Source organism: Scyliorhinus torazame, chromosome 8 (assembly GCF_047496885.1).
Source record: "Scyliorhinus torazame isolate Kashiwa2021f chromosome 8, sScyTor2.1, whole genome shotgun sequence".
Classification (NCBI taxonomy): domain Eukaryota; kingdom Metazoa; phylum Chordata; class Chondrichthyes; order Carcharhiniformes; family Scyliorhinidae; genus Scyliorhinus; species Scyliorhinus torazame.
This window is the reverse complement of record NC_092714.1, coordinates 235,670,894-236,247,609: the sequence shown is the minus strand read 5'-3', so window position 1 is coordinate 236,247,609 and position 576,716 is coordinate 235,670,894. Positions and strand designations below refer to the sequence as shown.

The window sequence follows — 576,716 nt, the reverse complement described above, 5'->3', positions numbered from 1 at the left end:
GTTGAGTTCGGGAGTGAGAGCTGGGACCTTAGAATCAGCGCGGGAATTTTGAAAAGCGCGGGGGCTGCGAGACAGAGGGGACCATTTAAAAGGTTGCTGTCTGTGGTGAGGTGAGTACAGATTAACTTACTTGCCTTGCAGGTCAGCTGTTGAGTTCGGGAGTGAGAGCTGGGACCTTAGAATCAGCGCGGGAATTTTGAAAAAGCGCAGATTAACAACTTGCTTACCTTGCAGGCCAAGTCGATTTCAGCAGGAGCGGAGCAGGTTAGTCCATTTCTGCGGGGGCAGTGCGGAAGTGATTTCTGGGAGGTAAGTTTCTCCTTTAAATAAATTTAAAAAAAAAAAAAAATTCTAGTGTTTAAGGTGGGAACAGGAAGTCGACCCGCGGACGTCTGGGAAGACCCTCACCAATAAATTCTGGTGGAGAGGAAACCCGAGACACTACACGTGTAGTGTCTCCCACCCGCCCTCCTCCTCTAACCTAATAATAAAACCCTTTGGTGTGAGGTAAGTACCATATTTTATTATTGTTATTAATAATTTTTATTCTTTATTTTTTTTTTTTATATATATAAAAATTTTTTTTAAATTTAGTTGTTAGCCAGATCTTGGTAGAAAGTTAGAGGAATGGCAGGGAAGGGAGTGCAATGTTCCTCCTGCAGGATGTTTGAGGTGAGGGATGCCGTTAGTGTCCCTGCTGATTTTACCTGCAGGAAGTGCTGCCATCTCCAGCTCCTCCAAGACCGAGTTAGGGAACTGGAGCTGGAGTTGGAAGAACTTCGGATCATTCGGGAGGCAGAGGGGGTCATAGATAGCAGCTTCAGGGAATTAGTTACACCAAAGATTGGAGATAGATGGGTAACTGTAAGAGGGACGGGGAATAAACAGTCAGTGCAGGGATCCCCTGCGGTCGTTCCCCTGAGAAACAAGTATACCGCTTTGGATACTTGTGGGGGGGACGACTTACCAGGGGTAAGCCATGAGGTACAGACCTCTGGCACAGAGTCTGTCCCTGTTGCTCAGAAGGGAAGGGGGGAGAGGAGCAGAGCATTAGTAATTGGGGACTCTATAGTCAGGGGCACAGATAGGAGATTTTGTGGGAGCGTGAGAGACTCACGTTTGGTATGTTGCCTCCCAGGTGCAAGGGTACGTGATGTCTCGGATCGTGTTTTCCGGGTCCTTAAGGGGGAGGGGGAGCAGCCCCAAGTCGTGGTCCACATTGGCACTAACGACATAGGTAGGAAAGGGGATAAGGATGTCAGGCAGGCTTTCAGGGAGCTAGGATGGAAGCTCAGAACTAGAACAAACAGAGTTGTTATCTCTGGGTTGTTGCCCGTGCCACGTGATAGTGAGATGAGGAATAGGGAGAGAGAGCAATTAAACACGTGGCTACAGGGATGGTGCAGGCGGGAGGGATTCAGATTTCTGGATAACTGGGGCGCTTTCTGGGGAAGGTGGGACCTCTACAGACAGGATGGTCTACATCTGAACCTGCGGGGCACAAATATCCTGGGGGGGAGATTTGTTAGTGCTCTTTGGGGGGGTTTAAACTAATGCAGCAGGGGCATGGGAACCTGGATTGTAGTTTTAGGGTAAGGGAGAATTAGAGTATAGAGGTCAGGAGCTCAGATTTGACGTCGGAGGAGGGGGCCAGTGTTCAGGTAGGTGGTTTGAAGTGTGTCTACTTCAATGCCAGGAGTATACGAAATAAGGTAGGGGAACTGGCAGCATGGGTTGGTACCTGGGACTTCGATGTTGTGGCCATTTCGGAGACGTGGATAGAGCAGGGACAGGAATGGATGTTGCAGGTTCCGGGGTTTAGGTGTTTTAGTAAGCTCAGGGAAGGAGGCAAAAGAGGGGGAGGTGTGGCGCTGCTAGTCAAGAGCAGTATTACGGTGGCGGAGAGGATGCTAGATGGGGACTCATCTTCCGAGGTAGTATGGGCTGAGGTTAGAAACAGGAAAGGAGAGGTCACCCTGTTGGGAGTTTTCTATAGGCCTCCAAATAGTTCTAGGGATGTAGAGGAAAGGATGGCGAAGATGATCCTGGATATGAGCGAAAGTAACAGGGTAGTTATTATGGGAGACTTTAACTTTCCAAATATTGACTGGAAAAGATATAGTTCGAGTACATTAGATGGGTCATTTTTTGTTCAGTGTGTGCAGGAGGGTTTCCTGACACAGTTTGTTGACAGGCCAACAAGAGGTGAGGCCACATTGGATTTGGTTTTGGGTAATGAACCAGGCCAGGTGTTGGATTTGGAGGTAGGTGAGCACTTTGGGGACAGTGACCACAATTCGGTGACGTTTACGTTAAGGATGGAAAGGGATAAGTATACACCGCAGGGCAAGAGTTATAGCTGGGGGAAGGGAAATTATGATGCCATTAGACGTGACTTGGGGGGGATAAGGTGGAGAAGTAGGCTGCAAGTTTTGGACACACTGGATAAGTGGAGCTTGTTCAAGGATCAGCTATTGCGTGTTCTTGATAAGTATGTACCGGTCAGGCAGGGAGGAAGGTGCCGAGCGAGGGAACCGTGGTTTACCAAAGAAGTGGAATCTCTTGTTAAGAGGAAGAAGGAGGCCTATGTGAAGATGAGGTGTGAAGTTTCAGTTGGGGCGATGGATAGTTACAAGGTAGCGAGGAAGGATCTAAAGAGAGAGCTAAGACGAGCAAGGAGGGGACATGAGAAGTATTTGGCAGGAAGGATCAAGGAAAACCCAAAAGCTTTCTATAGGTATGTCAGGAATAAGCGAATGACTAGGGACAGAGTAGGACCAGTCAAGGACAGGGATGGGAAGTTGTGTGTAGAGTCTGAAGAGATAGGCGAGATACTAAATGAATATTTTTCGTCAGTATTCACTCAGGAAAAAGATAATGTTGTGGAGGAGAATGCTGAGCTCCAGGTAAATAGATTAGATGGCATTGAGGTAAGTAGGGAAGAGGTGTTGGCAATTCTGGACAGGCTGAAAATAGATAAGTCCCCGGGGCCTGATGGGATTTATCCTAGGATTCTCTGGGAGGCCAGGGAAGAGATTGCTGGACCATTGGCTTTGATTTTTATGTCATCATTGGATACAGGAATAGTGCCAGAGGACTGGAGGATAGCAAATGTGGTCCCTTTGTTCAAAAAGGGGAGCAGAGACAACCCCGGCAACTATAGACCGGTGAGCCTCACGTCTGTAGTGGGTAAAGTCTTGGAGGGCATTATAAGAGACAAGATTTATAATCATCTAGATAGGAATAATATGATCAGGGATAGTCAGCATGGCTTTGTGAAGGGTAGGTCATGCCTCACAAACCTTATCGAGTTCTTTGAGAAGGTGACTGAACAGGTAGACGAGGGTAGAGCAGTTGATGTGGTGTATATGGATTTCAGCAAAGCGTTTGATAAGGTTCCCCACGGTAGGCTATTGCAGAAAATACGGAGGCTGGGGATTGAGGGTGATTTAGAGATGTGGATCAGAAATTGGCTAGCTGAAAGAAGACAGAGGGTGGTGGTTGATGGGAAATGTTCAGAATGGAGTTCTGTCACAAGTGGAGTACCACAAGGATCTGTTCTGGGGCCGTTGCTGTTTGTCATTTTTATCAATGACCTAGAGGAAGGCGCAGAAGGGTGGGTGAGTAAATTTGCAGACGATACTAAAGTCGGTGGTGTTGTCGATAGTGAGGAAGGAAGTAGCAGGTTACAGAGGGATATAGATAAGCTGCAGTGCTGGGCTGAGAGGTGGCAAATGGAGTTTAATGTAGAGAAGTGTGAGGTGATTCACTTTGGAAGGAAAAACAGGAATGTGGAATATGTGGCTAATGGAAAAGTTCTTGAAAGTGTGGATGAGCAGAGGGATCTAGGTGTCCATGTACATAGATCCCTGAAAGTTGCCACCCAGGTTGATAGGGTGGTGAAGAAGGCCTATGGAGTGTTGGCCTTTATTGGTAGAGGGATTGAGTTCCGGAGTCAGGAGGTCATGTTGCAGCTGTACAGAACTCTGGTACGGCCGCATTTGGAGTATTGCGTACAGTTCTGGTCACCGCATTATAGGAAGGATGTGGAGGCTTTGGAACGGGTGCAGAGGAGATTTACCAGGATGTTGCCTGGTATGGAGGGAAAATCTTATGAGGAAAGGCTGATGGACTTGAGGTTGTTTTCGTTAGAGAGAAGAAGGTTAAGAGGAGACTTAATAGAGGCATACAAAATGATCAGAGGGTTAGATAGGGTGGACAGTGAGAGCCTTCTCCCGCGGATGGAAATGGCTAGCACGAGGGGACATAGCCTTAAACTGAGGGGTAATAGATATAGGACAGAGGTCAGGGGTAGGTTCTTTACGCAAAGAGTAGTGAGGCCGTGGAATGCCCTACCTGCTACAGTAGTGAACTCGCCAACATTAAGGGCATTTAAAAGTTTATTGGATAAACATATGGATGATAATGGTATAGTGTAGGTTAGATGGCTTTTGTTTCGGTGCAACATCGTGGGCCGAAGGGCCTGTACTGCGCTGTATTGTTCTATGTTCTATGTTCTATGTTCTTACCGTCCACCCAGGTAGGGAGTAACGGCACTAATCCCCACCCTACATGAGGACCCCAAATTCATCCGGTCAGTTAAGCTTGGGTAGTGGAGCAACGGCACTAACCCCTGCCCTACCCGGGGATTCCACCCATTCTTCTCCCGCAGCAGCCCACACGCACCTCATGTTACCTTCACCTCACACGCTCTGAAATGGTTCTCTACACTTTGCGTGCCTTTGGCAGGCCTTAGTTTCACCTTCTCTACTCTCCCTTTGGTTGTGGGTATAAAGAATGCATTTTGCCACATTCCGTACCCTCACCCCTTCTTTCCTTTATCTCCCGCGACCCCCTGGTCGTTCCCCACATGCAATTTACACGTACAACACAATTGGTTGCTGCTCACTGCAGCTATACACGCTGCTACACCTGAACTACCTCAGAGCACTGGGACGAAACTCTATAAAACTGTCCGCCCTGAAATTTGGCTGGTTACGTTAAGCCTCAAAGACTGGTCAAAGAAATTGTCCGACCAGTCTCCGCATCGACCACAAGCTGCGAGAGTCTCTGTACTTTAAAAGAATTTTGCATGGTATTTCGAAAAAAAAAAAGAGGGAGTCACACATGGTGACAATTATAACGGGTAATTGGAGTAAGGAGAGAAAGACTAATAAAACGAGATATTAACCAAAGATAATAACAGATACTGAGCGGGATTCTCCCAACGGGAGTCTAAGTGCCGACGCCGGAGTAAAAACCGGAGTGTTTTACACCGGCGTCGGCGCCTTGGGCCCCGCGCATGCGCAGTTGGGCCAGCGCCAATGAGCGCATGCCCGGAAACCACGCGGAGCGCTCCGGCCCCTCACCAACATGGCGCCGGGGTTCTGGGGCTGGCCGCGGAAGGAAGTAGGCCCGGGGGGAAGAGGCCGGCCCACCGATCGGTGAGCCCCGATTGCGGGCCAGACCCCATCGGAGGCCCCACCCCGGGATCGGAGCCCCCCCCCCCACAGGCCACCCCCCAAGCCTTCGCGACGAGTACCCACCAGCAGCGACCAGGTGTGGACAGTGTCGGCGGGACTAGGCCGTTTACGTGCGGCCGCTCGGCCCATCCGGGCCGGAGAATCGCTGCTCGCCGTTTGCGGCGATTCTCCGAGCGGCCCGGTGCGATTCGCACGGCGCTGGTTTCGGGGGGGGGGGGGGGGGGGGGGAGAATCGCGTGCGGGGAGGGGGGGGGGAGAATGCTGCCCACTATGCTTGCACCCCCAGGATTACATGGAAAACAGAAAATACAGGACTGCTGACATGCGTTTGGATTATCCCTGGACTTCTGCAACTGCGCGCACAACAAACTTTTGTAACAAACACTACACCAGCCCCGAACACTACCACACAACAGGCCACCACCAGCCCGGACACTACACCACACATAAAGACAGACATCGGAACCCCCATCTGGTGCGAAAACATTGCCAAATGGAACCCCCTTTCATACATAGTAGAGGCCCTTCTAGTAATTGCATTAATCTGCAGTGTCATTCCGACTCTGCAAAAGCCTCCCGCTCCCCGATATATACAGTCCGATCCCCCTTCTTTGGAATTCAACAAAATTGAACTCGTGTAACAATAGCTGCTAAAAATAAACCATGTACCTCTTTAACTTTATTAGGATTAAGTAGAAATGTGATGCTGCTGTTTTAAATTTTGTACTGTATCTAAGTTCTTTGATATCCACCAGCAGCATGAGAGTAGCTTAGATAGCGTTAGCTAGAGATCAACTGTGCGGATAAATTAAATGTTATAATGACCAGAATTAGAATAACCGTTAGAGGTGAATTAATTTATGAATGTATTAATGGATTATTAGGTAAATGTCCCAAACCATAAGATAGAGTTGAGTAGAACCTTGCCTTGACCAAGGATGACCGGTCCACCAAGGATGAACAGGGATCAACAGTGTGATCCATCACGCTTCGCGTTCAGGATCAAAAGGACGGAATGTAGCCATCGAAGATGGTCACCTGCAAAGGACCATGGGAATTATGGCCAACCCAGGACTCAGACAGATACACAGCCTATGTGTATCTAAAACACAGGTAACCAGACCTGATCGAAACCCCTGCTCGTTTGCATTTTAATGGCCCATTTCCCCAGGACAATAGAACTCCAATCAAGCAACTGGTACAGCCACAGACTGATCGGTGCCACTCCCCTTACTCAGAAAGCACAACTGCCAAGGTCAATGACCGCTAAGGACCCGCCCAGCCACCAAGGCACCCGGCCCTTTATTGGCCAAGACCGAAGACAGTGATCAGAGCCCTGTCGAACTATTGGGTCCAAGGTTAAGGAAATGAAATTAAAATCGCTTATTGTCACAAGTAGGCTTCAAATGAAGTTACTGTGAAAAGCCACTAGTCGCCACATTCCGGCGCTTGTTCGGGGAGGCTATTACGGGAATTGAACCGTGCTGCTGGCCTGCCTTGGTCTGCTTTCAAAGCCAGCGATTTAGCCCTGTGCTAAACAGACCACCCCAAAGAGCACAAAATCCCAGAGGGATAAAAGAGGACACAGCCACGTGTTCTGTCTCTTTTGGATCTGGCCTGTGCCAGCCCAATTGCAGCAGGAACAGCCAGCTAAGTTCAAGACCAATGATCGCTACCTGACGGATGTGCCCAGCCAAGTGAAATCCAGATAAAGGCCTTGTCCATTTGCACAGTGCCGGTCGCCCTGAAGTTAAGTAGAGGTTAATGTAGCTGATAGGTGTAGTTTAACTCGTAGTAGATATTGTGTTTGCATGTTGAGATAACTCTTGTGTATGTAAATAAACCATCTTTTGAACTAACTAACTGGTTGTGTGGTCATTTGATCGATATAAGGGAAAGACTTGTGGTTCACCGAGATAAATAGAAATACCCACAGTATTGGCGACGCTGTTGGGACTGAAACAGAGCAACACCCCTGAATTGGAAAAAAAATAATTGGATACTCTAAATTTAAAAAAAGTAATAAAATTTCTTTAGTAGTACCTCAGACTCCTCTTGGTCCTCCCCCTTATGGAATGTAAAGGATTCTGATTTCTCCACAGCTTCCAGGCCCGCCAGGTTCAGCCGTAAGCTTGGACTTCCTTCGATTCATCGGACAGAACGGCATAGTAGTATGCGTGCTGTTCCTTCTCAATTTATCCAGTTGTCGCCGACCTATTCATCAAAACTAAGCAGGTCAATGTGCCAAAGACCTTGTGCCATCTCAGCCAACTCCCGAAACCATGTGTCAAGTCGCCATAGTCCCAGATGACCATAGGCTGCTTTCCGCTTTGAGGGGGAGAGCTCACTGGTGGTGATTTGACCTGATGATCACCACACCTCAGGTGAGGGGCTAGGTTGAGAAGGCCTCATGAATGACCTCAGCCGGTACAAGAATTGAACTGGCGCTGCCGGCCTCGCTTTGCATGACCAACCAGCTGTCTAGCCATCTGAGCTAAACTGGTCACATGACACCATGTATTGCTGTGTGGATGAACCGGAATGGTGACACAGGTGATAACTTCAACAGTTTATTACAAAGGTCTTTGACTGTCCTTACAAGCTGTGCCTGTCGCCACGTGGGGGTCACTTCCAGTACCCTCTTCCCACACTGCAGTCACTACTGTTGCCAGGTCATAGCAACATGTGAATGGATGCACATTCCACAATACTGCTTCTCGGTCAAGGCTCATCAAGTCATATGGACCAGCATTTCTTAGTGTCCAAGAAAATTTCAGTTCATCCCTTTACAATTGATGCAAACCTTTAAAAGTTCTTTTCAAACATTCTTTACAACAATTACAGATTCCATGAAAAAAAACCTTACTATACTGCTTCTGGGCCAAACATTGTCACACAACTAAGTATTGGGAAGACTGAAGTAATTCTTTTCAGTCCCTGCTGCAGATTCTCCTTCTCCATCCTTCTCCCTGGCGACAGTCTGAGATTAAACCAGTCTGTTCGCAACCTTGCTGTCACATTTGAACCTGAGTTCAGCTTCCGACCTCTTATTTATACCTTCACTAAGACCACCTATTCCCACCTCTGTGACATCACCAGACTTTGTCCATCTCAGCTCATCTGCTGCTGAAGCCCTCATCTGTTACCTCTCGCACTTCTGTCTGGTCTCCCACGTTTTATCCTCTACAGTCATGAGGTCATCTAAACCTGTGCTGCACACGTGTCTTAACTTGTTGCAAGTTACTTCCCCTCAGCACCCCTGGGCTTGTTGATCTACATTGGCTCCTGGTCAAGTAATGTCTCGATTTTAAAATTTTCATCCTTGTTTTTAAATCCCTCCGCGTCCTCACCCCCTCTCTGACTCTGTAATCTCCTCCAACCACCAACCCTCAGTTTTCTGTACTTCTCTAATTCCGGCGTCTTGTGCATCCCCAATTTTACTTGTGCCACAATTTGTGGCCATGTCTTCAGTTGCCTAGGCTCCTAACCTCCGGAACCACCTTTCACCTCTCCACCTCCCTATCTCATTTCTCCCTTTTAAGATGCTGCTTAAAACCTACCGAGCTCCAGGTGGCCAGAGGCACCGAATCGTGCCTTGCTGGTGGCGAGGTGCCGGATCCTATTGGGTTGGAGGTCAGTTGCTCCACCCTGTGCCACACTATGGCTGGGTGTCTTATTGGAGTTTCTGAGCCTAGAGAAGGTTACATTTAGATTAAGAGGGAATGAGGAGGGGTTTCACAAGAGATGGTGTCCATTCATTTTAAGGAATTAGCCTCAGTCAGCATGAATAAAAAGTGTGGGGGGTAATTAGTTAATTAGTTGATGAATTGTTTTCGGGTTGAGGGAGAGACTGTTAAATGTTAGTTAAATATGTGTAATGTAAATTATATATAGAAAAACTGATAAAGCTCAAACTATCTCTTTGAACACACTTCTGATCATCTGAGCTATTATCTCCTTATGTGGCTCACTGTCACACTTTGTTTTTACTATCATAGAATTTACAGTGCAGAAGGAGGCCATTCGGCCCATCGGGTCTGCACTTGGAAAGAGCACCCCACTTAAGCCCACACCTCCATACTATCCCCTTAACCCAGTAACCCCACCCAACCTTTTTGGACACAGAGGGCAATTCATCATGGCCAACCCACCTATCCTGCACATCTTTGGACTGTGGGAGGAAACCGGAGCAGCCGGAGGAAACCCACGCAGACACGGGGAGACACGTTGGTATTGTGAAGAGCCTTGGGATGTTTCTTTGTGGTATAGGCACTATATAAATATGTTGTTGTGGTATGTCCTGCAAGTATGGCTGGTGGCACTGTGAAATTACTCCTACAAACGGTACAGACCTTATGTATTAGTCCAATATGCATCTCCATCTCCATACCAATCTGCTCAAACAGAATCAATCCACTCCACGCCGAATCAAGGATCAGTGAATTTTCCTGCTGAAAGAACGACCTGAGTCTCTGCGTCTGTTCCACGAATCGAGAACTCTTATCTGTTTGAAGTTACTACCATCAAAGCTCAGCCGTTAAACATTAACCTGATTGATTGTTAGTTCATTTACAGCATTTTCTGTTTTTATTCGCTCTATCTTTAGCTTGCTTGCAATGATGGCACCTGAATATTTTCAAATATTTGAAAGTATGTGCGTAGTGCTTCTGTCACTTCTTAATGGTGAACAAAGTGGGAGGAAAATAAATCATGATTGGTTCAAACATCCCATTAATTAAAAAAAGCACTTACCTGCTAAATGAACCACGCTAATTGGTTGTAATTGGGACATTTGGCTCAATCAATCAAAAACATAGAAAAGTGTGCAATAAGCAAGTGTGATGTTTCTTTCCTTGCTATAATTTTCAAATCTGACTCCCGGCGGCAGCCATGGTGTGAGTGGTCGCACACAGGGCAGCTCCGGCTCAAAGGCGTTGATTTGAGCTCTTTTTATCGGAAAACGGAGAATTTTGACGGGAATGTGTAGCTGAAGGTGTGGAGAAGTTGCCCCCCCCCCCCCCCCCTCCCCCCGAGAGTGGCATGTCTGCTGTTTATCAGACCCGGCAGAGGAAGATGAAAGACCTGGCCAAGGAACTGGAAGAGACCTGCGCGCAGCAGCCGGGGGAAAGATGGCAGAGCGGGAAGGGTCGTCGCAGGTTGTAAAACCCCAGCTGGTGCAGTTGATAGCATTTATTAATTAGAGAGGAGTTTCGCCAACAAAGAAAGGAAATACAGGAAGATCGATCGAAGGAGAGGTTGCACCTCTGAAAAGCTCGATGGAGAGGGCCGAGAAGTGTTTGGAGGCACAGGGGTCGCAGATCCGGGAGATGGAGAGAGTGATTTCTGACCACCGCGATCGGGCGGTGGCATTGGAGGAAGAGGTGGGGCTCCTGGGTGTGGTGAATGTATTGCTGTAACAATTCACCATGTACATATCTGTATTACGCTGTTGCCCATGTGGGCTCCACCTATGGACCATTGTAAGGTATTACCTATGATGTAGCATGTTGGGGCCTGTGTGGGCTCCGCCCCGGCTCTTCTTGAGGGGACGTATAAGAGCAGTCGACCTGTCGACGGCTCCCACTAACAGATCAGTCGCAGGCAGGTACTGTTTTAGTTGATTAAAGCCACAGTTTACTTCTACTCCTGGTTTCGTGTGAATTCGTCGCATCACAGGGGGACCTTTGCAAGTCGTGAAGAGCAAATAGAAGAGTAGAACCTGCGTATCGTCGGCCTATCAGAAGGAGTGGAAGACACAAGTTCAACGAGATATGTCTCGAGGATGCTGGCAGGGCTTGTGGCGGAGGGGGTGCTGGACAAGGCCCCAGAGGTGGATAGAGCGCACAGGTCTCAAAGGCAGAAGCCAAGAATGGGTGAGCCGCGCGGTCGGTGATTGTGAGGCTCCACACGTTTGTGGAGAAGGAAAACATCCTGTGCTGGGCCAGGGAGAAATGGAACTGTCAATAGGAGGGGAATAAGGTCCAAATATAGCAGGACATTGGAGTGGAGCTGGCGAAAAGGCGTGCTGGGTTCAACAGGGTCAAGGTGGCTCTCAGATCAGGTCCGGGGTGCTGTACCCGCTTAAACTGTGGGTGACCTTTGAAGGCCAGGAGTACTATTTTGAAACCCCAGAGAAAGTCAATAATATTATTAAAGAGCATAAACTGGGGAAGAACTGAACTTTGATGGGAGACGGAGGAGTTGACACAGCGGAGCTCGGAGGATGCGGGTAGAGGGTTGGAGGGTGGGGGGCTTTTCTTTCTTCTTGAGCGGGGGGGGGGGAATTTCATTGGGATGACTATTTGTTAAGGGGTAATAAGTTTGTAAGGAGGCAACTGCCTCCCCGCCATCTGCCGCCTGTGGTGGCGTTTATTTTTTGGAGGGGGTGACCTGTAGTTTTGGATGTGTCTTTGTTTGGGTGGGGGAGGGGAGGTCCACCGGGAGCCGTTTGCGCAGATCAAGGAGGAGGGGATGGGGAGGGGTGCAGGGGTAGATAGGCGGAGCCTTCGGGCCGGAGCTGCCACGTTGGCAGGTATTGCTGGCGAACGGAAGTGAGGTGGGGGAGATGGTTACGAGGGATGGCCGAGGTGGTAGGGGGAGGGCGGGAAGGAGATGCGATGTGCCAGTGTTGGAGGAGAAGCGTGGTCATGGGTGGAGAAGGGAGCCATCTTGAATGGACCGAGTACTGGGTGAAAGAATCGGTAAGAGAGGATGGCGGACAGTAGAGGGGAATGAAGGAGAAAGCCTCCGGTAAGACTCATAACATGGAACGTACTGGGGGCTAAACGGGCCAGTGAAGAGATCTTGAGTCTTTGCGCATCTAAGGAGTCTGAAGGCGGCAGTGGTCTTTCTGCAGGTGACGCACCGCCGGGTGAGGGATTAGGTTAGGCTGAAAAAGGGAGGGGCGGGTCAGGTATTTCACTTGGGATTTGACTCGAAGTCGCAGGGGTTGGCCATTTTGCTGAGTAAATAGACAGGGTTTGTAAGTGCCAAGGAAGTGCGAGACCTGGGTCGGAGATATGTGATGGTGAGTGGGGTGTTGGAGGGAACGTCTGTGGTGCTTGTGAATATATACGCACCAAATTATGATGATGTGCGGTTTGTGAGGGGGTTGCTGGGAGCGATTCCGGAATTGGCCACACATCAGTTGATTATGGGAGGGGGCTTTAATTGTGTGCTGGAACCGAGGGTGGGCAGGTCGCGCCCCAGGTCAATGAATGGGAAGGCTGCGAATGGCAAAGTGTTTATGGAAAGGATCGGTATGGTGGACCCATGGAGATTTAAGAACCTCGGGGGGAGGGAGTACTTCTTCTACTTGCACGTGCCGGAGAGGGTTGAGCTCCTGAAGGGAAGTGAATTTAGGTATTTACAAGTAAGGGACTATGCCCAGAAGGTGTGGAAAGGGTTTCCCAGGGGCATATGCGGGTGGCAGGGGTAGCAAGGGGGAGTGCAAGTGGTGGGGATCAAGGAGAAATGGGAAGAGGAGTTGGGGGTGGGGAGATAGGTTGGGGAGTGTGGAGTGAGGCGATGCTTGGGTGAATTCGGCCTGCTCGTGTGTGAGGATGAGTTTGATACAGTTTAAGGTGGTACACAGGGTGCACACGTATTGGGCGAGGATGGGTGGCTTCTTCCAGGGGGTGGCAGACAAGTGTGAGTGTTACTGGACGGGAATATTTGGGACGCTGGAAAAGATTGTGGAGGTTGAGGTCGGGCCGGGCCCTCCGGTGGCTATTTATGGGATATCGGAAAAGCCGGAACTGATTGAGGGGAGGAAAGCCGACATCGTAGCCTTCCCTCTCTAGTTGCCCGGTGAAGGATTTTGCTGGAATGGCGGTCGAATACGCCGCTGGGGGTGGCGGCCTGGCTAGGGGATCTGGACGACTTCCTCCGGTTGGAGAAAATTAAGTTTGAATTGAGGGGTTCAGCGGAGGGTTTTGAGGCATGGTGGGGATTGTTCACGATCATGTTTGAGGAGTTGTTCATCGCGGGAGGTTGTGGGGGGGGGGGGGGGGTGAAAAAGGGAATAAACTTGTACAGACTGTAAAACTGTTCCCGTACCAGCCTCCCCGAACAGGCGCCGGAATGTGGCGACTAGGGGCTTTTCACAGTAACTTCATTTGAAGCCTACTTGTGACAATAAGCCATTTTCATTTCATTCATTTCACTGTGAGTTGGGGAGTGTGTCCCTTTGGTTATTTATGTTTTATTTATGTTTTTGTATTTTTTGAATAAATTTCAAATGAAATACATTTTAAAAAATAATAATAATTTTCAAATATTAGAGTGCAACTACAAATCAGATTTGACGGGCACTAAACCTCCTGTTGCAGCCTCAACTTCTCCACCCTCCAATATTTGCAGAACCGCCCGAAGTACTGCCGGATGTTTTCCGTGAATGCTGATTGAAATATTTGCTTTCCTCTAAATGCTGTCAGGCCTGTTTGCTACATCTGTCAGCTGCTGTTAAGCTCGAGCCTTCGCCCTATTTTCTGCAAGGTCACTGGTTCTCTTCCAGTGAAAGTAGATCCGGTTTCCTCTCTCCAAGTATTGAAAGGCCCCAGTTTCCTCTCACCCCCCTCCATTAAACATTAGATGAACTAGGCTGCCTGATCCACATAAAAAACCCTGCCTGCGCTCCACAGCACAGATCTGTCCTGCCAAAACGTCAGCAAGGCTCACTCCAAAGGCTACCTCAGTCCCAGCAGCCCCACACTTCTTTGGTTTAAGTTTTATCAAAGGTAAGAGATAGCAGCACATTGGTGGAGGCTGCTGTATCAGTAATGGGACATGTGTGCGAGACACACAGACATTGGGAAGCACACAGAAGAGAGAGGAAACTGACAAAAGGAGAAACTTACAAAAGCACAAGATAAGCAAAGAGGTCTGTCACAAACTTTGGTTGTCACAGAGGAGTCTGGTAAGAGAGTTCAATGAAACGATTTATTGTTAAAGTTATCTATGTACAAACACAATTCAAGTCCCACATGGACTGTACACAACAACACGGCTCCTATCTGGGCCGGCTTTTATGTTCCAAGTCCAATATCTCGCTTGTGGGTCTCCACCGCTCAGTGGGGGAGCTTAGAAATAGAACATACAGTGCAGAAGGAGGCCAGTCGGCCCATCGAGTCTGCACCGACCCACTTAAGCCCTCACTTCCACCCTATCCCCATAACCCAATAACTAAATAACCCCTCCTAACCTTGTTGGTCACTAAGGGCAATTTATCATGGCCAATCCACCTAACCTGCACATCTTTGGACTGTGGAGGAAACTGGAGCACCCGGAGGAAACTCACGCCCACGAGGCTCACGGGAGATAATCGGTTGATCCCCGTGGGTCTCATGGGGGGAATAACATCCTTCCCCTCCCAAAGTCCACAGGTCCTTCTACGGAAGGTAGAGCAGGAGGGCGCCTGCTCTTCTTCACCCGCAGCCGCGATTCCAGCGGCTAAGGGGTTGGGGGGGCATGTAGCGTGTCATTTTCTGGTTGACCGCTTGGGGAAGGGTGGGGGGCGCATACTACCACTGGTGGCTGACTTACAACCACATCGTCGTCGGAAATCTCTGATGCCTGGCTCTCCATGGCCGAGTCAGATTTAATGATCTCCCACATCTCGGCGTCAGGATCTTCAGAAGCTTGAGACTCCATGGGTCAAAGTGATGTCAGGGGTACGGGGCAATGCCTGTCCCCTGCCTCAGTGATGGTCCAGCTGATTCTGCATTGAACACCCATGTGTCTGTTCATGGTACAAGACTGGCCCCGGCTGTTGTACCACCATCCCAGGAACCCACTTAGTGCCATCCCCGAAGTTACGGACGTGAACCATGGCTCCTGGTTGGAACTATGTGGTCTGTGTTCATCTGTCTGGGTCACACCTCTGCTGTTCCTGGCCGCAAAGGCCCGCCATTCTTCGGGCAGCTTCATGTGCTGGCCTCCTATAAAAGACAATGGGTGGACTTTCACCAAATGGCGTCCTTTTGCATCCAATCATGTATCTGTGCAGCGGCGGCCGGCAAGGTATCCATAAAATTCAGCATGGAGGTGACTTTGTTGTCTCTCGGCAGAGATGGGAGCCACGTCGGCAGTGGGAACCTACTCAACGCGTCTGGGCGTTGCTCGAAGGCGTATTCGTATGCTGCCATCAACGGGCCTATCTCTGTATCCAGACAGGTACTATCAGTGGGATTGCCTCATCCTCTTTAAAGAGTCCCAGCAATAGCTTGTGGTCCATTACAATAGTGAACCGATGCCCGTATACATCTTCACTGCAAAAATGACGGTCAAATCCTCTTTTTCGATCTAAGAGTAATTCTGCTCCACCGTGTCCTGGACGCAAATGCGATTGGTCGCTCTCTTCCATCAGCCATGTGGTGGGACAACATCACTCCGATGCCGTATGGTGAGAGGTCACATGTTACCAAAAGAGGCTTCGCGGGGTCACAACGCGTCAGCAAACCGGACGGCCTTAGCTATTTTTTCACTTAGGCAAATGCTTCCTCCTGAGGCGCCTTCCATGTCCAGTCCTGGTGCTTTTTCAACAAGGTGTGCAGAGGGGAGAGTATGGTCTCAAGGCCAGGAATTAATTTCCCAAAATAGATTTTCCGTCACATTTTCCGGAGTGGGGGCCTATCGAAGAGCTCACACCTTCTCCTCCATTGGGTGCAGTCCATCCTGGTCCATGCGATACCCAAGTAGGTGACCTCCTTGGCATGGAACACACACTTCGCCCTCTTGAGGCGGATACCTATTCAGAAAACCGATGGACGGTTTTGTTCAGATTGCACAGATGCTCACATTCTGTGGCTCTGGTGACCATGATGTCATCCAATTAGACTGCCCCATGCGGGAATCCTAGCATGATATCCCCATCATGCACTGGAAGATTGTGCAGGACACTCCAAATGGTAGTTGCATATATTCATAGGGGCCTCTGTGGGTATTAATAGTCAAATAGCGCCTAGAATCAGGGTCCAGCTGCAGTTTGACATACATGTGGCTCATATCGAGCTTGGAAAAAGATTGACCTCCGGACAACATTGCACACAGATCTTCTATCAGTGGTACTGGGTATCGATCCAGGCCTTGTTCACTGTCAACTCATAATCACCGCACCGGCATACGGTTTTAGAAAGATAGAAACATAGAAATTAGGAGCAGGAGGAAGCAATTCGACCCATTGAATCTGCTCCACCATTCATTATGATCATGGCTACTCGTCCAATTCAATAGGTTTATCCCGCATTCCCCTCATATCCTTTGATTCCCTTTGCCCCAAGTGCTATATCAAACAACTTCTTGGAAACATACAGGGCTGGATTCCCTATTCCTGAGACTAAGTGTTGACGCTGGGGCAGGATTCGTGGACTTTCGTGACAGCAAAACTGGCGCCGAACCTCTACCGATTCAGTGACTGTGGAGGGGCTAGCACCAGCACCGCGTGGAACGCATTCGATTCCAATGAAAAACGGTGCCGGATTCGCTGGGTCCGTGATGGGCACTCGGGAGGCTGACAAGCTGCAGCTGCATATACACATTACAATCCTCACACACACTCATCTCAGCCAACAAGATGGCACTGGTTGTGCTGAAGCGCGCCCATACAGCTGATTGGTCGGTTGGGGCCAGAGGGCACCTGGGGGTGATGGGTAACCTGTGGCCGAAGTTCACAGTGGGCTGGCAGTGGCTTGTGCAGCTGCAAGGCTGCCTTTCTGGCTGCGACAATGGTGTTCCGTGTCTGTCCACCCAAACCACACAGCCCACCTCCTGGCCACCCCCGCTACTCCCCCCGGCCCGGGCAGAAGCCTCTCAGCCAGTGGCATAACTGACAGCAAACTATGGCAATGTTGGACACTTTCTGTACAGCCTCTCCCTCAGCAGCCACGATGCCGGCTTCACAAACTTTTTTATTTTTTAAAAGTATTTTATTAGGGTATGTGTAGTTTATATAATAATAATAACAATAACAGCAGCATAAACATGGTACATAAAACAATTCCATCCCTATCCCGTTCTTCGCACCCCTAACAGTAAGACAAGACTTCACAATTTTTAAATGTAGAAGTGAACTGCTCCGTCGGGGACTCAGCCCATCCAAGGCGGAGAATTGCAGAGGCCATGGAGAATACTGGGTCAGGCCCGCTAATGATATGCAAACAGTGTTTACTGAACGTATGTTCCGGACTGCATTGATACCACAGTCGAGGTGACGGAGAATTGCGATTTGGCGTCAAATCAGCGTCCGTCACAATTTTGGCATGGGAACCTAATCTCCGCCCAAACGCATTTCCCGATTTCGGCGTCAGCCAACGGAGAATTCCACCCACAATGTTTTGGCTTCAACTACTTCCTTTGGCAACAAATTCCACAGGCTCACCACTCTCTGGATGATAAAATTCTCCTAATTTCTGTCCTAAATGGTCCACCCCATATCCTCAGACTGTGACTCCTGGTTCTGGACACCCCCACCATCGGGAGCATCTTTTCTGCATCTACCCTGTCCAGTCCTGTTTAGAATTTTATAGGTTTCTGATAGATTCCTCCTCATTCTTCTGAACTTCAGCAAATACAATCGCAACCGATTCAATTTCTCCTCCTACGTCAGTCCCACCATCCCATGAATCAGTCTGGTAAACCTTCACTGCACTTCATCTGGAGCAAGAACATCCTTCCTCAGATAAGGAGACCAAAACTGAAAATTTAAGTGCCATGACCACTGGCGCCTCCCAATTAATTAACCGTACTGGTCGGATGATCCCAAGGCCTTCCAGGAGGCTGAGTTCTCTGCTGACTTTTGCCATTAGTGCTTTGGAGACCGACTGGACCTGAAAATACTTAGTTTGGACCTCGGGGCCACAAGAACTTTGGCCATGACTTCCTTGATCCTACCCAGGCCTTCTTGAAAAACCTGAGCATATTTTCCCAACACTTCATAAAGGCCTCCAGTGCCGATCCGGAGGATCCGTTGCCAGTCCAGACGGAGGCGGTGTAGCCAGTTGTGGCCCAGTAGACCCGGTCTCGGGCCCTTCACTATGATCAATGATGGCCTAACAGACCGTTGCCCGTATGTCACTGGTGTCATTGTTGTACCTGCTATGGCAAGGGGCTCCCCGTGTAGGTAGCGAGTTTCGCTCTGTTTCTAATCTTCTCAAAGTTCTACCCCCCAATAACCAACACTGTGGCTCCCGTGCCCAACTCCATCTCCAATTGGAGGCCATTCACCTGGACGGTAATTTGAATGGGGGCAACCCGTGGGTGTTGATGCAGTTCAGCAGCATGCATTACTCGTCATCGAGCAGGTCTGGATGGCAGGTCCGGCACTGCGTCGGCGTCTTCCTTGGTAGGGCGGCGAGGCTGCTGGCTGACCTGCGACTTTGTCTCCCTGTGGTTACTCAGATCATAGGCACCGCACCTCTCAGTTCATCCCCCAGTGACTCTGGGGAGATGTCCCGCCTGGCCATGGCAGCCCTCAACCAATGGGCCTGGTCTTGGCGGTGCTCAGGCCAAGGTGGGGTCCCGGGGCCCCAGTACTAATATGGGCCGCTGAACGTCGGAATGGTGGGCGACCCATATTATTTATCTTCAAGCCAGACATTCTCTGGAGTTCCTGGACTCCCTCCTCTGCACTCTCCCTACAGCCTTCATAAGGTCCAGTAAAGGCTCGGACAGCAACTTCCGCTATGTCACCATATTGTTCACCCTGCATGCAACGTGGTCCCGAGGCATCTCGGGTAGGGATAGTCCATAATCAAAAACTCTGTAATGGACTCCCCTGTTCACCCAGTCATGTTAAATCGGCATTTCTGCACTATGACCGATGGCTTGGTTTGCTACCAGTGCTACTAACTCTTCGAACGATTTGGAGTCTGGGATGGTGGGGTACGCCAAGCTGTTAATGACATTGAAAGTGGGGCCCCACAAGCGGTCAGCAGAATCACCATCTGCCATTCATTCCCAATGATAGCGTTTGCCTTCAAGAAATAACACATCTGTTCTACGTACTGTGTCTAGTCCTCCACACTTGCGTTAAAAACATTGAGTGTTCCGAAGAGGGGATTTTCTTTTCTAGATGGTGTAAACCTTATTCCTGTATGGAGAGAGGAGATGGCCGTGCTCCAAATATTTAGCAGCACTGACAGTAATTGCACTTTACCCTTATCGCCAATTTAGTGGTCACAGAGGAGTGCGGTCAGAGAGTTCAACAAAACGATGTAATGTCAAAGTAAACTCTGTGCAAGCACAATTCCAAACCCAGCCAGGACTGCACACAATAACACAGCTCCTACCTGGGCCGGCTTTTATGTCCCAAGTTCACTATCGCATAGATGGGTCTCTGCCCCCTCCCCTCCCCCAGCGGGGGAGTTTGTACTCTACAAGGGTCACAGGGAGATTAATCGGTTCATCCCCATGGGTCTCGTGGGGGTTAAAACAAAAACAAAGAGATAAAGATATCATGAAGAAAATGAATGCTAAGAAAAGACAGAAGAGAGAAAGGGAGAGAAGTGACCTATAAATACCAACACAGAAAAAGGAACAGAAAAAAATAGGAGAAATGCAGCAGAGAAAATTTACAAAAGGGGAGAAATAATTTGTTTATGATTTTCATTTTATCACCACATGTCTTACCTGTGTACAGTGCCAAGAAAACCCATTATTATACTGACAGAATTATTGCAAAATACCAAAACAATATGAAACAATGCATGACATATAAAGAAAGCATTCACCATTCATTTCATCATCGTAGTTTTAACAAAGAAGTGTACAAATAACTTTAACCATGTGGTGCACGCAGTTTAAATAGGATATATTTATTATTCACATCTTTATATTTTTCTCAGCTTTGAAGATAAAAATCAAATTCAGTCTCATTTTACAGGATGACATATCTTTTAGAATTATGTGGAGGCGAGCAAAATCCAAGCCTACCATTTGTCTAAGTTTGAAAATATTGCATGATTGCTTACCCAGATGTGTGAAAAACCCTTGAAACCACTTAATTTGTGTAAACACTTATAGTGAAACTGACAGCGGAGATCAGAGTGTCTGAGCTGTCAATCAAACAATATTTCCTCTGAGGAGCAGCTGCTTTATCAAACTTAATGGTTGTCTGTGCTATCAGCCATTCCTCATTATGTATGCTTGGCTGGCAGCCCAGACATGTATTAGAATACTAGAACAGCCTTTCATGCAGGTTAGAATTCATGACTCCTCTGAGGGACCATGAATCACGGCTCATTAAAAACCTGGCAGAGGAGTAGAGCCGGCCAAGTCAAGTGTGCTGAATGTGGACTTTTGGTCAGACAGTCTATGAATATATTTGGGAATCCCAGAATCAGCACCCATCCACCATTTTGAAAGGGCTCCCCAGTCAACCCAACTCAGTGAAAATCCAGTACATTGAGAGAAACTTTTCCAGGCCAGAGGAGAGGGTTGTGGAGGTGAGTTTATGGATGGGGTTTTGTGATGGATTGGAAGGTGGTGTTGGGAGGGTTGGGATTGGGCGGGGGTTGATTTGAAGGTGATGTTGGGGGTATGGTTTGGTAGATGGGGGTTGTGGGTGGGGTTGGTGGTGGGGCTTTGCAGGTGGGCTTTGGAGATAGGTTTGGGGTTTGATGGGAGGTGGGGTTGCGGCTGGGGTTTGGGAATGGTGATGGGAGGTGGGGTTGCGGCTGGGGTTTGGGAATGGGGTTGGGAGCAAATTTAGAAAGCAGACATTGCATCAGCCTCCCAATGCTCTCCAACCCCCTAATTATTTTGTTAGCTGCAATATCAAAGGTGCAGCAGTAATATGCCTGGTAGATAATTGCTGCAATAATTGAAGTAAATAACAGTTATTTATTGAAGAGATGGAGCTTTTACCAAGGGCACATATAGACCAGGATAATGGTAGCATTAAGGACAGTGAGGGACAAGAGTTCCTTGTGTGCATTTAAGAAAACGTTCTACAGCACTTGTGTATCCAATGCAAACAAGAAAGGAGAGACTGCTAGACCTGGGCCAGATCTCCGCCCCGCCACGCCACTTTTTGCCTTGACCCGCCGGTGGGATTCTCCGTTACGCCGGCCGGTCAATGGGGTTACCCATTGTGGGGCAGCCCCACGCCATCAGGAAACCCCCCGGGTGCCGGCAAAATGAAGAATCCCGCCCTTGTTCTTGGGAATGAAGTGCACCAAGTAGATTGAATGACAATGGGAGAAAATTGAGGGGGCAGTGATCATTATGTTGGAAGGTTTAGGCTGGATATGAAAAAGGACGAAGAGAATTCAGAGCAAGAATAATTAACTAGGGGAAAGCCAACTTGGGTGGGACAGTGGTTAGCACTGTTGCCTCAAAGTGAAAGGGACCCGGGTTTAATTCCAGTCTTGGGCTACTGTCTGTGTGGAGTTTTCACATTCTCCCTGTGCCTGCGTGTGTTTCCTCCGGGTGCTCCGGTTTCTTCCCACTGTCTAAAGATATGCAGGGTTAGGTGGGGGTATTGGGTTGCGGGGATAGGGCAGGGAACTGGGCCTAGGTAGGGTGCTTTTTCAGAGGATTGGTGCAGACTCCCGGGGCAGAATGGCCTCCTTCTACACTGTAGGGTTTCTATGACTCTATGATTCAATGAGGTAAGAATGGATCTGAGAGAAACATATTGAAATCAAAGGTTGTCAGTACTCAAACTACCTTCAAAGAAGAGATAGCTCTGGCACAATCAAGCTACGTCCCCACAAAGGGCAAAGGTGAGGCAAACAAATCTAGTGTTTACTGAATAAGTAAAAGTGTGCCCATGATAGATGGATAATACAATGGCAAACTAGGCTGAATATAGAAAATTCAGAGGGATATGAAAAGGGACATAAGAGAAGGAAAGGGAGAGTATGTAAAGAAACTGGCAGCTAGCACAAAATGGAATCCCAAATTGTTCTATAGACATATACATAATAAAAGGGAGGTAAGAGAGGAGTAAAGGTTGATTAGGGGCCAAAAGGGGGATTCATACACGCTTGGTTAAGGGTACTAAATTAATACTTTGCAACTGTCTTTAGAAAGAAAGAAAATGTTGGCAAGGTCATGATGAAAAAGGAGGTACTTCAGACACTTGAAAGATTTAAAATCAATAAAGAGGAAGCATTAAATTGGTTGAATGTACTTAAAGTTGATAAGGCACCAAGACTGGATGAGATGCATCCAAGGATACTGCACAAAAAGTGAGAGTGGAGATTGCACAGGCATTGGTCGCAATTTTTAAGGCTTCCTTCGGCTTAGGTGTGATGCCAGAGGACCAGAGAATGGCAAATGTTACACCCTTGTTCAAAAAAGGTGTAAAGAAATGCCCAGCAGCTACAGACCAGTGAGTTTAACTTCAGTGGTGGGAAATTTCAGGAAATAACAATTCAGGCCAAAATCAATAGTCACATGAACAAATTGGGTTAATGAAAGAAAGCCAGCATGAATTTTTTAAGGAAAAATCATGTTTAACTGACTTGCTGGAGTTTTTTGAGGACATAACAGAAAGGGTTGATGTGGGCAATGCTGTTGATGTGATGTGCATGAACTTCCAAGGTATTTGATACCGTGCCACACAATTAAAGTTATAGCTCATGGAATAAAAGGAACAGTAGTAAAATATGTATGAAATTGGCTGAGTGACAGGAAAGAGAAACTAGTGGCTAATGTATATTTTTAGGACTGGAGGAAAGTTTGTGTTGGAGTTCCCCAGGAATCTGTGTGGGATCCTTGCTCTTCATGATACATATATTAATGACCTAGACCTTGATGTACAGGCCAACATTTCAAAATTTACAGATGATACAAAACTTGGAAACATTGTGAACCATGAGGAGGATGCCTTCCTTCCACACTGTAGCAATTCGGTGAGCTATCAGAATAGTTAAACAAATTATAGTACTGATTCTTTACATTGCTCACAGTAAATCATCTTCCACATCACATCCTAATGCTTCTATGTCATGTGTAATATTTGAAATCATTCTTTCAAAGGTATCTGATTCTGAAGGCACAGACCAGCTGTCATAACCTCTGACAGCAGATGCTGACGTGTTACTCATGCTTCTCTTGATTCGTCCAAAACTGTCCGTCAAGATCCCTCTTCCATCTTTAATTCCAATGGTTTCTAAGAAGCTCTCAAAGTAGCCTGTGTCTTTGTCAGGTATGAAGGCCCGCATTCCTACGTTAAGAATGAGACATAAATCAGTGAACTGAAAAGTTTCCCTGAAGCAAGCTGCACATATTGGAACACTGGGCTGGATTTAATAGAGGCAATGGGGGTCTGGCCCTCTGGCTGCAGAGCCCACATCACCTCCTTTAGGAAAGGCTCACCACATTAAGTGCTATCCAATTTAACTGGACAGTGGTGTGCCTTCACTGGGAGTGAGGACCCTGGGGCAGAAGTCATGCCTGTCAAGTGCTGCTGACCAGTCAGAGGCCTGTAGCTTTATTGAACCACAGCGCCACTGGAGACGTGGTAGCTGCTGATACTATGCCATTCACCTAAGGCCAAGGATTGCTGCTGGGTCCCAGACCACAGGTGAGAGATGGTGGGAGGGCAGTCACAGGGGATGAGGCAGCAAGGACAGCTGCCCCCTGCCTTCCCAATTTTAGCTCCCTTGATCAGACACTGAGTGCCTTTGAACGAGAGACATCCCCTCCACTACCCCACCCTCCCCAACCCTGGAGGCAACCGTGTATGTTTTAGCTTGCTGTGCTCTCCACATGGCAAACCCCCCCCCAAGCTGTCACTGGGTTAATATCAGTAGTGGTAAGATAAAGCAGTGGGAATTAATTGTCCACTTAAGGGTCTGAATTGGGGGCCGTGCAGGAAGGCCATCCATGGGCCTTCCGGCCATAGACCTAATTGGCTTTAGCCCCAAAGACCTATCTCTCACTTTAAACAGCCCTCTGTCCCATATGTTAATGTAAAATGCTTGTGTAAAATCCATTACCAACAGAATTATCAATTTTGGTCAAGAAATGCCGCTCAAAAAAGGACCAGACTAAAATCCAGTGCATTGCCAAAATTGGTACCAAAACTATAATGATCTTCCCATCATGCTGGTCAGCGAATTGATTTTTGTAAGTGATCAATATGAAATTACCTCTTGAAATACACTAAACTAGTCAGAAGTGCATTATTTTAATTTAGAACACAGGAACAATCTTATAAACAGGGCAAGTGTATTCTCTCCTCCTTTATTATTCATTAACACACACATTGCAAATTCCTTGTCAGCAGAACAAGAACAGCTAATTAGATCTGAAAGTTACTGAGGGGATATTTTTCCAAGTATACACTGATAGTTTTAAAAAATTCTTTCATGGGATATGGGTGACAGTGGCTGGGCTATTACTTGTTGCCCATCTCAATTGCCCTCGAACTGAGTGGCTTGATTGGCCATTTCAGGGGACAGACCTGTGAATCTGGCGTCACATGTAGACCAGACCAGGTAAGGATGGCAGATTTCCTTCCTAAAAGGACATGAGTGAAGTAGATAGGTTGTTACAACAATTGATGATTGCTTCAAGGTCTGAGACAAGCTTTCAATTCTAGATTCTATTAATTGAATTAAATTCCACCAGCTGCCATGGTGGGATTTGAATCCATGTCCCCAGAGCATTAGGCTAGGCCTCGGAATTATTTGTCCAGTGACATTACCACTACGTCACTGTCTCCTTGACTAAAGAATTTCACCCACTGAGTCTGCATACTGAAAAAGCACTGGCAATTAGTTACATGATGCTAAACAGAACACAGTTAACATTGTGCTTTTGTAATTGCAAAACAGCATAACTGTTCCGTTTGCTAATTAGTTCTTACCTTTGACTGTGTAGAAGTAAGACATTAAATTATTATGTGGCTTTAACTGGTGCCATGCTTGATTACTCCTGGAGACTAAATCATAGAATCTACAGTGCAGAAGGAGGTCATTCGGCCCATCAAGTTTGCACCAGCCCTTGGAAAGAGTGTCCTCCATAAGCCCACAACTCCACCCTATTCCCATAACCCAATAACCCCTTCTACTCTTTTTGGACACTAAGGGCAATTTAGCATGGCCAATCCACCTAACCTGCACATCTTTGGACAGTGGGAGGAAAACCGACTTTCCTGAATACTGATCAACTGTCGCTTGAAAGACTCCCACATTTCCGATGCTGATTTGCCCTCCAACAGCCGCACCCAATCCAAATTCTTCAATTCCTGTCTAATTTTATTGTAATTTGCCTTTCCGCAGTTTCGCACCTTAACGCGAGGGCTACCCTCATCCCTATCCGAAAGTACCCTAAAACAGGGAATTGTGGTCATTATTCCAAGAATGTTCCCCTACTGAAACTTCAACCGCCTGTCCAGGCTCAATCCCCAAAACCAGATCTAGTACTGCCCCTCCCCAGTTGGACTATCTACATATTGCATCAGAAAGCCTTCCTGGATACACCTTACAAACTCTGCCCCATCCAAGCCCCTAGCACTAAGTGACCGTCTTGTGGACTGACCTGATTAACACTACACCCCTGTATGCTTCACCCGTTGCCGGTGTTATCTAGTTACATTGTGTACCTTGTGTTGCCCTATTATGTATTTTCTTTTATTTCCTTTTGTGTACATTATGGACCTTGTGTTGCCCTCTTATGTATTTTCTTTTATTTCCTTTTCTTTTCATGTACTTAATGATCTGTTGAGCTGCCCGCAGAAAAATACTTTTCACTATATCTTGGTACACATGACAATAAACAACAAAATAAATTAAACGATGGTGGCTGGACTTTTATAATTGAGTTGTTCTATGTAAGGCTCTGCAAGCAACTATTTAGGTAACGGACCCAGATCCTCATCACTTAATTCCTACGTGCACCATTGATCATTTCTTCTGGCCTGAGCATCCTGTTTTACCGCTGAATCGTCACTTTCTGTCCATCTCACATTTAAAATACATTAAAAAAGTACATTTATTCAGTCAGAAGAGCAATCGTTCACTACTCCAGTCGAAGATTTAGTTCACCAGCCTGATTAATGCCCACGAGGACAAGCTTTTACCTAAAAGGAGGAACTTGCGCTTTTCTCCATAAAGGTGAAGAAGTTCAGCACAGTAATCTTCAACTGAAGCACCGGTTCGATACTCACGGAGCAGCAAAGCAAACTGCTGAATTTCTTGCGCCGTCAACTTTGTTCTCAGCTATGTAAAAACACAAACGATAAGCACAATAATCTCCGTGAGAAAATCTCTGACTCATCACATGGGTTTGATAGCTCTATTTTACTGATATCTGGGGCAACATGTGCAGATAAGATAGCATTTAAATTGCCCAGAAAATATTATTAACAAAAAGTGAACATTTGATGGATGAAATACAAAATCTTCCAATATCTGCAGATGTTTGGGAATTTTTTAATGGGATAGCACAGGTTTTACATATTAATGCTCAGAAGGATTGATAAAGCCTGGCAACAATGATAATCCCTGATGCCCCAGAGAACCTCGCACACCCTCCCCCCGCAACCAAGAACCCACCCCCTCCCGGTCCAGGTCTGATTTCCCCAACCCTGCACCCGGTCCGGGTCCGGGACTGGCTCTGACACTCCTCCCCCCACACTCCCTCTTCCGGGTCCAACCCCTCTTTCCTTCCCAAGGCTTGGAAACACGCCAATGTGATGCCCCTATTCAAAAAGGGAGAGATGCAAAAAGTAGAAAACTATAGACCAGATAGCTTGGCCTCTATGGTGGGGAATTTGCTGGAATCAATCTTTAAGGAGATGATGACTGAACATTTGGAAAGACAAAGTTCAATCCACCATTGTCAGCATGGTTTTATGAAGGGTAAATCATGGTTGACAAACTTGCTTGAGTTCTTTGAAGACGTAACCAGTAAGGTGGATAAGGGGGATCCTGTGGATGTGGTATATCGAGACTGCCAGAAGTCGCTTGACAAGGTGCTGCATAAAAGACTGATCCAGAAAGTGAGTTCGCAGAGGATTGGGGGTAGAGCACTAGGTTGGATTGAGCATGGGCTGACTGACAGAAAGCACGGGATCAGGATAAATGGTTCCTTCTCTGGTTGGAGAACTGTAACTAGCGGGGTGCCGCAGAGGTCAGTCACCGGACCTCAACTGTTTGCAGTCTATATAAATGATCTGCAAGCAGGGACAGAGTGTAACATAGAAAAAATTGCAGATGATACTAAAATAGGTAGGAAAGCAGGCGGTGAAGACGAGATAAAGATTTTACAGACAGATATAGATAGGCTAGGAGATTGGCCATAATTTGGCAGATGGAGTTTAATGTGGATAAGTGTGAGGTCATCCATTTTAGCTGAAAAAATAGAAAGGGAAATTATTATCGAAATGGAAAGCAGATTAAAAATGCATCTGAGTGTCTTTGTTCATGAATTGTAGGTACAGCTTGCAATTAAAGAGGCAGATAGAATGTTAGCGTTTATTGCAAAAGGACTGGAGTATAAAAGTAGAGAATTGTTATTGCAATTGTCTGGGGTGTTGATGAGACCACATCTGGAGTATTGTGTCCAGTTTTGGTCTCCTTATTTGAGGAAAGATGTGGTGGCATTGGAACAGTTCAAAGGAGATTCGCCAGATTGATTCCGGGGATGAAAGGGTTGACGTATGAGGAGAGATTAAACAATTTGGGCTCATATTCGCTGGGTTTAGAAGGATGAGAGGGGATCTGATCGAGGTATATAAAATACTAAAAGGGACTGATAGAGTAAACGTAGACCAAATGTTCCCTCTTGTGGGGAAATCTAAAATGAGAGGTCACAATTATAGGTTGAGAGACGGTAGATTTAGAACTGAGATGAGGAAGAACTACTTCTCGCAGAGGGTGGTGAGTTTGTGGAACTCGCTGCTCCACAGTGCGGTGGAGTCTGAGTCATTAAATGGTTTCAAGAAGGAGATAGATATATTTTTGATCAAAAAACAGGTTAGAGGGATATGGGGGACTGGTAGGGAGATGGATTTCAGACCAGGAAGAGATCAGCCATGAACTGATTGAATGCGGAGCAGGTATGTGGCGCTGTATTGGCTACTTCTGCTCCTAATTCCTATGTTCCTATGTTCCTGGTCCAAACTCCCCACCCCCTTCATTGCCCAACCCCTCCACTTCCCTGTCTGAACATCTTCTTCACTATGGCGTAGGTATTCTCTTCCATTGCAGCTTCAGTGAAAACTAAAGACTGATCTGATCCAAAGCTCCCTTAAGTGAAAGATTTACAGTTGTCTTGTGCAACGATATCCCTGTGAAATGCTGTGCAGTAATTCTGAGCAACATTTCACGGTCTCCAGAATGTATTGACGTGCCTTTTGGCAGATGAAGTATTATTTTTATAAACCACCACATTAGAATGGTTTTGTCATACTCTACTGACAGTGGTATAAATTTACTTCATTGCTGGCTCAGGGTAAGTAGTACATCAGTTACAGAAGAGGCCTTTGAGGTTTCAGAAGCTCATCTGTGCAATAAAATGTCTGTTGAACAAATGGTACTACATTTGTGCTGTGTTTCATTTACAACATGAGATCAACATCCCTGCTTTACACTGTAAAAAACTTGGCTTGCTTCGCCGTCCCTTCCTGCTACAGAATCATTTTACAAGAACGGACTTTAAATATAATACCAGATTATGGATGTATGATTTGAACTAGGAGAGCAAACTCTCTCGTAGAAAGGCAGAGCAGAATTTGGAACAAACTTTAGAATTGGGAAGGGGGGCAATAAGAAAAGCAAATCTCAATAAAGGCAAGTAGAATGAACAGCAAATCAGAAATGGATAAAGGCTGTAAGCTAAGCATTTGATATAATATAAATTATACTGGGTCAAGCTCTGGTGCGTCGCTGCAATGTCCAGGTGGCCCTGGTACATAGCTGCCAATGACAGGGCTGCCCTGCCCTGTGCTTCTGCCACCGCTCACACAAATTGCCCACGTCTTGGACATCTTGACTGATGGCCGATATCCACCTCCTCAAGGCCTCCACCGCAGGCACCACCCGTGTGGTGTTGGCCTGGGTGGCATGCAAGGTCTGCACTGCCTCCTGCACCTGCAGGTGGTTGGACTCCACCAACTGCACCTGCAGGCGCTGGATGGTTACTGACAGCCCCTCATATAGACCCTGTCTCTGTGGTGTCTGCATCTCCATTATCGATGGGACCGCCCTTTGCCAGGGGCTCCCGAGACCTGTCTGAACAGTAGCTAGCCTCGGGGTGGGGCTGCCCTCCGACCGCCCGCCCCCTCAGGGGTTCCTACCTCCACCTGATGTACCACTGCATATATGTGGTGCACACCAAATAGTGTCCCAGGACCCTCTTCACTAAAGTGCCCAACCGAGGTGAATGTCTCTGGGATGGCGCAGGGTGTTGGAGCAGCTGTGACAGAAAGTCAGTGTTGTCCCCGGACTGGTGCTCCGGGGTGCCTCAGGCTGGTTTTGGGGGCTTACCTCGCCTTCCGTTGCCGCGTTGTCACTGGAGTCTGCTTGGGGTTGGCGGCGAGGGACACCAGAAGGGCCTGCCTCATCGCCAGGTGATTTTGCAAGACAGAAGGCACGACACATGATTGGATTGCGGGTTTGGGTGGTGTGGGGGTGGTGGGAGGGTGGTGTGTGGATGATATGGTGATGGTGCGGGGTGGTAAGGGTGGTCTGGGGGTGGTGAGGGGAAGGTGGGATGGGAGATGTGCCACACCTGCCATAGGAACAACACAACTCAGCGGTGTCGTGTTGGGTGTCCTGATACACAAATGAGCCAACACGGCTGTAGATGGTACAACTTGATTTTATTGTGTTAACTAACAGATGCAACTAACTATAGACTAGGGTACGTTCGCTACCAGCTAACCTATGGACCTAGCCCTATTACTAATGTTGGTGAGGCACTCAGCACATGGTCAATGTCTGAGTGTGACGCTGCAAACTCTGTGTCCCGAGCTGTCTCCTACCAGAATGAGCGGGAACTCTCGTGTTCCCCCTTTTATAGTGTGTGTGCGCTCACTAGTGATTGGCTGCGATGTGTGTGCTGGTTGGTCCAAATGCCTGTCCATCAGTGTGTGTGTGATTGCACCATGATATGCTGATCTGGATATCATGACATCCCCCCTTTTTACAAGAAATATGTGCCTGCATGATAATAAATAAGATTGTGTACTGGGTGCAACTAAAAATGTGTGTGTGAGATTAACTACAAAATGTACAGGAGGCTAACTATATACATAGGAAGATGTCAGGTGCAACATAAGAGCAAAAGTGTACCAAGAACGGAACAACTGCAAACTCTCAAACACAGAACGATAATAGAAACATGTCAACAGTACTGTAAACCAGTTCAGTCAGTCCAATGGAACAAAAGAAACGAAAACAGGCTCATAAGTTCAGTCTCTTAGGTGGGCGACGAATTCGGGTTGACCGCCTCAACGGTGGGTCAGGAGCCACCGGCTGAGGAATAGGCCTATCGACGGGCGAGAGAGGAAAATGCATCGTGGCAGGAAACTCAACAAAGTCGCTATCAGGGGCAACAGGAGGGCATGGCACCGGTGCAGAGTGTCGTAGCGAGCACAGAGTCAAACGAAGGGCACGCCGATTGCGGCGGCGAACAGAGCCATCAGGCATGCGAACAACAAATGGTCAGGGAGCCACCTGGCGGAGAACCTCAGCAGTTGCTGACCAGCCACCGTCCGGAAGGTGTATGCGGACATTGTTGCCAGGCTCCAGGGCAGGAAGATCAGTCGCCCGAGCATCATGTGCCACCTTCCGCTGATCGAGCTGTTGTTGCATCTTCCGCAAGACCGGGGCATGATCGAGGTCAGGAACATGAATGGACGGAACAGTTGTCCTGATGGTGCGACCCATCAACAGCTGAGCCGGCCACAGGCCCGTGGACAGTGGGGCCGAGCGATAAGCCAGCAAGGCTAGACAGAAGTCAGACCTGGCATCAGGAGCCTTGCAGAGAAGCCTCTTAACAATATGGACGCCCTTCTCCGCCTTGCCATTCGATTGAGGATACAACGGACTGGACGTCAGTGGCAAAGGAAGACCATTCCTGACTCTCCAAGCAAGGTCCATTGTCAGACATGACGGTGAGCGGAATGCCATGGCGAGCGAAGGTCTCCATTCATACCCGGATGACAGCTGATGATGTCATGTCGTACAGGCATATGACCTCCGGGTAACTCGAGAAATAGTCAATGAGAATAACGTAGTCCCTGCCGAGCGCGTGAAAGAGGTCGACGCCAACCTTCGACCAGGGGGAAGTGACCAACTCGTGGGGCTGGAGGGTCACGGGGTTGCGCCGGCTGAAACCTCTGGCAGGTGGGGCAGTTGAGCACCATGTTGGCGATGGCGTCGCTGATGCCCGGCCAGTACACGGCCTCTCGGGCCCTCCGTCTGCACTTCTCGACTCCGAGATGGCCTTCGTGCAGTTGCTCGAGGACAAGCTGGTGCATACTGTGTGGGATCACAATCCGATCCAATTTAAAGAGGATACCATCAACGACGGCCAGGTCGTCCCGGACATTGTAAAATTGTGGGCACTGCCCCTTTAGCCACCCTTCTGTCATGTGGCGCATCACACGTTGTAGCAGGGGGTCAGACGCAGTCTCAAGTCAAATGTGGGCCAGAGGTGCATCAGTGGCCGGCAGATTGGGCGATGTGAAGGCTACCTGTGCCTCGACCTGGCACACGAACCCCTCGGGGTTGGACGGTGTGTTGACTGTCCTGGACAGAGCATCTGCGATGATAAGCTCCTTCCCCGGGGTGTAGACAAGCTGAAAGTCGTACCTCCGGAGTTTGAGCAGAATGCGCTGGAGGCGAGGGGGTCATGTCGTTTAGATCCTTCTGGATAATGCCGACCAGGGGGCGAGGGTCGGTCTCTACAGTGAACTGCGGAAGACCATAGACATAGTCGTGAAACTTGTCAATGCCTGGCAACAATCCTAGGCACTCCTTCTCGATCTGCGCATAGCGCTGTTCTGTGGGGGTCATGGCCCGCGAGGCATAGGGTGTCGTCCCGTTGCAGGAGGACCGCACCAATATCAGATTGGCTGGCATCCGTGGAGATCTTTGTCTCCCATGTGGTGTCGAAAAACACCAATACCGGGGCGGTGGTGAGCTTGACCTTGAGCTCCTCCCATTCACTCTGGTGTGCAGGCAGCCACTGGAACTCCCTGGTCTTCTTGACCAGGTGGCGAAGAGCAGTCGTGTGTGAAGCAAGGTTGGGAATGAACTTCCCCAGGAAGTTGACCATCCCGAGAAAGCGTGGCACTGCCTTCTTGTCTGACGGCCGCTGCATGGCCGTGATGGCTGCCACCTTGTCGGCATCCAGCCGGACACCCGACCGGGAGATGTGGTCCCCCAAAAACTTCAGTTCAGTCTGGCCAAAAGAGCATTTAGCTCGGTTAAGGCGCAGGCCCTGATCTCGAATTCGTTCAAAGACACGCTGGAGACAACTGATGTGCTCCTGTGGTGTTGTTGACCAGATGATAATATCGTCTACGTAGACGTGTACCCCTTCGATGCCCTCCATCATCTGTTCCATGATGCGATGGAACACTTCGGAAGCAGAAATGATGCCGAATGGCATTCTGTTATAGCAGAACCTGCCAAATGGAGTGTTGAAAGTGCAGAGCTTCCGGCTGGACGGATCCAGTTGAATCTGCCAAAAGCCCTTTGAGGCATCAAGCTTGGTAAATATTTTTGCCTGAGCCATTTCGCTCGTGATCTCTTCCCGCTTAGGTATAGGGTAGTGCTCCCTCATGATGTTGGAATTCAAGTATTTCGGGTCAATGCAGATCCAGAGCTCGCCGGATGGCTTCTTCACAAACACCATGGAGCTGACCCATGGCGTTGGTTCCGTGACCCGGGAAAGCACTCCTTGGTCCTGCAAGTCCTGCAGCTGCTGCTTGAGGCAGTCCTTGAGGGGTGCTGGGACCCTACGAGGGGCGTGAATGACTGGGGTGGCATCCGGTTTGAGCTGTATTTTGTACGTGTAGTAGCAGTGTGCCCATGCCCTCGAAAACCTCCTGGTTGTGCGCGAGGAGTGAGTGGAGCTGCGCCCTAAAGTCTACATCTGGAAAGTCAGATGTGCCTTCAGGAGACAAAGTGTGGACTCGCCGAACGAGGTAGAGAATCTTGCACGCCAGTGCGCATAACAGAGTCCTTCGAGGATCCTACGATCTCAAATGACAGCTTGGCCGTGCGCGAGTTGTGGGTGACTTCCAGCTGGCAGGACCCCGTGGCCGGGATGACGTTCCCATTGTAATCCACCAATTGACAGTGGGAAGGTAGAATGGGTGGTTTGAACTTTAATTCCTGGAAAGCTGACCATGCGAGCAGATTGGCGGAGGCACCAGGGTCCAGGGGAAATGTTGACCGTCAGGGTGGCACACCACTCATCGTCCGGATCAATGGTGTGGACTGGCAGCTGCTGGTGGTGCCTACTTGGGGTCAGCCTGTTCTTATGGATGACCGCAACGTGGAAGGGCTCGCTGTCGTCGGTGTCGCCGGTCTGCAAGGTGTCTGGAGGTGAGCCAGTGAATGGAGGCTGAATGGCCCGCACGGTCATGCGAGACTGGCGGAATTGTTGCGAGTTGGCAGGTTGAGGTGCTCGACAACAGGCAGTATAGTGGCCCAACCTGCCACAGCGTAGGCACTGTCGGATTCTAGCAGGACATTGCCGCTTTAAGTGTGCATATCCACAGTTGCTGCACGTCGTGACGTCATTACGTTCGTAACGTTCGTTGCGCCACCACGCATGCACGGTGCGGTCCTGCGTAGTGCGCGCCTGCGTTTCGCGTTCCTCTGCCTCAGTGTCCCCTCTTTTGATGCATACAAGCGCGGGAGGCCTAGGAAAGCGCGCGAAATGGCTGCCCTCGTCCAGGCCGCGGGCCGGGAGGTACTCGATCGACCGGTCCCGCTCCGCCTCGGGAGCCCCGTGCCGCACCGTTTCAGCTGCCTGGATATGGGAGTACCGGCTGGTCGCGTTTTCATGGAGGACACAGGTCTCGATTGCTGTCGCCAGGGTGAGTTGTTTCACTTTAAGGAGCTGCTGGCGTAGGGTGTCTGACACAACCCCAAAAACTATCTGATCCCTTATCATGGAGTCAGAGGTGGCCCCGTAGCCGCAGGACTGCGCAAGGATGCGGAGGTATGTTAGGTATGATTGAAAACGGTCGTCCTTACCCTGCAGGCGCTGCTGAAATAGGTACCGTTCGAAGCTCTCATTGACTTCCACACTGAAGTGTTCATCGAACTTGAGCAGCACCGTTTTGTATTTTGTTCTGTCCTCGCCTTCCGCGAATGCCAGGGAGTTAAAGATGTGGATGGTGTGTTGCCCCGCCGTGGAGAGGAGAAGGGCTATCTTCCTGGTGTCCGATGCATTCGCCCTGTCTGTGGCCTCGAGGAATAGCTGGAAGCGCTATTTTAAAAACTTCCAGTTTACACCTAGAGTGCCAGCGATTCGGAGCGGCTGCCGCGGGCCTCACAGTCGCTGGTCTGCGACCACTCGTGGTATCATGTCGCGTTGGGTGTCCTGATACACAAATGAGCCAACACGGCTGTAGAGGGTACAACTTGATTTTATTGTGTTAACTAACAGATGCAACTAACTATAGACTCGGGTACGTTCGCTACCAGCTAACCTATGGACCTAGCCCTATCACTAATGTTGGTGAGGCACTCAGCTCATGGTCTATGTCTGAGTGTCACGCTGCAAGCTCTGTGTCCCGAGCTGTCTCCTACCAGAATGAGCGGGAACTCTCGTGTTCCCCCTTTTATAGTGCCTGTGCTCTCACTAGTGATTGGCTGCGATGTGTGTGCTGGTTGGTCCAAATGCCTGTCCATCAGTGTGTGTGTGATTGCACCATGATATGCTGATCTGGATATCATGACAAGCAGGGGCCCACTTGGTTGCTCTGCGTCCATGAACTGGGATGTTGCTCTTCGTGCTTCCATCTTGTTGGCTGGGATTTTGTTGTCGTGGAAGTCTGCTGATTCAGTTCCGGCATCAAGATATAGAGCGCGACCCAACGGCCATAATGCGCCCAAAAAGCTGCTCACTCCGGTGCAGCATGACCGTTGAAAGCGGGGAGACCTCGATCCCGGGATCTACCCGGCTCGCAACGCCTTGCAAGGTTCCAGGCAATCTCACAAGATCTACAATGGGTAGGATCACGTTCTAGCAAATTTGCATATTAGAGCGAGAAGTAAGCCTTACTCTAATGTGCAGAATCCCGAGGTACCTGAGGGTTTGGGATTCAACCCCTTTGCCTCAGAGACCTCGGGCGAGTGCCCAAATACTGGTCCCCACAAACGGATGAAACGGCACTCGTGGGGGTCTCCCAGGGGATCGGAGGCCCCCAGCTGCATGCACTTTGGGCAGGGTGGTGCCCTGGCACTGTTCATGCCAGCTTGGCATTATTTGCGTGCGTGTGATTGGGCTGGGGTTTCCTGGTGGGGGGGCGGCGACTCTTCTAAACCATCCCCGATCTTCCCCCAGCACTACGTGGAGAGCCTTGGCCCCCAATACCTGGCAACACCGGCCCGATCACACCCGCTCAAATAATGCCAAGCTGGCATAAACCGTGCCAGGGCACCACCCTGCCCCCCCAAAAATCTTGCACCCTGGCAGTGCCCATGCCAGCTGGCAATGCCACCTGGACAGTGCCAGGCTGGACTGCCAGGGTACCCAGGGGGCACCACCCTGCCCAAAGGGCCTGCAGCTGGTGGTCTCTGATCCCGTTCCAGAGCCCCACGAGTTCCAATCCGTCTGGTCCCCGTTTGTGAGGACCAGCGTTGAACGGCGCTCACCCGATGTCCTTAAGGCGATGGGATTGAATCCCAAAGCCTCAGGTATCTCGGGAATCTGCACATTAAGTAAGGCTTACTGCCTCGCTCTGATGTGCAGATTTGCTAAAAATGATCTCGCCCATTGAGGGCGGAATTCATATTGTAACATCTCACGAGATTGCGTTGGATCTCGCGAGGTGTTGTTGCAAGCCGGGTAGATCTCAGGAACAGGGTCTCCCAGCTTTTAACAGCCATGCTGCGCCGTGGCGAGTTGATTTTCAGGTGCAGCAATGGACCGCGCCCCAGAGTCATGCTCTGTGGACTTGGGTACAATTCCACCATGGCAGATGGTGAAATTTGAATTCAATAAAAATCTGGAATTAAAAGTCTAAAGGTGACCATGACACCATTGTCGATTGCCATAAAAACCCATCTGGTTCACTAATGTCCTTTAGGGGAGGAAATCTGCTCTCCTTGCCTGGTCTGGCCTACAGGTGACTCCAGATCCACAGCAATGTGATTGACTCCTAAACGCCCTCCGGGATGGACAATAAATGTTGGCTCAGCCAGCAACACCCACATCCCATGAACGAATTAAAAAACCCATAAAGGGCGAGATTCTCCGACCCCCTGCTGGGTCGGAGAATCCTCGGGGGGGGCGGAGCGAATCCTGCCCCACCGCCCCGACGCCGGCTGCCGTATTCTCCGGTACCGTTTTGTGGGCGGGAGCGGGATTCCCATCACGCCAGTCGGGAGCCACTGGAGCGGATCCCCCGGCGGTTCTCCGGGGCCCGATGGGCTGAGCGGCCATCCATGTTTGGCCAGTCCCGCCGGCGTTAATCACTCAACTCATGTACCGGCGGGACCTGGCAGGTAAGTCGGCGGGGGCGGTCCTCGGGGGGGGGGGGGTGGTTGCAGGGGATCCAACCCTGTGGGGGCCCCCCACGGTGGCCTGGACCGCGATCGGGGCCCACCGATCTGCGGGCGGGCTTGATCCGTGGGGCACTCCTTTCTTCCGCGCCGGACCCTATGGGGCTCTGCCATGGCTGGCGTGGAGAAGAGAACCCCCCGCGCATGTGCCAAAATACGCCGGCCGCTCTGCGCATGCGTGAGATTACGCTGGCCCTTCGGCGCATGCGCGAACTCGCGCTGTCCCTTCAGCGCCGGCTGGCGTGGCACCAACCCATCCGGCTTCCACCTAGCCCCCGTAAATGCGGAGAATTACGCACTTTTGGGGGCTGTTGACGCCGGAGTGATTGGCGCCAGTTTTCCCGCCGGCATGGGACTTAGTCCCCAGAAGGGCAAATCCCGGCCAAAGTGTTTGATTTTATTTTTAAAATGAGGGAGAATGCCGTGTGCCAATGTAGACTCGATGGGCTGAATGACCTCCTTCTGCACTGGAAAGATTCTGCCATTCTGTGATTCCCAGTGATGTCTGTTGTCGAGAATTTGACATAGTTCTGTATAGTGCTGCTTCCAGAGTGAATTTCTTCCCCATTGACTAGTACATTAGAACATAGAACATAGAACATTACAGCGCAGTACAGGCCCTTCGGCCCTCGATGTTGCGCCGACCTGTGAAACCACTCTAAAGCCCATCTACTATTCCCTTATCGTCCATACGTCTATCCAATGACCATTTGAATGCCCTTAGTGTTGGCGAGTCTACTACTGTTGCAGGCAGGGCATTCCATGCCCTTACTACTCTCTGAGTAAAGAACCTGCCTCTGACATCTGTCCTATATCTATCTCCCCTCAATTTAAAGCTATGTCCCCTCATGCTAGACATCACCATCCGAGGAAAAAAGCTCTCACTGTCCACCCTATCCAGTCCTCTGATCATCTTGAATGCCTCAATTAAGTCATCTCTTAACCTTCTTCCCTCTAACGAAAACAGCCTCAAGTCCCTTAGCCTTTCCTCATAAGATCTTCCCTCCATACCAGGCAACATTCTGGTAAATCTCCTCTGCACCCTTTCCAATGCTTCCACATCCTTCCTATAATGCGGCGACCAGAATTGCACGCAATACTCCAAATGCGGCCGTTTTGTACAGCTGCAACATGACCTCATGGCTCCGAAACTCAACCCCTCTACCAATAAAAGCTAACACACCGTACGCCTTCTTAACAACCCTCTCAACCTGGGTGGCAACTTTCAGGGATCTATGTACATGGACACCGAGATCTCTCTGCTCATCCACACTGCCAAGAATCTTACCATTAGCCCAGTACTCTGTCTGTTATTCCTTCCAAAATAAATCACCTCACACTCTTCGGCATTAAACTCCATTTGCCACCTCTCAGCGCAGCGCTGCAGCTTATCTATGTCCCTCTCTAACTTGTAACATCCTTCCGCACTGTCCACAACTCCACCGACTTTAGTGTCATCTGCAAATTTACTCACCCATCCTTTTACGCCCTCCTCCAGGTCATTTATAAAAATGACAAACAGCAGTGGCCCCAAAACAGATCCTTGTGGTACACCACTAGTAACTGGACTCCAGTCTGAACATTTCCCATCAACCACCACCCTTTGTCTTCTTCCAGCGAGCCAATTTCTGATCCAAACTGCTAAATCACCCTGAATCCCATGCCTCCATATTTTCTGCAGTAGCCTACCGTGGGGTACCTTATCAAACGCTTTATTGAAATCCATATACACCACATCAACTGCTTTACCCTCATCCACCTGTTTGGTCACCTTCTCAAAGAACTCAATAAAGTTTGTGAGGCACGACCTACCCTTCATAAAACCGTGTTGACTATGTCTAATCAAATTATTCCTTTCCAGATGATTATATATCCTATCTCTTATAAACTTTTCCAAGATTTTGCCCACAACAGAAGTAAGGCTCACTGATCTATAGTTAACGGGATTGTCTCTACTCCCCTTCTTGAACAAGGGGACAACATTTGCTATCCTCCAGTCTTCTGGCACTATTCCTGTAGATAAAGGTGACTTAAAGATCAAAGCCAAAGGCTCAGCAATCTCTTCCCTAGCTTCCCAGAGAATCCTAGGATAAATCCCATCCGGCCCAAGGGACTTATCTATTTTTCACACTTTCCAGAATTGCTAACACCTCCTCCTTATGAACCTCAAGCCCTTCTAGTCTAGTAGCCTGAATCTCAGTATTCTCCTCAACAACATTGTCCTTTTCCTGTGTGAATACTGACAAAAAATATTCATTTAGCACCTCTCCTATCTCCTCGGACTCCACGCACAACTTCCCACTACTGCCCTTGACTGGCCCTACTCTTATCCTAGCCATTCGTTTATTCCTGACCTATCTATAGAAAGCTTTAGGGTTATCCTTGATCCTACCTGCCAAAGACTTCTCATGTCCCCTCCTGGCTCTTCTTAGCTCTCTCTTTAGGTCCTTCCTAGCTATCTTGTAACTCTCAGCGCCCGAACTGAACCTTCATGTCGCATCTTTACATAAACCTCCTTCTTTCTCTTGACGAGTGTTTTGACTGCTTTCGTAAACCACGGTTCCCTTGCTTGTCCACTTCCTCCCTGCCTGACAGGTACATACTTATCAAGGGCACGCAGTAGCTGTTCCTTGAACAAGCTCCACATTTCCATTGTGCCCATCCCCTGCAGTTTTCCTCTCCATCCGATGCATCCTAAGTCGTGCCTCATCGCATCATAATTGCCTTTCCCCCAGATATAACTCTTGCTCTGCGGTATATACCTATCCCTTTCCATCACTAAAGTAAACGTAATCGAATTGTGGTCACTATCACCAAAGTGCTCAGCTACCTCCAAATTTAACACCTGTCCTGGTTTATTACCCAGTACCAAATCCAATATGGCCTTGCCTCTCGTTGGCCTATTTACATACTGTGTCAGGAAACCCTCCTGCACACATTGGGAAAAAAAGGACCCATCTAAAGTACTCGAACTATAGCGTTTCCTATTGTGCAATAGATATGCTGTTCAAACAGGAAGATACAATAAGATCACATCTCATTGATTTGAGGATGTAGCTAATTTCCATGATTGGTTCAATGGGTAGATGTGCAATGAGTCTAACCCTGAGCATCAATGCCAGGAAGATCCTGAATTAATGAATGATTTTGGTCCAATTGGTTAACCTCAACCAGGGTGGTGATGCAGATCTACACTTGGCTCCAGGTGTAAATCAGCCAAGATTCCCGATCATGCTCACATTCACCAATTATCCTCTACACCTTGTGTGGGTGTCGAAGCTTTGGATGAAGAGAGGGCTAGATTCAACTGTGATGGCACTAACACTTGAGTAAGCCTGCCTATGCTCCTCACCCAACGATAAGCATGAAGGCTGACACCTGAAGGATTCTTACACCAGGATCTACTTCAAGACAGGAGGGGCAGATTTTTTTAAAAAACTGTTACTCACCAATTCAAAGGCTTTGCTTTGGAAATGCTGATGACATATTTGAGCAACATAGGTACAGTAGACCAAACAAAGCAATGAGAATAAGATGAGAAAGAAAGGCTGAACATTTCTGCTGAATATTTCATCAGTGTCAAATGGATACTGTCACGTTCAACGATTCAAAATGGAAAAGTCTCACTCAGGATGAACAATTCTTTTAAAGTATAAATTTAGAGTACCCAGTTATTTTTTTTCAATTAAGGGGCAATTTAGTGTGGCCAATCCACCTAACTGGCACATCTTTTTGGTTGTGGTGGTGAAACTCACGCAGACATGGGGGGGAATGTGCAAACTCCACACAGTGCCGGAATCGAACCCGGGTCCTCGGAGCTCTAGGCAGCAGTGGTAAGCACTGCGCCACCGTGCTGCCTCAGGATGCACAAAATATTTACTTACAGTCGACATGTAATCCTGCAGCAGGTCAGCACCAGTGCTGCTTTGGTCACTCTCACTGTCAGCAGTGCCTTGACTGAATTGCGAATCTCTGTATGACGGGGAAGAGCTGCCACTGCAGTAAGGATCAAATATGTCCTGTGATCCATTGCTGCACTCAGGAAACAAAAAGAAAGACACTTGAAGCAAAGCAGTTGAAACTAGAAAGGCTCCACGCCTACTACTCAAGTGTTGTTCGGAACACACTCCCCGGATCAAGGTTACTTACAAAGAACTGCAGCAGCTAAAATCTGCATCATAGCCATATGTCTGAGCAGTTTGTCTGCTGTCACCTGGAGAGTTAAGGAAAAGGAGGCTGTTAGGAGAGTGGAAAATTTGAAAGGGTTACAGTGTATCGCGCAGTTAGAAAAATCAGCCTCTAGTTATAACTGAACGTTGCAATTAATCAAATATATATTTCCGACAGACATTTTGCACAAAGGGAGCTTTTTGATTGATGAACGAATTTTAAAATTGAATTCTTTCTGTTTCATGGTTTCCCCTTTCAATGAGAAAGTAAAAAACGCAGTTAAATATTTTTCTAATGTAATTATTTCTCATCTAATTTTTTAGTTTCATCCCTTAGCCCTGGTCATGGTTATTTATTTCTTAACTGGCATAAATTACATGTGAAGAGGCAAGTTACTAGTTTACGATGCTTTCTGAGGATTTACACACCAATACAGCGTCAACAAAGGAACAGCCAATGTGAGAGGAACATCAATAATTCTCTTCAAAAAGCAGGTCATCCATTATGAAACTAAACAACCTGCCCTGTAGCCCACATACAGAACTGGCATCTCGCTACAACACACGGCAGACACAGTTATTAATCTGCATCCCAAACTGAGACCATAGGGGAGGCAGTGGTGCAGAGGTAGTGTCATAGAATCATAGAATTTCGCGTGTAGAAGGAGGCCATTCAGCCCATTAAGTCTGCACCGGCCCTTGGAAAGAGCAACCTACCTAAGCCCACACCTCCACCCTATCCCCGTAACCCAGTAACCCCACCTAAGCTTCTTGGACACGAAGGGCAATTTAGCATGGCCAATCCGCCTAACCAGCCCATCTTTGGACTGTGGGAGGAAACCGGAGCACCCGGAGGAAACCCACGCAGACACGGGGAGAACGTACAGACTCTGCCCAGCGACGTCACGTCCCATAAAAATGATTTTTAAAAAATGTACTTAGTCCAGTCCAATACACGATGTTAAGATTATTTTCCTTTATTCCACTGTTATTTTAAGGTTATTTTAAATTGATAAAACTCCAGCACTCTTATTTGTAAAATCATAGTAAAATGGCAGATCAATATCATAGTACCTTTTTACCAGGAATACACATTACTAATATATACTTTATTTGTTTCAGAATAATTTGCTGATATTTTACCATTACCAGCAGTAAAACTTGTATTCATAAATATTAATACCTCCAGGAGTTGGGTATACCAGTGCATGGGAATGTAGTAAAGTATAAGCTGAAGATTAAATGCAGTTTATGCTATTTGCCGGTTATAATTTCAATTCTGTACACCTCATTTATATGTGTGGACATGTTATAGGTCACTCAGGGAGTCCAACGTGCACTTTTACATGCATGCTGTGTCAGGAGCTCTGGATAGTGATGATAGTACCCTCACCTATGCTTCCATCATGTGGCTGATCTGGAATCTGTCTCACACTTACTGCCTGCCTTTGATGTATGTTGGAAGGCTCATTTGCAGGTTGATAATCAACTTGCTGGCCATGATACAAATGTACTTCCCTTGGTCACCAAGTCCTGGGGCAGGATTCGAACCCTGAGCTTCTGACTCAGAAGCCGAGATGCTACCCATTGCACCACAAGGGCTGTATTACCTAATTTTTAGCCCTTGGTTAAAGAAGTTCAATGAATTGTATAGTATTTCATATGTTGGTGTCTGCGAGTGAACCATTGTATCAAAAATCTACTTACAGCCTAAGTAAGCGATTGTCCATAAAATCTGTAGCTGTACTAGAACCCGTAATAGAACGCAAATATACAATGGTCCAATTCGTTCCTGTGAAACCAACAATAGCCTGGCAGCCAAGAAGACACTAAACATTCATAAAGGAATGTATGAATATTCAAATACACTTAAATATTTGTATTACTTTTTTTAAGGAGAAACAACCCATTTGCAATGCAAAAGTAAAACAAACTTTGGGAACAGAATTCAATTCCTATTGCATGCTGGGATAATTGTGGATCAATTGTGTTTTGAGGAAGGGGACCCAGGGGATTTGCTTTTCATCCTCTGGAGGATGAAATTCTTTATGCAGTTATGTTGTGTCATTTTAACACTATTCTAGCAATGCGAGAATGACCAGATACCCTGTCATGTTGATTGAGGGATAAATCCTCTGCTGTTCTTCAAAGATCTTTTCAAAGATCCTTGGGATCTTTTCCGTCCGCCTGATATTTGCCCAAACTGTTTCCCACCTGATTTGTGACAAGCAGGAATGCTTTTGGAAATGGCACAGTTTTGAATGCCAGCTAAGAAAGAAACACACACACACAAAATAACACATATGCACACCAAGAAACACAGAGAAAAGTATACACACACTCAGACACTCACACAATAACACACAGAAACACACACACAGAAACCCGCACAAACATACACACAAATGGAAGCACACAAAAATATATACAGACACAAACAAAAAAAAATGCACACACACAAAAACACACACAAATATACAAAAAATACACCCACAGAAACATGCACCAGCACACATACACACAGAAACACGCAAAAATACACATAGACCCACAAACACAAAAAGGATGCCCTACCCGTGTTGGGTCAGGTGCGGGGGGGCTCAAAGTCCCCCCATTATAGTTGAGTTGGGGCATTGACTGGGATCTGGGGATCATGTCAGGAGGTTGAGAGATCGGGCTGCCATTTAAAAATGGCGTGCCGATCTCTTCTTGCACTGAGGAGCTCTGCTCGTTGGATCTCCTCAGTACAGGAAATGGTGCTAAGTGCAACCTCAGGGGGGTTGGTGGCGTTCCTCCTTGGGGCCAGAAATAGCAACAGAGTGCTGTTAAATAGGAGGGTCACTTGTAGAGCTGGGAATGACACTGCTAATCCCGCACAGAATGGACTCTGAATTATTTTGGTTAGATCGTGCCCAGAGACACACAAAAATACACAGACACACACAAACACACACAGAAAAATATATACACACAGAAACACACACTTAGAAACATACATACGTAAAAAATAGAAGCAGGAGGAGGCCATTCGGCCCTTCGAGCCTGCTCTACCAGTCATTATGATCATGGCTGATCGTCAACTTCAGTACACACATACAGAAACACACAAATACATAGAAATATACACATACAAACACATAGCAATACACACAGAGAAACAGATAGAAAAATACATTAAAAAATACACAAAAATACACAGACAGAAACGCACATACAAATACACACACACAGAGAAACACACACACACACAAACAGACAAAACGTACACACACTCCCCACCACAAAACCACACATACACACAGAAACACATGAAAATACACACAAACAGAAACACAGACACACCCAAGAATACCCCCGGCCTCTTTGCCTGTGAGCGAAGATGTCTGCTCACCTCCTCGGATCCCCGCAACAGCCCTTCCACCAGGTTCACCATTTTAAAAAGGAGTACTAATCGGTGCCCGTGTAGCCATTTTAGATCACCGGAGGCCATTAGATAAGGGGTCGGTCCCGTCAATTGTATGGAGATTGGGCATAAGTGGTGATTATTGCTTTCTCATCACACTCAAGTGAGATCTTGATTTCAAACTGGGCCAGTTCGATCACAAACAGATCGGCATCCGGTGCGGTTCTCGATTCTGGCCTCTCCTGCGATTTAACGGCCTCATCACGCTCTCGCTTAAGCACAACACAGACAGAACTACAGACACACAGAAACACACACATAGAAACACACAGAAAAATACACAGATAGAAACACATACAGAGAAACACACACATGCAGAAATACCCAAGCATATAAACACGCACAGACAGACAGACACAGAAACACACATACACACACAAAAAACACGGGTGGGATTCTCCGACCCCCCGCCGGGGAGCGGTGTGAATCCCGCCCCGCTGCCCCGACGCCGGCTGCCGAATTCTCCGGCGCAGGGCTTTTGGCGGGGGCGGGAATCACGCTGAGCTGGTCGGGGGCCGTTGGCAGTGGCCCCCCCGGCGATTCTCCAGCTCGCGATGGGCCGAGCAGCCGCCGTTTTCGGCCGGTCACGCTGGCGTTAATCAAACCAGGTCTGTACTGGCGGGACCTGGTTCTACGGGCGGCCTGCAGAGTCCTCGGGGGGGGGCGGGGGGGGGGGGGGGGGGATCTGGCACCAAGGGGTGCCCCCACAGTGGACTGTCCGGCGATCGGGGCCCAATGATCTGCGGGCTGGAACATTTGGATGGTAAATCAGCGCTGGTCCGTCATTGGGAAGTGTGCCGTGTCCTAAAATTTGTTTTTGAAAAAAAATGAGGGAGTCACACATAGTGACCAATTATAAGGGTATAATTGGCCCCAAAGGACAGACACACTAACACACCGGATATTAAACCAAGGTAGTTACAGATACTATGCTTGTTTTTACAGAACTCCAGAGGCTCCAGGACCAGAGAAAACAAAGAACACATGAAGGAAAAGGAAAGAGGACAGCCAGGACAGCCATGAGGACTCCCTTCATCGTGCTCAACATGCTTTTTGTGGACATTTGGTTGCGCGGGAACGCGAACCCCATTACTTCAAACCTCACTGCCGTTAATGTTTCACTGCCCCGCAGTACCCAGAGCCCAGTCACCAGCGACACTGCATCTTCCTGGTGTGCCAGGTTCACAACCTGGTACTCCCTGTCCTACGTGATCGAAGCACTGTTAGCGTTGGCGATACTCTGCTGTGTAGTGCAGACTATGCGCCTCCGTAAATGGAGAAGGAGAGCGTACCGCGCTCGAACCCCGGTATATCGGATCAGATCCCCTATATTCGGTTACGACCAGACCCCCGACCCCCGCGATCTATAAAAACAAGAAAGAGCATTCACTTGCGTTATTACTGTGAATAAAGAAATGTACAATTTTTTCATGAAAAATACTGTATGATCCTGAGCTTGACTGCCAAGCCAGGAAAGATTATGGAATAATGTGATTTTTGTTGTATGTTTTAGGAAGATAGTTTAGTGCAATGTTTAGTGAGTATAGTGTAATAAAGTTAAAATAGAGGTTCCAAGTTTGTTATTTTGTAAATGCATGTCCCTGCCTGACATAGCGCCCTTAGAATTGACAGGTAAAAATGTTTGTGCATAGCTAGGGTCAGAGCAGAGGCCATGTAGGAGGTATCTCCCCCGGTCAGGGAATGGAAAGAACAAAATTTATGTGATCCTTCATGCTTTGCGTTAGGATCACAAGGAGGGAATGTAGCCACCTAAAATGGCTGATTCCCGATTAGAATGGTCAAACCCCGATCTAAAATGGCGAACGAAAGAGGCTGATGGGAAAATCAGCCAACAGGACTCAAACGGACAGCTGCAGGCAAAACAGTGGATTCGGCTCTGGGGAAGTCAGCCTAGACCGATACCTGCAGCCATTAACATCGCAACAGCCCAGCCATCTGCATAGTAAGCAGCCATGCCCGGGAACAATTGCTACACATTAGCAACATAAAGCCGATCCAGACCTTTCGGCGCCAGCAGTGGCTGTGACAAAGGAAGGTAGACGACCACCCCCCGATCAAGGAATCGCCCCATTATTGGAGCATATCGAACCAAGTGATTGGAACCAAGTCCAATCACTTGGAACCAGGTACGAGGTCCGCCCCGAGAGGCGGGAAGCCCCTAGGGACTATAAAAATAGGGGCCAAGTTCAGATCGACCCTTCTCTTCCTGCTCGCAATCTTCGAGACCCTTCGACAAAGAAAACTGTAAGTGTTACTCCAGCGATCGCTACCCGATAGGCGCTCCTGAATATCGACTTGTACCAGTCTTTGAATCCCGCAGGCCAGAACCAATTCGATAGACCATTCGTTTCCCTGACCTGGTGGGCCATTTCCAAAGTTAAGTATTGGCCTTTAGTGGTAGGTAGTAGTAGGATTATTGTATAAGTATTTATTGCTGTATATAATAAATGATTGTTGATTTAACTTTTACTAAGCGGTGTGCTGCATTATTAATCATTACATGAGCTTGAACCACGTGGCGGTATCAGAAAGATACCTAGCGACTCGTGAGCAAAGGTGACAGAATTAAAGCTAATAAAACTAAGGCTAATAAGAGCAACAGGGTGGGCCTGTGTCGTGGGGGCACACTTTCCCTCCGCGCCAGCTGCTGTCAACCTCCGCCATGGCCGGCGCGGAGAAAACCCCCCCTGCGCATGCGCTGGGATGCTGCCAGCACACGCTGGCGCTCCTGCGCATGCAGCAACTCACGCCGGCCGGCCGGCAGAGGCCCTTTGGCACCCGTTGGCGCAGCCTAGCCCCTGAAGGTGCGGAGGATTCCGCATTTTCCGAGCATCCCGCGCCAGAATGGTTCACGCCACTCCACGGCGCCGGTACGTCCTGCCCCGCCGGGTAGGGGAGAATCCCGCCCCACAGATACACATATACACACAGAAGCACACACAGAAATACACACATGCAAAATACACTGAGAGAAACACACAGAGAAACACACACACACAATTCCCTGAATCTCAGGGATGCTTAAAATACTTATCACTACCTAATGTCTTGAACCAAATGATTTAAAAGAAAGGTAGACAAGTGTGACTTCAATTGAAAAGATAATCAGGTATGATGAAGAACAGGTTGCCAATTCACTGATGTTGGCCATTGCACAAGATCTATTTTATTCACATAAAGCATCTTTCACAAACTCAAAATGCTGCCAAATATTTTACAACCAAGTGCTTTCGAAATGTAGTCACTGTTATATGCAATCCATGTTTGACACTCCCATTCCCGAATCTTCCCATAATGGGTATTGCTTGCTTATAAAACAACACAAAAATAGGTTTCTTTACATCAATACCCTCATTATATTTATTAGAGTTTGGATTGGAGCCCTTAGTTTAGGTTAGACTGGGCTGGGTCAGAGTCAGGTTTGGGTCTGCTCTGCTTCCCTGTATATCAAAACTGCTGGTAACAAATAGAATTACTAGGCATTTGCAGTTGATATTATCACAAATTAATTTTGCTTCTCTGTAAAATTTCCCATGTGCGTGTGTGTGTTGTAAGGGCCCATCCTGTTGATCTATTTTATTTTGTCTTTATCGTTTTTGTTGATCAATGGACCATTAATGGAGACATACCCCTTTAAGTTGAGCAGAGTAAGCAAGGAACTTAAAGTGTCCAAATAGTACACTGTATTATAAAGTTTTGCATTTTGGGCCTTAGAACCCAGACCCAAGAGATTGGAGTGGTTTGTTTTGATTGGTTGGCTGGAAGCCAATGAATTGGCCAGGGACAGTATTCTGTCCAGCAACTAACGCGATTGGTTCCTGTCAAGTGGGGCTTTTCACAGAAAACTCAGAGGAAGCCACTGAACTCTCACGGTGACCATCTGAAACAAAGGGCGGGATTCTCCGATCCTCCGCCGGGCTGGAGAATCGCCGTGGGGCGGCGTGAATCCCGTCGGATTCTCCGCTGCCGGTTTTTCGGCGGAGGCGGGAATCGCGTCGCACCGGTTAGGGGCCGTTGGCAGCGGCTCCTTGTTATGGGCTAGGGTTTAGAGAACCCCAAAGTGTATCATGGAGTTCACCTGACCCACAACTTTTAATAGATTGTGGTATGGGGAGCACAGTGCCCACTCTACAAGAGTGGTACTTCAGAAATGGACAAGTATTTTTTAAAACAGCAAAACAATGTTTATTCTATGAACTCAAGTTAACCTTTCTAAAACAAACAGTGAAAATCTTAGCAACCAGTAAATCAAATACACCCCCAAAGAATACAACACTAAGTAATCTGTAAGCTGTACTTTTAACACCCAGAAGACTTAACAAACCTTTAAACAGAAGCACATCAGGGTTTACATTCATTACTGAGAACATTTATAATTCTGAGTTCGCCATAGTCTTTCATGGCAGAGAGCTCAACAGTACAGCTACTTTTTCTGACTTCAGCTGCAACACACTGAAAAACGAAACCAAAAAGACACAGACGCACCCAAGCTTTTCTCAAAGTGAAACTAAAAGCAGAATCAGAGCTCAGCTCCACCGACACTCTGACATCACGGCAGTAACATGAGCAGCCAAACATTTCTTAAAGCGACATTCTCATGACAACCCCCCGGCGATTCTCCGCCCCGCGATGGGCCGAGTGGCGCCCATTTTCGCCCAGTCCCGCCGGTGTAAATCAAACAAGGTCCTTACCGGCAGGACCTGGCTCTGCGGGCGGCTGCGGAATCCTCAGGAGGGCGCGGGGGGGATCTGGCCTCGTGGGTGCCCCCACAGTGGCCTGGCCCACGATCGGGGCCCACCGATTCGCGGGCAGTCCTGTGCCGTGGGTGCAATCTTTCCCTCCGCTGTAATGGTCTACCATGGCTGGCGTGGAGAACAACCCCCCTGCACACGCGCTGGGATGACGCCAATATACACTGGCACTCCCGCGCATGCGCCAACTCGCGCCGGCCGGCGGAGGCCCTTCGGCACCGGTTGGCGCCTTCCGGGCGGCCCGACGCCGGTACTGCCTGACCCGCCAGATAGCGGGGAATCCCAGCCAAAGACTCTTATCCTTTTACTTACATCATTATTTTACACCCCTCTTTCCCATCTCTATTTGTTTGTTTATGTGTGTGTGCATAGAGGGCGGGGTGAATTAAGGGGTGGGGGGTGTTAGAGATTAGACAACACTAATTGTAGTTGTATTTGTTGCTTATTTAATTCGAGTTACTGTTAATAATAAAAAGTTAATTGTGTTTAAATTTACAAACCTGGTGGCTGAAGTTATGGGTAGCCGAAGACCTCAGGATATTTTAAAATAAAAGTTAATTTCAACCTTGTTGCGACTCTGGGCAAGTGGGGATGTAATTGACTTTGCGCAGGCCCAGGATGTCAGTGTGTAGATCTGTGCATTCTAGCAATATAAAATTACACTGCTCTACTGTACATGGAGGCTAAGAACCTGAGAGGTACGGCTATTATTTACACTGAGTTCATCAGAAAATAAATGGTTTGAGATTTAGGAGAAACAAATTATTTTAGTAATGCACATACATCTCTGCAAACACTACAGAAGTGGTTATTAATGGTTTTTTTTTCTTGATGGCAATGTTGCCAATGTTAGCAATGTTACCAGATACTGCTGTCAATAGCACTGAACAAATATATTTGATACAGGCCTTTGATGGCTATATGACTGTTTGCAACTTGAAACATACTTCTCTCCATTAACCACCGTCTGTCTGGTGTGGATGTATAATGGAGTCCTGCTCGATCCACACAGTCTATTGTCTGGTCTCCATAAATGATACGAAATACTTGACAGATGAGAGCACAATATTCTTCGGCTGAATCCTAGTTCCAAAACAAACGGAGAATACTAACTTCACCATGTGACCGTTAAAATTGCTCTCAAAACCTTTCATTGTTAGTACAACAAGAGCAGCTCACTCTACTGTCCACTGCAAGTATCACGAGGTTGCAGTATGTTTCTGAATTGGGCACAGCTTCCTGGGGGTCAGACAAAGTTCCTGTCGCTTGTCTACGCTCCAAACTGCCACCAGCCGCTACAGCAGCCACTCCAAGACCTGATACGAGACAAATAGTTATAATATTTATGTAGCAAGATAGAAATGATGGACGTTCCTATAATATCAAAATAGGTAAAGGGACTGAAAAGTTGAAGAGTGATCATGAAAGAAAATCCAGTGAACAAAATGAAGAATGCATGAAAAGCAATTTGTTGCATTTAATATTCATTGGGTAGGATAAAAGCATTGCTGTACGTGTTGCTAGGCAGTGCACATCAAGGGGTTGAGATAATGTTATCAACTACTGGAGGAAAACTCAAGTAATTTATTAACGTCACCTTAACCTTGAGATGTGTTATGTCCGTGAAGCATATACAGCCTGGTGTTCTTCTATATCACACAACTGCAGGGGGAGTTTAAGACTGGTTGCTGCATGTTTATTTTGTTCTGACATCAAGCATCATAGTGCAGGGTGAAGGAAACATGATTATCAAATGTAATTTGAATTGTAAATGTAGTGCAGTATGTGATTTGAACTGAAATGGTGTTGAGTTTCATTAAATTTCATGTCACGGGGAACAGCATTGCTTTCTACACATACCAGCATAAAAAGTTTATTGAATTTCAATGCAGAAAAAGGCCATTCGGCCCATCAAGTCTGCACCAACCCTTTGAAAGAACACTCTACCCATGTCCACTCACCCATCCACCCCAACCTATCCCCATAACCTAACCTGCACATCCCTGGACACTAAGGGGCAATTTATCAAGACCAATCCACCTAATCTAATCCACGCATCTTTGGGCTGTGGGAGGAAACCAAAGTACCCGGAGGAAACCCATGCAGACACTGGGAGAAGGTGCAAACTGCACACAGGCAGTGACCGGAATTGAACTCTGGTCCCTGACATGGTGAGGCAGGAGTGCTAACCACCGTGCCACCCCTATTTGTAGAATGAAATCACCAAAATTAATTTTATGTAGGATTCAAATACCTGAAAAATGGATGAGACACTTATCCCATGAGTCCAGAGTGAATCATTACCCCAAGTCCTACAGACCATTATCATTTTTAAAATTTAGAGTATCCAATTATTTTTTTCCAATTAAGGGGCAATTTAGCGTGGTCAATCCACCTACCCTGCACATCTTTGGGTTGTGGGGGTCGAAACAAACAACAAACAAAGAACAAAGAAAAGTACAGCACAGGAATAGGCCCTTCGGCCCTCCAAACCCGTGCCGACCATGCTGCCCGACTAAACTACAATCTTCTACATTCCTGGGTCCGTATCCCTCTATTGCTATCCTATTCATGTATTTGTCAAGATGCCCCTTAAATGTCACTATCGTCCCTGCTTCCACCACCTCCTCCGGTAGCGAGTTCTAGGCACCCACTACCCTCTGTGTAAAAAACTTGCCTCGTACATCTACTCTAAACCTTGCCCCTCGCACCTTAAATCTATGCCCCCTAGTAATTGACCCCTCTACCCTGGGGAAAAGCCTCTGACTATCCACTATGTCTCTGCCCCTCATAATTTTGTAGACCTCTATCAGGTCGCCCCTCAACCTCTTTTGTTCCAGTGAGAACAAACCGAGTTTATTCAACCGCTCCTCATAGCTAATGCCCTCCATACCAGGCAACATTCTGGTAAATCTCTTCTGCACCCTCTCTAAAGCCTCCACATCCTTCTGGTAGTGTGGCGACCAGAATTGAACATTATACTCCAAGTGTGGCCTAACTAAGGTTCTGTACAGCTGCAACATGACTTGCCAATTCTTATACTCAATGCCCCGGCCAATGAAGGCAAGCATGCCGTATGCCTTCTTGACTACCTTCTCCACCTGTGTTGCCCCTTTCAGTGACCTGTGGACCTGTACACCTAGATCTCTCTGACTTTCAATGCTTTTGAGGGTTCTACCATTCACTGTATATTCCCTACCTGCATTAGACCTTCCAAAATGCATTACCTCACATTTGTCCGGATTAAACTCCATCTGCCATCTCTCCGCCCAAGTCTCCAAACAATCTAAATCCTGCTGCAACCTCTGACAGTCCTCATCGCAATCCGCAATTCCACCAACCTTTGTGTCGTCTGCAAACTTACTAACCAGACCAGTTACATTTTCCTCCAAATCATTTATATATACTACAAAGAGCAAAGGTCCCAGCACTGATCCCTGTGGAACATCACTAGTCGCAGCCCTCCAATTAGAAAAGCATCCTTCCATTGCTACTCTCTGCCTTCTATGACCTAGCCAGTTCTGTATCCACCTTGCCAGCTCACCCCTGATCCCGTGTAACTTCACCTTTTGTACTAGTCTACCATGAGGGACCTTGTCAAAGGCCTTACTGAAGTCCATATAGACAACATCCACTGCCCTACCTGCATCAATCATCTTTGTAACCTCTTCGAAAAACTCTATCAAGTTAGAGAGAAACGACCTCCCCTTCACAAAACCATGCTGCCTCTCACTAATACGTCCATTTGCTTCCAAATGGGAGTAGATCCTGTCTCGAAGAATTCTCTCAAGTAATTTCCCTACCACTGACGTAAGGCTCACTGGCCTGTAGTTCCCTGGAATATCCTTGCTACTCTTCTTAAACAGAGGAACAACATTGGCTATTCTCCAGTCCTCCGGGACATCACCTGAAGACAGTGAGGATCCAAAGATTTCTGTCAAGGCCTCAGCAATTTCCTCACTAGCCTCCTTCAGTATTCTGGGGTAGATCCCATCAGGCCCTGGGGACTTATCTACCTTAATATTTTTCAAGACGCCCAACACCTTATCTTTTTGGATCTCAATGTGACCCAGGTTATCTACACACTCTTCTCCAGACTCAACATCTACCAATTCCTTCTCTTTGGTGAATACTGATGCAAAGTATTCATTTATTACCTCGCCCATTTCCTCTGGCTCCACACATAGATTCCCTTGCCTAGCCTTCAGTGGGCCAACCCTTTCCCTGGCTACCCTCTCACTTTTTATGTACATGTAAAAAGCCTTGGGATTTTCCTTAACCCTATTTGCCAATGACTTTTCATGACCCCTTCTAGCCCTCCTGACTCCTTGCTTAAGTTCCCTCCTACTTTCCTTATATTCCACACAAGCTTTGTCTGTTCCCAGCCTTTTAGCCCTACGTAAACAAAGGGAGAATATGTAAACTCCACACGAACAATGACCCAGAGCCGGGATCGAATCTGGGACCTCGGCGCCTTGAGGCAGCAGTGCTAACCACTGCGCCACCGTGCTGCTCCTAAAGACTATTGTCTAACCCACCACATTACCCAATGTTTGAGAGGAAAAGACATTCCAACCATGGCAATACCACTTCATTCATTAGTATATATATTTCTTACACGTAATTCTGAAGGTTTATTTTACAAACACATTTGAGACATAAATAGTTGGAATCTTACAGGACTACTCCTGAACTGATCCTGAATGTAATTCTGATCAAGACCTTGGAATGTTTTGAAGTAAATTAATATACCTGTCTTCAAAATGAGTAGATGCAATGCATCATCCCTGACATAAGATACAGCAGCAATCTCGTGGGTTGGAATTCTCAGGATCAGCTCTTCATTGTCCCTCCAGGTCAAGAGGAGGCAGCGTGCAGACAAACTCAGAATGGTGTCTTGTTCCGCAGTTGTTTGCAAAGGCAGCTGTTTCTGTTGCTGTCAAAGGTAGGATTCTGCATATTTCAATTATCCTTAATTACTTTCTTCCTCCTTTTGTTTAAACCAGTTATTTTACATAAAATCTGCTTGACAACCAAATTATTTGAGTTTATAAAGGAAACAAATTACCTCAATCAAATTCTATTCAAGTGGAGATGAGAATAATTTTGGTAAATTACAATATTAACATTCTGAGATGTTAACTAACATTTGAACTGATTAAATAAACCATTCAGCTTTGGTAAATTTTTCATCAAAAGATCTACGACTGGGAAGGATCTCTTTTTCAAATCAAAATTTATATAAAAATTTGGTTAACATTGATAATTCTAACTATATAGTTTCATCTAAATCTATTTGATTCAACCAATAACTAGCATTCCTGAAGTGACAATATTATCGCAATAAAGAAATGTGATGCCATAAATTTTTCACAAAGCCTTAATTTAAAATTTAAGTCATACTAAAATATAAAATAGATTATATAATAATATGTTAAGTTCAAATATTTAATAAATTCTACTTTCCTAACTCCAGGACTTGTGCCTTTGAGGTTTTGAGCATAAAATCTGGGCTGGCACATCATTGCACTACTGCGATAGTGTTGCATTGTCTGAAGCCATGGGCGAACTTTAATTACCACCACCCCAGGAGCAGATTTGTAGGTAGCAGCCACAGAATCAGGAAGGGAAAAGACAGGCGGTGGAGTGTCTGTCACCTTCCCATAGCCCCTGATTAAGTTAGAGTGGGGAAGGTAAGGAGGGCCTTCCGATGCTGAGGCCAATTGTCCTTAGGTAATTGTTGCTAAGTTTCTTATCTGCTGCGGAGTGGGTCTGTACTCCTGTGGAAACCACCCAGTAAAAGCTGGCAAGCCTGTCTGCGCGTTCAGGGTTGGGTGATTGGCACCAGGTGTCTCAAAGAGAGCCCCTTCACCAGGTAGCAAAGGCTGCCTCTGCTAAAAGATCCCCCCTTCCCATTACAAGGACCCCCACTCCACCTCACTGATGCCTGTTTGAGTGTCCCCAGCGAGCCTGACCAGCTTGCCTGTACTCTGGGGCAGTCTGCATGTTGTTGCCCTGGTGCGTACTGCAGTACTAGCAGTAGTCATGATTGAATGGTGGAGCAGGTCCGATGGGCAGAGTGGCCTAACTGTGCTCCAAAGTCTTATGGTCTTATAGCCACATTACATGGTGGCGGTAAAAGGACTGAAGAGCTGCCAAGCCTCTGGTTAGCTGGCAGCTCTTGGGGACAGGACCTTTACCTTTAAATGAAAGGAAGCCCTGATGGCAGGCAGTTAACTTCTGGATTGACATTTAATCCTATCAGCTTTGACAAAGAGCCATCGGACTCGAAACGTTCGCTCTTTTCTCTCCCTACAGATGCTGCCTGACCTGTTGAGATTTTCCAGCATTTTCTCTTCCGTTTCAGATTCCAGCATCCGCAGTAATTTGCTTTTAATCCTATCAGGGCTTCTGGGAATGGCCATGGGAGGGTTGCCCCCAATTTTCCAATTGGTGGACTGGACTGCTGCATGGCCTTTAAGTTCCACACCATGCCAGGAAAACTGGCGCAAACCGGACACCGATTCCCTCTTCCCGGGTGGGGGTGGCTAGCAGCCAGGCAGCGTTGCTTGAAGGACCTTGCTTGCTGTATCCAACATCCAATTTGTTCTAAAGCAGAATTGTGTTTAAAGTATTTATATTTGTTAACATGTCATGTTATGAGCTGCTCAGAATATTCTCTAATATTCGTCTCTTACCCTTGCTGTATCCAAAAGCTGTAGCACTTCAGTTCTGCTTGCTGGATTTAAAGAACATGAAACCCATGTCAGGTGACCTAAGAACTGAAGAAAAGGAATGATAACTTAAAGGAGAAAGTGGTGATTATATGGATCCTTGATGTATAGAATTGTTGGACTCTTTAGCAAGCTTATCAGGACATCCTTAGTCTAGGGGAACTGGCTCACACAATGTTTGATTTCTTTTATCATTACATCTTCAGTTCAAGGCCAGATTAGACTAGTGGAATTAAATCGATCGTAATGTTTTCAGTTCTCAGTGGAATTACATAGGACAGTCTTAAACCAAGTTGCTTCTTAAAGGTTGAGAGGTGAGAAGACAAATCTATCCATTATTCATACAATGACAGTCTCATTCGATGGTGGGATGGCGGAATGGTTAGTGTGGGAATTACACCAGTGTAACATAGAATTTATAAAATTATTAAGCATCACCCTTGTGTTTTGTGACAAGGTTACGTCAGTTATTACTAATAGCAAGGGTTTCAAAGTTTTTGTAAGGAACTGATGGGTGGTAGGTTATTGTTGCCAACATTAGTCGATGTTTAAAATAAATGCAATAGATTCAGGCAGTTCTAATGCAATAATACATTTTTAGTTCATCAAATGTGGGGAGGGGAAGGGTTGTAATCCACATCCTGTAGGAAAACAAGAATAATATGGGTGAATTTACAATGCATGAGTTTAGAGAAACCATTACAGATCGATGCTAAAGCTGAATTCTAAATAAACTGCGAAAGTGACTCTGAAACTTCGGGTGGAATTCTTCTATTTTGATACTGAGCGCGACGCCGGGCAGCTCCAGCAGCGCCTTTCCCACTGGCCAGTGGCGGGATCCCGCTCCTGTTTCTGCAATTGAAACCTCATTAATTATGCACAAGCTAGTTACTCTTTGAGTCACCTGGTAGGCCGGCAGCTGATTCGTCTGCCGGCCGTCAGCTGGCAGGTTCAAAGGGCCTGATGCCATATTTAAATACCAGTCCGGCACGCACTCATATCACTCTCTCCAGCACACCTGTCTTCACCAGATCATGCAGGATTTCAGCAACCCATAGGGAAAAGGCTAGCAAACTCAAAAGGAAGTCTGTTCCTCAATTCCACCACCCTTTCCGCCGAGCCATCACCCGAAAGGCGGTCATGCCCAACTTGGACTTCTACCCACCGCATCTGGAGTCTTTGTGCAACACCTTCCAGTAAGTGATGTGGTATTTTTTGAACGCCTTGTTTGTGAGCTTTTCATGCAGCCTTGTTGGGGTCCAGCTTCCCGCCCCTCAGTCTTCCCTCCATTGTTCATCTTCTTCACCCACCTCCTTGCCCCTCTGTCTGCCATCATGGGCACTCGACCTCTCCCCACCCCAGCTTTCACAACCTACTTCCACATTTTTCCCTTTATCTTTGTCAGATCATCTCCCCCCCACTGGTCTCACATCACACTAGACTCCTGGTCGAACTTCAGATCTTGGTAGCGGTGTCTGCATGAGTGCCGCAGAACAGTGCTGTCCAGGTAGAGACTGGTGTGCGGCACCAGGGGAAGGAGACCCTTGTGCTCCTCAACCAAGGCACAGCACTGACCTGAGATGGTGACACAAGCGGGTCCATGGGTCTAGCAGCACGATGATTTCCATGAAGAAAGGTTTGGCATGGAGTTGGTGGGCAGGAAGGAGTCTGCCCCGGCAGAGTGGTAAAGAGCGCATCATGACCAATGCAGCATTGTGGCAGTGATCCCCTCACCCCAAAGTCTCTTGTGAGATGAAAACAGCCCTGTGCATGCCACTCTTTAGCAATTAGGTTTTAGACTGACGTCGTTTTCGACTGGCGTGAAGCAAGGTTGGAATGCATGACGGGATGCTGGCAGTCAGCAGTTTTAATGAGCATTCTTGAGATGAAATGAATGTAAATGGAATTGACGCCATTAGCCAGCAGGAAGACTGACCCATCATTAACCAGTCATTGGTTCCCGCTAAACTAAACTGATACATGCTTCTTGATTCATTCCTCATCTTCAATCTGTCAATGTTATCATTATCTACTATCTCCCTATGCCAACAATATCTTTAGTCAATGCTCTGCTGAATTTCCCTCTCCTCGAGAGTTTCAAATGTACTTCCCTACATGTTCATCCTCCCTGCATCCAGCCGTAACTTGTTCTTTCTTCACAGCCCCAAGCTGGAACACAGTCTAACCTTGGCCTTGGTTTCTCAATAAATAAAACATCCATTTCCAATATAGTATCAGCCAAGATGACACTTTGCAATCACTGGGATGGTCGAAGATATAGTGTAGAATATAGAATGACGTTATCCAGATGTGAATCTGATTTTTTTTCTAATTTGCTAAATCTGATGTGATCCCTGCCTACAGAATGCCACACAGATAAGAAGCATTATTGATCGCCTGCAAAGGAAAAGGGCCATGAATACAGATTTGAATTATGTTGCAAGCAGAAAGTTTATCATAACTATAAAGATTTATATAACAGATTCATTAAATGTAAAATGTTATAAAACTGGGAGTGATCATAGTAGTCCACTTTACAGGCTCTGGCAATGATATATATTCTGATACCCAAAATGGTTCATGATCATCAAATAATTCTGAGAATTAGAGTGTTAGTTCAGTGGTGTTGCACACTCTGGAATGGAATTTTCTGAGGGGGTGTAATTAATTGGGGCAGCATGGTGGCGCAGTGGTTAGCACTGTTACCTCACAGCGCCAGCGACCTGCGTTCGATTCCAGCCTTGGGTAACTGATTGAGTGGAGTTGATACATTCTCCCCGTTTCTGCTCCGGGTGCTCCGATTTCCTCCCACAGTCCAAAGATGTGCAGGTTAGGTAGATTGACCATGCTGAATTGCCACTTAGTGTCTAAAGATGTACAGGTTAGTTGATAGGGTTACAGGTCTGGTTGGACAGGGGAGTGGACCCAGGTAGGGTGTTCTTTCAGAGGGTCAGTGCAGACTCAATGGGCAGAATGACCTCCTTCTGCACTGTAGAAATTCTATGATTCTATCCTAAGTGGAGGTTTCTAAGGTGGTGCATGTTACAGTCAAAAGTACACCCATTTGGGGGCAGCATAGTGACAAAGTGGTTAGCACTGCTGCCTCATGGTGCTGAGGTCCCAGGTTCGATCCCGGCTCTGGGTCACTGTCTGTGTGGGGTTTGCACATTCACCCCATGCCTGCATGGGTTTCATCCCCACAACCCAAAGATGTGCAGGGTAGGTGGATTTGCCACGCTAAATTGCCCCTTAATTTAAAAAACATTACACCCATTTGTGCGCCCATTCGTTGCATGTCCGTTTACATCCATATTTCCCGCCATTTATACGGTGGTCCTCTTGGTCATGCCGCCCGCACTGACAGCCGCTGTGTAGAAGGGACTTTAGTTGGCGGATTAGTTGCCTTAATACCCTGTATTCTTTCTTAACCGGCTGCTTGACTATATTTCATGGCAATAGGCACTTGGCAAAGCATGATGGGTATATTAGCTTGATTTCAGTCAAGAAGTTCTGCATGTAATAGGCAGAAGGTCAGACTATGTGAACAAGTGCACAGCTGCACATTGTTGCTGACAGTAGACAATTATTATTGTTCTTAGGCTAGGAATTCAAGGCCTGTTGTTTAACTCTGCTCGCTTTTCTGTCTCTGGGCTTATCAAAGGAATGCCTCGTTTTTCTAAATATTGCTTATTGTACCATATAAAGCACTGTTGTGCTTTTTGTAAGGTGGGGACAATTAGAAGGACTGTTGTCACTCTAACTCCCTCCACGAACTTAGTGTTAAATAAAGGACCTTTGCGAAAACTCGAAGTGCTGGTATTTCTTTCCTCAACACGCTGCTACTGCCTCTCAGGTGGCATACTGACCCTGCTGCTGGTCCTCCAACCCCTTTGGAGAAACAGGGTGGCCTGTCTCTCATTCACAGCAGCGAGAAGCCTGGCCAGGTCGTATTCGCCAAAGCAAGGGGCTGGTCTGCGCGCTGCCGTGCTTGTGTGTTTACTGGGAGTGAGGAGTGATGGATCATTAAAAAGACACTCCTCCATGTTAGCGGCGAGAAGCTGAGACATGAATCCAGCGAATCAGACGGCGAGACAGCCAGTAATGGCGGGAATCTCGTGCTGGCTCATTTTTGGCACGTAGTGCCATTGAATGTGGGCCGCATGTTGCCAACGGGGAAGGCGAGAAACACCCTGCCAGACCTGCCCAAAATGACACTTAGAAATGTTTCCGTTGAATCGTACCCAAAATGTCATTGAGAATCATAGAGTTCCACAGCACAGAATGAGGTCCTTTGGCCCATCTTCCCCATGCCGACCACCAAGCACCTATGTGATCTGCCCGCTTTATCTTGTTAAGTTTGTCAATTTGTCTAAACAAAACAGCTTGAGATAGATGAATTGATCTTCATGAAAGAAAAACTCACACAAAAACAAAATCTCAACTGTGAGCAACACAGCTTCCTGAATAATTAAACAGGCTTCAGTCAGTCCGGGCAGCATGGTGGTGCAGTGGTTAGCACAGCACTGAGAACCCTGGTTCGATCACTGCCCCGGGTCACTGTCTGTGTAGAGTTTGCACATTCGCCCCGTGTCCACGTGGGTCTCACCCCCACAACCCAAAAGATGTGCAGGGTGGGTAGATTGGCCACGCCACATTGCCCCTTAATTGCAAAAAAAAAGAATTGGGTACTCTAAATTTATTTTTAAAAACAGTCTTCAGTCATTGGTTCGTGAGGAGATGGAGCAGTCATGTTTTGTGGAAATGTTCAAATGTTTTGACCTTCAGTTTACTGATTGATGTGTTGGGTGTTCTGGATCACAAACAGGTCACCAACACTTGAAGTGGTGCAACTCTATTTTATTATAAGGTTAACTATATTAACATACTTGAACTGTGGGTAAATGCAATAACAGCTTTAACTGTTGACCCTTGCCTAGTCCTAACCAGGTGATGCACTCAGCACATGGTGAATGTCTGTGTTGCAGACTGTGAGCTCTGAGCTCCGAGCTGGCTGCTACTAGAATGAGCGGGAACTCTCCTGTCTCCTGTCTTTATAGTGCGTGTGCTCTCACTGGTGATTGGCTGCCATGTTGTGTATGCTGATTGGTCCCACTGCATGTCCATCAGTGTGTGTGTGTGTGTGTCTGCACCATAATATACTGGTGTATATTATGACATCCTCCCTTTTATATGAAGAACATGTGCCTGTGTGACAATAAATATTGTGTAGTGAATGTGCCTTACTATGTGTGTGCGTGTTATTTACATGACTATGTAAATGAGGCTAATCTATTTACTAGGGAAGGTGCCAGGTGCAGAGAAATGGGGTGTCACACCAACAACGAAATGAACATTATATACAAACTACTGGAACAATGAAACAGGATAACAGAACAGATCAAAGAGTTCAACATTGTAAAACTCATAAGTCAAGTCTCTGAGGTGGGCGAAGAATTCTGGTTGACCGCCTCAAGGGTGGGTCATGAGCCACCAGCTGAGGAATGGGCTGGGCCATGGCAGGGTGAGGAGGATTCAGAGTATTCGAAATCTCCACATAGTCCAGGTTGGGGACAACAGGAGGGCGTGGCACCGGTGGAGGATCACGTAGCGAGCGCGGAATGAGACGAAGGGCACGCCGATTGCGGCGGCGAATGGAACCATCTGGCAGACGAACCAGGAACGAGCGGGGAGCCACATGCCGAAGAAGCACAGCAGTTGCAGCCTAGCCACCCTCCAGAAGATGGATGCAGATGTTGTCATCCGGCGCCAGAGCAGGGAGATCAGTTGCCCGAGCGTCATGCGTCGCCTGTGTTGTGCACAAGACTGTTGCATCCGCTGAAGGACCGGAACGTGGTCGAGGTCTGGGACGTGAATGGACGACACCGTGGTCCTGAGGGTGCGACCCATGAGCAGCTGGGCTGGCGACAGGCCCGTGGTGAGTGGGGCCAAACGATAGGCCAGCAAGGCGAGGTAGAAGTCGGATGCTGCATCGGTAGCCTTGCAGAGGAGCCGTTTGACAATGTGGATGCCCTTTTCCGCTTTGCCATTGGATTGGGGGTGCAGGGGACTGGATGTCACATGCACAAAGTTGTACCTGCTGGCAAAGTTGGACCATTCCTGGCTCGCGAAGCAGGGGCCATTGTCCGACATCACATTGAGTGGTATGCCGTGATGAGCAAAGGTCTCATTGCAGGCACGGATGACCACCGATGATGTGATGTCGTGCAGGCATACGACCTCCGGGTAGTTCGAAAAATAGTCAACAATCAGAACATAGTCCCTGCCGAGCGCATGGAAGAGGTCAACGTCTACCTTAGACCAAGTGAACGTGACCAACTCATGGGGCTGTAGGGTCTCACTTGGTTGGGCCAGCTGGAACCGCTGACAGATGGGGCAGTTGAGCACTGTGTTGGCGATGTCCTCATTGAAGCCGGGCCAGTACACAGCCTCTCGGGCCCTCCCTCGGCACTTCTTCACGCCAAGATGGCCCTCGTGTAGCTGTTCCAAAAGGAGCTGGCGCATGCTGTGCGAAATCACTATGCGATCCAGCTTCAGGAGGACACCATCGACTACTGCCCGATCGTCTCTGATATTGTAGAACTGCGGGCATTGGCCCTTGAGCCACCCGTCCGTCATGTGGCGCATGACACGCTGTAGTAGGGGGTCAGCCGCAGTCTCGCGGCGAATGTGGATAAGGCGTTCATCCGTGGCCGGCAGATTGGAGGCAGTGAAGGCCACATGGGCTTCAAGCTGGCAGACGAACCCCTCTGGGTCACACGGCATGTGGACTGCCCTGGACAGGTTATAATCAGGTCCTTGCCTGGGGTGTATAGGAGCTGGAAATCGTACCGCCGGAGTTTAAGCAAAATGCGCTGGAGGCGAGGGGTCATATCATTCAGGTCCTTTTGTATAATGTTGACCAGCGGGCGATGGTCAGTCTCGACAGTGAATTGGGGGAGGCCATGCACATAATCATGAAATTTGTCGACCCCAGTCAACAGGCCCAGGCACTCCTTTTCGATCTGCGCGTAGCTCTGTTCCGTGGGGGTCATGGCACGAGACGCATATGCAACGGGGGCCCATGATGAGGCCTCATCGCATTGCAGGAGCACCGCCCCAATGCCGGATTGGCTGGCATCCGTTGAAATTTTTGTTTCCTTCGTGGGATCAAAAATGCCAATTCCGGGGCCGTGGTAAGCTTGGTCTTAAGCTCCTCCCATTCGCGCTCGTGGGAGGGAAATCATTGGAAGTCTGTCGTCTTCCTGACCAGGTTCTGGAGAGCAATGATATGGGAGGCAAGGTTGGGGATGAACTTCCCCAGGAAGTTGACCATGCCCAAAAATCGGAGGACCGCCTTCTTATCCGCTGGCTTCTGCATGGCCGTGACGGCTGCCACCTTGTCCGCATCCAGCCGCATACCCAACCGGGAGATGTGGTCCCCTAGGAACTTGAGTTCCGTTTGGCCGAAGGAACATTTGGCTCTGTTGAGGTGAAGGCCTTAGTCCCGTATTCGTTTGAAAACGCGCTGGAGGCGACTGATATGCTCCTGCGGGGTGGTGAACCAAATGATGATGTTGTCAACATAGACGCGCACACCCTCCATCATTTGCTCCATGATCCGGTGGTATACTTCTGATGCCGATATAATCCCAAACGGCATCCTGTTGTAGCAGTATCTGCCAAACGGGGTATTAAAGGTACACAGCTTTCTGCTCGACCTGTCTAGTTGAATTTGCCAGACTGCTGGCAATTTAACCTGAGGGTCACAACACCTCAGTCATGGGGCAAGGTTGAGAAGGCAGAGATAACCTCAGCCGGTATGGGAATTGAACCCACGTTGTTGGCACTGCTTTGCATCCTGAACCAGCCACCTAGCCAACTGAGCTAACCAATCCTCAGATGATCACTGCATTAGCTGATCCACCTATCTTTCCCTCTGAAACTTCTCTGTAAGACCATTGGAAAGAGACATAACTAGGCATCTGCCTTCAAAGGTCATCTTCCTGTTGCTGACTGGGGATTGATTGCGGTGCCAATAGGTTACTTCAATTCTAACCGCTTCATCCCCACTTAGCACTGCTATTACAGCCTTCAGGATCACCTGAAGTGCTCTGACCCCACCCCCCACTAGCAGACAATACTGCAATAACAGTGTTTTGGACAGATGCATGAGTTCTGCCATTCACTGGAACCCTCAGGCAGCTCACTCTCAAGACTGCAGCCTTTGGTTTACACAGCAGTCCAAATGGCCGGTGAGCGGCAGAAAGTATTTTAAGCGTGGGGGGCAGGGGGGCGGGTTGGGGGGGGGGGGCAGGGGAGTATTCCCATTTCTGAACCTGCCAGCTGAAAAGTTTCGGGCAATATGTATCTGCAATTTGGCTCGTTGCCCGCTTTGGCCATCGGTGCCATCTTACAATCAGGATTTGCCCAGAGTGGGACAAAAGGTTGAGGCAAGAAAATTGTTTAATGCTCTGATTATAAATAACTTTTGCATGAGAATGCTAGAGCAGTTCAGGCTCCAGATTATTTTTAACGCACTCTGCTTTCCGATCTGTGCTATTTTTAACACTCTTCTGTCCCGCGTGGCACCATTAACAGCCCCTTGTCTGATGATCATGGCATCTTTGTCAACCTCTCCTTAGCTCTAGCACTGACCTTCCCTCTTCCCTCTCCAAGGATATAATTCATCACATTTCTATCCCTTTTCGGTTCTGTAGAAGGGTGGGTGGACTCTAAACGTTAACTTTGGGTGGGATCTTCCGGTGCCGCACCCCCGCCGTGGGTTTCCCGGCGGTTTGGTGTGGATTCAATGGGTAATGGGTAATGGGACCAGAAGAACCCGCTGCCGGCCAATGACAGGCCACCTCCCATCACTGTGGGGAGGACAGAAAATCAATCTCGCCCTGTCTTTCTCACTCCACAGATGCTGCCAGACCTGCTGAGTTTATCCAGGACTTTCTTGTTTTTATTTCAGATTTACAGCATCTGCAGTGTTTTGCTTTTATTTAATCCAGATTCTCTCAATTGGGTTCGGAATGTTCCTAATGTGTCTCAGATGTGTCATCTTCTTCATGTGGAAATTTGGAATTTGGAAGGGTGCCACTTCAACCAGCCCACAATTGTAGTGGTTGACTCCTCCCACAAGCACTGAGAGCTCTTCCCTGCAGAATGTTTTCATACTTCCTTTTTCAACTGCGGCATGGATTCAAGTTGGAAAATTGTGGTGCTGAGGTTCTACTTCCAGACCAGCTTCGACCCTCCTTGAGATTGTGGAAATCTCTCCCATTGCCTGAGAGGAGCATCATTCTCAGGTTCCCGTCCCTCCATCGCTCTCCTTCCTTCCCCTCTAATCCTGCATCCCATAGTCATGGCCATGGATATCCCTGCCCTGCCCCCTGAACTCTTTGATGGTGATGTCCCTGTGTCCCATGTTGACCTGTCCTCTCACCATCTTGAGGTCTACTGAACTGTCACATAGAGAGACCCCTTCCCCACCCCATGAGACCTCTGGGTTACCTCCTTCCCATCTATAGTCTATTGTCTGCAGATGCCTCCCCTGACTGCGGCTGTGTCATGCGCGGCCCAGTGTGAAGCCAGAAACCCCCAGGGCCAAAGTGTATGAAGGGGGTCACTGTGATCTGGGTAAACTATGCTGGATACAACTAACACAGAACTGACAGGCTACCGTCCCCCCTTCCTGGGCTGGGGCAAGGTCAGTCTTTCCAAACTCAGCCATTATGTGCTTTGCCACAGAACTGTCTTCCCATTCCTGGCACCAAGAACATTTTCCCCCCACCTCCACCCCCCCTCCCGTCATGCACCCTTCCGCAGTCTTCCCTCCCAGTCAAGCCCTTGGCCCTCCAGCCCCTCCTCTTGCCTCTCTCTTGTGTGACAACACCATGCCCACCTTACCCCCTCCAGTCAAGTCTTCTGTCCTTTATCCTCCACAGGTGTTATCGCTGCACTGGAATAGGAATCCATGCCTCTGAACCCCACTAGAGTTCCCGCTGGTCTTGCCTGTGCAGCCTGGCATGGAGTTGGAGCAGCCGTGAGTGCCGCACAGTAGCTGAACGACTGAAGTGCCGGTCACCATTGGCGCGTCATTTATCTCCGATTGTGAATCATGTCGGTCTAATTAGACGCCGGAGTGAGCTTCTGATCCGGAATGAGTTATGGTTTTGCCGAGCCAGCTTTTGATATTTAAATCGTTCCTGACATGGTGAGGTGGTGCAGCTGAGTATAATAATCTTTATTATTGTCACAAGTAGGCTTACATTAACACTGCAATGAAGTCACTATGACAATTCCCTCGTCGCCACATTCCAGAGCCTGTTCGGGTACGCTAAGGGAGGATTCAGAATGTCCCATTCACCTAACAGCACATCTTTTGGGATTTTGTGGAAGAAAACCCACGCAGGCACGGGGAGAACATGCAGATTCCGCACAGACAGCCCGACAGCCAATTGCGGCCAACACTACATCGAATTATATGACCAGTTATTTGTTTTACATTCAAACCACTTCATAATAACAAATTACATTTAAACCATCTTAACACAATTAAAATCCTGCACATTTGTTCAGATGTACAGTACTTCACTGGGAACAAAGAAGATAGTATACATTTGTCAGCGGTTTCAGTGTGCCAAGCAATTCTCTAAATGTGAGGTAAAGCTAAGAAGTAAATATTTGCATAATCCTCACCTTCCGACAGGAAACCCCTCCGTATGTTAATCTCTTATCAACATTGTTCCAGTTAAAAGAAACAGGTGATGTGTAGTAATTGTCTTTGAACACATCTCAATAGGGGATACACCTGGTATTGAGGAAGTGTGGGGGGGGGGGGGGTGGGGGTGGGGGGGGAGAGAGCGAGAAGGGAGAGAGCAAGGAGGGAGAGAGCAAGGAGCGAGAGAGCGGGAAGGGAGAGAGGAAGGAGCGAGAGTGCAAGGAGCGAGAGAGCGAGAAGGGAGAGAGCAAGGAGGGAGCGAGCAAGGAGGACCTCCTTATGATCCTGCTTCTTGGCCTGTCCAAGTTGGCCATTAACAGGCAGTGGGTGGATGAGGGGGTTTATCCAACCTGACTGTCTGCTCCTCTACTGCGGCTATGTTCACAGCCAGGTGTCCTCGAGAGGGACCCTTCGGTGCCTACAGTCACATTTCAGGCGGTCCGAGACCAGTAGGCACCGTGGAGGATAGAGTTTATCATCACCCCCGGGATATGGTATAGCCTACTTCTGCTATTGTAAATTTCACCACAAACCACAGCTTTCAATAACAAATCCCACCATATATTGCGCAATCCATCAAGAAACTGTACTGTATACCACTCCCTCAATAGGAATTTCCATTGCATATACACCGTTCAATAGCAAACCTCAACATATATATCACCTCTTTCAGCTTGTTATTGTTAAATATATAATTACAAAAGAAAATATAGAATCACAGAATTTTGTAATATAGGAGGCATTGTGTTCTTGGTGCTTAAACCAGATCTAATCCAATTCCTTCCGGCATGAGCTTCTTTCTAATTCAATCCCCTCAGAAATATTTACATTTTTTATATATCTATTTATCCATTTATTTGTTGCATTATGGATTTTGCTCCCACGTTGTACCTTGTATAACATTTTATGGCCTCACAACCAGTAACAGAGTCAACAGTTACAGTGAATATACTGGGGATTCTAAAATCATGTTAACATTGACTCTACAGATTGAATTTCCTACATCGGATCATAGAAATTACAGCACAGGGTGAAGACAATTCAGTTCATCAGGTCTTTGACAAAGTCAACTCTTCAACTGGAGCTCTCTATTCTAGTCCCAATTTCCTCCTAATCTGTTATCATTATTTTCAATCCAAGTAAACTATTAATGAGTCAATAACTTATACAGTAATCGATACGCCAAGAGATATTAGGTTATCAAACCAAACCTACTTTAACCTCCTTCTCAAGATAATCGTGCAGCAAGATCTCCGGATCTATCAGGTAATCTGGAGGGAAGAGAGGGATAGAATGGAGAGGTCTCCTGTATACACTGCTTCTGTCCTGCTGTCTCCGGTTCTTGGGAAATACTAGCCTCTTGATAGGACTCACAAATCCCTGAAAATAACAGGAAGAATCCAAATATCATAACTTTAAAATTAGCATTTTAACAGCTTTTTTTTCTCAGTTTCTCTCCAAACACACTCTGAAAAGGTGATGATTAAGATTTTATAAATAAAGCTAGGCAACTCCCCGTGTCTGCGTGGGTTTCACTCCCACAACCCAAAGATGTGCAGGTTAGGTGGATTGGCCACGCTAAATTGCCCCTTAATTGGAAAAAAAAAATAATTGGGTGTAAATTTATTAAATAAATAAATAAATAAAGTGAGGCAAGTTGTAAGAAAGGTAACCTAAATTATTGGAGACACAAACAGGAAATTTAGCAAAGATCTTCACTACAAGAGTCATTGCTCTATTCTCACTTGCCTTTTCTCTCCGCATACTTTAATATTCCTCTTTTTCAAGCATTTCTCTATTCAAAAAAAAAGTAATTTATAGACTCTGGGTGCAATTTGACTAAAAAAAGAGTCTGTTCTGGGTGGGATTCGAGGGGCTAGCACTGGGAACGACCCTCTCGAATTTCCGGCCGCGGGCAGGGAACGCCCCGCTAAACGCTGCACTCAGCCATATCCTGCACTGAGGAGCTCCTCGGTTCAGGAAGTAAAAATGGCACCCTGATCTCTCGACCTCCCTCCCAATACAACATTAGGACCACCCCAACACCTCAACTCACCGATTGAGCCTGTCCGCACCGCACCACATCTCGGCAGCGAACCTTTGGGCCCAATCCCCGGTGAGGGCAAATGCCAGCCTGGCACCATGGCAGTGCCTGCTGGACACACTGCCAGGATGCCCAGATGGCAGTGTCAGGGTGCCAGCCTGGCCAGATGCCAGCCACCCGGGAGCCTCCAATTGTTTGGGAGGAAACCCCCTCTCCCCCCGCCCCCCCCCCCCCCCCCCCCCCGGCCAAGTGTCAAAAGTTTCCGTTTGTGGGGACCAGTGCTAAACTACACCCAGCTGGGGTCTCCTCAGTGGGGCCATTAGATGGCTGTTGGCCGTTAAATCCGACGGCAGGATAGCTAAGTGAGCTTTAAAGCTCTTTTAGCCATGCGAGTCTGGCTCCCGCCCATTGTAGGCAGGATCCAGATCGCGACGTCTCGCGAGATCTCGTTAGATCTCACATAGTGTAACGACAGTCGAGAATCCCGAGAGAGCCCTCTCCCGGAATCTACTGGCTGTGTTCCGTTCTGATTCCACCAGGAAGCGGACAGTAAATCGCACCCTATTCCTCAACATATTTGTGCCAAAACAATTTCACATTCTAACCACTCTCTTTCTGAAACTTATGCTTGTAAAAATGTCAGAATTTTATAACGATATGTATTATCAAAATGTATGTACTCTAAGCAATGGCACAAATGCAGATGAATAAATCTACAATATGTACAGCAGCAAATGCCTGACCATTTATATTGTCGTACAGTACAGGTAGCGGGATTCTCCAGCCCGCCAGCCCCGGTTTCCGGTGGGGCGCACCCCCACCCGCAGCGGGATTCTCCGTTCCCGCAGCCAGCCAATGAGGATTCCCATTCCGTGGACATGCATGCGTTGCTGGCGGACCGGAGGATCCTGCCGACGGAGAATTCCGCTGGGGATCTATTGTTCGCCACTTTAAAAATGACACAACTACAACAACAGTCACAGACTGCCACATAACTTCTGCTTATTCATTCACAGAATCACAGAAGTGTTACGATGCAGAAGGAGGCCATTCAGCCCATCATATCTGCACAGGCTCTCCAAATGAGCATTATGATTTTGGCACATTCCCTGCCTTTTCCTTGTACCCTTCTGCATTGTTTCTTTTCAAATAATCATCTAATGAATGCCTCCACCACACTGCCAGGCAATGCATTCCAAACCCAAACAACTTGGGGGCGATTCTCCGCGGCTCGGACAAGTGCACGCGCCGTCGTGAACGCCGTTGCATTTCACGACGGTGCGAACAGGGCCCGCGCACGACCTATTCTGGCCCCCACAGGTGCACGCCACTCCAGCGTCCTTACGTGGTGCCAAATGGGCGCCACGCCAACCTGCGCATGCTCGGGGAACTTCTCACGCGCGCCAGCCCCTCACCAACATGGCACCGGTGTTCTGGGGCCACGCGTGGAAGGAGGAAGGCCTGGGGGGGGGGAGAGGATGGCCCGCTGATTGGTGAGCCCCGATCGCGGGCCAGACCCTATCGGAGGCCCCCTCCCGGTGAAGGAGCCCCCCAACAGGCCGCTCCCCCAGCGTTCCCGCAGAGTTCCCGCTGGCAGCGACCTGGGGCGTCATCCTCTGACCCCCCGCCGTGAATCCCGCCCCTGCCCAAGTCTCCAGTACCGGAGATTGGGCGGGGGCGGGAATCGGGCCGCGCCGGTTGCTGGGACCCCCCACTCAATTCTCCGTCCCGGATGGGCCGAAGTCCCGCCCAGAAATTGCCTGTCCCGCCGGCGTAAATCAAAGCTGGTATTTACCGGCGGGACAAGGCGACGTGGGCGGGCTCCGGGGTCCTGGGGGGGGCGCGGGGCGATCTGACCCCGGGGGGTGCCCCCACGGTGGCCTGGCCCGCGATCGGGGCCCACCGATCCGCGGGCGGGCCTGTGCCGTGGGGGCACTCTTTCCCTTCCGCCTCCGCCACGGCCTCCACCATGGCGGAGGCGGAAGAGACTCTCCCCACTGCGCATACGCGGGAAACTGTCAGCGGCCGCTGACGCTCCCGCGCATGCGCCGCATTTCCGCACCAGCTGGCGGGGCAACAAACGCCATTTCCGCCAGCTGGCGGGGCGGAAATCCCTCCGGCGCCGGCCTAGCCCCTCAATGTTGGGGCTCGGCCCCCAACGATGCGGAGCATTCTGCACCTTTGGGCCGGCGCGATGCCCGTCTGATTGGCACAGTTTGTGGCGCCAGTCGGCGGACATCGCGCCGTTGGGGGAGAATTTCGCCCCAGGTGTGGACGGCACCGGCGGGAACCAGTCGTGTCGTAGCGGCCGCTCGGCCCATCTGGGCCGGAGAATCGGCGCTCGCCGTATACGCCGATTCTCCGAGCGGCCCGACGCGAATCGCGCGGCGCTGGTTTCGGGGGGTGGGAGAATCGCGTGTGGGGGTCGGGGCGGCATGGCTCTATTCTCACGGCGCCCCGGCGCTTCTCCCTCCCGGCATGGCGGGGACGGGGGGGGGGGGGAGGATCGCACCAAACGTGTGAAAAAGTCTTTTGTTCACATCACATTTGCTTTGTTTGCAAATAACTGTAAATCTGTGCCCTCTTGATCTTGATCCTTTTATGAGTGGGGACAGTTTCTCCCTACCTACTCTGTCCACTTAGCGAACTTCTCTCCCATGAGAACAGTCCCAACCTCCCCAACCTATCTTCACAACAGAAGTTTCTCATCCCTGGAACCATTCTTGTTAACCTCTTCTGCACTCTCGCCAACACGTACACATCCTTCCCCTTGTGTGGTGCCCAGATCAGTACAAAATACTATAGCTGGCATCTAACTAGTGCCTTATATAAGTTCAGCATAACATCCTTGCTCTTGTACTTTACACCAAAATAAATAAAGTCCAGAATACTGTACTGTTTATTAACGGGGAGCAACACTGCCCACCACATCCAGCACCCCTTACACTGCCCACCCCCACTCCCCAACACTGCTCACCCCCCACTCCTCAACACTGCTCACCCCCCACTACCCAACACTGCTCACCCCCCACTCCCCAACACTGCTCACCCCCCCACTCCCCAACACTGCTCACCCCCCACTCCCCAACACTGCTCACCCCCCACTCCCCAACACTGCTCACCCCCCACTCCCCAACACTGCTCAACCCCCACTCCTCAACACTGCTCAACCCTCACTCCTCAACACTGCTCACCCCCCACTACCCAACACTGCTCACACCCCACTCTGCAACACTGCTCACCCCCCGCTGCCCAACTCTGCTCACCCCCCACTCCCCAACTCTGCTCACCCCCCACTCCCCAACACTGCTCACCCCCCACTCCCCAACACTGCTCACCCCCCACTCCCACACACTGCTCACCCCCCACTCCCCCACACTGCTCACCACCCACTTCCCAACACTGCTCACCACCCACTCCCCAACACTGCTCACCCCCCACTCCCCAACACTGCTCACCCCCACTCCCCAACACTGCTCACCCCCTCACTCCCCAACACTGCTCACCCCCCACTCCCCAACACTGCTCACACCCCACTCCCCGCTGCTCAACCCCCGCTGCTCACCCCCCCCACACTGCTCACCCCCCACTCTCCCCCCCACACTGCTCACGCCCCACTCCCCACCCCCGCTCCCCCACACTGCTCACCCCCCGCTCCACCACACTGCTCAACCCCCACTGCTCACCCCCCGCACCCCCCCCCACTGCTCACCCCCTGCTCACCCCCCACTGCACACCGCCCACTCTCCCACATTGCTCACCCCCCACTCTCTCCCCCCCACACTGCTCCCCCACACTGCTCCCCCCCACACTGCTCCCCCCCCCACACTGCTCCCCCCCACACTGCTCCCCGCCACACTGCTCCCCCCCACACTGCTCCCCCCCACAATCCTCCCCCCCACACTGCTCCCCCTCACTGCTCCCCTCACACTGCTCCCCCCGCACACTGCTCACCCCCACACTGCTCACCCCCCCACACTGCTCCCCCCAAACTGCTCCCCCCCACACTGCTCCCCCCCCACATTGCTCCCCCCCACACTGCTCACCCCCCACACTGCTCACCCCCACACTGCTCCCCCTCACTGCTCCCCCCACACTGCTCCCCCCCACACTGCTCCCCCCGTCACTGCTCCCCCCGACACTGCTCACCCCCCACACTGCTCACCCCCCCCACACTGCTCCCCCCCACACTGCTCCCCCCCACACTGCTCCCCCCACACTGCTCCCCCCCACACTGCTCACCCCCACACTGCTCACCCCCCACACTGCTCAACCCCCACACTGCCCCCACCACACTGCTCACCCCACACTGCTCACCCCCCACACTGCTCACCCCCCACTCTCCCCCCACCACACTGCTCACCCCCCACACTGCTCACCGCCCACACTGCTCCCCCCCACACTGCTCCCCCCCACTGCTCCCCCCCACTGCTCACCCCCCCACACTGCTCACCCCCCACTGCTCCCCCCCACTGCTCAGCCCCCACTCTCCCCCCGACACTGCTCACCCCCCACTCTCCCCCCCCACACCGCTCACCCACAACACTGCTCACCCCCCACACTGCTCACCCACCACACTGCTCACCCCCACTGCTCACCCCCCACACTGCTCACCCCCCACTGCTCACCCCCCACTCTCCCCCCACCACACTGCTCACCCCCCACACTGCTCCCCCTCACTGCTCCCCCCACTGCTCAGCCCCCACTCTCCCCCCCCACACTGCTCACCCCCCACTCTCCCCCACCACACTACTCACCCCCCACACTGCTCCCCCCACACGCCTCCCCCCCACTGCTTCCCCCACTGCTCAGCCACCACTCTCCCCCCCACATTGCTCACCCCCCACTCTCCCCCCCCACACTGCTCACCCCCCACTCTCCTCCCCCCACACTGCTCACCCCCCACACTGCTCACCCCCCACTGCTCACCCACCACTCCCCCCCACACTGCTCACCCCCCACTCTCCCCCCACACTGCTCACCCCCCACACTGCTCACCCCCCACACTGCTCACCCCCCACTGCTCACCCCCCACTCTCCCCCCACCACAATGCTCACCCCCCACACTTCTCCCCCCCCCACGGCTCCCCCCTCTGCTCAGCCTCCACTCCCCCCCCACACTGCTCACCCCCCACTCTCCCCCACCACACTGCTCACCCCCCACACTGCTCCCCCCTCACTGCTCCCCCCACTGCTCAGCCCCCACTCTCCCCCCCCACATTGCTCACCCCCCACACTGCTCAGCCCCCACTCTCCCCCACCACACTGCTCACCCCCTACACTGCTCCCCCACACAGCTCCGCCCCACTGTTTCCCCCACTGCTCAGACCCACTCTCCCCCCCACATTGCTCACCCCCCACTCTCCCCCCCACACTGCTCACCCCCACTCTCCTCCCCCCACACTGCTCACATCCCACTGCTCACCCACCACTCCCCCCCCACACTGCTCACCCCCCACTCTTCCCCCCACACTGCTCACCCCCCACACTGCTCACCCCCCACACTGCTCACTCCCCACACTGCTCACCCCCCACACTGCTCATCCCCCACACTGCTCACCCCCCCCCACAATGCTCACCCCCCACTCGCCCCCCCCCCACACTGCTCACCCCCACTCGACCCACCCACACTGCTCACCCCCCACTCTCCCCCCACACTGCTCACCCCCCACTGTCCCCCCACACTGCTCACACCCCACTCTCCCCCCCACACTGCTCACCCCCCACTCTCCCCCCCACTTTGCTCACCCCCCACTCTCCCCCCCACACTGCTCACCCCCCACTCTCCCCCCCACACTGCTCACGCCCTACTCTCCCCCCCACATTGCTCACCGCCCACTCACCCCCACACACTGCTCACCCCCCACTCTCCCCACCCCACATTGCTAACCCACACTCTCCCCCCACACTGCTCACCCCCCACTCTCCCCCCACTCTCCCCTCCACACTGCTCGCCCCCCACTATCCCCCCCCACACTGCTCACCCCCCACTCTCCCCCCACACTGCTCAACCCCCACTCTCCCCCTACTCTCCCCCCCACACTGCTCACCCCCCACTCTCCCCCCCCCACACTGCTCACCCCCCACTCTCCCCCCCACACTGCTCACCCCCCACACTGCCCACCCCCCACTCTCCCCACCCACACTGCTCACCCCCCACTCTCCACCCCCCACACTGCTCACCCCCACTCTCCCCCCCACTCTCCCCCCCCACACTGCTCACCCCCCACTCTCCCCCCACACTGCTCACCCCCCACTCTCACCCCCCACACTGCTCATCCCGCACTCTCCCCCCCCACACTGCTCACCCCCAACTCTCCCCCCCACACTGCTCACCCCCCACTCTCCCCCCCACTCTGCTCACCCCCCACTCTCCCCCCCACGCTGCTCATCCCCCAATTTCCCCCCCAACACTGCTCACCCCCCACTCTCCCCACACACTGCTCCCCCCCACTCTCCCACCCACACTGCTCCCCCACTCTCCCCCCCCACACTGCTCACCCCCCGCTCCCCCACACTGCTCACCCCCCACTCCCCCACACTGCTCACCCCCCAATCCCCCACACTGCTAACCTCCCACACTGCTCACCCCCACCCCCCCCACATTGCTCACCCCCCACTCCCCCACACTGCTCACCCCCCACACTGCTCACCCCCCACTCCCCCACACTGCTCACCCCCCACTCCCCCACACTGCTCACCCCCCAATCCCCCACACTGCTCACCTCCCACACTGCTCACCCCCACCCCCCCACATTGCTCACCCCCCACTCCCCCACACTGCTCACCCCCCACACCCCCACACTGCTCACCCCCCACTCCCCAACACTGCTCACCACCCACTCCCCAACACTGCTCACCCCCCACTCCCCAACTCTGCTCACCCCCCACTCCCCAACTCTGCTCACCCCCCACTCCCCAACACTGCTCACCCCCCACTCCCCAACACTGCTCACCCCCCACTCCCCCACACTGCTCACCCCCCACTCCCCCACACTGCTCACCACCCACTTCCCAACACTGCTCACCACCCACTCCCCAACACTGCTCACCCCCCACTCCCCCACACTGCTCACCACCCACTTCCCAACACTGCTCACCACCCACTCCCCAACACTACTCACCCCCCACTCCCCAACACTGCTCACCCCCACTCCCCAACACTGCTCACCCCCTCACTCCCCAACACTGCTCACCCCCCACTCCCCAACACTGCTCACACCCCACTCCCCACTGCTCAACCCCCGCTGCTCACCCCCCCCCACACTGCTCACCCCCCACTCTCCCCCCCACACTGCTCACGCCCCACTCCCCACCCCCGCTCCCCCACACTGCTCACCCCCCGCTCCCCCACACTGCTCAACCCCCACTGCTCACCCCCCGCTCCCCCCCCACTGCTCACCCCCTGCTCACCCCCCACTGCACACCGTCCACTCTCCCACATTGCTCACCCCCCACTCTCTCCCCCCACACTGCTCCCCCACACTGCTCCCCCCCACACTGCTTCCCCCCACACTGCTCCCCCACACTGCTCCCCCCGCACACTGCTCACCCCCACACTGCTCACCCCCCCACACTGCTCCCCCCCAAACTGCTCCCCCCCACACTGCTCCCCCCCACATTGCTCCCCCCCACACTGCTCACCCCCCACACTGCTCACCCCCACACTGCTCCCCCTCACTGCTCCCCCCCACACTGCTCCCCCCGTCACTGCTCCCCCCCACACTGCTCACCCCCCACACTGCTCACCCCCCCCACACTGCTCCCCCCCACACTGCTCCCCCCCACACTGCTCCCCCCCACACTGCTCACCACCACACTGCTCACCCCCCACACTGCTCAACCCCCACACTGCCCCCCCCACACTGCTCCCCCCACACTGCTCACCCCCCACACTGCTCACCCCCCCACTCTCCCCCACCACACTGCTCACCCCCACACTGCTCACCGCCCACACTGCTCCCCCCCCACTGCTCCCCCCCACTGCTCCCCCACACTGCTCACCCCCCCACACTGCTCACCCCCCACTGCTCCCCCCCACTGCTCAGCCCCCACTCTCCCCCCGACACTGCTCACCCCCCACTCTCCCCCACCACAGTGCTCCCCCACAACACTGCTCACCCCCCACACTGCTCACCCACCACACTGCTCACCCCCACTGCTCACACCCACACTGCTCACCCCCCACTGCTCACCCCCCACTCTCCCCCCACCACACTGCTCACCCACCACACTGCTCCCCCCCCACGTCTCCCCCCTCTGCTCAGCCTCCACTCTCCCCCCACACTGCTCACCCCCCACTCTCCCCCACCACACTGCTCACCCCCCACACTGCTCTCCCCTCACTGCTCCCCCCCCACTGCTCAGCCCCCACTCTCCCCCCCCACACTGCTCACCCCCCACTCTCCCCCACCACACGGCTCACCCCCCACACTGCTCCCCCCCACACTGCTCACCCCCACTGCTTCCCCCACTGCTCAGCCCCCACTCTCCCCCCACATTGCTCACCCCCCACTCTCACCCCCACACTGCTCACCCCCCACTCTCCTCCCCCCACACTGCTCACCCCCCACACTGCTCACCCCCCACTGCTCACCCACCACTCCCCCCCCACACTGCTCACCACCCACTCTACCCCCCACACTGCTCACCCCCCACACTGCTCACCCCCCACACTGCTCACCCCCCACTGCTCACCCCCCACTCTCCCCCCACCACACTGCTCATTCCCCACACTGCTCCCCCCCCACGGCTCCCCCCTCTGCTCAGCCTCCACTCCCCCCCCCACACTGCTCACCCCCCACTCTCCCCCACCACACTGCTCACCCCGCACACTGCTCCCCCCTCACTGCTCCCCCCCCACTGCTCAGCCCCCACTCTCCCCCCCACACTGCTCACCACCCACTCTCCCCCACCACACTGCTCACCCCCCACATTGCTCCCCCCACACTGCTCCCCCCCACTGTTTCCCCACTGCTCAGCCCCCACTCTCCCCCCACACTGCTCACCCCCCACTCTCCTCCCCCCACCCTGCTCACCCCCCACTGCTCACCCACCACTCCCCCCCCACACTGCTCACCCCCCACTCTCCCCCCCACACTGCTCACCCCCCACACTGCTCACCCCCCCACACTGCTCACCCCCCACACTGCTCACCCCCCACTGCTCACCCACCACTCCCGCCCCACACTGCTCACCCCCCCACTCTCCCCCCCACACTGCTCACCCCCCACACTGCCCACGCCCTACTCTCCCCCCCACATTGCTCACCGCCCACTCACCCCCCCACACTGCTCACATCCACTCTCCCCCCCCCCACATTGCTCACCCCCACTCTCCCCCCCACACTGCTCTACCCCCACTTTCCCCCCACTCTCCCCTCCACACTGCTCACCCCCCATTATCCCCCCCCACACTGCTCACCCCCCACTCTCCCCCCCACACTTCTCACCCCCATACTCCCCCCCACACTGCTCACCCCCCACTCTCCCCCCACACGGCTCACCCCCCACTCTCCCCCCACTCTCCCACCCACACTGTTGACCCCCCACTCTCCCCCCCCACACTGCTCACCCCCCACAATGCCCACTCCCCACTCTCCCCCCCACACTGCTCACCCCCACTCTCCACCCCCCACACTGCTCACCCCCACTCTCCCGCCCACTCTCCCCCCACACTGCTCACCCCCCACTCTCCCCCCGACACTGCTCACCCCCCACTCTCCCCCCCCCACACTGCTCACCCACAACACTGCTCACCCCCCACACTGCTCACCCACCACACTGCTCACCCCCACTGCTCACCCCCCACACTGCTCATCCCCCACTGCTCACCCCCCACTCTCCCCCCACCACACTGCTCACCCCCCACACTGCTCCCCCCCCACGTCTCCACCCTCTGCTCAGCCTCCACTCTCCCCCCACACTGCTCACCCCCCACTCACCCCCACCACACTGCTCACCCCCCACACTGCTCCCCCTCACTGCTCCCCCCCACTGCTCAGCCCCCACTCTCCCCCCCACACTGCTCACCCCCCACTCTCCCCCACCACACTACTCACCGCCCACACTGCAAACCCCACACTGCTCCCCCCACTGCTTACCCCACTGCTCAGCCCCCACTCTCCCCCCCACATTGCTCACCCCCCACTCTCCCCCCCACACTGCTCACCCCCCACTCTCCTCCCCCCACACTGCTCACCCCCCCACACTGCTCACCCCCCACTGCTCACCCCCCACTCCCCCCCCACACTGCTCACCCCCCACTCTCCCCCCCACACTGCTCACCCCCCACACTGCTCACCCCCCACACTGCTCACCCCCCACACTGCTCACGCCCCACTGCTCACCCCCCACTCGCCCCCCCCACACTGCTCACCCCCACTCGACCCACCCACACTGCTCACCCCCCACTCTCCCCCCACACTGCTCACCCCCCACTGTCCCCCCACACTGCTCACCCCCCACACTGCTCCCCCCTCACTGCTCCCCCCCCACTGCTCAGCCCCCACTCTCCCCCCCACAATGCTCACCCCCCACACTGCTCAGCCCCCACTCTCCCCCACCACACTGCTCACCCCCCACACTGCACCCCCCACACTGCTCCCCCCCACTGTTTCCCCCACTGCTCAGCCCCCACTCTCCCCCCCACATTGCTCACCCCCCACTCTCCCCCCCACACTGCTCACCCCCACTCTCCTCCCCCCACACTGCTCACACCCCACTGCTCACCCACCACTCCCCCCCCACACTGCTCACCCCCCACTCTCCCCCCCCACACTGCTCACCCCCCACACTGCTCATCCCCCACACTGCTCACCCCCCACACTGCTCATCCCCCACTCGCCCCCCCCAGACTGCTCACCTCCACTCGCCCCCCCCACACTGCTCACCCCCCACTCTCCCCCCCACACTGCTCACCCCCCACTGTCCCCCCACACTGCTCACACCCCACTCTCCCCCCCACACTGCTCACCCCCCACTCTCCCCCCCACATTGCTCAGCCCCCACTCTCCCCCCCCACACTGCTCACCCCCCACTCTCCCCCCCACACTGCCCACGCCCTACTCTCCCCCCCACATTGCTCACCGCCCACTCACCCCCCCACACTGCTCACCCCCACTCTCACCCCCCCACATTGCTAACCCCCACTCTCCCCCCAACACTCCTCACCCCCCACTCTCCCCCCACTCTCCCCTCCACACTGCTCGCACCCCACTATCCCCCCCACACTGCTCACCCCCCACTCTCCCCCCCCACGCTGCTCACCCCCCACTCTCCCCCCACACTGCTCACCCCCCACTCTCCCCCCACTCTCCCCCCACACTGCTCACCCCCCACTCTCCCCCCCCACACTGCTCACCCCCCACTCTCCCCCCCCCACACTGCTCACCCCCCACACTGCCCGCCCCCCACTCTCCCCCCCACACTGCTCACCCCCCACTCTCCACCCCCCACACTGCTCACCCCCACTCTCCCCCCCACACTGCTCACCCCCCACTCTCCCCCCCACAGTGCTCACCCCCCACTCTCACCCCCCACACTGCTCACCCCGCACTCTCCCCCCCCACACTGCTCACCCCCAACTCTCCCCCCCACACTGCTCACCACCCACTCTCCCCCCACTCTGCTCACCCCCCCACTCTCCCCCCCCACGCTGCTCATCCCCCACTTTCCCACCCAACACTGCTCACCCCCCACTCTCACCCCACACTGCTCCCCCACTCTCCCACCCACACTGCTCCCCCACTCTTCCCCCCCACACTGCTCACCCCCCACTCCCCCACACTGCTCACCCCCCACTGCCCCACACTGCTCACCCCCCAATCCCCCACACTGCTCACCTCCCACACTGCTCACCCCCACCCCCCCACATTGCTCACCCCCCACTCCCCCACACTGCTCGCCCCCCACACCCACACACTGCTCACCCCCCACTCCCCCACACTGCTCACCCCCCACTCCCCCACACTGCTCACCCCCCAATCCCCCACACTGCTCACCTCCCACACTGCTCACCCCAACCCCCCCACATTGCTCACCCCCCACTCCCCCACACTGCTCACCCCCCACACCCCCACACTGCTCACCCCCCACTCCCCAACACTGCTCACCACCCACTCCCCAACACTGCTCAGCCCCCACTCCCCAACTCTGCTCACCCCCCACTCCCCAACTCTGCTCACCCCCCACTCCCCAACACTGCTCACCCCCCACTCCCCAACACTGCTCACCCCCCACTCCCCCACACTGCACACCCCCCACTCCCCCACACTGCTCACCACCCACTTCCCAACACTGCTCACCACCCACTCCCCAACACTGCTCACCCCCCACTCCCCATCACTGCTCACCCCCTCTCCCCAACACTGCTCACCCCCTCACTCCCCAACACTGCTCACCCCCCACTCCCCAACACTGCTCACACCCCACTCCCCGCTGCTCAACCCCCGCTGCTCACACCCCCCACACTGCTCACCCCCCACTCTCCCCCCCACACTGCTCACGCCCCACTCCCGACCCCCGCTCCTCCACACTGCTCACCCCCCGCTCCCCCACACTGCTCAACCCCCACTGCTCACCCCCCGCTCCCCCCCCACTGCTCACCCTCTGCTCACCCCCCAACGCACACCGCCCACTCTCCCACATTGCTCACCCCCCACTCTCTCCCCCCACACTGCTCCCCCACACTGCACCCCCCCACACTGCTCCCCCCCACACTGCTCCCCCCACACTGCTCCCCCCCACACTGCTCCCCCCCAACACTGCTCCCCCCCACACTGCTCCCCCCTCACTGCTCCCCCCACACTGCTCCCCCCGCACACTGCTCACCCCCACACTGCTCACCCCCCCACACTGCTCCCCCCAAACTGCTCCCCCCCACACTGCTCCCCCCCACATTGCTCCCCCCCACACTGCTCACCCCCCACACTGCTCACCCCCACACTGCTCCCCCTCACTGCTCCCCCCCACACTGCTCTCCCCGTCACTGCTCCCCCCCACTCTGCTCACCTGCCACACTGCTCACCCCCCCACACTGCTCCCCCCACACTGCTCCCCCCCACACTGCTCCCCCCCACACTGCTCACCCCCACACTGCTCACCCCCACACTGCTCAACCCCCACACTGCCCCCCCCCACACTGCTCCCCCACACTGCTCACCCCCCACACTGCTCACCCCCCCACTCTCCCCCCACCACACTGCTCACCCCCCACACAGCTCACCGCCCACACTGCTCCCCCCCACTGCTCCCCCCACTGCTCACCCCCCCACACTGCTCACCCCCCACTGCTCCCCCCCACTGCTCAGCCCCCACTCTCCCCCCGACACTGCTCACCCCCCACTCTCCCCCCCCCACACTGCTCACCCACAACACTGCTCACCCCCCACACTGCTCACCCACCACACTGCTCACCCCCACTGCTCACCCCCCACACTGCTCACCCCCCACTGCTCACCCCCCACTCTCCCCCCCACACTGCTCACCCCCCACTCTCCTCCCCCCACACTGCTCACCCCCCACTGCTCACCCACCACTCTCCCCCCACACTGCTCAACCCCCACTCTCCCCCCCTCACTGCTCACCCCCCACACTGCCCACGCCCTACTCTCCCCCCCACATTGCTCACCGCCCACTCACCCCCCCACACTGCTCACCCCCCACTCTCCCCCCCCACATTGCTCACCCCCACTCTCCCCCCCACACTGCTCTACCCCCACTCTCCCCCCACTCTCCCCTCCACACTGCTCGCCCCCCACTATCCCCCCCACACTGCACACCCCCCACTCTCCCCACCACACTTCTCACCCCCACTCTCCCCCCCCACACTGCTCACCCCCCACTCTCCCCCCCACACTGCTCACCCCCCACACTGCCCACTCCCCACTCTCCCCCCCCACACTGCTCACACCCCACTCTCCACCCCCCACACTGCTCACCCCCACTCTCCCGCCCACTCTCCCCCCCCACACTGCTCACCCCCCACTCTCCCCCCCACACTGCTCACCCCCCACTCTCACCCCCACACTGCTCACCCCGCACTCTCCCCCCCCCACACTGCTCACCCCCAACTCTCCCCCCCACACTGCTCACCCCCCACTCTCCCCCCCACACTGCTCACCCCCCACTCTCCCCCACCCACGCTGCTCATCCCCCACTTTCCCCCCCAACACTGCTCACCCCCCACTCTCCCCCCCACACTGCTCCCCCCCACTCTCCCCCCCACACTGCTCCCCCCCACTCTCCCCCCCACACTGCTCACCCCCCACTCCCCCACACTGCTCACCCCCCACTCCCCCACACTGCTCCCCCCCAAACTGCTCCCCCCCACACTGCTCCCCCCCACATTGCTCCCCCCCTCACTGCTCACCCCCCACAATGCTCCCCCCCACACTGCTCCCCCCGTCACTGCTCCCCCCCCACACTGCTCACCCCCCACACTGCTCACCCCCCCACACTGCTCCCCCCACACTGCTCCCCCCCACACTGCTCCCCCCCACACTGCTCACCCCCACACTGCTCACCCCCCACACTGCTCAACCCCCACACTGCCCACCCACACTGCTCCCCCCACACTGCTCACCCCCACACTGCTCACCCCCCCACACTCCCCCAACCACACTTCTCACCCCCCACACTGCTCACCGCCCACACTGCTCCCCCCCCACTGCTCCCCCCCAACTGCTCCCCCCCACTACTCACCCCGCCACACTCCTCACCCCCCACTGCTCCCCCCACTGCTCAGCCCCCACTCTCCCCCCGACACTGCTCACCCCCCACTCTCCCCCCCCACACAGCTCACCCACAACACTGCTCACCCCCCACACTGCTCATCCACCACACTGCTCACCCCCACTGCTCACCCCCCACACTGCTCATCCCCCACTGCTCTCCCCCCACTCTCCCCCCACCACACTGCTCACCCCCCACACTGATCCCCCCCACGTCTCCCCCCTCTGCTCAGCCTCCACTCTCCCCCCACACTGCTCACCCCCCACTCTCCCCCACCACACTGCTCACCCCCCACACTGCTCCCCCCTCACTGCTCCCCCCCACTGCTTCCCCCACTGCTCAGCCCCCACTCTCCCCCCCCACACTGCTCACCCCCCACTCTCCCCCACCACACTACTCACCCCCCACACTGCTCCCCCCACACTGCTCCCCCCCACTGCTTCCCCCACTGCTCAGCCCCCACTCTCCCCCCCACATTGCTCACACCCCACTCTCCCCCCCACGCTGCTCACCCCCCACTCTCCTCCCACCACACTGCTCACCCCCACACTGCTCCCCCCCCACTGCTCACCCACCACTCCCCCCCCACAGTGCTCACCCCCCACTCTCCCCCCCACACTGCTCACCCCCCACACTGCTCAACCCCCACACTACTCACCCCCCACTGTCCCCCCACCACACTGCTCACCCCCCACACTGCTCCCCCCCCACGGCACCCCCCTCTGCTCAGCCTCCACTCCCCCCCCCACACTGCTCACCCCCCACTCTCCCCCACCACACTGCTCACCCCCCACACTGCTCCCCCCTCACTGCTCCCCCCCCACTGCTCAGCCCCCACTCTCCCCCCCCACACTGCTCACCCCCCACTCTCCCCCACCACACTGCTCACCCCCCACACTGCTCCCCCTACACTGCTCCCCCCCACTGTTTCCCCCACTGCTCAGCCCCCACTCTCCCCCCCACATTGCTCACCCCCCACTCTCCCCCCCACACTGCTCACCCCCCACTCTCCTCCCCCACACTGCTCACCCCCCACTGCTCACCCACCACTCCCCCCCCACACTGCTCACCCCCCACTCTCCCCCCCCCACACTGCTCACCCCCCACACTGTTCACCCCCCACACTGCTCACCCCCCACACTGCTCAGCCCCCACACTGCTCATCCCCCACACTGCTCACCCCCCCCCCACACTGCTCACCCCCCACTCGCCCCCCCCACACTGCTCACCCCCACTCGCCCCCCCCACACTGCTCACCCCCCACTCTCCCCCCCACACTGCTCACCCCCCACTGCCCCCCCACACTGCTCACACCCCACTCTCCCCCCCCCACATTGCTCACCCCCCACTCTCCCCCCCCACACTGCTCACCCCCCACTCTCCCCCCCCCACACTGCTGACGCCCTACTCTCCCCCCCACATTGCTCACCGCCCACTCACCCCCCCACACTGCTCACCCCCCAATCTCCCCCCCCACATTGCTCACCCCCACTCTCCCCCCACACTGCTCACCCCCCACTCTCCCCCCACTCTCCCCTCCACACTGCTCGCCCCCCACTATCCCCCCCCACACTGCTCAGCCCCCACTCTCCCCCCCACATTGCTCACCCCCGACTCTCCCCCCCACACTGCTCACCCCCCACTCTCCTCCCCCCACACTGCTCACCCCCCACTGCTCACCCACCACTCCCCCCCCACACTGCTCACCCCCCACTCTCCCCCCCACACTGCTCACCCCCCACACTGCTCACCCCCCACACTGCTCACCCCCCACACTGCTCAGCCCCCACACTGCTCATCCCCCACACTGCTCACCCCCCCACACTGCTCACCCCCCACTCGCCCCCCCCCCGCACTGCTCACCCCCACTCGCCCCCCCCACACTGCTCACCCCCCACTCTCCACCCCACACTGCTCACCCCCCACTGCCCCCCCACACTGCTTACCCCCCACTCTCCCCCCCCACATTGCTCACCCCCCACTCTCCCCCCCCCACACTGCTCACCCCCCACTCTCCCACCCCCACACTGCTCACGCCCTACTCTCCCCCCCACATTGCTCACCGCCCACTCACCCCCCACACTGCTCACCCCCCACTCTCCCCCCCCACATTGCTCACCCCCACTCTCCCCCCAAACTGCTCACCCCCCACTCTCCCCCCACTCTCCCCTCCACACTGCTCGCCCCCCACTATCCCCCCCCCCACACTGCTCACCCCCCACTCTCCCCCCCACACTTCTCACCCCCATCTCCCCCCCCACACTCCTCACCCCCCACTCTCCCCCCACACTGCTCACCCCCCACTCTCCCTCCACACTGCTCACCCCCCACTCTCCCCCCCCACACTGCTCACCCCCCACTCTCCCCCCCCACACTGCTCACCCCCCACACAGCCCACCCCCCACTCTCCCCCCCCCACACTGCTCACCCCCCACTCTCTACCCCCCACACTGCTCACCCCCACTCTCCCCCCCACTCTCCCCCCCCACACTGCTCACCCCCCACTCTCCCCCCCACACTGCTCACCCCCCACTCTCACACCCACACTGCTCACCCCGCACTCTCCCCCCCCACACTGCTCACCCCCAACTCTCCCCCCCACACTGCTCACCCCCCACTCCCCCCCACACTGCTCACCCCCCACTCTCCCCCCCCCCACGCTGCTCATTCCGCACTTCCCCCCCCCAACACTGCTCACCCCCCACTCTCCCACCCACACTGCTCCCCCCCACTCTCCCACCCACACTGCTCCCCCCACTCTCCCCCCCACACTGCTCACCCCCCACTCCCCCACACTGCTCACCCCCCACTCCCCCACACTGCTCACCCCCCAATCCCCCACACTGCTCACCTCCCACACTGCTCACCCCGACCCCCCCACATTGCTCACCCCCACTCCCCCACACTGCTCACCCCCCACACCCCCACACTGCTCACCCCCCACTCCCCAACACTGCTCACCACCCACTCCCCAACACTGCTCACCCCCCACTCCCCAACTCTGCTCACCCCCAACTCCCCAACTCTGCTCACCCCCCACTCCCCAACACTGCTCACCCCCCACTCCCCAACTCTGCTCAACCCCCACTCCCCCACACTGCTCACCCCCCACTCCCCCACACTGCTCACCCCCCACTCCCCAACACTGCTCACCCCCACTCCCCAACACTGCTCACCCCCTCACTCCCCAACACTGCTCACCCCCCACTCCCCAACACTGCTCACACCCCACTCCCCGCTGCTCAACCCCCGCTGCTCACCCCCCCCAAACTGCTCACCCCCCACTCTCCCCCCACACTGCTCACGCCCCACTCCCCACCCCCGCTCCCCCACACTGCTCACCCCCCGCTCCCCCACTCTGCTCAACCCCCACTGCTCACCCCCCGCTCCCCCCCACTGCTCACCCCCTGCTCAACCCCCACTTCACACCGCCCATTCTCCCACATTGCTCCCCCCCCACTCTCTCCCCCCCACACTGCTCCCCCACACTGCTCCCCCCCACACTGCTCCCCCCCACACTGCTCCCCCCACACTGCTCCCCCCCCACACTGCTCCCCCCCACACTGCTCCCCCCCACAATGCTCCCCCCACACTCCTCCCCCTCACTGCTCCCCCCACATTGCTCCCCCCGCACACTGCTCACCCCCACACTGCTCACCCCCCCACACTGCTCTCCCCCAAACTGCTCCCCCCACACTGCTCCCCCCACATTGCTCCCCCCACACTGCTCACCCCCCACACTGCTCACCCCCACACTGCTCCCCACTCACTGCTCCCCCCGCACTGCTCCCCCCACACTGCTCCCCCCGTCACTGCTCACCCCCCACACTGCTCACCCCCCACACTGCTCCCCACCACACTGCTCCCCCCACACTGCTCCCCCCCACACTGCTCCCCCCCACACTGCTCAGCCCCCACACTGCTCAACCCCCACACTGCCCCCCCACAGCTCCCCCCACACTGCTCACCCCCCACATTGCTCACCCCCCCACTCTCCCCCCAACACACTGCTCACCCCCCACACTGCTCACCGCCCACACTGCTCCCCCCCACTGCTCCCCCCCACTGCTCCCCCCCACTGCTCACCCCCCCACACTGCTCACCCCCCACTGCTCCCCCCCACTGCTCAGCCCCCACTCTCCCCCCGACACTGCTCACGCCCCACTCTCCCCCCCCCACACTGCTCACCCACAACACTGCTCACCCCCCACACTGCTCACCCACCACACTGCTCACCCCCACTGCTCACCCCCCACACTGCCCATCCCCCACTGCTCACCCCCCACTCTCCCCCCACCACACTGCTCACCCCCACACTGCTCCCCCCCCACGTCTCCCCCCTCTACTCAGCCTCCACTCTCCCCCCACACTGCTCACCCCCCACTCTCCCCCACCACACTGCTCACCCCCCACACTGCCCCCCCCTCACTGCTCCCCCCCCACTGCTCAGCCCCCACTCTCCCCCCCACATTGCTCACCCCCCACTCTCCCCCCCACACTGCTCACCCCCCACTCTCCTCCCCCCACACTGCTCATCCCCCACACTGCTCACCCCCCACTGCTCACCCACCACTCCCCCCCCACACTGCTCACCCCCCACTCTCCCCCCCACACTGCTCACCCCCCACACTGCTCACCCCCCACACTGCTCACCCCCCACTGCTCACCCCCCACTCTCCCCCCACCACTATGCTCACCCCCCACACTGCTCCCCCCCCACGGCTCCCCCCTCTGCTCAGCCTCCACTCCCCCCCCCACACTGCTCACCCCCCACTCTCCCCCACCACACTGCTCACCCCCCACACTGCTTCCCCCTCACTCCTCCCCCCCCACTGCTCAGCCCCCACTCTCCCCCACACATTGCTCACCCCCCACTCTCCACCCCACACTGCTCACCCCCCACTCTCCTCCCCCCACACTGCTCACCCCCCACTGCTCACCCACCACTCCCCCCCCACACTGCTCACCCCCCACTCTGCTCACCCCCCACACTGCTCACCCCCCACACTGCTCACCCCCCACACTGCTCACCCCCCACACTGCTCACCCCCCACACTGCTCACCCCCCACACTGCTCACCCCCCACACTGCTCATCCCCCACACTGCTCACCCCCCCCACAATGCTCACCCCCCACTCGCCCCCCCCCACACTGCTCACCCCCACTCGCCCCCCCCACACTGCTCACCCCCCACTCTCCCCCCCACACTGCTCACCCCCCACTGTCCCCCCACACTGCTCACCCCCCACTCCCCAACACTGCTCACCCCCCCACTCCCCAACACTGCTCACCCCCCACTTCCCAACACTGCTCACCCCCCACTTCCCAACACTGCTCACCTGCCACTCCCCAACACTGCTCAACCCCCACTCCCCAACACTGCTCACCCCCCACTCCCCAACACTGCTCACCCCCCCACTCCCTAACACTGCTCACCCCCCACTCCCCAACACTGCTCACCCCATTCAGCATTCCATACACTACTCAACCCAACCTGCACCCCTAAGACTATTGAATGTCCCCTCACCACTTCTTACTCCCCATTTCACAACACTGCTAACCCCCTCCAGCACACCTGACACTGCCGACTCTGTCCCACCAGACCCCCACTCCCAGCACTGCTAACAACCCCCACTCACCCCTCCCTGCACCCCAATGTCTGGAAACAGAGGGTTATTTAAACATGGAATGCTTTATCACAATTGACTATTTTTTCACCATTGCAGTACAGAAGCAAACAAACAATAAACATTACACAAGGAAAGTACAAAGCACAAAGAAAATTACAGCACAGGAACAGGCCCATTCGGCCCTCCCAGCCTGCGCTGATCCAGATCCTTTATCTAAACCTCCCCCCTCACTGCTCCCCCCCCCACTGCTCAGCCCCCACTCTCCCCCCCACACTGCTCACCCCCCACTCTCCCCCACCACACTGCTCACCCCCCACACTGCTCCCCCCACACTGCTCCCCCCCCACACTGCTTCCCCCACTGCTCAGCCCCCACTCTCCCCCCCACATTGCTCACCCCCCCACTCTCCCCCCCACACTGCTCACCCCCCACTCTCCTCCCCCCACACTGCTCACCCCCCACACTGCTCACCCCCCACTGCTCACCCACCACTCCCCCCCACACTGCTCACCCCCCACTCTCCCCCCCACACTGCTCACCCCCCACACTGCTCACCCCCCACACTGCTCACCCCCCACGGCTCACCCCCCACTCTCCCCCCACCACACTGCTCACCCCCCACACTGCTCCCCCCCCCCCCCACGGTTCCCCCCTCTGCTCAGCCTCCACTCCCCCCCCCACACTGCTCACCCCCCACTCTCCTCCCCCCACACTGCTCACCCCCCACACTGCTCACCCCACACTGCTCACCCACCACTCCCCCCCACACTGCTCACCCCCCACTCTCCCACCCACACTGCTCACCCCCCACACTGTTCACCCCCCACACTGCTCACCCCCCACTGCTCACCCCCCACTCTCCCCCCACCACACTGCTCACCCCCCACACTGCTCCCCCCCCCACGGTTCCCCCCTCTGCTCAGCCTCCACTCCCCCCCCCACACTGCTCACCCCCACTCTCCCCCACCACACTGCTCACCCCCCACACTGCTCCCCCTCACTGCTCCCCCCCACTGCTCAGCCCCCACTCTCCCCCCCACACTGCTCACCCCCCACTCTCCCCACCACACTGCTCACCCCCCACACTGCTCCCCCACACTGCTCCCCCCCACTGTTTCCCCCACTGCTCAGCCCCCACTCTCCCCCCCCACATTGCTCACCACCCACTCTCCCCCCCACACTGCTCACCCCCCACTCTCCTCCCCCCACACTGCTCACCCCCCACTGCTCACCCACCACTCCCCCCCCACACTGCTCACCCCCCACTCTCCCCCCCCCACACTGCTCACCCCCCACACTGCTCACCCCCCACACTGCTCACCCCCCACACTGCTCACCCCCCACACTGCTCATCCCCCACACTGCTCACCCCCCCACAATGCTCACCCCCCACTCGCCCCACCCACACTGCTCACCCCCACTCGCCCCCCCCCACACTGCTCACCCCCACTCTCCCCCCCACACTGCTCACACCCCACTCTCCCCCCCCACACTGCTCACCCCGCACTCCCCCCCCCCCCACATTGCTCACCCCCCACTCTCCCCCCCCACACTGCTCACCTCCAAATCTCCCCCCCCACACTGCTCACGCCCTACTCTCCCCCCCACATTGCTCACCGCCCACTCACCCCCCCACACTGCTCACCCCCCACTCTCCCCCCCCACATTGCTCACCCCCACTCTCCCCCCCACACTGCTCACCCCCCACTCTCCCCTCCACACTGCTCGCCCCCCACTATCCCCCCCCCACACTGCTCACCCCCCACTCTCCCCCCCACACTTCTCACCCCCACTCTCGCCCCCCACACTGCTCACCCCCCACTCTCCCCCCACACTGCTCACCCCCCACTCTCCCCCCACTCTCCCCCCCACACTGCTCACCCCCCACTCTCCCCCCCACACTGCTCACCCCCCACTCTCCCCCCCCACACTGCTCACCCCCCACACTGCCCACCCCCCACACTCCCCCCCCACACTGCTCACCCCCCACTCTCCTCCCCCCACACTGCTCACCCCCACTCTCCCCCCCACTCTCCCCCCCCACACTGCTCACCCCCCACTCTTCCCCCCACACTGCTCACCCCCCACTCTCACCCCCCTCACTGCTCACCCCGCACTCTCCCCCCCCCCACACTGCTCACCCCCAACTCTCCCCCCACACTGCTCACCCCCCACTCTCCCCCCCACACTGCTCATGCCCCACTCTCCCCCCCCACGCTGCTCATCCCCCACTTTCCCCCCCAACACTGCTCACCCCCCACTCTCCCCCCACACTGCTCCCCCCCCACTCTTCCCCCCCACACTGCTCCCCCCCACTCTCCCCCCACACTGCTCACCCCCCACTCCCCCACACTGCTCACCCCCCACTCCCCCACACTGCTCACCCCCCAATCCCCCACACTGCTCACCTCCCACACTGCTCACCCCCACCCCCCCACATTGCTCACCCCCCACTCCCCCACACTGCTCACCCCCCACACCCCCACACTGCTCACCCCCCACTCCCCAACACTGCTCACCACCCACTCCCCAACACTGCTCACCCCCCACTCCCCAACACTGCTCACCCCCCACTCCCCAACACTGCTCACCCCCCCACTCCCCAACACTGCTCACCCACCACTCCCCAACACTGCTCACCCCCCCACTCCCCCAACACTGCTCACCCCCCACTCCCCAACACTGCTCAACCCCCACTCCCCAACACTGTCACCCCCCACTCCCCAACACTGCTCACCCCCCACTCCCCAACACTGCTCACCCCCCCACTCCCCAACACTGCTCACCCCCCACTCCCCAACACTGCTCACCCCCCCACTCCCCAACACTGCTCACCCGCCACTTCCCAACACTGCTCACCCCCCACTTCCCAACACTGCTCACCCGCCACTCCCCAACACTGCTCACCCCCCACTCCCCAACACTGCTCACCCGCCACTCCCCAACACTGCTCACCCCCCACTCCCCAACACTGCTCACCCCCCACTCCCCAACACTGCTCACCCCCCACTCCCCAACACTGCTCAACCCCCACTCCCCAACACTGCTCACCCCCCACTCCCCAACACTGCTCACCCCCCACTCCCCAACACTGCTCACCCCCCACTCCCCAACACTGCTCACCCCCCACTCCCCAACACTGCTCACCCCCCCACTCCCCAACACTGCTCACCCGCCACTTCCCAACACTGCTCACACCCCACTTCCCAACACTGCTCACCCGCCACTCCCCAACACTGCTCACCCCCCACTCCCCAACACTGCTCACCCGCCACTCCCCAACACTGCTCACCCCCCACTCCCCAACACTGCTCACCCCCCACTCCCCAACACTGCTCACCCCATTCAGCATTCCATACACTACTCAACCCAACCTGCACCCCTAAGACTATTGAATGTCCCCTCACCACTTCTTACTCCCCATTTCACAACACTGCTAACCCCCTCCAGCACACCTGACACTGCCGACTCTGTCCCACCAGACCCCCACTCCCAGCACTGCTAACAACCCCCACTCACCCCTCCCTGCACCCCAATGTCTGGAAACAGAGGGTTATTTAAACATAAAATGCTTTATCACAATTGACTATTTTTTCACCATTGCAGTACAGAAGCAAACAAACAATAAACATTACAAAAGGAAAGTACAAAGAACAAAGCACAAAGAAAATTACAGCACAGGAACAGGCCCTTCGGCCCTCCCAGCCTGCGCCGATCCAGATCCTTTATCTAAACCTGTCTTCCATTTTCCAAGGATCTACTTCCCTCTGTTCCCCGCCCGTTCATATATCTGTCTAGATGCATCTTAAATGATGCTATCATGCCCACCTCTACCACCTCCACTGGCAAAGCGTTCCAGGCACCCACCGCCCTCTGCGTAAAACACTTTCCACGCACATCTCCCTTAAACTTTCCCCCTCTCACCTTGAAATCATGACCCCTTGTAATTGACACCCCCACTCTTGGAAAAAGCTTGTTGCTATTCACCCTGTCCATACCTCTCATAATTTTGTAGACCTCAATCAGGTCCCCCCCTCAACCTCCGTCTTTCCAACGAAAACAATCCTAATCTACTCAACCTTTCTTCATAGCTAGCACCCTCCACACCAGGCAACATCCTGGTGAACCTCCTCTGCACCCTCTCTAAAGCATCCACATCCTTCTGGTAATGTGGTGACCAGAACTGCACGCAGTATTCCAAATGTGGCCTCACCAAAGTCCTATACAACTGTAACATGACCTGCCGACTCTTGTACTCAGTACCCCGTCCGATGAAGGCAAGCATGTTGTATGCCTTCTTGACCACTCTATCGACCTGCGTTGCCACCTTCAGGGTACAATGGACCTGAACTCCCAGATCTCTCTGTACATCAATTTACCCCAGGACTCTTCCATTGACCGTATAGTCCGCTCTTGAATTAGATCTTCTAAAATGCATCACCTCGCATTTGCCTGGATTGAACTCCATCTGCCATTTCTCTACAGCAAAATATAGATAGATTAGAGAGTTGGGCATTCTCTGACAGTCCTCCTCGCTATCTGCAACTCCACCAATCTTAGTATCATCTGCAAACTTGCTAATCAGACCACCTATACCTTCGTCCAGATCATTTATGTAAATCACAAACAACAGTGGTCCGAGCACAGATCCCTGTGGAACACCACTAGTCACCTTTCTCCATTTTGAGACACTCCCTTCCACCACTACTCTCTGTCTCCTGTTGCCCAGCCAGTTCTTTATCCATCTCACTAGTGCACCCTGAACCCCATACAACTTCACTTTTTCCATCAACTTGCCATGGGAAACTTTATCAAACGCCTTACTGAAGTCCATGTATATGACATCTACAGCCCTTCCCTCATCAATTAACTTTGTCACTTCCTCAAAGAATTCTATTAGGTTTGTAAAACATGACCTTCCCTGCACAAAACCATGCTGCCTATCACAGATAAGTCTATTTTCTTCCAAATGTGAATAGATCCTATCCCTCAGTATCTTCTCCAACAGTTTGCCTACCACTGACGTCAAGCTCACAGGTCTATAATTCCCTGGATTATCCCTGCTACCCTTCTTAAACAAAGGGACAACATTAGCAATTCTCCAGTCCTCCGGGAACTCACCCGTGCTCAAGGATGCTGCAAAGATATCTGTTAAGGCCCCAGCTATTTCGTCCCTCGCTTCCCTCCGTAACCTGGGATAGATCCCATCCAGACCTGGGGACTTGTTCACATTAATGCCTTTTAGAATACCCAAAACTTCCCCCTTCCTTATGCCGACTTGACCTAGAATATTTAAACATCCATTCCTAGCCTCAACATCCGTCATGTCCCTCTCCTTGGTGAATACCGATGCAAAGTACTCATTAAGAATCTCACCCATTTCCTCTGACTCCACGTATAAATTCCCTCTTTTGTCTTTGAGTGGGCCAATCCTTTCTCTAGTTACCCTCTTGCTCCTTATATACGAATAAAAGGCTTTGGGATTTTCCTTAACCCTGTTAGCCAAAGATATGTCATGACCCCTTTTAGCCCTCTTTATTGCGCGTTTGAGATTTGTTCGACTTTCCCGATATTCCTCCAAAGCTTCATCAGTTTTAAGTCGCCCAGATCTTATGTAAGCTTCCTTTTTCATCTTAGCTAGTCTCACAATTTCACCCGTCATCCATGGTTCCCTAATCTTGCCATTTCTATCCTTCATTTTCACAGGGACACGTCTGTCCTGCACTCTAATCAGCCTTTCCTTAAAAGACTCCCACATTTCAGAAAACAACTTTGCTTTTACGGGTGCAAAAGGGGAACGTCAAAATAAATGTCTGCAAACAGAGGGTTATTTAAACATGAAATGCTTTATCACAATTGTTACTGAAACAGCATATAAAAATTCATTTCAGATATTATTTACAAAGTACAAGCAAATGAAAAAGAAGAATATTACAGGATGTGGGGTCTAAACTCGAGTTGCAGGGCAAACAACAGCACAGACCCAATGGGTGAAATTATCTTCTCGTATGTTGTAAATAACGCGATTATAATAGAACTTCAATTACAGGCAACAACCATTTTACAGCACAAACCTAATCATAAACCAACAAATTGGCCAGTGACAGTTTAAGGCACATCAGTAATAAAATCCGCACTGATTTACAGTGTAATTAAAAATTCAAATTTCATCTTTCATTCAGAGATCTACATATAAACTGCTTATCTGACTGGAACAAGCCACTCCCCATACCTGCTGTTGGAAAACCAGACAACATGTGATCAGCACATACCTATTTGTTTCTTCCTGCACACCGTTAATGTTCTATTCGAATCTCTGAAAAGTATTCGAAAACGTTTAACATCCTCTAAACCTGATGAATGTTCTCTTGATCAGAAGTACAATCACAATTAAGTCTGACTTGTGCTTGTCAATCCTATAAAATACTCCAAGTTATCACAAGTTGCTTTTGCTATTTTATGAAAGATTGTCAAATTATTAAAACTTTTACCTCCCTTCCTTTCTTGACATCTTCATCCACTGTCTTTTCACATTAATTCTGAACTCCTCGAGTCAGCTTTCGTATTTCCTGAAGATTTATGCTGTTAACATGCAGGAAATACTTAGCCAACTCCACCAAATGATTTCCGACTTGACCTGGTAGTATTTCTTCCTCTCCAGGAACTTATAGCAACATACATCAGACTTTTAAAGACTTATGCACTCTCTGGGCGGGATTTTACAGAAATTAAACCGAGTCCTGTGTCGAGTGCATTTGGACGGGTGTTTCCTGGCACTGGAGGTGTCGAGAAAGACCCCGCCATCTAACGGGATTCTTTTATTTCAGGCATTAGTGGGGAACGCCGAGGCCACAATCAGTCTCATTTCCTGCACTAAGGAGCTCCGATCTAACGCCCTAATCACGAGAGCCTCCCCCCCCACCAACATATGCATCCTGATCTTGAGACCTATCAATGCCAGGACCCTGGACCCCCCAACACCCCATGTAGGGGGTCATTGAGCCACCAAATTTCACCTAATAAGAGCAGCACCCCCCCGGGCTCAATCCCCCAAAGTGGGCAAAATGCGAGGCTTGGCAAGCCGGATAAATCTCAGAAGAGGCCTTTCCCAGGATCTACCGGCCACGTCGCATCCCGATTCCGGCGGGATGCAGACGGTAGATCGCGCCCTCTGTGTTTGGTTGGCTATTTTGTTTACAGAAAACAGAGCTAGCCTAACTAGGGACAGTTTTGTGCTGTAGACTGATGACCACTTGGAGGTAGGTAAAAATGATCCAAAAGAAAGATGCTGGAAATGCTCCACAGGTAAGGCAGAACTGCAGAAAGAGCAGGAGATTTGGAAGATGCGGTGCCTGCAGTTTCCATTCCAAAACGCCACCTTTTGCAGGAGAGTTAGCACAGGCTGCAGAAGCATGTGGCAGAAGTACGCAGAGTAGGTAGATTGTGATGTCAGTCAGCATGTAATGCTGATTTGACACCTGCACTGCCATTTTTGAGCTCGCCGCTACAGCTATTGCCCTTTTTTATATACTACTTGAGTTCAGTAATGGGAAAAGCCCTCCTTTAAACGTTTGCGTTTGTCTTGAGTCTAAACCCTTGGTAGTATGAAGAATTTATTAAAGTTGGTGAAGTCAACAGGGATTAGTGCTACACGCATGGAGCAGACCTTGGGTGTAACTGTAGAATTTCTGGTCAGACCACTTGCTGCAGTCATGGGTGCTATAATTGCAGCATAAAAGAGAGATGGAACAGAGGCAGAAGACAAGCTGCACGTGGAGGGTAGAGAAGGCAGGAGAGAAGGGCAATCAACAGAAAGTCTTATCATGTAGGGTCTTGTAGAACCATGGCTATAATTCTTCAATAATGGGGCTATGGCCCCACGCCGGCGTGAAAAGCGGCGCCAACCATTCCAGCGTCAACGGTCCCCGATAATGGGGAATGCTCCCCTTCCTAGGGGGCTAGGTTGGTGCCGGAGGAGTCCCCGCAGCTCCAGCTGGCGCGGAACGGCCCACGTGAGTTCGCACAGGTGCGCTACAACCGGTGTATCTCCGCGCATGCGCCGGGGTTCCCACCTCCGCGCCGGCCCCCGGGCAATAAGGCAGAGCCCTACAGGGACCCGGCGCGGAGTAAAATAGGCCCCCACGGAAGCAGCCAGGCCGCCGATCGGGAGGCCCCGAGGTCGGATCCCCCGCCCCCCCACCAGGCCGTCCCCGCACACACAACTTTCAGGTCCCGCCGTGTAGCAACATACGAGGCCCACGCAGGCGGGACTTGGCCAAACTCGTCGGCCACTTGGCCCATCGGGGCCCGGAGAATCGCCGGTGGGGCTGCTATCAACGGCCCCCGACCGCGCGGCGGGAATCCCGCAGGCGCCCGAGAATCGGCGTTGTAGAATGGGGAAGCCGGCGTCGGGGCGCGATTCCCGTGTCCTCCGGAGATTCTCCGACCAGGCGTGGGGTCGGAGAATCCCGGCCCCTATCTCTTGCCTCCAGTGTAACCAAGAATAGTGTGAATGTCGTCATTGGATAAAAGCAAATTACTGCGGATGCTGGAATCTGAAACAAAAGAGAAAATGCTGGAAAATCTCAGCAGGTCTGGCAGCATCTGAGGGAGAGAAAAGAGCTAACGTTTCGAGTCCAATGACTCTTTGTCAAAGCTTTGTCAAAGAGTCATTGGACTCGAAACGTTAGCTCTTTTCTCTCCCGACAGATGCTGCCAGACCTGCTGAGATTTTCCAGCATTTTCTCTTTTGTATGTCATCATTGTTTTCCAAAGTAGGTCCTCAGAGATCTTTGCCACCTCGTGCAACCAGGCGGGGCTCCAGTTTTTTTGCAAAAACCTATGCCAAGTTGGAGCCAGATTCCTCCACCCACTTCGTCACAAACAGCTGGTTTTCTGGCAGACTACGCAGTGCAACACACCTTTCTGTGTTCATGTTCATTGTATTTTTTTCTGTACTTTGCCCCTATCAAAGTCTCCATTGGAGCCTTCTGGAGCAGAAATGTTTGTGACTTCACCCTCTGGGAAGCTGGCATCTGATCTAATTTTAATGAATCAAGCACATAACATGACTCATTTATGCTTGCTAGAAGAGGTTTACATTCATATGCAGTTCTCTGCAAACAAAAGGAATATGTTCAAGCTTTGCACCTCTTTTGAATTACCTGGAGTTTGGGGATCCTACAGTTCTTTCTCCATGGCATTGCCTGGGCTAATCAGCACTCTTTCGTCCTCTGGTATCAATTGTTGTGATTGCGTGAAATTTGATATTCTTATGATTATCCTGATGAGTACAAGACGAAAAGCTTCAGCAATATATCTCTCTTTTCAGCAATGTGTTACCAAGAGACTCTTGGCACTAATGTTGCATATACAGGGTTCCTGGACCCTCATCAATATTTTTATGAAAGAGTTTTTGCCTATTTTTAGAGTATCCAATTCTTTTTTTTTCCCAATTAAGGGGCAATTTAGCATGGCCAATTCACCTACCCTGCACATCTTTGTGTTGTGGGGGTGAGACCTATGCAGACATGGGGAAAATGTGCAAACTCCACATGGACAGTTCCTCAGTACCAGGATCGAACCTGGATCCTCAGTGCCGTGAGGCAGCAGTGCTAACCACAACACTACCCATGCACCCCCCACCGTGCTGCCCATTTCTGCCTATTTTTGAACAATTTTTAAAATGACTCCTGCATATTATCGAAAATCTTAAAATGCAACCAGAAACCATGGAAACTTTCCTCCTCCTGTTGCTATGCCTTTAGATTTTCCAACAACCAGTTTGCAGTACTGTACAACAGAATGCATGATTTAATCCCAAAATATTTCTGTAGCCGATTACTAAAATCAGCTGAGTATCTATGCTACACCTTCCACACTGTCTGCCAAACTATGCTCACAGCTGGGAGTAAAAATGACGTCCAATATCACATTTGCAGATTGTGCCTAATTTAGTGGCAGGACCTCATTAGAATAATTTTGTTCAGTTTCCTGCACAGCAGCCAGACGGATTGAGAGATTGGATAGTTGCTGGGTGGGAAAGCCCATGGCACAAGGTAGAAGCCGGGGACCTCTGAGAATGTCCCTGGCAATGAAGAAGATCAGGGAGTCACATAGGGGATGGGGGAGGGGTTTGGGAGTATAGTACTGACTTTAAGAGTGATAGCAGAGGTGGGGCGGGAGAGATAATGGGGAAGACATCATGGGAAGAGTTAAGTGTTGGCCATTCTCTGGGAGGGAGAGATCGTGAGGGAGATAGAGATCTTGGAGGGGATTGCATGTAGGGATAGAAATAACAGGGACAGTGAGGTCCCATGGGCTGTCTAGAGATTGAGTGGGAGTGATTGGGACAGGCTTGCTCCACCGGACTGATAGAACTTGCCTGTTGGATGTGGCAGCTCTTTGTTCCTTTTAACTGTTGGGTTTCTCAATCCCTGAAAGTGGTGGCCAGCTCTGTTCACACGTTTATGGACTCTTTCTTTTTTTATCTAGAGGGGATGGCAGGGAAGGCAGTGCAATGTTCCTCCTGCAGAATGTTTGAGGTGAGGGATGCCGTCAGTGTCCCTGCTGATTTCATCTGTGGGAAGTGCACCCATCTCCAGCTCCTCAGAAACCGCGTTAGGGAACTGGAGCTGGATGAACTTCGGATCATTCGGGAGGCAGAGGTGGTCATAGATAGAAGCTATGATGTAGTTACTCCAAAGAATAAAGATAGATGGTTGACGGTGAGAGGGGCTGGGAGGAAGCAGTCAGTACAGGGATCCCCTGTGGTCGTTCCCCTTAGTAACAAGTATACCGCTTTGGATACTGTTGGGGGGGGGAGCTTACCAGGGGTAAGCCATGGGGTACAGGTTTCTGGCACAGAGTCTGTTCCTGTTGCTCAGAAGGGAAGGGGGGAGAGGAGTAGAGCATTAGTCATTGGAGACTCCATAGTTATGGGGGATAGATAGGAGATTCTGTGGGAACGAGAGAGACTCGCGGTTGGTGTGTTGCCTCCCAGGTGCCAGAATCCGTGATGTCTCGGATCGTGTTTTCGGGATCCTTAAGGGGGAGGGGAGCAGCCCCAAGTCGTGATCCACATAGGTACCAACGACATAGGTAGGAAAAGGGATAGGGATGTAAGGCAGGAATTCAGGGAGCTAGGGTGGAAACTTAGATCGAGGACAAACAGAGTTATTATCTCTGCGTTGTTACGCGTGCCATGTGATAGCGAGATGAGGAATAGGGAGTGAGAGGAGTTGAACACGTGGCTACAGGGATGGTGCAGGAGGGAGGGTTTCAGATTTCTGGATAATTGGGGCTCATTCTGGGGTCGGTGGGACCTCTACAAACGGGATGGTCTACACCTGGACCAGAGGGGTACCAATATCCTGGGGGGGGGGGAAATTTGCTAATGCTCTTTGGGAGGGTTTAAACTAGGTCAGCAGGGGCTTGGGAACCTGAATTGTAGCTCCAGTATACAGGAGGTTGAGAGTAGTGAGGTTATGAGTAAGGTTTCAAAGTTGCAGGAGTGTACCGGCAGGCAGGAAGATGGTTTAAAGTGTGTCTTCTTCAATGCCAGGAGCATCCGGAATAAGATGGGTGAACTTGCGGCATGGGTTGGTACCTGGGACTTCGATGTTGTGGCCATTTCAGAGACATGTATAGAGCAGGGACAGGAATGGTTGTTGCAGGTGCCGGGGTTTAGATATTTTAGTAAGCTCAGGGAAGGTGGTAAAAGAGGGGGAGGGGTGGCATTGTTAGTCAAGGTCAGTATTACGGTGGCAGAAAGGACGTTTGATGAGGACTCGTCTACTGCGGTAGTATGGGCTGAGGTTAGAAACAGGAAAGGAGAAGTCACCCTGATAGGGGTTTTCTATAGGCCTCCGAAAAGTTCCAGAGATGTAGAGGAAAGGATTGCAAAGATGATTCTGGATAGGAGCAAAGCAACAGGGTAGTTGTTATGGGGGACTTTAACTTTCCAAATATTGACTGGAAACGCTATAGTTCGAGTACTTTAGATGGGTCAGTTTTTGTCCAATGTGTGCAGGAGGGTTTCCTGACACAGTATGTAGATAGGCCAACGAGAGGCGAGGCCATATTGGATTTGGTACTGGGTAATGAACCAGGACAGGTGTTAGATGTGGAAGTAGGTGAGCACTTTGGTGATAGTGACCACAGTTCGATTACGTTTACTTTAGTGATGGAAAGGGATAGGTATATACCGCAGGGCAAGAGTTATATCTGGGGGAAAGGCAATTATGATGCGATGAGGCAAGACTTAGGATGCATCGGATGGAGAGGAAAACTGCAGGGGATGGGCACAATGGAAATGTGGAACTTGTTCAAGGGACAGCTACTGCATGTCCCTGATAAGTATGCACCTGTCAGGCAGGGAGGAAGTGGTCAAGCAAGGGAACCGTGGTTTACTAAAGCAGTCAAAACACTTGTCAAGAGGAAAAAGGAGGCTTATGTCAAGATGAGACATGAAGGTTCAGTTAGGGCGCTTGAGAGTTACAAGTTAGCTAGGAAGGACCTAAAGAGAGAGCTAAGACGAGCCAGGACGAGACATGAGAAGTCTTTGGCAGGTAGGATCAAGAATAACCCTAAAGCTTTCTATTGATATGTCAGGGATAAATGAATGACTAGGGTAAGAGTAGGGCCAGTCAAGGAGAGTAGTGGGAAGTTGTGCTTGGAGTCCGAGGAGATAGGAGAGGTGCTAAATGAATATTTTTCGTCAGTATTCACACAGGAAAAAGACAATGTCGTCGAGGAGAATACTGAGATTCAGGCTATTAGACTAGAAGGGCTTGAGGTTTGTAAGGAGGAGGTGTCAGCAATTCTGGAAAGTGTGAAAATAGATACGTCCCCTGGGCCGAATGGAATTTATCCTAGGATTCTCTGGGAAGCTAGGGAGGAGATTGCTGAGCCTTTGCTTTGATCTTTAAGTCATCTTTGTCTACAGGAATAGTGCCAGAAGACTGGAGGGTAGCAAATGTTGTCCCCTTGTTCAAGAAGGGGAGTATAGACAACCCTGGTAATTATAGACCAGTGAGCCTTACCTCTCCTGTGGGCAAAATCTTGGAAAGGTTTATAAGAGATAGGATGTATAATCATCTGGAAAGGAATAATTTGATTAGAGATAGTCAACACGGTTTTGTGAAGGGTAGGTCGTACCTCACAAACCTTATTGAGTTCTTTGAGAAGGTGACCAAACAGGTGGATGAGGGTAAAGCAGTTGATGTGGTGTATATGGATTTCAGTAAAGCGTTTGATAAGGTTCCCCACGTTCGGCTGCTGCAGAAAATACGGAGGCATGGGATTCAGGGTGATTTAGCAGTTTGGATCAGAAATTGGCTAGCTGGAAGAAGACAAAGGGTGGTGGTTGATGGGAAATGTTCAGACTGGAGTCCAGTTACTAGTGGTGTACCACAAGGATCTGTTTTGGGGTCACTGCTGTTTGTCATTTTTATAAATGACCTGGAGGAGGGCGTGGAAGGATGGGTGAGTAAATTTGCAGGTGACACTAAAGTCGGTGGAGTTGTGGACAGTGCGGAAGGATGTTACAAGTTACAGAGGGACATAGATAAGCTGCAGCGCTGGGCTGAGAGGTGGCAAATGGAGTTTAATGCCGAAAAGTGTGAGGTGATTCATTTTGGAAGGAATAACAGGAAGACAGAGTACTGGGCTAATGGTAAGATTCTTGGCAGTGTGGATGAGCAGAGAGATCTCGGTGTCCATGCACATAGATCCCTGAAAGTTGCCACCCAGGTTGAGAGGGTTGTTAAGAAGGCGCACGGTGTGTTAGCTTTTATTGGCAGAGGGATTGAGTTTCGAAGCCATGAGGTCATGTTGCAGCTGTACAAAACTCTGGTGCGGTCTCATTTGGAATATTGCGCGCAATTCTGGTCGCCGCAATATAGGAAGGATGTGGAAGCATTGGAAAGGGTGCAGAGGAGATTTAGCAGAATGTTGCCTGGTATGGAGGGAAGATCTTATGAGGAAAGGCTGAGGGACTTGAGGCTGTTTTCGTTAGAGAGAAGAAGGTTAAGAGGTGACTTAATTGAGGCATACATGATGATCAGAGGATTAGATAGGGTGGACAGTGAGAGCCTTTTTCCTCGGATGGTGATGTCTAGCATGAGGGGACATAGCTTGAAATTGAGGGGTGATAGATATAAGCCCGATGTCAGAGCTAGGTTCTTTACTCAGAGAGTAGTAAGGGCGTTGAATGCCCTGCCGGCAGCAGTAGTGGACTCGCCAACACTAAGGGCATTCAAATGGTCATTGGATAGACATATGGACGATAAGGGAATAGTGAAATGAAATGAATGAAATGAAATGATAATCGTTTATTGTCACAGGTAGGCTTCAAATGAAGTTACTGTGAAAAGCCCCTAGTCGCCACATTCCGGCGCCTGTTCGGGGAGGCTGGTACGGGAATTGAACCATGCTGCTGGCCTGCCCTGATCTGCTTTAAAAGCCAGCGATTTAGCCTTGTGCTAAACCAGCCCCTAGTGGAGATGGTCTTTAGAGTGGTTTCACAAGTCGGCGCAACATCGAGGGCTGAAGGGCCTGTACTGCGCTGCAATGTTCTATGTTCTATGTTCATGATGCAGAATCTGATGTTGCAACTTCCATTGCAGCACAATCACCAGATGCCCAATATGTGTGTTTTGCACTTGAAGCTCGGACTGCTGTGATGCAAGGTCAGCTTCTTACCATGTGAGCATTAACGACTGCCATCTTCATTATCTGGAATGTGCAAAGGTTCTTGCAGGGTTACAGACGGGGATAGAGATGGTGGGGTAACTTTCCCCCTTTCTCCTCACCTCCCGGTTGTCCACAACAGAATATGTTTTAGAGGGAGTGCTTTGTGAATGTTGCGATTTTCAGTAATAACAATGAAACAGGCTTTCAGGTAAGGTTAAATCAGAAGAAAAGGTAATGATGAAGATTTTCGGCCGAGTAGCAATCATCATTGGATTACTGTTCACCTCGCAATTTTCCATGACCTGACATTGCTCTGCATTTCTGATCAGGTCTTCCGAGTCTGGTTTTACCAGAAATGTGGAGAACAACATCCATTAAAGAACTCCATTGTAGTGTAGTACAGTTGGGCGGGAGAGACTCACTCCATTTTCACAGCACAATGCCATATGATCAGTTTAAAGGTCCAATCAAGTTAGTGAGTGGGTGAATGGATGAATGTTAGTGAATGGGTAGGGTAGGTCAATGGTGAGGTGGCAGGTGGATAGGATGGCAGGTGTTAGGGTATCAGGTGGTTAGGGTGTCAGGTGGTTAGGGTAGCATGTGTGTGATGTGGCACATGTGTGATGTGGAAAATGGGTAAGGTGGAAAGTGGGTGGTGTGTCAAGTGCGTATGGTGGCAGGTGGGTAGCATGTCAGATGGTAGGTTGGCAGGTGGATGAGGTGGCAAGTGTATGAGGTGGCAGGTGGGTTCGGTGGCAAGTGGGTATGGTTACAGTGGGTACGGTTACAGTGATTATGGTGTCAGGTGAGTATGGTGGCAGATAGGTAGTGTGGCAGGTGGGTAGGAGGTGAGGTGGGTAGATGAGTGGGTGGGTTGGAGGTTGACGGGATATTTGGGATGGAAGGAGCAGTCCATTCAGGCTGGGAGGGTAGTCGGGTGTTTGCGGTTAGTGTGGTCAGGAGGGGTAGCCAGGTCAGGTTGGTGGGGGAATTGTCAGAGGCTAAGGAGGTGGTCAGAAGGATCAGAGTGAGTGATTCGAGGTGGTACTTCTGTAGTTACCCAAGAATTAGAGTAGGTTTCTGCTGTCTAAGATTTCCTGGGTAACAATTCAGGTAAGTATTGCACACTGTCCGACGTCGCTGACTCTTCCTTAGAACCGGTGATTATTGTCGAGGGTTGGTGAGCAGGGATATTGTCCGACGGAAGTTCAAACTTCCCAGGCAATTCCCATGGAGATCTGTGTGTCAGGTCCTTCTGTGGTGCCCTGAAGTGCATCTTGGGTCACATGTATGGTCATGAGAACATAGAAACAAAAGAACTAGGAGCAGGAGTAGGCCATCTGGCCCTTCGAGCCTGTTCCACCATTCAATGAGATCATGGCTGATCTTTTGTGGACTCAGCACCACTTTCCCGCCCGAACACCATAACCCTTTATTCCTTTATTCTTCAAAAAACTATGTATCTTTATCTTGAAAACATTTAATGAATGAGCCTCAACTGCTTCACTGGTCTCTGACGATTCAGTGACTGGAAGATCAGGGCCATTGTTTATTCTCTGTCTCTCTAACTGCCTGGGTTGGCTGGTTGTTCAGGCAGGGTTCTATTCTTCTTGCTGGAATTATGGCCCCTCATGTTTTGTTGGTTTCCGAACTAATCTGTCTCTAAGATTCATTATCTGAAGTCAGTTTTGATCAATGCTTCCATGTCCACATAAATAATTCAAAGCAGAAATCATTGTTATATAATGGGTGTTTAATGGTGGATGTTCACACCTACTTGTGATAAACTGGTTTCTCTAAAGCTCTCTTTGTAAGGGTCAAACTCACAGATGGTGCATCGAAGGAACTATTTATTTTGAGTTTTGGTGCAGTTTCTGACACCTGGGGCGAAATTCTCCGGAAACGGCGCGATGTCCGCTGACTGGCGCCCAAAACGGCACAAATCAGTCGGGCATCGCGCCGCCCCAAAGGTGCGGATTGCTCAGCATATTTGGGGGCCGAGCCCCAACCTTAAGGGGCTAGGCCCACGCCGGACGAATTTCCGCCCCGCCAGCTGGCGGAAAAGGCCTTTAGTGCCCCGCTAGCTGGCGTGGAAATGACATCTCCGGGCGGCGCATGCGCGGGAGCGTTAGCGGTCGCTAACTGCATTCCCGCACATGCGCATTGGAGGGAGTCTCTTCTGCTTCCGCCATGGTGGAGATCGTGGCGAAGGCGGAAAGGAAAGAGTGCCCACAAGGCACAGGCCCGCCCGCGGATCAGTGGGCCCCGATCGCGGGCCAGGCCACCGTGGGGGCACCCCCCGGGGCCAGATCGCCCCGCGCCCCCCCCCCCCCAGGACCCCGGAATTCGCCCGCGCCGCCTTGTCCCGCCGGTAAGGTAGATGCTTTAATCAACACCGGCGAGACAGGCATTTTAGCGGCGGGACTTCGGCCCATCCGGGCCGGAGAATCGCGCGGGGGGCCCGCCAAACGGCACGCCGCGATTCCCGCCCCCGCCGAATATCCGGTGCCGGAGACTTCGGCAACCGGCGGGGGCGGGATTCACGCCAGCCCCCAGCGATTCTCCGACCCGGCGGGGTTCGGAGAATCTCGCCCCTGACTCTTGGCAGCCACCTTTGCAACATTGCCCACTTTTAAGGTCCATATTGAGTGAAGTGCGTACCTTGACAATTAAGAACACTTGGGTGTCAAGGTCACCATGCTTTTCCATTGCTGCCTCCCTGTACTGGGGAAGAAACATACAAACAGAGCAATTAGGGGCAGGAATAGCCCCTCGAGCCTGCTCGGTCATTCAATAAGATCATGGCTGATCTGATTGTAACCTCCCATATATCCCTGAGAGCCTTTCACTCCTTGTTCATCAAGAATCTATCTACCTCTGCCTTAAAAATATTCAAACACTCTGCTTCCAATGCCTTTTGAGGAAAGGGTTGCAACCGCTCACTATTTTCTGTTCACCTCACCTCAGTCTTAAATGGGTGACCCTTTATTTTTAGAAAGTGACCCCTAGTTCTGGATTTGCCAGTTCTGGAAACATCCTCTCCTCATCCAATAAGTCAGGACCTCTCGGGATCTTATGTGTTTCAATCAACTCGCCTCTTCCTTTGGGTACAGGACCAACATGCCCAACCTTTCCTCATTAAACAACACGGGAAACCAAATGTTGTAGAGTTTGTGTGGCTTGGGTGAGCATAGATGGTTCAATGACATACTTTATAATTTGTCCATTCAAATGATAGTGAGGCAATGATTGGATTAAACCAGTCTCCATAGTCTTTGCTATGTAAAAAAGTATGAGAAGGGAATCCCTGAGCCCAGAGGTTTGTAGAGGTTTTATATATTGCATTGACTGAGGCTATGGCATCCGTGTCAGACCAGCGAGAGCGCAATTCTACCAAAGCATAATGATATACTGTCGCGCTTTGATACAGCTGCCCAGACATGTGTCAGGTCTTAAATATACTGAACAAAATATTAATACTGCCAGCAATATAGGGTTATTAATTTAAATCATTTCAAGGTTTGGGAATTTCCTGAATGCCAAATACAAAATCACACCCTTTGGCTGCCATGAAATTCAAACCTAGCTGGCACAGCAGACTGCCACAGAATGGAGGCATCATTGCTGGCAGGATCCGGGCATTGACTTGCATGATTCTCTGAGTGCGGCCAGACACTAGCTGCATGTTAAGGGAATAGAATCTCTTGGATAGGGAAGAATTGACGTGCTACACCCACAACGTGACAAGCGTGCAAGTCAATGTCACTCTGCACCATGGGGAAACTTGCAATCTTAGCAAAGCTGTGTGCTTTCTCCTTTTGAATGTCTGCAGAAAGTGTTAATAATAAAGTTTGTTTTGATATAAAAGGTCCCTAATTATCAGTGGAACCACTCTTGGAGCGAAGTATCCTTTCCTCACAACCTGTAATTTAAAAACTGGTGGGGCCTTGTCCAGTTTTCTTTTCTAACCTGGGCCCTATTCTGGGTACCTTGTGTAAAATAAATTTTAGAGTACCCAATTTATTTTTTTCGAATTAAGGGGAAATTTAGCATGGCCAATCCACCTACCCTGCACATCTTTGGGTTGTGGAGACAAAACCCACGCAAACACGGAGAGAACGTGCAAACTCCACATTGAAGGTGACCTGGGGCCAAGATCGAACCTGGGACCTCGGCGCCATGAGGTAGCAATGCTAACCACTGCACCACCATGCTGCCCTTAATCTGGGTACCTTAACAGTTCTCTATGTAGTTGTCAGCAAACATCAGGTGCCTGCCTATTAGTGCTTACTGCAACCTCTGGTGTCTTTGGCTTGGTTTGCATGTTGTCCATGGTCATCTTAACTGGAGTCGATAAAGTGGGCAAAATTCTCCGGAAACGGCGCGATGTCTGCCGACTGGTGCCCAAAATGGCGTAAATCAGTCGGGCATCGTGCCGCCCCAAAGGTGCGGAATGCTCCGCATCTTTGGGGGCCGAGCCCCAACCTTAAGGGGCTAGGCCCGCGCCGGACGGATTTCCGCCCCGCCAGCTGGCGGAAAAGGCCTTCGGTGTCCCACCAGCTGGCGCGGAAATGACATCTCCGGGCGGCGCATGCGCGGGAGCGTTGGCGGCCGCTCATGGCATCCCCGCGCATGCGCTGTGGAGGGAGTCTCTTCCGCCTCCGCCATGGTGGAGACCGTGGCGGAGGCGGAAGGGAAAGAGTGCCCCCACGGCACAGGCCTGCCCGCGGATCGGTGGGCCCCGATCACGGGCCAGGCCACCGTGGGGGCACCCCCCGGGGTCAGATCGCCCCGCGCACCCCCCAGGACCCCGGAGCCCGCCCGCGCCACCTTGTCCCGCCGGTAAGGTAGGTGGTTTAATCTACGCCGGCGGGACAGGCATTTTAGCGGCGGGACTTTGGCCCATCTGGGCCGGAGAATCACGGGGGGGGGGGCGGCCCGCCAACCAGCGCGGCGTGATTCCCGCCCCCGCCGAATATCCGGTGGTGGAGAATTCAGCAACCGGCGGGGGCAGGATTCATGCCAGCCCCCGGTGATTCTCCGACCCGGCGGGGGGTCGGAGAATCTCGCCCATCGTTTCTGAGGTTGACTTGGTCTATTTCGCAACTGAGGTACTGCCTTCCCCAATTGGTTCAATTAGTGTCAGGTTCTCGGGAAGGTCTAGGTCACCTCTTGGCACAGCTTGATTTGGGTCAATCTGTCAGCTCTGACAGATTGGTTCTTGTCGTCAAAAGTTAATCTGTATGTCTCCTCCATCGTATCTTGTCTCAGGTTTGTACGGTGTAGAAGACCAGTCTTGTCTGTGCTAAAATGTGGCAGGTAGCCACTTTTCACTTGTGGTGTAGCTCCTTGCCAAAACCTCTTGACCCGGTTGAACAAAGTGACGTTTTACCTTGTTCTCTCACTGTATGATCATTCATGCTTTTTCCCGTTGATTGTCTTGGGTGGTTTGGGAAATTGAATGCTGTGAGTAATTCTGTCTAACAACCAGTAACGTCGGAGAAACTTGGGCTGTTGAGTGTACAGTATTCCTGTACGTGAACCGGAATTAAGTCAAGTGTTTAGACAATGAACCTTGGTCTCTAGATACCTGCAATGAATGTTTCATCGTCTGTACAAATGTTCTGCCAGCTTATTTGTGGCAGAATGATAAGGAGTGGATCGGATATGTTGAATTCCATTCTCCTTCAAGTAGTGTACGACCTCTTGTGAAATGAACTGCGGCCCATTATTGCTCATGAGTTGTTCAGGGTAATCGAATCTGCTGAAGACTTCACCCAACCTCTCAATTATTTTCTCCGCTGGCATTGTCTTCATGATGCCTACTTCAGAACATTTTGAGTGAGCATTGGCTAGAATGAGTAACATAAAGTCTTCAAACGGTCTGGTGTAATCAACATGTATCTGTTGCCAGGCCTCTGGTTCTGCCAACAGGAATTGGTAGAACCATTTAATGCCAAAATAATTCCTAGGGCTTCTTTCTCTATCTGAGCATAATTGCTTTCGGCCTTATTAAAGGTCCTGGATGTGAAGGCTATTGGCTTCTATTCACCTGTGGGAATTAGGTGGGAAACCACCACCCCAATCCCATAAGATGATGCATCACATGCCAGTTGCAGGGGTAAATTTGGATAACAATGTGTCAGTATTTCTGACTTGAATAGCACCTCTTTAGCTTGCACAAATGTTCTCTCACATTGATCCCTACATTTCCACATTTTACTTTGATTGTGTAAGGGTTTTAGAATAATAGCCAGATTTGGGACAAGCCTTCCATAATACTTTAGTAAGCCTAAGAGAGTTCAAAGTTGGTTCACATTCTGATGTGTGGTAAAGACTGACTTTCGAAGGCGACTTTTACAGTCCCTTAGCGTCATTGACATGACACAGATATTCGAGTGAAGATTGGAAAAATTCACATTTGTCTTTTCAGGCTCTTAATCCATAATCTTCTAATCTCTGGAGTGTAACATCTAGATTGCGGAGGTGTTCTTCCTCATTCTTTCCAGTAACCAAGATGTCATCTAAGAAACACTGAACTGCATCTAATCCACTTAAAATTCAGTCCATATCTCATTGGAACAACGCTGGTGCGAATGTGATGCCAATTGGTAGTCTTTTTATATCTAAATAACCGTTTGTGTGTCACAAACATCAAGAACTGTTGTGAAGCTGGATATGCTTGACTGAGGTTGATTTTACTGAAGTGTTGGCCTCCAGCCAACCCAGCGAATAAGTCATCAATCAAGGGCAGAGGGCACTGCTCTGCATAGTACAGGATTAATAGTGACTTGAAAGTCAGCACAAAAGTGTACAGATCCATCTTTTTTCATAACGGGTTTGATCGGCATGGTCCAACGACTCGGGTTAACGGGTTCAAGACTCCGGTTCTGACCAGTTCTAATTCCACCTCTGTCTTAGGTCTGATTTAGTTAGGCACTGACCTAACCTTTAAGCATCTTGCCTTGATCTTCAGCTTTACTGAGATATCCTTCATGCTTCCCAACTCACCGTTTCTTCAAGATTAGGTCGGCCTGATTCGGAATCTGTCAAGAGATTATGCTCAGATTTATGCTCAGATAGAGAAAGAAGTCCTAGGAATTATTTTGGCCCAATTTAATCTGATCTTTTCCAACCGCATTCTTCCCATTAGTGCTGGATAATTTCTTTTGACTATATGCAAGGACAAATTTGCCATCTGCCCATCTAAATGTACTGTTACATCAATACAGCCCCTCAACTGAACCACTTCTTCAGTATAGGTTTATAACACTGTCTTCGAGGGTTTCAGAACAATATATCAGAGATTTTCTTGATAAACAGTTTCTGGTACCAAAAAGGCGTCTGCCCCAGTGTCCACCTCCATCTTCATTGGCTGACCATCCAGTAATGGAGTGACCCAGTAATGGTTTGTTCCACTGGCAATAGCCAGTACCTTTAATGAGAGTGCATCTCGGACTGTAAATCGAGTTCTTTCTCGTGTCCTTTCTGTACCACGTGGATGCTTTTTCCTATATTCAGTTCCCCATTTGATTAATTCAGCACTTTCTTTTGCAACCTTTGCCTGAAGGTTGTTTCTTTTTCAAACAAGCACATTCAGTGTGGCCCTTTCTGCTGGCAATCTGCTGCTGAGTGCCTGGTTTCTACCCACCCATGACAAGTGCGAGTCTGTGTTCAGGTTTCGGTCGACATCTTGTGAATTCTTGAGCTCAGACTCAACTGTTGAGCTTCTTTGACTGCTGATTCCATGGATACAGCAATGCCCTCACCAATATGGCATCCAACACAACTTTACCCACAAGCATGCACAAAAATGCGCCTTCATTTATGACATCTTTGGAGTGCTAAGGGAATTTATAGTCCGCAGCGAAAGAGAGCCAACAGGCCCAATTTCTCACACACTGTTTCTGGGATGCTAGAGGAAGCCATGGGTTCACAGGACTATTGCGAAGTCTTAGATACTTTAAGCACATGGGTCCAGTTCAAAACCTTTTTATTTAGACAAGAAATTAATGTCGCAAATCTTAAGCAGTGGAAAACCTACATTTATTTTTAGCCTTTGCAAAATATCATAGGCTGAATAAATACAAAGCAGTATGGACTGAATAATCACTTGCATACATTTCTACAAAAAAACTTCATCAGTCAACTGAACCATATCACTCTTGTCATGATTGCCATTGTGTCTTGAGACAACATTTCAGTGACATACAAAAGGAACGTTTTCTGCACAGAGCAGATGTTTGCACCAAACAGCTGCATGCAAACTTGATTCCCAAAAACTGAAATCTCAGCCATTTCTTTAAAATTCCAAACAATTGCCCGACTGGAAGAAACCTTTACATATGCACACCCCAGCTGTGACAGAACGTCAGCCGCCCGTGGCAAAAGGTATAACATTGGGTCAACATAGCACCTAATTGTTAGGTACTCTCAGCAAAGTAATATTTTTCATTTACAGTTCTGAAAATGGTTTGAAAGGTTTGCACACTTTGATGGATGTGAGTTTCCCGAAAGGAAGCTGTGGGTGTGTATACCTCCAAATTCTGCATCATGTCTGGCACACAACAGATTTAACATTTTAAAGTTCAAATTAGTTTGGACATGAATTTATGAAAGATTAAGGTCAAAGTATAGAAATCGTTACCTTTTTTCCTTTCTTGATCTCTACGTCCATCGTGTTTTCACATCTGCTCTGAACTCCTGAATGTTCTTGTTTTGTTCTCGTGCTGTTACATGCAGGAAACTCTTGGTTGACTCCACCAAATAAGTTCTGATGCAAACTTTTAACCGTTCTTCCTCTCCTGGGACTGATAACAATAAACACCAGCCTGTTAAAATTCAGCAAATATTAGACTTGCATTCATGTCTGCATTGTTAGATATGTCTAAAAATACACTTTGACTTTGACATGAGCACTGACTTCTCGTAAGATTACAAAATAAGTCAACAGTGTTCCGTAAAATAGTGATACATTGATTTAAGCCTGATTTTAAATACAGCACTGATTTCCTTATGTCACCATCAAGCTTTGCAGTCACTTCCTAGGGATGTGTCCTTGCAATACCATTACACAAAGTGGAACAGGAAATGACTCCAATATCAGCCACATTCAGAGCAAAGCTATTGTGTTAACTTAACATACATAAAGCATCTGTGATCTTTTTCATTCCACAACTCAAAATCTATATTTTGATTGAGACTTTTGGTAGGCTCAATGCTTATTCCATCCTCGAGGAAAAGTGCTGATCAAAATCTTTTCCTGCCGCCCAATTAACAACATTTGTGTAAACATGATCGCCAACATTTGGTGTCATGCTGTTAAAGCCATTATTTAAAATGATAGTTCAAAATATTTGCCATTTCATGAATCATTTCATGGTTGGATAGGCCTGTGATCAGAAAAGTTCACTGTAAAGGAAATTGTCCCCTTTACTTTTGATTTAAAAAAATAAAATTTTCACATTTGCATTCACTTACATTCTCATACCTGTCATTAGTCCATTTAGATTGTTATTTGTCTGACAAAAACTTGTCCAATTAGAATTGGTCTAAAATAGTTTCAAAATGCAAGAACCAAGGTTCCAAAAACGGAAGGGAATAGATAAGCCAGAGATGATTTGGAGGGTATATGCAAACATTGGACACTTTGAACATTCAAAAGGAAATAGATAAGATGCCATATAGGCGTGTTGTCTAAATTATGGTTACTGAGGGAAATCGGGTGAAGAATCAAAGAGCTTTGTGACACTGAAAGTACATACAGTGCAGTCCCCAGTTGTCTGCTCTTTGCAATGCATATAAATCATCTGCTACCGGGACAAGAATACAATATCACACACTGCTGATATATGAAAAAAGCGAGTATGGTTAAATAAAGTGACTTCAGGGAAAGTAGGCAAAATAGGCAAATTAGTAGATGGATAGAAGAACGCAAAGAAAAGCAAAGTGATGCATTTTGAAAAGAAAAATAAGGAGAGGCGCTATACACAAAATGGTAAAACTTTAGACACAGTCTAAACAGTTCAGAAATCTTAAGAAATGGCAAGACAAGTTGATAAAGCTGTTTTAAACAAAAACATATGTGGGATCCTAGATTCCACAAATTGAAGCATTTAAGTATAAAGTCAAAAAGGGAATATTAAACCTATATAAACCACTAGTTAGGCTGCAGTTAGAGTATGATGTCTAGTTTTGGCTGCCTTACTGTAAGTAGGATATCAAGGCCATAGAGAGGCTATGACCACTAGATATTAATTAAGCAAAGGTATGAAGCGATACAGGACATAGACTGATAAACAGAGTTGTGTACCTGATCAGTTATGGTCTTATTAAATGGCAGAACACATCTGGGGAACTGAAAAGCTTATTCCTATTCTTACGTTGCAGGAGAAATTCACCAAGAGGTTGTAGCCATGCGGATGGGCTAAAGAAATAGGGTCCCTTTCATTATAATAAACTCGGTGAAGGGGAGAAAGGTGTTCGAAATTATGTGAGGTTTCCATAAGATACATTGGAATACTCTATTTTAACTGATTAGCGATTCTATAAGTAGGAGGCATAAATGTATGGTCATCACTAAAAGAATGTAAGGACAGGATATGAATCTTTGGTTTTTTTTATCATGAAAGAATGTTCAGACATGGAATTCCCACTAAAAATACTGGTGGAAAGAGAACTCAGCAGTTTTTTAAAAAATTACATTCAAATAGTGCTTTATAGTGCTTTTCATGATCACTGGATATCTCGTGCTTTATAGTCAGTGACGTACTCTACATGTATAGACACTGTTATAACGTAGCACATACAGCAACCAAATCACACATAGCAAGCCCCTGTAAAGAGTAATCTGGGGCGAAATTCTCCGGAAACGGCGCGATGTCCGCCGACTGGCGCCCAAAGCGGCGCCAATCAGACGGGCATCGCGCCGCCCTAAGGGTGCGGAATGCTCCGCATCTTTGGGGGCTGAGCCCCAACATTGAGGGGCTAGGCTGACGCCGGAGGAATTTCCGCCCCGCCAGCTGGCGGAAACGGCCTTTGTTGCCCCGCCAGCTGGCGCGGAAATGACATCTCCGGGCGGCGCATGCGCGGGAGCGTTAGCGGCCGCTGACAGTTTCCCACGCATGCGCAGTGGAGGGAGTCTCTTCCACCTCCGCCATGGTGGAGACCGTGGCAGAGGCGGAAGGGAAAGAGTGCCCCCACGGCACAGGCCTGCCCGCGTATCGGTGGGCCCCGATCGTGGGCCAGGCCACCATGGGGGCACCCCCCGGGGCCTCGCGCCCCCCCACAGGACCCCGGAGCCCACCCGTACCGCCTTGCCCCGCCGGTAAGGTAGGTGATTTAATTTACGCCGGCGGGACAGGCAATTTATCGGCGGGACTTCGGCCCATCCGGGCCGGAGAATCGAGCGGGGGGGCCCGCCAACCGGCGCGGCGCGATTCCCGCCCCCGCCGAATATCCGGTGCCGGAGACTTCGGCAACCGGCGGGGGCGGGAGTCACGCCAGCCCCCGGTGATTCTCCGACCCGGCGGGGGGTCGGAGAATGTCGCCCATGGGTCTGAATTTTTAGAATGGTGGGAAGGGTCAATGGGGATACAGTCAACATGTAAGGGAGGATGCTTGGGGGGTGGAGGGGGGAGGTGCAAAGGCTCTGAACATTGGAATTCCCATGTCTTGGGCTTTAAGTGGGATCCAACATATGCTATAATGTGATCAGATTTCCCCAGCAACTGGATCTTCTGGAGCCCATGTGAGTCCAGGACAGGATAGAAGCCTGGACCACCAAAGGAAATACTTTAACTTTCCTTCATGTGTTACAGTGCACCATATGTACAATATTTCTATAAATTTATTCTGATGGGGTGAAAGTAGAGAGGATTTCGGAAATTTAAGAACAAATATTGACCAGGACATGGGATAACTTGATTCCTCTTCTTCAAAATGCTGCTGTGGGATTAGCTGCTGGTTTAGCACAGGGCTAAATCGCTGGCTTTGAAAGTAGACCAAGGCAGGCCAGCAGCACGGTTCAATTCCCGTACCAGCCTCCCTGAACAGGTGCCGGAATGTGGCGACTAGGGGCTTTTCACAGTAACTTCATTTGAAGCCTACTTGTGACAATAAGCGATTTTCATTTCATTTCATTCCATCTACCTCAGAGGGCAGGCTAATTTTCTTTTCAGGCACTCTAAGATAACATGCGTCTCAATGTGCCTCCACTGGTGTGGAAAACCGCCACTTCAAAACAAAACATAGGGGTTGTAACCCTCACAGGGGTCATTAGGTTCCCCGTGACCTAGGCGGGATATGAATTTCCCTGTTAAGTGGGCGGAGCTTCCCCTTAATAAGGGAAGCCTGGTGGATACAAAAACACCAACTGGGATGTGAGTCTGTGCGGGAGAACCTTTCGGGAAGTGGGGCGGGATTCTCCCCTACCCGGCGGGGCGGGGGGCCCCGGCGCCGAGGAGAGGCGTGAACCACTCCGGCTTCGGGCCGCCCCATACGTGCGGAATCCTCTGCACCTTCAGGGGCTAGGCCGGCTCCGGAGTGGTTTGCGCCGCACCGGCCGGCGGGGAAGGGGATTGGCGCCACACCAACCGGCGCCAAAGGCCCTCCGCCGGCCGGCGCGAGTTGGCGCATGCGCGGGAGTGCCAGTGTGTGCTGGCATCATCCCAGCGCATGCGCAGGGGGGGGTTCATCTCTGCGTCGGCCATCGCGGAGGACCACAGCGGCCGACGCGGAACAATAGAGTGCCCCCACGGCACAGGCCCGCCTGCGGATCGGTGGGCCCCGATCGCGAGCCAGCCCACCGTGGGGGCACCTCCCGGGGCCAGATCCCCCCCCCCCCCAGGCCCCCCCGAGGACCCTGGAGGCCGCCCGCGCAGCCAGGTCCCGCCGGTAAGGACCTACTCTAATTTATGCCGGCGGGACCGGCAAAAAAAAACGGGCGGCCACTCGGCCCATCGCAGGCCTGAGAATCACTGGGGGGGCCGCTGCCAGAGGCCGCCGACGGAATTCCCGCCCCCGCCAAATCTCTGGCAGCGGAGAATTCGGCAGCCGGCTGGGGCGGGATTCACGCCGCTCCTCGGCGATTCTCCGGCCTGACGGGGGGTCGGAGAATCCCGCCCTCACTGGAGTTTGTATATTGAGTGTGTAATTAAATCTTCTTTCTTTGCCTCCATTATCACTTCCTGTTGTCGCTCTGTTACAACTGGCGATGAGGATAAAGTAGAGCTGCCAATGGCACCAACTTCTTCGAACTCGGCCCACTTTTCAAAGGCCTTAGGAGGCTGATTTACCGACAGCAGACATGCCACACATAGGGAAGCTAGAAACTTTTGATGCAGGTACAACTGACTAGTGCCAATATGTGCCAATGCAGTATTTTTTCATACAAACACCATTATCAGGAACGAACGGCAGATGGTCATTCTCCTCACAGCTTGCGGGGCCACCACATACAGCGTAATCAAGAGCCTAACATATCCAGGTGCACCTGATGTGCGGTCTTTTGCCAAATTGGTCAGGTTGATGGGCGGCATTTCAACCCCAAGCTGCCCATCATAGTAAGGTGTTTCCATTTCCATATCACCACCCAAACCCAGGGGGAGTCCATGACCGAATTTCTGGCCCACCTGAGGAAGCTCTCACAGTTCTGTGAATTCGAGGCATCATTGTCCAAAGCATTGCAAGACAGGCTGGTTTGCTTTATCCACGATGCAGAGAAAACTGCTGGCCAAACGGCATTTGGACCTACTGGGGCTGTCGAAATAGTCATATCCTGCGAGAGTGCAGAGCAAGGGGTGCAGGAGCTGCAGGGCATAGTGGTCCTCAGCCTGGGATGCCTGACCACCCGAGGAGCACTGACTTGAGACCCAATAATTCCGGCCCCCGACCTGGCACACGAGAAAGGGCCCACCCTTCCACCATCCAGCTAGGCATGATCCCCCCCCCCCCCCCCCCCCCCCCCCGAGCAGATGTTGATGACTACCAGCAACTAAATTGCATTGTTGTGCCGAAGGTGGCACCAATACACATCACGCTCCACATAAATAGCCACCCGATACGGATGGAATTAGATACTGGGGCTGCCGTCTCTGTCGTCAGCCAGCGCACTTTTGACCGCATCAGTTCCGGGATTCACGCTTTGGTTTTACATGACACAGATGCTCGACTGGCCACATTTCTGGGGGAACCGTTGAAGATTGCTGGTACCTTGGTGATTCCCATTGAGTACAGGCAGCAAACCGTTTGTTTGCCTGTTTGTTGTGGGGGTGGCCCTAGTTTGCTTGGATGAGATTGGCTGAAGCGCCTCCACCTTAACTGGCACTGGGTTTGCCAAATGTGTCCAGGTAAGTACTGGAAATATCCCGGATGTTTTCCAGAAAGGTTTGGGCACTATCCGAGGGGCCACGGTCAAGATCTGCGTAGACCCGTTGGTGCAACCACATTATTTCCGTGCCTGGACGGTCCCAAACGCCCTGCAGCCAAAGGTAGGCACTGAGATCGACAATTTGGAGAATTTACGCATCATCTGCCTTGTCCAATTCGAGGACTGGGCAACGGCAGTCGTACCTGTGCTAAAACTGGATGGCACTACTGAGATACCCTCAATTACAACTTGAGAGAGATGATTGGTAATACAAAGGCTTTAATTAGCAGAGAACCAGACAGCTACCGAGAAGTGTGCTCACTGCACACTGCCCACTGAACATTACCTTATATATGGCTCCCTGGGGGGTGGAGCTGGAGGCGGAGTCCCCCAGGGTTCCAAACCCAGTCTTAAAGGGATCATTACATTAAAGGTGCAGTAATCAATCATCACATTCACCCCCTGTTTTAAAAGAAAACACAGAGTCCGTCAGGGGTGAAGTGGAATTACATGTCCAGTCTTTTGGGTGGTCTGATTGTCCGTGTTGACCTTCTCAGCTCCGGCGGTGGTGCGGTCATCTTCAGTGGGGGTATATCCGGGAGCACGGTGGTCTGAGCCTTTGCCCGGAGCAGGGGGGGTATCCGGTGTGACTAGGGTGATTGGTGCCCGACGAGGCTTTTGTTTCTGGACCTTGGGCCCAGCTAGGCAGACCTTTGCGAAGTGCCCCTTCTTTCCGCAGTCATTGCAGATAGCGAAGCGGGCTGGGCAACGCTTACGTGGGTGCTGGCCTTGCCCACAGAAATAGCACTGTGTGCCCCCGGTGTGAGCGGGTCGCCGCGCGGTGCAGGCCTGTAGTGTGGCCGAGTCTGGAGGGGATCGAGAGGGGCTCGCAAGGTCAGCGGAGTATGTCCGGAGTTTATGGTGGACCACTTCCTGAGAGGCGTTACCGTGCCTTGGAGGTCTTTTGCTCCGTCTTCGAGGTGTTGCTGCCTGATGTATGTGGATCTTATACCGGACACGAAAGCATCTCGGATGCGCAAGTTCATATGGACTTCTGCCGTTACCTCCTTGTGGTCGCAGTTCTTAGCGAGCGCGGTGAGTCTTTCCACGTACTCGTCCAGCATTTCCCCGGAGCGCTGCCGGCAGGTCGAGAGCAAATGCCGGGCGTGTACCTCGTTTATCGGCTTAACGAAGCGCTTCTGCAGGATTTCGACCGCTGCCTCGTACGTGGCGGCCTTTTCGATCGCGGAGGAGAGTCTGTGGCCCACCCGGGCATGTAGTAAGCTCAGCTTGCGAGGTCCAGCGACTGGAGAGGCTGAGGAGTTCAGGTAGGCCTCAAAACATCGAAGCCAGTATTTAAAAATTTCAGCGGCCTCCGGCGACCGAGCATCCAAATTGAGCTTCTCCGGCTTTAGACCGCTGTCCATCTTGAAGTAATCTGCTAATTAAATTGGGATACCCTCAATTACAACTCGAGAGAGATGATTGGTAATACAAAGGCTTTAATTAGCAGAGAACCAGACAGCTACCGAGAAGTGTGCTCACTGCACACTGCCCACTGAACATTATCTTATATATGGCTCCCTGGGGGGGTGGAGCTGGAGGCGGAGTCCCCCAGGGTTCCAAACCCGGTCTTAAAGGGATCATTGCATTAAAGATGCAGTAATCAATCATCACAACTACAAGATAACGGTCAACTGTGTTTTGCATTTGGACTGCTACCCCATACCTGGGACTCTCTCAGGTTGCACTTTCATGAAGCTCAACATGAGCCATGCTTATCTTCAGCTGATTTTGGACCCAGAATTCGGTAAATGTGTGTCATTGAATACACACCGCGGCTTGTATGAATATACCCAGCTACCTTTTGGGGTATCATTGGCTTGCGCTATATTTCAGCGTGTCATGGAGACACAACCACCTGGGGTTGGCGAAGACCCGGGCACAGATGCAGGAATAGTTACAGTGGTGCTGCTTCGGCGCTTCGTTCGAAAACGACGTTTCCCCGTGCGCTATGCTCCTCCGGGTTCCCTGTGGAGGCTGCCCAAGCACCAGCCCAGGGCGAAGAGGACCAGAGGGCCTTCTTAACAATTCGCCACGGCGGATGCTGTTCAGGACTTCGGGAGGGAGGTGTTGTAACCCTCACGTGGGTCACGGGGTGTGGAGTATTAGGTTCCTCGTGATCTCGACAGGATATGAAAGTCCTGATTAAGGGGGCGGGGCTTCCCCTTAACAAGAGAAGCCTGGTGGATATAAAAATGTCGACCCGGATGGGGGTCTGGGTGGGAGAACCCTTCGAACAGTGGTGTTAGTATATTGAGTGTGTAATTAATTTTTGTATTACCTCCGTCATCACTTCCTGTGGTCACTCTGTCAGGATTCAATAGCAATGTCCCTCTGGTTGGAATGCCCATGGGTTTCACAGTGGGAACTGTTGTGTTGGGTGCTCTGGATCTGTGGAACACATACAGGCCACCAACACTTAAAATAGTGCAACGCTATTTTATTAAGTCAGAAACTGTTTAACATACTTTCACTGTGGGTTAACATGATATTAGATTGAACTAAAGACCTATACCTTGTCCTAACCAGTCTATGCACTCAGCACATGGTGAAGATCTGTGCTGCAGGCTGTGAGCTCTGTCCTACTAGGAAGCTGCAGCTCGAATGAGCGGGAACTCTGATGCCCCTATCTTTATAGTGCGTGTGCTCTAACTGGTGATTGGCTGCGGTGTTGTGTGTGTTGATTGGTCCCGCTGTGTGTCCATCAGTGTGTGTGAATCTGCACCATGATATACTGGTGTATATTATGACATCCCCCCTTTTATAAAAGAATGAATATGTGTGGCAATAAATAGTGTATGGTGAGAATGTCCCTAGCTATGTGTGTGCGAAAGACATATTTACAGGACTACGTACATGAGAACTAAGCTATTTACATGGGAAGGTGCCTGGTGCAGAGAAACAGTATGCAATAAGAATAACGAGATGAACACTATATGCAAACCAGGTAAACGATCAAACAAAGCAACGAAACAATTCATAAAATCTATAAGTTCGCAAAGTTCATAAATTAAGTCTCTGAGGTGGGCGACAAATTCTGGTTGTCCGCCTCAAGGGTGGGTCGGGAACCGCCGGTTCAGGAGCGGGCTGGACTGCGTCAGAGTCAGGAGGATGCAGAGTGACAGGGATCTCTGCATAGTCCATGGCAGGGTCAGCAAGAGGGCGAGGCGATAGTGCAGGATCACGTAGCGAGCGCGGAACGAGATGAAGGGCACGCCGATTACGGCGCAGAATGGAACCATCCGGTAGACGAACCAGGAACGAGCGGGGAGCCACCTGCCGAAGGACAACAGCGGTTGCAGACCAGCCACCATCCGGAAGATGAATGCGGACGTTGTCATCTGGAGCCAGAGCAGGGAGATCAGCGGCACGGGAGTCATGAGCCGCCTTGTGCTGTGTACGAGACAGCTGCATCCGGCGAAGGACCGGAACATGGTCGAGGTCTGGGACATGAATGGACGGCACCGTTGTCCTCAGGGTGCGACCCATGAGTAACTGGGCTGGCAACAGGCCAGTGGACAGTGGGGCGGAGCGATAGGCCAGCAAGGCGAGGTAGAAATCGGACCCAGCATCAGCAGCCTTGCAGAGGAGCCGTTTGACTATATGTACTCCCTTCTCCGCTTTGCCATTGGATTGAGGGTACAGGGGACTGGATGTCACATGGGCAAAATTGTACCGCCTGGCAAAGCTGGACCATTCCTGGCTGGCGAAGCAGGGGCCATTGTCCGACATAACCGTGAGCGGGATGCCGTGTCGAGCAAAGGTTTCCTTACAGACACGAATGACTGCAGACGAGGTGATATCGTGCAACCGTATCACCTCTGGGTAATTTGAAAAGTAGTCCACGATCAGGACATAGTCTCTACCCAGCGCGTGGAACAGGTCGATGCCCACCTTGGTCCATGGTGATGTGACCAACTCATGGGGCTGCAGGGTGTCACGTGGTTGGGCCGGCTGGAAGCGCTGACAAGTGGGGCAGTTGAGCACTGTGTTGGCTATGTCATCATTAATGCCGGGCCAGTACACTGCCTCTCGGGCCCGTCGGCGGCACTTTTTCACGCCAAGGTGGCCCTCGTGTAGCTGTTCCAGGACGAGCTGGCGCATGTTATGCGGGATGACAATGCGGTCCAGTTTTAGAAGAACCCCGTCTACTACCGCCAGATCATCTCTGATATTATAGAACTGAGGGCATTGGCCCTTGAGCCACCCGTCCGTTAGGTGGCGCATGACACGCTGTAGCAAAGGGTCAGCCGCCGTCTCGCGGCAAATTTGGACGAGGCGTTCATCTGAGGCAGGTAGCTTGGAGGCTGTGAATGCCACATGGGAGTCAACCTGGCAGACAAATCCCGCTGGGTCACATGGAGCGTTGACTGCCCTGGAGAGAGCATCAGCATTGATGAGGTCTTTGCCTGGTGTGTATACCAGCTGGAAGTCATATCGCCAGAGCTTGAGAAGAATACGCTGGAGGCGAGGTGTCATGTCGTTCAAGTCTTTCTGTATTATATTGACCAACGGGTGATGGTCGGTCTCGACGGTGAATTGAGGAAGTCCGTAGACATAATCGTGAAACTTAACCACACCTTTCCTATCTGCGCGTAGCGCTGCTCCGTGGGGGTCATGGCGCGTGACGCATATTCAACGGGAGCCCATGATGAGGCCTCATCACGTTGAAGGAGCACTGCCCCAATGCCGGATTGGCTGGCATCGGTCGAAATTTTGGTCTCCTTTGGATCAAAGAAAGCTAAGACCGGGGCCGTGGTCAGTTTTGTTTTGAGTTCTCTCCATTCGCGCTCATGGGCAGGGAGCCATTGGAAGTCTGTCGTCTTCCTGACCAGGTTCCTGAGAGCCGTGGTATGAGAGGCGAGGTTAGGGATGAATCTCCCTAAACAATTGACCATGCCCAGAAATCAGAGGACCGCCTTCTTGTCCTCTGGCGTTTTCATAGCTGTGATAGCAGCTACCTTGTCCGCATCCAGCTGCACATCCAACTGGGAGATGTGGTCCCCGAGGAACTTGAGTTCCGTCTGACCAAAAGAGCATTTGGCCCTGTTGATGCGGAGGCCATGCTCATGTATACGTTTGGATACGCACTGGAGGCGACTAACATGCTCCTGCGGGGTGGTGGACCAAATGATTATGGCGTCGACATAGACGCGAACACCTTCAATGCCTTCCATCATTTGTTCCATAATCCTATGGAACACTTCTGATGCAGATATGATCCCAAACGGCATCCTGTTGTAACAATATCTGCCAAAGGGGGTATTAAATGTGCAAAGTTTCCTGCTGGATTTGTCGAGCTGGATTTGCCAGAATGCTTTTGAGGCGTCGAGTTTAGTGAAGAGCTTGGCGCGAGCCATCTCGCATGTGAGTTCTTCGCGCTTGGGAATTGGATAATGCTCCCTCATGATATTGCGATTTAGATCCTTGGGATCAATGCAAATTCTCAATTCGCCGGAAGGCTTTTTTACACTTACCATGGAACTGACCCAGTCGGTCGGTTCCGTGACTTTGGAAATCACTCCTTGGTTCTGGAGCTCCTGCAGCTGCTGCTTGACGCGGTCCTTAAGGGGTGCTGGGACCCTGCGAGGTGCGTGCACCTCAGGCGTGGCATTCTGTTTTAATAAGATTTTGTAGGTGTATGAGAGCGTGCCCATGCCCTCGAAGATGTCGTGGTGCTGGTTGATGATGGCGTCGAGTTGCGTCCTGAAGTCGGTGTCCTGAAAGGCTGACGTGTCATCAGGAGAGAGAGAGTGAACTCTCTGAACTAGGTTCAACAGCTTGCATGCCTGCGCGCCAAGCAGGGAGGCTTTCGAGGAGCTTACGATTTCAAAAGGAAGGATGGCTTTGCGTGACCTGTGCGTCACTTCAAGTTGACACGAGCCGCTGGCATCAATGGCATTGCCATTATAATCCAATAGCTGGCAGGCTGATGGGAGGATGGCTGGTTTGACACGAAGGCTTTGGAGGTCAGACTGCGCAATGTGATTGGCGGAGGCACCAGTGTCCAGGCGGAATCGTATTTGGGACCGGTTGACCGTCAGGGTGGCACACCACTCATCGTCTGGATTGATGCTGTGTACCAACAGCGGCTGGTGTCTTTGCTTCGGAGACACCCTGTTTTTTTTCACGATACCGACTCGAAAAGGCACCTTTGGGTCCTCGGTGTCAATGTTGGGTGGTAGGTCAGCATCGGACTCGGTGACCGTGGGTTGAATGGCCCGGACATTCCTGCGAGGCTGGCTGGAGCGGTAAGAGTTGGCAGGCTGAGCTGCTCGGCATGAGGTAGCATAGTGGCCAAGTTTGCCACATCCCAGGCATTGTCGGGATTTGGCAGGACATTGCCATTTTAAATGGGCGGAGCCACATCTGCCGCACGTCGTAGCGTCAGTACGTTTGCTGCGCCACCGTACATGCACGGTGCAGTCGTACGTGGTGCGTGTCTGCGCATTACGTTCGTCGACGTCGTCGTCCCCTCGTTTGGTGCGCACAAGCACGGGAGTCCGTGAAAAGCGCGCGAAATGGCCGCCCTCATCCAGGCTGAGGCCCTGGAGTTGCTCAATTGCTTGGGCCCGTTCCGCCTCGTGGGGACCTTGCCGCGCTGTTTCAGCCACTTGGATGTGGGAATACCAGCTCGTGGCGTTTTTGTGTAGCACGCAGGTTTTGATGGTGGTCGCTAGGGTGAGCTGCTTTACCTTGAGGAGCTGCTGTCGTAGGGGATCCAACTGAACACCGAAAATGATCTGGTCGCGTATCATGGAGTCGGAGGTGGGCCCGTAGCTACAGGACTGCGCAAGGGTGCGGAGGTGGGTGAGAAAGGACTGGAAAGGTTCATCCTTACGCTGCAAACGCTGTTGGAAAACATAGCGCTCGAAACTTTCATTCACCTCTATGTTGCAGTGAGTGTCAAACTTGAGGAGGACCGTCTTGAACTTTGTTTTATCTTCATCATCCGCAAAGGTGAGAGAATTGAAAATGTGGATGGCATGATCCCCAGCTGTGGACAGGAAGAGAGCGATCTTCCTGGTGTCCGAGGCATGCTCTCAGTCTGTGGCCTCAAGGAAGAGCTGGAAGCGTTGTTTGAATATCTTCCAGTTGGCCCCCGGGTTACCGACGATGCGGAGCGGCGGCGGGCAGATGTTGTCCATTTTGCAGGATGACGGTATGCTGGTGGAAGGCAGATCACTTGCAGGTAGGTCTAAGAAGTTCTAATATCCCTCAACTCCTGGTATCATGTTGTGTTGGGCGCTCTGGATCCGTGGAACACATATAGGCCACCAACACATAAAATAGTCCAACAGTATTTTATTAAGTCAAAAACTGTTTAACATACCTTCACTGTGGGTTAACACGATATTAGATTGAACTAAAGACCTATGCCTTGTCCTAACCAGTCTATGCACTCAGCACATGGTGAAGATCTGTGCTGCAGGCTGTGAGCTCTGTCCTACTAGGAAGCTGCAGCTCGAATGAGTGGGAACTCTGATGCCCCCTGTCTTTATAGTGCGTGTGCTCTAACTGGTGATTGGCTGCGGTGTTGTGTGTGTTGATTGGTCTTGCTGTGTGTCCATCAGTGTATGTGTATCTGCACCATGATATACTGATGTATATTATGACAGGTCCCATCCCAGCTGGTGCACAATGGCAGTTATGCTGGGATGCTCTCCCTACTGCCCCTCCCGGAAAATATGTGGATTTTCAGACCTTGTATATTTAGATCCATGGGCGTCATTCTCCGACCCCCCAGCGGGTCGGAGAATGGCCGGTGGCCGCCGTGAATCCCGCCCCAGCCGGTTGCCGAAGTCTCCGGTACCGGATATTCGGCGGGGGCGGGAATCGGGCCACGCCGGTTGGCGGGCCCCCCCGCTCGATTCTCCGGCCCGGATGGGCCGAAGTCCCGCAGATAAATTGCCTGTCCCGCCGGCGTAAATTAAAGTACCTATTTACCGGCGGGCCAAGGCGGCGTGGGCGGGCTCCGGGGTCCTGGGGGGGCGCGGGGTGATCTGACCCCGGGGGATGCCCCCACGGTGGCCTGGCCCGCGATCGGGGCCCACCGATCCGCGGGCGGGCCTGTGCCGTGGGGGCACTCTTTCCCTTCCGCCTCCGCAACGGTCTCCACCATGGCGGAGGCGGAAGAGACCCTCCCCACCGCGCATGCGCGGGAAACTGTCAGCGGCCGCTGACGCTCCCGCGCATGCGCTGCCCCTACATGTCATTTCCGCGCCAGCTGGCGGGGCAACAAAGGCCGTTTCCTCCAGCTGGCGGGGCGGAAATCCCTCCGGCATCGGCCTAGCCCCTCAATGTTGGGGCTCGGCCCCCAAAGATGCGGAGTATTCCGCAGCAGATTTTACAGAATCTGTAAAAAGTGTAGAATTAAATCATTTACTTCAAATGTGTTTAACCTTGTCCCTTGGTAAATAGTATGCATTCTTGAATTGTAACTTGTGCGATGGGATATCACTGGTAGAATAAATGAAACTCTTACGACTGTTGTCTCTGGTACCCCAACCAGAATTGCCAATCATTGAACATTTCTCATGTCTTTTATCTTTTGACAACGCTGTATCATGATCATAATGGACACACTCACCTGCTATCGACTCCATGGAATACGAATAAGGGGCGAAATTCTCCCCAAACGGCGCGATGTCCGGAATTCTCCGCATCTTGAGGGGCCGAGCCCTCACCTTGAGGGACTAGGCCCGTGCCGGAGTGATTTCTGCCCCGCCGGCTGGTGGGAAAGGCCTTTGGCGCCCCGCCAGCTGGCGCGGAAATGACTTTGCCGTGCGACGCATGCGCGGAGCGTCAGCGGCCGCTCACGGCATCCCCGCGCATGCGCAGTGGAGGAGGTTTCTTCCGCCTCCGCCATAGTGAAGACCATGGCGAAGGCGGAAGGAAAGAGTGCCCCCAGGGCACAGGCCCGCCCACGGATCGGTGGGCCACAATCGCGGGCCAGGCCACCGTGGGGGGCCAGATCACCCCGCGCCCCCCCAGGATCCCGGAGCCCGCCCGCGCCGCCTTGTCCCGCCGTTCGAAAGGTGGTTCAATCCCCGCCGGCTGGCGTGGGTTGACAGCGGCGAGACTTTGGCCCATCGCGGACCGGAGAATCGGCGGGGGTGGGCCCGCCGACCGGCGCTATTTCCGCTGACCGGCGCGATTCCCGCCCCCACCGAATCTCCGGTGGCGGAGAATTCGGGACACGGCGGGGGCGGGATTCACGCCAGCCCCCGGCGATTCTCCGACCCGGTGGGGGGGGTCGGAAAATCGCGCCCCAGATATCAGTTTAATTGGAAGTACGGTCGAAGGGTCAATGCAGTCTTTGGAATATTTGAGCGCGATTCAGCGGGCTGAAGTTAATGTCCACTGTCGGGCACGTTTAACCGGGTGTTTCTCGCAGCTGCAGCATTGACAAACATCTCGCTGTCCAAACCGCTTTTTTTGGCCCCGGACAGATTGTCTCTGCTGAAGCCACACTTAGAGGGATTTCCTGCTGGAGGAAAGGCCCCTCGCATATCAGGGCGCCATTTTGTCTGCCAGCCCCAATTTTTTCCCCCTTTCAGGTCCCCCACTTTGTTGATCCGTCCCCTCACTCCCCAACCTTCACTCTGCCGGCATCAAGTTTATTTAAAAACAAGGGGCAAAATTCTCTGCCTCGCAACACCGCAAATGCGAACCGTGATTTGGCGGAGAATTTGGCACCCAGCCAAAATCGAAGTCCGCAGCTGATGCCAATTCGGGTGCCATGCTCTGGTCCCTCTCTGGTACTGATAATGTGGTTTGTGCCCTGTGCCAGTGGCCCCTCTCAGGCGGAGGTCGCGTGGGCGTGGTTTACTACAGGTATTTACAAACGGGGACTGGGCGCCATGGCTGCTGAGGGGGAGAGAGAAGGTAAGCAAAGTTTGAAAAGCTGTTAGAAATTGTAGCACTTGCTGGGGTTGGCTGCCACGGCTGGGGGGAGGAGCGGGGAGCAACTTGGTGACTGCTCCGTGGATTCAGGGTGACCCCTCAGGATCAGGGTGTCCTGGCTCAAACTGCCATTGCCGCAGTATTTGGTTTAAACGCACCCCTTTGGTACAAGTTACAGGCCCCTGGCTGCTCACTCTGCTGACTGCTCACTGTGTCCTGTAAATATTCACAGAACCTCAGGTCATTTGGGAGCCCACCCTGGCCACCCCTCTGGAAACCCTCAGACCCCAGCTGCATCATCAACTGGATGGGCGTGGCCGAACTCCATCATTGACACACCAGGTGCTGCCACTCCTCAGTGCACTCATCAGAGGCACAGCCCACCCCAGGGGTAGCAGGGGGATAGCAGAGCTCCCCTCAAACAAAGGAAACGTGCATTGTGACACCCTCCCAGGCACACTGCCCCTCTCAAGGTAAGGCCTCAATAATTACACTATCAGCTAGTCCACCCCTGAGGACCACCAACTGTCTCCAGGCACCTGCCCACTACGCCCCTGCTCCCATCCATCCTACCTCTGGACAGGTTGTCACGACTTGTGTGTCACACTCAGGAGCCACATCACACTGCAGCTACGCTCCCAGCAGACGCACAATTCCCTGCCTCACCCCAATCTGTAGAAACTGCCCACACACAAGCATGGAGGCAATTAATGGCACACAATGACACTCTCCATCACATAACCAGGTGCCAGCCTGCTGGCGTGGCAGCACAAGGCCCACCCAATGAGGACACCAACAGTAGACCCCACTGGGGATACAGGACAGGCCTATTGCTGACATGGGTTGCGGCAGCCACCGATACCCCTGTTGACAAGGAAGGGTGGTGAGGATAGCGGCTCCCCAATATCACTCACTGATGGGGACAGGGGTGGGGTGTGGAAGGCACCGTATTGGGGGGGAAGGGCTGAGGGGTGGAGGAGGTTTGGGAGAGACATGTGAAGGGTGCAGCTGAGGTGTAACTCACGGTCACCAAATAGCGTGTTTGATTAGAATGTACAAGGGAATCATCATCTTGTTAACATGTCTTCTCTTTCACCCCTCTGCAGAGAATGAGTTTTGGAATACAGCCAGCAGTGCACGCTATCTACTTGGCCACGGCTGCTGTTGAGGACGCACGGAGGCTGGAGGCACAGGGTCTGCTCGGAGAGGAGCCTGCCCCACAAGAGCAGGGGCCAGCCTGTGAGGCTCGGGTGGCAGCCGTCCAACAGATTGAGGAGGCGCCACAACAGGTCACGTGTATACCATCAGCGCCAGTCCTTCGAGGAGCTGCTGGACCACCAGTGCCGCCAAAGACTTTGGTTAACCAGGGAGACCGTGCATCACCTGGCACCACGGGGGTATGTAGGAGGATACCCGCTCCCGGTGGCTGTCAAGGTGACAGTCACCCTGAACCTTTATACCTCTGGGTCTTTCTAGGGGCCGAGCAGGGACCTGTCTGGGGTCTAAATCTAGATAACTGCACATGTTTAAATCATTACTTTAATATTAATCACTCGCTAACTGCAGCTTGGCTCAGTTGGTACCACTCATTACTCTTGTTCCATAGGTATGTTGTAGACTTGCAGAACACAATGTAGGCTGAGATGTCAGTGCAGTGCTCAGGGAATGCTGCTGCCCCAGAGCTACTGTCTTAACTGAAGCCCCACTTACCTTCTCAGGTGGATGGTCAACATTCCTCTCAACCATCACCACGAGAGTGTGGAATAACTGGTTGTTGATGGCCCATGCTGATTGGAAGACTGTGCTGTCTGGAAACTGGCTGCCACATTTGTCTGCATAATAACAATGACAGCGCTTCAAAATTCATGAGTTGTCTGAATTATAGAATGATAGAATCCCCACAATGCAGAAGGAGGCCATTTGGCCCATTGAGTCTGCACCAACCCTCCGAAAGAGCACCCTACTTAGGCCCACTCCCCTGCCCTATCCCCGTAACCCCACCTCACCTTTTGGGCAATAAGGGACATTCTTAGCATGGCCAATCCACCTAACCTGCATATCTTTGGACTGTGGAAGGAAAGCCACACAGACGCAGGGAGAATATGCAAACTCCCTGAAGTGCATTAAAGATTGAATAGAAGGACGAAGAAATACAAAACAAAATGGTTACATTACTATTTGGTCATATGGAGGGTAAACTCCCATACTGATTGGTTGGGCCAAATGGCCCATTTCTCTGTTGTAGCTTTTATGTTGAAAATGTTTGGGCGTTTATATCTGTAAATCCTTTTATATCTAATTTTATATTTCCTGGCTTTCCTTCCTTTTCCTCTCCCAAGAATGTTGACAGGCTGTGAATTCTGATTTTGTGCACACTTAAGTAGGGTTGCAAGAGCATGGATACATGGATACTTTTCCTTAACTCAGAGATGCTGAGACTATTTTAGGAGGAAATGGTGGGGTAGTGGTAATGTCATCAGACCCGTAATCCTGAGGTCCAGGCTAATAATTCGGAGAGCAGGAGTATGAGTTCAAATCCCACCATAGCAGCTGGTGGAACTTAATAAATTTGGAATATAAAGAACAATGGGCGTGATTCTCAGATTCTGAGGCTATGGCCTCATGCCGGCAGGGGAACGGTTTACGCCAGAGAAAATGGCGTTAAATGGCCACCGATCCTCCGTGTGGCTGGGAACTAGCATGCCGGCAGCATAGAGCAGCCAGCTCTAGCTGCTGATATGGCCCGGAGAATTGCCGGGTCCACGGCCTGCAGCGGCCACGCCGTGCTACATGGCAGAGGCCGCTCAGAGACCTGGCCCGCGAAATAGGGCCCCCCCTTTGGCCGGCTCGGGCTTCCTGAACCACCCCCCACAGTGCCTCCAACCCCTGATAAAGTCCCCCCTGCCCGGAGATCGGCCCTCCCTGACTGAGGCGGCCCCTGGACTGAGTCCGCAGCCGCCACACCGAGTTCCCGACGGATGAGACCACACGCGACCGACGCCTTTGGGAACTCGGCAGGTCGGGGGCGGAGCATCGGGGGGGGGCAGGCCTCAGGAAATGACCTGAGGCCGTCGATACGTCGTGCGGCATCGTCTCCGAGTACGCCGTTTTGGAGGGGGCGGGGCATCGTGAAAGCGGCACCGCCCCCAATTCGGTCGGGAACTTTGATTCTCTAGCCAATCACCGAAAGCAATTTCAGCGTCAGCAACCGGAGAATGTTTTTATGCTGTGCAAACCTTGACTCAGTAGTGGTGATCTGGAACTATCACTTCTCGTAAAACAAAACAATCTGGTTCACTAATGTCCATCTTTACCTGGTCTGGCCTACATGTGACTCCAGACCCAAAGCAATGTGATTGGCTCTTAACTGCCCTCTGACAATGCCTAGCAAGCTCTGTTTCAGGGACAATTAAGGATGGGCAGCAAAGGGTGACATTGCCACTGATGCCCACATCCAATAAATAATAAGAAAAGTTGTAGTACCTGTAAAGGCACCCAAACTAATTCAGTAAAGACTGAGCATCCAACATGGAACGTTTATGGTTTACATGGCTCAGTAACTCATTCACTTAGTCAGCTGAGCTTACAAACAGTTTTAAGGACTAGTTTTAGTATTTTGTTTTCAAGAATAACCATGTTTACTTGAATGTTTTGTTCCTATCTGTGTGATAAAGTGGACTTCTTGTACCTATGTGAGCATTGTACCCTGTAGATATCCTCTAATGTACAGAAATATGACTGTGCTAATGAAAGGTTCAGGGTGCGATCTAATGGTCGCGTTGCACGCGGTGCATGCGAGCCAGTTAGATCGCAGGAGAGGTCGAAATCAGGATCCGTGCCGGGCGGCGATCGATTTCCGATCTAACCGGCCCGCTCCCGTTGGCAGGTTTCGGATTCCGCCTAGACGTGGCGAAGTTCCAATTAACACCAACAGAGGACAATCTCCATATTTATATCTGGACGGACGCCCTATCTAACGGCCTCCCAGGGTCTAACTGGCACCCCAGAGGGCACCCTTTAGTACACCGATTAAAATATGTGAAGCTAGCGCAATGGCTGCTGAGAGGATCAGAGGAGGTGAGTAGCTATCTTTGAAATCTGGCTATCAGCCAGGGGGTTCTGGAACTGCTGCCTCATTGCTTGGTGGCAGGGGGGGTGGTGGGGTATGCCTGGTCGGGGGGCTGGGCACCATCGGTGGGGTGTCGCCCCAGGGCTGAGGGAGTGAGGGGCTCAGCGCCTGTGGGTCCTGAAGGCCATCACCCAGACTGTGCATTCACATAACAGGGGCAACTTCAGCTGCCGCCCGCCAGTCCCACTGAATACCTCCAGGACAGAGCCCTGTTTGTGGTAATATGGTGAGGATCACTTTAACTCTCCCTGACCATGAGCAGCCTCTGGCTGCACAGCTGAAGACGACTGATAAGAGGGAATTGGCAGTATTTGTTGTTTGAGCATTTCACAGCTCCAGAGTGGAATCCTGTGGGGCCACGGGCTATGTCGCAGGAGAGTGTTATTGCCTTGCCTCCCAGTCAAATTGTGAGGCATGGAAACTTTGCCTGAACCCTGGACGCGTCAACACCAGAGAGGCAGCAGCCAACAACCAAATATCCTCGAGCTAAGCTTCAGCACCGGGGTTATCCCTGCAGTCAGAAGGTAAGTGTATGTTGATCGGGGAGGGAACCTGAGGGGAACGTAATGGATGGTATCATGGACCCCGCAGCAGCTGCCCTCATGGTGGCAGTCCAGGCAGCCAGACGCCCGAGAAGGCGACAGCAGCAGCATTGACGCAGGCTCAAGGTGGCAGCCCATGTGCAGCAGCCTACACCACACCCTGAGGACCCAGCAGCCCATCAGGTTGGGGAGGGACCCAGAGAGGGGGCACCAGCAACCGCTCATGGCGTCTTTGGACATTTCATAGAATTTACAGTGCAGAAGGAGGCCATTAGGCCCATCGAGTCTGCACCGGCTCTTGGAAAGAGCACCCTACCCAAGGTCAACACCTCCACCCTATCCCCAAAACCCCATAACCCAGTAACCCCACCCAACACTAAGGGCAATTTTGGACACTAAGGGCAATTTATCATGGCCAATCCACCTAACCTGCACATCTTTGGACTGTGGGAGGAAACCGGAGCACCCAGAGGAAACCCACGCACACACGGGGAGGATGTGCAGACTCCGCACAGACAGTGACCCAAGCCAGAATCGAACCTGGGACCCTGGGACCCTGGAGCTGTGAAATTGTGCTATCTACAATGCTACCGTGCTGCCCTCAAAACACTTTGTGGAATCGGTTCCAATTTGTTTCATTAGTTTGAAGCTGTTCACCTTTGATTATTATTGAATTTCAAGTTTACCATCTGCCGTGGTGGGATTCGAACTCGGGTCCCCAAAGCATTAGCCTGGGTCTCTGGATTAGTAGTCCATTGACAATTCCCCCAAGCCAACAGGCCGGTTCATAATATAGACGCGCCCAACGTGGGGCTCGAACCCACGACCCTGGGATTAAGAGTCCCATGCTCTACCGACTGAGTTAGCCGGGCTGGTGCGCTTTGAGGAGATATCAGACAGCATGTGCTCCAGGAGGATCCACCTTAATAAGGGGACAGTGCGGAGCGTGTGCCATCTCCTTGTGGACCTGGCAGCACATGGAGGAGGAGGATATCCATTTCCGGTGGCCATGACGGTAACTGGATTGGATTGGATTGGATTTGTTTATTGTCACGTGTACCAAGGTACAGTGAAAAGTATTTTTCTGCGAGCAGCTCAACAGATCATTAAATACATGGGAAGAAAAGGGAATAAAAGAAAATACATAATAGGGCAACACAACACATACAATGTAACTACATAAGCACTGGTATCGGATGAAGACAACAGGGTGTAGTGTTAATGAGGTCAGTCCATAAGAGGGTCATTTCGGAGTCTGGTGACAGTGGGGAAGAAGCTGTTTTTGAGTCTGTTTGTGCGTGTTCTCAGACTTCTGTATCTCCTGCCCGATGGAAGAAGTTGGAAGAGTGAGTAAGCCGGGTGGGAGGGATCTTTGATTATACTGCCCACTTTCCCCAGGCAGCGGGAGGTGTAGATGGAGTCAATGGATGGGAGGCAGGTTCGTGTGATGGACTGGGCAGTGTTCACAACTCTCTGAAGTTTCTTGCGGTCCTGGGCCGAGCAGTTGCCATACCAGGCTGTGATGCAGCCAGATAAGATGCTTTCTATGGTGCATCTGTAAAAGTTGGTAAGGGTTAATGTGGACATGCCGAATTTCCTTAGTTTCCTGAGGAAGTATAGGCGTGTTGAGCTTTCTTGGTGGTATCGTCGACGTGGGTGGACCAGGACAGATTTTTGGAGATGTGCACCCCTAGGAATTTGAAACTGCTAACTATCTCCACCTCGGCCCCGTTGATGCTGACAGGGGTGTGTACAGTACTTTGCTTCCTGAAGTCAATGACCAGCTCTTTAGTTTTGCTGGCATTGAGGGAGAGATTGTTGTCGGTACACCACTCCACCAGGTTCTCTATCACCCGCCTGTATTCTGACTCGTCGTTATTCGAGATCCGGCCCACTATGGTCGTATCGTCAGCAAACTTGTAGATGGAGTTGGAACCAAGTTTTGCCACGCAGTCGTGTGTGTACAGGGAGTAGAGTAGGGGGCTAAGTACGCAGCCTTGCGGGCCCCGGTGTTGAGGACTATTGTGGAGGAGGTGTTGTTGTTCATTCTTACTGATTGTGGTCTGTTGGTCAGAAAATCGAGGGTCCAGTTGCAGAGTGGGGAGCCAAGTCCTAGGTTTTGGAGCTTTGATATGAGCTTGGCTGGGATTATGGTGTTGAAGGCGGAGCTGTAGTCAATAACTGCAGCCCAGAATTTACATGCTTCGGGTTCATTCCAGGGCACAAGCGGGGCATTTCACAACATACAGCCCACGGATTTCCTGTAGGCCTGGGCAGCTGACTAGAAACTTTGACTATAAACTGGACCATGCCTATCAGGATGCCCGGGCACAGGGTTCTCAGCCATCGCCGGGATTGCCCAGGTCCAGGGGGTAATTGATGGCACGCATGTTGCCTTGCGTTCCCCAAGGCAACAGGGAGTGCCCTGCATCAGTAGGAAGGGGATCCACTCCCTGAATGTTCAACATAATCTCCCTGGCCTTATAATCTATGCCACGACTGATAAAGGAAGTGTCCAGCTCTGGTAAGCCCTGGTGTTCCTCAATCTATACCAAAGTCTGACTCCTGCCTTTCCGCTGACCACGCGCTCACACCCATCACTTGCACATGGTATGCCTCTCGGGCCCCAGATCTAGCACCGCTGTGCCCAGGGGGCAGGGGTTGGGGGAGAGCAGAGGGCAACAAGGGGCAGTGGGGTACCCTTGATGCCCTTGGCATGCGTCCTCTGGAGGGCCTGGGGCCGTTGTCTGCAGGGGGAGACTCGAGAGTGGCGGCAGCATCTGCTGCGAATGTAACCTTTGGGACTCCTCCAATCAGCTATGGACCCGCTGGAGTGTCGCTGAGGTCCCATCCTGAATCACGCAGCCACATCCTACCGTCTGCATCATCTCTGGGAGAACCTTGTCCAGAGGCTCGGCATCTGACTGGGACCCAGCTGAGTCCTGCCTCCTGCATCAGCATCCCAATGGTCCCCACCAGTTTGTGTCCCAGAAGTCCGCTAATGTCGCCCATCGAGGTGTGTGTCTCCGGATTGGTGGAGGGTGGAGATGACAGCCGTTTGCATCGATGGTGGCACCCTCGGAGCTCTGGTGTTGTCTGAGGTGTTGTCTTGGAAGGCGAGAGGTTGACGGGGTGCCCCAGAGGGGCCGGCACCATCCGATAGAGATCCTGCGGGTGAAGAGACATGTGGTCAGTGAGAGGGAAGGATCATTATGTCTGACATGAACAACTGACTTGCGACAGGTCATCTGGATGAAGGGGGATCCTCACCTCTGTGGCATAGGCCAACTCCACTGTTGGTGACCGCTCTGTCCTCGGTCATCCCCGCGATCCCCAGGGCACGTTGCTCATAGGGGATGAGGACTCTGATGTCCGGCACGCCGCCTCGGCCCTTTCCCGTCTGTTATGTGCCAACTTCTCCTGCGGGGACAAAGAGAGAGCATGGTGAGCCACACGCATTGTGCATCGCCGGTGTCATGATATGCACGTATGCGCATAATGAGATACAAGCAGGCAGTGACAGGCACCCAGTACAGCCAATCAACACACAGGACAGAACACAACCAATCACCAGGCAGAACACTAGAGGGTGGTCTTCCACTATAAAAAACACGAGGCATCAACACTCTGCCTCTTTCCACTGGTGACAACTGTAGTGACAGTCAGGGTGTATATATCAGTTAGCACCTTCTACACGTGGCTCAGAGCTAGTCTGGTCTAGTTAGTTATAGTAAGCTTAGATTAGTAGAGTGTCAAACCCACAGCGAACTGTGTGCACTGCTCAGCAGGTTCAATAAAGCGTATTGAACTAACATCACAGTTTGGAGTCTACTTTCAAGTACAACTGCATCCAGTTGCAGTCCGTGTTACCCCAAGGTGAATAACACGACAGGCGGGAGACAGGCGTGGGCACTGCTGCTGGGCATGGGTGGGTTGTGCTGGTGGGTGTCAGGGTGTGCTGGGGCACAGGGCGGTATTGTGCTGGGGGAGGGTGCGCGGTGCCAGCCGCCAACTCATTGCGTAGTGAGGCCTGGGTGGCACGTGGAACCAGTGCAAAAGGGACAATGTCAAAATCACCCGTGTGGCCCCGTGGATGTCATTGAGCTTCTTATAATACTGGACTGAGGTCCTCCTTGTAACGCTCCCCGAGCTAATGGCCGCTGCCACTGCCTCCCAGGCGACACTGGCTGACCTGTGGCTGACCCTCTGACCCCCCTCGGGGGAACAGCTTGTCCAGTTGTGACTCCACCGCATCCAACAGTCTGGCCAAGTCGGCATCTCCAAAACGTGAAGCAAGTCTGCGCGGTGGCAAAGCTGCGTGCTGTCTGGGCTTTGCTTGGAGGAAGCAGTTTATGTGCTGCCCCCCCCTCATTAGCAGGGAGCTGTCGGACACGGTACAGGCAAATCAGCTGGCGCAACAGCCTTTGCTGCCTTGAGCCCATGATGCATCATTACCGGCCCTAATTGACGTTAGATACCGACCGCGTTTCGTTGGGTCGGCCATCGTGAAGCACCCAGCAAGTCACGCTCGCTACTGCACTTAGTGCTTTTCCCGTTAGAACGCGCCCTTAGTAAACGTTTTCAGAACCAGGGAAGTTTACAGCACAGAAAGAAGCCTTTTGGTCCCTTGAGCCTGTTGTAGCTCCTTGCTGGTGCAATGCAAAACGTGTCTCACGTAGACTGGTTTCTTTCCACAGGCTGATTATTTCCTCGGTTTCAGCATTTATTCAAATGATGCTGCGATCTTAGCCTCAACCACACCCTGAGACTAGACATTTCATGTTCTAACAATCCTTGATGGAAAAAATACCTCTTAACCGTTTTTTCCAGTACAGTATAGTCTCCCAATAAAAATAAATCATTAGTGATTAATGAATATAATCATTTACTTGTATTTCACTAGCAATTTGAGTGCGGATGTGATGAAAGATTGTATGGACACAAAACATTGGACCGACTAGCACTTGTCAAAGTTGAAATGATCCTGAAATTTGAGATAGGAAACTAAAATCCCTTGGGAAGCTGCAAGATAATTACAGGTTTCAGACCCATTTCCCATGAGAGAATCTTTCCAGTCACTTGAATTATTCCTATATCGTTATATATAGGGTGGTGAGGTAAATGGAAAGATGTCTAAATCATCTGCAGCTCTTCCTGAAACAATTAGCTTGACGTTTTGCGATGCTTCTGGCCTTTCTATTTCCGATACACAATTTATTGGCATTAGTTGTCTGAATATAACATTATTACCCACAAAGTAAGCAAATCATATTTGCCCTACTTTCTGTGGCCAAGTATGAGTGTGGTTTGACATACTGACGGTGCATTTATATGATGCATCGTTAAAGGTTGAGAGATCATTAAATATTGGTATTAATATTATCAATTTAATCACTGTCCTTCCGAGGCTGCTTTTCAATTTTCAGTGTCTCCAGATTTTTGTCCCAAAGGCTTTTTCAGAAGTATGAATGTGGCAATATCGAAGTTTACATGGGCGGGTAAAACCCCGAGAGTAAAGAGGGCACTCCTGGAACGGGCCCTTGGGGAAGGGAGATTGGCTCTCCCGAGCTTAATTCTTGCCGGCTCAGTACTCCACGGGTCCTGTGGTGGTGGCGGCCCTGGGGGTGTGGGGGCAATGGAGGCGGCATGTGAGACTGGAGGGGGCGTCAGTGTGGTCACCAATCTGTGACAATCACTGGTTTGTCTCGGGGGGGCTGGATGGGGGCTTTAAGGTATGACTTTGTACGGAGACAGGTCCCAAGCTTTCCTCGCCTCCTCCTGAGGGGACTACAGGATAAAGTGCTGTCAAAAACAGGGGTTGGAGGTGGGAGGATTTCGGACATATATAGGGAATTGTTAGAGTGGGAAGGGGCCCCTATCAGAGAGGTGACGAGGAAGTGGGAAGAGGAGTTGGGAGGGGAGCTGGAAACTGAACTGTGGGAAAAAGCCCTGAAAAGGGTAAATGCATCCTCGTCCTGGACTCAGCTTGATTCAGTTCAAGGTAGTCCACAGGGCCCACATAACGGTAGCCCGGATGAGTAAGTTCTTCGAGGAGGTGGAGGACAGATGTGGGCGGTGTGGGGCCAGCTCGGCCAACCATGTTCATATGTTTTGGGCATGTCCGAAACTGAGGGAATTCTGGCAGGGATTTGCGGATGTTATGTCGGAAGTCCTGGAAGGTAGGGTAACTCCGAGTCCAGAATTAGCAATGTTTGGGGTGTCGGAAGATCCGGGGACAAAGGTGGGGAGGGAGGCCGATATTCTGAGATGGAGGGACTCGGAGCCCCTGAAATCAGGAGTGTGGGTCAGCGATATGGTAGCGTATCTCAGTCTGGAGAAAATCAAGTTCGCTTTAAGAGGGTCAATACAGGGATTCGCCCGGAGTTGGAAGCCGTTCATCGATTTCTTTAACAAAAACTGAACGTCAGCAGTAAGGGGGGAAAGGGAAAAAGGTGGGGGGGGGGAGGAGAATAGGAGGCATGGTAATGTTAAATAACGACAGGGAATTTAGTATACGGGTAATTGGGGATAGGGTGGGAGAAGTGGGGTACGTGGTTTATTGTGTGTTGTTATTTTAGGGGGCATTTTATGCGTCGACCCGCGCGGTTGTGTTAGAGATGTCAATATGGTAAATTGTGAAAATTACAAATGCTTCAATAAAATATTTTTTTAAAATATATATATTAGCATTTTAACAGCTTGGAGTTGGTAATTGATTAGAAATTCAAAGAACATGCAATTATTGCCATGGAGAAGACAGAATCGAGGCTTTTAAAAAATTCATATCAATTCTTAATAATATGAAAGTTTATATATGATCTGTTAATATTCTTAGAACCAAAGTTAGCATTATGAGATTCACCATATCTGTTCCCTTTCTTATCTTACATGTTGGATGGAATCTTACCATTTTTTTCAACCTGTCAGTCCTGGTGAGAAAACCGGGGAGAATGCCACCGTCACCAATGGTGGGAAAACTCACAGAATATTCAGTCTCTTCAACATATTTTTTTTTCTTCATATGAAGCACGCCTTGTTTATGGCGACTTGCCTCTGATATGCTTGCCCCAGAAAAACGTAATCTCTATAATCAGTGGGGCGCACCATTTAAACGCCTCCTCTGCACTTATTCCAAGTCTATTTGGGGGGATGACTGTCAGAAAAACAGCACCAGGTTTTACAGAGGGAGCCCTCAGCACACTCCTCGATGGCGTTGATCAGAGACAGGAAACCTCTACCCACAATCGGGCAGACATCCATCCTGCAAAGTGACCAAACCCACCTGGGAGGCTGTGGCCCCGATTGTCAGCTCCAGCTTACTCCATAAGAGGACGGCTGAAGTGTCGTAAGAAGATGAATGACCTTCTTTATGCAGCCAGGGTATGTCTGTCTCCTCATGTCTCCCTCAACACCCCTTAACACAGCCCTCACACCTCCATGGTGACCTCACTCCCACCCACCTCACGGGGTCACAGCACTTGTCAAGTACTGTCCCCCCACATAATCCTCCCAGTAGCTCCGGTGGCCCTCAAATGCCCGCTACCACTCAACTTCCATGCATGCCACACTGGACCCCCCATCTGATGTAGCATGACTCATGCCTACATTCTTCCAATCTGTCTCGTTGCAGAACAAACTCAAGCCAAACAGGCATGAGCGGGTACAGCCTGTTGGAGTGATGCCGGAGCTCGAGACCCTAACCCCATTTGAGGAGTGAGACCTTGAGCTTGCTGGTGAGAAGCAGAGTGCGAGGTTGGGAGCAAAGACACAAGTGATAACCCTCATCCAGCCATGGTGTAAGCCTCACATGAGTGAGCTGTCTCCTATCAGTGTTCCCCTGTCTCACACAAATGCCAACTCCCTTCCATTGCAGGTCAAGCAGCAGACCAGCCTGGACCACCCTCATGGTCCCTGGACACCACGGACCCGAGCAACTCCGCGGCATACATCCAGCATTGAAGGGGCGAAACTCCTGTCACCCGCACCCGCCACCAGTACAGATACTTGCCTTCGGTGGGATGAGCACCTCACTCCCTGATGAGCACCTCACACCTGATGATCCACAGCAGGTAGAGGCAGGGATACCCCAGGGATCCGGCACTCAGAGGGATGCCAAAGAAAAAGATTCTACTGAGCCCCGGCCAATGGCTTGCCCCTGGATAGGGTCGTCTCAGGACTGCTGTAGCAGCAAAGGCAGAGTTGGGAGCACCTGGAACGGATGAAAGCAATTCTCCTTGGACTGCAAGGCTGACTGGAGGAAACCCATCACATTTTGTCCGAGGAGATGGTGCCATCAGTCCGACACAATGTGGCCAACACTGAGAGGATGGCGCCCATAGTTGGAGACCTTGGTGCAGGATGTGAATTCAATGGCTGGAAATGTCTGCTTCATGGTTTAATCCATGACCTCTATTGCTGAGGGTATGAGCTCCATAGTACAGGGCTTTAACTGCATGGTGCAGGCACCAGTGGAAATCCACAGTGTCAGTTCCAGAGGATGGCGGAGCTTTTGGATCTCACTCCAGCTGCCCCTCGATCCATGCAGAAGCCCAGGGGCCCCTGGGCAACTGAAGGGAAGACGATCGGCAGGAGTGCAGCCTGAGGTCTTCCACCCAGGAGACCCTGGGGGTGTCCAGTCCATCTGACACCCCTCTCCCTGAGAGCGACACACCTCCTGCCGCGCACACCAAAAAGGGCAGCACTGTGACACCCATGCTGTCTGGGTACGCCCACCAAGGTCATCTCAGGCAACATGGTGATACATGGTGATGCACTTACACGGAATGGGACGGTGAGAAAGAGTAAGAAATGAAAGGTACCTTGTGGGCATGAGTGAACCTAGATACTATTGTAGAATAATTGCAATAACTAGATAGCATTAAAAATCACTTTGATCACCCATAAGGAGCCTGATCGATGTCATGCCATGGCACCAAGCCCCACAAACCTCCACGCAAACCCGCCACATTTTCCCTGTGAGAATGGCCGCGCTATGTCTCTCCCACCTCCTGCACTGATGATAACGTAATCATCAGTAACCAGAACCGCAACCTGAGCAGTCCAATCGCCTGCTCGTCCAGTGCACACGGTGATGCATGAGCCTAATTGTAGTGAGTTTCAGCAGGTGTTTGTGGCCTCTGCACTGGTGTCACAGTCACCTCCTGTGTCCCTGAGGAGCCATCCCTCCAGCCGCTGCTCTCTCTTAAACAATGCTGGGATCTGCGAACGCCCCAAGATGTAACTATCTTGGATGCTCCCCAGGAAATGGGCACACACCTACAGAATACGTGATCCCAGAGGAGCTGGACATTGAGGGAGTGATATACTTTGCAGTTCAAAAATGACACCCCATGCCACCATGGGGAATGCAGAGGCACATGGGTGCATTGGATGACACTGAACCTGGGGCATGCCTGCTATGTGGGCAAAGCCCATTGCCCTGGCTCACCTGGTCCCAGTCCAAGTTGATGTACATGTGGGCCCTCGCAATTAGCGCATCTGTGACCTCCCTTATGCACTAGTGAGCTGCTGACTGGGAAATGCTACACAGGTCACTTGAGCTGCCCTGAAACGAGCCAGTGGCATAGACGTTCAGAGCCACAGTAACTTTCGGGGCCACTGGGCAATGGGGGGCCTCCCAGTCCACGTGGTTCCAACTCTTGTATCACCTGGCACAGGTGGTCAACTGTCCCCCAGGACAGACGCAGTCTTCTCCAGTACTGGACCTCTGACATCTGGAGGTAGGAAATATTAGATTTGTACAACTGTGGCTGGTAGTGTCTCCTCCGAGGCTCCGCCATCTGTGGCCCTGCTCCCAGAAGAACAATGGGCCTTGCTTCCCCCTCTTCTACAGGACGCTGTTCCTGGCTATGTGCAGCGACACGTCAATGTCCCTGCTGCTGGTCAATCGCAATCAGAAGAATTACCAGCACCACTGCCTCCATGATTCTCCAGAATCAAAAGCTGAAAGGCAGATAACATCAAAATGAGTGGTGAGGAATCTTGACAATGTCCTCACCCATAGTCCTGCAAGGATTTGGGACATCTACCCATGTGCATCTGCCTATGTGAGTGCCTTTCCACTGATCCTCACTCCCTCCCCTGTCACATCATAGCCTCTTCACCACAGTTGCCCCTCCCAAGTCCACCTGAATGAAGTACTTCAACTCTTGAGAGCGTCAGTGGTCCGTGTGCGCACCCCCAGCCCCCCCCGCTAAGGCCCACGAGTGACTCCACCCCCCGACATGCCGAGACTGAACCCCACACACCCACCGGCACCGAGTTGGACTTATCTGGTTTCCCCACATACTCTCCACTGCCAGCTCTGTGACCGGCACCCTGGAAGGTAAAGGTGACCTGAACACTCACCTTCGACATCCCCTTCAGAGGTGAGGCCGCCAGGTTGTCGCTTTTATACGGCTGTTGTAACTCACACTGGCAATACATATTCGGTGAGGGTGGGGTGGGGGGAATCGTGGCAGGGATCCTCACTGATGATATTATAATGTATTTAAATGAGGTTCCTGGCCTTCCATGATGGGATTCTCGTTACGCCATCTGTGAGGGACCTGGAAAATCGGAACATTTTTCTTGCGAAAATCGCATTTCCCGATTCTCGCCATATTTCCCGCCCACACCGCCGCTCTCAGTGATGGATAACGTGGGCTCAAAATTCCACCCTTTCAGTCTCATTTTCAAATTACTTCACAGTTTCCAACTTTTCGCTGGTGTTTAAGTTGTACTGTTGCTGGATGGAGCCGTCGCTGGAGTCGTCATCCACTTTCCAATCCCTTGTGGAATATGAACATGATCCAAGCTGGGGAACTTTGGAGTTTGTTGGAAGCCACTTGAGGAAAGGAAAGTAATAAAATTTATCAAGAGCTGCAGCAAAATATTCAAATTTCAAATAAAATTCAGGAAATACAACACATCTAAGGAGCAAGAGGCCTCTCACTAAATCATCCAAGGGATTAATAATAATCTTTATTATTGTCACAAGTAGGCTTACATTAACAATGCAATGAAGTTACTGTGAAAACCACATTCCGGCGCCTGTTCGGATACCCAGAGGGAGAATTCAGAATATCCAAATTATCTAGCAGCACGTCTTTCGGGACTTGTGGGAGGAAACCAGAGCACCCGGAGGAAAGCCACGCAGACACGGGGGGGGCGCGATACTCCGAGCCCCGCGCCGGGCCGGAGAATCACCGCACCCGCGCCATCCCCACCCGACGCTGGCGTGTGATTCTCCGAGGTGCGGAGAATCGGCGCCATTTGCGCTGGCGCGTTTGGCGCGCCGCTGGTCGCGGGCCGAGCGGCCGCGCGGAAACGGCAGAGTCCCGCCGGCACTGTTCACCCCTGGTCGCTGTCGGCGGGAACTCTGTGCGAAGGGTCGGAGGACTTCCTGTGGGGCGGGGAAAAGCGCTCCTTCACCGGGGGGGGCCTCCGATGGGGTCTGGCCCGCGATCGGGGCCCACCGATCGGCGGGCTGGCCTTTCCCCCCCTGGTCCTTCTTTGTTGCGTGGCTGGCCCCTGAACCCCTACGCCATGTTGTGTCAGAGCCGGCACGTTGAAGAAGTCCCCCGCGCATGCACGGGTTGGCACGGCCCAACTGCGAATGCACGAGTTGGCGCCGTGCCCATTTGGCGCCAGGATGGGAGGCTGGAGCGGCATGAACCGCTCCAGCACCGTGCTGGACCCATGTGGGGGTCAGAATCGCTATTGCCCACGGCCGTTTCGCGCTGTCGTGAAACGCGACGGCGTTTACGATGACGCGAACACTTAGTCTCCATTTCAGAGAATCGCACCCGGGGAGAACATGCAGACTCCACACAGACAGTGACCCAAGCCGGGACTCAAACCTGGGCCCCCGGTGCTGTGAAGCAACAGTGCTAATCACTGTGCTACCATGCTGCCCATATTTAGAAAATTGATGGTACATTTAAACTGCAGCTATTTGTTCCAGCCATGTCGGAGCTCATTTATGTGACCTGACTGCAACTGCAATTCTCTTGTTTTTGGAAGAACTTTGCTGCAAATGTGTGCTCGTATCCAGGTTACAATTTCACTGCATGGGCAGGATGATCTGCTTTCCCCCAAATACTTACAACCTATGTGTGTGATTCAACTAATTGGGAACAAAGTCCCATAGTGAGTGCGTTTAGCCATGTGTTTCCCGGCACTCACAGCGACCGCACATAGCCCCGTTTTGTACACTGAGGAGCTCCGCTCCCTGGACCTCCCAGTGTAGCGAGAGATAAATGGCACCCTAATCTCTGAGGCCCCTGAAGCGACCCCCGACCCCCTCAGCTAGAATGCACTATGGGAGGGTTTCTGGCCCTCTCAACACACATGCAGGGCACCCCGGCCCAATTGTGTGCACGCAAAACATGCCAGCTTGGCAGTGCAGGTTGGCACCCAGATGGCACTGCCAGGCTGCCCACCAGCAGCGCCAGGGCACCACCCTGCCCAAAGGGCATGCAGCTGGGGGCCTCCGGTCCACTGGGAGATCCCCACGAGTGCTGTTCTGTCTGGTCCGCATTTGTGGCAACCAGTACCAAAAACGGCACTCGCCCAAAGTTTCCAAGGTGAAGAAGATAGATCCCAAAGCCTCAGGTACCTCGGGAATCTGCACATCTGTGAGTCTGTGAGAATCTGTGAGACTAACGTTAGATCTCTCGAGGCTTTGCAAGCCGGGTAGATCCCAGGAGTGATACCTCCTGGCTTCTATTGGCGAGCTGACTTTCAGGCGCAGCGCGGCCATTGGATCCCGCCCTATGTAAACGTAATGAGTGTTCGGGTGGTCCAAGTTAAGTGTTATACCTTCAGCTGTGTCTAACCCAGGGGTCAGGAGCCTGCAGCCTCCAAGGGTTTCACGTCACTGAGCTCCACAATCTGGGCAGACTCAATCTGCCATCATTATACACCACCATTGGCATTGCTTTGAAGTAAATTTCAAAGCAGCAGTCAATCAAGTGTAGCCTTGGAGGCTTTAGGTAGCAGGAAGCTTCACTGATTTTTAGGCATGAATAAGCAGGGCTCCAAGGCATTAAGGGAGTATGCACAATTTAATTGAATTTCAGAAGAAGGCATTTATTTTCTGTGCTTACTATTGATCATTTTTCCTGCTCTGTAATTGAAGTGACATTCTTAACATCATGTATTAGTTTGAGTTTTTTACCTGTTTGGCCTGCAAGGGAATTTGCTGCATTTATTTATAATGTTTTTATGAAGATGGAATTGTTTGTGCCTTTAATCCTGAATGATCGTCATTCCATATCTCTTGATGGCTTTGCTAAACAACTAGAGCTGCTTTAGTTCCCACACAAATGTGAAACCTTGTTTTTCATGCTGGTACTGTAGCTGTTACTAGTAGCTCAGAGAGCCAATCATTGGCACGCAGGATTAAGTTGTGTTATGTACTCTGGGATAACACAGGCTGCAACTGGATGCAGCTTTAACCAAAAGAACTCCAGACCTTGAAGTTTGTTCAATCTGATTTATTGAACCAGTAGCACAGTTGGCACAGTTCTCTATTAGTTCGACTCTCTGCCAACCTAAGTGTGGTTACTCTGTCTGACTGAACCAGACTAGCTCTTAGCCACGTGCTGGAGGTGTGATACTGTAAATGCACCCTGACTCACTCTGTAGATGTTTATCAGTGGAAAGAGGCGGAGTGTGAGTGCCTCGTGCCTTTTATAATGAGATACCACCCCTGAGTGTCCTGCCTGCTAATTGGTCATGTCCTGCTCTGTGTTCATTAGCTGCCTGTCTGTGCCTGTCTGTATATTATTATCTGCATATCATGACATCTCCCCTTTTTAAAAATGTTTTGTTGGCATATGGGAACGTACTTACATGTGGTGGCATATATTAACATATTTACAAGTGGTGGCATATGTGAACATATTTACTTGTGAAGACAGCTGTCTAATGTGAGAAAACAGAACATAGCAAACAAAACAAATGTTCATGAATCCAGTCTCTGGGGTTGCATCTGATCCTTGTCGACCTCCGGAGAGGTGGTGGTGGGGACGACGGCGCCTTTACAGGCGGGATGGAAGCCTGACTGATAGCCTCGTAGTTCGAGGTATCAGAAGGTGGCAAAGCAACGGACGGAAATGGAGAAGAAAGCGGTTGCAGGCAGGCAACTTTGCGCAGTGCCTGTCTGTTTCGTCGCACAACAGAACCATCAGCCATACGTACAACATACAAGCGGGGCGCAGCCTGTCGAACAGCGACAGCTGGAGCAGACCAGCCACCATCCGGTATCTTGATCCTGACAGTGTCTGCCGGGGATAACATGGGCAAATCGGTGGCATGAGCATCATAGCCCTGCTTTTGCTGGTTTTGGAGTTGCTGCACCTTCTGCAGCACAGGGAGGTGATCCAGGTTGGGCAAGTGTATGGTTGGAAGTGTCGTCCACAGGTCTCTGTTCATCAGGAGTTGAGCTGGCGACATGCCAGTGGACAGTGGCGTCGCCCTGAACGCAAGCAGCGCGAGGTAGATGTCAGAAGCAGAATCCGCGGCCTTGTCGATGAGCTGTTTCACAATGTGCCCCCCTTTTTCAACCTTCCCATTGGACTGCGGATAGTGTGGGCTGGAAGTGACATGTTTGAAATGGTATGACTTGGCAAACATAGACCACTCGTGGCTGTTGAAGCACGGGCCTTTGTCACTCATGACAGTGAGTGGGATACCATGCCTGGAGAACGTCTCCTTACAGGCCGTGATGACGGTCCGAAATGTGAGGTCTGAGAGCTTCACGACTTCAGGGTAGTTGGAGAAATAGTCAATAATCAACACGTAGTCACGACCATTCGCACAAAAGAGGTCGATGCCAACCTTGGACCACGTGGAGGTCTCAATTTCATGCTGCTGGAGCGTCTCCTTGCTCTGCGCTGGCTAGAAGCGTTGACAGGTCGCACAGTTGAGGACGATGTTCGAGATGTCCTGGCTGATACTGGGCCAGTAGACAGCCTGCCTGGCTCTGCGTCTGCACGTCTTGACGCCCAGGTGTCCCTCATGGATTTGGCAGAGCACCAAGCTCTGGAGGCTGAGTGCAATGACAATCCGGTCCAGCTTGAGGAGGATACCATCAATCACCGTCAGGTCGTCCTTTACATTGTAAAATTGAGGGCATTGCCCTTTTTGCCAGCCATTGGCGAGGTGGTGCATGACACGCTGCAAGAGGGGGCCTTTGGCTGTCTCCTCGTGGATACGAACCACCTTCTCATCAGACGCTGGGAGGGTGCTAGCACACAGCTGCACCTGTGATTCAATCTGCCAGATGATGAGCTCCTTGCCAGGTGTGTACACTAAGTCAAAGTCGTACCTTCTGAGTTTGAGAAGGATGCGCTGCAACCGAGGCGTCATGTCGTTCAGGTCCTTGTGGATAATGTGGACCAGGGGCCTGTGATCTGTCTTGACAGTGAATGTCGGCAGGCCGTAGATATAGTCATGAAACTTGAGAGTGTCAGTGAGAAGACTCAGGCATTCCTTCGCTATTTGCGCACATCTTGTTTCGGTGGGCGTCATGGCCCTTGATGCATAGGCTACCGGTGCCCAGAATGAAGTGTCATCGCGTTGAAGCAGCACCGCACCGATGCCATCCTGGCTCGCATCTGTCGAGATCTTCGACTCCCTGTCTGGGTCAAAAAATGTCAAGATGGGTGCAGTGGTGAGCTTGGCTTTCAGCTCCAACCACTCTGCCTGATGTGCTGCCTTCCACTCAAAGGCAGTGGACTTCTTCACTAGGTTTCGTAGGGCCGTGGTGTGTGAGGCCATGTTTGGGATGAACTTGCCCAGAAAATTGACCATGCCCAGGAAGCGCAACACCGCCTTCCTGTCTTCAGGGACCTTCATGGCTTTGATGGCCTTGACCTTGTCAGTGTCCGGGCGATCACCCTGCTGAGAGATCTGGTCACCTAGGAACTTGAGTGTCGACATGCCAAAGCAACATTTGGACCTGTTCAGCTTCAGGCCATTGGCATGGACATGGCGGAATACTTGCTGGAGATGGGAAACATGCTCTTCAGGGGTCGTGGACTATATGATGATGTCGTCCACGTACACACAAACCCCTTCAATGCCCTCCATCATCTGCTCCATGATGCGATGGAAGATCTCCGATGCCGAGACAATGCCAAACGGCATGCGATTATAGCAGTATCTGCCAAACGGTGTGTTGAAGGCGCAGAGCGTTCTGCTGGACTCATCCAGCTGGATTTGCAAAAATCCATGTGACGCATCTAACTTGGTGAAAAAACATGCGTGTGCCATCTCACTGGTGAATTCCTCCCGCTTCGGGCTGGGGTACTATTCACGCATTATATTCTTATTGAGATCCTTGGGATCAATGCAGATGTGCAGGTCTCCCGAAGGCTTTCTAACACATACCATCGAACTGACCCAGTCAGTCGGTTTGGTTACTTTGGAAATGATGCCCTGTTGCTGAAGATCCTTGAGCTGTGCCTTCAGGCGCTCCCTCAGCGGAGCCGGGACCCGGCGTGGTGCGTGGACCACTGGCTTGGCATCAGGTCGTAGCAGAATCTTGTATCGATATGGCAGCGTGCCCATCCCATCGAAAACATCCGGATACTGAGCGAGGATGTCGTCAATGCTGGCCTGAAGATCCACATTGGAGGATGTTGTTGTGTAAACCCGCTGCACGAGGTTCAGCTGCTTGCAGGCATGCGCGCCAAGTAGGGATGCCCTGTCTGGTTTGACAATTTCAAAACGTAACCGTGCATTGGTGCTCCGGTTGGAGACGAGGAGATCGCAGGATCCCAGTGCCGTGATGGCATTACCGTTATAGTACAGGAGCTGGCAGGCTGCTGGAGGACCTTGGGGGGGCTTCTTGATGCGTTTGAAGTCTGCCTGTGAGAGGAGGTTGGCAGAAGCACCTGTGTCCAGCTTAAACTGGATGGAGCAGCGGTTGACCTGCATCACCGCACGCCATTCGTCCTCAGAATCCACAGCGAGGATGGATTGAATTTGTGATGAGTTGGATGTGGCATATTCACATTTGATAATGATGCCCACACAGTAGGCGGAGTCCAGGCATTCTTCCTCTGGATCCGTTGTACTGCCAGGATCGGAATCCTACAATCGTTGTTGTACACTCTGAACGTGATGTCGTCGGAATTGGGAACGCTGGCCCCTGACTGGTGGTACAGATCTGCACAAGGCTGCATCGTGTCCAGGCTTCCCGCTGTTTAAACATTGCCTGCCTCTTGCAGGGCAGTGTTTCTTTAAGTGGGCGTTGCCGCAGTTCGAGCACGTCATGACGTTGGTGTCCTGACGCTCCACGCGTCGTCGCACATGCACAGTACGGGTGTCGGCCGCTTCGTTATCCTGTTTGCATCGCGCATGCGTGGGGCCCCGGGAAAAGCGCGCAAAATGGCCGCTTTCATCAATGCTGAGGCGCTGCATCTGGGAGATGGCCTGCTCACTCTCTGCCTCGTGGGAGGCAAGTTTCTCATTTTCAGCTGATTTGTACTGGGCACAGCAATTTTTGGCGTGCTCATGCACTGTGCATGTTTCAATCGCGACTGGCAGGGTCATATGCTTGATTTTCAGTAGCTGCTCTCTCAGAGGATCAGAGTGAACTCCAAAAATGATTTGGTCTCTGATCATGGAGTCAGAAATATCACTGTGCTGATCCACTGTAATAGGAGATATAAGGTAGGACCTGCACTACAGGTTCGCCGGTAGCTCCTGCCGGTTGGCTCCGCCCAGGGGGAACTGTATAAATATGCATGACCTCCAGTGCCCTGCCATTTCGCCAGCTGCAGCAGGAGGCCACACATCTGACTGCAATAAAGCCACAGTTGTACCCAACTTTAGTCTTTGTGCAATTGATCGTGCATCAATCACCAAAGTTGCAGGACAGCGCTAGCAGGCGGAGGTTAATTAAGAAGGAGTTGAAAGATTCATCTTTACCTTTTAGACGCTGTTTGGATATGTAGCGCTCGAAGATTTCATTGGTGTCCACTTCACAGTAACTGTCAAACTTGTCCAGGATGGTCTGAAACTTTGTCTTGTCCTGGCCTTCGGTGAAGTGAAAAGAGTTGAAGAGTTTGATGGCTTGATCACCCGCTGTTGAGAGGAGAAGCGCGATCTTCCTTGCATCAGACACACCCACGAGGTCTGAAGCTTCGATGTACAGCAGAAACTTTTGCTTGAATGTCCGCCAGTTGGCACTGAGATTGCCGGAGGTCCTGAGCTGGTGAGGAGCCTGAATCTTCTCCATGGTGCCAGGATACATTCGCTGGTCGTCACGGAACGGACTGAGGTAAACCACCTAGATTAAGCAGACTCCTGGTAGCATGTTGTGTTATGTACTCTGGGATAACACAGGCTGCAACTGGATGCAGTTTTAACCAAAAGGTATTCCAGACCTTGAAGTTAGTTCAATCTGATTTATTGAACCAGTAGCACAGTTACCACAGTTCTCTATGAGTTCGACTCTCCGATAACCTAAGTGTGGTTACTCTGTCTGACTGAACCAGACTAGCTCTTAGCCACGTGCTGGAGGTGTGATACTGTAAATACACCCTGACTCACTCTGGAGATGCTCATCAGAGGAAATAGGCGGAATGTGAGTGCCTCGTGCCTTTTATAGTGAGATACCACCCCTGAGTGTCCTGCCTGCTCATTGGTCATGTCCTGTTCTCTGTGTTCATTAGCTGCCTGTCTGTGCCTGTCTGTATATCATTATCTGCATGTCTGCATATCGTGACAGGAGGAGTTAGAGGTTAGCCTTTGCCTGCCTCTCTCTCTTGCGTAAATCAATTTTGTATAATTCTTGACTCTGGATCACAGAGCGAGGCACAGATGATTTGCCTTCTACTGTTATTGCCCAGGACATTCGGGAACTGCTGATTTCAGCACACAAGAAAGAGCAAGGTCCCATATTTTTACTACTTTGATGATATAAAGATTGATACAAAATAGGCAAACCTCATTATGCCAACCATATATTTTGTTCATTCATAAACTTCATCTTAAAGACACCAGCTTGATTGTTGACAATTGAACTCATCTCACCAGAATACTCTCAGACAACGTTTTGAATGGTAGAAGAATGCACATGGTGATTTGGTTGCAGGAATTTACAGAGTACAGTACACATAATGAGGGGCTTTTTGCTAAGATCTCCTTGCTACCATTTAACTTAATATCGGCAGTAAAGGTTTGCATCAGTTTGTAAGGTATATAATGTTCACTTTTGGAGCAACCTTGTGACTCCATTAGAAGGATAGAACTGGGTTAGAGGTTAGAAGGGATTTCTTCTCCCAGATCGTCATTGAGCTTTGGAATAAGTTGCCAGCTTGTGCACTGGATGCAGAAGGTATTTCTTGGGATAACTGCACACAAAAAGTGGGTGAGATGTTGGATCATGTAACCTGTGACCATTGTTATGTTGGGGAATTTTATTTTACTTTTCTTTGGGAGTCAGAGCACAATTTCCAAGTACTTTTTTCCTGAATTGGTAAAGCTAGTCTTATTAATCTTACGTTTTGCCTCTGCTATAAGCTTACATGACAGGCAGTGTATGGGGAGTGCTGAGGGTATATTGTCCTATTTACACACAGCTGACTGGGACAGATTAACTGGCTGAGCTGTCTATCTTTATCATATGCTCGTATCTACATTCATAACCAAAGGTAACATCTAGTGCTCACCTCAAAATTGTAATACACCTTAACGCCAGTAGCTCGTAAGACCATAAGACACAGAAGCAGAAGTCAACCATTCGGCCCATCGCGTCTGCTTTGCCATTCATTGAGGGCATGACTGACCTGATAATCTTCAGTTCCATTTTCCTGCCTTTTCCCCATAACCTTTGATTTCCTTACTGATTAACAATCTGTCTATTTCAGCCTTATTTAACAACTCAGCCTCTACAGCCCTCTGCGGTAAAGAATTCACCAGATTCAATACCCCCTGAGAGAAGAAATTCCTCCTCATCTCTGTCTTAAATGGGTGACCCCTTACTCTGAGATTATGCCCTTGATGGCACCCTCTACCTGCTTCAACTGATGAAACAGACAAATCAATCATAGTGTGGATCATACTTAATGATTTGTTATGTTCTAGGTGTAACATAAGCGGCTTCCTTGTGGTGCACTTGACAAAGGAAGGTTCAGACGTGGAGATAACTTCAACACGTTTATTAAACTATTTACACTTCTATTACTCGGGTTCGATACTACTGCTAATCCTACTATAGCTACCCAGACTGACTAACCAGTTGCTGCAATCCACGTGGTGGGAGTGATATTGAATCAACCCTGTGTCTGTACTCTCTGACTGTCTCCACTGGAAAGAGGCAGATCATGTGTGTGGTGTCCTTTATGTATGGGTTGGTGTAATGTCCTCCTGTGGTGGTGTCACCTCTGTGTGTATCGTGAATGTCCATTGGTCATGTCCTATCTAACTGATCTATTGGTTGAGAGTGTGTGTGTGATGTCTCCGGTGCTCCCTCTAGTGTCTAGCTAGCCTACATGCATTTACATTGATGCACATCACCACATCCCCCCCCCTTTTTTATATGTTACATATTTTCTGTACAATTTAAGACAATTGAACAAAAAAACGGTAGATAGGTTAAGGTATATGCAAGTCATGGGAACAGTGATTAAACAATAAGTCCAAATCATTCTTGTGAGTCCAAAAACCATCAGTCACCATGGTCAAATGTCTCTCTTGGTTATGAACGCCATCAATGTCCCTGTGCCACAGGAACCAATAAGTGGTCAAATCACTTCGCTCTCTGATTTGGAGTCCCTTTCCTTTTCCGATGATGGTGCTGTCGGATGGCATCTTGTAGCTCATAATGTGTTGACGTTGAAGAGGTACCATCAACAGTATCATTCGAGGTCATGGATGTGCCATATGTTGAAGTTGGATCAGACTGTACATACTGGTTCTGGCCACATGCTGTGCTGGAAGGGTGATCCTGCTGAGAACCGTTGAAGCTTGTCGAATTGGAAACAGAATTGCTGCTCGCATAATTGCCTGGTGATGGTGTGAAACTAAAACTTTGCATCTGATAGGAATATGCCGTCTAGCCAGGCTGGGGTGCAGCAAATCCTGGGCTGTAACTAAGGCATCCAGTCTGTAGTGCAGATTGCGCTTGCGGGAGTCCTTCTTCGGTCTTGATTCCATTAATGGGCAATCCGTAGTGCTGGCCTGTTTGAGAATATGCTGCATAGACTGCTGGCTGCTGCATGCCTGAATACTGTGTTTGTCCAGCATGAGCTGTCATTGGCTGCACTGCTGGTGTGGAAAAAATGTGTGGATATAGCTGTGGTGAATATTTCTGTATTCCTCTTGGACTATAGCCGCTGCTTGTTATTACTGACCCAGTGTAATTGTTAAGTGATCCATCTCCTGTTGTTGTGGCATCTGCTGTCACCCTGAGCATGCCATCACTGAGGTTGCGGCACTCCCTGTCTGGAGCAAAGTCTGGCTTATGTGAATCAGAGTCGGCGTTTGGTTGCTCCCCATCTGGAGTCTGGTCTGTTTTATCTGAGTCAGTGTTGGTTTGTTGATGCTCCCCGTCCGGAGTCTTAGCAAGTTCATTGGAGTCAGCTGAGATTTCTTGAAGCTGCACGCCTGGAGTCGGAACATGCAGGAATACATTGACTTGTGGAGAGGTTCGAGCAAATGAGGGTGGAAGTATGACGGTGTCACCGGAGTCACCAGTGGTCTCGCAGTAATCGTCGAGTGCCTCTGTACACACTAGCTGAGGTCTGTCACTTTGCACATCTTGCATGGGAAGTGGGATGCTGTCGTCACTCGTCTCACACACCGTGGGTAGATCCTCAGTAGCTGCTTGTTGTTCACTTGGGTTGGGTAAATTGTCAGAGTCTTCATCGGGTGGTGCAAACAATGTGGGTGGACTGTCATTGTCTTGCTGTTGTCCTTCATTTGGGCTTGGACTGTCATCGTCGCTTTGTTCTTCACTGTAGCATGATAGACCGTCATGGTCGTCCTGCTGTTTACTTGAGCACGGCAGACTAGCATCGTCTGCCGCTAGTTGGTCAGAGGAGGTTACTAGACCCTCATGGTCCTGTTCCTGCAAGGACTGCGCATCGGAGTCTTGCATTGTTTCTATCGTGGAGGCTGTCCACGAGCTCGCTGCGGTGGCTTGGGACACTGGAGTCACGTCTTGCGTGCGCAAGGACTGCGCTCTGGAGTCTTGCATTTCTTCTATCGTGGAGTCTGTCCACGAGCTCGCTGTGGAGGCTTGTTACACTGGAGTCACTTCTTGTTCATGCAAGGACTGCGGTGTGGAGCCTTGCGTGTCTTCTTTCGTAGAGTCGGGAACCCTGAGTGGTGCGTGGACCACGCTCTGTGTGGCAGCAGGCCGCTCTCTGTGGGCTTGTACCACTCTCTGTCTCTTGGTTTCAGGCCGCAGCATCATCCTGCACTCACGAGTCGGGATGTCGTAGATGCTGGGCTGAAGATCCTCAAATCCGAAGAACGAATCCGCGTCTGCATCGGATTCAGTACGGGGGTCTTCAATGTGCAACACGTCTAGTTGCGATTCGGATTTGATACTGGGGTAGCTGCCCAAGGTGAAAGGTTCGTCCGAGTCGTAGTCTTCTAGGACCATATCATCACTGTTTGTGTCGGAGCTGGCATTGGGCTCGCGAGGTCCAGAGAAAATGTAAAGTTTGGTTTTGAAGTATTCAAGGTCGGAATCACGGTAGCATTGTGGATAGCACAATTGCTTCACAGCTCCAGGGTCCCAGGTTCGATTCTGGCTTGGGTCACTGTCTGTGCGGAGTCTGCACATCCTCCCCGTGTCTGCGTGGGTTTCCTCCAGGTGCTCCGATTTCCTCCTACAGTCCAAAGATGTGCAGGTTAGGTGGATTGGCCATGATAAATTGCCCTTAGTGTAGGGTGGGGTTACTGGGTTATGGGGATAGGGTGGAGGTGTTGACCTTGGGTAGGGTGCTCGTTCGAGGAGCAGGTGCAGACTCGATGGGCCGAATCGCCACCTTCTGCACTGTAAATTCTATGAAAAAATTCTATGAATCATCGGTTTGGGCGTAGGTAACTGCTTGTTGTAGGGTTCAATTTGAGGCATTGTGCTGTCATTCCAGGTGAATGAAGGTTGTTTTACGGCTTTAAAATATTTTTTCTTTGATTTGGGACTTTTCCCCTTTAAATGGGCGTGGTCTGGGGGCTCTGACATCATGACGCGCATGACATCGTACATAGGAAGTGTTCCCTGTTCCTGTACCGGGGGCCGTTTTCGTGATTGTGCATGCGCGGCGTCTCGCAACTGAGCAAGTGCAGTCCCTTTAGAAAGATGGCCGCTGATCAAAATTGTTCTCTGCTCCGGGATCTCGGCCTCGTGGTGAGTACTGGTGCTTCTCTTACCTTTGATTGCTGGTTGGAGTGTGTTTTCCTCACAGTGTGTCGTGAATGTCCATTGGTCATGTCCTATCTAACCGATCTATTGGTTGAGCGTGTGTGTGTGATGTCTCCGGTGCTCCCTCTAGTGTCTAGCTAGCCTACATGCATTTACATTGATGCACATCACCACACTTAATACAAACTTTATTCAATACAACTTTATTTAACTCACTAAGAATTTAGTTTTGTGCGTATCTGAACAGTTACATTGGTTTCAAGCCTCACAACGTGAACTCAATGTATTGCACGATAGGAAAACTGTAGTCGAAAGGCCACATATTCACAGCCCTGCAGGGGGCTAGCAGGGACCCGTTGTGAAACTCACAGCTCCAGCTGCAGATACGGGCCCCCACACTTCCAGGTCAGAAGCTGCGCATGCGCACGCCAGCGGCCTGCAGCGGCCGCGCCGTGCTCCATGGCGGACTCAGACCGTGGCGCCCGACCATGTAAATAGTGCCCCTGATTGACCGAGCGCCCGACCCGGACCACCCACCCAAAAATAGCCCAGTCCCGTATGAGGCTCCCCTCTATCCGATCGACCCACCCCAAAAATGGCGGCCGCGGACTGAGTCCACAGCCGCCACGCGAGTATCCTGAACGGATGGGACCATGTTAGATCCACGCCATTGGGACTTCGGCCGGTCAAGAGCGGAGAATAGCAGGGCGGGTCTCTGGCAAAAGCCGCAGGTAGGGGATACATGGGGCGAAATTCTCCGTTATCGGCGGAAATTCCGCCGATCGGCGCAAAAAACGGCGCAAATCCCACTTGCGTCACGTCATAAAAATGGGCCGATAGTCTGCGGCCCGAAATGGGCTAGCAGCGACGTAACGGGATCCGCGCTTGCGCAGTGGTTCACGCCGTGCAGCGTCATATGCGCTGCACGGCGTGACGGCTCATAAGGCCGCGCAGCTCCCCCCCACCCGACCGGAACAGCCGACCGCAACACCCGACTTGATGGCTGGCCGTCGCTCAGCCCCGAGGTTCGAGTCACGCGATGTGGAGGCGCTCCTGGATGCGGTGGAGCAGAGGAGGGACGCCCTGTATACCGGGCACGGCCGCAGAGTTGCCCCACGCCACAGCCGGCGTCTGTGGAGGGAGGTGGCAGAGGCCGTCACCGCTGTGGCCCTAACACCACGGACAGGCACCCAGTGCCACAAGAAGGTGAACGACCTCGTCAGAGCAGGCAGGGTGAGCGTCCCCCATATCCCCCATATCCCCTCTCCCCCAAATCCCCCCCTCCCCCATATCCCCCCCGCCCCCATATCCCCCCTCCCCCATATCCCCCCCTCCCCCATATCCCCCCTCCCCCATATCCCCCATATCCCCCCTCCCCCATATCCCCCCTCCCCCATATCCCCCCTCCCCCATATCCCCATATCCCCCCTCCCCATATCCCCCCTCCCCCATATCCCCCATATTCCCCCTCCCCCATATCCCCCATATCCCCCCTCCCCCATATTCCCCCTCCCCCATATCCCCCATATCCCCCCTCCCACATATCCCCCCTCCCCATATCCCCCATATCCCCCCTCCCCCATATCCCCCATATCCCCCCTCCCCCATATCCCCCATATTCCCCCCTCCCCCATATCCCCCCTCCCCCATATCCCCCCTCCCCCATATCCCCCATATTCCCCCCTCCCCCATATCCCCCCTCCCCCATATTCCCCATATCCCCCCCTCCCCATATCCCCCCTCCCACATATCCCCCCTCCCCCATATCCCCCATATTCCCCCCTCCCCCATATCCCCCCTCCCCCATATTCCCCATATCCCCCCTCCCCATATCCCCCCTCCCACATATCCCCCCTCCCCCATATCCCCCATATCCCCCTCCCCCATATCCCCCCTCCCCCATATCCCCCCTCCCCCATATCCCCCATATCCCCAAGTGAATCCAGCCCTAACCTTAACCTCTGCAATGCACGCGCAACCGATGGCGTGCATTCATATACCTGCCTAACACTGTTGCCTTTTACCCCTGCCACCACCCCCCCCCCCCCCCCCCCACAGGAGAAGCGCGCACACAACAATAGGGAGCATGTGAGGACTGGAGGAGGGCCTGCTGATGAGAGGCCACTGACCGTACACGAGGAAAGGGCCCTGGAACTGGCTGGCGGACCTGAGGACCGGGAGGTTGCTGATGCAGAGGTCGGGGCCCCACGAGCAAGTGAGCCACCAACAGCCCGTCCCCATATCCCCCCTCCCCTATATCCCCCTCTCCCGTATCACCTGATCACTGCCTGATGTCTAACCATGCATGCTTCATTGTGTATCGCAGGACCAAACGTCCAGGCACCCATCCCCGCAGATGCAGACCGCCCGCAGGATGCCCCTCGGAGACCACGGGAGACGGAGAGACCCGCACCCTCCAGCATGCGACGCCCGCAGGATGCCCCTCGGAGACCACGGGAGACGGAGAGACCCGCACCCTCCAGCATGCGACGCCCGCAGGATGCCCCTCGGAGACCACGGGAGACGGAGAGACCCGCACCCTCCAGCATGCGACGCCCGCAGGATGCCCCTCGGAGACCACGGGAGATGGAGAGACCGCGCCCTCCAGCATGCGACGCCCGCAGGATGCCCCTCGGAGACCACGGGAGACGGAGAGACCCGGACCCTCCAGCATGCGACGCCCGCAGGATGCCCCTCGGAGACCACGGGAGACGGAGAGACCTGGAGCAACAGGGAGACGACACCCCCGTCACGTGCGGGAGCGACCACCCAGCGATGAGGGGGGCAGCCACAGGCCCCGTCACATCCGAGCCAGGACACCACTACCCAGGACACCACTATCCAGGACACCCCTACCCGGGACACCACTACTCAGGACACCCCTACCCGGGACACCACTACCCGGGACACCACTACCCGGGACAGCACTACCCGGGACAGCACTACCCGGGACAGCACTACCCGGGACAGCACTACCCGGGAAGACGAAATACCGGACAGTGACTCAGAGTGGATGGGTGGAGACGAACCCCCACCCCAAAGTGCCATGGACTCAGAGTGGGACGAAGAGCACGACACAACGCCACTGCTGTCACCAACACCCTCCACCATCGCAGAAACACTCACCACGGTTGGGCACTTTAGTGATGAGGCGTCTGGTACACTCACTGGTGCGCACAACACAGCCGTCCCGGTACAGCAGGTGGAGGTAGGAGCAGCAGAGGGACCGGGCGGTCGGAGGGCAGCCCAGGCCAAGCGAACATCTGCCGCCCAGATGGATCCCGGGTTCCTGCAGTTACCACACCCACACATAGATCCGATGCAACCACCGACACGGAGACGAGCGAATAGGGTGACGGGTGGCTTGCGGCGGCTGCGGTCGCAGGTGGAGGAGTCCACCCGCGTCCAGGAGCTGGGAGTGGTCCCGGTCATGCGTGCCACCCAGGCTGACACCGCACGGGTGGCGTCCGCGGTGGAGGCAATGGGTGCGACGGTGTCAGACATGGGGAACGGTTTGCGAGGCCTGGGGCCTTCCGTGCAGGCGGCGCCTGTGGCCCAGGAAATGGCTGCCCTCTCACAGGAGGCCATGAGCCAGTGCCAGCGCCAGATGGCAGAGGCGCTCAACGCCATAGCCCAGTCTCAGCACGCCATAGCCCAGTCTCAGCAGGCCATGGCCCAGTCTCAGCAGGCCATGGCCCAGTCTCAGCAGGCCATAGCCCAGTCTCTGCAGGCCATGGCCCAGTCTCTGCAGGCCATGGCCCAGTCTCAGCAGGCCATCGCTGAGGGCATCGGCGCCAGTGGCCATGTGCGAGCTGGCGTCGCACTGTCGCAGACAGGGTTCGACAACCCCCTGGGCTCCATGGCTGCAAACCTGCAGACCCCTGTCGATACCAGCACGGGCCTCCAGGACTGGCAGCGCCAGATGTCGGGGGCGCGTCGGATGGCCAGTCCGTTCGCATCCCCCACCCATGTAGAGGCCTGGGGGCCATCGGGCACCCCGAGGGAGGAGGAGGTGGTGTGGTCCGTCCCGGCTCCCTCTGTAGGGGAGGTCCCGGTACACCGCGACACCTCGGACTCCCCCCCTTCCGTCCCAGGTGCATCGGGTGGGCAACGGGCAGGACAGGCTGGCAGCTCGCCATCCCAGTCGCCCGGGCCGCAGCCTGGCCCATCTAGGCCAGGACGCCCCAGGAAACGGCCGCCAAAGGGATCCAGTGTCAGAGGGCAGGAATCACAGGAGTCCACCTCCAGTTCTGCTGTACCGTCTGGGGAACCACGTAGACGTAGTCAAAGGGCCCGTAAGGCCAAACAATTAGACACTGAGTAAGTTGGCACGGGTGCAGGGCACAGATGAGTTTTAGGCGCTAGGGCACGTGCATGAACTCCTTTGGTTATTAAAGTCAATGTTACACCTACCGAAGCTGCCTTTGTGCTCTGTCCAAAGTGTGCGGGGGTGTCATGTACGTTGAGCACAAGTGTGTGTGTGAGGGGTGGTCTTACCTCAGCTCCAGGTGAGTCTGCCCCCTTCCCCCTGGGCCGCCATCAACATCCCCCCGGGCAGAGGACGGGACCGTGCGCTGCAGTGTCACAGCCGCATGCAGGGATGGTCCGGGTGGATGGTGGTACTGTGGCCATGGGTCAGACATAGTCCAACGATGTAGAGCCAGGATCTCATCGGAGGCGGGTTGTCATCATTCTCCATGGCCTGCGATAGACACGCGTCCACCCGCAACTGGGTGAGCCCGGCCCGTTGTGCCGCCGGTGGATCGGCAATTGGGAGTGGGGGGGTGGTGTGCATGCGGGTGGGGTGTGTGGGGTTGGGGAGGGGGGTGAGGGTGCTGGGTGGGTGGATGGGTGGGGGGTGTGGGTGGTCGGCTGTTGTCATGGTGTGCGGTCTGTGGCCATACTACCCGATTCCCACGCCCATCTAGTCAGTGAAGCGGGCGTCTATCAGTCTGTCCCGTGCCCGCTGGGCCAGCCGGTAACGGTGGACAGCCACCCGTCTGTGTCTACCCCGTCTGCCCTGACCATTGCCCCCAACCCCCTCATCTGGGGAGGACTGGGCCTCTTCCTGCTGCTCCTCCACTCCGCCCTCCTCTGCCTGCGGCACATCGCCCCTCTGCTGGGCTATGTTGTGCAGGACGCAGCACACCACAATGATGCGGCCGACCCTATCTGACCGATACTGGAGGGCGCCCCCAGAGAGGTCCAGGCACCTGAAACGCATCTTCAGCACGCCAAAGCACCTCTCGATCACTCCCCTTGTCGCTACATGGGCATCATTGTAGCGGTTCTCCGCCTCATTGCGTGGCCTCCGTATAGGCGTCATCAGCCACGATCGCAATGGGTAGCCCCTGTCGCCCAGCAACCAGCCCCTCAGCCGGGGATGGCGTCCCTCGTACATGCCGGGGATGGATGACCGCGACAACACGAATGAGTCGTGTACACTGCCTGGGTGACGGGCGCAGACGTGCAGGATCATCATGCGGTGGTCGCAGACCACCTGTACGTTCATCGAATAGGTCCCCTTCCTATTAGTGAACACGGCCCTGTTATCTGCAGGTGGCCGCACGGCGACGTGCATCCCATCGATCGCGCCCTGGACCATGGGGAACCCGGCAATGGCAGAGAAGCCCACGGCCCGGGCATCTTGGCTGGCCCGGTCCACGGGGAAGCGGATGTAGCGGTGCGCCATGGCATAAAGGGCATCTGTCACTGCCCGGATGCACCGATGCACCGATGTCTGCGATATGCCGGACAGGTCCCCACTCGGTGCCTGGAATGACCCCGTTGCATAAAAGTTCAGGGCCACCGTAACCTTGACGGACACGGGGAGAGGGTGTCCCCCGCCAGTGCCACGCGGTGACAGGTGTGCCAGCAGGTGGCAGATGTGTGCCACGGTTTCCCGGCTCATCCGGAGTCTCCTCCTGCATTCCCGGTCCGTGAGGTCCTGGTATGACTGCCGGGGCCGGTACACACGGGGCGCCCTCGGGTGCCTCCGTTGCCGTGGGGCCGCGACGTCCTCCTCCCCCTCCTCGTCCTGTCGGTCAGGTGTCCCTCCAGCCTGGGCGGCTGCCGCCTGCCCCTCTGCGGCAGCCTGCGCCGCCTCTCTGGCACGCTCCTCCTCCTCCTCCTCCTCCTCCTCCTCCTCATCCAGGGCAACATAGACATGAGCGGCTGCCACCACGGCGGCCAACATCGCTGGATGGTCTGAAAACATGACGGCCTGGTGGGGGGGAGGGGAACGACGACATGTCATCATTGCCCATATCCCCTCCTCCCCTCAGCCAGGTGGCATGGACCGCATGGGTCCAACTGTTGGAGGCTGGCACCTGGCCAGGTGGACCAACTCATTTGCCCTCCCATCACCCACCCCGGCACGGACCCCCCCCCCCCCAACCACCACCCCGGCACGGACCCCCTCCCCAACCCCCAACCTCCACCCCGGCACGGACCCCCTCTCCAACACCCATCCCAGCACGGACCCCCCCCCAACCTCCACCCCAGCACGGACCCCCTCCCCAACCTCCACCCCGGCACGGACCCCCTCCCCAACCTCCACCCCGGCACGAACCCCCTCCCCAACCCCCAACCTCCACCCCAGCACGGACTCCCCCCAACCTCCACCCCGGCACGGACCCCCTCCCCAACCCCCAACCTCCACCCCAGCACGGACCCCCCCCCAACCTCCACCCCAGCACGGACCCCCCCCCCGACCTCCACCCCGGCACGGACCCCCTCCCCAACCTCCACCCCGGCACGGACCCCCTCCCCAACACCCACCCCAGCACGGACCCCCCCCCAACCTCCACCCCGGCACGGACCCCCTCCCCAACCTCCACCCCGGCACGGACCCCCTCCCCAACCTCCACCCCAGCACGGACCCCCCCCAACCTCCACCCCGGCACGGACCCCCCCCCCCCCAACCTCCACCCCGGCACGGACCCCCTCCCCAACACCCATCCCAGCACGGACCCCCCCCCAACCTCCACCCCGGCACGGACCCCCTCCCCAACCTCCACCCCGGCACGGACCCCCTCCCCAACCTCCACCCCGGCACGGACCCCCTCCCCAACCTCCACCCCGGCACGGACCCCCTCCACAACCCCCAACCTCCACCCCGGCACGGACCCCCTCCCGGCACTCCCCCGGAGCCCAGCCTACTCTAACCCCCCCCCCCCCCCCTCCCCCCGCCGCACACACACACAACCCGAGACACACCTCTCCTCAGGCAATCAGTCTGCGGCCACGCCATTTCCTGCCCAGAGCCAACCCCCCAGGCCGTCACTCACCTCCTCGCTGGTCGGCGTGAGCCTGGAGCACCGGGTCACGCCGATGAAAAGGAGGTTTGATTCACGTCGACGTGAACGGTCATCACGTCGACGGGACTTCGGCCCATCCGGAAGGGAGAATATCGGCAGGCCGAAAATCGGCTGCCTTGCGCAGACCCGTGACATTCTCCGCGGCAGCGGCGCCATTAACGCCCCGCCGACTTTTCTCCCTTCGGAGACTTCGGCGGGGGCGGGGGCGGGATTCACGGCGGCCAACGGCCATTCTCCGACCCGGCGGGGGGTCGGAGATTGACGCCCATGGGGCGGCGTACTCTCCAAGTACGGCGCTTTCGGAGCTGGAGAATTAAGGAACCGGTGGCGATCACGATTCAATGCGTGGAAATGGATTCGCCGTCCTGGTGCCGGACGCGATTTTGGCGCCGGGGTATGGAGAATCCAGCCCCAGATGTACAAGTTATTGTTCTGCCTTTTCGCACAAAACTCATTTTCCTGAGCTGGAGCTTTTCCCTCACACGAAAGTCTGTTAGCCTCTTAACATTTCATGCCTCTTGGCACAATGTTAGTCATTTCTCTGCCTCAGCATCTCCCCCTTTGATCCACTGAATTGAGTGAAGTGGATCATAAAAGATCTTAGCCAGTTCTTCCCATGGGGCACATACTGAAGCCCAAGCTGCGCCACAACTGATCATAACTAGCAATTACATTATTGTGTAGATATATATATTTATTTATTGGCAGATAATGGGCGACATTCTCCGAACCCCGCCGGGTCGGAGAATCGCCAGGGGTTGGCGTGAATCCCGCCCCCGCCGGTTGCCGAAGTCTCCGGCACCGGATATTTGGCGGGGGCGGGAATCGCGCCGCGCTGGTTGGCGGGCCCCCCGCTCGATTCTCCGGCCCAGATGGGCCGAAGTCCCGCCGATAAATTGCCTGTCCCGCTGGCGTAAATTAAATCGCCTACCTTACCGGCGGGACAAGGCGGCGTGGGTGGGCTCCGGGGTCCTGGGGGGGGCTGCGGGGCGATTTGACCCCGGGGGGTGCCCCCCCGGTGGCCTGGCCCGCGATCGGGGCCCACCGATCTGCGGGGGGCCTGTACCGTGGGGGCACTCTTTCCCTTCCGCCACGGCCTCCACCATGGCAGAGGTGGAAGAGACTCCCTCCACTGCGCATGCGTGGGAAACTGTCAGCGGCCGCTGACGCTCCCGCGCATGCGCCGCCCAGAGATGTCATTTCCGCGCCAGCTGGCGTGGCAACAAAGGCCGTTTCCGCCAGCTGGCGGGGCGGAAATTCCTCCGGCGTCGGCCTAGCCCCTCAATGTTGGGGCTCGGCCCCCAAAGATGCGGAGCATTCCGCACCTTTGGGGCGGCGCGATGCCCATCTGATTGGTGCCGTTTTGGGCGCCAGTTGGCGGACATCGCGCAGTTTCCGGAGAATTTCGCCCAATGTTCCCATCAATGGTTCCCAATTCCACAAAAACAACTCTGTCTATCATTTCTTTTCAATCTTAACTTTCCAGTGCTTTAACATAAACAAACTTTCCAGTGCTTTAACATAAACAATAAAATAATAAGCAAGATTGTTATTACTAAATGCGAGGTTATTTGTTCCCATGTGTAAAGCTGTACATTTGTTCCCCAGTTCCAAATATCGCCCCACCAACTAGTTTCCTTAATTTTATTTATGTCGGTTTTGATTACACTTACTTCTAGCAATACCTTCAGATATGTATGTGAGCATACTTAAGGCGCTTTTCAATTTTTCTTAAAATTTCTGTGTATTTGTCACATATTTCTCCCAATAATCCTTAAGTTCAGATTTAATTTCTTCCGTGTCATCAACTTGCGCTAGTTTTCGTTTATGAGGATCAACTAGCTCAATTTTACCAACTCTAGCTGATACCTGGGGTTTAATACACAATATGGGTTTCTCAACAAAGCACATTCTGATCTCCCACCAATACCTTCTCAGTGAGGCGGGAACACAATATTCTCCTTTACACACATGTGTGAACCTTGTGATTTCTGCATTTAGGGCTCGAGGTTACAAGTTGCATTCTCATTTGTCTTAAATTCACACTTGGCTTGATCAGAGGGGTATAGTGGATATGGACAGACTATAATTTTGCAGGCTTGATGACATTTGTCCAGCATAGTTCCTTTTAATGTTTTGTTCCATTCTACCGCATACAATGCCGTATCTTTGTGTTCCATCTGCAAATCATGCTGGATGATTCCAATGTTTTCTACTTCAAAGACCATCATCCCAGACACTTCAGGTGGGATGATGGGAATTCCTAGTACCATCTCTATTGCTTCTCCACTGATCCCTTTACATTCTTCATTGAACCAGGCTTTAGGGCGGCACGGTAGCACAGTAGTTAGCACTGTTGCTTCACAACGCCAGGGTCCCAGGTTCGATTCCCGGCTTGGGTCACTGTCTGTGCGGAGTCTGCATGTTCTCCCCGAGTCTGTGTGGGTTTCCTCCGGGTGCTCCAGTTTCCTCCCACAAGTCCCGAAAGACGTGCTGTTGGGTAATTTGGACATTCTGAATTCTCCCTCCGTGTACCCGAACAGGCGCCGGAATGTGGCGACTAGGGGCTTTTCACGGTAATTTCATTGCAGTGTTAATATAAGCCTACTTGTGACAATAAAGATTATTATTATTATTAGTTAGCTGTCCAAATTGGCACCCTGTAATTTTCAGGTTAATGTCCCTATTGGTCAAATTTTGTAACTGCTCATTGCTAATCTGATGGCATTTATTCCATCTTCACTTCTTCCAAATTTTCCCTCAATTGCTCTATCAATTTCCATAAATACTGCAAATAATTTGATTCCAATTTGAATCATTAGCGTTCACTTTTATTATCTGGTTAATCATTTTTGCTTCTCCTTCCAATATTTTCACAATATCTAACCCAAGAAACTTCAACAAAAGGACTGTGAGAACTGTAATAGGGCAGGGATTTGGGAGGCAGAGCATCGATCAAAGTGTCCGGAGACAATCCCGGGACCCAATAAAAGGTTGACAGCGATAAAACATTCCCTCAGGTTTTTGTTTAATGTTTTGGTTTAATTTCTCTAATATACTTTTCACTTGTCTTGTCAAAACTCTCAATTTTTCATCCAGATTTTGCAAGTCTAAAGTGTTAACAGTAGTAATTCCTATACTGTGCAGGGTTGCTGCATCATTTACCATACCCCTCTTACTCCTACTCCTTTTCCCATCATTCCCTACTTCTTGGCCTAACAATATTTTAGTCTGTCCTGATCTGGGTGGGACACCAAACCGGGAGTCTATTTTTGCAATATTTAAAACTACTGTACTAATTCATGGTGTACATTATCATATAAAATGTTATCCATGTTTATCACTGTCAACTGGGTCCCAGGTTTGCGTCTGGACACTTCAAATGATCCGTTGTTTCCCAAATCCCTGTTCCATTATAGTTCTCACAGTCTATTAAATTTTGTTGACGTTTCCCCATCGGATACTGTTTCATGCTTTCAGTCACCGAAGCTTCTATGAAATTCTATGAAATTCCGAGTCTCAGAACTCATCCCAGGCTGCACTCCATTGTTGGGAGCTCGTCACTATCAGGTTTGTGCAATCTCTGGTCCACTACAGGTCCTTGTTATCGCCACCATTCTCATAGTTAAATGACATGTGGTCTATCTCATTTCGACCTATAAAACACTCCTCTTATTGCTGTTATTGACAGTGTCAAGCTTGCTAGTTAATCGGCCAAAATCTCTTCTTCGCCAGGATCGTGTCAGACTAATCGCCCCCCCCCCCCTTCGGTCTCCCCCAACCTGGGAGCATACTGTGAAATCTCCTTCGGGATTGTGCCTTTCGGCTCTTCTGCAAGCCTGTTGCCTGATCACAGATAACAGCAGTGCCCGCAGATACTACATTCTCTATTGGGGAGGGGTGGGAGGTGAAACTACCTCTCCCTCACCTGCATCCAGCAACACATAGTGCTTGTGATTGCCCTGAGGGTTGAATAGCTTCAACTGGTTTACATGGTACCACCCGGTTTTACCAGACTTTGTAAACCAAGGGACTTGTCTACTTTAGAATGTGGACCGCTATATTTAGGGGACAAAAATATCCCAGGTTGGTGAATTTGGAGCATAATTTTTTTTTCAATCTCAAAATCCACAGGTTTGACCTTCCCGTCAAAATATGCTTTTCTGCCCTTCTTTTTCAGTCCCATTTTAACTGTAGTGGCTATATGGGCAGCTTGGATATTATCCATCAATTGTTGTACAGTCTTTTCATGGCTGACAGCTGTCAATTCTGGCTCTGACATATCCAATATCAACTCCTCTCATCAGGTCATGGGCAGTCAAACCTGCTGAGCTGGATACCTTATATGGTGGCAAGGGGCCCACATAGTCTATTTGTAAATTTGCCCATGGCCCATTGATCAGTCTGGTGTGGCTCAGCTCTCCTTTCTTATCATAGTGGTCTGGATTATTTTGGTCACAAATCAGACAATTTTCCACATAATGCTCTACCCTCCATCTACTTCGGGCCACCAACATAAAATTGTAATTCTTTCCGTAGTTGCATTTACACCCTGGTGTCCCTGGTCATTGGGACATTGATAGATTTTCTGGTTCTGATCCTGGGTCGGCACCACATATCTTCTGCCCTTAAGGATAAGACCATCCTTCGTCTCTAGTTTAGCTTTCCATTTGTTATAAGATGCCGGGAGCACTCCATCCCTGATTTGTTTCAAATCCACACCTGCCTTCCGCCCCTCTCCCAGGTCATCGATCTTAGTCTGATTAACTGTGACGGCGTCAATTTGGTCGCCGATTGTGGGCTGCCATGGCTACCCTTCATGGACACCCTGTTTTGCCAATTCATCTGCTCTAATATTCCCTTCAGGTGATGATTTATGATGTGCTTTCACCTTGATAATCCCGCATTCCTGTCCCTTCGCTGACTGAATAATGTACTTTGAAAGTGGTGCAGATGGCAAAAGCTTCCCGTCTGCTGATGCAAAGCCTCCCACAGGGACAAAAATTCTGTCAAACTACTGCACATGTACATGCTATCCGAGTGTATGTCCACTGGTGGGGGAAATTACCTGGGTGACTAACCACGTAAGCTACTGCTGCCAATTCGGCAGCCTGGGCACACATTTTGTCTGGATTTAATGCCAATTCTACTATTGATGTGCTTTGGTGATTTTCCATGAAGCTACCACAACCTGTCTTGCGGATGCCATCCTCCACCAGGGAGGAGCCATCGACAAAAGGTTTTAAGGGTGGGAGCAGCAGCCCGGGCCTTGCCGCTCTGGGCTACCTCCGCCGCCCCCCCCCCCCCCCCCCCACCCCCCCACCCCCCTCTCCCCCCCTCCATGTTGCTTTGGCACAAATGATCCCTTGGGATTGATCGTTGTCAAGATCTGACATTCATACTGTTCCCCTTTGCAACTGAGAAAGGTAGGTGTTCTGGTTCTCTTAACTGTCACGTCATGGTCTTGGAGCATTAGTGTCCATCGGACTATACAGTCCTGACTTACTGTCCCATCTTTAATGCGTCCATCTGGTAACAGCTGAATTGGTGAATGTTCCATGAGAATAGTTAAAGGATTTAATCCGATAATGTATGCAAAATGCTGTACTGCCCAGACATCCGCTACCAGATGGCGGTCACATACATAAAACCCCTATTCCATAGGGGTCAGGAGTCGGGATGCATGTGTGACTGGACCGGGCCTGTAATGTCATTCTTGTAGCAGAATAGCCAAAATAGTTGATGTCATGATATGCACTCATGCACATAATGAGATACAGACAGGCAGTGACAGACACCCAGTACAGCCAATCAACACACTGGACAGAACACAACCAATCACCAGGCAGAACACTAGAGGGGGGTTTCCCACTATAAAAGACACGAGACATCAGCACTCTGCCTCTTTCCACTGGTGACAACTGTAGTGACAGTCAGGGTGTATATATCAGTTAGCACCTTCTACATGTGGCTCAGAGCTAGTCTGGTCTAGTTAGTTATAGTTAGCACACTTAGATTAGTAGAGTGTCAACCCACAGCAAGCTGTGTGCACTGCTCCAGAAGTTCAATAAAATGTATTGGCCGGGATTCTCCCAACGGGAGTCTAAGTGCCGACGCCGGAGTAAAAACCGGAGTGTTTTACTCCGGCGTCGGCGCCTGTCCGCAGACCCCTATTCCCCCCCTCCATGGGGCTAGCAGGGGCGTCATGCGATTTACGCACGGCATCAGAGATCTGGCGCCGCGTAAAAGATGTGGCGCCTTGGGTCCTGCGCATGCGCAGTTGGGCCGGCGGCAACTAGCGCATGCGTGGTGGCCGTCCTCCCCAGGCCACCCCGCACAAACATGGCAGATGGATCCGGGCTCGCCGGCGGAAGAAAGGAGGCCCGCCGACAGAGAGGCCGGCCCGCCGATTGGTTGGTCCCGATCTCATACCAGGCCACTCCGGAGGACCTCCCCGGGGTTGGGACCGCCCTCTCCCCCCACAAGCCGCTCCTGGCCCTTGAAGCCCCAGGTCCCGCCGGCCCGGCAGCAGGTTAGAACGGCGCCGGCGAGACTGTCATTTTTTTCGCTGGCCGCTCGGCCCATCCGGGCCGGTGAATCGCCGCTCGCCGTTTGCAGCGATTCTCCGAGCGGCCCGGCGCGATTCTCACGGCGTGGTTTCGGGGGGTGGGAGAATTGCGTGCGGAGGTCGGGGTGGCGTGGCGCGATTCGCGCAGCGCCCTGGCGATTCTCCCACCCGCCCGGGGGGGGTGGGGGGGGGGGGAGAATACCGCTCATTGAACTAACGTCTAAGTTTGGTGTCTACTTTACAGTACAACTGCATCCAGTTGCAGTCCGTGTTACCCCAGGGTGAATAACACGACAGTTGACTCAGTGGCCGCTACCTCCAGGACTAAGGGAAGTAATGGATCTGAGGTCTGTAAAGCTGGGGCTGTGGTTAAAGCTTTTTTTCAGGTCCACAATGGCCTGCCATTGCCACGACAACGGAACAGCCTCTGTGGCGAAGTCATCTCTATGGTTATGGCTGTAGCTGACTAATCCTAGAAAGGATCAGAGGGACTCTACATCTCTCGGAATAGGGAACTTTAATATTCTTTCTACACGTTTGCCTTCTATTTCCCATTTTCCATAAGTTATGGTTGTTCCCAACACGTCACTTGGGGCTTCGTGATTTAATCTTTCTTAGGGTTCACTTTTAGACCCAGGGACGTGAGTAGCATTAATAACTTGACTAGAAGCTGTGGGTGGTCCTCCCTCCTGTCTGTTTGCAGGAGGAGGTCACCTAAATACTGAACCAAGCCCTCGGGTCGGGAAAAGTGTTTGAGTCCTTGGACTAGTCTTTGGTGAAAAATAGGAGGTGAATTGTGGAACCCTAGGGGCAAGCAGGTGCATGTGTATTGCTGGCCTTGGAATGTAAAGGCAAATTTATACTGGCATTCCCTCTTTAAGGAAATTGACCCCAAACCATTACTGATATCTAAAACTGTGAAATATCGAGCTTGTGGGGTCTGTTTTATCACGGTCTCGGGGCTAGTCGTGACTAGATGCGGTCAACTTACTTAATTCTCGATAGTCAGCCGCCAAGATTGGTCCGGCTTTCTTAGAGGCAACAGGCTGCAACAATCCTGCTGTAACAAACTTGTTACTATCATAATTTCACATTCTGCCTGTCTGGGGAAACCATTCTGCTTTTGTGACTTGGGATCTGGGACTTCTATCCCAATTTCTCGTACCATTCAACCAGTCATGTTTGTGAGTTGCAAATGTTGTAACAGAATGCTTAATAATTTCTTGTACTTGTGGGTGATCCATCAGATCAGAGGGACTGACCACAATTCTCCTACAGTAGATATTCGCTCGGGGTAGGCTCCTGCAGGAATCTCCACTGGGGCTTCTGTCCCATTCCCCATTTGCCACATACAACAATTTACTGGGAAAATGGATAAATTTACTTTTATCATCAGGTCAGAACCAAGAACATGTTCTGCTTCTACATATAGGTTTATTACAATGGCTGGATAAAAGCAAACTCAATCTTCAAATATGAATTCTAGAGGGTGGCCTCCACTCCTTCCTGTGAGTGCCAGTGAATCCACTTAGAATTATGGGGCGGGATTCTCCGTCGGCCGACGCCAAAACGTGATTGGGCGGAGAATCGATTCCGATGCCAAAATCGGGAAAAGTGATTGGGCGGAGAATCCGTTTCGACGGCGATATCGCGGCGGGTGCCAATTTCACGCCAAATTGCAATTCTCGGTCACCTCGACTGTGGCGTCAATGGGGTCTGGAACACAAGTACAGTAAGCACCGTTTAGCAGGCCCGACTCGGTATTCTCTGGGGCCACCGTGATTTCCCTCCTCCAATGGGCCGAATTCCCGACGGTGAGTTTCACTCGTGCTTTTAAAAGCCGTGAAACCAGCATCATGGTTGGTGAGGAAGGGAGAGGAGGTAGGACACAGAGAGGTGCAAACCGTGGGCTGCGGGGCCAGGCACTAGCCCGGGCTGGGAAGGGTTGGGGGTGGGGGGGTGGGGTTGGGTGGCTGGGGGGGTGATGACGGGGCCGAGTGGCTAGGCTGACCCTCCACTGGACTGGGGTGGTGCCCAGGCATGGACGACCATTACCGTGGCCTGCAAGGCAGCCATTGTGCTGCGCATCTCACTGACTGCCCACCTTGGCCACTGGTTCTACAGAGTAACACCAGCCGTATGGGTGCCCCCACCCTCGCACCTCACCCTCCACCATACCCCCCACCACCCGAATGGCCGACATCCGCCGGCGGGGCATTCGTCAGCCCACCCAGGGCAGCAGCCTTGGGAGCCCCTATGGGGTCACCTGACGAGGGCCGCGGAGCATACCACTGGTAAGGACTGCGCCTACTGACAGTACCCCTGGCAGTCGGGATGAGTGCCAGGGCCAGAGTCCCCATGGTGGCGGGCACTGATGGGGCCAGGCGTGCAGGGATGGGTAGAGGGGGATATGCGAGGGCAGAACCCGCAGTGCCAACTGGGGCCACCATGTAGCCTGTTGGATCGAGTTGGGCATGGGGGTATGCACGTAGGCCTTTAACCCCCTGCAGACAATAGATATTGCAATTCAACCAACAATGGTGGCCTTCCTGCTAGTCGCCGCAGCCCGCGGGGGATACCCTGCGGCCGTATGATCTGGAGCTGCTTGGAGGAGGAGGAAGCTTCAGCAGTGGAGCGTGCCCCAGAGGAACAGGAGGCAGCTGCCAGGATTGAGAGCCGGCTGCCGAACAGGCCAAGGAGGAGGAGGAGGCGGTGCAAAGGAGGCACCGCATGATGCCTCGTGTGTACCGGCAACGCCTGTCATTCGAGGGCCTGCTGGACCGGGCATGCAGTCGAAGACTCCAGCTGAACAGGGACACAGAGCGACATGCCTGTCAGATTATGGCACACCTGATACCACGGTGGAATGGGGGAGGACACCCGCTCCCAGTGGCATTCAAGGTGATGGTCGCCCTGAACATTTACACCATTGGTTCCTTCCAGGTGCAGAGTGGGGACCAGTCCAGGATCCCACAGGGCTTGGTGCACAGGTACATTTGGCCATCACGGAGGCCCTATATGCCCAGTCAGCACAATACATCCATTTCAATGTGGACTGAGCTCACCCTGATGCCCGGGCAGCGAGGTTCGCTGCTATCGATGGGACGCCCCGGGTCCAGGGGGTGATCGACAGGATGCATGTCACCCTACGAACACCTGCAGATGACAGACTGCTCTATACACACCGAAAGGTTTTCCACTCGATGAACGATGCTTCGGTCTCCTGAAGATGCGGCTAACGGGCCTGGACAGCTCTCTGGAGGTGCCCTCCAGCTCCAGTATGATGCTGAGAGGGTCACTGCATCTTGGCGGCCTCCTGCATCCTCCATCATGAAGAATGGCAGGCCTCCTCCGATGAGGAGGATGCGGTGGAAGCGAGGATGGACGTGATATGGAGCCCAGGCAGGCACAGGAGACCGCACGACGTGTGTGCCAGGGCGAACGTGCACAGGATGTTCTTATTGCCTCAGGGTTCACCAACTGGAGGGGGGGAATTGGCCAGGGGCATGGACACCACGTTCCACCCTCAGAGCCTTCCCCCCACCTCCCCCATCTCCCCCCCCCCACCCCAGACACCATCCCGTCATCAACCCCCGCCGTGTTACATACCTGCTGCACTATGGGGTGCGGGCCCTGGGTTGGCAGTAATATCGGGTCTGGTCTATGGGATGGAGGATGATGACAACCCGCTCAGCAATGAGCTCTGGTGCTCCGCAACGTTCGTCAACATCTGACTCCTGCCCACAGTAGCATTTCCACCATCCACCTGGGTGATTCCTGCATGCAAGATGGCCAATCTATCACACAGTCCCATCAGATCTATGGGGTGACAGAGGTGGGGCAGTCGGGGTGGAGGGTGGTGGGGGGTTGGAGAGTGTAATAATAGCATGGTTGTGTTGTAATTCACCGACTGACCACCAGGAGTCTCATTAGTATATAAGTGAATGTTAGAGTCAGGTGACCTCAGACTGACTAGGGAGCCTCGAGAGAGATTGCTTGTTCATGTTCATACTGTTATTCATCTGTTGTTTTGTATATATTTGATCCACAGTTAATGAGATTGAATTGTTTATAGCTTTAGCTACAAATGTTCTTGTAATATAAATCGGACCATCCAACAAGAGCGCTACATGGTACCAGGGCTGGATGGTATTAAACACTGAGAAAATACATCATTGAGTGAAGTCTGCCACAAGGTCCACAGAGATTTGAAGATTTTGCAGACTGCAAGACTGAACTACATGGAGTTCTTGATGCCATCAGTGAGTCTCAGATTTCATAGTAATGTGGACAGCAACTGGCGTGTGTTTCTTACTGCAGTAAATTTAAGGGATCAATCAGATTTGTGTACGGTAGCGATGCTCCTAAAAGCGGCAGGGCCCAAAGCAATTGCTGTGTTTAATACGTTTAAATTTGCAAACGATGAAGATAGTAAAAACGTTAACAAAGTAATTCGAAGATTTGATGAACATTGTACCCCAGAAAGAATGACATTTATGAACACTATGTGTTTAGATCATGTTTACAGAAGACAGAAGGGTCCATAGATCATTTCATCACTGATTTAAAGTTAAAAGCTAAAACCTGTATTTTTTCTGCAGTGGAATCTTTCAGGATTTGGGACCAAATTGTGTTTGTTGTGAATGAAAATAAGCTGAGGGAACGGTTGCAGAGGGAAGCGGAGCTGTCCTTGGAACAAACAGTTAAGATTTGTCAGGCTCACGAGCTAATAGCGTGGCATTCTAAAATGTTTCTCAGTAATGGCAGTGTCTTGGAAGAAAGTACTGCGGATGCTGCCCTTTCTCCAAAAATGTGGAAAACCTCGAAAAAAAGACGGGGAGGTTCCTGCAGCTCCTCGCACACCAACATATAGGTCAAAGATCAGGACAAAGTATTTCTGTGTAAAAGATGTAGTCAAAGGCACAAATTAAGGCAAGTTTTGTTCCAGATGCAAAGGAAAAAAATTACTTTGTCAGAATTGTTACTCTCAGCTCAATCCCAGATCAGTGAGCACAGTGGAAGACACAGGGCTGGATTAGCCGCAGCCCCATGCCGTGTTTGGCGAGGGGTGGAGAATCAACCTTCGCTTCGAAATCGGGCCAGCACCGGTCCGGCGATTCGCCGGGACTCGAGAATCGCCGTTTTTGCGGAGTACTCCCATTGCCAGAGGCCCACCCAGCGATACTCCGCTCCCAACTGGCCGAGTTCCCGACGACATGGTTCTAATCACCTATTACCGTTTCTGAACCTCGCGTGGCGGCTGCGGACTCAGTCCGCGGCCGTCTAGGTGGGGGGGGGGGGGGGGGGGGGGTGGCAGACCGGGGGGATCAGACACCGGGGGGGGGGGGGGCATTACGGGCGGCCGGTGGAACAGATCGGGCCGGTCGGATCTTCGGGCGCAAGGGCGATCGGGGGGGCATACATCTTGCAGCTGCTTCCGCGGACCGAGTCCGCCATTGCGCTCGGCGTGGCCGCTGGAGGCCGCCGCCGTGTGCATGATCGGACTCGAAACCGGAGGTGCGGGGGTCCCTATCTGCAGCTAAAGCTGCCTGAATCACCCTGGGTCCCTGCTAGCCTCCCACAGGGCATTGAATCCATTCAAACTTTCTTCAGGTATCTTTGGAGTGACATGCCAACGTTTTTACACCGGCGTGGGGACATAGCCCCGTTTTGGGAGAATCCAGCCCACAGTCTCCAGGGATGAAACATCATTGTTTTTTGGAGTAATAACAGAGAAGAATCATTTTTTGGAGACATCAAAAAATTCTCCAGCACTTAAAAAAAATGCAAACTGATGCTCCATTTAAAATAAATATGGTTAATGAGGACAAATGGCTGCTACCATTTGAAGTGAACGGTACAGTGGTCCAATTGAAGTTAGACACTGTTGTACCTTTAAAACCTCTGATACGTTTGACCAGTTTACTTAAATGTTTTACCCAGGTGCCCTTATTTGCAAGATGAACAAAGGACAAAACGGGTTCACAGTTTAACGCAATTTTATTTACAATTATATTACTCAAGAAAATATGACTCAGACTCACAGCTGAGCTTTGGGTTTTACCTACGCTTAGTAAAGAAGGCTGGCAGGCTTCGATCACTCCATGTTGATGTCTTCTCTGGGTTCGAAACCCAGGCCCTTCCTTCTTTCGATGGTTGTGCCTGGGACTCCCAGGTTGTCGCTCAAGATCTGTTTGATGCTCCTTTCCTTATTCTGGGAAGCTTGGGTTGAGCCATATGTAATTGCCCACCACTGGCCATTGTCCAAGCCAGACCCCACCTGGTTAATGGGAGGGACAGGATACTCCTGTTTATCGATGGTGGTTCAATCAAGACCCATTGTCCTCTGAAACTCCCCGGGCTGGATTCTCTGCTCCCTGACGTCAAAATCGCGTTTGGCGACAGGGCGGAGAATCCATTTTGGCACCAAAGTCGGAAGCGGTGCCGTTTTCCAAATTCTACCCCCGCCTTCGAAAATCAGCATACTCGTGGAGTATGCCTCGCCGAGTATCCACCACCTCAGGCCATTGCCTGACGCCTGCCCCGCGATGCTCCGTTGTCGACTGACCAAGTTCCCGACGGCGTGGTTCTAACATGGTCCCACCGTCCATGATCCTCGCGTAGTGGCTGCGGACTCAGTACGGGGCCGCCACAGTAGGGGGAGGACTGATCGGCGGACAAGGGGGGCTTCATTTGGGGCTGGAGGCAATGTGTGCGGTTGGTCCAGGGCACGCGAGCAGCCGATGCGGACACTATTTTGTCTGTCCAGGTCCACGGGCTGAATCCGCCATAGAGCACCTCGCAGCCACTGGAGGCCGCCGCCGTGCACATACACGACCTCTGACCCAGAAGTGCTGGGGGCCTTATCGGCAGCTAGAGCTGCGAGCTCTACCACAGCTGCCTGCTAGCCCCCAGCAAAATGGGGAATCGGTGGGCCTTTGACGGCAGTTTTCCTGGCGTAAAAGACGGCAGTTTTTGCAACGGCTTGGGGACATAGTCCCAAAAATGGAGAATCCAGCCCCCCCTTGTCTGACCAGCCATCAGCTCATTAAGGAGTCTGATGGCTTCTTTTGTCTGTTCTTCGTCCTGCTGCAAAGTTGATCACCTGTGTCTGGAAGTTTGTTACATATTCATAGTCTTTGGAGTGGGTAATCACAAAATCCATAGAGCAATAACAGGTTTATGCCTTGACTTGAGTGCTTTTGCAGATGGCCAGTATCGATTCCAGCCAGGGTCTCATGAGAGTTTCTGTTCCTGGCCTATGGGTATCTTCTCACCCTGTTTTCAGTACCACAAACCGGTGCCAAAGCCAATTTAATCGGCATGACTGATTTAATAAATTTTAAAATTCCGCCGATTAGAAGAAATCACAATATATCTCTGACAGATTATAATGGTCCAATCATTAAATGTTATGGTGCTTCTGACCTGAGTGTGGTGGTGAAGAACACAGTTTATTCCGTCCCATTCTGTATTGTGTCTGAGGGCTTGGATTCATTATTAGGTGATCAGTCCTGTGAAGAATTTGGTCTGCTGCATCCACAAAGGATTGGATCAACAGTCCAATGATTCTGAGAACATTATTTACAAATTAAGCGATACGTTCACTGATTTTAGTGCACTGTCATTCGCCAATGAGATCCAATTTAAAGAAGATGCATTATCTAAAGCACCAATATGAACTATTAATGGTGAAATTGCTGAAGATGTAGATCTGCATGTCAATCTCATTTCTACCCTACCACCCGTATCAGATACAAGTTATCAAAAAGATAGAAGAACCTACCAATGGAGTAAATTCCATGGTATGTGCGAACAAAAAAATGGCGATGCTCATTTAGGCATGGATCCCAAAGATCTTAATGAAAAAAGTGTACATCTTGTAAAACAATCATTACAGAAAGCAATGGACAGCCAATCTGGTCCATATCTCACAAAATCACGCTACAAAGCATCACTATTGTCACATGGTAGATCGCCAGCAGGGTTACTCATGAATAGAAGGTTGCGTACCACACTTCCATACTTGGAAAAGAAGGAGGAGAATACAGTGGTACTGCAGGAAATGCTAAACATTAAAGAAAAACAAAAGCAGTTCTATGATAGAGTGTCTAGAACTTTACCACCTCTGCGTAGTGATGGCGTTATGAGAATAGAAGATTCAGGCAACTGGCCGAGGAAAGCCATTGTACTTGGAAAAAGTAGCACGTCGTTCCTACGTGGTACAGACAGAGGATTGGGTTGGTTTCAAGAAGAAATTGCCACGTGCTCTTGAAAACATAGAAGACTTTCACAACAATGTAATGGATGAATCTACGTCAGAATCAACATCAGCTGCAGTATCAGATAGTTCAGGAGCTCCTGAGCATGAGAATGTCATGGAGAACATTGAATCTACAAGTTCTGAGCAGCAAGGTCAAACTTTGAGATGATCAACTAGAGTCAGAAGAAGACCTAATCGACTCAATTTGCAGATTTGGACTATTTGTACGTACTATTCTGGCTGTTCTTGTATATATGTGAAACCAGTTTTTAAAATGTTAAAGAAAACAATTAATACTGTTAGACTCACAGGCTAAGATATCACATGTAAATATACTGATGTTAATGCATTAATTTATTCCTTCAAAGGAAAGGGAATGTAGTGATATCACGGTTGTGTTGTAATTCATCGACTGACCACGAGGAGTCTCATTCGTATATAACTGAATGTTAGAGTCAGGTGAACTCGGGAGCTGGGAGAGAGGTTGCTTATGCATGTTTTTTTTGAAAAAAAGTTTTATTCGCCTCCTTTTTCATATTTTCTCCAAAATTTACACCCACCAACAACAAACAATAATCAGTAACAAAAATGTCAATCCCCAAATCAATAACAACAATCCCATCCTCCCACCAAAACCCCAAATATTAGCCCGCATGTTCACATAAACAAATGACAAAAAGGTATCAGGAATCACCCATAGTCACCATCAACACACACCGCCCCCTCCCCCCAACCCTCCCACCCACCCCCCCCCCCCAACTAATGTTCGATGTTATCCAGTTCTTGAATGTGCATGATGAATAATGCCCATGAATTGCAGAACCTCTCCATCCTTCCCTTCAGTTCAAACTTAACCTTCTCAAGAGTCAAGAATTCCAACAAGTCCCCCCACCATGCCAGGGCACAGGGTGGAGAGGCTGCTCTCCATCCCATCAGGATCTGCCTTTGGGCGATCAACGAGGCGAAGGCTACAACATCTGCCTCCGCACCCGTTTCCAACCCTGGCTGGTCCGACACCCCGAATATGGCCACCCGGGGGCCAGGGTCCAGTTTCACGTGCACCACTTTAGAAATTACCCTAAAAACCTCCTTCCTGTAATCCTCTAGCTTTGGACAGGACCAAAACATATGAACGTGATTAGCGCCCCCCCCCCCCCCCCCCCCCCCCCCCCCCCCCGCCCCCACAACGTACACACACATCTTCTACTCCTTCAAAGAATCGGCTCATCCTCGCCCTCGTGAGGTGTGCTCTGTATACCACCTTCAGCTGTATCAGCCACAACTTCGCGCACGAGGTGGAGGCATTCACTCTCCGGAGCACCTCACGCCAGAACCCCTCCTCCATATCCTCTCCCAACTCTTCCTCCCACTTTGCTTTGATCCCTTCCAGTGGTGCCTTCTCCTCTTCCAAAATAGCTCCGTAAACCGCTGACACTATCCCCTTCTCCAGTCCCCCTGTCGTCAGCACCTCCTCCAGCAATGTGGAGGCCGGGTCCAAGGGAAGCTCTGTATCTCCTGCTTGTGCATGTTAATGCTGTTATTCATCTGTTGTTTTGTACATATTTGACCCACAGTTAATGTTAATAAATCGTTTATAGCTTTGACTACAAGTGTTCTTGTAAGTGTTCTTGTTAGCACAGGGCTAAAGAGCTGGCTTTTAAAGCAGACCAAAGCAGGCCAGCAGCGCGGGTTCAATTCCCGTACCAGCCTCCCTGAACAGGCACCTGAATGTGGCGACTAGGGGCTGTTCACAGTAACTTCATTTGAAGCCTACTTGTGACAATAAGCGATTTTCATTTCATTTCAATATAAATCAGGCCATCCGACAAGAACATTCCAGAGGGTGGGGAGCTCAAGCCACCTACACTGTCTGCCCATTTCCCCCTCCCCACCCCCCGCACTGCACCCACTCTCTGGCCAGCCCAGACCAGCCCACCCCTCACACCCATCTGACAGAGTGCCGAAGCAGGGTTTTAAAAAATTTGTTCATAGGATGTGGGCGTCGCAGGCTGGACCCATTTATTGCCCATCCCTAATTTCCCTTGAGGGGGCAGCTAAGATTCAACCACGTTGCTGTGGGTCTGGAGTCACATGTAGGTCAGACCAGGTAAGGGTGGCAGATTTCCCTCCCAAAAGGACATAAGTGAACCAGTTGTGTTTTTATGGCAATCCGCAATGGTTTCATGGTCATCATTAGACTTTTAATTCCAGATTTTTATTGAATTCAAATTTTACCATCTACAGTGGTGGGATTCGAACCCAGGTCCCCAGAGCATTACCCTGGGTTTCTGGTTTACTAGTCCAATGACAATACCACTATGCCACAGCCTCCCCTGTTGTAACAATGTTAACAGGTGTTTAATGTGCACAAATATTTATAGATACGTGCCTAGCCCCATAACTAAACGTTGCCCTGTACCCATGCCAACTTAACGACTGTCTAACTTTCTGGCCTTATGGGCCCTAATGCTACCTCTAGGTGGATCCCCAGATGGTACATCAGGAGTGGAGGCGGCCTGCTATGATTCCCGCCCTGTGACCTGGGTCCTCGTTGGCAACCGTCTTTTGGGGCGACCGGGCCTGAAGCCCGGTTGCTGCTCGGATGTCTCAGGTGGCATGGTGTCACGCTGTTCTGACCGCTGCCCACCAGATACGCCAGGGACAGGAGGGGGGACCCCAAGGTGCTGCAGTATTCCGGCACCTCCACTGCGGGAGTCACCGCACAGACCCCATCACCTGCTCCTCCCTTGGGTTGCCCGGTGATCCCAGGGCTACTCCATAGCTCAGGGGCGCTAGCGGAGCTATCCCCTGAGATCCCCCGCCACCTGGCGCTGCCAGTCCTGGAGATCCACTCTGGTCTCGGCCAGGGGCTGCATGCTCGCGACCATGGAGCACAGGGAGTGGACCATCGCTGTCTCGGACTGCGTCACATTACCCATTGACTGTGCCACCACCTTCTGGGTCGGTGTCACATCAGCCAGTGACTGTGCCATTTCCCTCTCGGACTGGGTCAGCTCCCTCTGTGTCTGCGCCACATCAGCCAGTGCCTGGGCAATGCCGCCGACGTTCTCAGCCATGGCCTGCTGTGACTGGGCCATGCTCAGAAGTGTCGCTGCAATGTCCAAGGCGGCTCTCGCACATGGCTGCCTTTGAGGTGGCAACCCTGTCCTGGGCCTCGGCCAGTACCGAGTGATCATAGAATGCCCCAGGCCTTGGACATGCAGATCTCTAGCCAAAACTCACGTCCCAATTTCTCCACTGCGGACGCCACCCATGCAGTGTTGGCCTTGGTAAAATGCATAGTCAGCACCACCTCCTGCCCCTGCACGTGGTTGGACTCCTCCAACTGCACCAGCTGGTGCTGCATGCTCGCCGACAACCCCTCAAGTAGTCCCTGGTTCTGTGGCTGCATCTCCACAGTCAATGGGACTGTCCGTTACAGAAGCCCAAACCGGATCTGGATGGCAGCTAGTTCCTGGAGACAGCCTGCTCTCTGACCGTCTGCCCCCTCAGGTGTTCCTACCTCCACCTGCTGTACTGGAGCAGCTGTGTGGTGAGCACCAGATAGTGCCCCAGGAGCCTCTTCACTAAAGTGCCCAACCGAGGTGAGTGCCGCTGGGATGGAGGAGGTTTTTGGAGACAGCTGTGACGGGAAATCAATGTCATTCTCCGACTCGAGCTCCGGGGTATCTTGGGTCTTTTGTCAAGGGCTGCCGTCTATGCAGCTCTCCTCAAGACAAGACGCATTATAAGACCGCGGACCGGGGGGAATGGGGCTGGTGGGGTGAGGGTGGGGATGAGGGTGAAGGTGAAAATGGTGTGGGGGTGGGGGGGGTGAAGGTGGGGGTGAGGGTGGAGGTGAAAGTGGTGTGGGGGTGGGGGGGGTGAAGGTGGGGGTGAGGGTGGAGGTGAAGGTGGTGTGGGGGTGATGGGCGGTGAGACTGTGTGGGGGTGAAGGTGAGGGTGAAGTTGGCTTGGGGGCGGTGTTGGGGGGCGGGGTTGACACACGTGGCATGGGGAACCGCAGCTCAGAGGGGTCTCACTTCCTCACCCGCCGCCGATGGGTGGGGGGAGGGGGGTGTTGGGTACCGCGTGTGTGGGACGAGGTTGCTGCCAGGGGCAGAGTGTTGCCTCCTCTCTCTGACTGCCCGGAGGAGGTCGTGCAGTTTCTTCCGGCACTGTTGGCCGGTCCGGATGGTGTTGCTCATGGCGTTGACTGCCTCTGCCACCTGCACCCGGGCATGGCCAATGGTGCCAGCTGGCAGCCCCCTTCCTAGGCCGGGATACAGGGTGGCATGCCTATCCTCCACCGCACCAAAAGGGTCACCAGCTCGGCATCCGTTAAACAGGTTGCCTTTCTCCTCGCTGCCATCTTGCTGGCTGGGATGGTGTGTGTGGGGAGTGCAGTGTGTATATGCAGCTGCAGCTTGTCAGCCCCATAGGTGTCACTCGCGAATCCGCCGAATCCGGCTCCGTTTCTCATTGGAATCAATTGTGTTCCACGTGGCGCATGTGCTAGTCCCTCAATATCGCTGAATCGGTTCAGGTGAGGTGCCAGTTTTGCTGTTGTGTAAGTCCATGAATCCTGCCTCGGTGTCAACACTTGGAGCTGGATTCTCCGATTCTGGGACTATGTCCCCACGTAGGCGTAGGAACGGTGGCACTTTACATCAGAAAACCTCACGCAAAACGGCCACCGATTACCCATTTTGATGAGGGCTAGCAGGACGGCAGCGAAGGGCACCCGGCTCTAACTGCCGGTACGCCCCGGAGAATTGTTGGGTCCGTGGCTACGCCGTGCATCATGCGAAGGCTGCGCGCAGACCCGGCCCGCGAAATAGTGACCCCCTTTGGCCGGCTCGCACGCACCGAACCAGCCCCCCACAGTGCCCCCAGCCCTGAATACTGTCCCCCGCCGGCGGATCGGCCCTTCCTTGACTGTGGCAGCGCTAGACTGAGTCCGCAGCCGCCACACTGAGTTCCCGACGGATAATAGAATAGAATAGAATATACATTGCTGAAGGAGGCCACTCGGCCCATTGAGTCCGCACCGGCCCCCGGAAAGAACACCCCACCCAAGCCCACACCTCCACCCCATCCCTGCAACCCAGCAAAGCCACCTAACCTTTTTGGACACTAAGAGGAATTTATCATGGCCAATCCACTTAACCCGCACATCTTTGAACTGTGAGCGGAAACCGGAGCACCCGGAGAAAACCCATGCACACATGGGCAGAACGTGCAGACTCCGCACAGACAGTGACCCAAGCCGGGAATCGAATCTGGGACGCTGGAGCTGTGAACCAACTGTGCTAACCACTATGCTACTGTGCTGTCCTAAAGACCACATGAGTCCCCCGCCGACGGGAACTCGGCCGGTCGGGGGCGGAGAACGGGGGACAGGCCTCAGGTAATGGCCCGAGGCCGTCGATATGCATCGTGAAATCGGCGCCCCCCCCCAATTGGTCAGGAAATGTGATTCTTCGGCATCAGTGACGGGAGAATCCAACCCATGGTCTCAGGAACACAATATCCAGCCCAATATTTTCCCAGTGCGCTACGGTAGGTTTGTGATTTTGGATGTGTTTAGGGTGGCGTGGGAACCTCCAGTATCCCATGAGAATTCAGCGGGGCAGTCTCCGATCTCACCATCCATGAGCGATCGTCTCACACATCCCACCTAGCGCTACACACCCACATTGGAGAGGCCTGACCCCACATGCACTCGGGTTATTTCCCAAGAGGTCCGGATAAAGGTTGTTTGTAGTCCCTACGACGGGGGCCATTGGAGCATATCCCTGTTCCTGCCTCTGTGGTCCTTCTAAGGAAGGGGGTATCGTCAGACTGGATCCTGGGATTGTTGTCATGGCTGCTGCTGGTGTGGTGCCTGACAATCCCGTTCCTAGTGGCCAAAATGGCTGCAATTGAAACATTGAATCTCCAGACCGAGGAGGAGGAGGGTTAGGCTACTCGACCTCCTCCCGAGTGCCGTATTCTTGCATGGCTTCATCCAGTTCACCCCAATCTACCTCACTCCGTATTCTCTGATTCTACAGCTCCGGATCTGCACTTGTGACTTCAACTTATCAATCTCATGCTGATATTTCAAATAGTTAGTGGTTTGATGTTGGGAAGTTTTACTCATTTGGTACAACACTTTTATGGTTGCTTGTAAATCAACACATTCCTGATTTAACTTTTCAATTTCTTTCGGAGCTGAGCTCCCTTCGTAACAGCTGGCTCCTTTTCTAGATAAGCTTTCGCAGTTTCCATTTGGAATTGGTTCATGTGAACCAAATTCATCTGGTACTTTTGCACTTCTGTCAATAATTTATTCTGTGATATCGATAAATCTGATTTCACAACTTCCACCTCATGTTTTAAATTTTCTATCTCCATTTCTTTATCACTTAATTCTTGCATACAACTAAGTACTGCTACGGCTGTCTTGCATTTAGACGTGTGTTTTTGGAACTCTGAATGGGCTTCTTCCCACTGTCACTGTCAAACGGGTTCCAGACCTTTAGTTATTTCCCCGAACTATTTATCCATTTGGGTCATTTATGGTTCAGGTACTCATTGATCTCTGAACTTCGGTCGTGCCCACACACGGGACGCCCTCTACTGGCTTCAATTGATGAAACAGACAAATCAGTCATAATGAGGATTATACTCAATACAAACTTTAGTTAACTCAGTAAGATTCTAGTTGTGTGCTTATTTGAACAGTTACGTAAGTTTCAAGTCTCACAACTTGAACTCAATATACTACCCAAAAGAGAGAAGTGGCCAAGCCCGGTCTGGAGAGTGTGCTCTTCTCTCTGAGTTTCTGAACTCAGGGTTTCTTCTCGCGAATGTTGATCCCAGGGTTATCACTGCTGAAACCTCAGAAGCTTCTTCTTTTGATCCTTTACCACGTAGGCATCAGTTGTCCTTGGAGAGTCTTGTTTTCGCTATTTCCACACCAAGTGTATCAGTGAAGAGTCCAGATATACAAGTTGTTATTCTGCCTTTTCCCACAAAACTCATTTCGCTGAGCTGGAGCACACACGTTTGTTCACCTCTTTTACCATCATGCCTCATGGCACAATGTCAGCCACCTCTCTGACTCAGCATCCTCGGGTCCTAAACTCTCCCACATGGGGAGCATTTACCTTGTCAAGCCCCTTCTAACAGGTAAACTGATGCGCAATCAATTACACTCAAGCCGAAGTGATTTCATAACTGAAGGCTTTAATCTACTAGAACTTGTTCCCCAGCAGCTTCGGTACAGAAAGTGAAGGCTGCTGGGACGGCACCGTTTCTTATATCCCGCCTGTCAGGACGGAGCTACGTAACAACAGCCAATGGTAACCTCCTGGGTTTAACCAATGGTCATCAGCCTCTTAGGTACCGCAATACCTGGTACTACCACATTCACCCCCTGTTAAAAAAGAGTCCGGCGGGGGTGGTGGCCAGTGGTAACAGTCGCCTTTAACATGGTATGATCAGGTATGGAGGTACAGTGCTGTCGAGAATATTTACAAAGTTAAAGTCACAGTTAAAGTCATAGCGAAGCAATCAGTCGATCGGGTGGCCTGGTCGTCCTTCTGGATCGTCTTGGCTTCGGTGGTGATTCTGGTGGGGGTCCAGGTGGTTGCGACTCCGGGAGCGTGGTTTCGGCCTCCCTGGCAGCTTCGTCACCCCTAGGCGGCGCTGTTGGGGCAAACGGTTAACACGGGGGGGGCCTGTAGGGGGCGTCGGTGGGTGGGCGGGCCAAGGCAGGAGCGGCGGGAGTACTGACCCTCCAGTGAGGTGTGTGTGGGGGGTGGAGGGGGGAGGGGGGGGGGGTAATGGTTCGGGTGCGCGTGGGGTTCCAGCGGGCGCCAGGTCCCGAAGGGAGACCGTATCTTGCCGGCCATCCGGGAACGCCACGTAGGAGTACTGGGGGTTAGCGTGCAGCAGGTGGACCCTCTCAACCAACGGGTCCGACTTGTGCGCCCGCACGTGCTTCCGAAGCAGGATGGGTCCGGGTGTCGCTAGCCAGGTTGGGAGCGAGGTCCCGGAGGAGGACTTCCTGGGGAAAACAAGGAGACGTTCATGAGGTGTCTGATTTGTGGTTGTACAGAGCAGCGACCGGATGGCGTGGAGGGCCATCGGGAGGACTCCTTGCCAGCGGGAGACTGGGTGATTCCTGGACCGTAGGGCCAGTAGAACCGTCTTCCAGACCGTTCCGTTCTCCCTCTCCACCTGTCCATTTCCCCGGGGGTTGTCACTGGTCGTCCTGCTCGAGGCGATGCCCTTGCTGAGCAGGAATTGACGCAGTTCGTCGCTCATAAAGGAGGACCCCCTATCACTGTGTATGTACGCGGGAAACCCGAACAGTGTAAAGATACCCTGGAGGGCCTTGATGACAGTGGTTGTGGTGATGTCTGGGCAGGGGATGGCGAATGGGAACCGGGAGTACTCGTCAATCACGTTCAGGAAATGCGTGTTGCGGTCGGTGGAGGGGAGGGGGCCTTTGAAATCCATGCTGAGGCGTTCAAAGGGACGGGAAGCCTTTATCAGGTGCGCCCTCTCTGGCCGGAAGAAGTGCGGTTTGCACTCCGTGCAGATGTGGCAGTCCCTGGTGACTGTCCTGACCTCCTCGATGGAGTAGGGCAGGTTGCGGGTCTTGATGAAGTGGAAGAAACGAGTGACCCCCGGGTGGCAGAGGTCCTCGTGGAGGGCTCGGAGGCGGTCCACTTGTGCAGTGGCACAAGTGCCGCGGGACAGGGCATCAGGAGGCTCGTTTAGCTTACCCGGACGGTACAAGATCTTGTAGTTGAAGGTGGAGAGTTCTATCCTCCACCGCAAGATCTTGTCATTTTTAATCTTGCCCCGCTGTGCATTATCCAACATGAAGGCAACTGACCGTTGGTCCGTGAGGAGGGTGAATCTCCTGCCGGCCAGGTAATGCCTCCAAAGTCTCACAGCTCCTACTATGAGATCTTGTACCGTCCGGGGAAGCTAAACAAACTTGTTCTCCAGCAGCTTCGGTACAGAAAGTGAAGGCTGCTGGGACGGCACCGTTTCTTATACCCCGCCTGTCAGGGCGGAGCTACGTAACAACAGCCAATGGTAACCTCCTGGGTTTAACCAATGGTCATCAGCCTCTTAGGTACCGCAATACCTGGTACTACCACATAAACGTATTCGTTTCAGCCTGACCCAAGAGTGAAATGATTCAAACCGTCATGGAGGAGGCATTCTCACACTGCGTGGAATAGTAAATGGGATATAACTCCAGTTAAGTGTCAGACCTGATTTAAACAGTTTGGACCTAGGGGACGATTTAAATGCAAAGTGTCTGGTGAGAATAATGTGACCATGCAGCTTAACATGTGTCCAAAAACTTACTGTTCCAATTCCCATTCACCCCTACTGAACCACACAGTTTCCTCAGGCTATCTACAATTAAAACAAAATTACTAGAATCGCAATGCCTTTCAATAAATCAAAGCCTCACTTACCGCCCAAAATGGTCAGCCAAATTACTCAAGATTATGAAGTGGGGTAATTGAAATAATTTGACATTAAATATTAATAGCTTTGAAGTAGGAAAATGCAGTAATGAGCATTAACTGCTTTAAAAGAATAGTTATTAGAGCCAGTTCTCAGCATGTTTTATGGGAAAGTAGCAATCACAAACTTTGTGACCTTCGCAGGATGAGTAAGCAAAAGTGTGATAAGAAGCCCAGACTTCAGCCTTCAGTTCGTTAAGTTACAGCTGCCGACAGTGTAATGCTGCTTGTGATATTTATAGTGTAAGGTAGTAACCAGAGGTTATAAACATGTTACAGACCCTTGGTACCAGACAGGCACTCTGTAGGAACAGAGCTATGTATGTTTTTGAGTAAAGTCTCAGTTACTGCAATTTACAGACTAGAGTGGTTTCAATTTTTTACCGCAACAATTAGTATTAGAAGCTGACTGGAAGTACTATTTCAAGGGGGTGTCCGGAAGGTCACAGCGCTGAAATTTAATTCTGTTTCTCTCCCCATGGATGTTGCCTGACCTGCTGAATATGTCCAACATTTTCTGATTTTTTTTTTTCAGATTTCCAGCATTTGCAGTTTTTTGCTTTTGTAGCAGCAGTTATTCCTGCAGGCCTGCCCAAATCCCTTCCTGTGAAAAGTTACATGTGTTTTCTGCATTAGTAGCCCTCGTTACATCCTTGAATCTAAAAACCAAGAGGTACTGATGACCATATATAAATCGAAAAAGGATTCAAGACATGGCATCTGCTTAAGGGCTGTTTAGCACAGGGCTAAATCGCTGGCTTTGAAAGCAGACCGAGGCAGGCCAGCAGCACGGTTCAATTCCCGTAACAGCCTCTCCGAACAGGCGCCGGAATGTGGCGACTAGGGGCTTTTCACAGTAACTTCATTTGAAGCCTACTTGTGACAATAAACGATTTTCATTTCATTTCATTTCATCCTGCACTAAGGAATAGTGAAGCCAGCCAGCTAGATTGTATATCAATGACATACAGTAAACCCTCACTTTCAGTCGTCCCATTTAACATGGTTTCACTTTAATGCCGTCTTGGTTCTATGTCATCCGCACTCTGATCCCACCCCCCTGTGCGGCACTCTGGGCCAGCAGCCGCCATGTTCTGATGCCAGAGCTGCCGGTGTCATCACCAGAGGCCTAGGCTGCAAAGAGAGAGCAAGGCCCAAGATCTAGAAGCAGCAACGGGACTGGAAGCTGCTGGCTACCTATCAGGTGGTGAAATGTAGGTAACACGAGGCTTGGGGTCGGGGGTGGGGCGGAGAGGATCAGGGCTCCTGGATCCATCCACACGGCACCCCTCACCCCCTCCAATCCATGCCCCATCAACACCCACTCTACGGGTTACCTTCATAAGCCCCCCTGCCAGCCGCCCCAAGTCCCATCAGCAGCCCCCAGCCCCCACTTCTTTAGAGAGAGACAGAGAGATAAACAGAGAGAGACAGAGACAGAGATAGAGACGGACAGAGATAGAAAGACAGGGCAGGACTTTTCAGGCCTCCCCACTGGCAGGATTATCTGCTGAAGTTGACCCCCCCCCCCCCCCAATGGCAAGGCAGGTGAGCTTGTGGGACTTGTGGGACCAAAAGATCGTGATGGTGGCCGATGGACAGCCATATCTTCTTGGGGGGGAAGGGGACGTCAAGTCCTGACCCTGGAGTGGGAAAGCAGAGAGAAAGTCACAGTGTGAAAGAAGAGACACAGACAGTGTGGGAAAGGAGCAAAAGGAGAGAGACAAAGTGGGAAAGGAGCGAGAAGTTTAACTGAGTTTCAAAAGCATTGTGTATGAGACACAGAAACTGTGCTGCTCAGGGCTTTTCAAGTGATTTAGTGTGACGTATGGAGGACTTTAGGATATTTGGATTCTAAATATTGGGGCAATTGAAAACCCTGGGGTTATAGTGTGTTTGACTGCAGTGGTCATGTTTTTTAAAAGGGATTTTGTTTGTAGGGCTTGGGAGCTTTTAGGAGCTGAAAGGTGAAATTGACCAGATAAATGTGTTTTTAATCTGTGCTAATGCACTGTGGTCTGACTGGGAAAAGTCCCTGGGAAGTTAATGCACTTTCAATCTGTAGAGTTAATTTGTTTTTCAGCTTGATGTCATTGCTGGGTGGAACTAAGGAATTCAGAGACACTTTTGAGAAAGCTTTGGAGGGGAATTGAAGTCTGACACCGAGTCTACAATTCACCTCCAGTAAGATAGTTATAAAATGAGTAATAATATTTAAAGCAAAGCAGTCTTATCTGAGGACAAGGAAGAACGGAAACATGCCAGGTGAACCAGCTTTTTGAAGACATTCAGCCAGAGTCTACAGAGGTTCTAACAGCAGTCCAAATCAGTTTTGTAAAGCAAGTATGCCATGCTGATTTTAAGATGGATTGAGGGTTGTAGCTTTCTTTTCTTGTTGTTTAATGGGGAATTGAGTGGTAGTGTTTAAGGCGTATGCGCAAGCTGTTCTTTCTGAGTGTGAAGTTAAAGAATTTAATATTGGATTTCTAATAAAGTTTTGTTTTAAAAATACCAAATCCATATTGCTTCATGCAATCACTCCTGGAGCGAATCATTATTTCCGCACAATCTTACAAAATAAACTAACATATTAAAGTTTTGTTCAAGTGGCCTAGCCACTTTTGGGATCTGATCTGGGATCGTAATATTAGTGTTATCCACTTTGAATTGAACAAAGAACAAAGAACAATGCAGCACAGGAACAGGTGCTTCAGCCCTCCAAGCCTGCACCAGTCATACCACCCTTGGCCCAAACCCTCAGAAATAACAAATATTTCTGTCATATTTGTTTCATCTTGGATCGAGGCTCTAGGTGGGGTTTCTTTAGGGTTTGCCTATTATCCTAAGAATGCTAATATAGACGGTTATTGGTAAAGCCATTCTTGTTTATTTACAGAGCTATAAGGTCGTAGTGCCGCTTCTCACCTGATCGCAGTCTTTTAGTCATGTGACATTACATCATAGTTATATCAGTACCAGGTGCCTCCTCATGTTAACCCTTTATTTTACATACCCTCCCAAGTCTTTATCGCAGCTATGTACATACTCCTACAATATTTGGCACAATGGTTGACACTGCTGCCTGACAGCACCAAAGACCTGGGTTCAATGCTGGCCTTGGGTCACTGTCTGCGTGGGGTTTGAACATTTTCCCCGTGCCTGTGTGGGTTTCCTCCGGATGCTCCAATTTCCTCCCACAGTTCAAACATGTGCTGGCTAGGTGGATTTGCCATTCTAAATTGCCCCTTAGTGTCCAAAAATATGCATGGTTAGGTTATGGGGTTATGGCGATACAACGGGGTGGACATGGTGGAGTGGACATGGGTAGAGAACTCATTTGAAGGATCAGTGCAGACTTCATAGGCCAAATTACCTCTTTCTGCACTGTAGGTATTCTATGATTTATTGACCTATTTCATTTCTATTCCAGTTAGGAATGCACAGTATTTCAAGTTGCACATAGGTCTTTCTAGACAAGCAATGTCCAGAGAAACAAAGCTGTGGCTTTAACTTTGATTCCTGCCGGAACTCATAATTCACTTAAAGTGGTTCCACTTAAATTGTGATCATCAGGCACCCAGCCGTAACCTTAAGTGAGGACTTACGTACTGATATTTCAGACTCAGAATAGCCACTATCCTTTCAATACTATGAAGTTCACTTCTGCACACATTATACACGTTATAAGGTCTGATTTACATTTATATAGGGTCTCAATCCCTCTTGGCTTTAATCTTTCAAGATAAAATGCTAGGTTTTATTCGCTTTTCCTTCAGCCACATTAACCTGAGGTGTCATCTTTAATTCTATGAACCTCTGCCCACAAATCCCAAAGTTCATCAACAGCACTGAGCCTTTGGCCATTAGGGCATAGTGACCACCTACTCCTACATCACCTCGCACTCAGATATTGAATTCCATCTTTTTATTTCATTTCCCATCTCATTTGCAGCCCTTTGCACGTTTCTTTGGTCTTCTAACAAATTAATTCTACCTCCTATTTTGGTATTATCTACAAATGTCAACAACATTCCGTTCAGGCCTATTTCCAAACTATTGATGTGCTATGTAAACAATAATGTCCCCAGAATTCTACCCTGAGAATCGGCGATATAGGAGGTGCTGTGGAGCAGTGGGTAATGTCCCTGCCTCCGAGGCAGAAGCTTTGGGTTCCATGCCACCCCTTGATCTGTTGGCCAAGAAAGGTACATTCATAACGTGAAATGAAAATGAAAATCTCTTATTGTCACAAGTAGGCGTCAAATGAAGTTACTGTGAAAAGCCCCTAGTCGCCACATTCCGGCACCTGTTTGGGGAGGCTGGTACGGGAATTGAACCCACGCTGCTGGCCTGCCTTGGTCTGCTTTAAAAGACAGCTATTTAGCCCTCTGCTAATGGCCAAACAGGTTGAGTGTCAACCTGCAAAATCCTTCCAACGCGCCAACGGCTGGGGCTAAGAGCAGGAGCGACTGCTGGTCAGCCAAGCTTGATGTAGAGTGGAGCTCCTCAAGCCATAAGACCCTAGCAACAGACTCGTGACTTGTTCTAGCAATTACCAGCTATGGAAACAGACAAACATCTGCCTTCATGCACCATTAGGTGCAGGAAGAGAATTGTAATTGGAATAGGAGATATAGGGTGCAATCTTACCAGAAAACGGCAAAGTACCAGGTCCAATGAGAAAAACGGTGCAAATCCTGCTGACGATTTCTCATGTAATTTTGAACCTCATAAACAAAAGTTATTTTCTCCACGTGAAGTACTCCATGCTATCAGCAGCCTCCCACTGATTCGCTCGCCTGCCCACTGTCATCAATGGGGAGCTCCATAATGATCACAGTGGGCTAAACAGCTGGTTTGTAATGCAGAGCAAGACCAGTAGCGCGGGTTCCCCGAACAGGAGCCGGAATGTGGCAACTAGGGGCTTTTCATTGAAGCCTACTTGTGACAATAAGCGATTATTATTATTATAATAATGCCTCCCCAGCACTTTTTCCACATCCATTAGAGGTGAGATGGCAGCCAGGAAGCTGGCTCCAAGATTCACAGAGGGAGCTCTAACCAGACTTCCGCATGCCATCCTGCATCCCCCTCCCCATCCCCAAGAAGCCCCCCGTTTCAACTCAGCTCCTTACATTCCTGATTCCACTCAAGTCCCACGCATGCCACTCCTCAACCATCTGAAATGGCTGGACTCCAGCCACACTCTTCCCATCTGTATCCCCACCATTTAAAATCAAGTACAACCAACAGCCACTCGGAGTATTGTGCGAGCTCCGGAACCTCATACCTCATGAGGAAAGAGCCCGTGAGCTGGACGGGAAGGAGCAGCACCGTGCCTCTGCCGATGGCGAAGTGGGGGCAGTGAACACAAGTGAGAGCCCTAAGGACACACAGACATTCCTCGCACTTCACGAGTAAACATCTCACATCATTTATTCCCCATGATGTACTAATGCCATCTCCCTTCCCTTGCAGGGCAATCAGACAAGCATCCCAGTCCATCCTCGCACCCCCTGGAATTACCAGACCCGAGCAGCTCTGAGGGTGATTTCATAGAATCATAGAATTTACAGTGCAGAAGGAGGCCATTTCTTGGACATCACCATGAAGAGACCCCGGGGACGGTCGTTCCCGAGCAGATGGAACTGCAAAGGCAGGGCCGTGAGAATCAAGAAGGGTGACAACATCCCTCCTCGCACTGCAAGGCTGACTGGAGGAGCCCACTCACCTTTGATCCAAGGAGATGGGGTCATCACCCCAATACAGCGAGGCCAAAATTGCAAGGATGGTGTCCGCGGTGGAAACCTTGGTGTAGGAGATGCACTCTATGATGGGAGATGCCCACTCAATGGTTCAGCTCATAATATTTATTATTGTCACAAGTAGGCTTACATTAACACTGCAAGTCGACACAATCCGCTGCCTGTTCGGGTACATGGAGGGAGAATTCAGAATGTCCGATTCACCTAATAAGCATGTCTTTCGGGACTTGCGGGAGGAAACCGGAGCACCCGGAGGAAACCCAAGCACACACGGGGAAAACGTGCAGACTCCACACAGACAGTGACCCAAGCCGGGAATCGAACCTGGGACTCCGGAGCTGTGAAGCAACAGTGCTAACCACCATGGCTGAAGGCATGAGCTTCATGATGCAGGGTTTTAACTACATGGTGCAGGCACTGGTGTGAAGCCATGAGTGTTAGCGCCAGAGGACCGCGGGGCTTCTGGATCTCACTGCAGGTGCTCCTCTATCCCATAGGTGGAGCGCAGCCCGGGGCCTTATACCCAGGGGACCCTGGGAGTGGCCAGCCCAACTGACAACCCCCTCCCTTTAGCGACACACCTCCAGACCCACACACTAAAGGGGGCAGCACTGCAACACGCATATGGCCAGTGTCACTCTGCAGAAACATGGGCCATGGTGGGTGATCAGTGCAGTGCGCAGCAACATGGATGCCTTGCAGGCCGCGGCAATGGTTGTCCATGCCTGGTCACTGCCCCAGTCCTGTGAGAAGTCGCTCTGGCCCTGCGGCCCATTCGCAGCCCTCCTCCCGACGCCCCCTCCCCCCCAGCTGTCAATGCCGCCTTGTGGCCCCTCGCACCAGAAGGCCATCAAGGAGGTTAAGCAGCGCCTATCGTCAAATGAGCTACTGGTGCACTTCGACCTGTTGAAGCTCCTGATGAGCGACGCCTCGCCTTATGGCATCGGAGCAGTCCTGGTGCACTGGATGCCCGGTAGCTCAGGACGGCCAATAGCCTTCGCTTCCCGCAAGCTCCCCAACGGCAAGCAAAATTATGCGCAGGTTGAGAAGGAAGATTTGGCCATTGTATTTGTGGAATGGACGTTCCATCAGTACGTTTACGGGCGCATCGTCACGATTTATACAGGCCAGAAGCCCCTGCTGGGATTATTCAAAGAGGACAGAGTAATCCCGCCGATCACATCTGCCTGGGTCCAACTGTGGGCTTTGCTACTAGTTGCCTACCAATACACACTGGTGCACTGCCTGGACACAAGAACACCACACGGCGATGCGTTGAGCCGCCTGCCCCTCTCCACAAAACCACCAGCGCCCACATTGATCACGAAGATATTCGCAGCCCTCCACTTCATGGACACCTTGCCAATCATGGCGGCTCATATCAAAGAGTGAACCCAGACAGACCCACAACTGTCACAAGTCTGGCACATGGTTCAATATGGTGCCCAGCATAGAGCACTGTCGGACAATCTGAGGGCCTACACCATGAAGCTACCGGAGCTGAGTGTAGAAGATGATGACCTTTTGTGGGGGGCGTGAGTGGTCACCCTGAGTAGGGTCGCATGTCCTTTTTGAAGGACCGCCAGAATGGGCACCCAGGGGTGGCCAAAATGAAGATGCTGGCTCCCAGCTACATTTGGTGGCCTGGGATTGACTCAGAGATTAAGAGATTCCGGCGCTTGCCAGGAGCACCAGAAGGCCCCACTGCTGGCCCAGATGCATCCATGGCAATGGCTGGGAAACCATGGTACCATGTCTACATGGACTTCGCCAGCCTGTTCCAGGGGGCCACATTTCTTATCCTGGTGGATGCCCATTCCAAATGTCTCGAGGTCCACCGGGTACAAACCGCGACTGCACAGATGACCGTAGACAGGCTACGACACATTTTTAGCAGACTCGGAATACACAAAGTCTTGGTGACAGATAATAGGACAACCTTCACCAGCCAAGACGTTGCATCATTCATGGCCGTGAATGGAAAATGGCATGCGAGGAATGCCCCGTATTACCCGTCCTCCAACAGATTGGCTGAGCGGGCAGTCCAGCTCGTTAAGCGGGCCATGAAAAAGGTGACCACCGGAACTTGGGAGACACAGCTGGCTCGCTTTCTCTACCGTACGACACCGCATGCCCCCACCGGGATTGCACTGGTGGAATTGCACATGGGATGATGGCTCAGAACTTGCCTCAACCTCATATGTCTCGACATTGGGTCACTGATCCGCCAACGGCAGGATCACTCTCAGGCAGACTGACATCAAGGCTCACCACTACGCATTTTCAAGCCGGGTGACGTGGTCAACGTGCGGAATTTCGACACCGGAGCCGCATGGATCCCTGATGTGGTCCTCCGAGCGATGGGCTGGGTTGCAATCCCCTTTACAGCCGAGGAGGACCCCCGAGGCATCGCCGGGACCAGAGCTCCGCTCGCCAGCGCCTGTCAGACATCGGGAAGCTGAGGTACCCGATACACCCGCGGGGCCATTCAACGACGACGATGGTTCTGACATGGGCACCGGCCCACCTGGCGACAGCATACTTCTGCCGTTTGCGCCAACACCTTTGCTGGCTGAATCACTCTCACCTCGGCGCTCTTCACCAAACTGGCGGTTGCCGGTGCGCTACACACCTCCCGGACCGACCTTACCACCACTTGGTCACCGTCCGCTTTCCAAGCGACCAAGGGAACCACTACCCGAAGCAATGGACATTTCTCCAGACTTGGAGGGAAGTGTGAGGGATGTTGTGACTCACTCAGGGGCCAAACCCTATATTGTATATGGTTTCCCTCCTGCACCTTAGAGTAAAAGCTCCCCAGGTGATTGGGGGTGGTGGGAAGGGGAGCCTCCCCCCTAATTAATTAAACCCCAACGAGGGTGACACTGCGGGGTGAGGGGTAATGTAATTGTAATACAGTGAGTAAATAAACCTCGTTGTTATCCTGCCTACCTGGTGTCGTATGAAGTATAACCTTCGGCTATCAAATCCCCTGAGCTCAATCCCGAACTGCTAACATTGTTATGTTAAAGATTATGATATGGAAGTATAAGTTGATTTTGTTGTTAAATGGTGTCAACCTTGTGCCAATGGTGAAAGCTTGCCTCTGTACCAGAATGTTGTGTATTCAAAACCCCCTCCACAGACTTGGGTATTCATCCAATGCTGCAATGAGAAAATGCTCGATTTTTGAAGAAGCTACCTTTCAGGTGAGAGATTAAGGGTATCTCTGTTGAGAATGAAAGATCCTATGGCACGATCAAAGAAGAAATAATGAGTCATTTTGGTGTTCTGGCAAATATATTTCCCTCAAGAAACTTCAGGAAAACAGGTTATTTGGTCATGTGTTTTGTTGCAGTTTATGGGACGCTGTTCTGTGTCGATCAGCTGCTGCTGTATTTCCTGCGTTACGACAGTAATTACAATTCCAGAGTACTTAAATGCTTTTAAAGCACTTTGGACATCTTGAGATTGTGAAAATGCAATTCCTTTCCTTTGTTGTTGCATTCAAGCCCTTTAACTGATCTATAATCAGGACCAAGAATCTAACAATTGCGATCCAAATGTATCATCAGTCTCTAAAAATCATTAAATGTTACAGCATGAAAGCAACAATAGAGCCCCAAATCTCTTCTGCTATATTTCAACAAATTAGCCAACTTGTCTAATTCCACTCTCCTACTCCTTCCCCATGCTCTCCAATATTTCAAATTGGAGTTCCTGGGCATTCAGGTATGTATGCAAAACATGAAGAAAATGAAAAAAAAGAGCACAAAATAAAACTGTTGGAGGGTCATAGATAAAAAATAAAGACAACGAGAATAAGGTAAAGGCATGCAGGACAGCACCAAGCTGTCAAGGGACTGAATATTAATCGATAATGATAGTCAATATATTCCGTTGAATAAAATAACATGTCATTGTGTCCAGTTTTGGCCTTCTTATTTGAGGAAGGATGTGGTGGCATTCGAGGGAGTTCAGAGGAGGTTCACCGGATTGATTCCAGGGATGAAAGGGTATGAGGAGAAATTAAACAGATTATACTTGCAGGAGTTTAGAAGGATAAGAATGGATCTGATCGAGGTGTATAAATACTAAAAGGGATTGATAAAGTAAACGTGGACCAAATGTTTCCCCTTGTGGGACAATCTAGAACGAGACGTCACAGATATAGGTTGAGAGGCGGTAGATTTAGAACTACTTCTTGCGGTTGGTGGTGAATTTGTGGGACTTGCTGTCTCATTGTGTGGTGGAATCTGAGTCATTCAACGGTTTCAAGAAGGAGATAGATATATTTCTGATTTTGAAAAAGGATAACGAGAAATGGGCAATATGTGGGAGGTGAATTTGAGACCAGGAAGAGATCAGCCATGATCTGATTAAACGACGGAGCAAGCTGGAGGGGCTGAATTGCCTATTTCTGCTCCTAATTCCTATGTTCCTATGTTTCATTGTATTAATATTTTTGACACAGAACACAAAAAATTCCAACCCAGCATTTACTTCAAAAATAGTTCGGAGGTCAAATTTAGGGGGAGATGGAGACATAGTGGTGATGTGACCGAGTTAGTAATCCAGGGGCTGAGGCTAATGTTTTCTTAAAATATTTTTATTCTCCATTTTCACAATTTCTTCAAAATTTACACCCACCAACAAACAGCAAATGGTAACGAATACAATGTTAATCCCCCTACCAACAACAACGATCCCATCCTCCCACCACCCCCCAAACAATGACCCGCCTGACAATATACGCATCAAATAAAACAAAACCTTCCAAGAACAAAAAAGAAAAAAGGAATCAGGAATTGCCTATGGTCACCATTGACATATATAGTCCATCCCCCCAACCCCCCGCACCCCCCTAATATTCAAAGCCATCCAATACCCGAAATAGTACTGTGAATGACACTCTTGAATTGTAGACCGCCGCCCCCCCCCCCCCCCACCCCCTACAGATTCCTCCCCTCCACTTCCTCTTGTAAACTCCTCCCCCAGCCTCGGTTCCTTCCCCCAACTTTTCACCCCGGCTAGACTCACCGAAACCTGTTCGACCAGGCTCCGATGGCCACAGCCGCACCCCCCCACCTCACTCCCGTTCACTGGCCGGCTTAAAACGGCCAGCGTGGAGGCCCCTGCCCGTTCTCCTTCCCCCTTGCCCGGTCCCAGGGAAACAAAGAAATCCCCTTTAACACACAACCCCAGTATACACACCCAAGCCCCAAAGAACCATCATTACAAATGAAAGACCCAACTAATGTTCTATGTTCTTCCCTTTTCTAAATATACAGCATCAACTCATTTAATACATACACCAACACGCAGTGAAAAAATAAAGTTACATGAGGCTACATCGGAACAAGACCCATTTCTCAATTCTGCCACAGTCCTTCTGCCTTCGTAAACCCCTCCACCGCTTCCGCCGTCCCAAAATAAATGTCCTTGGATTTGTAGGTTACCCTCAACTTAGCTGGATGCACTATGGCGCACTACACCTTGCTGTTGTACAGTGCCTTCTTCACCCGGCTGAAGGCCGCCCACCTCCTCGGCAACTCCACCGTAAAGTCCTGGTATATGCGTATACCAGCTCCAGCCCACTGCACCACCCGCTTCTGCTTTGCCCAGCACAGGACCTTCTCCTTCACACTGTACCAACGGAAACAAACAGTCACTACTCTTGGCGGCTCACTCGCCTTTGGTATAGGCCTCCACGACCTATGAGCCCGATCCAGTTCGTATCGAGAGGGATCGTCCCCCTCCCCCAATAGTTTTGCCAGCATCGTGGCAAAATACTCAGTCGGCCTCGGGCCTTCCACCCCTTCGGGCAGACCCACGGTCCTCAGATTCTGCCGCCTGGATCTGTTTTCCAGGTCTTCCATTTTGACTTGCAGACTCTTGTTGGTCTCTATCACCCATCACCCTCTGCAGCTCCTTCCCCATCGAGGCGAGTTGATCACTGTGCTGCGATAATGCCTCTTCCACTTCCTTCAGTGTCTCACCTTACTCCCGCACCTCCGCCGCTGCGCTTGATAGCACAGCCCTCACCGGGGCAATCGCCTCCTCCACCATACTTTCAATACCGCCCCCATCTCCTTCCTCATCGCTTCCATGTCCTTTGTGAACTGTTTTTCAAGTTCCACGGCCATCACCTTGGTCATTTCTTCTGAGTTGAGCAATGCGGCCTCCCCTGATGCCCCAGCCTCTGCTTTCCTTACAGTTCCTGCGCTGACTTTTCTACTCACTGGCAGACTTTCATTGACCCCCTTTTTCACGGCCGTTTTTTTCCCAAACCTGGACATTTCTCCTCACTGTGCCTTCCTGTGGTGAATGGAACTACTGTTAATTCACCAGTGCACTGTGATATCACGTCACTGCTGTATCGTGTTACGTTATGTGTTTAACCCTGTGGGCTCCACCTATGGGCCATTGTACGGCTTCACCCACAGGGGGATATGTCGGGGCATGTACGGGCTCGCCCATGGCTCCACCCCTTACAGGAAGTATAAAGGCAGCTGACCTGCGGGGCCGCATTCATTGTTGTACTGGTCACAGGCAGGCTCAGTTGTAAGCTGATTAAAACCACGGTTTACTTCTCAACGTGTCTCTCAGTGAATTGATGGTCGCATCAATTTAATCAGCTTAAAATACTACTGTGGAATCAGCCCTCAAACTTGCTAGATTGGAACTCGATCCACAGGTCGCGGAGGCGAGAGAAATGTTTTTGCACTGGCTTCGATGCTTCAAGGCCTATCTCGCCGCGTCATCTACACCATCCATCACGGACGAACAGAAACTGAGTCTTCTCCACGCACGGGTGAGCCATCGTATTTCTGTCCAGCTCAATGGCGCCGCGTCTTATACAGAGGCTCTCGCACTACTCAAACGCATATATGTACCGCCCATGAACGAGGTCTACGCGCGACACATCTTCACCACTCGCCACCAGCGCCCCGGGGAGTCGCTAGATGACTACCTACGCGACCTCAAAGCCCTCGCGCGCAACTGTAACTAGCAGGCCATTACGGCCCCTCAGCACATGGAGCTCGCTATCCGAGACGTTTACGTGGCGGGGGTCCGATCGAACTATGAAAGACAGCGCCTGCTCGAAAAAGGGGCTCAGGACCTGGAGGACACGGTAACACTAGCTACCTCTCTGGAAGTCGTGTTTCAGAGCAGTACTGCGGTCCCCGGCGACCACGCGACCCCCTCGTGGGCCCCTGACCAGAGACTACCCCAGGCTTGTGCCGCGCGGCCGTCCGCCCATTATGGGGGGCTGCCCTGCTATTTTTGCGGCCAGCCCCAACACCCCCAACAGCACTGCCCGGCCCGCAATGCGAACTGTAGTAACTGTGGGTGAAAAGGACACTTCGCCAAGGTCTGCCTGGCCAGGTCTAAAAACTCGAACTCACAGACCCGATCCACAGACCCCGCAAAGTGGCAGCGTGTCTGCCAACTCCGCCTCCGCACAGCACGTGCGACTCATGGGGGCCGCCATCTTGGCCATCCTCCCACACGTGGCCGGCCACGTGCGATCCATGGGGGCCACCACCTTGGCCGCCATCTGCTATACCGCCCGAGATGTACGAACGACGTGGACAGCAGCCATTGCGGGGCCGCCCCAGCATCTCCGATCACGCCGCCGGCTACCCCCAGCTCAGCGCGGTCACCCTGGACCAGTCGTGACCGAAGCACCTCCGGAGCTCCATGATAGCCGTCCGGGTAAACGGTTACAAGACACCTTGCCTTTTCGACTCCGGGAGCACAGAGAGCTTCATTCACCCGGACATGGTAAGGCGTTGTTCGCTCCCAATATTCCCGATGCGACAAACCATCTCCCTCACCTCTGGGTCGCACTCGGTGCAAATCCAAGGGTGCACTACTGCAACCCTAGCAATCCAGGGCGCTGAGTACGCTCATTTTAAACTATATGTGATCCCAGACCTCTGCGCTCCTCTCCTCTTAGGACTCGATTTTCAGTGCAACCTCAGGAGCCTAACTCTTAAATTCGGGGGGCCCCTGCCCCCACTCACCATATGCAGCCTCGCGACCCTAAAAATCGACCCTCCCCCCCTCTTTGCGAACCTCACCGCCGATTGTAAGCCAATAGCCACCAGAAGCAGGCGGTATAGTATGCAGGACAGGACGTTCATTAGGTCCGAGGTCCAGCGTCTCTTGCGGGAAGGGGTCATAGAAGCCAGCAATAGCCCCTGGAGAGCTCAGGTGGTGGTCGTCAAGACCGGGGAAAAGTTCCGGATGGTGGTTGATTACATACAGCCAGACCATTAACCGCTTTACTCAACTTGATGCGTACCCCCTTCCCCGGATTGCAGACATGGTAAATCAGATCGCGCACTACCGCGTGTTCTCTACGGTAGATCTGAAGTCTGCATATCACCAGCTCCCAATCCGCCCGGAGGACCGCCACTACACGGGCCACGTTTCCGTACTTGGACAATATAACCATCTGCGGCCATGATCAGCAGGACCACGACGCCAACCTCCACTGATTTCCCCAAACCGCCCAAAAACTCAACCTCACCTACAACAGGGAGAAATGTGTTTTCAGCACAACAAGGCTAGCCATCCTCGGCTAGGTCGTGGAAAACGGGGTCCTAGGGCCCGACCCTGACCGTATGCGCCCCCTCCTCCAATTCCCTCTCCCTCACTGCCCCAAGGCCCTGAAGAGGTGCCTTGGATTTTTCTCCTATTACGCCCAGTGGGTCCTGTAGCCATGTAAAATGGCTGCGTTCCGATTAATCTGGCCAAAACCCAGTTTAAAATGGCTAACCCGAAAGACTGCTGGGAAAAGCAGCCAAGAAGACACAGGCAGGCAGCTGCAGATAGGTTTGCATATTCAGCTCTGAGAACGTAGCCCAGATCGATACTCAGGGCTATCAACAGCCCTTCAACCCAGGTATCCGCAGTTTCATTCAGGACTGTTTACACCTAATCAACTCAGACATCCACAGTTAAATCGGCTATCCCCGGTGTAGCGCACAATGACTTACGAGAGACGAATAGAGATGAAGTCGATGAGGCTTTATTAAGCGTGACTTGTTCCCCGCAGTTCAGCAACAGACTGGAGCTGCGGGGAGAACTCCTGGTTCTTATACTCCGCCTTCAGGGCGGAGCTAAGGATCAACAGCCAACCAGGACCCGGGATCTGTCAGCCAATGGCATCACGGCTTCACAGTCCCACATGACCCCTAATGCATACTACCACATTCACCCCTTGTTAAAAATGAACCCGGCGGGGTGGTGCTTCGTATGGTGGTAGGGGTTTACAAGGCTGGTCCTGGGAGGAAAAAAAACTTTTTGCATGTCATTACAGTGCCCTATACTTTGCCCTACACTGGGCTATGTACAGGGTTTGTGAACTATTTACAATATTCGTAAGAGGAACAGAACCTTCTCGTTATAGTCCCACAACATTCTTGTGTTACACCGATGCCACGAGTCGAGCGGACGGTCTGGTCTTCCTTGTCGATCGCCTCAGCCCCGGTGGTGGTGCAGGTGCTTGTTCCAGCGTTGTCGTCTCCGGGAGCTTTACGGTGTCTGCTTCTGCTTCACTCCTGGTCGGACATGGGAGGAGAACCGATCCTCCCGGGAAGGGGGCGGTCGCGGGGTGCGCCGGTGGCAGGGAGGGGGTGATCGGTGTCGGGGGGGTGTGCGTGTTGCCGGCGGGCGCCAGGTCTCGCAGGGAGACCGTGTCCTGTCGGCCGTCGGGGTACGCCACGTAGGCGTACTGCGGGTTCGCGTGGAGGAGGTGAACCCTCTCGACCAACGGGTCCGACTTGTGCGCCCGCACATGTTTCCGGAGCAAGATGGGTCCTGGGGCCGCCAGCCAGGTCGGCAGCGACGTTCCGGAGGAGGACTTCCTGGGGAAGACAAGGAGGCGCTCATGAGGCGTTTGATTAGTGGTGGTACACAGCAGTGACCGGATGGAGTGGAGAGCGTCCGGGAGGACCTCCTGCCACCGTGAAGCTGGGAGATCCCTGGACCGTAGGGCCAGTAGGACGGTCTTCCAGACCGTGCCGTTATCCCTCTCTACTTGCCCGTTCCCCCGGGGGTTGTAGCTGGTCGTCCTGCTCGAGGCTATACCCTTGCTGAGCAGGAACTGGCGCAGCTTGTCATTCATGAAGGAGGACCCCCTGTCGCTATGGATATATGCGGGGCAACCGAACAGTGTGAATATGGTGCTAAGGGCTTTAATAACTGTGGCCGCTGTCATGTCGGGGCAGGGGATGGCGAAAGGGAAACGGGAGTACTCGTCCACCACGTTCAGGAAGTATGTGTTGCGGTCGGTGGAGGGGAGGGGCCCTTTGAAATCCAGACTGAGGCGTTCAAAGGGACGGGAAGCCTTGATCAGGTGCGCTCTATCCGGCCTGAAAAAGTGCGGTTTGCACTCTGCGCAGATGTGGCAGTTCCTGGTGACTGTACGGACCTCCTCCACGGAGTAGGGGAGGTTGCGGGACTTTATAAAATGGTAGAACCGAGTGACCCTCGGGTGGCAGAGGTCCTCGTGGAGGGTTTGGAGACGGTCTATTTGTGCGTTGGCACATGTGCCGCGGGATAGGGCATCGGACGGCTCGTTCAGCTTTCCGGGACGGTACAAGATCTCGTAGTTGAAGGTGGAGAGCTCGATCCTCCACCTTAAGATCTTGTCATTTTTAATGTTGCCCCGCTGTGTATTATCGAACATGAAAGCTACCGACCGTTGGTCAGTGAGGGGAGTGAATCTCCTGCCGGCCAGGTAATGCCTCCAATGTCGCACAGCTTCCACTATGGCTTGGGCTTCCTTTTCCACTGAGGAGTGGCGGATTTCTGAGGCTCCACGCCTTCGGGAGAAAAAGGCCACGGGTCTGCCCGCTTGGTTAAGGGTGGCCGCCAGAGCTACGTCGGAGGCGTCGCTCTCGACTTGGAAGGGGAGGGACTCGTCGATGGCGCACATCGTGGCCTTTGCGATATCCGCTTTGATGCGGCTGAAGGCCTGGCGAGCCTCTGTCGACAGGGGGAAGGTAGTGGTCTGTATTAGGGGGCGGGCCTTGTCTGCGTACTGGGGGACCCACTGGGCGTAATATGAAAAGAACCCCAGGCAGCATTTCAGGGCTTTGGAGCAGTGGGGGAGGGGAAATTCCATGAGGGGGCGCATGCGTTCGGGGTCGGGGCCTATTATCCCATTGCGCACTACATATCCCAAGATGGCTAGCCGGTTTGTGCTAAACACGCACTTGTCCTCGTTGTATGTGAGGTTCAAGGCTTTAGCGGTCTGGAGGAATTTTTGGAGGTTGGCGTCGTGGTCCTGCTGATCGTGGCCGCAGATGGCTACGTTGTCGAGATACGGGAACGTGGCCTGCAACCCGTGTTGATCAACCATTCGGTCTATCTCCCGTTGGAAGACCGAGACCCCGTTTGTGACGCCAAATGGGACCCTTAGGAAGTGGTATAGTCGCCCGTCTGCCTCGAAGGCTGTGTACTTGCGGTCACTTGGGCGGATGGGGAGTTGGTGGTAGGCGGACTTGAGGTCCACGGTGGAGAAGACCTTATATTGGGCAATCCGATTGACCATGTCGGATATGCGGGGGAGAGGGTACGCATCTAGCTGTGTGTACCTGTTGATGGTCTGGCTATAGTCTATGACCATCCTTTGCTTTTCCCCTGTCTTTACTACTACCACCTGTGCTCTCCAGGGACTATTGCTGGCCTGGATTATGCCTTCCTTCAGCAACCGCTGGACTTCGGACCGAATAAATGTCCGGTCCTGGGCGCTGTACCGTCTGCTCCTAGTGGCGACGGCTTTGCAATCCGGGGTGAGGTTTGCAAACAAGGATGGGGGTTCAACTTTGAGGGTTGCGAGGCCGCAGATAGTGAGTGGGGGTATTGGGCCGCCGAATTGGAATGTTAGGCTCTGCAGGTTGCACTGGAAGTCTAATCCCAGTAATGTGGGCGCGCAGAGTTGGGGAAGAACGTAGAGCCTGTAGTTTTTAAACTCCCTCCCTTGCACCGTTAGGGTCACTATGCAGAACTCTTTGATCTGTACGGAGTGGGATCCTGCAGCTAGGGAAATCTTTTGCATACTTGGGCGGATGGTCAAGAAACAGCGTCTTACCGTGTCGGGGTGGATGAAACTTTCGGTGCTCCCAGAGTCGATCGGGCATGGTGTCTCGTGTCCGTTGATCAGCACCGTTGTTGTCGTCGTCTGGAGCGTCCGGGGCCGTGCTTGGTCCAGCGTCACCGAGGTCAGATGTGGTCGCAGTGTCTCAGCGTCTTCTTCGAACCCCGTGGAGCCGTCGATGCTGTGGTCCGTCCAAGATGGCGGCGGGATGGACAAAATGGCCACCCCCATGCATCGCACATGGCTGGGGGGTCCCAAGATGGCGGCGGGGGTGGACAAAATGGCCACCCCCATGCATCGCACAAGGCTGGGGGGGTCACAAGATGGCGGCGGGGGTGGACAAAATGGCCACCCCCATGTATCGCACATGGCTGGGGGCCATAGCAGCGGGCCCCCCCGGGATGACCTGGCATCTGAACAGCGCAAGCCTGTGAGGAGGGGGGGTTTGTCGCGACGGGGGTCCACGGAGCCCAAGGGGCTGCCGCGCGGTCGGGGCCGTACGCGTGGGCGTTTTGCGCGGCCACATCTAGGGAAGCTGCAAGGGCCCGTGCCTCTGAGAGTCCTAGCGATTCTTTTTCTAACAGTCTTTGGCGGATTTGGGGAGAGTTCATACCTGCCACAAACTCATCGCGAATTAACATGTCCGTGTGTTCAGCCGTGTTTACCGGCGGGCAGCTGCAGGCCCGTCCCAAAATTAGCAGCGCGGCGTAGAATTCGTCTAGCGATTCTCCGGGACTTTGCCGTCTCGTTGCGAGTTGGTAGCGTGCGTAGACCTGGTTCACTGGGCGAACGTAGACGCTCTTTAGTGCTGCGAACGCCGTCTGGAAATCCTCTGCGTCTTCTATGAGAGGGTAAATTTCCGGGCTTACCCTCGACTGCAGGACCTGCAGTTTCTGGTCTTCTGTGATCCGGCCGGGGGCCGTTCGGAGGTAGCCTTCGAAACAAGTCTGCCAGTGTTTAAAAACTGCTGTTGAGTTCACTGCGTGGGGGCTGATCCGCAGGCATTCCGGGGCGATCCTGAGCTCCATAGTCCTTTAAGCACGCTTAATAAATTGTAGCGCACAATGACTTACGAGAGACGAATAGAGATGAAGTCGATGAGGCTTTATTAAGCGTGACTTGTTCCCTGCAGTTCAGCAACAGACTGGAGCTGCGGGGAGAACACCTGGTTCTTATACTCCGCCTTCAGGGCGGAGCTAGAGATCAACAGCCAACCAGGACCCGGGATCTGTCAGCCAATGGCATCACGGCTTCACAGTCCCACATGACCCCTAATGCATACTACCACACCCGGGAACAATTGCAACATATTAGCAATTGAATACCGGGCCAGACCTGTCGGCGCCTGCAGTGGCCGAAACAAAGACAGGTGAGCGACCACCCCCCCGATCGAGGAATCGCCTCACCCTTGGACAGATCGACCCCAGAGACTGGGGACAGAATCCAATCACTTGGGACTCAGGGTCAAGGGCCGCCCCGGGAGGCGGGAAGCCCCTGGGCCCTATAAAAGTAAAGGTCCAAGTTCAGATCTCTCTCTCTCTCATCTTCGCCTGCTCGAGACCTTCACAAGACCAGGACCAGCCACTGTAAGTGTGAATCCAACGATCGCTATCCGGTAGAGACACCTAGCCACCGACCTGTAGCAGCCTTTTGAATCCCGCGGGCCAGATTTGATTGGCAAGCCATTCGTTTCCCTGACCTGGTGGGCTCTTCCTAAGTTAAGTATTGGCCAGTAGTGATAGGTTTGTTTTATAGAATGTAGTATTAGGGTATTAATATTGCTTGTTGTATATAATAAATGACCGTTGTTTTAATCCTTACTAAGCGGTGTGCTGTGTTATTAATCATAACCTAAACTTGAACCATGTGGCGGTATCATAAAGATACCTGGCGACTCATGAGCAAAGGTGACCGAAACAGAGCAAATAGAATAAAGCTAGAAAGAGCAACAGTCCCCCAGTATGCGAACAAAGCCCGCCCACTATTTAAGGCCACCATTTTTCCACTGGCAGCCGAGGCTCGCCAGGCCTTCAACTGCATCAAGGCGGACATCGCCAAAGCTGCAATGCGCGCGGTGGACGATTCCGCCCCCTTCCAGGTGGAGTGCGATGCCTCAGAGGTAGCTCTCGCCGCCACTCTCAACCAAGCAGGCAGACCGGTAGCGTTCTTTTCCCCGCACCCTCACCACCTCTGAAATTCGACACTCCTCGGTCGAAAAAGAAGCCCAAGCCATCGTGGAAGCCGTATGGCACTGGAGGCACTACCTCGCTGGTAGGAGGTTTACCCTCATCACCGACCAACGATTGGTTGCCTTTATGTTTGACAATACGCAGCAGGGCAAGATCAAGAATGACAAGATCTTGAGGTGCAGGATCAAACTCTCCACCTATAACTACGATATAGTATATCGTCCTGGGAAGCTCAACGAGCCCCCAGATGCCCTGTCCCGCGGCACGTGCACCAGCGCGCAAGATGACCGATTACGTACTATCCACGATGACCTCTGCCACCCGGCTCGCCCACTACATCAAGGCCCGCAACCTGCCCTACTCCACCGAGGAGGTCAAAGCTGTAACCAGAGACTGCCAAATCTGTGCGGAGTGTAAACCGCACTTCTATCGACCAGATAAGGCCCACCTGGTAAAGGGGTCCCGGCCCTTTGAACGCCTTAGTATCGATTTCAAAGGGCCCCTCCCCTCCAATAATCGCAACACGTACTTCCTGAACATCATAGACGAGTTCTCCCGTTTTCTGTTCGCCATTCCCTGCCCCAATATGACCACTCCCACAGTCATCAAAGCCCTGCATAGTGTCTTCACCCTGTTCAGTTTCCCCAGCTATGTCCACAGTGACAGGGACTCGTCGTTCATGAGCGACGAACTGCGTCAGTACCTGCTCAGTAAGGGCATCGCCTCGAGCAGGACTACCAGCTATAACCCCAGGGGAAACGGGCAGGTGGAGAGGGAGAACGCAACGGTCTGGAAGACCGTCCTACTGACCCTACGGTCCAGGAATCTCCCGGTTTCTCACTGGCAGGAGGTCCTCCCCGATGCGCTCCACTCTATTAGGTCCCTCCTTTGCACGGCCACAAACCAGACCCCTCATGACCGCTTGTTTGTTTTCCCTAGGGGGAGCTACCTCAGGGGCCTCGCTTCCGCCCTGGCTGATGACACCAGGTCCAGTCCTCCTCCAAAAACATGTTCGGAGCATTAGGACCGACCCCCTGGTAGAGAGGGTCCAGCTCCTGCACTGCAACCCACACTATGCATATATCAGACACCCCGATGGCCGGCAGGATACCGTCTCCCTCCGGGACCTGGTGCCCACAGGCTCCGACACCTCAACCACTACTGCATCCCCCACACTAGGTCCCGTCCAACCTCCCATGTTCAGCGCCCCTACCCCTATCCAACCTCCCATGTTCAGCGCCCCTACCCCGATATGGTTCTCGCGCTCCCTCCCACCCGCGGCACCGGTCCGCAGGAATGAAGCTCCGGAAGAGCCGTTCCAAGAATCCACGCCTATGCCTGCTCCGGGCCCAGCTCCACAGCCACCCAAAACGGCTGCAACACCAGTGCTTCGGCGGTCGCAACGCACGATCCGGGCACCAGACTGACTGAATCTGTAAACCCGTCACCCCCGCCAGATTTCATTTTTTAAACAGGGGGTGAATGTGGTGAATGGAACTACTGTTAATTCACCAGTGCACTGTGATACCATGTTTCTGCTGTATCGTGTTACGTTATGTGTTTAACCCTGTGGACTCCACCTATGGGCCATTGTACGGCTTCATCCACAGGGGGATATGTTGGGGCATGTACGGGCTCGCCCATGGCTCCATCCCTTACAGGAAGTATAAAGGCAGCTGACCTGTGGGGCCGCATTCATTGTTGTACCGGTCACAGGCAGGCTCAGTTGTAGGCTGATTAAAACCACGGTTTACTTCTCAATGTGTCTCTCAGTGAATTGATGGTCGCATCACTTCCTACAACCTTTTCAGCCTCCGTTGCCCTCGGGACCGGACGTTAAAACCCCCAAAATTCTGTAACTGAGCGGGAGCCCTCCAACGTGTGGCTGCCTTCCACATGCCGTCACCGGAAGTCCAGTCGGCTGAGGCCAATGTTTTGCGAACATGGCTTCAAATCCCACCACTGCAGCTGGTGGAATTTAAGTCAAATTAATTTCAATAAAAATGTGGAACCGAAGACTGGTCTCAGTAATAGTAACCATGTGACTATCATTGATTGTCATTCAAAAAACCCCAACTGGTCCACTAGGAAAAGGAATCTGCCATCCTGACCTCGTCTGGTCTACATGTGACTCCAGTCCCACAGCAACATGGCTGACTCTTAACTGCTCATCAGCGCAATTAAGGATGTGCAACACATGCTAGCCTGGCCAGCGATCTCACATGCCACCGTCAAATTTATGAAAAAAACGCAGAAGATTAAATTATGTTGCATTAGACCCATTTACATCATTTTGTGAAAAGCATAACAACAAAAGAATAGGATTGTGCATTATACTAGAAAACAGTTCTAGCCTGAGAAGTTTTTATGAGCTCTTCGCTCTGCTGGCTGTTAAAGAACCAATCTGAATATATTTAAACAAGTTCAGTCCAGCGCTTGAGGAGGGAGGTGTGTAGGGAAATCAGGCCAGTAATTATCCACCTCAATCGTACATTTATTTTACAATCTGAAACAAGTTATAATCCTTCTGAGCGTGGCAGCTGAATTAATGTGCAATGAAGGGCTAGTTTTGCCTTTGATCTTGTGTCGAAGATGATAAACGGTGTGGAAAACTGTCATTTCATGTTTACTGTTTCAGGATTAAGCATGAGGTAGACATTGGGTAAATGCGGAGGAGAATGAGCAAGCTTGAATGTGTAAAACTTGATGCTATGGCTGGGAAAATATACCATGTGTCAGCACTGCCAGGCCCAGTATGATGCAGCAGACATGTACAAGGAGCATACATTTGATTGCTGGAGCCACCCAAAGCACAATGCAGCAGTCATCCAAGGTTTATGAATATCTTTATCTATTATTTAGGTGTGCAAATATCCTCAGACGTAACAGCTAGAAAGATGTCGATAAAAGATCGCTCATGCCTTGATTTTTTTTTTTTGCCAAGTGCTTTTGTGTGAAGTTAGACAATTCAACCTCAACAAACAAAAATGATTATGGCATAATTTATTTTAATGATTTTGTTTTTTTTGTGTTGCAGCAAAATAAAAATGTACAAAAGGTTTGTGATATACAAAGTTTCAAGCCCAATTACTTCTCTGAATTATTCGAAAAGAAAAAATATTACAAGGTGGCACCAAATAACTATGTACATCATGAAACATTTCATACCATCCTCTTTTTCTAATAAAAAAAAAGCTATTATTTGTCAGCTGAGAAAACAGTAAGAGTGGTAGAAAGTTGGTAAAAACCCAGCAGCTGTCATATAATAACCTTTGTTTTAGCACACATGACATTGGAAACCAAGCAACATCTTAATGACGTCAACAATCATTTTTCAGCTAAACTATCTGTTGAATGCACAGTTTCTAATCATTTAGGTGAACGAGCAGTCAGTCATGTGTGCCAAACAACATTGAGCCACATAGTACAAAACTGATTACAGGAACACAAAGAGGAGACATTTTACCCCACAGCTTATTTCTACTAAATAAAGCAGTATACACAATCATCACTAGCTGTTAGGTAGCAGCTGATCGAACTGCCAACACCCAAGAAAGATATTGATTACATCCTCAATTATACATACAGCCTTTCATATACAGTACATATAGGAAGCAGCATGGGCAAAGCCAGCACTGCTATTCATTTATATATATGGGGATAGAATGAACGTTTACTGTTCTCAGAGAGCAAGTGTCCTTCTTTATGGTACTAAGATAAAAAGCACATAGAGCTCAAGAGGTCCTGATTATATATTTTAATATTTTCTATTCATAGGAGAAAAAGGCATTTGGAACCCATGTAAATATATATTGAATACAGCAGTACAATACTGTAAAATGCAAAATGGCAATATGTGCTGCCAATATATTATAACACCCGCTTCTTGGTGGTATCATGCATTATTAACCTGATTAATTAATGACTTAGAACCTGTAGAAAGTAGAGCTTTTTCAGTGTCACTTCAATGTATGCAGGCTACTTAAATGATAAAGTTCATTATGAAGAAGTGTATGAAGCAACAACAACCAACCGTGTTGGATAATTGCTGAGGCGATAAACTGGGGGCATTTTGAGGGCAAAATGGGAGTCGTTTTGGATAGTACACTGACAACTATTACAAATTTAATCACAGCATACTATTGGTTAACAAAATAACATGCAAATACAATAGGTGGATGTTAGGATAAAACAAATTCCAGAATGGTGCTTTGTAGAACCTGAGGGAATTGTTATCTTGTAACTTAGCATCAATCCAATCAGACTGCATGAAATGTGTCTCTTGTTTAGACTCCATGTTTCATTATAATTGCTTGCATTTTTAGGACACAACAGTTGCATGATAATCAGTATCAAAAAAATTAGGCGGTTGCAGTTAAGGATTTGTACTTCCTTGAATGCCAATATGACATTCTATGGCAAAGTCTTAAAATAGGTTTACAGACAGTTGCATTATTTTTTAATCTATACACAGATTACAATCTGTAAAAGGTATGATTGGTATGATAAACTTGTTCAAATTTAACCATATTTCATTGTTAGAAATGTAAGATTATAAAAATTTTGATATATATGTCCGTATCCTACAGGTTGTCTGTTTCTAAAAACCTCTTCTGGAATAAAAAGAATTGCATAGTCTAAGTCATAACTTGTATTAAAATCCAGAAAGTACTCTATAAAATTCTTCTATTAAGGGTGATAAAAATTGCACATCTTTTTTTTGAAAACTTAAAAGGTTATTTAGAGAGCTTATCATGAAATAACATATGGTCAGTGAAGCCAAACATAGAATGTGGTGGACGATTTGGAAACGGGTGATATAATACATTAGTAACCTGTGTTGTCATAAATGATCAATATTTAGTGTACCGTACCACTTAAAACATTTTCTTTCACATACCTTCATTCATTGATATCCTTCCTTATGCTAATGGAGAAACAATATACAACCACCTGATATCTCAATTTCAAACTAAATCAGTTAAAATCTGGTTACTGTTTCCCTACCCGAAAATTAAATTGGGAATAAATCCCATTTCTGGATGGCAAGAGCTTCGTTAATCAAAATTACAGATAAATATTAAAACATATAAATACATACTGAATATAAAATGTCTGCTTATGTTAGTACTAAACTTGTTTTAGTTTGATCTTTTGATTGGAGTCTATCGCTTCACCCTTATGCAAAATATCACACGCTGCATTGTCACCGACATTCAATGTTGAAGAACAAACACTGACGCACAAAGCAGGTGATGAAAAGCTAGCATAGTGATGAATTGGGTACTTCTGTATCCTGCAACCCAAGCCACCATTACTCCACCCTCAACCTCCCCTCCATCCTCACAGCTGCAGTAAATGCAGGCGTTGGAGCACAATAAGATTAAAATTGACCTCAAATTAATATATTTAGAAATTAGTCGGGAACCACAGCTACTTTTACCAGGATAGAAGTCAATTGGAGACTGCTTAATTTATCTGGCACGCCCTTGAATCTTATCCTTCTGGCAGATTTTTGTATTAAAGTGGAGCTCAAGGCAGAGCACAAAGAGCAATCACCAAAAATACAGTTTGGAAATGAGAGTGAACGTAAAGCTTATGTGTTGCATTTGTACTATGGACAGTGATCGTACTGCTTCAGGGCATGAGGCTTAGCTGAGTCACTCTCATAATATGTAAGAATTAAATGATATTCAAATTACCATTCTGTTTGTTCACTCACTTTTGGCATTTTGAACTTATTATGCCGTCCCTTCAATTAGAGCTTTATGTATTCATGACCCCGGGAAATAGCAAACCTGCTGAATTTTTCCCATGTCTGAATTAATTATTTGAACAAATAGGTGTTGAATGCCTGACTGTTGAATTACAACAATATTTTTTTTTAAAATCATGTTGCTTAAATTACAATATTGCATGTATGGGACGGCTTTTGACAGCAAACATTGTGCTACCAATAGCTGGCTGCATTGTCCATAAGCTTTTCCATATGGCTCGTTACCATTCTCAGCTAGGCCATCGGAGGAAATGGAGCAATTCCCATTTCCAGAAAGTAGAACAAATGGAGAGTTGTTCTGGACCACTTTCACTTGCCTCTTGGTAAAGAGAGATTCAAGCTAGGAAAGATTAGAGGCCAATCTTTTCAGACACCGATCAATACTTCCCAGTATATGGTGGAAGTGAAAACCTTGGCTGCACTGGGGGGCTGTGGGGAAGGATTGTACTGTTCTTTTGGATGAATGAATTAATATGTGCTGGATGATCTTCCTCAACAATAATTACCTTGTGATCTTGCAAACTGCACCATATTATTAGAATTTTCTTCTTCACTGTTGCTCAGAATTATATTTTGCACTCTCAAAAAGTAGAAATTTGGGCATGTTTTCTATGGGTATGTTCTGCACATTTGTCTTCAATGTTATGTTATTATTTTTGATGACGAGGCATGCAGCAATGTAAAATGGAATCACTCGTTAAAAAGATTAGTAAGATTGCTTTTGCTTCAATTACAGAGACAGAGAAGAGACCAAATTAATAATCGAATAACTCAATGGGCAATCGGCCATTGGTGAGGTGAGAAAATAAGCTATTGCATTATCCAAAGATGAGTCACAGCATGTGCATATTTACTACCGTCTACCTCAAAGTGAATTATCATGTCAGGCAAATAGGCAGAATTGTCCGATGCCCTAGCGGGCACATGCCCAACATGAAAGCACGAGGAATCGCGGGAGAAGACGTCGGGTGCCTGCCGCGTGCAAAAGTCAGAGTCAATCAAGCAGGCAATTTATCCCATGAAGGAGCCAATTGAAAGCAAATTTACATGGAGGGCGAGCTGATTGGCCAGGCGGCCTTCATGGTTTAGCTGCAACCTCGATCCAGGGGGGGAAATGAAAGGCCAGGGCTGAAATAAAATTTTAAAAGGTGTCTGGGGACTGAGGTTTGCTTTGGAGTGTGCTGCCTGGACACTGCAACATTTTTCCGTTGGGATTTGTTTTGTACAGGTCTGCAGCTCCCTTAGACAGCTCTTGAGCAACTGTCCCCTTGAGGGAGCACGTCGGAAGCGTCAGGCCACCCTCACCCTCACTTTCCCCGGCAACGTCGACCCTTTCCCAACGTGTGTGTCCACGCTTGCCGCCCGTTAATTGGCCGGCCAGCATGAAATTGCATTCTGTGGCTGATCGCGGCTGGAAGCACATTTTGCGAAGCTTCCGGGCTCACCAAGAGCACGCGCTCGATGAGCGCAAAATTCAGGCCATAGAATTAGTTTCTCAAATATCATTCCAAATTAGCACAAAGGAAAAGGAAAGACATAATCCAGAATACAGTTCGTTCTCTGCTTCACTACATTATTATATAATGACTATTAATTTCCTCTGTAATCAGGGGACAACAGAGACAGGCAAAACCATATAACAAACATCTGAGGTAGATTTTTCACAAAACATAAAAGCAGCTGATCAGGTTGTAGAAAGAAAATGAGCATTCAGATGGCACATTATCTTTTAGCTATCTATAAGTGTACTCATTTTGTAAATAACTATTGTATTTTTTACTGTAGTTTTTGATAATGTCTTTGTATTAGGTGCTTAATCAAACTTAAAAATGTCTTCAAAATAATCCAATCAAGCAATGATATTGCAGTAGAGTTCAAATAACTTTAAAAATCTTAACAAGTTTTGCACTCATGGAGTTACGAATATATTATAGTCACCACCCAGATTTTCTTTGGAATTTATTTCTAATCTGACCCATGAAGTCAGCCTAATTGATTAGCAGAAGACATCCAGTCTGGGTTCTGTTACATGTCCTCTTTAATACCTACAAGAAATAGATTTATAATAATCCCCAAATAAAGATGTATCACATATTCTATCCACAACTGTCGAACACTCTGATGTGAACAATGCAGTATTCCATCCAATTTACCTATTCAAATTTCAAGATTAGCAAATCTCCCATAAAACTGTAACTTGCAAACTGGTGAAGGCCTCATAATGTTCAGTCCACAGTTTGGTGTCATTAATTAATCTGCATTCCCAACTGGAATTACTGTGTCTCCCATTGTATATTATTTGAATAAACTAGACATGTTTATCAACTAAACTCATGTGAGTACTTGCACTAGATCGTGTATTGGCCTTCTGGATCATTTGCACTTGCATTTATTTTCAATTAGCCATTTCTACTAAAATGATCAGTTTCATTCACATCACTGTTCAGGCACTGTTACTCTCGCTGTTCAAGTTTTCTCTCCATCCATCTGGGTAGCATCCGCAAACCCTTTACCATCTCATCCAGTTGGATACTTTGCCTGTATGAATCTAGACAGTGGGTTTGGCTGGTCACTTGACCAAGGAGAACAACAGATTGAGTCCAATCATATCTTTAGCTGGCATCAGAAAGATCCATTTTCCAGAATGAGTCATTGGATAATGAGCAAGAATGATAACTTTGGCACATTTTCCTCATTCCTAGCCCAAGGTTACTGAGGCCAATTACAGCATTCCAATATCCACTCCAGCCAGGGCCAACTCAGATAAAAGCAAACCAGGAATCATAACAAGGATTGTAGACTCTCCATCGCTTCATGCTACACTGGGCAGTGATCTTATTAATGAAGACCATCAGAGGAGCCTAAGCAGGTACTGGTTAACATCCTCTCACTAGTTTTTGCATCAGGCAATAAACAACAGTCTGGTGTATAGTGGTGTGTAAGGTAAGGCTCCAATTAGGGATGTAATTATACAAACATTTTAAGATATGGCAATTATGGCAATAGCTATTATGATTATCAATATCTCACAATGTTGTTATTAATAGTTGAACAAAGAAACATTTAACAAAGTATGTTTCAAGTAAAAGTATCTCGAACATTTACCCATCATTTCTTGCTTCCTTTGTGTATTTTGCAGAAATTATAATATTACTTTTTTTTCAAATTTTTAAATCTATTTCAAATACATTTCACGCAACTATTCTGTGATTTTAAAGTTTGCCACTAAAAATCTGAAGTGCGTTTACATTTTTTTGTGGTTCGCCATTAAAATTAATTATTTCAATTTGCCTATTGCTATCGTTTAAACTTTGAGTTTTAAGATTTTGTTTAGATCATCAAAACACCATTTTAAGAATAACAAAACTTTACTTTTCCTACTGATGATTACCCACCATTATCATGAATTGTGCGTGGATTTAAAAAGTGTTCATTAGTGACATATTGCAGCTTTGTTACACCTTACTTCAAAGTAAATTGTTTTAGTGAAACTAATTGTACAAATCTCAAGATAAGCACCTTAATTGGCCCTGTTATTTCCTGTTAGTTCTTAGTAGTGTCACCCACAGTGCAGTTTTTGATTTAATTTAAATCAATGCCTCATCTAATTTCCCAAATCGAGTGCCACTATTTGATTTTTATGTTAGTACCACAGCTTAAACACAAAATTGCATGCTGGTTTTAAAATGCTCCTCAGAAGCAAACTCTAAGGTCGTGAATGGGTTTAATTGCTAAGCTGATTTGTGTCATTCTCTTAACTGCAAAGATGCATATTTCCGCATAGGCAGAGTTCCCGAAATTAGTTGTGGAAGTCTGGTTTATGACAAATGTAAAATGGTTTCATTATTCCATCCTTTTGGATTCATTAAACTCATTAATCAATACTCAATACTGATTTTCAAATTAATTGCACGTTTGCATATCACTCAGTGATTTTGACAGGAGACTAAAAAAAGGTTTTCTTCCAGAACAACTTGAATGTTTTCAACCAGTTAAAAGTGTCTTTCCTGAATCATTGCCGTAACTCACTGCAAGCTATACATTATAGTTTATGACCATAGTCTTTTCATATTTAGGTAACATCAATTGACAATTTGATATTTACACGACAGGCAGCACTGGCGCTCAATTTAAACCTCCATATAGAACAAAAAAGCCCTTGGTAAAATGTGTTTATTTCGAACAAGCATTGATTCTTTAATCTTCATGCACTAGAGACGTGAATTAGCACCCGTTGCAATCAGAGTGAATACGTCCCTCATGTCTGCTTCAGCAATAAGGAGAAAATATTTACTTTCATACCATCACCTAGCGGATAGGTGAAAGGCAACACTCTTCTGATTTGGCACATACTCCTACTTCAATCATTGTACCATCTCATACAGATATGCACATGGTGCAGCAGTAACAGTCCCCTTGCTGTCTTTCCCTTTCCCAAGGCCCAAGGTCAACAGCATGGGTCAGACTTGGTGGAAGGTGAGACCCAATTACCGGAGAGGGTTTACTGGTTCAGACACAAGTCTTCCTAAAAAGAGGTTAGTTGTTTTGATTATTGTAGTGTTAAGGATGCACTTGCCTCTTCACTGCTTAAAGCTGCAGTATAACGTAGAAAGTAAATCTGACATATTAACAGAATACATCTATAAAAATATTGTACCACATACAACTAAATTTGTATGTATTGTAAAATAAAATTTATATTTTTAAGGAGGGCGCGCAGCATGAAAATTTCAATAGTCATTATATTTTAAAAATTATTCAAAGCCATTTTTTCCTGAGAATTTGCTCTACAGTGTTTGCATGGTTTTAAATAAGATATTAAAAGTGACACTGGATATGTGTTAACTACGTTTTGGAATTTTAAAAGAGTGCCAAATGTTTTGCTAAATAATTGAAAATGTCATGATATCTTGCTATTCTATATTGCAGCTTTAAATTTTTTTTCATTGAAATGTGTATAGTCCATCACAATGCAAACCAGGTTTCTGTAACTGTCTACATTTTCTTATTTGCAGAATAGAATAGTTCTTTCAATAGAGTCTTTGAATTCTTTCTATTGTCAGAACCATCAGATCTTCAAACAAAAATAAATACCTATTCTGCTCCCATCATAAATAGACATATGGGGTACATGAATATTGAAAGTTCAAATGTTACCTGTTGTCGAACGTCTACAAGGTATCACAGATGTACTGTTATTACTCTCACAACATTTGGTCACTGTTTGGCAAATAGTTTGTTACAGTTTAAAGAAACTTTCAGTTAAGGAGAATAAGCTGCAGTAAAATTTGGACACAATCCTTCAACCATAACATGCAAACCATGATACAATTTTTTTTTTTGCAAATTGTCAGAGGACAAACACGTTTGATACTTCCTTTTTCAAACACAGGAGCAGCATTCAGTGACCCAGTGTGCATCCATTCACGATCGAGTGATGCAATCTTGAGCACACCCATTCTCAATTCTTTTTTGACAACCGTAAAACCATTTACTGTAAAAGGCAAAAACCTGACCATCCCACTCGACCAGAGTTGGAATGTTGCATCAATACCATGTTACAACTCCTTTGAACTCCTTTGAAGACACATTTGTGGATACAGGCATTCTGCGCACTACTATGATGCAGCCAGGTCAGTGGAGCGTGACCTCTGCGGTGCACCATTATTCTACATAGACTTAACCCCCTTAGGAAGGGTAACTTTATTCCATGCACCTAGCTCTGCTTGTATGTGACTACACAGTAGTTTCATATTCCAGTACTTCCTGTGTGAAGCTAAGATTTCTGTACTGGAGGCGTGGAGTAGCAGGTGAGGTGTATTCCAAGGCCAGGATGGTTTTGCGCAGCCGCCTGTCGATAAAGTGTGCATCCCAAGCAGGATACCGTTTTCTGGGCAAGTCAATCCTGATAACAGGCCCTTCTGTCCGCAGTGTGCGTGACACTGGTGTTGGGGGCACACTGGGCCTTACCTGGAAAACAGGCATGCAACTGTCTCGATCAGTGGGCACTTGCTCACCAACTGTAGTCCGACACTGGGCCATTGCCCGAGGAGGAACTGTTATAACCTGTGCAGGTATGTGTGTAGCAGTGTCTTCTTCTCCACCGTCAATGCACCCTCCTTGTGATCCAAACATTGGTCCATTTGGGTGCAAAGCCCCATAATATATAAACATGAAGAATATTCCAAGAGCAAAACTACTAAACACTACACAAACTATAATTAAGGCTTCAAAATCTGTTGTACGGGAATCTCTGTACAAGTACCACAGCACAGTCAAGGCCGCATTTTCACAAAACGTAATGAAGTAGTAGATGAGCATTCGACACCGAGTTCTCCCTTCCTTAACATTAAACCAACAGAAAATGTAGATTATTCCAACAACCATATTATAAATGATTTCTTCCCACTTGGACATACAAAAGTCTGTTTCCCCATGAATGATCCAGAAGGTCATGATGCACCAGTGACTAACGATGAAGATTCCAAAGTAGAGTTGGAAAACAGAAGCAAACAAGGAAAATGCAATCACTCGAGCAGCAATGGTGAAGAGGTGCCAAAGAATTTGTGTAATTGCCGCCTTGTAGGACATGGGCATTTTGTCATCTCTGGAGTCACGAAGTACCTTCTGGTAGGAAGCTATCATCCAAGCAAGGGACAGTAGCGATGCTGCTGCTGATAGGCCTAGGCAAAATAAGAAATAGTTATAAGATACATTAACTCATATCAATAATTAAGCAACGCTTCCATAATAAAACCAATACTCATGTCAAGCAGAAACATCAGCTTACAAAGATTATATTGGCAATACTGCTGAAACCGGAGACATGTTGAAGCCTTTTGTCTTGCACCCATCCGGACATTTCACAAAAACACCCAAGGAAGGGAAAACAACAATTTATACTGTATGAGAAGAAAATGCTGATTAGTTAGCCAGTAGATTCTGATTGTTAAACGTGTTGCCATGGAAAATGCACCAGGTGGCTATCAGTTAACTGCCAAACATTGTTTGATATTTAAACCAGGCAGTTTTACCTTGATAGATCAAGGCATTGTCCTGAGGAATGACTGAGAGAAGACTGTCACTTTTGCCCAGCTGAAATAGGGTCAACATGTGTACATGTTCTTTCCTTCTCCAAAGAACAGGGCCCTGTGTACTAATATATATAGCTTCCAGGACACACAGATGCACTACACTGTGAGCCCAACTGACAATCTTTAATTGGTTGTCAGCACAATTCTTAGCTCACTGAGGATTCTTCAGCAAATGTTGTGCAATTATGGAATCTCATCTAATGTTGAACACTGTGTTTTGGGTTTTGCAAGCACGGGCTGCTTGTGTATGGTCTGCACCTTGCCTGTTGCAAACAGTGGCTGGGACATGCTGTTTGATCCGATCCACCAGTCTTTGGGATGTACGGCCTATAAACCTGGTATTGCACTGGCACTGCAACTCATATACCACATTACTCATTTGTGTGATAGGCAGAATGTCTTTTTGGCTTGACACCCTGCTGGTGGTGAAAACCATTCATTTTGCTATTGCATGGTACCAGGGTTTGCTCAAATGTGTGAGATACTTCACCCTTCCAGAGTAGTCTGTTGTAGATTGCACCCCTTTCAGTGCCAAAAGCGACTGTCGTTGGCCCATCCACGAGTTTGAGTGATATACAGCATGAAATGATCTAGTCAGGGTAGTCTGATGATATTCTTGCAAAGTGTCCTGATGAGTGCAAGTCAAAAAACTTTGACCTGTCTCTTTTGTTCAGCAAAAGTCGAGTTCTGTACTACCAAACAACTACTGGCAATAATTGTGGGAAAATCTTTAATGTATTGTGTGACATTTCACTATTTGTTATGGTAAGGGAGTAGTTATTTCAAATAGCTAACCTGACCATTCAAATGGGGGACAGAGGATTTTCATTTGAGTGTGTTAACCATTATCCTCCAACTATCATTTATAGCTTATCCTGTATGTTTGCCCAGTTTTCACGTGCGGGACTAAATGAATACTTTCCAGTGAAAGGTTTTCATGAGAAGAACACAAGTAGTGTCTTTCATCTTATTTGTTTCTTGACAAGGTGATACCACAGTGAAACTTAGTGCACTGAAAGCTGTCACAGCTTGTGTTTTGTCAGATCTAGTGCCAGTTCCCTTGAATCAACCAAGTGAGTCCCTCAAACAAAAACAAAAGCTGCACAACAACCAATCATTTCAGTTGATACACATGATGCCCAAGGTCACAGAAACCTATGTTAAAGAATAGTGTCCTATGGTATTTATATCAGTGAACAGCAGCTACAACTAGTAGTACACTTCTCCACTGACAATCTATTGTCCGTTCCGGACACTGTAATGGATCATATCAGATCAAAAATACAAACCGTTCTCTGTTGTTGTAGATAGTCTGGGTCGGGAAAGTAGCTGTGTAGTCTTCACGTCAATCTGGACATTGGACGCTTCTCTAGATTGTTAGTTACTTGTTGCCAGTGACGCCTCCTTTAACCGCCCCCTCCCCCCTCCCCCATCCCATGTGACCATCGTGACCAGAGGCGCACAGCATGCTGGCCCTACTGCTGCCTGTGCCACAGCTTATTTTTAAATACTGGAAAACCTTCACCCTCGCAGAGCCCCACCTACTTCAGCAGTGCCCATCTCTACAGTGGCTCTGCTGATCTTCCAGTGCTGGACAGCCTCCCATTGACACTCCACCTTTGGGAACCTTTGATTTAGCGAAGTTCCCTGAGGGAGCCACATTATTGGCTGCCTCCTTCAAAATCTACCTTTGGCCCTGATTGGTGTATGGGTTGCATTTCATCCCAACAGTGGGAACAGGATGCAAGATCAAAATTCCTGCTGGTAATATCAGATGACTTTTAACGGAGCAATTTAAGCCATGCTCAACTCGTGAAAATCAGGCAAGCAGCCAGGTAAAATTATTGAAGAGATGTACCTGCCAACATCCCACTCCTTTCCCAATTACTGTCCATTTTAATCTGCTCCTCTGACTCGGCAACGATGAGACGTGTCTGTTTGAAACATGCAGATTGAGGTCCGCGGGCGAAATCAGTGTTTGATTGTTATTGTTACTAGGGGCTTGAATGTAGAAGCATCAGATCAACCTGGAGGGAAGAACTGGGCCCAGGGAGATCCATACTGGTCAATATTTTAACTATTGGAAAAGGTTTCCCTTGCGGAGTCCAGCAGGAATAGCGATTCTCCTACAAACCCACAAGGAACGTTTATGGCTCCGCTGTCTCAGGTTCCCTCTTCCTGAAACATGCCCAAGTATCACAGACTGTTCCTGTGGGTCCCAGTGGCAGCCTCCTGCTGCCTCACTTTCTGCTCATACCCACTAGCAGATGAACTAGAGCATGCATGCATGGCCCATTGCCCCCCCACCCCTCCCTCCACCGCAGGAATTAAAATCACCCAGGTCCCATGAGGCTGATGGTAGGGGCCTTTGCCACTCACCTTGGCCCTGTCCAGAGTTAAAATTGGGACTTTACTGACTATAGGAAGTAGCATTGGCCAGATTTGAGCAGAAACTCACACCATCTTCAGACAGAAATATTTGTATAGGTTGCCGTGGTTGCTACAATTGTCACAAAAGCAGTGGCGAATGTTAATAATAATAATCCTTATTATTTATTACTGTTATGAGTTATGTTGGATGCAGGTGCACTGTGCTGAAAGAAGGCAGCTGCCTACTTGTCATCGGGCTGGCAAACCAAACAGCCTCAATCGGGAAGAGCAAAGCGGGTACTTGGTAAAGTTATGTAAAGGGAAAGAAACCAGATAATGGAATTTGTTCCTGTTTATTAATGATTTCTTTCTGAAGATGAGAAAATGCCAGTTGAGATCCCCTCAGAGGCCGGATGGTAGAGTGTGCGGGGGGGGGGGGGGGGGGGGGGCGCTGCCTGTTGTCTATATATGTTGTATATATATGTTGTAAAAAAAAAAATTGGGAACCATTTGTAACAGCTTATACGATACAGTATCAAATACTGACAAATCGCCAATCAACATTTACTCAAAAAACACATAAAACCGAACACAGAAAAAATGGGAAAGGCAGTTGATTTTCTGAGCTTGATGTAAGTTGGTCTGTCCAAAAGGAGAGGAGCCCAACAACTGCCAATCTGGATGAAAGTTCAAGACCAAAGGCATATGAATGGAGCTTCTGTAAATGCAGGATCTTCCTCTCATTACAGTGGAAAGCTGATCCACGCTGTTAAAATGATCCAATATCTACAGGCTGGAAACCTAGGAAACACCTCAAGAGCTGGTAGACACCAGATAAGCATTATCTAGCATTCCCAACATCCTGTCTGAAGCTCCATTAACACTACTTATTTTCTTAATCGCTCTAATATTTAATAAGGTGAAGAGCTCAGTAATGATTATAACGATTATTAGAATCAGCCAAACTTTAATTCTTTTGCCTTGATATCTCTGTGCTTCTGAGGAAAACACACTAAATTTCTGATGAGTATTTTGTCCTCTTGCAATCTATGTTTGCAATCAATGTCATTCCCTCAGTTATTTGGAAAATTTATTTCAAATAAATGCAGTGCACTTATATCATGGGTCCAGTATTCTCCTGGAAATCAATGGCTTCACTAACAGGCGTGTCAGTAAGTATTTTTTCGGGCATGGATTTGCTGAAAGATTTCTGTGTTGCATATTTGCAGTTAGATGTAAAATAAATAGAAAACCCCCAGACATTTAGTTCTGCGCACAGTGATGCTCTTTATTCTACAATCATCGATGGTATCAGTGCTGGGGAAAGAAATGTCTTCTCTGTCTTCTCACTTTGCTTTGTATTTTTATCAGCAACAAGTACTTACAGGTCAGGAATAGCAAACTATTGTGCCACAAATGAAGAAAACTTATTTGTGCTAATGTGAAATCCCCAATTTGCATGACAGTGTTGGTCGCAGGAATAGGAGAGCAGCATACTTTTTAAAAGGCTTGAAATTTGTAAATGCTGATTTCAGAGAGACGTGGGTGTACTTGTACGAAAAACACAAAATGAGCAGGAATGTGCAGCAGGCAAAGGTAAATAGCAATTTGGCCTTTGTTGCAAGGGGATTGGAGTGTAAGGCTAAGGAAATCCTGCGACAAGTGAACCACATCTTTTTATTATTATAATCTTAATAGTCACAAGTAGGTTTACATTAACACTGCAATGAAGTTACTGTGAAAAGCCCCAAGTCGCCACATTCCAGCACCTGATTGGGTACACGGAAATTTGGAAAATTCAGACTGTCCAATTCACCTAACAGCACGCCTTTCGAGACTTGTGGGAGGAAACCGGAGCACCCGAAGGAAACCCACGCAGACACGGGGAGAATGTGCAGACTCCATACAGGAGCCGGGAATCAAACCTGGGACCCTGGAGCTGTGAAGTAACAGTGCTACCCACTGTGCTACCGTGCCACCCCTAGAGTAGTGTGTGCAGTTTTGGGGTGGTATTTAAAGGGCGCAATGGGGATCTTCTTGTCATCTGGAGAGCAGGTGAGAACCCTGCATCACCTCTTATAGGGAACGTCCATTGAATTAAATCAGGCACTGAACAGGATAGGAATCCCAGAGGTGGAAATCCTAGTCCCAAGAGCAGCTGTCTTATCAGCATATACAGACAGCTGCCACTGTCAGAGCTGGCAATATACCCACCAGGATCAGTATAATCAGCGGGCAGTATAATCAAAGATCCCTCCCACCCGGCTTACTCACTCTTCCAACTTCTTCCATCGGGCAGGAGATACAGACGTCTGAGAACACGCACGAACAGACTCAAAAACAGCTTCTTCCCCACTGTCACCAGACTCCTAAATGACCCTCTTATGGACTGACTTCATTAACACTACACCCTGTATGCTTCATCCGATGCCAGTGCTTTTGTAGTTACATTGTACATGTTGTGTTGCCCTATTATGTATTTTCTTTTATTCCCTTTTCTTCTCATGTACTTAATGATCTGTTGAGCTGCTCGCAGAAAAATACTTTTCACTGTACCTCGGTACACGTGACAATAAACAAATCCATCCATCCATCCAGGATCTCAGGATGGCTGAGGGATCCAAGCCACAGGTGAGTGATGGCAGGATGGGGGTCACATGGGGGTGGGGGGAATGAAGTGTCTGGGCAGGAGGGTGGCTCTCAGCAGGCTGCACCGTACCCAATGCTGGGTGCCTCAATCAAGCACTGAATTTCTTTGAATGATGGAGCCGTCTTGGAAGCCTGTGAGTAATCCATACAGAGTTTGCTTTTTGGACTTCCTGCATAGAAACTCCCTCACCTACCACTGGATACTCACAAGCAGGGTGAGACACTTAGATGGACATTAATTGCTCACTTATGGGCCTCCGTTTGCAACAGGTCCCCACCCGTGGCATGGTCCCCACTTGCCACCTTCCCAGATAATTAAATGTCCCTCCCACCACCAAATCTGGGGGGGGGGGGGGCAATTAAATTCCACCCTTAATTTCCATATTTAAGGAATAATATACCTGCATTGGAAGTGGAAGCGAAACTTCACGAACTAAGGTTCCTTGAATGACAGGGTTGTCCCATGATGAGAAACTGAGTAAATTAGGCCTATACTCTCTTCTAAACTTCAGAGAGATGGTCTAACTGAAAGGTGCAAGATTCTGAAGGGACTTAAGAGGTTGTACACTGAGAGGTTTGTTTCTCCTGACTGGGGAACCTGGAACACTGGGATGGTTTCAGGATAAAGAGACAATCATTTAGGACAAGGAAGAGGATAAATGTCTTCACTCAAAGGATTATGAATCTTTGGAATTCTCTACCCCAGAGGGTCCTGGATGTTCCAGGACAGACCAGGCAGATTTATGTTCTCCCAGGGAATCAAGGAATATGAGGAGTGGGTGAAAAAGTGGATTTGAGTTAGAAGATCAGCCATGATTGTATTGAATCCAGGGTTCATATGCTCTATCCCAGTTCCTATTGCTTATGTTCTAAACTATCCCATGGCCTCTGAGTGAGACTGTTAATAAGTGCTGAATTATGGCGAGGAACACATGTCCAATATATGGTGGCACAGTGGTTAGGACTGCTGCCTCAGCTCCAGGGATCCGGGTTCAATTCCTGCCTCAGATGACTCTGTGGAATTTGCACTTTCTACCAGTGTCTGGGTGGGCTTCCTCCGGGTGCTCTGATCTCCTCCCACAGTCCAAAGATGTGCAGGTTAGGTGGATTGGCCATGCTAAATTGCCCCTTAGTGTCCAAAAGGTTAGGCAGGCTACTGGGTTAGGGATAGGGTGAGCTTAAGTAGGGTGCACTTTCCAAGGGCTGGCACTGACAAGGCTCCCAGTTGGCACTGCCAGGGTGCCCAGGTACTGGCCTGCCCTGTCCCCGACCACCCGGGGCATTCCAATGGCCTCCGAGACCCCCCCCCCTCCCCAGGTGGGCATCACGACTCTTCTCCGCTTGTGGAGTCCAGTACTAATCGCTGCCCTTTGGATGCCCAGTGAGGTGTGACCCAGATCGTACTGGGCGCCTTGGGTTGGGTGATCGGCTCAGCGCCCTGCGCAAAGCCCAATGTGAGCCTCTCCCGGGATTCACCCGCCAGGCACAACGTTGTGGCTGAATTATGCACAATATCTTTTTCTTACAAAACAGAAACATAATGGCCTAAATTTTCAGGATGGCAGGGGTTTGGCTTCTGCCATCCGATTGGTTGGCGGGGAACGAAAACCTGGCCACAAAGACCTAACCCCAAACTTTGTAACTTAGGTAATGATACAGAAATAATAAGTTGTTGTCGTTGGTGTTACTTATATGAACGGATAATTATTGACCATAGATCATAATCAGCCACCTGGGCTGTTCCATTATTGCCTTCCAGTATCTTTCTTCATATTATTAACCATAATTCTCAAAACGCTAATAAACTTTCAAGTTTTGCCTATTCATTTGATTTGCACAATTTATTTTTGTATTTAATCTTTTTTTTAACCATCTCCTATGCTGTTAGTTTCTCACTTTTAACTAATATATCAAAGTTGCACCTTTTCTCTTACTCTCCCTTTCTCTCATCCATTCTCCTTACTTCTATTCTCTTGCTTTAACATAGATGTACACCCCTAATCATTGATAACTTTACTGATCTCATTTCAAACCTGTGACCCCCTTAATGGGTGATCTCTCATCATGGCACTAACATCAACGTCGCTCTGAAATGGTGCATTCCAGAGGTGTTCAGGCCAGAGAGTTTGCAGAATGACTAGGAGGGCACTTTACCTGAATGAGCATTTCTACACCAATATGGACAAATCTCAGGTATCCATTGCTCTATGCGGTCAGAAATTCTGACAAGGATTGGGCAGGGAGGAGTTTTCCCTGTTGCCCCACCTCACGGCGGCACGGTAGCATAATGGTTAGCACAATTGCTTCACAGCTCCAGGGTCCCAGGTTCGATTCCCGGCTGGGGTCACTGTCTGTGCGGAGTTTGCACCTTCTCCCCGTGCCTGCGTGGGTTTCCTCCGGGTGCTCCGGTTTCCTCCCACAGTCCAAAGATGTACAGATTAGGCGGAGTGGCCATGATAAATTGCCCTTAGTGTCCAAAAAGGGTTGATAGAGTTACTGGGTTACGGGGATAGGGTGGAGGAGTGGGCATATGTAGGGTGCCCTTTCCAAGGGCCGGTGCAGACTCGATGGGCTGAATGGCCTCCTTCTGCACTGTAAATTCTATGATTCTCATGGAGTAACTCCCTTGTGCACAGTGTGAAGGGATCAAACCAAATATTGTTTTGGGGCCTACTTAAGTCATTCTGAACAGCGTCATATCTCACTGGATATATCAGGTCTTAATGAGTTGGTTTAGTGGGAATTCCCAGCATAGCAATCCATCTCCCCTACATCATTGTCTTGTAAGGGACCTGCAGAGGCCTGTACAAGGCCATCTGGCAAATTCCAATTTAAATCTGGCCTCTTTTGGAGCCGTTCTAACTCAGCCAATGAATTCAGCACTATTATTTTATTTTTATTGCCACTGATTAAGATTCTATTTATTCCTGGTCACTGCATCTTTCAACGAACCACAACCACAGCCTCTATTTAGCTTCTGTCAATTCCCAACCTATCATCCTGTGACAAACAGCAGTGTTCTTTCACCTGCTGTTCAATGTATTCTAACCTTACTAACATCACTTACCCATCACCACACAATTCACTCCGAAATTACTAATACAACCTATCACTACACAAAGCCTGCTGCAAAGAAATACTTTTTTTCAACAATATCATAATTTACCAGTGTTGTAAATTGCTGACTCACCGCAGCTGCAGCCAGTGACCCCATTTTATCATCACATGCCCCAATTTTAAATATAGTACATATAATATGGGTACATGTGCTTCACGTGCCTTTTCTGGCATGAGATTCAGGTCCTCAGTGTGATGCTCACTTTTTGCACCATGTCCAACTGTGTTTTTTTAGTGAAAGCGCAGGGCTGTGCTACCCCAATTCTGGGGAATAGGAACATCCCATCTGGCACTCATGGTAACACCAAAAACTCCAGGGCCAGAATCGTTACATTCCCACCAGCTCCATGGTGGGGTCTGCGGTCCAGGGGGCGGGGCGGGGGAGGGTGTGTGTGTGTGGCACTGATGGGATGCCTGCCCGTCCTGACTGCATAGCGATTTAACATTGGAGCAGGCAGGGCATTGGATGAGTTAAGGAATACATCTTTGTTGGCGGAATGTCCCGTGATCTGTAGCGATGTCAGCAGAGTGTTTGTGCATGCTTAGATTGTATGAGCAACATCTCCTAATAAACCTCGAGTTGTGTTTGTAAGATATGCAAGTGTGTGACACCTCCATACCTTTTCTCTTTGCAGCATTTAGGGATTGTAACACATGCCCTTGCTCCAACTGAGGCCCTCAAGTTGTTAATTAAAGGCCACTTAAGGGCTGATTCCTGCCCAGCCTCAATTTTTGGTGGTTGGATGACAGCTTGGCGGGGACGGGGACACTCAGAAATAAGGGACGTTAGATCCCAGATTGGAATGGAGAGGGGCACCTCATTTCGAAGCCCCCTTCTGACTCGGTGCACCCACTTTAAGGCCCGTTGACTTCCAGACCTCTCTTCCCCAGTCTGGCCCGCTGAGACCTCATCGTGAGCCCCCCCCCCAACCGAGGCCTTTCCTACCCACCCACATTGGAACCCCCTATCACTTACCCCGGGTCTCCGGTTCACAGGAATGCCTCTCAGGCTGGGTGGTGCAGATAAGGGGCTGGTTTAGCACAGGGCTAAATCGCTGGCTTTGAAAGCAGATCAAGGCAGGCCAGCAGCACGGTTCAATTCCCGTACCAGGCGCCGGAATGTGGCACCTAGGGGCTTTTCACAGTAACTTCATTTGAAGCCTACTTGTGACAATAAGCGATTTTCATTTCATTTCATTTTCCTCATCCAGCCACTACTGCGCTGTTGTTAGAGGGACTAGAGAGCTGCCGGCCAATCTGATTGGCCAACAGCTCTTTAAGACGCAAGGGATTTCCTCCTGAGTAAGGGCTGGAAGACCCACCTAATGCAAATCAACGCTCATTAGAACGTAAAATGGCATTAGGACTGTCAGCGAGATATGTTCCCTGATGATTCTGTGCCCAGCCATGCTAAAAATTGAGGCCTAGGAATATCAGAGAATCTCAGGGTTATCTTTCACATCTTGTCAACCATCCTGAAATTGTCAGATGCCCTTTGGCAACTTCCATCAGCATATCTCGTCAGTCTTCCAACCTTTCTTTAAGAGATGTTTTTGTGCTATAAACTAGTTGGGAGTCCCACTACATACTGTGTCCTGTGAGGGAATGGCCTATTGGAAGTCTGGTTTGGTCTTCTGCGAGATAATATTCCAGTACAGTATGTTGAGGAATCAACTAGTGAATGAGCCAGTTTTTAGGTCCAGTACTATGCAATGAGAAAAGGCCAAAAATAATTGCAATGTAAAGGAGCCTTTGGGGAAGAATGATCATAGTATGATGGAATTTTTACTAAGAAACTCAGATCTCAAATCTAAACAAGAGAAACTACAACTGTATGAGGGGCAAGCTGGTTGTGATAGATTGGAAAACTACATTAAAAGGTATGATGGTTGACAGGCAACATCCAGAATTTAATACATGGATTACACCAAATATATATTCATTTAATGTATAGTGATCCACCCGTAGGATAAGTGATCCACCCGTGCCTATCAAAAGAATCTAAAGATTGTATTATATCAAAAGCTTATAAGGTTGTCCAAAAAAAGTAGTGAGCCAGAGGTTTGGAAGCATTTTAGTATTCAGCAAAGCAGGATCAAGAAACTGATACAGAAAGGAAAAATGGGATTTGACTTAATGAAAGAGAAACATAAAAACAGAGGGCGCGATTCTCCGGCCTCATTACGCTCTCGCTCAAGTGTAACGAGGCTGGTGAATACCGGGAGGAGCCGAAAATGAGAACCACGCCAGGCACCAACCAGTTTGCGATGAAACCAGCCCGCTCCCCAGGATCTCACCATAGCATGGTGGGAAGCCAATTATCACCACGTAAGCCCCATTTCCATACAATTAACGAGAAGGATCCCATATCCAATGGCCTCCCGTCATTCAGCAGCCTCCCCTGCGAATGCTGGCGCCGATTAGTACTCCCTTTGAATAACATGAACCTGGTTGAAGGGCTTGTGTGGGGAGCCAAGGAGATGAGTAGCCACCTTTGCTTACGAGCAAAGAGCCGGAGGTGCTGGGATTGCCACCCCAGTGCTTGGCCGAGGGTGGGTCACCATGGGAGGCTTGGGGGGGGGGAAACAGAAGGGGCTCACATTGTTGACTTTCAAATCAGATTTTCTTCGAAGCGGTATCTCCATTAAACCTTTAGAATATTGAAATATATATTGTCAATAATTATTGCCTGGATTATTATGTAAACTTCCCCGAATCACAAAATTGCAGTTGATAAGGAAAACTCATTCACGCAGGCATAACATTTGAAAGAAAATTCTACTTTTCTGTCATAACCTGGGGTCATGGGACACTTATGAGACTAGGGGATTGATATTCCCAAAAGACTATGTGGAATACACATTCCCCCACTGCAGGGCAGGGTGCCCCTTTTACATTGTACCGGAGGGCCATGAACTGTGAGCTGGCTCCTGTAGTGGAGTAACTGCTCTGTACTCTTATTCTGTTGCATTATACCTTTTCCCTTTGACTCAGTTCCGTTCAGTGTGGACTCCTTTCTGGACCTTTTAATATTTCCTTGCACACTCGCCACGTAATGTGAATTAATTGGTCGTTGATCTAATTTGCTGTTTGTGGGAATGTGCTGTGCACAAATTGCCACATTTTCCTACTGTTACGAGCACAACTGATGGCAAATATCAGGATATTTCAAATCCCAGAAGGGAAACTTGAAACACCTGCTCTCAACTCTATTTTGCAGTTTGGTAATAATGTGAGGACGGATTTGAAAACCTGAGAATGATGTCACAGACGTCTTTGTGATAATTTTAAATAAAATAAAAGGTTATCGAACAATGAAATAAGCAACAATAAAGTCAACTAACAATATGCTTCACTAACTCAATGGCTATATACCGGTATGATTCCAACTACTGTTACTATTGGGCAGTCAGGTCCCAGAGGCTCAATAGATCACTTTTATTCTTTGTTTAGAGTTGTGCATAAACTGAGTCACAGGACTGTCGGTTAACTTTTAACAAAAGGATAAAAGAATATGTAAACTTCCCTGAAGCACAAATATGGGCGGCACGGTGGCACAGTGGTTAGACTGTCTGTGTGGAGTTTGCACCTTCTCCCCGTGTCTACGTGGGTTTTCTCTGGGTGCTCCGGTTTCGTCACACAGTCCAAAGGTGTGCAGGTTAGGTGGATTGGCCATTGTTATGGGCCAGGGTTTGGAACACTCCAAAGTATAGCATGCAGTTCACCTGACCTACAACTGCTTACTAATATTGGTTACGAGGAGCACAAGGGCCTGCTTTTCAGGTGCTATTCAGCAGAGGCCTTAAGCACTTTTAATCAAAAACAAATTTTATTCCACAAATTTAGTTAACATTTTTATAAACACATACAGTAAGCATTTTTATCAACTACAAACATAAATACCCCACAAAGCTACAGCACTTTGTGTATAATCCTGAATAAATTACCCCTTTAAGTTGTCCCAATTTGATAACATGATTCCATAAACCAGAAAACCCTGTCAAAGGTGTGGCCAAGCACACAGCACTCAACACCTGGTACAGGTACGTCTTGTTTCCTGTCCAAAACAGTAGGTTTGAATTCCTTCCAGAAAACAGTTATCACTTTTAAGTTATCACGTAATCTGGAGACAGCTTTTAAATGCAGAGAGAGAAACAACACAAGACTTCTTTATCTGAATTCAGCTTCCAAATGTGAAAACGAAAGCAGAAAAACTCAGAGCCACACAATAGCTCCCAGCTCAAAAACGAAAGTAAAACCCAGAGCCACAGCCCAGCTCCACCCACACAATGACATCACTGAAGCCATTTGATAAGACGAAACATTTCTTGAAGGGACACTCCCTTGACACCATGCTAAATTTCCCCTTAGTGTCCAAAAGATTAAATGGGGTTACTGGGTTACGGGGACAGGGTAGAGACTCGGGCATGAGTGGGGTGTTCGTTCCAACGGCCGCTGCAGACTCGATGGGCCGAATGGCCTCCTTCTGCACAATAAATTCTATGATTCTATGAAACTTTTTAGTAAACAAGAAAAGATCAACTATAATGCTGTACTCCTTCCCCCAACTATACCATTACAGGTGCATTCAGATTTATAAGAATTAAACAAGTACAAAATATATCTTATATTCTAATGTTCTCAGTAAGTGCACAGTCCATATAAACCAATCGGCAAAATGTGGTCAGACACACCGCCAATTGACGGATGCCACCCAAAACAACTCCTGTGGATCTCTCATCACATCCCCCCAGCTGTTTGTCACACTGTGAGACAATGGTCTCACACAAACTCTGACTTTCGCACAAGGTTGCTTCTGACATGGGGCAGAACAACTGGTTGTGCAAGGAAGCTTTTCCACAGACTCAGCTTGCTGGGATTCAAACAGCTTTTCCTGTTGTGGGCTGAGATACCCAAACAGCTAACTTTCATAGGTTTAAATTGCTACTTATATACTGTTTTCCCTTTTGATCTTCCCTTATCTGAACTAATCTCCTCAATTTAATCTATGTCAAAATAAATTACCTTCATTCCGTGACTCCACCTTTTAGAATGTAATTTGCACACACTTCATCTGCTCCTTTGAACCTCTGTCAACTTACTCAAATGTTTGATGTACTATTATCCATTGTTACCCAGTTGCCTCAGTTAAATATCTGTTTACAGTGTTGCTAGGCTCATCACCATATCTAAAGTACTAGCTCCATTAACTTAGCCAAACTGTCCCTACCAATAAACAGCTTCCATTTTAAAATAGTTTTTAAAAACATAAAACCGGCAGAACATGTTTCAAACTACTGGATTTCCTTGATTTTTCATAGGACATAACATAATAACTGTACTTCAAAAGTAATTTATCAGCTGTGAAGCAATCTAAAACACCTTAATGGCAATAATAACACGCTATATAAATTTAAGTGCACAGTAGCACAGTGGTTCGCACTGTTGCCTCACAGCTCCAGGGACCCAAATTCGATATCACGGCTTGAGTCACTGTCAGCAGAGTCTGCACGTGTCTGCGTGGGTTTCCTCCGGGTGCTCCGGTTTCCTCCCACAAATCCCGAATGACGTGCTTGTTAGGTGAGTTGGATATTCTGAATTCTCCCTCCGTGTACCCAATCAGGCGCCGGGGCGTGGTGACTGGGGGATTTTCACAGTAACTTCATTGCAGTGTTAATGTAAGCCAACTAGTGACACTAATAAAGATGATTATTTCTTTAATTCTTCTTACATTCTCTAAAGTATGCTTAGAACTATATTGACATAACCTATGACCAAAGAGTTATTTTGTTTATGCTACTTTATTCGTTTGGCACAAAAATAAAAACCTAACATTAACTTTATTGATTGATCTTAAAATGTCTACCAACCAAAACCATAAGAATCCGTTCTTGATACAAAGATTGGATGACAAATTCTACATGGAGTGTGTGGCTGGGTCAGGAAACTGAACTAATCCAAATTGACTTACTTTAACGGGATTGGGCCATACTTAGATTTGCAATGAAAGCTTGGTTCCGGCTTTTTTTAAATTAGTAACATAAAGCATGAAACAGGAGGAGAGCTGTTACTGACTGAATTTAACAGATAATTTAATACATTTAATTTTCCTTGTTTTCTGTCCTTAACCATTCTTATTCTTCTTCTGTGCGTACTTATCCAGTATCTATATAAAAGCAGTCATTGAGGTAACAGCAATTAAGTTTGGCATATAAATAAACTATGTTTTGCCTTGGTCTATTCATTTCGCTGTTTTGGACACTCCTGAATGCCCCCATTTAATTTTCAGAGTGATAATACAGCTCTGATTGCTTCCACCTTCCTTCATTACTCAGATTCTATTCCTGGAATATTCTGCAAGCCTGTATTACACCTTCTTTGGGACACTATATCCATTTTACAGGAAAGAGAAGAAAGTTGGACACAATGGGCCGAATTTAATGCCTCCCTGACAGAGGTTTGGAGGCAGGAGTTTGTGTGGTGTGGATCACACCTTCTGCCCACCTCTGCCCGATTAAGTCGGGTGCAAGGAGGCTCGTGGACTGCCTTCCCACCCAGATGCTCATTGTGGCTCTGAAGTGGGTAATTACTGCTGGCTGTTTAACTAGTGACAGGCTGGGAATTACCATGCGGGGAGCCCAAAAATAAATACTTGACTTCTGGGGATGGGGAGAGATGTGAACCTTACCATTCAATGGCACTCAGTGCTTGATCAAGGCACCAACATCAGGAAGGTACCTTCTGAGAGCCACCCTCCTCTGCCCTCTCGTCCAACCCCTCACCCCCCCCACCAGAGACCCCTCCCTATGGCCACAACTCATTTGCTTGTGGACTGGGTTGGTCAATTGCAGGCTTCTGGTGATTACATTACTCTCAGTAACCCCCAGTTCTGGTGGTGCTGATGGGCGATAGAGAGATGCCAACCTCTGATGGGCTAGCAGCTCTTGATTGGCAGAGGAAGTAGAGGGAGAGGGTAGCTGGAATTTTCTGGCAAGGTCTGATGATGGCCAGTCGGGCACTTAATTCCAGTGGGCCTTTTCCAATGGAAATGCTGGGACATTCCTTCTTGTTCTCCAGTCAGAGGACCAGACCATCCTGTTGCCATCATGAATTGGGCAGATAGAATTTGTACTGCTTTACGTGCACAGGACATATGTGGCCAACTTTTCATATGATTGGGTAGGTACCAGTGTCTCAGCTGAACTGGAACAGCTTGGCTACGAGATGGTTCTTTTTGGAATGTAAGTATTCAGTCTTCCAGCCAGAATGTTATCATGGTCCATAACGGTTGCTACATCCAGTCATTTCTTGATATCATGTGAAGTGAATTGGATTGGCTGAAGGCTTGTATCTATGATGATGAGGGTTAGAAATGGAGGCTGAGATACATCATCCACTTGGCACATCTGGTTGAAGATGTCAGTGGTCACTTCAGCCTTACCTTTTGCTCTCATATGCTAGCCTCTGTCATCATTGAGGACCAAGATGTTCACCGAGCTTCCTCCTTCCATTTGTTGCTTCATTGGCCACAACCATTCATGAGTGAATGTGGTAGGACTACAGAGCTTTGACCTGATCCGGTAAGATCACATATTTCTGTCTATAGAACGCCTATTCCACTGTTTAGCATACAAGTAAGCCTGTGCTGTGGCTTCAGCAGCTTGCCACCTTATACCTTATACCTTGGCATGCTTTCCTAAACTCCTCATTGAACCAGGGTTGATACTCTGGCTTGGCGATAATGATAGACTGAGGGATAGGCTACGCCCTTGAGCTTACAGTTCTGCTGCAGTTGATGGCCCACAGCACTTCACGGAGCTGCTAGATTTGTTCTGAATCTAATTCATTTAGCACAGTGGCAGTGCCATAAAACACAGTGGAGGATGCACTCAGTGTGAAGAGGGCTCCATCTCCACAAAGGCTGTAGAATTAAAAATCTGGAATTAAAGGTTTAGTGATGACCATGAAACCATTGTCAATTGGCGTAATAGCCCATCTGGTTCACCAATATTCTTGAGGGAAGGAAATCTGCCGTCCTTGCCTGGTCCGGCCTATATGTGACTCCAGACCCACAGCAATGTGGTTGACTCTTCATTGCCCCTCAAGGGCAATTAGGGATAGGCAATAAATGCTGGCACAGTCTGCGAAGTCCACGTCCCATGAACACATTTTAAAAAACAATTCTAGAGATTTGTGAGATTGACTGGGCTGTGTGCCTTTTTCATGTTCAAAACTGATGCCAAGGTTGGTGTCGAACGGCTCCTCTAGTTTTATTCTTATTGTTCGATACAACTGAGTGGCTTGCTAGAATATTTCAGAGGACAGTTAACAGTCAACCGCAATGCTGTGGGCCTGGAGTCACATGTAGACCAGGCCAAGGATGGTAGATTACCTCCCCTAAAGGCCATGAGTGAAGCAATTGGGATTTTACACTTCACAATCTTCATTAGTGATTTTTTAAATGCAATTAACTGAATTCAAATTCACAAACTGCCATTGTAGTGTCTCCAGATAATTATCTATCTTCTGGATTACTATTCCAGTGACATATCCACCCTGCTACCCATAACCATTACAGGAACTGCTTAGGAAAATTACATTTAGATAATTTAAAAAAATCTAATGATGAAGTTAGATCAACATCAACATCGATGACTGGAATAAGTTTGCATGCCTAAACTCTAGACAATAATGGATCAAAGTACAGAGGGGCAAAACCATTCAGTCCATGTGGCTTATCTTTCTACTGAAACCAATGGATAATATTCAACTACCTTGAACAATTCCACAGGTTTAACCATGGGATACATGTCAATAATTATAAAGCTAAGATTAAGAAAGGACACCAGTTGAAACTTTTCCATCACTGCACAAACAGAATTTTTGAACATTACTAGAAAAGTGGAACAAATCTTTGGCTTAATGGTTGCAGTCCCACTCTGAGGCAGAAGGAGCAGGATTCAAACTATACACCACACATTCCCTGCAAGTGGGGACTGGACCTCCTACTGAATTCTGGTAGGTCATCCAGCAGGATAATTTCATTCAGTGGATGAAGGTGACCCACCCTTCGTCTTTTGGAGTGTAGGAACCCATCAAGCCCTCATGCCATACTGGTCAGGTTGATATGGGGCTGCTATAAAGATGGTATTGTCCATAAAAGATTGTAGTCTGTCAGACATTCATTCAGCCAGTGCATCTTTCCACTGGGAAAGAAGTAATGACGTAAAAACAATAACAGCAGATTAGTGACAAGCTGAACGTGTTGAGAGGACAGTTTGTCAAATTTCTAAAGAGAGAGAAGGGAATCCATAACGCAGTAAGAAAATAACCAAGTAGGCGAGAGTGGCATAAAGGGACAAACAGTTGGTCTTTTTCCCATTCCTAAAATGTTGTGTGTTCTTTCGGGTGTGCCTTATATTGTGAGAAATGATTGAGCCTTACCTTGCAAGGTTCCAATGTGGTTTCTCTGCACCATAATACTGAGCTGCAGGACAAGCTGTGGTGCACTTTTAAGAAAGGTCTCCAGCAGACGCAGCATGTTTATGTCAGCGCTCTCAAACATCATTCTCCAGTAGAAGTGTCGGCGCTCATGCTCCCTGTGCCAGCGGCTCTGAATCCCAAGATACATGGCTCTGAGATACCTATTTAAAACACAGAAATAATGTTCCAGGTAATTTAGTGACGGTTAATTCCACAGAATCCATTTTATTAGCGACTGTCCAATACATAGCAGCTGATGGGGGAATGTGCTTTAGCAATCAACTAAATTTCCACACAGGGCGGCTGAATGAAAGAGTTGGTTGAAATAGTGAGTGTAGGCAAATATTACTGCTTTATCAAACTGATTCTTAAAAGACTGTAACCAATCTATTGCTGGACCAATTAAATACTTCAAATAAAAATAAAAGTCAAAGCTTATGCCATTGAAATGAGCAACCTGAGCTTTTTATAGGTGACAACTTAAAGATTGATTCATTTTGTGATAAAGGTTTTTGCAGCCGAGATATGCACCATGATATATTAGGGCAGGACACCTGCCATGTCTTCTGTTAGACTTGCCCTTGGATATTTATTTTTTCCAGTTATTTTGTGTGGCAAGTTGCTGAACGTGCAAGAAGTGTAAATGTGAATGAGTCAATTCAATGGCAAATGTGCGACTGAAAGAATGATTGGATTAAAGAGAGAAAAAAAGAATATCTTCAAAAACCTTCGACAACAATTAAAGCCAGAAGGAATTAGACTCCACAACTGTAGTGGTTAACACACTCTCTCTCTTTGTCTCTTTTAGGCTTCATAAACAGTGCAATTTTAACATCAATGTGGTTTTGTACCAACCCTAAAGTTGTAGGAGACAAGCTTATGGATCTGTTTCAAGGAGGGAACTTCAACCATCCAGAATGCACAGTGAAAAATTGTAGGAACCCTCCTGATTATTTTCAGCCATGGGTTGCATGCCCCTGATTTTCCAATATGTATCTCCTCACAAGCAAGATTCACTGCGCTAATGTAAAAAGTGTGCCCACAGTCAAGAGAGATCAGGAACACACTTCTGTTTAACATCTCAGGCTGTACATCCAGTCGAATATGAAAACAGGTGTAAAAGTGACCCAAAATATGCTTTGAACCTTTTGGATACTTTTTACACTTACTGCAATTAATTTAAATGTTTATGCGCTTCAGGTTCTGTCAGATACACTATTACACTCTTAACCACACGCATACAAATACAGAGTTCTGTCCTGGTCACAGGAGTCACATTTCACCCAGACACTGTAGCTAGGATACTGCCTGGTTGAATATAACCTACAGATAATGGTCGCAGATCAGTATCTACTGTGTAAATGCACCCATAGAGACAGTTCCCGAAATCTAGTATCCGTCAATTTTGCGACTGGTTCGTCCTAGTCAACCTGACGGTTTTGTAAGCAGGAGCTGGATTCTCTTGTCCCGCAGCAGCGAGACTCTTGGTGGCGTGCTGTTGGCTAGTGGCGGGATTCTATCTTCCCGCCGCTTGTCAATGGGATTCCCCATTGAAACCACCCTATGCCACCGGGAAAACCGTGGGCGGGGATGCACTGCCGGCAGGAAAAGAGAATCCCAATGCCTGGAGAATTCCGCCCCAGATGCTGAATTGTTGGTTGCTGTTTTATAAAATGGTTTCAACCTGAAGAAAGTTATTTTGTTTTAGTTTAATCTCAGCTGCAAAAATCTGAAAAAGCCAAATAATATTGTGCGATGAATTCTCCAAAAATAGAACAGCTAGCACAGACATTTGAGATGTTCTTCCAAACACTGTGCAAAGAACTCAAGTGATAAGATTAAAAGGCACTTTGTGTTTTATAGAAAATTTCATCCTATGGGATGTGATCTGTGTCCCTTTATACAATCGGTGTCAGGAACCTGGGGCGAAATTCTCCGTTATCGGCGGAAAGTCCGCCAATCGGCGCAAAAAACGGCGCAAATCCGACTTGCGTCACGTCGGAAAAATGGGTTGATAGTCTCCGGCCCGAAATGGGCTAGCAGCGACGTAACGGGATCCGCGCTTGCGCAGTGGTTCACGCCGTGCAGCGTCATACCCGACCGGAACACCCGACCGCAACACCCGACTGGATGGCTGGCCGTCGCTCAGCCCCGAGGTTCGAGTCACGCGATGTGGAGGCGCTCCTGGACGCGGTGGAGCAGAGGAGGGATGCCCTGTATCCCGGGCACGGCCGCAGAGTTGCCCCACGCCACAGCCGGCGTCTGTGGAGGGAAGTGGCAGAGGCCGTCACCGCTGTGGCCATGACACCACGGACAGGCACCCAGTGCCACAAGAAGGTGAATGACCTCGTCAGAGCAGGCAGGGTGAGCCTCCCCCATATCCCCCCTCCCCATATCCCCCCTCCCCCCCTCCCCCATATCCCCCCTCCCCCATATCCCCCCTCCCCCATATCCCCCATATCCCCCCTCCCCATATCCCCCCTCCCCCATATCCCCCTCCCCATATCCCCCCCTCCCCCATATCCCCCCTCCCCCATATCCCCCATATCCCCCCTCCCCCATATCCCCCCCTCCCCCATATCCCCCCTCCCCCATATCCCCCCTCCCCCATATCCCCCCTCCCCATATCCCCCATATCCCCCTCCCCCATATCCCCCCTCCCCATATCACCCATATCCCCCCTCCCCCATATCACCCCCTCCCCAATATCCCCCCTCCCCATATCACCCCCTCCCCAATATCCCCCCTCCCCCATATCCCCCCTCCCCCATATCCCCCCCTCCCCATATCCCCCATATCCCCCTCCCCCATATCCCCCCTCCCCATATCCCCCATATCCCCCCTCCCCCATATCACCCCCTCCCCCATATTCCCCCCTCCCCATATCCCCCATATCCCCCCTCCCCCATATCCCCCATATACCCCCTCCCCCATATCCCCCCCTCCCCCATATCCCCAAGTGAATCCAGCCCTAACCTTAACCTCTGCAATGCACGCGCAACCGATGGCGTGCATTCATATACCTGCCTAACACTGTTGCCTTTTACCCCTGCCACCCCCCCCCCAGGAGAAGCGCGCACACAACAATAGGGAGCATGTGAGGACTGGAGGAGGGCCCGCTGATGAGAGGCCACTGACCGTACACGAGGAAAGGGCCCTGGAACTGGCTGGCGGACCTGAGGACCGGGAGGTTGCTGATGCAGAGGTCGGGGGCGTACTAGCGAGTGAGCCACCGACAGCCCGTCCCCATATCCCCCCTCCCCTATATCCCCCTCCCCCATATCACCTGATCACTGCCTGATGTCTAACCATGCATGCTTCATTGTGTATCGCAGGACCAAACGTCCAGGCACCCATCCCCGCAGATGCAGACCGCCCGCAGGATGCCCCTCGGAGACCACAGGAGACGGAGAGACCCGCACCCTCCAGCATGCGACGCCCGCAGGGTGCCCATCGGAGACCACAGGAGACGGAGAGACCCGCACCCTCCAGCATGCGACGCCCGCAGGATGCCCCTCGGAGACCACGGGAGACGGAGAGACCCGGACCCTCCAGCATGCGACGCCCGCAGGATGCCCCTCGCACACCACGGGAGACGGAGAGACCTGGAGCAACAGGGAGACGACACCCCCGTCACGTGCGGGAGCGACCACCCAGCGACGAGGGGGGCAGCCACAGGCCCCCGTCACATCCGAGCCAGGACACCACTACCCAGGACACCACTACCCAGGACACCACTACCCAGGACACCCCTACCCGGGACAGCACTACCCAGGACACCCATACCCGGGACAGCACTACCCAGGACACCCCTACCCGGGACAGCACTACCCAGGACACCCCTACCCGGGACAGCACTACCCAGGAAGACGAAATACCGGACAGTGACTCAGAGTGGATGGGTGGAGACGAACCCCCACCCCAAAGTGCCATGGACTCAGAGTGGGACGAAGAGCACGACACAACGCCACTGCTGTCACCAACACCCTCCACCATCGCAGAAACACTCACCACGGTTGGGCACTTTAGTGATGAGGCGTCTGGTACACTCACTGGTGCGCACAACACAGCCGTCCCGGTACAGCAGGTGGAGGTAGGAGCAGCAGAGGGACCGGGCGGTCGGAGGGCAGCCCAGCCCAAGTGAACATCTGCCGCCCAGATGGATCCCGGGTTCCTGCAGTTACCACACCCACACATAGATCCGATGCAACCACCGACCCGGAGACGAGCGAAGAGGGTGACGGGCGGCTTGCGGCGGCTGCGGTCGCAGATGGAGGAGTCCACCCGCGTCCAGGAGCTGGGAGTGGTGCCGGTCATGCGTGCCACCCAGGCTGACACCGCACGGGTGGCGTCCGCGGTGGAGGCAATGGGTGCGACGGTGTCAGACATGGGGAACGGTTTGCGAGGCCTGGGGCCTTCCGTGCAGGCGGCGTCTGTGGCCCAGGAAACGGCTGCCCTCTCACAGGAGGCCATGAGCCAGTGCCAGCGCCAGATGGCAGAGGCGCTCAATGCCATAGCTGAGTCTCTGCAGGCCATGGCCCAGTCTCTGCAGGCCATGGCCCAGTCTCAGCAGGCCATAGCCGAGTCTCTGCAGGCCATGGCCCAGTCTCAGCAGGCCATGGTCCAGTCTCTGCAGGCCATCGCTGAGGGCATCGGCGCCAGTGGCCATGTGCGAGCCGGCGTCGCACTGTCACAGACAGGGTTTGCCAACCCCCTGGGCTCCATGGCTGCAAACCTCCAGACCCCTGTCGATACCAGCACGGGCCTCCAGGACTGGCAGCGCCAGGTGTCGGGGGGGCGTCGTATGGCCAGTCCGTTCGCATCCCCCACCCATGTAGAGGCCTGGGGGCCATCGGGCACCCCGAGGGAGGAGGAGGTGGCGTGGTCCGTCCCGGCTCCCTCTGTAGGGGAGGTCCCGGTACACCGCGACACCTCGGACTCCCCCCCCTTCCGTCCCAGGTGCATCGGGTGGGCAACGGGCAGGACAGGCTGGCAGCTTGCCATCCCAGTCGCCCGGGCCGCAGCCTGGCCCATCTAGGCCAGGACGCCCCAGGAAACGGCCGCCAAAGGGATCCAGTGTCAGAGGGCAGGAATCACAGGAGTCCACCTCCAGTTCTGCTGTACCGTCAGGGGAACCACGTAGACGTAGTCAAAGGGCCCGTAAGGCCAAACAATTAGACACTGAGTAAGTTGGCACGGGTGCAGGGCACAGATGAGTTTTAGGGGCTAGGGCACGTGCATGAACTCCTTTGGTTATCAAAGTCAATGTTACACCTACCGAAGCTGCCTTTGTGCTCTGTCCAAAGTGTGCGGGGGTGTCATGTACGTTGAGCGCAAGTGTGTGTGTGAGGGGTGGTCTTACCTCAGCCCCAGGTGAGTCTGCCCCCTTCCCCCTGGGCCGCCATCAACATCCCCCGGGCAGAGGACGGGACCGTGCGCTGCAGTGTCACAGCCGCATGCAGGGATGGTCCGGGTAGATGGTGGTAATGTGGCCATGGGTCAGGCATAGTCCAACGATGTAGAGCCAGGAGCTCATCGCAGGGCGGGTTGTCATCATCCTCCATGGCCTGCGACAGACACGCGTCCACCCGCAACTGTGAGAGCCTGGCCCGTTGTGCTGCAGGTGGATCGGCAATGGGGGGGGGGTGGGGTGGTGTGCATGCGGGTGGGGTGGCTGGGGTTGGGGAGAGGGGTGAGGGTGCTGGGTGGGTGGATGGGTGGGGGGTGTGGGTGGTCGGCTGTTGCCATGGTGTGCGGTCTGTGGCCATACTACCCGATTCCCACGCCCATCTAGTCAGTGAAGCGGGCGTCTATCAGTCTGTCCCGTGCCCGCTGGGCCAGCTGGTAATGGTGGACAGCCACCCACCTGTGTCTACCCCGTCTGCCCTGACCATTGCCCCCATCCCCCTCATCTGGGGAGGACTGGGCCTCTTCCTGCTGCTCCTCCACTCCGCCCTCCTCTGCCTGCAGCACATCGCCCCTCTGCTGGGCTATGTTGTGCAGGACGCAGCACACCACAATGATGCGGCCAACCCTATCTGACCGATACTGGAGGGCGCCCCCAGAGAGGTCCAGGCACCTGAAACGCATCTTCAGCACGCCAAAGCACCTCTCGATCACTCCCCTTGTCGCTACATGGGCATCATTGTAGCGGTTCTCCGCCTCATTGCGTTGCCTCCGTATAGGCGTCATCAGCCACGATCGCAATGGGTAGCCCCTGTCGCCCAGCAACCAGCCCCTCAGCCGGGGATGGCGTCCCTCGTACATGCCGGGGATGGATGAGTCATGTACACTGCCTGGGTGTCGGGCGCAGACGTGCAGGATCATCATGCGGTGGTCGCAGACCACCTGTACGTTCATCGAATAGGTCCCCTTCCTATTAGTGAACACGGCCCTGTTATCTGCAGGTGGCCGCATGGCGACGTGCATCCCATCGATTGCGCCCTGGACCATGGGGAACCCGGCCACGGCAGAGAAGCCCACGGCCTGGGCATCTTGGCTGGCCCGGTCCACGGGGAAGCGGATGTAGCAGTGCGCCATGGCATATAGGGCATCTGTCACTGCCCGGATGCACCGGTGCACCGATGTCTGCGATATGCCGGACAGGTCCCCACTCGGTGCCTGGAATGACCCCGTTGCATAAAAGTTCAGGGCCACCGTAACCTTGACGGACACGGGGAGAGGGTGTCCCCCGCCAGTGCCACGTGGTGACAGGTGTGCCAGCAGGTGGCAGATGTGTGCCACGGTTTCCCGGCTCATCCGGAGTCTCCTCCTGCATTCCCGGTCCGTGTGGTCCTGGTATGACTGCCGGGGCCGGTACACACGGGGCGCCCACGGGTGCCTCCGTTGCCGTGGGGCCGCGACATCCTCCTCCCCCTCCTCGTCCTGTCGGTCAGGTGTCCCTCCAGCCTGGGCGGCTGCCGCCTGCCCCTCTGCGGCAGCCTGCGCTGCCTCTCTGGCACGCTCCTCCTCCTCCTCCTCCTCATCCAGGGCAACATAGACATGAGCGGCTGCCACCACGGCGGCCAACATCGCTGGATGATCAGAAAACATGACGGCCTGGTGGGGGGGGGGGGGAGGGGAACGACGACATGTCATCATTGCCCATATCCCCTCCTCCCCCCAGCCAGGTGGCATGGACCGCATGGGTCCAACTGTTGGAGGCATGCACCTGGCCAGGTGAACCAACTCACTTGCCCTCCCATCCCCCTCCTCGGCACGGACCCCCCCCGACGTCCACCCCAGCACGGACCCCCCCCCCCCAACCTCCACCCCAGCATGGACCCCCCCCAACCCCCAACCTCCACCCCGGCACGGCACGGACCCCCCCCCCAACCTCCACCCCGGCACGGCACGGACCCCCCCCCAACCTCCACCCCAGCACGGACCCCCCCCCCAACCCCCAACCTCCACCCCCGGCACGGCACGGACCCCCCCCAACCTCCACCCCAGCATGGACCCCCCCCCAACCTCCACCCCAGCACGGACACCCCCCAACCCCCAACCTCCCCCCCGGCACGGCACGGGACCCCCCCCCAACCTCCACCCCAGCACCGACCCCCCCCCAACCTCCACCCCAGCACGGACCCCCCCCCAACCCCCAACCTCCACCCCGGCACGGTCACGGACCCCCCCCAACCTGCACCCCAGCACGGACCCCCCCAACCTCCACCCCGGCATGGCACGTACCCCCCCCCAACCTCCACCCCAGCACGGACCCCCCCCAACCTCCACCCCGGCACGGCACGGACCCCCCCCCCCAACCTCCACCCCAGCACGGACTCCCCCCCAACCCCCAACCTCCACCCCGGCACGGCACGGACCCCCCCCAACCTCCACCCCAGCACGGACCCCCCCCAACCTCCACCCCCGGCACGGACCCCCCCCCCCCAACCTCCACCCCAGCACGGACCCCCCCCCAACCTCCACCCCCGTCACGGCACGGACCCCCCCCCAACCTCCACCCCAGCACGGACCCCCCCCCAACCTCCACCCCAGCACGGACCCCCCGCCCCCCAACCCCCAACCTCCAACCCGGCACGGCACGGACCCCCCCAACCTCCACCCCAGCACGGACCCCCCCCCCAACCTCCACCCCAGCACGGACCCCCCCCCCCAACCCCCAACCTCCACCCCGGCACGGCACGGACCCCCCCCAACCTCCACCCCAGCACGGCCCCCCCCCCAACCTCCACCCCAGCACGGACCCCCCCCAACCCTCAACCTCCACCCCGGCACGGCACGGACCCCCCCAACCTCCACCCCAGCACGGACCCCCCCAACCTCCACCCCGGCACGGCACGGACCCCCCCCCAACCTCCACCCCAGCACGGACCCCACCCCAACCTCCACCCCGGCACGGCACGGACCCCCCCCCAACCTCCACCCCAGCATGGACCCCCCCCCCAACCCCCCAACCTCCACCCCGGCACGGACCCCCCCCCCAACCTCCACCCCGGCAAGGACCCCCCTCCCGGCACTCCCCCCGGAGCCCAGCCTACTCTAACCACCCCCCCCCCGCCGCACACATACACACACACACAACCCGAGACACACCTCTCCTCACGCAATCAAACTGCGGCCACGCCATTGCCTGCCCAGAGCCAACCCCCCCAGGCCCGTCACTCACCTCCACCCTGGTCAGCTTGAGCCTGGAGCACCGGGTCACGCCGATGAAAAGGAGGTTTGATTCACGTCGACGTGAACGGTCATCACGTCGACGGGACTTCGGCCCATCCGGAAGGGAGAATATCGGCAGGCCGAAAATCGGCTGCCTTGCGCAGACCCGTGACATTCTCCGCGGCAGCGGCGCCATTAACGCCCCGCCGACTTTTCTCCCTTCGGAGACTTCGGCAACCGGCGGGGGCGGGATTCACGGCGGCCAACGGCCATTCTCCGACCCTCTGGGGGGGTCGGAGAATGACGCCCCTTATTAGGGCAGCACGGTAGCACAGTGGGTAGCAGTGTTACTTCACAACTCCAGGGTCCCAGGTTCGATTCCCGGCTCCTGTATGGAGTCTGCACATTCACCCCGTGTCTGCGTGGGTTTCCTTCGGGTGCTCCGGTTTCCTCCCACAAGTCCAGAAAGGCGTGCTGTTAGGTGAATTGGACATTCTGAATTCTCCCTCTGTGTACCCGAACAGGCGCTGGAGTGTGGCGACTAGGGGATTTTCACAGTAACTTCATTGCATTGTTAATGTAAACCTACTTGTGACACTAATACTGATTATTATTATTCCGAGAGCATTGCTGAATTCCACTGTTAATACCAGACCAGAATCAAAATAAATTCAGGAATGAATTCCTATATTTAATTTAATTGACTGTAACCCACATTTTTGTGGGAGTACAGTGCCAGGCTACTGTGGGTTGGCAAGAATGCAGTTAATGGAGTGAGGGCTGTTGGCTGCACTCGAGGTATGAAAACACATTTTCATAGTTATTAGAACTGCACATTCTCACACTCACGGGTGTGTGCACTTCACAAATTTGCTCAATAAAAAATAAGAGGTCCCATTATGGAAGCCTCAGAGGAGAACAGCTTCCATGAGCAGCAAATAAATCAGTAATAACCTGAAGAGGATGTAGCTGCAAGCGACATTTGTGCCACTCTCAAACAATCTTTACTCCAGAAATGTGTCACATTCCACAGACCTGTCAAAATAACTTTTACAAGAACAATGACTGCCTGCATAACACCTTCAATGCAACCGTCATTTTTCTATGAAGCCAAACTGTGCACTTTGAATGTTTGCTTCTCCAGTGCTTTCACTTGGTGACAGTATGATTTGTACTTCTCCTGGAACATGGGGCAGGTCTTTTCGTTTTTTTTCCAAAGTGCTGGCTCAGGTGAGAAAAGCAGCCCGCCTGCTTTTCCCACACTTTGAGAGAAAACATTGTTGGAGTGTCGGCAACGTCAACCTTCCAGAGATTGGGTCTTGATTTTTAAAGGACGCCCATATCTAACAACACTAAAAATAAAACCAAAGATCCCATAAGACAATAAGGCATAGGAGCAGAATTAGGCCATTCGGCCCATCGAGTCTGCTCCACCACTCAATCATGGCTGATATGTTTCTCATCCCCATTCTCCAGCCTTCTTCCCATTATCCCTAAACCTCCCACAGACATGGGGAAACACACTCCCGCCCACAGACATGGGGACCCCACCCCCAAGGACACGCCGCCCCCCTTTCCCCTACTACAGGCTTGGGGAAGGCCCCATGGGCACTGTGAATCTCCCCAAGGACATCAACTGGGAGCTCCAGACATGTTGTAAACCTTGCCAACGTGACGTGATGTCCACAAGTGGGCGGCGCTCCGAATGTGGGAGATGATACAGCGCGGAAGCCCACTATTGATATTAAAATGTATTTAAATAGGCTTCCAGCCATTGCATGACGGGATCTCCATTACTTCACTGGCGGAGGGCATGTACGATCGCGTCATAAGATCTCGCCAGTGAGAATCCCGTTTTTGGCCTCTCGCAAGAGTCTGTCACCATTTAAACCCGCGACAAACAGGGTGCAAAAATCCCCCATCATCATCTTTTCTGTCCCTTCCCAACATTCAGACTATTAAACATGCCTGCTGTCAATTAACCACCAAAGCCTGATCCAGCTCATCTTCTGTTGAACTTCTTATAACTTTGGTTCAATTCTGCAGTGTGGACCTTGGCCATTCAACTAAAAATAAAATATCGAACAAGGTTATTTAAAAAAAATAAGCAAATCTAATGATGGGGTTAATGCATCTTTTAAAGAATTGTCTAGATACCAAAAATGTATGCCACCGTGGAAAATATCATCTCTACATGTCAGTATTCAAGCAACACCTGATAGCTGATGATGTAATGTAAACGGGATTTTTACAGTAACTTGATTGCAGTGTTAACGTAAGCCTGCTTGCGATAATAAAGATTATTATTATTAGCAGTAATGGCGAGACAAGGAATTAACAAATCCTCTGCAAAATCTGATGAAGTTTCAAAATCATTCAATGATTATTTTACCTCAGAAGTAACAAAATCCTTGAAAGGGCTAAACTTAATCAACATGTCCAGCAGCCAGGATAATCTTCAACCCCTTCATTGATGAGCGATACAAAATAGCTGAAGGCTAAGGGCCGGATTCTTCCGCCCCGCCTGCCGCATGATCGCCACGGGCGGGACGCGGGCCATATAAAGGTCCATTGACCTCAGGCGGAAATTTCCGGTCGCTGTGTGGCCGCGACCAGAGAATCCCGCCCTAAGATTTTGGTAAATGAAAATCGGGGATAGAATTGTTGTATGAGTGGTAGATGGCACACTCGCGGACATGCTTCAAGTGAAAGAAGATCCAACACTTGAGAAAACCACCAAGTTTGTCAGGCAATTGGAAATCAGTTTTCAGCACAGATCCATATCAGGGTGAGAAAGCCAACTGTGATGTAAACTAAACCCCATTGTCCAGATAATGAAATAGCACAGACACAGGGAAACTCCACGCAAAGGGACCCAATACCCTAATCGTCCAATAGAGCAACCAGTGCCTGCGCTGTGGAGAATAGTGCCCCACAGGGGTCTTTAATGTCCAGCAATTTCAGCCCAGTGCTTTCAATGTAACTGAATAGGACGGACTCTTCAGGAAGCTGCACAAACTCAAAACATCAAAATGCACAGAAGATCCCAAGAGGATTCGTGGGGCATAGCCAGCACACCAAGAGGACACACAACTTTGCTTGCTGGGTGATGTCAAAGATCCTGGATTTTCATTCTGGAATGCAGACATCTTAGTTAATGGTCATTTCACAAACTTTAATTAAGACCATAACACTGGTTCCCGCGTCCAAACAGACAAAAAACTATGGTTGTTTGACCTCTGGCTATGAACAACAGATACAGTACTTTATGGGCCTGGAGGAATCAGACTTCCAGTCATCGGCGTGATTGTGGAACCACTAAAGTATGGCAGCAAGGTAAATCTTTGAGTTGATATACATCATCTCTAGCCGTTCTCTCTGGAGCCGGGATGCAAGTGTAGCCCTGAATCTCCTCAAAACAGCAGAAGAAGTCAAAACAACATAAATTAGACAGATTTGCAAGTTCTTGCAAGCTGCAAGAAAGTAAGATTCCCACGGTTGGGGCTTCGTTTCATTTTCATTTTTTTTTTTCATTTGGAGTCATCGAGTTTTCCAGCACGGAAAGAGGCCCTTCGGCCCATCGAGTCCGCAACGACCATCAAGTACCTAACTGTTCTAATCCCATTTTCCAGCCCTTGCCCCATAGCCTTGTGTGCTATAGTATTTCAAGCGCTCATTTAAATACTTCTTAAAAGTTGTGAGGGTTCCCGCCTCTGCCACCCTTCCCGGCAGTGCATTCCAGATTCCCACCACCCTCTGGGTGAAAAGGTTTTTCCTCACATCTCCTCCTCTAATCCTCCTTCCCAATGACCTTAAATCAATGCCCCCTGGTTATTGACTCCTCCACTAAGGGGAAAAGTACCGTCCTATCCACCCTATGTCCCTTATCATTTTATATACCTCAATCATGACCCCCCCTCAGCCGTCTGTGCTCCAGGAAAACAACCCCATCCTATCCTGCCTCTCTTGATAGCTGAAATGGTTCAGCCCAGGCAACATCCTGGTGAATCTCCTCTGCACCCTCTCCAGTGCAATTACTTCCTTTCTACAGTGTGGTGACCAGAACTGCACACAGGACTCCAGCTGGGGCCTAACCAGCATTTTACAAAGTTCCACCAGCTGCTCTTATATTCAATGCCTCAGTTAACAAAGGCAAGAATCCCATAGGCCTTCTTAACCTGTCCTGCTGCCTTCAGAGATCTTGTGAACATGCACAACAAGATTCCTTTGGTTCTCTGCACTACCTAAGGTCCGACCATTCATTGTATATAAGAACTAGGAGCAAGAGTAGGCCATCTGGCCCCTCGAGCCTGCTCCGCCATTCAATGAGATCATGGCTGATCTTTTATGGACTCAGCTCCACTTTCCGGCCCGAACACCATAACCCTTAATCCCTTTATTCTTCAAAAAACTATCTATCTTTATCTTAAAAACATTTAATGAAGGAGCCTCAACTGCTTCACTGGGCAAGAAATTCCATAGATTCACAACCCTTTGGGTGAAGAAGTTCCCCCTAAGCTCAGTCCTAAATCTACTTCCCGTTATTTTGAGGCTATGCCCCCTCTTGCCTTGTTAGTCCTCCCAAAATGCATTACCTCACACTTTTCATTTTTAATTCCATCTGCCCATCGAACCAGCCCGTCTACATCATCCTGTAATCTAAGGCCTTGCTCCTCACTATTTACCACACCACTAATTTTTTTTCAAAATGTATTTTTTGCAAACATGTATCAAAACAAGTTACAGAGACTAAACACACCGGGAAACATACTTCCCAACAATCAACTATATAGTCTGTACAGATTTTCCCCCTTGTTCACCCCCCTCCCCCGCGACGAACAGCCCCTCAAACACGGTCACAAACACCCCCCACCTTTCCTCAAACCCCCCTGAAGAGCCCCTTAACTCATACTTTATCTTCTTTAATTGCAGGAAGTTGTACAGGTCACCCAACCATGCCGCTAGCCCCGGTGGCGATGCCACCCGCCACGCCAGCAAAATTTGGCGCCGTGCAATCAGGGAGGCGAAGGCCAAGACATCGGCCTTCCTCCTCTCCATGAGCTCCGGCTTGTCTGAAGCCCCAAATATCGCCACCAAAGGGTTCGGGTCCACCTCCTCCTCCACTATCCTGGCTAAGACCGCGAACACTCTCGCCCAGAATCTTCCCAATTTTCCGCAACCCCAAAACATGTGCGCGTGATTCGCTGGCCTGCCCACACCTTTCACATTCATCTACTACCCCCTGAAAGAACCCACTCATTCTCACCCGAGTCATATGCACCCTGTACACCACCTTAAACTGTATCAGGCTCATCCTTGCACAAGAGGAGGTCCCATTTCTACATCACCAATTTTTGTGTCATCTGCAAACTTACTTGTCATATCTCCTACATTCACATCCTGATCGTTTATGTAACTACAAACAACAAGGAATCCAGCATCGATCCCTGCGGAACACCACTGGACACAGACTTCCAGTCACACAAAAAATTATCTTCTTTCTTTTTACAGCAGGTTTGTCCACTTTTGTTACAGGTACCAGAAGCCAGCCAATTGGCCAGGTCAGCCAACCCATCAGATGGTTATGGTGACACACTGAGTAGATGACAATGACGGGGAACCAGCAATGAGAAGAGCTTCAGCCTCCAGCTCTGACACCAGTTGGGGTGATAACCCATAGACAGCACAGAGCATCTGCTGCAATCCCCAGCCAACATGACAGCGCCACAAATGATGCAGGAACTGAGTAGTAGCCATGCATTGATGACAGAACACCACACAGTCAAACGCAAAGGTGAGCTCACTGCAACGTCACACACCCACAACAGGAAGAGTCATCTTCCATCCCAACATGCATCACAGTGAGCCACACCAAGGAAGAAGAGGAAAAAACACTACGGAGAAGAGACCAGAGTTTGCCATCCCCATAAAGAGTGGGATAAACAAACAGCTGCCCATCACTGCAATTGCGGAATTATCAAAGAGTGATTCAATAACGAGGAATGGAAAAAGAGGATGAAAAGTCACCCAGATTGCAGAACAACCTCCAATTCAACCTGCAGGAACAGAGCCTACCACTTCTCCAACAGTAGTGAGAACAACATATCAAAGAGTTATAATGCCTCCAGAGCACCTGAACCTATGAACTCAGAGACTTGGGGGGGGGGGGGGGGGAGGAAGAGGTGGAGTAGTGCCAACGATGTAGTACATGAGGTAAACTGGGATTTGTAAATACATTGGATAAAGTCTTGGGGGGAGGTGTAGGATAAGGGTCTGGCACATAAGGGACTGAGTACACTACAACCCACACAGTGATGTAAGAGAACACATGACCTGAGCCTAAGGGTCAGTGTAGTGTTGGACATAGCCATGTGCAGAAGCAGCATGGAGACAGTTCCTAGCTTGGGCCTTTACTGTACCTTTATATTTATAGTTTTCAGTAGTTAATACATACTTGCTGTTGAACTACCCAAGACTATTAATACTTTAATAAGATCTACTGAACTATGCCCATCACCTTACAATAAACAAGGAATATATAATAGATGTGGCCTTGTCCATATCCCAGACAGAAACATAAAATAATAAATCAGTCTTAAGCAACACATCTAAAAACAGAAGTAGTCATTCATCTCATTGCATTTTTTAGGATTTGCTGTGCATAATATGGCTGCCAAGTTAGATTATCTAACAATAACTAGAAAAGTAATAAATTGCATCGAAAATGGGAATATTTTTTAAAATGGGATGCGGTGCTTTTTAAATGTGTCTTTATAATCTTTAGTTCTCAAACACTTAAAAAAAATGGCAAAACATGTTTCACAAATCAATTAGTTGCATTGCCTTGATCATGAAGTATCTAAATGCTGTCTTGTATCACCATAAACTCTTCTTGTTTTAAAAAAAAATTGTTCCTCCTGTTCAATTTCAGGAGGTACTCACAATGTTTCTTTTCATTGCAGTCTCTTTGGGTGAGTCACAATCCTAACTAACACAGGATGTAGCATCTTCTGTGGTTTGTTGTTTCTGTGAATCAATTTCAGGAATGCAACATATTGGAGCCAACTGTCTACTGAAAATAATATTGGTTACCATAATTTTCTGAATAACACGCACCCAAATAATTTGCTTCATCACCATGTGCTGTGGTCAAACTAAACCTTTAGTGACAAAAGAAGTGAGTGAACCTGACTAAGGTAAGGATCCATTCCCACCCTAGTTTGTTGGATGCCTGTCTCCCATGCTCATACAAACATGTGATACTCAAGAACATAGAACACAGAACATTACAGCGCAGTACAGGCCCTTCGGCCCTCGATGAGCTGACAGCGTTTATCGATTGAACATGTGCAGCATGTGGAATGCAGGCAGATTTCTCGGCAGCAAGGTGGGATCCTCATACGGAATTTTTTAACCATAAGTATGTCAGAGAAAAGAGCATGTTACAGGGCAGCCTTCAAACATAGGGTGATAGAAATTGCTGAGACACATTGGGAGTGATTTTGCACCTACGTTGGCCATGAGCGCAAACGCCAATGTGGGCGCAAAATCTCATGAGACACGGAAAACAGGATTCTCGCTGGCAAGCTCTCATTTTTCAATTTTCCCTGTCCCTCGCTGGAGATGTAATGAGGTTTCCACACAGAAAGGGCGGGAACCTCGTTTAAATGCATTTTAATCAATTTTAATATAATTAGCGGGGTTACCCGCCATGTGCTTTCTCCTCACTTAGAATTCTCTTTCACGTCAGCGAGGTTTACAAGCGCTTTTTAAAAACATGAAGCAGGCGAGGGGAACCCGCCGGGGGAGCAAACGTATAGCCCACTGGGGGAGGGGGAGGGCATTCACGGGGCACTGTCACTGCCCCCGTCCCCCTGGTGCCATGGTGGGACAACGAGGGGGCAGCATCGGGGGCAGACCCACTGGGGAGCCCCATTGCAGGGGTTCCCCTTATCTGTGGGGTGAAGGTTTGCCGGTGCATGTGTGTGTATGTGGGGGGGGGGGGGGGGGGGGGTTGGCATAGATTGGGGTGCCCTATAAAACGGCTCAATCAGATCCAACCCCGCCAATGTAATGGCAAAGACCACATTTCTAGAGATTTTGTGCAGAGTGCCAGTGAATCTGGAGAGAGCTGCACTCTGGTTTTATAGAATTTATAGAATTTACAGTGCAGAAGGAGGCCATTCGGCCCATCGAGTCTGCACCGGCTCTTGGAAAGAGCACCCTACCCAAGGACCACACCTCCACCCTATCCCCATAACCCAGTAACCCCACCCTACACTAAGGGCAATTTTGGACACTATGGGCAATTTAGCATGGCCAATCCACCTAACCCGCACATCTTTGGACTGTGGGGAGGAAACCGGAGCACCAGGAGGAAACCCACGCACACACGGGGAGGATGTGCAGACTCCGCACAGACAGTGACCCAAGCCGGAATCGAACCTGGGACCCTGGAGCTGTGAAGCATTTGTGCTATCCACAATGCTACCGTGTTTTCTCGCCCCGGCCAGCATCTAGTGCACAGACTGCCAAATTCGGCCCAAATGTAACAGCGCAGTAACATGGAAATTTGATGTTAATGAGGCAAACATTTGACTTGGTATCAAATGTAGCGAGAACTACTTGTTTCTGGACATCTGTAATTTTTGAAACCAGAGGGAAACTAAAACAATGATGTTGCAAAGCTGGCCAAGTACTGGAAAGCATGGCACCTTCAGCCTAACAACCACAAAACAGTCTGAAGTATACTCTACCTGCACAATACCAGTGCCAAGAGGGAACAGTTCTAAGTGTGGTGTCTGGTGAGAAATGAGACGCGATTCACCGGGTGGTTCAGCACCATCCAGATTGAAATCCACCCGCACCTAGAATATTTTTTTGAACCGGGGCAATTTACACCAAAAATGTGATGTGTGGGACCCGAAGGCGTCAGTAAGGCCTGATCCTCAGAGGTTGAGGCACCGTTTTTAAAGGGCACCCCAAACTCAGAATGACTCATCAGCCCCCACTTCTCACCAGCAAAGAGCACACCCCAATCTTCCAGGGTGCCAAGGGGCAGTGCCAGGGCACTGGCCATAGTATTCCTACAATGCTGAGTGAGGCCATTCAGCCCATCAAATTTGTACTGACACTCTGAAAGAGCACCCTACCTAGGCCCACTCCCCCACCCTATTCCTGTAACCCTACCAAACCTACACATCCCTGGACACTAAGGGGCAACTTAGCATGGCCAATCCACCTAACCTGCACATCTTTGGACTGTGGGAGGAAACCGGAGAACCCAGTGGAAACCCAGGCAGACACGGGAGAAATTCCACAGTCACCCCAGGCTGGAACTTGTGTCCCTGGCGCTGTGAGGTAGCTGTGCTAATTGAACTCTGTTTCTGACTGCCCGAGGGTTACAAAGGCCTCCGAGCCCCTGCGTGGTCATAATAATAATAACAGGGCAGCACAGTGGCGCAGTGGATTAGCCCTGCTGCCTCACGGCGCCGAGGTCCGAGGTTCGATTCCGGCTCTGGGTCACTGTCCATGTGGAGTTTGCACATTCTCCCCGTGTTTGCGTGGGTCTCTCCCCCACAACCCAAAAGATGTGCAGGGTAGGTAGATTGGCCATGCTAAATTGCCCCTTAATTGGAAAAAATGAATTGGGTACACTAAATTTATATTTAAAAAAATAACAATAATAATCTTTATTGTCACACGTTAACACTGCAATGAAGTTACCATGATAAGCCCCTAGTTGCCACCGAGAGAGAATTCAGAATGTCCAGAATGGCAGCACAGTAGCACTGTGGTTAGCACAGTTGCTTCACAGCTCCAGGGTCCCAGGATCCATTCCCGGCTTGGGTCACTGTCTGTGTGGAGTCTGCACGTTCTCCCGTGTCTGCGTGGGTTTCCTCCAGGTGCTGCGTTTTCCTCCCACAGTCCAGATGTGCGGGTTAGGTGGATTGGCCATGCTAAATTGCCCTTAGTGTCCAAAATAGTTAAGTGGGGTTACTGGGGATAGGGTGGAGGCATGGGCTTGACTAGGATGCTCTTTCCCAAGGCCGGTGCAGACTCGATGGGCCGTAAGACCTCCTTCTGCACTGTAAATTCTATGAATAGGCATTTAATAGCACGTCTTTCGGGACTTGTGGGAGGAAACTAGAGGATCATCCAGCAGAGGGCAGTAGAGCGGAGCTGTTGATTGGCTGTTGCGGGGAAGATTTGCATATGTCCATGTGCTCACCCTAACTTGAAGGTGTACCTGAGCAAGAGACCCTAGCTGTTCAAGTGAAGACAAGCATCCAGCAGCGGGCAGTAGAGCGGAGCTGCTGATTGGCCGTTGCGGGGAAAATTTGCATACGTCCGTGTGCTCACCCTAACTTGAAGGTGGTTTGTGGAGGAGCTGTTGTCAAGTGACACTTAAACCCAAAACACTTCCTCAGTGTTTCCCTCCCTACCCCCTCCTCTAACCAAACAAAACCAACCGCTGTGAAGATCAAGAGGAAGGCTCGAGGGCAGGTAGAAATAGAAAGAAGTTGAACCGTGTCGTCACAGCCTGCAGGTAATGGATTGGCTGGTGACTGGTAAGTAGTTTTTCTTTTATTTTCTCTCAGGTGTTATCGTGCAGGGCGCAGGGGATGCTGAGTGATAGCCTGCTGAGAAGGGGAGTGAGTAACAGATAAGCTCTTTCTTTTTCTTTTTTTATCTAGAGGGGATGGCAGGGAAGGTAGTGCAATGTTCCTCCTGCAGAATGTTTGAGGTGAGGGATGCCATCAGTGTCCCTGCTGATTTCATCTGTGGGAAGTGCACCCATCTCCAGCTCCTCAGAAACCGAGTTAGGGAACTGGAGCTGGATGAACTTCGGATCATTCGGGAGGCAGTGGTGGTCATAGATAGAAGCTTCAGGGATGTTGTTACTCTGAAGAATAAAGATAGATGGGTGACGGTGAGAGGGCCTGGGAGGAAGCAGTCAGTACAGGGATACCCTGTGGTCGTTCGCCTCAGTAACAAGTATACCGCTTTGGGTACTGTTGGGGGGGGGGGTAAGCCATGGGGTACAGGTCTCTGGCACAGAGTCTGTTCCTGTTGCCCAGAAGGGAAGGGGGGAGAGGAGTAGAGTATTAGTCATTGGCGACTCCATAGTTATGGGGGATAGATAGGAGATTCTGTGGGAACGAGAGAGACTCGCGGTTGGTGTGTTGCCTCCCAGGTTCCAGGGTGCGTGATGTCTCGGATCGTGTTTTCGGGATCCTTAAGGGGCAGGGGGAGCAGCCCCAAGTCGTGGTCCACATAGATACCAACGACATAGGTAGGAAAAGGGATAGGGATGTAAGGCAGGAATTCAGGGAGCTAGGGTGGAAACTTAGATCTAGGACAAACAGAGTTATTATCTCTGGGTTGTTACTCGTGCCACGTGATAGCGAGATGAGGAATAGGGAGAGAGTTGAACACGTGGCTACAGGGATGGTGCAGGAGGGAGGGTTTCAGATTTCTGGATAATTGGGGCTCATTCTGGGGTCAGTGGGACCTCTACAAACGGGATGGTCTACACCTGGACCAGAGGGGTACCAATATCCTGGGGGGGAAACTTGCTAATGCTCTTCGGGAGGGTTTAAACTAGTTCAGCAGGGGCTTGGGAACCTGAATTGTAGCTCCAGTATACAGGAGGTTGAGAGTAGTGAGGTCATGAGTAAGGTTTCAAAGTTGCAGGAGTGTACCGGCAGGCAGGAAGGTGGTTTAAAGTGTGTCTTCTTCAATGCCAGGAGCATCCGGAATAAGGTGGGTGAACTTGCGGTATGGGTTGGTACCTGGGACTTCGATGTTGTGGCCATTTCGGAGACAAGGATAGAGCAGGGAAGGAATGGTTGTTGCAGGTGCTGGGGTTTAGATATTTCAGTAAGCTCAGGGAAGGTGGTAAAAGAGGGGGAGGGGTGGCATTGTTAGTCAAGGACAGTATTACGGTGGCAGAAAGGACGTTTGATGAGGATTCGTCTACTGAGGTAGTATGGGCTGAGGTTAGAAACAGGAAAGGGGAGGTCACCCTGTTAGGGATTTTCTATAGGCCTCCGAAAAGTTCCAGAGATGTTGAGGAAAGAATTGCAAAGATGATTCTGGTTCGGAGCGAAAGCAACAGGGTAGTTGTTATGGGGGACTTTAACTTTCCAAATATTGACTGGAAATGCTATAGTTTGAGTACTTTAGATGGGTCCGTTTTTGTCCAATGTGTGCTGGAGGGTTTCCTGACACAGTATGTAGATAGGCCAACGAGAGGCGAGGACATATTGGATTTGGTACTGGGTAATGAACAAGGACAGGTGTTAGATTTGGAGGTAGGTGAGCACTTTGGTGATAGTGGCCACAATTCGATTACATTTACTTTAGTGATGGAAAGGGATAGGTATATACTGCAGGGCAAGAGTTATATCTGGGGGAAAGGCAATTATGATGCGATGAGGCATGACTTAGGATGCATCGGATGGAGAGGCAAACTGCAGGGGATGGGCACAATGGAAATGTGGAGCTTGTACAAGCAACAGCTACTGCGTGTCCTTGTGAGGAAGTGGTCGAGCAAGGGAACCATGGTTTACTAAAGCAGTCGAAACACTTGTCAAGAGGAGGAAGGAGGCTTATGTAAAGATGAGATATGAAAGTTCAGTTAGGGCGCTCGAGAGTTACAAGTTAGCTAGGAAGGACCTAAAGAGAGAGCTAAGAAGAGCCAGGAGGGGACATGAGAAATCTTTGGCAGGTAGGATCCAGGATAACCCTAAAGCTTTCAATAGATATGTCAGGAATAAACGAATGACTAGGGTAAGAGTAGGGCCAGTCAAGGACAGTAGTGGGAAGTTGTGCTTGGAGTCCGAGGAGTTAGGAGACGTGCTAAATGAATATTTTTCGTCAGTATTCACACAGGAAAAAGACAATGTTGTCAAGGAGAATACTGAGATTCAGACTAGACTAGAAGGGCTTGAGGTTTGTAAGGAGGAGGTGTCAGCAATTCTGGAAAGTGTGAAAATAGATAAGTCCCCTGGGCCGGATGGAATTTATCCTAGGATTCTCTGGGAAGCTAGGGAGGAGATTGCTGAGCCTTTGGCTTTGATCTTTAAGTCATCTTTGTCTACAGGAATAGTGCCAGAAGACTGCAGGATAGCAAATGCTGTCCCATTGTTCAAGAAGGGGAGTAGAGACAACCCTGGTAACTATAGACCAGTGAGCCTTGCTTCTGTTGTGTGCAAAATCTTGGAAAGGTTTATAAGAGATAGGGGTGGGATTCTCCGATATCGGCGCGATGTCCGCCGACCGGCGCCAAAAACGGCGCAAATCAGTCCGGCATCGCGCCGCCCCAAAGGTGCGGAATCCTCTGCGTCTTGACCAGCCGAGCACTAACCTTGAGGGACTAGGTCCGCGCCGGACTGATTTCCGCCCCACCAGCGCGCGGGAAAGGCCTTTGGTGCTCCGCCAGCTGGCGTGGAAATGACATTGCCGAGCGGCGTATGTGGGGGAGCGTCAGCGGCCGCTCACGGCATCCCCGCGCATGCGCAGTGGAGGGAGTCTCTTCCGCCTCCGCCATGGTGGAGACCGTGGCGACGGCGGAAGGAAAAGAGTGCCCCCACGGCACAGGCCCGCCCGCGGATCGGTGGGCCACGATCGCGGGCCAGGCCACCGTGGGGGCCCCCCCCCCGGGCCAGATCACCCCGCGCCCCCCCCAGGACCCCAGAGCCCGCCCGCGCCGCCGTGTCCCGCCGTCCCAAAGGTGGTTCAATCCACGCTGGCTGGCATGGGTTGACAGCGGCAGGACTTCGGCCCATCCGGGCCGGAGAATCGCTGGTGGGGTCCGCCAACCGGCGCGGCGCGATTCCCGCTCCCGCCAAATATCCGGTGCCGGAAAATTCGGCAACCGCCGGGGGCGGGAGTCACGACAGCCCCTGGCGATTCTCCGACCCGGTGGGGGTCGGAGAATCGCGCCCAGGATGTATAATCATCTGGAAAGGAATAATTTGATTGGCGATAGTCAACACGGCTTTGTGAAGGGTAGGTCGTGCCTCACAAACCTTATTGAGTTCTTTGAGAAGGTGACCAAACAGGTGGATGAGGGTAAATCAGTTGATGTGGTGTATATGGATTTCAGTAAAGCGTTTGATAAGGTTCCCCACGTTAGGCTACTGCAGAAAATACGGAGGCATGGGATTCAGGGAGATTTAGCAGTTTGGATCTGAAATTGGCTAGCTGGAAGAAGGCAAAGGGTGGTGGTTGATGGGAAATGTTCAAACTGGAGTCCAGTTACTAGTGGTGTGCCACAAGGATCTGTTTTGGGGCCACTGCTGTTTGTCATTTTTATAAATGACCTGGGGAGGGCGTAGAAGGATGGGTGAGTAAATTTGCAGATGACACTAAAGCCGGTGGAGTTGTGGACAGTGCGGAAGGATGTTACAAGTTACAGAGGGACATAGATAAGCTGCAGCGCTGGGCTGAGAGGTGGCAAATGGAGTTTAATGCAGAAAAGTGTGAGGTGATTCATTTTCATAGATTATCATAGATTATCATAGAATTTACAGCGCAGAAGGAGGCCATTCGGCCCATCAAGTCTGCACCGGCTCTTGGAAAGAGCACCCTACCCAAGGTCAACACCGCCACCCTATCCCCATAACCCAGTAACCCCATTCAACACTAAGGGCAATTTTGGACACTAAGGGCAATTTATCATGGCCAATCCACCTAACCTGCACATCTTTGGACTGTGGGAGGAAACCGGAGCACCCGGAGGAAACCCACGCACACATGGGGAGGATGTGCAGACTCCGCACAGACAGTGACCCAAGCTGAAATCGAACCTGGGACCCTGGAGCTGTGAAGCAATTGTGCTATGCACAAGGCTACCGTGCTGCCCCAAGGAAGGAAGGAATAACAGGAAGACAGAGTACTGGGCTAATGGTAAGATTCTTGGCAGTGTGGATGAGCAGAGAGATCTCGGTGTCCATGTACATAGATCCCTGAAAGTTGCCACCCAGGTTGAGGGGGTTGTTAAGAAGGCATACGGTGTGTTAGCTTTTATTGGTAGAGGGATTGAGTTTCGGAGCCATGAGGTCATGTTGCAGCTGTACAAAACTATGGTGTGGCCGCATTTGGAGTATTGCGTGCAATTCTGGTCGCCGCATTATAGGAAGGATGTGGAAGCATTGGCAAGGGAGCAGAGGAGATTTACCAGAATGTTGCCTGGTATGGAGGGAAGTTCTTATGAGGAAAGGCTGAGGGACTTGAGGCTGTTTTCGTTAGAGAGAAGAAGGTTATGAGGTGACTTAATTGTGGCATACAAGATGATCAGAGGATTGGATAGGGTGGACAGTGAGAGCCTTTTTCCTCGGATGGTGATGTCTAGCACGAGGGGACATAGCTTTAAATTGAGGGGAGATAGATATAAGACAGATGTCAGAGGTAGGTTCTTTACTCAGAGAGTAGTAAGGGCGTGGATTGCCCTGCCTGCAACAGTAGTGGACTCGCCAACACTAAGGGCATTCAAATGGTCATTGGATAGACATATGGACGATAAGGTAATAGTGTGGATGGGCTTTAGAGTGGTTTCACAGGTCGGCGCAACATCGAGGGCCGAAGAGCCTGTACTGCGCTGTAATGTTCTATGTTCTATGATCCGGAGGAAACCCACGCAGACACGGGGAGAATGTGCAGACTCCGCACAGACAGTAACCTAAGCTGGGTATCGAACCTGGGACTGTGGCACTGTGAAGCATCAGTGCTACCCACTGTGCTACCCGTCTATCCAAATAATTCAACAGTGGATGCGAGAAGGTCCTGATGAAGGAACACTTGCACTTTAATGCCTGAGTGATGCCAGTTGTTCCTATGGTGGAACGGTACCCCCAGGCATGCTGCTCAGGCATCAGACGTTGAAAAAGATCCAGTCTAAATGAATCAGTCTGAGGACATGTTCTTTCCATGAAACAATTCAGAGTAGAAAAAAATCCACGATTGAAAAATGCGGTCAGCCAGGACACCTGCTGATAAAAGGAAGCCAGAGTTAATGGACTGTGAAGTGCTATAAAAACAAACAATGCCAATCCCTCCTTTGAAGTGGCCTTCAGCTATAAATCAAGAGGCTTGTAAAAGTCTGTAAAAGGTGTAAAATTCAATGTAAACAACCAAATACAAAGGGATAAAAGCACACATACTGTAACAGTGAAACCACAGAGCCTATTGAAACTTCAAGGTAAGAAGTCTTACAACACCAGGTTAAACTCCAACAGGTTTGTTTCGAATCACTAGCTTTCAGAACACTGCTCCCTCCTCAGGTGAACATGATGTGGAGATGCCTGCGTTGGACTGGGTTGAGCACAGTAGGAAGTCTTACAACACCAGGTTAAAGTCCAACATGTTTGTTTCAAACACTAGCTTTCGGAGCACTGCTCCTTCCTCAGCAGTGCTCCGAAAACTAGTATTTGAAACAAACATGTTGGACTTTAACCTGTTGTAAGACTTCTTACTTTCCTCAGGTGAATGAAGAGGTGGGTTCCAGAAACATACACATAGACAAAGTCAAAGATGGAAAACGATACTTTGAATGCAAGTCTTTGCAGGTAATTAAGTCTACAGGTCCAGGCGGTGCAACTGGAGAGAGGGACAATCACAGGTTAAAGAGGTGTGAATTGTCTCAAGTGAGGACAGTTGGCAGGACTTTGCAAGCCCTGGCCAGATGGTGGGGGTGAATGTAATGCGACATGAATCCAAGGTCCCGATTGAGGCCGTACTCATGTCTGCGGAACCTGGCGGTAAGTTTCTGCTCGGCGATTCTGCGTTGTCGCGTGTCCTGAAGGCTGCTTGGAGAATGCTTACCCGAAGATCAGAGGCTGAATGCCCTTGACTGCTGAAGTGTTCCCCGACTGGAAGGGAACATTCCTGCCTGGTGATTGTCGTGCGATGTCCGTTCATCCGTTGTCATAGCGTCTGCATGGTCTCGCCCAATGTACCACGCCTCGGGACATCCTTTCTCTCCACATCAAAATTTCAAGGTGAGTGAGATGGAATATAAACAGCCAAGTATAAAGGTATAAAATGCAGACTGCAATATTGAAACCAAAGAGCCTATTAAAACTTCAAAGGGAATGAAATACTTCTCCAAGAAACAAGCTCTATGGTTCTATTTTGTGAAAGGGCTTTAGGACAGATAGGCTGCAGTCATATTATGGGAAATAAATCAGGCTTCAAGGCTTCACAAACTCAAAGCAACCCCGTCTCAGGAGAGACCCTTTGACCTGCCCCCTCCAGCCAAGCCCGAGCCCCCAAACCCCCAGCTCCTTTGAAGGCCCCCCAAAGGCATTAGGGCAGTGGCTGCTGAGTCCTTGTGCTCCCTGGAGGTAAGTGGAGAAGGGTACTCACCTGCTTTCTCCCCTCAAGGCTCATAGTACCTGATCCCCTGCTTTTAAGGACCAGTAGTTATTCAAGGCTGAGTGACTTTCCACTGGGAGGAGGGAATGTGGGAGAATACCGGGAGGTTAGCTGCATTCGACTTTAATCTCACTAATGAGTTTCTCGCCCTTTCTGAGCAAGATCCCAATCATACCATCTGGAGTGGGGCAGGAAAATCGGAAACTGTTTTGCACCTGGCGCAAATCCTACTATGTTGGAATAATTCTGGGAGAATCGGAAACCGTTTCGCACCAGGCGTAAATCTCATTTTGGGCCTCTCTCGGAATTCTCCTGCCGTAGTGGGATTCGCACCAGGTGCAACGTGGCCGGAGAATTGACCCCGACATCTCCTTGAATGACAAGAGTCCGAATCAAAAACAACATCTTGTTTATCTTAGTGTTACCTATGACCGAACACTGACATACAAACAAACCTCTGAGCAAGACAGAAGCGAAGATCAAAATGCGAAACAACCTCTTCAGCAAACTTGCTGGTTTTCCATGCAGATGCTCAACTCTCAAGGACGTCTGTTCTTGGCATTGTCTACTTGACTGCAGGGTGCTGTGCACCAGTATGGCACAACCCATCCCACACCAGCCTTGTAGATACAAAGCTCAACACAACAATGTGCATCATCTCGGGTATCCTCCAATCAACTTGAGTCCCAGTCTTTTAAAAAAAATAATTTTGATTAAAGGTTTTCATAAAATATCAATAACAAAATGAGAAAGAAAAAAGAACCCAACAGGGTTAAGTACAAAACACAATCTAAAAAAGCAACCCCCCAAACCCCTCCCCCTCGTACATAAATAATTAACATTAACACCCCGACTTAACACAACAGGTGTATACACCCCTCAGACCCTCCAGTGTAAATAACATAAACAAAAATAAAGTAACCCCCCCCGCCCCGCTGCTGCCATTGACCAATGTCTATTGTTCTGCCAGAAAGTCTAAGAACGGTTGCCACCGCCTAAAGAACCCTTGTACCGACCCTCTCAAGGCGAATTTCACCCTCTCCAATTTAATGAACCCTGCCATATCGCTGATCCAGGATTCCACGCTTGGGGGCCTCGCATCTTTCCACTGAAGGAGAATCCTTCGCCGGGCTACCAGGGACGCAAAGGCCAGAATTCCGGCCTCTTTCGCCTCCTGCACTCCCGGCTCCTCTGCCACCCCAAATATTGCGAGCCCCCAGCCCGGTCTGACCCTGGATCCTACCACCCTCGACACCGTCCTCGCTACGCCCTTCCAAAATTCCTCCAGCGCTGGGCATGCCCAGAACATATGGGTGTGATTTGCTGGGTTCCCTGAGCACCTAACTCACCTGTCCTCACCCCCAAAGAACCGGCTCATCCTTGTCCCGGTCATGTGTGCCCTGTGCAGCACCTTAAACTGTATGAGGCTGAGCCTCGCGCACGAAGAGGAAGAATTCACCCTCCCTAGGGCATCTGCCCACGTCCCCTCTTCAATCTCCTCTCCCAACTCCTCCTCCCACTTACCTTTCAACTCCACCACCGAGGCCTCCTCCTCCTCCTGCATCACCTGGTAAGTTTCCGAGATCTTCCCCACTCCCACCCACCCCCCCGAGAGCACCCTGTCCTGTACTGTGTGTGGCAGTAGCCGCGGGAATTCCACCACCTGCCGTCTGGCAAACGCCCTTACCTGTAAGTACCTGAAGGTGTTCCCCCGGGGGGGGGAGCCCGTACCTCTCCTCCAGCTCACCCAACCTCGCGAACTTCCCGTCCACAAACAGGTCCCCCAACTTTCGTATCCCTGCCCTGTGCCACCCCGAAAACCCTCCACCTGTTCTTCCTGGGGCGAACCGGTGGTTCCCCCGTAATGGGGTCCACGCCGAGGCCCCAACTTCCCCCCTATGCCGCCTCCACTGCCCCCAAATTTTGAGGGACGCCACCACCACCGGGCTCGTGGTATACCTCCTTGGAGGGAGCGGCAGCGGCGCTGTTGCGAGCGCCCCCAGATTCGTACCCACACAGGACGCCATCTCCAGCCTCTTCCATGCAGCCCCCTCCCCCTCCATCACCCACTTACGCACCATCGTCGCATTGGCGGCCCAGTAGTACCCACAGAGTTTGGGCAGCACCAGCACCCCCCCCTATCTCTACTCCGCTCCAGGAACACCCTTCTCACCCTCGGAGTCCCTCGCGCCCACACAAACCCCATTATACTCCTGTTAACCCGCCTGAAAAAAGCCTTCGGGATAAACACGGGGAGGCACTGGAACAGGAACAAAAACCTTGGGAGCACCGTCATTTTAATTGACTGCACCCTACCCGCCAAGGACAGCGGCAACACGTCCCACCTCTTGAACTCCTCCTCCATTTGCTCCACCAGCCTTGTAAAATTAAGCCTATGCAGGGCCCCCCAGCTCCTGGCCACCTGGACCCCCAAATATCTGAAGCTCCTCTCCGCCCTTTTTAGTGGGAGCTCGCCAATCCCCCTCTCCTGGTCCCCTAGCTGAACTACGAACAGCTTGCTCTTCCCCATATTGAGCTTGTACCCCGAAAAGTCCCCGAATTCCCTAAGGATCCTCATTACCTCTGGCATTCCTCCCACCGGGTCCGCCACATACAGCAGCAGGTCGTCCGCATGAAACGACACCCTCTGCTCCTCCCCAACCCTCACCAACCCCCTCCAGTTCCTCGACTCTCTCAGTGCCATAGCCAGGGGTTCAATCGCCAGTGCGAAGAGCAGGGGGGACAGGGGATACCCCTGTCTCGTCCCTCGGTGCAACCGAAAGTACTCGGACCTCCTCCTATTTGTGGCCACACTCGCCATCGGGACCTCATACAACAGCCTAACCCACCTGACAAACCCCTCCCCAAACCCGAACCTCTTCAGCACCTCCCACAGGTACCCCCACTCTACGGTATCGAAGGCTTTCTCAGCGTCCATCGCCTCCCCCTCCCTCGCCGGCATCATGATAACGTTCAAAAGCCTCCGCACATTCGCGTTCAACTGTCTCCCCTTCACAAACCCCGTCTGGGCTTCATGGATGATCTGCGGCACACAATCCTCAATCCTCGTGGCTAAGACCTTCGCCAGCGCCTTGGCATCTATGTTTAGCAGCGAAATCGGCCTGTAAGACCCACATTGCAGGGGATCCTTGTCCCGCTTCAGGATCAAGGAGATCAGTGCCCAGGACATCGTCGGGGGTAAAGCCCCCCCCTTCGTTGCCTCATTGAAGGTCCTAACTAACAGTGGGCCCAACAGGTCCATATATTGTTTATAGGAAACCGTCCGGCCCCGGTGCCTTCCCCGCCTGCATGCTTCCTATCCCTTTGATCAGCTCCTCCAGCCCAATTGGGGCCCCCAGTCCCGCCACCAGTCCCTCTTCCACCTTTGGAAACCTCAATTGGTCCAGGAAACGGCCCATCCCTCCCTCCTCCCGTGGGGGCTCGGATCGGTACAATTCCTCGTAGAAGTCCCTGAAGACCCCATTGATGCCAACCCCACTCCGCACCACACTCCCTCCCCTGTCCTTAACTCTCCCGATCTCCCTAGCTGCGTCCCGCTTCCGAAGCTGATGTGCCAGCATCCGGCTTGCCTTTTCCCCATACTCGTAGACTGCCCCCTGGGCCTTCCTCCACTGCACCTCTGCCTTCCTGGTGGTCACCAGGTCGAATTCGGCCTGGAGGCTGCGCCTCTTCCTCAACAATCCTTCCTCAGGCTCTTCCGCATACCTCCTGTCTACCCTCACCATCTCCCCCACCAGCCTCTCCCTCTCCCCCCGCTCCCTCCGCTCCTTGTGCACCCTAATGGAGATCAGCTCTCCCCTCACCACCGCCTTCAGTGCCTCCCATACCATCCCCACTCGGACCTCCCCGTTGTCGTTCGACCTGGAGCGATCCAGTGCCGGATCCAACACCTTGTTAAAGTTTCCCCCTATTATCAGGCCCCCCACTTCCAAGTCTGGGATCTGACCCAACATACGCCGCATAAAACCCGCATCGTCCCAGTTCAGAGCATACACATTGACCAGTACCACCCTCTCTCCCTGCAACTTACCACTTACCATTATGTACCTACCGCCATTATCTGCCACAATGCTCGACGCCTCGAATGACACCTTCTTTCCCACCAAGATCGCCACACCTCGATTTTTGGCATCTAGCCCAGAGTGAAACGCCTGACCTACCCACCCTTTCCTCAGTCTTACCTGGTCTGCCACCTTCAGGTGTGTCTCCTGGAGCATAACCACATCCGCCTTAAGCCCCTTCAGGTGCGCGAACATGCGGGCCCGCTTAACCGGCCCATTCAGTCCCCTTACATTCCAGGTTATCAGCCGGGTCAGGGGGCTACCCGCCCCCCTCCCCCGCCGACTTGCCATGACCCCTCCTTGGCCAGCCACGCGCCCGCACCCCACACCCAGCCCGTTTTCCACAACGGCATACCCCCGTCTCGACCCCCCCCCCCACTCGCTCCAGCTCCTTCTTGACCATAGCAGCAGCAACTCGATTCCCCCCTCCCCCCCACTCTCCCCCCCCCCCACCCCCCGGCTCGGACCCATCCTAGCTGGTTTACTCCCCCCATTGCACTTCCGCAAGTCAGCTGACTCCTGCTGACCCCGGCCACTCCCGCCTCCCCTTCGACTCCTCCCATTGTGTGGCACACCCTCCTCTCCCGCTCCCCATCGACAGGCTCTCCCCCTACCCCTCCGTTCTAAGCGCGGGAAACAATCCTCGCTTCCCCGCCCCGCCCCCCCCCCCCCAGTCTTCAGCGCGGGAAAAAAAGCCCACGCTCTCCACCTACCAGGCCCCGCCACCAACCAAAACAGTGCCCAACCCGCCCCATCCACCCTCCCCAACCTGAAAGTGATAAACACAGAGAAAAAGAAACCCAAAACGATGCAAAGGCCCCCCCCCCCCCCCACAGCACCAAAAATTGGCAGAACATATCCACCTCATTCTCCAATCGCCCATCCCGACCCTCAGTCTGTGTCCAGCTTCTCGGGCTGAACAAAGGCCCACGCCTCCTCCGGAGACTCAAAATAATGGTGTCGGTCCTTGTAGGTAACCCACAGTCGCGCCGGGTGCAACATGCCAAACTTCACCCCCTTCCTGTGCAGCACCGCCTTGGCTCGATTGTACCCGGCCCTCCTCTTCGCCCCCTCCGCACTCCAGTCCTGGTATATCCAAACCTCCGCGTTCTCCCACCTGCTGCTCCTCTCCTTCTAGGCCCACCTGAGCACACACTCCCGATCGACGAACCGATGGAACCTCACCAGCACCGCCCACGGAGGCTCGTTCGCCTTGGGCCTCCTCGCCAACACTCTATGGGCCCCTTCCAGCTCCAGGGGCCCCTGGAAGGACCCCGCTCCCATCAGCAAGTTCAACATGGTGACCACATAGGCCCCCACGTCCAGCCCCTCCAGCCCCTCCGGGAGGCCCAGAATCCGCAGATTCTTCCGCCTCGACCGATTCTCCATCTCCTCGAACCGCTCCTGCCATTTCTTGTGGAGCGCCTCGTGCGCCTCAACCTTTACCGCCAGGCCTAAGATCTCGTCCTCATTGTCAGAGATCTTTTGTTGAGCCTCCCGGATCGCCACCCCCTGGGCCATCTGTGTCTCCAGCAGCTTATCAATAGAAGCCTTCATCGGCTCTAGCAGGTCCGTTTTAATCTCTCTGAGGCAGCGCTGGATACCCTCCTGCTGCTCTTCCGCCCACTGCCTCCACGCTACCTGGTCTCCGCCCACCGCCATTTTGTCCTTCTTCCCACCCCGCAGGGAATCCTCTTAATATAAACAAAACAAATCCATTAGCCCAAACGTTTACGATGCTTTAATTGTACCTCTGGCTCTCAAAAAGCTTACCAGTCTTGCAAGCCAGGATTTTTAAAAAACACTACTGCAGCAGTCACACACACACTAACCCAGGCTTTTAACCGTTACTACATAAAATACCTATAGTACAATACATCTGAAATTCCTACATTCATCACAAAAGGAACAGACTTGTTTATATCAGTCCTGAATTCCAGAGGTGAGGTTAGAGTGACTGCCATTGACAGGGAGGTGGCATTTGACCAAGTATGGCATCAAGGAGACCAAGTAAAATTGAAGTCAATGCCAATCACAGGGAAAACTCTCGTGGTTGGAGTCATACCAAACACAAAATATGATAATAGTGGTTTTGGATGCCGATCATCTCGGTCCCAGTATAAGGGAGGCAGTGGCATAGTGGTATGTCAATGGACTACTAAACCAGGGCTCCAGAGTAATGCTCTGCAGATGGTCAAATTAGAATTCCATAAAAATCTAGAATTACAAGTCTAATGATGACCATGAAACCATCGGCGATTGTTGTAAAAACCCATCTGGTTCACTAATGCCCTGGCCTTACCCAGTCTGGCCTACATGTGACTCCAGACACACAGCAATGTGGTTGACTCTTAACTGTCTCCTCAAGGGCAATTAGGAATGGGAAATAAATGCTGGTACAGCCAGTGATGCCCACATCTCGTGAACGAATAAAAAAAACACTCCAAAGGTTCCTCAGGGCGGCATCCGACAATGGCTTGGGCTACAGCAATGACCTTTCCTCCATCAGAAGTTCAAGAGTGGGGATGTTTGCTGCTGATTGCACAATGTTCTATTTTATTCACTACTTCTCAGGTAATGACGCAGTCTGTGCCTGCCTGCCTGGACAACATTGAGACTTGGGCTGATAAGTGACAACAACATTTGTACGGTATGAGTGTCTGACAAAGCCAGTCTCCACAAGAAGGGATCTAACCACCTTGCCTTGACATTCAACAGCAAACTGTCATCAAATCTCTCAACATCAATATCCTGGCGGTGACCATTGTTCAGAAACTGACTCTACTGGTCATGCAGATACTTCTGCTGCAAGAACAGGCTAGAAGATGGGCATTCTGCAATTTGTCTCACCTCCTGACTTCTCGAACCCTTTCCAACACCTATTAGCAAAAGTTAGTAGTGTGATAGATACTCTCCAGTTTCTGGATAGGATTCTCTCTAACAACACTCAAGAAGCTTGACGCCATCCAGGACAAAGCAGCCCATTTGATTGGCACCTGATCCATTACCAGCACACCTTGGCTTCAGTGCTTACCATCCAAAGGATAGACTACGGCAACTTGCTAAAGCATCTTCAGCAGCACCTCCCAAACCTGTGACCTCTACCACCCTAGGTAGAGCAGCCGGTGCATGGGAAACCCATCCCCGACAGATTCCCATCCAAGTCACATACCATCCTGACTGGAAACGGATTGTATTATTTCACTGCTGAATCAAAATCCCAAAATAAAAGTATTTTTGCATTCCCATCAAAATTCAAGAAATTTCTCACCACTATCCTCTCAAGGGTAAATCGGGATGGGCAATAAATGCTGGTCTTACCAGCAATGCACACCTTCTATAGAATGAACACAAATAAGCTCTTCTCCTACTACAATGATGCCATCTTCATACATTCAGTGTTCTTTAACTCACCTGGCTAGCTACAATTTACTTCACAACATAATCCTGCACAAAAAACTTTCATGCTACCATAATTTAATTTTCATTCCAATGTGTTCATATATCTATTGACCTTAAGTAAGGGACATGGGAACTCTTAAGCTTGGACAGAGTTATGTGGCTGCTGTGTTTTTATGCATTTCACACAACTCAAGTCCTGAGTTGAAGTTGCAACTAGTACCTGCCTTTCGACCCCTGCGCTATCCAGAAGTTTTAAAACTTCCTATTATTACAACACAAAAGGCCTGACATTGGACAATCACCACGTGTAGGTAGTCATCCCCTTAACATTGTGGGCTGTCTTGTCCTTTAAGAATGTACAGTGTAAATGCCAAGGTGTCAGCAGGCAGGGCATAATGGGAATAATGACAGTTATATGGAACAAGCAAATGGGTATCATTTGAAGCTTTTAGTGGTTAGGTGCTGGCTGAAGGGACATTTGCAGCTGAAGGCCAGAGATGTCAAGAGCACTGCAGGTTCTTCTGGATATTAATTATTAGCCCTTGATGCTCTTCAAACAGTGAGGAAAAGGTGATTGTAAGTGTAAAACATGCTGACCTTGAAATTCTACTATTTGTGCCATATCCCTGAGGAAACTGCTAATCAGCTGCTGGAGTTACACCAGGAGACTGGTAGAACATCAGGGGCTGCTTTGTCATGTGCACCCTTATATTCTGCAGCTCTTTCTTCCTTTCCTAATATTGGAAGTTGCTTGAACCGCTTGTAGAGATGTGTATCTTGGAAGGGTCAGAGAAAGACATTTAAATTCCGCGCCAGCAGTCTTCATACCTCACCCTTTGGTGGTAAGCTACCAAATGGAAGCAGAAATATTACTTAAGATACATACACAAAGCTGATCCTGGAAAACCTGCTGGTGCCAGCACCAGGTCAGTTTGCAAAGCCACACTGGCTGTTTGGGTTTTGAAATGCGATCATTACTTCATGTCCTATCTGACTTGCCGTAGCCATACGATCACTGCCATAAGGGACACCTTGCAGTCAGCCAGCTTACATTCAGTTCAATAAATACATCACATAAGAAAGACGTAGTCTTTGAGAGCGCAAAAGGGGAGCTGAGATTGAGTTTTGAAAGGCTGGAAGACAAGCCACAGTTTCTGGAAGAGGAAAATGAAATGTTCCAAAATGTTAATTAAAACCTGCGAAAAAAACACTGGCAAGGAAAAGCTAACACAGGCGGAAAGCTGCAAGTAAAACACGAGGTGAGACAAAAATGGCTGTAAGTTTTCCACTCCCAACTCCTGTCAAAATGAAAGGAGATATGAAGCAGAAATAGCAATGTTTCTACTTACAACAGCGAAACTATGAGGTAGCAACAGATTTAGTTAACAAGCCAGAGTTGGGGTGGATGCTCCATTTGAGAGACCAGGGGCGAGATTCTCCGACCCCCTGTCGGTTGCCGAAGTCTCCGGCACTGGAGATTCGGCAGGGGCGGGTATCACGCCGCGCCGCTTGGCGGGCCCCCCCGCTCGATTCTCCGGCCCGGATGGGCCGAAGTCCCGCCGCTAAAATGCCTGTCCCGCCGGCGTAAATTAAACCACCTACCTTACCGGCGGGACAAGGCGGCGCGGCCGGGGTCCTGGGGGGGGCGCGGGGCGATCTGGCCCCGGGGGGTGCCCCCACGGTGGCCTGGCCCGCGATCGGGGCCCACCGATCCGCGGGCGGGCCTGTGCCGTGGGGGCACTCTTTCCCTTCCGCCTCCGCCACGGTCTCCACCATGGCGGAGGCGGAAGAGACTCCCTCCACTGCGCATGCGCCGCCCGGAGATGTCATTTCCGCGCCAGCTGGCGGGGCACCTAAGGCCTTTTCCGCCAGCTGGCGGGGCGGAAATTCGTCCGGCGCCGACTTAGCCCCTCAACGTTGGGGCTCGGTCCCCAAAGATGCGGAGCATTCCGCACCTTTGGTGCCGTTTTGGGCGCCAGTCGGCGGACATCGCGCCTTTTCCGGAGAATTTCGCCCCATGTGTGGGATTCTCCGTTGACGGCAAAATCGGGGGCGGCTCCTTTTTTCGGATACTCCGCCCCCCCTCCAAACCGGCGTCATCGGGGAGTTGGCCGCACACCATTGGGATGGCCGCAGGACATCACCTGCAGGCCCTCCCCTGATGGGCCATCGCTGCGGGGCACATGTGCTCTGAGTTTTCGTCAACCTCAGGTGGCGGTTGCAGACTGTGCACTGGCCGCCACAGTTGGGCGGGGGAGAGCCGTTCCGCTGGCCGGGGGGGCTTCGGCAGGGAACAGGGGGGCACTATCTAGCAGGCCGGGTCCATGCATGGCCGGCGCCATGTTGTGCAGCGCGACCGCTGCAGGTCGCCATCGTGCGCCTGCGCAGCCATGGACCCGGCAGTTCTCCGGTCGTTTATGTCAGGAACGGCAGGAGTTTTACATGGCGCGGCTGCCAGCCCCCCACTGGGCGGAGCATCGGGTCGGGGGTGGCTGCGATTGTTTCATTGTAAAACTAGACACTTCCTCCGGATATAGCCACAAAATCGGAGAATCCAGTCCTATGGTCTCCCACCGGAGCTGAATTGCACCAGTTTTACGATCCCCTTGCGGTTGTAGAGCAGAATACAATTCAGTGTTCCACAACATGAACATTTATACATGGCTTGGAATATGACGGTATCCCAGGCAATCCCACTATTGGGCCGCCATCTTGAGCGGGCAGCCCGATTGCGAGTTCCCATGGTCGGCACCTCCCACGCACTGAAAATCTGCACTGACCCCTCCCACAGCACTGAGAATCTGTCCCGACCCCTCCCACAGCACTGCAAATCGGCCCTTCCCAAACCCAACACCCCCACCCGCATCACAAATCGGCTACGACCCTCCCACTCCACGAGACGGCAGCCCCACCACCCTTGGATTTCCTGGGTGCCCCTCCATCCCCAAATATGGGGGTGATTTGACCTGCCCCCCATGTGACGCCTGTAATAGGGGAACTACCGCAGGTACTTCTGTATTAGGTGGATTCCCCCCCTCCCTCCGTACCACTGTATTGGGGGATGCCCCCCCCCCAGAGACCCTGTTATAGAGAGACCTCCACAGGGACCCCTGTGTAAGTGGCACCTCTCTCGGGGACCTCCGTAATCGGGGGACCTCCCAGGGACACCTGTGATTGGGGGACCCCTCCCAGGGACCCCTGTAATAGGGGGACCCCTCTCAGGGACCCCTGTAATAGGGGGACTCCTCCCAGGGACCCCTGTAATAGGGGGACCCCTCTCAGGGACCCCTGTAATAGGAGGACCCCTCGCAGGGACTCCTGTAATAGGGGTCCCTTCCCATGGACCCCTGTATTAGGGAAACCCCTCCCAGGGACCCCTGTAGTATGGGGATCCCTCCCAGGTATCCTTGTACTAGAGGGACCTCCCCCAGGTACTCCTGTAATAGGAGGATTCCCCCCAGGACCCCTGTAATAGGGAGCCCCCCCCCCCCCCCCCCCCACAGGGACCCCTCTAATAGGGGGATTCCCCCCAGGGACACCTGTAATAGGGAGACCCCCCGGGACACCTGTAATAGGGGGAACCCTGCTCGGGGCCCCTGTAATAGAGAGACCACTCCCAGGAGCCCCTACAATAGGAAAACCCCCACAGGGACCCCTGAAATGGGGCAACCTCTCCCATGGACCCCTGTAATAAGGGGACACCTCCCAGGGACCCCTGTATAAGGAGGATCCCTTCCGGGGACCCCTGGAATAGAGGGACCCCTCCCTGGGATATCTGTAATAGGGTGACCCCTTCCAGGTACCCCTGTATTAGGGGGACCCCTCCCAAGGACCCATGTAATAGGGGGACCCCAGGGACTCCAGTAATAGCCACCCCACCCCCCCACCCCCCCTCAGGGACCACTGCAATTGAAGAGAGATAAGTGCAGCACTTAGATATCTCTGATGTGGTCAATATTTACATATATTGGTGTTTCATCATTTAGGCCACTGAAGGGTGAAGGGCTATGAATGGATCAAAGCTGCTGATGGTTTTTACGAGCTGTCAATCGCAGACTAGTACTCAAAGCTATGAAAGGCCTTCAGAGTAGCTCTGCTTTGAGGAATGGACACATGGAGCTAGATGGTAAATATTACAGCTATAATGCTTTCCACTGCCCCGGTCTGGACTGCTCTCTAGCTTCCATACATTGATCCCTTTTGCGCAGAGGGTGGGTGGGGGTTAAGGTTATCTGTTAAGGGGATCTGTTATCTGTGTGTTGAGGGATTTGTGGAGGGGGTTCCATTCGACAGGGGGTCCCTGAGGGAGTCTCCCGATCACAGGGGTCCCTGTGCGGGGGTTGTCTCCCAATCACAGGGGTCCCTGGGGGGAAATAGGATCACCCTCCTGTAGGGGGGGGGGGGGGCAGCCATGAAATGGGGGTTGGGGGCTGCTGTGCTGTGCGGGGAGCAGGGTGGGACCTCGGATGGTCTCTACCATTGTGGCCCTGGCATGGTTGACCTTGCAGTGGGCCAATGGGACAGTGGTCCACCACGAAAGGGCCACTATTTTAGAGATAACAAGTGAACAAGAGGCAACGGCCACGGGGACCGGAGATTCACAGGAGGTCTAGGGCACCGGGCCCATTAAATAGATGCAAATGTCATTGTGACCCATTTGTATTTATTTACGTGCTCCCGCTGGTGTGTGATTTGGAACACGTTCACACCGCTTGCACGGGTGTTGGAGCATCGCGTTCAGGTCAGCGCCCAGTACCGATCCCGATTTTGCCCCAGTGCCCGATTTTCCATCCCATCGGGGAATGCATTCCGGCGTCGCCGGACAGAGAATCCAGCCCTAAGTACGAAAAGCAACACCTTTAACATCACAGGGTAGAGAGTGCTACAAATGCTGGAATTCTCCGGCAGGATAAACGCCCTGGAAGCCGATCACCCCAACGGCAGCTATCTGCATATTGTTCGCTGATAGCCAAAAAAGTGTAAAAAAGTGTGAAGAGGCAGGCCCCACAACGTATTGCTGGCCTTCAGTTTTAGAAAACTGGGGCACGCTTTTTAAAGAATGCCCCAATACATTAGGACTCATGGTGTAAAGGAGTCCATTGAGGAGCGTGTGATTGCAGTAATACAGCTTGCAGCATCTTATGGATTTGTGCAATGAAAAGATGATCTCATTAAAGATGGGATTGTTTTAGGCATAAGAAATCCTGCAGTGGGAGCAAGTCTACTGAGAAAGGAGAAACCTACTCAAGAAAATGCAGAAATGTAAAGGTTGCAGAGCAAACTAGGTTTTACTTTAGGATGAGAGACATTTCAGGCTGAAAGAGCAGAACAATCATGGGCAAAGGTGTTAGTAAAGTTGGAATTGGGTTTTAATTGTTTAATAGACTGCACTTATTGTTTAGTTGACCGAACCAATATATAAAGGGGATACAAGTGGCATTGTGGTGTTGTTGGAGAAGTGTTTGTTGAAGACAATAGACTTGAAGTCAAGGAAGTCAAAACTTGCTTTCTAGTTATTATCATAGTGTTACCATCAGAGCTTAACTAGGGTAGCAGAGGATACATAGTGTTAGTGAGTAAAAAGGATTGCAAGGTACGATTTCTTCGGATGAGAGACATTGTACGGGATTTTCCTCCCCCTCTGTGGCGTGTTGTGCAGCAGCAGAGAGTGAGTTACCAGTGGCGGGATCTTCTGGTTCCACCACTGTCAATGCAGTTACCCATTGCACCCCTTGTCCCCACAAAACCACGGGGGTGCGCCGTCAGCGGGATCATAGGATCCCGCTACTGTGAACATCCAGAAAATCCTGCCCTGTATGCTGAATTCTAACCCTGAAGAGTGATTTAGAGTAACTTGGAAAACAAGTGGCTGAATCCAAGTGTAAAATATCAGGGTATAATTACGCATAGTTGTTTGATGAGTGTCAACTCTATGATCAATGGAAGCAGGAAGTTGTCATGTGGACAATGGTTACTTCCTTGTTATGCTCGTGTGCTATGATAATAAATGAATCAGTGTATGACAGAACACTTCAAGACTAGTTATTTCATGTTGAATAAACTGGGTAAAGTGAATTATTGGGTCACTGTCTGTGCGGAGTCTGCACGTTCTCCCCGTATCTGCGTGGGTTTCCTCCAGGTGCTCCGGTTTCCTCCAACAGTCCAAAGATGTGCAGGTTAGGTGGATTGGCCATGCTAAATTGCCCTTAGTGTCCAAAGAAAAGGTTAGGTGGGGTTACTGGGATAAGTTGGAAGTGTGTGCTTAAATGGGCTGCTCTTTCCAAGGTCCAGTGCAGACTCGATGGGCTGAATGGCCACCTTCTGCACTGTAAATTCTATGATTCTAGGAAAAGATCTCACTACCCCATGCTAACAAATCAAAGGAAGTTTGCCACAACTTGACAAGGCAAAGATCTTTACTCACCTAGATGCAAAAAATGGTTGCTAGCAATGAAGCTGGAAGAAAGCAACAGCTTTCTAACCAACATTCGGGTTACCATTCAGGAGATACAGATGGTTGCACAATGCAACCTGACATTTCTACAACTCCAGAAGGGAGTCAATGCAGACAGCACAAAATATTCAGTGATCTTTCCGGAATAGAAGCCATAATGGATGGTCTGCTAGTCGATGGATAGCTGACCATTATCAGAATTTAATGTGACTGTTGGAGAAAGCTCAAAGAAAAAAATTGCAACTGAAGCTGTCTGAAGTCAAGTACACAGGTCATGTACTAACAGCAAAAGTTCTTTACCCAGACCCGACAAGCATACTTCAGTCCTTACTGCATATCAGACAATATGATGATCGACAATGGCCCTCAGTTCATGAGTGAAGAGTTCAGCCACTTTGTAAAGTATTGGAAAATGCAACACTATACATCATCTCCGCGCTACCCACCGCAAATGGAAAGGTTGAAGTGGCATTGAAAATTGCCAAAGAAACCATCAAAAGATTCAGCAAATCCAGCACAGATGTATACAAGGCCATCCTCGAGTGGAGAGACTCAACAACTGAAGGCATGGAAAGTAATCCAGTCCTTAGACTAATGTTACATCATACTCATACTACTCTTCCATTTGAAAAAAAAAGCTTATGACACCAGAAGCAGTGACAGGTGAGAGTAAAAATAATCGAGGCAAAACTGCAAAATCCAAATTGTATTTTGACAAGACTGTCAAACCATTACCAGAGTTGAGTATTGGAGAGCCAGTAAGGGCACGGAAATGCAATGATTTCATGTAGAAAATGCTCTCATGTGGAAATGTGGGACCTGCGAGGAGCAGTTGTCACCTCGATCATTGTGGTGGAAGTGAAGGACCAAAGACACCAGAGCAACCGCAAGCATATATAAACTAGGGAGGCTGTTGGTTCCCTATGGGCGGCCGATCATGAAGGTGGGATATCATTAGCTGAACAGAGTGCAGAACGAACATTACTCCCAGAGGTCCACCACTGCCCAAAAATGGAAATGAAACAACAGCAACATATACCGTGGCAATAAGTGCCATGGGAACGACACTCACTGGAGGGGAAACATCACCCAAATGAACAGCCAATGACAATGCACGATTTAATGCAATGCATGTGCAGCGACTGATGAGAATGATAAGTTTGTTAATGTTTGTGAACAGTTGTACAATAGTGGTGACTTGGGTAACTCACAGTTACACATGATGATGTATGCAAATATGACTTTTGTTTGTCATGAAAATTTTGATTTTGAAATGCAATCATCACTATGTGTCCGACCTGGGTTATTGGAGTCAGGTGACCTCTGCCAGGAGGTACTCCCTGCAGGCAGCCATCTTACATTCAGCTCAATAAAGTTACTACACTTAGAAAGACTGGTGCCGATCATATCAAAGACTATTTCCAGGCCCATAAGCCTGAATCGACAATTACTCAGGCTGTTAATCTCCAATCTCAAATAGCTGCAAAAGGAGGTTAAGTGAAAATACATCTTCACAGAAAGCCGAGAATATCAGGGGGAAAAGAAAATCAACCTGCAGTACTGTTCCCACAGGTGAAGTGAAAAAAAAAATGTGGCACAGGGATCCTTTCTGTCGAAATGGTGTGTTGAAGTCATAAGAGAGGGGAATATTCAAAGCAGAGGTAAATAAACCAGGTCAGCAGATTGTACATTTTTAATAATTTATTCAGCAACTTATTGCATCCTCCAAAAGTCACTATCCCTCCAGCTGTGATCAACTCCAAACACACCCTTACTATTCCAGTTAAAGGTGTACAGTTTTACACAGTTCAATATGTGCTTGCTTTTTTTTCCTGCCCTGCCAATATGTGCAGCAGTTTGACGTCAAGATACCTGGTGCCTGTCAGTAGGTTTTAAAGAACATGTTTAATGTCTTGGATAACATTTTGATCATTACGCATTCTTGTTTGACAATGTATAATTATTACTAAACACGTGTTCTGCCATAAATCACAGTACTCTATCAAATATGGTACACAGCTGCCTATTCAATTTGAACCGAGTGTCAATCTTCATGAATTGTTCTCGCAATGTAAATGCGACTAAGGAAATAAGCGTAGAAAAGACAGTTCCTCGAGTTAGAAAACTGATTTGCTTGATTTCCATGTGACAGTACAATGCAAAGTCATTCAAGGTTGATGCTCGCTACCTTTTGATACACCACTCTGGCTTGCACGTGAAGGTTTTCATTTTGTAAACCTAATGCAGGTGCTCCTGGGATGAATTCAGTGGGCTGCGTACATATAATACTGGCAACATTTCTTCAATGTGGTCAAACAAATTACATTGAAAAACGCCGTGATGCAACCAGAAAGAAAATGGACGGCAAGTCAAAAACAAAAGGAGCTAGTAGGAGATGTGACCAGAACACGGGCAAGGAGGTGCGTTTTAAGAAGGAGAGAACGGAGAGTTGAGGGGCTTTGAAAAATAATCCCAAAGTCTAAACAAATGAAGGCATGGAGCCAACAAAGCAGGAGTGAAGGGAAGGGCGACGCAGAAGAAACCAGTAGTGGAGTAATGAGGAGTTAGAAGAGCTGGGATAATTGCAGGGCTAGAAGAGGTTACAGAAATAAGAACCAGCAGGTGCTCGAGAGTTTTAAGTTAGAGGCTTTGGGAACTAGCAAGCTCTGTAGATTAATAAGAACAGGAGTGAACGCTAACTAAAATGGGACTTGGCGTGAGATAAGAAATGGGCGGCAGATTTTGTATGAACTGAAATTTACTGGTTACGGAGAAGAAGTAGGCGGGATTCTCCGAGCCTCCACGTCGAAATCGCGATCGGCACGGGGGCAGAGAATGGGAGTTGATGCCGAAATCTGGCGTGATGCCGCTCCCGCCGCGTGCGGTCTACGCGGCGCGGGTAGGGGACCATTGATAGAGACCCCGCGGCGATTCTCCAAGTGTAACTGCCCGAGTTCCTGACGGCGTGGGTCTCTCATGGTTTCACTCACGGTCGGGAACTCGGCATGGCGGCTGCGGACTCAGTCTGGGGCCACCCTCATTGGGGGTGGGGGGGCTCCTTCACCAGGGTGGGGGAGGGGGACGACGACTCCTGGACGGCCGGGGCAGCGATCAGGTGGCACCGATCTGCGTGCGCGCATGATCTTGGAGGGACCTACGCTACTGGTGCTGCTCCGCGGTGCGAGTCCGCCATGTCCCGCGCGGCGGGCGCCTGTGCATGCGCGGACTCCCAACTGGAAGTGCAGGGCCCCGTATCCGCAGTCAGAGCTGCGGGAAGCACTCGGGGGCCCTGCTAGCCCCCTGCAAATTGGAGAATCGCTCTGGACTTTCTTAAGGAAATGGGACAACAAAGGGAAGGCATGGGAGGAAAATGTAATGGTCAATGATGTCAAAGGTTGCAGTGAGGGTAGGGAGGAGCATAGATTCATAACAGTTATGCCATTTGTGGCTTTATTTAGAGTTATTGCAGTGTTGTGGCCGGAATTCAAACCTATCCCGTGAGATGGGAATGTGGAGCTGTGGGAAGCATGGCCAACCAATCAGGGATTGCAGTCAGGATGACTTGTTGATTGTGTCAAAGGAAGGATTTCCAATTAAACGGTCTATAAGGGTTCAGCAGCTCTTGGGATTTGGAGGCTGCAGAGAGCACAGGAATGGAGAGGAAATCTGAGAAAGGTCCCCTTGGCCCTCTGTGGGTGTTACTGTTAATTGTAAGTCCTGCTCCAGTTGGAGGGACAACAGGAAGATGAGTTCTCCCAAGGAAGACCTTTCAAACCAAGGAGCTGTGAATGGAAATGATCGAGGAAGTTAACAACAGCAGTCTGCTCCCTCCAACCTGGAAACAGTGCATCAAGAGCATCCAGGGCCTTAGGAGGTGAGGAGAGTAACCCCACGCTCTGACTTTCCCAGCATTCCCCTTCACGGCACGCCTCAGTAAAAGGCACCTGTCTCTCTCCAGGCACTTACTCCGTGAACCAGTCAACACTCATCCTCACCCTCAGGCTATTGCCCTCACAGTTACCATCCACAATTATTACTCTTCTTTGCTACCTACAAGTCATTCCAAGCATTCATCTTGTTTGCGGTTCACAATACTGTCACTGTGCATCAGTGTTGGAAGGTGTAAATATTTAATAAATGGTAAATGGGGTGCTGATCAAGCAGGTTGCTTTGACCTGGAATAAAAACAGAAAGTGCTGGAAAAACGCATATAAATTTTGGCAGCATCTGTGGAGAGAGAAAGAGAGTTAATGCTTTGAGTCGAACATGATTTCTTCAGAACTTTGTCCTGGATTGTGTTGAGCTTCAGTTTAGTGTTGTTGGAGCCGCAATCCTCCAGGCAAGTGGAAGGTATCCCATCATACTCTTGCCTGGAGCATTGTGGTCCAAATGTGGACTAAAAGGGAGATGAGATATCAAGGCATCACGTGACTGAGCGTGGTATCTAGCAACCCCAGCAAAATTGAGGTCAACAGGAAACAGTGGAAAATTCTCCATTGGCTGAAGCCATATCTAGTGCAAAGGAAGATGGTTGTGGTTGTTGGAGGGCAATAATCTCAGTTCCAGGGTCATCACTGTAGGAGTTCCTCAGGGTAATGTCCTAGGCCCAAGCTTCTAACTTTATGATGAAGAAGTGCAGATGTTCAATAGTGATTGTTGTGTTGAGTGCAGCTTTCCATCTCAGCCTGATATATGGCAAGTAACATTTGTGCCACACTGTGCCAGCAATGATTATCCCCAAAAAGAGAGAATCTAACCATCTCTCCTTGACATTCAATGCCATTATCATCATTGAATCTCCCACTATCAACATCATGGATGGGAGGTCACTATTTACTACAGACTTTACTGGGCCAGCATAGGAATATGGTGGCTGCGAGTAGGTTAGAGACTGGGCATTCTGCACAAGTTAGTCACCTCCTGACTTCACCATCTACAAAATTCAAGTCAGGAGAGTAATGGAATACTCTCCACTTGCCTGAATGTGTGTAGCTCAAAATACACTCAAGAAGCTCGACACCATCCAGATCAAAGTAGCAGCTGGATTGGTACCCCATCCACCACCTTGAACATTCACTCCCTCTGCCACCAACACAAGTGCGCACCATCTACAAGATGCACTGCAGCAACTCACCAAGGCTCCTGTGACAGCATTTTCTAAATTTGCAACCGCTGTACCTAGAATAGGAGCAATAGACACATGGGCACGTCCTCTCCAAGCACATATAATACTGACTCGGAAATATATCACAATTCCTTGGCTGTCGATGGGTTGAAATCCCACAACTCCCTCATAGAACATAGAACATAGAAAATACAGCACAGAACAGGCCCTTCGGCCCACAATGTTGTGCCGAACCTTTGTCCTAGATTAATCATAGATTATCATTGAATTTACAGTGCAGAAGGAGGCCATTCGGCCCCCTGAGTCTGCACCGGCTCTTGGAAAGAGCACCCTACCCAAACTCAACACCTCCACCCAACACCAAGGGCAATTTTGGACACTAAGGGCAATTTATCATGGCCAATCCACCTACCCTGCACATCTTTGGACCCTCAATTCCCAACAAGACTGTAGGTATGCCTGTGTCATAGATTGCAGCTCATCACCATCATTTCACGGGCAGTTAGGGATGGACAATAAAAGATGGCCTGGCCAGCTTTGCTTACATCCCTCAAATGAATAAGAAGAAAAAAATAGAGGGGGTAATGTCTATTTGGTCTTCCAAAAGGCAGTTAATAAGGTTCCATGTAAGTTTTTTAATTTGAGCTGACAGTCTCTTAAGAAATTGAAGGCAAATGTTTGACCTAATTAGGCAGTAAAAAACAATCAAAATTATGGGTATGTCTTCGACTTAGAAGGAAGTGACTAGAGGTATTTGTGCTGGGACCTCAACTATTCCTTATGATTTTTGATGACTTGAATAGTAGAATAGAGAACCAAATATCAAAGTTTGCCATGACACTGAGAATGGTGGTATAATAAGTAGGGTTGATGGAAGCATAACATTTTAAACAGATATTTGATGGATGAAGTGAGTGGGTGAAACTATGGCATTTGAATTTCAACTTAGGCAAATGAGAGGGCATCCATTTTGGACCAAAAATTAATAGACCAGAGTATTATTTAATAGTGAAAATCTAGCAACAGTAAAGGTCTAAAGAGGTTTGGGTGTCCATGTACACCGCGCATTAAAATTTAGCAGAGATACAATGAAAAATCACACATGGCAATGGAATGTTGAAACGGAGGTTGGAATATGAAAGGGTGGATGTTTTGCTTGATGCGCTGGTTAAACCACATCTAGAGATTTGTGTACAGTTCTGAGCATCTGATCATAGGAAGGATATATTGGGCTTGGAAGCAATGAATCAATGCTGCACTGGAATATTACCAGGGCTCCAAAATAGAATTTATAAACTAAGCTTTTATTTTAGGAATATGGAAGGTTAAGGGGTAAATTGATTGAGGTTTTCGGATTTTGAAAATGAATTGATAGGGTAAGAAAGAGTGAGTGAGTAAGGGAGTGAGAGTGCAAGGGTGAGTGAGATAAAAACATTTTCTGGTGGTGGGGCAAGTTCAGGCGAAGGGGGAATAACTTTAAAATTAGTGTGTGCCATTTGGGGGTGTTGCCAGGAATTATTTCTTGATGCAAAAGGTGGAAGAAGGATAGAACTCTTGCTCCCACAAATAGCTCGACAGAGGAGAGAAGGACATGGAGCTCAAGCAGTTGGATGGTACAGATCAGTCATGCTCTCACTGAATGACAAAACAGGCGTGAGGAGCTGCGGCCTACTCCTGTTCCTATATTTCCCAGCAGCAGCCCATTGCACTCCTTCTCACGGTAGCAAAATGGTTAGCACTGTTCCTTCACAGCGCCAGGGACGCCGGTTTGATTCCCAGCTTGGGTCACTGTCTGTGCGGAGTCTGCGCGTTCTCCCCGTGTTGGTGTGGGTTTCCTCTGGGTGCTCCGGTTTCCTCCCATAAGTCCCAAAAGATGTGCTTGTTAGGTGAATTGGACAATCAGAATTCACCCTCAGTGTACCTGAACAGGCGTCGGAGTGTGGCGACTAGGGGATTTTCATAGTAACTTCATTGCAGTGTTAATGTAAGCCTACTTGCGACACTAATAAAGATTATTATTATTATTATTATTATTATTAATGACCTAACTGTTTCTCTCTAAGAATTTTGGGAAGGAAACTGACTGAAGGTAAAAAGACCCTGATGGGAGTTATATACAGGTCCCCCAGCAGTAGTTAGGATGTGGGGCAGAAAATAAATCAGGAGATAGAAAAAGCATGTAAAAAAGGCAATATTACAATAATCATGGGGGACTTCAATATGCAGGTGAACTGGGAAAATCAGGTTGGTATTGGATCCAAAGTAAAGGAATTTGTGGAATGTCTAAGAGATGATTTTTTGGAGCAGCTTGTGACAGCCTACTAGGGAGCAGGCAATTCTGAATTTGGTGATGTGTAATGAGTCAGACTTGATTAGGGAACTTAAGGTGAAGGAACCCTTAGGGAGCAGTGACCACTGATAGAATTTACCCTGCAGTTTGAGAGGGAGAAGCTGCAATCAGATGTAATGGTATTACAATTAAATAAGGGCAACTGCAAAGACATGAGGAAGGAGCTGGCCAGAGTTGATTGGAAAAGGAGCCTAGGAGGGAAGACAGATGAACAGCAATGGCAGGAGTTTTTCAGGGTTATTTGGGAGCACAACAGAAAGCATCCCAAGGAGGAGGAAACATGCTAAGGGGACGACAAGGCATCCATGGCTGAGGAGGGAAGTCAAGGACAGCATAAAAGCTAAAGAAAAGCATACAAAGTGGTGAGGATTAGTGGGAAGCCAGAGGATTGAGAAGTCTTCATAAGCGAGCAGAGGACAACTAAAAAAAACAATCAGAGGGGAGAAGATGAAGTATGAGTGCAAGCTAGCTGGTAATATAAAGGAAGATAGGAAGAGGTTTTTTTCAATATATAAAAGGTAAGAGAGAGGCAAAAATAGACATTAGACCACTGGAAAATGTGGCTGGAGAAGTAATAATAGGAAACACAGAAATGGCAGAGGAACTGAATAGTTCCTTTACATCAGTCTTCACGGTGGAAGACATCTGTGGGATGCCAGAGCTCCAGGAGAACCAGGGGGCAGAGGTGAGTGCAATGACCATTACTAAAGAGAAGGTTTTGGGGAAACTTAAAGGACTGAAGGTGGATAAATTATCTGGACCGGATGGACTACACCCCAGGGTTCTAAAAGAGATAGCTCAGGAGATTGTGGAGGTATTGGTGATGATCTTTCAGGAATCAGGGGATGAGGGGCGACTTGATAGAGGTTTATAAGATGATCAGGGGAATAGATAGAGTAGACAGTCAGAGACTTTTTCCCCGGGTGGAACAAACCATTACAAGGGGGCATAAATTTAAGGTGAATGGTGGAAGATATAGGGGGGATGTCAGAGGTAGGTTCTTTACCCAGAGAATAGTGGGGGTATGGAATGCACTGCCTGTGGAAGTAGTTGAGTCGGAAACATTAGGGACCTTCAAGGAGCTATTGGATAGGTACATGGATTACGGTAAAATTATATAGTGTAGATTTATTTGTTCTTAAGGGCAGCACGGTAGCATTGTGGATAGCACAATTGCTTCACAGCTCCAGGGTCCCAGGTTCGATTCCGGCTTGGGTCACTGTCTGTGCGGAGTCTGCACATCCTCCCCGTGTCTTCGTGGGTTTCCTTCGGGTGCTCCGGTTTCCTCCCACAGTCCAAAGATGTGCAGGCTAGGTGGATTGGTCATCATAAATTGCCCTTAGTGTCCAAAATTGCCCTTAGTGTTGGGTGGAGGTGTTGACTTTGGGTAGGGTGCTCTTTACAAGAGCCGGTGCAGACTCAATGGACCGAATGGCCTCCTTCTGCACTGTAAATTCAATGATAATCTATGATTAATCTCGGACAAAGGTTCGGCACAACATTGTGGGCCAAAGGGCCTGTTCTGTGCTGTATTTTTCTATGTTCTATGTTCTATGTTCTAATCACTGGAGGCAGGAAGGGTCTCAGAGGACTGGAAAGTGGCTAATGTGACACCGCTGTTTAAGAAGGGAGGGAGACATAAAGAGGACATTATAGGCTGGTTAGCCTGACTTCGGTCATTGGTAAGATTTTAGAGTCTATTATTAAAGATGAGATCAGGAGTACTTGGAAGTGCATGATAAAATAGGACTGAGTCAGCACGTCTTCGTCAAGTGGAGGTCATGTCTGAAAAATCTGTTAAGAGTTCTTTGAGGTAGTAACAAGGAAGTTAGACAAAGGAGAACCAGTGGATGTGACTTATTTAGATTTCCAGAAGGCTTTTGACAAGGTGCCGCATAGGAGATTGTTAAATAAGTTAAGGGTAAGATCCTGGCATGGAAAGAGGATTGGATGACTGGCAGGAGGCAGAGAGTGGGGATAATGGGGTCTTTTTCAGGATGGCAGCCGGTGAATAGTGGTGTGCCTCAGCGGTCAGTGCTGGGACCACAACTTTTCACAATATACATTAATGACCTGGAAGATGGAACTGAAGGCGCTGTTGCCAGGTTTGCAGAAGATACAAAGATCTGCAGAGGGATAGGTAGTATTGAGGAAGCAGGCAGGCTGCAGATGGACTTGGACAGGCTAGGTGGGTGGGCAAAGAAGTGGCAGATGTAATACAATGTGGAAAAGGGTGAGGTTATGTACTTTGGAAGGAGAAATGGAGGCATAGACTATTTTCTGAATGGGGAGATGCTTAGGGAATCTGAAACACAAAGGGACTTGGGAGTCCTTGTTCACGATTCTCTTAAGGTTAACGTGCAGGTTCAGTCGGCAGTTAGGAAGGCAAATGCAATATTAGCATTCATGTCAAGAGGGCTAGAATACAAGACCAGAGATGTACTTCTGAGGCTGTATAAGGTTCTGGTCAGACCCCATTTGGAGTATTGTGAGCAATTTTGGGCCCTGTATCTAAGAAAGGATGTGCTGGCCTTGGAAATGTTCCAGAGGAGGTTCAGAAGAATGATCCCTGGAATGAAGAGCTTGTCGTATGAGGAATGATTAAGGACTCTGGGTCTGTACTCGTTGGAGTTTGGAAGGATGAGGGGGGATCTTATTGAAACTTACAGGATACTGCGAGGCCTGGATAGAGTGGACGTGGAGAGAATGTTTCCACTTGGAGGAGAAACTAGAAGCAGAGGACACAATTTCAGACTAAAGGGAGGAGGAATTTCTTCAGCCAGAGGGTGATGAATCTGTGGAACACTTTGCCGCAGAAGGCTGCGGAGGCCAAATCTCTGAATGTCTTTAAGACAGAGATAGATAGGTTTTTGATCAATAAGGGAAGCAGAGGTTATGGAGAGAAGGCAGGAGAATGGGGATGTGAAAAATATCAACCAGATTGAATGGCGGAGCAGACTCGATGGGCCGAGTGGCTTAATTCTGCTCCTATGTCTTATGGTCTTAAGAAGCCAAGCAGATGACACCCAGGACTTCAAACCTCCTGGCTCTTGCCCTGACCGAGGTCAGGACCATTTTCCTGCTTCCATGGCCCCCTCCCATTTGCCTGATTTCCAACCCCCAAGTTAAAAATCACGGCTCATGTTTCATGCGTGCTTATGATTTCAGAACATCCATGCTTTCGGGAAAAAAATGACTTACACATCGATCATGCTAAGAAATCTTACCCAAGATTCACAGAAAGGTGAAGCTGCTTTAGGATGGCTGGAAGCAGTTGTCACTCATAATTTAAGTTCAACATATTTACAGATGAAGCAAGTCCATTATACGGATTCAGTTTAAAATCACGTTTTTTTAATCCTTTGCCTGACTGCTGATGTCAGAATGTAAGCAACTTGGGCTGCACCATCCAGGGACTCTAACAGCATTCCACTAATGTGAGAAATGAATGGAATGGGAAAAGTAATGAATGTATAACATGATACTGAAAATATTACCATCTTGAAGTATTTGAAGGGTAGATGATTACACAAGAAAATCGGGGACAAGACAACCAGAAACTCATTTTGCAGCACAGTATAGCAAAGAAATGATGCCGTACTACATCTGTGTTAACAGGCTTAAAGCTACAAAACCATTTTCAGATTTCTGCACTTGAGAAAGTTCAGATGATTCCACTGTCTAGTATGCTGGAGTAAATGTAATGTATTGTATTAAGGAAGCAATTTGCAGCAGATGGTTAACTAGCACATTGAGGAGAACATGTGAAGTGTTCATAATTCTATTTGATGTCTGCTGTGCATTGGAGTGAAGATGATAGCACGTTTATTCATAGCGCTGTCAATTTTAGAAACAGAAATACCTATTAATATAAATGTATTTGACAGTGCTTTTGCATGTTATAGCCACTCCATTTGCTTTTTATTTTCAATATTAGTATCTTATCCAGTGGTATATTTACAACAACTTGCACTTATAAAGAACCTTTAATGTAGGAAGTTGTTTTGAGGCATTCCACAGAGGCACAGTCAGACAGATATTGACACTGAAGCAAAGGTGGTAATATTTGGAGAGACTAATTAAAAAGGATTTAAGGGGAAGTCTTAAGGGTTGAAAGAGAGGTGGAGTGACCCATGGTTCAGAGTGGGAATTTCAGAGTGTAAGGTATAGGGGTGGCCCAGCTGCTGCTTCACAGCGCCAGGGACCTGGGTTCAATTTCGGCCTTGGGTGACTGTGTAGAGTCTGCATGTTCTCCCCGTGTCTGCGTGGATTTCCTCCGGGTGCGCTGTTTACCTCCCACAGTACAAACATATGCAGGTTAGGTGGATTGGCCATGCTAAATTGCCCCCGTGCCCAAAGATGTGCAGATTAGGAGGGGTCACAGGGATAGGGCAGAGAATCGGTGTACTGTGGGCTTTCTATTATTCTATGACGAATGAAGCCATCGTGCCAATGGTTGGCAGAATGGAGCGGGAGATGCATTAAAGACTACATTTAGAGAAATACAGAGTTGTCAGGGAATTAAAGGCTAGGAGAGTTAATGCTGAGAGGGGAGAAACCATGAAGGGAACTGAAATAAAGGTTGAGAATTTTAAATTGGAGGTATTTGGGGACCGGGGACCAATGTAGATCAGCGAGGGGTGATTGAGTGAGCAGGCTTAGATGAGTGTTTAACATAATAATAATCTTTATTATTGTCACAAGTAGGCTTACATTAACATTGCAATGAAGTTACTGTGAAAATCGCCTAGTCACCACATTCTGACACCTGTTCGGGTACACTGAGCGAGAATTCAGAATGTCCAAATTACCTAATAGCATGTCTTTTGGGGCTTGTGGGAGGAAACTGGAGCACCTGGAGGAAACCCAAGCAAACACAGGGAGAACGTGCAGACTCCGTACAGACCGTGACCCAAGCCGGGAATTAAACCTGTGACCCTGGCGCTGTGAAGCCATAGTGCTAACCACTATGCTACCGTGCTGCCCACATGTGGACACAGAGGGTGCAATCTATCAGCCGCGTAATTCCGGAAAGGCAGCACGCGCAGCGTGGCCAGTAGATGCTGGGAGGTCCCCCTTCGGGAATCTACCCGGCTCGCCTTGCCTCGCGAGATCTAATGCAATCTTGCAGGATGCCGCGATGTGAATCCCGCCCCTTGTGGGCGGATCACTTTTTGGCAAATCTGCATATTGGAGCAAGACAGCCAATCTCACTCTAATATGCATTTCCACAATCTACCCAAGGCGATGGGATTGAATCCTCTTGTCTTGGGAGACCTTGGGTGAGCACCGTTCAGAGCTGATCTCCGCAAACTGGGATCAGACGGAACGGCACTCATTGACGTCTCCCAGGTAATCAGAGGCCCCTAACTGCTTGCCGTCTGGGCAAGGTGGCACCCTGGCACTGCCAGCTTAGCATCCTGGCAGTGCCACCTGGGTGCCAGTCTGGCACTGACAAGGTGCCAGGCTGGCATTTTCCCATGACGGGGACCAGGCGCGGGATGCCCTGTGTGGGTGCAGGGTTGGTGGGGTGGCTGAGTACCGCTTTATAGGTGATTTGGGACTTTGGGGGGGTTTGGGGGTCGCGAGATCAGGCGCCATTTAAAAACGGCATCTCAATTTCCTTCTGCACAGAGGTTCCGGTTAGTAGAACTCTACAGTGCAGAAAATGGGACTAATTGCGGCCTCGTCGGGTTTTCCCTGCTGAGGTCCCGAATCTAGCTGAATGGGAACAGAGTCCCGTTCGATAGTGTGGGGTTTCTCGGTACTCCGAGCACTGGGAAATACCTGGCTAAACGCATTCAGTATGGGACCCTGTTCGCATTCGGGTAGATCGCTCCCAGAGATTTCTGATGTCCACTCATGTTCATATAGCATAGTCGGCATGGAATTATTCTCTGAAACAAGTGAATGGGATTCTAAAACTATTGTAAAAGTAGACCATACGGAAGGAAATATGACGGCTGACACTTTGATTTAATCCCTTCAAGGTCGTTCAGCGCACAAGCAAGCCTTTTACAATACATGTCTTCAGTTCCACTCAGTGGTAGGAATCATTGTGAACAGTAATGATTGGTTCTATTATCTAATAGAAAGTTAAATATGTACTTACAGTAATCTAATATACACACAGGTGCTTGTTGCCAGTTGATGAAATCCCTGGACAAGATGCTTCCTGCATTATGGGAGCAATGCAGCAAACATGTGGTGTTATTGAAATGTGTTCATGGCTTCAGTGAGCCATTCTCATTTCCACTGGTTCACTGCCAGATTAACTTGTCTTGGTCTACTGCACCAATATTAATTTCAAATTCTATTACAATTGCTAATCGTGCTGCTGCAGAAAAGTTTCGGAATGAACAGTGAGATTGCTGCTGATGATTTAAGAGTGTCACAATCAACCTCAGGTTTGCAGCACTGATTATTCCAAGCAATACTGACGTTTTAGCATCAAACACTGACCCCACAATGCATTGTAATCCTCCCTGCTAGTACAGTCAGTTTATCTGGTTGCTGCATATTTCAATATTGTGCAGTGCAAGAATACACTCCCGTGAAATTATGGAAGTACGATTTAAATATTGCTGGAAGAGTGTAGCAGGTAAGTATTACAATTTTTCTAAACTTGGAACTTTGTCCAATTCAAATTATAAAATGTTGATGCCTGTCTGTAATCCTCACGATGATTTCCTTTTTTTGGTAACTGTAGCAAGTAGATGAGCCAAAGTAAGTTTTCAAGTTAAGTGCTTAAGATAGATGATATATGTGCAGGGTTGGAACAATCCATTTTAAATGCTGATTTACTCATTCGTTTATACATAGCCCCAGTACAGTATTCCCTCTCAGCCTCCAGTACAGTATTACTCACCGTCTTCAGTACAGTTTTCACTCACAACCTCCAGTACAGTATTCACTCTAAGACTCCAGTACAGTATTCACTAACAGCCTCCACTACAGTATTCCCTCAGAGCCTCCAGTACATATACTGACAGCCTCCAGTACAGTATTCACTCACAGCCTCCAGTGCAGTATTCACTCACAGCCTCCAGTACAGTATTCACTCACAGCCTCCAGTACAGGATTCACTCACAGCCTCCACTACAGTATTCCATCAGAGCCTCCAGTACAGTGTTCACTCACAGCCTCCAGTACAGTGTTCACTCACAGCCTCCAGGACAGTATTCACTCACAGCCTCCAGTACAGTATTCACTCACAGCCTCCAGTACAGGATTCACTCACAGCCTCCAGTGCAGTATTCACTCAAAGCCTCCAGTACAGGATTCACTCACAGCCTCCAGTACAGTATTCACTCACAGCCTCCAGTACAGTATTCACTCACAGCCACCAGTACAGTGTTCACTCACAGCCTCCAGTACAGGGTTCACTCACAGCCTCCAGTACAGTATTCACTCACAGCCTCCAGTACAGTATTCACTCACAGCCTCCAGTACAGTGTTCACTCACAGCCTCCAGTACAGTATTCACTCACAGCCTCCAGTACAGTATTCACTCACAGCCTCCAGTACAGTATTCACTCACAGCCTCCAGTACAGTGTTCACTCACAGACTCCAGTACAGTATTCACTCACAGCCACCAGTACAGTGTTCACTCACAGCCTCCAGTACAGGGTTCACTCACAGCCTCCAGTACAGTATTCACTCACAGCCTCCAGTACAGTATTCACTCACAGCCTCCAGTACAGTGTTCACTCACAGCCTCCAGTACAGTATTCACTCACAGCCTCCAGTACAGTATTTACTCATAGTCTCAAGTACCGTAGTCACTCACAGCCTCCAGTACAGTATTCACTCACAGCCTCCATTACAGTATTCACTCACAGCCTCCAGTACAGTCTTCACTCACAGCCTCCAGTACAGAATTCACTCACAGCCTCCACGACACTATTCACTCACAGCCTCCAGTACAGTGTTCACTCACAGCCTCCAGTACAGTATTCACTCACAGCTTCAAGTACAGTGTTCACTCACAGCCTCCAGTACAGTGTTCACTCACAACCTCCAGTACAGTGTTCACTCACAGCCTCCAGTACAGTATTCACTCACAGCCTCCAGTATAGTATTCACTCACAGCCTCCAGTACAGTGTTCACTCACAGCCTCCAGTACAGTATCCACTCACAGCCTATAGTACAGTATTCACTCACAGCCACCAGTACAGTATTCACTCACAGCCTCCAGTACAGTATTCACTCACAGCCTCCAGTACAGTGTTCACTCACAGCCTCCAGTACAGTATTCACTCACAGCCTCCAGTACAGTGTTCACTCACAGCCTCCAGTACAGTATTCACTCACAGCCTCCAGTACAGTATTCACTCACAGCCTCGAGTACAGTATTCACTCACAGCCTCCAGTACAGTATTTACTCACAGCCTCCAGTGCAGTATTCACTCACAGCCTCCAGTGCAGTGTTCACTCACAGCCTCCAGTACAGTATTCACTCACAGCCTCCAGTACAGTGTTCACTCACAGCCTCCAGTAGAGTATCCACTCACAGACTATAGTACAGTATCCACTCAGACTATAGTACAGTATTCACTCACAGCCTCCAGTACAGTATTCACTCACAGCCTCCAGTACAGTATTCACTCACAGCCTCCAGTACAGTATTCACTCACAGCCTCCAGTACAGTGTTCACTCACAGCCTCCAGTACAGTATTCACTCACAGCCTTCAGTACAGTATTCACTGTCTGCCTCCATATAGTGTTCACTCACAGCCTCCAATACAGTATTCACTCACAGCCTTCAGTACAGTATTCACTCACAGCCTCTAGTACAGTATTCACTCACAGCCTCCAGTACAGTGTTCTCTCACAGCCTCCAGTACAGTGTTCACTCACAGCCTCCAGAACAGTATTCACTCACAGCCTCCAGTACAGTATTCACTCACAGCCTCCAGTACAGTATTCACTATCTGCGTCCAGTACAGTATTCACTCACAGTCTCCAGTACAGTATTCACTCACAGCCTCCAGTACAGTGTTCACTCACAGCCTCCAGTACAGTATTCACTCACAGCCTTCAGTACAGTATTCACTGTCTGCCTCCATACAGTGTTCACTCACAGCCTCCAATACAGTATTCACTCACAGCCTCCAGTACAGTATTCATTCACAGCCTCTAGTACAGTATTCACTCACAGCCTCCAGTACAGTGTTCAGTCACAGCCTCCAGTACAGTGTTCACTCACAGCCTCCAGAACAGTATTCACTCACAGCCTCCAGTACAGTATTCACTCACAGCCTCCAGTACAGTATTCACTCACAGCCTCCAGTACAGTGTTCACTCACAGCTTCAAGTACAGTGTTCACTCACAGCCTCCAGTACAGTATTCACTCACAGCCTCCAGTACAGTATTCACACACAGCCTCCAGTACCGTATTCACTCACAGTCTCCAGTACAGTGTTCACTCACAGCCTCCAGTACAGTATTCACACATTGCCTCCAGTATAGTATTCACTCACAGCCTCCAGTACAGTATTCACTCACAGCCTCCAGTACAGTACGCACTCACAGCCTCCAGTATAGTATTCACTCACAGCCTCCAGTACAGTATTCACTATCTGCCTCCAGTACAGTGTTCACTCACAGCCTCCAATACAGTATTCACTCACAGCCTCCAGTACAGTATTCACTCACAGCCTCCAGTACAGTATTCACTCACAACCTCCAGTACAGTATTCACTATCTGCCTCCAGTGCAGTGTTCACTCACAGCCTCCAATACAGTATTCACTCACAGCCTCCAGTACAGTATTCCCATTCAGCCTCCAGTACAGTATTCACTCACAGCCTCCAGTACAGTATTCACTCACAGCCTCCAGTACAGTATTCACTCACAGCCTCCAGTACAGTATTCACTATCTGCCTCCAGTACAGTATTCACTCACAACCTCCAGTACAGTATTCACTATCTGCCTCCAGTGCAGTGTTCACTCACAGCCTCCAGTACAGTATTCACACACAGCCTCCAGTACAGTATTCACTCACAGCCTCCAATACAGTATTCACTCACAGCCTCCAGTGCAGTGTTCACTCACAGCTCCAGTACAGTATTCACTCACAGCCTCCAGTACAGTATTAACTCACAACCTCCAGTACAGTATTCACTATCTGCCTCCAGTACAGTGTTCACTCACAGCCTCCAATACAGTATTCACTCACAGCCTCCAGTACAGTATTCACTCACAGCCCCCAGTACAGTATTCACTCACAGCCTCCAGTACAGTATTCACTCACAGCCTCCAATACAGTATTCACTCACAACCTCCAGTACAGTATCCACTCACAGCCTCCAGTACAGTGTTCACTCACAGCCTCCAGTACAGTGTTCACTCACAGCCTCCAGTACAGTATTCACTCACAGCCTCCATTACAGTATTCATTCACAGTCTCCAATACAGTGTTCACTCACATCCTCCAGTACAGTATTCACTCACAGCTACAAGTACAGTGTTCACTCACAGCCTCCAGTACAGTGTTCACTCACAGCCTCCAGTACAGTGTTCACTCACAGCCTCCAGTACAGTATTCACTCACACCCTCCAGTACAGGATTCACTGACAGCCTCCAGTACAGTATTCACTCACAGCCTCCAGTACATTATTCACTCACAGCCTCCAGTACAGTATTCACTCACAGCCTCCAGTACAGTATTCACTCACAGCCTCCAGTACAGTATTCACTCACAGCCTCCAGTACAGTATTCACTCACAGCTTCAAGTACAGTGTTCACTCACAGCTTCAAGTACAGTGTTCACTCACAGCCTCCAGTAGAGTATTCACTCACAGCCTCCAGGACAGTATTCACTCACAGCCTCCAGTACAGTATTCACTCACAGCCTCCAGTACAGTGATCACTCACAGCCTCCAGTACAGTATTCACTCACAGCCTCCAGTACAGTATTCACTCACAGCCTCCAGTACAGTGTACACTCACAGCCTCCAGTAGAGTATTCACTCACAGCCTCCAGGACAGTATTCACTCACAGCCTCCAGTACAGTATTCACTCACAGCCTCCAGTACAGTGATCACTCACAGCCTCCAGTACAGTGTTCACTCACAGCCTCCAGTACAGTATTAACTCACAGCCTCCAGTACAGTATTCACTCACAGCCTCCAGGACAGTATTCACTCACAGCCTCCAGTACAGTGTTCACTCACAGCCTCCAGTACAGTGTTCACTCACAGCCTCCAGTACAGTATTAACTCACAGCTTCCAGTACAGTATTCCCTGACAGCCTCCAGTACAGTATTCACTCACAGCCTCCAGTACAGTATTCACTCACAGCCTCCAGTACAGTATTCACTCACAGCTTCAAGTACAGTGTTCACTCACAGCTTCAAGTACAGTGTTCACTCACAGCCTCCAGTAGAGTATTCACTCACAGCCTCCAGGACAGTATTCACTCACAGCCTCCAGTACAGTATTCACTCACAGCCTCCAGTACAGTGATCACTCACAGCCTCCAGTACAGTATTCACTCACAGCCTCCAGTACAGTATTCACTCACAGCCTCCAGTACAGTGTACACTCACAGCCTCCAGTAGAGTATTCACTCACAGCCTCCAGGACAGTATTCACTCACAGCCTCCAGTACAGTATTCACTCACAGCCTCCAGTACAGTGATCACTCACAGCCTCCAGTACAGTGTTCACTCACAGCCTCCAGTACAGTATTCACTCACAGCCTCCAGTACAGTGTTCACTCACAGCCTCCAGTACAGTATTCACTCACAGCCTCCAGTACAGTATCCACTCATAGCCTATAGTACAGTATTCACTCACAGCCTCCAGCACAGTATTCACTCACAGCCTCCAATGCAGTATTCACTCACAGCCACCAGTACAGTATTCCCATTCAGCCTCCAGTACAGTATTCACTCACAGCCTCCAGTACAGTATTCACTCACAGTCTCCAGTACAGTATTCACTCACAGCCTCCAGTACAGTATTCACTCACTGCCTCCAGTGCAGTGTTCACTCACAGCCTCCAGTACAGTATTCACACACAGCCTCCAGTACAGTATTCACTCATAGCCTCCAATACAGTATTCACTCATAGCCTCCAGCACAGTGTTCACTGAGAGCCTCCAGTACAGTATTCACTCACAGCCTCCAGTACAGTGTTCACTCACAGCCTCCAGTACAGTATTCACTCACAGCCTACAGTACAGTATTCACTCACAGCCTCCAATACAGTATTGACTCACAACCTCCAGTACAGTATTCACTCACAGCCTCCAGTACAGTATTCATTCACAGCCTCCTGTACAGTATTAACTCACAGCCTCCAGTACAGTATTCACTCACAGCCTCCAGTACAGTATTCACTCACAGCCTCCAGTACAGTATTCACTATCTGCCTCCAGTACAGTTTTCACTCACAGCCTCCAATACAGTTTTCACTCACAGCCTCCGGTACAGTATTCACTCACAGCCTCCAGTACAGTATTCACTCACAGCCTCCAGTACAGTATTCACTATCTGCCTCCAGTACAGTGTTCACTCACAGCCTCCAGTACAGTGTTCACTCACAGCCTCCAGTAGAGTATTCACTCACAGCCTCCAGTACAGTATTCACTCGCAGCCTCCAGTACAGTATCCACTCACAGCCTCCAGTACAGTATTCACTATCTGCCTCCAGTACAGTATTCATTCACAGCCTCCAGTACAGTATTCACTCACAGCCTCCAGTACAGTGTTCACTCACAGCCTCCAGTACAGTATTCACTCACAGCCTTCAGTACAGTATTCACTGTCTGCCTCCAGTACAGTATTCACTCACAGCTTCAAGTACAGTGTTCACTCACAGCTTCAAGTACAGTGTTCACTCACAGCCTCCAGTAGAGTATTCACTCACAGCCTCCAGGACAGTATTCACTCACAGCCTCCAGTACAGTATTCACTCACAGCCTCCAGTACAGTGATCACTCACAGCCTCCAGTACAGTATTCACTCACAGCCTCCAGTACAGTATTCACTCACAGCCTCCAGTACAGTGTACACTCACAGCCTCCAGTAGAGTATTCACTCACAGCCTCCAGGACAGTATTCACTCACAGCCTCCAGTACAGTATTCACTCACAGCCTCCAGTACAGTGATCACTCACAGCCTCCAGTACAGTGTTCACTCACAGCCTCCAGTACAGTATTCACTCACAGCCTCCAGTACAGTGTTCACTCACAGCCTCCAGTACAGTATTCACTCACAGCCTCCAGTACAGTATCCACTCACAGCCTATAGTACAGTATTCACTCACAGCCTCCAGTACAGTATTCACTCACAGCCTCCAATGCAGTATTCACTCACAGCCACCAGTACAGTATTCCCATTCAGCCTCCAGTACAGTATTCACTCACAGCCTCCAGTACAGTATTCACTCACAGTCTCCAGTACAGTATTCACTCACAGCCTCCAGTACAGTATTCACTCACTGCCTCCAGTGCAGTGTTCACTCACAGCCTCCAGTACAGTATTCACACACAGCCTCCAGTACAGTATTCACTCATAGCCTCCAATACAGTATTCACTCATAGCCTCCAGCACAGTGTTCACTCAGAGCCTCCAGTACAGTATTCACTCACAGCCTCCAGTACAGTGTTCACTCACAGCCTCCAGTACAGTATTCACTCACAGCCTACAGTACAGTATTCACTCACAGCCTCCAATACAGTATTGACTCACAACCTCCAGTACAGTATTCACTCACAGCCTCCAGTACAGTATTCATTCACAGCCTCCAGTACAGTATTAACTCACAGCCTCCAGTACAGTATTCACTCACAGCCTCCAGTACAGTATTCACTCACAGCCTCCAGTACAGTATTCACTATCTGCCTCCAGTACAGTTTTCACTCACAGCCTCCAATACAGTTTTCACTCACAGCCTCCGGTACAGTATTCACTCACAGCCTCCAGTACAGTATTCACTCACAGCCTCCAGTACAGTATTCACTATCTGCCTCCAGTACAGTGTTCACTCACAGCCTCCAGTACAGTGTTCACTCACAGCCTCCAGTACAGTATTCACTCACAGCCTCCAGTACAGTATTCACTCGCAGCCTCCAGTACAGTATCCACTCACAGCCTCCAGTACAGTATTCACTATCTGCCTCCAGTACAGTATTCATTCACAGCCTCCAGTACAGTATTCACTCACAGCCTCCAGTACAGTGTTCACTCACAGCCTTCAGTACAGTATTCACTGTCTGCCTCCATATAGTGTTCACTCACAGCCTCCAATACAGTATTCACTCACAGCCTTCAGTACAGTATTCACTCACAGCCTCTAGTACAGTATTCACTCACAGCCTCCAGTACAGTGTTCACTCACAGCCTCCAGTACAGTGTTCACTCACAGCCTCCAGAACAGTATTCACTCACAGCCTCCAGTACAGTATTCACTCACAGCCTCCAGTACAGTATTCACTATCTGCCTCCAGTACAGTATTCACTCACAGTCTCCAGTACAGTATTCACTCACAGCCTCCAGTACAGTGTTCACTCACAGCCTCCAGTACAGTATTCACTCACAGCCTTCAGTACAGTATTCACTGTCTGCCTCCATACAGTGTTCACTCACAGCCTCCAATACAGTATTCACTCACAGCCTCCAGTGCAGTATTCACTCACAGCCTCTAGTACAGTATTCACTCACAGCCTCCAGTACAGTGTTCACTCACAGCCTCCTGAACAGTATTCACTCACAGCCTCCAGTACAGTATTCACTCACAGCCTCCAGTACAGTATTCACTCACAGCCTCCAGTACAGTGTTCACTCACAGCTTCAAGTACAGTGTTCACTCACAGCCTCCAGTACAGTATTCACTCACAGCCTCCAGTACAGTATTCACTCACAGCCTCCAGTACTGTATTCACTCACAGCCTCCAATACAGTATTCACTCACAGCCTCCAGTACAGTATTCACTCACAGCCTCCAGTACAGTATTCACTCACAACCTCCAGTACAGTATTCACCAGCTGCCTCCAGTGCAGTGTTCACTCACAGCCTCCAATACAGTATTCACTCACAGCCTCCAGTACAGTATTCCCATTCAGCCTCCAGTACAGTATTCACTCACAGCCTCCAGTACAGTATTCACTCACAGCCTCCAGTACAGTATTCACTCACAGCCTCCAGTACAGTATTCACTATCTGCCTCCAGTACAGTATTCACTCACAACCTCCAGTACAGTATTCACTATCTGCCTCCAGTGCAGTGTTCACTCACAGCCTCCAGTACAGTATTCACACACAGCCTCCAGTACAGTATTCACTCACAGCCTCCAATACAGTATTCACTCACAGCCTCCATTGCAGTGTTCACTCACAGCTCCAGTACAGTATTCACTCACAGCCTCCAGTACAGTATTAACTCACAACCTCCAGTACAGTACTCACTATCTGCCTCCAGTACAGTGTTCACTCACAGCCTCCAATACAGTATTCACTCACAGCCTCCAGTACAGTATTCACTCACAGCCCCCAGTACAGTATTCACTCACAGCCTCCAGTACAGTATTCACTCACAGCCTCCAATACAGTATTCACTCACAACCTCCAGTACAGTATTCACTCACAGCCTCCAGTACAGTATTCACTCACAGCCTCCAGTACAGTATTCACTCACAGCCTCCAGTACAGTATTCACTCACAGCCTCCAGTACAGTATTCACTCACAGCCTCCAGTACAGTATTCACTCACAGCCTCCAGTACGGTATTCACTATCTGCCTCCAGTACGGTGTTCACTCACAGCCTCCAATACAGTATTCACTCACAGCCTCCAGTACAGTATTCACTCACAGCCTCCAGTACAGTATTCACTATCTGCCTACAGTACAGTGTTCACTCACAGCCTCCAGTACAGTGTTCACTCACAGCCTCCAGTACAGTATTCACTCACAGCCTCCAGTACAGTATTCACTCACAGCCTCCAGTACAGTATTCACTCACAGCCTCCAGTACAGTATTCACTATCTGCCTCCAGTACAGTATTCACTCACAGCCTCCAATACGGTATTCACTCACAGCCTCCAGTACAGTATTCACTCACAGCCTCCAGTACAGTATTCACTCACAGCCTCCAGTACAGTATTCACTCACAGCCTCCAGTACAGTATTCACTATCTGCCTCCAGGACAGTGTTCACTCACAGCCTCCAGTACAGTATTCACTCATAGCCTCCAGTACAGTATTCACTCACAGCCTCCAGTACAGTAGTCACTATCTGCCTCCAGTACAGTATTCACTCACAACCTCCAGTACAGTATTCACTATCTGCCTCCAGTGCAGTGTTCACTCACAGCCTCCAGTACAGTATTCACTCACAGCCTCCAATACAGTATTCACTCACAGCCTCCAGTACAGTGTTCACTCACAGCCTCCAGTACAGTATTCACTCACACCCTCCAGTACAGTGTTCACTCACAGCCTCCAGTACAGTATTCACTCACAGCCTCCAGTACAGTATTCACTCACAACCTCCAGTACAGTATTCACTATCTGCCTCCAGTACAGTGTTCACTCACAGCCTCCAATACAGTATTCACTCACAGCATCCAGTACAGTATTCACTCACAGCCTCCAGTACAGTATTCATTCACAGCCTCCAGTCCAGTATTCACTCACAGCCTCCAGTACAGTGTTCACTCACAGCCTCCAGTACAGTATTCACTCACAGCCTCCAGTACAGTATTCACTCACAGCCTCCAGTACAGTATTCACTCACAGCCTCCAGTACAGTATTCACTCACAGCCTCCAGTATAGTATTCACTATCTGCCTCCAGTACAGTGTTCACTCACAGCCTCCAATACAGTATTCACTCACAGCCTCCAGTACAGTATTCACTCACAGCCTCCAGTACAGTATTCACTCACAGCCTCCAGTACAGTATTCACTATCTGCCTCCAGTACAGTGTTCACTCACAGCCTCCAGTACAGTGTTCACTCACAGCCTCCAGTACAGTATTCACTCACAGCCTCCAGTACAGTATTCACTCACAGCCTCCAGTACAGTATTCACTCACAGCCTCCAGTACAGTATTCACTATCTGCCTCCAGTACAGTATTCACTCACAGCCTCCAATACAGTATTCACTCACAGCCTCCAGTACAGTATTCACTCACAGCCTCCAGTACAGTATTCACTCATAGCCTCCAGTACAGTATTCACTATCTGCCTCCAGTACAGTGTTCACTCACAGCCTCCAATACAGTATTCACTCACAGCCTCCAGTACAGTATTCACTCACAGCCTCTAGTACAGTATTCACTCACAGCCTCCAGTACAGTGTTCACTATCCACCTCCAGTACAGTATTCACTCACAGCCTCCAGTACAGTATTCACTCACAGCCTCCAGTACAGTATTCACTCACAGCCTCCAGTACAGTATTCACTCACAGCCTCCAGTACAGTATTCACTCACAGCCTCCAGTACAGTATTCACTGTCTGCCTCCAGTACAGTGTTCACTCACAGCCTCCAATACAGTATTCACTCATAGCCTCCAGTACAGTATTCACTCACAGCCTCTAGTACAGTATTCACTCACAGCCTCCAGTAGTGTTCACTATCCGCCTCCAGTACAGTATTCACTCACAGCCTCCAGTACAGTATTCACTCACAGCCTCCAGTGCAGTATTCACTCACAGCCTCCAGTACAGTATTCACTATCTGCCTCCAGGACAGTATTCACTCACTGTGGTAGTCACCACTTTTGTATTGTATATACTGCATACGAGGGTATTACGGTAAGGCCCCTGTACTACAGGTACAGGGGTAGATCCCTGCCTGCTGTCTCCGCTCAGTAGGCGGAGTATGAATGTGTGTGCTCTCCGAGCTGCAGCCATTTCGGCTGCAACTGCAGGAGGCTCCACATCTCTGCTTAATAAAGCCTCGATTACACTCTACTCTCGTCTCATCATAATTGATAGTGCATCAATTTATTTCGCAGAGATTTTACAACGATGGATCTCCACATCAACCTGATCGCCTGCACCTGCACCCTCAAGCAGACAATGGCATGTCGGTCTTCGCACATTGGCTAGCTTGCTTTGAAGCATACATTGGATCTGCGACAGACCCACCCTCAGAGGCACAAAAGCTCGAGATCCTTTACACGCAGTTGAGCTCTGATATCTGTCCCCTCATCCGGGACGCACCGACCTACGCTGAGGCCATGGCGCTACTGAAGGAGAACTGCACTCAGCAGACTAACAAAATCTACGCCGGGCACCTCCTGTCCACGCTGCATCAACTCCCCGGTGAGTCTGTGGAAGATTTCTGGCGTGCCCTGCACGTCCTGGTGAGAGCCTATGATTGCCAGGCCGTTTCGGCCGCTGAACATTCTGACCTGCTACTTAGAGACACGTTCGTTACGGGCATAGAGTTGTCCTACATCCGCCAGCGCCTCTTAGAAGGGGCTACGCTCGACCTTGCGGCGACCAAGAAACTAGTGCTCTCGCTCACAGTCGCCTCACGCAATATGCAGGTGTATGTCCCCGACCGCACGGCCCACCTCTCCTGGGCATCGTGGACCTCGCCAGCGAACACCCCACCATGGACCCCATCAGTGACCTTCCCCAGCCAACCCAGGCCTGCGCCGCGCGGCAGCCAACCAACCCCGGGGGACCCAAGTGCTACTTCTGCGGACACTCAAAACTCCCATGACAGCGCTGCCCGGCACGGAGCACGCTCTTCAAGGCCTGCGGGAAGAAAGGACATTTCGCTGCTGTGTGCCAGGCCCGCTCGGTTGCTGCTATTGTCCTGGCACCCCCCATGTGCGAGCCTCGGGCGCCGCCATCTTCCTCGCCTCAGACCACGTGCGGCCCATGGGCGCCGCCATCTTGCTCCCCTCACAACAAGTGCGGCCCGTGGACACCGCCATCTTGCTCCCCTCACAACAAGTGCAGCCCGTGGACACCGCCATCTTGCTCCCCTCACAACAAGTGCGGCCCGTGGACACCGCCATCTTGCTCGCCTCACAACATGTGCGGCTCGTGGGCGCTGCCATCTTGCCTGCCTCAGGACACGTGCGGCCCATGGGAGCCGCCATCTTTCCTGCCTCAGGACACGTGCAGCCCGTGGGCACTGCCATCTTCCCCGCCTCAGGACCACTGCTCGTCGGGCACCTCATTGGGCCGCTCATCGCCTGCAACCGCCGCCGACCAGCCACGTCTGGCCTCCATCACGATCGACCAGTCCCGACCGCACAACCAAGCGACCACGTCGACAACAGTAAAGGTCGACGGGCACAAGATATCCAGCCTTCTGGACTCCGGGAAAACTGAAAGCTTCATCCACCCCGATACAGTAAGGCACTGCTCCTTCATGGTACACCCCATCAACCAGAGAATCTCCCTGGCCTCCGGATCCCACTCCGTGGCGATCCGGGGGGTATTGCACCACCACCCTCACCATCCAGGGCGTAGAGTTCAGCGGCTTCCGGCTCTGCGTCCTCCCCAACCTCTGCGCTGCCTTGCTACTCGGCCTGGACTTCCAGTGCAACCTCCAGAGCCTAACCCTGAAATTTGGCGGGCCCCAACCACCCCTTACTGTATGCGGCCTCACGATCCTTAAGGGTGACCCACCTTCCCTGTTTGAGAACCTCACCCTGGATTGCAAACGCGTTGTCACCAGGAGCAGACGGTACAGTGCCCAGGACAGGACCTTCATCAGGTCTGAGGTCCAGTGGCTGCTGTGGGAAGGGATCATCGAGGCTAGCACCAGCCCCTGTAGAGCCCAAGTGGGGTGGTGAAAACTGGGGAGGAAAACAGGATGGTCGTTGACTACAGTCAGACCATCAATCGGTACATGCAGCTCGACGCGTACCCCCTCCCACGCATATCTGATATGGTCAATCAGATTGCACAATACCAGGTCTTCTCGAAAGGGGACCTGAAATCTGCCTACCACTAGCTCCCCATTCACAAGGCGGACCGCCAGTACACCGTGTTTGAAGCGGACGGCGGCCTTTACCACTTCCTTAGGGTTCCCTTCGACGTCACTAACGGGGTCTCGGTCTTCCAACGGGAGATGGACCGAATGGTTGACCGGTACGGACTGCGGGCCACTTTCCCGTACCTGGATAACGTCACTATCTGCGGCCATAACCAACAGAACCACGAGGCTAACCTTTCCAAAGTTCTCCACATCGCCAAACTCCTGAACCTAACCTACAACAAGGAGAAGTGTGTGTTCAGAACGAACCGATTAGCCATCCTCGGCTGTGTGGTTCAGAACGGAGTTCTAGGGCCCGACCTCGATCGCATGCGCCCCCTCATGGAACTCCCCCTTCCGCACTGCCCCAAGGCCCTCAAACGATGCCTGGGGTTCTTCTTGTACTAAACCCAGTGGGTCCCTAACTATGCGGACAAGGCCCACCCACTCATCCATTCCACAGATTTTCCCCTGACGGCCGAGGCTCACCAGGCCTTCAACCGTATCAAGGCCGACATCGCCAAGGCCGCGATGCACGCGGTCGACGAGACGCTCCCCTTCCAAGTCGAGAGCGATGCGACAGACGTCGCTCTGGCCGCCACCCTCAACCAGGCAGGCAGGCCCGTGGCATTCTTTTCCCGCACCCTCCATGCCTCCGAAATTCGGCACTCCTCTGTCGAAAAGGAAGCTCAAGCTATCGTTGAAGCTGTGCGGCATTGGAGGCATTACCTGGCCGGCAGGAGATTCACTCTCCTCACTGACCAAGGGTCGGTTGACTTCATGTTTAACAAAACACAGCGGGGTAAGATCAAAAATGATAAGATCTTGAGGTGGAGGATCGAGCTCTCCACCTACAATTACAAGACTTAGTATCGCCCCAGTAAGTTCAACGAGCCCCCCGATGCGCTATCCTGAGGTACATGTGCCAGCGCACAGGTTGGCCGACTCTGGACCCTGCACGACGATCTCTGTCACCCAGGGGTCACCCACTTTTATCACTTCATAAAGGCCCGCAATCTGCCCTACTCCATCGAGGATGTCAGGGCTATCACCAGAGACTGCCAGGTTTGCGCGGAGTGTAAACTGCACTTCTACCGGCCAGACCGTGCGCGCCTGGTGAAGGCCTCCCCACCCGCCCCTTTGAACGCCTCAGTGTGGACTTCAAAGGGCCCCTCCCCTCCACTGACCTCAACACGTACTTTCTTAATGTGGTCGACGAATATTCAATATTCCCCTTCGCCATCCCATTCCCCGATATGACGTCTGCCACCGTTATCCAAGCCCTCAACAGCATCTTCGCTCTGTTTGGTTTCCCCGCCTACATCCACAGCGACCGGGGATCCTCATTTATGAGTGATTAGCTGCGCCAGTACCTGCTCAACAAGGGCATTGCCTCGAGCAGGATGACCAGCTACAACTCCCGGGGAAACGGGCAGGTGGAGCGGGAGAATGGGACAGTCTGGAAGGCCGTCCAGCTGGCCCTACGGCCCAGAAATCTCCCAGCCTCCCGCTGGCAGGAGGTCCTCCCCGACGGCCTTCACTCCATTTGGTCGCTCCTGTGCACTGCGATTAACAAAACTCCCCATGAACGTCTCTTTGCCTTCTGCAGGAAGTCCACCTCCGGGGTTTCGCTCCCAACATGGCTGGCAGCTCCAGGACCCATTCTCCTCCACAAGCACATGCGGCTCCACAAGGCGGACCCGTTGGTTGAGGGGGTACAGCTACTCCACGCGAACCCGCAGTACGTCTACGTAGCGTACCCCGACGGCCGCCACGACACAGTCTCCCTCAGGGACCTGGTGCCAGCTGGGTCCTCCCCCCCCCCCTGCTCCGGTGCCACCCTCCCTCCCCCCGGTGCACCCCACCACAGCCCCCGCTCCAGGATGATCCATCCTCCCTTTGGTCCCACCTGGGGATGAAGATGAGGTCGACACGCTCCCGGAGTCACCGACGACCGAGCCGACGCCTGAATCACCACCAGCACTCCAGTGCTCTCAACGACGGATCAAGGCGCCCAATCGTCTAAATCTGTAAACTATTTCTTAAATTTAAACAACCTGAATGTAAATAGTTTTCCATCACCCCCGCTGGACTCTTTTTAACAGGGGGCGATTGTGGTAGTCACCACTGTTGTATTGTATATACTGCATTCAAGGGTATTACGTTAAGGCCCCTGTAGTACAGGTACGGGGGTAGATCCCTGCCTGCTGGCTCCGTCCAGTAGGCGGAGTATAAATGTGTGTGCTCTCTGAGTTGCAGCCATTTCGGCAGCAGCTGCAGGAGGCTCCACACCACTGCGTAATAAAGCCTTGATTACTCTCTACTCCCTCGATTACTGGCCTCCCTGAACAGGCGCCGGAATGTGGCGACTAGGGGCTTTTCACAGTAACTTCATTTGAAGCCTACTTGTGACAATAAGCGATTATCATTTCATTGTCATTTCTCATCTCGTCGTAATTGATAGTGCATCACTCAAAGCCTCCAGTACAGTCTTCACTATCCACCTCCAGTACAGTCTTCACTATCCACCTCCAGTACAGTCTTCACTATCCACCTCCAGTACAGTCTTCACTATCCACCTCCAGTACAGTCGTCACTATCCACCTCCAGTACAGTCTTCACTATCCACCTCCAGTACAGTATTGACTCACAGTCACAGCCTCCAGTACACTATTCACTCACAGCCTCCAGTACAGTATTCACTCAGCCTCCAGTATAGTATTCACTCACAGCCTCCAGTACAGTATTCACTGACAGTCACCGCCTCCAGTACAGTATCCACTCACAGCCTCCAGTACAGTATTCACTGACTGGTATACGTATTTACCAGGACTTTACGGTGGAGCTGGCGAGGAGGCGGGCGGCCTTCAGCCGGGTGAAAAAGGCACTGTACAACAGCAAGGTGCAGCGTGGCATTGTGTATCCAGCAAAGTTGAGGGTGACCTACAAATCCAAGGACTTTTATTTTGGGACTGCGGAAGCGGCGGAGGGGTTTGCGAAGGCAGAATGTCTGTGGCAGAATTGAGAAATTGGACTGAGAGCGGGTCTTGTACCGATGTAGCCTCATGGACTTTATTTTTTTCACTGCGTGTTGGTGTATGTACTAAATGAGTTGACGGCTTATGGTGGTATGTATTAGGGGTAATATGGTACCTGTGAAGCCGAGAGGCTATTGGTTGACAGGTCCCGGGTCCTGGTTGGATCTGCCGACTTCTGGCTCCGCCCTGAAGGCAGAGTATAAGAGCTCGAGTTCTCCCCGCAGCCTCATTCTGTAACTGAGCTGCTGGGGAACAAGTCTCGCTTAATAAAGCCTCGATAGACTTCATCGCTTCTCGTCTTGTATAAGTCATTGTGCTACACGGCTGTATATTTGGACAAGGGAAGAGTTGCGACTTTCGTTTGCAATGATGGTTCTTTGGGGCTTGGGTGTGTATGCTGGGGTTCTGTGCGAAAAGGGTTTTCTTGGTTTTCCTGGGATCAGGCAAGGGGGAAGGAGACCCAGGCGGGGGCCCCCACGCTGGCCGTTTTAAGCCGGCCAGTGAATGGGAGTGGGGTGGGGGAGGGGCTGCGGCCATTGGAGCCTGGTAGAACAGGTTTCGGTGAGTCTAGCCGGGGTGAAAAGTTGGGGGAAGGAACCGAGGCTGGGGGGAGGAGTTTACAAGAGGAAGTGGAGAGGAGGAATGTGTGCGTGGTGGGGTGGGGGGGTCTACAATTCATGGGTGTCATTCACGGTACTCTTTCGGGGATTGGATGGCGTTGAATATTAGGGGGGCGTTGGACTATATATGTCAATGGTGACCATAGGCGATTCCAGATTCCTTTTGCTTTTTTTTTTCTCCTTGGGAGGTTTGTCAGGTGGCCCGTTGTTTGGGGGGGGGGTGGGAGGATGGGATCGTTGTTGTTGATAAGGGGATTGACATTGTATTCGTTACCGTTTACTGTTTGTTGGTGGGGTGTAAATTCTGAAGAAAATGTGAAAATGGAGAATAAAAATATTTTTTTAAAAACTCAGCTGAATGTAAAACTTTGTCAAATTGCATCAGGCGTGCTTCCCGACGTCATTGCGCACGCGTGCAATTTCAAGGTCAGTGTGCGCATGCACAAGTCGGATGTGGGATTGCCGACAATCGAGAAACCAATTTAAACAAATTAAACACCAATTGACCAGAGTTTTACATGTCCTGTCTGCCTTTATGGCGGGCGGGCCCATTGGCCAGGCAGCCTTTACGTTTAAACTGCAACCCCGACCCAGGGCAGGATCAAATAAAATGAACCAATGTGTCTGGGGACTGAGGTGTGTATGTATGACAGTGCTGCCGAGACACTCACGGCAGAGTTTTTCCGTTGATATTTATTTTTCCTGGGTCAGTAGCTCCCTGAGGTAGCTCCACAGTGGTGGTCCCCCTGAGAGAGCACATTGGCAGTGCCAGTCTACACCCGCCTGTTTCTTGGCCCTCCCCGCCTTCCACAGCAGTGCTCAGTCCCACACGCTGGCTGGCTGGCCACTAAGTTGTCCACGAAGCTGCTTTTAAACATTTCAGAAGACAATTAAAATGTTAAAATATTAAGATTGAGCAACGAGACTTCCTGAAAACATAATTTGGTCTTCTAATAGTTATTAATGTTGTATTATTGAATTTCAATTAAGCAGCAGTTTTTTAAAAAACAAATTACAGGATACTTTTATTAGATTCCAGTTTACATGTGAGTGAGGCGATGGGATATTGGGCGCGAATCAGCTACCCCGTTGTGGCCGAAGTGGAGCCGGGCGCAATGGGTGAAACGCGCTCGAGCTCCAAATTGGGCTCCGCAGCGGGTGTGAAACCTTGCGCAAATCACCTGACTCGCTCCACCTGACAAGATAGCTCTCGCTGGATGAGATCCAGATCTGCATATTTAAATGAGCCATTAGGGGCTCAGGAGTCAACGTCTGTGCCTGCAAGACCATGCCAGGGTGCTGTTTAGTACTGGTCCACAAAAACGTGAACCAGTCATAACGGCACGGGGGGGTAGGGTCTCCCAGAGCCTCGAGGGACCCCCCTGGTGGTCGTGGTCAGGGCAGTGTGGACCCTGGCACTCTCCTGGCACTGTAAACCTAAAACCCTGGCAGTGCGGGTGACAGTTGCTTCACAGCTCCAGTGTCCCAGGTTCGATTCCCGGCTTGGGTCACTGTCTGTGCGGAATCTGCATGTTCTCCCCGTGTCTATGTGGGTTACGTCCGGGTGCTCCGGTTTTCTCCCACAGTCCAAAGATGTGCAGATTAGGTGGATTGGCCATGCTAAATTGCCCTGAGAGTCCAAAAAAAGGTTAGATGGGGTTACTGGGTTACGGGATTAGGTTGGAAGTGTGGATTTAAATGGGGTGCTCTTTCCAAGGGCCACTGCAGACTCGACGGGCCAAATGGCCTCCTTCCCCACTGTAAATTCTAAGATCTATGATCTATGACATGGCACTGCCAAAGTACCAGGCTGGCGGTGCCTGGTTGGCACTGCCAGTGCTCAGGTCTGGCAGGGGGGAGGGAGGGGTGAATTCCCGGGGGCGTCCCGAAGGTCGGGGAAGTGAGGGGGTCAAAAACACAGGGGGAGGGCCTGAAAAGAAGGGGAAGGAATGATCGGGGTTGCCAGACAGAATGACGCCCCGATCTCCGAGGAGCCTTTCCTGCTGGTGAGCTTCCCAGCAGGATATCCTTTAAGTATGGTGTCAGCGGGGAGACCCTCCCGGGGAGGCCTCCACCTCCCACCCCCTCTCCCATGGCCAAAAGTAGTGGGGTGTTTCTCGGCACTGCAGCCGCGGAAAAACGCCACGCAAAACGCGCATTCTGTGGACTGTAACTGGAGTTAACTAAGTGCATTAAACATGGGCCACGGTCTCGCCGCCTCAGGCCGATAGGACTTTGAACTTTTCCCATTAAATTGCGCCCTATTATATTTTCAAGTCTGGATGGCGTGCGACGTGGGAGGGAATTTGGACATGGTGGTGTTTCTGTGTAAACTGCTGGTAGGGATGGGGCTGGAGGGTATTTTGGGGTTGTGGGGTATAGAATGAGAGGTGTTCTGCTGCTCCTGTGAACCTTGCTTTGGAAATCTCTTTGTGTTTTATTAATTCACCAAATAAAAAAAGTTCCAAAACTCTGATGTGAAACTAAATTTGCTGAAACCTGACAGTAATCACGGGAAAATGGAACTTGATAGATGGGAGATTCAGAACAAAAGGTAAATCTGCTTGGTGCTCCTGCTGGAGAGCCAGCCTGATGGGAGCTCGCATTAGGAAATTAACTGGAAATGCAAGTACCCTGTACTGCGTCATGCAGTTTTCAGACCTGCACCTTTCGCGAGCAAGGTCAGTATTGAAAACACCCAAGTGGAGAATTTACCTAATGCTTTTTGTTGGCTGAAGCTGATTCTAGAACTTAATTTATTGATCAACAGGCAAGTTCAGTTAAAATGAATATTAAAAACAATATGCATTTGAAATTGGAGGGACCAAGTCATGCAGTCACCATTTCAAAAGATACATAATTTGCATGCATCCAAGCTAGTCTCTATCTGAAATGTTATCTTCTCCTTTCCCTCTGTTGATACTGATTGGCATCTCCACATTTTCTGTTTTCGTTTTAAATGAGCAGCACATTGTGGAGATAATTCTTGCCTCACATCAAAAATACTGAGCACGAGTGATACACTTTTTCACAGCGTCATTTTTTGCAGAAGCAAGCAATTTCTGTGTCTGAATGCACAGAACAGCATCCCAGCAATCACCAGCTAATCCATTAGGGCAACGACACAGAGTGCATGTTAATGATGCACAAGGGGAAATATAATGGCTCTGTGCCCTCTCTACACAGTGAAATTGCTAGCTGTCAAATCCAACAAATCGGCTATCCTTTTCACACCTTTCAGCGAGCGAGTGCATTAGGGCCCTGTTGTAAAAGCCACATTTTTACTTAGCCTCCTTTTGCTGTTAATGGGGTTTATCGATTTTGTACCGAATTAAAACATTCACAGTGGGCAGGAATCAACACTCTTGGAGGGGCTGCATAATTCTGCGGGTGATACATTTTTCAACGTGCGAACACGGCTGTGGAGTACACAGATAACTTGTTGTAAACTTGGTTGAATCAGGAGCTTTTCATGATGTGCGCAAAGCATGATCAAGGAGGGGCTGGGCAACATTAATAGTACTTTAAGGTTCCACAATTACTATTTTAAAGTGAATTTAGGGAACACATTGACCTCAACCTCCATGGAAAAAATTGTACCACTGCATCTAAAACAATTATCTGTCTTATAGAGTGACATAAAGCAAGATATTTAAGTGGTTTATTAGACAATCATAGATCACACGGCAATACTGAACACTAAGAACCTTTAATAAAAAGCAGTAGGTCTGCATCACTATAAAAACAAAGTGATAATAACATTTCTGCTGTGGCAGAAGAGGCCATTTTCTCCTTGGCATTCCGAAAATATTCACACCCCAGAACTACAGAGATTCATCAAAATGGTACATTCATATTTATTGACCATTACAAACGATGCTTTATACTTCTGCGTAGAGTTGCACTTAAGGCATAGGAAACCAATTTACTTGTGTGAACACCCAAGTACTCACAAACAGATTCTTCAAAATTAACCATGAAATAGTAAAGGATTAAAGAATGAATTTGCATTTATATCTTTCACAACCTTGGGACGTCCCAAACTGCATCACAGCTATTGAAGTACTTTTGCAGTTTAGTCAATGCTAAACACTGGTCAAGTGGGGCTCAACCTGCCCCTTACTGGGGAGGAAGTGCTGCCCTTTGGAGCTGCCAAGAGAGGGCAGCTCCTTCAGTCCTGGCAGTGCCAGGTGGCCTCTGCCAGGACTGCAAGAGGAAGAAGAAAGCAGCCCATGGACTAGGCAAGGCCAAAGTCATCGGAAAGGATGATTTGGGCAGGTCAGAGAGGGGCAAAAGGGCGGGTGGGTTTAATGCTGCCGACAGGCTGGAGGAAAGTTAAGGGGGTTCTATCTTCAAGGGTCATCCCTAAATTGCCAAAGGGCAGCCTGTGGAGGTGTTACACCCTCTTCCTCCCATCCTTTGAAAAGAGTTGGGCTGCTCACTCCTGCTGGACTGCCTATGTCAAAAGTTATCGCTAGGGTTACATATTTTCAGGATCGATTGGCTTGGTAACAAGTCTCATTGAATCATCATAGAATCCCTACAGTGCAGAAGGAGGCCATTTTGCCCATCGAATCTGCACCGACACTACCCTAATCCCCATAACCTAACCTGTACATCTCTGGACACCAAGGCAATTTAGCACGGCCATTCCACATAACCTGCACATCTTTGGAATGTGGGAGTAAACTGGAGCACACGGACGAAACCCACGCAGACATGGGGAGAAAGTGCAAACTCCACACAGTCACCTGAGGGAGGAATTGTTAATTGATCCTTGACCATCTATTTTAACATGATGAGTGATTTTTGCACCCGCTCACCCTTCCTTTTATATGGATGAGATCCAGGGTGGATGGGAAGATGGTGGGCCGGATGCTCATATTGTTTTACACGCCCCCCCCAAAAAAAAAAAACCCGGTGGAGGTGTGTCAAATGCAGTCTTTAAACAAACTTGAATTAAAAATCAAGGTGAGAAAGAAAATTCAGAATGCGAACGATGTGGAAGAGACAGGCTGCAAAACTGCTTTTGGACAAATAATCCCAGCACTGTACACAGGTCTGTATAAATGTCAGTCTTCACAATGAAATAAAGTGGAATGACCTCTTTTTGTCCACAGGCGGATTTTTTAAGCCGGTTTGAAAGTGAATTTGAGGAACATGTGATGCTACCGCAGGTTTAACTTTGTGAATTTTAAGGATCCCATGACACTGTCAACAAATAGGAGGCAGAGAAGCAATTCGAGTGACTGAATCCATGGAAAGCATACGGCTCACATCATCGGGGACATTCTTCAGGAATGTGCTGTCAGTCGGCAGTTTCTCTCTCTCTGGACTTTCAGAAATCGCTTGACACATGTGCGCAGGATTCCCCAGTCTTTATGTCCGTGGCGGGACCCATTGCGAGCAAGAGTGGAAAACTTGACGTTCCAGCCAAAGCTCCATTCACTTTCAGTGGCATCGAAAAGTCACAGGTGCAAGCGAGGATGGAGAAACTCGCCCATTGTGTTCCTTTGCTGTTGGAAATCAGCCATTATCATTCCCAGTTGCTAATAAGTCACAGTCCATTGAGCTGATGATTAGAGGCTGGTTGTTCTTACATCAATCGTCAATCTGTGTTTTAAGCGCATTGTGTCAAGTTGTCTTTTCGTTTCTCTTGTTCCACGTAATGATCAGTTACAGAAATTGGGGCAGCATGGTGGCACAGTAGTTAGCACTGCTGCCTCATAGCGGCAGTGACCCGGGTTCAATTCTGGCATGTGGAGTCTGCTTTCTCCCCGTGTCTGCGTGGGTTTCCTTCGGGTGCTCCGAGTCCAAAGATGTGCAGGTTAAGTTGATTGGCCATGGTCAATTGCCCCTTAGTGTCCAGGGAAGCGCAGTTTAGGTTAAGGGGTTACAGGGATTGTAGGGAGTAAGATGGAGAAACTGGTCGTTTGAAGGGTCTGTGCAGACTCGATGGGCTGAATGGCCTCCTTCTGCATTGTAGGGATTCTATGATTTAACAGTTTGCCTATTAACCTCATAAGTCAGTGGACAACGTTGTGTTCTGACATTGGTACATAGTACCATAGATTACACAACTATGCTTGTACTACCTTAGTTGATTTCTCTTCAGCTTTTAACACCATGTAACCATTTCAACTTATTGAAAAACCTTGATGTCAATCCCACTGTCCTACTTTGGATTAGTGATTTACTTCACAACAGGACCCAACAGATGTTAGTTTCGGGGATTTACTTGGAGTCCATGTTATCTAAAACTAGATCTCCTCAGGGCTGTGTACTGTGTCTTTTACTCTTCGTCCTCAATAGGAATTCTTTTCGATCAGAATACGATGACATAGTGATCCTGAAGTATGCTGATGATACAGTACTTGTGGGTCTCATCAGGAATAATGAAGTAAACCGGGTGAGGAAGTTCTTACACTAGTAAGATAATAACTCTTTCAAAACGTATGAAAACAAGAATAAAGAACAAGCTATAGACTTTAGGAGAAAGCCAGTTAATGATATCATTCCCATGAAGATTAATGATATGGACTTCAAGTATATAGGTGCCAAAATAGGTGATAAGTTGAATTGGAGGGAAAAGTATCCCGGTGTGGTGGCCATACGCAATTATCGTATCTCAAAATTCCTTTGAGTTGATCCAACATTCAGGAAACTCTTCAATATGGTTGCAGTTGAGACATCCTTTTTGGATGTCTAGCCTGACACTGTTGTCTTAGGAAAGGAAACTCTGTAAGGAAACAGAGAACCAGGCAGGCAGGGTATTTAGTGAGCAGACATTTCTTGGCAAAATCTGCTCCTGAAGAATTTTAACTACCGTACAGAATGTCATGAAGAATGAAAATCACCCCTGGTTTCAGTATTACTGCTGGCTGCGTTCAGGGAAAAGGCTACAATCCTTCAGGTGCATGCCAAATTGGTTCCTAAACTTGTTTGTGCCCTCCCCCTTGATCTTCTGACAGGCATTTGATGTATGGAGGAGGATATGTACTGGGTGGACCTCACTTACAGATTATTTAAAGCATTGGAATAATTTTTAATTCAGATTTAATTAAAGTTAAATCTCTGATAGGGTCATTTTCATCTTATTGGTATTATTCATTTAGATATAATTTTTCAACAAATGAGCAAGGAATTTCTCTATGGACAATAAATTGAAAGTGAATTGAAATTAAGGGGAAGCCAGATAAATACATGAGGAGAAAGGAAAGATATGGCTGAGGTGAGAGAAGGTAAGGAGGAGGTGGTATGGCATAAACAATGGAACAGACGTGTTGCTCCAAATGGTACAATTTCTGTGCTTTAACAATCCAGATCTCCTCCCACCAGTGTAAATAGATATTGGGGCTATAACTTTAAAATATTGTTAACCTTCCAGATCATTAACTTGCTGTGCATTTTAGTGTCAGACTGAATTTCCTGTACTGGTAGTTATTTTAAAAGAAAACTTTGAAATTGCCCATAGGGTTTTGCATCGTCCCAAAAGATTTTATTTGTAGTTGGTGGAATATTGCCACGCAAACAGCATGAATATTTACATTTACAAAATTTGCCAATTGCAGGCAATGATTTCTAAATTGCATAACAGCTGCAGCTACATAACACATTTCCTTGAATGTCACAGCTGAGGCAGGCATATTTTTTACATTGAAACACTGTTAAGGATTCATTGACATTACGCATGGCAGCCAGGACATGTAACTGAGAACGATAGTCCTGGAATCCAGGACGATGCTATGGTTAATGAAATGCCTGGCAAATTGCAGTTGGAAAGCCTGCATCAATTTAGCAATGATCTTGTTGGTGAACCGTCTAGCTTCACTAGCAAGATTTAGAGGTTAATTATCTGTTTGACTTCAAAACACTACAATCCCAATTTTAACTTGGTACACAGGGCAGACGGGCAGAAACTGGGGTGGGCGACAAACATATAGAACATAGAACAATACAGCGCAGTACAGGCCCTTCGGCCCACGATGTTGCACCAAAACAAAAGCCATCTAACCTACACTATGCCATTATCATCCATATGTTTATCCAATAAACTTTTAAATGCCCTCAATGTTGGCGAGTTCACTACTGTAGCAGGTAGGGCATTCCACGGCCTCACTACTCTTTGCATAAAGAACCTACCTCTGACCTCTGTCCTATATCTATTACCCCTCAGTTTAAAGCTATGTCCCCTCGTGCCAGCCTTTTCCATCCGCGGGAGAAGGCTCTCACTGTCCACCCTATCCAACCCCCTGATCATTTTGTATGCCTCTATTAAGTCTCCTCTTAACCTTCTTCTCTCCAACGAAAACAACCTCAAGTCCATCAGCCTTTCCTCATAAGATTTTCCCTCCATACCAGGCAACATCCTGGTAAATCTCCTCTGCACCCGCTCCAAAGCCTCCACGTCCTTCCTATAATGCGGTGACCAGAACTGTACGCAAAACTCCAAATGCGGCCGTACCAGAGTTCTGTACAGCTGCAACATGACCTCCTGACTCCGGAACTTAATCCCTCTACCGATAAAGGCCAACACTCCATAGGCCTTCTTTACAACCCTATCAACCTGGGTGGCAACTTTCAGGGATCTTTGATATCCCATCCCATCTTTGATAGAACGAGACCCAGAAGATTTTACCCAGAAGATTTTAATTCTCAGGCCTTATCTGTATTGCTTTTGTCAGCCTCCCCAATCAAACCAGAAAGAAATGATAGCTTGCAGGTGGACGGAACAGATCAAAAGGTACTAGCACTCGGGTAGGTCATGGAAGGAGTTTGAAAGGGCATGGGCTGGGTTACACTCCCATCTGGGTCCTGCAGAGAAGCACTTGTGGTTTCCACTGGGCTCACAGAAAGGAGCAAAAAGAAAATAGAAGAGTTTAACTCATGGGGCTTGAATTCTTCTTATTGTTTGGTCACCGTGGTGGAAAACCAAAAATGACAGCTTTTGAGTCTGTTCTGCAGATTTAAGGTAGGACCCCTTTGGTGATTGTCCTTTTAAGGGCAACACAACAAATTAAGTGTCACCTGGCCTGGGGGACCAATTGGGACTCATCACCCCAGGGGGTGGAGTCTGCTTAGGAAAGATACATGTAGGGAGCTAGCTGCAGCCTCGCGGCTGCTGAAAAATTCTTATTAATAAATCCATTTTGTGTTCATTAATGAAGTCTGCGAAGGTGCATTTTTACAACCCCAAAATCTGATTTCCAGCAGGTGTCCTAATTTCTGCCTGCTCAGACCTGCAGGTTGAAATCAGAACCTGTGGGAAGGGAGTAGGAACTCTCATAACAAGTCTAACTGTCCGTCTGCCTGGCCCACAGTTTCGGCACTGTACAGGATCCCAACTGTATCTTCTGTTGTGATATGCTGCTTCGGATGTAGCGCACAAAGACTCCATGAGACGAATAGAGTGAAGTCGATGAGGCTTTATTAAGCGTGTCTGTTCCCCAGCAGCTCGATAGTAAACTGGCCTGCGGGGGAAGACTCCGGCTTCTTATACTCCGCCTTCAGGGCGGAGCTTGAGGTCAACGGCCAACCAGGACCCGGGATCTGTCAGCCAATGACATTAGGGCTTCCAGTCCCACATAACCCCCAATACATACTACCACATTCACCCCTTGTCAAAAATGAACCCGGCGGGGTGATGCTTCGTTGGTGGTAAGGGTTTACAGGGCTGGTCCTGGGAGGATAAAACATGCACATGGCAATACAGTATTGGACAATTTCGTCCTGTTGCAACTATTTACAGAGGGTATAGGAAGAAAAGCAAAATGTTCTTGTGAACAGTCCATATTTGTTACATCGACGCCACGAGTCGGTCGGGCGGTCTGGTCGTCGGTGTCGATCGCCTCGGCCCCGGCGGTGGTGGTGGTGCTTGTACCAGTGTCGTCGCCTCCAGGAGCCGTACGGTTTCAGCTGTCGGTGCAAAGGGGAGGGGGACCGATCCTCCTGGGAAGGGGTGGTCGCGGGGTGCGGCGGTGGCAGGAAGGGGGGGGTTGGGTTGATGGTGTCGGGGGGGTGTGCGTGTTGCCGGCGGGCGCCAGATCCCGCAGGGAGACCGTGTCCTGTCGGCCGTCGGGGTACTCCACGTAGGCGTACTGGGGGTTTGCGTGGAGGAGGTGAACCCTTTCGACCAACGGGTCCACCTTATGTGCCCGCACATGCTTTCGGAGCAGGGTGGGTCCTGGGGCCGCCAGCCAGGTCGGCAGCGACGTTCCAGAGGAGGACCTCCTATGGAAGATAAGGAGACGCTCGTGAGGCGTTTGATTAGTGCTCGTACATAATAACGACCGGATGGAATGGAGAGCGTCCGGGAGGACCTCCTGCCACCGTGAAACTGGGAGATCCCTGGACCGTAGGGCCAGTAGGACGGCCTTCCAGACCGTGCCGTTCTCCCTTTCTACTTGCCCGTTCCCCCGGGGGTTGTAGCTGGTCGTCCTGCTTGAGGTTATGCCCTTGCTGAGCAGGAACTGGCGCAGCTCGTCACTCATGAAAGAGGACCCCCTGTCGCTGTGGACGTATGCGGGGTAACCGAACAGTGTGAAGATGCTGTTCAGGGCTTTAATGACTGTGGCCGCGGTCATGTCAGAGCAGGGAATGGCAAAAGGGAAGCGGGAGTATTCGTCCACTACATTAAGAAAATATGCGTTGCGGTCGGTGGAGGGGAGGGGACCTTTGAAATCGAGACTGAGGCGTTCAAAGGGGCGGGAAGCCTTAATCAGGTGCGCTCCATCTGGCCTGAAAAAATGCGGCTTGCATTCCGCGCAGATGTGGCAGTCCCTTGTGACTGTACGGACCTCTTCTAAAGAGTATGGGAGATTGCGGGACTTGATGAAGTGGTAAAACCGAGTGACCCCCGGGTGGCAGAGGTCCTCGTGGAGGGTTTGGAGGCGGTTAATTTGTGTGTTGGCACATGTGCCGCGGGATAGGGCATCGGACGGCTCGTTCAGCTTTCCGGGACGGTACAAGATCTCATAGTTGAAGGTGGAGAGCTCGATCCTCCACCTTAAGATCTTGTCATTTTTAATTTTGCCCCGCTGTGCATTATCGAACATGAAGGCTACCGATCGTTGGTCAGTGAGGAGAGTGAATCTCCTGCCGGCCAGGTAATGCCTCCAATGTCGCACAGCTTCCACTATGGCTTGGGCTTCCTTTTCCACTGAGGAGTGGCAGATTTCTGAGGCGTGGAGGGTTCGGGAGAAAAAGGCCACGGGTCTGCCCGCTTGGTTAAGGGTGGCCGCTAGAGCTACGTCGGAGGCGTCGCTCTCGACCTGGAAGAGGAGGGACTCGTCGATGGCGCGCATCGTGGCCTTTGCGATATCCGCTTTGATGCGGCTGAAGGCCTGGCAAGCCTCTGTCGACAGAGGGAAGGTCGTGGTCTGTATTAGAGGGCGGGCCTTGTCTGCGTACTGGGGGACCCACTGGGCGTAGTACGAAAAGAACCCCAAGCAGCGTTTCAGGGCTTTTGGGCAGTGCGGGAGGGGAAATTCCATGAGTGCGCGCATACGTTCGGGGTCGGGGCCTATTATCCCATTGCGTACTATGTAGCCCAGAATGGCTAGCCGGTCGGTGCTAAAAACGCACTTGTCCTCGTTGTACGTGAGGTTCAAGGCTTTGGCGGTCTGGAGGAATTTCTGGAGGTTGGCGTCGTGGTCCTGCTGATCGTGGCCGCAGATGGTTACATTGTCGAGATACGGGAACGTGGCCCGCAACCCATGTTGATCAACCATTCGGTCCATCTCCCGTTGGAAGACCGAGATCCCGTTTGTGACGCCAAAAGGGACCCGTAGGAAATGGTATAATCGCCCGTCTGCCTCGAAGGCTGTGTACTTGCGGTCACTTGGGCGGATGGGGAGCTGATGGTAGGCGGACTTGAGGTCCACGGTGGAGAAGACTTTATATTGGGCAATCCGATTGACCATGTCGGATATGCGGGGGAGAGGGTACGCGTCTAGTTGTGTGTACCTGTTGATGGTCTGGCTGTAGTCAATGACCATCCTTTGTTTCTCCCCTGTCTTCACTACTACCACCTGCGCTCTCCAGGGACTATTGCTGGCCTGGATTATGCCCTCCTTTAGTAGCCGCTGGACTTCGGACCGAATGAAGGTCCGGTCCTGGGCGTTGTATCGTCTGCTCCTAGTGGCGACGGGTTTGCAATCCGGGGTGAGGTTCGCAAACAAGGATGGGGGTTGCACTTTGAGGGTTGCGAGGCCGCAGATAGTGAGTGGGGGTATGGGGCCGCCGAATTTGAACGTAAGGCTCTGTAGATTACATTGGAAATCTAATCCCAGCAAGGTGGGGGCACAGAGTTGGGGAAGGACGTTAAGTTTGTAGTTTTTGAACTCCCTCCCCTGCACCGAAAGGGTAACTATGCAGAATCCCAGGATCTGTACGGAATGGGATCCTGCAGCTAGGCAAATCTTTTGTGCGCTGGGATAGGTGGTCAAGGAACAGCGTCTTACCGTGTCGGGGTGTATAAAGCTTTCCGTGCTCCCGGAGTCGACTAGGCATGGCGTCTCGTGGCCGTTTATTAGGACCGTTGTCGTCGTCGTCTGGAGTGTCCGGGGCCGAGCCTGATCGAGCGTAATCGAAGCGAGCCGTGGTTGTAGTAGTGGAGTGGGGTCCGTTGTTGCCGTCCAAGATGGTGTCGGGGATGAACAAAATGGCCACCCCCATACATCGCACGTGGCTGGGGGGTCACAAGATGGCGGCGGGGGTGGACAAAATGGCCGCCCCCATGCGTCGTACAGGTCTGGGGCGGTCCAAGATGGCGGCGCCCCTCCTCCCCTCGTGGTGGTCGGGACCCAAAATGGCGGCGTCTGCGGGTCGCACATCGGCGCCCCTCCTCCCCTCGTGGTGGTCGGGACCCAAAATGGCGGCGTCTGCGGGTCGCACATGGTGTGCTGGGGGGGCTGGGGAGCGCTAGGACCGCGGGCGTTAGGACCGCGCGGAGCTCCCTCACCGTGAGCGCTAGGACCGCGGGCGCTAGGACCGCGCGGAGCTCCCTCGACGGGGACAGCGGTGGTCGGGGCCCAAGTCGGTGGCGCCGGCGGGTCAGGCGTGGGGCCGCGAGCGCAAGGACCGCGCGGAGCTCCCTCACCGGGGATAGCGGTGGTCGGGGTCCAAGTAGGTGGCACCGGCGGGTCAGGCGTGGGGCGCGGGACGGGGGTTAGGGTGGCGTTAGGGACGCGAAAAACTCCCTCCTCTCCGTGGAGAGTGTTGGCCGGGACCCAAAGCGGTAGCGCCGGCGGCGGGTCATACATGGGCTGCGGGGAGGGGGGTTGGGGAGCGTAGGCGGCGTGCAGGGCTCCCAGTTCTCCCGGGACCGCGGTGGTCGGGACCCAGAGCGGCTGCGCCTGCGGGTCGTACATGGCATGCTGGGGGGGTTGGGGCGCATAGACTGCTTGCAGGGCTCCCTGTGCTCCCGGGACGGCGGCGACCTCGCGGGACCGGCACACAACCGCATAATGGCCCTTTTTCACGCAGCTTTTGCAGATGGCTGCGCGGGCCGGACAGCGCTGTCGGGGGTGTTTCGCCTGGCCGCAGAAATAACAGCGGGCGCCCCCGGTGCGACTCGGCGTTTGGACCGCGCAAGCCTGTGGGGTGTCCGGGGGGGGGTAGGGGGTTTGCCGCGACGGGTACGTACGGGGCCCAATGGCCTGCCGCACGGTCAGGGCCGTAGGCGCGGGTATTACGCGCGGCCACGTCTAGGGAAACTGCTAGGGCCCGTGCCTCTGAGAGTCCTAGCGACTCTTTTTCTAGAAGTCTTTGGCGGATTTGGGAGGATTGCATACCTGCCACAAAAGCATCGCGCATTAACATGTCCGTGTGTTCGTTTGCGTTCACCGACGGGCAGCTGCAGGCTCGTCCCAAAATCAGCAGCGCGGCGTAGAATTCGTCCATCGATTCTCCGGGAGCTTGCCGTCTCGTCGCGAGCTGGTAGCGAGCGTAGATTTGGTTAACTGGGCGAACGTAGAGACTTCTGAGTGCTGTGAACGCCGTCTGGAAATCGTCGGTCTCTTCAATGAGGGTGAAAATCTCCGTGCTCACTCTCGAGTGCAGGACCTGCAGTTTTTGTTCGTCTGAGACTCGGCCGGTGGTCGTTCTGATGTAGGCCTCGAAGCAAGTCTGCCAGTGTTTGAAGGCTGCTGCCGCGTTCACTGCGTGGGGGCTGATCCTCAGGCATTCTGGAATGATCCTGAGCTCCATAGTCCTTTTTAGGCACGATTAATAAATTGTAGCGCACAAAGACTCCATGAGACGAATAGAGTGAAGTCGATGAGGCTTTATTAAGCGTGTCTGTTCCCCAGCAGCTCGATAGTAAACTGGCCTGCGGGGGAAGACTCCGGCTTCTTATACTCCGCCTTCAGGGCGGAGCTTGAGGTCAACGGCCAACCAGGACCCGGGATCTGTCAGCCAATGACATTAGGGCTTCCAGTCCCACATGACCCCCAATACATACTACCACATCGGATAACACAGGCTGCTATTTGATGCAGTCTTAACTAAAGGATGCTCCAGACTCTGAAATGAGTTCAACGTGTTTATTGAACTATTAACACAGTTCTCAAATGAGTTGGACTCTCTGCTAATCTAACTGTAGTAACTCAGTCTAACTGTACCAGCTTGCTCTTAGCCACGTTCTGGGGTGTGATGCTGCTGATCAACCCTGTCTAACTCTCTAGATGTCTGTCTGTGGAAAGAGGCACAGCGTGTGAGTGCCTCATCGCTTTTATAGTGTTTATGTCATGCCCCCTTGTGGTGATGCCACCTCTGAGTGTCCTGACTGCCCATTGGCTGTGTCCTATTCTGAGTGTTCATTGGTTGCATATTATGACATCTTCGTGAGAAATGGAGGAGTGAAAACTACTTTAAAAAAAAGGTTTTAGCTAAACTCTGAAGAAGTGTAACAGCAATGTCAAGTTGTCACTTTCCCTTTCAGTTAATTGACTGGTTGCGCACTTAAAATCTCAATACACACATCCTACTCTGACCCTGTCAAAAAGGCCACTTGCTGTATTGAAAATATAAGGAATTGCTGCTTATTGCAATCATTAACTACAGGGCACAAAAATTGCACTTTGCAGAAACTGGGAAGCTGGATTTTGTGATCTCAGATGGAACTGACTGCCTACATGGGATTTGTCATCTAGTGCAGTCTTCCTGATCATTAATGTCATTACTCATATTCCACAGTGATTGTTTATGCTACAGCCCACATCTCTGCTCCTTCCAAGCCCAAGGAATGCAGACTTTAACAGATATGGTGGGCAACTCATTGAGCCCACCAAATTGGGCTGGACCACATAAAGCATCCTTGGATCCTGCTTGCATCTGTTAAAAGTTTCTCATTATCCCAGGATTGTACTAGAATGTAAAGATAACACTGGCCTCTTTTCTCTGCTGCAAGCAGTCTTCTTAAAGCCCTCCCGCTCCAACCTCATGATCAACAAGTGCAAGGGGTCCAAGCAATTCACTGTCACTATCTAGGCCACTTAGCCATCTTTCTCTCTCTCCTATCTATCCTCATGTCCTCTCCATGCACACCCTGCCCATGGGACCCAAGGAAGGAGCATGGCCGAGGGGGGCAGCACTCAGCATAATTTTTCCATACTCAGACAGAGCAGTAAGCCCCAAAAATCAGTGGCATTTCAATAGCACTGAGCATTGGAAATGGCTAGACGAGAGGTTTATCTGAACAAAGTCTCTGTCTTATATAGCTGCTTCTACCAGAACTCTGTTGACCCCTCCAGATATGCTGCAGCTATGACCTTCCACTAGGAGTTCACATTACATCCAGACTTTGGGAACCAATCTGGTGCCACCTTGGAGAGAAGGGTAGACCACATAGATGGGGCTTTCACAGAGTCTTCTGAAATCTGCTCTCCAATAGATCAGCAGGAGCAGTGAGCCCTAGCCCCAACAGAGTGACGCTATGGCAATGGTAGACATTTCTCTCAGATGTCGCCATATCTGTTCCTTCACCATTGCTCAACCTTAACACCGCAGTGGACAATAAAGTCAGCTTGACCAGACTGCCACAGCAGCACAAGAGAAGTTTGGATCAATCGGTTTTCATCAACAATCATGGATAAAAGAAACTTAATTACTTAGTTAAAGCTAGAAGATGGAGCGAGAGGAAGTTGGTTTAAGAACACTCTCCCAAGATTGAGGCAAAGAAATGTGTTTTGAGGATTTAAAATGGAGTAAGAACGATAAGCAAAGGTTGAGGACGGAAGTTGAAAAAAGCAAGACTGCCTTCCATTGGTGATGATTTTCAGGAAGTGTGGGTTCAGGGGATGGCATGATTAACCAGTTAATCTGTTTGTGGTGTCAGTTTGAGGGTAAAAGCTGGTTAGGCCACAAGACATACTGTAGCTCTCCTTTGAATCATATCACCACATCTATCTGAACTGGCTGATAGAACTAGAATTTAATATGTCTCCCAAAGGGCATAATTTCTAACAATGTATACACCTCAATGGTTTACTGCCTAAGCAATAAAGCCTCACTACTGCACAAACATCTGTGCCTGACAGAGTTTGTAGCACTCTTTTCCCTCAAACTGAGGGTTCAAATCCCACTAAAGGACAAAAGCACATAATCTAGATCATCACGGGCCTGTGTCAGAACTATTCTAAATACATAATTGAATTGGGGGATTCCAGCATGCGCTCAAACGCAAGAGACGGAAATAGCTTGGTTGTAACTAAAAAAATACAACTGTGTTATTCATATGCAACAGGCAGTTTATTCCATTTTGCCAAAACTGCTTTTTGTGTTAGTTGGTAGTGTGATAATCTCTCTCGGGCAGGCAGTCATTCCATTTATAAAAATAACAAGTCCAGGGAAAGATAGACCAATTAGCTTAATGCTGCTCACTGGGAAGATAATAGAAGCCTTACACAAAGATATAATAGCAGAACACATAGAAACTAAGAGTAACCAGCACAGATTTCAAAAGAGAAGGTCATGATTGACGAACCTTAATAAACACTTTGAATTAGTATTGGAAAGAGTAGTTAAGCGTAATAGTCAAGTGAGAGAGAAAAAGAGCAAATTTTCAGGGAAATTGGGAGACGTGCAAGAACTATACAGTGCTGATAATTTAATTCCCCAGATATCAACTGGGAAAATGTTAGGGTAAAGGGTAATTAGGGAGAGGAATTACTGGAATATGTGCAGGAGAACATCCTTGATCAGTATGTTCTTCGTCCACCTACAAGGGTGGCATTGCTGGTCTGGGGCCGGGGAATGAAGTATGAAAAATGTGGACCAAGTGTCTGTGAGGGATAGTGATCACCATGGCTCAAGTTTTCCTGTGTCTATATTGCTGGAGACTGCACATAGGGACCTAAGATGCTTGTCGGGATCCCGTGCAAGTCCTGACATGCTGTACTCTGTGGGAACTGCCCGGGAAGTTTCAACTTCTGATAGGCATTTCCCTGCTCTCTGCGACTCTCCAACTCTGATTTAAGAGCTGGAGACTTTGGACAGTTATGATGTGCTTACCTGAATAGTCACCAGGAAATGATAGACAGATTAAGAGATATTCTAACTCTTAGGTAACTCCAGATCCGAGCCCTCAGTGATACAGTGATACTCCAACTATCCCCTGACCACACACCCCCCAACTACTGTTTCCGACAACCCCCGAACACCTGACTACTCCCCCCACCCCCGACTTGACCATACCCGGCTCACCATGCCACCTCATCCACCTGCCATCTCACCCACTTACCCACCTTGCCACCCATTTACTAACATTCATCCATTCAACCGTTCACAAACACACTGGACCTTTGACCTTACCATATCGCAACTAGTGCTGTAAAAAGGAGGCATGTCCTGTCCCCAACAAACCATGCTGTGACAAAGCTCTCAGAGGGATGCTGTGCTTTGCATTTTTGATAAAGCCAGGCTCAGTAGATCCAGTAAGAAATGTAGAGCAGCATGAAGGCAGGGAAGGGTATGGACAGGGAGGCAATTTGATGATGATTGCCACATCCAGAAGATCTGGCCCACATCAAAAGGTTTACACGAGTAATGTAGAAGATAATGAAACAATCAGAAGTAAAACTTCGAAATTGGAAGAGGGCTAACTTCAATGGGATGAGAACGGATTTAGCCAAGGTAAAATGGAAAAAATTAAATCCAGAAGGAACAAAATGGTTAAAAACTGCGAAATAAGAATAGTGATCCAAACTGATCTTGTATATGTTACAATGGAACACCCGTAAACTCTGGGAAATAAAAATACTGGTCTGAACTGTCTTTTCCTATTGGGCAGAAAATCTGGAATGTAACAATGGATGATCTTTAAGGAGGAGATCCTTCCTCTACAGGATAGGTATGTTTCAACAAGGGTGATGGCTAAGGGAATCAAAGCCAGAGCTCTCTGAACAATTAGGGAGATACAGAATATGGTGAAACCAAGGAAAAGAGGACGTATGATGCATGTCAGGGGAATTCAAGTGAGAACTGTAGAATAAAGGGTTAACGGGGTGCTCCTAATGTAACCATTGGTATAACTATGATGCAATGTCACATAATTAAGTAATTGAGATCTGTTGGGAAGCAGAATTACAACCTTGTGTGGAGCTGTATATAAAGAGGAATGGTTTTTACAAATTGCAGTCTATGGTAGCATTATTAGGCTAAAAGGCAAAGCTTAAAGAAACCCTATTTCGTCTCCAAACGCAAGACGGAACAAGAATGCGGTCAAATATGATAGATGGAGAGGAGAAGAGAAACAGAAAACAATACTGACAAAGAAGAAGTATGAGAATAGAATGACCGTTAACATAAAAGAGAGTGCAAAAATCTTCTACCAACATGTAAATATTAAAGCAGTTGTAAGAGGTGGATTGGGTCATATTAGGGACAAAGAATATGATATATGTTTTGAGGTTCGGGGCAAGGCTAGATTATTTAATGAGTATTTTGTATCGGGTGTTTACTAAGAGGAATCTGACAAACCTCTGGTAGAAGTGGAGATAGTAGAAGTAATGGATGGGGTAAAAATTGAGAGACTGAAGGTCTTGGAAAGGCTGGCTAAGCTTCAAGTGGATAAGCCCCTTAGTCTGGATGGCTTGCATCCCAGGTTGCTAAAGGTAGTTGGAATGGAGATAGCAGAAAGGCTTACCTTAATCTTCCCCAGGTGCAGGTGTGGTGCCAGTGGACTGGAGAGTGGCAAATGTGAAACCCTTTACCCTTCTGCGGTAAAGAGTTCCTCAGATTCTCTACCCTCGGAGAAGAAATTCCTCCTCATTTCTGTCTTAAATGGGTGACCTCTTACTCTGACCTTATGCCCTCTGGTCCTAGACTCTCCCAGAAGATGAAATATCGTCTCCGCATCTACCTTGTCAAGTCACCTCCAAATCTTAGATGTCTAAATAAGGTCACCTCTCATTCTTCTAAACTCCAATGAGTACAGGCCCAACCTACTTGACACCTCCTCAGAAGAAATCCCTCCGTATCCAGGACCAACGTAATGAACCTTCTCTGGAGTCCAATCCCAGTATATCTTTCCTTAGATATGGGGACCAAAACTGCTCACAGTATTAGATTGAGTATAAGAATTGGCAAGTCATGTTGCAGCTGTATAGAACCTTAGTTAGGCCACACTTGGAGTATAGTGTTCAATTCTGGTCGCCACACTACCAGAAGGATGTGGAGGCTTTAGAGAGGGTGCAGAAGAGATTTACCAGATTGTTGCCTGGTATGGAGGGCATTAGCTATGAGGAGCGATTGAATAAACTCGGTTTGTTCTCACTGGAACGAAAGAGGTTGAGGGGAGACCCGATAGAGGTATATAAAATTATGAGGGGCATAGACAGAGTGGATAGTCAGAGGCTTTTCCCCAGGGTAGAGGGGTCAATTACTAGGGGGCATAGGTTTAAGGTGAGAGGGGCAAGGTTTAGAGTAGATGTACGAGGCAAGTTTTTTACGCAGAGGGTAGTGGGTGCCTGGAACTCGCTACCGGAGGAGGTAGTGGAAGCAGGGACGATAGGGACATTTAAGGGGCATCTTGACAAATATATGAATAGGATGGGAATAGAAGGGTACGGACCCAGGAAGTGTAGAAGATTGTAGTTTAGTCGGGCAGCATGGTCGGCACGGGCTTGGAGGGCCGAAGGGCCTGTTCCTGTGCTGTACATTTCTTTGTTCTTTGTATGTGTGGTCTAACTAGAGCCTCGTATAGTTTTAGCAAGCATTCCTTATTTTTATACTCCATTCACTTTGAAATAAAGACCAACATTCCTCTTACCTTCCCATTTAGCTGCCGAATCTGCGTGCTTGCTCTTGTACTTTGTATACAAGGATTCCCAAATTCCTCTGTGCTGCACTTTTCTCCAGTCTTTCTCCATTTAAATCACATTCAGCTCCTTTAGTCTGCCTACCAAAGTGCATAACTTCACAGGTTCTTACATTCTAACATTATATTCCATCTGCCAAGTGTTTCCCACTCACTTAACCAGTCTATATTCTTCTGTAGACTTTGTATCATCCTCACCACTTGCCTCCCCACCTATTTTTGTGTCTCCTATGGAAACATTTCGAAGTGTGATTTTGGGCGGGTTTGGTAAGGTGTTTCTCGACAGCCACGTTGGCAAGATCATGGCCCGCATTTAACGGCACTTAGTGCTGGAAATGAGCCCCCATGAGTTTCTCGCCATTACTGGCTGTCTCACCATCTGATTCATCAGACCTGCGCCTCAGCGGCTCACCACTAACACGAGGGAGCTGCTTTTAAACACTCCTACACCACTCAGTCAACACAGAAGCATGGCAGCATACAGACAATGCAGGCAGCATGATCAGGAGGACAGTCGTCCAATGTTGGAAGAAGACCAACACACTCCACCGAGCTGCAAGGGTAAGTTACCACCTCTCTCTTAGCATCAGTTCCACCTGCCACCCCCAAATTCCCAAATTATTCGCTGACACTTAGCACCCTCCCCACATCCAATCTTCATGATTGCTCCCTAGAACCCAGTGATACCCACCAGCACAATCCCTTCATGTCCAGGTGTGGTGCCCACACATGCCACTGCTCTAGATCCCACAGACGCATCAAGCGTGCGGCTCAAAATGCCCACTCTTTATGCAGCAGGAGAGGATAACCCATAATAAGCAGAAAAGCCAAGATGAGGAGCAGAGTACCAGAGATCAGAGTCCTCATCCCCTAAGAGGAACGGGCCCTAGAAATCCGAGGGGTTGAGCGAGGAGAGAGCAGTCACCGACAGAGAAGTTCGCCTGTGCCGCAGAGGGGAGGATCCATTGCCCCTTCACCCAGATGATCTGTCTCAAGGGAGTTGTTCATGTCAGATAAAATGGTCGTTCCCTCATTGACCACATGTCCATTGTCTCGCAAGATCTCTGTCTGATAGGGCTGGGCCATCTGGAGTCATCCCCCCACCCCCTCGCCACCCAAGAGACCACCTCTGAGAAGAACTCCGAGGAGACCACCACCGAGGTGTCACAGTTATCACCCCCACCTTCCACCAGCACAGAGACACACACCTTGGCGGGTGACATTAGTGGGCAGCCTACTGGAGCACAATCTGGTGGGTATAGTAGCTGATGCACATCAGGTGGAGTCAGGAACAATCGGAGGTCCGCTATATCGCAGGACTCAGCTGGGTCCCAGTCAGATGCCGAGTCTCTAGACAAGGTTATCCCAGGGCTGATGCAGATGATAGGACTCAGCCCTGACATTCAGAACAGGACGTCAGCGACATTCCAGCGAGTGCATAGCCGATTGGAGGAGTCCCAAAGGCTATGGGTGCAGGAAATGATGCCGACAATGCGTGTCACCAAGGCCAACACTGCGAGGGTGGCGACCGCAGTGGAAAGGCCGGAGCACGATGTCCGTGACTTGAGTGATGGTGTGCAAGGCATAACTCAGTCTGTGATGACCATAGCCAGTGTCCCAAACACCGGTGGACATTGCTGGGGCACTGCAGAGCACGGCCAAGTCACTGAGGAGCATCGCTGAGGTCATCAACGCCATGGGGAGCCGCAAGGACTGGCAGAGCCAGACGGCTCAGAGACCTCTAGAACTCACTCCAGCTGCCCCTCCATCCCATGGAGGCCCCCAGGTCCCTACGGGCACCACCAGGGAGGATGAAGTGCTGGAGGCCAACCCGGTGCCTGCCATCAAGGAGACAACGGCGGTCTCCAGTTCTTCCGAATTCCACCCCCCTGCACCGCATCTCAAGGGAAGCGGGCAGAACAGGATGGCACGACAATGCAGCAGGCTGCCTCCACCTCCAATGTGCATCCTGAGGACACATCTATACGGAGCAGTAGACCACTAAAAATCAAGAAGAGAGAGGATCACTGATTGGGCAGGGGAGACACTATCCCTAGCTAAGGGGAATGGAAATGTCAGATAGTCACAATTCAAACATATTATACCTGATACATGTGGAGCCTCTGTCACATTAATCTTTACAGCAGGCCTGCCCACCCAGGCACAGTAGTCCAAGATCCCTTGCAGTCCCCGTTCGAGGGTGTGAGTGAGTGTCCTGTCAGCAGAATGACAGGAATCAGACTTCGGCATAAGTTGAGCAGCACCAGAAAAATGAAATGAAAATCGCTTATTGTCACAAGTAGGCTTCAAATGAAGTTACTGTGAAAAGCCCCTAGTCGCCACATTCTGCCACCTGTTCGGGGAGCCTGGTACGGGAAACTCGCAGCGAGTGATCATCACTCTCCTGAGTTGTGTGTTGACCCACTGACAGTGCCGACACAGTTCCATCGCCCTGGAGTGATATTACATAGACCTTAGAGAGTAGAACAAGGTTGTCGGGGAGGGTGATTTTAGGGGGGATGATGGGGGGGGGGGGGGGGGGGGAGTTCAGGAATTGGGGGCGGGGAAGAAAAGGAAGGATTGGGGGGTGAGCTGATGGACAAAGCCTTGTTCTATGAGAATCAGGTGAGGATGAGGGCCTCCCTGGCTCTCCGGGCATGCCGGATCCTTGCCACCGCCTGTCCTCCATCCTCCAGCTCCTCCTACGGGTCCTCCCTGGGCTCGTCCTCATCCCCCTCCTGGTCCTCGTCCTCAGACGAGGCTGCAAGTCCCTCCTCCTCCAACATGTCGCCCCGCTGTTGTGAAAGGTTGTGGAGGGCACAGCAGACCAGCACAAAGCAGGAGAACCCTCTGGGCAATGTATTTCAGTGCACCATCAGAACGGTCCAGGCATCGGAACCGCATTTTGAGCAGTCCGATACATCGCTCAATGACAGCACAGGTGGCGGCATTGGCCTTGCTATATCAGGGGCGAGATTATCCGGAAACGGCACGATGTCCGCCGACTGGCGCCCAAAATGGCGCAAATCAGACGGGCATCGAGCCACCCCAAAGATGTGGAATGCTCCGCATCTTTGGGGGCCGAGCCCCAACATTGAGGGGCTAGGACGGCGCCGGACAAATTTCCGCCCCGCCAGCTGGCGGAAAAGGCCTTTGGTGCCCCGCCAGCTGGCGCGGAAATGACATCTCCGGGCGGCGCATGCGCGGGAGCGTCAGCAGCCGCTGACAGCTTCCCACGCATGCGCAGTGGAGGGAGTCTCTCCTGCCTCCGCCATGGTGGAGACCATGGCGGAGGCGGAAGGGAAAGAGTGCCCCCACGGCACAGGCCCGCCCGCGGATCGGTGGGCCCCGATCGCGGGCCAGGCCACCGTGGGGGCACCCCCCGGGGTCAGATCGCCCCGCACCCCCCCCCAGGACCCCGGAGCCCGCCCGCGCCGCCTTGTCCCGCCGGTAAGGTAGGTGGTTTAATTTACGCCGGCGGGACAGGCATTTTAGCGGCGGGACTTCGGCCCATCCGGGCCGGAGATTCGAGCAGGGGGGCAACCGGCGGGGGCGGGATTCACGCCAGCCCCCGGCAATTCTCCGACCCCCCGCCGCTTCTGTCTCCGGCCTCGGCACTGGCATCATCATCAGCTGGGACTGACTGGATACCCCTTCACCCCCAAGAGCCAACATGTCCTCAAAGACGCCGAGGATCTCAGAATCCCAGAATATAGCTGTCATGTTTGCTCCCTGGATAGCAGGCAAAAAGGTACTCCGGGGGCTGATTTCGTTCAGTTGGCTGGACAGCTGGTTTGTGATGCAGAGCGAGGCCAAAAATGCGGGTTTAATTCCCGTACCGGCTGAGGTTACTCATGCTTTCTCAACCTTATCCCTCGCCTGAGGTGTGGTGATTCTCGGGTTAAATCACCACCAGTCAGCTCTTCCCCTCAAAGGCTAAAGTCATCGGAGACTGGCGACTTTACTTTTACTTACTTACTGCACTCCAGTATCTTTATGGTTCCATCACTACCATAATGGATAGGGAAGTGCTGATAAGGACTTTTAGCAGGCATTCAATAAGATATTAAACAAGATATTATCAAAAAAATAAGAGCACATGAATTGTAGCTAACCTAATCTAGAGACATGCGTCGGCAATTGGTCAGAAGATCTGGGACAGAGAGTAGGAATTGAGAATACGTTCTCTCATTAGATGATATGACAAATGGTTTTCCTCAGGGATCTATTTTAGGTTCTCAGATTTTCACCATATCTAATAATGACTTGGATGAAAGAAGAGGGAGCTGTACATCTCAGTATATAGATGATTAAGAGTTAGGAGGAATGGTAAATTGTGTTTATAGGAAGTTACAATGGGGACATAAGCTGAAATAATGGCAGATGGATTTTTTGTGGGTAAGCTTGAGACCACCCACTTTAAATCTGAGGAAGACAAGTTGCAGTATTTTCTTCAGAGTGAGACATTAGGTGCAATGGAGCAGAAAAGGTGTCCTTCTGCACAAATAGTTAAAAGCTTGAGAACAGATAGACCAGCAATCAAAAAGGCAAATGGAGTGTTGGAATTCAAAAGTGAGGAAGTGATGCTTCAGTAGCACAGAGCGTTGGTCAGACCCCATATGGAGTCCTGCATTCAGTTTTAGGGCACCCAACCTCTGGAGAAATGTATTAGGTTGAAGAGGCACAGCGCCGGTCCACCAGATTAATGCCAGGGCATAAAAGTGTTAAATGGAGGGCAGGTGGTATCAGCTTGTACTTCCCTTGAATTTAGATAGTTGAAAGGTTATCTGGGCAGCAGGGTAGCACAAGTGATTAGCACTGTGGCTTCACAGCGCCAGGGTCCCAGGTTCGATTCCCCACTGGGTCACTGTCTGTGCGGAGTCTGCACGTTCTCCCAGTGTCTGCGTGGGTTTCCTCCGGGTGCTCCGGTTTCCTCCCACAGTCCAAAGACGTGCAGGTTAGGTGGATTGGCCATGCTAAATTGCCCTTAGTGTCCAAAAAGGTTAGGAGGCATTATGGGGATAGGGTGGAAGTGAGGGCTTAAGTGGGTCGGTGCAGACTCGATGGGCCGAATAGCCTTCTTCTGCACTGTATGTTCTATCTATCTATCTATGATGGAGGTACTTAAAATGAATACGGGGTTCATTGGGGTAAAAGATAAACTATTTCCTCTGATGGGGGGACTTCAGAACAAGAGAAAATCATAAAATTATAGGTTTAGCACAGTGGGCTAAACAGATGGCTTGTAATGCAGAACAATACTAGCAGCGTGGGTTCAATTCCCGTACCGGCCTCCCCGAACAGGCACCGGAATGTGGCGACTAGGGCTTTTCACAGTAACTTCATTGAAGCATACTTGTGACAATAAGCGATTATTATTATTATTACATCATTCAAGAGTGAAATCAGGAAGAACCCTTTCAACGCAACAGGTTGTGGAAGGCTGGAACTCGCTCCCCTAAAGGTTGTGAATGTTGAGTCAATTGAAATTTGCAAGCCTGAGGTTGAACATTTCTGTTAGATAAACTTATTGAGGAACATACGTCAAACAGTGGATAAATTAGATAAATTACATTGAAGAGCAGATCAGCCATGATCTAACTGAATAACGAAGCAAGCTTGAGGGGCTGAATGGTCTAGTATTATTCTCATGTGTCAATTTGTGCCTGTTACCATCCTGTGAAATGCAATGGAATGTAAATGGTGCTTTAGAAATGCAAGCAGCTGGTGTTCAGGTACTAGTGTTGTCTCCTCATATTGAAGTACTGTGGAAATGTTCTCAATATGCACACTCTGGCCAGCAACTCTGTTTCATGTTGATGACAATGGAGCGAGCACTATTTGACAATACATTTGTACCATTTAGCATGAACAGGATTCAGCTGTCATGCTTGCGTCTTTCTCACAGTCCAGGTTTACTCACGAACCGCAACACTATTTATTTATAAATCATGTTTATACATTGTCACTTCAACATGTCACTATTTAAAATATAATTCCCAGTAGTCTATACATTTGCAAAACTAATCTGTTACAAAGAAACATCAAATTTGTTACGAGTTTAAAGGCAGCACAAGATTAGATATTAATCCACTAAATAAAATGATGCAGTACATAGTTCCATATGCAAAAGAACCTTGAAAAAAGTAGAATGTTCAGATGTCAGTTACTTGGGTGGGGGGGGATTTTCCATCCCTGTTTTTGGCAGGCGGCTGGAGGATGCAGAGAATCCTCCCGAGTCCCAAAATAGCAGTTAGGCTGGTGGGCTTTTCCATTGAGATAGTCCCCTCCCTCTGCTAATGATGTAATGGGGTTCCCACCATGAAAGGTCAGGAACCCCATTATTATACATTTAAATATCATTAGCAGCGGGACCGGAAGATTGTGCCACTGGCCAATGGCGCGCCGCCGCCGCAATACATACCACGGTAGGGATTGGGGGAGGGGTGGGGATGGTGGCAGAGAATCTCACCCATTGTCAAAGAAAGAGAAATTCCACCCTTAAGGTTGAGTGCTTCCAACAGGGAGCTGAAATTTATAAGTACTTTGCAATATACATTATATGCTGAGCAAATTCTGATGAAACCTCTGGTCTGTTTAACAATTCCACTTCCTTTGCCTTAAAATAACACAGTTCTACCTTCTCAGAATGACATATTCCGTATCACACAGCATAAAACCCCTTCAAAACAGCACATCATCTGAACTGCTATTAGTAAAGCCATGGGAGATCTATTATTTTATGAAAATGTTTCCAAGATATCAAACACCAAATTATCAAAATGATTTTGAAAAGGGATGGTATTTTTTTTCAAGCCTAAAATCACAGTTCAGCAAAAAACCTTGATCAACCTTAGATCACACAGTAAACTACAGGCCAGTTAACTTAATATCTGTCATGTGGAAAATGTTAAAAGCTATTATTAAAGATGTTGTAGCAGGGCATGTAGAATATTTCAGGGCAATCAGGCAGAGTCAACATGGTTTTGTGAAAGGGAAATCATGTTTAATCAATTTAGTGGAGTTTTTTGAAGAAGTTAAATGTGCTGTAGATAAAGGGGCTCTAGTAGATGTACTGTATGTTGATTTTCAGAAAGCATTTACATTTGGCTATGATGGACTGGGAAACGTTACTTAAAATGATGACTGTGGATAGGCAATGGCAAACCTTCAAAGAGTGCATGGATGAACTGTAAAGCTTTTCTATTGTCTGGGGAACCGTCAGGGCTGGCAGAGCCAGATGATGCAGGGGCAGCCGGGGCTCGAACCAGCTGCCCCTGTGTACCAAGTTGAACCCCAGGGCCCTATGGCCACTGACCGGGAGGAAGGGGCACTGGGTGCCAACCCAGACCTGGCCCATGGAGTGGCGACGGTGGCAACTAGCTCCCCCGAGTTCCACCCGTCTGATGATGCTGCGTCACAAGTCAGAACATGGGACAGGGCGGTATGGCTGTGCATGTGCCGCCGACATGCGAGCCAGGGTCCTCCAGCCTTAAGAGTCCCCAGAGCACACCCGCCAGGAGCATCAAAGGCCATGAGATGAGTTAGGCAGCTGGCTGCCCCCACCTCAGATGTGCATCCTGGGGACCTAGACATAGTGGTAGAGCTAGGAAGACTAAGCATGTTGAGGATTACTGTGGGCACCAGGGATGGTGGGGGATTGTAAAACACTTTTAAAAAATAAATTTAGAGTATCCAATTCATTTTTTCCAATTAATGGGCAATTTAGTATGGCCAATCCCCCTATCTTGCACATCTTTGGGTTGTGGGGGTGAAACCCACGCAAACACAGGGAGAATATGCAAACTCCACATGGACAGTGACCCAGAGTCAGGATAGAACCTGGGACCTCAGCGCCATGAGACAGCAATACTAACCATTGTGCCACCATGCTGCCCTTGTAAAACACATGAACCACCCTGTGCAAAACCATTATGATGCCTCTGTCACTTTCTTCCGCAATGTGGGCTGACCTCTGAACCCTCGGCCCATCTCTACAGGCAACCCCCTCCCCGTGGCACCCACCCACTCTCTGTCCGTGGACAGAGAGCTGTGGACATGTCCCAAGAGCTGTGTCCCATCCGTTGTTTTTTCTCATGTTTGCTGCTTCGTGAGGGGTGCTGCCTCCCGTAGTGTTCAGACACAGTGTTCATGCATTAAGGTGTGATTGGGATTTTAGGCAATGACTCCCACATGTTACATGGGTCCGCTCGTGCACAGGAATCAACTTAGAACATAGAATTTACAGTGCAGAAGGAGGCCATTCGGCCCATCGAGTCTGCATCGGCTCTTGTAAAGAGCACCCGACCCAAGGTCCACACCTCCACCCTATCCCCATAACCCAGTAACCCCACCCAACACTAAGGGCAATTTTGGACACTAAGGGCAATTTAGCATGGCCAATCCACCTAACCTGCACATCTTTGGACTGTGGGAGGAAACCGGAGCACCCGGAGGAAACCCTCGCAGACACGGGGAGAATGTGCAGATTCCGCACAGACAGTTACCCAAGCCGGGAATCGTACCTGGGACCCTGGAGCTGTGAAGCAATTGTGCTATCCACAATGCTACCGTGCTGCCCACGGGATGTGTAAAGTGCTCCCTTAACCATGATTGCCAATTCCCTATCATCAATAGCCTTCACAGCACAACCAGATGCCTCGGCAGTCTGCGAGGGTTATGAGTGGTCATTGGGCAGAGACAAGGGTTTCCCCAAGAATGGGTAACCAATCCAGGGGTTGGCTTGGTGGTGCCGTGAGCGGTTGTCTCTCCGGTTGCCCATCAATGCCCCCCCACCCTCCTATGGTGGCCCACCCCTGCAGATGGTCCCCCACCCCCAGCTGAGGATCCCTCACCCCCCACCGAGAACTCGGGTGGCAAGCCCAGCACATCTGGGCTCTTTGCCTGCGAGCAAAGATTGCTACTTCACTCCTCGGCTCCCCACATAAGCCCTGCTGCCAGGTTCACGTTTTTCAAAAGGAGTACTAATCAGCACCAGCGTGAGCACTCTTTGGGCATTGGGGAGTTCCTCCATGGTCAAGCCCATACTTCACAATATTTTCATCACTGGGGATTGAATTCGCCAGCATTTTGATAGGGTGCCCTGATCGCTAAGCGAGCTTGACAGTCTCCCCGACACCCCCATCCACAAGCAACGTCACCCCCTGTATGCATGTGCATTACTGCACACCCTCCCAAGTGAGGACACCCCACTATTAGATCGCTGAGGGCCACCCCGCTCCATTTCAGGCCTCCCCATCTCCCCCATTTTGGACCCTCTTTCAAGTCTCCCACCCTTTATTAGGATCTTCATACCCACTCTTCACCCACCCTTCATAACCCCCATCAAGCCCAGACCCTGGCACTGACATCTAGGTACCCTGGAAGTGCTGCTGGAAACCTGTACCTGTTACCTTGGAAGTGCCATGTGGCAGTACAAAGGTGCCAGGCTGGCAGTGCCAAAGTGCACGTGTTCCAGAGTGAGAGTCAGTGGGCCACCATGCCCTGTCCCTGACCACCCAGAGGTTTCCAAAGCCCTTGTAGACCCCCAGGTGCCGGTATGTCTGGTCCACATTTGTGTAGACCAGTACTAAATGGCGCCCGGTTGAGGCCTTGCTGGGGAGGCCAATAGGTCCTGGGGGCTGGGGAAATATGCTGATGAGGCTCTTGCCTAGCGATGAGACTGGTAAATCGAGCCCTTGGTCTCTTTATCCAAGGAAGGATGTTCTTGCTATAAAGAGAGTGCAGCAAGGGTTTACCAGACTGATTCCTGGGTTGGCAGGAATGACGTATGAGGAGAGATTAAGTCAGGTAGGATTATGTTCACTGGAGTTCAGAAGAATGAAAGGGGAATCTTATAGAACCCTAAAAAATTCTAATGGGACTAGAGAGGGTAGATGTGGGGAAAATGTTTGTGATGGTGGGAGTCCAGTCTGAACTGAGATAAGAAGACATTTCTTCACCCAGAGTGGTAAGCCTCTGTAATTTGTTACCACAGAGAGTAGTTGAGGCCAAAACATTGTCGTGGGGGATTCTCCACCTCTCGCATTGGAGTTCCCGATGCGGTGGAGAATCTTGTGCCGGGCACAAAACAGGATCGATGCCTCCGGTCCCCTGTTGGAGGCAGCATCGAGGTTTGCGTCCCGCCCTAGCTGGAGGATGGAAATGGGTGAGTTAAGTGCTTTCACATCCCCTTTTTTCCGGCAGAAAGCACTTGACTGCTTTTGATGTGGTCAGGAGCTGTCAATCATAGCTAGATGTTTATAAACTTTAAGATTTGGTTCAAAGCAGGGTACTTGAGATGCACTCAAGTGTGAAGGGAAATTAAAATCAACAATCCCAATATCTGCTGCCGGAGAGTGATGGGGGGGGGGGGGGGGGTCAACTTTGGCGGAACTGTAAAATTTCACCCATGGAGTGCCGCACAGAAATCATTTAGAATACTCTATTCAACTTTGGGCAGCTAAATTTTTAAGAGGTGCTGGAATAGGAGGAAATGCAGCAACAATTCCCCAGGGTAATGCAGTATCTGGGATGAAGGGGGTTGTTCACAATGAGATACGAGATAAATCTTGAAATGAGGCAATTAGGGGAAATTAAGTGAGGCGGTCAAAATAACAAATGGGATACAGGGTAGATAAGAAACAACTCTCTTACTGGTTGTAGAATTCACAACAAAGGGGCAATATCTCAGCCTCTGAACTGGTCCAAGTAAAAGCAAATCCTCCACAAAAAAAATGTCTTCATGAGCCAGTGACATGGGGGAAAAGGGATACAGCTGGCGCGACTAATCAAATGGTACAACAGGCAGTAGAAGGAATCACCAATTCTTGTTCAATTTCCTGATAAACAAGGTTGAAATTTGTTCCCAAATTACAAACATTTGATTTCAGCAACCCATCTGCATCTGTTGAGATTATATGATGATGCCAACTGCAGAAGACTTCACAGGTACAATGTATTAAATCCCCAAATTTAGCCTTGAATAATAGGGAATTTTATTTTTCCACTGCAAAGGTAGGAGGTAAAAGGTCCACGGACTTCAATTTACTTCCTCTTCAGTGGATCAGAGACTGTTGACTTGACAAAGTAAGTTGAACACTATTTTGATAATGTTGCTCCTACACAAAGATACTCTGCAAGGAATAGAAACACAACTCTTGCAGTCAGAGTGAAATCATTTTGCAAGGGAAACTTCAGGTAACTTGCGCAATACATGTTCTGAGCACTTCATGGCATGACAATTCACCAGAAGCACAAATGCCGTATAAAATCTTTGCTGCATCTGAAAATGTTCTTAATAAGGCTACATTCAGATTTTTCAGTTCTATGCTTAATCATTTGAAACAATATGCACAGCATAAACCTATATAATTTCTTGCAGATTAGTACTACAGAAAATAAAAATATTAAACTGAACATACTACAAATCGCTGGCCCCTAGTTCAATCAATTGCCACTACAAATTGGATATTTCCTTGAAAAGAAAAGATTTGGAGAATGGTGGGGGTAAGGGGAGGGGAATGGGGCTGATTGGACAACTCTTTCAAAAAACTAGCACGGGCACCAAGAGCTGAATGGGTTTTTTCTGTTCCTGAAGAGTCTAATCATTGCAGTGCAACTCATAGCTTCAATTCAGCGAACATTCCTTCAATGTCTCAGATGACCTTGCTCAAGATCTCGAAGGAACTGTATAAAATTTAAAGAGCATGAAGATATGGTATGACTATCGCTATAAAAACAAAAGCACGGGATTTGTGTGGTGATGGTTATGAGATTGGGAGCACTGAAAAGATTCACACTGGAAACACTGCATGGAGATGGAAATATTCACAATTGGTATAGCAATTAATGTCTGGCAAAGAAAGATAGCAAAGTTATACTCATTAATATCAGCCATGCATTAGGAACACTTGCAGTGCTTTGTCAGGATTAGTTACAAACAGCCCAGATATCGATGGAGATTGTCAATCAGTGTTATATTACAGATTATAAGTAACAACCCTTATGTTCCCCCGATCTGCCAGTTGGAGAGGTAGCAACTCCCCGGTGCTATTCTGCCAACCTAGCCGAGACTCACTTGGCACATCCACAAACCAGAACAGATAAGAAAATGAAACATGAGGTAAATATGGCAGCAAATTACATGGTACATGTGTTTTAAACTGGCACTACCCAACTGAATAACATGAACTCACTTTTAATCTAGCTGGCAGTCTATCATTCTCAGTGGGTAGGAAACTGAGGGTGAAATCTTGTTGAGGCATTGGGGGTCTCGCCTGTCAGCTGGAGGGCCTGACAAACCACTAGCCAATCAGGCAATGGTGAGGCCAACTGCAGGCCTGTCCCCAGTATCGAGGCCCCCCATGGTGGACGTTTGCCAACTGAGAACTGCCAACAACTCTCATGCTCAACAGCATCACTGGGGAGGCAGCTGCCGGAAGGGCAGACACCAGAGTTCCAGCTTCATGGAGCGACCCAGGCCGCAGGTAAGTAATGTTGGGGAGCTGGGCTTTGCAGGTGAGGTTTGCAGGGAACGGGATGCATGGAAGTCGGCAGCAAGGGCAGGGGATTAAGGGAGGCCCACCCTTTCCCAATATCAAGTCCCTTGATCCGGCATTAATTGCTTTTGTGTGTCCTGCACACACACACATACCAACAGCAACACCCCCCCCCCCCCCCCCTCAATCCCCCAACCCACCCCAGGAGCTGACAAGCTTCCCGCACAATTGTAGCTGCTATGCATGGTTCAGTGTGACAGGCCCGCCTGCAGCTTGGTTAATACCAACAGGATAAGGTTGACCATGGGCCTTCTTGACCATAACTTATACCCTATCCGCCTCCAAGCTCACCAATAGAGAGTGGCAGATTCTGCCCAGAGTGTCAGTTGTCCAAAAGCAAAACATTGGAGATGATTTTCAACTTTGGACCAGTGTTAAACCGATATTGTAAGGCAAGCTCCCATTACAGAAACTGCCTGAATTTCCTCCACAGATGGACTGAAACACCACCTTTATATCCCACAGATTATGTTGAAAAATACACTGACTGTCTTAATCAAGAGATGCCCATGCACATATCGAAGGTTTCTGTAACATTAAAGTTTAATGCGACAGTGATCTTGACAGCCACTTGTAGGTGGTAAACTATTCACTGGAAAGTCGTCATTTGACTTCTTTTTGCAGAGATGGGAGCGTCAGAGGAGCATAAATACGGACCTATTAGTTCGCATCTAACCCTGCTACAAAAACTTAAAATATGGAACATATTTGAGACATCATTTTTGCCAACAAATTTTCTTTATTCATGAGCCTGGGTTGCTGTAATAAAATAAAATAGAGCCAGAATTAAGGAGTGCAACATATTAGTATAATTGCACAGTGTGTGGAAATAGACACAATTATTTACCAGCTAGTATGTTATCAACTTTACTGGTTGTCAGGAAAATATTTGCGGCATGAAAATATCAGGGAAATGCAAGCAATTAGAATATTTTCTGGTTATTTATTTTAAACTGTGCGGAGTGAGATAATTAGGGCAGGGACAGGATAACTGTGTGAACGGAACTCATGCATTTGAAATGTTGATGAGCCTAGCAACACCGCAAATAGACGTTTACCTCAGACAAGTTAGTAACAATGGGGGACAGAATATGAATAAACTTGATTAAGGTGTTAAAGGTTCACGGGAAGGGATACAAGTGTAAATAAGAGGTGTCATAGAAAAGTTCATAAAATGAGTTTGCTTTGCTTTTAAATTCCAAAAGCTAAAATCAAAAGATGAAAGTAATTAGGTCTGAAGAAGTGTAGTTCTAAAGAGGTTAGATCAGATAAGGGAAAGGTCAAAGGGGAAAAACATATTTAAGGAGATATTGAAATAGGGGTAGAGAACCTTTTTGTAGACCTCAATCAACAGCAGGAATAACTGTTTGACTCCCAGCAAGAAGTGGACGTGAAGAAAACCTGATTTGACAAGCAAGCTGCTAGTGTACCTCCAAAGCAACACCAAAGAAAGGTAACTGCATTGTGTGGTAACAGTTACTGGATTTATTGTCAAATTTAAAATCTATAAGCTGTTGTGGAACAGTTTGGGGAGAGTTGGCTCTGAAGGTAGTTAAGGTGTTTGGAACTGTTTAATTAGTGTTTTGTATAGCCATTGGCTTAGTTAAGCATACTTCTAGTTTACTTTATTGTTGTTTATATTATTTCTTAATAAAATCATCACAAGAAAACTGGGACATCATTCGCTGGATTTCAAGTCTTTCCTCATACGATACCAAATTTCAAAAATACAGTTGAGGGCAGCTGTTTCAAGTTTCCCTTCTGGGATTTGAGCAATGCGACATTCCCCCTCAGCCGCGTCCTTTACAAATTGCAGATTCAAAACAATGAAAAAGCAGCGTGAATCGCTTACTGAAAACGGATATTGAGAACAAAATGGAACAATATAGAACCTATTCAGTCTGGTGCAGATAAATAGATGGCTTTGGTTAAGAGATTAAAATTGATTGGGACCCTTTAAGAGCCTTCCGCATCACCCCCCGCTACTCCTGGAATGATGCCATGGGATCTCGGACTTAACATCTCATCCGTAAGACAGACCCTGTGCTCAGTGCTGCACCCGATACGGCAGTTTCAATATTAGACTCACAGTCCCTGAAGTGCCAGTTTCAAAACTGTATTCAACGCCCCTGAAGTGGAATTTTTGAAAAAACTCTGGATAAAAAACTGCAGATTGCACCATGAAGTCATTAAAAACAAAAAGGTATTTCACAAAAGTTGGCTCTTTATCGAGGCCCTTATGCCTGCAAAACATAAACAGGTGGTGGTGATGAAGTCTACCCACTTGCACATCGGGCAGTCTTTGAAGATGGGAAAAAGAATATTGTTTCAGCAGCAGAGGACACAAATAAATTGGTAGCAGTTTGGTCTTTATCGAGGCAATCCAAATCCGCCAATGGAAGGTTCTAACATTCGAAAAGCAGAGCCTACAGCTTGGTGTTGAAGCTTATCATAAAATACCACGTTATGATTATTAAGGAGCTGGGCATAACATCATCCTGTTTATATGTCAGATAGCCAAGTAAAGGGGTCAAATCCTGCAGGCCCATCTGTTACACAGGTGGTATTGATCCTGAGAGGGAGGCATCACTGATGAGCATCAGACTAAAAACACAAAGGCACATCGACCAATGCATGTTTGCTAATCCTTCACCACTGAGAATTGTGTGTGGCAGCCAAGAATTCTATCACCATCTGCTGCAGTGGCGAGTGCTTTGGAAATCATTGCACTGTGCCTAGAGCTCAAGGAACAACAACGTAGAAAGCACTGCCACCACCTTAGATTTACATTGCAACTTTAAGAATAATGCACTTCATAGCTTTGTTACCAGGCAAAGATGGACACCAAGCCAAAGATGATGGGCGGGTCTCTGCGTCCCGCCACGCCAGATTTCTGGTTCAGCATGCCACCGGGGATTCTCCATTTCACTGGCTGGTCAATGGGTTTTCCCATTGTGGGGCAGCCCCACACCGTCAGGAAACCCCTGGGTTGCCGGCAAAACGGAGCAGCCCGACGGTTGTGAATCCAACCCGATGATTTTAGCAGGGATGGACAAAAGCTTGGACAAGGGGATGGGTTTGATATTAATGCAAGGGCTACCAATTCATTTTAATTACGTTACCGCCCCAGTAATGCCAGGCGAGAAAAAATCAGAATGAAAAAATTTGACTGGAACCAGCACTACCTGTAATATCCGGAGCAATTACAGAATCCCAGAATCCCTACAGTACAGAAGAAGGCTATTCGGCCCATCAAATCTGCACCAACCCTCTGAAAGAGGACCCTGACTAGGCCCAAGCCCCCACTCTATCCCCATAACCCCATAACATTTTGGACACTAAAGGACAATTTAGCATGGCCAATTTACCTAACCTGCCCATCTTTGGACTTTGGGAGGAAACAGGAGCACCTGGAGGAAACCCACGTAGAGACAGGGAGAATGTGCAAATTCCACACAGTCAGCCGAAGCTGGAATTTAACCCGGGTCCCTGTTGCTGTGAGGCAGCAATTCTAACCACTGTGCCACCATGCTGTCCCTAAAAAAATTAATCGTTTTGAATCTTTAAAAAAGTTATAAGGTGGAATTCTCCCAAAAGATTTCTAAGTGTGGGGTGGGATTCTGCGAAAATGGGGCTATGTCCCCACGCCAGCGGAAAACCAGCACCACCCACTCCGGTGTCAACAGCCCCCGAAAGTGAGGAATTCTTCAGGTTTTCGGGGGCTAGTTTGACGCCGAAGTGGTTGGCGCCGCTCCAGCCTGCGCCGAAGGGGGCCACGAGCTCGCGGAACGGGCGGTGTAATCTCACGCATGCGCGGACCAGCCGGCATATTTCCGCGCATGTGCGGGGGTTCTCTTCTCTGCTCCGGCCCCCGGGCAATATGGCGGAGCTCTACAGGGGCCCGGCGTGGAGGAAAGAAGGCCCCCCATGGACCCAGCCCGTCCGCAGATCGGTAGGCCCTGATAGCGGGCCAGGCCACCACGGGGGCCCCTGCGGGGCCGGTTTCCGCCCCGCACCGCCCCCCCCAGGACCGCCCCCGCCCACTTACCTGCCAGGTCCCGTCGTGAGTGAGGTGAGTAATTCACGCCGGCGGGACTGGGCAAAACTGGATGGCCACTCGGCCCATCAGGGCCCGGAGAATCACCAGGAAGGCCACTGTCAACGGCTCCCGACCGACGTGGCAGGAATCTCACCGGCCCCCGGAAAACGGCGCCAGGGAATAGGGAAGCCAGCGTTGGGGCGGCGGGGCGGGATTCGTGCCTCCCACCGGAGATTCTCCAACCCGGCGCAGGGTCGGAGAATCCCGGCCGTGTTCTTTGGCGGGAAACGATGTGTGATTCCTGCCAGGCCATTGGGCGTGATTCAGATCGCAATCCACCCACATTTATTCATTTTAAAAAATAAACTTAGAGTACCCAATTCTTTGGGTCCCGTCCATTGAGTCTTCCTTCAAACCCCCCCTTCTCCCTGGCATCAGGCCCCACCACCACAATCACCCGTACCAGCGGTACACCCCGTCCCCCAGGTGAGCGACACCCCGCTATGGGGGCAACAGATGCCACGCCCGATCATGCCTCCTTTCAGGCCCAACCCCTTTCAGGCTCTGCCAACCTGGCAGTGCTCCGGCACCCATGGCAGTGTCAACTTGGCACTGCCAGAGTGTCAGCCATATTCCGATCATCAGGGGGCTCCAATGGGGATGGGGTCCGGAGGCCAAGGTGGGGTAGCTGAGGGGGATCAAAAGATCTGGAAGCCTTTTAAAATGGCACCCCGCTCGCCAGTGCAGGAAATTATGTAAGTGCGACCTTGACAGGACAAGGCAACAAAAAAGGCAAAGTGCTGTTGCATAGCAGGATCTAGAGGCGAGAAACACCCTGCTCATTGTGCCTAAAAGAGGACTCTGTTTTGTCCTGTTGAATCGCGCCGTGTCTCTTTCAGAGAGCCAGCATGCATGATCCATGATTCAATGATCGGCAAAACAATATACGGCTCAGTATGGTATTATCATTTGAAATCCAGTGTTTTTCCTGAATGTGCAATGTGTTTGGCAATTTAAAACCAGAAATATCAAGGGATGTGTAACACCGCAGTGGTCACATCTGGTCTAAGATATCAGTGAGAGCGAAACTGAGTCTCTACTATTTTCCATTTTGGTACAAAATATTGTTCCTGTGCAGTTTGGAAATATTTGATAGATTCCCTTTAACGCATTTAAGTATCGCTCTCCAAATCTTGTTTGCAAGCAACATAGACTAAAAGAATTAAAGGGCACACCTTGAATTATTTGCATTTTATCTATTTGAGGGTCAATGTCAATTTTACCTGTGCTTTTTCAGACAGTTACCATTTAAGTTCAAGGTCGAGAGTCATACAGCACAGACAAGGCCCTTCGGCCCATCGAATCTGCACCGGTCAAAAACAACCACCTAACTTTTCAAATCCCATTTCCCAGCACTTGGCCCATAAATTAGTATGTCTTGTGATCGCAAGTGCACATCTAATTACTTCTTAAATGTTATGAGGGTCACCGCCGCCACCACCCTTTCAGGCTGTGAGTTCCAAACTCCCACCACACTCTGGGTCAAAAGGTTTTCCCTCACATCCCCTCTGAACCTCCTGCCTCTTACCTTAAATCTATGCCCCCTGGTCATTGATCCCTCCACAGTGTGAAAAAGTTTCTTCCTGTCTACGCTATCTATGCCCCTCATAACCTTTCTGCATCTCAATCATGTATCCCCCCCACCCCCTCAGTCTCCTCTGCTCCAAGGAAAACAATCCAAGTCTATCCAATCCCTCTTCATAACTAACACTCTCCAGCCCAGGCAACATCCTGGTAAATCTCCTCTGCACCCTTTCCAGTGCTATAACATCCGTCCTATAATGTGGATTCTAGAACTGCACACAATACTCTAGCTGTGGCCGAACCAACGTTTTATACAGCTCCAGCATAACCTCCCTGCTCTTAAACTTTATGCCCCTGCTAATGAAGGCAATAATACCATATGCCTTCTTAACCACTGTATCCACCTGCTCTGCTACCTTAAGAGACCGGTATACATGAACACCAAGGTCCCTATGACCCTTGGTATTTTGGGTCCTGCAGTTTATCATGTATTCCCTTGTCTTGTTTGTCCTGTCCAAGTGCATCATCCGGATTGAATTCCATTTGCCACTGATCAGCCCATCTAACCAGCCCATCTATATCCTCCTGTAATCGAAGGCTATCCTCCTCAATATTTGCCACCCCACCAATTTTCGTATCATCCGCAAGCTTACTGATCAACCGTCCTACATTCATATCTAAATCATTTATATAACCACAAACAACAAGGGCCCCAACACTGATCCCTGTGGGACCCCACTGGACACAGGCCTCCAGTCAGAAAAACACCCCTTGACCAACACTCTCTGCTTCCTGCAACTGAGCCAATTCTGGATCCAATTTGACAAATTTCCTTGGATCCCATGTGGGTCCTGATCAAAAGCCTTGCTGAAGTCCAAGTGACTATGTCAAATGTATTTCCCTCATCTATTCACCTGGTCACCTCTTCGAAAGATTCAATCAAGTTGGTCAGACATGAACTCCCCTTAACAAAACCATGCTGACTGTTCTTGATTAATCCCTGCCTCTCCAAATGCAGATTAATTCTGTTCCTCAGAAATGCTTCCAATAGTTTCTCTACCAATGAGATTCGACTAACTGGCCTGTAGTTTCCTGGTTTATCCCTTCCTGCCTTCTTTAGTAATGGTACCATATTGGCTCTCATCCAGTCCTCCGGCACCTCTCCAGTGGCCAGAGAGGCATTGAACATTATTACCAGTGCCCCTGCTATTTCCTCCCCTGCCTCACTCAAAAGCCCGGGATACATTTCATCTAGCCCTGGAGACTTGTCTACGTTTAAGCCTGTCAGACAACTCAGAACCTCCTCTCTGTCTATCTTAATCTCTTTAATTTTATCACAATCCTTCCCCCTGATTTCTATATCCACACTGTCCCTCTCATGAGTGAATACCGACACAAAGTATTCATTTAGAACCCTACCTACATCCTCCAGCTCCACACACAAATGACCACTGTGGTCCTTAATGGGCCCTACTTTTTCCCTAGTTATCCTTTTACCCTTAACGTACTTGTAAAACAACTTGGGATTTTCCTTTATTTTACCTGCCAGTAGCCTTTCATGTCCCCTTTTTGCTCTCCTAATTTCCTTTTCAAGTTCCCTCTTGCACATTCTATACATCTGTAGAGCTTTTGCTGTTTTGAGCCCTTGATATCTGCCATAAGCCTTCCTTTTTCTCCTGATCTAATGCTGTATGTCCCTCGATATCCAGGGTTCACTGGATTTGATGGCCCCCCCCCTTTTTCTTGATTGGAACATGTTGGCCCCGTTCTCTCCCTATTTGGCTTTCCTCCAATCTAGAATTTTGAACTCAGGTCCATCCTTGTCCTTTTCAATAACAATCTTGAATCTAGCAGAGTTATGATCACTAACTACAAAATGCTCCCCCACTGGTACTTCAACCACTTGTCCGGCTTTGTTACAGAAAATTAAGTCCAGGGCCACCCCTCTCTCTTGTAGGTCCTTCTACATACTGGCTTAAAAGGTTCTCCTGGATGCACTTTAAGAATTCCACTCTGTTTAAACCTTTCATGCTATGGCTACCCCAGTTAATCTTGGGGAAGTTGAAATCCCCCATTATGACTACCCTATTATTTTTACATATCTCTGAAATTTGCGACATATCTGTTCTTCTATTTCGCTCAAACTGTTAGGGGACCTATAGAACACTCCTAGCCATGTAATTTTCCCTTTTTTGGTTTTTAAATTCTATCCATACGTCTTCAGTTGAAGAGCCTTCCAAGATGTTGTCCCTCCTTATAGCTGTAATTGATTCCCTGATCAAAATTGTGACACCCCCTCCTCTTTTATCTCCTTCTCTATCTTGTCAGTGAGTTCCAAACTCCCACCACCCTCTGGGTCAAAAGGTTTTCCCTCACATCCCCTCTAAACCTCCTGCCCCTTACCTTAAATCTACGCCCCCTGGTCAGTTAAACCATCAGTACATTAAACCATCAGTGCATCCTGTATTAAACCATCAGTACATTAAGTCATCAGTGTATTCGGTATTAAACCACCAGCGTATTAACTCATCAGTGTATTAAACCATCAGTGTATCTTGTATTAAACTATCAGTGCATTGAACAATCACTGTATTAAACTATCAGTGTATCCTGTATTAAACTATCAGTGTATTAAACTGTCAGTATATCCTGTATTAAACTATCATTGTATTAAACCATCAGTGTATCCTGTATTAAATGATCAGCGTATTAAATTATCAGTGTATTAAACTATCAGTGTATCTTGTATTAAACTATCAATGTATCTTGTATTAAACTATCAGTGTATCCTGTATTAAACCATTAGTGTATTAAACTATCAGTGTATCCTATATTAAACCAACAATCAGTGTATTAAACTATCAGTGTATCTTGTATTAAATCAACTATCAGTTAAACTATCGGTGTATTAAACTGTCAGTGTACCTTGAGTTAAACCGTCAGTGTATTAAACCGTCAGTGTATCTTGCATTAAAGTATCGGTGCATTAAACCGTCACTGTCTTTATTCCCAGGCCGGAAATGACAATTACTAGGGGGCGCAAGTTCAAGGTGAGGGAGGATAGGTTCAGTGGAGATGGGCGGGGAAAGTTTTTTTACACAGAGGGTGGTGGTGGCCTGGAATGCACTGCCGAGTGAGGTGGTTGAGGCAGATACGTTAGCGAACTTTAAGACTTATCTGGATAGACACATGAACAGATGGGGTATAGAAGGATACAGGCGGTTGGTCTAGATAGGACATGTGATTGGCGCAGGCTTGGAGGGCCGAAGGGCCTGTTCCAGTGCTGTACTGTTCTTTGTTCAGTGTATTGAATTGTCAGTGTATGTTGTGTTAAATCATCAGTGTATCCAACCATCAGTGTATCCAACCATCAGTGTATCCAGTATTAAAATATCAGTGAGCCAGTAGCTGTAGTTGGACACACTTCCTGCACACATGGTCACCAGAGACAACTGAAGGTTCCATGATTTACCACATAGCTCAGGAGGAGCATATCACGGGTGCAAGCTCTCCTGCTATGACTACCCTTAAACACCCTATTTACTCCCTTTTAACAAAAATTAAGCTATATAAGAATACTATTTACTTACCTCCCTTACGCAAACTTTACTTCCCTGACTCTACTTTGTTTACTTACATTACTTTATTATACTGACCCTGACTTGCATTCATTTGTGCTGATTCTCAGTTATTCCCCTCCAAAAAACCCCACATTTTAAACTTGCGACTGCTTCATTGTGAGGCTGACTGTGAGGTCAATGAGAACAGGAATCCGACCTTGGTGTTTATACATAGAATTTACAGTGCAGAAGGAGGCCATTCGGCCCATCGAGACTGCACCGGCTCTTGGAAAGAGCACCCTACCCAAGGTCAACACCTCCACCCGATCCCCATAACCCAGTAACCCCACCCAACACTGAGGGCAATTTTGGACTCTAAGGGCAATTTAACATGGCCAATCCACCTAACCTGCACATCTTTGGACGTGGGAGGAAACCGGAGCACCCGGAGGAAACCCACGCACACACGGGGAGGATGTGCAGACTCCGCACAGACAGTGACCCAAGCCGGAATCGAACCTGGGACCCTGGAGCTGTGAAGCAATTGTGCTATCCACAATGCTACCGTGCTGCCCATAAATGAAACCCAGCTGTGCTCCGCTCCTGCCTGGAGAGAGATGGAGCTCCACACTCAGTTTCACCTATCTCCCTGTTGTTCACCCAACTCCAACAGCACTCTCGTTCAGCGAAGTAGGCACTCACAGTGCAAACACTAGGCAGACACAGTGCAGTACTTGGACATTGTTGCCCATTTGACAATTCATTAAGTTTTCCCATTCAGGTCATAACTTTCCTCTTGAGTAGAAGAGAGGCACCTCTGATTTCCTCCTCCCCAGCCTCTGTTGATGTCACTCATAGATGATGTAACAGAAACTGTGAATCAAGCTGATTCAGCTCAAAGAAATTGACAACTCAAATAAAAGTATGGGCTAATGACTTGTGGAAACAAAGGTAGAAAGTGCATATGGACGTGTCATAACTTAAACTGCATGTACATGCAACACTTCATCCGTTACAACACAGGATTAAAAAAATTAATACATTAAAGCTTATCAAACAGCAATTTACATTGAGTATTGCCTTGAATGGAGAAAGAAATATCCCAAGGTACTTTGCAGAGGTGGAATCAGACAAAATGGACACCAAACTAAAGCAGTAGCTATCACGAGGCTAACAGAACGTTTGGTCAGTGGTTGGGCATGGTGACGGTCATGTCATGTTAGCAGAGATATAATGAGCGCAAGTCTCCCATTTTGAGACTAAATGCAGTGACAGGCAGCTCCGGTGGCACCAGTTCAGATGACCAGAATCAGTGCTTGGTACTTCCTTACTTATGCACAGGCACGTTCCGCTCTGAATCTCCGGCAAATGGTCCGTCTGCCTGCCTTCAGCTGGGATGTTTGAGGTTTCCGGTGCCATATTTAAACACCAGTCCAGCACACTCATATCACCCACTCTAGCCCACCTGTCTTCACCAGGTGGGAGGATATCAGCAACCTGGCAAGGCCTTACCGTGATATAGGAGGTCAAGAGAGGCCTTAGGGGGGTGGGTGGGGGCAGGAGGGGGGGCAGTGAATTTTGGAAGTCAATCAAGTTACTGGCTTCTTTCTCTAAATATACTAACACAAAAATTATATTGCAGAACAGCTGGTGGGAGGCATCATGAACATCTTCACTGCACCTCACTTACCCATAGCAACAAGAGGTCATTTCCGCCCCCATGCTGGGTTACCTCTCGCTGGGCCATTGCACATTTATTGGCCTTTTTTATAGTCTATAGAACAGGAGATGATTTTATTTTCTGTATTCAATCCAAACTGAGATGATCGTCAAATCCATAAAACCAGCATTTAAAGCATCTTTCACCTGAAACTAAAAATATTACTTCACTCTTCCTTACCCCCAGCCAAAGAACTCATTGTTCATTGTTCCAATAATTCTGGACAACCTTGTTAGAAGAGATGAAAGATTAGATTGTGACTTTACAAGCAAGGGACCCAATGATCTATCATGATGTATTGCGTTTACAAGCAAATGGAAAGTTTAGCAGAGCAGTTTTCTCCGATGATAATGTCACTGCAAGTTTAATCCCAATCCAGTGCTTTGTTAGCATTATAATCCAGTCCTCTCCTAACTCCATTTGTGTTTGTAATATGTAAAGATTCCATAGGCAAACCCAGACCAGTTCATAGAATCCCTACAGTGCAGAAGAAGCCCATTCGGCCCATCAAGTCTGCACCGACCCTCTGAAAGAGCACCCTAATCTCAGCCCAATCCCCCACCCTATCTCTGTAACCCCACCTAGGGACAATTTAGCATATCCAATCCACCTAACCTGCACATCTTTGGACTGTGGGAGGAAACAGGAGCGGCCGGAGGAAACCCATGCAGACACGGGAAGAATGTGCAAACTCCACACAGACACCAGAGGTCGGAATCAAACCCAAGTCCCTGGTGCTGTGAGGCAGCAGTGCTAACCACTGTGCCACCGTGCCGCCCTGGGTGAATTGTCCCATCCTCCATTTGACGCTGGTTTGCTTGCATAAATACAGCAGAAGGCCAATCATGTGTGTTTCAGCTCCTTGAAAAAGCAGTCAATGAATCCCATTCTCCTACTCTTGCGCTTGATTCCCCAAAATAGTTCTGCCAATTACAAGACTCAAGAAGTGTGATGAAATACTCTTTAGTTGCCTGGATGAGCAATGCTCCCAACCACTGTGAAGGAGTCCGATGTAAGATCCCATTGTGGGTGGGATCACTTTTTAGTAAATCTGCATATTAGAGCGAGACAGGTAGTCTCACTCTAAAATGCAGTTTCCTGAGGCACCCAAGGCATTAGGATCTATCCCCTTCACCTCGGAGACCTCGGGCACTCGTGGGGGTCTGCCAGGATTTGGGAGGCCGGCAGGTGCATGCCTTTTGGGCAGGGTGGTACCTTGGTACTGCTGGTGCCACCTGGGCACACTGGCACTGCCAGTGCACCTGGGTGTCAGCCTGGCACTGCCATTCTTTCTGGGTGACATTGCAAGTTAGCAGGGGCACTGCCAGGGTACCAGGTTGGTATTATCAAGGTGCCAAGCTGGCATTTTTTGTGTGGTGGTGATCAGGCTGGGGGTTCCCTGCATGGGTGCTGGGGAAGTGCAGGGGGCCCGGGGATGCTCCCATAGTCATTTGCGGCTCAGAGGGTGTCAGGGGTCAGGTCGGGGGCTCCAGAGATTGGAACGCGTCCCGATCTCTCGCTATACTGAGGAGTTCTGACGAGTGGAGTTCCTCAGTGCAGGAAACAGGGCTATGTGCAGCTTTGGCCATGCGTTCCCCGCTGGAACACCCTATCTAACCCGAGTGACGTTAGATAGCATTGTGTTTCTCAGCGCTGCTAGCGTTGGGAAACACTCGACTAAATGCACTCGCAATGGAGCTTTGTTTCCATTTAGTTAAATCACGCCCTTTATCCTGAATTCTCATGGTCATTGCGAGCAATCCCCACGTGAGAAGGTGTGCACCATTTTACCATGTTTTCCCAGCCTTAACCTCCTCTCCCTTGTTCTCTGGTAATGCGTATAGAGGCACCAAGTAGAGTTAGCGATTGTACTGGGCCAACTTATTGCTGTTCTTCTGTCCTCCTCTGCATCTATGTATGCTGTACCATTCCTGTGATTTTGTTGCATTATTTGTTAAAATGGAAATGCTTCAGTTTTTAAATAAAAATATTTTTGTAATATACGATCTTAAACATTCACTCCCTCATCCACTGACAACGTGACTGCAGAGTGCACCATCTACAATAGTCACTGCAACAATTCACCAACGTTTCTTTGAAAGCACTTCTCAAACTTAGAACCTCTACCACCTAAAAGGATAAAGGCAGCAGGTGCCTCCTCAGAGTTCCACTCCATGTTACACTTCAACATGACTTGGAAATATATCGCTGTTCTTTCATAATCATTCAAATTAAATTCTGGGAGTTTTTCCTTAACAGCACCGTGTTGGTACAATCACCATGCAGGCTCACGACCAATTTTTCCAAAGGAGTGGCAATAAATGCTTGCTTTTACGGAAATGCCACATCTATGAATGACTAAACCAAAAAAATAACTAAAACCACACCCAAGAATTACACAAACTGAAATTTCATTGGCCAGGAATCCGGCATAAAGGGAAGCAACATAAGTGTTTAGGGTTCTTATGTTACGTGGGGACTTAACTGGTAAAGAAGTGAAGTTTGGTCAGCATCATGAGTAATTTAATTCATATCCCACAAGCCTATCAAGGTTTTTAATACATGCTTGAGGATCAGTTGTAAGCATTCACTTGAAATGAGACTTTAATGACGTATAAATTACTTTAGTAGCAGGGAGCTTAATGTGAGCTTGTTCCTAAAAAGCCATTCTCCACTCAAATCATCTCGATGAGATCTGAAAAATACTAAGGAATTACATTTTGTAGAAGAAAAAAATGGATATATTAACTGGCTTGGATATAGTGCCTTCTTAAATCCCTTAAAACCATTCCAAAGTGGTTCACATCTGATAAATGACTGTGTTTCAAAATAATTTATGTCAGCAAAAATGGAAACCATTTTGTGCATAGGAAGAGTCCACAAAGAATAATGTGACAAATGTCCAGTCTAATTATCCTAGCCCTTCTTTGAGTCGTGCCACAAAATTTTAATCTCTACCTTGTTAAGAATCCCAATTTACCGGATTTCTGATAGAGGTTGGGAATTACAAGTCCCAGAATGCTCTAGAGGTTTCTGTGCAAGCACGGATCGGGACTGCGTTTCACATGCACAGTTTTGTGTATAACATCTTCCAGTGGCGACAAGTGCCTACATGGTAATGGTGACAGGAAAATCCAACCACGAGATCTGGTGTGGCAGAAAAGGTAAGCACACGTGAGGTATGGGTAAGTTGTGAGAAAGCCATGGGATCTGTCCTGGTTGCATGTGCCATTAATTGTGCAGTTCAATGTGTTCAACCATAATTTGCCTGTTATTTATATGTACCTCATGTTAAAACTGAACATTAGAGTATAAGATACATTTTGTTTCACGTTTCTACTTTTGTATAGTAAAGTTTATTTTGTTTAAAAGTTGAGGATGCCTTCATTCTCTTGGTAAGTACCTTGGATCTCAAACTTTGTTTACTTAAAAGAAAATATTACTGGTCCTGATCCATGATCATAAAAACCTCAACAGACAGGCCAGCACATCATTGCTCAGTTTTGACACATCAATGTCTTTCGTATTTTGTCCTATAAGTTGCCTCCTTAATAGTAGTTTATTTATGGCAAGTGATAGCATTATGTCAACTGACGCCAGCTTCTCAATTATACTGTGTCAGACATTTCGCGAAACGCATAAGCTTCCTTCTTGTGCAGTATGTGTGTACCAACAAGTGCTTTTCTTGGCTACAGCATTTTGTGATTTGATAACACTTTAAGTGATGCACTAGCATGATGCTCAGGCACGTTCACACTTTGTTCATTACTAAATTGCAACTGATTATTCTCAATTTTCACAAAGCTAATCCAGAAAAAAAAAGAAAGAACTTGCGTTCAAGTAGTATCTTTCATTATTCCCCAAAGAACCTCACAGGCTCTGTTAGCCAATCTGCACACAGACACAGCGAAGGAATAATAGGCAGAGAATCCATTTTAGTGATGTTGATTGAGGGATAAAATATTGGCCAGGCCATGAGGAGAATATTTCAAAAACACAGGGACCCTAGGAAATTAAGTAATGTGATTCCTTAAATATAAATCCTAAATCACCGAACTCCCATGAATCCAACATTTAGTGGCAACAGCATACAGAATACCATAAATGTAGCAGCTTCACAATTTCCATTGATTTCATGGGAATACTGCTGTTAAAATTAGCTTCTAGCTGCTTTCAACCCAAGTCAATGGTCGCACAAGAATCTCAGCAAATTATGGTGTGGAGCAAGAAATAGCATAAAGTGCACACATTATTATTTGCTGGAATTGTTACACCATCACTATGGTACAAGCTTCTAGCAAATTCAGGGTCAATGTCAATTTTACAAGTTAGCACTTCTGGTCTAGTGTCTCACCCTATGAAAAGGCCCAATAAAGCACATATTTCTCCGACTGTCTGGAATAAAAGGCATTCAATGAGACTATGGGCTTGGAGCACAGACCGGTAAAATTTACCAATGTTTCTTTTCTTGCATTTACAAGCAATGAAGCTAAAATTATATATGTGCAAATAACAAGCTATTGGTCACAATATGTTTGGGTTTGTGTGCTCCTTGTAACACATGTTGGGTTACAGTGACTGAATGAATCAAATCCTGCTTTTATTACTTGTAACGCACTGCATTTTAAAATTGTAGGTTTTCCATAATGTTCAGAGTGCTTTGGAGATCATGGGCTGGGTTCTCCATTATGGAGATTAAATGCTTACGCCAGCGGAGCCCTTTGAAGTGTATTTGGTTTTTGAGGAAGCCTCTGACACTTGTAACAGGTGCTGCCTTAAAATGTTTTGTCTGAGGCAGCAGGTGTTAGGGAAGAGTAAGTGAAAATGCAATGGTTTTTCACTCTACTGCTGGACTGCTCTTCAGCTTTCAGGCAGGGGTGACTGAAGGAGGTTTTGATAGGGGGTCTCTGTTGGGGGTTTGTTTTGGGGGTCTCTGATGGGGTGGTCTGAATGGGGGGTATCATGTCGGAGGGCAGGGTTTGAGTAGTGGGGGGGATGGAGGTGGCCTTCCACTGGACTTGAGGGGCACCTCAGTTATGCGCTAACCCCCTTGACCCACTACGGGGTCCACTGCATCAGGGCCATGCTTGGGAAAACTTGCACCAAATCCCTCCGGGAGCATTTCCCGCTGTAGGAGTTGGTGCATAATGGGTGGTGAAGACTGTGGTGGTATGTATTAGGGGTATTACGGTACCCTGTGATGCCGAGAGGCTATTGGTGGATAGACGCTGGGTCCCGATTGGATCAGCCGCCTACTGGCTCCACCCAATAAGACGGAGTATAAGAGCCCGGGTACTCCCAGCAGCCGCATTCTGTAACTGTGCCCAGTGGGTCCCCAACTACGCTCAAGGCCCGTCCGCCAATTCAGTCCCATGGTCTTTCCCCTGAAAAAGCGGATATCGCAAAGGCCACGATGCACGCGATCGACGAGTCCCTCCCCTTCCAAGTCGAGAGCGACGCGTCCGACGTAGTTCTGGCGGCCACCCTCAACCAAGCGGGCAGACCCGTGGCCTTTTTTTTCGCGCACCCTCCACGCTTCGGAAATCCGCCACTCCTCAGTGGAAAAGGAGGCCCAGGCCATAGTGGAAGCTGTGCGACATTGGAGGCATTACCTGGCCGGTAGGAGATTCACTCTCCTCACTGACCAACGGTCGGTTGCCTTCATGTTTGATAATGCACAGCGGGGCAAGATAAAGAACGACAAGATCTTGCGGTGGAGAATCAAACTCTCCACCTATAACTATGAGATCTTGTATCGTCCTGGAAAGCTGAACAAACCTTCCGATGCCCTATCCCGCGGCACATGTGCCAACGCACAAGTGGACCGTCTCCGAACCCTCCACGAGGACCTCTGCCACCCGGGGGTCACTCGGTTCTATCACTTCGTAAAGACCCGCAACCTGCCCTACTCCATCGAGGAAGTCAGGACAGCCACCAGAAACTGCCAAATCTGCGCAGAGTGCAAGCCGCAATTCTACAGGCCAGATAAAGCGCACCTGATAAAGGCTTCCCGTCCCTTTGAACGCCTCAGTCTGGACTTCAAAGCCCCCATCCCCTCCACCGATCGCAACACGTATTTCCTGAACGTGATTGACGAATACTCCCGGTTCCCTTCCGCCATCCCCTACCCCGACATGACCGCGACCACGGTCATTAGAGCCCTCGGCACCATCTTTACACTGTTCTGTTTCCCCGCCTACATACATAGCGATAGGGGGTCTTCCTTCATGAGCGACGAACTGCGTCAATTCCTGCTTAGCAAAGGCATTGCCTCGAGCAGGACGACCAGTTACAACCCCCGGGGGAACGGTCAGGTAGAGAGGAAGAACCGTCTGGAAGACCGTCCTGCTGGCCCTACGGTCCCGAAGTCTCCCAGATTCCCGCTAGCAGGAAGTCCTCCCGGACGCCCTCCACTCCATCCGGTCGCTGCTCTGTACAACAATGAATCAAACACATCACGAACGCCTCCTTGTCTTCCCTAGGAAGTCCTCCTCCGGAACGTCGCTGCCGACCTGGCTGGCAGCCCTGGGACACATCCTGTTCCGAAAGCATGTGCGGACGCACAAATCGGACCCGTTGGCCGAGAGGGTTCATCTCCTCCACGCGAACCCTCAATACGCCTATGTGGCGTACGCCGACGGCCGACAGGACATGGTCTCCCTGCGGGACCTGGCGCCCGCCGGAGCTCCACACACCCCCCCAACACCAATCACCCCTCCCTCCCACCGGCGCACCCCACAGCCACCCCCTTCCCGGGTGGATCGGTCCTTCCCCTGGCCCCGCCTAGCGGTAGTGGAGCAGGAAGAGGCATCGCTACGCTCCCAGAGACGACGGTGCCCGAACCAGCACCTGCATCACCACCGGGGCTGAGACGATCGGCGAGGATGACCAGGGCACCCATTCAACGCATCGAATAACAAAGCAAGAAATGCTTCTGTAAATAATTCAGTTGCCCAGTAAAAGTGGCATTGTAAATAGTACTGGTAGTGGATATTGGAGCATAGCCGCCGTGTTAGCGGCATCCTAGGTACCGACTCTGTAAACCCCTACCACCATACGGCCCACTACCCCCGCCGGGTTATTTCTTAACAAGGGGTGAATGTGGTGGTATGCATTAGGGCTATTACAGTACCCTGTGATGCTGAGAGGCTATTGGTGGATAGACACTGGGTCCCGATTGGATCAGCCGCCTACTGGCTCCACCCAATAAGGCGGAGTATAAGAGCCCGGGTTCTCATATCGATGGCTTTATTACGCAGACTTGTTCCCCAGCAGCACAGTTACAGAATGCGGCTGCTGGGGAACAAGTCTGCATAATAAAGCCATCGATTGACTCCTTCTCATCTCGTCTCGTGAGTGATTGATTGTGCTACAAAGACTTGGGCTTCTAGCCTGTTAATCAGATGTATTTGGTTACAAATCATTGCATCCTCCCGCTGGCAGGGGAAGAGGAGGGGTTGTAGCTCGTTGCCGCCGCCAGCGGGATACCGGAGCATCGAGAAACAATCCCGTTTTTCAGTCGACTCTCCATTCTCTACCGGATAGGGAAACTCGCTGCCGGCATCGGGCAATGGAGAATCTACCCCCATATTCTATGATTTCATCAATTTTTCACAAAAACCACTGTCAAAGACTTTTCTGATATGCTCTAAACATTCTGTTATTTTTCCCTGATGCAAAGCAACTACAAACAAACCCACATAACATATGTTGGCAAGACATTATTTATATCTTGCCTTTATGGACATACATTCAATAGAAGATAAGCACGAATGGATTTTTATCCAAATTCTGTGGCAGTGAAAAAATTAATCTGGCATTTCTGTCACTGGCCTACCTTGTGCTTAACCAGCTGAATTAGGGTCTGCTTGAGAGCTTTAAAAAAATAAAGTACTTGTGACAAGCCCCAAAAGTGTTACTGCTGCCAATACCATTGGAAAAGTTAAATGAAGAAAATTAAAATGCAAATCTAAGCAGAAATTCTTTCCCTCATTCTGCCTACTAATACAGAATTATAGATGTTTAAAGCTTAGAAAGAGGCTATCCTATATATCTGAACCATGTGTTCTGTCTCTTCACGAGAGTACAGTTTTGTATATATGTATCATAATAATGAGCATACTCAGTTCCTCATTGTTCCCATTTTAGTGATTATGTGTGTGTCTGCATCATGTGGCTATATCCTGGTAAAGATGGTAGATGAAAGCAGAATTGTAGGCAGCTGTTGAGGATTTAAAAAGGAACGCTGTGAATCAAATGGACATAAATACATGGACATACATCAATACGAGTGTGTGAGGAGTCATGTGAGGACTCATGTGGATCTCGCTGGAATATCTAAGGGGTCTATTTTTTATTCATTCATGAGCTTTTTCAGAGGGCATTTTAAGAGCCAACCACATTGTTGTTGATTTGGGTCATGTAGGCCAGGCTAGGTGAGGATGGCAGATTTATTTTCCTAAAGGACATTAGTTAACCAGATGTTTTTTTTTTACAATTGACAATGGTCTCATGGTTTTAATTCCAGATTTTTATTGAATTCAAATTTCACCACCTGCTGTGGTGGGAATCGAACCCGGGTCCACAGAGCATCATCCTGGTTCTCCAGATTACTAGTCCAGTGACAATACTTGTTACCTTTTAAAACTTCTTTCCAATTTACAACCATGTTCTGTGTGGGTCCTTGTCAGAGTTGTCTAGTGTAGTCACTTTCTACCAGTGTTTTTACAGAATGTGTTGTTGAAGCCTGACTTGTGTTCCCAATACAACAGTCCTCCTAAATTACATCTGCTCAAGCAGCACCTCCGGACTAGCATCAAAAAATCTTTGGGCTTTTCTTGTTGACCCCTCAGCTGCTCTGACAACCCCCTACTGCAAGACTAAGGAGAACTCAAACCATGCTTTGTGCAGGTAAGGCCCAGGTGCAGATTTTTAAAGCTCAGTCTCTCACCCACAAAATCACCCCCTTCAATGTGTTATGCATTTTGGGAGCTCATCCTTAATGATGAGGTCTGTGACAAAAGTCTGAACATGGCCTAACTCTGGAAAAATTTAGGTAAGAAAAGCCTGCTGCTCCAAAAAGAAAAATCCACTCTTATGACATGTAGCATTTCTACTTTAACTTTAAAAGCAATGCTAAGTTAAATGAGTGCTACGTAATCAGTAATTATTTCAAAATTAATAAGTACCTAGTGTTACATCATCTGTTGGTATGGTGACAAGTTGAAATAATAACCACCATTCACGAAAGTAGTAATCGCCCTTTTAAATCCATAAGGATTGCATTCTGATTTAGCTGGTTTAGCTCACAGGGCTAAATCATTGGCTTTTAAAGCAGACCAAGGCAGGCCAGCAGCACGGTTCAATTCCCGTACCAGCCTCCCCGAACAGGCGCCGGAATGTGGCGACTAGGGGCTTTTCACAGTAACTTCATTGAAGCCTACTCGTGACAATAAGCGATTTTCATTTCATTTCATTTCATTAGGATAGGAGTTCACAACTGGTCCAACCAACTCTCAGAGAATGCTTGAAAGATGAATTCAATTAAAACCAGACTTGGATTTATTTAGGAGTTCCGCAAACTCAAATGCCCCAAAGCACTTTACAGTTAGTGACAGTGTAAGGTGCACGCCATTTAACAAGCTGCCAAAGGCATGCTGCCAAGTGTACTATCGTACATTTGTCCCAGACATTTCATCCATGCACTGCAATGTGTCCAAAGAGGAACACATGAACCATTTTGATTCATATATCAGAATACTTACCAATGGAAACGTTCGCTTGTTACCAACTTATGCAAAGGATAAATAACAAAAACAAGTGGCCTACTGATTTGTCTAAGACTGTCTCAAAGTTTTTGAACATTACTCATTCTAACAAATGACAGCTAGTGGCTTGAAGTGTGTTCTGTTTGATTTCATTAATTTTCTTTAGTCAGCTGTGTTTCTGACAGATATTTAATTGCCCAATCTGGAAATCCAGTTGGGGAGGGGTAGAACTGGAACAAATCTTTACACATTTTTATAAACATTCATTTAAAACTACACAGTGTAAAGCCCACAAAACGCCTCCTAACCCAACACCCACAGTCCTACTTGATTTGTTGCTGACTCAAGTGAATACCCAGTTAATGTCCACCACCTGCATATAGTGGGAATGTAGAACTCGAAACACAAACAGATCCAGCAGGATCTTGCTGATCGATAGAGCAGGCTCAAGGAGCCAGATGGCTGACTTCTGCTCCTATTTAACGAAATGTCAGCTTTGGCTCAGTGATGAGCCTCTAGCCGAGCCAGCTTGGTAGATGTCCAGATACCACTCCAGGATTTGAACATAGGTTGATTTTCATTTCAGTGCAGTGCTCTTGCTATCTCAGAGATGTGAATTTTCAGATAAGAATTTAAATCGAAATTCAGGTGAATGGAGAGGGCAGATCTCACCATGGTTTGGTCAATATTGGGACCTCAACCACTGCCGCCCAAAATAAAACATATTGGTTATTCTTGATTACAGGACCCTGTTGCGTGCCAATCTGCTGGTATATTGGCCGACTTCACAAGCAAAGATAATTTACAGGCTGTGAGACATAGCAAGATTATGAAAGGTGCTACATAAATGCAAGTTTGTGTAAACTGCACGCTGCAGATTACCAGAGCCCGGGTTTAAGGAGCCTCATGCGTGTACAGGGGCACTGATGAAATTTATCAGCTAAATGTATTAAATTTGCTGATTTGCTCAGAATCATCACTATCCTGATAAAATGACAGACCTTTAGCCTTGAAACACCTGCTGTAGAGATATTGTTTCAAATCAGAATAACCTCCTACTGCTGAAGCCTTTTCCCTCGCAATGTCGGTGTCATATTCTTTAATGCGGTTTCTGATGGGAATGTGCATTGGTCACAATCATCAGTCAGGAAAGGTCTTTTAACAGGATACTCACATTTTATCCAGCAGCAACACATGAACAAAATTTGAAATTTGGAGATTAAATTGATTTAACTAGTTGACTTGACAATTGGTGCTATCGGCGAGAAGAAAGAAGCAAACCTTTTCTACAGTATAATTGCAGCAAATCAGCACTCAAATGACTGGGGGGGGGGGGGGGGGGAAGAGAATTATCCTGCACATTTCAGCACTCATAACAAGCTTTCAAAGGGCTTCATCCACGTGATTATTTTTTTTCCATGATTGATCCATTTATGGCACGTTGAAGATAAATGGATGAAGAATTGATATCTTAGCCTTCCAGAGGTCATCTGTCAGGCTGAGCTGTGCGAGTGTGAAAAGGTCTTTACTTGATGGAAGATTACGTGAAAGGATGTATTAATCCAAAAAGTCACTAGAAACGATGATACAAATCATAGCTGCATTTCATTCATTGGATCCAGATCCAGTTTCCTTAAAGCATTTTGCAAGTAAAAGGTTGAAGATCTAGATTATGGCTTAAATAATAATAATAATCTTTTATTAGTGTCACAAGTAGGCTTACTTTAACAGTGCAATGAAGTTACTGTGAAATTCTCCTCGTCGCCACATTCCGGTGCCTGTTCGGGTACAGTGAGGGAGAATTCAGAATGTCCAATTCACCTAACAAGCGCGTCTTTCGGGACTTGTGGGAGGAAACTAGAGCACCCGGAGGAAACCCACGCAGACATGGGGAGAACATGCAGACTCCGCACAGACAGTGAATCGAACAGTGCTAACCACTGTGCTACCATGCCACCCTGACACCCAGTAATACCAATAGTGTTGATGATCAATAAGGGGATTTCTTGATTAATATGAAGATCAGGGTATATGAGGAGAAGGCAGGAAAATGGGGATGAGGGACATGTCAGCCATGATCGAATGTTGGAGCAGTGGGCTATATGGGCTATGTGGCCTAATCCTGTTCCTATATCTTATGAACTTATGAAAGCACCAGTCTGCAAACATTGATATGATCTCTCTTCTATTATAAATAGGCGATGGTTATAAGTTTTATAACCTTTTGTCCACTTAGTAGGAATTAAATATTCCCACGTCACAAGGCTCTCTTGCCAAATGTCCTACAATATACATGTTCTCAGCGTACGCAAAGGGGTGCATTGTGATTGGCAGGAGAAATATAGATTGGCTTCACAAGGATCACTTAGTGACCACTGCAGAATTATTATAGGGCACTCTACACTTCAACATGCAGTTTTATAAGGTATTCCAGAGAACAAAGTGGAATAGTCAGATATAGATCTATTGAAGATCCTGGTCAATGAACTCCTTTATATAATTCTAATTTTCTTGCACACTTCCTGTATGGGGTGGGGGGGGGGGGGGGTGGGTCAGGGATATATCAGAAGTGTAGTTGGGGCCTTGAAGCAACCAATGCCTTTTTGTGATCTGCTGAATATTATTGTCATAGAGTGCGTAATAAATATAGCAATAAAAAACTGCTTCTGAAAGGTATATTACAGTTCAACCACTGAAATGTATGTTGCATATTTCAATGAAGCAGATAATTGTGCAGCACCTTATTTTCTTTATGATATGGGCAGCACGGTAGCACAGTACGTAGCACTGTTGCTTCACAGCGTCAGGGTCCCAGGTTCGATTCCCTGCTGGGTCACTGTTTGTGCGGAGTCTGCACGTTCTCCCAGGGTGTGCGTGGGTTTCCTCCGGGTGCTCCGGTTTCCTCCCACAGTCCAAAGACGTGCAGGTTAGGTGGATTGGCGATGATAAATTGCCCTTAGTGACCAAAAAAGGTTAGAAGGAGTTACTGGGTTGCGGGGATAGGGTGGAAGTGAGGGCTTAAGTAGGTCGGTGCAGACTCGATAGGCCTTCTGCACTGTATGTTAAATAAAAATAAATAAATACATTTAAAAAAAATAACTATCAAGTTTGAAAAGACCAAATCCATATTATTGCTGATAGATCCCTACTGGGTGTCGCAAGGCATCTTTTTTAAATAATCTTTATTGTCACAAGTAGGCTTACATTAACACTGCAATGAAGTTACTATGAAAAGCCCCTAGTTGCCACATTCCGGCGCCTGTTCGGATACACAGACGGAGAATTCGGAATGTCCAAATTACCTAACAGCGCATCTTTCGGGACTTGTGGGAGGAAACTGCAGCACCCAGAGGAAACCCACGCAGACATGGGGAGAACGTGCAGACCCTGAAACATACAAGAAAGCCAGATATGATCTAAGGAAATCCATCAAAGATGCCAAAAGACAGTACTGGACCAAGCTCGAGTCCCAGGCTAGCCACACGGACCCCCGCCGACTATGGCAAGGTCTGCAAGACATGAAGGCATGTAAAATCGGCAGCTCCAACGCACCCCTCCCTGATGAGCTCAACGCATTCTATGCCCGCTTTGAGCCCCCGAGAGTGCGCCCTCCACCCTGGAAGCCTCGGATGAACTTGTATCTGAGGTCACCATTGCAGAGCAGCCTTCTCGAAGGTCAACCCACGGAAAGCCACTGGCCCGGATGGGGTACACGGACGAGCACTCAGGTCTTGCACTGATCAGCTGGCGGGGGCATTTGCAGACATCTTCAACCTCTCTTTACAACAATCTGAGGTCCCTATCCGCTTCAAGAAGATGGCCATCATCCCTGTACCGAAGAAAAGCCAAGCAGCGTGCCTTAATGATTATCGTCCAGTGGCTCTGCCATCCATCATTATGAAGTGCTTTGAAAGGTTAGTCATGGCACGAATCAACTCCAGCCTCCTGGATTGCCTTGATCCACTACAGTTCGCCTACCGCTGCAACAGGTCCACAGCAGACGCCATCTCCCTGGCCCTGCACTCAATACTGGAACACCTGGATAACAAAGACACCTATGTCAGACTCCTATTTATTAACTACAGCTCAGCCTTCAACACTATTATTTCTACGAAACTCATCTCCATACTCCGTGGCCTGGGCCTCGGCTCCTCCCTCTGTCCTGGATCCTGAACTTCCTAACCCACAGACCACAATCAGTAAGGATAGGCAACAACACCCCCTCCATGATCATCCTCAACAGCAGTGCCCCACAAGGCTGTATCCTCAGCACCCTACTATACTCCTTATACACCTATGACTGTGTGGCTAAATTCTCCTCCAACTCGATTTTCAAATTTGCTGATGACACCACCACAGTGGGTCGGATTTCAAACAATGACGAGACAGAGTACAGGAATGAGAGAGAGAATCTGGTGAACTGGTATGACGCCAATAATCTCTCCCTCAATGTCAACAAAGCGAAGGAGATTGTCATCGACTTCATGAAGCGTAGAGGAGAACATGCCCCTATCTACATCAATGGGAACGAAGTAGAAAGGGTCGAGAGCTTCAAGTTTTTAGGTGTCCAGATTACCAACAGCTTATCCAGGTCCCCCCATGCCGACACTATAGTTAAGAAAGTCCACCAACGACTCTACTTTCTCAGAAGACTAAGCAAATTTGACATGTCAGTTACGACTATCACCAACTTTTACAGATGCACCATTGAAAGCATTCTTTCTGGTTGTATCACAGCTTGGTATGGAGCCTGCTCTGCCCAAGACCGCAGGAAACTACAAAAGGTTGTAAATGTAGCCCAGTCCATCACGCAAACCAGCATCCCATCCATTGGCTCTGTCTATAATTCCCGCTGCCCCGGAAAGGCAACCAGCATAATTAAGGACCCCACGCACCCTGGACATATTCTCTTCCACCTTCTTCCGTCAGGAAAAAGGTACAAAGGTTTGAGGTCACGTACCAGCCGACTCAAGAACAGCTTCTTCCCTGCTACCATCAGACTTTTGAATGGGCCTACCTCGTATTAAGCTGATCTTTTCTCTACATCCTAATTATGACTGTAACATTACATTCTGTAGTCTCTCCTTCCTTCCCCATATACGATATGCATTGTCTGTATAGCATGTAAGAAACAACACTTTTCACTGTATACTAACACATGTGACAATAATAAATCAAATCAAATCAAATCAAAGACTCGGCACGACAGTGACCCAAGCCAGGAATCGAACCTGGGACCCTGGTGCTGTGATGCAACAGTGCTAACCACTGTGCTACCGAGCTGGGGAAGAGACCATGAAAATTTAGCCATTTAAATTTTTTGGCAGCATGTCTGCCGTGCCCTTTAAAGTCAACCTGTTGGATCACACATAGACTTTGTGGGAGGCGGTGGCGCAGCGGTGGTGTCACTTGACGAGGAATTCACAGGTATCTAGAAATAAAAGTCACCTTTGTGGCCACCATAACACCATCTATTACCAATAACTTGAAAAGAGTGCACCCCTCTCAGCTTTGGCATTCCCACTTAGAAAAGAAAGAATGAGAATAGTGATGAATCTGAAAGTGAGAGTGGAAGCAGAGAGAAAAAAAGAGAGAGGGCGAGGGCCCTATGATGTTTCGGACAAAAGGGGGGTGTGGGGTGGGGATGAGGCCCACAGTACTGGGCCACAGAAAAACTGAATGTTGCTTTTCCTTTAATTCATTTTTTCTTTTTTCCGGGATGTCGACTTTGCTGGCTTTGTTGTCCATCCCCAATTTCCCTTGAGAAGGTGGTGATGAGCTACCTTCTTGAACCGCTGCAGTCCATGTGGTGTAGGTATGCCCACTGTGCTATTAGGGAGTTCCAGGATTTTGACCCAGAGACAGTGAAAGAATGGCCACATATTTCCAAGTCAGGATGGTGAGTGGCTTGGAGGGGAACTTCCAGGTGGTGGTGTTCCCATGTATCTTCTGCCCTTATACTTCTAGACGGCAGTGGTTGGGGATTTAGAAGGTGCTGCCGAAGGTGGTGGAGAGAGTTGATGTTTGTGGAAAGGGTGCCGATCAAACGGGCTACTTTGTCCTGTATGGTGTCGGGCTTCTCGAGTGTTGTTGGAGCGGCACTCATCCAGGCAAGTGGGGAGGATTCCATCGTGCTCCTGACTTGTGCCTTGTGGGTGCTGGACAGGCTTTGGGGAGTCAGCAGTCAAGTTACTCGCCGCAGGATTCCGAGCCTCTGACTTGCTCTTGTAGCCACAGTATTTATAGTCCAGTTCAGTTTGTGGTCAATGGTAAACCCCATGGATGTTGATGGTGGCGGATTCAGTGATGGTGGTGGATTCAGTGATGGTAATGCCACTGAATGTCAAGGGGATATCTCTTATTGGAGATGGTCATTACCTGGCACTTGTGTCGCGCGAGTGTTACTTCACGCAAGTTCCACAATCTCAAAGTCAGAGTCCAATGAGGAATTCTTTCACGTAGACATTTAGGAGTTTGGCTGGCTGGAGACCAGTGTTGTAAGACTTAATTTTCAGATGGTGTTAATGTCACAAGATGATTTGGTACACATAGAGTCACAGAGTCTTACCGTACTTCAAGAGGCCCTTCGGCCCATTGTGTCTACGCCGACCATCAAGCATCTATCTATTGCAATGCTATTTACCAGCACTTGGTCGATAGCTTTGTATGCTATGGAGTTTCAAGTGCTCATCTAAATGATTGAATGCGTTCTATAGGCGAGCATACAAAATCTTCCAACAGAATCGTCTTCTTTATGACTTGCCAGTGGGATGGTAAAGCAGCAGCTCAGAAAGGTAATATTTAAGCTGTTCGAAATGAGGAAGGAGTTGTGCTCAGAAAGCTAGTGATTCAAAACAAACCTGTTGGACTTTAACCTGGTGTTGTAAGACTTCTTACTGTCCCCTATACATAACATTACTGTAAATAAACCAAAGTTCTTCATTCTTACTGTGTGGATCCCCCATGTCCTCATTGAACTGACGACGAGGAGTAACCTGGTTTGCCGTTGTCATGTGAGAGTACCTTTAAGAAATAGGTGTTTACTACTGCAGTGATGTCAGAGAGTGGGTGGAGCTGGGCTGTCTGCCAGCTTTTTACTTTCGTTTTTGAGCAGGCTGCAGGGTGTGTTTTAGTTTTGTTTTCAGTATTGGAGCTGAAGCCAGACCAAGCAGGTGTACTGCTGTTCTCTCTGCCATCAAAAGACTATCTCTTGATCATTTGGTGAATTCAGAATTATAAATGTTCTCAGTAGTGAATGTAAACCTAATGTGATTCTGTTAAAAGGTGTTTTTAAGTCGTATGGATGTTAAAAGGAAAGCTTAAAGGATTACTTAGTGTCGTATTCTTTGGGGATTGTATTTGAATTAATGGTTGCTAAGATACTAAGTACTTGCATACTAAGTACTGTATGTTTTGAAAAGGTTAACTTGAGTTCATAGAATAAACATTGTTTTGTTTTAAAAAAATACTTTTCCATTTCTGCTGTACCACACCTGTAGAGTGGGCCGTGTGCTCCCCATACCACAATCTACTAAAAGTTGTGGGTCAGGTGAACTCCATGATACACTTTGGGGTTCTCTAAACCCTGGCCCATAACACTGTCGATACTACAACCTGAGCTACCTCCCGATTTTATAGACCCAGGTTGGAACCAATTATTTCATCATGCTGCTGTTTGGGCGATTGGATGTATTTGATGTCAGTGTTGAAGACCGATACCAGTATGCAGAAAGGATGTGTTAGTTTTTCTGAGCCAATGGTATCACAGCGAACGAACGGTAGATGGTCATACTGTTGATGCCCTGCGGGGCACACACGTTCGACTTGATCAAGAGTCTTACATACCCAGCGGCGCCAGATACACAATCGTTCGACCAATGTGTGACACTTGTGGCGCAACACTTTAACCCAAACCCATCTGTGATCGTTCAAAGGTATCATTTTAATATGGTGGAGAGGTACCCCTGTAAATCTGTCACCGAGTTCATTTTGTGGCTACGGAAGATAGCCATATTTTACAAGTATGGAACTGTTTTATCTAATATCCTATGCGATCGTTATGGAGTTGCGGAAAAACTTTTAGGCAAAACCTCCCCAACCTTTCAGCAGGCGCTACAGATCTCTTTGGCCTGAGATAGCGTGGAACGCAGCATCCAAGAAATACAAGGAATAGAGGTGGCCATTTTGGGGTGTCGCCCCTCACATGGTATCCCTACAGTCTGGACCTCCCTCCGACTCTAGCCTCTGGACGAATGGCCGGCTGTCAATACATGGGATGTCCCCGGACCCGTCTGAAGGAGGTACTGGTGCATGTGTGAGCCAGTCTAGGTGTAACCACAGGCAGGAGGGCCAGCGCTCCAGGTGTCCTGGTCAACATAGGCGTTAGCCCCGGGGGTTGGGCCTTGCATTGGGATGACCCAGAAGAGGCAGAAAATTAGGCTGAGATGCAGTGTAACTCTTTGGCAGCACCCCATGTGAGCTCCAATACAGGTGCATGGCCATATGCTCCAGATGGAATTGGATTCAGGAGCTGCCGCTTCTGTGGTGCCCCAGAGCACCTTTGACCTTATTAAACAGGGTGTGCACATTTTGACTTTGGTCGACACAGCAGTTTGTTTGACCACTTATACTGGAAAGTGACTGAATATTGTGGAGACGATGCTAACTCTGGTAGTTTATGGGCGCCAATCCGTTCGTCTTGCCCTCATTGTTGTGCGAGAAAGCGGCCATTGCCAGCTCAGCCATCGTTTGGCTACAATAGCTGCAGTTGGATTGGCAACATATCCTCCAAGTGGGATCTGGCATTCTGTGTGAGGTTCTGAGCAAGTTTTCCAGCCAGGCTTGGGTATAATTAAAGGGGCCATAACCAAGATCCAGGTGGACCCGGATGCTCAGCCCCGATGTTTTCGTGCCCGCCTGTTTCCCCACACCTTTGTGGAAAAAGTCGAGACCGAAACCTTGTCGTTTGCAGAGTTTGGGCATCATTAGACCTGTGCGCTTTGTCGATTGAGTGGCGCCGGTGCCGATGGTCCCCGTTATGAAGTCAGATAAGGCAGTCCGACTCTGCGGAGATTATAAATTGACGGTGAACACGGCTTCGAGGTTAGACTGTTATCCTTTACCCCGTATCGAGGATCTTTCCATTGGCTGGTGGCTGCACATTTAAAAAATTTGACATGAGCAATGCTTATCTACTGCTGGATCTCGATGAGTCCTCACGGCAGTACATCACAAACAATACACACAAGGGTCTCTACGAGTATACCCGACTACCATTTGGGGTATCCTCGGCATGCACAGTCTTTCAGCGCAGCGTGTAACGGAGAACATTCTCCGCAGATTGCTGCATGCTGTGGTCTACTTGAGATGACGTGCTAGTCACGGGGACTACAGACTAGGAGCATTTATGGAACATTGAAGCGGTCTCCTGAGTATGGGGTCCACCTGCACCACGCTAAGTACTTGCTTCATACAAAAGAAGCCGTTTACTTTGGGGTATTGGCTAGACCGAGACGGCCTGCACTGGGTTGCTAAGAAGGCGCGCGCCATCCAACTGGCCCACTCCCCGCAAGACACCATGGAACTTTGCTCTTTTCTTGGAATGGTCAACCATTATGGCAGATTCATTCAGAATTTGGCGACCATCCTGGTCCCCCATTTTCTCCTTGTGATATTATCAGGTATTGCGGTACCTAAGAGGCTGATGACCATTGGTTAAACCTAGGAGTTTACCAGAACCAGTGCCGTCCCAGCAGCCTTCACTTTATGTACCGAAGCTGCTGGGGAACAAGTTCTAGTCGATTAAAGCCTTCAGTTATGAAATCACTTTGTCTTGAGTGTAATTGATCATGCATCAATTTAATTGACTAGACTTAAGCTGGAAGGATGGATCTCCAAATCAAACCGGAGTGCCTACAACTCAGCCCCCACGTGGAGAACTCGGCTGCAATATTTAAACACTGGCTGGCGTGCTTTAAAGGCTACCTCGAGACGGCTGGAGGCACCCCCTCAGAAGGACAGAAAATGCATCTCCTGCACTCAGGGGTCAGCCCTGGGATCTACACCCTTATCGAGGAGGCGGAGGACTATGATGCCGTGATCGAACTGTTAAAAGGACATTAAATCAGGTCTACGCATGTCACCTGCTTGCAACTAGACGGCAAAGCCCCGGGGAATCGTAGGAGGATTTCTACCGGGCGCTACTGGTGCTGGGCCGAAACTGTGGCTGCCCGCAAGTTTCGGGGAGCGAGCACACGGAACTTTTAATCATGGATGCCTCCGTAGCAGGTATGAACTCCTCAGTGATCTGCCAAAGACTCGTAGAAAAGGACACCCTGGGACTTAGAGAGGCACGGGCCCTGGCAGGGTCCATGGACATAGCCTCCCAAAACGTGCAGTCCTATGCGCCCGACCACGCTGGGCTGCGTGGTACCCCGCAGCGGCAGCCCCACAGACCTTCCCCCTGACCCCGCAGGCCTGCGCGGCGAGACAGCCCACTAATGCCGCCGGGCCCCGCTGTTTCTTCTGCGGGCAGGCGAGTCATCCCCGCCCGCGTTGCCCGGGCGGCACCGCCACCTGCAAAGGGTGCGGCAAGAAGGACCACTTTGTGGGGGTCTGCCAGGCCCGTGCCGTGGCCGCGGTCTCCAGCGACTCCGGACCACCGCGGCACCCCCCCTTCAGGCCCCGAACAGGGGTTAACGTTAAGGGGCCATGTGATGGTGGCTTGGTCAGGGGTTAATATGAGGGGGCCATGTAGCGTGAATGTATTTGTGACGGTGTGTCCCTTCCTAATTCCTAATATATACAAAGATATAGCTGCAAAATACTTGCTTACATTTGATTTCTGTGTTTGCACCTATTTCACAACAAAAAAAAGGAGGCGTTGGCATTATGAGAAGGCTTGGGCTTCCCCGATACTCTTCGAAGGTCACTGGGGCGCGAAAAGTTTGAGATACCCCAGGAAATGTGCTAGAATATATATAAAAATATAAACAGCCTTTGAAATGCGTTTACACATACGACGTTATGACACTGTGTAAGTCATGTTGCCGTTACATTTGCTTGCATGTTGCTCTAGGCACAACCTTGAATGATTTAATAATAAAGCTGGAGAACAAGCATTTGTCAGGCACAGCAGAAGATACCAGTCAGAGTATTTCCCTGGGCTACACGGCGTAGGTGATAGATTGCTTCAGTTGGTCGTACTCTTACCAGTGAGTAATGCCACATTCAAGAGCTGGCCTTGGAATCGAGATATCCCAATGCAGTGCTAAGGGAATTTCATATTTGGTGCCATTTTCTGATGTTGGTCAAATTAGGTGCTCATTCATGGTGGTATTCATAAGGCAGCGGGTTTCCTGGTATCCTGGCCTATATTCCACCACCAACCAATATTACCAAAATAACATTAATTGGGCCATTCTCTGATATCATATGTCTGAGATGTTGCAGGATGCAAATAGGTTGTTATATTTGCTTACATAATAAGTGACTGCACTTGTAATTCATTTTTCAGCATTTAAAGATGTCCTAAGGGAGTGAAGGGGCATTATATATGGTTACTTGACAGCAAGTTCATCTTTTCAGAAATTAAAACTTAGGCGAAGAATTGCTACTCTTCTCAGAGACTATAATATTAAGGTTTAATGATCAGACATTTCACTGTACAGTGAGTCATACAGAGAGGAGGGTTCCATTAACTGTTGGCCTACTCACTTGCTCCAACATCAACGGGATATAATTTCAGCCAGATTTACTCAATATTCCTTTCACTCTGCTGTAGCTATGTACAATTTGTACAAACGACTTCTTGCAATCTGAATTGGATAAACCATACAGTCTCCAATTGGACAGTTGAACTCTGCAAAGAGTGAAATCATCATCATTCCCCAGTCACAAGCTCTTGTGGGTGAATTTCTCCTATTCCGCCCGTGGCAGGTTTGGTGGCATGAGGGAGCAGATAATCAAGCAGGAGCCAAAATGTCAGAAACATGCCCGCTGCCTCACAGCACCAGGGACCCGAATTCAATTCCGGCCTTGGAGGACTGTCTGTGTGACGTTTTCATGTTCTCCCAGTGTCTGTGTGGGAGTCCTCCGGGTGCTCCGGTTTCCTCCCACAGTCCAAAGATGGGCAGGTAAGGTGGATTGGCCATGATAAAAAATTTGAGCCTTACTGTTCAGGGATGTGCGGTTAGCTGGTGTTACGGGGGTAGAGCGGGACGTGGGCCTAGGTAAGATGCTCTTTAGAGGGGCAGTGCAGACTCAATGGGCTGAATGACCTCCTTCTGCACTGTAGGGATTCTCTGGTTCTAGGGCGGAACGGTGGCACATTAGTTAGCACTGCTGCCTCACAACGCCAGAGACCTGGGTATGATTCTGACCTCGGGTGACTCTCTGTGTGGGATTTGCACGTACTTCCTGTGTCTGCATGTGTTTCCTCCGGGTGCTCCGGTTTCCTCCCTCAGTCCAAAGATGTGCAGATTTGGTGGATGGGAATTGGGCCTAGGTGGGGTGGTCTTTCAGAGAGTCTCGAGTGGGCACATGGCCTCCTTCTGCACTATAGGGATTTTATGATGTCGGTGGGAAATCACGTTGCAATTCTTCCAATGGTAGGTTAGGTGATGGGTCAGTCTTCCCACTGTCTGGTGGCATGAATTCCATTTGCATCTTACAAATGCTCATTAAAACAGCGATCCGCCGACATCTCAGCAGGCCTTCCAATCTTGAGTAACGCCAGAGCGAAATGACACCGGTCTAAAACGTGATTAATAAAGAGTGGTGTACACAAGGCGGTCCTCAATTCGCAAGAGTCTTCGAGACGAGTACAACATACAAAGCCTACCAGCCATAGTGCTATGCTGCTCATCACTCTGCAGGGACAGACCAGTTCCTGAACTCCATCTCCAAGCTGAGCTGTCATCATGGACAGTGTCATGCTGCTAGACCCATGGTCCCTCCTGTGTCACCATCTCAGTACTGTACCTGGGGTTGGGGAATGCAGTGGAATCCTTGCCCCTTGTCACAGCCAGTGTATATCTGGACAGGACTGTGCTGCAAGGGTCTCATGTAGCCACAGCAATAAACATCCAAAGTTCGAATGGCGAGGGGGTGGAGGGCACGGTGAGGCCGGAGGTGGAGGTGGGGGAGGAGGGACGGGGGGGCTAGTGGAATGTAGGGCAGGTGCAGGATATGGTCTGGTCCACCAACCACCTCAGGAGGCATGTGGAGATATGAAAAAAGAAACTAACAATCCAATACAGGTCTCACTCCTGCACATTTGATCCTGAAAAAAATTACCATTTATAAATTCCATCAAAGCTTTAAAATCTCAAGTGGATAATCCCTTATAAAAACAAACCTCTATTTAATCTTTCAATAGCCTATTTGAGCTGTTAGTCAAACTGCAAACTCAAAACACCCTGGATTTCCACTGATAGTTGCGGCCTCTTTTTAATTGAAAGAGCAGCGCATTTTTAAAAACTTCAGATCATACAGTTATATAGATTTTATCCACTCTTCAAGAGAGTTTCTGTCTACTCCATCAATTCAAGGCTCCCACATGGCGGTTTAAGGCCCTTGGACCAATTGAAATGGGTTCCCCTTGAACTCAGTATTCCAAATGCCCTGCCCCCGTTCTCCTAGTGGTAAAAATTGGATGTCATAAATGGGGGCAATATCTAGGTATTGCCTGACGTCCATTTTTAAAGGTCCACAGAATCGTCCCAGCTCTGACAGCTCTGCCAGGGGGCATGGTAGAACAGTGGTTAGCACTGTTGCTTCACAATGCCACAATCCTAGGTTCAATTCCCGGCTTGGGTCACTGTCTGTGCGGAGTCTGCACGTTCTTCCCGTGTCTGCGTGGGTTTCCTCCGGGTGCTCCAGTTTCCTCCCACAAGTCCCGAAAGACGTGCTGTTAGATAATTTGGACATTCTGAATTCTCCCTCCGTGTACCGGAACAGGTGCCGGAATGTGGCGACTAGGGGCTTTTCAAGGTAATTTCATTGCAGTGTTAATGTAAGCCTACTTGTGACAAGTTAGATGCTTATTATTATTAGTACTTGTCCCAAATTGCTAAATATTTCTAGCTGTTGGAATAGACCTCTGCATAAATGAGCTGGCGTGAACAGAACTCTTTCCTTGGTAAAACAGTTAACATTCCAGCTAGTAGGGGCTGTTTAGCACAGGGCTAAATCGCTGGCTTTGAAAGCAGACCAAGGCAGGCCAGCAGCACGGTTCGATTCCCGTAACAGCCTCCCCGAACAGGTGCTGGAATGTGGCGACTAGGGGCTTTTCACAGTAACTTCATTTGAAGCTTACTTGTGACAATAAGCGATTTTCATTTCATTTCATTTCAATGCAAAGCCACTTTGGACAAATCTACTGAAGACTGCCTTTCATTCCTTTATCAACTTCCTCCAGTAAATTACAACTGAATTTCTGCAGCAATCCCTTTGACGCTACCTTACCCTTGTGGCTCTCAGGACATCTTCACATTCGTTTGAATTAACTCCAGGTTTTCTGCCTCTCTGTATTTGACTTCAGAGGTCAGAACTGCAGAGCTGCCAAGTTCACTTGCGTACACTGGTGCGACATTCTTGCACGCCTATTTTAAAAGCCTATTCTAACATTTAACATGGTTGGATGCTGTTGAGCACTCAAGAGTTGAACTTTGCCGATTGGAATTTCTACCATTAAAAGCAGTTAAACTTGGCATGCATCTTTAATAAAACGTCCAGAAACTGATTGTTGTTGGAGTGGCTGAAACCAAAATGTGAATGGCTGATTAAACCGCTTTAAGCCTGGTGACTGCCGTGAGTGATGTTACTGTCTGAATGCTTAACCTGCCCCCGTCAAATTCTTCTCTCAACTATTCCAACCGGTTTAAGTTTAATAAGCGAATGCAGCCATTAAAATTCCAGAGAGAGGAATTTGGTAGGAGAACAATATGTATTCACATGGCATCATTGCCCCTGGTACTTTTTGGTCTTATCAATTCTATTTTAAATAAAGAGCTCCTTCTCTTGCTTTTACAGTTTAAACGTACACAGCATACAAACACCAAAGACACCTTGTTAGTTCTGCTACTTTCATAATCCCGCTTGTCTCTAGAAGGATTTTTAGAGAACTTCAAATGTGAAACAGAATCACGCACCAGGCTTTAATCGATACTATGTGACAGGTGTTAAGCCAAATGTAAATTTTCCTCGCATTTCTTCCACAATGGTGTTCATCATCTAATCCAAAGGTGTACAGGCTACATTTTACTTTGAAGTGAGCACAGTTTTCCCTATGCCAATTACATTTTGGGTCAGGCTTGTCTCACCTTTGCTGCGGGGGTGGTGGGTGGGGGGCACATTTCAATTCTTTCCCTCACTCAAGGGGCTGATGAGAAAATTTCAGCAGTATAGGATTTCGCACAACATTGAACATGAATCTCAAAATAGATAAAGTTCAATGTTAAAGCAATAAATTGACACAATTAATAAAAATGACCATTAAAAAGTGCCAATCCGCAGAGTTAAACCGATAAAACGTTTTTTGCCTTTTTGTTTAAGAAGCAGAGATTAGTGACGGCACGGTGGCGCAGTGGTCAGCACTGCTGCCTACGGCGCTGAGGACCTGGGATCGAATCTCGGCCCTGGGTCACTGTTCATGAGGAGTTTGCACATTCTCCCCGTGTCTGCATGGGTTTCACCCCCATAGCCCAAAGATGTGCAGGTTAGGTGGATTGGCCACACTAAATTCGAAAAAAATAATTGGGTACTCTGAATTTTAAAAAAAAGCAGAGATTTTGATTTCGGCAACATTGCCAAGCCCACCGGCATAGAAAACACGGCAACCAGGGCTGCGAGAATAGGCAGTGTGTGTGCTGCCCTGGACAGACAATGAGATCGCCATGAGCCAGGGCCTTGCATGTGATACCACCTGAGGAAGAAAACATGAAGCAATTGAACTGCATCACAGCTCCGAAAATGGCGCCGATTCGAGTTAAACTACAGGTAAATGGACACCCCAAGTAATGGAGATAGCCATCCCCATGATCGGACAACAGACCATCCACCAGCTTTGCACAGGAATCGTGCCATTGAACCCGCGCAACACCAAGACCAGGCGGGTATGAGGAACTATTACGCATCATTGGAACAACCATGACGCTGGTGACCATGGGCAACAAGCAGTCAGGCTATCTTTGATAGTGGTGCAAAGATTGGGACCCAAATTGTTGGGTCGCGATTAGCTGCGAATACTCTGCCTCGAATGGCAGCAGATTCTTTGGATGAACACCGGAAACTTGTAGGAGGTCCTTGGAAAGTATCCGGAGGTATTCCAGGAGTGTCTGGGCAAGATAAAGGAGCCAAGGCATGCATTTACATGGATCCTAAGGCCCAACCTAGATATTTCACGGCACGACCAGTCCCCTGAGCTTTGCTCACAAATGTGGATACTGAGTTGCAGCCCTTGGAGAATTTGGGCATCATACGCCCTATGAGATTTGCGGAATGGGCTACACCTGTGGTCCCAGTGGTAAAGCCTGACAAGTCAGTTGGCCTCTGCGGGGATTATAATCAGACTGTAAACAGGGCATCCCGCCTGGACCGTTACCCTACGCCATGAGTGGAGGATTTGTATGCAAAGCTGGCTAAGGGACGCTCATTCAATAAGCTGGATACAAGCAACGCATATCTTTAGTTAGAATTGGACATCGCATCGCTGAAGTATGCATAACTACTCACAAGGGGCAGTTCAAATATTCTCGCCTTATCTTTGGTGGTCTCTACCACCTACTCATTTTTTTCAACGCATAACAGAAGGCATCCTCCAGGGGCTATCCAAAATGGCCATATATTTAGATGATGTACCCATGACGGGGGCATCTGGAAAAGAACACATGGACAATCTAGAAGAGGTCCTCAGACGCTTTTCCCAAGTCAGCATCCACCTAAAGAGAGGCAACTGGCAACTGCGTCCTCCAAGCAAAGGCAGTGACATACTTGGGTTACAGCATGGATAAAGACGGCTTGCGCCCTGTGGAGGAAAGAATTCAGGCCTTAAAAGGGGCCTCGGCTTCACAAAATGCCACAAGATCATTTAATTATTACGGGAAGTTTATTCCAAACTTGGCCATCCTGCTGGCACCTCTTCTTGTCTTGTTGCAAAAGAACCAGAAGTGGGCTTGGGGAGCCCAAGAGGAGGCATTCGCAGGAGTGAAGAGACAGCTCTTATCCTCCCAGCTGTTGGATCACAATGCTATACCCCAGCCACTCATTTTCACCTGTGATGGGATGATGGCACAGAGTGCCCAACTGCATGTGCTTCCCGAACCCTGGCTGATGTGGAACACCGCTATGCCCATATCAAAAAAGGGGTGGCTGTGATATACGCGGTAAAGAAATTCGATCAATATGTTTATGGGTGGCACTTGTTTATTATCACAGACCAAAATCCACTACTGGGCCCTTTTAAGGAAGACAAGGGAATCCACGCTCCCCCCCTCCCCCCTCCCCTTCCGCGCCCATAGCCTCATCACCCTGGGGTCCAGATAGCACATGCTAACACCTTCAGCCGTCTTCCGCTGCCTGTGAGCCCTCCCAATTTCTACCAGTGGCAGACAAAGTCATACCAACTTTAAACTTCATGGGTACTCTGCCAGTAACAGCCACATAGATAAACATGGGGACGCAGAGAGAGCCCACATTGCCGAAGCTTTGCCACATTTTGCGGCATGGTGGGATCTCCTGGCAGCTCTATGTTTTGAAACAGCAGCAGCCGAGCGTGGAAGATGGCATCCTCCTGTGGGGACTTTGTGTGGTCATTTCGCAGCCAGGCTGGGAATTGATCCTGCAGGAACTGCATAGCGGTCACCCAGGGCCTTCAAAGATGAGGATGTTGGCAAGAAGTTATGCCTGGTGGCCAGGATCGAGGGCATCATCAAGCAGGCCGTAAAAAGATGCTCGGCATGTCATGAACACCAGAACACCCTCCTTTGGCTTCTCTTCACCCCTGGGAATGACCAGGACACCCCTGGGTAAGGGTGCCCATGGACTTCGCTGGGTCATTCATGGGGTGTATGTTCTTAATCCTGCTGCACGCACATTCCAAGTGGTTGGATGTACATAGGATGACCTCCACGACATCGAGAGCCATGTTGAGAAATTGAGGTGCTCGTTTAGCCCCCATGGAATTCCAGAGGTACTGTTATCTGATAAAGGGATCTCGTTTATGAGCGAGGAGCTCTCCATATTTGTAGGCACGAACAGGATAAGACACACACAGATGGCTTCCTATAGCCCGTCTTTAAATGGTTTGGCCAAACGGGCGGTGCAAACGTTGAAGCAGGGCACAGAATCGAACCACAGGCTCGCGGGACACGCGACTGGTGAGATTCCTCTTTCATTATAGGACCATGCCACATGTCATTGAGAGAGGGAGGGAACACTGGCAGAGCTGCTGATGGGCCAATGCCTCACCACTCATATAAGTCTGACTTTCCCATGTTTTGAGCAGATAAGGTGAGCTGCAACAAGTCATACAAAGTATCACAACCACAGGACGCTGGGAGGGAAACCTTCAACCTGGGGACGCTGTTTATGTCCGGAGCTTCGGAGACAGTGCTCTTTGGCTCCCAGGAATTGTGTTGGAGAAAACAGGACCCGAATCTTGTCAGGCCGAAACCCAAGGGAAGTCCTTGCGTAAGCACATCGACCGTCCTTAGAGATGAGAGCCTGCCTCAGAGGACGCCCGGCCAGGTACGTCGGTACCACCGCCGTCTCATGGATCACTGAAGTATTCTTACTCACAGACCGATGTCATGTCCAGAGCCAAACCCCCAGCAGTATCCCTCCGCAGATCACCTCGTTAAAGGCGGTCTACAAACTGCTGTACACCACCCGACCTAGGCCCGCCATTGGCTGAAACACAACCATGTGCTAAGGGGCGCAGAAAGCCTCCTCTGTTTGAAGCAGAATGAGAACCTTCGGACTTGGGAGGGGTGGGAGGGGTTGGTGTAGTAACTCCCATGAGGATACCCTGATTGATCACCCCTGGGGCACATGGAATATGAGCTTTCCTGCTAGTGGGAATATGAGCTTTTCTGCTAGTGGGCAGAAGGCCCGCCCAGCTGAGGCTCATAAGACCTTTAAGGCAGGCCCAGATAGGGACTGGCATATTGATTGTCCCAACTGGACTGTGCTCTATAAACATTTTCGCTGCCATGAGCAGGCCTTTTGTGGTTGTAAATAATCGATGTTCACCTTGCCACTCGGTTTCCTAGGTCTTAATAGGTTTACAATCCACAATAGTACAGAAGTTAAATTACACATCTATAGATCTAGAAGTGGTAGGATGTGCCCATCCATACATCATTGACCTGGTCATTAATCAGGGGGTCAGAGGGAGGTTTCTCAACTTACACAGGAAAGCCTGGCACAACTGCCCTAGGATCGCATCAAGAAAACTACAAATTGCACCAGGGCTGGCTTGGTCCAAGAAGGATTTTATTACTTTAAATACATTTAGAGTACCAAAGTCATTTTACCAATTGAGGGGCAATTTGGCATGGCCAATCCACCTACCTTGCACATCTTTGGGTTGTGGGGGTGAACCCACGCAAACACGGGGAGAATGTGCAAACTCCACACGGCCAGTGACCCAGAGCCGGGATCGAACCTGGGACCTTGGCGCCGTGAGGCAACAGTGCTAAGCACTGCGCCACTGTGCTGCCCCCAAGAAGGATATTAACAGATGAAGCTACCCCCCACCACACCTCTTCCTACTTTGCTTCACCACTTAAAGGGGCCTCAGCATTCCTGATTTATTTCCCTGCCCTTGCAGCATGCACCTGCCAGAGCTAACACCAAGTGTACACCTCTAGCTTTTGGCCTTGTTACTCTTTGCGTTAGGATCACTGGGGGCTTCATGTCTCCAAGTTGCAGATGTAATCTTTTGCTGTAATATCCAAAAGAAAAGTACAGCACTAAACTGTGGTTCCACAATCAAATCTAAGCTCCTTTGATGTATTTATATGGCAGCGTAGCACTGAAATCTGGAGTTGGAATCTGACCTGACTCCAGAAAGAAGAAGATGTACAAAAGTGCCAGCAGGGAGTCACAAAAAATTTGGTTTTAACACCACCTGGGGTGGAATTCCCATCCAATGCCAGGCCACTTTAAAACGTATTGAGTAGTGATGGTGCCTTGATGGTACTTGGCGTGTTTCCTCTGGCAAACATTTAAATTGGAGATCAGCTTTACACTTGTCTGGAAGCACATTTGTGCAAGCACTCAGCTGGGCAATGATAATGAAGCTTCAGCCAAGCTATGTAAACAATGTAAAGCTTGGCTCAAATGGTCCTGTAAATACTGGGCTGAGATTTGTAAATGCTATACAGATGTTCCCTTGTACTTGTATTTTCCCTGCCTCATGTAGACAGGGTTATAGTGTGGGGGGGGGGGGCGATCCCAGACGCCAAAATCGCGTTTGGCGATGGGGCAGAGAATCCCCGATGATGGTGAAATAGGGAGGGGGGGGGCGCCGCTTTCGCAATGCTCTGCCCACTGAAAAGCGACGTACTCTAGGAGTACTCCGCGCGCCGTATCCACGGCCTCCGAACGTTGGCTGAGGCCCACCCTGCGATGCTCCGTCCCCGACCGGCCGAGTTCCCGATGGCGTGGGTGTCTCATGGTCTCACCCATTGGGAACTCAGCGTGGCGGCCGCGGACTCAGTCCAGCGCCGTCACAGTCGGGGGATGGCTGATCTGCAAGCAAGGGTGGCATTATTAGGGGTTGGAAGCACTGTACTGGGGCCATCCGCGATGCGCGGGCCGCCCGAAGGGTGAGACTATTTTTGCCACTGCAGACCGCCGCCATGCACATGCATGGCCACGGGCCCGGCAATTCTCCAGGCCATATTGGCAGTTAGAGCTGCTAGCCATCCCTGGAGCAGGGAATCGGGGGCCGTTTTGCGCCAGTTTTCCTGGCGTAAAACAGTACCGTTTTCACGTTGGCATGGGGACTTAGTCTCCAGAACGGAGAATTCAGCCCTTTGCTTTCTGTGCAGACCAGCGAGGGTGCTTGCATGTGTAGTCTTCAACTGCTTCAGCAGCTCTGCCCTTTCCTAATGATCAGGCCAGGGTTGCAGAGCTACTAGCCCTCTGATTGGGCCAGCAACGTTAGGAGCTCACCCTCCATTCTCAATAGTGAGTGCGGCGATAGCCAATTAGTACGCTGCCTCCACAAAGATGACTACATGCGCTGAAATCTAAGGTAGACCCCAGAACCCCATGAGGCTCCTGACACCCACAGGGAGTTTCCGCCTTTAGTACCTGAATCGGGGATCACTCTTGCAATTAAAGATCATATCGTGAAGAACAAAATCAAACAAACAATTTAATAAAGCCTAGCTCAAGATGAGCTTTAAAAAGCTGAAGAACACGTTTTGCAGAATACCTTCAATGTCACTACAATATTGACCAGACACAAGAATATTCCTGAGGTCATTCTTTGAAACCAAAAAGGCACTGGGAAGTCAACTTAAAAAATAGAAACAACTTGTAATCAATTCACTAAATAAGCCTGGACTAGCCATTATTTTTCTTTGCCCCTTCAGAAATGCCTTTTCAAAGCAAGACTTAATTAATCCTGAACATTTCATATCACCAATTGTCACTGACAACCACATTATGAGTAAGGGATGAAGAGTTTTGGGAAACTTAACCAAATTGAAATCCGTACACACATTGATAGACAATTCAAAATCATAACTGAACTCAGTAACATAACTCTCCCTTCATACCTTGTATTCCAGAGTTATAGATGAAAGGTAATGGCTTGTTTTTTTTCTGAATTGTTTAATCTTGAAGAAATGGACAAAGTCCACTCAAACTGACAGGCCGCCTAGGTTTTAAAGGTGGACATTGTTGTTGATGATGCTGTTTCTCAGCTGGAAGCGATTGATCTGTGCCAAGATGACAAATAGAAGCTAATTCTAACAGATGGGATTTTTGGGAATGCTGTCCCTTGTGAGTAGTATCCAATGGTCAAGGCCACGGACCTCCATATGATTTCTACACCGAGTTTCATTTGCCTGTGCAAATCTCTCTCTATTCCACAGTATGCAAAAGTCAAACCACAGACCGGTTCAGACTGACCAGTGCATTTTAGAATTGCACAACTGAACGCAATTCATATTTCAGGAGGATAGCTGGGAAGAAAAAAAAATCAATGCAATGTTCTATTATCTTGCCTGACTAAGTGGTTCAGTAAAAATGACAGTTAGTGGGCGGAATTCAACCATAACATTTTTGGGTGGATTTGGCTGGGTGTTTCCCGATGGCTTTTTGGGTGAGATCCACATCTAGTGATTTTTGGGGGCCTTGGGGAGTTTCTCCCAAGTCTAGCCCACACTCAGAAATTTTTTCAACAGTGGGGAGCTCAATTCGCCAGCAAGACCGGTGCCTCAGAGATTGGGCCGCCATTTTGAAATGATTCTCTGATCTCCAAGTGAGCTTGACATCCCCCCCCCTCCCCTCTGACGGACAATGTCACACCCACCCCCCCCCCCCCCCCGTACTCATGGGCATGTCTCTCTCCACCCCCCACCCTCCAAGTGTGGACATCCCTCTATTTGGTCGCTGAGGGCAGGCCTCCCACTCCCCCTTTCAGGATCCCCATCCTTCACCGCCCCCCAACTTTTATGAGGCTCATTTATAGCCGCCCTTAGCTCCCCCACCTTTCATACCCTCTTTCATGGGCATACCCACATACCCTAGCCCTGGTCAGTGCCACCCTGGCGCTGCGAGCTTGGAAATGCCTCTGCCAGCCCAGGGTGGCACTGCTGAGGTGCCAGGCTGACAGTACCAATGTGGCAGGTTGGCAGTGCCAAGGTGTCCAGCTGCCAGGGTACCACACTGCCCTGTCCCCAGCCACCCAGGGGTGCCCAAAGGCTTGGGAGACCTTCCAGGTGCCGTTCCGCCTGGTCCACATTTGTGTGGACCAATACTAAATGGTGCCTTGGCGAGGTCTCTCAGGCGAGGTCGTTAGGCCTGGGCGCCGGGAGAATCCTGCACATGCATATTTAAATAAGCCCAATGGCTCATTTGAATGTGCTGATCTGGATCTTGCCCAGTGAGGGCAGGATTCAGATTGCGATGTCTCTCGACCTTTGGTTGAATCTCGCGAAATGTCTCGAGCATCATAAAATTTACAGTGCAGAAGGAGGCCATCCGGCCCACCGACTCTGCACCCGCCCTTGGAAAGAGCACCCCACTTAAGCCCATGCCTTCACCCTAACCCCGTAACCAAGTAACCCCAGCTAACGTTTTGGACACTCAAGGGGAAGTTTCACATGGCCAAGCCACCTAACTTGCACATCTTTGGACTGTGGGAGGAAAACGTAGCACCCAGAGGAAACCCACGCAGACATGGGGAGAAAGTGCAAACTCCCACACAGACAGTCACCCGAGGCCAAAACTGAACCCGGGTCCCTGGAGCTGTGAGGCAGCAATGCTAACCACTGTGCCACCACGCATCACAAATCTTGCGAGAGGCCTCTCGCGAGTCATTGGCCTCAGCCCAACACCAAGTGGGCATGACGCTACACTACCAGCATTAGTATGTCAAGATTACTGTTAACATTAGGATTTCCAAAAAAGGATTGAATAAAAAAGGGTCTCCCATTTAGGATGGTGATGAGGAGAAATGCTTTCTTCATTAGCGTGAGGATTCCCTTCCCCATAGAGCAGTGGAAGCAGTATCACTGATTATTTTTAAGGCCAAGATAGTTAGATGCTCAACTGATGAGGGAGTCAAAGGCCGGTTTGCTCCAATATCCTGGCCAAGTGTTGACACTGGCGTCAAAACTGGCGCGAGCGACGCCGGTGACAACGGGCCTCCAGGCCCAGTCATTCTCCCCTTCCTCGATGGCTAGAATGGCGCCGGAGTGCTGTGCACTGCTCCAGCGCCGAAAGACGGCCCTACATGGTCGGCGCAGGTGCGGACATGCGCGCCACGGCCGGCACCGGTTCGCGCCGGCCCCTGGGAAACATGGTGGAGCCCTACAGGGACCCGGCGCAGAGGAACATAAGGCCCCCCCCCGAGTGAGCATGCCCATCGATCGGTAGCTCCCGATCGTGGGCCTGGCCACCGTGGAGGCCCGCCCCGGAGTCGGATTCCCCCGCACCCCCCACCAGGATGGCACCCGCAGCCAGAAAGCCGAGGTCCCGCTGGGTGGGACCTTATGGGAACCACGCTGGCGGAATCGGCGGGTACTTGGCCCGTCGTGCGCGGAGAATCGCCGCGGAGACCTATTTCAGCGGCCCGCGACCGGCACGATTGCCGCCGATTCTTCGGTCACCGGAGTATCAGCGGCCTGGCCTCGGAGCGACGTTGCGGGATTCTCGCGCCCCACCCCATGATTCTCCGACCTGGCATGGGCTCAGAGAATCCCGGCCAAAGGCTATAGCGGGCAGACTGGAATGGAGAGTTAACGGCAGAGCTCACAATCAGAACTGCCATGATATTAACAAATGTCAGAGAAGGTTAGAGGGGCTAAATGCCCTCTGTCTGCTCTTAATTCAAATGTTTGCCTTTATAAGGAATAGAATTAAATATCTCGGTCGCGATTTACCGGACTCATCTCCCCCAACTTGACCCCAAGGACACCCTTACAGGCGAGTTGGGATGGGGGTGTTCGGAGGTTATATCTGGGCATTGAGAGTTCAGAACGGCATTTAAAAATGGCCCGCTGAGGCCCCCGATCTACCCGAATGGCCGTTCAATAGCGAAGTGTTTCTTGGCACTCTGTGTGCCAGGGAACACCAGACTAATCCCGCTATTGAACTCTGTTCCCAATCGGGTAGATCGCGGCCATAATTAAGAATTACACGATTGAAATTTTGTGTCACAACTCCACAACAGAAAAGCAGTGGCAATTTCCATATTAGTGTATATCTTGTTATATGATTGTATTCCTGATCACAAAAGACCTGACTTCAAGGGCATCAAAGAACCACTTTTGCCATCGCCCTGATCTACAATGTTCAGCTCTTGAGCTTTGAAAACATGGCTCCCTCAGTCCACCTCCTCTTTTTCCAGAAATGCGCCTAATTCATTTCCTCCCCAGGAGTTATTGACTCGTCAGTTACTCCTTTGTTATCTCATGTTTAAATTTTCCATTGCATTAACTTCATAATTTTAAAATTGTCAGGAGACTCCAAAAATGTAGACATGAATTATTTCAATTGATCAACTTTATTAGTGCTGTGACTGGTGACCCTGGAGTCTCCTCTTTACCAACAAAAAGGGAAGGAGAATACGAAGTTCACTTTACTATTTCTTGGAAGGTGCAATTAATCTAGGTGGGGAAGAGGAGCGAAGCAATCTCAAGTACAAATACATTAATCACTGGACGTTGTGCCACTAGGTCAATGTTGTCCATTATAAACAAAGATTATTTACTAATAGTATATATATATATATATATAAAGGCGTGATTTAATGGCCATGTTGTCCCCGGAAAGCAGCTCGCCGCAGCGCAGCGTGGCTAATAGATGGCAGGATACCCAGCTCCCGGGATCTACCCGGTTCACAATGCCTCATGTGATCTAACGCGTTCTCGCGAGACATTGCGATGAGAATCCCGCCGACTGTGGGTAGGATCACCTTTTAGCAAATCTGCATATTAAAGCGAGACAGTTAGTCTCACTTTAATGTGCAGTTTCTTGAGTTACCCGAGGCGTGCGATCAATCTCCCTCACCTCGGAGATCTCAGGCAAATGCCGTTCAGTACCTGGTTGCCACACACAGGGATCAAATGGAACGGCACTCCTTGGGGGTCACCCAAGGCCAGAATTGAACCCGGGTCCCTGGAGCTGAGGCAGCAGTGCTAACCACTGTACCACCCCCTTGAATGCTCTAGAGAGGTCAAGTCTTTTACATTCAGGAGTACAATTATGGAATTGAAAAGGAAAATTATGCTAAATCTGTATTGAACCTTAGTTAGGCCCCACTTAAGAGTACTTCATGCAGTTCTGATCGCCATATTATAAAAGGGATATCGAGGCACTGAAGAGGATGCAGTGGAGATTTATAAGAATGAAACCAGAAATGTGTGGGTGCACCTATCAAGGGAAGGATTGACAGGCTGGGTCCCTCCTCTGTTTATTGGATTGGATTGGATTTGTTTATTGTCACGTGTACCGAGGTACAGTGAAAAGTATTTTTCTGCGAGCAGCTCAACTGATCATTAAGTACATGAGAAGAAAAGGGAATGAAAGAAAATACATAATAGGGCAACACAACATATACAATGTAACTACATAAGCACTGGCACCGGATGAAGCATACAGGGTGTAGTGTTAATGAAGTCAGTCCATAAGAGGGTCATTTAGGAGTCTGGTAACAGTGGGGAAGAAGCTGTTTTTGAGTCTGTTCGTGCGTGTTCTCAGACTTCTGTATCTCCTGCCCGATGGAAGAAGTTGGAAGAGTGAGTAAGCTGGGTGGGAGGGATCTTTGATTATACTGCCCGCTTTCCCCAGGCAGCGGGAGGTGTAGATGGAGTCAATGGATGGGAGGCAGGTTTGTGTGATGGACTGGGCGGTGTTCACGACTCTCTGAAGTTTCTTGCGGTCCTGGGCCGAGCAGTTGCCATACCAGGCTGTGATGCAGCCCGATAGGATGCTTTCTATGGTGCATCTGTAAAAGTTGGTAAGAGTCAATGTGGACATGCCGAATTTCCTTAGTTTCCTGAGGAAGTATAGGCGCTGTTCTGCTTTCTTGGTGGTAGCATCGACGTGGGTGGACCAGGACAGATTTTTGGAGATGTGCACCCCTAGGAATTTGAAACTGCTAACCATCTCCACCTCGGCCCCGTTGATGCTGACAGGGGTGTGTACAGTACTTTGCTTCCTGAAGTCAATTACCAGCTCTTTAGTTTTGCTGGCATTGAGGGAGAGATTGTTGTCGCTACACCACTCCACCAGGTTCTCTATCTCCCTCCTGTATTCGGACTCGTCGTTATTCGAAATCCGGCCCACTATGGTCGTATCGTCAGCAAACCTGTAGATGGAGTTGGAACCAAGTTTTGCCATGCAGTTGTGTGTGTACAGGGAGTAGAATAGAGGGCTAAGTACGCAGCCTTGTGGGGCGCCGGTGTTGAGGACTATTGTGGAGGAGGTGTTGTTGTTCATTCTTACTGATTGTGGTCTGTTGGTCAGAAAATCGAGGATCCAGTTGCAGAATGGGGAGCCAAGTCCTAGGTTTTGGAGCTTTGATATGAGCTTGGCTGGGATTATGGTGTTGAAGGCGGAGCTGTAGTCAATAAATAGGAGTCTAATGTAGGAGTCCTTGGTTTCGAGAAAGAAAGGGAAGGAACGACCTAATAGGGGTCTTTGAAACTATGTAAGGTTTTGAGAGTGGATATAGAGAAGAGGATAAGAGGCCTTCAATGTAACATATTCACCGAGAAACCCAATAGGGAATCTAGAAGAAACGTTTCTTATCCAAAGAGCAGTGAGAATGTGGAACCGTTATCACAGGGGAACGGTTGAAGCAAATAATAGAGGTGCATTTAAGGGGAAACTGGACAAGCGTAAGAGGGAGAAGGGAATAGATGTTTACAATGGTAGGTTTAGACAAGCTGGATTCTCTGATTCTAATGCTGACGCCGGCAAAAAACGGCGCAGAACGGCCATCGATCCTCAACATGCTGCTGGCCATGCACGGACCCGGCCTGCCAGATAGTGCGCCCCTTTAGCCAGGCTCGCCGCTCCCAGCCCCTGCCAAAGTCACCCCTGCCCATGGATCTGCTCTCCCCCAACTGTGGCGGCGCCCGTCCGCAGCCGCCATGCTGAGTTCCTGAATAAAATAGCATGAGTGACCCACCCCATCGGGAACTCGGCCCATCGGGGGAGGGCCTCAGGTAACGTCCTGAGGCCGTCCATACGGAGTGCGGCGTACTCTAGGAGTGTGCCATTTTGGAGGGGGGCGGCGCATCGCAAAAGCGGCGCCGCCCCCCATTTCGGCGCCAACGTGGATTCTCCGGCCGATCGCCGAATGCGATTTTGCCGTCGGAGACCAGAGAATCCCGCCCATGAGGTAGCAGGAATAGTGCATAAACACCAGCATGGACAGGTTCAACCGATTGGCCAGTCGCTATACATCTTATGTAGTCCTCTGCAAGACATCGAACTTCCTTCATTTTTTCCTTATTATTTATATTTGCAAGACATGGTATCACCTTGGTTTTCCCTATGTCACACTATATTCCGACAACCAAGGTTTGTACACACATGGAGTACCGCCAGTACCTCTGCTGCCTCCACTTATTGAAACTCTGCTGACACAATCCAATAACTCAAAGAACCCTCCCCCCCCCCCCACCCACCCCGTCACAATAACCTTTTAGTGGCTGCCTTTGCCAGAAAACACATTTCCTAGTACATGCTCCCTTCCTGCTGGGTCTGTAACTACGCATTTCATCTCAAATGTCGAGCCATACTCTTGTTTTTGTCAGCTGTAACATTCTTTCTGTCGACACAAATCCTTTCACATCTCTGCACAGTTATGACTGTCCATCCGGAGCAGATTATTATCCGATGGCAGATGATCACCCACCAGTTCACAGTGTTATTCCGGTGAGGTTTTACAACCGCAGTTCAATGACAACAAATAGTTCCAATTTCCTGGCATTTTAAATTTCCCATTTACGACTGGAACCATTTAAAAAAAACATCCAAATATAACCTACAGCCCTGTGCTATTTTTCTTTTCATCCTGTAAGCTGTGATTAAGTAACCTTTGAGAGAAACGTTATAGGAACAAAGTTTTGTTTGTGTCGGCTTGGCTTACTTGCTACCACTTCCACCTCTGGATTAGAAAGTTGTTGTTTCAAATTTACTCTAAAAGGCACATAATCCAGGCTGACATTTTTGACACCGCACACCATCAGAATTGCTTTTTTTCCAGATGGTATGCTAAATAATCAAATAAGAGCAGCAAATTCTGTGTGTCACAGCCAAGCATAAAAAATATTAATTGTTCATTTCTCTCATTTGCAGGACCTGTGTCATTCAAAATTAGTTGCTTTGGCCCTTCAACTGTTATTACACTTCAAAAATATTGAATTGGCAGGGTTGTTCTCATGGCACAAGTTTCATTTTTATAGAGTGTCTTATTTTCTTCTCTTGCTAAAAAAATGCTACAGTGCACTTTAAATTACAATTACTAAATTATTGCCTGGCCACCTTGATATCATTTAATTTGAGTGTGTTTCATCCTGTGATAAGAACACAGTAAACAGAAGGCAGATCATTTGTCATCAAGTAATTTGCTGTTGTGTGTGTGCAGTACATATAAATATATAGATATTCATGATTAGGTCTCCACAACTTCCCGATCAATAGCAGTGAAAGTGAAGTCAGCTCATATAATGTCACAGCACAGGATAAGGCAATTTGACCTAACCTGTGTATGCTTGTGTTTTTCTTCCCATGCAACACCAGTCTATTCCCACTCTCCTGTTTACACCTTTTAATTACCCTATTCAAGCAACCATCTAAGCCCCTTTTGAAAGATTTTATGGACACTGCTTCATCAATTAGTGGCATGCAGAGAATTCATATTCTATTCACACCGAGTAAGAACTACTTTCTAACCTTCCCACCATTTCCATCACTTCCATATCTTTCCTGTAATCTGGCACTCAAAACTGCCAGACAGAGCTCCATCCATGATCTAGCTAAGATCGCTTACAAATTTAAGTCTGTCTCGATGCTCTTGCTATACAATATACAGCATCGCTGTATATAATGCAACTGAACTCAGAAAATGCCCTTAGTTACCCAGATCAAATCAAATTATTCTTAATAATTACAATTATTAAATCAATCCAGAGAAAAAAGAGTTCATTTAACCATAAAATTCCCTTGATATATCTTGATTGAAGATCTAAATAACTCAGTCTTTCTGAACACTTAATAGCAAGAAAATAGCACAATTACAGTACACACGAGACTGCTTATTGTGCACATTTTCAATAAACAATTCTGGGCTCCAATTATCAGATGTCAAAGGGCAATGTAATAGTCCACAGCTGTATAGAATACTAAACAGCAACTTGGATTATCTGAAAACAAAATGGTTGCTGAAATGAGCTTGGAATATTCTATATATACCAGCAGATCTTCAATGCCATTTCTTAGAGCAAGTCTGAGAATTTCAGAGAAGCTACATAGAATTCCTACAGTGCAGAAGGAGGCCATTCAGCCCTTCGAGTCTGCATCAGCCCTTGCTCCAATAGAGCACCCTACCCAAGCCCAATTCCCCCTTTCCTAACCTTTTGGACAATATTAGTATTGCCAATTCACCTAATCTACACATCTTTGGACTGTGGGAGGAAACCGGAGCAAACCCACGCAGACATGGGGAGAAAGTGCAAATTTACTGAAGGTGTCTCATTAACAAAGTGAGAGGGGAAGTGCGACATGTAAAGGAAACACAGACGAGAAAGAAAGGGAAAGACTTTCATTTATATAGAATAATAAATCATGGAATGACTCAGCAGGTCCAGGAGCGTCTAGAGAGAGAAACATTTTTTTTTTTAAATTTAGAGTTCCCAATTCATTTTTTCCAATTAAGGGCAATTTAGCGTGGCCAATCCACCTACCCTGCACATCTTTGGGTTGTGGGGGCGAAACCCACGCAGACATGGGGAGAATGTGCAAACTCCACACAGACAGTGACCCAGAGCCGGGATCGAACCTGGGACCTCGGCGCCGTGAGGCAGCAATGCTAACCACTGAGAGAAACGTTAGGCGCAATTCAACAGAAAAACTTCCAAGTGTCATTTTGAGCGCATTTGGCAGGGTGTTCTTCTATGGCCGCATTAGCGAGATCGCGGCCTTACTCCCTATGAGAAACGGGCCCTGGTGATTGCAGGGTTGACCTGAGTGTGGTCAGACAGCGAGGTTGGCCTGTGCCACAGAGGTGAGGATCCATTGCCCCTTCACCAAGAAGACCTGTCTCAAGTGAGTAGTTCATGTCTGACCAATTGATCCTTCCCTCTCACTGACCACATGTCCATTGACTCGCAGGATTCTCCATCTGACGAGGCTGGACCATCCGGAGTAATTCCGCCATCCAAGAGACCATCTCGGAGGAGAGTTCAGAGGAGACCGCCATCGAGACGTCACAGGTCTCGCCTCCACCTTCCACCACCATGGAGACACATACCTTGGTGGGCGACATTAATGGACAGGCTTCTGGCGCACAATATGGCGAGCATCACACAGCTGCTGATGCACATCAGGTGGAGGCAGGAACATCCAAGTGAGCCAGCAGTTAGAGTTCTGCTGGATCCCAGGTCTCAGCTGAGTCCCAGTCAGATGCTGAGCCTCTGGACAAGGTTCCCCCAGAGTTGATGCAGACGATAGGCCAGAGCCGTGACATTCTGGAGGGGATGTCAGCAACATTCCAGTGACCGCGTAGCCGACTGGAGGAATTCCAAAGGCTTTGGGCATAGGAGATGGTGCCGAAAATACATGGCACCGAGGCCACCACTGCTAGAGCAACAGCCGCAGTGGAAAGCCTGGAGCAAGACATCCACGTCTTGAGTGGTGGTGTCCAAGGTATGGCTCAGTCTGTAACGACCATGGATGAGGGCCTCAGCGTCATGTCCCAGTCAATGAGGGACATATCCCCGGCGTAGACGGACCTTGCCGAGGTACTGCAGAGCATGGCCCAGTCACTGAGGACCATGGCTGAGGGCGTCAACACCATGGAGCAGACAATGGCCGCAATTTACTGGCCGCATCCCGCCGGAATCGGGACGGGATCAGTAAATCCCACGAAAGGCCACTTCTGGGGCTCCCGGCAGTCGCTACGTCTCGCGAGATCTAACGAGATCTAGTTGCCGCCCACAATGGGTGGGATCCAGACTTGCATAGTTAAGTGAGCTTAGCTGCTCACTAAAATATGCCTACGCCAGATCTAACCAGCCCCCGGGATTTAATGGCCTCACCGAGGAGACCCCAGCCGGGCACTGTTTCGCACTGGTCCCCACAAACCATGACCAGTCGGAACAGCACTTGGGGGGGCGGGGGATGGCCTCTGGGCAGAGTGGCACCCTGGCCCTGTTGATGCCACCTGGGCATCGAGGTTGGCATTCTGGCACTGATAGCTGGGCAACCTGGCAATGCTATCCATGTGGCATTTTGCCCATGCTGGGGATCGGGCCCGGGGCACCCTGCCAGTATAAGGTGGGGGGGGGGGGGAGACAGGGTGGCTCGAGGACCCCACAATAGGTGAATTGGGGGGCTGTTGGAGGAACGGGATCCCCATTTCTTCCTGCAGTGGCGAGTAGAGCTCCTCAGTTCAGAAAATGTGACTGTGTGTGGCCTCAGTGGGGCATTCCCCACCAAGGCCCAAAAAAATAAGTCCCATTTGATAGCAGGGTCGTGCCCAGCGCTACACCCTGCTAACCCCACCCAAAATGGGACTTTATTTTTGAGAATTTGCACCCAATGGGGAACTGCCAGGACTGGCAGAGTCAGATGAATCAGAGGCCTCTGGAGCTTACTTCAGCTACCTCCCCATCTGCCCCATGGAGTCCCCCAGGGCCCTATGGGCACCAGCAGGGAGGAGGAAGCACTGGAGGCCAACCCGGGCCTGCCACCAAGGAGACTAAGGTGGTCTCCAGTTCTTCTACATTCCCCCCTCCTGACACTGGCACATCTTAAGGACGGTGGGTAGAACAGGGTAGCACGGCAACACCCGCGATACCAGTAAGTCGACCGGGGTCCTCTGGCCCCAGGCCTTCCAGATTATGTCTCCAAGGGCATCAAAGGCCACAGGGCGCGGAAATAAGCAGGCTGCCTCCTCCTCTGATGTACATCCTGGAGACCCACCTTGATGTAGCAGTAGACTCCGAAAGATCAAGAAGATTAAGGAGCACTGAGTGAGCACTGTGAAGTCACTATCTGTAAATAGGAAGAATGGAAATGTCACATATGAAACATGTTACACCTGATACATGTGAAGCCTCTGTCGCGTTAAATTTCACAGCGGGCCTACCTGCACCCCAGCCCCCCCGTTGCCCTCGGCTCCCTCCAAACCCTGCCCTCACAGTGGTCAAAGATCAAGCACCCTTGATGCAGACCCTGTTCCCAGGATGGGTGTGAGCCCGCTGTCAGCAGAAAGATAGGAGTCAGAATTTAGCAGAAATTGAGGAGCATCAGAGCTTTCCTCACAGCGAGTGATCATCACTCTCGTATAGATCTTGTATAGATACGGTCTTGTATAGATACTGTCTTGTATAGATACTGTCTTGTATAGATCTGCTGACAGTGCCAGCACAGGCCCATCACCCTGGAGTGACGTTACATAGGCCTTGGAGGGTGGAACACGGTGGTCGGGGAGGGGGCAGTGCGATGGGAGAGGGTGGGGGGGGGGGGGAAGAGGGGGAAATTGGAGGGGGAAGGAGGGAAATTGTAGGGGGTGGGGGAGGGTGGAGTTGGACTGACGGATGTAGCCTCGTCCTATGAAAATCTGGTGAAGGCCGCAATGGTCTTCCAGGCCTGTCGGAACATTGCTGCCACCTGTCCTCTGTCTCCTTCTCCGTCTCGTCCTTCAGCTTCTCCTGGTCCCATTCCTCCTCATGTGAGGAAGCATGTCGCTCCTCCTCCTCCTCCAGCTTGTCGCCTCACTGTAGTGCCCAGGTTGTGGATGGCACAGCAGCCAACCACAAAGCAGGTGACCCTCTGAGGGGTGTACTGCAGGGCACCACCAGAGCGGTCCTGGCATTGGAATCGCATTTTCTACAGTCTGATGCACTGCTCAATGACATGGACCTCATTTTAGCGATCCCGGCCCCTGGTCACTGTCGGTATGGAGTTTGCACGTTCTCCCCATGTCTGTGTGGGTCTCACCCTCACAACCCAAATACTGGCAATCAGTTAGAAATCCAGCCCGGAACCCTAAAATTCCCCAAGCCTCCCCTACCATTGTGTCTCGCCTTCTCTCACAGTGCCATCCAGCGAGCCAGTTGTGCTGGCAAATCTTGCTCTGCACCCCCGGCCCCTAGACTTCAGCTGGGAACATTAGGGAGGCCGTGCTGAGGTGACCTCCCCGATCCATACTCTTACCCTTTGGCCGTGAGAGGATCCCCAGTGCGGAGGCACTGCTCTTATAGTGTTTGATTGTTTGCAGCTGCCTCTATGGCGCTGATGCTCCTAAATTTCAGGCACACCGTTCAGACATCAAAAGTCACTTGAAATGCAATGCATTAGTCATCCTCTAAGACATGACACGTGTGTCCTTGGGAGAGACTTTCGAGTTGAAGAGTGTGAAGCGCTCTCACAACTAACCAAGCTAAATCTTCATTTACAATGGCCTTCAGCTGTGAAGCTAGAGGCTGTTCACAGTCAAATGGAGTGAAATTGGCTTCAGTACAGAAGCCGCAGTAGGATTCTGTTCTGGAAGAATTTGGTCGGACAGACAGGCTTTAGCCCCCGTTACGTGTCTCCACAATATTTAAAGATAGCTTGAAGGCCTCAAGATGCAAAGCCCCTCATTCCCCACTCTTCACTCTCCCCCCTCTTCCCCTCAACACACACAGACATACATAGCACTGGGGCAGCACCTCCAGGGCCCTTGCACTGCATGCTGGAAAATGGCAATGGCTACTCGCCTCCTCACTTCCCCTCAGCAGCCATTGCGCCAGCTTCACGTTTTTGAAAAGGAGTACTAACCGACAGGGGAGTCGGGTAATTCCTGGGAGGCCACTCGCCAATGAGATTGAAATGAATGCAAATAAGGGTTAATGATATGCTCGCCATTTTTGGGCGAGATGGTGGACTTGCCATCAGGAGCGGGCCGGGTTAATCGTAAAATTATTCATGCCGGTGCGAATCTCGATTTTGGCCTTTCCCACTATTTACCCAGCGCGCCCAGATCCACGCCAGGGTAATGCAGTGGGTTATATCTTGCCGAGTTAACGATTCTAGTCCAAATGACTTCTTCAAGAGCACTTTTATTTTATTTTGGATTTCTAACATCTGCAAAATTTGCTTTTATTGATTGATATAGCACTTTTTCACGATTAACTGATGTCTCAAAGTACTTTACAGGCAATGAAGTGTTTGTTTTTTGAAGTGTGGTCACTGTTGTAATGTAGGAAATGCAGCAGCTAATGTAATAATTATCAGATTATCTAATGTTGATTGAGTGATAAATATTGACCAGGCAACTGAGCATAACTCTCCTGTCCTTCAAAATAGTAGGGCACAATTCTCCATTTGGGAGTCTGAAAGCTGGAACTGAATTGTGTGCGGCCAGCGTTCCCATTGGGGGCGCTATTTGTGGAGCAATTCATGACAATGTAATGGGCCAGCACTCTGCTGACACAAATTCTGGGCAATCGCCGGCCGAGCGGGCATTCTAACCACTGGGGCCAGAGTTAGCACCAAAGAGCCCAGCAGCTCGAGCTGTTTTTAAGTGCTCCACTTACCACACACTCACTGCAACCACAACTCCATGCTCGTGGGAGCGGGGGGGGGGGTCACCCTCTTCCTCAGCATGGGCCACAAACTCAAACCTGAACACTGCCTGGGATGTGGTGGCAGAGGCAGCGAGGGCTCGCAGTCTCACCAGGAGGAGACAGCTGGTGATCCTGAGGGGTTAGGGTCTCCGGTGAGCCCTCTGCCCTGAGAGAGCCAGAGAACCAGAGAGGGCTCCAAAAGCTATGGTGCAGGTGTTGTCTGGCTGAGGTGAGCTCTGCTGATCCCCCGCTTCCTATGCGATGGAGCAGCGCTTCCGAGGAGTGCCAACACTTGGTGAGCTCCAGATTGAGGTTGGCCCTTGATGATACAGCTGGGGTATGATGGTGTCCAGAGGGGTGGCCTCCCAGATGACCAGGGGCCTTCTAAGCATTTAAAGGACACAGGCAGCACACAGTGGTGAGCAGACAGGAACCTGTAAGTAGCACCAAAGGAGTGTGTTTAAACGGCAGACTGCATCAATGGCGGTTTGAGCCAGGCCACCCCAATCCCGAGGGGGACACCTAAAGTTCATGGACCTTGCACCAGGTACCTGCTACTGCCCCCAGTCCGGGCAGCCATCCTCCAGCCTGGCCAACAGTTTTCAACGGTTTTCCAGTGTTATTTTAGCCTCCTGCTCCCCCTCCACAGCAATTCACGTCCCCAAGACTTCCGCGAGTGGGGCGGAGAATCGCGGACGCACGGAGCAGACGGTGCCCAACCCGCTAATCACATTTAAATGCATGTAAATGCTGGTTTTGCATGCTGCCACCAGCACGGGGCGCAAACCTCACTATCTCCGCCAGTGGAGGACCAGAGCATGACGCCCGAATTGGTGCCGGGCACGGAACTCGATTTTGGCCAGACGCCAGATTCTCTGCCCAATTCCGGTTCATGTTTGCGGCGTTGTGAGGTGGAGAATTTTGCCCAACGCCTCCTGCCATGCAATGCTCCCTCACTAAACCACACTGGAGTCCCAGTTCTGATCACAATAGTCATCAGGGCTGCAATCTTCCAGCTCCTGCCCCCCACCACCCCCAGGTTATCCCGCAGCACGCCAGCGGGATCTTCTGCTCCTTCTGAAGTCAATGGTAATTTGCATGGCTTGCCCGCAGGTGCAGTGGGTGCCGGTGGGAATTCTCATGGAACTTCTGATGTCCTGCCCTTTGCTTACCTGAGCCTTAATTACTACTATGGGTGCAGTGTCTCAAATAAATAATTTCAAATTATTAAGGGGCTGGTTCAACACAGGGCTAAATCACTGGCTTTGAAAGCAGACCAAGGCAGGCCAGCAGCACGGTTCAATTCCCGTACCAGGCTCCCCGAACAGGCGCCGGAATGTGGCGACTAGGGGCTTTTCACTGTAATTTCACTTGAAGCCTACTTGTGACAATAAGCGATTTTCATTTTTTCTTTTTCAAATTGTGCTTCTTGGGAATGTGCCTTTTTGTCATTCTGTTCATCATCAGAGGGTCGATTTTCAACTCAGATTCTGGATGAACAGGGTGACTATGCTACTCTCCCACAAGAAATGGGTTCAAAATGTTTCGAGTGCCAGACTTCACCTAGACAGGCAAGGTTTTGTGCGTTTTCCTTGCATGAATGGGGTTCCTGCCAAGGAGGCGGCAATATTTCCAACCTCCCCCATGCTCAAGATGATACGGATGTGCTTCCCTCCCAATCCTCTAGATGTTTCCAACTATCTGATTGTACTGGCCTCCTGCAGCCTTCCTGTCTCTCTGCCCAAGTATTTCTCTGTCAATTGATTTTGTCTTTCAGCACAGTCACTCTGCCGATATCCTTCTTTGCGTGTCCCATCATCTTTCGTGTGTGCCTCATTTGCTTTTAAATCTTTCTGCTCCTCTGATCCCTCTGCCACTCGGCCACATTTTACTCCACCTGTGATGCACCTTTGCCCTGAGTGTATTTTGGAATGGAATGGAATGTTGCGACTCATTACCATTCCAATACGCACCACATGTATAGATTTTGAGGCTATTTACTGTCAAAGGCAAACTTGCACTGTAAAATCCAGCTTGCACACGTCACATCATCACAAAAGGTGGAGAGGTGCTATTCGTCTTTTAATGGGAAACAGGAGATTGCCTGTAGTTTTGTGTAATTAACACAAAATGAAATTGGATTCTCGGAAACTGCATGCCTCAAAGTTGTACGCTGTGAGAATCTCATTTGCGGGTCATTAGTAGCAGTAAAACTGACATTCTCCTTTTCTGCCGATGGTGCCATTGTAACTCTCCCACCCAAATATATTCTGGTTGAATCTAGAGATGGGGCTCAACTCATGGACTTTTCCCCTTTGTGTAACAATTGAGTGTGGCTGTTGTAGTGTCAGAACAACCAGTGTTTATTGCAAATAAAGACACAAAATGCCGGCAGGTCAGGCAGCACTGGTGCAGAGAAGGCCACCGTTTCAGGCCATCGGCCTGCTCGTGCTACCTGGCCTGTCTTTTAATCATGGTCTGCTTTTATTTCCCATTTCCAGCATCCTCACTATTTTGTTTTAGTGACTTGTTGCCTTCACGCTGCCGCTCTCTGAATTATGTACCCATTATATTGACACACCCTGCACCGTATCACCCAAATACTGTCAGTTCGCAGTATAGGGGTCCTAGTGTACTGTCACCTCATGTTTCCCAATAGCAATGTGCCTCCAATCAGGAAACCAATGGTCCGAGGGGATCGGGGACACACCTTATTATGGTGGCGCCGCGTGCTGACAACTCCAACATGCTGCGCTGCAACGCCAACTCCTAAATAATTTATTATGCAACTCTACATGGGGTTCCCCAACACTACTAACTAAAAGGTCACATTTGAAATATTGCAAACAAACTTTAGGGATTTGTGAGACTGAAATCCAATTTATTGTTCACTAATTTGAAATTCACTAAAATTAAGAATGAATGCAAGGATATTAACATGTTAAGTGTCCAACTTCTTAAGCAGTTCATAAAAGCTGTGCTTCTCAACTTTAAGGTGCACATGGGTCACTGCATCTCAAAACATATTGCATGTAGTGCCGTGTCCCTGAGTGCATATTACACACACATAAACTATTTATCTATTTACTGTATACAAAGAGATTTCCAATATTCAACATCATTCGTAGAACTAGCAAGCAGGTGAGAGATATTTTAGGAAATATTAAAACTATCATAACCAAGATCCCAGTGCTTGTGTCACACTCCTAAATACCATGAGTGATGTGACCGGCAGAAGCCTTGCTTTTGTACTCTCTTATCAATCTGTTTTTTGTTCTCTTCTCCAGATATTGGAACCTCGTGTTGGGGTATGATGACAAAGATGCCAAGCACATCCAATATCTTGCAAGCTAAATTAATCTTGCAAGATTAATGGACAGCATCTCCGACAAACTTCCATTTGTGCTGATCTCTGTCACAGACAGTTAGACAGACAGCCAGATAAAGCCATGCTTGTTGGTTAGCCGTCAAGGGTAAGGGCACTAGTGGGGCTTCATTCTCCCTCATCTAGGGGTATTGTTGAGTGTGATGATTTACACAACCGTCTGGCAGATCTTAAGACTGCAAATGTAACTCAAATTCTATTATATACCACAATTTTAAGCATAAATGCAGAATGCTATGTGGCGTTTAACCATGTTAGAAACAGAGCACTTTGCCACTGTTACGATTTTTACTATAGTAAAGCTCCATATCGAAACCTGATCATTCCACAGTCCAGTTGAAGCTCTGTGTTAATGTCTGGAGGACTTCACCTCAAGCAGCCTTGAATACACGTACCCATTAAAAAGCTTAGTATCAGTGCATTGGAGCTAGGTTTATGGTGATGCAGATCCAAAGTTATGGCCTAGCCTGACTGCAATGAAAGTACCCTCAACAAAAAGTTTGCCTAATTTTAGATTTAGACTGCAATTATATTCTAATTAACTTGCACGCCCATGATTTTAATCGCACCACCACTGGCAGTCGTGCCTTAGCTGTCAAGAAACAAAGCTCTGGAATTCACTTCATGCAGCTCTGCACCTTTCTTCCTTTAAAGATACTCTATAACACCTGCTTCTTGTTTTTTTTGGTCAACTGCCCAAATATTTCATGTGACTGGGTGTCAAATTATGTTTGATAACCCTCCTGTGAAGCACCTTGAAATGCCCTGCGACATTTAAAAGGTGCCAAAAAAATGCAAATTGCTGCTGTCTTGAAACAAAATTACTCTGCACCAGTACAGCAGCTGTAATATAAAGGCAGCTTTTGATGAATGAAAACTTTAAATTGGAAATGATTGCAGTAGAGCTCAGGGAGGGCGGGTGCAGAGGCGGTCGGTGGAGGGGAGGGGACATTTTGGATTGGATAAAACCAGATAGAAATGAGTTGCTAAGTAGGCCGGCGTCACGTAAAATGGTGAATTCATTTGGTCCAGGTGTGTTGTATCCGAAGCTGCTGAGGGAACCACTGGCGAAGCCAGGAACTCCAACAAATTTGAATCCTCCTTGGATATTGAGCAAGGACTGGAGGACAGAAGAATTGCAATTGTTACGTAATGAACCAGATAACTACATTCCAATCAGTCTCATGTTACTGGTGGGAAAACTACTGGAGACCTTAGCCAAGGACAAAATTAATTCTCAAGGAGGATCATGGGTTAATAACAGACAGCCAATATTGATTTATCAAAGGCAAACTCTGTCTGACTACTAACCGATTTGAATGAAGTAGCAAAGAGGATTGGGGCAAGAGGCTACATTTAGGGACTTTCAAAAGTCAGGATTAAGTACCACATAACAGATTTATTCTAAAAATAGAAGTGAATGCTAAATGGCTGATGGTAACTTGAGTTCCTAAAACAGAGAGGAGCCAGAGGGTAATGGCAACACATGTTTTGCTGACTGGACAGAAATACAAGGTAGGATTATGGATAGTTGGAGGAAGTGGTTCCGTCGTAGGCGGTGACTCAAACGCCTTCCGCCAGGTTGCCATGCTGATTTCCCGACGTGAGACTGGCACTCCCAGAAATTGGACTATGTTGATGGAAGTAAGAAGAGGTACCGCACATCCCCTCCTCCCAGAGCTTCTTAAATGGTTACTCAAGGCCAGTGATGAGTTTGCCATCAGCTCATTCAGGGGGTAAATTTGGACTCTGTTTTCAAGAGGCAGGTTAAACTCGCTGTCAGAGCCATGACATGGAGAAGGAGGCAGTGGCATAGCGGGGAGTGACCCACAATGGCCGGACAGTGGCAAAAGGCAGCATTGATGACAGAAGACTGTGAGCTGGCACTCCATGTTGGCAGCAGAAATGTTAGCAACAGCACATTGCCAACATACACAGGAGAGATAGTATTCAATACGGGACAAAATAAAAGCAGAAAGTTCTGGAAACAGTCTTGGCAAATCTATTCACATCTATAAAATAAAAGGAAGGCTATCATTTGAAGTGCAGACCTTTTTTATAGCCATCCTTCTATCTTCAGCTTTTAGTGTTCAGTTTTCCTCATGCCTTTATTTAGGAGGTTTTTCTACATTACATCACTGAAACTTTATTGGAACTTGCTAGATCTGCATCCAAGAAGTTAATATTTGGGGATGTTTATAAACTTACTGCCTATTTGCAGTGTCAGGGTCCTCCCTGCTCACTGCCTTCTGCTAATGTTGAGCTTCCATTTTGTGGAATGACAGCAGCCTCAGCAATGGCTGCCGCTTGCTCTTTAAACTGGACCTGCTTCTGGCTTGGTCCCACCCCAAATTATCCACTATTAAATGGACGAAAAATAAACTCCTGGCCACTTAAGTGAATAACATATCAATATTGTACTACATGCGCGTTTCCACATTGGTGTGGGGTCGGGGCACAGATGTCACCATGACACTGGGTTCTGGCCCAGGAATCGAAATCCTGCCGATAAAATGGGGTACCCGAGGGTGTAGGAATTAGGGCCATTGCTCGTTTCATGTATAAATAACCTGAACCTGGGTAGAGAGAGTACAATTTGAAGTTTGCATCTGATACTGTAATGACTTAGACCAGGCCTTTGAGATTGGCCAATTGGATTACGAGTTCCCTGATTAGTAGGCCAATCAGGGAACCTCTTCTTTGTACATAACAGGGAGTGTCAGATCCTCTGCAGTCCCAGTGTACACAGCAAGCTGGGTTCACATAGTTGTACTGCTGCTGGTTTTGTTAATAAAAAGGGATTCTGGTGAAGGGACTTGTTACAGATACAAAACTTTGCAACATAGTAGTGAGCAGAATATTACCAGACATCAGTCGGACAGACTGAATGAAGAAATGAGCAGACACAAGGCAGATGGAATCTAATGCGTGCAGTTGTTTTTAAAAATATATATATTTATTGAAGTTTTTTAACACAATTTTTCACCCTTACAAACAAAAACCCCACCCCCCCTCGTAACAAAATAGAAAGAAAACGCACATAGCAAGATATAAACATGGTAAAACGATATGTTACAGAGCTTTGTACACTGAATTCCTCCCGTCCATGCCAGTTTTCCAGATCTTTCATGTGTTCTCTTGCTCAAATACCCCCCAGGCAGACCCCCCCTCCCCCCTCCCAAGACATCCCCCCCGGGTGCTGCTGCTGCTGACCAACCTTCATCTAACGCTCCGCGAGATAGTCCAGGAACGGTTGCCACCGCCTGTAGAACCCCTGCGCAGACCCTCTCAAGGCAAACTTTATCTTCTCCAGCTTAATGAACCCAGCCATGTCATTTATCCAGGCCTCCACGCTGGGGGGCTTCGCCTCCTTCCACATCAGCAAGATCCTTCGCCGGGCTACTAGGGACGCAAAGGCCAGAATGCCGGCCTCTTTCGCATCCTGCACTCCCGGCTCATCCACTGCTCCAAATATTGCCAGCCCCCAGCTTGGCTTGACCCGGGATTTCACCACCTTAGATATTGCTCCCACAACTCCCCTCCAGAACCCCTCCAGTGCCGGGCATGACCAAAACATATGGACATGGTTCGCCGGACTTCCTGAGCACCTCCCACATCTGTCCTCTACCCAAAAGAACCTACTCAGCCTCGCCCCTGTCATATGCGCTCTGTGAACCACCTTAAATTGTATCAGGCTAAGCCTGGCACACGAGGAGGAGGAATTAATCCTCCCTAGGGCATCAGACCATAGCCCCTCCTCAATCTCCTTCCCCAACTCCTCCTCCCATTTACCCTTCAGCTCCTCTACCAACGCCTCCCCCTCTTCTTTCATCTCCTGGTATATTGCCGACACCTTGCCCTCTCCCAACCATACGCCTGAGATCACCCTGTCTTGAATTTCCTGTGCCGGGAGCAACGGGAATTCCCTCACCTGCCGCCTCACAAACGCCCTCACCTGCATGTATCTGAAAGCATTTCCCGGGGGTATCCCAAACTTCTCCTCTAGTGCCCCTAGGCTCGCAAACGTCCCATCAATGAACAGGTCCCCCATTCTTCTAATCCCCGCCCGATGCCAGCTCTGAAACCCCCCGTCCATCCTCCCCGGGACAAACCGGTGGTTACCCCTGATCAGGGACCACACCGAGGCTCCCACTGCACCCCTGTGCCGTCTCCACAGGCCCCAGATCTTTAGCGTTGCCACCACCACCGGACTCGTGGTGTACCTTGACGGCGAGAGTGGCAGCGGTGCCGTCACCAGCGCCCCCAGACTCGTTCCTTTGCAGGACGCCATCTCCAACCTCTTCCATGGCACCCCCTCTCCCTCCATCACCCACTTACGGATCATCGCCACATTTGCTGCCCAGTAGTAGCTCCCCAAATTCAGTAGTGCCAACCCTCCTCGGTCCCTACTGCGCACCAAAAACCCTCTCCTTACCTCGGGGTCTTATTCGCCCACACAAACCCCATAATGCTCCTGCCTACCCTCTTTAAAAAGGCCATGGTGATCACGATGGGAAGGCACTGAAACACAAAGAGAAACCTCGGAAGGACCACCATTTTGTCTGACTGCACTCTACCCGCTAGCAAGAGCGGTAACATGTTGCATCTTTTGAAGTCCTCCTCCATCTGCTCCACCAGTCTCGTCAGATTCAGTTTATGTAGGGCCCCCCAACTCCTGGCTATCTGGATCCCCAGGTACCGAAAGCTCCCCTCCGCCCTCCTCAGCGGTAGATCGCCTATCCCCCTTTCTTGGTCCCCTGCCTGTACTACAAAAAGCTCACTCTTCCCTACATTAAGCTTATAGCCCGAAAAATCCCCAAACTCCCTTAGAGTCTGCATGACCTCCACCATCCCCTCCACTGGATCCGCCACATACAGCAACAGGTCACCTGCATAAAGCAACACTCGATGCTCCTCTCCCCTCGGACCACCCCCCTCCATTTCCTAGACTCCCTTAATGATATGGCCAAGGGTCCAATTGCTAATGCAAACAACAGGGAGGGACAGGGGGCACCCCTGTCTCGTCCCACGGTACAGACAAAAATACTCCAACCTCCGCCGATTCGTAACCACACTCGCCACCGGGGCTCTGTAAAGGAGCTTAACCCAGCTAATAAACCCTCCCCCGAACCCAAACCTACGCAGCACTTCCCAGAGGTACTCCCACTCTACTCGGTCAAAGGCCTTCTCCGCGTCCATAGCTGCCACTATCTCCACCTCTCCCTCCACCGATGGCATCATTATCACGTTTAAGAGCCGCCGCACATTGGTGTTTAATTGCCTGCCCTTTACAAATCCCGTCTGGTCCTCGTGAATCACCCCCGGGACAGTCCTCGATCCTCGTAGCCAGCATTTTTGCCAGCAACTTAGCATCCACGTTGAGGAGCGAGATCGGCATGTACGATCCACTTTGCAGTGGGTCCTTGTCCCGCTTTAGGATCAAAGAAATCGTCGCCTCTGACATTGTCGGGGGCAGGGTCCCTCCCTCCCTTGCCTCATTAAAGGTCCTCATTAGCAGCGGGGCCAACAGGTCTATGTACTTCCTGTAGAACTCCACCGGGAACCCGTCCGGTCCCGGGGCCTTCCCTGCCTGCATATTCCCCAAACCTTTGCTCAGCTCCTCCAATCCAATTGGTGCCACCAAACCAGCCACCTCTTGCTCCTCCACCCTCGGGAATCTCAGTTGGTCTAGGAATCGTCTCATCCCCTCTTCCCCCGCTGGGGGCTGGGATCTGTACAGCTCCTCATAGAAGGCCTTGAATGCCTCATTTATTTTCGTCGCACTCCGCACCGTAGCTCCCCTTCCATCCTTAACTCCACCTATTTCCCTCGCTGCCATCCTCTTACGGAGCTGGTGTGCCAGCATCCGACTCGCCTTCTCCCCATACTCGTAGGTCGCCCCCTGCGCTTTCCTCCACTGTGCCTCTGCCTTCCCTGTGGTCAACAGGTCAAACTCCGTCTGGAGACGTCGCCTTTCCCTAAGTAATCCCTCAGGGGCCTCTGAATATCTCCTGTCCACTCTTAAAATCTCCCCCACTAGCCTCTCCCTTTCCATGCCCTCTATCTTCTCCCTGTGAGCCCTGATGGAGATTAGCTCTCCCCTGATCACCGCCTTCAGCGCCTCCCACACCACCCCCACCCACACCTCCCTGTTGTCGTTGACCTCCAAGTACCTTTCGATACACTCACTCACCCTCCCACACACCACCTCATCTGCCAGCAGTCCCACATCCAACCGCCACAACGGGCGTTGGTCCCTCTCCTCTCCCAACTCAGTTCCACCCAGTGTGGGGCGTGATCTGAAATGGCTATGGCCGAATACTCCGTTCCCTCCACTTTCGGGATCAGCACCCTGCCCAGAACAAAAAAAATCTATCCGGGAGTAGGCCTTGTGCACGTGGGAGAAAAAAGAAAATTCCCTGGCCTGCGGCCTGGCAAACCTCCACGGGTCCACTCCCCCCAGCTGATCCATAAACCCCCTAAGCATCTTGGCCGCCGCCGGCCTCTTTCCGGTCCTAGATCTGGAGTGATCCAGTGCTGGGTCCAACACCGTATTAAAATCCCCACCCATTATCAAGCTTCCTACCTACAGGTCCGGAATGCGCCCCAACATGCGCTTCATGAATCCGGCATCATCCCAGTTCGGGGCGTATACATTTACCAATACCACCCACGTCCCCTGCAGCTTACCGCTCACCATCATATATCGCCCTCCGTTGTCCACTACGATATTCTTGGCCTCAAACGACACCCGCTTCCCCACCAATATTGCCACCCCTCTGTTCTTCGCGTCCAGCCCCGAGTGGAATACCTGTCCTACCCACCCCTTCCTTAACCTGACCTGATCCGCTACCTTCAAGTGTGTCTCCTGGAGCATGACCATGTCTGCCTTCAGTCCCTTTAAGTGCGCGAACACACGGGCCCTCTTTACTGGCCCATTCAGGCCCCTCACATTCCACGTTATCAGCCAGATTGGGGGGGGGGCACCCCCCCCCACCCCCCCACCCCCCCCCCCCCACCCCCCCACCCCCCCCCCCCCACCCCCACCCCCCCCCCCCCCACTAGCCATCTCCTTTTCTATGCCAGTCCCGTGCCCGCACCGCCCTCACCCTCCAGTCCCCCAGATGGGAGACCCCCGCCCCGACCACCTCTTCTGTGTCCCATTCTCTTCTGTGTCCCATTCCCCTTCGGCCAGTGCAGCAGCAACCCTTACCCCCCCCCCCCCCTCCCCCCGCTAGACCCGTGTCTAGCTTTTTTGCTCCCCCCATAACACTCCCGTAAGTCAGCTGACACCTGCTGACCCCGGCTTCCCCCGCCTCCCATTGACCCCCCCGTGTGGGAATCTCCCAATCAGTGTGCGTTCCTCCATTCCCCCTCCTGCCTTTTTCCCTAGCGCGGGAAAAAAAAACCACGCTTTCCTAAGCCTGCCCCGCCCCCTCTGCGCAGCTCCTGTCGCGGCCTTGTCTCTTTTCCCCCCTCGCCAACCCCCTCTCTCCCCCAGCCCGTGTAACATTTCCTGCGCGTGATTAACACCCTATATACAACAACCATCAAACAACAAACATCCCCCCCACCCTCACAAACCCTCAGTTTGAGTCCAACTTTTCAGTTTGAATAAAGGTCCACACCTCTTCAGGCGTTTCGAAATAATGGTGCTGATCCTTGTGTGTGACCCACAATCGCGCTGGCTGCAGCATTCCGAATCTCACTCCTTTCCGGTGCAGCACCGCCTTGGCCCGGTTGAAACCCGCTCTCCTCTTTGCAACCTCCGTGCTCCAGTCCGGGTATATTCGGTTCTCTGCATTGTCCCGCCTGCTGCTCCGCTCTTTCTTGGCCCATTTCAAGACCCTCTCTCTGTCCGTGAAATGGTGAAACCTCACCACAATCGCCCATGGCGGCTCGTTAGCCTTGGGCCTCCTCGCCAGCACCCGGTGTGCCCCATCCAGCTCCAAAGGCCTCGAAGGGGCCTCCGCGCCCATCATCAACTCGAGCATCGTGCTCGCATATGCCCCGGCATCGACCCCCTCCACTCCTTCAGGGAGACCCAGGATCCGAAGATTCTTTCTCCTCGACCTGTTCTCCAGGTCTTCGAATCTTCCCGCCCACCTTTTGTGCAGCGCCTCGTGCTCCTCCACTCTCACCGCCAGGCCCAAGATCTCATCCTCGTTCTCATTGACTTTTTTCTGCACCTCCTGGATCTTTATCTCGTGGGCCTTCTGGGTCATCCCTAGTCCTTCAATCGCCGACAGCATAGGCGCCAGCATCTCCTTCCGCAGCTCCTCGAAGCAGCGCTTGATGAACTCTTGCAGCTCCGGCCCGCATTCCACTTTATCCCCGGCCGCCGCCATTTTGTCTTTCTTCCCTCGCTTCTCCCGCTGCTCCAACGCCGCTTTTTTGGCCGATTCACTTCTGGTCCGGTCCATAAATGATGAAGGGGGACCTCTCTCTTCCCTTCCCACACGGAGCGTCTTCAAAAAATTCCTGTTGGGGCTCCTCTAGAGAGCCCAAAAGTCCGTAATAGCGGGAGCTGCCGACTCGTGCGGCTTAGCTCCGCATCGCCGCAACCGGAAGTAATGCCTGCACTTGTCGAGCAGACCTCCCAGGTGAGTGCAACACTCAGGGGAGAAGGTTAAACCAGGGCACCTTCCCTTGGCAATGTGCACCCCGCACCCCCACCCCAAGGGTGCACCCCCACCCCAAGGGTTGCCAAGATCCTGAATGCACCACCACCTGGGAGAGAGGTGGAATCGGGTTCTATTGGAATCTTCATAAGACAATATCTAAAAAGCAGTGTATTTGGAGGGTTCATGTACAGAAATCTGGGCAGTGGAACTAAATTGGACAGCTCTTTTGAAGAGGTGGCAAAACATCGTTGGCTTGATACTCCTCTTGCATTTTTCTATGAAGACAGTAAATGGTGTAGACTAACCATGATCACTTATATCATCTGTGTCTTCAATATGTTTTTGTTGATTTACTTGAAGAATGTTGAAAACATCAGGCATTTGGTCACCAATGCCCTGCAGTTGGCATCACAGCAAGCAATCGGGGAAGCATGTTCTGCAGACAGCATCATAGTGAAACAGTCAGGGAAGCAAGTCCTGCAATCAACATCGCAGTGAAGGGTTTGGGCCACACTGGGGAGTATAGCAGAGGCAGATCAGCCAAAGGGGGACCACGGCCACAGAGGGAGGGAAGACAAATATATGTAAATATAGATAGTGATGTTTGTTTGTTTCTGTTTTCTTTTTCTCTTTTGTAATTTTAACTTATCCTTGGTTGTTTTTGCTTGGTATTATGCACGGCTATGCAACTTGTAATTTAACCTATGAACTGAAATGTGAAACATAAATGGTGAAAACCAATAAAAACATTTTTTAAAAAAACATTGCAGTGAAGCAGTCGCCGTAACATGTCCTGCAGCTTGTCAACAATTTGGGAGGCGTGTCCTGCATCAGCATCACTGTGAAGCAGTCTGGGAAGTGTGTCCTGCAGTCAGCATCATTGTGAAGCAGTCGGAGAAGTGTGTCCTGCAGTCAGCATCACTGTGAAGCAGTCTGGGAACAATGTCCCGCAGTCAATATCACAGTGAAGCAGTCTGGGAACAATGTTCTGCAGTCAGTATCACAGTGAAGCAGTCTGGTAAGTGTCCTGCAGTCAGTTCTTGTTGAAAAAAAGCGAGACTTTACAGGAAAACTGTAAGTTCATTGGCTGGGATGAAGCTGCTGTTAGGGATTGTCTACATTGCTGTAAATTAAAAAAGCATATATACTTTAAACATAAAGCTGTACTTGGATCTAAGTGAGAAAGTTAGGGCCAATGTAATTAAGGTAACAAAAGTAGTATAATGGAGATAAAGTTAAGACTTAAAGTAAGGTTTCCAAAGACTCAAGACAAGGCCCTTGCATTGCAGTGAAAAAAGGTCCCGAGCAAAATTAATATTCTATAAGGGAAGTAATTAACTTGCTTAATCTAAAGGGAAGTCATGGCAGCAGAGCTCGCACCGGTAATATGCTCCCCCTGTGCCATGTGGGAAGTTATGGGCACTTCCAGTGTCCCTGGTGGTCATATATGCTGAGGTGCGTCCAACTTCAGCTACTGACTAACCACATTTCGGAGAGGTGGGTGGACTCACTGTGGAGAGTCTGAGATTGTTGTCGACAGCACGTTCAGTGAAGCAGTCACACCGCAGGTAAAGACTGAACAGGTAGAAAGGATATGAGTGACCAACAGGCAGAGTAGAGGAAGGCAGGTAGTGCAGGAGGCCCCTGTGGCTGTCACCTTCTCTAACAGCTATACAATTTAGTATTGGGGGGAAATAGCTTCTCAGGGAATTGCAGCAGAAGCCAAGTCCATGGCACCATGGGTGGCTCGGCTACACAAGAGGGCTCTGGTGACAGGGGATACAATAGGACGCAGGACAGACAGGCGCTCCTGTGGCCACAAAATAAACTCCAGAATGGTGTGTTGCCTCCCTGGCACCAGGGTAAAGGATGTCTCAGATTAGCTACAGGACATTCTGAAGCGGGGGTGGGGTGGGGAGGGTGGGGGGGGGGGGGGGGGGGGGGGGGGGCGGTGTGAACATCCAGTGGCCATAGAATCATAGAATTTACAGTGCAGAAGGAGGCTATTTGGCACATCGCGGCCCTTGGAAAGAGCACCCTACTTAACCTCACACTTCCACCCTATCCCTGTAACCCAGTAACCCAACTTAACCTTTTTTGGATACTAAGGGCAATTTAGCATGGCCAATCCACCTAACCTGCACATCTTTGGACTGTGGGAGGAAACCGGAGCACCCAGAGGAAACCCACGCAGACACGGAGAGAACGTGCAGATTCCGCACAGACAGTGACCCAAGCTGGGAATCGAACCTCGAACGTTGGAGCTGTGAAGCAACAGCACTAACCACTATGCTAACGTGCTGCCCTATACATATTGGGACCAACGACATAGGTGACAAAAAAAAAGGGTTCCTACTAGCAGAATATAGGTGGTGGGATTCTCTGTCCCGCTGCACCTGTTTTCTGCTGCGGTGCACCCTGCCAGCAGTGGGATCCTCTGTCCTGGCAGCCGGCCAATGGGGTTTCCCATTGTGGACACTGCTACTCTGTCGTGAAATCCATGGGCGTGAGTGCGCTGCCAGCAAAACAGAGGATCCCGCTGGTGGAGAATCCAGCACAGGGAGTTAGGAGGTGAATTAAAAAGTAGGACCTCAAAAGGTAGCAATGTCAGGATTGCCACCATTCTCGCCATGTACGAGCGAGAATAAAAACAACAGGATATACCACATGAATATGTGGGGGAGAAAAATGGTATAGTAAGGAGGTAGTCAGATTCCTGGGACATTGGGATTGGTTCTGGGCAAGGTAGGACCAGTACAACCAGGATCGTCGCAACCGCATGTCCTTGGGGCGGGATAGTTTGCTGGTGTTGTTGGGGGAGGGTTTAAACGGGAATGGCAGGGGGATGGGAACCTGAGCAGGAAGACAGACGAAGGAGAAACAAAAGACAGAAATGTAAGAAGCAAAAATGGAAAGCAGAAAAAACCAGGGTGAAAAGACAAATGGAGCCAGAATGCAAAATAAAGCTAAGATCATTGATGAGGTTAAAACGCCAAGATTGAAGGCTTTTGTTTGTTCATGGGCAGAGCCATTCACAATTGGGTAAATGAATTAACAGCGCAAATAGATATAAATGGTTAGGATACAGAGACGTGACTGCAGGGTTACCAAGAATGGGAACTGAACATCCAGGGGTATTTGCTATTTAGGAAGGACAGAAAAAAAATGGGAAAGGAGGTAGGGTATATTATTTGTGAAGAAGGAAATCAAAGCAATAGGGTGGAAGGATATTGGCTCGGAAAATCATGATTTGGAATCCGTATGGGTGGAGATAAGAAACATCAGGGGGCAGAAAACAAACAGTCGTGGAGATATGAGGGAAGGCATTATGCAAAAAAAAAAAATCAGAAATGCATGCAATAAAGGTACCACTGTTATCATGGGGGACTTTAATTTACACATAGATTGGACAAAGCAAACTAGCAATGATATAGTGGAGGAAGCGTCCCTGGAGAGTGTACGTGATTGTTTTTTCAGACCAATACATTGAGGAACTAAGCAGAGAACAGACTACTTTCGGCTGGGTACTGTGCAATAGAAAAGATTAATCAACAATCTCATTGTGCAGGGTTCCTTGGGGATAAGCAACCATAATATGACAGAATTCTTCATTAAAGGTGGAGAGTGAAGTAGTCAAATCCGAAACTAGAGTCTTGAATCTAAATATAGGGAACCATTAATGCATGAGGCACCAATTGGCAAGGATAGATTGGGGAACGGATAGATTGGGGAACTTGACTCAAGGCGTTGACTGCGGATAGTCAGTGGTTCATATTTAAAGAACGTGTGCATGAATTGCAATTATTCATTCCTGAATGGCACAAAAATAAGAGGAAAAGGCTCAACCAGGACTCACAAAAGAAATTACAGATAATATTAAATCCAATGAGGGGATATATAAAATTGCCAGTAAAAGCAGCAAGCCTGAAGATTGGGAGCATTTTAGAATTCAGCAAAAGAGGACAAAGCATTTGATCAAGCGGGAAGAAAGCAGAATATAAGAGTAAAATTGCAGGGAGCATAGAAACTGACCATAAAAGCTTCTATAAATATGCGAAGAGAAAAAGATTAGTAAAGACAAATGTAGGTCCCTTATAGTCAGAGCCGGGAGTAACTAAAACAGGGACGAAGAAATGGAGAAATGGCAGAAGAATTGGGCGCAAATAACCTCCCAGAAATGTTAGGGAACTAAGGGTTTGTGAGTGGGCAGTATTGGAGGAAATCAGTACTAGTTAAAAAATGGTGCTGGTGAAATTTATTGGCTTAAAGGCTGACAAATTTACCAGGGCCTGATAATCTACATCCCACAGTATTAAAGGATGTGACTCCGGACATATTGAATGTGTTACTGGTCATCTTCCAAAATTCTATAGACTCTGGACCAGTTTCTACAGATTGGAAGGTGGCAGATGTAACCCCACTAGTTAAAAAGGGAGGAAGAGAAAAAAGGGACAATTACAGACTAGTTAGCCTGACATCAGTAGTGGTGAGGTTGTTTGAGTCTATTATAAAAGATGTGCGGGCGAGATTCTCCGATATTGAGGCCGAGTGTTCGCGCCGTCGTGAACGCCATCACGTGAACGGCCCCCACAGGGGGCCAGCGCGGCACTGGAGCGGTTCACGCAGCTCCAGCCTCCTTACGCGGCGCAAAATGAGTGCTGCGCTAACCCACACATGCGCAGTTGGGGCAGCTCAATCCTGCGCATGCGCAGTTGGCCGCGCCATCCTGCGCATGATTGGGGAACTTCTTATGCGCACCGGCCCCGACCCAACATGGGGTCGGTGTTCAGGGGCCGGCCGCGCAAGGAAGTAGCCCCGGGGGGGGAAGAGGCCAGCCCGTCAGTCGGTGGGCCCCAATCGCGGGCCAGACCCCATCGGAGGCCCCCTCCCGCAGAGTTCCCGCCAGCAGTGACCAGGGGTGAACGGCACCGGCGGGACTGTCATTTTTTTCGCCGGCCGCTTGGCCCATACGGCCCAGCGCGATTCTCACGGCACTGGTTTCTGGGGGGTGGGAGAATCGCGTGCGGGTGTCGGGGCGGCGTGGCGCGTCTCGCCCGGCGCCCCGGCGATTCTCCCACCCGGCGTGGGGAGGAAAATACCGCCCGTGACAACATAACATTTGGAAAGCATTAATGGGACTTGACAAAACCAGCATGGGTTTATGATTGGACTTTTCAAAAAATTTTGATAAGCTCCATCATAAGTGGTTAGTGGACAGAATTAAAGTACATGGGATAAGGGGTAATGTATTGGCATGGATTGAGAATTGGTTGACAGACAGGAAGCAGAAAGTAGAAATAAATGGGTCTTTTTCCGAGTGGCAGGCAGTGACCGGTCGGGGATTGCAGGGATCAGGTCCCAGCTGTTCATGATATATATAAGTGACCTGGATGAAGGAACCAAATGTAACATTTCCAAGTTTTCTGATGACACAAAACTGGGCATAACTGTGAGGAAGATGCAAGGAGGATTCAAGATGATTTAGACAAGTAAACTGAGTGGACAAACACATGGCAGATGCAGTACAATGCAGTTAAATGTGAAGTTATTCACTTTGGTGTGAAAAACAGAAAGGAAGAGTTATTAAATAGTGATATTGAGAAGTGACAACGGGATCTGGGTGTCCTTGTACACCAGTCAATGACAGTGGAGAGGTAGGCCCAGCAAGCAATTAGGAAGGCAAATTCTATTTTGGCCTTCAGTGCAAGAGGATTTGAGTTCAGAAATAGAGGTGTCTTACTGTAGTTATACAGGGCCTCGGTGAGACCACAATTGGCGTATTAAAAGCAGTATTCATCTCGCTACCTAAGAAAGTCTATACTTCCATAGAGGGAGTTCACTAGGCTGATACCGTGGGTTGGCGGGACTGTCCTAGGAGGAGTGATTGGTTTGACTGGGTCTGTATTCACTAGAGTTAAGAGGAGATGTGACTGAAATGTATAAAATTCTAACAGGGCTGGACAGACTAGATACAGGGAGGATGTTTTCCCTGGTTGGGGAATTTAGAACCAGGGGACACAGTCTCAGGACACGGGGTAGACCATTTAGGATTGAGATGAGGAAAGATGTCTTCACTCAAAGGGTAGGAAACCTATGGAATTCTCTACCAACGGAGGTGGTGGAGGCCAAGTCACTGAATGTATTCAGAAAAGAGATAACATTTTAGATTTTAATGGCATCAAGGGGTGTGGGGAGAAAATGGTCATGTGACATTGAGTTCAAGGATCAGCAAGGATCATATTGAATGGGAGCAGGCTCCAGGAGCCGAATGGTCTACTCCTGCTCCTAGTTTCTATGCTTAAACATGAGTGAATGCAGTCTCTGTTTTCCTGCTGTTGTCTGTACAAACCCAGCAGCAATTTCAATTTTGTGTAGTAACAGATTTCAACCAATTTTTATGTAGCAAATGTGTCACCAGCAACATAATATCCCGAGTAAGCTAGGCTTTTGACATTTCAACTGAAGCAGATTTACCCCCCTGTTGATAGCTTGAGGCTACATTCCGAGTTTCTATCAATATCTGGAACTTCCCCTAAATGCTCGCAAAGACAAATTACACCAGCTGCACCTACACACAAAATTGGGATGAGATTTATCTTCTTTATTTTTACATTTGTGGAGGCGAGAAAGAACAATGGGGGTGGAATCATTCACTCTCTCTCGAGGGGACCTTGGAGGTGGGAAGTTCATTGAATTAGACGGAACAGTGGCATAACCGAACGCCACCACCTTCCCGTCTTCGCTAGAATTAAGTTCTGGCTGGGAAGGTTCATGTTTGACCTTCCAGCCCCACCTCCAATTGAGGCCCTTAAGTGCCCATTAATGCCACTTAAGGGCCTCATCCTGCTGCTGTTATTAACCCAGCTGCAGGCGAGCCGGTCACCATGCGACATGCAAGGCAGCTAAAACCATGAGGCCATCTTACCACTTCCCTAGCCCAGGGTGGAGGGAGGAAATTAGGGGTTTATCATCGAGATAGAGGAGACGACCTGCTGAAAGTCACCTTGTTCCGACCACCCCTTCGCCCCTCCCCACAGTCCCCACTCCATAAATCCCTTTCCCTCCCCGACCACCCCACAGAACCTCTTTCTCCCCGGTACCCCATCCCCCCCTCACCCACGTAACTTATCTGTGACCTGGGTGTCGCTGTGATCCTGGGACTCTGGTGCTTGACCTTTCGGATGTCCTGCCCAGTGGTGGTGCTGGGCACACGGATTGGTCGGCAGCTATCTATAAGTGAGGCTTCTATCTATGCCCAAGAATGATTTAATTGTATATTTTTCTGTTAACGTTTTAAATTCCCTCATTTCTGATACCTGCGTGTGATGTTCCGTTTTTAGTTTAGTGACAATTCGATCTGCTCTTTCTTTGACTCAATAAAACCTGGTTTGATTGGCTCCTTGTAGCTCACAGCCTAATAGTCAAATACATTCTGATTTAGAAAAGGCAGATTCTTGTGAAAAATAAACTTAAACGTTTGTTGTGACCAATCAAGGTGGCTGAATAGAAGGAAGTCAGTGTCTTCTCACCTGATCGTAACAAGTTGCTAAAATAGAAGAGGATTCTCAAGCCAAAAGCCTATTAACCCAAATGGTTCAGAGGTTTAGTGCAAGAACTTGCATAAAAATACAAGGCAGAAGCTCTGGGTTTGAGTCCCAGTCCAAGATTTGAAGGCCAAGGAAGGGGGAACCATGGGAGAAAAGTGTGGGTATCAACCTGCAAATTCTTCCAACACACGTGTTGGAAAGGAAGTTGGTGCCTCTACCATCACTGTCCATCGGTCCCGACTTCAACATACATATAAAAGTGCCTGTTGCCACAGCAATTTGTATTCGTTGGGAGTTGAGGGGGAGGTTGCTGGAGAGCCAGTACGGTTCAGATCAGTACCAACAGTACAGGGCTTAAATTCCCATTGTGGCTGAGGTGTATTTGGGACCTCGCCCCAACCTGCGCTGGTGATGTTGGACACTGAGGGGTGGATCTGCCTTTGGACAGAGAATGGAAATTATTGCTGTTGATATTAGTGAATGCTATTCAAGTTCATTTTAATTGGGGTAACACTGTTAAAATAGCAGATTCCCAAGCTACCCAAGTGTTTGAAGTGTTTCTCTCAGCAAATCTCAACAAGTGTAACGTCCAGACTGCCTTTATTTGCTGAATATAGTTTCTAGCCCAGAGGTTATTGCAGAGGTGACAAGATTTAGGAGAAAGTAAATATTAATGGTACAGCCACAGCATCAACTGATCTATTGTCAATTTTACAACTGAGGCATAAAATGGCCCAGAGTTTGCCAAGGGCATTAAATATGCATTACTGGTGCATAGAAACCCTGCAATTTGCGGCACTGAAGATATTACCTGTGAGCTGCGAATTAGCACAAGTTGATGGACAATTTTCCCCTCTTCCTCACTGGTCTTTCAAAAACAGGGACAAAAATAGAAAATAGTGGACAATCTCAGCAGGTCTGACAGAATCTGTGGAGATAAAAGGGAACTAACGTTTCGGAGTCTGGATGACTCTTTGTCAAAAAACTCATCCAGACTCGAAACAAAGTCATCCAGACTCGAAACGTTAGCTCCCTTTTCTCTCCACAGGTGCTGTCAGACCTGCTGAGATTGTCCAGTATTTTCTGTTTTTGTTTCAGATTCCAACATCTGCAGTAATTTGCTTTTAACTTTGTTGCAAAAACAGGATCTTGCCTCATGAATTTCAAGAAGCTGCTGAACTAAATTTGTCATAGAAAGTTAACATAGCTATTTTATCCCATAAGGATCCTTTTAATGGGGCAATTATGTTTCTGATATCCACTCAACCTTGGAAGCACAGAAAGGGAATCACTTAAAAAGCAGAATTTTGCTCCTGCAGTCAATGAATTTCTCCTTAGAGGTCTTTTAAAATTTTATTTTTTGTACGTTTCCTTGATCACTTTTTTCACTCTCAATCCAATCTTTCTTTCTCTCTTTTTCTTTCTGCAACTAAAATTTGGCTAAAATTCATCCTATTTCCTTTTTGCTGTTTCAATCTCTATCCTTGGTCAGATCGTTCACGAAGGTCCTAGATGCCACCTTCAGCTCACTGCAGTTACCAATTCACATTTTCAAATATCAGCCAAGTAGTCGGAGCTGAAGGGGGAGAGAAAAGGAATCCCTCATAAAACTAGAATCCCTCAAGGCACACGCAACAAGATGCCTCATTTTAGAAAATTATTACAGCTGTGATTTTTCTTTAAAAATGTACAGCTCGGCAACAGATTAATTCAGAACACCAAGGTGCAGTAATGCAAATACAATTTCAAACAGCCCAAAAAAGTGTCATCATTAAGGGAAGAAAAAGTAGATTTAAGTGATTTATTTTTGTATCTGTAAACATTAGAAATAAGGCATCGTTTTAGGTGTGTTTAATTTAATGTTTATGGGCCTAGAATTGTAAAACCCATAGTTAGATTCATGCTGGACAAAGGTGTTTGTATTTGTGGGGGTTGGTTCAGTTCCAACTGTGTCTCTATTGTGCTTAGAGGGGACTAGAACGTGAAGAATAAATAGTAGAAGTATTACTTAGCAACTGGTGGCCACTTTCCAGAGGGAAAGGCTTTCCTTTGTTGTTTAATGGGACGCCAGGGCAGTTGGAGACAGGACATCGGGGAGTGAACATCTCTTAATCCTGCCAGAAGAAAGACTGGACAGGACAGGAGCCTCAAAGAGGTAGGCTTCCTGAAGTACAACTTACAATCTAGATAACCAGGGAATTGGGATAGAAAGAACGTTTAAGACACTTGAAGTTAAGAGATCAGAGACCGAGTTATTATTCAGAAGAATTTAAGGAAGAGTAAACAAAGTTCTGAGTTAAAGAGACAATTGCAGTAAATAGATTCAAAGTGGGACAGAAGACTTCAGAGGCAAATGAAGCATATGATCTTATTTTAATATCGTCTAGGAATCGAGAGTTAAAGCAATTGTGAACAATTTGCACAGCAGTCAAGACAAAGAAATCCTGAAGGGGTTGGTTTGAAATCCTGGACTGGGTTCACTGTTAAAAGTGGAGAAGGAGACTTCCGGTTGCGGCTATGCAGAGCTAAGTCGCACGTTCGGCAGCTCCCGCAAAAAACGGACTTTTGGGCTCTTTTCAGGGCCCCCAACGAACTTTTTTCCATGCTTCCTGGTGTGGGAAAGAGAGTACAATAGTTCCCCGACAGTATATGGCTTTTACCAGGAGCGGGGTGACTAAAAAAGTGGTGGTGGACCCGAAGAAGGTGAGAGGGAAGAAGAACAAAATGGCGGTGGGCGGGGATCAGGCAGCATGGATGCAGTGGGCGCAGGAGCAACAGGAGAGTATCCAGCGCTGCTTTAGGGCGATTAAAGCGGACCTGCTTGAGCCGATGAAGGCTTCTATCGATAAGCTGCTGGAGACACAGACGGCCCAGGGGGTGGCGATTCGCGAGACCCGCCAAAAGATCTCCGACAACGAGGTTGAGATCTTAGGCCTGGCGGTAAAAGTGGAGGAGCACGAGGCGCTCCACAAGAAATGGCAGGAGCGGTTCGAGGAGATGGAGAATCGGTCGAGGCGGAAGTACTTGCGGATTCTGGGCCTCCCGGAGGGGCTGGTGGGGCCGGACGTGGGGGCCTATGTGGTCACCATGTTGAACTCGCTGATGGGAGCGGGGTCCTTCCAGGGGCCCCTGGAGCTGGAAGGGGCTCACAGAGTGCTGGCGAGGAGGCCCAAGGCTAACGAGCCTCCGCGGGCGGTGCTGGTGCGGTTCCATCGGTTCACTGATCGGGAGCGTGTGCTCAGGTGGGCCAAGAAGGAGAGGAGCAGCACGTGGGAGAATGCGGAGGTTCGAATATACCAGGACTGGAGTGCGGAGGTGGCGAAGAGGAGAGCCAGGTATAATCGAGCGAAGGCGGTGCTGCACAGGAAGGGGGTGAAGTTTGGCATGTTGCAGCCGGCGCGACTGTGGGTCACCTACAAGGACCGGCACCATTATTTTGAGTCTCCGGAGGAGGCGTGGACCTTTGTTCAGGCCGAGAAGTTGGACGCAGATTGAGGGTCGGGATGGGCGTTTGGGGATTGCGGTTGATATGTTACTTTTTGAGGGGGGGGTCCTTTGCTCTTGTTTTTTTTTCTATCTGGTTGGGTGAGGGTGGTTAGGGCGGGTTTGGCACTGTTTTGGTTGGGTTGGGCGGGAGGCTCTTGGAGGGGGGTAAGCAAATGGAACAGGGGTGGATGGCCGGCAGTGTGATGGGGAACTGGGCCTGTAAAAGGTGCTGCGTCAGAGGTGGCGAGGCCGGGTAGGTGGTAAGCGCGGGCTTTTACCCACGCTGAAGACTGGAGGGGGCGGGGCCGGGGCGGGGAAGCGAGGGTTGTTTCCCGCGCTTGGGATGGAAGGAGAGGTGGTGAGCCTGCGGATGGGGAATGGAAGAGGAGGGTGTGTCACACAATGGGAGGAGTCGAAGGAGAGGCGGGAGTGGCCGGGGTCAGCAGGAGTCAGCTGACTTGTGGAAGTGCAATGGGGGGAGTAAAGCAGCTAGGAGGGATCCTAGCCGGAGGGGGTGGGGGGGGGGGGGGGGGAATTGAGTTATCTGCTTCTATGGTCAAGGGGGAGCTGGAGCGTGTGGGGGGGGGGGGGTCGAGAAGAGGGTCTGCCGCCGTGGGGAACGGGCCGGGCGTGGGGTGCGGGCGCATGGCTGGCCGAGGAGGGGTTATGGCTAGTCGGCGGGGGAGGGGGAGGGTAGCCCCCTGATCCGGCTGATAACCTGGAATGTAAGGGGACTGAACGGGCAGGTCAAGCGGGCCCACGTGTTCGCGTACCTGAAGGCGGATGTGGTCATGCTCCAGGAGACACACCTGAAGATGGCAGATCAGGTAAGATTGAGGAAATGGTGGGTAGGTCAGGTGTATCATTCGGGACTGGATGCCAAAAATCGAGCGGTGGCGATCTTGGTGGGAAAGAAGGTGTCGTTCGAGGCGTCGAGCATTGTGGCAGACAATGGCGGTAGGTACGTAATGGTTAGTGGTTAGCTGCAAGGAGAGAGGGTGGTACTGGTCAAGGTGTATGCCCCGAACTGGTACGATGCGGGTTTTATGCGGCGCATGTTGTGTCGGATCCGAGATATGGAAGTGGGGGGCCTTATAATGCGGGGGGGGACTTTAACCCGGTGTTGGAGCCGGCACTGGATCGCTCTAGGTCTAGGACGGGTAGGAAGCCGGCGGCGGCTAAGGTGCTGAGGGGGTTTATGGACCAGATGGGAGGGGTGGACCCATGGAGACTTGCAAGGCCGGGGGTGAGGGAATTCTCATTCTTCTCACATGTCCATAAGGCTTACTCCCGGATCGACTTTTTTATTTTGAGCAGGGCGCTGATAGCGAGAGTAGAGGTTACCGAGTACTCGGCGATAGCCATTTCGGATCACGCCCCGCATTGGGTAGACTTAGAGCTGGGGGAGGAGAGGGACCAATGCGCGTTGTGGCGTTTGGAAGTGGGGCTGCAGGCGGACGAGGAGGTGAGTGAGCGGGTCCGAGGAAGCATAGAGAGGCACCTAGAGGCCAACGATAACGGGGAGGTCCGAGTGGGGATGGTATGGGAGGCGCTGAAGGCGGTGGTTAGGGGAGAGCTGATCTCCATTAGGGCCCACACGGAGAGGAGAGAGCAGAGGGAGAGAGAGAGGCTGGTGGGGCAGATGGTGAGGGTAGACAGGAGGTATGCGGAGGTGCCCAAGGAAGGACTGTTGAGGAAGAGGTGCAGCCTCCAGGCCAAATTCGACCTGGTGACCACCAGGAAGGCGGAGGTGCAGTGGAGGAAGGCCCAGGGGGCGGTCTACGAGTATGGGGAAAAGGCTAGCCGGATGCTGGCGCATCAGCTCCGGAAGCGGGACGCAGCTAGGGAGATCGGGGGAGTTAAGGACAGGGGAGGGAGTGTGGTGCGGATTGGGGTTGGCATCAATGGGGTCTTCAGGGACTTCTACGAGGAATTGTATCGGTCCGAGCCCCCACTGGAGGAGGGAGGGATGGGCCGCTTTCTGGACCAATTGAGGTTTCCGAAGGTGGAGGAGGGACTGGTGGCGGGACTGGGGCCCCAATTGGGCTGGAGGAGCTGACCAAAGTGATAGGGAGCATGCAGGCGGGGAAGGCACCGGGGCCGGACAGTTTCCCGGTCAAATTTTATAAAAAATATATGGACCTGTTGGACCCGTTGCTAGTTAGGATCTTTAATGAGGCAAGGGAGGGGGGGGGCTTTGCCCCCGACGATGTCCCGGGCACTGATCTCCTTGATCCTGAAGCGGGACAAGGATCCCCTGCAGTGTGGGTCTTACAGGCCGATTTCGCTGCTGAACGTAGATGCCAAGGTGCTGGCGAAGGTCTTAGTCACGAGGATTGAGGATTGTGTGCTGCAGGTCATCCACGAAGACCAGACGGGGTTCGTGAAGGGGAGGCAGTTGAATGCGAATGTGCGGAGGCTTCTGAACGTTATCATTATGCCGGCGAGGGAGGGGGAGGCGGAGATAGTGGTGGCGATGGACGCCGAGAAAGCCTTCGATAGGGTAGAGTGGGGGTACCTGTGGGGGGTGCTGAAGAGGTTTGGGTTTGGGGAGGGGTTAGTCAGGTGGGTCAGGCTGTTGTATGAGGTCCCGATGGTGAGTGTGACCACGAGCAGGAGGAGGTCTGAGTACTTTCGGTTGCACCCAGGGACGAGGCAGGGGTGTCCCCTGTCCCCCCTGCTCTTCGCACTGGCGATTGAATCCCTCTATGGCACTGAGGGAGTCGAGGAACTGGAGGGGGTTGGTGCAGGGTGGGGAAGAGCATCGGGTGTCGCTCTATGCGGACGACTTGCTGTTATATGTGGCGGATCCGATGGGGGGAATGCCGGAGGTAATGAGTATCCTCAGGGAATTCGGGGATTTCTCAGGGTACAAGCTCAACAGGGGGACGAGTGAGCTGTTCGTGGTTCACCCAGGGGACCAGGAGAGGGGGCTTTGCGAGCTCCCACTAAAAAGGGTGCAGAGGAGCTTCAGGTATTTGGGGACCCAGGTGGCCAGGAGCTGGGGGGCCCTGCATAGGCTTAATTTCACAAAGCTGGTGGAGCAAATGGAGGAGGAATTCAAGAGGTGGGACGCGTTGCCGCTGTCCTTGGCGGGTAGGGTGCAGTCAGTCAAAATGACGGTGCTCCCAAGGTTTTTGTTCCTGTTCCAGTGCCTTCCCGTGTTTATCCCGGAGGCCTTTTTAAGGCGGATCAACAGGAGCATAATGGGGTTTGTGTGGGGGCGAGAGACTCCGAGGGTGAGAAGGGTGTTCCTGGAGCGGAGTAGGGATAGGGGGGGCTGGTGCTGCCCAACCTCTGTGGGTACTACTGGGCCGCCAATGTGACGATGGTGCGGTGGGTGCAGGAGGGGGAGGGGGCTGCATGGAAGAGGCTGGAGACGGCGTCCTGTGTGGGTACGAGTCTGGGGGCGCTGTCAACAGCGCCGCTGCTGCTCCCTCCAAGGAGGTATACCACGAGCCCGGTAGTGGCGTCTGCCCTCAAAATCACAGGGGGGAAGTTGGGGCCGCGGTGTGGACCCCAATACGGGGGGAACCACCGGTTCGTCCCAGGGAGGACAGATGGAGGGTTTTCGGGGTGGCACAGTGCAGGGATACGAAGGTTGGGAGATCTGTTTGTGGATGGGAAGTTCGCGAGCTTGGGTGAGTTGGAGGAGAAGTATGGGCTTCCCCCGGGGAACACCTTCAGGTATTTACAGGCAAGGGCGTTTGCCAGGCGGCAGGTGGTGGAATTCCCGTGGCTGCTGCCACACACAGTACAGGACAGGGTGCACTTGGAGGCGGGGGGTGCGCGGGAGTGGGGAAGATCTCGGAAACTTACCAGGTGATGCAGGAGGAGGAGGAGGCCTCGATGGAGGTGCTGAAAGGCAAGTGGGAGGAGGAGTTGGGAGAGGAGATCGAGGAGGGGACGTGGGCAGATGCCCTAGGGAGGGTGAACTCTTCCTCATCATGCGCGAGGCTCAGCCTCATACAGTTTAAGGTGCTGCACAGGGCACACATGACCGGGACAAGGATGAGCCGGTTTTTTGGGGGTGAGGACAGGTGTGCTAAGTGCTTAGGGAGCCCAGCAAACCACACGCATATGTTCTGGGCATGCCCAGCGCTGGAGGAATATTGGAAGGGTGTAGCGAGGTCGGTGTCGAGGGTGGTAGGATCCAGGGTCAAACCGGGCTGGGGGCTCGCAATATTTGGGGTGGCAGAGGAGCCGGGAGTGCAGGAGGCGAAAGAGGCCGGTATTCTGGCCTTTGCGTCCCTGGTAGCCCGGCAGAGGATTCTTCTTCAGTGGAAGGACACGAGGACCCCAAGCGTGGAATCCTGGATCAACGATATGGCGGGGTTTATTAAGTTGGAGAGGATGAAATTTCGCCTTGAGAGGGTCGGTACAAGGGTTCTTCAGGCGGTGGCAACTGTTCTTAGACTTCCTGGCAGAACGGTAGACATTGGTCAATGGCAGCAGCAACGCGCGGGGGGGGGGGGGGGGGGGGGGGTGTTACTTTATTTATGTTTAATTACATTGGGGGAATCTGAGGGGGTGCATATATTTGCTATGTTGGCTCTGTGTTAAGTTGGGGTGTAAATTTATTATTTTTGTACAGGGGGAGGGGGATATGGAGGGTTGTTTTTTGACTGTGTTTTGTATTTAACCCTGTTGGGTTCCTTTCTCATTTTGTTATTGATATTCTGTGAAAACCTTAATAAAAATTATTTTTTTTTAAAAAGTGGAGAAGCTTTGATTAAAAGTGTAATTTGCAAAATCTGGGGCGAGATTCTCCGACCCCCCGCCAGGTCGGAGAATCGCCGGGGGCTGGCGTGAATCCCGCCCCCGCCGGTTGCCGAATTCTCCGGCCCCGGATATTCGGCGGGGGCGGGAATCGCGCCGCGCCGGTTGGCGGCCCCTTCCCGCGATTCTCCGGCCCGGATGGGCCGAAGTCCTGTTGCTAGAATGCCTGTCCCGCCGGCGTAGATTAAACCACCTACCTTACCAGCGGGACAAGGCGGTGCGGGCGGGGTCCGGGGTCCTGGGGGGGCGATCTGGCCCCGGGAGGTGCCCCCACGGTGGCCTGGCCCGCGATCGGGGCCCACCGATCCGCGGGCAGGCCTGTGCCGCGGGGGCACTCTTTTCCTTCCGCCTTCGCCACGGTCTCCACTATGGCGGAGGCGGAAGAGACCCCTCCACAGCGCATGAGCGGGGATGCCGTGAGCGGCTGCTAACCCTCCCGCGCACGCGCCGCCCGGAGATGTCATTTCCGCGCCAGCTCACGGGGCACCAAAGGCCTTTTCCGCCAGCTGGTGGGGCGGAAATCAGTCCGGCGCGGGCATAGCCCCTCAAGGTTGGGGATCGGCCCTCCAAGATGCGGAGGATTCCGCACCTTTGGGGCGGCGCGATGCCCGACTGATTTGCGCCGTTTTGGGCGCCGGTCGGCGGACATTGCGCCGATACCGGAGAATTTTGCCCCTGGTCTGGAGTTTGGTATGCAAACCACCAAGGGAAAGTATTATTATTATGAGATATTTTAAAGCGTGTTCCCTGGAGTGGAGTTTGGAAGCTCTCATGTGACAAACATCTGGGGGGAAGTCTGAGGAGAAAACCACAAACACTAACTTGGGTTCAGAGTGGAGTGTGGGTATTTGACCACAAGCCAATCGGTGTGCTTAAAAGGGATTTTGTGTTCATGGGACCATTGTCGCTGAAGATGTACTTTGTAATCTGTGTTAATCTTAAAATAGGTGTGTTAAGGTAAAGGAGAAGTAAAGGTGTATTGTAAAATAATCCAACTTTTCATGTTTAATAAATGTTTTATGCATGCATACAATAAATGCATGCAGATACAGCAGGTGGTAAAGAAGGCAAATGGATGCTGGCCTTCATTGTGAGAGCATGAGAGTACAGGGGCAGGGATGTCTTGCTGCAATTATACAGGGCCTTGGTAATGCCACACATGGAATATTTTGTGCAGTTTTGGTCTCTTTATCTGAGGAAAGATGTTCTTTCTCTAGAGGGAATGCAGTGAAGGTTTACCAGACTGATTCCTGGGATGGCAGGATTGACGTACAAGGAGACATTGAATCGTTTAGGATTGTATTCGCTGAGGTTCACAAGAATGTGGGAGGATCTCCTGGAAGTATATAAAATTCTAACAGCACTGGATAGGGTAGATGCAGAAAGGATGATCCCGACAGTGGGTGTCTATAACCAGGGGTTACAGTCTGAGGATACAGGGTAGACCGTTTAGGACAGGGATGAGGAGAAATGTCTTCACCCGGAGAGTGGTGAGCCTGTGGAATTCATTACCACAGGAAGTAGTTGAGGCAAATACTTTATATGTTTTCTTTTTTTTTTAGAAAACATTTTATTGAGGCATTTATAATTTTCACATTTTAAACAACAGAGCAGTCCAACACATGCAAAAACCCCACTATTGCATTCCCAACGTCCCCCACCCTAACTCCTAGCTACCCATCTCTAAGATTCCCTGCCCTTATTTTTCATTTCCATGCCTCCCCTCCCCCCCCCACCCCGCCCACCCCCCCACCCCCCGCAGACGGTCAATTTTCCTTGGAGAAGTCGATGAATGGCTGCCACCTCCGACGAACCCCTGTAATGAACCCCTTAAGGCAAACTTAATCTTCGCTAGCCTCAGAAACCCTGCCATGTCGCTGACCCACATCCACGACTTTGGAGGCTCCGAGTCCCTCCGTCCCAGCAAAATCCGTCTCCGGGCCACGAGGGAGGCAAAGGCCAAAACGTCGGATTCTCTCCCCTCCTGGGCTCCCGGAAACATTGTATGTTTTCAAGAAGCAATTAGATATAGCATTTCGGGAAAGGGGATGAAAAGATATGGGGGGAAACTGGGATTAGACTACTGAGTTGGCTCTCCCCCCCTGGGCTCCCGGAAACATTGTATGTTTTCAAGAAGCAATTAGATATAGCATTTCGGGAAAGGGGATGAAAAGATATGGGGGGAAACTGGGATTAGACTACTGAGTTGGGTGATCAGCCACAGTGATAATGAATGACGGAGCATGTTTGAAGGGCCAAATAGCCTACTCCTGCTCCTATTTTCGATGTTTCTACGTCTTTGTTTCCTTGTTGTAAAAACTAATTAACGGTCCTGTCACATGTTCCTCTCCATTCTATTTTTAAAAAGTAAAAGTTATGATCTTTTGAGCCAAGGTTCCATTCTGGGATTTTCTTGTCCAGTTATAACATCAACTGGGGTCACAACATCACAAAGGGATTGTAATAGTCAGGTTCTTGTAAATAAGGATTTCAGTTGCCAGTTGTATTTTCAACAATGGTCTTAGGTTTTCAATCTGTTTCACGAGTGCTGGAGATTCATGAGGTTAATTCCAGGCCACTTGTGTTCAACAGACATTTGTTGGGGAGATGGGCTGTGAGAAAGAGTTTGATAAAAGTCTTCCAAGAGAATAGTGTCTTGCAAATTCTTTAAAGAAGGTGGGAATGGCTGAGGGGGCAGGGCACGAGGAATGTTCATTGGGAGGGGGTTGCTCCATGGTGGTGGTGGTGGTGGGGGGGGGACAAGTCCTGTGGGGGGCATTCCAATTTATATTCATTTACATTAGCGTGCCCTTTTATCTTTTAAGGACCTAAGTTGCTTACAGCGTGGAATCTGTAGTCGTGGGACCCGCCGCTTTCATTTCTTTTGGAAAGATTACAGAGGGGCAACCCGGCAGCACAGCCGTCGTGTTACCCTCCTCTATTCCAGGCTGAGATAAGGTTTTGCCAAAAAATGGCAAAATTCTGTCCTACATTTATTTATAATGTAATTAATTCTGTTGCTGAAAACATTATTCACACTGAAAACATTTTTATTAATGTTTTCTTATGGGTAATTGACACTGGATATTGTAAAGTAGAACTATGGAGTATAAATGATTTAATATTTACAGGAGGAAGCCAAACGGTAAAGTTTGATGGTCATTGCTTTAGCATAACTTGATTTTCCATTTTTATTGTTAAATATATGGTTGCCAATTTTGTTAGCTCATTTGGCTAGACAGCTGGTTCATGATGCAGAGCAAGGCCAGCAGCGCGGGTTCAATTCCCGTATCAGCTGAGGTTATTCATGAAGGCCCTGCCTTCTCAACCTTGCCCCTCACCTGAGGTGTGGTGATCCTCAGGTTAAATCACCACTAGTCAGCTCTCCCCCTCAAAAGGGGAAAGCAGCCTATAGTCATCTGGGACAATGGCAACTTTGCCTTCCCTTATATATGTCATGTTAACTTGTTCCAAAATAATATTCTACAAAAAAGTTCAATGGAAGGTTTTACAAGACTTGTGTTGCAAGTATAAAACATTCAAATAGTGTTGTTGAAGGGTGACAGAAAGACCACTGGGAAAATGTTATGGAATCATGAGTAAGATTTCTTGCAGCAGTTACAATCCCTGTTGACACCGTTAACTTCTTAAAGAAAAGGAATCTCCAACAGAAAGAAACCCGCTGGACAAGGTTTCACTTTTTGAAACATTTTCTGTAACAAACCAACTAAAATTAACATCACTTAACATTAGTCAACAGGTTAAGGATAGTTCAAATAAATTTCACTTTTGGTCGTTGGAAGCACTTGCGTTACTCCCTGTACAAATGTGGGACCACCTGCAATCTCAGTCTTTCCAACTTGGCCTCCATTTTGGCGGATTTCTCACTTCTCTGTCCAATCATTTTGGCTGAGTCACATTCACCAGCAGCTTTAATCCATCTGCAGTTCCTAGACATGGTTACCACCAATAAGATGCACATCTACAAACCTTCTCTCATTTGGCCAACAACAGTCCTGGTGGCACAGAATCCCCAGAGACTTCCTTCTTCAATCTCTTTCAAGTGGGCTTTTGCACCATTTCAACAGCAGCAATGGGTATTGTCCAATCCACAATCCCTCTCTCTTTCTGTCTCAAGTGTTCTGTCCTTTCCAACCGTATAATGCAGATTAACAGTCACTGTTCTATTCTCAGATTTTCTTCATCAGGATCTGTTCAAAGACTTGCTCGTTTCACCAATTCTCAGTCTTCTGAAGTACCAAACAGAAAACACAGACCGACTCCACCCTACTGCAATTAGCTTTCCCTTTACCCTCTCCTCCTTAGCTGTTCATCCTGGCAAGTCAGATCACACAGACTTTCTGTGGAACCTAATAATGTCATAATCAGGAAATTCACCCGCTTTCAAAATACTTCCCCGGTCTACTTTGTTCTTAAAGGAACTTTGGACAAAAGAAACTACAACACACATGTAAATCACATATTAGAAATGTCTATAGAGAAAGAGAAAGAACTAAGCAAAGACAAGATAGAAAATTTAAAGGATAGCCCCATTAAGATATTGAGTGCTATTATTGGTAAAGGATGGCATGAGCAGCTGGATATAACTGCAGGATTGGAGAAAGTTGAGGGAACACGGATGGAAATTAGTATTGATTGTAATTAGTTATCCACTGCCAGCTCAGTAAACAGATAAGCTGCTTAGGGAGTAGAGGTTCTACAGACCAACCCCATGATAAATCAGTATCATACTGGAACAGAAAAATTGCAATACAAAAAACCCATTGGCCAATAGGCCACCTTCGACAATCATGGTAATTGCGTGATACTAATTATAATGGAATTGTTGACTAATCATAGTAATCAATCTCCATGAATTAGTATTATCCACCAATGAAGCCATTGCGTTTATGATGCCTTGCTCCTGATCACTTACAAAAGGAAGACATTTGAAAACAGATACCTGTGGGACCTCACTAGTAATATTCTCCCAGGCTAATGGCAATTCCTGTACTGCGACCTTCTGGGTCCGATCATTCAACTAATAAGGTATTCATTGAAAAATATTGCCACTGATTCCCAGTATTCATCTTTCTAAATCACTGAAAATAAGCAGAGCAGGATCAATAGAAGGGGTACAACATATAATTAATACATGAAAAACAAATGTGTAAGAGAGTATGAGGTTATTTGTTTCAGGAATTATGGTAATTAGCAAGTCACTGGAAATTACAACTGCAAGCAAGTGAGGAGCTTTTAAAATGTCTATTTTAAAATTATCATACTATTGGTCACTATTGGTGCAGAGTCTGCACGTTCACCCTGTGTCTGCATAGGTTTCCTCCGGGTGCTCCCGTTTCCTCCCACAAGTCCCGAAAGACAAGCTTGTTAGGTGAATTGGACATTCTGAATTCTCCCTCCGTGTATCCGAACAGGTGCCGGAGTGTGGTGAGTAGGGGATTTTCCCAGTTACTTCATTGCAGTGTTAATGTAAGCCTACTTGTGACACTAATAAAGATTATTATTATTAATGCCAGGGACAATAGTAGTGTCATACTGTAGATGAGCTGCAGAGGATTACAACACAAGAAGGAGTCAAAGAACAAAGAACAAAGAAATGTACAGCACAGGAACAGGCCCTTCGGCCCTCCAAGCCCGTGCCGACCATACTGCCCGACTAAACTACAATCTTCTACACTTCCTGGGTCCGTATCCTTCTATTCCCATCCTATTCATATATTTGTCAAGATGCCCCTTAAATGTCCCTATCGTCCCTGCCTCCACTACCTCCTCCGGTAGTGAGTTCCAGGCACCCACTACCCTCTGCGTAAAAAACTTGCCTCGTACATCTACTCTAAACTTTGCCCCTCTCACCTTAAACCTATGCCCCCTAGTAATTGACCCCTCTACCCTGGGGAAAAGCCTCTGACTATCCACTCTGTCTATGCCCCTCATAATTTTGTATACCTCTATCAGGTCGCCCCTCAACCTCCTTCGTTCCAGTGAGAACAAACCGAGTTTATTCAATCGCTCCTCATAGCTTATGCCCTCCATACCAGGCAACATTCTGGTAAATCTCTTCTGCACCCTCTCTAAAGCCTCCACATCCTTCTGGTAGTGTGGCGACCAGAATTGAACACTATACTCCAAGTGTGGCCTAACTAAGGTTCTATACAGCTGCAACATGACTTGCCAATTCTTATACTCAATGCCCCGGCCAATGAAGGCAAGCATGCCGTATGCCTTCTTGACTACCTTCTCCACCTGTGTAGCCCCTTTCAGTGATCTGTGGACCTGTACTCCTAGATCTCTTTGACTTTCAATACTCTTGAGGGTTCTACCATTCACTGTATATTCCCTACCTGCATTAGCCCTTCCAAAATGCATTACCTCACATTTGTCCAGGTTAAACTCCATCTGCCATCTCTCCGCCCAAGTCTCCAGACAATCTAAATCCTGCTGTATCCTCAGACAGTCCTCATCGCTATCCGCAATTCCACCAACCTTTGTGTCGTCTGCAAACTTACTAATCAGACCAGTTACATTTTCCTCCAAATCATTTATATATACTACAAAGAGCAAAGGTCCCAGCACTGATCCCTGTGGAACACCACTGGTCACAGCCCTCCAATTAGAAAAGCATCCCTCCATTGCTACCCTCTGCCTTCTATGGCCTAGCCAGTTCTGTATCCACCTTGCCAGTTCACCCCTGATCCCGTGTGACTTCACCTTTTGTACCAGTCTACCATGAGGGACCTTGTCAAAGGCCTTACTGAAGTCCATATAGACAACATCTACTGCCCTACCTGCATCAATCATCTTAGTGACCTCCTCGAAAAACTCTATCAAGTTAGTGAGACACGACCTCCCCTTCACAAAACCGTGCTGCCTCTCACTAATACGTCCATTTGCTTCCAAATGGGAGTAGATCCTGTCTCGAAGAATTCTCTCCAGTAATTTCCCTACCACTGAAGTAAGGCTCACCGGCCTGTAGTTCCCGGGATTATCCCTGCCACCCTTCTTAAACAGAGGAACAACATTGGCTATTCTCCAGTCCTCCGGGACATCCCCTGAAGACAGCGAGGATCCAAAGATTTCTGTCAAGGCCTCAGCAATTTCCTCTCCAGCCTCCTTCAGTATTCTGGGGTAGATCCCATCCGGCCCTGGGGACTTATCTACCTTAATATTTTTTAAGACACCCAACACCTCGTCTTTTTGGATCACAATGTGACCCAGGCTATCTACACCCCCTTCTCCAGACTCAACATCTACCAATTCCTTCTCTTTGGTGAATACTGATGCAAAGTATTCATTTAGTACCTCGCCCATTTCCTCTGGCTCCACACATAGATTCCCTTGCCTATCCTTCAGTGGGCCAACCCTTTCCCTGGCTACCCTCTTACTTTTTATGTAAGTGTAAAAAGCCTTGGGATTTTCCTTAACCCTATTTGCCAATGCCTTTTCATGACCCCTTCTAGCCCTCCTGACTCCTTGCTTAAGTTCCTTCCTACTTTCCTTATATGCCACACAGGCTTCGTCTGTTCCCAGCCTTTTAGCCCTGACAAATGCCTCCTTTTTCTTTTTGACGAGGCCTACAATATCACTCGTCATCCAAGGTTCCCGAAAATTGCCGTATTTATCTTTCTTCCTCACAGGAACATGCCTGTCCTGTATTCCTTTCAACTGACACTTGAAAGCCTCCCACATATCAGATGTTGATTTGCCTTCAAACATCCGCCCCCAATCTATGTTCTTCAGTTCCCGCCTAATATTGTTATAATTAGCCTTCCCCCAATTTAGCACATTCATCCTCGGACCACTCTTATCCTTGTCCACCAGTACTTTAAAACTTACTGAATTGTGGTCACTGTTACCGAAATGCTCCCCTACTGAAACATCTACCACCTGGCCGGGCTCATTCCCCAATACCAGGTCCAGTACCGCCCCGGAGTCCATTGTCTCCATTCAAGCTCTTGCTAGTCCAATCATAAATTAATCCTATTGGCCTGGGATCTCCTCTAAAGTTTTCTATATTCTGCCTCTTCAAAGTTTGATGTAGATCTCCTTAAAAAGGACATAATGGTTTCTATTTAAATCACTTCCTTGTTCCAGCAACTATCAGAATAAATAATATATTTTTCTCCACAAAATGCATTATGTCCCACTTATTCATATTAAATTGCACTCTCAGTCGAAACCCATCTTTCTGAAGACTTTACAGCCCTTCTCATTGTTTGCCAAAACTTCTATTTTTGTCTCATATATACCGAGAGATTGTGCTCTGATATCCAAGTCCAAGTCCTTTATATTCACAGAACAAAAGCTGGCCCAATATTGACCACTGGGATACATACCTTCCTCCCTTCCCCAGTCTGGATAATACCTTTTTATCCTAATCTTTATTTCTTGTCCATCAGCCAACTTTCTATCTCAGCTGTTACATTTCTTATACCATCTGCTTAAATATTTTGAACTATCCTCTTGACACCTATTAAAACACCCTCTGAAAATTCATACATACTGCTATCGCATTACGTTTATCTATCCAATTGGTTGTTTCACAAACAAAATAAGTAAATTTGACAATATTTAAGCCTTTGAGAAGGGTTATAAAACTATTAAGGAGGCAGCAGGAACAGGGCATAAAGAGAACAAATGTGTATTTTCATGAAAGAATAAATTGAGGGAGAAACTGGATATATACTGATCAAAGACGAGAGGGAACAAAATTAGCTGTAAAATCACAATGAATATGGAATAAGTTAGACAAAGAGCAAAAAAAAAACAACCCAAAATACACCTAAATGCAAAACCTTAAGACCGATTTGGAAAGAACTATAATGATAGCGTAACGTGGTGTGAGAGAGTGACCCGGAAGAGCTTAAAATGGCATGAGGGAGACTCAGCGAGAGCTGAAAACGGCCAATCAAGACCGTTCTTTTCCCAGAATGCAGTTGCACAAGTGTGGCATCACAGGGAAACAGGTTAGTTAGGAGAGACCAAGTTTAAAAACAAGGGGTGCGATTTAACAGGAAAGAAAAAGTCCCGTTTAGGGCACGAATAGCAGGCAGCTTCTCTGCGCCTACAGCGCTGAAAACGACCTCACTATCAAACTGAACTGCTTTTTTTTGCCTCAGCGAGGAGCGCCCCACCGAGGCTGCACTTACCTCACTAATCTCTCGAAACCCTCATCCCCACCGCAGCCTCCGGACCCCTGTCCCCCAACTTACCTCTTAGGGGGTTGTCGAGCCCGCCCCTCACAAGGAAAGGGCACCCCTTGGCTCGATCCCTGGCATGGGCACTCTGGCACCTGTCATTGCAACCTGGCATTGCAAGTGTGCCAGACTGGCAGTGCCACCCTTCCTAGGTCTCCGACTAATTGCGTCGTTCCCAGGCCTCAGGATATTTGGACGTGGACATATTTAAATGAGCCTAATGACTCATTTAAATGTGTTCATTTGGATCTCACCTAGCGAAGGCAACATCCAGATTGCGACATCACCAATCTCGAGGCGTTCCGAGGATTTAATGGCCTCTTCGCATCAGAGTCGTGCACAACGAGGTCATTCAATCGCGCCCAAGGGATTTCTGAGTGTCGTGGGTCTGTGGACTTCCCTTGCATAGAGAGAGGCAGAGTCATTGAATATTTCAAGGAAAAGGTAGATTGAATCTCTTATTAATCACAAAACTAAGAGTAGGGGCGGCACGGTGGCGCAGTGGTTAGCATTACTAACTCATGAAGCCAAGGACCCGGGTTCAATCCCAGCCCCGGGTCACATCCGTGTGGAGTTTACACATTCTCCCCGTGTCTGCGTGGGTCTCACCCCCACAACCCAAAGATGTGCAGGGCAGGTGGATTGGCCACACTAAACTGTCCCTTAATTGGAAAATACTTTGTAAAAATAAAAAATAAAACAAATCTAAGACTATCAGTGGCAGGCATTGGATAATCGCGTTGAGATCACAACCAGATCGGCCATGATTTTATAGAATGGCAGCAGAGACAGCAGGAGCAGTATGGTCCTCTCGTGCTCCTAATTTGTATGTGTATCTGACATTAACTGGAATAAGGAATTGAAGGAAGGGGCAAAGAGGAAGGCAGAATTGAAAGTGGATGAAAGCAAAAATAAATCCGAAGAAAATTGAAGCTATATGGGAAACAAATGGAATGCAGAAGAAATAATACCAGAAATAAAATTTGGATGGAAATACTGTGTTGGAGGTGATGGCATCAGGAAGACAACCTTCACATCAATTTTTATGATATTCAAACGAGCGTTAATAAAAGCAAAACAGGTGGTCAAGAAATAAAACATGAATCTGAACTTACAACTTTGGCAGAAAAATATATATAGATAGGTGTTCATAACTATGAGAATTAGAATATAAACACTCAGTAAAAGCCTATGGTCAGCGTTTTATTTTAGAGCGCGATTTAATTGAAACAAGAGTCCTGTTTTGGCGCATTTAATGGGGTGTTTCCCGATGCTATTAAACTCTGCTTCATTTCTGGGCCTCGCCGATGTCTCGCCGATGGGTCAGTAGTATCATTACCCAAGAGTTCTGGATCCTTTCTAACTTTGCCTGGGTAAATATTCTGCTATGTGATTTGGAACCATTCAAAGTCTTCGACTTTAAATTTGTGCCAGAGGGTTCCAGTCACGGGGTAAGTCTCCAATGGAAGTTGAAGCTTCCTAGGCAATTCCCATGTAGTCAATGTGGTGGAGGCGGAGTGGGGGCAGGACTTCCAATGGTCCCTCAGCCCATCTTCTAGGGTACCTCTGGGTACAACCCTCCGGAGAACAGTTATGGGCCAATGGTTTCTGATTGTTCCTTTTGCTTCATTCACCCTGTCACTGCTGTTCATGGGTGCCATTTGTGTTTCTTTGCTGGCAGGTCTGTTAGAACTTTAGAGAACATCTCTGAGGGGTACCCTCAGAGCTGCACTTCATCAGACCGCCTGTTGCAGGAAAACTTGCTGGACTTGCACCGTCTGCCAAAGTAACCGTCACCATTAACCTTTTCACCTCGATCATTTCAGATTGGTTCCACTTCTATCAATCGACAGTACGTTGCTGTTGCCTCATCCAGCAGGCCATCTCCAGCAGGGAATCGATCAGTGTGCTGGGGGGAGGGGCGCAAGGGACCGTTGCCATGGATTCTCGGGAGCTGGAGAAATGCAGAGTTTGACTCTTCCTTGCTATTCTTACGAGGTTAGTGAAGTGCTTCCTGCATATCTCCCTGAGGTTTTGGAGAATCTGTGGGCTTGCCTGAAACTCAATCTTCCTACCCTTCCTTTCAGTTAGTTTCCAGAAAGAACCAGTCAGAAGGGAATCTACCTCGCTGGAAGGTGTACATTCTACTTTGAGTAGGCCTCTGGAGAGTTCATCAAAATTTGGGCTTAAAAGTGGGCAAATTTCCCATTCAACCTCAGATCAGGTTGGAAACCAGCCTGTGAGATTTAATGGAGCCCCAGGAATTAAAACACGATAGGCATAAGACGCCGTCGTAAACGCCGTTGCGTTTCTCGGCGGCGACAATGTGCCCTCAGGATCAACGATTCTGACCCCTACAGGGGGCCAGCAGGGCACTGGAGCGACCCAGGCAGCTCCAGCTGCCGATAGCGGCGTCAGATGGGCGTCGTGGGTCTGCGCATACACATTGGTACCTGCGCCAATGCTCGCATGCGCAGTGGGACCTGCGCCAATGAGCGCATGCGCAGTGGGACCTGCGCCAATGAGCGCATACGCAGTGGGACCTGCGCCAATGCGGCATGCGCAGTGGGACCTGCGCCAATGCGCACATGTGTACTGGGACCGGCGGCAATGCGCGCATGAGCAGTGGGACCGGCGGCAATGCACGCATGAGCAGTGGGACCAGTGGCAATGCGCGCATGAGCAGTGGGACCGGTGGCAATGCGCGCATGAGCAGTGGGACCGGCGCGATAGTGCGCATGCTCAGTGGCTCCCTTCTATGCGCCGGCCCCGACTCAACATGGCATAAGGCAACAGGGGCCGGAGCGGAATAAAAGAGGCCCCCAGCCCGAGAGGCTGGCCCGCCGATCGGTAGGCCCCAATCGTGGGCCAGACCACAGCAGAGGCCCCTCAGGGTCAGACCACTCTCCCCCCCCCACTAGGTCACCCCCAGATGCATGCACGCCGAGGTCCTGCCGGGTAAGACCACACGTGGACGGCGCTGGCGGGACTCGGATTTTTTGTGCGTCCGCTCGGCCATCCCAGGCTGACCCCGCCGGCACCAATGGCGCCGATTCTCCACTCTCCGCAGAATCGGCGGACCGGCGTCGGGGCGTCGTCGCACGATTCGCATCCGTCCCGCCGATTCTCCGGCCCAGCCAGGGCTGAGAGAATCCACCCACTATGTGCAACCAATTAATGCAAGAATTCATTTTTGTTAAAGCACTATGGTTGAAATATGTTTTTTAAAAACTTGCATTCACATTCCTAGCGTTCACGACCACCAGCCATCCCAAAGTGCTTTACAATTCAAAACACATTTCATTGGCCCTAGTCACGGTTATAAATCGGAAATGCAGCAATCTTGCATGAACAGCAATGTGATAATGTCCAAATAATCTTTTGATTCAGAGATAAATATTAGTTAGGACACCAGGGATATCTGCCCTTCTCAAGAGGTAATTAGTGATGGGCAATAAAATTGCTGGCCTGGCCAGAGACGCTTGCATCCGGTGACATAACTTTGAAAAACTCCCCTGATTTTGTTCAAAATAGATCCATGGGATTTATTACGTTCACCGTGATGAGCAGATAGGCCTCAGTTTAACTTTTCACACAAAATACAATGGGCGAGATTCTTCGTTTGGGAGAATATGTTCCGGAGGTAAATGCTACCTATTTACGTTCCCCTGGGAATGCAAATCAGAAAGCAATTCCGTATTCCTCGTCATGCAAATTCATCGATGGCAAGGAATAGGTGGGATTCCCCGAGGAGTCCCGCTGTTGGGCTGCCACTTTCAGTGGGCTACCCGATAGCAAAACCCCGTGGCCGGCCACCCCCCCCCCCCGCCATTGCAAAGTAGTCCCCCACCCCTGGATTGTCCTAGTGCCCCCCCCTTCCTCCAAGTATAGGTGTGACCCGACCCGCACACCCCTTCCCCCAGGACTCCCTAACTAGGAGGACCCCTTAATCGGTCGACCCACCCACCGGGGACTCCCTTAATAGATATGTGCATTCCAATCACTCAAGCATGTAATTGCAATGCACTTACTGCTCTTTGATGTGGGTGATGTTTGTAAACATTGGGGTTTCATCACTTTAGAGTCGCTCACCCATGAAAGGAGATGAATGAATCAAGGCTGCAGCTGCTTTGTGGATGTTGCCAATCACAGCTCACTGCTAGAAATTAATGACTGTATTGCAGCTACAAGATCTGAAGGGTTTAAATACAGGTCACAGTTGTTCTCTTTTCAGGAATGGACATGTGGTGCTTCCGATGTAAATTTTACAAGTCATTTCTTTCACTGCCCCTGTCTGGATTGCTCTCTAGCTTCCAGATAGGGGTCTTTTTCATGTGGTTCGTTGGGAGGGGTCCCTTTATTTAGCGGGTCCTTGTGGGGGGGGGGTCCTATTTAGAGGGCTCTGCAGAGGGGGTTTCTCCCATTTTAGCGGATCTCGGGGGGGGGGGGGGGGGGTGGGTTCGGTAGAGGAGGGTTGGGCAGGTTGTGCATTGTAAGGGGGTGGGGGGCCACGGATAGACTTTGGGGTTATACCCTTGGCACCTTGGCCCATCTCGAGGTCCCCCATGTCAGGTGCACATTTTTAGTGCGAACTGTAGTAATCCCCAACCATGTGACTCCCGGCCCAGGGGACCGGAGAATCACGGAGGGCTGGAGAATAGGGCGTCCGACTCACTAAGTGGATGTAAATGGGTCATTAATTTACATTCTCCTGCTGCTGCGTGGATGCGAACCGCAATCCTGTCTCTAGCGGGGTGGGGTTGGAGCAACGCTACAGGATCGGCACCCAACGATCCTGATTTTCCGCCACCGCAGAGGCCCTGCTACCGGCGACAGGGAATCCAGGCCAATATCTCCGACTGGTGTGTCAGCATTGATTATTGTGCTGAAGTCGGTCTCAAACCTACACTCCTCTGACTCCGGAGAGGAGTACATACTGAATATTTGCAATGACTCAGTTATCAGTGAGTTAGTGCTGAAACAGGGATAGGTGGACCAATAACATTCAATTCCTTCAAATAAATCATTCATCATTCCTTGCAAATATATTGATATCCACCTGACTCATTGTACTGAACAAATGTTTAGAATCAATCTCAAGTTTTGTTACTTTGAACATACTCAATCCTTTTATTTTCCACAGAACCTTTCAGCACTGCAGATCAGAATATAGTACATTGCAAGTATAAAGAAATATTTTGAACTCAAAATGAGAGCATAATGACCCTCAACTACAAAGGGAGTTTGGATAAGACCAAAAAATTAGGGGCTCTAGTTGCAACCCCAGAAGCAGATCGCTGGAGGGGGGGGTGGGGGGGGGGCATATATAGACGGGAGAGCTTTGGCCGAAAGATTTAATGTTGAGCCGTTTCCACAATAAAGAAATGTAATTCAAATTTATTTTTCTAGTGGCAGCCCTTCTCTCCTGCAAGTGACCAAATTCCACATGTATTGTTGCCCTCTGATACTTGGCCTAAGTGGCCATTACTAATGCAGGAGCCTTCAATAAAGTATCAAGCAGTTATTCAATAAATATGGCAAAATAAGTCCCTGTTTTATTGGAGATAGTTCATTGAATCAGGAAGAATACAATGGGTGAGGCCATCTCTCTGTGTTACTCAAGGTCAAAACAATTTATGCATTTCTTCATCATCTATTTCCCCACTTCTTTCAAATGGAGATAAGTGCTGCTTATAACATCTTTGGTATTGATGATAGGTGTAGGAATAATTCTACACAGCCTTGATTCATTCGTCTCCTTTCATGGATAAGTTACTCTAAGTGCTGAAACCCCAATCTTTACAAACATCAACCACATCAAAGAGCGGCAAGTGCATTGCAATCACACGATCTGAGGGGTTTAAACACAGGTCACAGCTGTTCTCCTTCCAGGAATGGACACATGGAGCTTCCAGGTAAGTGTTACATCTCTAATTTCTATCACCCTCCCTTGCTGGACTGCTCTCTAGTTTTCAGACAAGGATCTATTTTCTAGGGGGGGGGTGGCGGTTCCTTTAGTTGGAGGGATCCCTGTGTGGGGGGGGGGGGGGGGGAGAGAGAATCTCCCAATAAATCTCTGTCTTGAAAATTCAAATCATGCCATGCCCATTTTGCAGGTTTCAATGTGGCATTCACAATCAATTAGATTAGGTTGCTCCATAAGCATCTAGGGGATACTTCAGGAAACTCCTTGTAAATCGGAGCCCAATTGTTGCTGTACAATGCTTTTATAAAATTGCCTACCGAGCATTTAACTTGCCTTGTGATCAACGTTCCTAGTGTCATGTGAGAGTACCTTTAAGAAATGTGTGTTTATAAATGGGTGTGTATATAAGTATCTGTAGCGAGAGTACCTTTAACAAATGGGTGTTTACTACTGCAGTGATGTCAGAGAGTGAGTGGGGCTGGGCTGTCTGTCAGCGTTTTACTTTCGTTTTAGGCTGTAGGGTGTGTTTTAGTTTCGTTTTCAGAGCTGGATAGCTGCAGTCACAGCCAGAAGGTGTATTGGAGTCTCTCACTGTAATCTAAAGAATGTAAATCGATCCTCGTGATTTAAAACTAATAACTGCTCTCAGTGGTGACTTTAACCGGATGTGCTTCTGTTGAAAGGTTTTGTTTTAAGTCTTATGGATGTTAAAAGGACAGCTTAAGGATTACATAGTGTTGTATTCTTTGGGGGTTATATTTGCATTGATGGTTGTTAAGATGTTCACTGTATGTTTTAAAAAGTTTAACTGGAGTTCATAGAATAAACATTGTTTTGCTTTTAAAAAATACTTTTCCATGGGCCGTGTGCTCCCCATACCACAATCTAATAAAAGTTGTGGGTCAGGTTAACTCCATGATACAGTCTGGGGTTCTCTAAACCCTGGCCCATAACAAATTGGGGGCTCGAGGGGGATAAAAGTCTATCTATTGGATTGGCTTTGTGAACTTAAAGACAGTGAGGGGTGAGCATATTGTGGGTGCTTTTCAGGTGTGGTATTTTAGTTTAAGTAGGGAGTGTGTTGTGGACAATGGCTCTTTCAGAGGCTCTGAAGTTTTTTGGGGGTGGAGACGGTCACACGCAGTACCTTACGGACAGAGACTAAAAGCAGACTGTTAGATTTGGCAAAAACATTGCAGTTAACATTACTTGACAAAATGCGAAAAGATGAGGTAATTATGGCGGTGTCTTAGCATTTAAAGTTGCCTGAGATACAGTTTGACTCATTGGAAATGGCATACATTCAGGAGAGAGGAAAATAAAGAGAAAGAGAGAGGAAAAAGAGAGAAAATAAAGAAAAACAGAAAGAATAGCCCTAGCAGAACAAAAAGAACGAGAAAGGGAGATACAGATCAGGGAAAAAGATAGAGAGAGAGAGTTTGAACTTCAGAAAGTGGCCAGAAACCTGACAGTCAATTAAAATTGGCAGGCATAAAGGGAAACGTACAGTTGGATGATAGTGATGAGGAGAGAGAAAAAGAGCGTCAAAGTCGAAGGCTTGGTGGGAATCTATTTAAATATGTCCAAGCATTGCCAAGGTTTGACGAGAATGAGGCAGAAGCCTTTTAATTTCATTTGAGAACTTGGCTAATCAAATGAAATGGCCACAGGTCATGTGGGTATTACTGATTCAAACTAAGCTGGTAAGTAGGGCTAGTGAAGTGTTTGCATCACTACTGGAGGAGGTATCAGGGACGTATGAGGAGGTGAAAAAATCCATCTTACGTGCATATGAACTAGTGCCTGAAGCCTACAGACAAAGGTTTAGAAATTTAAGGAAAGAACCTGGTCAAACATACACGGAGTTTGAAAGGGTCAAACAGAGTAATTTTGATAAGTGGATAAGGGCTTTGATAATAGACCAAACGTATGAAGCTCTCAGAGAAATTATACTTTTGGAGAAGTTTAAAAATTCAATTCCTGATGTTGTGAGAACACATGTGGAAGAGCAGAGGGTTAAAACTGCGAGGTTAGCAGCCGAAATGGCAGATGATTATGAATTAGTTCATAAATCAAAGCTCAGTTTCCGACATCAGTTTCAGCCTGTGAGGGATAGAAACCGGGGACATGAGAAATACTCAAGTGGTAAAGATAAATGGATCTGATGGGAGATAATAAGGAGCGTGTACCTCAGATTAAAAAAGAAATCCAGGAGGGTGGAAAAGAAATGAAAAGTTTCAAATGTTTTCACTGTAATAAACTAGGCCATGTAAAGTCACAGTGTTGGTGGTTGAAGAAAAGCACTGAGAAGGTGTGGTAATACCAGGTATTGCGGTACCTGAGAGGTGGATGACCATTGGTTAGACCCAGGAGTCTACCATTGGCTGATGTACGTAGCTCCGCCCTGAGAGGCGGAGTATAAGAACCGGTGCCGTCCCAGTAGTCTTCAGTTATGAATCACCTTGTCTTGGGAGTAATTGATTGCGCATCAATTTAATCTGCTACAACTTCAGTTGGAAGGATGGATCTCCGTATCAAACCGGAGTCTTCAGCTCAGCCCCCACGCGGACAACTCTGCTGCTATTTTCAAACATTGGCTGGCGTTCTTTAAGGGCTACCTCGACACGGCCGCCAACACCCCCACGAAGGACAAAAGATGCATCTCCTACGCTGACGGGTCAGCCTTTGGATCTACCCTCTTATCGAGGAGGCGGAGAATGATGCTGCCGCGATTGAGCTGCTATAAGGACATTATATCCGCCCTGTGAACCAGGTCTATGCTCTTCACCTGCTGGCGACTAGGAGGCAAAGCCCCGAGGAAACGTTGGAAGACTTCTACCGGACGCTGCTGGTGCTGGGCCGAAACTGTGGCTGCCCGCCAGTTTCGGGGAGCGAGCACACGGAACTTTTGATCAGGAATGTTTCTGTGGCAGGTATGACCTCCCCCGATATCCGCCGAAGGCTCCTAGGAATGGACACTCTGGAACTTACAGAGGCACGGGCCCTGGCAGGGTCCATGGACGTTGCCTATAAAAACGCGCTGTCCTTTGCACCCGATCGCACGGCGGCCCCCTGGGCTGCGTGGCACCCCACAGCGGCAGCCCCTCAGACCTTTCCCCTGACCCCGCAAGCCTGCGCGGTGAGACAGCCCGCTAACGCCACCGGACACCGCTGTTTCATCTGCAGGCAGGCGAATCATCCCCGCCCGCGCTGCCCGGCCCGCACCGCCACCTGCAAAGGGTGCGGCAAGATGGGAGGGCCACTATGTGGGGGTCTGCCAGGCCCGCGCCGTGGCCGCGGTCTCCAGCGACTATCAACAATCCCCCCTTTCAGGCCCTGACCGCCCAGCGCGGGCATGGCCATTTTTCCCCCCGGACACCCGCTGGACGGGTGGGCGCCGCCATTCTGTCCCTCGCCGCCGCCATCTTCTTCATCCCCGGACACCATGTGCAACCCATGGGTGACGCCATCTTGGATGGGGCCCCAGGCCCCCAGCACAGCCGACTACATGCTGCCCGACCAGAACTCTCAATTACTTCAGCTGGCCTCGGTGACTCTGGACCAGAGTCGGCCCCGGACGCTTGCAACAGCTACAACGACGATCTCCATCAACGACCACTGGATTTCCAGTGCCATTTGCAAAGCCTGACTTTAAAATTTGGCGGCCCTATACCCCGCCTTACTGTCTGCGGCCTCGCGACCCTTAAGGGTTCCCTTCGGTGTCACAAATGGGGTCTCGGTCTTCCAGCGAGAGATGGACCGAATGTTTGACCGGTACGGCTTACGTGCAACGTTCCCGTATCTGGATAACGTCACCATCTGCGGCCATGACCAGGAGGACCACAACAGCAACCTCCGCAAATTTCTCCAGACCACGAAAATCCTTAACCTGACATGCAATAAGGATAAATGCGTGTTTAGCACCGACCGTCTAGCCATTCTAGGCTACATCGTGCGAAATGGAGTCATAGGCCCCGACCCTGAGCGCATGCGCCCCCTCATGGAGTTCCCCCTCCCCCACTGCCCCAAGGCCCTAAAGCGCTGCCTCGGGTTCTTCAGCTATTACGCACAGTGGGTCCCCAACTACGCAGACAAAGCCCAACCCCTGATCCAGTCCACAACCTTCCCCCTGTCGACGGAGGCCCGCCAGGCCTTCAGCCGCATCAAAGCAGACATTGCAAAAGCCACGATGCGCGCCATCGACGAGTCCCTCCCCTTCCAGGTCGAGAGCGATGCGTCCGACGTAGCTCTGGCGGTCACCCTCAACCAAGCGGGTAGGCCTGTGGCTTTCTTCTCCCGTACCCTCCATGCTTCCGAAATTCGCCACTCCTCGGTCAAAAAGGAGGCCCAGGCCACAGTAGAAGCTGTGCGACACTGGAGGCATTACCTGGCCGGCAGGAGATTCACTCTCCTCACGGACAACGGTCGGTTGCCTTCATGTTCGATAATGCGCAGCGGGGCAAGATTAAGAACGACAAGATCTTGCGGTGCACGATAGAACTCTCCACCTACAATTACTAGATCTTGTACCGTCCGGGGAAGCTAAACGAGCCTCCTGATGCCCTATCCCACGGCACATGTGCCACCGCACAAGTGGACCGCCTCCGATCCCTCCACGAGGACCTCTGCCAGGCCGGGTCACTCGTATTTTTAATTTTATCAAGACCCGCAACCTGCCCTGCTCCATCGAGGAGGTCAGGACCGTCACCAGGGACTGCCAAATATGCGCGGAGTGCAAATCGCACTTCTACCGGCCAGAGAGGGCGCACCTGATAAAGGCTTCCCGTCCCTTTGAACGCCTCAGCATGGACTTCAAATGCCCCCTCTCCTCCACCGGCCGCAACACGTACTTCCTTAACGTGATTGACGAATACTCCCGGTTCCCATTCGCCAACCCCTGCCCAGACATGACCACAACCACCGTCATCAAGGCCCTCCAGGGTATCTTTACACGTTTTGGTTTCCCCTCATACATTCACAGTGATAGGGTGGTCCTCCTTTATAAGCGACGAACTGCGTCAATTCCTGCTCAGCAAGGGCATTGCCTCGAGCAGGATGACAAGTTACAACCCCCGGGGAAACGGACAGGTAGAGAGGGAGAACGGAACGGTCTGGAAGATAGTCCTGCTGGCCCTACGGTCCAGGAATCTCCCAGTCTCCCGCTGGCAGGAAGTCCTCCCGGTGGCCCTCCACTCCATCCAGTCACTGCTCTGTACAACCACAAATCAGACACCTCATGAACGTCTCCTTGTTTTCCCCAGGAAGTCCTCCTCCGGGACCTCGCTCCCAACCTGGCTAGCGACACCCGGACCCATCCTGCTTCGGAAACATGTGAGGGCGCACAAGTCAGACCCGTTGGTCGAGAGGGTCCACCTGCTGCACGCCAAGCCCCAGTACGCCTACGTAGCATTCCCTGACGGCCGCCGAGACACGATGTCCCTTCGGGACATGGCGCCCGCCGGAACCCCATGTGCACCCACCCCCACCCTCCCCACAGCACCTAACTGGAGGGTCAGTACTCCTGCCTAGGCCCGAACACACACCGACGCCCCCTACAGGCGCTTTCCCCCCCTGTCCACCTTTTGCCCCAACAGCGCCGCCTAGGGGTGACGTAGCTGCCTGGGAGGACGACATCACGCTACCGGAGTCGCAACCACCGGGACCCCCATCAGAATCACCGCCGAAGCCCAGATGCTCCAGAAGGATGACCAGGCCACCCGATCTACTGATTGCTGCACTATGAACACTTTGTTAATACCCTCAACATCACGGTACCTCCATACCTGGTCATACCATGCGAAAGGCGACTATTAACACTGGCCATCACCCCGCCGTGCTCTTTTTTAACAGGGGGTGAATGTGGTAATACCAGGTATTGCGGTACCTGAGAGGTGGATGACCATTGGTTAGACCCAGGAGTCTACCATTGGCTGATGTACGTAGCTCCACCCTGAGAAGTGGAGTATAAGAACCGGTGCCGTCCCAGCAGCCTTCAGTTATGAATCACTTCGTCTTGAGAGTAATTGATTGCGCATCAGAAGACTCATGTGGTAAAACAAGATAAGACAGTGGGGTTTGTTCAAGTGATAATGGAAAACCCAAGTGAAGTGAAGGAGGTGCAAAAGATTGTACAGCCTGATCAAGAGGTGATTGATAAGGAGGTGCCAGATCATTTTAAAGAATTTACTTGTGTGGGTAAAGTTTACTCGTGTATCAGGAGGAGTAGGTAAAGAAGTCACAATTTTAAGAGATACGGGAGCTAGTCAATCTTTAATGGTAAGAGATGAGGAGTTATGTAGTCTGTGAAGAATATTGCCAGAAAAGGTGGTAATATGTGGAATTCAGGGTGAGAGGAGTAGTGTTCCATTATATAAGGTAAGGTTGGAAAGTCCAGTGAAGAGTGCTGAAGTGGTAGTAGGAGTAATAGAGAAACTATCTTGTCCAGGAATAGTTTATCTTGGGTAATAATACAGCTGGATCACAGAGTGATGCCTATTGTGGTTGATAAGCCAGTGGAAAATCAGACAACTGAAGTGTTGAAGGACAAATATCCTGGGATTTTTCCGAATTGTGTAGTAACAAGGTCGCAAAGTCACAGGTTGAGACAAGAGGAAAAATCAAAGAGTGAAGATGACGTTGAAGTGCAATTATCAGAAATGATTTTTGATCAGATGGTTGAAAAAGAACAAGAACAAGTGGAGGATCAGGCGGATATTTTTAGTTCAGGAAAATTGGCGGAGTTACAACAAAAGGATATAGAAATAAAATGGATCAGAGAATCATAGAATTTACAGTGCAGAAGGAGGCCATTCGGCCCATCGATTCTGCACCGGCTCTTGGAAAGAGCACCCTACCAAAGCCCACACCTCCACCCTATCCCCATCACCCAGTAACCCCACTCAACACTAAGGGCAATTTTGACCCCAAGGGCAATTTATGCATGGCCAATCCACCTAATCTGCACATCTTTGGATTGTGGGAGGAAACCGGAGCACCCGGAGGAAACCCACGCACACACGGGAAAACATGCAGACTCCGCACAGACAGCGACCCAATTCGGGAATCGAACCTGGGACCCTGGAGCTGTGAAGCAATTGTGCTAACCACTATGCTACCGTGCTGCCCTGGATGTATCAGAAAGCATACACGGAAGAGGAATCTGAGTGTATACCAGAGTGTTATTACCGTAAAAGTGATGTCTTGATGAGAAAATGGAGACCTTTACATGTGCAGGCGGATGGAAAGTGGGCAGAAGTTCATCAAGTAGAATTGCCAGTAGAGTATAGAAAGGAGGTGTTGCGAGTTGCACATGAGGTACCAGTGGGAGGTCATTTGGGAATAAGGAAAACTCAAGCTAAAATTCAGAAACATTTGTATTGGCCTGGACTACATAAAGATGTAGTTAAATTTTGTCAATCATGTCAAGTGATAGGGAAACCTCAAGCAGTGATAAAACCAGCACCCTTGATACCATTCCAGCATTTGAGATACCTTTTAAAAGAGTCCTAATTGATTACGTAGGACCGCTTCCTAAAACGAAAAGTGAGAATCAATATCTTTTGACTATAATGGATTTGTCCACTAGGTTTCCAGAGGCCATTCCAATACGTAATATTACAGCTACAAAGATTGTGGAGGAGTTACTTAAATTCTTTACTAGATATGGATTACTCACAGAAATACAATCGGATAAAGGATCAAATTTTACCTCAAGGTATTCAAAGAAGTTATGGATAGCTTAGGAATAAAACAATTTAAATCAACTGTGTACCATCCAGAATCGCAGGGAGCGTTAGAAAGGTGGCATCAAACATTAAGGGCAATGTTGAGGGCTTATTGTCACGATTATCCAGAGGATTGGGATAAAGGAATTCCATTCGTACTGTTTGCAATTAGGGATGCACCTAATGAGTCAACCAATTTCAGTCCTTTTGAACAAATTTTTGGTCATGATGTAAGAGGACCACTTAAATTGTTTAAGGAAATATTGGTGAGTGAGAAATCGGAAATTACATTATTGGGTTACGTGCCAAATTTTAGGGAACGATTAAACAGAGCAGGTGAATTCGCTGGACAACATTTAAAAGTTGCACAAAATGTGATGAAACGGGTAGCGGACAAGAAATCCAAAGTTCGTAGTATTGCCAGTGGAGATAAAGTTTTCGTGTTGTTACCAGTCATAGGGGAACTTTTAAAAGCTAGGTTTTGTGGACCTTATCAGATTGAAAGGAAATTAAGTGAGGTGAATTATGTGGTGAAAATGCCGGATAGAAGGAAAACTTAACGAGTGTGTCATGTGAATATGCTTAAAAGGTACTTTGAAAGGGAAGGAGAAAAAGAGGAGGTTTTAATGATTCTACCTCAAAGTGAAGAGACCAAATCCAGATGACTGTGAATTTGACATACCTCAAATTAAATTGGAAAATGAGGATGTTCTTAAAAATTGGGATAAATTCTTGAGTTACCCTTCCAGAGGAAAAACAAACTAACCTGAAAGAGTTATTGATATCACATTGTCATATTTGTGGAGATAAATTGGGAAGTACTAAAATGGTTATACATTATGTAGATGTGGGAAATGCTGTTTCAATCAAACAACATCCATACAGACTTAACCCTTTAAAATTGGCACAGGTTAACAAAGAGATTGAGAGTATGCTTAAAAATGGCATAATTGAAGTGTGTTGCAGCCAATGGAGCTCACCCGTAGTGATGGTACCTAAACCAGATGGTACCCAATGGTTGTGTGTGTACTATTCAAAGGTTAATGCAGTTACAAGAACGGACTCTTATCCTATCTCACGTTTGGAGGTTTGCATTGAGAAAGTGGGACAATTAGCTTTTATTTCCAAACTGGATTTACATAAAGGTTACTGGCAGGTACCTTTATCCAAAAGGGCGAAGGAGGTTTCAGCTTTTGTGACTCGGATTGTATATACCAATTCAAAATTATGCCATTTGGCATGAAAAACGCACCAGCCACATTTCAACGGTTAACTAACAAAGTCATTTCAGGATTACTCAATTGTGCGGTATACATCGACGATCTGGTAATTTTCAGCCAGACAAGTAAAGAACATTTAAAACATCTGATGGAGTTATTTGTTCGACTTCAGGAGCCGGGTTTGGTGATAAATCTAGCCCAAAGTGAATTTGGAAAAGCTCAAGTCACTTTCCTTGGCCATACAAGTGGGCAGGGTCGAATGGTCAGATGGGATGTGAAACCTACAGTTATTGAGGAGTTTCTGATTGCCTCAAGACAAAGGAAAATAATGCGATTTCTTGGCATGAGTGGATTTGATCAAACATTTGTGCAAACGTTTTGTAGCATGATTGCTTCACTGATAGACTTGCTGAAGAAGCGTAAAAAATTTCAGTGAACATGTAATTTCAACAGGCATTTGCCTGCCTGAAAGCAGTGATAACCAATGCTCCTGTGTTGGAGAATTACAAGGGATTCTGAGATCAGATTGAACTAAGATATCTAAAACTATTAAAGAGAAATGCCGAGGCGTAGAGAAATGGATGGATCATGCAGAGACATTCTTGTTCAAAGAGACTGTCAATCGAGAAGGATTTCAGTTGGAGGAAGAAAGAAAAATGGACTATATTATTATACCTGTTTGCGTATTGTTTTTTGAAACATTAAAGTATATTTACTGTGTGCATTTCTTAAAGGATGGTGAAAAGGTGAAAAATAAAACCATCTTGAAGTTGATGGTTTATTATTTTTTTTCTTGGGGGGAGGTGTCATGTGAGAGTACCTTTAAGAAATGGGTGTTTATAAATGGGTGTGTATATAAGTATCTGTAGTGAGAGTATATTTTAGAAATGAGTGCTTATTACTGCAGTGATGTCAGAGAGTGGGTGGAGCTGGGCTGTCTGTCAGCTTTTTACTTTTGTTTTAGGCTGTTTGCTGCAGGGTGTGTTTTAGTTTCGTTTTCAGAGCTGGATAGCTGCAGTCACAGCCAGAAGGCGTATTAGAGTCCAACAGCCAGCAAGGAACTTTCAAGGTCATCACTTCAATTAAAAAAATAACACCAGGCCTCCGTGATTTGTGCTTTTAGCTGGTTGTTAATATTTGCCTTCTTTATTCCCCCGACTATTTATTGCATTCTATAATTGAATTCTTACCTATGGCCAAAACTTTGTGTAGTTGCTGGACTTCTTTTATTGGTTTATTTCAATCATGGGCAGTCTTCTAGGTCTGCCTTTGGGGCCGGAGAATTAGGATGAGCAGGAAAAGGGAGCAGAGTTAGAAGCAGCTGGGAGGAGAACTAGGGCACTATGTGGGAGGATAAACACACGGCAGACAGTACATTCACACCTATACTTCACAGAGAAGCAAAATACGTGGCACCTGTGCATCACTCAGCAGGTGGCCACCGAGCTATACCACCTGTAACAGCCACAATGTGAGCCTGAAATCAGGGCACTGACAACATTACCCATGATTATCAAGGTCACCATGGCCCTTCACTGCAATCCCAACCTTCTTGTGCATCAGACTGAATTTTTTTTCCAGAACCAACATAGCTGTTAATTGCAGTGAGTCTGCAATCACACAAGCAATTTATCAAATCATTTTCACTGCTGTCAATGTCTGATCATGAAATTGCCACCTAGATCTCGGGTAATCAGCCTGTTAGAAGGTCAAGTGCATTCCTGAATTTTATGACTTTGCCTTTCAGATTGCTCAGACAGTGAAGTGTGACAGAAGAAAGAAAGCAATTTGGTTGAAAGAGAAGGAAGGATGTTAATTGTGCAGATCAGCAAGAATATAAATGCTTATGTTCCTCTATTCCCATGCAGAATAAAAGATTTGCACTCAGTATCAAAATACACAAATTCACTGCACATCAAGGACGGCAGTTTTTCTTGACCCTGTAGTCAGAACATTTCCCTAAAAGAGACACTCTTGAATGGATATACAGCCAGCAACACTTGAATACATTTTGCCTTTCCATCTAACTCCATTATCCATCATTGGAATGAAGTCAGGAGAATGTTGCAAGCTGGAGAGAGGGCATGACCAGGTAAAGAAAAAAGGCACATGTGATCTGAGAAATTTTGATGAAGGCATTCAAGGCTGCATGACCAAGTTTGTAGAAAAAGCAATGTTGTATGAAACCACAGAACCCAGAGTGGAAAGACATTTACAAGAGAAAGTCGTTGTAAAAATGGCATGTGGCTTCTAAATAATGATTGAGAGATTTATTACATATCAATAAGACAACAGAAAAAAGATCAGGGCTGATAAATCATAAAATTGGGTACCTCAGCAGTAGTAAATGGAACATTTGGCTGTATAACAGATCTATAAAATGGAAGTGCAAGAAAGTAACCCTGACATACTAACAAAAGATGAGTCCGTATTTGTTCAAGGTTTGATCGGCAAATAAAATATATTTTGGAATAGAGAAAAGTTTGTATTTAAGTAGCACTTTTAAGCATAATAAAATGCCTAAGCCATTTCAGAGGAGCATTATGATGAAAAATTTGACAGAGCAGATAGTTAAAAGGTTGATGAAAGGAGGAGATCTTCAGGAGTGCCTTAAAAAGGAGGAAAAAGAGCTAGCGAAGTGGAGAGGTTTAGGGAGGGAGCTTGGGGCTTTGGCAGCTAAACTAAGGGATGGTTAAGAGGCTAGAAATGGATGAGTGAAGATATCAGAGGGTGGTGGGGCTGGAAGAGATTACAGAGAAAGGTAGATGCAAGGCCATGGACGGATCAGGCGGCATGGTTGCACAGTGGTTAGCACTGTTGCTTCACAGCGCCAGGGTCCCAGGTTCGATTCCCAGCTTGGGTCACTGTCTGTGTGGAGTCTGCATGTTCTCTCTGTGTCTGCATGGGTTTCCTCCGGGTTCTCCGGTTTCCTCCCACAAGTCCCGAAAGACACGCTGTTAGGTAATTTGGATATTCTGAATTCTCTTTCACTGAATTCAGTGCACCCGAACAGGCGCCGGAGTGTGGTGACTCGGGGATTTTCACAGTAACTTCATTGCAGTGTTCATGTAAGCCTACTTGTGACAATAAAGATTATTATTTGGAAACAAAGATGAGAATTTTAAAAAGCATGGTGTTGCTTGCCCGCTAGTCAAGAGAGATCAGCCAGCATGGTGCTGGTGGGTGAAATAAGGTCACAGGCGGAAGATGAGCTCAAGTTTATGATGGGTTGATGAAGTCAAGACAAGGCCAGAGAAAACAAAGGCATGGAGGATTGTATCAGCAGCAGGTTCACCGAGGTGAAAATAGGCAGCCTTAGTGATGGTGCATATTTGTGGTTAGAAGCTCATTTCAGGCTTAGATATGGCACCAAGCCTCTGAGCAGCCTCAGATGGCTGCTAGGGAGGGAATTCAAAAGAAAACAATTCCAGCGTTGTACTTTGGTAGCAGCTGGTTTGGCTGCCAAGCAATATTTCCACTAAGCTGTGCAGCAAGCAACCTGAACGGTACTCTGTAGACCTTGTTCTGAGAGAAATGAACGGAATAGGTAAAAGTAGCAGCTATCTATCGTGAAGGATGGGATTTTACTGCTAATTTGTCGGGCAACTGTGTTTATAATAGGTCAGTTCATGTTAACATTCTTGCAGCGGATTGGTCGACTGTGCAGAATGGATGGTAGTGTGTACGTTTCTTCAGTAAGGGTAACCAGATATTAGTTATGAGAAGGCTGCTGCTTTGGGTCTCCTTCGCCTCTTCCATTCAGCCAATGGACAGAGTCTAGTTGGCAGGCTGAAACGTTGAAGCCCATCAGTTCTTCCAATGAACTATTCAGGTAACAATTACTCTCTTCAGGGTGAGCGTCTATGTGGTGTCAGGTAAATTCGTCTTCCTCAATGTTTCTTTTTCAAAATTTTGATCACGTACCTTGAGGTCAGTGGTAGGTGGATACGTAGACTATTCCAAAAGTACACATTTGAAAAACAGGGAGAATGGAAGAGAAGGAGGAGTGACCCTGATCATAAAGGATGACATAAGAACAGAAGTAGGAAAGGATCCTGCTTCAGAAGATCAAGAAGTCGATTCAGTATTTATGGAGATTAATAACAAGGGTCAGAAGTTATTGGGGCAAGCAGATTAAAATTCGCCCTTAACAGCAGTTATACCATTGGACGAGAGAATTAAGCAAGAAATAATTGGTGCTGGTGACAAAAGTAATGCAATAATGCTTTAATCTTCCTATGGACTGGACCAGTCAAATTGCAAACTCATCTTCCAGACTACTTTCGCCAGAATATATTATTCCGAGATATCGAGATGGTCGATAGCTTTAAGTTCCTAGGGGGTCACCATCACCAACAGTCCGTCCTGGTCCACTCGCGTTGATGCAACAGTCAAGAAAGCCCAACAACGTCTCTACTTCCTGCGGAAGCTAAAGAAATTTGGCATGTCTGCATCGACTCTCACAATCTTCTACAGATGTGCGATAGAGAGTATGCTATCCGGCTGCATCACAGCCTGGTATGGCAACTGCTTACATCGACTCTCTCGAACTTCTACAGATGTGTGATAGAGAGCATCCTATCCGGCTGCATCACAGCCTGGTATGGCAACTGCTCAGTCCAAGATCGCAAGAAACTGCGGACTGTGGTGAACTCAGCCCAACACATCACACGAACTTGCCACCCCCACATTGATTCTATATACATCTCCTGCTGCCTCAGGAATGCAGACAGCATTATCAGAGACTCCTCCCACCCAGGCATTGCCTTCTTCCAGACCCTTCCATCAGGCAGAAGGTACAGCAGTCTGAAGACTCTCACATCCAAACATAGGAACAACTTCTTCCCCACAGCTAGACTCCTCAACGACTCCCCCTTGGACTGATCAGTTCCCTGAAGAACACTATTTACGATGCCATATGCTGCTCTTGCTCATGTATTTGCCTTGTTTGCTTTATTTGGGCCCTTTTTCCGCACCCTAATCAATCACTGTTTTGTCGATGTACCATTTGGCAATGTTCTCTGTTAATTATTCTTGTGTCTACTTTATACGTACTGTGTACGTTCCTCGGCCGCAGAAAAATACTTTTCACTGTACTTCGGTACATGGGACAATAAATCAAATCAAATCCACAAAGCTGTTGTGAAAACATTGTGGAACCAACTAGGGGCAAAGTTAATTTAGCTTTATAATTGTGCAATGAGGCAGCTCTAATTAATAATCTTATGGTAAACCCAAAGATGTGCGGGTTAGGTGGGGTTACTGGGAAAGTCGGGGGCGGGGGGGGGGGGGGGGGGGGGAGAGTGGGCCAAGGTAGGGTCCTCTTTTGGAGGGTTGGTGTAGATTAGATGGGCCGAATGGCCTCCTTTTGCACTATATGGATTCTATGGCCGATAAAAGTAGCCTTAGCAAGTTTGAGAGCGACGTGCTCAAGTCCAAAACATGACGCTTAAAATTAAACAAACCCAACCACACGGGTATAAGGGGAGAGTTGGCTGAGGTCGATTGGGTAAATAGACCAAAAGGTACACGGTAAATAGAGCGTAAAGTGGGAAATCATAAGAAACAATGTTCAACAAAAATACATTCCATTAAGAAACAAAAACTCAACTTGGCTCAGTAAGGAAGTTAGGGATAGTAATAGGTTTACATGTTACAGGGTACAGTAGCAAGCCTGAAGATTGAGAGTTTTAGAAATTAGCAAAGATTAAAATTTTGTTAAAAAGGAGATAAATTGTCAGGGGTGGAGTTGGTAGTTAGGGGATCAAGTGGGAGATTGGAGTGGGTCAGTACTATAGTTACACAGGATTTGGAAGTGGTTTTAACACTTCTAACTTTTTCTGTGTAACTATTGCTGTCAGACAGTTGGAACCATTTGAAGTTTGTGATTTAAATAGGAGTTCCGGATGGTTCCCACTGCAGGGCAATGAAGTTTGAGCTTTCTGAGCAACTGCTATGCAATCCCTATACAGAGACCTCTGGGATGGGGCTAAGCATCCCCCAATGCATCTGTGGGATACCCCTCCTCTCTGGGCATGACAAGCGGAGCTCAGTAGTTATGGGCCTGCAGCTCAACCAATCTCACTGAAACTCCACCTTTCTCACGAGGGATTTCAGTCTTCATATTTGTTCTTAAACTTGAAATTCTCTCCGCCAGTTGCTTCAAAGCAGACAGCATCGATGACAGCCCACCCCGCAGGATTTAATCTCATTTCCCCAGCTTCCTTCCCCTGGATTCCCAAATATACACTTACTTCCCACCCTCTGTTCCCACCAAAAAGGTAGGTTGATTTTCATAACACATTTGATAAAGTTTGTATTTGAGGATGTAACCAGAAGGTAGATAAAGGGGAGCCAGTAGATGTAGTGTACTTGAATTTTGAAAAGGCATTTGATAAGGTGCCGCACAATGTTAATATTCAAGGTAAGGGCTCTTGGGGTGGACGTAAGATAATAACATAGAAGGAGGACCGATTAATGGGCAGAAAGTAAATAGTAATGATAAATGGAGCCCTTTCAAGTTAACAGATAGAGTGCAAGAAAGATCTGTGCTGCAGCCTCAGCTGTTTATAATCTATATTAATGGCTTAGAATTTAGGATTGAGTATAATATATCAAAGTTTTCTGACAATACAAAGCTAGGTGGGAATGTAAGTTGTGAGGACACAAAGCAGGTGCAAAGACTTATAGACAGGTTAAGTGAGTGAAAAATAAGCTGGCAGATGGAGTATAATGTGAGGAAGTAGGAGGTTATTCACTTTGGTAATAAATAGAAAAGCAGATTCATTTTAAAAAAAGGTGTGAAACATGTTGATGTTCAGCAAAGCTCGAGTGTATTTGTACAAGGAATAGAGAAAGTTAGCATGCAAGTGCAATGTTAGCTTTTAGCAGAAGAGGACTGAAGTACAAGAACAAGGAAATCTTGCCATAATGATATAGGACTTTGGGGATGCACACCTGAACTACTTTGAGTAGCTTTGGTCTCTCTCTATCCAAGGATTGGGGGCCGGTTTAGCTCAGTGGACTAGACAGCTGGTTTGCTGAGGTTATTCTTTGCAACCTTGTCCCTCATCCGAGGTGTGGTGATCCTCAGGTTAAATCAGTTTAAATCACCACCAGTCAGCTCTCCCCCTCAAAGGGGAAAGCAGCCAGTGGTCATATGGGACTTTGGCAACTTTATCTTTATCCAAAGATTATTTGCGGAATTGTGAAAGCTCATTGGATACATTCCTGGAATGAGAGGGTTGTCCTATGACACGAGGCTGAGTAAACTGGTCCTGTTCTCTCTGGAGTTTGGAAAAATGAGACATGGTCTCCGTGAAATGTACAAGTTTAAGGGGTTTGACAGGATACATACACAGGAGGGAAATCATGGGTCCTGGTGCTGCTTCTGTTGCTAGGCTTACTGCTCACATTATGCACCTTCCAAAAGTCTTTCCGGAAATCATTTGAACAGCTCAATCTTTCACTTCATATCCTGCGACTCAAAGGACACTGAATGGCAGTCCATCAGCAGGCAGTATTTGTAAGATTTAACCTTTGTAAATTTGGAGTCCGAACCATCTTTCTGCACAAAGAGAGCCACACACTAAAAAGTAGATTACTAAACCTGGATAAATTATACCACAGTTCCAAAGGGAATGGAGTGCACTCTTACTTATTAAACTGGATTCTGCTGCTTGCGTTCTCTAAACCGCTCCTGTAACACAAACTGTCCACAGATATAAAAGAACAGTAGCTATCATCCGTGGATCGGTTTATTCACTTCCTTTCTTTTAAAAAAAAAGCAGCTATTTTTATTGCGTTTTGAGAACAGTTACAGCGAGTGCTTTCAAAAAATTATAGGTTTCGAATTGAAGCCCATACGTTGCAATCACCGACCAACAGAAAGCAGAAACCTTGCATCAATCAAGTGCAGCTCCCCTGCCCTCTCAGTAATGTGGGAAATGTTTGATTGAGCCTGGACCCCCAGCGCACAGACCCCTGTGTTTTGCATCTTGTGCAACCCCTCTCCTGGGCCTTGCACTTGGGTTGTTTCTGGTAGGGAAATCTAGAACAGGGAGCACAACCTCAGGATAGGGATCGTTCATTCAGCACTGAATTGAGGAGATATTTCCAGGGTTGTGAATCTATGAAATTTTCTCCTGCTGAACATTCTGGATGCTCCTCCGTTGAATATAATCATGGCTGTGACCAATAGATTTTCGACCTCTCAGGGAATTAAAGGATGTGGGGAGCGAGCAGGCAAAAAAAGTGGAATGAGGCAGCAGTACACTCAATTGGATTGAATGAAGGAGCAAGCTAAAGAGCCCTTATGTTTACTCCTGTTCCCATCTATTGGGGCTGGGGTAAGCAGCAAGTCACTTACCACTGGTGGGGGTCCAAGATTCTGGAGAAGATTTAAATAGCACCCTGGCAGTCATTCACTCACTGCAAGGCAGGAGCGCTGGATAATCCTCCAGAGTCCTTACGGCTCCAGCTCATACTGGCGAAGCTTGCAGATGTGAGCAATCAGATCCCGGGATATATAAGGGCACCCCCAGCATTGCGTTTTGCTCATCTCTCAATAAAAACACCTCCAGCGGTACACCTATGGTCGCGTCAATGCTCGCCATTGCAGTGGCACATGTTCAGCAGCCTCTTGCTGCTCAGGCCTTTGCTCCTCCTGGCCCTGGCCAACCGGAGACGTGCCCTCCTTCTCATCTGAATGAAAATCATTACCAGGGCAGGGTTGCTTGCAGCCTGCATCATCAATGCCTCAGTGGATATGCAGACAAATTGAAGTGATACAGTGAGTGAGCATGTCCTTTACAGGCTTCCCTCCATTTCAAAGCCAGCAGGCCAGTTCAGGCCTCAATCTAAACTGACATCCCCACTCCATCCCTTCCAGGTAAGGACCAGAGATGGGTATTTTTGCCATTCATACAGGACTGTGTACGGAGTTATTGCACTTTGACCAGAGTGGTGAGAGCCATGTGTCAGCCTCTCAGCTGACACCATTTCGCTCATCTCTGCTACCTTCAAATCTCTGTAGGGTGGCAGCATAGAAAGACTAACCACATGAGATCTAGTCAGCCATGACGTGGGAGGAAGAAGATTAGGAGTGGAGAGTTGGCAACCCTTGACTAGCCATGCCTCTTGGAGATATCCACCTCCCGTCCTCCCTTCACCCCGTCTTTGACTGCAGCCGATGGTAAATGGCACAGAATGAACAGCAGCTTCACACCTTGCTGGGGTCTCAAAGTTATGAAACCCATGAGTCTGAAAGAAACTTGCTGCAATGCAGGCTTCACCATCAAGAGGAGAACATGAGCATGGTTGACATCCAGTTGCCTGAGAATTATTAGGCAGTCCCTTCACTCAGCCACTTGTACGGACCTTGGAGGAGGGTGCTGGCGCAGTGGTATCGTCACTGGACTAGTAATCCAGAGACCCAGGTTCTCTGGAGTTCTGGGTTTGAATCCCTCCATGGCAGGTGGTGACATTTGAATTAAAAATTTGGAATGAAAGGTCTAATGATGACCATAAAACCATTGTCGAATGTTGTTATACCCCTCTGTTTCACTACTGTCCTTTACGTTTGGAAAACTGCCATCCTTACCTGGTCTGGGTTACATGTGACTACAGATCCACAGCAATGTGGTTGACTCTTTAAATGTCCTCTGAAATGGACAAATAAGCCATTCAAGGGTAATTAGGGAGGGGAAAATGCCCAATTCTCACGAATTAAGAAAATAACTCACCCGAAATGACCCTCCTTACACCTAGAGGGATCTCACTGATGGGTTAATTATGTGGTAATGAACAGATTTGGAAATGGTGCGCATCACCTTTCCAACTTGGTCCACCATCTTCTACTCTCTTCCTGTGACCCACCAACATCTCACTCACCGCAATAGACCCACCCAATATCTCCATTTTCTCTGCCTTCTGTCACCCTTGAACCTCTCTCTCCCTATTACCCTGGATCCCATTACCATCCACATGATGTCCTCCCCTCAGAGCCGACACTAGTTATATAATAATCTTTATTATTGTCACAAGTAGGCTTACATTAACACTGCAATGAAGTTACTGGGAAAATTGCCCAGTCCCCACACTCCGGCACCTGGGTACACGGGAAAATTCAGAATGTCCAATTCACCCAACAGCATGTCCTTCGGGACTTGTGGGTGGAAACCGGAGCGCCCGGAGAAAGCCCACGCTGACACGACGAGAACGTGCAGACGCCGCACAGACAATGGCCCAAGCTGGGAATCAAATCTAGGACACTGGCGCTGTGAAGCAACAGTGCTAATCACTGTGCTACCGTGCTGCCCACAATGCCCACCCATCCCCATGCCCACCCTGACTCCTCCCATCACGTTGTCCAAGCCACCTGTATATTCTCCCCTGACTACCACCCCACTTCCCAAGGCGTACACCTACCAGACTCTCACCCTGAACCTGCCACCTTATCACATCCCATTAACGCCTCTGGCTGTCACTGTTTCCTCCTATTACAAGTGACCAGAGTTCACCAGCATCATCCCCAACCTCCCCACACCCTTCCCCACCCCCGCCCACCATTGGCACCACCCAACCTTCTCGCCAAGACATTCTCCTCCACCCCGTTCCCACAGACACACTTTCTCTGCCCCCCCATCCCCCTCAATCCCTCCCTGGACACACTCACTGTTCAGATATTCCATCATTCCCACGGTGTGGATTGTGGCAGCAGAGACAGCCCGCCATTGGCTGGTGGTGGGATCTTCCAATTCTCCCCATTTATCACCGAGAAACTGGTGGTCAGGTGTTGCCGTTGGTGGAACTGGAAGATCCCACGGGCAGGGAGGGTTGGAAAATCCCACCGTCTCTCTCTCTCTCTCTCCCCCCACACCCCCGCACCTCTGCAGTCAGCCTGCGGCCCCTTAACAGCCTTGGCTGCACCCTTCCACTCTCCCTGCCTTCCATTACCCGCCTTTGCCATTGGCACACGAGTGACATTATCTGAGCCTCCAAGAAAGAGAAAGAAATATTCAGGAATCTTAAAGCCGTGGAGGTGAAACTTACCAGGTTCTCGCCACTTATGCATAGTCGTAAAACTGAATATTCTAAATTTTCACTGACAGGGAACTGAATTTTGTGGACGATCTTAATTCTGGCAAAGTGGCCCTTTAATTAGCATGCACGAGATGCAAGTCAATGCAAAGTTCCTGACGTCGTTAGTTGGAAAAACCGGCCCACCTTTAACATGCCCTAAAAGTCGGGCAAACAAAGTGTAAGATCCAGGAAAAGTGACCACGAGGGAACGATGATGGAATGAACAAAAGGAATTTAATAACTTACTCAATACACTCTCTACTCCCCTAAGGGTGTCCCACCCCAGCCCACACTCGGGCCAGGGTATCTATGTCCCAGGGTACTCTGGGAGATATCGTACTGAGGTGAGGCCACGGGGAACCTGATGGTACAAACCAAATGGCTTTGGGTCAGGTTATAGCACAAAGTTTGGACTGTTTATCCTGCTGTCAGGAGTCAGATATTTTTGTCTCCTGTCAACTAAAGTGCTCTTGGCTGCCATGATTCCTGCTATCTGCAGGCACTGAAAATTCTGCTGTTGAGCTAGAATCATCATGCACAAGAGGTGATGGAAATCTATTTCAGTTTGTGATATAGCGAGGTTTTTGTTTAATGTTCCAGACCATTTTCTTTTTTTGGTTCTTTAAGTGATTACTATTTCACTAATCCATAACAAGAGTGCTATTAGAACAGACACTTGACACATTGAAAACACCAATTCAGGAATACATGATGCTTGAGGGGCATGATGATATAGGATGGAATGATGCTCTATTCATTTTAGAGCAGAAATTAACAAAATGGTTTTACATTTCCAAGCTAAATTTCCCCCAAAATGTATGGTTATTAAATATGTTGTAAATGTATATTGGTTACAGTGCACAAATGCACAAGCTTGGTTCATTGACTTCTGGACCCAAAAGAACAGACTCATTGGAAATTGGACAATGATGCATGTGGGATATTTATCTTGTGCAAGTATGGACTGTTCCAAAGCATTTAGCATTGTCGATAACCTCAAGTACAAAAATAAATTGACAAAAACTTTTAATTTCCAAAATGGAAGCGATACATCATGACGCAGCGACACATCTACAGCTCTGTAACAATAATTCCCTGTCCTTCTCGGAGTGCAATCCTTTACCTACAGCACAGCAATGCTTTATGCCTGGGACTGTTCCCGCAGGTTCCCTACAGTCTCTAACTCTCAATTCTGCTCCAGTCAGCTCACCTGAACGCCATGCCCCAAAACCAGGCAGGACACGGATGTGCAGTGTTAAAATGAGGCTTGTCGGTTTAAGTGGTCTGTTCCGTTTCTCCAGTCCATGCCAGTGGGCGGCATGGTGGCACAGAGGTTAGCACAGGTGCTTCACAGTGCCAAGGACCCTGGTTCGATTCTGACCTCGGGTGACTGTCTTTGTGGGTTTCCTGCGGGTGCTCGGATTGCCTTCCACAGTGCAAAGATGTGCAGGTCAGCTGAATTGGCTATGCTAATATTTGCCAAAGGTTTAGTGGGTCTACGTGGGTAGGGGCGGGGATTGAGACTAGGTAGGGGGTGCCATTGGCGCAAGGGCCGGTGCAGACTCAATGGGCTGAACAGGGATTCCATGATGATCCTGAATGGGGATTCCATGATGATCCAGCACATCAATCCCACCCAGAGTTAAAATCGACTGCATGAACACACATTTGGAACAGACTCCCAGTTAAAATAACTGATCACTTGGTAGTGGGCAGTGAATTACAATTATAATGAAATATTCCACCGGATAGAAGCAGGTGGGGGGAAGCTGTTCAAAGTGGGTGGTAGAACAGGTGGCATTGGTGGAAACCATTAAAATTCTGGAGCTCTGTTAATTAACTTTGCAGATAAAAGGAATATTAATGCACAACTTTCCTTCAGGAAATTAAACAAATGGAAGCAAGTCCACAGTGGGGAAGAAGTTAAAAGGAGCTGCCTATGATGCATTAATTGGCCTTTACTCACTCGTTATGTAGAAATTTTCATGCAGGAGATAATCTCCTTCAATAATATTCTTTTTTCCAGAAATAGGTCTGCAAACACTTCTGAAAACTGCATGCTTCCTTGCATTTATATGTCATCTAATGACAAGCAAAATTAGTATTTTTCATATGTAGTGAAAGGCAAGATTTGCCACTCTGCTGCAGAAAATTAGGATTGAAATACATGTTCATTTTACTAAATAGATTAAGAATTCTAGATGCTGTCAGGCTATAACCAAGCTCCAACAAATGGAGAAAGATATTGGAAATCCAATTTATACCCTCTCACATCACATTTTGCAACACATTACAAATGGATACTAACATCTTATTTATTGGAACAAGCTAATTTACCAAGGCCAGAGATTGAATGGAGAAACTCTTCCTTCACATACAGAGGTTACATTTTAAATTAGCTTGATACAACTGCTCAGTGCTATCATTAGAAGAACATTGGTTATTTCAGTCCTTATTCAAACCACAGCTTTGAACAGCATTCATCAGGAGGCACCTTTTCTGATTCTAGGGCAGATTTCTAGACAGTACCTGAGGCTTTATCATGTTGGAGGTGAGAATAGTAAACTGTGAAAAGAGAAGCACAGATAATCTACTCCATCCACAAATACGATTCCAGGTGGCCATTAAACAGGGGCATCAATTAGTAACAGAACACATATTTTCAACACTGGGTCAGAAGGAGGAGGGATGTTCCTCCTAGCTCCATATTCATACATACTTAAAAAAATTATCTAGCTAATTATGGCCTGCAGTGGTCTCTAAGGCACCATTCGCCTCACGGCAAGCTAGTCTTGCAGCACGGTGGAGGTTGTGGTGGGATAGGGCATTAAAACAGGTGTTCGACCCTTTATCTGCATGTGTAAGGTTCCAACTACTCTTTAAGAATGTGTTGTGCATACCACTTTTTTTAGCCTTTTACCCTGGCACATCTCTGGCTCATAATGAGCAAGCAATACTTGCCTGTCATTTTGGAGGCTTAGAAGAGTCTTTAAGTGTAAAAACGATGCCCACTTTGACTGCATTTATAGGCCATTGTATTTTAATCAGAATTCCATTCCATCTCTGCAATATGGCTATTTACAAGATTGCTAATAGAGTGTAGAGCTATATCAATCCCAACACGTACGTTCATTGGTGAAGGTGGGCTTGTAGGAGACAATAGTGGGGAGGCCATTAGCGGATTTACCAACTAGCACATCACGGAAAGGGAACACATCAGACTGCTCCATCTCGAAAGCGAATTTGAGCATAGGATAGAGAGTGCATTATGGTATACAAGGAATTTTAAAATGTTGTTTCCCCCTTTTTTCCTCTAAGTATAAATTGTGATTGTTTGAAATTTGGTGTTCTTGTATTTATCCTGATAAGTGCAAGATGAAAATCTTCAGCAACATGTCCCCTTTCAGCAATATTCAAGTTATGTACTATCAAGCAATTATATATCAAATTCTATGTAATGAAGCCACCACTTCATTATTTAGCTTATAGGTAATTGAATATAATCAACTCTATCTAGATAGAAATGGCAAGGATAATCTTTCACAGAATAGAATTATGATTGCAGTTGCCATGAAACACTAACGAGAGCAACACTGCTCAAAAGTCTCCAAGTAAACATACTAATATTTACCTATAATACAAGGTCAGTTTATTCGCTGATTTTCTTGCCATTCCTACTCTGTAGCTCATGACCCACTAAGGTTTCCAGCACCTGTGTAGCACTTAAATGCGATGGACATTGTCTTTCCAACAATCCTATTTTCAACTCACATTACTTTCATATCCATTTGTCAAGAAAAGCTGCACATGCCACAAGGCAACATTTGCAGTGAAGGCAGCAATCAAAACAATGGGTTGTGGAGACAATAAATAAGGCCGAGTCTGCTTTATGTTTCATTGTTCAGCTTATTCCTTCAAAGATGTGCACACTGCAGTGTTTCAGGGTAACAAAGCTGCAATTTTGTCATGATTTAAGAAATGTATTCTTTCCAGCATTGTAATTATCTTCTTCTTCTTCAGCTTCTATGTGTGGTTACTTCGAGTCAACCCAGCCTTGATCACAGCACTTAGCATCCTCTACTCCTTGAAAGCATTGGCAAATATAACCAACTTGGGACTTTGCTCAGTAAACTGCAGAAGGGAACATCCTATGAAACATGGAGTGCGTTTGAGGATAAGGAAGTGCAACTGCATCTTAATCTTCAAAACCTTCCTCACTTGCTTTGCCCAAGAATTTGGACATCAGTGGGCTGCCTGCAAACGTTAGTAGCACATTCTGAACATTGTTCCCACCAAACAAATCTGCATGATGGCTCCAGTTGTTTCAGCATAATGGCTCCAGTTGAGTTAACTTTGCTCTCTATTGTTTGGCCATGCTCTTCTATACACTTGGAAGGTATCGACATAGGAGTGCACATTCAGTTCAGTTAGATGGCAATCTCTTCAATCTATAAGGCTCAAGGCTCATACAAGATTCCAGAACAGCTAATAATTGTACTCTTGTCTGTGGATAACTGTGCTCTCCCAGCACACACTCCGGACGTCATCCAGCTGCCTGTCGACCATTTTGCCCAAGTCTCAGAACACTTAAGACTTTACAATAAGTCTGAAAAAGGCAGTACTCGTACTAACCTGCTCCTGGCTACAAACCTCATGACCCCCAAGCTGCAATCAGCAATATCCCTGAGTTCAGGAGTTCTCCTATCTTGAGAGTACACATTGATTTTAAGCGGAGTTGCTGCAACATCAAGTGGCAAGACAAACCCGCTCAGATCGAAGTTCTTGAAAACATGTCACACACCTAACATCAAAATATGTTTATTAGAGCTCAACTCTGCTGGGATGACTATGTGGTTTGCATGGAGGATTCCAACATATCAAAGACAGCCAGTTGAGCAGAGGAACTCGCACCATGGGACGCCCCATATTCAAATGCAATGATATTCTGAAAGCTCGGGCGAAATTCTCCGGAAACGGCGCGATGTCCTCCGACTGGCGCCCAAAACGGCGCAAATCAGTCGGGCATCGCGCCGCCCCAAAGGTGCGGAATGCTCCCCATTTTTGGGGGCCGAGCCCCAACCTTAAGGGGCTAGGTCGGCGCCGGACAAATTTCTGCCCCGCCAGCTGGCGGAAAAGGCCTTTGGTGCCCCGCCAGCTGGCGCGGAAATGACATCTCCGGGCAGCGCATGCGCGGGAGCGTTAGCGGCCGCTGACGGCATTCCCGCGCATGCGCAGTGGAGGGAGTCTCTACCGCCTCCGCCATGGTGGAGACCGCGGCGAAGGCGGAAGGGAAAGTGTGCCCCCACGGCACAGGCCCGCCCGCGGATTGGTGGGCCCCGATCGCGGGCCAGGCCACCGTGGGAGCACCCCCCAGGGCCAGATCGCCCCACGCCCCCCCCCCAGGACCCCGGTGCCCGCCCGCGCCGCCTTGTCCCGCCGGTAAGGTAGGTGGTTTAATCTACGCCGGCGGGACAGGCATTTTAGCGGCGGGACTTCGGCCCATACGGGCCGGAGAATCGCGCGGGGGGGCCCGCCAACCGGCGCGGCGCGATTCCCGCCCCCGCCGAATCTCCGGTGCCGGAGACTTCGGCAACCGGCGGGGGCGGGGTTCACGCCCGCCCCCGGCGATTCTCCGACCCGGTGGGGGGTGGGAGAATCTCGCCCCATATGTAATATTTGCAATCGGGTCTAAAAACATAATGAAGATTTGGTTCGACATTGGGGTTATTTCAAAAGTAATCTAGACAGTGAATAACTGATCTTCTTGCTGAACACGATCTGTCAAAGTGATAGAGAATCCAAACCCAAACATCGTAAGGCATCATTCGAGACTGTACCCCAAGAAACCCATTGAGTTTGAATATGCCTGTGAAAGTTTCCAGACCTTATATCAGTGCACTGCTGTATGGCTACCTAATCAAGGAGAAAGCGGCTATTCCAGAACCCTTGAGAGTGAACCATCCATTGGGCAATCTAATTAATCAAGTTAATCAAAATAAACTTCAGCAAATAAGATAATTTCTGATGGCGACATCAGCCTTGCTCGCTTGTACATGGCCTGGTTTTCTGTAGCTTCTTACCAAATACTTTAACTGGCTATTCCACTACTGGTTCCCTTATAAAAAGTTGTAGAGAATGCAACAACAAAAGATTTTTACTAGACTGCAATGCAGCATGTTCCCCTCTTTGCATATTAACCTGGGTCTGAGCAATTGAGTTCTGCTATGACACTAATGAATATGTGGAATGCCTTATTGCTCTCCTGCTCAGTTATTACAGGTGTCAGAAGCTACAGATGCAGGGCATAATCTTGGCTCTGCTAAAAGTATTTTTGGAATTGTCAACCCTTCAAGTATAGATGGCACTTCAGGAATTCTTGCAGGATAAAGTATTCATGGGCGCCATCAAGAGTATTTGCGTTTAGGTGCAGGATTCCATTTCATTGGTCACAGAACACATTAAAGGAATGGAATGGTTGTCCTTTCTATTCACGAACGATACTCAGGTCACAACTACAATCAAAGTGACTCTGCATTTATGGGAATCCTAAACAATACCCCGGAGTACAAAGCTGTTTTCTTGCTGGGAGCTGCTGTCCAGAGGAAATGTCACTGCCGCTGGCAAACAATGCATCATTCGTCTGCTTCAATACAATTGTTGATTGAAGGTTGGTAGATGTGGTAGAAAACATCAGTGCTGCCTAGAAGCAGCCTGTCACAGACAAGTTCAAAGTAGCTTGACAGCCACCAACCGAGCAATCTCTGTGCTGAATCTGGTCTTCAAGTCTGGCTGAAGTTTGTCAATAGCTTCCAACAGGAATCACAGGTTTTCCCAGTCAGGGCTAATAAAGAGGACCCAGGTTTGTGAATATTGAGTGTCAGTACAAGGATGTGCTTGAGTGGAGCGTACAAGATGTAATTTCATCCTTCATGTCGCTTCTGATTCTCACACTCCTCTTCCACAGCTTGCAAATTGAGGAATGCCACAGGACTATCTATAACTGGAAGGTAATATTTATCCACCAAGTATGTAGTCAGTGATAATATAGCATTAAGTACTGAAAAGCCATGTTCCAACGAGTGTCTTCACAAGAGAAATTATTGAAAAAGGTCAAAAGATACTATCAGCTGCTCAGAGTTAGAACAACACTGCTGTTATTCTACCCAGTATCATCTGATATCAGCAGGTACTCAATTCAAAGAATGGGACATAAATTGTTCATTTAGATAAATTTGCAGGTTACAAGAAGTCTACCCACACGTTCAAAGTACCAGGAAAGTGTAGGTATATTTGGCCGTATAGACCCCAGAAACCAATAACACTTTAGTCATCAATCACATCAGTCAATGAGCTGCTGGTGACACGAGGAACCATTTCCTCATTTGCTGGGTGGAATATTCCGATCCCGCCAGCAGCAGAGGCTTGGAGGGTGGAAAACGTGATAAGGCAGGGGCCGAGAATCAGTTTCTCTATGGTGGGATGACGTTTAGCAATTAAGTTCTTAGAACTTTAAGGTGGGTCGAGTTTCCCAAACGAGTGATGTCAGGAAGTTCTTTTGCATACATTAGCATGTCGTGCCTGCTTATTAAAAGGTCAGCCTGACAGAATTAAGTTTCCCCTCCAAATTATGTTCCCGCCAACAAGAAATTATTATTTTTTTTAAATATATTTTATTGAAGTTTTCAAACAGTTTGTCCCCTTTACAAATCAACAAAAACGATAACACAATAACCAATAGATAACATTATTTAAATAAAGTAGTGAACTAACAAAGTAACAAGAAATAGTGCTCCCCCCCTCCACCCCAACTAGAACAAAACAGGTTGCCCTCCCCCCCTCTCCCCACCCCCCCCCCCCCTCCATCCCCCATCCCCCCCCCCCCCCCCACTTTCTGGGCTGCTGCTGCTGGCTATCTATTTTCCCCTAACGTTCCGCTAGGTAGTCAAGGAACGGTTGCCACCGCCTGGAGAACCCCTGAGCCGATCCTCTCAGCGCAAACTTCATCCGTTCCAGTTTTATGAACCATGCCATATTGTTTATCCAGGCCTCCACGCCGGGGGGCTTTGCTTCCTTTCACATGAGTAAAATCCTTCGCCAGGACACCAGGGACGCAAAGGCCACAATATCGGCCTCTTTAGCCTCCTGCACCGCTCATCCGCTACCCCAAATATAGCTAACCCCCAGCCTGGCTTGACCCGGACCTTCACCACCTTCGAGATCACTCTTGCCACTCCCTTCCAATACTCCTCTAGTGCTGGACATGACCAAAACATATGTGTGTGGTTCGCCGGGCTTCCCCCGCACCTCCCGCACCTGTCCTCCACTCCGAAGAACCTGCTCAGCCTCGCTCCCGTTATGTGTGCTCTATGTAGCACCTTGAATTGGATCAGGCTAAGCCTGGCACATGAGGAAGAGGAATTTACCCTACTTAGGGCATCAGCCCACAAACCCTCCTCAATCTCCTCCCCGAGCTCTTCTTCCCATTTTTCCTACAGCTCTTCTACCAGCTCCTCCCCCTCTTCTCTCATCTCCCGGTATATTTCGGACACTTTGCCCTCCCCGACCCACACCCCCGAAAGCACTCTATCCTGGATCCCCTGCGTCGGGAGCAGCGGAAATTCCCTCACCTGTTGTCTCGTGAACGCCCTCACCTGCAAATACCTAAAGATATTCCCCAGAGGCAGCTCATACTTTTCCTCCAGCGCTCCCAAGCTCGCAAACGTCCCATCTATGAACAAGTCTCCCATTCTCCTAATTCCTGCCCGGTGCCAGCTCTGGAACCCTCCGTCCAACCTTCCTGGGGCAAACCTATGGTTGTTCCTGATCGGGGACCACACCGAGGCTCCCAACACACCCTTCTGTCGCCTCCATTGCTCCCAGATACTTCGTGTTGCCGCCACCACTGGGTTTGTGGTAAACCTTTTCGGGGAGAGCGGTACATAGAACATAGAACGATACAGCGCAGTACAGGCCCTTCGGCCCACGATGTTGCACCAAAACAAAAGCCATCTAACCTACACTATGCCATTATCATCCATATGTTTATCCAATAAACTTTTAAATGCCCTCAATGTTGGCGAGTTCACTACTGTAGCAGGTAGGGCATTCCACGGCCTCACTACTCTTTGCATAAAGAACCTACCTCTGACCTCTGTCCTATATCTATTACCCCTCAGTTTAAAGCTATGTCCCCTCGTGCCAGCCATTTCCATCCGCGGGAGAAGGCTCTCACTGTCCACCCTATCTAACCCCCTGATCATTTTGTATGCCTCTATTAAGTCTCCTCTTAACCTTCTTCTCTCCAACGAAAACAACCTGAAGTCCATCAGCCTTTCCTCATAAGATTTTCCCTCCATACCAGGCAACATCCTGGTAAATCTCCTCTGCACCCGCTCCAAAGCCTCCACGTCCTTCCTATAATGCGGTGACCAGAACTGTACGCAATACTCCAAATGCGGCTGTACCAGAGTTCTGTACAGCTGCAACATGACCTCCTGACTCCGGAACTCAATCCCTCTACCAATAAAGGCCAACACTCCATAGGCCTTCTTCACAACCCTATCAACCTGGGTGGCAACTTTCAGGGATCTATGTACATGGACACCTAGATCCCTCTGCTCATCCACACTTCCAAGAACTTTACCATTAGCCAAATATTCCGCATTCCTGTTATTCCTTCCAAAGTGAATCACCTCACACTTCTCAACATTAAACTCCATTTGCCACCTCTCAGCCCAGCTCTGCAGCTTATCTATATCCCTCTGTAACCTGCTACATCCTTCCACACTATCAACAACACCACCGACTTTAGTATCGTCTGCAAATTTACTCACCCACCCTTCTGCACCTTCCTCTAGGTCATTGATAAAAATGACAAACAGCAACGGCCCCAGAACAGATGCTTGTGGTACTCCACTTGTAACTGAACTCCATTCTGAACATTTCCCATCAACCACCACCCTCTGTCTTCTTTCAGCTAGCCACTTTCTGATCCACATCTCTAAATCACCCTCAATCCCCAGCCTCCGTATTTTCTGCAATAGCCTACCGTGGGAAACCTTATCAAACGCTTTGCTGAAATCCATATACACCACATCAACTGCTCTACCCTCGTCTACCTGTTCAGTCACCTTCTCAAAGAACTCGATAAGGTTTGTGAGGCATGACCTAACCTTCACAAAGCCATGCTGACTATCCCTGATCATATTATTCCTATCTAGATGATTATAAATCTTGTCTCTTATAATCCCCTCCAAGACTTTACCCACTACAGACGTGAGGCTCACCGGTCTATAGTTGCCGGGGTTGTCTCTGCTCCCCTTTTTGAACAAAGGGACCACATTTGTTATCCTCCAGTCCTCTGGCACTATTCCTGTAGCCAATGATGACATAAAAATCAAAGCCAAAGGTCCAGCAATCTCTTCCCTGGCCTCCCAGAGAATCCTAGGATAAATCCCACCAGGACCCGGGGACTTATCTATTTTCAGCCTGTCCAGAATTGCCAACACCTCTTCCCTACGTACCTCAATGCCATCTATTCTATTAGCCTGGGGCTCAGCATTCTCCTCCACAACATTATCTTTTTCCTGAGTGAATACTGACGAAAAATATTCATTTAGTATCTCGCCTATCTCTTCAGACTCCACACAAAACTTCCCATCCCTGTCCTTGACTGGTCATACTCTTTCCCTAGTCATTCGCTTATTCCTGACATACCTATAGAAAGCCTTTGGGTTTTCCTTGATCCTACCTGCCAAATACTTCTCATGTCCCCTCCTTGCTCGTCTTAGCTCTCTCTTTAGATCCTTCCTCGCTACCTTGTAACTATCCATCGCCCCAACTGAACCTTCACACCTCATCTTCACATAGGCCTCCTTCTTCCTCTTAACAAGAGATTCCACTTCTTTGGTAAACCACGGTTCCCTCGCTCGACGCCTTCCTCCCTGCCTGACCGGTACATACTTATCAAGAACACGCAGTAGCTGATCCTTGAACAAGCTCCACTTATCCAGTGTGCCCAACACTTGCAGCCTACTTCTCCACCTTATCCCCCCCAAGTCACGTCTAATGGCATCATAATTGCCCTTCCCCCAGCTATAACTCTTGCCCTGCGGTGTATACTTATCCCTTTCCATCATTAACGTAAACGTCACCGAATTGTGGTCACTGTCCCCAAAGTGCTCTCCTACCTCCAAATCCAACACCTGGCCTGGTTCATTACCCAAAACCAAATCCAACGTGGCCTCGCCTCTTGTTGGCCTGTCAACATATTGTGTCAGGAAACCCTCCTGCACACACTGTACAAAAAACGACCCATCTAATGTACTCGAACTATATCTTTTCCAGTCAATATTTGGAAAGTTAAAGTCTCCCATAATAACTACCCTGTTACTTTCGCTCTTATCCAGGATCATCCTCGCCATCCTTTCCTCTACATCCCTAGAACTATTTGGAGGCCTATAGAAGACTCCCAACAGGGTGACCTCTCCTTTCATGTTTCGAACCTCAGCCCATACTACCTCGGAAGATGAGTCCCCATCTAGCATCCTCTCCGCCACCGTAATACTGCTCTTGACTAGCAGCGCCACACCTCCCCCTCTTTTGCCTCCTTCTCTGAGCTTACTAAAACACCTAAACCCCGGAACCTGCAACATCCATTCCTGTCCCTGCTCTATCCATGTCTCCAAAATGGCCACAACATCGAAGTCCCAGGTACCAACCCATGCTGCCAGTTCCCCTACCTTATTTCGTATACTCCTGGCATTGAAGTAGACACACTTCAAACCACCTACCTGAACACTGGCCCCCTCCTGCGACGTCAAATCTGTGCTCCTGACCTCTATACTCTCATTCTCCCTTACCCTAAAACTACAATCCAGGTTCCCATGCCCCTGCTGCATTAGTATAAACCCCCCCAAAGAGCACTAACAAATCTCCCCCCCAGGATATTTGTGCCCCTCAGGTTCAGATGTAGACCATCCTGTCTGTAGAGGTCCCACCTTCCCCAGATAGAGCCCCAGTTATCCAGAAATCTGAATCCCTCCCGCCTGCACCATCCCTGTAGCCACGTGTTTAATTGCTCTCTCTCCCTATTCCTCATCTCACTATCACGTGGCACGGGCAACAACCCAGAGATAACAACTCTGTTTGTTCTAGTTCTGAGCTTCCATCCTAGCTCCCTGAAAGCCTGCCTGACATCCTTGTCCCCTTTCCTACCTATGTCGTTAGTGCCAATGTGGACCACGACTTGGGGCTGCTCCCCCTCCCCCCTAAGGACCCGGAAAACACGATCCAAGACATCACGTACCCTTGCACCTGGGAAGCAACATACCAAACGTGAGTCTCTCACGCTCCCACAAAATCTCCTATCTGTGCCCCTGACTATCGAGTCCCCAATTACTAATGCTTTGCTCCTCTCCCCCCTTATCTTCTGAGCAACAGGGACAGACTCCGTGCCAGAGGCCTGTACCCCATGGCTTACCCCTGGTAAGTTGTCCCCCCCACAAGTATCCAAAGCGGTATACTTGTTTCTCAGGGGAACGACCGCAGGGGGTCCCTGCACTGACTGCTTCTTCCCAGTCCCTCTTACAGTTACCCATCTATCTCCAATCTTTGGTGTAACTAATTCCCTGAAGCTGCTATCTATGACCCCCTCTGCCTCCCGAATGATCCGAAGTTCTTCCAACTCCAGCTCCAGTTCCCTAACTCGGTCTTGGAGGAGCTGGAGATGGCAGCACTTCCTGCAGGTAAAATCAGCAGGGACACTAACGGCATCCCTCACCTCAAATATCCTTCAGGAGGAACATTGCACTCCCTTCCCTGCCATCCCTCTAACTTTCTACCAAGATCTGGCTAACAACTAAATTAAATGAAAAAAAATAAATAAATAAATAAAATATGGTACTTACCTCACACCAATGGGTTTTATTATTAGGTTAGAGGAGGAGGGCGGGTGGGAGACACTACACGTGTAGTGTCTCGGGTTTCCTCTCCACCAGAATTTATTGGTGAGGGTCTTCCCAGAAGTCCGCGGGTCGAACTTCCTGTTCCCGCCTTAAACACTAACATTTTTTAAAAAAACAGCAAAGAGGGACCGAAAACGGGACCAGGTAAGTGTTTACCGCTGAAATTGACTCGCCTGCTCCTGTGAAGGTCTCCCAGAAATCACTAACGCACCGCTCCCGCTGAAATCAACTGGCCTGCTCCTGCAAAGACAAGTGTTTTTAAAGGAGAAACTTACCTCCCAGAAATCACTTGCGCATTGCTCCCGCTGAAATTGACTAACCTGCTCCGCTCCCGCTGAAATCGACTGGCCTGCTCCTGCAAAGACAAGTGTTTTTAAAGGAGAATCTTACCTCCTAGCAATCACTTGCACACTGCTCCCGCTGAAATTGACTAACCTGCTCCGCTCCCGCTGAAATCGACTGGCCTGCTCCTGCAAAGACAAGTGTTTTTAAAGGAGAAACTTACCTCCCAGAAATCACTTGCACACTGCTCCCGCTGAAATTGACTAACCTGCTCCGCTTCCGCTGAAATCGACTGGCCTGCTCCTGCAAAGACAAGTGTTTTTAAAGGAGAAACTTACCTCCCAGCAATCACTTGCGCACTGCTCCCGCTGAAATTGACTAACCTGCTCCGCTCCCGCTGAAATCGACTCGATCCGAGACATCACGTACCCTTGCACCTGGGAGGCAACATACCAAACATGAGTCTCTCACGCTCCCACGGTAGCGGCGCCGTCACCAGCGCTTTTAAGCTCGTTCCTTTACAGGACGCCATCTCCAGCCTCTTCCACTCCGCCCCCTCTCCCTCCATCATCCACTTGCGGATCATCGCCACATTGGCGGCCCAGTAATAGTCGCCCAAATTCGGCAACGCCAGTCCCCCACTGTCCCTGCTACGCTGCAGGAACCCCCTCCTTACCCTCGGGGCCTTCCCTGCCCACACAAAACTCATAATGCTCCTGTCTATTTTCTAAAAAAAGGCCTTAGTGATCAAGATGGGGAGACATTGAAACACAAAAAGAAACCTCGGGAGAACCACCATTTTGACCGCCTGTACTCTGCCCGCCAGTGACAGTGGCAGCATATCCCACCTTTTGAAATCCTCTTCCATCTGCTCCACCAGCCGTGTTAGATTGAGTTTATGTAAAGTTCCCCAGCTCCTGGCTATCTGAATCCCCAAATATCAGAAGTTTCTTTCCGCCCTCCTTAACGGCAGGCCATCTATCCCTCTACTCTGGTCCCCAGGGTGTATTACGAAAAGCTCACTCTTTCCCATGTTAAGCCTATATCCCGAAAAATCTCCAAACTCCCTCAATATCTGCATAACCTCTGTCATCCCCCCCACTGGATCCGCCACATGCAGCAGTACGTCACCTGCGTAGAGTGACACTCGGTGTTCCTCTCCCCCTCTAACCACCCCCCTCCATTTCTTAGAGTCTCTCAGCGCTATGGCCAGTGGTTCAATTGCCAGCACAAACAGTAATGGGGACAGAGGGCACCCCTGCCTTGTTCCCCTATGTAACCGAAAATACTCCGATCTTTGTCGATTTGTGACTACACTTGCCCATAGAGGAGTTTAACCCAACTGACAAACCCCTCCCCGAACCCAAACCTCCTCAGCACCTCCCATAAATACTCCCACTCTACCCTATCAAATGCCTTCTCTGCGTCCATTGCTGCCACTATCTCTGCCTCCCCCTCTGCTGGGGGCATCATTATCACCCCCAATAGCCGTCGCACGTTGACGTTCAATTGTCTCCCCTTTACAAACCCTGTCTGGTCTTCGTGAACCACCCCCGGGACACAATCCTCTATCCTCATTGTCAGCACTTTTGCCAGCAACTTGGCGTCCACATTCAGGAGCGAGATAGGCCTATAAGACCCGCATTGCAGCGGATCTTTCTCTCGCTTCAGGATTAATGATATTGTCGCCTCCGACATTGTCGGGGGTAGAGTTCCCCCTTCTCTGGCCTCGTTAAAGGTTCTTGCCAGCAGCGGGGCCAACAAGTCCACATATTTCCTTTAAAATTCCACCGGGAACCCGTCTGGTCCCGGGGCCTTCCCTGCCTGCATGTTCCCCAGCCCTTTAGTCACCTCGTCCACCCCGATTGGCGCCCCCAGGCCTGCCACCTCCTGCTCCTCCACCTTCGGGAACCTTAGTTGGTCCAGAAACTGCTGCATCCCCTCTTTTCCCTCCGGGGCTTGGGACCTATATAACCTCTCATAAAAGGTCTTAAACACCTCATTTACCTTCCCTACACTCCACACCGTAGTTCCCGTTTCATCCCTAACTCCCCCTATTTCCCTTGCCGCTATCCTCTTACGAAGCTGGTGGGCCAACAGCCGACTCGCCTTTTCCCCATATTCATATCTCATCCCCTGTGCCTTCCACCACTGTGCCTCTGCCTTCCCTGTGGTCAGCAGGTCAAACTCCGTCTGGAGTCTTCGCCTCTCCCTATATAGTCCTTCGTCCGGGGCCTCCGCATATCTTTTATCCACACTCAAAATCTCCCCCAGTAATCTCTCCCTCTCTTTGGCCTCTGTTTTCCCCTTGTAAGCCCTAATAGAGATCAACTCTCCCCTAACCACCGCCTTCAGCACTTCCCATACTACCCCCACTTGGACCTCACCATCATCATTGGCCTCCAGGTAACTTTCGATACATCCCCGCACCCTTCCACAGACTTCTTCATCCACCAATAATCCCACATCCAGTCACCAGAGTGGGCGCTGATCCCTCTCCTCTCCTAGTTACAGATCCACCCAGTGCGGGGTATGGTCTGAAACAGCTATGGCCGAGTAATCCGTTCCTTCCACCCTCGAAATCAGTGACCTACTCAAAACAAAGAAATCTATCCGGGAGTATACAATATGGACATGGGAGAAAAAGGAGAACTCTTTGGCCAACGGCCTAGCAAATCTCCATGGATCCACTCCCCCCATTTGGTCCATAAACCCCCTGAGCACCTTGGCCGCTGCCGGCCTTCTTCCGGTCCTGGATCTAGATTGATCTAACCCTGGGTCCAGCACGGTATTGAAATCCCCCCCCCATTACCAGGCTTCCTACCTCCAGGTCCGGGATACGTCCCAGCATCCGCTTCAGAAATCCCGCATCATCCCAGTTCGGGGCGTATACATTTACCAGCATGATCTCCATTCCCTGCAGTCTGCCACTCACCATCACATATCTGCCACCGTTGTCCACTACTATATCACTAGCCTCGAACGAAAGCCGTTTCCCCACCAATATAGCCACCCCTCTGTTCTTTGCGTCCAGCCCTGAGTGGAACACCTGTCCCACCCATCCTTTCCTTAACCTAACCAGATCCGCCACCTTCAGATGCATCTCCTGAAGCATGACCACGTCTGCCTTCAGTCCTTTTAAGTGCGCGAACACTCGGGCCATCGGCCCATTTAGGCCTCTCACGTTCCACGCGATCAGCCGGATTGGGGGGCTGCCCGCAACCCCCCCCCCCCCCCGCTTTCCTAGAACCGTCCCGCCCCCTATGGCGCAGCTCCCCCTACAGCCCCGTTCCCATTCCCCATCCCCCACTATTGTCCCTTTTTCCCCACCGGCGCCCACATTTCTCAGTGTCCCCCCCGTCAAAGACCATCCCAATACAGTGAACCTCCCCTTCCCCAATTTACATTTCTATACATCAACATTGTCGTTTCCCCCCCAGCATCATTCCCTCAGTTCTGGTCCAATTTCTCTTTTTGGATGAAGGTCCATGCTTCTTCCGACGTTTCAAAATAATAGTGTCTACCATGGTGCGTGACCCATAATCGCGCCAGCTGCAGCATCCCAAACTTTACTTTCTTCTTATGAAGCACCTTCTTGGCTCGATTGAAACTCGCCCTCCTTCTCGCCACCTCCGCGCTCCAGTCCTGATACGCTCGTATCACCGCATTCTCCCATCTGCTACTCCGTACCTTCTTGGCCCAGCTCAAAACAACCCCTCTGTCGTTGAAGCGGTGAAATCTCACAACCATCGCCCTTGGTGGTTCTCCAGCCTTTGGTCTCCTCGCAGGGACCCGGTGAGCCCCTGCCACCTCCAAGGGGCCCGAGGGGGCTTCAGCTCCCATTAGCGAATGGAGCATCGTGTTCACATAAGCCCCACCGTCAGCTCCCTCCACTCCCTCGGGGAGACCCAGAATCCGGAGGTTCTTTCTCCTTGATCTATTTTCCAGGATTTCGATTCTTTCGATGCACCTCTTATGTAGCGCCTCGTGCGTCTCCATTTTGACCGCTAGGCCCAGGATCTCATCTTCGTTCTCAGTTACCTTCTCCTTCACCACACGGAGCTCTATCGTCTGGGCCTTTTGCGTTTCTTTGAGCCCATCAATTGCCAGCAACATCGGGGCCAGCACCCCCTTCTTTAATTCCTCCACACACCGTCTGAGGAAATCATCCTGATCCGGCCCCCATATCGACTGGCCTCCCTCCGACGCCATCTTGCTTCCTTCTTTTCTCTGCCGCTGCCCTCGAGGATCCCTCGTAATCCGGCCGCCATCACCGATCTTTTTCCTGCACACTGGGGGGGGGGGAACTCCTTATGTCTTCACCCCACACCAGGTTTGGTCAAAAGAAATTCCCGCTGGGGCTCTCAAAAAGAGCCTGAAAGTCCATCGGAGCTGGAGCCGCCGAAACGTGCGGCTTAGCAGAGCATCGCCGCAACCCCAACAAGATATTATAATGTTCACTTTTATGATAGTATCCCTAAGTGGTGTGCACTTGGTGAGCTTGACTTTGTCCACAACTTTGAAGTGAACAGACGCTGCTTTGGCCACCTTGGGAACCAGCCACAAGTCTCAGCCTCTTGACTCAGATCAGATACCAAGCGTGCAAAGTCTGGACATGGGGGTTGGTGAAAAGGCCTGAGAGGTCCAGGGTGATAGTCAGATAGCTTAATGTCTCATTGGGCGGGATCACAGGAACAGGCAAAATAGGTGACTCCGACAACAAGAAGGATCAGAGTAGGCATTGGGACGATAATGGGTGTAGGCTCAGGCAAGAAGAGAGAGAGACAGAGAGGGGGGGCTGCCTCCAAGGGACACGGTTGGCAGATAGCAGCAAACTCCCAACTCCAAACCTCCATCCTCTCGGATGAATGGTCAGGGTTGACAAGGACCTTGGTGATAAGTCTTTCTATGTTACCAAGCAATGGTCTTTTTTGAAAGTCACGAGAATAATGGAGGAAAGCTGAATAATGTCTTGAGAGAGAGTTCTCGCACATGGCTGTCATCACCCTAGTCAAAGAGCAATGTCCCCATGAGCAGATATGCATGACAGGAGGAATACCCATCATTGGTCCTCCAGGCTGTCCTTAATCTGGCAGGAGTAGGGTGGGTTGCCATGTCTAGACTGAAGCCAGGCACAAGGCTTAGCACTGGTTTGGAGGCACGATGGAGGCAAATCTGAATGGAATATGCTCACAAGATTTATAATTCAACTCATTCACAGTACCACTGAGGCCAGATAATACAGGCTCCAGGCTACCCTGAATTTCTACTGCCTCTCATCCAGATGAAGAAGAGAGGCCGGCACAGGTTGGCGTAGGGCCAGGAAGAGCAACAGCCTGAGCAGCAAGGGGCAGCAAGGTCTTACGGTCAGGATTCTGGCAACCACGAGTCAGCGCAGTAGTGAGCATTGGCCAAACCATGGGTATAAATCACATGCAGTGGAGCTATCTACAGATGAGTGAAAGGTAATACCGGAGGAGCCTTAAAATCTTCTGGAAAATTGGTCACCTTATCCATGGCTACCTGCAGCATCATCATCGCCAAAGCAATCTCATGCCAATGATATTGAAGGTTGCCACTGCCTTAAGCTTCTGTACCGAGCTTGAGGCTTTTTCCAGGGCTCCACTCATAAGAACACATTAATTTGTCTAATTCCACCTGGATTCCCAAACCAGGCTGAAAAAAACATGGGATTTTGTGACAAGCACAGGTTCCAACAAGTGTAAGAGGCTACTGACTGCACACATGTGGCTTTGAGGGCTCCCTGGCAGCAGTCACATTCATCAATAGGAAAGGTTTCTCCTCTTTGAATGTGCAGCTCATATATATGTGATCACAGAAGGCAAAATCCCGTCCTATATGTTTGCGCGCAGTTCCCAGGGATCTATCACGGCATCCACATTCTGACCTTGAGGTACCACAGACTTTTGAAAAACTTTGGCAATTGCAGACCTAGCTTCTTGGGGACACGGGATATTCCTAAAACACCTGATTGAGGACACCCTATGCACAGCATTCCAGAGAAGGACAATGCTGCACTGCTTCCACAAGGGCCAAAAATGAGCAAATGATAGGTCTCCTAAAGATGTGGTTCAAATGTTTGGACCACTCAGGCAGGGCTCTCCAATACTCACGATAGTGTGTGTCCCAGATCATCGTTATCTGCTGCACAACCATGCACTACAAAAGGAGGAGGTGAAATAATGGCTGAGGGAGACATGGAGGACCAAGATGTCTCTTCTGACAATGAGGACAGAGCTGATGAAAGCCAGGATGTTTCAGAGCCATCTGCAGAGGCCTTTGCAAGAATACAACACAGCAGATTAACCTGTAGCTACCAGTATCCAGGCAGAGTCAGCTGTTGAGACATATCTTTTACCATTTGGTATTCTATCCTCTGCTGGCTGGAAGGCCTCTCACGTTTCACGTTTCCGACATTATACTTTGCTCTAATGTACCTTGATTTATGATAGCTCAATTAAATTGCACTACTTAATGTCTGCTCTGCTGGTGGTTTGATCCTTTGTATGCGCCATACTGATATATGGACACCTGCCAAATCTGTGTTAAAATCTGCAAAGCTCTCCATTCTCCCACGGACTTGAGCACCTGTAGTAGGATCAAAGATTTCTTTCATGCCCTCAGAAAGTTTGAGTGCCTGGCAACTTGGAAATAATAAAGGAGCAACTGATAACATTCTTTGACCACATGATAATGGGAGGAGGTAGTGTCGGAGTGGTACTGTCACTGGACTCTTAATCCAGAACCCACGGCAATACTCTGTGTACCCAGGTTCAATTCCCATCACTGCTGGGTAGTTCTCCTGTCGGCCCCATGGGCACTAAACTCCGCTGCCACATCCACCCAGCCCACGACGGTCAGACGGCAGGGCTCCCTGTTGTCATCCTGGGTAAAGAGCATCGCCCACCTTTCTTCGATGGTCTGGAGGAGAACTAGCAGGGAGGCTATACTTAGCCATTTGTAGTCCTTAGATTCAGAAAGCTAAAATAGGGGCAGACCTCCTTCGTATCATATCTCCAACAACACATTGCTGCCCCAGGATTTTCTAAGTGTCCCCAAACTAGAGGTAGACTTCCTGCATCTGAAATTGGCGCAGGGCCAGCACAACCATAATCACAATGGACAGGAGGGAGTTAGATTGAAGCCTCAATTTCCTCTGCATTGGTCCCAAGTCGATGGGGCACCCAAAATAAAAACTGGCATTGGGCCTCATGTCAGGGCATCTGTGGAATGCAAGGACCCAGGACAGATCAAGAAAAGCATGGTTACTGGTATGGTGATCTTTAGGTTTTGGGCCATTTTGGCTGCAATTCTCTGACTTCAGCCCCCCCCGTTTCCAGTGGACCTGTGCCAATAGGTTACCTGGAATGGCCCAGTCCAGGAAAATCAAGGCCGCCTCTCCCTTTATTGATGCCACATGTTTCAGGTTGCAGCTGTCTGGGCAATGAGGTCGAAAATCAGCTCTCTTGACATTTTTGTACCAGTACAGAGTGATTCCGTTTCCTCATTTTCACGACAATAAGTGAATTGTGGTCACAAGTGTTTGCAGCTGCAAGTAAGATTTTTTTTTTTTAGTCTCTTTTCAACAATAATGAAGTGAAATAATTTACAATCAACTGAGTCATTAGCTGCTTTTATTGCAGCAAGTCTTGGAGGTTATTCTAATTTAAACGAGAAGGCTTTGCGAGAGTGATGAGCCTCTTCAGTGCATTCAACAATTTTATTTGCGGCACTGTTTTAAATAAATACCGTAGGAGTCAAATGGTGCAACAAAATATATATATTTTTTTAATAAAGTGGAATGTGCAGCATTTTAAAAGCAGAGATCAATTGAGGCCATGTATGGATACAAAGTGAAATAAAAGCAGTACAGCTGCCTTAAGAAGATAATAACAAACCAAACAGAATTGGGAAATGAAGCCTTACAAGCTGCAGGATTCTACCCCCAGCAAGCTGGCACGTTTACTGCTCATGCATTCCAAGCAATAAAACTGACCGCCAGCTAGGACATTGAAACAAGCTTGTCGTGTACGAAGCTGACTCAGCATTAGAAAGTCTCACAGACAGTGTACCTGGTCAGAGAGGAATTGTTGCCCACAACAGATGAACTCATAGGCGAGATCAATAAGCTTATCTGGGGAGAATCTGCTTTCTCCAGGCCAATTAAAGTTTGAGGTCAAATCCCAGGTAAGTGCTGTCCTCAGCTGAGGCAGGAGAAAAAAAAGTCGCATTTATTTTTCTCATCTCTTGAGATCATAAAAAGAAAAATCTATATATAATTATTGTTACATGGACAAGCACTGAAGTTATCTTGCACACCGTTAAGAATTCACAAACTGCAATGACCATTTATCTATTCTTGGAGTTCGTGATGGAGGAAAGAATGTGGGTCCGGATACCATATAGTTTTCCATGCGCTCTTTCCATTAAGAGCTATAGCATCTTTAGAATTTTTCTGAGGTACCAGAACAGTAGGCTGGATCACAGGTTAATCCTTCATCCTAAAGACAACAGGACGGATTCTCCATTTCTGAGTCTAAATGTTGACGGCAATGGAGAATCAATGGACCTCCACGTCAGACAAATTGGTGCCACACCTGTACTGATTCTGCTACCGATGAGGGGCTAGCACCGGCGCCGCGTGGAACACCATCGAAACTTACGAAAAAGGGTGCGGAGTCGCCGGGTCCGTGATGGTCTCTCAGCACTGATGAATTGTGTTGGAAGACCTTAAAAAAAAAAATCGGTTGAAGTGGGCGGCATGATAGCACAGTGATTATCACTGTTGCTTCACAGCTCCAGGGTCCCAGGTTCGATTCCCAGCTTGGGTCACTGTCTGTGTGGGTTTCCTCCGGGTGCTCCAGTTTCCTCCCACAGTCCAAAGATGTGCAGGTTAGGTGGATTGGCCATGCTAAATTGCCCTTGGTGTCCAAAATAAAAAGCTTAGGTGGGGTTACTGGGTTATGGGAATAGGGTGGAGGCGTGGGCTTAAGTAGGGTGCTCTTTACAGGGGCCTGTGCAGATTCGATGGGCCGAATGGTCTCCTTGCGCACTGTAAATTCTATAATTCTATGGAGAAGCTTTGGCCCCCGTTCGAGCAGCTCTGGGGAAAACTAATCAGACCATTGATGTCCAGGGAGCCAAGATCAAGAACATGATGGTTGCCTTATCGGACCACAGCAATCAGATTGCTGCGCTGGAGTGGGAACTGTCTTCGGTGACTGAAACAAATACGTCATTGAGAGCCAAGATGAATAACCTAGGCAACAGGCCCAGGAGGCACAATATTTGGATTGTGGGGTTGCTAGAGGGGATGGAGGACCCAAATGCCCATGAAGAACTTCTCGGACATGTTCTGCAAGATGATGGGTGAGTGTGGATTCATGTCCCCTCCCGAATTGGACCTAGCCAAGCCACTTCAGCCAAGGCCTTGTCCTGAAGATCCACAGTGTATGCGAGAGCCACGTTCCATATTATGCAATGGGCAAAGGAACACCACTGATAAACCAGCACCGGGCATACGGGTGTGGGGATGATTGTTTTCTCCCTGCTCCTCGAGGAATAAGAGTTCCCCCACTAGAGGCGGGGTAGCGTATTCATACTTGTATAAAAGTTTGGGCAGCGCATAACTGACCACGAGTAAGAGAGGCAGTGTGGAACTGACCACAATTAAGAGAGTACTTGGTGAGGTTTAACCAGGTCTCATGTTATATACTTGTTGTTGAAATTAATGTCTTTTACTTGCTGGACTCACCGGGCGTAATTCTCCGACCCCCCGCCGGGTTGGAGAATCACCGGGGGCTGCCGTGAACCCCGCCCCTGCCGGTTGCCAAAGTCTCCGGTACCGGATATTCGGCGGGGGCGGGAATCGGGCCGCGCCGGTTGGCGGGGCCCCCCCGCTGGATTCTCCGGCCCGGATGGACCCAAGTCCCGCCGATAAATTGCCTGTCCCGCCGGCGTGGATTAAACCACCTTTTGAATGGCGGGACAAGGCGGCGTGGGCGGGTCCAGGGTCGTGGGGAGGGGCGCGGGGGGATCTGGCCCTGGGGGGGGTGCCCCCACGGTGGCCTGGGCGATCGGGGCCCACCGATCTGCGGGCGGGCCTGTGCCATGGGGGCACTCTTTCCCTTCCGCCTCCGCCACGGTCTCCACCATGGCGGAGGCGGAAGAGACTCCCTCCACTGCGCATGCGCGGGAAACTGTCAGCGGCCGCTGACGCTCCCGCGCATGCGCCGCCCCGACATGTCATTTCCGCGCCAGCTGTCGGGGCAACAAAGGCCGTTTCCGCCAGCTGGCGGGGCGGAAATCCCTCCGGCGTCGGCCTAGCCCCTCAATGTTGGGGCTCGGCCCCCAAAGATGCGGAGCATTCCGTACCTTTGGGGCGGCGCGATGCCCGTCTGATTGGCGCCGTTTTGGGCGCCAGTCGGCGGACATCGCGCCGTTTGGGGAGAATTTCACCCACCGTGCCTTACTAAACCCACAACTTTAAGGGGGAAGGCCATTCTATCAGGTTCTATCAGGACATGGGTGCAAAGTTAGCAAAGAAAATGGCCTCATTGAATTGAGCCAAGGCCACCCTGTGTAAGAGTGGAGTCCGGTTCGGTTTGGACTACCCAACGTGTCTCAAGTATAACTTTTGAGGGAAAGACTATTTCTTCGACATGGGAGAGGCAGATGCTTTGATTAAAAGACAAGTTGAGCATGTTGTAATTGAGGTTTCGGCTCTGCCAACGGGCATGTTGTATTGTTACATTGTCGGTGTTTCATGTTTGTTGTTTTTTTCTTTTTCTTGTTGGGATTGAGATCTTGATTAGAATTGGGATTTTACACTCTGTGGGGTTCTGTTCATTGTGTTAATATACGGTTTCATTTCAGTGTGCAAGATGAATGAGGTTTTGATATTTTGTTGTTTACACCTATTTTTCTCTTTCTCCAGCTGGGAGTCTCCCTGCTAACTAAGGAATTCGTAAACTGGAGCGGTTTTGGAGTTTTTTAGGTAATGACCTCAGAGTTCTTGTTTTGTTTGGGTTTGTTAGACATAGGCTTTAGTATGTGGGTGCATTTTTGTTTGCCTCGCTTTTATTTTTATTTGTACTTGGATGTGGTCGTATTCAATGGCGATGGTGTTTGGCGAGGGTGTGTGTGGTAGTTTGCTGATGATTTCTGTTAATTTTTCTTTGCCCAGACTTTTGACTTGGTCTGGTGGCCATCTTGGGTGGGTCCTTTTGTTTTAACTTTAAAGTATCCCTTTGTTAATCTCTCTTGGTGGAAATGGCTGACTCTGGATTGAGGGCGGGGGGAGGGGTGGGGGGGAGGGGGGGAAGAAACCTCCAATTTGATTGGTCACCTGGAACATTAGGGGTTTTAATGGCCCAGTGAAACAATCTAGGGCATTTGCTCATCTGGAGTTTAAATCAGATGTTGTGTTTTTGCAAGAGACCTATTTACGGGTCAGAGATTAAACCAGGCTGTCAAGAGGTGGGCAGTCAAGGTTTTTCCATTCGGGTTTTGATGGCAGGGCCAAGGATACAGTGATTTTAATTAACAAAAGCCTCTATGTCCCTGCTTCTTAAAAGGGACAAAGACCCGGCAGAGTGTGGTTCATACTGTCCTATTTCACTTCTGAACATAGACATCAAGCTACTCGCCAAGGTGTTGACACTTCGGCTGGAGCCTTCCCCTACAAATATAATCTCGAAGGATTCGACAGGCTTCGGGAAGGGCGGACAATTGTCGGCCAATATGCATCATCTGTTAAAGGTTGTCCTTTTTCCCTCATCAATGCCTGAACCAGAGGTGATAATATCTCTTGATGCCGAAAAGGCATTTGATAGAGTGGAATGGAATGGAACGGAATTATTTATTTGAGATTCTTGGGAGGTTTAGTTTTGGTCACAAATTTATTTCTTGGATTCGTTTGTTGTCTAAAGGCCCCACTGCCAGTGTTCATACGAACGCCTTGAACTCTGATTTTGTTTCCTTTGAATAGGGGCACGAGGCAGGACTGTACACTCTCCCCACTCCTGTTTGCTCTGTCAATAGAGCTGCTCGCTGAGGTCCTCTAGTAAGTGGAGGCAGGGGGTGGGGTGGAGCATCAGGTGGCCCTTCACGTGGATGGCCTACTTCTTTATATTATGGATCCAGCCCCTTTCATTGATGACATAATGAAGTTGCATAGCACCGTAGGCTCCTTATCTGGATACAAATTGAACTTAGGCAAGAGTGAATGTTTCCTGGTTAACCCCCTGGGAGGCGAGTGTCACTGGGGATGTTAACCTTTTGCCTTGCTAAGACAAACTTCTGCTATCTGGGGGCCCACAACTGAGCCTGACTTCACAACTTAAATTACACCAGTCTGGTTAACAGCATCAAAGCAGACTTAGCGGTGGAATAACCTCCCCCTAGCCTTGGCACATAGGGTTCAAACTATTAAAATGAACGTGCTCCTGAGGTTTTTCTTTTTCTTTCAGTGTCTCCACATTTTTCTCCCCAAATCTTTTTTTATCAAGGTCAACAAAGTGACATTCTCTTTTACCTGGGTGGGTATGACTCTTAGAATCGACAACGTTCTGCTCCAAAGGGACAGACAATCTGGGGGGGGGGGGGGGGGGGGGGGGGGGGTTGAGCCTACCCAATTTATTGTTTTTTTTTCTGGGCAGCCAATATTCAAAATATTGTTGTGGTTTAACGATCCCAGGACTATTTGGAGACAAATGGAAGCATGTTCCAGGACAACATCTACTCATCTTGCCATAGTCACTGCACCGTAGCCTTTTTCCCTGTTAAGACTTCCTCAAATTCACTGGTGGTCTCCTCCCTTAATATTTGGAAACAGTTTAGGCAGCATTTCCAGCTTCTTTCCCTGACTTTCCTCGCCCCTATTTGTAATAATCACTTTTTCATGCCTGCTGGTTCAGTCTCGACATTTAAATCTTTGGAGGTGAAGGGAGCGGCTTGGGGACTTGTTCATGCAGGAGACGTTTGCCAGTTTTAAGGAATTAGCGGAGGCACTCCAGTCTTTTCATGTATTTTCAAGTTTGTGATTTTTTGCATAAAGCTTTCCTTTCCTTTGGCGCCACCCTCTTCCCTGATGAAGAAAATTCTCTCTCTGGTTCAGCTTGACAGAGGCCTACTTCAGATACATATGGTCATATCCTTTCAATGGATTCTGCTCCATTGGGTGGTGTGAGGGCGAAATGGGAGGGTGAATTGGGTTCCATTCTGAATTGCGAAGTGTGGAGTGAGGTCCTTCAGAGATTTGACTCTAGTCTTTATGTGTTCGTCGGAGCCTGATTCAGTTTAATGTTTTGCATAGGACGCAATTGACCTGGGCAAGGATGAGCGGGCTATTCCCGAGTGTTGAGGATAAGTGTGAGCACTGTTCTCTTGGGCCAGCCAACCATACACATGTTCTGGTCCTGCCCCAAACCTCTGGCTTCTGGGCTTTATTCTTCAATACCATGTCGGATATACTCCATGTGGATTTAGATCAGTATCCGCTGGTGGACATATTTGTGGTGTGGGATTCGCTAGTGATACTGTCTGGGGTAAAGGCGGATGTCATGGCTTTTGCCTCATTGATAGCCCCGAGGCAAAAATTGCTTGGTTGGAGTTATTATGATCCCAGACCAGATACGAACATTGGACTAAAACCCCAATATTTTAGTTTATGTGTAAGACTCTGCAGAAGGAATGATTCACTTCAAGAGTGATTGCATGAAGAAATAAGGATTTATTTTAAAAACAAGAAACTTTATTAGGAATAGAATCTTAAACTCTTTAAATTCACACACGAAAAGAACAGCTTACAAATACCCCTTAAACACTACTACTCAATTTCCCATTAAACAAAATTAAAATAAACATACAGCTTTTGATCTATCTTAAAATCAGCATGGCATTGAATAAAACTTGCTTTATAAAACAGATTTGGCTCCTGTAAGAATGCCTTCAGATTTGGCTCCTGTAAGAACCCCTTCAGACTCTGGCTGAATATCTTCGAAAAGTTGGTTCACCGGACTTGCTTTAGCTTCTTCCTTGTCCCCAGACAAGACTGCTCTGCTTTAAATATTATTACTCTTTTATAACTATCTTACTGTGAGAGAATTGTGGACTCAACATCACCTGTTCCCTCTCCAAAGCCTTCTCCAAAACCTGACTCTCTAAAGCTTTTTCAAATTGTCTCTCTGCATCTCTTGGCTCCACCCATCAATGACCTGATCTCCTCAAGCTGAAAAACAAATTGACTCTGCAGACTGAAGTACCTCAACTCCCCAGGGACTTTCCCCAGTCAAATCACAGTGCATTAGCCCAGACTGAAAAAACACATTCCTTTGGTCAATTTCACTTTCTGGCTCCTCGAAGCTCCTGGGTTTTTGCATACAAAATCCTTTTTGAAATCATGACCACTGCAGTCAAACACACTTTAATCCCAGGCTTTTAACCCTTAAATTGTCCCAATAATTAGAATCCAATATTCCTAAAATCTTCTATTTGTCACAAGGTCACCCCTCCGCCCAGTGCCTCTGCTTGGCTGGGTGACTAGATCTTCTCCAAATGCAGAAATGACAAGTTCACCATCAGGGGGTGGGTGGAAGGAATTAGTCAGCATCAGTTGTTCGGGGGTTTAGGTTCATTTTTGTATTTAAGTTAATAAGGTGTGTGTTTTCCTTTTGTTGTGTCTTTTGCCTTTTTTGTTTGATTGTTTCAGGTTGTATTGATTATGAAAAATGTCTTAACTTTTTTTTAAAAAAGAGCTTTCAGGTACTGAGAACAAAGAGGCAGCCTATTTTTTAAAAAGCTGCAGTTAGAAAAACAGCTACTCCCGAGTTAATGGATCCCTGCAGATCGATATAAATAAACAATCTTAATCCTCCCTTTGAAACTGCCTGAACCTGTCAATCAGAAAACTTGTAAAAGACAATAGGCTGTGAAATTGAATGTAAACAATGCAGTTCAAAGATTTTAGTCTTTTAGGCACACAAACAGCCTATAAATTGAATGTAAACAATGCAGTTCAAAAATTTTAGACTTTTAGGCACACTAACAGGCTATAAATTGAATGTAAACAATGCAGTTCAAAGATTTTAGTCTTTTAGACACACAAACAGGCTATAAATTGAATGTAAACAATACAGTTCAAAGATTTTAGGCTTTTAGGCACACAAACAGACTATAAAGGTTAAAGGGCAATGAAATTAACTGTGAAAAAAGAAACTCCAAATATTTCCACCACATTAAAAGGGAATGCTTTTACCGTCATCTCATAGATCTTTGAATGTGACTGTTTAAAGGGTTTAAAAGCTGCAGATGGGAAGAGCAGCCAAACAACCCCCATCCCAGGAAAGATCCCCACCCTGAGCCCCTCTAACCTAGCACAAGTCATCCTGACAACCCCCCCCCCCCCGCCCCGCCGGAATTAATTGCAGGAGGGTACAGACCACCTTGCCACCCCTCTGACTACAAGCAGTCAGGTCCTAGTATTGTGGGCCAGGGTTCAGAGAACCCCAAAGTGTATCATGGAGTTCACCTGACCCACACCGTTTAATAGATTGTGGTATGGGGAGCACACGGCCCACTCTACAGGTGTGGTACAGCAGAAATGGAAAAGTACTTTTTAAAGCAAAACAATGTTTATTCTATGAACTCAAGTTAACCTTTTTAAAACAAACAGTGAACATCTTAGCAACCATTAATTTGAATACAACCCCCAAAGAATACAACACTAAGTAATCCTTAAGCTGTCCTTTTAACATCCATAAGACTTAAAAAAGAACTTTTAACAGAAGCACATCAGGTTAAAGTCACTACTGAGAGCAGTTATTAGTTTTACATCACCAAATGATCGATTTACAGTTTTTAGATTACAGTGAGAGAGATTAATACACCTTCTGGCTGTGACTGCAGCTATCCAGCTCTGAAAACGGAACTAAAACACACCCTGAAGCAAACAGCCTAAAACAAAAGTAAAAAGCTGACAGACAGCCCAGCTCCAGCCACACTCTGCCATCACTGATAAACCCATTTTTTAAAAGGTACCCTCACATGACACTAGTTTCTCAGGACTTACACCATTTAACGCCAGCATGACTCTCGGCTGGGGTGGCTGGAGCCATCCCTGGAGGCAGGTCAATAGGGTGTCCTGCCTGTAAATTATATTCAAAACACCTCGATTGAGCTATTTGCCTGTTCCCACTGGGCAGGAACCTCATCGGGGATGTCAGGAAGCTCGTCATGGCGACACTTAAAAAGGTTTCACGACTGGCGTGAAACCAGTCTTTGGCCTGACGCCCGATTCACCGGGCCATCGGCATTCTCTCCATTGGCAGGCAGCCTCAGAGAATCCTGGCCACGGTGTTAACAGGGAGGGTCTCTATCCTTAACCAATCCTGTCACTAAAATGTTTCAGCGAACTGAAATATAAAATCAGCATGCAAGTTTATACACAGATTTGAACTTCAAATTCGTCTGTCACTTTACCCTTATCCTGAGTAATACCACAAACATCTCAGAGAATGGAGAATTAACTACTGATTCTCGTGACTCAGACAAGCTGTTGGAACATCTCGGGAAAACCGCCTCCATCCAGGAGAAAATGGAAGAGAAGGTAAGGATGCTTCAGAGGCAGCAGTTGGGCTGGATTGAAGAGGAGCAGCAATAACTCTTGCAACAGATGGCACAACAGGAGCAAAGCCTGGTTGTAATGGAGCAAAGAGTGTGTCAGTCTGCCATTCCTCAGGCTATTAGCTTGGTGCAGAACGAAGGTCAAAATTACATTGTCCTGGGCATACGTAAAGCAGATGAAAAAGTCATCTAATAGATCATCTGATTTTTCATCCTTAAAATATACACAATTCTAGCTGATTTGAAATCAGTTGATTTTATAAAACTAGAGAACCAAGCTAAGTGTTTTTTTCAGATTGGCTTTATAGCACTGCCAGCGCCATAAAAATGTATATTTCAAACGTTAAATTAAAAATGAGTTGGAAGTATGGAACATATGTTTTGCTAGAATATTCTCAAAATTTGACAGATTGCAAGGAAAATAAACGGAAGAAGAAAATGGCTGTGACTTCAGCCCCGTGAAAGACGCTGAACAGCTTGCATTAGCCAGTATTCATTTTTAATGCTCTGCAACATACCAGAGATGAAGAAGCAGTGGCAATTACTTCAGAAGTAATGGTAATGTCACTGGACTGATAATCCAGAGACCTAGACGGATACCTTGGGGACACGGGTTCAATTCCAACCACGGCAGCTGACGGAATTTAAATTCAAATAATTATATTTAAAATGCAATTAATTAATTAATATCCGCAATTGAAAGCTAGTCTCAGTAATGCTGGCATGAAGCGATCATTGATTGTCGTAAAAACCCATCTGGTCATTAACACCCTTAGCTGGTCTGGCCTAGATGTGACTCCAGACCCACAGCAATGTGGTTGACTCTCAGCTCTGAGCAAGGCACTCAGTGCAAGGGAAATTAGGGGTGGCCAACAACGACTGGCCTTGCCAGCAATGCCAAATCCCAAGAAAAATGGAAGTTAAAAGTCACCTCTTCAAAATATTCAATAAGATTAGGCATGACCTCTCCCTGATCAGCCAACATCTTTCAAGGTGTTCAGTTATCCCATCCTGGATTATAAACTCCAACAATTTCCCCACCACAGAGGTTAGACTAACCAGTCTGTAGTTCCCCTCCATCTTAAAAAGTGGAGTGACATGTGAAATTTTCCAATCCAGAGGGTCTATAGTTAAGGCATCTATAATGTGCTACTTCCTTTTAGGGCAGCACGGTGACAGTGGAGGGTGGCATGGCTAGCATTGCTGCCTCACAGCGCCAGGGATTCGGGTTCAAGTCCAACCTTGGATGACTGTGTGTGTGCAAAGTCTGTACGTTCTCCCCATATCTGCGTGGGTTTCCTCCGGGTGCTCCGGTTTCCTCCTACAGTCCAAAGACGTGTAGGTTAGGTGGATTGGCCATGCTAAATTGCCCTTAGTGTCCACGGATGTATAGGTTAGGTTATGGGGTTACCGGGATAGGGCAGGGTGGACAGGGGAGGGGACTTGGGTAGAGTGCTCATTCGAAGGGCCAGTGCAGATTCGACGGGCCGAATGCACGGTCGGGATTCTCTGATTCTAGCACCTTCGGATGGACACTGTCAGGTCCTGGGGATTTGTATCTTTTTAGTTTCATTAATTTCCTAGTTAGTGATGCTGTACTTCCGTTAATTGTATTAAGTCCATGTCCTTTATCGACTATTAGTTTTTTCGGGACTTCTGGCAAGTTATCCTTCTTTTCAACTGTAAATACTGAAGCAAAGTAATTGTCTGCCATTTCCCCATTATCGATGACAATGAGAGAAATCAATGGCTACGTGCACCCAAAAAGCAGTGCAGAAGGAGGCCATTTGGCCCATCGGATCTACACATCCCTGGACACTAAGATCTAACGTGATCTCGCATGTTGCTGTGATGTAAATCCTGCCCATTGAGGGTGGGATCACTTTTAGGCAAATCTGCATATTAAAGCGAGTCAGCTATCTCACTTTAATGCGCAGTTTCCAGAGGGACCCAAGGCGTCAGGATCCATCCCCTTCTCCTGGAGACCTTGGGCGAGCGCCATTTGGTACTGGTCTCCACAAACAGGGACCAGATGGAACGGCACTCGTGGGGGTCTCCCAGGGAAACAGAGGCCCCCAGGTGAATGCCCTTTTGGGTAGCTGGTAACCTGGCACTGCCAGCCTAACACCAAGGTGCCCAGGCGATTGCTCGCTAAACTGAGGAGTTCCAACGAGCAGAGCTCCTCAGTGCACAAAACGGGGCTACGTGCTATCTCGTGTTTCCCACAGAGGTCCCCATCTTACTTCGGTGGCATTTTGTAGCGTTGTGTTTCTTGGCGCTGCGAGTGCACCGCATTTGCGGGTTCCCATTTAGTTAATATCTCCATTTTCAGCTTTTAGTGGGCCTACATTGCTCTTTTAAAAAAATATATTTTATTGAGGCAATTATATATTAACACAACATACATAATCACAAAACAAAACAAGCCAACAGGGCAAACTTCATTTTTTCTAGCCTGAGAAGCTCTGCCAGGTCACTCACCCACACCCCCGGTTTCGGGGGCACCCCCGAGTCCCTCCATTCTAATAATATCTTCTGACACTCCGAAGATCGCCACTTATGGACCCGGGACCACCTTTACCTTCAGGACCTCTGACATAACGTTGGCAAACACCAGGCAGAATCACCCAAGCTTCAGATATGTCCAAAACATGTGGACATGATTCGCGGGTCCACCCGCATACACCTATCCTCTACCCCTTCAAAAAACCTTCTCATCCGGGCCACAGTTAGATATGCCCTGTGGACCACCTTAAACTGGATAAGGCTAAGCATTCACCATCCTCATGGCCTCCTCCCACAACCTCCAGCTCCCTATCCAACTCTTCCTCCCTCTTGCGCTTTACTATCGGGGCTCCCTTCCAATCCATCAGTTCCGTGTCAATTTCTGACACTCTACCCTCCCATACCCCTGTTCTTCACACCATCTTGTCCTGTAGCCCCTGGGGTGGCAGGTGAGGAAAGGATAGTACCTGCTTCCCGACAAAGTCCCTCACCTGCAAATACTGGAACCCATTCCCGATGGGCATCTCAAATTCCTCCACCAATTTCTCCAAGCTCAGAAAGCTGCTCTCAATGTACAGGTCCCCAAACCGCTCAATCCCTGCTTGTTGCCACCCCCGGAACCCCCCCATCCAGCCCCACCGCAACAAACCGTGATTCCTACATATCGGCGCCCAAATCGAGGATGCCTCTAATCTCAGGTGCTGTCGCCACTGTCCCCACACCCTCAGGGTCGCCACCACCACCGGGCTTGTGGAGTACCTGGTGGGCAAGAACGGCAAAGGCGCTGTCAATAGTGCTCCCAAATTCGTATCGTTGCAAGAGGCTGCATCCATCAGCTTCCACACTGACCCCTCCTCCACTACCCACTTCCTAACCATAGCTATGTTCAGGAGAACCAGCCCACCCCCCTCCCCGCTCCAGCCGAATCTTCTTCACCCGTCCAAACAAAACCGGAAATCAGTGCATTCATCCTGCGAAAGAAAACCTTAGGAATAAAAATCAGGAGGTTTTGGAACATACGTAAGAACCTCGGGAGAACCGTCATTTTCACCGATTGCACCTGTCCCGCCAGCGACAGCAGGAGCACATCCCACCTCCTAAAATTCCCCTTCATCTGTTCCACCAAATGAGCCAGATTCAGCTTGTGCAGCTGCTACCGGTGCCCGGTACAATAACCGGACCCAATCCACAAACTCCTGCCCAAACCCAAACCCCCCCCAGCACCTCCCACAAATAGTCCCACTCCACCCAGTCGAAAGCCTTCTCTGCATCCATGGTGATCACCACCTCCACACTTCATCCCTCTGGGGGCATCATTATAACATAGACATCTACAAGTTTGCTGACGGCAAAATCATAGCGGGTCGGATCTCGAATAACGAGGAGTCAGAACACAGGAGGGAGAGAGAACTTAATGGAGTGGTGCAACGACAACAATCTATCCCTCAATGCCAGCAAAACTAAAGAGCTGTTCATTGACGTCGGGAAGCAAAGTACTGCACACACCCCTGTCCGCATCAATGGGGCCAAGGTGGAGATGGTTAACAACTTCAAATTCCTAGGGGATCACCAAAAATCTGTTCTGGTCCACCCACGTCGACGCTAACACCAAGAAAGCACAACAGCTCCTATACTTCCTCGAAGGTAATTTGGCATGTCCAGATTGACTCTTGCACAGATGTACCATAGAAAGCATCCTATCTGGCTGTATCACAGCCTGGTACGGCAATTGCTCGGCCCAAGACCGCAAGAAACTACAGAGAGTCGTGAACATAGCCCAGTCCATCACACAAACCTGCCTCCTATCCATTGACTCTATCTACACCTCCCGCTGCCTGGGGAAAGCGGGCAGCATAATCAAAGACCCCTCCCACCCGGCTTACTCGCTCTTCCAACTTCTTCCATCGGGCAGGAGATACAAAAGTCTGAGAACACGCACAAACAGATTCAATAACAACTTCTTCCCCGCTGTTACCAGACTCCGAAATGACCCTCTTATGGACTGAGCTGATTAATACTACATTTCTGTATGCTTCACCCAATGCCGGTGTCTATGTATTTACATTCTGTACCTTGTAATTTTGTAATAATATTATGTAATATAAAAAAAATGTCTTTTCTTTTCATGTACTAAATGATCTGTTTGAGCTTCTCGCAGAAAAATGCTTTTCACTATACCTCGGTACACGTGACAGTAAACAAATCCAATCCAATCCAAGTAGCCTCCTGATGTTGGCCGACAGATACCTCCCCTTAACAAACCCCGTCTGGTCCTCCTCTATCACCCCCGACACACAGTCCTCAATCCTTGAAGTCAAAATCTTGACCAGTAATTTGCCATCCACGTTTAACAACAAAATTGGCCTGGAGGGCCCGAACTGTACTGGATTCTTGTCTCTTTTTAAAATTAAAGAGATCGAGGCCCGCAATAACATCTGGGGGAGCACCCCCTGCTCCCTCGCCTTGTCGAACGCCCTCACCAGCCGGGGCCCCAATTCCCCGGAGAACGTTTTTAAAGATTCCACTGGAAACCCGTTGACTAGGAGCCTATCCCGCCCACCATCGCCCCCAGACCCTCCACCAGACCAATGGGAGTTCCCAACCTCTCCACCAGGTCCTCCTCCACCCTCGAGAACTCCAACAGGTCAAAAGAAATGCCTCTTTCCCCCCACCTCGCCTGGGGGCTTCGACGCAGACAACCTCCTATAAAAATCCCCAAACACCCCATTCACCCCCACTGGGCCCAAGACCATCTTCCCTTCCCTATCCTTCACCATGCTGATCTCCCTCGCTGCCTCCTGCTTCCTCAGTTGAGATGCCAGCATCCTACTCGCCTTTTCCCCATATTCATAAACCGCCCCCTTCACTCTCCTCAACTATCCTACCATCTTACCAGTGAATAATAACCCAAACTCCATCTGCAGTTTCTGCTGCTCCCTCAGCAACCCCACTTCTGGGGCTTCTGAATACCTCCTCTATCTACCTGCAAAATCTCCTCCACTAACCTCGCCATCTCCGCCCACTCTGTCTCATCCCCGTGTGCCCAGAAATAAACTCCCCCCTTACTACGGCCTTCAATGCCTCCCACAGTGTGACGGCGAAATCTCACCCCTGTTGTTCAGCTCTTCATATCCCCGAATGGCGCCTACATTGTTCTTAACCACCCGCTTTCTCTTTATATAACTATAAAATGTCTTCCTATTGATTTTGATGTCCCTTGCAAGTTTCCTTTCATAATCCCTTTTAGTTACTCTTACAAGCTGCGTTGTGACCCTTTGCTGGTCTTTGCATGTATCCCATTCCCATATTCCCATTATCCGGAACTGTGCCATATCATTTTGTTTTATGCTGCCCCAACCTCTTTAAATGTCCACAGCTGCTGTTTTGTTAAGGGGAGCCTTTTCCTCTAAGGGGCGTACAATTGCTCAAGCAAAAACAGAAAATACTGGACAATGTCAGCAGGTCTGGTGTCATCTGTGGAGAGAGAAGTGTATACTTGCTCTGCATCTCATTAAATGTTTCTTTAAATATTCTCCACTGATCTTCAGTCGTTTCACCCATTAACAGATCTTCCCAGTTTACCGCGGACAGCCTCTGTCTCATCCCTTTAAAGTCAGCTTTACTCAAGTTTAATATTCCAATGTCCGATACGTGCTTTTCACTTTCAATCGCTGCACTGAATTCAATCATGTTATGATCACTATTTGCTAAATGTTCACGCACAGTTACACTACTAATTAAATTGGGCTAATTACTCATAACTAAATCTAGTATTACCTGTCCCCTTGTTGCATCCAGAACATATTACTGCAGGAAACTATCCCGGACACATTCCAGAAATTCACTACCTTTCGAAAAGGTGCTTGTCTGCCTCCCTTAATCTATGTGTAAGTTGAAATCTCCCATTAATACTACTCTTCCTTTTACTGCACACTTGCCTAATTTCTGCCTTTATACAATACATCACCTCAGAACTGCTACCAGAGAGTCAAAACAGGTTCCTCAGTTCCACCCACATGACCTCCACTGGATGCTTTCCCCTCATTATAACCCTCCCTCACCACTGATGTTATAGTATTTCTAATCAGTAAGGCTACTCCACCCCTCTGCCATCTTCCCTGACCTTCCTGTAAACGTTATAACAATTTATATTTAGTTCCCAGTTCCAAGCATCCTACAGCCATGTCTCCGTAATAGCTGCTATATCATAATCTTCAATTTGCATTTGCGCCTGCAGCTCATCCAGTTTACTCCTTATACGGCATTCGTATATAGAACTCTTAATTGGTCTACTCCCTCTGACCTGTCCCTCAGCACTGATACTTTATTTGCTTCTTCATTATTTTTCACTTTTTGTTTGACCAGTACACTTCTTGGAGATTTGTCATTAGCTGCAGTTCCTGAAGTTAGGTTCCTGACTATTTCTTTACCCTTTGCGCTGTGACTTGTTTTTGGAACTGCATTGGAGTTTTCCTGAGGCCTTCCCTTGACTTGTTGAGATGGTTAGTGAAAAATGTGATATTTGTGAAGAGCACTGGAGAACGCCACTATGACTAGTAGCAAACCTCCACTTCCAAAGTATTAAGGCGGAGGCTTCATTAAAAAAATTCAGAAGAGCTTTGAGGTATTGAATCAGTCCATCAAATTTAAGCTTCCTACATGGAATATTTATTATAAGAGAGAAATAATGGAGAGGCCCAGGAAAAGCTATAGGCATTGATAGCAAAACGATAATCTTGCAACATGGTAACCAAACAGAGAGCGTGCAGTCCACATGACTGACTGACAGTGATTACACTTTGACTAAAGCCGAACAGACAGAACCTCAACTAATGAAATTGCTGATGCAGTATGAACTTTGCACATATAGAAAGACCAACCACCAAAAGTTGGAACTAGACTGGCAAACCGCCCAGACAAGACAGCAGTCGGTGGTCTGCTGGATCCCAGGACCCAGCTGGGTCCCAGTCAAATGCTGAGCCTCTGGAACAGGTTTAACCGGAGCTGATGCCGATGTTAGGGTTTCGCTGGGGCATTCAGAGGGAGATGTCAGCGACTCTCCAACAGTTCCACTGCCAATTGGAGGAGCCCCAGAGGCTATGGGTGCAGGAGATGTCGTCAGCAATACGTGGCACCGAGGCCAATACTGCTAGGGTGGCGACTACAGTGGTGAGCCTGGTGCACAATGTCAGCAGCATTAATGGAGGTGTACAAGGCGTGGTACAGTAGGTGACGGCCATGGCTGAGGGCCTTGGCACACTATTCAACTCGCTGGGGGACGTGACACAGTACCAAGCAGACCTTGATGAGGCGCTGTGGGTCATGGCCCGGTCTCAGATGGGAATGGCCGAGGTGCTGTTGAGCTTGTCCCAGTCGCAGGTTGGCATTGCCGAGGCGCTGCAGAGCATGTCCCAGTCACCGAGGAGCATCGTGAGGGCGTCAACACCATGGTACAGCATTAGGGAGCCGCCAGGGCTGGCAAAGCCAGATGGCGCAGGGGCAGCTCGGGTTCAATCCAGCTGCCCTCCTTTCCAAGGTGAACCCCAGGGCCATATGGGAACCAACCGGGAGGAAGGGTGGCGGGTGGCAACCCAAACCCCTCCTATGGATAGTGACACCAGCTCCCCCCAAGTTTCACACCTCTGATGAAGCCGCGTCTCACAATCAGCATTCGGAACAAGGTAGCATAGCTGTGCTTGTACTGCCAAGTGAGCCGGGGTGCTCCGGCCCCGGAGCCTGCAGCGGATTCCCGCCAGGCACATCGAAGGCCACGGGACGTGGTAAGCAGCTGGTTGCCTCCACCTCTGACGTGTATGGGGGTACACCTAGACGTAGCTTGAAAGCAAGGAAGGCCATCGAGGATCACCGAGAAGGCACTGGGGAGACAGGGGAGGGAGAGTGGGGCAGTGCTGTACACTTGTACAAGAAACATTAAAATACACTCACCACAACCACAACCAGTATGATGCCTTAGGCTCTTGCTTCCGCGATGCAGGCTGACCATCAATCCCATGGCCCATACATCCAGACATTGTCCTGCCTCCTCCTCCTCCTGCCCTCCCCTCCCCCACCCCAAATTGCAAACTGTTTGGTGTCCTACGCGGTTATTTTTAGCCTCTCCCAATATTCAACGGCCTCATCACGCTCCCGCTCAGGCGAAACGAGGCCACTGAATTGCGCCCCAGATTGCCGACCTGGGTGACCCGGAAGGGATGAAATTTGTTCTTATTTTTAGTGGAGCCCCACACGCTGACCGTCCCAGTGGTTATTGGAGTACAGCAGGATTCCTTATATATTTTTAGTAGGAATAAATAATAAAAAGTTATTTATTGGCATGGATCTCAAAGGAAATAAATTGATTAGTTAAAAGCACCTTAGCTGGAGTCACTTGCGCTGGTAGAGGCAACAGATGTGGCTAAGAAGCAATCAAGGAATAATGTGCTCATAGAATGCTACATGGATAACTGTTCGCTCTGGAACAATATCCATTCAACAAAACGTGTCACGGAAAAGAGGTTGAGGATTGATCTCAAGGAGAAAAGATGCTGGAAAGGAAGGAGATTTCAAAAACAAAATGAGTCGACGCAAGTCACCAGTTGTTCGATTGTTTCAGGAAAAGAACAGCTTGTCCAAAGAAACGGTTGGATATCCTCCAAGAGGGATGCCTTGTGTTATCATGGAGGAGGAGAACACAGGTATTTTAGAAATAAGACATAGGAACGGAATTAGGCCACACGGCCCATCGAGTCTGCTCCGTCATTCAATCATGGCTGATACTTTTCTCATCCTCATTCTCCTGCCTTCTCCCCATAACCAATGGTCCCCTTATTAATCAAGAACCAATCTATCTCTGTCTTAAAGACACTCAGTGATTGGACCTTCATAGCCTTCTACGGCAAAGAGTTCCATTGATTCACCACCTTCTTGCTGAAGAAATTCCTCCTCATCTCAGTTTTAAAGGATCGTCCCTTCAGACTGAGGCTGTGTCCTCTGGTTCTAGTTTTTCCTACCAGTGGAAACATCCTCTCCTCTATCCAAGTCTCACAGTATCCTGCAAGTTTCAATAAGATACCCCCTCATCCTTCTAAACTCCAACGAGTACAGACCCAGAGTCCTCAACCACTCCTCATATGACAAGCTCTTCATTCCAGGGATCATTCTTGTGAACCTCCTCTGGACTCTATCCAATGCCAGCACATCCTTCCTTAGATATAGGGCCCCAAACTGTTCACAATACGCAAAATGGGGTCTGACCAGAGCTTATACAGCCTCAGAAGTACATCTCTGCTCTTGTATTCTATGATGGGGAGATGATGGGCGGGCTTCTCTGCTCCCGCGCCGGTTGGGAGAATCGCCCGGGTCGCCAAATTTTCCCGTGACGCCGGTCCGACGCCCTTCTGCGATTCTCCCAAGCGGCGAGAATGGCCCCGTCGAGTTCCGCGCGGCGCAGGCCGGAGAATCGCCCGAGACACCCAAAATGGCAATTCTCCGGCACCCCTGCTATTCTCAGGCCCGGATGGGCCGAGTGGCCAGCCCAAAACGGCGGGTTCCCACCGGCGCCGTCCACACCTGGTCGCTGCCGGCGGGAACAACGCGGGAATGCTGGGGGGGGCGGTCTGCGGGGGGGGGGGGGGGCGGGGGGGGGGATCCTGCACCAGGGGGGGCCTCAAATGGGGTGTGGCCCACGATCGGTGCCCACCGATCGTCGGGCCGTCCTCTCTGAAGGAGGACCTCCTTTCTTCCGCAGCCCCGCAAGATCCGTCTGACATCTTCTTGCGGGCGGACACGGAGAGGACGGCAACCACGCATGCGCGGGTGACGGCAGTTATGCGGCGCCGGCCGCGTCATGTATGCAGCGCCGCCTTGACGTGGCTCCAAGGCCTAGCGCGCGAAAATGATGTGGCGCCGCTCCTAGCCCATTATTGGGCCCTGAATCGGTCGGGATAGGGGCCGTTTCGCACCATCGTGAACCTCAACGCCATGCACGATGGCGCGAACACTCTGCCTCCATTTCGGAGAATACCACCCGATGTGCCCCCATTGTGGCCTCCTGACATACTAATGCTGCATTTGCCTCTTTTACTGCCGACTGAACCTGCATGTTAACCTTAAGGGAATCTTAAGACAATCTTGAATGAGATTCCCAAGTTCCTTTGTGCTTCAGATTTCCTAAGCCTTTTCCCATTTAAAAAATAGTCTATGCCTCCATTCTTCCCATCAAAGTGCATAACCACATTTTTCCACATCGTATTACATCTACTACTTCTTTACCCACTCTTCTAGCCTGTATAAGTCCTTCTGCAGCACCTCCTGCTTCTTCAATACTGCCTGTCCCTCTGCATATCTTTGTATCATCTGCAAACTTAGCAACAGTGCCTTCAGTTCCTTCTTCCAGGTCATTAATGTATATTGTGAAAAGTTGTGGTCCCAACACTGACCCCTGAGGCACACCACGAGTCACTGACTGCCATGAAAAAGGCCCCTTTATCCCCACTCTCTGACTTCTGCCAGCCAGTTAATCCTCTATCCATGCTAGTATCTTACCCTTAACACCATGGGCTCTCAACTTATTTATTTAACTTATTTAACAGCCTCCTATTCGGCACCTTGTCAAATGCCTTTTGGAAATCTAAATAGATCACGTCTACTCGTTCTCCTTGTCTAACTTCTTTGTTACCCCCTCAAAGAACTCAAACAGATTTGTCAGACATTTTCATATTGTATTTTCAACATGGGCGGGGGAGGGAATCTGGAGTATTATATACACACTGGAGTATAATTAACCAAAGAAAAGTCAGCCAACACTGTTGGGATGTGTTGCAATAAATAATCTCCACCAAAGTGTCTTAGGTTCAATGTTTTCTTCACAACCAGCCTTGGGGGTTTCCTCAAACAGGAGGGGTCAAAATCATACACTTGGGGCGGGATTCTCCCCTACCCGGCGGGGCGGGGGTCCCGGCGCTGAGAGGTGGCGTGTACCACTCCGGTGTCGGACCACCCCAAAGGTGCGGAATCCTCCGCACCTTCAGGGGCTAGGCACGCCCCGGAGTGGTTTGCGCCCGGCCGGCAGGAAAGGGGCTTAGCGCCATGCCAACCGGCACCAAAGGGCCTCTGCCGGCTGGCGCGAGTTGGCGCATGCGCAGGAGCACCAGCTGGCATCATCCCCGCGCATGCGCAGAGGGCTTTGTTTCCGCACCGGCAATGACGGACTGCTACAGCCGCCGGTGCGGAATAGAGTGCCCCCACGGCACAGGCCTGCCCGCGGATCGGTGGGCCCTGATCGCGGGCCAGGCCACCATGGGGGCAACTCCCGGGGCCAGATCCCCCAGCAGCCCCCCCACCCCCCCCCCCCACCCCCAAGAACCCCAGAGGCCACCCGTGCCGCCAGGTGCCGCCGGTAAGGACCAACTCCAATTTACGCTGGCGGGACTGGCAAAAAACGGGCGGCTACTCGGCCCATCGCGGGCCGGAGAATCGCCAGGGGGGCCACTGCCAGTGGCTGTCGACCGGCGCGGCGCGATTATCGCCCCCGCCAAAACCTCGGCGCCGGAGAATTCGGCAGTCGGCGGGGACGGGACTCACGCCGACCCCCGGCGATTCTCTGACCCAGCGGGGGATCGGAGAATTCCGCCCTTGATGTCTGTAAAGCCAAAAAAAAAGTGTTGATACTTGGGGGTGAGTGAAATAAGTGAGAAGCTAGACAAGAATTGCCCCTGTGGATGATGGTAATTGGATAGGTTGCCTCAGAATAAGAAGGTTGGAGTAATTCAAAAAATTCATTTGTTGAAAGATGGAGTGCAATTTCATCTCCAGCCAAACATGATCACTCGCAGAGTGACCATCAGTCCAATGAAATGGAGGAGAGCAAGAGCAGACGAGTGAGAGGGGGGAGGGGAAAATAAAAAAAGAGAGCGAGAGGGGTGAGTGAGCGAGAACGGGGGCGTTGGGGGAGTGATACACACAGCGGCAAGGAGTGAGGCAAGGAGAGGGAGAGGGGGCACAGTCATGAGGAAAGCAAGAGAGAGAGAGAGAGGGAAAGAGTGCGAGTGAGAGCACACATGAGCGAGCATGGGCAACAGCCAAAATGGTAAAGCCAGATGCCATTCGATGAAAAGGCCCTATGCAGGCTGGTCACAAGTCATTTGGCCTTAAGCCATGACCTGGGATTTGGGGTTGCAACAGTGGCTCCTGTCCAATGACAGCAGCATGAGAAATTATTTGGGATTTGATAGGAGGAGGAGAGGTGATCAAAAGCAAAACAGGGGTTCAGTGTATCAGTAGCAGAGAAAAAGTTAGGAGGAAATATGAATGGTGAGGTAGCAAGAGGAAAAAGAATGACTTTATTGCAGCCTCGGGAAGTGGAGAAACCTCACATGTTGACAAAAAAATATAAATAATCTTTATTCTCACAAGTAGGCTTACAGTAACACTGCAATGCAATTACTGTGAAAAGCCCCTAGTCGCCACATTCCGGCACCCGACAAGGAGATCTTGCAAAAGTTAAATGTGCAGCGTAAAGTTTCACTTGGACAGTCTATGTTGAAGGCAAGTCCAGTTGCAGGAAAAAGGTCCATAGCCATGAAGAATTGCTTGGTGCAAAGATTCTGGCAAACAAGTTACTGGTAGAACTGACACGGATGGTGGAAGGAGACGAGTTTGAAGCAAGGGTGATGAGGCAGTGGAATGTAAGGTGCTCAAAATGTGACAAACATGCCAGAGAGGACGAAGCAGACAGATCAAGATAGCACCAGAAAGTAAAGTCCACACTATTACCATCTGGGACAAAAACTTGGACTGGCAAGGCTTTATGCCTCAGAGATCCTGTACCATACTGAATTGTTACAACCGAGTAGGAAATTGAAATACAAGGTCACTTATTTGGAAAATATTAAGATTGGGATACAATACTTATACCTCGTGTGTGTTCATTTTCTGTACAATAGTTAAAACAGGATGGTATTTTTCATCATTTGTTAGTATGATCTAATAAGGAACATCTAAAAGGAAAGCTGTCATTTGTAATTCCATTATTATTAAGCACAAATGCTACACTGATAGATGGAGCAAACCAGCCTCTTGCTTACACTGATATTTCAATGTAATTTTATCACGGAGGGTTTTCACAGCAGGCACATACTATAAAGGTAGCAGTTATCTTGAAAACGCAGTAACGGTTTTCAAAAGTACAAAGCTATCTACAGCTAAGAGTTGCAAAAATCAACTATTTCAAAAAGTAGATAGTTATAAATAATTTTCTTTCACGTCAAATATTCTTGATCTCTCAAATATACATGTTATGCCAAAGCAGTTCCACTCATCTCAAAATAATCACAATATTCCCGCTGGGTCTATCAGCAATGTTTCAAGTGAAAATGTGTCCATTTCTCAACAGAAATAATGTTACTTAGTTGAAATTTTATTGTGCGCGGTGATCAAGGTAATTCTCTATATAATAATATTACTATGAAAACTTTGAAAGTAGCTGTTAATGCAAACCTTTACTTTTAGCACCAACAATCATTATGAAATGTTCCAATGCATGACTCCGAACCACAAATTACACAATTAAAAGTGAAATGTGACAACATTTTAGCAGCATTGACAACAATTGGGTCAGCAATTGCACAGTATTGTTAAAATAAATCTACTCATAAAATGGATCAACCCTATTATATTTGATGAACAAAGGTGTAATATTGCAGTTTAGCTCAGTTCAGTCACTGGAATGCTGCAACAAAATTCTAACAGTTGGGTCAAATACATAGGGTGGGATTCTCCAATCCCGCGGCAGAGTGTCCACGCCGTCATAAACGCCGTTGCGTTTTACGATGGCGTGAACGGGCTGCTCCCATGACTAATTCTGGCCCCTCTCAGGGGCCAGCATGCGCTGGAGCGGTTCGCGCCGCTCCAGCTGCAGATCCCGGCGCAAACTGTGCGCCGTGGGATCCGCGCATGCGTAGTTGCGCCGGCGTCAACGATGACATGCGCAGTGGCACCGCCGCCAACGCGCGCATGCGCAGTGGCCTCCTTCAACGCGCCGGCCCCGCGCAACATGGCGCAGGACTACAGGGGCCGCATAGGAAAGGAGGCCCCCAGCCACAGAGGCCGGCCCGCAGATCGGTGGAACCCAATCGCGGGCTAGCCCACAACGGAAGCCCCGCCCCAGGGTTGGACCCCCCCACAGGCCGCCACCCAACCCTTACACGCCGAGGTCCCACCGGCCCAGAGCAGGTTAGAACGGCGCCGGCGAGACTCGGCTCTTTTCTTACGGCCGCTCGGCTCATCCGGGCCGGAGAATCGGTGGGCCGGCCGCGTAGAGCAGCCCGCGACCGGCGCCGTGCCAACCACACTGGCGCCAATGGCGCTGATTCTCTGCTCTGCGGAGAATCGCATGCCGGTGTCGGGGCGGCGTGGTGCGATTCGCTCGGCCCGTCGGCCATTCTCTGACCCAGCGCGGGATCGGAGAATCCCGCCCATTATTTGCCTGATTGCATAACAGGTAAGAAAAGGCCACGGAGTAAAGAATGTTTATTACGCCACACAACAAAAGCATCAACCATTCCGGGTCCTTCAGGAAGCAGGAACCTGAGGCGGGATTCTCTGATCCTGAGGCTAAGTGTTGGCGCTATCGGAAATGCCGTCGCGTTTCTCGACGGCGTCAACACGGCCCCAGGATCAGCAATTCTGGCCCCTACAGGGGCCAGCACAGCGTTGGAGTGGTTCACGCCCCTCCAGCTGCTGATCAGGCCGTGGTATGGGCGCCGGGGGATGCACGCATGCGCAGTGGGTCCGGCGCAAACCCACGCTTCGCAGTCCCACCAGGACGATTTCCGCGCATGCGCGGTGTCTCCCTTGTCTGCGCCGGCCCTGACCTAACATGGCGCAGGAGTACAGAGGCCGGCGCAGAAGAAAGGAGGCCGGGAGACAGAGAGACTGGCCCGCCGATCGATGGGTCCCGATCGCAGGCCAGGGAACATCGGAGGCCCCCCCCCCCCCCGGGGTCGGACCCTCCCTCTCCCCCCCCAACACCGCCACAGGCCGCCACCGGACCCTTCAACGCTGAGTTCCCGCTGGCTGAGAGCAGGTGCGAGTGGAACTCGGCGTTACCACGACGGCCGCTCAGCCCATCCCAGCCCGAGAATCAGCGGGTCAGCCGCGTAGAACGGCCCACGACCGCGCTGCGCCAACCACACCGGCGCCGATTCTCCGCTCTGCGAGAATCGCGTGCCAGCATCAGGGCAGCGTGGCGCGATTTGCGCGTCGCAGGGATTCTCCAGCCCGGCCCTGGGCTGAGAGAAACCCCTCCCCGATTCTAAGCTGTTCTCCTCAATTCTCCCACTAAACAGGCGTTTCAGAGAAATTAGGGGCAAAATTCTCCGTAATCGGCGCGATGTCCGCCGACCGGCACCAAAAATGGCGCGAATCAGTCCGGCATCGCGCCGCCCGAAAGTCCTCCGCATCTTGAGGGGCCGAGCCCTCACCTTGAGGGGCTATGCCCGCGCCTGACTGATTTCCACCCCGCCAGCTGGCGGGAAAGGCCTTTGGTGTCCCGCCAGTTGGCGCGGAAATGACATTGCCGGGCGGCGCATGCGCGGGAGCGTCAGCGGCCGCTCATGGCATCCCCGCGCATGCGCAGTGGAGGGGGTCTCTTCCGCCTCAGCCATGGTGGAGACCGTGGCGGAGGCGGAAGGAAAAGAGTGCCCCCACGGCACAGGCCCGCCCGTGGATCGGTGGGCCCCGATCGCGGGCCAGGCCTCCCTGGGGGCACCCCCCGGGGCCAGATCACCCCGCGCCCCCCCCCAGGAGCCCGGAGCCCGCCCGCGCCGCCTTGTCCCGCCGGTAAGAGAGGTGGTTTAATCTACGCCGGCGGGACAGGCATTCTAGCAGCGAGACTTCGGCCCATCTGGGCCGGAGAATCGGGGGGGGGGGGCCGCCAAACAGTGCGGCGCGATTCCCGCCCCCGCCGAAAATCCGGTGCTGGAGAATTCGGCAACCGGCGGGGGCGGGATTCACGCCAGCCCCCGGCGATTATCCGACCCGGCAGGGAGTCGGAGAATCTCGCCCATTGTCCTTAAAAGAACCAAAAAAAATAACAATTTAATGCACTGGAGAGTGTGTTTGGGAAAATAAAACAAAAATGACTTTGGGTCTTGAAATAAAATTATGGTTCTAAAAAATGCAACTACATTTTTACAGAAAATTTCCCAGGGCTAGATGGCAAGTACTGACTTAGCAGCTAAAGTGATATCAACAGATTAATAAAAAGACTTTCCCCCCCTACTAGTAGAATGAACAATTGAGAGACCTCTAGCAACCGCAGAATGTATAAATATTCACCTTAAACACATTGCATAAACAGATTATGCTTATGCATTGCTGGAGCCATTGATCAAGCTAACCAAATTCCACAACATTAAGTATCAGAATTGTCGGTATGCCATTATAACACTGCTCCATTGCCTTCCTGGTTTGTTTTACTGTCTTGGAGGTTTATTGAAGGGTTAGTTACCTTCCTCTCTCTGGAAAGCGAGAGGTTTGTATACTAAAGCAGAAGAGAATGGGATCCATTTGGTTAAATTCTTCAGTTGTGTGTTCCTGATGGCCCCGGGCCTTGCCTACTGGGAGTGCACATCAAGAATTTCTATAATGCTGCTCATGATTTTCCAAACAGACATCTGGAGAATCGCCGGGGGCTGGCGTGAATCCCGCCTCTGCCGGTTGCCGAATTCTCCGGCACTGGAGATTCGACGGGGGCGGGAATCGCACCGCGCCGGTTGGCGGGCACGCCCCCCCCCCCCACGATTCTCCGGCCCGGATGGGCCGAAGTCCCGCAGCTAGAATGCCTGTCCTGCCGGCGTGTATTAAACCACCTCTCTTACCGGCGGGACAAGGCGGCGCGGGCGAGCTCCGGGGTCCTGGGGGGGGGGGGGGCACGGGGCGATCTGGCTCTGGGGGGTGCCCCCACGGTGGCCTGGCCCGCGATCGGGGCCCACCGATCCACGGGCAGGCCTGTGCCGTGGGGGCACTCTTTTCCTTCCGCCTTCGCCACGGTCTCCACCATGGCGGAGGCGGAAGAGACTCCCTCCATCATGGCAGAGCCGGAAGAGACTCCCTCCACAGCGCATGCGCGGGGATGCTGTGAGCGCCCCGCGCATGCACCGCCCGGAGATGTCATTTCCGCGCCAGCTGGCGGGGCACCAAAGGCCTTTTCCGCCAGCTGGCAGGGCGGAAATCAGTCCGGCGCGGGCCTAGCCCCTCAACGTTAGGGCTCGGCCCCCCAAGATGCAGAGGATTCCGCACCTTTGGGGCGGTGCGATGCTGGACTGATTAGCGCCGTTTTTGGCGCCGGTCGGCGGACATCGCGCCGATACTGGAGAATTTCGCACCTGATCATGAGCCAAATACAATTTCTGAAGTGCAGTGAATGTGGGAAGGGTCACATAATTGCAAATGAATCTAGATTCCACTTGTTATGATCACCAGCTCCATCATTTTAAAAAAACACCAGCACAAAAGTTTGCATGCCTCAAGTCTTCCCATATTGAGCTCTTCGTCTCATACCATACAATAATCAGGACCTTCAGGTTTTGACACCCAATGTAACCAGCAACAGCCCCACACTTAACCAAAAGCCAAATGGAAAAAAAAAGTGTAAAATGTTTATATTGAGCTCCAAGTTGTAACACACTACTAGATGATAAGTGACACAAACCTCACTTCACCAGGATTACCGTGCATAACCAGCCATCTTCAATCTGAGTAACATTTAATCTGTCCATTTTAAATTGAAATAGAAAAAGGTAACCAAATAAGGTAGTGTGGGATTGGAGAAAAGGGGACGATTAATTGAGAGAACCAGAATTTGGAGGTGTAAGCAGATAGGACCATCAGGTACAGAATCAAAAGTAGGCCTTTGGCCTATCAAGCCTGCTCCGCCATTCAATGAGATCATGGCTGATCTGATGTGATAATCCTCAACTCCAAATTGCTGCATCATCTCCACGATTCCCTTCCCGATTAAAAATCTGTCTATCTCAGCCTTGAACAACCCAGTTGCTACAGCCCTCTGCTGTAAAGAGCTCCACTACTCTCAGAGAAGAAATTCCTCCTATGTCTTAAATGGCTGACCACTTTGAGATTATGCCCTCTGGTCCTAGACTCTCCCCACAAAAGAAAACATTCTCTCAACATCTTCCTTGCCAAGCCCCGAGAATCTGATCTGTCAAATTCTTTTGTTTTTTAATAATAACAACCTTTTATTGTCACAAGTATGAAGTTACTGTGAAAAGCCTCTAGTCGCCACATTCCGGTGCCTGTTCGGGTAAGCCGGTATGGGAATTGAACCCACGCTGCTGGCCTTGTTCTGCATCAGAAACCAGCTATCTAGACCACTGAGCTAAACTAGCCCAATTAAAGTACCCAATTCATTTTGTTTCCAATTAAGGGGCAATTTAGCATGTCCAATCCGTCTACTCTGCATATCTTTGGGTTGTGGGGGTGAGACCCACGCAGTCAGGGGAGAATGTGCAAACTCCTCATGGACAGTGACCCGAGGCCGGGATCAAACCCAGATCCTCAGTGCCATGAGGTAGCAGTGCTAACCACTGCGCCAGCGTGCCGCCCTATGTGTCTCATTCTTCCAAACTCTAATGAATTCCGGTCCAACCTACTCAACCTCTCCTCATAGAAAATCCTTCCATACCAGGATGAACCTTGGCCGGAACTCGCTGGCCATTCGTCAGCAGTGGAATTCTTGGTCCCACTGGCAGAACACCCCACCTTTGTTTCCCAGCGGTGTAGGCTTCAGTGGGAATTCTCATTGACAGCGGCAGGAGCAGGAAATCCCACCGCCAGCGAATGGCGCACTGCCTCCCGCTTCTGAGAAACATGTGGCTGTAAGGCCAGAGAATCCTGCCCCTAGTGAACTTTCTCTGGATTGCCTCCAATGACAATATATCTTTCTTCAGATAAAGGGACCAATACTGTTCACAATATTCCAGATCTAACTAGTGCCTTGCATAGTTTTAACAAGGCTTCTCTATTCTTATGCACCATGCCCTTTTAATTAAAGGCATACATTCCATTTGCCTTCCCCATTATCTGCTGAACTTGCATGTTAGCTTTTAGTTATTTACGCATAAGGACCCCCAAATCCCTCTGTTCTGCAGTCTTCTGCAATCTTTCCCCATTTAAATATTACTCAGCTCCTTTATTCTTTCTAACAAAGTGCATAACGTCACATTTATTCGCCTGCATTATATTCCATCTGCCAAGTTTTTTGCCACTCACCTAACCAGTCTATATTCCTCTGTGGACTCTGTCATCCTCCCAAATGCCTTCCCACATGCACAAAACTGCTAATAGCACATTCACTTCCCTCATCCAAGTCATTAATATATATTGTCAATAATTGTGGCCATAGCACTGATTTTCGTGGCACGCCACTAGTTACAGGCTGGCATCCTGAAAATGTCCAGCTTATCCCAACACTCTCATCTTCCATCAGTTAGTGAATCCACTATCCAGACGAATGTACTACCCCCACGCCATGGGCTCTTTATCTTATTAAGTAGCCTTTTGTGCAACACCTTATCAAATGCTTTTTGGAAATCCAAGTATATTACATCTGGTGTTTCCTCTTTAATCGATCCCGTTCATTACCACCTCTAAAGAATTCTAATAAATTTGTCAGCCATGATTTCCATTTCATGAAGAAATGTTGACTCTGCTTGATTATATTATGTTATTTCTAAGTGCTCTGCAATTACACCCTTTATAATGGACTCGAACATAATGACAGATGTTAAGCTAACTGGCCTATGTTTGTCTCCCTCCCTTTTGAATATTGAACATTGGCGGTTTTCCAATCCTCTGGGAGTTTTCCAGAATTTAAGGATATTTGGAAGATTACTACCAGTGCATCCACTGTCTCTGTAGCTACTTCCTTTAATATCCAACTCATCCGGTCCAGAGGGTGTATCAAACTTTACCCCATTAACTTCCCGAGTACTCTTTCTCTAGTGATAATTATTTCTTCACCTTTTTGCCTCTTCACTATTTCATATTTTTGGAATGTTATTAGTGTCTTCCATTGAAGATTTGCAGGGTATACATCCTACAGAATAGAAGCCCATAATCCAATACATGGGAGTGTCTTTAACTCATTCTCCTTATTTCTGTTGCAGTTTTTGAGGGCTTGTCTGGGACAGTCCTCTAGCTGCCATGGACCTTCACTGATTATTCTCCTGGAACTAGCAGCATATACGCCTGTTGTGATCCCTTTCAAATAAAAAGGTCTGAAAAGATTCCTAGCAATAGATTGTAGGGCCGGCACGGTGGTTTGCGCTGCTACCTCACAGCTCCAGGGTCCCGGGTTCAATTCCGGCCTCGGGTGACATCTGTGTGGAGTTTTCACTTTCTCCCCTTGTCTGCGTGGGTTTCCTCCGGGTGCTCCAGTTTCCTCCCACTGTCCAAAGTTGTGCAGGTTAGATGGATTAGCCATGCTAAATTATCCCTTAGTGTCCAAAAGGTTAGGTGGGGTTACTGGTGTAGGGTGGAGGCATGGACTTAAGTGGGGTGTTCTTTCCATGGGCCTCCTTCTGTACTGTAAATTCTATGATTCTCAGAATAGATAGTCAATTTTTGAAGGGATTAATTACATTTAAATGTCAGGCCATTTCTCCCTTCAGGGAAAATGCATTTGATCTTAGGGTGATGTTCTGATTTGCTTCATGCCACTTAAGGCTGATCTCTTTGAGGCATGGGTGTTACGGCACCCTGGGCAAGTACGCAGTCAATTCCAGTCCTACAGGTCCTGGAGTCCCAACATAAGTGAATTATCCAATAATTTGTGTATTTTCCGGGGATTTTTGACCCTTGACGGCTCCAATGAGTTACAGGCACCAGATTTGTATGTAAAAAAAAATTCCAAACTGTTTATTTATAATAAGAGAAGAAATAAATATGCAATGGCAAAAATAGAACAATGGCCTGCTAAACTAACCCCATTCCACCCTCCACCCAGACACACAAAATAGACACACAGTGGGGATAGGGAAAGGATCAAAAGAACAGTGATTAAGATAGCAAGAGATGAAGCCTGGGTGCTGAGGTTGTAACCTTTGTAGTCAGTGATCTTCCAATGGTGGTCTTCAATTAAAACCTGCAGGCTGTAGAATGTTCACTTTTAACAATTAGGGTTTTCCACACTGAGAATTCCACCCCCAATCCCCCTCCCCCCACCCACCACCCGAGGCTGGCTCAGTCCTGACAGGCCTCCACCAGATTGTCTCAGTGAGACTGAGAGTCAATTTTAGAATTCTATACTTGAGAAGCCCCACATGTCGACCGCTCGTCTACCATTTTTGCAGATCAAGATTCACTTCCAGTGGAACCAAATCACCAGAGATTGAGTAGGGAGAGAGCGCTTGGCTGTTCTTGATGTCTGAACAGAACAGAAAAGACTACTTTGCCCACAGCTCCCAGGTTTTTCAGGAAGAGGAAAGTATTTTTGTCACATGTCCTCAGCTGAGAGAGTTCGGCCTTAGTTTCCAGTGGAGCTTCTAACAGGCTGGCTGGAAGCATTTTAGATCGCCAGGCAGAGAGGTGGCTGAGGCTGGCTGTGTGCTGCTTCCTCGGATGTTTCAGAACTAAGACAAGATGGAGACTGCATTCTGTTCCAGAATTTTCTGAAAAGGTTCCATCAATCCCAATCGCGAAGCCGTCAAAGACTCGGAGCTGATTAGCTGCTTTCCAAGCCCATGAAAATGACATCATGGGCCATGCCACAGAGCAGACTGAATTGAGGGGTCTGCCTGGTCAATCTAAATAGCAGTGAGGGGAGGGGGGGTTCAGCTCAAACCCAGAAAAATGTTGCAGGGCAGGAATTTTAAAAAGAGAAACAGAACAGGCAAGGATTTAACAAGTTCCTTACAATGGGACACTTCTATTTAAATGATCTTCTCCCTGTGATTTGAGGTTCACTATGTTGGATGCTTATCGGTGTAGGAGGAGAATGTTCGGCTGCCAATGTAATGGTTTTCTTATAATTATTCTAAGCAATGACTGTGCTATCTATTGAGAGAGAACTAGAAATAAGAGTATCAACTTCACGCCATTCAAATTGCTCTTGAATGATTAAGAGCTTTTTGCTCCACTTCCCTACCAAGAAACCAATTGGGGGTTTTTTGACCAATTTTTGTGCTTCCTCGCACCAGTCTTAGAATTTAACGATCAGCAGTTTACACGAGTGTGCCCTTGACATACAGTTCCAGTTTCATTTTGAAATGGAATTGGCACATTCTACCTTTGGTTCAATTTAGAATCAGCCTCATGGCTCTTTGCTGCAGTATCTCCATGTCAAGTACTGCAATGACTTCAGTAGACTTATAACTGGCTGCACCCTGGAGCTAGTGGCTTCTGGCCCCTACACACAAGGATAACAATTTAGAGGGAGATGAAAGGTTTATATTCCAGCAATAAATATTTAATTTATACTAAACAGAGGAGTAACTTTGCATAACATTTTGGATAATCCCTCTAGTTGGTGGACACTTGGCTTGGTGCTGGAGTATTGAACAGGCTATAGTCAATAGTACTTGCTTAACACTTGTTTATTCGTGCTACATCTAAACAGGTTGTCTCAGGAAAAATCCGATAGAAGTGGTCAGCGGGAGTGGGCCAACCAGACCAGAGGCAGAGGCCAACCAGACAAAGCTGAGAGTGAGGGAGCTGGGCAGCAACCAGACTGGGTGGCGAGGGTTAAAGAGAGAAGAGACTAGGCCAAATAGCCAGCAGTTGCAGTCAGGAGCAGACGCAATCGTTGAGGGCAAGGATCGAGACCCGGCCACCTGAGCAAGGTGAGCAGAACAGCAGTTGGAAGGTGTGAAGATGGCCAGGCATGCGCCAGCGTTGTATTTTGGGGAAAACAAACGGGGAGTAGTGGCCAGCGGGAGCGGGGTGACTCGATCAGAGCCAGAGGCCAGCCATGCAAAACGGAGAGTGAGAGCGCTTGGGCAGAAACTCCCCAAGACCCCCAAAAAATTACGGCCGTGATTTATCGGCTGCATCCCACCGGAATCGGAGTGCGATATAGCCGTTAGGTCCTGGGAAAAGCCTCTCCCAGGATTCCCGACGGACGTTACACCTTGCGATATCTAACAAGATCTAGCAAGACATTGCGATCTGAATCCCACCCACAATGGACAGGACCCAAGATTTGCATAGCTAAAATACTTAAAAGCTCACTTAGCTATGCTGCGGCTGGATCAAACAGCCACCCAGTACCGAGCAGCCTCACCGAGGAGACCCAGCCAGCGCCATTTAGCTTGGTCCCCACAAACAGGACTTGGGGAGGGTGGGGAGATCTCCCAGGCATTCGGAGATCTCCTGGTGATCGCCTCCGGGCCAGGCTGGCACTCTTGCACAACTGCTCCATCCAGGCAGCTTGGCACTGCCGCTCTGGAGGGCCAAGCTCGCATCTTACCCACGCCAGGGATCAGGCCTGGGGGTGCCCTGTTGGTATGTGGTGAGGTGCGTGGTGAGAGATAGAGATCTCCTCTTGACACAGCTCCTCAGTCTGGCCTTGGCAGGGCATTCCCCACCAGGATAGAGTGCCATTGGCTGGTAATATCTGGCACTTCCCGCCCATTGTCTTTTTTTGTTAAATTGCAACCTAAGTGCGGGTCTCACCAAAAAAGCCAACGGGAAACACCCCACCAAACCCACCCAAAAATTATACTTCAATGTTTCCATTAAATCGGGCTCTATATGTCGTTAACTATTTACATTACATTTCTGTAGCTCCCTTTTTAACAACTAAAGATTCCACCCAGTAAGTTTTTCTCCCTCCCCAAGTCACAGTCCGTTGGGATTCAGTGTCCCACAGTATTCTTGGCCCTTAGAGAAGATGTCTTGGATACACCACAGAATCATACAGTACAGAAAAGGCCCTTTGGCCCCTCGAGTCTGCACCAATACATGAAAAACACCTCGGCCAGGATTCTCCTTTCTGGGGACTAAGTTCCCACGCCGGCGGGAAAACCGGCGCCAACCACTCCGGCGCCAACAGCCCCCGAAAGTAAGGAATTCTCCTTATTTTCAGGAGTTAGGTGCACGGCGGAGGTGTTGGCGCCACTCCAGCCAGCGCCGCAGAGACGACGCGAGTTCGCGCATGTGCGGAACGGCTGGCGTGATCTCACGCATGCGCAGACCGGCTGGCGTATTTCCGCGCATGCGCGGGGGTTCTCTTCGCTGCTCCGGCTCCCGGGCAATATGACGGAGCCCTGCAGGGGCCCGGCATGGAGGAAAGAAGTGCCCCCACGGAACCCGCCCGCCGCAGATTGGCTGGCCCCGATTGCGGGCCAGGCCACTGTGGGATCCCCCCCGGGATCGGATCCCCCCGTGCCCCCCCCCCCCCCCCCCGAGGACCACCTTCGCATACTCACCTGCCAGGTCCCGCCGTTCGTGAGGTGAGTAATTCACACCGGCGGGACTGGCCAAAATTGGATGGCCGCTCGGTCCATCGGGGCCCGGAGAATCGCCAGGGGGGGGGGCGCTGTCAACGGCCACCCGAAAAATGGCGGCGGAGAATAGGGGAGCCAGCGTCGGGATGTCGGGATGGGATTCGTGCCTCCCCCCAGGGGAGAATCCCGGCCCCCATCTGTCTATCTAATCCCATTTACTAGCACTTGGCACATAGCCTTGAATGTGAAGCCTCAGAGTCACGCCAAATTATAGTCTGATTAAATTCCAAGCGGAATTTGCCTCACATACTCGATCGCTTTATCAAAAGTAAAGTTATCTTTGGTCTTCAGCAAGTCAGAGTGCTTTTTATCTTGGGCAACCATGACTATGTAATCACAGATTAGCTTGTCCTTCTGAACCTCAAATCCACAAGAACTGGCTAGGCAACACAAGCTGGTGAGAAATAATTTAATCGATTAACAGGCCTTTGGGACCTCTGGTTAAAACGTGTTCACGCTATTACTAAGTTTGCTTTGGGCTAAATGGGTGCCAAAAGCTTTCAGAATAGTCTCAAAGTCCATGGTGAACTGTTCCACAGTTGCAGGAGGCCTGGGAGGAAGAGGAGCAATGAGTGCTTTGAAACTCAGGTAAGCCTGGGATCTTGTTGGGTCAGGTTGGTAGGCCCTGGTAAAGGGGTGGGGGAACACATTGAACAGGGCAGGTGGGGGAGCTGAAAGAGTGGACACAGATAAAACTGATTGGGGGTTCCAATATACATAGGGGCCTGGGAAGGAGACAATGTTGCACTCCCCCACCCACCACCCACGCTTTCAATCACCAGCAAACCAGCTACAGGTTGGGCGCAAGCCACTCCCGCTGCCCATCAAAATCGGACTGATGTGGGTAGAGGCTCTTATTTGCAAACTAATTGTCCATTGAAGGGCCTCTATTGGGGTGGGCCACCCAACACCTCCCTGCCACCTATAGGATTGTGTTGGGGTAGACGTGCTGATGGCATAGCCCTAATTTCACAGGTCCATCCACTATTTTCCTGCCCGCATGTGGCCGATAAAATTCAGCCCAGGGTTCTTTCTTATCCTAGGCATTTGGAGTTGATCAAATTGATTGTCACAATCTGGTTTCAGCAGGGAATCAATTGCAATATTCACTGAGATTCCTCATTATGGTCAGTGGATAATAAAACGTTTGGTGCACAGTGAACATTTTAAAATCTTAATGGTACACCCAAAGTCAAAGCATCTTTGAAAAATGCCTTTCGGTTCAGAGAGAAGGAATGCTTTATGACAATTTGACCATGTGCAAATGATGTGATGATCCTTTTAAGTATAATTTACATCTGTAAACCAAAAAGCTCATCGTCATACAGATAGTGTTCAATATTTATAATAATTTTAAGTAATGCAATTATCCAAACCAACCATTTCTAATGAATGGCAACTATCATTTGAAAAAAAAAATTGAATTTAAAACCGATTTAAGGTTCAGTCAAAGAAAGAGGATTCCCAGAGATTAAATATTTGATGATGAAGCCGAACGAATTTGACTTTTCCCTTGGGTTCATTACACCAACCGTACTAATCTGAGCCAATTCTTCTTCACAGGATGTTCCGAGATGCATTCTGAACCTCTCAATCATATCTGGAGGACTAAAAGCTGAGATTCCCTGGTGTCATTAGGGACAAGAGTCAATCCAGTTTTATATCATGTTAGCAGAACACAGCTTTACTGAGCAAGCTCCAGGGATGGTCTAAATTGCAAAGAAAAAGAAAGATAGCCCAATGATTACTGAAAATTGCTGCAACTGAAGCCACCACAGATTCCCTCCTGAACAAGTCTATGCGACACTAGTACTGAACAGACTCAAGCTGATTCAATTCAGAATAGAAGCTAGTAAGGAAGAGCAAAGGAGAGATGTACGTCCCTGCATTTCAGATTTCTAAACACAAGTGCAAGTTTGGTTGCAAAGGATGCTGCAACTGAGGACTGAACAAAATTGTATTCTGTGAATTAGCCAACAAGACTTGTTGTAATGGAAACTGGGGGTGGGAAATGCTAATGGGTCTGTTGCTGGAGAAAAGGATGGCCTGTAAAGTAGAAAACCAGCAACACAGAAAGAAAAACAAAAGCAATACAACAGGGAAATAGCAATACTGTTTTTTTCCTTCTGGGAAGACTTACTGTTCTCTAACAGCAAAGAATCTTTGTACAGAAAAGTTTAAAGGACTGATGATAAGTGGAACTGAAGGCCACCTCTTGACAGCAGAAATCTTGGAAGGCCACAAAATCAGAAAATATGATAACAGGGAGCAAAGGGTTATGTTACGGAGGTTAGGTTTCATAAACTTGGAGCTAGATTCTCTGCCCCGCCGCGCCACATTTCTCCCCCAACCTACCAGCGGGATTCTCCATTATGCAGGCCGGACAATGGGGTTTCCCATTGTGGGACAGCCCCACGTCGTCAGGAAACGTCAGCAAAACGGAGAATCACGCCGGCGGAGAATCCCGCCCCTGGTTTGCATTGCCTGGAGTTTAGAAAGTTGAGGTGTGATCTAATTGAAGTGTTTAAAATAAACCAAGTTAATTGGGTCAACATGAAGAAGCCATTTCCTCTCTTAGTGACTACAGAACAAGGGGGAAAATAGGGCCAGGCACCTTCAAAACAAGAAAAGCTTTGTTTCCATACAGTGTAGTGGGAATCTGGAATTCCCTCTACTGCTGGTTATTCTAGTCAGATTTTTAAAAATGTCATGATAAAAGACAACTTAAGATCCACTTTCTCCCAAAATTAAAAGACAGTCAACCCATGGAGAGCTCAGCTGACAGGTACAATGAGAATCAGAAGGCAGCATGACTCAGATCCTGGTAGCTGCACTTCACACTCCACAGTGATCATTCCAGGTCAGTAACAAGTACAACGTCAGCACTACACTGTCTCTCAATCAATCAATGGGTATTTATAAATAAAACAATCTCATACTTCCAGCAGAGAATGTGCGCTGGATTCTTCAATGAGCACGTTCTATCAGTGCACTTCCCTGCTGTCAACACCGGATCAATGAACTGTGCTGTAATTGTGAAACAACCACAAATGGCTGCTGCACTTTCAGAGCATCAACTCGTCGTCAACATTGAAAGGCAATGCAGCACTGTGGGGTGTCTGACAATATCAGAGAACTGGATTTTCCTTCCCATGGAGGAAAAGAGGGGTTGGGTCTGTTTCCAGGTTCTGAACCCACCCTCTGGAGGGACAGAAACAGCCACTGCAAATTTCAAAGGGGCATTTAATTGGTCTGGAGATGGTTTCCCCATCCAATTAAGGACTGTGGCCCTCCAGCTTTGATAGCTGTCCAAAGACTTTCCACTGGAGAGGAGCAGCAAGCTGTAATGGCAGATAATAAGTGGTGACGTTGCTCCAAGATGAGGAAGGTGTCTCCTCTCTCACAGTTTTTATTCATTTTGGGAGAGGGTGGTGGTGAAGGGGCCTCCACATGGTAGCCTGTGGATGGTGCAGCATCCAGGCAGTCAATAAAGGAAGACGTCAAGGAGCCCACCTCCATGCAGTTAAATTGACAGCTGCTGCCTCCAAGAAGCTGACTGGAAAACCTGAGATAGTCTCCTTTAATTGCCTTCAATTAGGCTCTTGGGGCGGTTGCCCTGCTGGCCACCAATCCCACCTCTGCAATCTGGACCAAGGATGGTGTTGGGGAGTTTGATAAGCAAATGGCTGGAATACTAGCATTCCTTGCAATAACAATGAAAAAGTAGAAAGTGCTCTCCTGCACTTGGAAGGATGTGCCTGTATATGAGCACTCTTCCATAATGCCAGGACTTCAAGGAAAGGTAACAGCCGCCAAAGTACTTTTTAAAAAAAAGTAGTGTCATCACTACTGTAGCATAATTTGTGCACAGTAAGATCCAAAAGGTCAGCCATAATCAGTTACATTTTTGTAATGGGCTGGCTTGATGAGGGATAAATCATCATAGAATCTACAGTGCAGAAGGAAGCCATTTGGCCCAGCAAGTCTACACTGGCTCTTGAAAGAGCAGCCTACTTAAGCCCAGGCCTCCACCCTATCCCCTATAACCCAGTAACCCCACCTAACCTTTGGGATCTAAGGGGCAATTTAGCATGGCCAATCCACCTAACCTGCACATCTTTGGACGTGGGAGGAAACCCACGGAGTTGATAAGTTGACTGGGCAGAATTTCCTTGCATTTCTTCAAACATCCCGTGGGATCTTTTACATTTACCCAAGTGAGCAGATAAGTTTCTCACCTCACCCGAAAGACAGCACCTTCAATAGTGGACCACACACCAAGATGGAAATTCTCACCCAGATAGATATTATGCTCAACTAGCTGGAGTAGTACATGAGCTTGCACATTCTAGCTCAGAGCCAACAAGGTGACCACTCTCCAAAAGGTACCATTCACCTATAACTGCCGTCTTTGCTAAACTACACTGGCAGGTCTTCAATGATTTAATACATGGAAAGTGCTGTTCCTCTTTAAAAGAGATGCAGGCTGTCTTTAAATGAGATCAAAGGCATCCCAATTTTTCATCCCTGGGAGCTGCCAACAAACAGCTCATGCAGAACTAGCAGCTCACCTGTCATGATCAAGTGAGACAAGCCATTCATTTGGTTCATGCCTCTCACCAACGTCATCACTGTGGTCATTACTCCCACTGTCACACAAGTTAATTTTTTTCCCCTCAGTTTTTCCACCAACAACTTAATTAGGATAACTAAAAATACAATATCTCCTCTGTAATGAAGAGCTGATCTTTCAAATTGCAAGTACTTTGCTCAAAGGCACCCTTGAAGGTGAACGCCACTCGATAATGCTCAGAGGGAAGAAGCCTCACTTCAGAGTTACTGAGTACATTTTCACCATTAACAGCAGGAACCAGAAGGACAAACTGTCAGTAATAGGTTTCGGTCTAATTATAAATTGGAAGAGAAATAACGGCCAACATTTCCACACCATTAGAGTATAGGTTGGTAAAAACAACATGAGGTGCCAATAAGGTTCCATATTTTTTGCCAACAGTAAACAAAATCAGCCAGTAACTAAAATGACAAAATCTGATGGCTTTTAATACATGTGCAATTTTAATGCTGCAACAAGATAGGTGTGCCTATACTCCAGACATCACTGCTTTAAAAACACAACAGATATTCAACTAACCATCCCACCAACTTCCGGTTGCGACGATGACCAGCTAAGCCGCACGTTTCGGCGGCTCCAGCTCGAACGGACCTTCGGGCTCTTTTAAGAGCCCCAACGGGGAATTTTTTCGGGATGAAACCCGGTGTGGGGTGAGACAACAGGGAGTCCCCCCCCAACGAAAAAGAAAAATATCGGCGCCGGCGGCCAGATCACGAAGAATCCTCGACGACAGGGGCAGAAGGAAAAAGGAGCAAGATGGCGGCGGAGAGAGCCCAGGCGACATGGGGGCCAGACCAGGATGAATTTTTGAGACAGTGTGTGGAGCTGCTTAAGAAGGAGGTGCTGGCCCCGATGCTACAAGCAATTGAGGGGCTTAAGGAGGCACAAAAGACCCAGGAGATGGAGCTCCGCGTGGTGGAGCAGAAGGTGACGGACAATGAGGACGAGATCCTGGGCCTGGCGGTCAAAACGCAGACGCACGAGGCGCTCCACAAAAAGTGCATTGAAAGGATTGAAGTCCTAGAAAACAGATCACGGAGAAAGAACCTTCGGATCCTGGGTCTCCCCGAGAGAGTGGAAGGAGCGGACGGCGGGGCTTACGTGAGCACGATGCTACGCTCGCTAATGGGAGCTGAGGCCCCCTCGGGCCCCTTGGAAGTGGAAGGGGCCCATCGGGTCCCTGCGAGGAGACCAAAGGCGGGAAAACCACCTAGGGCGACGATCGTGCGATTTCATCGCTTCCATGACAGAGAGGTGATTCTGAGATGGGCCAGAAAGGTACAAAGTAGTAGATGGGAGAATGCGGTGGTACGGGTGTACCAGGATTGGAGTGCGGAGGTGGCGAGAAGGAGGGCGAGTTTTAATCGAGCCAAGGAGGTGCTACACAAGAAGAAGGTGAAGTTCAGGATGTTGCAGCCGGCGCGACTGTGGGTCACGCACCAGGAGAGGCATCACTACTTCGAAACGGCGGAAGAAGCATGGACCTTCATTAAAAACGAGAAACTGGATCAGAACTGAGGGACTGCTGTTGGAGGGGAAACGACAATGCTGATGTATATAGAGATGTAAATTGGGGAGGGGGGGGACACTAAGAAATGTGGGCGCCGGTGGGGGGGGGGAAGAAGAGACATAGGCAGGGGATGGGAAATGGGGGTGGGGCAGCAGAGGGAGCTGCGCCACAAGGGGCGGGACGGCTCTAGAGAACACTGGGCTTATTGTTCTTGTTCCCGCGCCAGAAAGATGATGGCGGGAAGATAGGCGCAAGGTAGATGGGAGTTCCCCACACGGGGGGGGGGGGGGGGGGGGGGGGGGGGGGGGGGGTCAAGGAGAGAGCGGGAGAAGCCGGGGTCAGTTGAAGTCAGCTGACTTTCGGAAGCAATATGGGGGGAGTAATCATGCTAGATGGGGATCTAGCGGGGGGTGGGGGGGGGGGGGGGGAGTGGGGGAGGATAACTGGGTTGCTGCTGCAGAGATCGAAGAGGAACTGGTAAAAGAAAAGGTGGTCGGGGCGGGAAATGGGGGTGGGTGCGTGGAACCGGGACGTGGGACTGGCTTAGAGAGGGTGATGGCTAGTCGACAGGGGAGGGGGGCAGGCAGCCCCCCAGTTCGGCTGATCACGTGGAACGTGAGAGGCCTAAATGGGCCGATTAAAAGGGCCCGAGTGTTCACGCACTTAAAAGGACTGAGGGCAGACGTGGCCATGCTTCAGGAGACGCACCTGAAGGTGGCGGACCAATGTAGGTTAAGGAAAGGATGGGTGGGACAGGTGTTCCACTCAGGGTTGGATGCAAAGAACAGAGGGGTGGCCATACTGGTGGGGAAAAGGGTGTCATTCGAAGCGAGGAACATTGTAGCAGACAGCAGAGGCAGATATGTGATGGTGAGTGGCAGACTGGAGGGAATGGAGGTCGTGTTGGTTAACGTATATGCCCCGAATTGGGATGATGCGGGATTTATGAAGCGGATGCTGGGACGTATCCCGGAACTGGAGGTAGGAAACCTGATAATGGGGGGGGGGGGTACTTCAACACCGTGTTGGGCCCAGGGTTAGATAGATCTAGATCTAGGACCGGAAGAAGGCCGGCAGCGGCCAAGGTGCTTAGGGGGTTTATGGACCAAATGGGCGGAGTGGATCCGTGGCGATTTGTTAGGCCGATGGCCAAAGAGTTCTCCTTCTTCTCCCATGTTCACAAGGTGCACTCCCGGATAGATTTCTTTGTTTTGGGAAGGTCACTGATCTCGAGGGTGGAAGGAACTGAGTACTCAGCCATAGCTGTTTCAGATCATGCCCCACACTGGGTGGACCTGGAACTAGGAGAGGAGAGGGAGCAGCGTTCACTCTGGCGACTGGATTTGGGATTACTGGCGGATGAGGGAGTCTGCGGAAGGGTGCGGGGGTGTATCGAAAGGTACCTGGAGGCCAATGACAACGGGGAGGTCCGAGTAGGAGTAGTATGGGAAGCACTAAAGGCGGTGGTCAGAGGAGAGCTGATCTCCATCAGAGCCCACAAGGGGAAAATAGAGGCCAAGGAAAGGGAAAGACTACTGGGGGAGATTTTGAGGGTAGATAAAGAATACGCGGAGGCCCCGGAGGAAGGACTATACAGGGAGAGGCGACAACTCCAGGCGGAGTTCGACCTGTTGACCACAAGGAGGGCGGAGGCACAGTGGAGGAAGGCATAGGGGATGAGATATGAATATGGGGAAAAGGCGAGTCGCCTGTTGGCCCATCAGCTGCGAAAGAGGACAGCGGCGAGGGAGATAGGGGGAATTAGGGATGAAAAGGGAGCTACGGTGCGGAGAGCAGGGAAGATAAACGAGGTGTTTAAGACCTTTTATGAGAGACTATATAGGTCCCAACCCCCGGAGGGAAAAGAGGAGATGCGGCAGTTTTTGGACCAATTAAGGTACCGAGGGTGGAGGAGCAGGGGGTGGAAGGCCTGGGGGCGCCGATTGGGGTGGACGAGGTTACCAAGGGGCTGGGGAACATGTAGGCAGGGAAGGCCCCGGGACCAGATGGGTTCCCGGTGGAATTCTATAGAAAATATGTGGACTTGTTGGCCCCACTGCTGGTAAGGACCTTTAACGAGGCCAGAGAAGGGGGGACCCTACCCCCGACAATGTCGGAGGCGACGATATCGCTAATCTTGAAGCGGGATAAAGATCCGCTGCATTGCGGGTCCTATAGGCCTATCTCACTGCTAAATGTGGACGCCAAGTTGCTAGCAAAGGTTCTGGCAACGAGGATAGAGGATTGTGTCCCGGGGGTGGTGCACGAAGACCAGACAGGGTTCGTAAAGGGGAGACAACTAAATGTCAACGTGCGACGGCTATTAGGGGTGATAATGATGCCCCCAGCAGAGGGGGAGGCAGAGATAGTGGCGGCAATGGATGCAGAGAAGGCATTTGATAGGGTGGAGTGGGAGTATCTATGGGAGGTGCTGAGGAGGTTCGGGTTCGGGGACGGGTTTGACAGCTGGGTTAAACTCCTCTATGGGGCCCCAACGGCAAGTGTGGTCACAGGTCGGCAAAGGTCGGAGTATTTTCGACTACACAGGGGAACAAGACAGGGATGCCCGTTGTCCCCATTACTGTTCGCGTTGGCAATTGAACCACTGGCCATAGCACTGAGAGACTCCAGAAAATGGAGAGGGGTGATTAGAGGGGGAGAAGAACACCGAGTGTCACTCTACGCGGATGACCTACTGCTGTATGTGACGGACCCAGTGGGGGGGATGACAGAGGTCATGCAGATATTGAGGGAGTTTGGCGATTTCTCGGGATATAGGCTTAACATGGGAAAGAGTGAGCTTTTTGTGATACACCCTGGGGACCCGAGTAGAGGGATAGATGGCCTACCGCTAAGGAGAGTGGAAAGAAACTTCCGATACCTGGGAATTCAGATAGCCAGGAGCTGGGGAACCTTACACAGACTCAATCTGACACGACTGGTGGAACAAATGGAAGAGGATTTCAAAAGGTGGGACATGCAGCCGCTGTCACTGGCGGGCAGAGTGCAGGCAATTAAGATGATGGTCCTCCCGAGGTTCCTATTTGTTTTCCAATGTCTCCCTATACTGATCACTAAGGCCTTCTTTAAAAAAATAGATAGGAGTATCACGAGCTTTGTGTGGGCAGGGAAGGCCCCGAGGGTCAGGAGGGGGTTCCTACAACGTAGCAGAGACAGAGGGGGACTGGCGTTGCCGAATTTGGGCGACTACTACTGGGCCGCCAATGTGGCGATGATTCGTAAATGGATGGTAGAGGGAGAGGAAGCGGCGTGGAAAAGGTTGGAGATGAAGTCCTGCAAAGGGACGAGTTTAAAGCGCTGGTGACGGCGCCTCTACCGCTCTCCCCCAAAAAATTTACCACAAACCCAGTGGTGGCGGCAACATTAAGTATCTGGGGGCAATAGAGGCGACAGAGGGGTGTGCTGGGAGCCTCGGTGTGGTCCCCGATCAGGAACAACCATAGGTTTGCCCCAGGGAGGCTGGACGGAGGATTCCAGAGCTGGCACCAGGTATGAATCAGGAGAGTGGGAGATTTATTTATAGACGGGACGTTTGCGAGCTTGGGAGCGCTTGAGGAAAAGTATGAGCTGCCCCGGGGAAATTTCTTTAGATATATGCAGGTGAGAGCGTTCACGAAACAACTGGTGAGGGAATTTCCGCTGCTCCCGACACAAGGGATCCAGGACAGGGTGCTTTCGGGGGGGTGGGTCGGGGAGGGCAAAGTGTCAGAGATATACCGGGAGATGAGAGAAGAGGGGGAGGAGTTGGTGGGCGAACTGAAGGGAAAATGGGAAGAGGAGCTCGGGGAGGAGATTGAGGAGGGTTTTTGGGCTGATGCCCTAAGCAGGGTAAATTCCTCTACCTCGTGTGCCAGGCTTAGCCTGATCCAATTTAAGGTGCTGCATAGAGCACACATAACGGGAGCAAGGTTGAGCAGGTTCTTCGGAGTGGAGGACAAGTGTGGGAGGGTGTGGGGGAAGCCCGGCGAACCACACACATATGTTTTGGTTGTGTCCGGCACTGGAGGGGTATTGGAGGGGAGTGACTGGAGTGATCTCGAAGGTGGTGAAGGTCCGGGTCAAGCCAGGCTGGGGGTTAGCCATATTTGGAGTAGCGGATGAGCCAGGAGTGCAGGAGGCGAAAGAGGCCGATGTCGTGGCCTTTGCGTCCCTAGAACCCAGCGTAGGATTTTACTCATGTGGAGGGAGGCGAAACCCCCCAGACTGGAGGCCTGGATAAACGATATGGCGGGGTTCATAAAACTAGAGCAGATGAAGTTTGCGGTGAGAGGATCAGCTCAAGGGTTCACCAGACGGTGGCAACCATTCCTCGACTACCATAGACGGCCAGCAGCAGCAACCCAGGGGGGGTAAATTGTTTGGGTTTTTGGAGGGGGAGAGGGGGCGGGGGGGAGTATTACTTCGTGTTATTTGGTTAGTTTACCATGTTAGTTACACAATGTTATATTACAGTTATCATGTTACTTTTATTTCTATTTCTTTGATTTGTAAGGGAAAAAACTGTTTGAAAACTTTAATAAAATATAGATTTTTAAAAAAACTAACCATCCCACCACCCCCTCCCCCTCCCCAATCACCGTCCCCTACACACATCCCCATCCCCACAAAATCACTGAAGTAGAGGGTATAGAATAATTGGGTTTCAGTCTCAGACAGAGATTGAACGTGACAGGCTCATCGTAATCTGACACAATTTCAGGGGAATTAAAATATGATGATATCCAAAGCCACTATAATTTAATCAGTCGCCAATACCAGTGGCCACAACATCCACAATTATACCTCAGTCTTCTAGGCTCCATTCTTTTGTTTTGCAGATTACATCAATAATCACCCAGCCATGTGTAGATACATCCAACAGTTTCACTGGTTAAAAAGAACAGAGACACATCTGTTTCCTTAAAATTAGGCCATCAAAAGTGAATTTAATAGCTCAGAAAGGGATGGGTGGGTTTCTCCAGAGGATCTCCGAACCATCAACAGCACTTATTTTGAACTTTCTACTTAACTAAAAACACATCTAAATTATGCTGCTCATTTTAATTGATAAACGGGCAATATTTAAAGAAAACATCAACCCTCATCAAACCTTACTTCATCACCTGTAGTAGAAAAAGGGGCTTGTTTAGCACACAGTTAAATCGCTGGCTTTGAAGGCAGGCCAACAGCACAGTTCAATTCTCGTACCAGCCTCCCCGAACAGGCGCCGGAATGTGGCGACTAGGGGCTTTTCACAGTAACTTCACTGAAGCCTACTTGTGACAATAAGCGATTTTAATTTCAATTACATCTGCTGAGGAGGCAATGCTCTGATAGTGTTCAAATTCTATGAATTCCATTAAGATTCTGAGGCTAGAAACACCAGCACAGACCAGATGAGCTGAATGACCAGTTTCTGTGCCATACATTCGACATAACTGTGCCTTAGAATGTTTTTCAAGTTGTTTTGCTGTAACATAGCACAACCCACTAATGGTCATCAGGAGTTATTCATTGATTAATGCGCTACAGATTACAAACATTATTATTATGTACCATGAGAATAAAACAATTCTGAAGAAATGCATGCTGGTTCTGAAGTGCAAGTTGAAAACAGAACTGAAAGTGAGTTCATAGGCAACTAGTGTCAAAGATTTAATTTGTTTTAATTTGCTTTTGTTAAATTGAAGTTCTGCATCCATTTCAGAGCTTGAACGTGAGGAGAACAATAAGTAACATCAATACAACCCTATCATTTAAGTCATGCAAAATAAAATCTGAAAAGTATGCCAACTACAAATAGATTATGGCACCAGCAACCGATCATCTTGATCATTTATAAAATGCTTCTCTTAATTGATTTTACAAAGCCACACTGCACATTCAATTACATCCATTTAATGAACGTCAGAATTATCAAAAGGTGCTTCTTTCCTTCTGCTGTACCCATCTATTTTCAAAAGAATCAGCTCTCCAGTATCAAATCATTCAGATAAAAGTCATTAACACAGCAAGCAAAGTGAATTATGGAGGGGAAGTAGAGCATGATGTGCTTCATTGAAATAAAGGACATTGCTACTTTCACCATAATCCCTTGGAACATGATTTAATCAGCAATCAATTCACCTCAAGCACTTGGCACAATTTCGTTTTTAAAAAGGAAAAAAGTGAATGAAAATCTGCTTTTACAAATTGCTAATTTGGAACAGTAAATGCAAATTGTGAAGCTAAGGTTAGTAATAAATTTAAATTGCTCAAGGTGAGACATTGAACCTTGGTCAGCATCCTCTGTGAATATTGAAACAACACTAAATGAAGCATTTTGTGGATCAATTCACTGCTCGATTATTTGAAAGCAAGGCAACTATTTATAGAGTTATAGGTACAATTAAGTCGAAGGTGGAAAAGAAAAATGATGCGGAATGTGGTGTAACAATATTTTTCATTAAATGTCAGGGGAAGATATGTATCAAACCTATTTTGCAACGCAAATTGGAATGGAATTTTCAGCTGTGTGTGGAGGCGTTTTTAAGTGCATACATAAATGGCCATGCTGAGTTCTTGTTTGGAGAAAATCCAAGTTCCCCTGAATTCCCAAGCCCTTTTTTTTGCAAGTTGAGATGTCACAGCCATTCCAGCTGGATGCATGGTTTCCCATTTCAAATGAGGATGAAAATTCAATTTCCTCCCACACACCATTTTCATCTTGGTAGCATAGTGGTTAGCACTGTGGCTTCACAGCGCCAGGGTCCCAGGTTCGATTCCCGGCTTGGGTTACTATCTGTGCGGGGTCTGCACGTTCTCCCCGTGTCTGCGTGGGTTTCCTCCAGGTGCTCTGGTTTCTTACCACAAGTCCCGAAAGATGTGCTGTTAGGTAATTTGGACATTCTGAATTCTATCTCTGTGTACCTGACCAGGCGCCGGAATGTGGCGACTAGGGGCTTTTCACAGTAACTTCATTGCACTGTTAATGTAAGCCTACTTGTGATAATAAAGTTTATTACCTTCTACCTTACCATCTTTTAATGTGGTCTTTTGGAACCTCATTAAAAGCACGCCAGATTTGAGAATTCACAAAGGAAATGGAGAGCAGACTGAGGAGTCCAGAACATTCTGAAAGCTGAAGGGCAAGTAAATGTTTTCACACCTTAATTATTATTGGGTGTTGTATTCCTATATAGATATGTTTTTAATGCAGTGATTCATCACAGCGATCTATCCTTTTAAAGGTAAGTTGACCTTTACATTGACCAACCTTGTGTATTTGTTCACATGCATTACAGTGCTTTTCAAATGGAGAAAGCATCATAATGTAAAGGTTACAAAATGCTCATGGCCATCATGCTGATGAAAATAAACTAACCACCCTTACTTACATTGATTGACTGGCACTATGCTTTGAGATTGAAATGAACACATTGGACGGGATTCTCCCTTCTGGGGACTAAGTCCCCATGCCGGCGGGAGAACCGGCGCCAACCACTCCGGCATCAACAACCCCGAAAGTGCGGAATTGTCCGCACTTTCGGTAGCTAGGTGGACGGCGGAGAGGTTGGCGCCGCTCCAGCCGCCGCAGGAGGGGCTGCGCGAGTTCGCGCATGTGCCAAAGGGCCGGCGTGATCTTGCGCATGCGTGGAACTGCCGCCGTGGTTCCGTGAATGCGCAGACCGGCCGGCGAATTTTGGTGCATATGGGGGGGGTTCTCTTCTCCGCACCGGCCATGGCGGAGCCCTACAGGGGCCGGCGCGGAAAGAAGAAGTGCCCCCACTGAACAGGCCCGCCTGCAGATCAGTGGGCCCCGATCGCGGGCCAGGCCACCATGGGGACCCCCCCTCCGGGGTTCGGATCCCCCCGTTCCACCCCCCCCTCCCCCCCGAGGACCGCCCCAGCCGACTTACCTGCCAGGTCGCTGTGAGTTGAGTGATTCACGGCGGTGGGACTGTCCAAAGATGGACGGCCGCTCGGCCCATCGGGGCCCAGAGAATTGGCAGGGGGGCCGCTGCCAACAGCCCCCGACCGGCATTGCTTGAATCCCGTCCCCGCCCGAAAAATGCCGCCGGAGAATACTGCAGCCAGCGTCGGGCCGGGAGAATCCCTCCCCTTTTTTTTTAGTTCCCAGGGAGTAGTTGATTGTTTGGACAGCTGTGGCCATTGTCAATGCTTCAGAGTTTCAAGTGCCAATAGATTTCAGCATGGTAGGTGTCCCATTCACCCGAGAATGAATGACAGTTTCAAGAAATTGTAATAAACAGGTTGGCCTTTCCATGTGGCTTCCGGTTATTGTCACAAGAGTCACAAGAATGTCAATAGATTTTTTTAAAACCCATATGGCATTTCTTTCTCCCAATATCACTGATAGCGGCTTTTATTAGATGGAGGATTTTTACTCTTCCATCTCCTCCTCCCCTCACCACCCAAAATGAAAATATTTTCATTTGGTATTTTATGGAACTGGAGGACTGCACATAGAATAAACTGGGTCTGTGGCTATGGAGGTGGCAGCGGCAATCTGATTGAGGGGGAAGTGAGGTGACGCTCTTTTAACCATGTTGGGAGCTGGATTACTCGGTTGGAGAATCGAGACAGGCCATCTAATCAGCCCACCTCCGTACCCTCACTTCTCCCACAGTCCCAATTACACTGTGAACCAACCCCAGTGTGACGAGACAAAAAGAGCGCGCAAGGTCACACATGGTTCAGATGTATAGTTTCATAGAATTTACAGTGCAGAAGGAGGCAATTCGGCCCATCGATTCTGCACCAGCCTTTGGAAAGAGCACGCCACTAAAGCCCACACCTCCACCCTATTCCCATAACCCAGCAACCCCACCTAACTTTTTTGGACACTAAGGGCAATTTATCATGGCCAATCCACCTAACCTACACATCTTTGGACTGTGGGAGAAAACCGGAGCACCGGGAGGAAACCCACGCACACCTGGGGAGAACGTGCAGACTCCACACAGACAGTGACCCAAGCCGGGAATTGAACCTGGGACCCTGGAGCTGTGAAGCAACTATGCTAAACACCATGCTACGTGCTGCCCATTGAGCCATAAAAGTGCACATATTAGGATTTTCCAGTGCACAAAAAGGAAGATATTGCCCATTCTGTGTGCAGTAATTATCACCTATTTTGCAATATGTATTCTACACAGTAATCTTGTAACTATGATAACTTTAAAAGCTTTAGATTATGGACCTGAGGTTTTATGCAACATTCAATTTTATACAGCATTCAATATTCTGTTCTTAAACCAAGAAACAATGAATACATTATTTATCAAAAATACACATGGACAAATTACTGTACAGCTTTGAGATCGGTTTTATCATAGGCAATCAAGTCAAACACCTTGCTGGGATGAAGTAGTAACTTCTTGCAGCAATTTCAGCTAATTTTTCTACACTTCCTCTGAATATCATCATTTCAGACACAAATCCTGATGGCAGTAAAAATTTAGTTTTTAATGGGCTGGAGCATTATTCAAATGATCTGCCTTACTGATGGTCAAACGATTAAGCAGTTTTGTTAGATTAACAACTATGATTTGCACAAATAAATTTGACTGAACAAAAGAATAACATTTTATAAAATTACAGTTTGAATTTCCCTTAATTACAGTTTGCACTCCATTCATTCAAAATATAGAACCTAGTCTCATCCTTGAAATGCTAATCACTTTTCATCACATCTCAATTATATGATAATTTTACAAAATTAAGTAAAAGTCAGCCAATTAAGCCATTATTGTTTGACCATCAGTCTGTTTCACAAAATGATCCCCGCTTACATTACAATGTAATGTTTATTGGATGTGGATCACTAGAATGCAGAAATATTCATACAATTTGACAAAAGGGAATGTCTAAAGTTCAATTCTAGGAAATGCTGCCTGATATACAAACTCTCAGAGCTTCCCAGCTAGTTACATCCAAAATGTCACCACATGATTGGATTCATGTTACACATTAAGCAAATGGCCTTTTAAATACTGCTGTGCTAGACTTGCTGCCTCCTCATTTACCTCAGAAATTATGAATGAAACAGAGGCAGCCGTTTCAGTTCACTCAGAAAGTCAATACCAAAGGATGTGAAGAGCAATTCTTCAGCAGTATCTGGCAGGCATTGGCACTTGAGGATCACATGGCATGGAAGATACAAACCAAAATGATATATGAAACTGCCTTGGGATTACACTCCTTCAAACAGCTGTTTCTTTAGTGATTCTAGTTTCATGTTGCAGGGATAAACCACATCAACAATTCTATTTAAAAAAAAGACAATCACTAACAGCAACCTTACTCCCCTTTGAAACTATAAGGTTATATGTAATGCTGCAGGATTTAAACCATTGCTTCTAACTCATGCATACATCTTTTGAGTGAAGATAAAACCTGTACATAGTGAGACTGCACAGTTGCACAAGTGTATATCAGAGAAAGAAATACATTATAGGCCCAATCCTTGGGCGGGATTCTCCGCCCCGCCACTTTTCTGCCTCGACCCGCCGGCGGGATTCTCCGTTACGCCGGCCGGTCAATGGGGTTTCCCATTGTGGGGCAGCCCCGCGCCGGCAAAACGGAGAATCACGCCGACGGAGAATCCAGCCCTGTATTTTTGCTTTCTGACATGAATGCAAATCTCCTTAACCTTTACTACTGCTAAGTTGGTTACATAGGCAATGGTCAAACAATAATGGATAGGATTGTTACACCACACAAACAATGCATTGTTGTGCTACCATGGTGGTCTCTTACTTAAGCTGTGCAGCCTCTTTAACGTCACAAAGTCCAACTAATTTGAATGGGTACATGAGGAGATCAATTCGTAGGAGCGACATCCAAATCTCTCTGTTTCAAAAGAAAAACTTTAGTAAATGACGTGCTCAAGCAGAATAAGTGGGGCAGGCAATATTTTAGGGGGGGGGAGGTTAAATTATTATAAATCCATTTCACATGCTACGCACCAATATGTTAAGCTTGCTGGCAGAGTTGTTTATGTTTGGTGGTAATATGCAATTGGGGAGAAGGGCAGAAGATGAAGGAAACAATGGAAGGCTGTTCTTTTAAAACTGTAGGGTGGGTTACTGGTCCTTGCTGTGTTCTTAGTGCTTTTAACCAGTGCAATGGGAGCAATGAGCCCTCAAAAATAATTGGACATTAAGCTATTACTTCCGTCAGCTATCCAGACCATTCTGTTTGATTCTTGCCAAATCACTTCCACAGTCCCTTGGATTCCAATTCCCTTTCCAGCTGCTCATTTAACTGAAGCCAATCGTGTAAAGGCTTGGAATTAAATTGACAAACTGGAGTTAGGCTCAGGGTTAAGCAGGACACCACCAGACAACCTAATGCCTCCAAAACTCCAAAAACATTATCTGCCGCCTTCCCACTTCACCTTTGATGATAGCACACACACACACATACGCAGACACAAACATGCACTTGTCAACTCTATGCCTAATTTCAACAAAAATATTTATCTTTTGTGGAGGAGGGAAAATACCACAAGTATGTTTAGACTAATATCACTGAACCATTTTTTCCTCTTTTTCATCTTGTCAGTAATATTGACCAATTCACATTTGGCACAATCTAAGTCACATTCCAGAAATTCACTTGTATACTTACATTTACAAATCAATTAGATCGGGTAATTGGATACAATGCACAACCATTTTTGTTCCCAGTTTAAAATGCCATCTACACCATTTGGGATGGACGCACCTTTTTTCCTGAAACACTTGCAAACTAATTATGCTGCTCATCTGTCACATACTATTTGTCATCTGTTGCCCTCATCGAGGATTCAACACAAAGTCTTGCCCTTTTTAAAGGACCTATTCTGAGAGATCACTGCATAGAGTGTTGAATAACAAAGAACACAAACTACAATGCTGGCAAGCATATTTACCTAGTTTCTCTCAAGCAATCTAAATTTTTTTTAAAAGGCACGATCACAGAGATTTCAGAACAAATCAATTACATTATTCTGCAGAAGTGGGAATGATGCTCTGCACTATTCATAGCTGGTACTATTGTACTTTGCACTGCAGAAGGTAACACAGCATAACTCTGTCTTGAAGCTAGATCAATTGTTAATTCTAAATCTGAGATAGATAGATTTTTGCTGAGCAAAATTACTAAGGGATATTGACCAAAGGATATGGAATTAGATCACAGATCAACCATGATATCATTGAAAGGCAGAACAGTCTCGAGGGGCTGAATGGCCCACTCCTTTTCCTACGTCATTTTTTCTTCTATAATCTATTGCTGTGATAATGTTTATAGTTAATTCCAAATAAGTCACTTGCATTAGAAATGCTCATGATGTTTGAACTGCTCAGTTTCACACAATATAGCAATATGGGCAGTACAACTTGTGACTCTGTACTGATTTCAAATAACGAACCCTGTACTAATTTCAAATAATGAACACACTAGCTTCCTCAGTGTGGATAATTTTGTGTGACTTAAAATAACCTACAGTTGTCCAACTACATTTAAGCAATGTTTTAGATTTCTAATAACTGCAAATTCCAGTGCAAAAACCCATAGAACGTCTGTGGACAAGTGCAAGTGTACGGAATGACAAGCACACTTCTCACCGCTGACCGCAAATACTGAGCCAAAAATGGTGCCTGCAGAAATTGTGTTTTTAAAATCATTCAATTAAGACAAGAATCTCTCCACAGTAAACTGATGTTAATATTGCATTCCGACAATAGCAATAACCAGAATCAAAGTTCTGCATTTTAACTAACATGCATATTTATCAAATGATCTTGTAATTTCTGCTGGAGCAGAATGTCAACTATTTCACTTTTTCCTTCTGTGATTGAGATAGACGTGCAGTGTCTGGAAAAAGGATGGTGGAAATGAAAAACTGTCATTGTAAATCGGAGTATGAATCCAAGACTTCAACTACACACATTGAATTCCTAAGAAGGAAGAGCTGTTCATGTCTTTGGTGGAATTTGAATAGAATTCTTACTGTGTTCCAGGCCTGTAATTATGGGTATACAACCCCATAATATTTTGATCAACCAAATAATTTAGGAGGCAAGTCATTCACCCATAGAAAAAAGTCACAAGTACGGTATTTGGAAAATATATGATTTATTTTCTTCTTGCTCTGCTTAATGTGACTCTAAAGCAAGAACAGAATTGTTTTATAAATCATGAATTGAATATCATATAATTTCATAGAATATAATACCAAATCACTTGGTGTCCTCTTATTTTTGACCTTGGCTATTAATTGGAAAACTGTTCCATCTAAAAGCATACCATATGCATCCACTAATTTTCTCGTGTAAAAATAAAGCCACTAATAAAAACAGCTAAGAATACCTCCCCCCTCCGCCCCCCCTCCACACACACACACACACACACACACACACACACTCACAATATAGCAGAATATGTTTTTTTTGTTGCAAAGACAGTTTTTCAGTTATTGCTTTTTTAAATTATTAAAAGTGTCTTTTCCTTCTGTCTACCTGTAACTGAAATGCACAAACAATTTCCATCCAGCAATAAGTAGCCAGAAGGGGTGCAATAGCTTCCTCATGGGGAAATGACTTGTGTTCACTAGTGGCTCTTCCTGTGGTAGAATTGACATTGTCAGGAGCATTCACAACAATGAAAACACTATTTTCACAGAGGAAAGGAAAGCAATTATCTTACTATTGCAGAAATAAATTAGACATTCAACAGCGCTGGAACCAAATATCAGTATCTTGCAGCAACTTCAGACATACGTTGATGGAACTCTCTCAACATGTCATTAATGAATGACAATCTAAGTAATTAAACATCATCTCCTTAAATGTAAAAATAGAAGAATTGGATCTTCATTCCCAGTATTCTATAAATTCTGAAGTAGTGATGATTTTGCTTTTTAAAATATATGACTGTAAGGCTCAATAATTGTGCATTTCCCAATTAACTCAAGTTAGTTTAGACTGCAAGTGCATTGTAAATTAATGTTTTCTTTAAAAGTACCATGGTATTTGGTGAGTGCATAGTAATTACAACCCTTTCAAGCTAATGATAACACATCTAAACAGAACTATTTTTGAGTAGTCCTAGTACAAGACACCCACACATGTAGTAGATGGTCAATTTCTAACCTACCATCTCCTCATGCCACTGAAATGAGAATGTGGTATTAAAGCTCAGTTAACCAAAATACTATTAAAATGCCTACAATTCATCAGCCAGCTCTTCCTGCATCTTGGATCCTTTCACAATGGAAGCTTCTCTCCAGATGTTCCGTCACTAAAAGTACCATAGGCTTACATTTACTATCCTCCTAGTTCTTCAACTCCACAAATCACATACTGAGACAAAATACATGTAACCATGTAAGCTGCTAGACTGAAACACAAGGATGTCCAACTATTTGTACAGCAGGTTAACAGAAGAACCATAAAATGCTGTTTAAAGCTCATTGGCTCACTTCTAAAAAAAGCTCAGGGCTATTTTAGCACACTGTACAGAGAAAGGAACATTTCAGCAGTGATTAAACCCTTTCTAAAAATGGTACCTTAATAGTTGTGTGAACAGTTTTTAAACCACTTCCTGTGGTCAATTTTGTTGATAGATAACACCGACCAAGAGGAGATTTAAGATTTTGTAACACTTAATTCTTTTTGATCTTTTTTGTTACCTCCCCCCAGTTCTTTTCCTACTGTGCTCATTTTCCTACTGTGCTCAGTTTCCATTTTCACCTCTGGTGAAGCACATTGGGACACCCATTATGTTAAATAAACTCAAGTTGTGGCCAACATTGTCTAACACCCATGTGGAATCTCTAACTCAGTAAAACTGTATGAATTCAGCCAAAAATGGGAGCCATCTGTTCTTTCCAGGGAATTACCTCTAGGCAAGAGAAATTTAAAAAAGCAAGACCATAGGTCAGAATCTTTAATCAGCTGGTTATTAAATTCCTATTCAATCGGCTTCATTTAGTATTTCAAGAACAAATACACTGTTTTCAGAATTTTAAATCTTTCAGAAGGATTATTTGCTAGGCAATTAATTCCCCCATTACTGTTGGGATACTGAAGGCAATTATAGTCTCAAATTAGGGTTTCCTTACAAGATCAAAATGCTTTCAAATTTAATCAACATTCTACCATACAATTAAACTTATTTTAAACTTCGAGTTTGATTGAACAGTTTCAGCCCATATACTATGCAGAACAACTTGATCCCAAGAGAGTTTTTCTCTGCATCAACAATCTGTCGTAACTCCCAATGGGTGCGATTTAACGGAAATCAAACGGAGTCCTGTGTCGGGTGCATTTAGCCGGGTGATTCCTGACACTAGCAACGCCAAGATTGACCCTGCTATTAGCTAAATTGGTGGTGTAAGAGGGAAGCTTCCAGGGCCGGGATTCTCCGCTATCCGGCGGGGCGGGCCGTACCGGCGCCGAGGAGTGTCGTGAACTACTCCGGCGTTGGACCTCCCGGAAGGTGCTGAATCCTCCACACCTTCAGGGGCTAGGCCGCCGCCGCCAGGTTTGGCGCCACGCCAAGCGGCGCCGAAGGGCCTCCGCCGGCTGGCATGAGTTGGCGTATGCGCGGGAGCGCCAGCGTGTTCTGGCGTGATCTCAGCACATGCGCAAGGGGGTTCTTCTCCGCGCCGGCCATGGTGGACCATTACAGCGGCCGGCGTGGAGGGAAAGAGTGCCCCCATGGCACAGGCCTGCCCGCAGATCGGTGGGCCCCGATTGCGGCCAGGCCACTGTGGGGGCACCCCCAGAGGACTCCACAGTCCGCCCGCAGAGCCAGGTCCCGCCGGTAAGGACCTTGTTTGATTTACGCCGGCGGGACTGGCCGAAAACGGGCGCCCACTCGGCCCATCGCGGAGCAGAGAATCGCCGGGGGGGGGGGGGGGCATTGCCAACGGCCCTCGACCAGCACAACGTGATTCCCGCCCCCGCCGAAAAGCCAGCACCGAAGAATCCGGCAGCCGGCGGCGAGGCAGGATTCACACCGCCCCCTGCCAATTCTCCGGCCCAATAGGGGGGTCGGAGAATCCAGTCCCAGATTTCTGGACCACTGGGATCTCTTCCAGGGCAGGTGTGACTTGTACAAGAGGACAGATTGCATCTAAACTGGAGGACCAATATCTTGGCTAGGAAGTTTCCTAGAGTCACTCGAGAGGATTTAAACTAGTATGGCTGGGGAGTGGGAACCAGAGCGTTAGCTCAGAAGGTGTAATAACTGAAGGGGAAATACAGAACAAAAATAAGAGAACAACATCACCTTGTCTGCTTAAACGCAGTGGTTAGATGTGTATTTGTTTCAATGTCAGAGTATAGCAGGTAAGGCAGATGAACTTAGAGCACTTATTAGTACTTGGAACTATGATGTTGTGGCAGAAACGTGGTTAAAGGAAGGGCAGGATTGGCAGCTGAACGTTGGAGGATATAGATGCTTCAGGAGAGATAGAGGGGGATGTAAAAGGAGTGGGGAAGTCGCATTACTGGTTAAGGAGATTATAGCCGTACTGCTACCCCAGAGGGCTCTTACAATGAGGCAATCTGGGAAATTTCAGGAACAGGAAGGGGGCAATCACAATGTTGGGTGTTTATAACAGGCCCCCCAACTGCCAGTGAGAGATAGAGGAGCAGATAGATAGAGAGATCTTGGATAGGTGCAAAAGTAACAGGGATGTTCTGGTCGGGGATTTTAATTTCCCCTATATTGACTGGGACTCACTTAGTGCCAGGGGGTTGGATGGGGCTGAGTTTGTAAGGTGTACCCAGGAAAGCTTCTTGATGCAATATGTAGGTAGTCCAACTAGGAAAGGGGCAGTACTGGACCTGGTATTGGGGAATGAGCTTGGACAGGTGGTTGAGGTTTCAGTAGGGGAACATCTTGGGAGTAGTGATCAAAATTAGGGAAAAGGGTAACCCTCATGTTAAGGTGCTAAACTGGGGAAAGGCAAATTACTATAACATTAGACAGGAATTGAAGAATTTGGATTGGGTTGCGACTGTTGGATGATAAATCAACATCGGACGTGTGGGAGTCTTTCAAGCAACAGTTGACTAGGATTCATGAAAGTCAAGTTCCTGAGAGAACAAAGGATAAGTATGGAAGTTTAGGGAGCCGAGGAATAACGAGGGATATTGTGAACCTTGTCAAAAAGAAAAAGGATGTGTTTGTACGGTCTAGAAGGGTGGGAGCAGTCAATACCCTTGAGGAGGTGCATAAAGAAAGTAGGAAGGTACTGAAGCCGGAAATTAGGAGGGCTAGGGAGGGTCATGAAACGTCCTTGGCAAGTAGGATTAAGGTGAATTCCAAATCTTTTTATTCATTTGTAAAAAAACAAAAGGGTGGCCAGAGAAAGGATTGGACCATTTAAGGACAGTGGGGGGAATCTATGTGTTGAGCCAGAGGAAATGGGCGAGGTATTAAATGAGTACTTTGCATCAGTGTTCACCAAAGAAAAGGACTTTGTGGAAGTTGATTCTTGGGTAGGGTGTGTGTACAGTCTGGATCATGTTAACATTGAAAAGGAGGAGGTATTGGGTCTTTTAAAAGACATTAAGGTAGATAAGTCTCCTGGACCAGATGGAATTTACCCCAGAATACTGAGCGAAGGAAGGGAGCAAATTTCTGGGGCCTTAACTGACATCTTTGCTTCCTCATTGGGATGGCTACAGGTGAGATCCCAGAGGACTGGAGTATAGCTAATGTGGCAACGCTGTTTAAGAAAGGTAGCAGGGATAACCCAGGAAACTATAGGCTGATGAGCCTCACGTCGGTAGTAAGTTAAATTACTGGAGAGAATTCTCAGGGACAGGATTTATTCCCATTTGGAAACAACTGGACTCATTGGCGATAGACAGCATGATTTTGTAAGGGGAGGTCGTGCTTCACTAACTTGATCGGGTTTTTTGAGGAGGTGCCAAAGATAATTGATATGGGGAGGGTGGTGGATATTATTTATAAGGACTTCAGTAAAGCCTTTGACAAGGTGCCTCATGGCAGTCTGGTACAAAAGGTGAAGTCACACGGGATCAGAGGTGAGGTGGTACGATGGATACGAACTGGCTCGGTCACAGGCGGCAAAGGGCATTTTCTGAAAGGGAGGTTGTGACTAGTGGTGTTCCACAGGGATCGATGCTGGGGTCTCGGTTGTTTGTAGGATACATAAACAATTTGGAGGAACATGTAGCTGCTCTGATTAGTAAGTTCGCGGATGATACCGAGGTTGGTGGAGTGGAAGATAGTGTGGAGGATTGTTAGAGGATACAGCAGGACATAGATAGGTTGGAGACTTGGACAGAGAAATGGCAAATGGAGTTTAATCCACACAAATGTGAGGTAATGCATTTTGGTAGGACTGACAGAGGGGAAATATACCGTAAATGGCAAAACTCTGAGGAATATAGAAAGTCAGAGGGATCTGGGTGTGCAGGTCCACAGATCTTTGAAAGTGGAAACACAAGTGGACAACACAGTCAAGAAAGCAGATGGAATGCTTGACTTCATTGGATGAGTCATCGAATACAAAAACTGGCAAGTCATGCAAGAGTTGCATGGAACCTTGATATGGCCGCACTTGGAAAATTGAGCACAATTCTGGTCGCCACTACCAGAAGGATGTGGAGGCTTTGGGAAGGGTGCAGAGGAGCTTTACCAGGATGTTGCCTGGTGTGGAGGGTGTTAGCTATGCGGTGAGGCTGAATAGACTCAGACTGTTTTTATTAGATCAACAGAGGTTTAGGGGTGACCTGATAGTGGTCTACAAGATTATGAGGGGCATGGATAGAGTGGATGGGCAGGCACTCTTTCCCAGGGTGGATGGGTCAGTCACCAGGGGGCATAGGTTTAAGGTCCGTGGGCAAAGTTTCGAAGAGACGTGCGAGACAGGTTTTTTTTTAACAGAGGGTGGCGAATGCCTGGAACGCCTTGCCAGTGGGGGTTGTGGAAGCAGATACATTAACGGTGTTCAAAAGGCATCTCGACAAATACATGGATAGGATGGGTATAGAGGGATACGGCACAAGGAAGTACTGAGGGTTTTGGCCAAGGGTGGTATCATGACCGGTACAGGCTTGGCGGGCCGAAGAGCCTGTTCCTGTTCTGTATTGTTCTATTAGATGGGACTCTGCTTCATTTCTGGGCTTCAATGAGGAACACCCTTTCGAGGCCATACTTTGTCCCATTTCTTGCACAAACGAGCCCCGCATTAAAAATGGAGCCCGATCTCAGATCCCCCAGATCCCTTTCCCCCCAACACACTGATTAAGGGGTTCTCGAGAACCCCCTCCCGCATCCACTTCAAAGGCAGGATTCCCCCAAGCCTGATCCTTGGCACCGGCAAGGTGCAACCTGTGCCACCTGGGCATCCTAGCAGTGCCAGGGTGGCACCCATGTGGCAGGCTGGCAGTGCCATGATGGTATTGGGGTGCCAAGGTACCACCCTGCCCAGAGCCCAACCCCCCGGGAACCTCCGATCAGCACAATCCAAGTCATGACACCTCGCGAGATCTCGCTAGAGGCCTCTGGCAAGATTTACTGGCCCCTCCACTTCCAGAGTTGGGAGCGGCGAGGCCGCTAGATCATGCCCAATGTTATCCTAGCTATGGAAGAGCATTATTCATTTCGTGCAAATTTCCCATTCCCCACACCATCTGCCTCCATAGGCTCTCTCAATGGAGTGCCAGCCTACCCCTATAGATCTATACTCACTCATATCTCTGGCGGAGATTATCAGAATTTATTTTATCTTTACAGCCAATTTAAAAAAAATGGAACTTCAATTATATCAATCTATATGTAGGGGGAGGGGGCGCAGTGCAATAACCCACTGCACCAGTCTTTAATCATGTTTAAGCGTACAATGCTGAAGTCAAATGAGAACATTGATTAAATTCTATATTTCAAAATACAAAGTATAGCAGGGACATGCAGAAGCACTAAAGTTTCCATACGTGACCTGCATATTCAGACACAATAAGAGTTGAATTTCAGGATTCAGATGCCATTGCTTGTTCAGCATAGTGTGTTCCCGAATGACCTACATTTTTCCATTCATATCAGGTCACATGCTTGGCTAATAAACTGAAAATATTGCCCCTGTTCTATTATGGAAAGTCAATCTTCTATCCAAAATAAGCTCAATAATAAAAGTCACTGAGGTGTTGAGTGGGTACACAAGTGAGAGTTGTTAATTACATTCTGGAATCAATCTGGCATAGTCTCAGTTATACAGACCTGTTCTATCTACAGCCATTCAAAGAAAATACTACAGCCATTCGAAGAAAATACATGTTAATAGCCAATAGAAACATATTTGTTCAGATTTTCTGCTCAGTGACCATGCCACAGGAGTCATGCAACCAGAGGTACAGCCTTTATCTTTTCTTGCCCTTCCAGTGGGGACATCCTGTCCCAGAGCAAGGAATGGGGTATCATTGCAGGGACCCAGGAGAATGACTAGTGAAGTGGGGGGGGGGGGGGGGGGGCAAGGCCATGACCCCTTCTGATGTCACCAGCTCAAATGACTCTCCTTAAGGTTAGTACTCTTAGCACGACTTAAGTTAAGCATTTTTTAAAAAACGAATTCTAATGTTTAAGACTTAATTGCTGTTATGAGTTTGTGGTGGAGTGAAGAATGGTTGGGCATTATGAACATATGAAAAAGGAACTGGGAGGGTAGGCCACTCAGTCCCTCGAGCCTTGTCAGCATTCAATAAGATGATAGCTGATCGACATGACTTCCGGTGGCGGCATGTTGGAGGAGGTCGCACATTGGAGGGCTCCTGCTCGAGGCTTGATTTTTTTAGAATTTAATGCCCGGTCCCAGGGGCAATTTTTGGTTAAATAAGTGCAGGAAGACAAGGAAGGAAGATGTCCAAAACCCAAAGGAAAATGGCCGCAAAGAAGGGGACTAATGAAGGTTCGCCGTCGAGTGGAAATGTCGGCTCAGCAACTGGAAGGAAGGCGGCGGCTGGGGCGCCGGGTGAGGCCGCACTGCTCACGGCAGAAAAGACCGAGGTAATGGCCGTGGCACTTGAAAAACAGTTCACAAAGCACATGGAGGTGATGACGAAGGAGATGGTGGCGGTATTGAAGGTGCCAGTGGAGGAGGCGATTGCCCCGGTGAGGGCGGCGATATCGAAAGCAGGGTGAGACCCTGAAGGAAGTGGAAGTGGCATTGTCGCAACACAGTGATCAACTCATCTTGATGGGTGAGGAGCTGCAGAGGGTGGTGGAGGCCAACAAGGGTCTGCGAGCCAAAGTGGAGGAATTGGAAAACAGATCTTGGCGGCAAAATTTGAGGATCATGGGTCTGCCCGAAGGGGTGGAGGGCCCGAGGCCGACAGAGTATTTTGCCAAGATGTTGGCGGAGCTGTTGGGGGAGGGGCAAGATCCCCTCAGTGCGAACTGGATCGGGCTCCTAAGGTGTGGAGGCCTATACCAAAGGGAAATGAGCCGCCAAGAGCAGTGACTATTTGTTTCCATAGGTACCGTGTGAAGGAGAAGGTCCTGTGTTGGGCAAAGCAGAAGCGGGAGGTGCAGTGGGCTGGAGCTGGTATACGTATATACCAGGACTTTACGGTGGAGTTGGCGAGGAGGCGGGCGGCCTTCGGCCATATGAAGACGGCACTGTATAACAGCAAGGTGTGTGCGGCATGTACCCAGCTAAGTTGAGGATGACCACCAAATCCGAAGACTTTTATTTTGAGACGGTGGAAGCGGCGGAGGTGTTTGTGAAGGCAGAAGGACTGGGACAGAATTGAGAAATGGGACTGAGGATTGGACTTGTACTGAGGGTAGGGCCTTTGTAGAAGTGTATGTAGCTTTATTTTTTCACTGCATATTGGTATATGTGCTAAATGAGTCAACGTTGTCTATTTGGACAAGGTAAGAGTTGGGATTTTGTTTTACAATGATGGTTCTTTGGGATTTGTGTGTTTACACTGAAGTTGTGTGTTAAAGGGGATTTCTTTGTTTTCCTGGGACCGGGCAGGGGGGAGGGGATTGGAGGGAAATGAGGCCGGGGCAGGGGCCTCCACACTGGCTGGTTTAAGCCGGCCAGTGAACGGGAGTGAGGTGGGGGGAGGGGCTGCGGCCATCAGAGCCTGGTAGAATAGGTTTTGAGGGGAGGACTCTGGGAGGAGGGGTGTTCTACAATACATGGGTGTCATTCATTGTACACTTTCGGGGATTGGATTTCCTTGAATATTAGCAGGGGGGTTTGGGGGGTGGGCTATGGGCGATTCTTGATTCCTTTTTGTTTTTTATTTGATGTTTATGTTGTCATGCGGGCTGTTGTTTGGGAGTTGTGGGAGGATGGGATCGTTGTTCTTAATAAGGGGATTGACATTGTATTCATTACCGTTTACTGTTTGTTGATGGGTGTAAGTTTTGAAGAAAATGTGAAAAAGGAGAATAAAAAATAATTTACATTTTTTTTTTACCTCTTCACATTCTTGTCTACAACCAATAACCTCACAGTCCCAGGCTTATCAAGAATCTACCCACTTATGCCTTATAGCTATTCAAAGGCTCTGCCTCCAACACATTCAGAGGAAGGGAAGAGAATTCCAAAATACCACAACTCTTGGAGTGAAAAATATTTACCTCACCTCCATTTTAAATGGCGGCCACTTATTTTTAACAGTGGCCCCTAGTTCTAGATTCTCCCAAAGGAGGAAACATCCTTTCCATATCCATCCTGTCAAGTCACCTCAGGATCTTACATGTTTCAAATAAGTCATCTCTTACATGTTTCAAATAAGTCATCTCTTACTCTGGACGCCAGCAGACAAGCCTAACCCGTCCAATCTTTTCTTATAATCAACCTGCCCATCTCCAAGTATTAATCTAGTCAACCTTCTTGGAAATACTTCCACTGCATGTGTATCTTTCGTTAAATAAAGGAGATTGGTAACAGTACTCCAGATGTGGTCTCACCACAGAATCGTCAGGGATGTATTTTATGCCGGCCTGATACAGCTCCTGCTGTTAATCACTGTCCCATGTCAAGATTAACAGCAGAAAAGATGGAGGTAAATATCAGGATAGGTATAATATAGCGGTCTCCAAAGAGTCGATCACAATCGACAGGTCTATCGTGGGGTCTCGAACAGTCTGACGAACCATGCCAAATTGCACTAAACTTGGGATTTCTATTAATGAAGAGCAATCAGCTCATTGTATGCTGAACCATGCAAGTCTGGGAATTCTCAATGATGACTGAATCAGCTCATTGCCTGTTGACCAAAAGTCCATGAGACTCAGGCAACAAGATTTTTGCAGATAACAAAACTTGAATAAGCTGCATGAAAACAAACTGATGAGCGAGGAGCCAGGAACCTCTAAGAGGGCAAAAACCTACGATTTCCACCAAGAATGGGAAAACAAAATTTTCTTTACGAATGTCAAAGACAAAACCATTTGACTCATTTCTCAACAGAATGTAGCCTTGAGTAAAGGAGGTAATTTGGAACGTCATCACAAGACAATGCATGCAAATATTTCAAGAAAATTTCCCTTTCAACAGCGAGATTTGGACTAAGAGGGTAGAGGAATTAAAGGAATTTGTCACTTTTCAAAACCTGTGGCTAAAAGCAATGCCAGCAAAAGGGTGTCTTTTTGCATGAGCCATCTGCTGGCGAAACGTAAGAAACCGTTCACTGATGGAAAAGTTATCAAGGAGGCTATGATGGTTGCTGCTGACACCTTTTTCAAAGACTTGAAAAAACAAAGATGAAATTATGAAAGCTGCAACAGTAGCCAGAAGGGTGGAATTGTTGTCAGAGGATGTGTCTCAGCAAATGCACCAAGACTTATCAGGTCGTGAATGTTTCTCACTGCAGTTTGATGAATCAGTAGACATAATGTGTATGGCCCAGCTGATTGTCATGCAAATGAAAACATTCAAAGACTCACCCTGGTCACTCTGGAGAGGATAATAGGTGAGGATGCCCACACCGAATTCAAAAAGGTTTACATACATCTGAGTAAATCATTCAGATCAAGGAATTGGTTTCAATTACAAACAATGGTAAATTGTTCATGCTGGGTGTCAATTCACATTTGAGAAATAATCCTGAATTCCACTCCTTTGTCAATTACCACTGTGTTATCCACCAACAAGAGCTAGCAAGCAAGATTATTGATATTTCTCATATAATGACAGTTATTGTCAAGATCCTCAACTCAATTCATGCCAGAGCTCTGCAACAATCGCTTGTTCCAATTGTTACTTGATGAGCTTGATGCCACCTACGGTGAACTAATCCTTCATGCTGATGTGAGGGGGATAAGTGGAGGAAAAGTCCTCCAGAGATTTTTAGATCGTCCTGAAATTGTCACCTTTCTTAAATCAAGAAATGAGGCATACAGCGAGCTGTCAGATAATATGTGGCTGCTAGTCTTGGCAATCCTTACAGATATAAGTGCAACATTGAATGAGCTGAATCACAAACTGCAGAGGGGAGACAGAGACTTGTCACACATGATCAGTGCAGTGAATGCATTAAAGTTGAAACTGGCCTGTGTTCCTCACAGTTAAAGAACCCACAATTACTGTGCACTCCCCAAGTCTGGAGAAAATTCAACAATAGGTCAATCAGAAAGGGTTCCATCCAAACAAATTCTGTAACCACCTGAACAAATTGGAAAAGGAATTCAACAGACGATTTCAGGAGTTAGACAAGATGGACCAAATCACTATGTTTGTCTCAAATCCTTTTCTTCAAGTGGCCATTGGAGAACTGACAGCACAATTTCAGCAACTGTTTGAACAAAGCTCTGGACTTGACATAGAAATCATCACCATGTAAAAGGACAGAGCTGAAAGCTAGGTCAAGGGACAAAGACGTTTGGGGAACTGTAGACAGAAAAGCACCCTCTTCGGACATCCTGCCCACTTAAGGTGAAGGCCTACTTTGGTTTAACATATTTCTGTGAGATGGCTTTTCTCCCAGATGAAAATCATAAAGTCCAAGTATCGCACTCATCTCACAGATGCCCACCTGATGGACTGTATGAGACTGGCCATCTGAAATTGCAACCCAAGCTCTTCAGCACTCACAGATAGTCTAATACTTGTGCTTGCACACTAAAAATAGGTTAGTGTTATACATGTTAGGGGGTTTTAGTAAAGCCAAGTTAGATTCTAAAGTGATCTTGTACTTAAACAGGTTGGAGACCACTGGAATAAGGCATCAGGCCCAAGTCTCTGATACCAAGTTGGAGGCAAGCTCTGAGGAGGCCCAGGCAGCGTAGTTTCAACTTCCCATGCAAATGTCACACATGTGCGTGGGTTACAACTGCTACAGGGTTCCAATGTGCAACAGCAGTAATTGTCTCAACATTCACTGCTGTTGCCATCAGAAGATTCAGGCCATTGTAAACCTTTAAAAAAGTGTCATCAGTAACTTGTTCAGTAAAGTAGATTAGATTAATATCTGTGCAAACATCACATGTTGTCCTGCAATCGCCATTAGTTTGCACATCATGGCATAACCAATTTCTTTGTGATGGTTAAAGTACAAGTTGCTATTGATTTATACCAAAAATCTTTTGCAGTGCTGTCAGTAAGGATTCCATTTGAGCCAAATGTTAAGTCCAGTACAATAGTTGCTATTATGGTGCTATCAATGGATAGTCATTGTGGTGGGTGGTGGGATGTCGTTCCCATCTCCCACACCAACATAGGAATACCTGCCAGAAATGTCTTTATTGGTGCCTTTCAAATTGTCATTTTAATTGGGTACTGGCTTTTCATACCACTATGTTAAGAGTCTACTGTGAGAATAAGTTTGCAAAAAAAAGGTATAACTGGTTTGCTATCATCATGCTTTGCCACTCTAACTCAACTTCAAACTAAATAGCCTGCAATACAAAGGTATTACTGAAAACAGGCTAACAAAACATGTGAATGGAATAATATAACTTTTACATTAATACTTCAAGTGGAGTAGATCTCAAATCATACATTTCCCTATTAAAAGCTTAGCCATGCAGAAATAATTATCTAACTAAAAGTCTAATTTATAGCACATCATAGTTCTCCCCAGAGCACAGAAGTTCCTGATTTACTGCAGTAAACCCCTCGGGTTCTTAGGAATGTGTCAGGATTTAAAAACAAAAAAAATTGTCAGTTATAACAGGCAGTCGTCAAATGCTATTAAAAAAAAATATGTGCAGAGCAGGCTGAAAGTAACCACTAGCCTTTTCTTGTTCATAAAAACAGATCACTACTAATGCCATTTTTAAAGCAGTGATATATTCAAAGTCAGCAATAATTCCCTTCAATGTGTTGAGCCAGCAGTCCTATTGTAGAATCCTAACTCTATTTCTTAAGTCTATCATTCGGTGTCTCTCTTGGCTACTCCTGACATTTCGGATTATCTATCAGCTTGCATTGTTACCACCATTCAGGCCAACTCCGGAAATTACTCTCATGATTGCAGTGTTGTATAAATCAGAACTAAAAAAAAGTTAATCGGAGAACACCAGTAATTTTGAAGACATTTCCACATATGAACTTACTTCAGCAGACACGTTGACGCGAACAAATATTCCCCCTTTAATCGCTTTTTTCCCGCTTGCAAAATTAAATTCAACCTAAAATTATCATCCTGCTCATAAACTGCTATGCCATAATCGCAGTTTCTTCGTTATATGCATTGCTCAATTGGTTAACATACCCCATCCATAACAAGTTAGCAAATTTGGATTCAGAGCAGCAGAACCGACAGACAGAAATTCACGCCACACAGACTGGAGGTTCTATTTTACCTCTTTACAAAAAAGGTGGGGGGGGGGGGGGGAAGTTACACTGGATGCCACTCTCGAATTGCTACCTTGCCTACAAAGCCTGCCTGTGGGGAACAGGCACACCGATCAGAAGGGTCTTATTAAAACAGGGCTGGGGTGTTGCAGGGTTCCCCAATTGGAAGCAAAGAGCGAGCAATAGGGGGGGGGGGGATTGTTGCAGTTTTTATTTATTTTACCTCCAGACCTGTCCAAGCTGCAGGATGTGGATGAGAGATTGCAGGAACCACATGCACAGGCGGCAGCAGGTGGAGGAGCCGCTCCTCCGGCGCTGCCCCACGTCGCTGTCCTTGGTGCTGAAACGCTCGGCTGCTTCACCAGCGGCTCCCCCCGCTGCCGCTGCCCGGGCTCGGGCACTGCTCCCGCCGCCGGTCGAATAGTCGTAGACGAACCACCTGAAACTCAGCACCTGCACCACCAGGGACGGCACCACCACGAAGATGAGCGTCAGCCCGAACCACCAGTAGTCGCCTTGGAAGTAATAGTCCACGGCCAGCCACACGTCTGTCGCCCCGTCCGAGAAGAAGACGAGCAGGGCGCCCAGGATCCAGCAGCAGTCCGCCAGCGAGTACTCCTCCCGCCGGCGCAGCACCGAGTTGAGGCAGGAGCTGTGGCAGCAGCTGGAGCCCCCCTGCTCACAACAATGGGAGGAGGAGGCGGCCGAGGGGCAGGCGGCGGCCGCCGGGCCCGGGGCCCCGGCACAGGGGCAGGAGGCGGAGGAGGACAAGCCCCTCTCCCCGCACTCACTCTCCGCTGGGCGTTGACCTGAATTCTGCACCGCCGTCCCTCCCATCCCGTCCGACTTTGCAGCCATGTTGAAGAAGCAGCGAATACCTGCCCCCCTCCCCCTTGGATTGGCACTCACTTCCGCAGGAGCCCTTTTTTAAACCTGCTGCCACACAGAGAGAGAGAGAGGGGGGCACACTTCCGGCGGCTGCGGGTGGGGCTGTGCTGTGGACACAGAGAGAGAGGCAGAATGAAGCGCCTGCTCCCCTGCGCTCCCGCTCCTCCCCGCTCTGGCGGCACAGCCACTGGATCTGCGGGATCTGACCCTCCCTCCCACTGGAGCCCAGCTCCATTAACGTGGCTACATCACCGAGTCTGCACAGGCGCTTCACCCTTTTGTCTCACACACAGACCCAGGCAAGAATTCAACAGGCACAATAGCCTGATCATCATTACACCCCCGGGCAGGCTGGCGTCAGGAACACACATTTTGCACCTCCTTTTACATCTGCACCGTCTGATCCACCCATGTACGACATTTTGTTTTTACACTTTGCTTGCACGGGGATAATCTAAGAAGGATTCAGAGATCTTCACTATTGTGGCCTTATAGCTACCAAACATTTAATTCTACTTCCTCCCCCATCAGGCATTGCCTAGTGATGAAGTTTAGCATTTCCAGTGGTCAAGACTGCCCCTTATAGTGACCACAATGGCCCTGTATCTCAACATCAATGTGAAAGCCAGTTAGTCCAAGGGAAGTCAGATTTCTTGTGGAATCACGAGTTTAATGAACATTCACTTGGGGGCAGTGTTACTTAATATAAATTGGCATAACTGTCTCATGTGTGGGGTTTTATGAGGTATGGGCTAAACTGGATAGGCCCTGAAAAGGTGGAGCAGGGTCACAATGCACGATTCTGTGAGTCTTTGTGCTGCCCTTCTGGGATCTCTTGGAGCAGCCAATGTTAACTGATTTGTTTACTGTCTGGACACATGAGCATGGTGGGGCAATATCGTGAGAGGCAAGCAGCACTTGAAGATAGTCTGCACTGCTTAAGGCTTGTGTGCACCTCTTAAAGGCAGTGCATTGTGGCTTAAACATATGGAGGGAGTCCCGGTTGAAGAGAATGCTACTTGGGGAAGAGTGAGAAATGACACAATGGAAGGTGCACTGGTGGTCTTGATGGCGAAGGTGGAAAGGAGTGGTGTTCTGCAGCCATTGGGCAGGGGAGGAGATGCTCTAGATACATTGTCAAAAACTAGTGAGGGCAATTGGCTGTGGAGATCATCAACATAAGGAGTCAAGTGCCAAGGACTTTGATGCTGTCGCAACATCCGTAGAGGAGAGGGGCTGAATGAGGTGACCATTTCAGAGGCAGTGACCAAGGAAATGACTGAAGATGAGGGACTCTTTCACTGTCTCCAAACTATTGGAATGTTTGCCGACTTCTGCAGAACACACATAAATTTACCCCAATTTACAGAGATGTAATTATTAACCCTTCACTAACCTGACTATATACATATCATTACAGGAAGGACATAGCAATTGTCTTTCCTCCTAGCTACTGTCTATATCTCTCTCCCTGGAAATTGTACACCTGATCCTCCTCACATCCCACTTTTTTCAAATATCACACGCTCTTCTGTTATGGGCCAGGGTTTAGAAAACTCCAAAGTATATCATGGAGTTTACCTGACCTAAAACCTTTAATAGGTTTTGGTTATGAGGAACACAAGGGCCTACTTTCCAGGTGTTATGCAACAGAGACCTTAAGAATTTTTAAGCAAACCAATGTTTCTTCGATGAATTCAGTTAACATTTTATAAACACACAGTAAACATCTTATCAACTACGAACACAAATAGCCCCCCCCCCCCCAAAGATACTATACTCTGTAGGTAACCCTTAATAACCTTCCTAACAACATCCATAAGCCAAACACTCTTTTTCAACCAAAACTGTAGGTTTGAATTCCTTTCAGAAAACAGGTATTAATTTGAAGTTATCAAGTGGTCTGGAGACATTCTTTAGCATGCAGAGAGAGAGACCAAAAATACACCTTCTTTGTTTGAATGCAGCTCCCAACTGAAAACGAAACCAAAAAACTCAGCTTCCAGCTCAACACGAAAGTATAAGACAGAATCACAGCCCAGCTCCACCCACATAGTGACATCACTGCAGCCATTTGATAACACACACTTTTCTTAAAGGGACCCTCACATGACACTTCTGATTTACAAACTGCAGATTGTGTAAACATGCTCCTTTTATTTGCACAACTAACCGTTCCTGCACCATATCCTTACCTTTCCCAGATACCCAAGAAATGCAAACTGGCCACATAGTGGAGGAATGTCAGGAAGACCATGATGGTGAAGACATAATGCTGTCACTTAACGTCACACCCACAGCCACCAGCTCAGATATTGCCACTGTTTATCTTAAAGGATAGATTACAGATGGACTCTGCATGTGATGATGCATTGGGTACGAATTGGTTGTAGCTAGGGCAGGGAACAAGAAAAGTGGACATGGGGCAGCACGTGGATAGCACTGCTGCCTCACCACACAGAGGTCCCTGGTTCGATCCCGGCTCTGGGTCACTGTCTGTGCGGAGTTTACACATTCTCCCCGTGTTTGTGTGGGTTTCGCCCCCACAAAGCAAAGATGTGCAGGTTAGGTGGATTGGCCACGCTAAATTGCCCCTTAATTGGAAAAAAATGAATTGGGTACTCTAAATTTATAAAAGAAAAAGAAAAGTGAACGTGCCTGCTTACTGGAGGACGAGCTTGCATATTGGTCCCACAGCAAAGGACTCAGATGTGAACTTTATTGGAGAAACCTACAGAAGAGCATTGATAGGTGCGCATAACAAAAAGCATGGTGCATTGAGAAGCTTTCCAGAATGACAGCAATCAATACAAAGTGATGTAAAGAAGTCCAGAATCAACATGGCACATGACTTTGCACAGAGTTTGTAGTGCATTATTTCCAGCATAAGTAATGGCCAACTCCTTCAGCATACTCTTGGATCCCTCCATGATACAGCCTCTGATGACCAATGTTGTAGCTTCTGTTGCAGCACAGGCAGCAGCCACCCAACATCGAGTGCTGTAGTAGAAACCTAGACTCAAGACATGTGGAGTTCAGCTTGCTGCCATACCAGTTCTAACTGCTCCCATCATGGTTGTGGATTGCAATTTGCAACCAAGCTAAAAGCAATCGAGCAATCTGCCCTCCAACAGATTAGTAAGATTGTTGAGGTGCTGCTTTGGGCAAGTAGCCGTCACTCCATAGAGCATGAATCTGCTGTTCTCTCTCCGGAAGATAGCATTCATGTCCCACCCTTGCCAATCCACCAGCTCCTTTACTGTTGCCTGACAGCCAGCCACCTCACATTGCTGCTACCCATGTCAAGATTGTGTAAACCTTCCAGGCGCAGAGCAGTTTAAGGTTATCCTCCAAGGCCACCTGCAGTTTCCCCTACTGAAAGTCAGCAGCCTTCCACCAGCCATGCTGCAACAATGAGGCTATCACTGGTGTATGGGCTCTAAGACGGACAAAGGTACACAAAAGTCAAGCTCTCGGGGAATGCACAAGGCTGATTAGCTGACCTCTGTTTACAATATGGCATGATTTCAATCAGAACTTTGGTTTGAAATGTTGATTTTCTGTGTTCTTTATTTTCTCATTATCCCAATCAAATTCTGCGATGGGTGATAGTCAGTGACAGAGGGAAAGTAAGGTGTGGAACGATTGGTGAATGGGAAATTGGGTGTAGTTAGTTGTATTGAACTTGGATGAGATCTTCACAAAACAGGTTATCTTCCTCCTCCCTTGACTCCTCGATTGCTCACCATATAGTTAGTGGCAAGGGATTTCCCCTCTAGATGTTCAGGTTCTACAGCATACATTAGATCATCATGAATCTGGACATCACCTTTGCTGAATATTTCAGGGCTCCTCCAGAGTGGTCGAGGCATTAGAGGTATTGGTTGAAATTTTCCAGCAGTTCTCACCCAGCAGGTTCGCCAGCAGCAGAGGGTGTGAGACAGAGAAAAAAACTGTTGACATCACCGAGACCAGAAAATCCCAGCACTGGCCAATGGCATGCCACCTCCGCCACCACAAAACCATGCCACAGAGGGAAGATGCAGAAAATTCCACCCACTGTTTCAGCATATCAATTGTCTGCTCCATCACATTTCATGTGCTGGCATAACTATTATTTTAAACACAAGTGTACATGTGTGTGATTTGCATACCAGGGTCATGAGCCATGTTGTCATTGGATAGCCCTTGCCACCTATTCATTTATCACCCTTTGGTTTGCTGTGATGGTTCAATTGCAGCTGGCACAATGGACTGTGCAGAATGATAGCATCATGGCTGATCTAGGATCCAGACAATTGACCTGCAAGATTCGCGGCCTATGGTCATACATCAGCTGGGTACTGAATGAGTGGAATTTCTTTTTGTTCCCATTTAGGGAAGAGCTAACATGGATTGCCGGTAAAGCAAGGTGCATGTGGTCACTTACACTTTGCACCATGAGGAAGCCCGCAATCCTACCAACACTGACCTCACACTTTACCTTCTTGTCTTTCACAAGACAAATGAAATGTAGTTCATGTGATGATATGCATCACTGTAAATACACAAGGGATTAATGTAAATACACTACGACTAAGTAAACACTAGAGGGAGCACCAGAGACGTCGTGATATGCAGACATACAGCTAATGAACACATAGAATAGGACACGATCAATGGGCAGTCAAGACAGCCAGAGGTGACACTACCACAAGGGTGCATTACACAACCCAGAGATAAGGACAGGGCACACATGCTCTGTCTCTTTCCACAGGCGACACTTAGAGAGTAGGACAGGGGCAGATCAGAAGCATCACACCCACCACGTGGCTTAGAGCAGACTGGTTAGTTAGACTGAGTTACTATAGCAAAATTAGCAAGAGACTCGAACTCATAGAGAACTGTGCTAATGGTTGAATAAATCACATCGAACTTGCTTCAAAGTCTGGAGTATCTTTTGGTCAAAGCTGCATCGAGTTGCAACCTGTGTTATCCCAGAGTACATAACACAACATGGTACCAGTAGTACCTGTTGAATCTATATAGTTCAACTCAGCAAGATCCGTGACTATCAGCAACAGCACCCAGGCAAGATGATTGAGATTCCGGTTCCTCAGCAGCTCAGGTACCACGACAATCTCAGTGCCAACTGGCGTGCATTCAAGCAGAGAATTGAGATTTACATGGTAGCATCCGACCTAGATGGCGTGGCCTATGCTGAGAAGATAGATCTTCTACTCACCACTGCGGGTGAAAGTGCAACAGAAATCTTCAACTCCTTCAAGTACTCCACAGGGCAGGACAAGAGAGACTTCCAGGCAGTCCTGGACAAGTTTGAAAACTACTGCGAGGTGAACACAACAGAAATAGGTAAAACTGGTGCCTATACTCACCACAAAGCAAAGGTAGACTTGCAGCAGAGGCAAACAGCAATTTTGATTGGCAGTCATCTTGCACAAGGAGCCGCACATGCGCAGTTCCCAAGAAGACGCAAACCGGCGAAAGTGTTTTGGGCATGCGTGAGAAGCCGCGCATGTGCAGTTCCGAAAAGAGCGCACAGTGAAGGAAAAGCGATCTGCACATGCGCAATCCATTCCTACGCTCTACGTCACAAGCGTCATGACCTCAGAGGCCCCAGCCCACGCCCACGTAAAGGGGAAATGTCCCAAAATAGTTTTGAAAAAATTTAAAGCCAGAAAACACAATTCTTTCACCTGGAACGACAGCAGAATGCCTGAACTTCGACCAGTAGCTGAAAGTAACCTCCGCAGAACCCTGCAACAAGCAGTTAGCCCCGCCCTAAGAGACGATTTAGTCCTTGAAGACTACGACTCAGGCGATGATTTCATCATTGGACGTGGCAACCTCAGTATCAAATCCGAACCGCAACGAGATGTGTTGTACATTGAAGCATTCGACACAGTCATGGGCGAGTTCTTCGGATTTGAGGATCCTCAGCCCAGCATAGACGACATCCCAAACCATGAGTACAGGATTCTGCTGCGGCCTGACACCAAGAGAGTGGTCCACGGACCATGAAGAGTCCCTGACTCCGCACAGAAAGCGATGAAAGACTCCACAGCGGGACCACTGCACAACTCCGTTGAGAGTGCACAGATCGACTCCACAGCGAGACCACTGCATGACTCCACACAGGGAACAATGCCAGACTCCAGAGAGAGAGCGGTACAAGCCTCCACAGTGAGCTCGTTGCCAGACTCCACGATGGAAGCAACGCAAGACTCCAGAGCGCTGTCCTTGCATGAACAAGACCATGAAGGTCTAGCAACCTTATCTGAGCAACCAGCAGCAGATGATGCAAGTCTGCCACGCTCAAGTGCACAGCAAGATGACTATGACAGTCTACCACGCTCACGTGAACAACAAAAAGACTATGACAGTCTACCCAAATTATTTGAGCCACCAGAAGAAGACTCTGACAGTCTACCCAGCTCATCTAACCGACAAGAAGACACTGAAGGTCTACCCACTGTATGTGCGACAAGTGACAAAGGCTTCAAAATTCCCATACAAGATTTGCAACATCTCAGCGAGACTGACAGATCTCAGCTAGTATGTACAGAGGCACTCGACAATCAAAGTGAGGCTACTAGTGACTCCAGTGACACCACATTAATTCAAACCTCATTTACTCAAGCCTCTCCACAAGAACCTGAAATGACTCCAAAAGAGGAGCATAACCAAAGGTGATTCAGGTGACCCAGAAAGGGCTCTAGACGGGGAGCATCGACAAGCCAAAGATGATTCAAGTGAACTGGACATGACTCCAGACGGGGAGCGCCGAGGAATCAGAGACGGCACGCTCAATGAAACATCAGATGCCACAAAGGACACTGACACAAGTAACTTTGTGAAGTGCTCAAATTCTCCACTCGGTGTGGTCGTTGAGCGCAACAAACACAACAAGCACGTCAATAACAACAATGACAACAACAATAGAACAACAACTGGTACGACATGGTACAACTCTGCCCATGAAGGACAATGTTACTGCTCAGCTCAGAACAATGGCGAGAGTGCAAACATACCATGGCATGTCAACGCATCTTACCAATTCACGTTTGCTACACTACGGACAAGCAAACCAGCTTTCAGGAAAGATGTCATCAAGAATTGCTACCACAAGCATAAAGAAAAAGAGTACACCTCAGACAATAAAGTGATTTGACTATTTGAATACCTCCTGATGACTTCTTGGTTACGTAAACACCAGGACATTGACGGCGTTCACAAGGGAATGATTACATCAACATCGACACTTCCATAACAGCACAAGAAAGCCACTCGACCATGTAAATTCATGAACTTTGGACTCATAACTATTATTTGGTATTATATAATCCTCAACGTCATCATAACTATTATTTAGTATTGTATAATCCTCAATGTCATCATAACTATTCTTTGATCTTGTATCGTCATCACAGTCATCATAACTTGTACATGTCATCACTTATTTACCTGTTTTTGTTCAATTTTTCTTTAACACTGTACAGAAAATATGTAACACGAAAAAAGGGGGGGATGTGGTGATATGCATCACTGTAAATATACAAGGGGTTAATGTAAATACACTACGACTAAGTAAACATGAGAGGCAGCACCAGAGATGTCATGACATGCAGACATACAGCTAATGAACACATAGAATAGGACACGGCCAATGGGCAGTCAAGATATCCAGAGGTGACACAAGGGGGCATTACACAACCCATATATAAGGACAGGGCACACATGCTCTGTCTCTTTCCACAGGCGACACTTAGAGAGTAGGACAGGGGCAGGTCAGAAGCATTACACCCACCACGTGGCTTAGAGCAGACTGGTTAGTTAGACTGAATTACTATAGCAAGATTAGCAGGAGAGTCGAACTCATAGAGAACTGTGCTAATGGTTCAATAAATCACATTGAACTTACTTCAAAGTATGGAGTATCTTTTGGTCAAAGCTGCATCGAGTTACAGCCTGTGTTATCCCAGAGTACATAACACAACAGTTCATTCTCTATCTACAGGAAGTTTTCATTATGCAACAGTAGATGGCAAACTGCAAGCTCTTGCAAATATCTTATGCTCAAGTCTGGAAGGAGACAAAAGCATATTAGTTATTTTTCATGATCACATTTTCAGCCAATGGCAATGTGGCCCCTGTCCTGTTCTGTGATTGCAGTTGTGACTACAGCAAGTGGCAGGTTTCAGTAAGAATATTCTGACAGAAGCACTGAAGCCACATACATTGTTAATTAACCAAGATTCAGATAGGAGATTTGCTCCCTGAATTATGAGATCTCTATAGTTTCCTATTGAGAACCCTTCTCCACTCTGTCTCCTCCCTCTTCCGGTAGCTTGTGCTCATCCGCACGGCCTCTATGTCAAGGAAAATACCCACTAATGCATCCGTGTTCAGGAGCGACTGGTTTCTACAGAAGCCTTGAAGTCAACAAAAAAGTCCTTCAGGACTGGCCATAACATTCCTTGCAGAGGTTTTCAACTTAGAACAACTTAGATCAGGCATGATGTTATAGGATGTACCAATCACCTGTAGAATAATAGCAACAACCAGAATGAATCAACCATTAAATAATCTATAAGCAGTCTATGTTTCCTTTAAATTGGGTTAGTGGGGCTCCTTACTGCTGCTGACTGTGTATTCAGTTGTGACTAGTTATAAGAGCATATTGGCTGCGACACTGAGCTTCAAACTGGCATCACTGGCACCATGGCATGATTTGTCTTGATAACATTCCTCTGTGGGACTTTCACTGAGCATATGTTATTGCCTGCATCAAAATAACATTCTGCCCACTCACCCCATGTGTAGGGCATGGAAGAATTCAGACCATCTTTTTGCCCTCGGTATTGTGTTAATGGCACAGTCAGGATACTGAGGTGAGGGTTCATCCATCATGAAGGGAAACTCTGCAGCAAATATACTTAATTCTGTTATATTGAACTGAAAAGCGCACAATATTAATTCATCTTAAAGATGCAAAAATAATAACATTTATTGATCTTAATTCTTTCTCTTTTTTCCCTTCCATTATAAAGCAAGGTTTAGGCTTGCAACTTTCATCATATTATTGAGCGAAAGATTAACCATCACTCACAGCCCTGAACTAAGTTACAAACAAATACAAAATGCAGATTTCCCATTTCATTTCATTATATATATAATTATGTTAACAACACAGATTCTACACGGAGAACAACCAAAACGGGGAGGTCTCACCCTCCACATTCTGAGAAGCGTTAAAGGCCATAGTAAGAGGGGAAATTATCGCATTCAAAGCGTGAAGAGATAGGGAGGAAAGGGCGGCGAGGCAACAACTGGTCGATTCCATACTGGAGGTAGACCGTAAATACTCCAAGGCCCCGACCGTAGAGCTCCTGGTGGAGAGGAAAGAGCTACAAAGGAACTTTGATCTGCTCTCCACCAGGAAAGCAGTGCACCAACTCCGCCAGGCACGTGGGACCCTATACGAACACGTAGACAAAGCCAGATACCTGTTGGTACACCAGCTGAGAAAGCAGGCAGCCACCAGAGAAATTGCACAAATCAGGGATACCAGAAGCACGTTAGAAACAGAAACAGAAAAGATCAACAAAACCTTCAAGCTTTCTTCCAAGGGCTGTATACCTCAGAGCCCCCAATGGGGGAGCCCGGGATGAAACTGTTCCTTGATGGACTGGACATACCAGTCGTGGGGGAGGGCAGAAAACAGGGCCTGGAAGCACCACTAGCACTGAGAGAGATCGTGGACAGCATTAGCTCCATGTAGGCGGGGAAGCCGCTGGGACCACACGGTTCCCGGCGGACTTCTACAAAGAATTTGCAACATCACTGGCCCCGCACCTGCGGGAGATGTTCACAGACTCGCTAGCTAGGGGCACACTGCCACCCACGCTAGCACAGGCCTCAATCTCGCTGATAGCTAAGAAAGATAAAGACCCAATGGAATGTGGGTCATACAGACCCATCTCACTGCTGAACGCAGATGCCAAGATACTGGCCAAAATCCTAGCCAAAAGCCTAGAAGACTGCGTACCAGAGGTGGTCGCAGAGGACCAGACGGGCTTTGTCAACGGTAGACAGCTAACCTCAAATATCAGGCGCCTGCTGAACGTGATAATGACCCCGTCCGGGGAGAGAATACCAGAGGTGATCGTCTCCCTAGACTCAGAAAAGGCCTTCAACAGAGCCGAATGGAAATACCTCATAGAGGTACTGGAGCGGTTTGGGCTTGGAACAGGGTTCACCTCCTGGATAAAGCTTGTATACAACGCTCCCATGGCGAGGGTACGGACCAACAACACCAACTCCCGCTACTTGCAGCTGCACAGGGGCACCAAACAAGGATGCCCACTGTCCCCGCTGCAATTCGCTCTAGCGATCGAGCCATTAGCAATTGCTCTCAGAGCAGCAAAGAGCTGGAGGGGGATCCGAAGGGGAGGCAGAAAGCACAGAGTCTCACTCTATGCAGATGACCTGCTCCACTACATTTCGGACCCACAAAGCAGCATGGACGGAATCATCGCGCTCCTGAAAGAGTTTGGCGCCTTCTCGGGATACAAACTCAACATGAGCAAAAGCGAGATCTTCCCGATACACCCACAAGTAGGGGGGCAGCACTCTCGGGAGAGTCCAGACAATCAAAATGAACGTACTGCCCAGGTACCTCTTAGATCTATCCTGATCTACATCCCCAAGGCATTTTTCAAAGCACTGGACAAACTAATCATGGCGTTCGTATGGGGGGGAAGAATGCTAGGATCCCAAAGAAGGTCCTACAAAGAACAAAATCGGGGGGGGGGGGGGGGCTAGCCCTCCCAAACCTACAATTTTACCTCTGGGTGGCGACGGCTGAGCGAATAAGGGGATGGATCAAGGAGCCAGAAGCCGAGTGGGTGCACGCGGAAGAGGCCTCCTGCAAGGGGACCTCCCTCTGGGCCCTCGCCACGGCTGCACTCCCATCCCCACCCAAGAAACACTCCAGCAGCCCGGTGTTGATAGCCACCCTCCACTCCTGGAACCAACTACGGCCTGACCAAAATGTCGGACAAAGCTCCCATCTGCAACAACCATAGGCTCACACCAGTGCTGACAGGCGCCACCTTTAAAAAGTGGGGACAGGACGGAGGGACACTGACAGGGACATATATACGGACAGCAGGATCGCAACACTGGACGAACTGACAGGGTAATTCCAGTTAGCCAGGGGGAACAAGCTAAGGTACCTGCAACTCAAAAACTTCCCACGAAAGGAGACAAGGATGTACCCACAACCGCCGCAACAGACATTACTGGAAGAGTTACTGGACGCAAGCATCCTAGATAAAGGGTACTGTAGCAACATGGATGACCGACTGATAGAAAGGGCTGACACCATACTGGACGCAACAAGAAAGAAATGGGAGGAAGACCTGGGGATTGAAATAGGGTGGGGACTCTAGAGCAAAACATTGCATAGGGTCAACTCCACCTCCACGTGCGCAAGGCTCAGCCTAAAAGTGGTACATAGAGCTCACTTAACAAGAACTCGTATGAGTAGGTTCTTCCCGGAGGTGGAGGATAGATGTGAACGGTGCCAAGGAGGCCCGGCCAACCACGCCCACATGTTCAGGTCTTGCCCCTGACGTGCGGGGTACTGGACAGCCTTCTTCGAGGCGATGTCCAAAGTAGTGGGGGTGAGGGTGGAGCCATGCCCGAAAATGGCGGTCTTCGGGGTATCAGACCAGCCAGGTCTATTCTTGGGGAGGAGGGCAGACGCCCTTGCCTTTGCCTCCCTGATCGCCCGCCGTAGAATCCTGTTCGGCTGGCGGTCAGCAGCACCACCCAAAGCTGCAGACTCGCTGTCCGACCTCTCGGAATCTCTCCAAATGGAGAAAATCAAATTCGCCATCCGAGGGCCAGACGATGGCTTCCACAGAACGTGGGAGCCATTTACCCAATTGTTCCGAGACCCGTTTGTGGCCAACGAACAAGCAGAAGAATAGCCAGGTAGCCAAGAATCAGGGGAAAGTAGCCAAGGCGTGGGAGGGAGGGATTGACCGGGGGGACACAGCTAAACATAAGAGAAAAGAAAGGCGAACCACAGGAGAAGGGGAGGTGGGGGGAGGGGGGAAGGGGGCAGAAGGGGCAGAGGAGGGGTAGAAGAGGGAGGAGACAGGGGACAATAGAGGGGAACCAGAGAGGTGGGGGTGAGGTAAGAGAATGATAACCAGAAGGAGGGCATGGGAAACGATAACAAACTTGGCAAATACAGGAACAGAGAGCAAGGAAAATACGGGCGAAAGACGGGACAAACGGCTGAAGTGGAGGTGAACGCGAGACGACAAAGGCAGCGAAATCTGTCCGGGAGAAGCAAGTAACAACACCAACACCAGATCCATTCGCGTATTGCCGTCTCTATATTGGACATAGCTAATGTAAGGGTTTCTCCGACACCTAAATGTATATGTACCTCCCAGTTCCCCCCCCGACAAACAGGTGCCGACATATGTGTTAAAAATAATATTGCCAATTGTACAGAGTTGCTGTTGTTGAGCTCATGCATAATACCCTACCAGTTTTTTTTGTGTGTTTTCTTCTTTTCTATATATATATATTCTATTCTGTGTACATAACTGTAAATATACTTTGTTCAAAAACTGAATAAAAAACATTTTTTTTAAATCAACACAGATTCGATACCCATACCGGTTGTGGTAGTTTGTAGAGGCCTGCCTCCTTACCTTGCCCCATGATTGATGTGGAGTGGTGCCCCTCATGCTGTAGAACCAATTGCCTCTCTCTTTTTCAAAAAATATTTTTATTTATACATTAACTCAAAAACATAGTCAATCAAAAACGGAGCACTGTGACGTCACAGCACCAGGGTCCCAGGTTCAATTCCTGGCTAGGTCACTGTCTGTATGGAGTCTGCAGGTTCTCCCCACGTCTGCGCGGGTTTCCTCCGGGTGCTCCGGTTTCCTCCCACTAGTTCCGAAAGACGTGCTGATAGGTAGCAAAAGAGAAAATGCTGGAAAATGTGTCAAAGAGTAATTGGACTCGAAACGTTGGCTCTTTTATCTCCCTACAGATGCTGCCAGACCTGCTGAGATTTTCCAGCATTTTCTCTTTCCTTTCAGATTCCAGCATCCGCAGTAATTTGCTTTTATCCAATGCTTATAGGTAATTTGAACATTCTGAATTCTCCCTCTGTTACCCGAACAGGCGCCGGAATGTGGTGACTAGGGGCTTTTCACAGTAACGACATTGCAATGTAAGCCTACTTGTGACAATAAAGATTATTATTATAATCCCTCTTTGTTTCTCCACTGTGCTTTTTCACCTCCCCTCTGAACCTTCTGTATTTCTCTTGGTTCTCAACTGTATTCTCTACCTAACACCTATCATAAGCACACTTTTTGTTCCTTGTCTTAATTTCTAACTCCTTTTTCATCCAGGGAGCTCTGGATGTGTTCGCTCTATCTTTCCCTTTCCCTACAATGACTGTCTCCAGATTATTTCTGTTTTGAAGGGAGTCCATTATTCCGCTACAGTTTTTCCCATCAACCTTTCATTCCAGTCTAATATGCCTAGCTCCATTCTTGCATCACTGAAGCTGGCTCTCTCCAGTTAATTCCTCTTACTATGGATTGTCTACTATCTTTTTCTATCATCACCCGAATGCCTATGATACAACGATCACTCTCTGCTAAATCTTTCCCCAGTGATGCCAAAGTTACTAGCAATTTAAGTATTTACTGCTTGATTGGTGGACATGGTAGTACGATTGTTACCCTACTGGGTTAATAATCCTAAAACTTGAATTTATAACACAGGGAAACAGGATCAAATCTCAATATGACGCTGTGAAGATATGAGTTCAGGGTATTTTAAAACATTAAAAAATCTGCTGGAAAACATGGATCTGTCAGATTCTGAGGTACTGATATCCTTTATCTCTGTTGTCTGTTAGCCAGTCTGGTCTATATGTGTTTCCAATCCCACACCAATGCGGCTTACTCTGAATTGCCCTCTGAAATGGACTAGCAAGTCACTCAGGTACCACCACCTTCTTCGAACAACAAGGGACAATGCTGGACTTCTCAGAGACACCCGCAACTCAATCATTATGTTTTTAAACTTTTCAGTTTCACTTAATGAGCCACTGACTAATTGAGACACTTAACTCCACATGGGCATCTATTGCTTGAAGACAGTGTCGCTAGCTTTGAGTATTTTTGTGTTTCCCACAGTGTTGTTAATGTAACAATCACTGACTGAGATAATTATGCAGTGTTCTAATTTTTCTTGAGAACCATCTATTAATGACAAGTAGGCGCTGCTAAACTTAAATAAATATTGGATATCTCTACTATCCTAAATGATTACCTAGTAATTAAAAATTACTTATCACAAATTATACTAATGCAATGAGGTTTGAAATAAATTCAAATCAAACGGCTTAGTAGATCAAATGGCTTAGACGTCAACGGGGCTGGAAGAGTCCGGCAGCGGGGGATGGCAAGCTGCCTCCACGGCCAAAAAACATGCTGCTGGGGTTGGGGGAGGGGATATTGCGCCAGTAAATTTAAGTAAGTTCTACTTGTTCTTCCATCAGTCATCATTGGGAAAAGGGAAGTTTCTAGTCCATCAAACCAACAAGACAAAGACAATAGGTGGAATTCTCCCCAAACATTTTTTAAGTGTGGTTTCTGGCGGGAAACGAGGTGCGAGTCCTGCCAGGTGGTTTGGCATGATCCAGATCGGCAATCTACCCAAACTTAGAAAATATTTTGGATCCAGGTGTGATTCGTGCCGTGGGACCCAATGAGGGTGGCAGGGCCGGATCCTCAGAGATTGGGGTGCCCTTAAAATAGGTGCCCGATCTCAGAATAACACTACGCCCTGCAAAATCGCTGGCAAGACCACCCCCTCAAATCACTGGCAAGGCCCCCCCCTCCCCCCCAAGTGAATGATACCCCGCTCTAGGTTTGTCAAAGGCTCTGTCCACTATAGGGCCCTCCCTTCAGGGCCTTCCCCCCTTCTATGCTCCCCCTCACTCCCCAACTTCAGACCCTGCCTCCTGCCAGTGCCAACCTGGCACTGCCTCCTGACACTCTGGCAGTGGCAATCTAGCACTGGCAGGTTGGTACTGCGAGAACACCAGATGGCAGCACTCGGACAAAGCCCCTGGTCTTTCTCGGAAGGACTTCAAAACAAAGAAAAAACCTCTATGAAAAAACTGTAGTTAGAAACAACACCTTTTCAAAAGAGGAAGCACTTCTTTTTTTAATTAATTTTGAGTACCTAATTCCTTTTCCTCCAATTAAGGGGCAATTTAGTGTGGCCAATCTACCTAGCCTCCACATCTTTTGGGTTGTGGGGCTGAGACCCATGCAGAACATGGAGAATGGGCAAACTCCACACGGACAGTGACCTGGGGCCGGGATCGAACCCAGGCCCTCAGCACCGTGAGGCAGCAGTGCTAACCACTGCGCCACCTTGCTGCCCTCAGAGAAAGAACTTCTATTATGATCCCAGGCAAGACCCCAACAGTGGCTAGGATACTGGACTGGAACCCCAATATTTTTGTTTATTTTGAGAAGGCGGAGAGAATGGTTCGCTCAAGGGGTGATTGCAATTGTTGATTGTCAATGGGATTTCACTTACAACCAGCTCATGCCACCACGAAGCTCGCTGACAGGGCTGGGCTGCTGACGGGAATATTAAATTGCAACGACCGGAGAATTCTAGCCATTATCTCTGCAGGTTGCAAAAGTACATTAACTCCCCAGGAACCTCCTCAGTCAATCCACTGTGTATTAACCCAGACTGATAAACACGATCCTTCGTCAGCTTAATTTTCTGGCTGCTAAAACTACCCAGGCTCTGCAAATAAAAAAACACATGACAACTGCAGTCAAACATACACCAACCCCAGGCTTTTAATCCTTAAATTGCTCACTACATGTATTATCCAATTTTCTTAATATCTTCCAATCATCCCACTTCCGGGTTAATGATTCATGAAGAGTTATAAAATCTAACTCCTCCTTTGAAATAGCCTGGACCTGTCAATCAAGAGGCATTTAAAAGGTAATGGACTGTGAAATTGAATGTAAATGATGCAGTTTAAAGCGTTTCGGCTTCACAGGAAGGCCAGAGGATTGAAATAGTTCAAGGGAAATTAAATTGAATGTGAAAAAAGAACTTCAAAGGTTTCCAACACATCAAAGGGAAGACTTTTTATTTTAAACATATGTTTATTGAAGTTTTTATACAATAATCAACGCAAACAAGAATGAAAGAATGCAAAAAATCACAAGCAAATATAAAAGTTTAAAAAAAACAACACATAAATAACTTAAATACTGAAACTAAACTAAACCCCCGAGCAGGTGACGATGACTAGATACTAAAAAAAATCCCTGCAGATTCAGGACATTGTGAGGAAAGAGGCGCAGTCGTTTCCTGGGCTGCTGCCCCTGGGGTTGCAGAATGCTGGTGCTGTCGAAGGACGAAATAGGGGACGGGAAGGTGTTGGATGTTTAGAAGGAGTTGATGGAGTGGGAGGGAGCCCTGGTGGGAGACATTAAGCATAAATGAGAGGAGGAGTTGGGAGGGAGGTTGGGGCAGAGACATGAGCCCTGTGGAGGGAGGCCCTGTGGAGGGTGAACGTATCCTCATCATGTGCGAGGTTAAGCCTCATTCAGTTTAAAGTGGTGCATAGGACTCATATGACAGTGGCAAGGATGAGTAGGTTCTTTGCGGGGGCAGAGGGTCGGTGAGGGCCGTGCGCGGGGTGGGGTGGGGGTGGGGGGTGCTGTGAATCACATCCGCATGTTTTGAGTGTGTACCGGATTGAGGGGATTCTGGCAGGGGTTCTTGGACATGGGGCAAAATTCTCCGTTATCGGCGGAAAGTCCGCCGATCGGCGCAAATCCGACTTGCGTCACGTCGGAAAAATGGGTCGATAGTCTCCGGCCCGAAATGGGCTAGCAGCGACGTAACGGGATCCGCGCTTGCGCAGTGGTTCACGCCGTGCAGCGTCATTCGCGCTGCACGACGTGACGGCACATAAGGCCGCGCTGCTCCCCCCCACCCGACCGGAACACCCGACCGCAACACCCGACTGGATGGCTGGCCGTTGCTCAGCCCCAAGGTTCGAGTCACGCGATGTGGAGGCGCTCTTGGATGCGGTGGAGCAGAGGAGGGACGCCCTGTATCCCGGGCACGGCCGCAGAGTTGCCCCACGCCACAGCCGGCGTCTGTGGAGGGAAGTGGCAGAGGCCGTCACCGCGGACAGGCACCCAGTGCCTGACACCACGGACAGGCACCCAGTGCCACAAGAAGGTGAACGACCTCGTCAGAGCAGGCAGGGTGAGCCTCCCCCCATATCCCCCCTCCCCCATATCCACCATATCCCCCCTCCCCCATATCCCACCCTCCCCCATATCCCCATATCCCCCCATCCCCCATATCCCCCAGATCCCCCCCTCCCCCATATCCCCCCTCCCCATATCCCCCCCTCCCCCCTATCCCCCATATCCCCCATATCCACCCTCCCCATATCCCCCTCCCCCATATCCCCCTCCCCCATATCCCCATATCCCCCCTCCCCATATCCCCCCTCCCCCATATCCCCCATATCCCCCCTCCCCCATATCCCCCCCTCCCCCATATCCCCCCTCCCCCATATCCCCCATATCCCCCCTCCCCATATCCCCCTCCCCATATCCCCCATCCCCCATATCCCCCATATCCCCCCTCCCCCATATCCCCCCTCCCCCATATCCCCCTCCCCATATCCCCCCTCCCCCATATCCCCCATATCCCCCCTCCCCCATATCCCCCCCTCCCCCATATCTCCCCTCCCCCATATCCCCCCTCCCCATATCCCCCCCTCCCCCATATCCCGCATATCCCCCATATCCAACCCTCCCCCATATCCCCCCCCTCCCCATATCCCCCCTCCCCATATCCCCCCTCCCCATATCCCCCCTCCACATATCCCCCCTCCCCCCATATCCCCCTCCCCCATATCCCCCCTCCCCATATCCCCCCTGCCCCATATCCCCCATATCCCCCCTCCCCATATCCACCCCTCCCCCATATCCCCCCTCCCCCCATATCCCCCTCCCCATATCCCCCATATCCCCCCTCCCCCATATCCCCCCTCCCCCATATCCCCCCTCCCCATATCCCCCCTCCCCTTTATCCCCCCTCCCCCATATCCCCCCTCCCCATATCCCCCATATCCCCCCTCCCCATATCCCCCCCTCCCCCATATCCCCCCTCCCCCATATCCCCCCTCCCCCATATCCCCCATATCCCCCCTCCCCCATATCCCCCTCCCCCATATCCCCCCTCCCCCATATCCCCCATATCCCCCCTCCCCCATATCCCCCCTCCCCATATCCCCGCTCCCCCATATCCCCCCTCCCCCATATCCCCCCTCCCCCATATCCCCCATATCCCCAAGTGAATCCAGCCCTAACCTTAACCTCTGCAATGCACGCGCAACCAATGGCGTGCATTCATATACCTGTCTAACACTGTTGCCTTTTACCCCTGCCCCCCCCCCCACAGGAGAAGCGCGCACACAACAATAGGGAGCATGTGAGGACTGGAGGAGGGCCCGCTGATGAGAGGCCACTGACCGTACACGAGGAAAGGGCCCTGGAACTGGCTGGCGGACCTGAGGACCGGGAGGTTGCTGATGCAGAGGTCGGGGGTGTACTAGCGAGTGAGCCACCGACAGCCCGTCCCCCATATCCCCCCCTCCCCTATATCCCCCTCCCCTTATCACCTGATCACTGCCTGATGTCTAACCATGCATGCTTCATTGCGTATCGCAGGACCAAACGTCCAGGCACCCATCCCCGCAGATGCAGACCGCCCGCAGGATGCCCCTCGGAGACCACAGGAGACGGAGAGACCCGCACCCTCCAGCATGCGACGCCCGCAGGATGCCCCTCGGAGACCACGGGAGACGGAGAGACCCGCACCCTCCAGCATGCGACGTCCGCAGGATGCCCCTCGGAGACCACGGGAGACGGAGAGACCCGCACCCTCCAGCATGCGACGCCCGCAGGATGCCCCTCGGAGATCACAGGAGACGGAGAGACCCGCACCCTCCAGCATGCGACGCCCACAGGATGCCCCTCGGAGACCACAGGAGACGGAGAGACCCGCACCCTCCAGCATGCGACGCCCGCAGGATGCCCCTCGGAGACCACGGGAGACGGAGAGACCCGGACCCTCCAGCATGCGGCGCCCGCAGGATGACCCTCGCACACCACGGGAGACGGAGAGACCCGCACCCTCCAGCATGCGACGCCCGCAGGATGCCCCTCGGAGACCACGGGAGACGGAGAGACCCGGACCCTCCAGCATGCAACGCCCGCAGGATGGCCCTCGCACACCACGGGAGACGGAGAGACCTGGAGCAACAGGGAGACGACACCCCCGTCACGTGCGGGAGCGACCACCCAGCGACGAGGGGGGCAGCCACAGGCCCCCGTCACATCCGAGCCAGGACACCACTACCCAGGACACCACTACCCAGGACACCACTACCCAGGACACCACTACCCAGGACACCCCTACCCGGGCAGCACTACCCAGGACACCCCTACCCGGGACAGCACTACCCAGGAAGACGAAATACCGGACAGTGACTCAGAGTGGATGGTTGGAGACGAACCCCCACCCCAAAGTGCCATGGACTCAGAGTGGGACGAAGAGCACGATATAACGCCACTGCTGTCACCAACACCCTCCACCATCGCAGAAACACTCACCACGGTTGGGCACTTTAGTGATGAGTCGTCTGGTACACTCACTGGTGTGCACAACACAGCCGTCCCGGTACAGCAGGTGGAGGTAGGAGCAGCAGAGGGACCGGGCGGTCGGAGGGCAGCCCAGCCCAAGCGAACATCTGCCGCCCAGATGGATCCCGGGTTCCTGCAGTTACCACACCCACACATAGATCCGATGCAACCACCGACCCGGAGACGAGCGAAGAGGGTGACGGGCGGCTTGCGGCGGCTGCGGTCGCAGGTGGAGGAGTCCACCCACGTCCAGGAGCTGGGAGTGGTGCCGGTCATGCGTGCCACCCAGGCTGACACCGCACGGTTGGCGTCCGCGGTGGAGGCAATGGGTGCGACGGTGTCAGACATGGGGAACGGTTTGCGAGGCCTGGGGCCTTCCGTGCAGGCGGCGTCTGTGGCCCAGGAAATGGCTGCCCTCTCACAGGAGGCCATGAGCCAGTGCCAGCGCCAGATGGCAGAGGCGCTCAACGCCATAGCCCAGTCTCTGCAGGCCATGGCCCAGTCTCTGCTGGCCATCGCTGAGGGCATCGGCGCCAGTGGCCATGTGCGAGCCGGCGTCGCACTGTCACAGACAGGGTTTGCCAACCCCCTGGGCTCCATGGCTGCAAACCTGCAGACCCCTGTCGATACCAGCACGGGCCTCCAGGACTGGCAGCGCCAGATGTCGGGGGGGCGTCGGATTGCCAGTCCGTTCGCATCCCCCACCCATGTAGAGGCCTGGGGACCATCGGGCACCCCGAGGGAGGAGGAGGTGGTGTGGTCCGTCCCGGCTCCCTTTGTAGGGGAGGTCCCGGTACATCGCGACACCTCGGACTCCCCCCCTTCCGTCCTAGGTGCATCTGGTGGGCAACGGGCAGGACAGGCTGGCAGCTCGCCATCCCAGTCGCCCAGGCCGCAGCCTGGCCCATCTAAGCCAGGACGCCCCAGGAAACGGCGGCCAAAGGGATCCAGTGTCAGAGGGCAGGAATCACAGGAGTCCACCTCCAGTTCTGCTGTACCGTCTGGGGAACCACGTAGACGTAGTCAAAGGGCCCGTAAGGCCAAACAATTAGACACTGAGTAAGTTGGCACGGGTGCAAGGCACAGATGAGTTTTAGGGGCTAGGGCACGTGCATGAACTCCTTTGGTTATTAAAGTCAATGTTACACCTACCGAAGCTGCCTTTGTGCTCTGTCCAAAGTGTGCGGGGGTGTCATGTACGTTGAGCGCAAGTGTGTGTGTGAGGGGTGGTCTTACCTCAGCCCCAGGTGAGTCTGCCCCCTTCCCCCTGGGCCGCCATCAACATCCCCCGGGCAGAGGACGGGACCGTGCGCTGCAGTGTCACAGCCGCATGCAGGGATGGTCCGGGTGGATGGTGGTACTGTGGCCATGGGTCAGACATAGTCCAACGATGTAGAGCCAGGAGCTCATCGCAGGGCGGGTTGTCATCATCCTCCATGGCCTGCGATAGACACGCGCCCACCCGCAACTGGGTGAGCCCGGCCCGTTGTGCCGCAGGTGGATCGGCAATGGGGGGGGGGGGGGGGGGGGGGGGGGGGGGTGCATGCGGGTGGGGTGGGTGGGGTTGGGGAGGGGGGTGAGGGTGCTGGGTGGGTGGATGGGTGGGGGGTGTGGGTGGTCGGCTGTTGCCATGGTGTGCGGTCTGTGGCCATACTACCCGATTCCCACGCCCATCTAGTCAGTGAAGCGGGCGGCTATCAGTCTGTCCCGTGCCCGCTGGGCCAGCCGGTAACGGTGGACAGCCACCCGCCTGTGTCTACCCCGTCTGCCCTGACCATTGCCCCCATCCCCCTCATCTGGGGAGGACTGGGCCTCTTCCTGCTGCTCCTCCACTCCGCCCTCCTCTGCCTGCGGCACATCGCCCCTCTGCTGGGCTATGTTGTGCAGGACGCAGCACACCACAATGATGCGGCCGAGCCTATCTGACCGATACTGGAGGGCGCCCCCAGAGAGGTCCAGGCACCTGAAACGCATCTTCAGCACACCAAAGCACCTTTCGATCACTCCCCTTGTCGCTACATGGGCATCATTGTAGCGGTTCTCCGCCTCATTGCGTGGCCTCCGTATAGGCGTCATCAGCCACGATCGCAATGGGTAGCCCCTGTCGCCCAGCAACCAGCCCCTCAGTCGGGGATGGCGTCCCTCGTACATGCCGGGGATGGATGACCGCGACAACACGAATGAGTCGTGTACACTGCCTGGGTGACGGGCGCAGACGTGCAGGATCATCATGCGGTGGTCGCAGACCACCTGTACGTTCATCGAATAGGTCCCTTCCTATTCGTGAACACGGCCCCTGTTATCTGCAGGTGGCCGCACGGCGACATGCATCCCATCGATCGCGCCCTGGACCATGGGGAACCCGGCAACGGCAGAGAAGCCCACGGCCCGGGCATCTTGGCTGGCCCGGTCCACGGGGAAGCGGATGTAGCGGTGCGCCATGGCATATAGGGCATCTGTCACTGCCCGGATGCACCGGTGCACCGATGTCTGCGATATGCCGGACAGGTCCCCACTCGGTGCCTGGAATGACCCCGTTGCATAAAAGTTCAGGGCCACCGTAACCTTGACGGACACGGGGAGAGGGTGTCCCCCGTCAGTGCCACGCGGTGACAGGTGTGCCAGCAGGTGGCAGATGTGTGCCGCGGTTTCCCGGCTCATCCGGAGTCTCCTCCTGCATTCCCGGTCCGTGAGGTCCTGGTATGACTGCCGGGGCCGGTACACACTGGGCGCCCTCGGGTGCCTCCGTTGCCGTGGGGCCACGACGTCCTCCTCCCCCTCCTCGTCCTGTCGGTCAGGTGTCCCTCCAGCCTGGGCGGCTGCCGCCTGCCCCTCTGCGGCAGCCTGCGCTGCCTCTCTGGCACGCTCCTCCTCCTCCTCCTCCTCCTCATCCAGGGCAACATAGACATGAGCGGCTGCCACCACAGCGGCCAACATCGCTGGATGATCTGAAAACATGACGGCCTGGTGGGGGGGAGGGGAACGACGACATGTCATCATTGCCCATATCCCCTCCTCCCCCCAGCCAGGTGGCATGGACCGCATGGGTCCAACTGTTGGAGGCTGGCACCTGGCCAGGTGGACCAACTCACTTGCCCTCCCATCCCCCTCCTCGGCACGGACCCCCCCCAACCTCCACCACAGCACGGACCCCCCCCCAACCTCCACCCCAGCACGGAACCCCCCCCAACCCCCAACCTCCACCCCGGCACGGCACGGACCCCCCCCAACCTCCACCCCAGCACGGACCCCCCCCACAACCTCCACCCCGGCACAGACCCCCCCCCCCCAACCTCCACCCCGGCACGGACCACCCCCAACCACCACCCCAGCACGGACCCCCCCCTCCAACCTCCACCCCAGCACGGACCCCCCCCCCCAACCCCCAACCTCCACCCCGGCATGGCACAGACCCCCCCCCCCCAACCTCCACCCCAGCAAGGACCCCCCCCCCCAACCTCCACCCCGGCACGGACCCCCCCCAACCTCCACCCCAGCACGGACCCCCCCCCCAACCCCCAACCTCCACCCCGGCACGGACCCCCACCCCAACCTCCACCCCAGCACGGACGCCCCCCAACCTCCACCCCAGCACGGACCCCCCCAACCTCCACCCCGGCACGGACCCCCCCCCAACCTCCACCCCAGCACGGACCCCCCCCCCCAACCCCCAACCTCCACCCCAGCACGGACCCCTCCCGACCTCCACCCCAGCACGGACCCCCCCCCAACCTCCACCCCGGCACGGACCCCCCCCAACCTCCACCCCAGCAAGGACCCCCCCCCCCCAACCTCCACCCCGGCACGGACCCCCCCCAACCTCCACCCCAGCACGGACCCCCACCCCAACCCCCAACCTCCACCCCGGCACGGACCCCACCCCAACCTCCACCCCAGCACGGACGCCCCCCAACCTCCACCCCAGCACGGACCCCCCCAACCTCCACCCCGGCACGGACCCCCCCCCCAACCTCCACCCCAGCACGGACCCCCCCCCCCCAACCCCCGACCTCCACCCCAGCACGGACCCCCCCCAACCTCCACCCCGGCACGGACCCCCCCCAACCTCCACCCCGGCACGGACCCCCCCCCAACCTCCACCCCAGCACGGACCACCCCCCAACCTCCACCCCGGCACGGCACGGACCCCCCCCCCAACCTCCACCCCGGCACGGCACGGACCCCCCCCCCCAACCTCCACCCAAGCACGGACCCCCCCAACCTCCACCCCGGCACGGACCCCCCCCCCAACCTCCACCCCAGCACGGACCCCCCCCAACCCCCAACCTCCACCCCAGCACGGACACCACCCAACCTCCACCCCAGCACGGACCCCCCCCAACCTCCACCCCAGCACGGTCCCCCCCCAACCTCCACCCCGGCACGGACCCCCCCCAACCTCCACCCCAGCACGGAACCCCCCCCAACCCCCAACCTCCACCCCGGCACGGCACGGACCCCCCCCCCAACCTCCACCCCAGCACGGACCCCCCCCCAAACTCCACCCCGGCACAGACCCCCCCCCAACCTCCACCCCGGCATGGACCACCCCCAACCTCCACCCCAGCACGGACCCCCCCTCCAACCTCCACCCCAGCACGGACCCCCCCCCCCAACCCCCAACCTCCACCCCGGCATGGCACAGACCCCCCCCCCCCAACCTCCACCCCAGCAAGGACCCCCCCCCAACCTCCACCCCGGCACGGACCCCCCCCCAACCTCCACCCCAGCACGGACCCCCCCCCAACCCCCAACCTCCACCCCCGGCACGGACCCCACCCCAACCTCCACCCCAGCACGGACGCCCCCCAACCTCCACCCCAGCACGGACCCCCCCAACCTCCACCCCGGCACGGACCCCCCCCCCAACCTCCACCCCAGCACGGACCCCCCCCCAACCCCCAACCTCCACCCCAGCACGGACCCCCCCCGACCTCCACCCCAGCACGGACACCCCCAACCTCCACCCCGGCACGGACCCCCCCCAACCTCCACCCCAGCAAGGACCCCCCCCCCCAACCTCCACCCCGGCACGGACCCCCCCCAACCTCCACCCCAGCACGGACCCCCCCCCCAACCCCCAACCTCCACCCCGGCACGGACCCCACCCCAACCTCCACCCCAGCACGGACGCCCCCCAACCTCCACCCCAGCACGGACCCCCCCAACCTCCACCCCGGCACGGACCCCCCCCCCAACCTCCACCCCAGCACGGACCCCCCCCCCCAACCCCCAACCTCCACCCCAGCACGGACCCCCCCCCGACCTCCACCCCAGCACGGACCCCCCCCAACCTCCACCCCGGCACGGACCCCCCCCCAACCTCCACCCCGGCACGGACCCCCCCCAACCTCCACCCCAGCACGGACCACCCCCCAACCTCCACCCCGGCACGGCACGGACCCCCCCCAACCTCCACCCCGGCACGGCACGGACCCCCCCCCAACCTCCACCCAAGCACGGACCCCCCCAACCTCCACCCCGGCACGGACCCCCCCCCAACCTCCACCCCAGCACGGACCCCCCCCCCCCAACCCCCAACCTCCACCCCAGCACGGACACCACCCAACCTCCACCCCAGCACGGACCCCCCCCAACCTCCACCCCGGCACGGACCCCCCCCCAACCTCCACCCCGGCACGGACCCCCCCCAACCTCCACCCCAGCACGGACCACCCCCCAACCTCCACCCCGGCACGGCACGGACCCCCCCCCCAACCTCCACCCCAGCACGGACCCCCCCCAACCTCCACCCCAGCACGGACCCCCCCCCAACCCCCAACCTCCACCCCGGCACGGACCCCCCCCCCCAACCTCCACCCCGGCACGGACCCCCTCCCGGCACTCCCCCGGAGCCCAGCCTACTCTAACCACCCCCCCCCCCGCCGCACACACACACACACAACCCGAGACACACCTCTCCTCACGCAATCAGACTGCGGCCACGCCATTGCCTGCCCAGTGCCAACCCCCCAGGCCGTCACTCACCTCCACGCTGGTCGGCGTGACCCTGGAGCACCGGGTCACGCCGATGAAAAGGAGGTTTGATTCACGTCGACGTGAACGGTCATCACGTCGACGGGACTTCGGCCCATCCGGAAGGGAGAATATCGGCAGGCCGAAAATCGGCTGCCTTGCGCAGACCCGTGACATTCTCCGCGGCAGCGGCGCCATTAACGCCCCGCCGACTTTTCTCCCTTCGGAGACTTCGGCAATCGGCGGGGGCGGGATTCACGGCGGCCAACGGCCAT

The 576,716-nt window shown here is 49.6% G+C and overlaps 2 protein-coding genes and 1 non-coding gene across 4 annotated transcripts; all 3 read right to left on the bottom strand.

Annotated features, from left to right (window-relative positions):
* Positions 1-20,272: 20,272 nt before the first annotated feature.
* ccm2l (CCM2 like scaffold protein) lies at positions 20,273-113,055 on the bottom strand. 2 transcript variants are annotated; one of them, XM_072514962.1, is made up of 11 exons: positions 112,801-113,055; positions 98,624-98,742; positions 68,269-68,433; positions 56,292-56,375; positions 54,346-54,529; positions 50,773-50,909; positions 50,541-50,676; positions 41,339-41,402; positions 41,074-41,221; positions 26,515-26,653; positions 20,273-23,652 (listed from the first exon to the last, which is right to left on the bottom strand). In XM_072514962.1, exons 2-11 carry the CDS (start codon positions 98,660-98,662, stop codon positions 23,390-23,392), a joined length of 1,359 nt encoding a protein of 452 aa, XP_072371063.1. In that variant the 5' UTR covers positions 98,663-98,742; positions 112,801-113,055; the 3' UTR covers positions 20,273-23,389. The 2 variants fall into 2 exon arrangements, with proteins under 2 accessions (XP_072371063.1, XP_072371064.1); XM_072514963.1 differs by lacking the exon at positions 98,624-98,742.
* Positions 113,056-133,960: 20,905 nt separating this feature from the next.
* trnak-cuu (transfer RNA lysine (anticodon CUU)) lies at positions 133,961-134,033 on the bottom strand. The gene has a single exon. It is a non-coding gene; the product is annotated as a tRNA-Lys (tRNA).
* Positions 134,034-211,300: 77,267 nt separating this feature from the next.
* xkr7b (XK, Kell blood group complex subunit-related family, member 7b) lies at positions 211,301-550,811 on the bottom strand. The gene is made up of 3 exons (XM_072514961.1): positions 549,978-550,811; positions 238,765-238,964; positions 211,301-220,773 (listed from the first exon to the last, which is right to left on the bottom strand). Exons 1-3 carry the CDS (start codon positions 550,610-550,612, stop codon positions 219,827-219,829), a joined length of 1,782 nt encoding a protein of 593 aa, XP_072371062.1. The 5' UTR covers positions 550,613-550,811; the 3' UTR covers positions 211,301-219,826.
* Between the last annotated feature and the right edge of the window lie 25,905 nt (positions 550,812-576,716).

Coding starts and splice junctions, on each gene's coding strand:
- xkr7b (XM_072514961.1), bottom strand. CDS start 550,612: ATGGCTGCAAAGTCGGACGGGATGGGAGGGACGGCGGTGCAGAATTCA. Junction 238,965..549,977: donor CAGCTTGGACAGGTCTGGAG/GTAAAATAAATA, acceptor TGTTTTAAATAG/GTATCTCAGAGCCATGTATC. Junction 220,774..238,764: donor CCACATTGGAACCTTGCAAG/GTAAGGCTCAAT, acceptor TATTTTGCCTAG/GCCTATCAGCAGCAGCATCG.
- ccm2l (XM_072514962.1), bottom strand. CDS start 98,662: ATGCCATGGAGAAAGAACTGTAGGATCCCCAAACTCCAG. Junction 56,376..68,268: donor ATCTTGAGAAGGAGGTTAAA/GTAGGTTTGGTT, acceptor CCTTTTCTTCAG/TTCTTAGGTCACCTGACATG. Junction 23,653..26,514: donor GCGCAAGTTCCTCCTTTTAG/GTAAAAGCTTGT, acceptor TTCTTAACGTAG/GAATGCGGGCCTTCATACCT.